The sequence below is a fragment of the Felis catus genome, chromosome A3, assembly GCF_018350175.1.
Source record: "Felis catus isolate Fca126 chromosome A3, F.catus_Fca126_mat1.0, whole genome shotgun sequence".
Classification (NCBI taxonomy): Eukaryota; Metazoa; Chordata; class Mammalia; order Carnivora; family Felidae; genus Felis; species Felis catus.
Window position 1 is genome coordinate 86,369,777 of NC_058370.1, and position 576,716 is coordinate 86,946,492.

The 576,716-nt window shown below is 40.9% G+C and overlaps 8 protein-coding genes, 1 long non-coding RNA gene and 2 pseudogenes across 42 annotated transcripts; 7 read left to right on the forward strand and 4 right to left on the reverse strand.

The window, feature by feature from the left end:
• Positions 1 to 6,167: 6,167 nt before the first annotated feature.
• GFPT1 (glutamine--fructose-6-phosphate transaminase 1) lies at positions 6,168 to 58,836 on the reverse strand. 2 transcript variants are annotated; one of them, XM_006930156.5, is made up of 20 exons: positions 58,586 to 58,836; positions 47,911 to 48,018; positions 45,700 to 45,807; positions 41,584 to 41,709; positions 38,534 to 38,592; positions 36,642 to 36,776; positions 34,674 to 34,735; positions 34,004 to 34,083; positions 33,746 to 33,799; positions 30,398 to 30,503; positions 28,320 to 28,483; positions 27,328 to 27,423; positions 22,615 to 22,712; positions 18,242 to 18,362; positions 17,690 to 17,847; positions 10,355 to 10,469; positions 9,968 to 10,095; positions 9,237 to 9,404; positions 8,146 to 8,307; positions 6,168 to 7,493 (listed from the first exon to the last, which is right to left on the reverse strand). In XM_006930156.5, the coding sequence occupies exons 1-20, from the start codon at positions 58,590 to 58,592 to the stop codon at positions 7,449 to 7,451; spliced, it is 2,100 nt and encodes a 699-aa protein (XP_006930218.1). In that variant the 5' UTR covers positions 58,593 to 58,836; the 3' UTR covers positions 6,168 to 7,448. The 2 variants fall into 2 exon arrangements, with proteins under 2 accessions (XP_006930218.1, XP_023107499.1); XM_023251731.2 differs by lacking the exon at positions 33,746 to 33,799 and having other exon boundaries at positions 58,586 to 58,784.
• A 5,229-nt stretch (positions 58,837 to 64,065) lies between these two features.
• On the forward strand, positions 64,066 to 65,024 carry LOC102902501 (annotated as a pseudogene).
• A 5,321-nt stretch (positions 65,025 to 70,345) lies between these two features.
• NFU1 (NFU1 iron-sulfur cluster scaffold) lies at positions 70,346 to 98,126 on the reverse strand. 6 transcript variants are annotated; one of them, XM_045054324.1, is made up of 9 exons: positions 97,993 to 98,126; positions 94,385 to 94,485; positions 87,649 to 87,721; positions 82,025 to 82,091; positions 80,554 to 80,598; positions 77,811 to 77,925; positions 73,755 to 73,815; positions 72,101 to 72,275; positions 70,346 to 70,508 (listed from the first exon to the last, which is right to left on the reverse strand). In XM_045054324.1, the coding sequence occupies exons 2-9, from the start codon at positions 94,473 to 94,475 to the stop codon at positions 70,464 to 70,466; spliced, it is 672 nt and encodes a 223-aa protein (XP_044910259.1). In that variant the 5' UTR covers positions 94,476 to 94,485; positions 97,993 to 98,126; the 3' UTR covers positions 70,346 to 70,463. The 6 variants fall into 6 exon arrangements, with proteins under 6 accessions (XP_044910259.1, XP_044910257.1, XP_044910256.1 ...); XM_045054322.1 differs by having other exon boundaries at positions 87,649 to 87,784; XM_045054321.1 differs by lacking the exon at positions 97,993 to 98,126 and adding an exon at positions 97,543 to 97,778.
• Positions 76,313 to 76,413, forward strand: LOC111559928 (annotated as a pseudogene).
• Positions 98,127 to 98,266: 140 nt separating the features above from the next.
• On the forward strand, positions 98,267 to 102,684 carry LOC109498209. Its single transcript, XR_002154894.3, has 2 exons — positions 98,267 to 98,473; positions 102,045 to 102,684. It is a non-coding gene; the product is annotated as an uncharacterized LOC109498209 (long non-coding RNA).
• A 16,191-nt stretch (positions 102,685 to 118,875) lies between these two features.
• On the reverse strand, positions 118,876 to 285,032 carry AAK1 (AP2 associated kinase 1). 21 transcript variants are annotated; one of them, XM_011281115.4, is made up of 22 exons: positions 284,820 to 285,032; positions 284,143 to 284,533; positions 205,425 to 205,543; positions 189,962 to 190,070; positions 188,065 to 188,207; positions 178,768 to 178,889; positions 177,356 to 177,437; positions 176,720 to 176,852; positions 172,276 to 172,379; positions 169,996 to 170,075; positions 165,657 to 165,811; positions 164,504 to 164,817; positions 160,983 to 161,264; positions 156,539 to 156,768; positions 155,101 to 155,258; positions 153,030 to 153,134; positions 146,698 to 146,793; positions 134,688 to 134,789; positions 133,566 to 133,667; positions 132,057 to 132,167; positions 130,215 to 130,325; positions 118,876 to 120,244 (listed from the first exon to the last, which is right to left on the reverse strand). In XM_011281115.4, exons 2-22 carry the CDS (start codon positions 284,303 to 284,305, stop codon positions 119,115 to 119,117), a joined length of 3,951 nt encoding a protein of 1,316 aa, XP_011279417.3. In that variant the 5' UTR covers positions 284,306 to 284,533; positions 284,820 to 285,032; the 3' UTR covers positions 118,876 to 119,114. The 21 variants fall into 21 exon arrangements, with proteins under 21 accessions (XP_011279417.3, XP_019682891.3, XP_019682893.3 ...); XM_019827332.3 differs by having other exon boundaries at positions 155,101 to 155,276; XM_019827334.3 differs by having other exon boundaries at positions 156,539 to 156,771.
• Positions 285,033 to 285,193: 161 nt separating this feature from the next.
• Positions 285,194 to 446,048, forward strand: ANXA4 (annexin A4). 5 transcript variants are annotated; one of them, XM_023251733.2, is made up of 15 exons: positions 285,194 to 285,328; positions 286,022 to 286,180; positions 352,206 to 352,279; positions 410,299 to 410,353; positions 419,053 to 419,140; positions 423,698 to 423,792; positions 425,955 to 426,068; positions 427,316 to 427,406; positions 429,369 to 429,448; positions 431,574 to 431,630; positions 436,553 to 436,646; positions 440,661 to 440,756; positions 441,289 to 441,347; positions 442,532 to 442,654; positions 444,980 to 446,048. In XM_023251733.2, the coding sequence occupies exons 4-15, from the start codon at positions 410,351 to 410,353 to the stop codon at positions 445,037 to 445,039; spliced, it is 960 nt and encodes a 319-aa protein (XP_023107501.2). In that variant the 5' UTR covers positions 285,194 to 285,328; positions 286,022 to 286,180; positions 352,206 to 352,279; positions 410,299 to 410,350; the 3' UTR covers positions 445,040 to 446,048. The 5 variants fall into 5 exon arrangements, with proteins under 5 accessions (XP_023107501.2, XP_044910269.1, XP_019682903.3 ...); XM_045054334.1 differs by having other exon boundaries at positions 285,244 to 285,412; XM_019827344.3 differs by lacking the exon at positions 285,194 to 285,328 and having other exon boundaries at positions 285,398 to 286,180.
• Positions 446,049 to 450,230: 4,182 nt separating this feature from the next.
• On the forward strand, positions 450,231 to 487,521 carry GMCL1 (germ cell-less 1, spermatogenesis associated). The gene is made up of 14 exons (XM_003984088.6): positions 450,231 to 450,728; positions 457,069 to 457,192; positions 458,989 to 459,085; positions 460,449 to 460,546; positions 463,356 to 463,468; positions 464,115 to 464,180; positions 466,011 to 466,095; positions 468,275 to 468,365; positions 469,463 to 469,600; positions 471,937 to 472,006; positions 475,369 to 475,444; positions 479,999 to 480,144; positions 482,113 to 482,200; positions 486,386 to 487,521. Exons 1-14 carry the CDS (start codon positions 450,469 to 450,471, stop codon positions 486,512 to 486,514), a joined length of 1,581 nt encoding a protein of 526 aa, XP_003984137.1. The 5' UTR covers positions 450,231 to 450,468; the 3' UTR covers positions 486,515 to 487,521.
• A 6,185-nt stretch (positions 487,522 to 493,706) lies between these two features.
• SNRNP27 (small nuclear ribonucleoprotein U4/U6.U5 subunit 27) lies at positions 493,707 to 504,487 on the forward strand. Its single transcript, XM_003984089.5, has 6 exons — positions 493,707 to 493,865; positions 494,865 to 494,985; positions 496,513 to 496,625; positions 497,425 to 497,504; positions 502,443 to 502,507; positions 503,519 to 504,487. The coding sequence occupies exons 1-6, from the start codon at positions 493,832 to 493,834 to the stop codon at positions 503,571 to 503,573; spliced, it is 468 nt and encodes a 155-aa protein (XP_003984138.1). The 5' UTR covers positions 493,707 to 493,831; the 3' UTR covers positions 503,574 to 504,487.
• Positions 504,488 to 515,040: 10,553 nt separating this feature from the next.
• On the forward strand, positions 515,041 to 540,536 carry MXD1 (MAX dimerization protein 1). 4 transcript variants are annotated; one of them, XM_045054336.1, is made up of 6 exons: positions 515,041 to 515,301; positions 516,047 to 516,146; positions 520,942 to 520,971; positions 535,909 to 536,023; positions 537,637 to 537,796; positions 537,932 to 540,536. In XM_045054336.1, the coding sequence occupies exons 1-6, from the start codon at positions 515,229 to 515,231 to the stop codon at positions 538,099 to 538,101; spliced, it is 648 nt and encodes a 215-aa protein (XP_044910271.1). In that variant the 5' UTR covers positions 515,041 to 515,228; the 3' UTR covers positions 538,102 to 540,536. The 4 variants fall into 4 exon arrangements, with proteins under 4 accessions (XP_044910271.1, XP_006930223.2, XP_003984139.2 ...); XM_006930161.5 differs by having other exon boundaries at positions 515,045 to 515,301; positions 538,033 to 540,536; XM_003984090.6 differs by having other exon boundaries at positions 515,062 to 515,301; positions 538,030 to 540,536.
• A 16,894-nt stretch (positions 540,537 to 557,430) lies between these two features.
• ASPRV1 (aspartic peptidase retroviral like 1) lies at positions 557,431 to 559,038 on the reverse strand. The gene has a single exon (XM_004001507.6). It carries the CDS (start codon positions 558,803 to 558,805, stop codon positions 558,026 to 558,028), a length of 780 nt encoding a protein of 259 aa, XP_004001556.3. The 5' UTR covers positions 558,806 to 559,038; the 3' UTR covers positions 557,431 to 558,025.
• Positions 559,039 to 576,716: the final 17,678 nt, after the last annotated feature.

A 576,716-nucleotide genomic window follows, 5' to 3' on the forward strand; every position in this document is an offset into this window, starting at 1 on the left:
GGATATCAACATTCTCCGAGCTGCCCTTCCTTAGTTTCAGCAATGTTGAGTCCAAAGGAACTGAGTGAGGACCAATAACATAGGAACATCACCTTTTGGGAAGGCCAAGTGGAGGAGACCAATATGTCTACAAGTCAACTAGCTTTTGTCTGTTCTGGGGAACTCCAGACTCCATGCTTTACTCCTGGAACCAGGCATTCGCACACAAATTTACACAAATAGGTCTCTGCTGAGAAAAGAACTCAAAGTACTTAAGTTATTAATGTTGTATCAGTAAAATCAATTCTGCAGTAAGAAGCCAGGGTATTTTTCCACTTCACTTAAAACATCAAAAAAAAAGAAAGAAAAACAAAACCCCCCACACACATACATACATGCAAAAACCGTACATATGAAGGTTTTTTTTTTTTTTTTTCAACGTTTATCCATTTTTGGGACAGAGAGAGACAGAGCATGAACGGGGAGGGGCAGAGAGAGAGGGAGACACAGAATCGGAAACAGGCTCCAGGCTCCAGGCTCCAAGCCATCAGCCCAGAGCCTGATGCGGGGCTCGAACTCACGGACCGCGAGATCGTGACCTGGCTGAAGTCGGACGCCTAACCGACTGCGCCACCCAGGCGCCCCCATATGAAGAAGTTTTAAAATTAATTTGTTTCTTTCAAAGAAACACTTTGAACTTTAGTAACAATACATGGGTCCAAGTTAATAACCAAGAACATAAGATAAAAATCTTATAAGGATTTCCCACAGTTCCTAGGCTTCTACACAGCAGCAAAAGTAAATTCAATTTTGGGTTTACCTTTTATTCAAAGGATAAATACAAAATTAGGAAGCAAGAGATAGAATTCAAGGCAAATGTGCTCAACATTTCAAAATAATTCTACATACAAAGCATGGGGGCAAAAAGCCCCCATGAACCAAACTGGTTAACTACATTCAAGTCTAACAGGAACTTGAATTTACTGCTATTTCCCTTGGCCAGGAACTAAAAGCCTTGTGTCAGGTATTTTCCATCTCATTAGGGGCACTGTTTGAAGACCAAGCTTTCCAATGAGTCCATCCCACATTGCACTTGCCATAGTAGAACATCCGTGACTGATGCTGCCACACTGGCATCAGTGAGGACAACATGAAGACAGGAGTGTCACCTGAAAGGCCTTGTTGGCAGAAACAAACTGTAGTGACCCTGACACATCTAGACCTTTGCAACCAGGATGTTATAGGACAACCCAAAACTAATGGGTATCAACCTTTGGGTCTCACATATTAAGAATGTATTAGGGGCACCTGGGTGGCTCAGTTGGTTACACATCCGACTCTGGATTTTGGCTCAGGTCATGATCTCACAGCCTGTGAGTTTGAACCCCAAGTGGGGCTCCATACGGACAGCACAGAGCCTACTTGAGATTCTCTCTCTCCCTTTCTCTGCCCCTCTCCCACTCATGTGCACCTTCTCACCCTCACTCTCTCTCTCTCAAAATAAATAAACATTAAAAAAAAGAGAGAGAGAGAATATATTAGTTAAGAAGTACAAGGTCATTTGCCTTCTACTTGTAATAAATCCAGAATTCTCAATGAGTACTTCTATCACAGGCTTTGGGAAGTCTGGCAATTCTCCTTCTAAGACCTGACCATATTTATCTCCATTCCAGAACATACAAAGCTGAGTGACAGAGGCAAAAATTAACTTCTAAAGATCCCCAAGGTATGCAATAGCTGTGAGTTCCAGGATATACCTTATTAGGCTCTATTTTTAAACTGCTGGATGCCTTTAAATCACTCTTTATACTGCAGAAATTAAAAGCATATGAAAACATGTCAAGAGCTTTCATCTTAATAAGTATAAATAGCCTTTTTAATCTTATACAAACCAAGGTAGACTGATAAGTGGGTGGAAGGAAATAACTACAATTCTATCCAAAAAGCATTTCTCTAATTGTTTACAAGCTCCATTTTTTATTCCATATTTTCAACTGCACATCCAGACTTCATTTTCAAAAATCTTTTGAAATACGAAAAGGTACATATGGCTACATAACAGCATTAGGAGAAATACATTTGAGAAAACACAATAAGTGAACCTTGGAATTTCAGCCAACGAATCACATTAATAATATGAAGTTCAAAAACATGGCCTTTCAATCTTAGAAATAATCTCTTGTACACATGCTAACCAAAAAAAAAGAACAATGAATTTTTCTGATTACACGCATACTTCTGGGGAACAGATCAGCTGGTTAAATAACCTGTAACCTGGCAATCTGTCTGTATATTATTACAAGATTAGTTTATAGCTCCAGGATGTTTAAGCTAATAAAGTTCCTACACCATTTTTTTTTTTAAAAGGAAGAACTATTTACGTACAGAGATCAGTGAGGGAGACTTAACCCTTACTTCTTTCCTCATCCAAAACACTGAAAGAATCCCTTTTTCTTAAATGCCACTCCCAATGACAAACTGGCCTCTAAATTTTTAGGGAAATTATTTCTTGGCCTTTACTAAGTACTGGGTAAATACTTATTGATAGCCAATTGAGGTGAATTTAAAGATAACCATTTAATAAAAGTAAAGCTGGATTTTATGCCAAAACGTGGCCCATGGAAAAAGTGATCCGTGCTGTGTGGCAGCCCCAGGCTTTGCTGTAGAGCAACACGGAGACAGAGCTGAGAGACTGGGCTCAGTTCTATGGGAAGGCAAAACAGCACAGCTATTCATTCAAACCACCCTGGCAGAACTCTGTCTCCTGCAGAACACAGCGAGTGCTGTAAGCACCAGGGATAGAGATTTTAGCTTGCTGTTTATAAAAGGATCCTGTAAAAGGAAGCTTTGTTCTATAATTAACAGATTGCCAGATACTTCAGAACTCCAGATTTAGAGGACAGGCTGTCTTGCTACTCACCCATTTTAAATATCCTTCTTTTGCAACTATCACTTAAGCAAAGTGTCGATCACTGTATACACCAGAAATCCGCTAGAAACACATTCTTACAAAAAAATTCAAAACACTTGAGAAGGTACAGTATCTATGGAGTATGACATCAGAAAAAATAGAGCCTTTGCTTTATCTAATGATTCTTTCTAAAACAATTGGCAAGTTGAAGTGGAGACATGTAACTTTTGATTACATTTATGCAATCATCTCTTCTTTTAAAAAGCAACAGTAACGGATTAACTTCTAGCATTAGAGAAGTATACTAACAACTAAACACTGGCTACACTCTTAGTGCAATACAATCTTTAACACATCTACCAACATGTACACACTTCAAATATTGGCAAATTGCTTCAAAATGTAATTCTCACTAAGTTTTGGTAACTTATTCACAGTTCACTGTTAGAGTTCTTGGACTTACAAGACATGAAGAAGAAATGACCAACTGGCTCAGGAAACTAAACATTCGTCTTAAAAGAACAGAAAACTGAAACAAAGCAAGGATTCTAAAATCTCCAGCTCACAAAAAGTATAACTTACACAAATATGAAAAGTTTTATTTAAGCGAAAACAAAATAGCCACAGAACATTTTAAAAAGCTAACAGGATCATTCCCATATTCATTCTGAGTACCGTAAGAAAGGTAATTCAAGAATTTCCTAAAATGTTCTCATTAGCCATTATTTATGGTAGATTCCATAATATTGATTATCAAGCTATTACAGACTTATAAGTTAATACAGCATAACTTTACAGTCTTGCTAGTTAACTATGATGTTCATTTTAACCCTGGAAATGACTGGTTCAAAGCTAATGTTATCAGTCCTATTGGTTGTCATGTCATAGATCTGAAGATAAGGTTAAATTCATCAAGCTAGGGAAATACTGATGTTTTAACTATCCTTAAATATTGTGAGAAAAACTCATGTGTTAGCATTTCTAAACTTGAGGTTAAAAAAAGTAATCTGAAATATGTTTTCATGGATAAGACACTCTATCCGGTGGTCTGGTATACAAAATCCACTAAATTTGTGGATATAAGGCTAAAATATCTTCCTTTACCATTTCCTTCCATTTCTTTGGCCTTCACAAATTCTACGCGAGCTATGATTTCTTTTTCAATAAACACTTTCCAATGACATTGTGCTTTTAGAAAAATCCCTTAAATTGTAATATACAATAAATAGTTAACATTAGTCTTTCCCTTTTATTGCTACAGTATATCCTAATTTTTTTTTAAGATAAAACACTGACTCCAAAAGACTTCTTAAAATGTTTGTTAAAGCAAACACTTCAGCTGGTCTTCCTTCTTTGAAGGTTTTAATATGAATAAGCGCCAAATGAACATCACCAAGGAGCTTTAAAGGGGGAGTGGGGGCAGGGGGCTCCTTTCCCCCTGTCCTCATTATTAGCTTAGGCCAAGAGATCTGTATTCAGAAGGATAAGACACTACCATCTTAAAAACAACTTTCCACAAAACGTAAGACAGAAAATTTGTGTTAGCTCTCTTAACCCCCAGCCCCATCAGCACTCCACCCTGTGTCACCTCCCCTTGAGTGCTATCTATGCTTGCTTGCTTTTTACCTGCATTTCGCCTTTGCTGTTCCTTGGAGTACCACAGATATATGGCCTAACCAGCCCGTGATAATAGCTAACTCTACAAAATGCATTTTAATAACCTCTTTTGAACATAATACACCCCTAAACTTGGACCACTGTCTAAGTGAACAAATCTGCTAACAACATTTAACAACCCAGCTCACCTCCATTTTTCCACTCTCTCACCCTGTGCCTTGCAATCATCTTAATCTTCACCGGTGATAAGACGGCCTGGTGACAAGCAGACTTTACTTTGAACAAGATATCCTTTTCAGTTTCTTGCACACTGACTTGCCCACAATAGGATGCTGACATATAGCAAACTAAAAACAGTTAACATTAATTTTCCTCTTATCATTTATATCTATGGCATAGGTAATTTAAAAGAGATAGAAAAGCTGACTGACTGCAGAGTAACAATCATTTACTGGGCCACGTGTTAGAGGTTACACATGACCCCAGCCTAAAAAGGGCTCATGGCTGAGGTAAGAAACTCTAAGTTACATATGAATGAATTTAAACTTTAAATGTGCTACAAGAAAGAACTTTTTATATAAAGGACTCCTTTTGTAGAATATCTTTCTTGAAAAATCAGGTTTTCTTATCCTAGATTACATTGGTTTTAATTGGGCATGTGTACTTGTTAGTGATTTGCCTCATTACAGTATTTGTGTTCATAATTAATGTGTAAAAGCATTTAAAAATCACTACATTAAATAAAATAAGAAGCAAGAAGGGATGAAGAGAAACCATGTTTATTTGGAAAATACCACTTCTTTGTTCTTTAATATCAGCTTTTGATATTCAATTCAGAACATATCCTAGCTTGAAGTGTGTGTGTGTGTGTGTATGTGTGTGTGTGTGTGTGTGTGTGTGTGTGTGTGTGTGTATGTGTGTGTGAGAGAGAGAGAGAGAGAGAGAGAGAGAGAGACAGACAGACAGACAGACAGACAGCCATAGAAGAGAAAAACAGAGAAACTGAAAACTAATGATTGATTTCACATACTTGTTCACTTAGGATGCTGATTCAAACTTTTTAGGCCATTAGGAAATGCCAAATCCATACAAATCAGAAACATAAAATGCATAATTTAACAAACAGAAGAAATGACTCTAAACATATACTAAAATTAGCAAGCCCAAACAAAATAATCTCAGAAACATTTAAAATACATAGATATAGCCATAGTAGCTATATATAAGATGTAAATAGTAACCTTTATTTTCAGAAACAATCAGGTTTCTAGTCTCCATCTATGACAGTCCTTCCAAAGTACCTCAAAATATGCAAAGTATTTTTTCTAACCCTAATACACAAGCAGAACTCTGTGCTGCACTTGCAGCAATTGCTTTTAGAAAATCTTAACCTCATCAAGAAATTCAAACACAGAAAAAAGAAAAAGGCTGAATTTACTTAAATAATTATGCTAAGTATCTTTACAATTTAAAAGTGAAAACTTTAAAAAGAGAAGGACTTCACCAAAACACAGACACACTGCCCTATAACCCCCAAGATTTGGCAAAAAAAACCCCATGGGGAAATTATTACTCAAGACATTTTGGGTGTCAAACCAATAGTCTACTCTATTTTAATCTAAATTGTTAATTTCCACTTCCGATGTAAACCAGCTGAAGGCACCTCGATTTCACTTTATTTATTCATATCTTCTTCATTCCTAAATATATTTCAGGAGTAAAACACAGATAATAGAGAAAAATACCTAGGAAGTAACATTATATTTGATGCAATCCTTCACTAGTCTCAGTGTAAAGCATACGGCTTTCTCGAAGCCTAGCCCAGCATACACACTTAGAGTCAAGTGATTAGTCAAAAAACTTGCAAATCTTCCAAGCTACAGAGAACTTTCACCTGGCGCAAAGGTACTGGTTTATGCAACAAGGCAGTAAAAAGCTAAAATTCACTACAAGACAATTTTCCTCAGGGCAAAATTAAAGAGAAATCTACATATATCAATACTGATTCAATCTCAGACATTTAGTAACGACTTTGTGTGGTAATTTCAAAGAATAAGATAAACTAAGTCATTCAGCAGTCATTAAACAAAACAAAACAAAAAAACTGCAGATATTAGAAAATAGAAACCAGTTTTAGAAAATGGAAAAACCAGGAGTAGGACACCCCATCTGTATGTCCCCCATCTTCACACTGAAAACGATGTTGTCAGTTGTCTAAAGCAGCTCAAATTTAAAAGTTTGTGCTATGAGATTGTGCAAATAACTTGCTGTTAAGAACTGGAGAAAAACCAATGCACTACACTCTAGCTTCCTAAGTGAACTCAACTTCCACCTAACAAGCAACAGGTCTGAGAGACTCAGGTTAATGTAACTTACATAGAAATCCCACCAAGAAATTCCACCAAGAAAAGCTTTCACTTTTTAAGTTCTACAGTTTGATTTAAAACCAAAACACAAACTTCAAAACAAATCACAGCATCTTCTCTTTACACGTAAACTTAGCAAGACCTTAATTAAACGTCCAAGTATTAGCATACATTGCTGCTGGCTTCAGATATCCAATTAAATGTACTGCACTTTCTTTGAGCTGAATGAATAGAAGCTCGGTAAAACAAAGGCCAGTTATTCTAAAAACACACAGTCCTCCCAGGCTGAAGTGGAGGACCCAGAAATCCAACATCCAGCATCCTTTAAAGAAAATGAGAGCTAAATCTCTTTGTGATAACAATTCCAATATAAACTCCATTATTTAAACTCCCCCACAAATTACTGGAAAAATATGAGGTAATTTCACAAAAATCACAAATTGAGTGGAGTAATTATAACCGATATATAAATAAGGATTTACTAAAAAAGGCTTCGAGGGGTGCTATTTTAAATCAAGGTGTTAAATACAAAAGGTGTCTTGTGTTGCTCAATCGCCCAGAGTTGCAGATGCTCCTTATTCTACAGTTACAGATTTGGCAAGGTTCCGGGGGAAATCAACCTGCAAAAAAAAGAGCATTATTTGAATATTGTACAGACCGGGGGGAGAGGAGCAGTTACTCTAAGCAAATTATTTTTGTATATAAAACCAGAAAACAACATGTTCATTAACCATGTTAGTTACACACTACAAAGAACTAAAATGGGAAAATACCATCAAATAATGTATCTCAAAAGTCTTGAAAAGAGGAAAAAGGATCCTGAAGGAGCAGGTTCAGCACAGGAAGTGCTCCTACGGTCCTCCGTAAAGGTGGCAGCCCTCTCAGGGGACACTGGAAGTGTGGAAGAGTGGGACGTTCGATTGTCAGAGCGACTGCGAGGCCAGGAATGCTAAGTCCTGGGGTGCGTGGGGGCGTCCCAAACAAGAACTGCCAAGAGCTACCCCAAAAGAAACAGGAAACACAGAGGTGTTCCCCAAGGAGGTCATCTCTAATCTCGGAGTTAGGGTCCAAGGTTCCTTCAGGTTCTGTATGTAAGAAAAGGTTATGATGTAACTTACAAATCGGGCCATGCCACTGTAACAGGTGACAGATAAATATCTGAAGGATTTCTCAAATGCTATTGCTAAAAATTTTAAAGGAAAACTCTCAAAGTGAACTGGGTAAAAAAAAAAAAAAAAAAGTCCAAGATTTCTGCAGGGGCCCATCACGTACATCATAGCCTCTCAGCACAGCAAGGTGGAAAGCCAGCAACTGTAAGGGGATCACACTGAGAATGCCTTGCAAGCAGTCCACGGAGTGGGGCACCTTGATTGTTCTGTTAGTGTTCTTAATGGTCTCGGTATCTTCCTTATCACATATCACCACTGGACGTCCCTGGGAAAGAAACACACACACACAGATGCACCATCACTGGTAAGCAAAGGCAGGGCTGTTGGACGTGAATGTGCAAATTTTGCACTGCGCATCTGCATGTGGCCTCACTGACTCACAATCCCACGTGGTAAATCAGATTGATCTCACTTATAGCCAAGGAAATGGAAACTTTGTGGGATTCAGTAATGGGTTTAAACTCACAGAAACGAGAAATACCCGGCTCAGTACTTGAATCCAAGTCTGCCTGCCCTCGAAGCTCAATTTCATGACCACTACATTGTGCCCAGATAGTAATATCTTTGAGGCTTTATATAAAAGCCAAATGAGGGGCGCCTGGGTGGCGCAGTCGGTTAAGCGTCCGACTTCAGCCAGGTCACAATCTCGCGGTCCGTGAGTTCGAGCCCCGCGTCAGGCTCTGGGCTGATGGCTCAGAGCCTGGAGCCTGTTTCCGATTCTGTGTCTCCCTCTCTCTCTGCCCCTCCCCCGTTCATGCTCTGTCTCTCTCTGTCCCAAAAATAAAAAAAAAATAAATAAATAAATAAATAAATAAATAAAAATAAAAAAAGCCAAATGATCTGAAGAAAACTGTTAAGCACAGCACCTGTAATATGAATGTAAAACCTAGTTCCTCCTGAAATATACTTTTAAGAATATTAACTTAAGAGGGAACAGCATACACTAATAAATAGGACAAGATCTGGAGACTAGACCTCAGTTTTGGTCTTGGCTCTGCTAATTATGAGATCTAGGAGCCGGGTCCCGTCAAAACTCTTCAGCATCTCCGATTCTTCACATGTAAACTTAAACATGTTTTCTAAGCCTCCTACCGGGCACTGGATTATCACTTTAAATGTCATAAAATTCAAATAAGCTTTAGTGACCCAACTCTTAGAGAACCCCAGGTCCCCTCACAGCAGCCCCTAACTTACCTGCCTTGCAACCACCTGCTGAAGAGCATTCTGACACTTGGCGTAAGTGTGATCTCTCATGATAATCATGATGACAGGCATCAACTTATCCACCAAAGCCAGAGGGCCATGTTTCAATTCACCAGCAAGGATGCCTTCAGAGTGCATATAAGTGATTTCTTTGATTTTCTAACAGGAAAGAACTAGATTAGTCTTCAGTCTGTTTTTCAAAAACCCATTCTTAAGTAAGTATTACACAAAACATCTGGTGTCTGAAGTCACTATTTATCCAGAAGTATTAAAGGACCACTGACCTGTAAATACAGGTTAATAGATCATTATTTCTAAACTCTCAACAAGTAACTACAAGTGTTAAAACCACAAAAACTTTTTGAAGATTTTAGGTGACCATGAATATATTCATATTACTCGGTGACTGTTCTCTACTTGCCTCATGCTTGGCCTCAATTAAATCTCATATCTAGAAAAAATTCAATCTTTTATTTATTCATATTTGGACAACAAATTAACCAAGTTACTTGCTAAACCCAAATTACCACACTAAAATGTACTTTTCTTGATTTTCACTTTTGAATTAAGTATTCTGTTACCCTTTCTCAAGATAACAAATCAGAGCACATAAAAACAAAGGCATTTTCAAAAGTTCCACCTATTTCATTCCATTTAAAAATTATGGCTACGTGCCAGGTCCTCATGTCCAACAGACTGAAATTACAAGTGAGAAGACTTACTAGTGCCCCTTCAAGACAAGTAGCATAATGATAGCCACGTCCCATTATCAAGACTGACTTCTGATGATAAAGTTCCGTTGCCAGTTTCTGAATTTCATCATCCATGCTCAATACTTCCTTGATCAAATCTGTTAAGAATATTAACAAAGTCTATGAAAGAAGGACAATAAACTGAACTGATATAGTAACAATAATATACTGGTAGCAACCAACAAAAGACCAGTGCTTCTATCTTCTGTGATCTCAGTGAGGGGTTTTTAAATACTAGGCAAAAAAGATCTTTATGACTAAATAGCTATAAACCACAGCGTCAAGGACAAGAAGAGAACTTCGCCCGTTAGCTACTTCCTCGGACAACAAAAATGTACTGTGTGAGGATCTTCGTACCAGGCAGCCGCTTCAATCCAAGCATGATCTCTTTGCGTCTCTCTTGCATGGAGATCCTGTCATCACACATCATGAGGGCAAACATCACAAGGGACACAAACTGGCTGGTGTAAGCCTGGAACAACGCAAAAAGGCACAATTAGCTGCAGTTGCATTTTTAGAACTTGGACTTTTTAATGTAAAACGATGAAAATAAAGACTTTCCTCCCATTAGTTTTACAAGTATGTATTGCCCATTTTTTAAAATAGCATTAGTAACAGCGAACTGAACCAGTACTTGAGAAATCTATCACTATTCTCCCTTTCTGAATTTGAACAAATGACCTTTTATTTCCAAAGACAAAAACAGAAGTTCCTTCTAATGCACTAGAAAAGAAAAGCGAACAGAGAGTAACTCTGCACATGCACGACCAATTTAAGTTTTTGATAGAAGTCAAAAGCAAGGCACTCACTGAAGAATCCCTGAGGTACTTACATTGGTTTGGCTGGATTTTTAAAAAATTGTTCTTTGAGGGGTGCCTGGGTGGCTCAGGCAGTTAAGTGTCTGACTTCAGCTCAGGTCATGATCTCGCCATCCGTAAGTTTGAACCCCGCATCGGGCTGGGCTCTCTGCTGATAGCTCAAAGCCTGCAGCCTGCTTGAGATTCTGTCTCCCTCTCTCTCTGACCCTCCCCTGTTCATTCTCTCACTCTCTCTCTCTCAAAAATGAACATTAAAATTTTTGTTAAATAATAATAAGTAAAATAAAAATTGTTCTTGGATTTTTTTAACCTTTGCCAATATACTTGTTGCTCACCGCCACCTTCCCCCATCCCCATCCCCAGTTTGGCTAAAAAAAAACTTTTGCTTCAATTGTAGAAAGGTAAGTAGAAATAAGAATAATCCTCAATCTTAGAAATAATTACACTTTAATAATGGTATTAATAACATTTGTAAATATTGCCTTCTAATCTTCACTGCCTTTCTTTTCTTTAAATGGTTAAGAAACTTCTCTCTCAAAAATAAACATTAAAATTTTTTTTAAAAAAGGGGGGGCACCTGAGTGGCTCAGTCGCTTAGGTGTCTGGCTTCAGCTCATGTCATGATCTGGAGGTCTGTGGGTTCAAGCCCCGCCTCGGACTCTGCTGACAGCTCACAGCTCAGAGTCTGGAGCCTGCTTCAGATTCTGTGTCTCCCTCTCTCTGCCCCTCCCCTGCTTCCTCTCTGTCTCTCTCTCTCAAAAATAAATAAATATTTTAAAAATTTAAAAATAAATAGTTAAACTTAATTAGTAGGTATAATTTTATAACTTGCTCTTATTCTCCATTAAATCACAAGCACTTTCCCAAGGAAGAGTGCCTTCTTTCTTGTTTACTACCGTGTGAGGCAGTTTTGAAACTTGAGCAGCTTTCCATCTCTTTAGGCCTCAGATGGCCCACCTGTCAAAGGGACATTTATTTTCAATGTTATCATGAGAATGAAACGAGACCAGTGTAAAGCACTCGGCATAACAGCTGACACACAGGCGCAAAACAAACTTTTACTCATAAAAGTTTGAACTAAAAGACATTTATTTTCCTAGGCCATAAAATGGTGAATGTTTAAAACCTGCAGTCAACTATGGGGCACCTTGGTGGCTCAGTTAGTTAAGCATCCAACTCTTGATTTCAACTCAGGTCATGATCTCACAGTCCATAGGATTTGAGCCCTGCATCAGGGGCTCTGTGCTCAAAACTAACTAACTAACTAACTAACTAACTAACTAACTAACTGAATAAATAAATAAGTAAGTAAGTAAGTAAGTAAGTAAAATAAATAAAGCAAGCTTTCTGTCAACTACCAAGACTATTTTCATTCCCATTAGCTGTATGAGAATGTGAGAGATGCATAGATGCGTATGTTTACCATCTGCCTGCTAGGTAATGGCCTCTCAATACTACCTTATCACAAATATCCTGAATCTGACAAGTTAAGATTGTTTTCATGTTCATTGGCCATTTATGTTTTCTCTTTGAAGACTTAACTTCATTGTTCTTCACTTGTTTCTGCACTTGGGGTGTGGGAGTTCTGTTTTGTTTTTTTTTTTTAGTTGGTCTTAAGGTCTTTATTGTTATGTTTCAAATACTTTTTTCCCAGTTTGGGGTAAACCTTTTTTTATAATGGTGTTTATTAACTTAGAAGTTTTATTTTTTTAAACTTTTAAGTAGTACTATTAGGCTTAGTCCTTCCATTCCAGCATCAGTTAAGTACTATTAATTTTCTTAATTCTGTTGTTTTCATTGTCCCTTTTTATTTAATTTTTTTTCCTTTCAGTCCATCTGAAATTTATTTTAGTGCAAGGTGTTAACTTGTGTTTTCTTCTTACAAATAGCCAATTTTCCCTCCATTTCAGCCCTCCCTTCTCTACTGGCTCATGACATTTCCTGTAGCCTCAGTTCTCACGGCATACTAGAGTTATGTTGCAGAACTGATTCTGTCCCACAGATCTGTCAGTTGTTTACAAAACAATCTTCCCATCCAGAAACACGGCATTTTCATCAATTTGTGCTAAAAATGTAAAAGTCCGTAAAGTTACAGTTTTCATTTACTCAATAAGTATTTATTAGGGAGCATCTTAGACAGTGCTTGGTAGAGTTGTAAGTATTTTTATAGCTATTGAGAATCCCTCCTCCAAACACACCCCTCATATCTTTTCTAAGTAGCCACTGTCAATTTATAGGAAAATATCTTGTATATATTTTATATAAAGCACTTTGTATGAATTCTTCTTCATTCTACGAAATCTTTTACTTGGTATTCTTAAGCTCTGCAGGTAGTCTGTCCTGTCGATTGGAAATAAGAAGAACCTTGTTTCATTCATTTTTCTCTATTATTTGTCTCCTGCTATTTTGGGTTTCCTTTTTCTTTTTTAGTAAAGCATTTAATGCTATGAAGTTACTTCTAATGGTCATTTTGGCCGCACTTTCTAAATTTGGAACCATGTTTGTTCATTGTCATTATTTTTGCATGAAGTCTTTTTAATAGCAGTTTTGAGACCTTTTTAACTCACCAGTCATTTAGAGAAACTATATTTTATATTTCAGGCATTTGAGGCTCTTATTTATTTATTTACTTTGAAAGAGAGACAGAGACAGAGACAGAGACAGAGACAGAGAGAGAGACAGAGCACGCACACATGAGGGAGAAGAACAGAGGGAATCTTTTTATGTTTACTTTTGAGAGAGAGAGCAAGCAAGCAAGGGAGGGGCAGAGACAGAGGGAGACAGAAGATCCAAAGTGGGCTTTGAGTTGACGGCAGAGAGTCTGATGCAGTGCTTGAACTCACGAACCGTGAAATCATGACCTGAGCTGAAGTCAGACGCTTAATTGACTGAGCCACCCAGGAGCCTCAGGAGAGAGAGAATCTTAAGCAGGCTCCACACTCAGCAAGGATCCTAGTACGGGACTCTATCCCACAACCCTGGAATCATGACCTGAGCCAAAATCAAGAGTCGGACACTCAACCAACTGAGCCACCCAAGTGCCCCCTTATATTTTATTATTAAATTACTAGGAATATTGTGGTGTGGTCAGCTACAGTGTTATATATAATTTTAACATTAAGAAATTTATTCTGATTTTTTTTTTTTTTTTTTTTTTGTAGATTATAGGCTGAATTTCTACTACTCTTCTCTGGATAAGGAATCACTTCATTAGTGAATATTTTCCTGTCATAATGTGGATAATGAGCCTTCTGTATAATAAAAATCACAGTCTGCTAATGCTCCTTACCTTCCCAGTAGTTAAATGAGACTCCCTATTGTCCCTTGCTGGACCTCCCAGCAGCTAGCTGCTCATACAATTCCTTCACAGCTACCTGTCCCTGTGTTCCCATGTGTCCTACCAGTAGGCTATGATTCCCCCCCCCCACCCAGCACTGAAGTGGATTCACAGCCCCTTGCCTCCAGGCTAATGAGCACATCTGTATTCTTAAACTCCAGTCCCTTCCAGTCTACCTTTTCCTGCTGACAGTTATTTTTCAATAAACCAATTAATCACAAAACATATGATCAGGACAGGGGGAGAGACCCAGTATCTGGGACCCACGGGATCCCTAAACTGTTTCCAATTCAAACCAATCAGATGGTTTTTACCTGAGTAAAAATGTTATTTTACATAGTAACATTTCCTTATTTGGACTTAAGACATCTCAACACTGGTTTTTAAATATAAATATTAAATAGAATAACTTTAACCTAGAATAGAATAACGCACATATTTTTCCATTGCATTCTTATTACAGCTTAATTTATAATTTCATGCTTTTCATTTCATCAATATATACCAGAAAACAAATCATGAGGAAAGCAAATTACACCTCACACTTAGAACTTACTGAAGTTTGAAAGAATTTACCAGGAAAATGTTGACTCTGAACTTTTAAACTTGGTTTTACTTTTTATTAGGCCAAAAAGTTATTATTGGTTTATTTTTAAAATTCAACAAAAGTCAGTACTGTGGTTAAATTTTAAACACCTGCAATAACATACAAAAATTGCTAAACCTGCATATTTATGCCCATCAATTCCTACAGAAACACAAACTGTCTATGATCTGAAATTATGAGAAACTTACCCTCTCTCTAGCCCTGACAGTTTTTTAGGCAAAGTTGGGGATTTGTAATCAAGATTATAGAATTCTTGTGCTAGCTCCATCACAGAGCCAGGGATTAGGACCAATAATAAACTTTTTTGATCACCTATTAACATGTAAACATATTTGCCATTCAGAAACAGCCTATTACTAAAAACTGCAAAACTTGTACAACTCCAAGCCTAGAATGTCTAAAGCAATTGAAGAAAACAAAATTCAGAATCCAAGAAAACTTAAAGAATCCAAGAAAAATTAAAGAAAGACTAAACTGCTAGGCTTACTAAGAATTTTTTTTTTTTAATTTTTTTTTTCAACGTTTATTTATTTTTGAGACAGAGCATGAACGGGGGAGGGGCAGAGAGAGAGGGAGACACAGAATCGGAAACAGGCTCCAGGCTCTGAGCCATCAGCCCAGAGCCTGATCCGGGGCTCGAACTCCCAGACCGCGAGATCGTGACCTGGCTGAAGTCGGACGCTTAACCGACTGCGCCACCCAGGCGCCCCAAGGCTTACTAAGAATTTTAAGGAAGTCATTTTTTAAAAGAAATTAATTAAAATATCTACTATGAAAAGATGCTTATTTTCTTGCATAAGATGTAACCATTGGAGAAACTGGGTGAAAAGTACATGGACTTCTCTGTACTATCTTTGCAACTTCCTATAAACCTATAGTTATCCCAAAATAAAAAGATTTTTTAAAAGGACCTGCAAAAAAGAGAACTACTGCTAGAAATAACAACATGAAAAAATCTCAAAAACGTCCTGTTAAGTGGAAGAAGCCAGACACAAAAGGCATGCATTATACAATCCCATTTATAAGAAATTTCTAGAAAATGACATAGTATAGCAAGAGAAAGCAATTATAGCTACCTCAGGCTGAGGCTAAGAGGCGGGAGTAGGGGTTAACTGGAAATGGGCACAAAGGAACTTTTTTTCAAGTAAGTCTTCTAAAACAGGTCTGTAGTGACAGTTACACAAATTTACTAACACTATATACCGAAAATCAGTGAATGTTATGGTGTGAAACTTATACCTCAATAAAGCTATAGAAGAAAAGGTTAATGGTAGAATCTAGGTGATAGGTATATGGGTGTTAACATAAAATTCCTTTAACTCTGCTGTGTGTTTGAAAATATCGTAATAAAATGTTGAGAAAAATTAAAGTTTCTGTGAGAAACAGAATTAGAAATCAAAAAAATTGTACTTCCCCTGGCAGCTCACAGTTCAAGAAAGATTTTAATAAAAAGGAAGTCAATAGCGTCCATTCAGTGGTGTGACCCCATATCCCACATATCCCACGGTGAAGCCCTTGTTTCGCCATGTGTTGTGAATAAAGGGGCCTTGGAATGCCAATCCCTGATCAAAGCTGTCTGTCTGGACACTGTTCCAAAACTCTGTATGCTGCTGCTGAGGGCGGCTGGTTATTTATTCAGGCACAGAATGGAAACCCAAGCACAAACATCGTACATGTTTTAATTACCACATGGAGAAAATTCAGGTTTCAGCTTTCTGCAAATTATAGTGTTAGCAACATCAAAGTAACCAAGAAACAAAAAACCTCACTCAGAGCTTTTACAGAAGAATCACAAATTTCTCCTTCCCCCCAAAACTTCTGAGTTTCTTTAAAATGAAAAAAATTCAGGGGCGCCTGGGTGGCTCAGTCGGTTGGGCATCCAACTTTGGCTCAGGTCGTGATCTCACTGTTGGTGAGTTCAAGCCCCGCGTCGGGCTCTGTGCTAACGGCTCAGAGCCTGGAGCCTGCTTCAGACTCTGTGTCTCCCTCTCTCTCTGCCCATCCCCCACCACTCACACTCTCTCTCTCAAAAATAAACATTAAAAAAATTTTTTTCTAATCAAAAAAATTCAAATGTAGCTACGCACATGTTAACATCTTCTTCTACACACCTTTAATTAGAATCAAATTCACTGATACCTAAGTATCTTATTAAACAATCAGCAAGAAATATTACACTTAAGCAGAAAAACAGAAATGCTAAAATCATAAAGAGTAATACATTTGTGCAAAGAGAATATCTTTTGCATTTATATATCTAAGATTCCTATTTTTATTACTAATACTAAATTTACAATATATCCCAATTTCAAAGAGCAAAGTAGTCTAAGGCCCTAAAAAAAGTGTTTAAGTCTCCACAGATGTAGTATCCAAAGTGGAATAGATACTGTCATAGGATATTCATTTTTATTTTTTTAAATAGGCAAATTTTATACCAAAGGTGTACCTCCCTTACAAACTTTCAAAGGTAACATGTACATTTTGTCATATTTATTAGAAACTATTAAGTGTGCAAATAAAATATGTCAATAAACTATTGTCAAAATGTCAAAAACTATTAGAATTGAACTGGATGTTTTTTAAAAAAAAAAAAAACTGGATGCTTCTAAATTTGTTATTTTTCTAATTCCCTAACTATCCTTAATAAAAGAAGAGGACATCATATTTACCATGTACCCCACGGCACCGGCAGGAGGAAGAGAAGTGATAAATGGATAGCCAGCAGAGGCCCTTTCAACCCCTCAAGATGGGACTGAGGCAAAGAATGACAAGTGTTTTATCTATTACTCACCATGAAGTCGTAAAATAATTACAATGATTAGTAAACTTGATGAGTTCCGTAAGTGCTAACAAATGACCCAGAAGATACAGATTAGTGTGCTCCACCACAACTATGATTAGATAATCATGAGAACAAAGTCAAGACTTACTTTTGTGCTGGCCACGCCAATCTCGGGCCCGGCATTAATGTGAACTCCACAGTCTGTCTCCCTTGATATGGAACTGCCCACCGTGTTTGTGATCCCCACAGTTAAAGCTCCTCTCTCCTTACAGTACCGAAGACCCATCAGGGTGTCTGCTGTCTCACCTGTGTAAGAAGGAAGACAAAAGTAACACACAGAGCAATCAGCAGACCCTGTTTCTTAGATGCAAAAACAAAAAACTGACTATACTTTCAAGAATATCACTTAAGTAAAATTTAAAACATGCACTTAAAATAATAAGTTTGCCAAACTTTTAATAAAAGCTTCCTACTTTTTAGGATCTCCTTTCCTACTTTGTCTTTGAAAATTCAGCTCCTTGAGAGTAAAATGTGTTAATTTTACAAATTCATAAACAATTATGTAATATCAAAATAAATCTGGACTTGTCAAGTCATCTGTAATACCTATTTATCTTCAAATAGCAGTTTCTGCCAAGATATGCTATGATCATGAGCAAGAATGACTTTCCTTTCCTTCAAGTTTTTAAAATTAGCATACCTGACTGACTAATGAAAAAGCAAACATCATCTCGAAAAACTGGTGTGTTTCTATCCAGGAAATCACTGGCAAGCTCCACCATAACAGGCAACTCAGTCAGCTCTTCGAGAACTTGACGTGTCTGCAAGGAAAAGATGACCTGGTCATATGACCTTACTTCAAATACTCTTGCTCACTGGACTTCCTTGGATTCAATGCATACTTCTCATAAAAATGATACAACAAGCATTGTTAGAAAATACAAATACAGACTATCCCACCGGCCAGCATACAAGCACTGTTAACATTTAGTACAAGTCTCTTTAGACAGTTAGCAATGCATATATTCTTATAAGCAAACACACCCACACATATAAAATGTTTTGAAGGTAGAAAAAGCACTGTTCTGAGTTAGCTTGAATGTTATCTCTAACTTCCTAATTCCTAATTTTTTAATGACAATTCCTATTTCAAATGAGATAGCCACAGATATATAAACACCTCGTGAAAAATTAAACACTTCAAAACTACTATGTATCCACAAAGAGTACCATTTTCCAGAAAAATCAATACATTTTAGAAATCTTGTTTAAGAAAGCTTACTATTTCCAAACTTTGCAGCATGGAGGGTGAAGTAGGGAAGTAGGGGGCAGTGTGCTTCTATTCAAAGAATATCATAACATTTCTTTTACTAATTTCTCTTTCTTTTCTTTTCAAATTTTTATTTAAATTCTAGTTAATGTATAGCTAATTTCTACTCTAATTCAATTCCTTTTACTCTCATCATCAGAAAATGTAAAACAACAGACAAAAATAAACTTTTAGGCAGCAAAATTTTTAGGCCCTACAGATGCATACATTTGGTTGTTGCGGAGACCACCTGCTTCTTTACGCAAGCACCCCCTCCCCCATCTCTTGCCCCACCAGTGCATTTCTCCTTCACAGTAGTGAAACAACTGTAAAGGTTTCCTCACTTCATAGCCCTTTAATTTTTTTTTTTTTTTTTTTTTTTTTTTGAGAGAGAGAGAGAGAGAGAGAGAGAGAGAGCATGAGCAGGGGAGGGGCAGAAGAAGTGGGAGAGAGACAATCTTAAGCAGGCTCTGCACTGTCAGTGCAGAGCCCAGACGTGGGGCTCAATCTCATAATCATGACATGAGCCGAAATCAAAAATAGACTATCAAACACCTCACCTACTGAGCCACCTCACCTACTGAGCCACCAGGGTGCCTCAGCCCTTTAACTTTCTTTTCCACAAGGGCAGACTAAGGGGTACGAGCTCTGCCTGCTTGGGATTATCTCTCTGCCCCTGCTCGCAAGCACCCACTTGCTCTTTCTCAGAAAGAAAGAAATAAACTTAAAAAGAAAGTAAACTAAATGGTTTTGTTCTATCTTTGGTTTGGCACTTTTTAACAATGTTATAATATCACATACAGAAAGTCTTCAAAGATAAAATCTTATTTTTAACTAACCTTTTCCATTGATGTATTTTACTTACTAATTATACACAAAGTTACTGACCCTAAATGCTAAATGTTTTCCCTCAAATATAATATTTATATTGGAATTATATTCTTCAAAATTAAAAAAAGATACAAATCTGGCAACTTACCAGATATTTTAAAATATATCCCACAAAAGTAATCTCAAGATATATATATCTGTGCTAATACATGTCTTTTTCTTTCAGTGGAAGCAACTCTTTATAAATAGACAGAATGACGTATTTTCATCCTAAGAGACTAATTTACTGTTATAAATTCCACTGACTGCATGTCACTGTAAAAACCCAGTGACAATTAACATTTTGAAAAGCAAACTATACTTAGAATGATTTTAGTTGATTGTTATTGTTCAGGATACACATTACATGCATAAAAAAGCAGCTATGCGTATGTGTCATTCATTTTAGACTCCACCAAAAACCACACAAAACCAAAAAACTAGATAGAACAGAATTAATGACACTATTTTGTATGACAAACCACAAAGGGACTTCTAATGTTTGTTAACTACAGTATTTTCAGTATCTATCAAAAAACAAAACAAAACAAACCTTACATTTTTTCAAATTTCATAATTAGAGAATTCTAACATAGCATAAAATTTCTGCCCTAAAATTCACGTCTAGCATTAGATGAAACATTTAATCAAATTTTTTTACTTCTGAATAAAGGGCTTACTCAGTAACAATAGATCTAAGCCACGAGTGAACTGCCCAAGCCCTTCATTTACACTCATGTCTTTAACTCATTCTTTTATTTCCATGATCAAAACAAACACTTTCTTAGGACTCTCCCCTTGAATACTGCCTAGACTTTCCTTTTTTTAGACCATGTGATTTGGGAGTGGGTGGGTAAGAGAACTGAGATGCAAGGGCTAGACAATCATCTAATTTCTATCACTAGTTAAATGACTGGCTCCCACAAATACAGATATAAATACTTACGCCCCAGCAAATAAAAAACTACTACGTCATAAACTTCACGATCAATCCTAGAAGCAGAAACTGAGTAAGGGTCTTCTATACTTATGGGAGTTGACATCAACAGCATGATAAGACATCAACAGTATTATAAATGGTCTCTTCATAAGAAAACTACACATGGATCTGATTTACTGGACTAAAAGACCATTATATTCCTATGCTTCTGCATGGACAACCAACACACATCTTGGATGCAGAATTTCAGCTTCCCAAAAATTAACTCAAAATGAATTAAAGATTAAACGTAAGGCCTGAAACCATGAACTTCCAAGAAAAAAACACAGGAACAAAGTTCCTTGACATGAGTCTTGGTGATGATTTCTTGGATATGACACCTAAACCACAAAAACCTAATTAAAAAGTAAACAAGTGGGATTATATCCAACCAAAAAGCTTCTGCATGGCAAAAGAAACCATCAACAAAGTGAAAAGTACACTACAGAATGAGAAAAAAATATTTGCACACCAGGTATGTGAAAGGGACTAATATCTAAAACATATAAAGAACTCATAAAACTCAACTGCAAAAAAATTAAATAACCCAATTAAAAAACGGGCAAAGGACCTGAACAGACATTTTCCCCCTTGTACCTTGTTGGTGGGATTGTAAACTGGTACAGCCACCATGGAAAACACTATGGACGATCCTCAAAGAGGGAAAAATAGAACTACCATATGATCCAGTAATTCCACTTCTGGGAATATATCCAAAGGTAAGGAAAACATTAACTTGAAAGGATATCTGCACCCCCCCGTTCACAGCAACATTATTTACAAAAGCCAAGACATGGAAACAACCTAAGTGTCCATCAATTATTGAATGGATAAAGAAGTTCTGGTATACACACACACACACACACACACACACACACACACACACACACACAGCAATACTATTCAGCTATGAAAAACGAGGAAATCCTACCACTTGTGACAACATGGATGCACCCTGCAGGCATTATGCTAAGTGAAATAAGTATCGCAAAGAAAAACAAATACTGTATGATTTACCTATATGTGGAATCTAAAATAAATAAGAAAATGAATAATAAAAATAAATTCATTTAAAAAAAAAAAAAGGATCAGACCTGTGGTTACCAGAGGTAGGGGTGCGGAGAGAGGGAACTGGAAGAAGATGGTAAAAGGTACAAACTGCCAGTTTTGTACTGGCAAAAAAAAGCACTAATGATGTAATGTACAACATGATGACTACAAGAAACACTGCTGTACAGGATATACAGGAAAGCTGTTAAGAGAGTAAATCCTAAGAGTTCTCAGCACAGAGAAAAATCTCTTTCTATATTCTTTTCTTACGGTATCTCTGTGAGAAGATGGATGTTAACTGAACCTTCTGTGGTAATCATTTCAAAATATACCTAAGTCGAACCATCATGCTATACATCTTGAACTTATACAATGATGTATGTCAATTATTTCTGAATAGAACTGGAATGCATTTTCTAAGTAAAATTTTTAAAAAATTTACCTTCCAAAGTAATTAAAGAACAAAGTCTGACAAAAAGAAGACTTTCTTTGTTTGCAGAAATGTGCCTACCAAGTAAGATCCTGTTGAGGCTCAACACATTACCAGCCATCTGTCTGAGTCAAGAAAATAATAATAAGCAAAACCTAACGACTGCTCCTACAGAAGTTTTTCTTACAGAAAACCTTTCCGACCCTTGGCCTTCCATGAAGTCACTGCAGGTGGTCTACCTGGATATCTAAGGACCTTTCTAAAGCAAATCTTCCGTTGATAAATAATTCCAAGCAGCTGTTAACATTTCTGCCCCGAATGCCTCCTGATTTTGGTCTTGACAACATAATATAACAAAGCATAATTTTACATGGTGTGTTACAGATACCTTCTATATCCAACATCAAACAGTGAAAATCTTAAGAATCCACTTACTGCTACACCAGCATGATAACTTGTCCCACAAGCAATAAGAATCAAACGCCGACACCTCTGGATCTCCTTAATGTGATCCTTCAAACCGCCCAAATTCACTGAAATAAAAATTTGTGTATATAATTATTTAGGAAAGAACCATATTGAAATAGGTAATCACTTTTCATGAGTGTCCACAGCCAATCTGGGAACAACACTACCATTTTAAAGAATTTTCACTCCTCTTAGGAAGCACAGTTCTGTATGGTTTTTAAAATGAAATTAAATAGGTCACAACTTAACTGTCTCCCACAAACTTATAACTAACCTTACCCCTCCGGGATCCCACACACTTCTGGTTTTATCACACTCTACCCTGTTTGGTCATTTTTCCATTCCTCTCTTCAGATTAAGATTTCTCTCAAAGGCAAAAACCACAGGACACAGTCGAGACTGCTAGATGGTGATGGCTGGGGTGGGGAAGGAGCTGGCCACAAAGGGGCATGAGAAGGTTTCTAAGGTGATGGAACCGTGCTTCATCTTGATGGCTGTAGAGGTTATGGTTACGATCATGTTGTGGAAGTTTGTCAAAACTCAGAATTATACACCAAAAATGGTGAATTTTATTATATCTACTTATATCTCTTTAAGCTACCTGGGAAAACACTTAGTTACATTAGTTTCCCACACAGACAGTGCTCCCACCCAGAACAGTGCACTGAACACAATATAAAACCCTCTCCTTTCAGTCCTTCCCATCTCAGTAAATGCCACCCCCAAGCACCCAATGGCAGTGCCCCTCGACTGCCCCTATCCATCCTCACACCCATCCCCAGCAGGTCCTGTGAGCACACCTTCAAAAGGAGCCTCTAATACCATCATGTGGTCTAACATCTCTGCCCCAGACAAGAGCAACGCTTTCCTAACTACTCTCTCTTCTACCCCCACCTCCCAGAGCCTGTTCTCCACACACAGAATAAAACCACCTTGTAGAGTGATTCTTTAAAATCATAAAGTGATGTCAAAACCTTCCAATGAGTCTGTCCTCTTTCTGTCTCTATAGCTATTTATGTGTTCTTCTAAGGGCTTCTCGTGTTAGAAATACTTCAACGAAAAGCTACTTTTCTACCTATGAGAAATTTTCATTCAACGTCCATTCCATTATTCAACTAGTATTTCCTGAGCACCCACCAAGTGAATTTGCTACCCAAGATACTGTGGCTACCAGAGTTCAGGGCAGTTCAGGGGATGGCTGAGAAGACAGACCTGCACACCACCGGGCAGCATTCTCTGCGTCTGACACTTTTTTCTGCACACTTTTTTCTACCTTACTTGGACATAATGTAAAACCAAGGCATATGTTTTGCTTTTTATTTCTCTGAATAACTTTATGTTCTCCTTTTTAAATTTCAGTACTGAGAGGGTGTATTATATTTCTCCATTTAAAAAAAAAATCAGCAAATTGGAAAATAAAATAAAACCACAAAAAGCTTCAGCAGCTTCCCAAGTAACTTGGAATAAAATCTTAACTCCTTATTATGGCTTCAAGTGCCCACATGTCCCATCTCCTGCTTAACTCTGACCTTATCTCCTAGTACTTTCCCTCCGACCCTGGCCGCTGCAGCCAGACTGACCTCCTTGTGGCTTCTGCACTAGACAAAGGTTCGTGCACCTCTGCCTGCAGAATTCTTCCACAGACCTCGGCATGTATTGGAAAGGTCTGGGAAGAAAGCACAATATCAAGAGGTTGTGTTCAGGTCATCCAACGGCAACAGTGTGAAGATGACTCAGTATAAAAGCAGAGAGACTACCAGGGAGACTTGTATTCCAGATGACCAATGACAGGGAAATAAGATGGTAAGATCAGCTGCCTGACAACTCGTTCCCTAAAAACTAGCAAATTCCCTGCTGGCTGAGGGAGGTTTGAGGTAGTTCTGGAAGGAGTCATCCAAGGTCCGAATGGATGATGCTTTCGAGAGAAGCCTAATTCTGATAAGGTAGGCCATGCTACTAGAAGCAATAAGAGTGCCCGGAGGACCGGAGCAGGGATGGAGCATTTCAAGATCACCACTGGACACCGAACCCTAGTCTGGCGCCAAAAGGGACCAGCAATGTGACCTTTGGCAAGACACTCAAACTGACAGAGCCTCAATTTCCTTGCCTTGATAAAAAAAAAAAAGTTAACAGCTACCCTGTTTGTATTACAGAACTTTTATGAGGAACATAACATTGAGAAGAGTGCTTTTTAAAATCATGAACTTCTTAGGGGCGCCTGGGTGGCTCAGTCGGTTAAGCGTCCGACTTCAGCCCGGGTCTCGATCTCGCGGTCCGTGAGTTCGAGCCCCGCGTCGGGCTCTGGGCTGATGGCTCAGAGCCTGGAGCCTGTTTCCGATTCTGTGTCTCCCTCTCTCTCTGCCCCTCCCCCGTTCATGCTCTGTCTCTCTTGGTCTCAAAAATAAATAAACGTTAAAAAATAAATAAATAAATAAAATCATGAACTTCTCAAAGTTTATCTCACTGTCTTCCTTTATGAATTAAATCTTTTCCCCGATCTTCCTTCCATAAATACCATAAGGCGGTCCTTACTGCGACACTCCCAGTCCTTCCAGTGCAACCACCTTTAACAGCCCCACACTGGCAGACGCAGCTCCCGTTTCTCCCCTCTCCTTCCCCTCGCTTCACCCTGGATGGAACAACACCTGAACTGGTGACTGCTTTTCAGCCTCTCGTCCCTCCAGTGCACACTGCAGACTGGTAACCAGTTCAATCCAGTGAAGCTCTATCACCCTGGTTTCTAAGCCTCCTGCTAGCTCTACAACTTCTACACGAGGCGGTCCCCCTGCACCTCCCACTTTAGAGCATTCCAGGCCCCCCTTGGCAGCTCCTCCCACCTTCTTTCCCAGACTTAATGTTCCTTACTCTGCTTCAAGTGTTAGATGTGGACAACTGGACTACACGTTATTCCGCCAACAGCTTGCTGATGGTTTTCCACTATCTCCCCTTCAGCTAATGCTGTTCTTTCCAACTGCAAGGCTCCCACGTCATCTCCACCTATTTAAACCTTTCAGATCTTTCAAACTCATGCCTGCCTGCTTCATGAGGCCTTCCCTGGCCCCAAAGCCCCTAGCCACAGACTGATTCATTCTCTACTACTAATTCAACATTAAACTTTGTTTCTAATGCCAGGTATCATATTTACCTTTCTTTAAATACTTATATATTCACTCCGCTTCTAGATTTATAAAAACCTCGAAGAGGAGACCATATTAGAAATAATTTCCCTATAGTCCCTGTTATGTTCAGCATGGTGTCCTGAACACAGATGTTGAGTTTATAATTCAGCTTCAACAAATCTCTCCTATTGAGAAAGTCTGACGCTGCTCAGAAAAAATAAAAAAATAAAAAAACACAGAGACAGCATTTACTCAGAGAATTCAATCAATTAACAGGACACAGTATAAAGAAGACACTTAATACCGTCCATATGACACACGGATTTGGGAACAGATCTTTTGCACACTAGCTATTATTTCTCAAAAACTAATTAATGCTAAGAAGTTTAGCCCAGTTGGCTCGTTAAACTGTTTACTAAACTGTCATGATGAACGAGCAGTGTTCCAAAAATGTGATTTCACAATAAATAGTTTATCTTCTGACCACAGAGAGTCCATCTCAAACTCATCTATGCAAGGTGTGCACACTCGTGTGACACAAGGTCCAGACAGTGTCCAGAAATACGACCAGAGTGGCACTCTCAGCTCTATCTTAAACAGGCAGGAAGGTACAGGTTTTCTCAAAAGGCATTAAGCAGACACCCGGAAAACCTGTGAGGAAGTTCACACCTTCACTCATCTAGAAACTGGTAAGAGAAAATCTAGGCTGAGCACATACATGTAAGCTTCCCAACGAGAGGAGAACCAGTGCCCAGAACAGTCCTTGGTATATGGCAAGTGCCCATTAAAGGTTTTCTGAAGTGGAAGGAAGTTCAATGTTTTTAATTATACACTAGAGGACTCCCCCTCCCCCCCACCGCAGGAAATTCACCCTAATACTCTTCTAACTGACAACTTTCAAATGTGACTTTCCAGCCATTTGTTTTTACATTTTTTATAACCACCTTATTGAGATGTCACATACCATAACATCTCCCTTTTGAAGTGTACAAATAGTGGGTTTTAGTATATTCCCAGTTGTGCAACCATCACCACTACCTAATTTTAGAACATTTCATCACCTGCCCCAAACCCCATCCCCATTAGCAGTCATTCTCCACCCCCTCCCTTCAGCCTCTGGCAACCATTAGTTATTATCTCCCCTGTTTTATTGTGGTAAAACACACAGAACATAAATTTAACATTTTAACATTTTTTAAGGATTCAGTTTAGAGTCATTAAGCACATTCACACTGTTGTGCAACCATCACCGCCATCCATCTCCAGAACTTTTTCATCTTCCCAAACTGGAACTCTGTACACATTAAGTAACAACTCCCTCTTTGTCCACTCTCCCTGCCCCTGGTAACCACTAATCTACCACCTGTCTCTATGAATCTGACTATTCTAGGTATATCTCCTATCAGTGGAATAATACACTGAAGGACTTTTGAAGGATGATTGGACTCCACTGAGGGCTGTAGTCACAGTTTTCTATAAAGCTATAAAGGACAATGAACTTTCAGGCTGCCAATGTCAAGCCCCACAGAAGACTCCGAAATAATAACTCGCATGTAGTTACCAGTATAGTCGTCAAAGTTGACTCTTCCTCTCATCGTGTTTACGACGGACTCTGGCTGCTCAAAAATTTCCTTCTGCATAAATGAACTGAAGTTGCCTAAAGTAATATAAATCACATCATTAAAATAACAAATTTGTACACAACTAAAAGTCTGCCTCCTGTAACATCATCTTAGTAAATGAAAAGAGGGCTCATGCATTAGAGTACAATATTCACATAGGACATTTTACCCTATGTGAAGAAAAATAAGCAAGTAAGGAGGAAAACTCACTTTATTAACTTCATACCTAAAATATGCAGTGAGAGCAAAACAGGGAGTGGGAAGCTTAAGTTTTAGAGTCAGATCTAGGTTTAAATCATGGTTCTATCCTTTACCACCTAAATGGCTCTGGGGAAATTCTTTAATCTATAAAGTAAGAACAGCAACTACTTCACAGCATTGTCATGTGGATTAATATAGGAAAGACCCGACATATAGCAGTTATGCAATAAACGTTAGCATTTATCCCACCTCGACCCGATGACAAAGGAGGAGAATAAAAACCACGATGGCAATAATCATTAACAGTTAACAAGAGCAAACAGTACGTAGGGCTCACTAAGCATGTCAGGCACTGTTCTGAAGGCTTTACATAAACTAATCCTCAAAACAACCTTAACAAGGTAGGTCCTATTTTCCTCCTTCTGTAAAAGAGAAAACTGAAGCACAGAGAGAATAAGAGAGGAATAAAGAACAGAACACAAACTATGCTTATGAAGTATCTTAAAAATATCAAGAACCATTTCAACGACCAATCCGTGTTTTTAACATCAAAAACAACAAACCATGAATTAGTTTGAAGGACAACTACTTTAAGACCAGCAGATAATTTTCCAAAGAAACATCCCTTTCCCTCGTGTTATCCCCTCACTCATCATATGGAAGGTTTCAGTCAACACCGTGTCTTCTTCCCATTAAGAACACCAAGCTATAACACGACAAAAACTTTCACCCTTCATGATCTGCTGGAGTTCCATCTGGAGGGTTTGCACAGCTCGTCCAGGGTGATCTCCTGCAGTTCGTTTAATTCGATGGATAGAAAGACGGCCGTCCACCACCGCTGCAACATCATCATCTTCAAGAAAGATGACGCGATTGGTATGTTCTATGACAGCACTATAAAATGTTCAAGGAGATAATACAATCAACAATCAAGGATGATTATTACAAATAAAACTATCATTAAGACACAGAAACCATGGTTAAAATACAAACCTATCATCCTGGAGTATCTCTGTTAACTTTCTGGTTACCAAGGCCATTCCCTACATGGCAGTGGGCAGTTAACTAGGGACAATGAATAAAAGGATCTCTGTGCAACACCCTAAACCAAATTAAATTAGATCAGATCAGAAAGCATGGCTACTTCTTCCTCATTCTATCACCAAATCCTCCAATTTTAACTCCTAAATATTTTTCAAAGCTTCTATGTCCACCACCACAAACCAGTTCAAGCTACCATCAGCTCTTGGCTAGACCACCATAGGAACCTGCTAACTTATCCAACCACATGCCCTCTAATCTCCCTCCATCTGTTTTCCATTTCTGCCAAAATGAATGTCAAAAGGCAACTCCAACCAAGATTTCTCCCTCACCCAACAAAACACTTGATGGCTTCCCTTTGGCTCTTCAGAAAACCACAAAGCACAAAGCATGACCCCACTTTCTTCTCCAGCCTCCACTCCCACCAAACTTCCTCTATGCCAGCCACACTGCTACCCATCCTGAGTTCTCACATACTGATCAATTCACAGAAAGTGAATGTTCTTCCCTCTACCTCTTCACCTAATCAACTACTACTATGTTTTTATCTCTCAAGTGTCATTCCCTTACAGAAATTTACCCATAGGAGTGTAAGTCACCCTGGTATAGGCATTCTGTAGCTCTTGTCACAGGTGGAATTCTACACTTGTGTGACTGATTAAAATTTGTCTCCTCCAATAAGAAAGAGCTCCTTAAGGACAAGTTGTGTGTGTGTGTGTGTGTGTGTGTGTGTGTGTGTGTGTGTGTGTGTGTTTAAGGATTATTTTATTTATTTATTTTTATTTTCTTTTATTTTTTGAATATCTCCACCCCCAACATAGGACTCAAACTCACAAACCCGAGATCCGGAGTTGAATGCTCCACCGAATGAGCCAGCCAGGCACCCATGGGACAAGTATATTTTTATTTTTACTCACCATTATCTCCTAAGCCTACCACATGGCTTTGCTCAGTGTTCAGTATGAGTGTCTGAGCGAACGACAAAAGGATAAGCTTCTGCAATTTCTAGTTTAAGCCATAACTGTCAAGTCTGACCAACCTACTTAATGACAACAATGAAGCATCCCAGCACTAACTAACCACCTGCAAAAATTAGGCAACGGTGAAGCCTGTTCCCCCACTGAGACAATGCATTCCCGGCATGATCTAACCTGCGACCTATCTCATCGTTAGATCCCCTTAGGGCACAACAAATGACTCCAAATACTTGTTGGCAATGTGAACAATTCTGCTTTATCCTCATCACTATTAGTATTCCGTTTATAAATGCATCTAAGCATCCCACAGTATTTTTCACTCAAAATGTCTTAGTCTAGTACTATTTCTTTTATAAAAGTGATTACAACCTGTATTACTTCTGAATTAAAAAGGTGAGTGTCCTTATTGGACTAAAACTACAGCGGTTTAGCAACTATACTGTAACTGGTGGGACACTAACCCATTCTATTCTAAATTCCAACCTAAAATCTCTCCTCCCTGTAAGACCTGGCTAAGGCTCCAAAAAGAAGACGAAAAATATACAAGATAACAGTTAATATGCTAGAACAAGTCTCAAGTACTATTATCTTTTCTTGGAAAACTGACCTACATGCTTTGAATTGAGAGAAAAAATTTTCTTAGGACGCCCATTTCTAAAAAGGGGACCTGTATTTCCCTAATTGACAAAATTCTCTTACACAGCATAACGAGATAGATACAAAATGACTTCTGGTTTCTATAACATGAAAAGTTTTGCTAAGATTCTCTGAATCAAGGAAGGAAGTTCACCTTGCATCAGATGCAAAGTAATATTCCACTGCTTTTTCTTCAACAGGGAAAAGGCAAGTTGTGCTGTCCACACGAGAGAGATTACAGCTTCCTTTCTTGTCCTTCCCTAGAGCACAGAGGTAACACAATCAGCAAACATGTAGATCATGGCCAATATAGAAATACACATAATTTTCTTCAAAATCAACAAAAAAACATAGCAACACAAAATAATTTCAGCAATTTAAAAATGCTAGGTAGGTCACCTTATTTCCATGCAATAAGCCAACAAGAACAGACAAAAAGTGTAGAGTGAAATAGCAACTATCAAAGAGAGCGTGGCAGATAAGTGTTACATTACAAATGTTTTAACTATTTCTTTTCCAGGTAAAAGGCAAATAATTCACTAATATCACTAACTCTTTTTTTTAAATCAAAAGTATATATAGGCCTAATCTTAATTTAACCTTATACATAACTTGACAGAATACATGTAAGTTTGTGTACCTAAATTTATCATAAAAATTACATTAAAAATGTCAAAATTATGCAATGAAAAATAAAGTGAAGGCTAGTGGCATACTAATTTTTACTATCTGATAACAAAACTTCTCTAGGTTTTAAAAGTCAGCATAACAAATCAGGTTGCAGTCTACACTAATTCTGATTTTAAAACAAAGATACTTAAAACTCTCTAACCATGGTATACCATATATAGCACCTACTGCTAAGGACTGGAAATATTATAAAACCAGAATCTCTTCTTTCTTAAAATTGGATTTTCTTACATTTCTTGTAAGTCAGGATAAAATACGATCCTTCTGCAATAATAATATACTTTTTTTTAAGAGATACAAGTTTATTGAATACACTAAAAAGGACCAGTGGGCAGGACAGCAAAGGAGAGACTAGCTGCCTGCAATAATATCCTTTTAAATCTAGAACTTTAGAATTATGGCATCTCTACTTAACATGTCAAGTCGTGAATGAATTTTTTTTCCTTTTTGCCCATTCGCAACTAAAGTCAAAACTGGAAAGCAAAGTGAAGTCTGACACATTAGAAAGACTTTTCTAAAAAATCACATAAATTAAAATCTATATTAATGTCAGAGAGACAAAAAAGCACCTTTACCTGAGATCAGGACATACCAGACCTTATAACCTACGGACACAACGGCCAGAGGACACTATAAACATACCTGCAAAAATTCATATTGTGTCTGTCGTCTAAAATGCATGTCTATAAAAGACTTGCTTATAATTATTCTTAGAAATGCACATCCAGGAGCGCCTGGGTGTTCAGTCAGTTAAGCATCCAACTCTTGGTTTCGGCTCAGGTCGTGATCTTGTGGTTTCGTGGGTTCAAGCCCCACATCAGGCTCTGCACTGGCAGCATGGAGCCTGCTTGAGATTCTTTCTCTCCCTCTCTCTCTGCCTCTCCCCAACTCGTGTTCTCTCTCAAAAAATAAACTTAAAAAAAATTTTGTAAAAATGTATACCCAAAGTTCTCCACAATCCATGCTTATTTGGTGTGTTTCAGACATGAAAATAAAACAGCCCTTTCCATCCAAATTCAACAGCAAAAAGATATTACACTTTAAAAAATACGTGTAAGGTGACATCCTAGAAAAAGTAATGCTACAGAAGGGTAAAGCAGATTGGTGTTTGCCAAGGGCTGGGAATGAGAACAAGGAAGGGCTGGCTACTGAGCTACAGCTGGAGGGAACTTTCAGAGGACAGGATTGCTCTATACTTTGATTGTGGTGGTTATACAACCATTGGCACTTGACAAAACTCATGAAACTGCACATCAAAAAGAATGAATTTTACTGGTGTAAAAAAAGTGAATCGAAAAACACGCAGAAGGATAGCCCAGCACCTACATTTTCAAAATAAATACAACCAGTTTTGGTTATAAAATGCCCTAAAGGTATCAAGTTTCACTATACTCCTCCAAATGTCATTCTTTGAGTGACAAGGCATATTTAATTATATTATTTAGAAGGATTTAAGATAGCATTGCCTATTTAAATGAAAAAAACATTTACCACTTGATAGCTATACAACTGTCACAATCTATAAAATGTTTTGCCGTACAATTATCTCATCTGATTTGAGTGGCACACAATTATGACCATCCCCTTTATTTTGTCCGTTGTTACACCTGGAGAAAATAGCAAAAGCCTAAAAGCCATCCCGTGTTCTCCCCTTTACACAGCCTCTTCAATAAGAGGCTAAACTCTTTAAATGAAACCTTGCTGAGCCACACGTTATCTACATACTAGCAACCAGAGAAATAAAGGTCACTAAAATACGATGCCTGATCTTAAATACAATGTCTCATAAGTTTCTCGTCTAACTTCTTAAGACCTTAGCCAATGTTTTTCCATTATTTCTAAAAGCAGTCTAAGAAAATGTGCAAGATAATAACACAAAGGTAATGTATACAGGAGCAGGATTATTAACAGAAATCTGCAACTCTGGATCCAAAATTCTATACCCTCATTGGTAAACTAGTTTTTCTTCTGAAAAGGGAAGGAGAGGGAGGAGAATGTAAGAAGAAATCCTACCATTTCAAGGTCGAAGGCTATTTAAGGAAGTAACTTTCTGCTTTAGATAAAAAAGCTAAAGCAGCCACTATCTAAAGATGAAGAGGTTTAGAGTCCTTTGCTATTTTTTTTCAAGAAACCAAGAATTGTACATTAATAATATGGGTTTCAATTTTCCGAATCTACCACTCCCTATCTTTTACATGGAAAGCTTTTAATAAGTAAATGAAAAGAGCATGCCATTTTGGGGGTCTAATTATATCAATAAAATGATCCATAGTTTGCATGGCTGAAAGTCCTATAAAAAAATAATAAACTTCAAACATAAACAATAAAAAAGACTCCAATTTCAAACAAAGCAATCAAGATGTTGAATATAAATCTAAAAGTAAAGTGTCATGCATAAAATAAAGACCATTTAAACATAATTTTATGAGAAGTTAGGATACAGTATTCAAATAACTACCACTGAATTCAATCTACAATAGCCTAACACACAATGCTCTTTCCTCAATGTAAGCATCTTACTTATAATAATGTATCTTACATGATTTCAACTTAAAACAAAAAAATAAATTTTATAATTTCAATCTCAGAAATTTTAAAGAAACAAATTATTAAAAGCAGTTTTCTAAATGCCAAAAGCAGACAGACAAAATATACTCTGCAAATTAGAAAAATGTCAAAATATGTTTCCCCATTAAAAAAAGCACATTTTTAGAGGCCCAGCACATTCATTCACTCCAAGAACAAAGAATTAGTAAAGAATGAACAAAAGAGGGTAAGATTCCTCCCCATCCATGCAGAGTGCATTTCCCACCTCTTTCTCCCTGTGATCCCCACCGTGAGAATTTTGATCCAATCTGAGTCCTAGCTAAGGATATACAACAGAAAAAAATTCTACTCGTCAGAGAAATTACAACAACAAATCCTTTTCATGTCTAGACAGAACTACATATACATATGTGTGGATCTAACCAAAGAGGCATTCATTTCAATTTAATGGAAACAATTCTTTATATCTACTGCACTCAATTTATACAGTTTCCTCATGGCATTATGTAAGATTAATTTTTACCTGTTCTGTAGAGAATCGGAATGTGATCAGTAGAGAGTTTATGTTCACTTCGTACACCAATCAAGAGAGGGCTACCTCGTCTGTTGGTGCAAAATTAAGACAGAATTAAGCCATTTTCATAAATAATGCAGTGATACAAATTTTAATGAACCAACATTCTTCAAATAATGTTTAAACTATGCCTCCAGGCTCGACTTCAGGTACAACAAAAGCACAGCATAAACAGAATTTGCAAATATTAGGGCTTCTCACTGTTCTAAAAAGAACATCATGATCAGGCCTAAATATCCTGACAAAAGTAGTGATAGTACAATTCTCTAGGAATCTGTTTAGGATGTATGCTTCCAAAAAATAGGGAAAGTTAAAGTTGGGGGCCTGAAATTAGAGAATATTCAATATCCAAATTCACAAAGTAACCACAGTGTCCCACTAGAGACAAAAGGCCAGTTAAAAATGCCAAAATATATTTGCTTTGTGAAGGGGTTCTGTGAAATGGAAGAGGGGTGAAAAATGGATAGTGGTGAAAAATAAACATCGACATATGGCATGCAGATCTAGGAAAGGGCAAGTCTTTACAGTAAAGGTTAACCATCATGTACAGAGAATACACTTATAATTCAAATGTTTCAAAATACATACAATCATTAGTCATTATTAAATCTGCATGTACCTCGTGCCAACTGCTTGGCCAGGAAAATGAACACTTTTAAATACCAGTGCAAAAGCACCTTCCTATAAAAAAAAAAAATACATTAGCGATATTTATTACAATCAATTACCAAAATGTGAAATGCCTAAAACATACTGGCTTCAGCACAGAAATTTTTTGTTCACATGCTGCTCTTTTTAAAGTTAAAAACAAGTCTAAATTTTAGGTAGACACTCATTCCTGAGCTTTGGTGTATCCAAGACACTTTTTAACCAAGCCCACTCTTGAAATACACTCAGTAGATAGTAGCTCCAAAACAGACTATTACTTAAAACACTATTTTAACACACTGCCAACACTTTTCAATAGATACATCCTATCTCGGATGTTAGAGTGCAAAGAGGAGAGAATTAGAAAAGACCCCTAGCTCAATATCCAAAAACATTCTCTGGTCCAGTGATTTTATACCACTGTTAACCTCCATGCTTGTTGACCTTGTTACTAGAGATAAAAATATACACAACCACAATCATTAACATGCACACCATACCACTCCCTCAATCCAATCTCCTCAGGGACAGGACCTAAGGAATTCAGGAGTGAATAAAGAAGGAACAGGAGGTAGGAGAGATAAGGGACCACCACAGAACACAAACTGGGTTATATAATGAATAGAAACAAGAAAAGGCTGGATAGGCACAGTACTCTGTCTTGAGTAAAGAGAAGGAACAAGCCTCTATTTTCTCCATCTTCCTGACTCCTCCTTTTGTTGCAGACAGACATCATAAGATTTGGGTAGAAGGAGGAAGTGAGGGCTGGACCTTCAGAGAAAAGTGAAGGGCTTTTAAATGAGAAAGCTAGATTTATGAGTGGGGAGGGCAGTAATCCCTATGCCTTTGGATTTTTGTGGGTCTCCGATATCCTTAATCTTTAACTAGGACAACTGAGACAGGATCAAAAAGAATGCCATTTTTTTTTTTAAGCTGGGAAATACTTTTCTATAGTGTTACAAGGCCAAGGAAAAATCCCCATAAGGAAAAACACAGAATTGACTATACTGGCTCAGAGACATGCAGACATTATACCAGAACAGAGTGTGCATTTCACTGAAGCTACCCTTGTGCTAAGTTACTGACTGAGAAGAACATTTGAGTGAGTAGGAAGAAAGTGATGAACCCCTGAATGCATCTATTGTGTACATGTTTGTGTGTGGTATCTATGGGTTCGTGTGTTTTTAGAAACACTCTTTGATTTTGGATTATTTTTAATTCTCATGACACAAACTACTGAAAAAGTAGAGTTTTAAGTGTGTGGGAAGGGAGTGGTCAGTCAGAGTCCCTCGAAATTATTCAAGTTGAAGAGCACCTTCGGTGGCTCAGTCAGTTAAGTGTCTGACTTTTGATCTCGGCTCAGGACATGATCTCATGGTTCGTTGAGATCAAGCCCCATGTTGGGCTCTGCGATGACAGTGGAACCTGCTTGGGATTCTCTGTCTCCATTCTCTCTGTGCCTCTCTCTCTCTCTCAAAATAAATAAACTTTAAAAAAAAAACCAAAAACATTCTCAAGTTGAATAATAATATATATATGGGAAATAAAAGCCAAAAATACTTAAGAAATTAGCACAGTTCCTGCTTATCTTACGAGTTTGTGATAATGTTGGTGATAATCTTAAAAAGCATGGTTTAGGGGCGTCCAACTCTTGATTCTGGCTCAGGTCATGACCTCACCGTTTGTTGAGATAGAGCCCCGCATTGGGCTTTGTGCTCATAGCACAGAGCCTGCTTGGGATTCTCTTCCCTCTCTCTCTGTCCCTCTCCTGAGCTTACTCTCTCTCTCCTCGCTCTTTCAAAATAAATAAATACATTTTTTAAAAAACTTAAAACTTATAGTTTAGGAGCACCTCACTGGATCAGTCTGTAGAGCATATGACTCTTGATCTAGGGATTATAGTTAAAGCCATCTTAAAGAAAAAAGTGTGGTTTAATACCAATTGTTGGATAACTCTCTCCACCAACGTAGTAAAACTGATGTCTTGACTTTCCCGGTTGTCATACATGTACTTAACAAGCTTGGCAATTGTCTCTGTGTCTGTTTCAGATTCAAAATCATAGCCTTTGCTTTCCTGTAATTAGAAAGGAAAAAAATTGACACATTTAAGAAAATGTTCATGATATCCAAATCTTTTCTACAGAATTTTTTTCCTCAAAAATTTCACTAACCAACTTCTAATATTTTTTGACCACCATTTCCCATTATCCATTGTTCAAAATGAAGGTCACCATCTAAGTATAGCAAACCCAAAATAGTGAAGTATTTTGTGCAACTGAATATGTGCTTTTAATTATATATACTTATATATGCCACATAGAAATTAAGAAAATTATAGGGGCACCCAGGTGGCCAGTTAAGCTTCCGACTCTTGATTTCGACTCAGGTCGTGATCTCACGGTTCATGAGACTGAGCCCCACATCAGGCTCCACACTGTTAGATTCTCTTTCGATTTTCTCTCTCCCCCTGCTCCTGCTCTCTCAAAATAATTTTTGAGATTTTTTTTTTTTAATCTTTATTTATTTTTGAGACAGAGACAGACAGAGCATGAACAGGGGAGGGACAGAGAGAGAGGGAGACACAGAATCGGAAGCAGGCTCCAGGCTCTGAGCCATCAGCCCAGAGCCCGACGCGGGGCTCGAACTCACAGACCGCGAGATCATGACCTGAGGGGAAGTCGGACGCTTAACCGACTGAGCCACCCAGGCACCCCGAGATTTTAAATAATTTAATAATTTTAAATAATAACTTTAATTTTATATAATTAAATTTTAAATAATTAAAATATTTTGGAATGTATAACACCCACAAAACAATAATTCCATAATGAATATAATGATTCTTTCTTGGGTAATGATACCACACTATCCAATACAATAGCCATTAGCTATATGTGGCTATTTAAACTAATTAAAATGAGGGGTGCATGGTGGCTCAGTCAACTGAGCTTCTGACTTTGGCTCAGGTCATGACCTCACAGTTCATGGGTTCCAGCCCCATGTAGGGCTCTGAGCTGACAGCTCAGAACTGTCCTTGGATACTCTGTCTCCCTCTCTACCCCTCCCTCCCTCGCTCTCTCTCTCCCTCAAAAATAAACATTAAAAAAATTTTTTTACCTGATTAAAATGAAGTAACATTTTAAATTTGGATCTTCAGTCATACCAGCTCAATAACCACATGTGGACAGTGGCTACTACACTGGATAGCTCAGATATAGGCTTCTAACACTGCAGAAAAGTTCAACTGGACAGCCCCAAGAGGCACTCATGAAGGTCATCATCATGAACAATATTGTACAGTACATGGCTATTTAGGGCATAGAACCTTCATTTAATCTGTCCTAATTCTTCTTATATACCCTGAAGCTTTTAAAAATGCCAAACAATGGGGCACTTGGGTAGCTCAGTCGGTTAAGCATCTGACTTCGGTTCAGGTCATGATCTTACAGTTTGTGAGTCTGAGCCCTGCGTCGGGCTCTGTGCTGACAACTCAAAACCTGGAGCCTGCTTCGCATTCTGTGTGTCTCTCTCTCTGCCCCTTCCCCTGTCTCTCGTGCTCTGTCTCTCTCTCTCTCTCTCTAAAATAAACACTGAAAAAAAATTTTTTAAATAAAATAATTATTTTTAAAGTAATTATTTGTAAAGTAATTATTTGTCATTCACATAAGAAACAAAAATATTCCACTATCACAAAGAAAAGTCCAGTAAGCCACCAAACCCTTGTAGCCATCTTGGGAATTACTTGATCATACCGAGATGGTGCTGCTGCAATCCCAACAAATAAACTCACTGCTCTCAAAGTCTGGTGTCTTTTCAAGTTACTTTACTTACCAAAAACTTTTTCAAGTCTTTGTAGTTGGTGATAATTCCATTGTGAATAACAATAAATTCTAAAAGAGATAAAAAGTATTGATGATAAAAAATTACAGGTCTAGTAAACACTATCAACAGCCACAACTATCAAGCCACATGCTAGAATTCCAGGTGTAATCAAGTATCTTCTACTTTTCATTATCAGATTATCCTTGAGTAGATCAGCAGCATTATTTACGTGGTTTAGTGGAAGCACACGGTGCTAGAGAAGTGGATACAGACTATCCAGTATAGAATATAATAAACTGGGGTCTAGAGACATCAATTTCATTTGTGGCTAAACTACTAATCTAATTCCACCCTAAGAAAGGGGTAAATTTACTGGGGTTTCTTCATTTGCAGAACAAAAAGGTGACCAATACAACTATTATTTTCGCTTCTTTGTTCATTCATTCTTCTGCATAAAAAATTCCTAAATTTAAAGAGAAAGACTTTCAAACTAAAACAATTACCTGATTTACATTAAATGAGCTTAAGAACTGAAGTTAAAGAATAAGATAAAACCAGCTATCTTGACCACGGAGCCTGCCTGGGATTCATTCTTCCCCATTCTCCCCCAATCTGCCTCTCTCCCTGACACATGCTCCTCTCTCTCTCTCTCTCTCTCTCTCTCTCTCTCTCTCTCTCTCAAAATAAAAATAAATGTTTAATTAAAAAAGAAAAAAGAAAGATCAGCTATCTAGATCTATAGTATTTTTCACTATTTCACTCAGACTATTGTCTGAGATCCAGACAATTCTTAAAATGTCAGATAAATAAATGTTAAAACAGCATTCCAAGATCAAATACATATGTGGCAGGATAATTTTCATCTTCTTGATTAGAGGAGTTGGCAATATTTATAGCCCTCAACAGTGTATGTAAAGGCCACTAATATGGATTTTTATTTAAAATTCTTAAAAATTATTCTTTAAAATTAGAATACTGCGGCATCTGGCTGGCTCATTGCTAGAGCATGTGACTCTTGACCTCAGGGTCATGAGTTCAAGCTCCAAATTGGGCATGGAAGCTACTTAAAACAAAGAACAATTGTAAAATTAGAATACTAAATTATCAAAATGTTTTTAAATATACTTAAAGATCTGACATTTGGGGCTGATATTAAATGAGCTTGAATTAAATTAATTACAAATCAAATAATACACATTTTTCACTAGATTTTTAACTGAAAAAAAGATACCACCAAATGATACCACAAACATAAATCTAAGAAAAACATTTTATTGCTGGAACACAGAATCATAAACAGCTGACTGCTAGATACAAAGCCCTAAAGCTCAAGCCCCACCTTGGGCTCTGTGCTGACAGCTTGGAGCCTGGAGTCTAGAGCCTACTTCGGATTCTGTGTCTCCCTCTCTCTCTGCCCCTCCCCTGCTCATGCTCTCTCTCCCTCTCTCTCTCTCAGAAATAAAATAAACATTAAAAAAAAAATTTTTTAAGGACTAAAAAATGTGTTAAATGGTTATCTACAGATAAGGAATAAGGATGAGGAAACAGCATACAAATTAGACTTCTTTTAATATGACTTGTTTTATTGATATGACTTCAGAATTATGCACATAGTTGAAATAAAATTAATTTTTAAAGATGGTCAATCCCTAAAAATTAAAATAAAACATATCAACATAATGTATCTGATTATACCACGACCACAGAGAATTATTCCAAGTGACTCGAAAACACAGTAATTTGATTATATATTTCTAAAGAGATACACTCTAAGGACAAAAATACTAACAAAAAATTAACAAAGAACAGTAAACATACTTATGGTGTTGGTATTAGGATTCCATTGTATGTAGATGACATAATAAATCAAATAAGTTATGTTGCAGGTGTTAAGAATGGAGTTTTTAGGTATGATCGGAAAGAAATTTATCAGAGCAAGGAGGTCAAGTAAAAACCTTCCAGCGTTGGATGTGAATAGGAAATGTTAGTGTAATATTATGCCGTGTTTTATCTTTAAACTTCTACATGCATGCACCCACCCACAGAGCTATGTCCGCCTAAAAGGCCTAGGTGCATGAGCACTTCTAATAAGCACCTGGTTTCTAGTCTTTATATACCATTTCCACTAAAAGGAACTAAGGGTCCTTAGAGAAATGGCTGATTCCAAGTCTGGGGCAAAATCAGATGAACCTGAAATATCTCAACCTACCAGAAAATAACAAAGACTGTTAAGCCTACTGGTGTCATGTCAAAAGGACTCAGGAACCAACCTAAATTAGCTCCAAAGGCCAAAGATGGGAAAATTTGTACATCAATATACATTATTACTTCCGTGTTTTTAAAAAATGCAATATTTTAAATCTGAGTTTATAATAATAAAAAGAAACTCGTTTATCTTAGAACATGAGAACCACTTCATCTTTGAAAAATGGTAAAGTGAAAATATCAAATATTTATCCTGTCTCTCGTATATAATCTGTAACTCTGGGTAACTAAGCAGTTGATATGGAGAAGTTTCTTTTTATAGAAGTATTTGAGATAAGTGAAAAATGAATGACAGTATTTGACTATCACCATTTTACAAATCCCTAAAGAAATAATTAATGTTGGCAATGATCTATGGCCACTAATACAAAGAGAAAAATGCCTAAACGTTATATACCTCCACACGTAAATCAATACCATACCAATTTATAGTAAATAAAAGGGGCAGAGAAACATGTTAAATGACACCATGGGATGCATACAAATAGCAAGATCTAGACTGCAGGAAACTCTACAGGACAAACAACACAGTAAACTGCAAGGGAAAGGGAGAGAAAGGGAGAACTTCCAAAATAATCTGAGTGGAGGAATATAGAGAAATAGAACTGATTTTGTATTGATAAATGTTAAAGCTGGGTAACAGATACATCAGGTTCTACATACCGTCTGCTTCTGATTATGTCCGAAACTTTCCAGATTAAAAAAAAATTAAAATAATGAAAACATAAGAGTCTTCATTCTCCCATTAGCCATCCCTCTGTAATCATTCCAAAGCATGCAGAATGTGTTCATACCATTATTTTTATCAGAGCGCTGGGGATGGCTATTGACAGGATTGGGTTCTCCATGTGTTGCCCAACGGGTATGAGCTATTCCAAGGTGTACATCAAATTCTATATCCAAATCCATATCCTGTTGCTCTGAAGAATATAAAATGAAAAATTCCAATATTAAATCATGCTGTAGAGATAATGCTAGAATCTATATTTAAACATAATTATTACAGGACACCTGGGTGGCTCAGTTGGTTACGCATCTAACTTCAGCTCAGGTCATGATCTCGAAGTCTGTGGGTTTGAGCCCTGCTTGGGCTCTGTGCTGACAGCTGAAGCCTGGAGCCTCCTTCAGATTCTGTTTCTCCCTCTCTCTGCCCTTCCCCTGCTTGTGCGCTCACTCTCTCCCTCCCTCTCTATCTCTCAAAAACAAAGAAACATTGGGGCGGCTGGGTGGCTCAGTCAGTTAAGCGTCCAACTTTGGCTCAGGTCATGATATCACAGTTTGTGAGTTAGAGCCCCATGTCAGGCTCTGTGCTGACAGCTCAGAACCTGGAGCCTGCTTTGAATTCTGTGTCTCCCTCTCTCTCTCTGCCCCTCCCCCGCTCATGCTCAGTCTCTCTCTCACTCTCTCAAAAATACACACTAAAAAAAAATTTTTTTTTTTTTAAAAAAGAAGAGCAAACTGCTCAGAAGTCTCAAATAGAAAAGTCATGCATTTTACTTTAGCAGTCTTTGTGGTTTTTATACTGGCTAATCAGGAGTCCTTTTAAAACACAAATCTGATCAGGAAACAATGCTTAAAATCCTTGAACAGATTTCCATTGCTTAAAAAGTGGTCTGCATCCCTAGCTACCCATTTCAATCATCTTAAACCTGGTCACAGGGATTTATAAAAAGATCCTCAAATTTAACATGGAACCAGAGAGCCATTTTCTCACAAGATAAAGTCCCAGTACCTTTCCATGGGATACAACGCCCTTCACCATCTGGCCCCTACTTACCTTTACATTCTCATTCTCTCCACCCCTCTACAATTACACATCAAAGCTCTCAATACATCTTTTACAAATAACAACAGCTACCATTTACTGAGAACTTACTTGATGCTAGATACTAACAACTTCTCATCACTCTATCCCTATCAATATGACCCAAGCAACCACCAACCAAACTCCTTCAACAGAATTCTAACTGGTCTCCCGATGTCCAATTTTCCTTTGTACAATCGAGTCTGCACACTAACCAAAGTGACCCCGTTAAATCATGTCAATCCCCCATGCAAAATTTTCTGATGGTTTCCCATGGCATATGTAGTAAAGTCCATCATTCTTAAGACCCCATATGACCTAGCCCTCAGTCACCTCTCCAGCTCATCTCGTGCCACTCTCCCCCTCACTGGCTAGCCCACTGACTTTCAGCCCACATTGAGTCTTTGCACTTGGTGTTCCTTCTGCCTAAAATCTCCCGCCTTCAGAAAATAATGTGGTCTCTGCTCAAATGTCACCTCTACTGTATTTTCTCCTCACAGCACCTATCACTACCTAACATTATATATTTGTTTGTTGTCTGGCCATCTCACTAGACAGTAAGTCCCACTGAGCCAAGGAGTCTGCCTATCTTGTTCTCTACTGTGTCATCAAGACCTAGCACAATGGCTAGAATATAGTAAGCACTCAAGAAGTATTCATTTTGTTACTGAATCCTCACAATGCTCTATTAGGTACTACTGTCCCCATTTTATAAAGAAACTGAGGCTCTAAGAGGACAGAGAACCTGCCCTAGGTCATAGCTAACAGGAAGCAGAAACAGGATTGGAACCCAAGTCTGGATGACATCCAGAGATAACAAATGTTAACATATAGCCATTCGTGCTTTACATCTCATGATGTAAAATGTAAAACAACCTTAAATTTTTATCACGTCCTAGAATAACAGCCTTCTTTTGCCACCAAATCTCACTGCCTTTACTATCGACACCATCTAATGACAGCACCTACTCTCTATGACAGTACTTACTCCTGTGTTTCAATTTCCTCATCTACAAAATGAAGATGATAGTTTTACCTACTTCATGGGTTATACTAAGCACTAGTAAGGCACTCAGTGGAATGTCTGGGACACACCAATAATAAATGTTATCTATTACTATTGAAGTCAGAAGTTACTGATAACCAATCTAATGGCCTTTTCTGAAATGACTTCCTTTCTCTTTTGTCTTAACGGGTCAAAAACTGAAACTTGCTACAAGTAACGAGGTGAATACCATAAACATCCAAATACCCACCCCCAGAGTTAACAAATGTTAACGTCTAACCATTTGTGCTCTAGATTTTTTTAAGATCTAAAACATAAAAAATGCAACTGGTGCCTCCTTTACGCCCTGGCCCCATCCCATTCCTCCCCAGGGAATTCTCAGGTTAATGGAGCACTTCTCCACCTGTGCCTTTGTACATCTAATAGAGACAGTAACATGTGTCCACAAATGATAGTATTCTTTTGTTTTTTAAATGGTACTAACTTTACACATCTCTAAGGATGCTTTTTTCATTTTTTCACTCAACATTAGGTTCCCACAACCTATCCATGTTCCCATATGCAGAACCAGATGCAGCATACTCCTTTCAAAAGCTACATGTGTTCATTCACTATACCACATACAACTTAGTCTCCTGTTGTCTTACTGGTAGACATTTAGGTTGTTTCTCCATTTTGCTGCAATGAATCTTGTCCTATCTCCTTATCCATAGAGTTTCAAGTATACGCCCAAGAATGGAAGCACTTGGTCACAGGGTATAGGCATCTCCATTTAGATACTGCCAGCTTCCTCTCCAAAGTGATTTATCAGTTACAAATTCACCAGCAATGTCTGCAAGTTCCCAATCCTCCACTCTCTTTCTGACTTTCCTTCAGGAGGTGGCAAGTCTCAATATGCTGTTATACAAAAATGGTGATTCTGGTCACAATCTGCCTTCCAGCCTCCCACACTCAACTACCTATAATGTAGAGTGAAAGGACCATTCCATCAAATTTGGCTTCCCTATTTCTTATCTTTGCCGACGCTCTTCTATTCAGAAGGTCCTCCCTTCTCACCCTCTTTGCCCACATAGAATCAGTAGGCATTCCTTATACATCCCAAGTCTCTCCAACAGTGCCCAACTTCAAGTGGGACCTAGCTCTCCCCTGAATCCTTAAGCAATTTGTTTGTTCTCTCCTATGGAAACTATATAATCAGCCTGGTATACAGGTACACACAGTAGACCGAATAGTTATACTACAGTTTTTGAAGTATAGTTACTTGGGTGCCTGCCTCATCCCTAAACTAATCTTACCCACAATACATGCAACGTAAGTATTGATCTAATTTGTTAAACAAGTACTACAAGGCTAAATGTTTGGCTTACGTGGAAAAAAAAGTGACTAAGTGTATCATTCTCCTCTTCTACCTGCACTCCTTTATCATGACATCCATTTGAGCAGGTACATAAAAAACCTACTGCTTCCTAGGGTTTGTGGAAGATTTTTTTTAATGTTTTTTGTTTTTTTTTTTCCAATTTACTTCAAAGCTTTCATTTTGTTTTGAAGTTTCCTGTGAAAAATTAAAATGTTTAAGCATAATGTTATGAACTACATATTGAGAAGTATATCCTCTTTAATGCAGCATGTATCTCTGGGCAACTACTTTATACCAGGGAAGTAAGAAAATCTGAAAGAAAACATGATAGTTACCTAATTATAGCAGACCTACTAAAAAGGGCAACATCCAGACTGACTATATGTCCAAACTAGGCATGTACTCCAAAGTGAAGACACTAGAATAAGTGCACCACTAAAAATACCTTTGCCCTATGAAAGGCCTTCCTCAGGGATGGTGGTTCCTTCATTTTCGGATACTGAGCTTGCTGTGAACACAATGTACCTAGCTAATTTCCTCCCCTAGTTAATATGGTCATTTTTGAAGCTAAGGTATACTGCACACTAGCAGAGATAATAACAAAACTACTTTTCTTCCCTTCCTTCCACTTTAAACATCACTTTTCTTAAATGAACCCCAAACATGGAAAGGGAATTTGTTAGGAGAGGGAGAAGGAAACAAAGGGAGGGGAGAGGGGACAAAATTCAAACTAAGTACATTACTGTGAACTTCTTCATCCAGTGCCTTAACTTTCCCTTTCTTCTTAATGAGCTGGATCTTGCAGGCATTGGCTTCCCAATCCTTGTCATTGCCTCCATCAACTCCCACACCTAAATCATCGAGAGGCAGAAAAGCTAGATTTAGAAACTTAGATTATCATCGTGAGACACAACTTTTAATTACAAATTATTTTTTCATCTAATTAATTCATTTGTTCATCAATTCACATTTACTGGAAACCTATTATATGTCAAGAAACATGATAGCTGCTAGAAACAAAAATGAAATTAATTCAATTTTTATCTTCAAATTTCTAATGGGTCTACTCAGAAGAGAGGGAACAAATCATTACAATACAGTGTGGGTTTGGATTATATGATACAAGTACCACAGATTGGGGGGAAAAAAAAAAGCACTATAGTTTGGGTGGCACCCTGAGCACCATGGAGAAACCCAGAAGATCGGCACCTACCTCAGAAGTAAAATACACAAGGACAATCAGGGAACACATTCCTCGAAATTCTACTTAAGTTTCTAAAGAATTTGAAAAAGTTACTAAAAAAGCATGGAGTAGTTTTAAGTAGAGAAACCAAAAATGTTTAGAAGACTCTCTTTGGAAACGGAGTAGACTGAAAGGGAGGAACAGCTGTCAGAAGATGATAGCTACAGGAAAGCAAAAGTGAGGAGGCCCTGAACCAAAGAGTGGTGATGAAGACAGAGATCAGTGATACTGAGGGTAGAACTGGCTGGATGCAATGTGAGAAGGCAGGCTGGGTCTGGGATACCTTCCAGGCTCACAGGACTTGTTGAATGATTGCTGTTAAAAGGAATACAGAAAGAACAGTGTGGGGAGTATGTTCATTTCACTTCTGGGCATGCAAAGTTTATAGTATCATGGTTTATCCAGGAAGAAAATTCTAACAGGCAACTGGAAATACATGTCTGCAGCTTGGGAAATACATGTGGGTTATTCATCATCAACATATGGGAGGCTGATGAAGTCAGAGCTCACCCATGACGATACAAAGTAAGAAAAATGGGCGTGGGAAAGAATCTTAAGGAACATTAGTATTTAAGCAAAGGTGGAAGAAAAGTAGCCCTCAAAGCAAACAAAAGAACCAGCATATTAAGAAGAGAATATGTGTTATCCAAAAGCTAAGGAAGGAGAGAATTTTATGAACAAAGGAGGAATTCACTTTCTATTAACTGAGGAAGTTATGGAAAGTAAGTGCCCATTACATTCGGCAATGTCAAAGGTACAGAAAAGGCTTAACATAGCAAGCCTGACACCGCTTTCCTTAGAAAGGTCTGCCTGCAAAGTTGGCCCTTGGCTGGCATCTGGGAACCTGGGATTTCAGAAGGGTTACCTAACTGATAAAGAATGGTTTACTGCACCTTATTAACTGCAAACAATGTGGCTTATACTGAACATCTGCTTCCACTCTGGGAGTCTAGAATTGTGGTACGTGTTAGGCAGATGGGATCTATGCAAGCAGCCTCAAATAAAAGCTTGGGCACTGAGTGGTTTCAGTGATACACATTTCACAACGTTGTCACAGCTGGCTGAATTAAGTGCACAATGTGTGACTCCAACAGGAGAGAACGCTCAGAAGTTGTGCCTCATATCCTCCAGACTTCACCCCATGTGTCTTTTCTCCTTGCTGATTTTGCTCTGGATTCCCTTGCTGGAATAAATCCTAGTCATGAGTACAACTATATGCTGAGTCCTCCTTGGGAGGTGGTCTTGGAGACCCCTAACATGGTTAAGGAAAGGAGCTAGAATACACCATTAAGCTGACAAAAAGGTATTTTTATTTGCTTTGCCATTTATTTAAGGGGGAAGAATCTCAGGCAAGTTTATATGCCAAGAGCAGGGAATCCTTAGAGAAAAAGAAATTAAAGTTACAAGAAAGAAAAAAGATAATTTATAAAATAAGGCCTTCAAGAACTTTGTTCTACCATGAACATGCCTCAGGTGATTTATGTTTTTATACTAACATTCTCAACAAAGGAAGATATCCATAAGAAGTAATGTAAATGGTAATACTGTTGAAATTACATGAATAAACCCTTTGAACAAAATAAAAGATAAAAATTCTTTTTATGTTTACTCAAAAATAAACATTACTAAAGAATCTAGGCAACAAACAAAACCTCTTTATACAGATTCAAGAATCATGTAGAACCTATAATATTTTTTTAAAAGGAAATACCAGCAGAATCATAGCCTCTGTACTCCAGTCTCTGAAGGCCTTTGATTAGGGTCTCCAAGATTTCTCGTCTTGTGCGAGGAACATGGTAGTTTAAGTAAGCAAATATACCTGCAAATGAACAAATATTTAATAAAAAATTTGACTAATGAAACAAAATTGACACAATTATGACAAAATCTTCATCTGCATAGTTTTATGTCTAAGATGTGCAGAAATATGAAGCTAGAGTCATCTTTAAAAAAGAGAGGCACATGGGGTGGCTCAGTTGGTTAAGCGTCCAATTCTTGATTTTGGCTCAGGTCACGATCTCACGGTTTGTGGGTTCCAACTCCATCAGTCTCTGTGCTGACAGGGTGGAGCCTGCTTGGGATTCTCTCTCTCCCTCTCTCTCTGCCCCTCCCCAGTGCACATGCACTCTCTCTCTAAGCTTTAAAATAAATAAGAAATAAAGAAATAAGAAAGAGAGAAACAAAGAAACAAAGAAAGAAAAAAAGAAAAATTCTCACTTCAAATTATTGAAAGGTGGTGAAACATTTATAAAGGGGTATTTCTCATTAATATAAAAGACTAAAGCAAATAAATATTTAGTTTTTGCAAAGCTTATAAAGCTAGTCACATATCTTCCATCACTGCCCCTTTGTCAGGTAAAATTTAACTTAAAAAAATGAACCAATCAGGGGCGCCTGGGTGGCTCAGCTGGTTGAATGTCTGACTTTGGCTTAGGTCATGATCTCAAGATTTGGGAGCTCGAGCCCCACATCGGGCTCTGTCCTGACAATGCAGAGCCTGCTTGCGATTCCCCCTCTCTCTCCCTCTCTCTCTGCCCCTCCCCTGCTCACACTCTCTCTCAAAAATAAATAAATAAACTTAAAAAAAATTTTTAGATTAATCAATCAACAAATTCGTGGTTTATGTCCTATATACTGAGCATTGTTTAAAACATTTTCTGAAATATTTTAAGCAACACATGGACCCTACAAAACTATATAGATGGAATAATTTTTCTTATATCCAATGATCCTGGTATCAATATCAGTAACAATAAACAACTTATAAATATCAAAGATGTGAAAAATAAAACCTAAATAATTTAATAATAGGGAAAAATGGACTAAGATATTTCCTTAAGGGAAAATGGCTGGAATCTTTTGTTCACCAGATACTACCAAAGATAAACAACTATTACGGTACATGTTAACACCTACTGAGAATTCACAAAAAAAGGAGTACTTATTTGGAAAAAACAAAATTAGAATAAAAAGGACTAGTACAATGCGAACTGAACCAGAAAAGAAAACAAGCAGTAGAACATAGGTAAAGGAAGTCTACATTAAAAATAATTCTTTAGGGGCATCTGGGTGGCTCAGTCAGTTAGGCATCCGACTCCGGCTCAGGTCATCATCTCATGAGTTTGAGCCCCGCGTCGGGCTCTGTGCTGACAGCTCGGAGCTTGGAGCCTGCTTCGGATTCTGTGTCTCCCTCTCTCTCTCTGCCCTTCCCCTGCTCACGCTGTCTCTCTCACTCTTAAAAATAAATACACATTAAATTTTTTTTTAATTTTTATATGCTTATTCACTTTTTAAAAAAAATTTTAATGTTTATTTGAAAGAGAGAGACAGACAGACAGAGAGAGCAAGCACATGAGCAGGACAGGGCCAGAAAGAGGGAGACAGAGGATCTGAAGCAGGTTTTGCACCGCGAGGGCAGAGTCCAACTCGGGGCCTGAACTCACAAACCATGAGGTCATGACCTGAGCCAAAACCAAAAGTCAACCACTTATCCAACTGGCCACCCAGGGGCCCCCATTTATTCTTTTCTGAGAGACAGAGCATGAGTGGGAGAGGGGCAGAGAGAGAGGGAGACATAGAATCTGAAGCAGGCTCCAGGCTCTGAGCTGTCAGCACAGAGCCTGACGCGGGGCTCGAACACATGAACCCGTGAGATCATGTCCCGAGCCAAAGTCCGACACTCAACCCACTGAGCCACCGAGGCGCACCAGAAGTCCACATTTTAAAAACAGCAGCATGAGGAATGCCAACCACATCTCATATTTGATTGTTCTGTCTCAAAAGTCTCTCTGAATCCAGAATGGTCTCCCCTACTGCCCTGTCTTCCCCCCAGACACCAACTTACGGGCAAGCTGAGGCCAATTTTCTTGTTGAATGTCTCACCTTCTGGCTGTGTCTAATTGCTTAAGCTAGAAAGAATCTAACCAATTCCTCTATTCCTTGTAGTTCCTGTAGATTGGGAGACAGATCTAAAGACTTGAGTTAGGTTAAAATTTGAGGGCAAGAATTACTCACAATGTACGTATGTATTTTATACTGTCCGTAGGTCCCTTATTAGTGATGTTAAGATTGTCACTAGTAAAGACAATCAGATCATCTAGCCTATCATATTCTGAAAGTATCTTCAGAATACTTTTCAGGGCTTTAGATATTGACAGCACTGATTTTAAGACATTCATATTCTCTTTCTTCGTGATCTATATAATAATGGAGCCCTTCCCAATCAGTGGCATCTTAAACTCAATAAAACACTACATATCGTGTTCCAATTCAAAACCTGCTTTTTCCTTGAGAGGAAGCACTACTATTATCGGTAATTATCACTGTCATTTTGGGGCTCACTTTTGGAACAAAGAAAAGAAGACGAGGCATAGAGGAAGAAGTCAGAGCAACATTTCTCCATACATAACCAGGCAGGAATTGAAAGGAAGAAAAGGACAACGTATATAGAAAAGTTTTCTAAGATCAAAGTAACAGAGCTGGAAAAAGAAAACACAGAGGGGAGGGGATTAATCTAAGACATCCGTGCTTAGAGAAATGAGAGATAAAAGAGACTGAACCTGTCAATTTTACAGACCAGCCCCTCGCCAGGACTCCTGGCCCGAGACAAGTGCACCTGCTGGCATTGGTGGGTTATGTGTACTCATGGGGTAGCTGGGAAAATATAATGGCAAATAACCAGTCAATCAGGCATACAGGACGTGTTCGCAAGGGAGGCATTCATAACTCAAAATGGTGCTTATTCGCATAGAAATCACTAGAATGAGCCCCATTGCAGGTCTTTGACTTGTCTTCTCAAACCTCCCACAAACAGTTCTCCTTTAGATTAACTACTAAAAGCCTAAAAATCAACTCTCCACTGCTCTTTGGTAACTGCTTCAATACCACACACACTAGTTTTATGGAGCACAGATTTTCCTCTCCTATTATCACCATGTGCTTCCCAAGTATAAGTTTTCTTATTTATTAATGGAATATTCTTGAAATAAAATCCCCCTAAATGAAGTGGATGCTTGCACCTACAGGGATCATTCTTGGAAAATTGCAACTTAAAGTCAATGACATAAAAGTACTAATAAGCACCCTGCTTAACAAAATATTCAGATGCAACCTGGGTCACAGACACACTTGGTTGAAAGGCTGTTAAACTGTACTGAAATGAAAACTGAATGCAACTTAGTTGACTAATTAAATTATTAAAGTTCCTATGCCTGGCTGAATTTATGTCCTTATAAATGAGAGTACTTTTACATGTTTTTTCCCTTGACACCTTCAATATTTTGAGACTTCAGACAGTATAATTTACCAGTGATAAGTGTTCAAATTCATTCTCTAAATTTTATACTTTCTGTATCAAAATCCATCTGCAATGCCACTTAACTTTCATTTTGAAAGTTATAATCCATTCATAATCATCATTAAAGATTCAAAGTACACAAATGCTACAGGATAAATTGTGTATATCCATACAAGGGAGCTATCCACTGTTAATCCCATACAAACTGTCTGAATCCTTCAGCTATGAACCTCTGTGTATGTACAGTCCTTTAGCTATACATATATAAAACTAGATGTACATAGCTTTAAAGGGCACTTCTTTAACACATAAATGTGACGACTCTATATATATACTGTTTCTTTTACTTAGGATGTTGGCTATCTTTTTTTTTTTTTAATGTTTTTTTTTTCAACGTTTTTTAATTTATTTTTGGGACAGAGAGAGACAGAGCATGAACGGGGGAGGGGCAGAGAGAGAGGGAGACACAGAATCGGAAACAGGCTCCAGGCTCCGAGCCATCAGCCCAGAGCCTGACACGGGGCTCGAACTCACGGACCGCGAGATCGTGACCTGGCTGAAGTCGGACGCTTAACCCACTGCGCCACCCAGGCGCCCCTTATGTCAGTATATACGCATCTACCCTATTCTATTTAATGGCTGCACACTACTCCCTAATAGATTTATTTTACCTAATCATTTCCCTCCTGGTTGAGGTTTTTCTGATTCTTCAGTTACAAATAATGCTGCAATTAAACATACACATCAACTTAGTGCTTGTCATAAAACATATTCAGCACTATAATCACAGAGGCACACTCTACAGGTAAGAGTCCTTTAAAAGAGGAAATATTTGCGATAACATTTTCTACAATCCTGAAAACCCAAGAAAAAATTATAACATATAGAGTGACAAAATGAGGAATTTCAATTAGTAGTGCTTTTTAAGTGTTTAAAATCTTTTCCCTATTTACAAAAATGCTGGTTCAAGTGTCCCCAACTTTGTTGTAAATACACGCTGCCGCTGTAAGGAGCTCTGTGTAACACTTCTCTCTTACACATTTAACACTCTGGAACTCAAAGCACTGTTTAAACCCTGACATCTCTAATTACACACTCCCTCACAGCCTACCTATGGCATCATCTTTCTGGAAAAAAAGCACGCACTTCCTGCCCGCAAACCGTCCAACATTCCATCCCTCCCGCTTCTGTCTAACCAACCCCATCAGACCACAATTTTTCATCATCCTGACAACCAGCCCCTCTGGGCCCACTGTGTTCTAACTCCGGAGTCCCCGAGCAGGCCTACAGCAGAGTTCATCCGCTTCGGGTCCATCCATTTCAGGCCCACTTCTGTAGGGGCCCTCCCAACTGCTGGCCAACCCTGTTAATTCACTGCTGGTCCAACTTTCAAACTTCTCCAGATATTATCCTAAAGCTTAGAATCTAGACTATTCTCATATCCCCATTTCTCTTCCCGCTTTCTTCCTCAATTTTTAGTAGATCCTCACCTACAGAATTGAAGCTTTCATCTTCATCTTAACAGTATATACTCTCTTATCCTTCCTACATTGTTCTGACACGCCAGAGGCTGTTCACCTTATCGACTTACTAGGGATATGGATACAGTCTGGTGAGAGAGAGAGATCCACACCCTCCCCTGGGTTTTCAAGGACCAGCAAGAGCTCATCAGACACGGCTGCAACATCTTCACTTTCCCAGGCACAGGTCCCCCCCCCCCATGGCAAACCCACTCCAAGGTGCCTTATTCCTCTATATGAGCTCAAAATAGAGAAACATTTCACATACTACTCCCTGAAAGCCAGTTTCTCCTACCTGTTGTAACTCTTGATAAGCGATTCCTCAACTTTCTACATACAGAACTTTTTATTAACATCAAAATATTTTGAGGACCCTACTTAATAGTGGGTTGAATTTTTATTATCCAATGATGTAGAACATCTTTTGTACAATTTTATAGAAAAGGCTTAAAGTATGAATTAAGCAGTGAACACCCTGTAATAACTTCACAGTTTACAGGTCAAGAACCACTGCTCTAGAAATCAACTCTTCAACTCTATCAGGGGACCTCAGTTCCACAATACTCCCTCCTCCTCAATACAAACTCAGATCCCTCTGCCTTCATACATGCAAGTTTTCTAATAATTTCTTTAGAGCCAAATACAATTTCTCTCTGTAATATCAAACATGAATGACATTCTTCTTGTTTTGCAGACTCTGTCCAAGTCAATACACTACTTTGGAACTCTTCAGCCTCTAAATATGGTTTTTGGCCCTTTTTCCTAGAATTTTTATTTCTTCTTTCAAACCCCATGGCAACAGTTCTCAACCTATTTCTGACTCCATTCACTGTTGGGTAAATGCCATCAATGAGATCTCTCACAGTCTACCAGCTGGCACTATTCCTCAACATAAGAGTACTGCTCCTGTGGTGCCTGGCTGCCTCAGTCGATAGGGCATGTGACTCTTGATTTGAGGATTGTAAATTGGAGCCCCACGTTGGGTACAGAGATTACTTAAAAAAAAAAAAAAAAAAAAGAGTACTGCCCCATTACCTGAAACATTCTTGGCCTAACTAGTCTCTGAATTTCTATTCATTCCACTCCTAGTCTATAACATGGTAATGAATGATGAACAAAAAATGCCTGGTATCATCCACACCTGTTACATTCCTTGTATTGCACTGGTGTATTCACTGTTTCTTCCAATCCAACAGCAATTCCTTGAAGGCAATTCCCTTATTTTAGTCATCTCTCTGAAGGGAAAAGCACCAAGTATAAAGCCATCACTTCAAATATCTTCTAATGCTTTCTAGGTACTTGAAACGTACAATCAAAAATTCCCAAACCACAGAAAGAGAACACCATTTTGCAGGATGCTAAATAGGGACAAAGTGAAAGAAATGTTCCATAATTAAAGGTTTAAGAAATACTGGGTTCAAGTTAACAGGTTTATTTCTAGAACTTTCTAGAAACTTTAATCTTGCTAATTGTGACTCTCCAAAAGCCGAATTTCCCACACTTGTGTTATAAAACTCTCCCACCTTCTATTGCTCATAACCAGCACCTATTAACTTCTCCCTTCCAGAAAACACAACTGAGGAAATACTTACTAGGCAATTAATCATTTTCTTTCACAACTACTTTATATCCAGTATAATTCCTAAGAATATATTAATAGTACTGGTTCTATGATTTACCCTAGCGGCCAGTCTCAGCATCCCTCAATTACTTCCAAAGCTTTTAGTATAAATGCAAAAATATTTTTTTTAATGTTTACGGGGGGGGGGGGGGGGGGGGGGGGGGAGAGCGCACACACGCACACATGCACACACATAGAGGGGAAAAAGAATCCCAAGCAGGCTCCTCGCTGTCAGTGCAGAGCCCAGTCTCATGAACTGTGAGATCATGAGCTGAGCCAATACAAAGAGTCGGATGCTTAACCAACTGAGCCACGCAGGCACCCCAATTACAAAAATCTTTTTAAGGAGGCATTTCAGGATACTTTTATTTCTTTCTAAGGTATTTTTTAGGTAACCTCTATACCCAATGTGGGCCTCGAACTCATAACCCTGAGATCAAAAGTTATATGCTCTACCAACTGAGCCAGCCAGGCGCCCCAAGGATTTAAATTATAAGCTCCCTTACTGCGTCTAAATAGGGCCTCATTTACAAAATTCCATTTATATACACCACTGGATCCGAGGGGTATTCCTGCTCTTCCAGGGACAATGTCTAGAGGTATTCAGAATGGTCCCGCCTTTGACATACCACTACAGGCTATTCTATAACACAGCCTCTAACAATGCTAGGCTATCCCAAACCCCTGGTAATATAACTGTTTACCTTTATACCAAGGAGGTTGGAAAAGCCCCAAAATCCACATGTGGTGTGTGCCAAGGCCAACTTTGAGGAGTCTGTGCTGTGAGACCTATAGTTCTTAGAGATTGTCTAAAATGAAAAAAACATGTCAGCGGAGACTGTGGTGATTCCATGCGTGCTGTGTCAGTGACTGGATCAAGCATGCTTTCCTTACTGAGGCGCATAGTGTTTTGAAAGCGCTAAAGGAACAAAGAGAGAAAACTAAATTAAGAAATGCAGTTTTGAGGGGCGCCTGGGTGGCTCAATTGGTTGAGCTTCCATCTTCAGCTCAGGTCATGATCTCATGGTTCGTGCATTCAAGACCCACATCGGGCTCTGTGCTGACAGCTCAGAGCCTGGAGCCTGCTTCGGATTCTGTGTCTCTCCCTCTCTCTGCCCCTCCTCTGCTCACATTCTATCTCTCTCTCCCTCAAAAAGTAAACATTAAAAAAAAGAAAGAAAGAAATGCAGTTTTTATTCATAAAAAAAATCAGGCGCCTGGGTGGTTCAGTCAGTTAAGCATCAGACTCTTGATTTCAGCTCGGGTCATGATCTCATGAAAGGTAAGATTGAGCCCACGCTAGGCTCTGCACTGACAGCATGGAGCCTGCTTGGGAGTCTCTCTCTGCCCCTCCCCTTCACTCTTGTTCTCAAAATAAATAAACATTTTAAAAAATGTATTAAAAACTTTTTTTAAGAAAGAAAAAAAAAAGAACAGTATTACCCTACATTTATAAAAAACAACAGCAAATCTGCTAAAAGTTAGGGGTAGCTTAAGTGACTTTCCATCTCTCACCAAAACAAAAGGTAGTACAAATAAAAAAGGACAAAATGTATTCTAAGAACCAAGAATAAGAAGATAAAATAAATTTGGAAAACAGGCACACTATTCTCTAGGAGATTCACAACACTTATTAGCCCACTAAAGGTTCCAAGAAACTCTCCAATAAAAACAGCCAGTTCAACACTGTTTAATCTATTGCTTACCTAATTTACTTGACCATAGAATCTTTTTTTTCCTGAGCAACACTATTAACATCCCAACACAAGCTGGTAAACATTATGACAGTCTTATCAGTACATCTGATTGGAAAAAGCGTATCACAAAATCTTCATTCTTCTGCTTCAACATTTTACAGTGTTGAAACAAAATAATCTTTTGGGAAAACTAGGCAGCAGGTAATCAGAAGGTAAAACTATGAGTGGGGGGATGGGTAAAATAGGTACTGGAGATTAAGGAGGGTACCCGTCTGTGATGAGCACTGGGTGATGTATGGAATTGTTGAATCACTATATCGTACAGCTGGAACTAATATAATACTGTATATCAACTGTACTGGAATTAAAATAAAATGGAAAAAAGAAACTTCTAAATTTTCCCGTCTAATTTCATTCCCACTCACTTCCTCTGTCTAGAAATTTTATTTCGATGATTGAGATGCAGGAAGAAAATAAAGACCCTGTCTTAACAGTTCAGTTTAGAATTTACATTAAAAAGGAAATACATTTTGAACCTCGTTCCTAGAATCATGCAAAACTCTGTTCTGGGTTACAAGCAGGACCTTAGAAATGCTTCAAATAATACTTTTTTTGGTTTGTTTTAATATGAAATTTGTCAAATTGGTTTCCATACAATAAACCAATTGGGGCATCCCAACAGGTGCCCTCCTCAATGCCAATCACCCACTTTCCCCTCCCACCCATCCCCCCAAATACTACTTCTTTACAACCCATCAGTTTCCTCAGCAGTAAAACTCTATGGAATGGGGATGTTGGCTGTGTGAAAACTCTTACTTATCTAGTCTCCACCCCCACAGCCTCACCCTTATCTGAACCTTTCTAAAGCAAATCTGACTTTTTCTTTTATGGTACTCGGACTCCCTTTTTTCCTGGAACAAGATGACCTGCAAGCAGAAAGCCTGGTACTTAACTAGGCTCACACCTCATCATTCAGGAAAAGTCATCTTGGGGATTAACCAGTTTTGCAAATTCACTACTTCACAACTACAAACTAATGTGTTTTTCAAAGCCACTCTACTAATCAGACATAACAAAAGTATACATGATTGTAAAGTCAGCTCCAATCCAATAATTTCAGAAGCTATTTGTAGATGTTTCTGTTCTTGAGGGTTTTTTTAAATCTACTCTAAACCTGCTCCTTATTTTCAGAAGCTGAAATTAGTATAAAGTTAAATACAGGAAAAATATAAACTAATGAGTACAAGCTACCTCCTCTAGGGTATTCTTCCAAAAGGCTATAAAGAATAAGTTTCCCAGATAGCTTCAATTCTATTACAATCCTACGTCCCTTCTTAAAAAAGCACTCCTTCCAGGGATAAGGTTAGTTGTAAATTTCAATGAAAGAGGTAAGAATACAATTATTTTTACTGACAATGGCCAAGTTAATACCTATTTTAGTGCTTATCAATCATTTCAGATATAATTGTGACAGTTCCCTTTACTACCAGTTGTAGGTAACATTAAAACTACTAAGTCTCAAAACATAGCATAAAAGGACCTATGTTTTAACTGCTCTTGATAAAACATTTATTAAATGTGCACCAACACTGTTCATAGGTAATGTTTTAAATGGGTGCAAATGCACGTGATAAAGCATGTTATGGTCACTTTCAGGTCTCTTCCACTAGAGGATTAGGTCTAAGCCCATTCACCAACTTATTGATTAGCAATGGTTTCTGTTGAGACAGGGGGTAGCAGGAAGTAAGACTGTGTATTATAATGCCATTGTCGTAGCTCTAGCTATATATAGTTCTGTCTTCTACTGGGCCTGCCCAAAAGAAAGCAACTAAAAATAAATGTATTTAAAAGATAAATCCTAGAAGAATGCAAGATAAGTTGGAGAGATCTCACCTGATGTTCCACAGGTTGCCTCACTCACCTGATGGACTCTTTTGAAGGCAAACCCCTCCACACTTCAGTTCCCTCTGCCCTCTCTCCTTTTCCAAGACATTTATCTACCTTCTGTTTCGCTTCTCCGCGCAAAACCGGCCCCTTTGGCCCCCCAGATCCCCTCTAGGGCCCGCCCTCCTCTCAGGTGCCCTACTAGGTCCACCACCCCCACCCCCGTCGCACAGGCCGGCCTCCGCACCCAGCACCCAGACTTCACACCCTCCCCACTCCGGCTCCCGCCAGCGCCTCCGGCCTCGGCTGCGCCCGCACCGCACCCCAGCACCGCCCCGCAACACGCCCCCCGCCCGCAGCCCCCTTACCGCACATGATGCAGAAGGCACGGTCCGCAGGCGAGCGGCGAGCGGCTGGCGAGGTCAGGAGCGTACACAGGAGCCTCGGGGGCGATCGGCGAGCTTGGGGGTCGGGGGCACGCGAACACGACTCCCTCGGGGATGCGACGGCCGAGGCAACGACAGCCTTCTCGGCCTCCCGGGCTCGCCAGCAACTGCCGACGGGCCCCGCCCCTCGGCGCGCACCGCGCCGCCGCCGCCGCCTCCCGCGAATCCCATTGGGCCGCGTCCGCGCCGCTCACGCGCAGCTCCCGCCTCCCCGCGCCGCCCCGCCCCGCCCCCGAGCCCACGCAGGCGCTGGCCTGCTGGCGGCGAAGACGTGGCACCAGCCAGCGGCCGCATCCGCTTGGAGTTCCTAGAGCCGCCTGGCCCCCAGGCGAGCAGCTGGAGGAACCACGCTGTGGGGGAGGCAAAAACTCGGTGGCTGGCAGGGAAAGACGGGCGTTAAGGAAACAGGATGGAATTGTTAGCAAAGCAAATAGCCTTGGAGCGCGCGCCCAATGCAGCCCAAGGCCCCAGGCTCCGGCACCCCACGAAGCGGCGGAAAAAGGAGGAAGAAAGCGGGAGGCCTGAAAAAAGGGATCCTGAGGGACAAATAAACAAGTCAGGATGGAAAAGGAACATAAGGCTGCAGAAAAATTGCAAAGAAAATTGAGCGAAGTAGGGAGGAAAGGTATCAAAATTCTTGATGCAAAGCGCCATTCAGGTTCGGCCAGTCTTTCGGGTGACTGGCAATTCAGTTACCTACTTAAGCTCTATGTAATATGCTTGGCCTCTAAACGCCCTCCTCACCCTATCCTCACCCCCATCCATTGCCTCCCTAACCCCCAGTTTTTTTGCAGAGGGGGTTGGGTGGGGAAATGTAAGGCAAAACGATACAACACTGCTCCTGGACTTATGAAACTCTGCTGGCCCAGACTTCTGATGGCCCACCTGAGAAGACTAGTAATTGCTTAGATTTGACAGCCTTACATTTGACTCACTGACGATTAATTCTGTGAATTAATGCACCGGTCCTGCCAAGACAGACTTAATCAGAGAGAGATGATGTTTTTGAGAATTTATTACTCAAGCATTTACTCTAGGAAGATTTCAATGGTATCTTTAGTCAAATGTAGATGGTTATCATAACTATTAATGGCTCCAGATTGGAATCAAATAAAAACTTGACTGGCATACAGAACATGGCATGGACTTCTGACCCCAGATAGCTGGCCTTGCCTCACATTTGCTGTCTTTCTACCACACCTCCCAGCACTTTACATTCCAACAATGCTACTCAGTTTCCCAACTGGGCCAGCACTCTCAAATATTTTGTACACATTGGTTTCTCTTTGTGGAATCCCCACCCCATCTCTACTTAAATGCTACTACTTCTTGGGGAAAATCTATCTTGTCTCCTCAGACAGATTTAAGGACGTGTATTAACCTCTCTCATTCTCTGACCTGCTCCCTTAAAATCAATACACTACTGACATTTTATTTCTTGTGTATTTCCCTACTGGGCTAATTTTCTTGAGGCTAGACCAAGCTTTTGCATATCCAACACCTAGTATAAACCCTAGCACAAAATAATAGATCCAAAATGTTTTGGGGGCTCCTGGCTGGCTCAGTCTGTGGAGCATGAGACTCTTGACGTTGGGGCTGTGGGTTTGAGTCCCATGTTGGGAGAAGAGATTACTTAAAAAAATAAATCTTTCGGACTTCAAGCTGTATTACAAAGATGTAATCATCAAGACAGTATGGTACGGCACAAAAACAGATACTCAGATCAATGGAACAGAATAGAGAACCCAGAAATGGACCCACAAACTTATGGCCAACAAATCTTTAAAAAAGCAGGAAAGAATATACAAGGGAATAAAGATAGTCTCTTCAGCAAGTAGTGCTGGGAAAACTGGACAGTGACACGCAGAAAAATGAATCTGGATCACTTTCTACACCATACACAAAAATAAACTCAAAATGGATCAAAGACCTAAATGTAAGACAAGAAGCCATCAAAATCCTCAAGGAGAAAGCAGGCAAAAACCTCTTTGACCTTGGCCATAGCAACTTCTTACTCAACACATCTCCAGAGGCAAGGGAAACAAAAGCAAAAATGAACTGTTGGGACCTCATCAAAATAGAAAGCTTCTGCACAGCAAAGGAAACAGAAAAACTAAAAGGCAGCTGACAGAATGAGAGAAGATATTTGCAAATGACATATCGGATAGAGGGTTAGTACCCAAAATCTATAAAGAGCTTATCAAACTCAATACCCAAAAAACAAATAATCTAGTGAAAAAATGGGCAAAAGACATGAATAGACACTTCTCCAAAGAAGACAACCAGATGGCTAATAGACACATGAAAAAATGCTCAACATCACTCACCATCAGGGAAATACAAATCAAAACCACAATGAGCTACCACCTCACACCTGTCAGAATGAGTAACATTAACAACTCAGGCAACAACAGATGTTGGTGAGGATGTGGAGAAAGAAGATCTCTTTTGCACTGCTGGTGGGAATGCAAACTGGTGCAGCCACTCTGGAAAACAGTATGGAGTTTCCTCAAAAAATTAAAAATAGAACTACCCTACGACCCAGCAATTGCACTACTAGGTATTTATCCAAGGGATGCAGGTGTGATGTTTTGAAGGGGCACATGCACCCCCATGTTTACAGCAGCACTATCAACAATAGTGCTTCCAAAGTATGGAAAGAGCCCAAATGTCCATCGATGGATGAATGGATAAAGAAGATGTGGTATATATCTACAATGGAGTATTACTCGGCAATCAAAAAGGATGAAATCCTGCCATTTGCAACTACGTGGATGGAACTAGAGGGTATTATGTTAAGTGAAATTAGTCAGAGAAAGACAAATATCATACGACTTCACTCATATGAGGACTTTAAGATACAAAACAGATGAACATAAGGGAAGAGAAACATAAATAATATAAAAATAAGGAGTGGGACAAAACATAAGAAACTCTTAAATATCAAGAACAAACAGGGTTACTGGAGGGGTTGGGGGAGAGGGAGGGGCTAAATGAGTAAAAGGCATTAAGGAATCTACTCCTGAAATCATTGTTGCACTATATGCTAACTAACTTTAATTTAAAAAAATAAATTTAAAAAAAGAATTAAAAAAATCTTTAAAAACATGTTTTTCAATGAGTGAAAAAAAAGCCATATTTCTTAGCAGAATTGACTTCCTATGGTTGGTTATATGATCAAGTGAACAAAGGACTTTTCAGATTTTCTTAGAGGGAAAAAAATGCCTTTTTATTAGTTGCCTCAAGGAGAGGCTGAAAAATGTAACATTTCACTAATCAAAGTATTTATCACCTAAGAGCCCTTTAACATTTCAGGCCCTTAAACAGGTCCTTAAATGACCCCAAAGTTTAAAAAAACAGCTGTTTGTTAACAGACAACACATTTCTTACTTCGAGAGGTAAAACACTGCAAATGTACATCTTAGCCTCAGAATCTTCATCCAAGAGTTTCTAGTAAGACCACAGTGATATTACCAAGGAGTCAAGGTAACAAACAAGAGAAAAGCAAGAGGTTCAATAGTATCTTAGTTTGAACATGAGAACTGTGGTGGTACTGCCAGCACTTTCTCTGTGGCATCAGCAGGTTTGGTAGCAGTGCAGAAAGGTGTTGTTCAGACACTGGAATCATACTTTGACTCCTTGGTGACTATAGTTAATAATACTGTTGGTTCTCCATTTCTTTATAAAAGGCAACTGGAAGCCTTGATGGCCTTCTGCCCATCAGGCTGTATGGCAAGAAGGAGGTTGAGAGAAACTTTGAAAGCCAATATTTTCCTAACCCAATGCAACAAAGAGCCCTTTATAACTATGCTCCCTCCATTCAAGACACTAATGTGAAAGAACTCTGTTTGTCTGACCCCCATCTCTATAGAGCTTTGCCTTAGCTGGACCTTTGGGACTAGGGGCTGGAGAAGAAAATAAATGATCTGTGAAGGAAAGGGAACATCTGGGTCTAATTCAAACATCTGAAGATATTGATTCTCTCTCCTCATCAAAAATTCTAAACTGTACTTTAAAAAAAAAAAAAAAACAGGAATGGTAAGGAGGGTGTCATGCATCATCTCTTTATGTACGTCCGTTTCCCTGTTCACAGATTTGTCCTGTTAAACCTGATGGCTCTTGGTCTCCTCCATGTGCTACAGCCTGATGAGCAGAAGGCCATCATGGCTTCCAGCTGCCATTTCTAAAGAAATGGAAAACCATAATTAAAATAGCCTGGGTGTCTCAGGCAGTTAAGCATCTGACTTTGGCTCAGGTCATGATCTCACAGTTTGTGGTTTCGAGCCCCATGTCAGGCTCTGTGCTGACAGCTCAGAGCCTGGAGCCTGCTTCAGAATGTGTCTCCTCTCTCTGTTCCTCCCATGCTCAATCTCTGTCTTGGTCTCTCAAAAATAAACATTAAAAAAATTGTTTTTAAATAATAAAATACTTTATAAGATTTTTAAATGCCCCCATGTTTGTGAATTTTGTTTCCCTTATCTGAATTCCAATAATGAACAGCAATAAAATTATTAAAATTTAAAAGTCCTAGATACAAACTTCCAGTTATAAGTCCTGGGGATGTAATGTACAGGATGACAACTATACTGAATAATACTGTATTGTATATTTGAGAGTTGCTAAGATAGTAGATCTTAAAAGTCTACATCACAGGGGGACACCTGGGTGGCTCAGTCAGTTAAGCGTCCAACTTCATCTCAGGTCATGACCTCAAGGTTTGTAGTTCAAGCCCAGCGTTGGGCTCTGTGCTGACAGCTCAGAGCCTGGAGCTGCTTCAGATTCTGTGTTTCCCTCTCTCTCTGCCCCTCCCCTGCTCACGCTTTGTCTCTCTCTTTCTCTCTCTCTCTTGATTGCTCTCAAAAATAAACATTTAAAAAATTTTTAAAAAGCTTGCCTCATAGGAAAAAAATTATAACTGTGTTTGGTGATGGGTGTTAAGAATACTTACTGTGGCGATGTTTTGCAATATATACACATATCAAATCATTCTGTTGTATACTTGAAACTAATATGTCTGTTATATCTCAATTTAAAAAGAAAGGCCTGGGGGCGCCTGGGTGGCACAGTCGGTTAAGCGTCCGACTTCAGCTCAGGTCACGATCTCGCGATCCGTGATTTCGAGCCCCGCGTCGGGCTCTGGGCTGATGGTTCAGAGCCTGGAGCCTGCTTCCGATTCTGCGTCTCCCTCTCTCTCTGCCCCTCCCCCGTTCATGCTCTGTCTCTCTCTGTCTCAAAAATAAACGTTAAAAAAAAATTTAAATAAAAAAAAATAAAAAAATAAATAAAATAAAAAGAAAGTCCTGTGCAAGACAAGAATGTGGGGAACAGGGACACAAATGTCCTGATTTTTAGTGGAGAAATGTACCCCAGTGTTCAGAGAAGATGGTGGTATCCAAGGAAAAAGAAACAGGTGAAATCACTAACACCTATGAGATGGAAGAAATGTACACAAGAACAAAAAGCAGCAGTCAAGGCCTCAGAAAGACCTCTTAAGTGAACCCCTTTAGTTCCACCATCATCCCAATTCATCATACATACCTTCACACCAAAGTGACTTTTCAAAAACACAAATCTGATTCTGTTTCTCCATGCTTCAAGTTCTGTGGGTATCCTCCACCTGCAAGATTAAGTCCAGACCCCTACGTACACACACATAGTCACTCAGGACTTCATTCCTGCCAGTTTGATCAGCATCATTTCCCACCCCTCTAGTCAAGTGTCTTATGGTCCAGGTCTACCGAAGTTCCCTAAAAAAGGCCTATGATTCTCCTCCATCTTTGCATTTGCTCCTTTTTGAAAGGAAGCATTATAAAGGAGACCAGCTCTTCTTTTCCTTAGCACTTCCTGTGGAAGTGGCAACCATCTCCTACTCAGCATCATGGCCATCCTCAGACCTCTGGTGAAGCCCAAATTGTTAAAAAGAGGACCAAGAAGTTCATTCAGCGCCAGTTAGACTGATATATCAAAATTAAGCACAACTGGCGGAAACCCAGAGGCACTGACAATAGAGTGCGCAGAAGACTCAAGGGCCAGATCTTGATGCCCAACATTGGTTACGGGAGCAACAAGAAGACAAAGCACATGCTGCCCAGTGACTTCCGGAAGTTCCTGGTCAACGTCAAGGAGCTTGAAGTGCTGCTGATGTGCAACAAATCTCACTGTGCAGGGATTTCACAATGTCTCCTCCAAGAACCACAAAGCATTGTGGAAAGAGCAGCCCAGCTGGCCATCAGGATCACCAATCCCAATGCCAGGCTGCGCAGAGAAGAAGAGGAACAGACAGCTTATGTGCATGTCATATAAAACCATAAAACTACAAAAAAAAAAAAAAAAAAAAGAGAGAGAGAAAAAAAGGAAACCAGATGTTAAATAGTTAGGGAATGACTATAGAGAACTAGATAGTCACAAAATGGGGTCTTAAGGGCACCAAAAAGTTCCCTCATCCAGAATTACCTCTGCTCCTTACCTATCACCTTGCTTAAACTATCTGTACTTCTATATTTAATGCAGAGCACCTCCCCTTTCCCCAGGAGATATACATTATGTCATTATCATCTAGTAACACTTTACAGTGACACTACCTATAGAATTAGTTTTCATTTGGATATCAGGTATGAAAAGGTCACTAAGGAAATGAGAGTTTTGATGAGGATGAAGTTGATTCTGAAATCAGTAAGAGGTCAGATGTGGACAGATCACCTTGGTTCATGACACTGGGCAAGAAAGGGACAACATAAGGGCATGTGGAATTGAGTATGATAGTGTGGAGAGAGGGGGCTAAGATATGGAAGAAGGAATCAGAAATAAGTTGCTAATGAAAGCAAACTTTATCCACTGTAATGGTTAATTTTATGTATCAACTTGGCTGAGCCACAATGCCCAGATATTTGGTCAAACACTATTCTGGATGTTTATGTGAGGGTGCTTTTGGATGAGATTAATATTTACATCAGTGGACCTTGGGGGCATCTGGGTGGCTCAGTCAGTTGGGCGTCTGGTTCTTGATTTCAGCTCAGGTCATGATCTTGCAGTTTATGGGTTCAAGCCCTTCATCAGGCTCCATGCCAACAGTGCAGAGTGTACTAGGATTCTCTCTCTCCCTCTCTCTCTCTGCCCCTCCCCCACTCAGGCACATTTTCTCACACTTTCTCTCAAAATAAACAAAAACAAAAAAAAAAGCTTTAAATCAGTAGACTTTGAGCAAAGCAGATTGCTCTTTATAATGTAGGTGCGCCTCATCCAATCAGTTGAATAGAACAAAAGACTGACCTCCCTTGGATAAGAAGGAATTAGCCAGCAGATAGCCTTTGAACTTGAACTATAACACTGGCTCTTCCCTGGTCTCCAGCCTGACAGCCCACCTTGAAAATTTCAGACTTGCCAGCCTCCATAATTACATGAGCCAATTCCTTGAAATAAAGATAGATGATAGATAGATAGATGGATAGATAGATAGATGGATAGAGATACATACCTTCATACATACAATTTGTTTTGTTTCTCTGGAAAACCCTAATACATCGACTTAAAGTTGATCTTACTGATTTCCTCAAGGCTGAATATATGTACTTTTAATTTCTAAAGGATACCTCTCAATGACAAATAACAGAAATCCCCTCCAGGTAGGTGAAGAGGGGATTTATTGGCTAATGTCATTGGAAAGGACAGGGATACAGCTTCAGGCACACCTATATCCAGAGACAAAAACAGTGTTGTCAGAACTCTCTTTGATTCTCTCCCTGACTTTATGTACAGGGAAATGACCCGCAAACAACTCTGGAATCACATAACAGCTTACAGCCCAAGGGGAGAGAGGCTATTCCTCCATCCTCCCTTTCCATATTCTAGGCAAGGATTCTAATCAGTCCAGTACAGACTCCTATACCCCACTCACTCCTGTGGCAGAGGGTAGGACGCTGTGATCAGACAGTCCTGTCAGCACCGCATAGACTCCTTTTCCTTAAAGGAAAGGGGAAGGTGTTGCTTAGAAAATGAAGAAGGGACACCTGGAAGACACAAACAAAAGATGCCCACTATAGCAGATGAACACAGCCTTGACTGCTCTGCTAGGAAACCTCAGGTTTAGGAATAAAAGATGCAGACTCCAACTAGAACTAGTATACTCCCCTCTATTCCTCTCTGGGGTGCCTCCAAATTTTCCTGGTAGGCGGAACCTAGGGCAGAGCTTTCTAGCCCTGCTAGAAGGAAACTCATTCTACTGCCAAAAAATTGTCCACAAATGGGGAACTATGAGATTAACTAGTCTTACGTACTATTTCTGTTCTGTAGGAAGTGATCAGAGCTGGAATGGAAGCAGACCATTCAGTGAGGTGCCTAGAGCTGAAAGAGCACTAAAAATGTAAGGTGACAGAAAAAAATATATATATATTTTCTAGTTTCTTTCAGGGGACACAAAGGCACTTGTGCAGAGCCTGCAAGCACCCTGTGGAGTTCCACAGATAACTCTGATGTGGGGAAATGTAAGTATAAAGCTGTTTTTTTCCCAAAGGGATGTAAATTCCCACTGGACTGAAGAGCAGCTAGCTTCATATTGCTGGGAAAAGGAAAACAAAAACCAAAAAACAAGACAAAAAGGACACACACGCATATACCACCACTTTGGCCTGCTCAGGGTCAGGAGCAAATAAAAGATAGAAAAGACTTGGCCCACTAAAAAGCAGCGGCTATGAAGACAAGGAATGCTCTCTCCTCTCTCAGGTAGGAATACTCAGGAGGGGTATGTGGGTCCAATCCCCTTAAGGCAAAATAGTATAGCAGCAATGCACATAGGCTCTGCAGCCAGAATGCCAGGGTTCATGTTCCTGGCTTTTTCCACTCAAGTTGTATGGCAATGGAAAACGTACTTCTCCCTGTGCCTCATGGGGACAATAATAGTTACCGATCTCATAGGATTAAATGATTTCATAAATGTAAGGTGCTTAGAATAGTGTTTGTCACATAGTGAATGCCAATGAAAGTTTGCTATTTTTAAGTATTTTGTTCCTTGTCATTCTGGATAGGGCCTCATCCTAATTTTCATTAGCGAAAAATTCTCTAAGTGCTTGGCTGACTCTTAGCCAATGATCTTAGTTTCAAATACCTATTGAAATGTCCCATATTTGCAAAGTGTTTTCAATAATTATTGGAAGATTTTCTACATTCAGGGGGATTAATTTTTGTGTTCACCGAACACAACTAATGGTGATTATTACTTCCTTTCTTTGGGACTATTTAGGAGAATATTAAGTGTAACTTAAACATCCAAAATAAAAGCTTTTACCTGATAAAACCATACCTTCTACATTAATCTTTGATTAAAAACATGGCTCAATTTAAAAATAATTTATTTTCTTTTTTTAACGTTTATTTTTGAGAGGGGGGTGTATGGGCATGTGTGCACAAGTGGGGGAGGGGCAGAGAAAGAAGGAGACACAGAATCTGAAGCAGGCTCTAGGCTCCGATGCGGGGCTCAAACCCAAGAACCCCGGTATCATGACCTCAGCCGAAGTTGGACACTTAGCCGACTGAACCACCCAGGTGCCCCAATTTGTTTTAAGATTGGTATTTGGCACTATCTGCCAAAAAATAAAGCAGTAAAATTATGTATCAAGTCCTCCATGTTTTACCAAGGTTCTTTGTTAGAAGGCAGTCAGCCTCAAGTGACAGAATACCTGACAACAGTAGTTGTTAATAACAAGAAACCTCTTATCTCACATGATACTCTGAAAATGGGTGGTTCCCAGGCTAGCTCAAAGGTCAATAATGTCGTGAAGGATCCAGGCCTCTTTTCCCTCCTCTTTGCCATTCTCAGTGGACCGGCTTTTCGTGATTCCAAGTTGACTGTCAAAGCTTCAGATATCGAGTCTTCATTCTACAGTATATCAAGCAGGAAATGAAGTAATTGATGGGGAAACAGCCTTCTTTATGTAAATTAACTATCTCTTTAATCGGGGAAGAAAATCGTTTAAAAACACGCCATTAGGGGCGCCTGGGTGGCTCAGTCGGTGAAGCATCTGACTTCAGCTCAGGTCATGATCTCACGGTTTGAGCCCCACATCAGGCTCTGTGCTGACAGCTGGGAGCCTGGAGCCTGCTTCAGATTCTGTGTCTCCCTCTCTCTCTTCCCCTCCCCAACTCACACTCTGACTCTCTCTCGCTCTCTCTCTAAAAAATAAATAAACATTAAAAAAAAATTTAAAAACATGCCATTAGACCCTCTCTTCCAGCTCCTTGGTGAAAGCTGTGTCATATGTCCACACCTAGACTAATGACTGGCAAAGAGAAAAGGAGTTAAAATGGCTGGTTTAGATTACTTATAATTTATCCCCTGAGGTGGGACCTACCTTCCCTGGTCACATCACAATTTAATGATAATTGGGAGGCTCTCTCTCAGTAAGAAGCAGGGGTATATGCCGGGTAGGCAACCAAGTTTCTGCAGCACTCTTGTCCACCCACTGCCTGCTTCTGTACCATTTCCAGGTAAGCACTCAGGCCATACTTAGCTTCTTGCAGTTCCCAAAAACATTTCACAGCTGCCAGATTCTGTTTACACTGCTCTGTATGCCTAGAATATTCTTCCCCCCACTTTTCCTCCTTGTTCCCCACGGCTGCTCCCTTTTGCAGAAAATCTTCCCAGTATCTTGGCCTCTCAGTTCCATGATTTCTTCTCCAATAATCTAACTCACCACCCCCCACCTCTGCCACCATTTCATGGCCATACCCAAGACTCGTCATTAGCTGCATCTTCTCCATTTCCTGTAGCTTCTAAAGGGCATGTTAACGTGTCTAATCTACAAAGCAATCACCAGAGTCTGACCTAAATTCATCTATACTAGCTCAGGGAACAAATTCTCCAACCCCACTGTCTGGTTCTACGAACCAAAGGACAAAAATACAACCCTTATTCCAGCATTCACAAACGCTGGAGTTCTTCCTGTTTCCATCCCTAGCTTCCTATCCATACTTTTGGAGACCAGAATTCCAGAAATATAAGGTACCATTGTTATTTCCCTCTTTCCTATCCTGATAATGTCTGTGAATTATTGTCTCTGAATTGTTACAAAAAATGAGAGAGAAGGGTAATTTACTACTTTGGCTACCTCTATGGTAAAAAGATAACTGTCTAAATTTCTTGCATGGCACAGTCAGGAGTCAGGAGAAGCCAGTGGAAGAAGGACCAAAGCAGTTTCTCACCTTTTTTTCCACAGACTGTGCTTCATAAAATAAAGGCTGAACATAAGGCAGTTTTTCCTCAATTCAGCCTTATGTCAATGGAAATTCTGTGTATATTCTAGAACTGGGTTATCAGTTTTCAGCATTATGTTTGTTTGTTTGTTTTGGTCTTTTAGTGAGAAGTCATGTCCTATGTACATTGGGAGCTACTAGCCAAATACCATTTTTTTTTTAATTCAGTAAAGATAGTTTCAAGCATTACACAAAAAGCTAACCCATTTTAGAATATTTTTAAAAGCATTCTCCTTATTTACTTCTGTATAAAAAAAAGTAAATGAATTAAATGGGGGAAAATGAACTACTTCACACATTATGCAAAGAAGGAGCCATGAGAAATGAAGAACAAACATTAAAATATCCCTGGATAAAATCCACGTGTGCAGAAGATGATTCAGGATGTTATAAATAACTCATATGAGGTAAAGCAAACATGCAATATTTATACATCAGTCTCTGAAAAAAGGGCATATTTTATTACTCCTCAAGTTCCTTAGCAGATTAATAATAAAAGCTTGGTATATATTATCAAGAAGTCCAACTGCTGGGTCCAAAGAAAACTCTAATTATTTCAAGGTGAGTTTGCTTCTTTTTCATCAGATTCATCATCCATAACCTAAAACAAAAAACAAAAACAAACAAACAAAACAAAGAGAATTTAAGAATTAAGAAAAGGATTAGAAATTGCTATTTTCCTGATTTTTACTCTTACTTGCTTACCTGAAATACTCTACTCTATAATAACACATGTCAATCCATTAACAACAAATCTATCAATAGTCCCCAAAGCAAAAGGTTTGTCTTATAACCTGTAATCGTAACAACACAAAAGCAAATTTAATATTAACAAATTAATTAAGTAGTGGTCTCTTTTGCTTGTCGCCCCAAAAATCTTTCAGTAGCAGAGTCTGAGCTGGACACTGACTATAGTGATTAACTAAATGGGATTTCCTAGCCACAAGACTAATGTAATGGACTGTATGTTTGTGTGTTCGTTTGTTCTTCCCAACAGTATTCTATTTACTTAAATATGTTCTGGGCAGCCACACCAAACTGTTATTATAAAAAGATATATTAGAAAAATGAATCTCTAAAAAAGTAAAGAAATAAAAGATCATACTAGCAACTAATTACTTTGGTCTTACTCAGATAAAAATTCATTTTAAACCTTAGAAAAATATGAAGACATTTATTTCTATGAAGTTAAAATATCAGAAGAATACTAACAAACACCTGATTTGAAAAATGAAAAGATTAACATCTTTTCATGGGTTAACATATTACTCAGAAAATAAAGACCAACTCCTTTGAAGAAGAAAAGAGTTATATAAACCTAAGGAACATTTTTTTGTCTTCAACACACCTACTATAATTAAACACCAATTCAAGTTTGTAATCTAACTACCAATTCATTACCCCATCCTGGACAAGTGAACAAAAATGTTCCTTTGTCAATCCACCAAAGTGTCAAATAATCCAATTCTTTAAAAAGGCACGTAAGGCACAGAGAAGATAATGGAACAAAAATAAGTTTTTCTCTTTCTTTTTTTTCTTTCAATGTTTATTTTTGAGACAGAGCGAGCGCATGCACACAGGAGGGGCAGAGAGAAGGGGGTAAACAGGATCTGAAGTGGGCTCTGCGCTGACAGCAGAGAGCCCGATGTGGGGCTCAAACTCACGAACTGTGAGATCATGATGAGCTGAAGTTGGACACTTAACCAACTGGGCCAGCCAGGTGCCCCAGTTTGTTGTTTCTTTAAATCTAGAAGAATCTGGTTCTGATCCGACACTATCATGGAAAAATAATTCTCTTATAGTTTTTCTTTTGGGTTGAGTAAAAATTACACCCAAGGAGCTGATATTTTATAATCAATCTCAGCAATACTTAATTCAGAGAAATTTGTCAATCACTTCCTATTTTAGGCAGAACATTCCTAAATGTGGAAAAATATTTCCAAATACTTATTTAATATAAACAATGTATACAACGTGCATAACACCCAGGGCTAAGTGTTGCAGAGGAATACAAAGACCTGGATACGATTACAAGTCTCTCAAGGAACTTACCCATAAACATAACTCTGAAACAGACACACTGAAAGAGGCTTTGGACCAAGGCAGAGCTTAATTCCAAGCAGAGGACTGATAAGGCCTTCAAAGAGGAAATGGCAGGCATTGAATTTCAACTGTCATATAATATTGGCATACCTGTTCTACACCCTCTACTTCTGGAATATAAAACTGCAGCATGTTCTGAATTCCATTTTTCAGAGTAATCATTGAACTGGGGCAGCTGGTACAAGAACCTTGGAGTTTGAGCTGTACAATGCCATCTTCAAAGCCTTTATAGATAACATCTCCTCCATCTTCCTGCACAGTTGGCCTGCGGTCACGGAATATTTGTGATGTATGTAAGAGAACTGATGTATCCGTCAAAAAAATTTAAAACAACTCAGGGCTTAGATGGTATACTGGTAACACTCACAAAGTTAGAGCTACCTATACAATAGAATGAGAACTGTAGTTAGTCTCATTGGTAACTCTCTTTTTACTTTTGGATAAAATGCCAAAATTCATTCAAACATTTTCCACTTATTATATTTTAATCTTGCTTGTTAATAATCTTTTCAGGCATTTAAGATCTCAAATTTCCTAATAATTACAGGGATTACTTAAGATATACTCATTCATTTCTTTTGAATGAACAGAAGCAGACTAACATGACACATGCTGGCTTTTTTTTTCCAGGTAAACTAAGTATCAAAATATAACATTAATGCAGAAAAATGCATAAACCATGTATGACCAATTAAATGAATTTTCACAGTGTGAACACACATTTGTCCCAGGCCAAGACACAATTTTAGCACCCCAGAAGTCCCCTTTGTACGTCCTCGCAACCAAAGGTAACCATTTCCTAATTGTTATTACCATTGTTTAATTCTGCCTGTTTTTTAACTTTATAATTTATAAATATAAATTCTATTTAAAAAACACACAGTATTTACTTTTTTGTATTTGGCTTATTTTACTCTTTATGAGATTCTTCCACATCATCACACAGTATTCCATTAAGTGAAAATGCCAGAATTTATCCTTGCTATTGCTGACGGACTTCTGGGCTAAATCAGGTTTTGGCTTTTACAGATTCTTGCAGATGTGTTTTGCTATACATATGTATGATTGCTGGGCATATCCCTGAGCATGGAATTGCTGGGTCAGGAATGCACATACATTCAGATGTAGTAGAAATGGCCACATAGTTGCCCTCTGCCCAGCTTCTCATGCTCTAGCCTCACACCAAAAATCAGCAAAATGTCCCACGGGAAGCCTTAATGAGCTTCCCTTCTCTCTAGGATCTTGTGTGCTTCGGCAGCTCTCTACTGTTTTCAAACGAAAAAAAAGTTATTGCATTTTATCTAGCTTTTCTGGGAGTTCTCACCGGGACCACTGCTCTGCTACAGGCAAAAGGGTAAGCCTGCGGTTCTCCACGCATTGAAATTTACTCTTTATGGGCAACAGCTTGAAAAAAGTACTTCCCTTTTCACAATCTTCCCGAACACTGTTTAACTCATTTTTTCATTTTAAGAAATTTGGTATTACAACAAATCAAACCTAGATGGTGACTGTGAACAATAAAGTCCTTTGTTATGTTTAGACAGACTGTTTTAACATTTTGAGTGAACAGATACAATGCACAGACTTTAAATTCAACTGCCAGGGTTATCGATTGTGGTTTACATTTACTTGTACTTATTAGAGTTTTGGTTTTTTTTCCCTCATGGACAACTAAAAGTAAACTGCTATTATGAACATTGCCTCTGCAGTATATTTGATTTCGGGCAGAAAGATGAGCACATACCTTATTCTGGTATCTAACAGTTCCTTAATCATTGCCACAACTTCATCATCTTCTTCAGATCCTAGAAACGATTACAAATAAAATATATTAACAGTAGAAATTTTATATCCATGCAAATACAAGTATTAAAACAGGATGATTTTAACTTAATGTCTCATTAAAAAATAAAAGCACAGAACATGTAACTTGGTGTGGTGATAACAAGAAAAATGGAAATGATGGTTGGGGAGATGAAAAGATCATTCATTTGATTCTCTGAAGAAAAATTAAGGAGCACTGGTCAACTTGACACATGGCAATACAGGTGAATAACTGATATAACTTGACCTACTAATGATGTTTAGGGTTTGAATTTTTTTTAGTTAATACATTTGTAAACTTTCATCATCTTCAAGGATTGAAAAATGGCAGAGAAAAAAAGACTGCCTGGATTCTGATGGAAACTTTGAGACACAAAAGCACACCTACTTCATTAGTTAAGTTACATTTTTAATTTTTAAATTCAGTGGTTTTCAAGATGACAATGACACTAAATATGGATGTAAGCTTTGTGGAAATTCCCAAAATGTGCTACAAATTTGAATAAAAAAAAAATCAGTTTTTTCATTTTGGGTCATTTTTGTTTTTCTTTTACTTCATAAGGTTATATACCGATCTTAGCCAATGCCTTTTTAAGGGTTAAAAAACAATTTTTTGAAAATAATAAATAAATAAAATAAAATTTTTCTGAGAAATTTACCTTTAGGAAAACTAAAAATACAGATAATTCAAATTATACTATAATATACACTGGAATTCTGACACCAATGTAAGTAATAATTATCAATATTAAATTATATTAACTTTGCATCTTTTTTTAAAGTTTATTTACTTACCTTGAGAGAGACAGTGTATGCACACACCTGAACACATGGGAAACGGGCAGAGAGAGGGGAAGAGAGAGAATCCCAAGCAGGCTGTCAGCACAGAGCCTGACTTGGAGCTCAATCTCATGAACCATGAGATCATGACCTGAGCAGAGATCAAGAGTTGGACGCTTAACCAAGTGAGCCCCAACTTTAAATCTCTTTTTTTTATGTTCTTTGCTTTTTAAGTTTATTTATTTATTTTTGAGAGAGAGAGCGAGCGAGTAGAGAAAGGGTAGAGAGAGAAAGGAAGAGAGAATCCGAAGCAGGCTCTGCTGTCAGCGCAGAGCCCTATGAGGGCTCAAACTCATGAACCATGAGATCAAGACCTGAGCCGAAATCAAGAGTCACATACTTAACTGACTAGGCCACCCAGGTGCCCCTTAAATCTTTTTTTAGTAAAAGAAATAAAATATAATAAAGTTAAAATTCTCTTGTCAAAACCTAAATTCCATTCCCCACTGTCACTTCCATAAACAACCACTACCATAGTTTAGTGTGTATCTTTCTAGTACATTTACATTAAATTTACATGTACAAATTTATAGATGAGATCCCACTACACATACCATTCTATACCTTTTTTCTATCTAATATAGCCTACAGTTCCATATCAGCATATATACATATGCCTTAAATTAAAAATTTATTTTTATGTTATTTTTAGAGAGACAGAGTGCGAGTGGGGGAGGGGCATAGAGAGAGGGAAACACAGGATCCAAAGCAGGCTCCAGGCTCTGAGCTGTTGGCACAGAGCCTGACGAGGGGCTTGAACTCATGGACCGTGAGATCATGATCTGAGGTGAAGTCAGACACTTAACCGGCTGAGCCACCCAGGCACCCCGATATATCTCAACTTTTAAAATAGCTATGCAGTAATTGTATAGATTTCTTTTCATTTAGCTAATTTCTTGGTTATTTCAGTTGTTTCCAGTTTGCTACTATTTCTAACAATCTGTAGCATACACTCCGGTGTAAAGAATGATCAATGTACTTTTGCAAATGTCTCTAGGAGATAAATTCCTAGTGGTGGGATATTTGAGTCAATACTTGTGTATTTTTCAATTTGGGGAGCTGTGATCAAGTGGCTCTATAAACACTCTATCAATTTTACATATATATCCACCAAGAACACCTATAGCTGTTTCATGCATTATTTGAAGTTTGCATAAATGGTACATATGTAAGAACCTGTAAATAAGCATATCCTTTGATTTTCCTTTTTCAATTAGTATTTTCTTTTATATCTTTTCACATTGTATCTCCCAATCTAGTTCATTCCTTTTAATTGCTGATATATTTTTTAAATATTTCAATGAACATGCTTCATGTACTGTTTTATGTACATTTATAAGATTCATTTCAGGTATACATCTAGAAGTGGAAGTGTTCATCTAAAAGTGACTATACAAATATTTGTGTGTGTACATATATATGTACATAAACACACACATGACAGTATCTTTGTGATACTAGAGGAAGGAAAAATTTCATCAACAAATTGCAATAACCACAGCTAATACTTATTAAGCTCCATGTGCACTTACTCTTCCAAGTGCTTTCCACAAAATTAACTTATTCAAAAGGTACAAAAAGCACAAACCACAAAGAAAAAGATGAATATATGTGACTATATTAAAAAGAAAAACTTCTGTGCTTGCTTCAACAGCACAAATACTAACACTGGAATGAAACAGAGAAGATTAACATGGACTCTCAGCAAAGATTACATGCAAATTCATGAAATGTTCTTTCAAAAAAAAAGGAAAAAGAAAAATTTCTAAATGACAAAAATCCTAAACACAGTGAGAAGGTGAGGAACGGTCAGGGAGGTTATTTGCAATGAATATACCTAACAAAGGACAAACACCCAGAATATTTTTCAAAAACCTGCTAAAATCAACACAAAAGAGACAACTTAATTTTTAAACAATGGGAAAAGATTATGAACAGGAAATTTACTGACAAGAAAAATAACGGCCAGTAAACATATGAAAACCTTCAGGCTCAGTGCTGATCAAGAAACTGCAACTAAAACAGGATATCATTTACACTTAACATACTGATTTAAAAAAAAAAAAAGACACTAAGTGATGATAAAGATGTGAGTTCAAATTCTTATATACTGCTAATTAGCATATAAATTAAAATAATTTATAATACAGTAATTCTGGTTTGAGGAATATATTATAACAAAACTTTTCACATATGCACAGACTTGTACAAGGTTGCCCACTGCAGCAATGTTTGTAATAGAAATTAGCATAAATAATTCACTTGACCATAAGGAACAAATTAAGTGTAGTTTATTCATATAATAGAATACTATCTAGTACTTAAATAAACTAGAACTACATTTTTTCAAAATGGATGTATTTCAAAATATGCTCAGTGAAAAAAGGCTAATTGCATATAATATACATTATTTAAAGTTTAAGAACAAAAACCAATACTATATATTCCCTGCAGAGACTTTTATGTCTGTAAAAGTTTAAAAAACAAACCAAGTTTACACAAATCTCTGGAAGTAGAAAGGGGAAGGGATGCGGGTTGTGGAATTTTGGTTCTGTCTTTAATGTTTTACTTAAAAATGGGTATATAGCAATTGTGGCAAAAAACTAACATCTATGAAATCCGAAAAGAGAGAAAATTGATATACATTGTATTATTTTCTGTATGTTTGAAAATTTTTATAATTGAAAAATTTAGTTTTAGATAATCAATTTATACACAAGTTTTCAAAAATAATGGATGAAACTAGTATATGTGAAGTTCTGTTCCATCTGGAATTGGTTCCAGAGTTAAATATGGTACAATGATAAAAATCTGTATTCTCGTGACTACTTTTTTTTTAATGTTTATTTATTTTTGAGAGAAAGAGAGAGACAGAGTGTGAGCAAGCGAGAGGCAGAGAGACAGAAACACAGAATCCAAAGCAGGCTCCAGGCTCTGAGCTGTCAGCACAGAGCCCGATGTGGGGCTCAAACTCATGAACCATCAGATCATGACCCAAGCTGAAGTCGGACGTTTAACCAACTAAGCCACCCAGGCGTCCTAGTATTCTCATGACTTTTGAAATCAAGACAAATGTGAGGAAAGTAGAAACTTTTTTTAGAAAATGAAAATAAATATTAATTATCCAACATATTACCTGCTTCTCCTGAAGATGTTTCCTCAGTAACTAAGGGTAAGCCAGAAGCAAAGAAATCCATGATTGTTGCATAAATATCTGGTTTCAGTAAATTCCAGTCTAACTCTTCACTTTCCTGTAAATATTTAAAGGAAAATGCTGTATTTCTAATCAAAAGCAAAGACTAATACAGAATAACACCCTGAATCTTTTAAGAATCGTTTCCTATATATATCCTATACTATGTAATAGCACTCATTTCTGGAGAACACATGTTAATTCCAGTTCTTAATAGATCTGGTTTATAATGACTTTTAGAAGATATAATCTTAGAACATTCCTCACGCATTTATTCATTCATTCATCAAACTTGTGTTAAGTGCACTGGATATACCATGTCTTGTATAGGGGATAAAAGATATTTTTTCATGTGGTGAAGAGAGTTAAAATACTGCATGAATTCTGTGTTTAGACAGAATGATAAAGAGATTTCCCATTCTTTTAAAGAAAATAGGATACAGTTACTTGACCAAATATACAAGATAACCCCCAAGTATTCAAAGAATTCAACTTACTATCTTACTCAAGAGTAGAAGAAATCCAATGACACAACTGTAGAAGCAAAACATATAATATGGTGTCTTATCTATGGCCGTTGTGCTAGAGGGCTTGTGGACCTCCAACAAGCCTGGCATCCTTAAGAAAGAATACTTAATTATGTGACCTGTCGGGTCAACTACTTGATTCCATTAAAAAAAAGGCAGGATTGGGGCACCTGGGTGGCTCAGTCGGTTGAGTGTCCGACTTCGGCTCAGGTCATGATCTCACAGTTCATGAGTTCAAGCCCCACAACAGGCTCGGTGCTGACAGCTCAGAGCCTGGAGCCTGTTTCGGATTATGTCTCCTCTCTCTGCCCCTCTCCGACTTGCACTCTTTCTCTCTCAAAAATAAATAAACATCTAAAAAAAAAAAAAGGATTATGGGGCACCTGGGTGACTCAGTTAAGTGTCCAACTCTTGATTTGGGTTCAGGTCATGATCTCACAGTTCATGAGATGGAGCCCTGAGCCCTATGCTGGGCTCTGCTCTGACAGCATGGAGCCTGGTTGGGATTCTCTTTCTCCTCTCTCTCTGTCCCTACTCCATTTGCACCTGCATTCTTTCTTTCTCTCTCTCTCTCTCAAAAATGAATAAACTTAAAAAAAAAAAAAAAGGATGGGATTATTAAATACCTAAATAGTACGAACATCTGAAAAGAGAAAGGGAGCATGTTTTATTTTAGTTTTTTAAAGGGGAGCTCTTTAGGAGGAAAAAGTATTAGATGCAATCCATTTAGATTCTCAGGAGATTATCAGCTAGTGCCTATCCTTAAATACTATTAAAAATGAGTCTACATGCATAAAAGGGGCAATTTTTGTCATGGACGAAGAACCAACTTAGAGACAGTACACAGAAGACAACATAAATGCACACTGCTGTGGATATAGAACAAAACTAGTGAGTTGCCTTAGTGATTGGGAATGGGAAATAGTTCTAGGTAACATTTTAATAAATTATTTGGAAGATGGATCAGAGGGCTACCTCAAAATCTTCATCAAATAGTGGGCTCTAGGGGCATCTAGGTGGCTCAGTCAGATAAGCGTCCACCTCAGCTCAGGTCACAATCTCGCAGTTCATGAGTTCAAGCCCCACATCAGGCTGTCTGCTATCAGCACAGAGCCTGCTTCAGATCCTCTGTCCCCCTTTCTCTCTGCCCCTCCTCTGCTTACACATGCTCCCTTTCTCTTTCTCACTCTCTCCCAAAAATAAATAAACATTTAAAAAAATTTTCAAATAAAAATAAATAATAGGCTCTACTGAATAGGGAAATATTGATAATAAAAAAAACTATTCTGAAGTTGTCTACATGGGGGAAAAAAAAAGCAGTTTATTTATTTAGAAAAAAATAAGAGGCACCTAGCTGGCTCAGTTAGTAGAGTATGTGATTCTTGATCCTGGGGTCATGAGTTCAAGCCCCATGTTGGGCATAGAGCTTACTTAAAAAAAAAAAAAAATACTGAAAGTATCAAAGTTATTTCAAAGGATGGAAGAATAGAAAACTAACTTTACTCTGCTAAAGAAATGAATGATTCAGGGGTGCCTGGGTGGCTTAGTCGGTTAAGCATCCAACTTCAGCTCAGGTCATGATCTCACGGTTCACGGGTTTGAGCCCCATGTCAGGCTCTGTGCTGACAGCTCAGAGCCTGGAGCCTGCTTCGGATTCCGTGTCTCCCTAATAAGCATTTTTTAATAAGCATTAAAAAAAATTTTTTTTAAAGGAATGAATGATTCACTTTAAATACAGGGAAATGGGCAATAGCCAAAGTTATCAAGTAGATGAGATAGTCTATAATGAGGAAGGTAACTGAAAGAAAACAAATCTACTACTCTACCTATTAAATATCAATATATGCCCTAACTTAGATTATTTATTAGTTATATCATTTCACTTAAGGAAAAATAGCGGAGCCAGAGAAATTCCAAAAAGAGTAACTAAATTATAAACAAAAAAGGAACAAAGAAAAAAAACAACTCTGAAAGACATAATCACATGTTTTCATCTAAAAAAATTTCTATATGCCATGGCCTGTATATAATAGGACTAAAAAAAACTTGTTAAAATAAATACATAATTTGCCATTTATAAAATGAAGACAAGAATACCTAGTTCTAAGAATTAAATTAGATAATATATATAAAGCACTTCTGCTATGTAAATGCCATACCAGACACGTTGGAAATATTAAACAAAAGCTGGTCCTCCCCCGACCCTTAAAAAATACCAAAGAAAGCAAATTAAAGAATAGTAAAGATAGGCCAGATGTCTCTAAACTGGTAAAGACATGGGATCAGTCACCACAGATTTACACACCACAATCCTTTTGACAGAAACCTGAAAATTTAATCTACGAAATCTTACATCATTGTTTCGTTCTACAGAAATTTCTCAAAGTGCATACTATGTGCCAGGCATTGTTCCAGGTGAATTTAACAAGATGGACAATCTCTTTCTTTAAGGAGTTTACACTCCAGTACAGGAAAGACAGGTAATAAAATTAACCGAAAAAGAAAGTGACTAAGTGGCAAGTACAACGAAGACAATAAACAGGGTAATGAGCTCCTGGACAGATGGCCACTTCAACTAATATGGTCAAGAAAGGATTTTCTGAGAATGTAGGGCCACTAACACTTTCAACAACAGGGAAAAACATTTTACAATCAGGATATCCGCAAGAACTATGGAAATTGGGATTGCCACCACGGAGGAAAACCCTAATTCTCCTCCACACATAAAGAGCTACAAGAGAATACTGGACTATTTGTACCATGTCACTAAACCAGTCCACTGTTATCAGTCCGATCCGTGCATCAAGAACTCAGAGCAATCCTTTCAAATTGCTTAAGAAGAGTTAAATGGAAACTTTCGATTTTGACAAGATACTGAAAAGTGATTAAGTTCAGTGTATATATATCAACGAACAGATCTAAAAGTATACATAGTTCAAATTTAAACAATTCATTTCTCACTAATCTAGCAGACTTAAAAATGAAACCACCTCTTCTAGCAGATACCACTTCAGCTGTTGGATTGGGTAGCATATTTACATATTGTTTTTGACACTTAGAGGTTAACCAAGTGCTACAGAACTACACAGTGCACTGCTCGGATTACAGCAGGATGTATAATGTGGGAGATGCCATGATGAAAAGAGCCCATTTCGAATGGAGACACATATTCATGCTGTTGGTCAAATACAGAAACATATAGTTTGATTATTTGTTTCTTTTTACTCTCTCATTTTAAATTAAGAACTAGTAAAAATATCAAAGCCACCAATAAAATTTCAATTATGAAATAAAAAAGGATTAGTAAAAAAATAATAATTGGAGCCTAAATTCTAGTTCTGCCCAGGTTGAGTCCTGGCCCTGCTGTAGGGTAGATATATAATCCTGGATGCTGCATTTAACCATCTGAAGCTAAAGTTTTTCTCTTTTGAAAAACAAGGGATTTGGATAATTTCAACTTGAAAATTCGACTTAATAATTAACTTGAGAAATGCGAGAAGTAAATTTAACTTGAGATTTTTGGTACCAATATGCATAAAATACATTAAGAAAGGAAATTCGGAAAGGAATGTTGGACTCGGAAAAAACTAAAAGAACTTCACATCTTATTTTATATAATCCTATGTTTACCTTTGTAACAGTGATGAAATCTGGTCCAAAAAAGACACTTTTTACTCCTTCAATCCTAAATAACTGCCTGTGAATAATAAAAAATAAGAGATAATAAAATGCTTTATTATAGAAAAGTTTAAACATAAAGGTGGAGAGAAAAGTAAAAGCATTTACATACCCATCACCAGCATGAACAATTCACAGCCAACAATTATCAATTCATGGCTAATCTTGTTTCATCCTCTTACCCTCTGATCTAGCAATTACTCTTAGGTATTTACCTAAGAGAAATGAAAACATGTTCCACAAAGATGTGTACATGGACCTTTATAACAGCTTTATTTATAAAAGCCAAAAAAATATCTGGACACGTCCATCAATTAGTGAATAACTAAACAGACTGTGTGTACCCATACAATGCAGTACTACCCAGCAATAAAAAAGAATAGACTACTGGCACATGCACAAACAAAGAGGACTCTCAAAAGCATTATGCTAAATTAAAAGAAGCCAGGACTGCCTGGGTGGCTCAGTTGGTTAAGTATCTGACATTGGCTCATGGTCTCATGGTCTCATGGTTCGTGAGTTTGAGCCCGACATCGGGCTCCACGCTAATGGTATGGAGCTGCTTGGGATTCTCCCTCTCCCTCTCTCTCTCCCCCTCCCTTTCTCCACTCTGTCCCCACTTGTACTCTTTGTCTCTCAAAATAAATAAATAAACTTAAAAAGATATGTAAATAAAATAAATGGGGAAGGAAGGAAGGAAGGAAGGAAGGTAGGAAAGAAGGAAGGAAGGAAGAAAGGGAGGGAAGAAGTCAAACACAAAAGACTATATGGTGCCATTTATATGAAACTCTAGAAAAGGTAAAACTGTGGTGGCAGAAAGAAATCAACAGTTACCAGGGTGACAGATGTGTGAACTAACTTTATTGCGGTAAGCATTCTGCAATACACATGTATATCAAGTCAGCACACTGATTACCTTAAATTTACACAATGTTTTACATCAATTATATCTCAACAAAGCTGCAATGCATTGCCATGAAACAAAATAGTTACCAGGGTATGAAAATGAAACAAGAAGAATGAGTGCAAATAGAAATGAGGGATTTCTGCAGTGATAAAAATGTCCCTATGTTTTTATTTTAGTGGCAGTTATACAAATATACATTTTTTTTTTCCAACGTTTTTATTTATTTTTGGGACAGAGAGAGACAGAGCATGAACGGGGGAGGGGCAGAGAGAGACGGAGACACAGAATCAGAAACAGGCTCCAGGCTCTGAGCCATCAGCCCAGAGCCCGACGCAGGGCTCGAACTCACGGACCGCGAGATCGTGACCTGGCTGAAGTCTGACGCTTAACCGACTGCGCCACCCAGGCGCCCCCAAATATACATATTTAACAAAACTCTGGACTGTACACTTAAAATTGGTGAATTTCATTTCATATAAATTATACCTCAATAAAACTAATTTTTAAAATCCTCTAAGATAGGAGGAAGGGAGGATTATAATTTGAAAAGCCCCTACGGGATTTTGAAATGCACCTTCCTTCCCGCATCACTGATATATGTACCATACATACCTAGTATACACTCCAGAGCGATTTCCTTTTTCCCTTATCCCCTTTTAAGAATAAAAGCTGATATACTTCAAAAAAGGTTACAGTTTACCTTTTCTTTGTCTATCATTGAAAGAGTGTTACTGGAATTACTATTTTTTTTTTTTGACGTTTATTTATTTTCAAGAGAGAGAACAAGCAAGCACATATGCACACAGGAGGGAAAGGCAGAGAGAGAGGGAGACAGAGAATCCCAAGTAGGTTCCCGCTGTCAGCACAGAACCCGATGCAGGGGTAGATCTCTCGAACTGTGAGATTATGACCTGAGCCAAAATCAAGAGTTGGACACTTGACCGACTGAGCCATCCGGGCGCTCCCTGGAATTACTATTTTTAAGTTATTTAGGAATTTGTCTGAAATGATGTCACCCAGGTCCTCTACACAACCATTCAACATTAAATTTATAAGAAGTTACAAGATATTTGGTTGCATAGTATGATCCAATAAACCCAAGCACAGACCAATAAGTAGGTCCTCTGATTGGCTCTGTATATCTGCACTGTTAGCAAAGCTTTTTTTTTTTCAAATGAAAGGACGGTGCGAAAAATCAACCCAATCTTTGGGCCATGTCAGTCAGGGGAACTGCTGTAGGCAAGAGTTCATAGGTTCTGTCCCTAAAGAAAGAAAAAGCTGGAAAGGTGTTTCAAATAGACTAAACATGCTTTGCCATTTAGGTTACTTTCCTTAGGACAATACCAACTCCTACAATGTCCAAGATATGACACCCAGAACTGAACACATATCCCAAACGTAGTCTGACTTATTCAGAGCACAAAGACTGTTACCTCTCTTGAGCTGGATCCTAGGACTCTGTTAATGTTTGGCTTTTTTGAGTACTGCATCATATCCAACAGAAATAACTGAAAGGTCAGATTCTTCCATCCTGTAATTGTGCTATTCATTAAAAAAACTTAAATAACAAGGCTTAACATTTGTTCCTGTTAGATTTTACCTTACTTGCTTTACCCTATCATTTTAGCCTAGTGAAACTTCTTAAAAATTCCTCTGAATTTTGCCATGTAACATACAAACAATTCCTCCCACCTGAAAATTGATAATTTTATCATTATTAATGCTGCTGACAAAGAGAATTATTGAATAAACATGGCAACCACAGAAATACTACAGATACTAAGGATCCTCTTACATGTCTCTAGAGACAGATTTACACTCGCCTTACATTTCGTTGTCGTGTCCATAAGGATAGTGAGAAACAATTCAGATGCCTCTCTGAAGTAAGATACACTATCATTTACTCATTCATTCAGTTACTCATTCAACAAATATTTGAAAACTTGCTAAATATCTGACACTGTGCTAAACACCAGAGATACAATGATGAGCAAGACAAACTGGTCTCGGTTTTTCAGGAAGCTTACATTCTAGCCTACAGCAAAAACATTCTCTGTTAAAACAACAAAAACGAGATTAGTTCTGCTTGACTGAAGATAATAAATTCTGTGAATCCAGGAAATGAGCTACTAATTTGAAAAGGGCTTTTGCCAACTGAACATCTGACAGAAATAATCTCCAACTTATCTGTAAGTGGACACAGTCTTCTTACTTTTATATTCTTCCTAAATACAAAAATACATGAATTCATTCTTGATGCAAACATTTCAAACTATTTATATAAAGTGAAAATGACTCTTGACCAACCCCTCCCCCAAGTTCACTGTTACCAGTTGGGGGTACATTCTTCTAGACCTTTATGTTACTATATTTTTGTTTTGTGTTTTTTAGCTTTATATACATAACAATCATATTGTACTCACTGTTTTTTTTTTAATGTTTATTTATTTTTGAGAGAGAGAGACAGTGTGAGTGGAGGAAAAGGGAGAGGAAGACACAGAATCTGAAGCAGGCTCCAGGCTCTGAGCATCAGCACAGAGCCCGACGCAGGGCTTGAACTCACAAACTGTGAGATCATGACCTGAGCCGAAGTAGGACACTTAACCAACTGAGTCACTCAGGTGCCCTGTACTCACTGTTCTGCAACATGCCTTCTTCACTTAACTGTGTGTCTTAGAGGCCAGTCTGTGATAGTAAATGAGGGTTCTCCTCATCTTTTTTAATTATCTGCAGACTATGCATAAACAAAGTTTACTGAACTCTTCCTACTGATGAATATTTAGGTTGTTTCCAACAGGTTACCATTACCAACAAGGCTGTAAGGAAAGGAACATCCTTGTATCACCTTGTGTACATATGTGGGTGTTGTCTAAAGTGGTTTTCAACCCAGCTAGTAACTTGTGAAATCAATTAGGTATTGAACGGGACTTTAATACAATACAACAGAATAGAATAAAGAGAACAAGAAAAGAAATAAGAATGTATTACACACTGTCAGGATGAAAATTGTCCCATTGAATACCTGTGTCCCATTGAAAAATATAGTAACATGTATTTAGAATCTATCTAAATACATGTGTATATATGTACTGGGTTGTAATATAAAATGTTTCTTAGTGTCACCTGCATCAAAAAGTATGAAAAACAAATGCTCTAAGATATATTGTAATAAGTGGCATCTGTAGGTCAAAGGAAATGTGCATTTTTATTAATGAGAAATTAAAAAAAACACACCTGAGATAAGCATATTTCTGGTTCCCATAAATAAGACATATAAAACAGCTGTGTGTACAGAAGTAGTTAATCTAAGCTTTACTTTCCAAATATCCCTGGCAATCAGTATCAGACTTACATTACCAAAAATTTTAATTGATGTGGACTCTAATATTTTTTAGGTTTATTTATTTATTTTGAGAGAGAGAAAGAGAGAGAGTGCACGCACACAATTGGGAGAGGAAGAGAGAGAGAGAGAGAGAGAGAGAGAGAGAGAGAGAGAGAGAGAGAAAGAATCCCAAGCAGGCTCTGTGCTATCAGTGCAGAGCCTGACACAGGGCTTGATCCCAGGAATCGTGAGATCATGACCTGAGCTGAAATCAATCAGATGCTTAACTGACTGAGCCGCCCAGGCACCTCAGGACTATAATATTTCTTATTATAATGTCTCTAGCTATTATTAAAAAGAGGTTCATTCTAATAATTTTATCGTTTGTCCTTCATCTGACATACATTTAACATGTCTTAATCTAGTGAATTTTATTTTATTTTATTTATTTTTTTTTTTAAAGAGATTTTTTTTTTTCAACGTTTATTTATTTTTGGGACAGAGAGAGACAGAGCATGAATGGGGGAGGGGCAGAGAGAGAGGGAGACACAGAATCGGAAACAGGCTCCAGGCTCTGAGCCATCAGCCCAGAGCCTGACGCGGGGCTTGAACTCACGGACCGCGAGATCGTGACCTGGCTGAAGTCGGACGCTTAACCGACTGCGCCACCCAGGCGCCCCAAATGCTTATTTTTTTATTTTGAGAGAGACAGACAGACAGACTGTGGGGGAGGCCAGAGAGAGAGGGGGACAGAGGATCTGAGGTGAGCTCTGTGCTGACAGCAGACAGCTTGATGGACTCAAACTCACAAACCGTGAAATCATGACCTGAGCCGAAGTCAGCCACTTAACCAAATGAGCCACCCAGGCGCCCCTCTAGTGAATTTTAAAACAGTCTCCCAATGACTGGTCTTTAAAAAATCATGGCAAACCTGATAACTATTATTATTTACAGTTCTGAATGGAATATTTTAGAAACTATTTCATTTTGAAATATCTAAAAATTAAGCTATCCTTAGGGAAAAAAATGAACACGTTTTCACTGCCTTTTTATAAACAGTTTTAAATATTCGGAATGGAAATTTATATTATCATTTTAATAAATTTTTTAAGTAAAAATACAAATTCTTATTTAGCCATGATATAGATCTCTCAAATACATCACTTTTCAAGGGTTCCCTAATATCAACTATTATTTTCCTTTATCTCTTACCTGAAAAGAAAATAAAGCATTCTTTACGTTGAAAACAGTGCAGTACACATAAAAATGCAATTACTAAATGAGGCTGCTTCACCCCCAAAGTCAGTTATGTTTCTTGGTAAAAGCAAATAAGAAATAGCAATATACCTAGCCAGAGGGGAGCGAAATGCTGCAGCTGGTGTGGGAAAATCCATGGTCCTTGTCTCAAGAACTGGTTTTCCTGGAATAAATTTTAAACTGTTGGGATTTGGGGTATCTTGTGTCTGAATAAACATGTATCTCACTAAAAGAGAAAAAAGAAGAAAGAATGTTATTCCAGAAAAAAACGGTAGTTAAGTTTATGGACTATGAAGTGCTCATTTTCAAAGAATCAAAAGAAGTAAAAAAAAAGAAAATAAAGCTTTATTGTCCAAGCTGATGAAATAATTTTTAAAGACAACAATGAACTTTATCAATACAGGATAAATGCATTGAATTTTATATTAATACTGATTATTTGGGGCCCCTCGGTGGCTCAATTGGTTAAGCGTCCGGCTTTGGCTCAGGTCATGATCTCACGGTTCATGGGTTCCAGCCCTGCGTCAGGCTCTGCACTGACAGCTCAGAATCTAGAACCTGCTTCAGATTCTGTGTCTCCGTTTCTCTCTGCCCCCTCCCCCACCTGTACCCTGTCTTTCTCTCTCAAAAATAAACATTAAAAAAAATTTTTTTTAAAGCAAAGAAAATAAGGCTTTATTGCCCAAGAAGCCAAAATAATTTTTAAAGACAACAATGAACTTTATCAATATAGGATAATTGCACTGAATTTTATATTAATACTGATTATTTAGTTTTGTTACTCAACACTTTCTACCAATATCCTACTTTAAAAAAAATTTTTTTTAATGCTTATTCATTTTTTGAGAGACAGAGAGAGAGAGAGAGAGAGAGAGAGAGAGAGAGAGCACGCATGAGCAGGGGAGAGGCAGAGAGAGAGACACAGAATCCGAAGCAGGCTCCAAGCTCTGAACTGTCAGCACACAGCCCAACGCAGGGCTTGAACCCACAAACAGTGAGATCATGACCTGAGCCGAAGTTGGCCACTTAACCAACTGAGCCACCCAGGCATCCCAGCAGTATCCTACTTTTAACGAGGAAGGCATATCATCATTCCAGAGTCTTAAATGTATTTTATTTGTTGACTTAGTACTAATGGCTATCGTAATCATAAATCATCATCACCATGATATTAAAGACAATAAAATGTTAATTCTTTTCTTTCCAAAGTGCTTCCATTCTTTTATTTTATTATTATTTTTTTAAATGTTTATTTATTTTTGAGAGAGACAGAATGAGAGTGGGTTGGGGCAGGGAGAGAGGGAGGCGCAGAATCCGAAGCAAGCTCCAGGCTCCGAGCTGTCAGCACAGAGCCCGATGTGGGGCTCGAACTCACGAGCTGTGAGATCGTGACCTGAGCCAAAGTCTGACGCTCAACCAACTGAGCCACCCAGGCACCCCTCCATTCTTTTATTTCTTTAAAAATGTTTACGTATTTATTTTGAGAGAGAGCACACGCAAGTGCATGCGTGTGCACAAGGTGGGGAAGGGCAGAGAGAGAGGGAGAGGAATCTCTAGCTGGACTGTGGACCCAATGTGGAGCTCAACTCCAGAAACCATGAGATCATGACCTGAGCTGAAATCAAAAGTCAGATGCTCAACTGACTGAGCCACCCTAGAAGTTACTGGTTACCATTCTTTTAAAGACAAATTTATAATAGAAACTAATATTTATTGTGTATGTACTTGCTACATGCCAGAGACAGGGCTGAGTGCTTTATATATATTTAAGCCTTTAATAATACTATGAAGAACCCCTATTACAGTAAAACCTTGGTTTGCAAGCATAATTCATTCTGGAAGCATGCTTGTACATCAAAGCAAATTTCCCCATAAGAAAGAATGGAAACTCAGATGATTCGTTCCACAACCAAAAAAATATTCATATAAAAATGATTATAATACTGTAATATAATACAAAATAATACAGAAAATACAAAATATAAAGAAAAAATAAACAAATTAACCTGCACTTACCTTTGAAAACCTTCGTGGCTGGTGTGAGGGAGGAAGGTTATTGTGTAGAATGACTTTCACTATCACTAACAGAATCACTGAGCTGTCTACGGGCTGAATGGAATCTTTTTCTGCCTGGGGGCCAATGTATATGCTCACACGGATGTTGACTACAGTACAGTATTAATAAATTCTTGTCATATACTGTATTTAATGTAACTGGCAATAAAGCAGCTGAGGAAAGGTCTATATCTGCAGGCAGCCTGACCTAGAATGAAGCAAAGCATTCCTAAGCTTACTCTTGTATGGAAAAGCAAAGGACTGTCCCCAGGTGCTTTGAAGCGACAAAAAATACACTAGTGCCAGCTGTGGGCCCCTCCCAACGTTCTGAAAAATCACTGATTTCTGCCAAACACCACGGCCTGAGACTGAGCATCTGAACATGGGAGATGATCACTCACAATCCCGAAGTGAGAGAGAGAGAGAGAGAGAGAGAGAGAGAGAGAGAGAGAGAGAACTACTGGCTCAGTTGTGATCATGTGACGTCTGGCGTCATGTACTACTCATACTGCAAGACATCGCTCGTTTATCAAGTTAAAATTTGTTAGAAATGTTTGCTTGCCTTGCAGAACACTCGCAGAACAAGTTACTCACAATCCAAGGTTTTACTGTATTCCCATATTACAAATGAAGAAACTGAAGCTTACAGTTAAGTAATTTGCCCAATGGTATAGTCAGTGACATTATAAATTATCGTGAAAGTGGAAATCTACGTGAATTACTTTCTGGAATATTTTTAAGTTATCTTTACAGGTTCTTCTTTGCTTCTTTTAGGGCCAAGAAGGAATTAAGAATGAATTCATTAAAGGAGTAAAAAATGAACAGAACCTTCACTCTCCTACCTTGCTATTATGATAATAGCTTGTAGGACAAAAGATAGTACTGGGGTTTTAATAGTCTTAAAACTACTAAACAGGTCCTGATTATTTATTATGAAAATAAACCTTCCAACCAAAACAAGACAATTCTCATCTTAGAGCAGTACACTGAAATAGATTAATTTATTTAATAGTTATCATGTGCTGGGCCACGATGCTAAGCACTCTCTGTGAATTACATAATTTAATCCTTCCATTCTCTCAAGGAAACACCGTTTTTATCCTATTTTATAAATAAGGAAACTAAAGCTCAAAGTCACTCAGCTAATCAAGAGACAGAGACAGGATTCAAGCCCCACCAATCTCCTACCATGGACTTGCTTGACCACTATACATACTGCCACTCCACACTTAGTGTTAAGCATTCAGAGGAAAATACATTTAAGATCAGTCTTCCTATCCTGTCATAATCCTTGTATCATACGTCTAAGGAAAAGCAGTGAAATATCAAAAAGCAACAGTTTTATTTTATTTCTTAAGTTTATTTACTTATTTTGAGAGAGAGAGAAAGCGTGAGTCAGGGAGAAACAGAGAGAAAGGACCCCAAGCAGGCTCCATCCACATTGTCAGCACAGAGCCCGATGTGGGGCTTGAACCCATGAACTGTGGGATCATGACCTGAGCGGAAGTTGGACGCTTAACCAACTGAGCCACCCAGGCACCCCCGGTTTTATTTTAAATGAGAAAGAGAGGGGTGCCTGGGTGACTCAGTCGGTTAAGTGTCTGACTCCTGATTTCAGCTCAGGGCATGATCTCACAGTGGTGAGAATGAGCCCCTGGTAGGGCTCTGAGCTTAAGATTCTCTCTCTCTCTCTGCCTCCTCCTCCACTCACATGCTAAAATAAAAAATAAAATAAAAAGTAAATTAGAAAGAAATGAAATTTGGCAAAATATATGATTGGTATGGAAGTGTTTTTTTACTCATTTATAAGATTCTAATTTGACAGCTGAGAGTGGTTTTTGCCCCGCAGCCAAGCAGCCACCTAACTAACATTGTGTCATTTCCTTGGTGAAGGAGAAACTGAAACTAAAACTCCCATACATTTTAAGTCACTGTCCTGTAAAGATATCACTTGATGACTTGGTAACCGGGCAAATCCTAAAAAAAGAGAAAAATTTTAAATGATAATCTCAGGAGCACCTGGGTGACTCAGTCGATTGAGCATCCAACTCTTGATTTCGTCTCAGGTCCTGGTCCCAGGTTGTGGGGTCCAGCCCCACTCTCTCTTTCTCTCTCTCTCTACCCCCCACCCTTCCTCTGCTCGTGCTCTCTCTCAAATAAAAAAATAAGTAAAAATAAATTAAAAATAATAATAAAAATTAAAAAATAAATTTAAAATGTTTAAATTAAAAACAACAAAAATAAAATAAAATGATAACCTCATGGTCCAAATACTTTTTTCTTGCTATTTTTTTTATTTCAGAGAAAGAGTGAGTGAATGCAGGTGAGAGGAGTGGAGGGGGGGGGGGGGGAGAGAGAGAGAGAGAGAGAGAGAGAGAGAGAGAGAGAGAGAGAGAAAGAGAAAGAGAGAGGGAGAGAGACTCTCAAGCAGGCTCCACGCTCAGCAAGGAGCCTGACTCGGGGCTCAATTCTATGACCCTGGGATCATGACCAAACTGAAATCAAGAGTCAGACGCTCCACCAAATGAACTACCCAGGTGCCCCAAAGTCCAAATACTTGATATAAAATACTTATACATCCAACCAATAAATTCCTCTGAAAATCTGTGTGACTTGGGAACAATTTTTCAGATGTAACATTAAAGAAAGGACTGCCGGGGCGCCTGGGTGGCTCATTCGGTGAAGCGTCGGTCTTCGGTTCAGGTCATGATCTTGCAGTTTGTGAGTTCGAACCCCACGTCGGACTCTGTGCTGACAGCCTGGAACCTGCTTCAGATTCTGTGTGTGTGTCTTTCTCTCTGCCTCTCCCCCACTCATGCTCTGTCTCTCTCTCAAAAGTAAACAGACACTAAAAAATAAAGAAAGAAAGGACTATCACCAATTTCTATAAATATAAAGACAACAAGCTTCTTTTAACCTTGGTTATGACCAATCATTTGGTAAGGCCTTTCTTTATAATTTATTGGTAACCAAAATCTCTGCACACATTAAACACTGTACCACAATATTTGAAGAATTAAATCTGGCATCTTTCTTTCTTTCTTTTAAAAGCTTTTATTTGAGGGAGAGAAAGAAAGAGTACACAAGTGGGGGAGAGGGGCAGAAGAAAAGAGAGAGATAGAGAATCTCAAGCAGGCTCTATGCTCAGCTCAGAATCTGACGTGGGGCTCGATCCCACGACCCTGGGATCATGATCTGAGCTGAAATCAAGAGTTGAATGCTCAACCAACTGAGCCACCCAGGCACCCCATGGCATTTTTCTACTCAGTCCATTTGTGTACAACTATACATGCAGTAAGAAAGGTTTTTAGAAATACTTGAAGGTAATAACTGTAAACATGGGGCACCTGGCTGGCTCAGTCAGAAGGGCATGCCACTCTCGATCTGAGGGTCATTCAACCCCCATGTTGGGTGTAGAGATGACTAAAAACATAAAAACTTAAAAACTATAAATGTAAAAAAAAATTTAGGACAGCATAATCTATATATACTTTTTGAAGTAGAAAATATATGATAACACAACATAAACTTTCTCTCTTGACAATGAGCAAAGCTATTTCAAAATAGTAATCTGACTAGGCATTAACAAAATCATTCCAATTATACTCTAAACTGGATTTAATTTGGTATTTCAGAAATGACACCCAGGTCCATCATCCAGAAAGATACCCCTGAATGCGTCATAAGGGTTCCAACAAAATAGACTGATCTAAAATAATTTTCCTATTATGCTTGGTCTAATAGGTAATAGGTAGGCAGAAGCTCTTCCAAAACTATAGATGTATGGTGCTTAAAGTTAGTATCAAAGACTATGATCAGTGGGTTTCCAATCTGAAAAGCATGAGGACCACATAATTCCACCCTACAAAATTTAAAAGTCCAATTAAAGTAGCTTAACATGCTGAGTTACTATTTATGCCTATATTTTCATTCTGTGATTCAAGGAGACATGCAAGGTTCTCCTCTTCTTGCCCCAATATACAGGGGACGTAAGGTCTCTTATCTACCCAGATCTATATCATGTGGTTAGCCAGAGTCAGCCACCTGCCAGACTACAGCCACAAGGTGTTCAAGGCAGTGATAGAAATGGGAGAGGGCCCAAGAGCTAAATCCAAACTCTTATAGCTCCATAAGTACACAAAGGCACAGATTTACACAGACACACAGAGACAGCTCCCAAGGTTCCCTAACCACATGACACTGGTCACAGTTCAATAATTTTCAAATCCTGTCTTCATTATTTCCAATATTAACAAAAAGAAAAGAAAAAAAAATCATGTAACATCAACAAAATTATCAAGAAAGCCATAGTTAATTGATTTGGAAGCAAAAAAAGAAAAATTACATCGAAAGTACTATTTCCTGAAGCCTCGATGAAAGCTAGAAATTTACTGATTTTAGGTGCATTCTTGTCAAAATAAGAAGGGCAGGAGCTTAAAATACATACAAGTTTTTTAAACAAACCCATTTGTAACTTCTTTTTATATTTTCATTTCAGAAATCATTTCCTGAACAATGCTCCAGAAGATGTGTTACACAAGATACCGAGATTTCATAGATCTATTGGACACTGTGCTCAGGATTCTTGAAATCTAATGCCAAACATACCTGTAACAGTCAAGCATGAAGTTATGATACAAAAAAACGCCATGTTCTTTCGTGCATCTGAATAGGAAATTTACAAACTCTCGTCTTTTATGATCCACAAAATTTTGAGCATAGTTTCATTAGTTTCTGAAACATAATTTGTTTTAAAGAGATGAAATTTTACCTGTGTTACATAAGGTTGCAGGCAGTGGGAAAAGTGGTCTTTGTACAAACTGATGCAGAGGCTGTTTTGTCATGGTATACAGATTCATCATAGGACAGAATCTACATTTAAAAACAAACAAAAATGACATTTCAAGAGATAATCTTTTTTTTTTTTTTAATTTTTTTTTTCAATGTTTATTTATTTTTGGGACAGAGAGAGACAGAGCATGAATGGGGGAGGGGCAGAGAGAGAGGGAGACACAGAATCGGAAACAGGCTCCAGGCTCTGAGCCATCAGCCCAGAGCCCGACGCGGGGCTCGAACTCGCGGACCGTGAGATCGTGACCTGGCTGAAGTCGGACGCTTAACCGATTGCGCCACCCAGGCGCCCCTCAAGAGATAATCTTTTAAGCTCAGTTTCTACTTCTTATACACACACACACATATATATATATATAAATAATGAAAATAACAACAAAGCTGAATTTTCATTCTCCATCCACATTATTTCCCCTTCTTTAGGCAAGCAATATCTGCAAACAATTTAAAAACATGAGCTCAAATGGAAATTTATAGTCTTGATTACTGAGTGTACACAGGATTGTGCAATATCCAATGTAAGAAACAGAAATGCAACTACATTTGTGATTTATAACCTGGATTCCCAGACTCTTAGCTATGCATGAAGGATGCAAAGAACTACCAATTGCTTTTTTCCTTCTTTTCAAACTTTAAAAAAACTAGGTGATAGAGTCACGTGGTTCAAAATTCAAAGGGAACAAAAGTAAATACTTTGAAGTCTCCCTCCCTTTTCTGTCTCTACCATCATGCTTTCCTGGAGAGAACCAATACTACCTGTTCTGAAAGGTATCTCAATACTTCAAAAAGTCTAACAGAAAGTGTACTATTCTCCTCCAAACCGCTAAAGAAGGTAATAATCCATATATGCTTTTATTTTTTTTAAGTTTATCTATTTATTTTGAAAGAGCGAGAGAGAGAGAGAGAGAGAGAGAGAATCCAAAGCAGGCTCCAGCTTTCATCACGGAGCCCGATGTGGGGCTCGATCCCACAAACTGTGAGATTATGACCTGAGCCAAAATCAAGAGTCAGACGCTTAACACACTGAGCCACCCAGGCTCCCCTATATATATGCTTTTAGACTGGAAACCTCTTAAGCCAGTGTTTGTAACTTTGGTTATTTCTCTGTGATAGAGAAGTACCAACTGGTTATTTTTTCACGGTTTTAACAAATTAAAAATGAAGGGAGAAGGGAAAACAAATATTACCAAAAAAGGAAAAAAAATTTTCAGTAAAAATTTTTATAAGTCTCATGCAAGTTACTTTAAAATCCAGTTTACTTTAGAATACTATTGCTATCAGGATGCCTGGGTGGCTCAGTTGGTTAAGCGTCTGACTTGGGCTCAGGTCATGATCTTGCAGTCCGTGGGTTCGAGCCCCACATCAGGCTCTGTGCTGACAGCTCAGAGCCTGGAGCCTGCTTCAGATTCTGTGTCTCCCTCTGTCTCTGCCCCTCCCCCACTTGTACTCTGTCTCTCAAAAATGAATAAACATTTAAAAAAAATTGTTTTTTAAAGAATACTATTGCTTTCTTCACAGTTTTCATTTCACAGCAGTTGCTAAAGAATTTTAAATATATATATGATCACTTAAAAATATTTTCTCTGATTATTTTTATCTGCAAACTCATTAAGGGAAGGGGTGTCTCCATTTCTGTGCCCCTCAGCAGCAAGCATGACGGATGGCCTCAGTTCTTCATTTCTAAAATGAAATATTCACAGCTACCTCAAAGACTGAGCCATAAAAGGATCCAGATAATCCATGTAAAGTGCATACATCAGTGCCTAGCCTTGCGAGTTCAGTAAATGTTGGCTACCACTATTATTATGTGATAGGTGCCCAATTAATTACTGAATGAGGTTTAAGGCTTGGGGTGAAAACATTTTTATTCACAGCTCACTGGCTAAATCTTGACTATGCTGGAATATGGGAATACACACTGAAGACCGGTATTCTTATCCCTTAGGCCCACAGAAAAGGCAACAGAATGGAGGGATACTGTGACACAGATGGGTTTAAAGTGACAAATAGTAAAGGAGAGGGGGGGCCTCGGTGGCTCAGTCGGTTGACCACCAACTACTCTTGATTTGGGCTCAGGTCATGATCTCAAGGTTCAGGAGATGGAGCCCAGTGCCAGCCTCCGCACTGGCAGCATGAAGCCTGCCTGGGATTCTCTCTCCCTCTCTCTGTCCCTCCCCTGCTCATATATTCACTCTCTCAATCTCTCTCTCTCTAAATAAATAAACTTAAAAAAAAAAAATAGTAAAGGTAAGTTAAATTCTTCCAGTAAGACATCTACCAAAACAGCACAGGGGGATAGTAGGTGACTAACAAATCTTTCAGCAAACTTAATGCTTTTAAATTTCAAGGACATCGTTAGCACTAAAATCCCTAACATTCACTAGGTGAAACCCTGTAGGCCCTTTTGTCCTTTTGTTCCAGTGGCAAAATCAGGGTTCGACACCTACTTAAGTTATCAATCCTTTTCATCTAACCAACGTTGACAGATGTCACTGGGAGGCCAAACTCAAAGGCGGGTTGTACAAAAGGGGAAAAAAACAAGGCAACAGAGTGGCTCTAGGTGATACGGAGGAAATCTAGGGGTCTAGATTCTCATCAGAGTTCCATCACTTAGAAGCTATATGACCTCATACAGGTCACGTCCCCTTTTCTGGGCCTACTGAGAAAATGAGGAATTGAGGTATTTTCTCCCATTCTGTAGATATTTTGATTTGTGTTTAAAAAGCAGAAGGACTGCACATGATGGAAAGGCTGGAGGGGACCACACTGATTTTTAAAATATCTCCTCCGTGGGGTCTCTGCAGCCAGTCTCTGCGGGCCTCCCCACCGCAGGGATTCAGGCACCGGATTTCAGCGCCTGGGACAGGGCGCCACAGATCTCGCCCGAAGTGAGGGCGCAGCGCCGCCTCACCGATAGGCGCCCACCTCGGGGCGAGACCCCCAACTGAAGCGACGGGGGCGCACCCGAAAGCTCGGTCAGGGGCACTTCCGCCCACCCCGCTGCGGGGGCAGCGGCCACTCCGCTGGTTAACTAAGCCCGGCGGCACGCCTGTGCGGAGCTCCTGGCTCGTCACCTACCGCCTACACAGCCTTGCGGCTGCAGCCGCAGCTCCCCAACCCAGCCGGGCCGCCGCTGCCATCTTAGTCCGAGTGCGCAGCAAGTGGGGCAGCTCTCGCCGCTTCGCCGACTGGCGGAAGCCCCGCGCAGGCGCAGGCCGGCCAGGAGCGGGACAGGCTCCGTGGAGAGCGTACCCTGCCGGCGGCGGGCGGTGCTGCTGCGGGTGGGACGGGAACCTTGCTCCCGGCTCCCGGCAACCATTGCCCACCTACACAGTAAGCCTGGACCAGGGCTGGGAGAAGCCCCGGACACGCTTGCGCAGGCGCCCTAGGTAAGACACGACTCAGCACACAGGCGCGCAGCAGTGCTTCGCTTTTCCTTGATGGGAGCTTCTGCCGAAGGATGCGTGCACCACAATGCTGCTCTCCAACCGTAAACCTGCCCATTGCCATTAGTAGGATCCTGCTCACCCTCGAGTCCCAGCTCAATGACTGCGTCAAAAGACTCTCTGGAGCATCCCCTCGAAAGAGTTGTCACCTTCAGCGAGATGCCTGCTCTTCTCCCTTGGGGCTGCGGTTGGTTCTCTTATCCTTCTGTTAGGCTGGGCTTATAGACCCACTCATCTTGGACCAGTCCCCACAGGACTCACCTCCTGCAGCGCTGCCCTTTGCTTTATAAACATGAGTATTTGACTAGCTTCCAGAGCCAAGTGCAAAAGCCTATTAACTACTCTTCCAGAACTTTTCTTGAGTATTTTGCTTTCTCCAGGACAACGGTTCTCAAGATGTAGACGGGGGGCGGGGGGGGGGGCAACAACAGATGGGAACACATTGGAAATGCAAATTAGCAGGCCGCGCCATAAACCCACTGAATCACAGTCTCTGGAGGTGGGGTCCAGTCTCTGTTTTAATACGACCTTCCGCTAAAATTTGAGAGCCACTGCTCTAGAAGGTAAGCACAGTACTGGTTTCTGGACCAGGAACAACACACCTACTGTTGGACAGATTGAAGCCACAGGCACAATAACCTTTGTGGTTTCTATGGCCCAGAGAAGTGTCCAAGAGGGTGGGTGGGGCTGCAGGCCTGCGTTAGGTGTGGGTTTGGACACCGAGCAGGCTGTGCTTCCTTAGTGCAGTTTACATTCTGGAGGCCACAGGTTGGCTTCCAACTGCTGGTTCTTCGCGGAACATTCATTCTAGACCTCAGTGCAGTCCAAGGCTTGCCCCCTTTCTCTCTTTTAGATCCTGACTGAAGTGTGACTTTTCCCACTCAGGAACAGGCCCTGGGTAGGGGCCAGTCTTTCTTCCCTATCTTCAGTTTCCTTCCCAAAAAGAAAACTCCTGCCTTGCTCCAAATCTGCCTCCAGCCACCACTCTCTCTTTTCTTCCCTTCAGAGCCAAATGGCATAAAAGAGTTGCCTACACTTTTAATCTCTGGTTTTTCACCTCTCACTCAAACCACTGAAACCAGTTTCTGTGTCCCAATATTCCCCCACTCCCACCCTGGCGCTCTACTCAAGACTGCTCACAACATCCATGTTGCTATACCTGAAGAATCCTTCTCAGTTATTACCTTTCTTGACCCCTGGAACATCGAATGCTGAAGATTTCTCCCGCCTTTTAATAATCTCTTTCCTTGGCAACACAACTGCCAATTTTTCCTACAACTTTAATGGTTACTCCTCTGTCTCCCCCTGCAAGGTTTCATCTGCCAGCCTCTTAAATGTTGGTGCTTTTTGGGACCTCCTTCCAGGCACTTTTCTTTCCCCATTTTTTGTGATTGAAAAACTTCAGGAAGTTTATACCAGTTAGCATTTCTTTTTTTTTTTTTAATGTTTTTTTAAATTAATTTATTTTTTAATTTACACCAAGTTAGTTAGCATATAGTGCAACAATGATTTCAGGAGTAGATTCCTTGATGCCCCTTATCCATGTAGCCCATCCCCGCTCCCACAACCCCTCCGGTAACCCTCTGTTTGTTCTCCATATTTAAGAGTGTCTTATGTTTTGTCCCCCTCCCTGTTTTTACATTCTTTTGCTTCCCTTCCCTTATGTTTATCTGTTTTGTATCTTAAATTCCTCATATGAGTGAAGTCATATGATATTTGTCTTTCTCTGACTAATTTCACTTAGCATAATACCCTCTAGTCAGTTAGCATTTCAATCAGCCATCAGAATATGTTTCTTGCCCTTACAAAAACTGGATAAAAAAAAAAAAACCTTTGCCGAGTATTGGTTATTTACATTAATGATGTGGTGAAAAATAAAAGTTTAGAAACTGCATACAGTATGATCCCATTTATGTAAAATTATTTGTGTACATATTTGCATAGAGGTGCCAGCTTCCTCTCTTTTTCCCTTTCCCTGGCTGTTTTCAGTTCCTTAATATGTCAAATTATTTCCCACCTCAGTGCCTTTGCACAAATTGCTCCCTCTGTGGGGAATGCCTCCCTCCTCCCACCTCTCTCTTTCTTTTCCCCTCCTTTTTTTTTTTTTTTTTTGAATACCTTGTATTAATTCCCCCCGGTCTGAATATAAGGTAGGGATATTTTCCTTAAATATCCTACCTTAGGTGGCCTTTCCTGACGCTTCTTTTCGTCCCCATTGAAATAGTCTCCTCTGTTATTCTCTCTCAACACACAGTCTCCTTTTCCTTCATAGCACATTATCACAACTTAAAATCATGAATTTGGGTATTGATTTTTGTAATGATACTTTTCCCTGCTACCCCCTCAACTTTAAAAATGGCATGTCTGTCTCTTTACTCTTGTACCCCAGCTCCTAGTAGAATACCTGGCACATAGTAGGTGGTCAAAAAAAGAACTAGTTGAGTGAATGAATGTCGTCACCTGAACCCTTTGCAAATCCAGTACACACATTCAATCCGTGTGATGACTGTGCAGACAGCAGAAAGAGAGGGCCTGGCCTCATTCCCCCCTTACCTGGTACTGTGCCAAAGCAGGGTGTAGCATCTATGGAGAGGATTGTAACCACTGGCACATGAAACTGGGGACAGCAGCCAGGTGGACAACTCAGGAACAGATGTGAAACAGCCTTCATTTTTTTCCCCAAATATCCTAGAGGGAGGGTGACTCTTTTAGGAAAAAGTAAAACTACTACTTGAGATATCTGTATCTATTTATGCTACCCTTTTTCTCTCCCATCGTCTCTACACCACACATGCACACACACACACACACACACACACACACACACATTCACCATGATAATCAATAAACAACTGATATTTTCCCTAATACCATTTCAATAAGATGTCAATTCTGTTTTAATTATTCCCTGGGAAGATTCCCAGACCATGTGACATGGGCCAAAAAGTCATTTATTTACTCATTCGCCATTTATTCAATAACTATTTTTTAAGGACGAAACTTTCCATTTCGATGACATGAATGGAGCTAAGGAGTATAATGCTAAGTGAGATAAGACAGTCAGAGAAAGACAAATACCATATGATTTCATTCATATGTGGAATTTAAGAAACAAAAAGAGAAGAAAAAGAGACAAATGAGACAGACTGTTAATTATAGAGAACAAACTGATGGTTACCACAGATGGGGGGAAGGATGGCTTAAATAAGTGATGGGGATTAAGGAGTACACTTGTCATGATGAGCACAGGGTTATGTATGGAGTGTTGAATCATTATATTGTATACCTGAAGCTAATATAACACTTTGTTAACTGGAATTAAAATTAAAACTTTTGAAAATGATTAAAAATAACTTTTTTAAATGTTTATTTTTTGAGAGAGACAGAGCATGAGTGGGGGAGGGGCAGAGACAGAGAGAGAGAGAGAGAGAGAGAGAGAGAGAGAGAGAGAGAATCTGAAACAGGCTCTAGGTTCTATCAGCACAGAGACTGACACGGGGCCCAAACTCAAGGACCTGATTATGACCTGAGCTGAAGCTGGACGCTTAACCACTGAACCACCCAGGTGACCCCAAAATAACTATTTTTTAAATAATTTATTTATTTTTAAAATTCAAGTACATTTAACATATATTAGTTTCAGTGTACAATGTAGTGATTCAACAGTTTTATACATCAGTCAGTGTTCATTATGATAGACATACTCTTCATCTCCTTCACCTATTTCACCCATCCCCTCACCCACCTGTCCTCTGGCAACCAACAGTTTGTTCTCCATATTTAAGAGCCTATTTTTTGTTTTTCTCTTTTTCCCTTGTTCATTTGTTTTCTTTCAATAACTATTGATTGCTTTCTCAATTACGGTCCCAGGCTCTATGCTTTGTACTAGGGATTGAGGCAGATGATGCTAGATGCCTTCCAATAATCACTTTCCCCTTCTTCTTTACTAGCCAACACTGACTTTACTCAGGTGGCAATGTGTCCAATCTAATAATGATAATGATGATAACAATAATAATAATAATTCTAACCTCTCTTGCAACTAGGGCTTGTCATGTGGCCCAGTTCCATCCAATGAGACAAGTGTGGAAGACTGTCACAAATGTCTGAAGAGGTTTTGCTTTCCTGCTGTAGGTGCTGGCCCTTCCTCCTGCTTGCACGGGGTGGGAATACTGGAGTCAAGGCAGCCACGCTTCAGCCATGACATCCCTGAGGAAGTGAACCAACAACTACCGGCAACCACCATCTTCCAGACTTCTTGTCGCATGAGAAAAAATCGGCCACAGTTTTGTCGATGCCACTGGAGTCAGGTTTCCTGTTACTTACAAATGATCAAAATCCTTGGTTCGAGGCTACAAAGATGAGCAAAACAATTCCTGGTCTCAGGGAACTCCTAGAGGGGAGACGCTGTAAATCAATGAAGGCAGCCCTGGGGAACAAGGGCTACCCAAGGGCTATGTCGAGGGCCCACTGGTGGCAGGAAAGAGAAGTGAATGACGATTTCTGGGTGAGATGACGGCAGGAAGAAGGCTTCACATAAGAGGAACTCATTGTGTTGGGTGTTTAAAGAGAAATAAGACTAAGGTGCTCCTGCCATGGACGGCAGTGCCAGTGCAGACCTGGACCACCAGCGCTGAGTCCCGGTTCTGCTGCTCACACTGGTCGTACTAGACTGTGAACCACACACAGGCGCTCCAAGTTTATCTTCTTGATTCTGTTCCCAGTGCCTGGCATTTAAGAGAGGCTCAAAATATACTTGCTGAATTGAAACCTCTCTGAAGTCCCATAGTCACCTTCTACCATATTTTATTTCATTAGTCTGCTAATTATTTAAAGTCATTTACTCCCTCTAGAAAGTATACCACACAAGGGTGCCTACCTTGGTAACTGAGATATCTCATCTGCCTAGAACAATGCCTGGCACACAGTACGTACTCAACAAATACCTGTTGAGTGAATGAGCCCTAACTTTACTGATCTGCAAAATGTGGATAACAATATCTATCAAAAATGGTCAAGTGGATTAGAGAAAAATGCATGTCGAGTGTCTTGCACCGAGCTTGTCATATGGGTAGGTCTAACAACGCTGTTGTCTTCTCCTGTAAAACTTTGAGACCCACTCCTGACACGTCTATAAGCAACAACACCTGAGGTCAGCAGCCTAGTCTGTTCTTCCTAGAACAGGTTTGAGCATTTCTGGGGGCCAATGTGGCAAGTTCCAGCAGATAAATGTTTACCTGAGGCATTGGAAAGCCTGCCAGGAAAGAATTTGTCCTGGGAAAGAATTCCTCTCTGGGAAAAAGTCAGTATTCAAAAGTTTGATTCATGGGGCACCTGGGTGGTTCAGTTCGTTAAGCATTCGACTCTTAATTTCGGCTCAGGTCATGGTCTCATGCTTCGTGGGATCAGGCCCTGCATTCTTTCTCTCCCTCTCTCTCTCTCTCTCTCTCTCTCTCTCTCTCTCTGCCCATCCCCACTAGTGCTCTCTCTCTCTCTCTGTGTGTCTCTTTCTCTCTTAAATAAGTAAACAAACATTTTTTTAAAAGTGTGATTCAAGATCAGTGAACCTTGCTGTGCAGACGGTCTTTGGTCTAACACCCATGGACGCTGCCTGAGGCCCAGGAAGGGGGCTTGAAACCAAGGTGACACACAAAATAAGAGAGCTGCTTTGTTAAAACATCCAAGACTGTGTCCAAGACTGTGTGAGCCTTGAGCCCTGGGTCATGCGGCTTTATTAGCAGGCTGCAGCAGCCCGTCTGGACAGGAGTAGTGGGAGGATTGTACATGGTGGGTGCCTTGGCCTTCTGGGGCTGATTTGGCAGCCAGTTGCAGAGCAGTTGAAGTAAATATGTAAATGATAGCAGAACAGAGTCTGTTCCAAGCACATGTGATCCCAGGAATAGCTGGAAAGAGATGCAGGTCATTAGAGTTTCTACAGAGATGGTAGGGACAGAGAAATATTGTAATGTGGCCCTATTTTTACCCAGAGATTGATTAAAGTTTCAAGAAATGTTGAAGAGGTAACAACAGAGATGATGCCATCTCCCCCTCCTCTTCCTCACACCCCTCCTCCTCCTTCTTCTTTTTGGAGATAATACCTTCTAATTATCACTCTAATTACATATAGCTCTCTCTACTCTCTGGTTTGTTGCTTAAGAGAAAAAAATCTGTTCCTTTTTCTTAAAAATTCTAGAATACACATGTTATTTTTTTATCTTGAGAGAGTGGGGAAGGAGCAAAGAGAGAAAGAGAGAATCACAAGCAGGCTTCTCTCACAAACCGTGAGACTGTGACCTGAACCACTGGTATAAACATTTTAAAAGCAAAAGTCGTACTACTTTCGAATTTCCCCGTATCACTATACAAGCCTTGGAATTCCTCTGCTATTTTATGCTCAAAGGCTTATACCAACAGCCACCAAAACCTGGGCTTCCTTTGTCATACTGCACCTGTCTGCTTTCATCTCCAAAGCCAGGAAAGTGTCCTTAGATTTGAGATCTGTGAGGAAGAGAAGACATGTGGGTCATTTGGGTTTGTTGCTGTGTATATGTAGCCATAGGAGCTTGGCTTCTGGCCATGCAGGGTGTGCCCTGTATAATAACCCTAGGGGCCACAGTAACACAGGCCTCAATGTGAATCACACCCCCTGAAGTTGTGCACCATAATACCCTGTGTCACAGGATATGGTCTGGGACTTTTCCTGTTGTTTTAGAGTTTTGGCTAAAGCCTCAAAGTCAAGGACATTGGATAATAAGGGCTCCAACATTTTAAAGTGATTAGAGACAACCCTGTGGGCTTCCTAAAAGATGCAGAAAAATGGTGACCACCCCCCCCAACTCATCCTGGCAGGCCAACTGAAAATCATTTTATTTATTTATTTATTTATTTATTTATTTATTTAAAGCATATTTTTTGTAATGTTTTATTTATTTTTGAGAGAGAGTGGAGCGGGGAGGGGGAGAGAGAAAGGAGACACAGAATCTGAAGCAGGCTTTAGGCTCTGAGTGGTCAGCACAGAGCCCAATGTGGAGCTCAAACTCACAAACCATGAGATCATGATCTGAGCCGAAGTCGGATGCTTAACTGACCGAGCCACCCAGATGCCCCTGAAAATCATATTTTAAGGCCCCAGGGTGCCCACAAGGAGTGTGGTGTCTCATCTACTGGCCACAGGCTTCCTGAACTATAGGAACTCTGGGTCTGCCTCTCCAGTTACTTGGGTAAAACATGGTGAGGGAGTCTTTGGAGTATCCCCAGGAGTTTGGGGGGTGAAGCCTAAAGATAGGAGGCTATCTGGAGCCTCCCACAATGGCACAGCAAAGAGGGAAGGAATAGGGGACCAGCTTGCACTCCTGACATTTGGAGGGACAAGGATGCAGGACTTTCCATGGAACAAGGAGATGCTGCAGAAGTGAGCCAGGTTGAACTCCTGCTCACGAGGGTCCCCAGGAGGGCAAGGGGCTCCAGCTTGCTGCGTGGGTTATACCACCAGTGGCAGAAGGTGAGGGGAGTGGATTGCAAGAGTGAGTGAAAACAGGGCTCAGCAAACTCATCTGTAAAGGGCCAGAGAGGATATATTTTAGTCTTCCTAACCATATAGTGTCTACCACAACCACCCAACCCTGCCATTATAGAGCAAAAGCAGGCATGAGCAATACATAAATATATGGGTATAACTGTGTCCCAATACAACTTTATTTATGGACACTGCCATTTTCGTTTCATCTAATTTCATGTCATGAAATATTACTGATTTTTTTCCAGACATCAAAAAATGGAAAAACCATGCTTCTCTGCTGCCCAGATTTGCCCCGTAGGCCATTGTCTGCCAACGCCCTGAGCTAGAGGGTGTGTCACCCTGGACGGGAACAGGGCAGAGAGCCACGGGCAGCCCCAGCCAAGGAAAAGGATGCTGCACCTTGATCCCAAAGCCCCTCCTTCTGCCCCAGCCATAGGAGGCAGGTGTAGAAAGGGGAGGCTGGCTTCTGAGCCCAACCTAGGGAAAGGAGGGAAGCTCTCTGGTAGACGGAAAATGGAAGGTGTAAAGACTTAGCTAGATTTCTTACCACTGGAGAGGACTGTGGGAAATACGATCATGTTTAAAGCTGAAGGAGACCAGAAAGTGACAGGACCTGCAGGCATTTCATCAAGGAGGTGGGAAGATCACAAGGACCATAGCTAAGCCCTTTCCTGAACTCTTACCTTATCTTACTGAACTGAGTCTATTCAAAACAATGGTTGCAGATATTTTAACAATTCCCTTTACTAGCCATTCCGAACTTAACCCCTTGTGTCATCGTTCTTAGCAGATTTAAATAAATTTAAAAATTTTTATTTTTGAGAGAGAGAAACAGAGAGTAAGCAGGGGAGGGGCAGAGACAGAGGGAGACAGAATCCGAAGCAGGCTCCAGGCTCTGAGCTGTCAGCAGAGCCTGACCTGGGGCTTCAACCCATGAACTATGAGGATCATGACCTGAGCTGAAGTCAGACACTTAACCAACTGAGCCACCCAGGTTCCCCACCCAATTTATTATTTTTTAAGTAAACTTTTTATTCTTTTTTTTTTTTTTTTTTTACTGTCCTAAATTGTTTATTAGGTAAGAATTTTACAAACATTACTTACATTAACGGTAATGGCGGACCTGGAGAGTACTGTGTCTTCTCCATGCCACACGGTGAGAACCACCAAGAACGTGGTGGAACTTGGGGCCCTTTTCAAGGCCACATTTTTTTTTTTAACATTTATTCATTTTTAAGAAACAGAGAGAGATAGAATGTGAGCAGGGGAGGGGCAGAGAGAGAGGGAGACACAGAATCCGAAGGAGGCTCCAGGCTCCGAGCTGTCAGCACAGAGCCCGACGCAGGGCTCGGACCCACGAACTACAAGATCACGACCTGAGCTGAAGTCAGACGCTCAACCAACTGAGCCACTCAGGCGCCCCTCCAAGGGCACATTCTTATGGCCAGGACATGGCAGCCCTCACAGCTCCCTGTGCTTGTGGACTGGTTTGGTGATTCACTGGGCGTCAGGATTTTTTCTGATAGCTTTACGGAATGGATCGATGAGAATGACCTCAAAGAATCTGTACGTGGACTCTTCACCAACCTGGGACAAATTCAAGACTCTCAGAGCCCCACAGTGGCATCTAGCTCACTCCTCTGTGACAGACTGACGGCTTCAGGCAAACTTCAGCTGGTCAACACCGTGATGGACAGGCTTGCCATGGCTAAGGAACCAACATTAACAAAACTCCTCCATGGTTTGTTTGGATTTCACTACTTTTTCTTTAATTATTTTTCTGTTCCAGGATCCTATCCAGATATATTACATTTTCTCGTCATAGCTCCTAACATCTTCTGGCCTGCGACAGTTTGTCAGACTTCCCTGGTTTTGGTGACTTGGTGACTTTTACCAGCTTAGAAGAGTGCTGGTCAAATATTTTGTAGAATGTCTCTCAGTGGGAATTTGTATGATATTATTCTCTTGGTTAGACTGGGGTTATGGGTTTTGGAGAGGAAGACCACAGAGGTCAAATACCCTTCTCATCACATCATGTCACGGTTGTCACAACAGTGTCACAACATACCGCTGTTGATGTTAACTTTGATCCTCTGGCTGAGGTGGTGTTTGTCAGGTTTTTCCACTGCAAAGTTACTCTTTCCATCTTCCCTTTCCATACACTACTTTTTGGAAGTATAGACAACATTCAAAGTGTGTGGAATTAAGCTGTACTTCGGAGGCAGGAGAGTCTACACAAATTAGTTGAAATTCTTCTATGTGCGATATGTCTTTTCTTCCCCCCATTTATTTTTTCAATGACTTTTATATCAGTATGGGCTGATATCAGGTTGGTGCCTGTGTCTCTGTGACTTTTTTTTTTTTTTAAGCGCTTCTTTACTTTCTGGCAATACAAGGTGCTCCGAGTTCACCTTGTATATTTCCCCAGCCCTAGAAGCAGCCATTCTCTGTGGAGTCTTGGTTCCTTTCATTTAGAAACCAACATCTGGGTGTGGTGCTGAGTGTGCTTGTCCATTTACTTTTCACTCTCTTATTCCTTCATCTTCATCTGTTCCTTCTCTACAGGTGGTTTCTCCTTAGCTGATAAGGAACAACCATATTCAAGCACTTCCCCCATTAATCCTTCTTCATCCATGTCCCCCACTGGCAAGCTCCCTAGCTCTCTTTTCATTTCCATTCAAGCTCATAGCATGGTCACATCTTATATGAATTTGAAAGGGCTACATAAAAAGAGTAATAAAGTGTCACCTCATATGCAAAATATGAAATAAATGCAAATATTAAAAATTGTCAGATAAAGCACAGCTTCGGAGCTGGTAGGCTCAAGGGAATTGTGCCATTACCACATGGTGGTGCCACCAAAGCTGGTGAGTCAAACAGAAATCAGTAATACTGAATGAGCACTTAAAATGGACCGCTCTTCTAAGTACAACTCGTAACAATCTGTGATGTGGGCATTAAATGTTATCCCTGGTTTACGGATGAAGAAACAGCCTCAGAAGTTCAGTGATTTGTTCAAGTTTACACAGCTAGGAAGTGATGGACGAGGAATGTAACCCTAAGCAGTTTAAACTTGTGTTCACCTCCACTCCTCAACACAAGGTATCCGTTGCCCTTTGTCAGTAAGAACGGTGCTGTTGTTAACTTCTCTTAGAACTTTGGGAGTAGCTTTAGTGACTAGATTAGTTTCCTACTGCTGCTATAACAAATTATCACAACTGGAATGGCTTAAAACAGCAAATTTATTCTTTTATAGTCTGGAGGTCAGATACAGTCTGATACAGGTACAGGTACATCCTGAAGCCCATTTTCACTGGACTAAAGTCAAGTTGTTAGCAAGGCTGGTTCCATCTAGAGGCTCTGAGGGGAGAATCTGTTTCCTTATGTTTTTCACCTCTGTGGCTACCTGAATTCTTTGGCTTCCTACATCTTCAAAGTATCACTCCAGACTTTGTTTCTGTCACCACGTTGCCGTCTTCTCTTTTCCTGCATCTTTTTTTTTTTAATGCCTCTTACCCATTGAGCCCATCCCCCCTCCCACAACCCCTCAAGCAACCTTCTGTTTTTTCTCCATATTTAAAAGCCTCTTATGTTTTGTCCCCCTCCCTATATTTATGTTATTTTTGCTTCCCTTTCCTTATGTTCATCTGTTTTGTATCTTAAATTCCTCATATGAGTGAAGTCATATGATATTTGTCTTTCTCAGACTAATTTCACTTAGTATAGTACCCTCTAGTTCCATCCACGTAGTTGCAAATGGCAATCTTTTGATTGCCGAGTAATACTCCATTGTATATATATATACATTTTCTTTATCCATTCATCTGTCGATGGACATTTGGGCTCTTTCCATACCTTGGCTATTGTCAATAGCGCTGCTATAAACATTGGGGTGCATGTGCCCCTTCGAAACAGCACACCTGTATCCCTCGGATAATTACCTAGTAGTGCAATTGCTAGGTCATAGGGTAGTTCTATTTTTAATTTTTTGAGGAACCTCCATACTGTTTTCCAGAGTGGCTGCATCAGTCTGCATTCCCATTTCCTGCATCTCTCTTGAAGCTGTGATTACGTTGGGCCCACCTGACTAATTTAGAACAGCCTTCCCATTTTAAGACCCTTAATTTAATCATCACATGTGCTAAATCCCTTTGGCTATATAAGGTATCCTTCACCGGTTCTGGGGGTTATGACATGGATGTAGGAGGCATTATTCAGCCTACCATAGTGAATACAGTGTTTTGTTTTTAATGTTTATTTACTTTGTGAGTGCACGTGCATGCTTACACAGGGAAGGGACAGAGAGAAGAGAAAGAATCCCAAGCAGGCTCTGTGCCATCAGCACAGAGCCCAACACATGGCTCAATCCTGTGAACCATGAGAGCATGACCTGAGCCAAAATTAAGAGTTGGACGCTCAACCAACTGAGCTACCCAGGTGCCCCCATTTAAAAAAAAAAAATTCACTGATATTATAGTGTAATTTTCCTTTTCTATCCTACAAACATTTATTCTGTGATGTTATTAGTATGAGAACTGGAGGGAAAAAACATCCAAATCAATGATATTGGAATGCAAGTTAGATATAATAAGATATGGAGAAGGCTATTAATTTAAGAAGGATAAATCTTTTAAGAAAAAAAAAACATATAATGTAAAAAAAAAAAAATTGGGGACCAGGTTGCTCTCCTGGGGAAAAGAACAGTGCAGCTGTGGTGCCCTTAAATTGTGGGTTATTATTTATACAAGGTCCTTGTATAAAATAGAACCACCTTGTTCTTTAAAATATATCCTTCCTTCTTTACACCCCACTCAGTCCTCAATGCACTGCAGTCTGCCCTATTTTACTGAAATTGCTCTTGCTTGAGTTCACCTCTGGCCTCCAAATGACAAATCCAATTAACATTTTTCTATCTCTTTTGATCTCTCTGTGGCATTTAAAAACTACTGACCACTTCTCAGTCTGGAAAAGGTTTCCTCTCTTAGCTTTGGTATCCCCCTTCTGTTCGTCTACGTTTGTGACTCAGTTTCCTTCATGGCTTTGTTTCTCCACCCGTCCTTGAAGTGTTGTCATTCCCAAAGGGTGTTGTAAATGTTCCTCTCATTCTGCATTCTCCTCATCCAGGACTCACTGATAGACTCACTGAGGACTTTCCTCTACCAGCAGTCAAGACTTCTCTCCTGATTCATACTACTAATGGCCATCTGGACAACTTTACTTCAACAGCCCATGTGCAGGCACAAGAAAGACATATTGAACTACTGTGGCTGTTTCACCTTGTGTTTTTGAACACATATTTTAACTGGGCTAGCATTGATGAATTTTCATCAAGAAATTCTTCTAAGAAATCCTACTAACTCTATTAGGCTAATTTAATTTTTGATCAATTTCCTAGGCAATGTATTTCCAGGGATCCAGTCTTTTCTTTCTTTTTATTTTTAATGTTTATTTATTTTTGAGAAAGAGAGAGCATGAGCATGAGCAGGGGAGGGGCACAGAGAGAGGAAGACAATGAATCTGAAGCAGGCTCCAGGCTCTAAGCACAGAGCCCGACACAGGGCTTGAAACCACAAACCACAAGATTATGACCTGAGCCAAAGTTAGATGCTTAACCGACTGAGCCACCCAGAAGCCCCGGGATCCAGTCTTTTCTGTATACATTTTATAATGGAGACTTATTAGTCAATTTTTGGTTCATTTCAGATTTTACCAATGTACCTTCTGCTACTAAGTTCTCTTGTGGCTACTAAACCTACTAAATTCAAATTTCCTGAGTCAAAATTTTGATTCAAATTTTGTCAAAATTTCATTCTTCCATCATTTTTCACTGATGCGTGGTTTTAACTGGTTTGAATTTTACTTGAACTGAATATTTCTACTAGTAATAGTCATTAGAAACTGAACAAAGTCTGACAGTTTATATTTAATTTTTGGATACTCCATTAGAAAACTGTGATCAATTCCCTTCCAATAAGCTAGGGTTCTCTAAAGAGTAAAAACAGAGTCTGTCCTTGGGTTAAAGGTCCTGCTCAGAAACAGGATGAGGCTGGGGAGATCAGGTAGAAATACTAATTTCACCATATGTGACTTCACCATATTCTCTCAGTGCTAGAGAACTGAGCTGCCTTGGAAGAGTATACTTGGATTCTTTTGGGCCCTCCAGACTTGCATAAAAGGTTGAGGAATTATTTGTCTTCTTCCATGTAAGCTGAGATGCTGAGGCCCTCTAGACCTTACTACCCTAATATAAGGATAGATAAACTCAAGGAAAAATTCTTATGATGGAAGGAAAAAGATCTCTGTCTCCAAATCCAGAGAGACGGGTCTAAATTATCTGCTCGCGGCTTTTCTCTGGGCCTCACTCTGGTTTTTCCCACTTGGTTTTCGATTAGGGGGTAATACTTCCCTGGCTGGTCTCTTATTAACCAGTCTCAAAGCTAGCAAAAGTAAGCCACAAAAGGGTGAATGCAAACGATAGCGTCCTGTGGGAGCCAGAGTGTCTAACTCTGGCTCTCCCTACAAGGAAGGCAGAGCTAAGTCACTGCAGGTGAGTCGGTCCACATGTGCAGAAGGCTCTGATTCCTGCATCTATCTTAGTGGAAATAATGCATCTATGTGAAATGGCTTCCCCCAGAGCAGTCCAAGTCACAGACAAGGAAGAATGTACTCTTGGTTAATGATAACTTGAAATAGAAAAAGCAAAGGAACTTCACACTGTAGAACTAGGCAGGGCATATATTTAAAGACAGGTGAATCAGATGTTAAATGAATCTTCAGAAAAAGTAGGCACCTTTGGTTTTACTTATATATATTATACCATAACTCTCTGGATCCCTGGATCTTCTTTGAATCATTATCAGTTTGAACTCAGAACTGAACTCAGCCCTTTGCCAATTCTCCCTGAATGATGGATGTCGAACTCGTTAAAGCTCAAATGTTACTATTATTTTCTCAAATTTGGAGAGGAAACAGGCAGGTAGTTTCTCTCCCACAGTATAGATTTAGAAATTCTTAGGAATAACTCATTTCCCCCCAAGACTTCTCTTTGTGTGTGTGTACTTTTTAATGTTATTTTAATTCCAGTATAATTAATGTACAGTGTTCTGTTAGTTGCAGGTGTACAGTATAGCAATTTTACAATTCTCTACATTACTTAGTGTTCATCATGTTAAGTGTACTCTTAATCCTCTTCACCTATTTCACTCAGCCCCCCACCAACCTCCCTCTGGTAATCACCAGTTACTTTTCCGTAGTTAAGACTCTGGCTTTTTTGTTTGTTGTTTCCGAGACTTCTTTCTTTGTTATGTTAACGCTGGTCTCTCTTAAGGGATTTTTGTGTGTTTTTAAAGACTGAATATTGATGCCGGTCATATTCAAATAACATATTTTAGGAGCTCACAATAAAGTTTACAATAGCAGGGAGCTCTGTGGTTTTTCTAGCTCAATCCATATGGCCCCACTGTCTTGTATTATTTCATTTACGTCTCCATGGAACATGCAGAATGGAAAGAAGTTGTCAGGAAATAACAATGTTGGCATTGGAAACCTAGCAAACAACCAACCAAAAGTTGTCCTTTGAAACTTAAAACCATAAAACGAGGCTTGCTACTATAAAAGGTGCTTATGGAGCCCTTCAATCCTAGGAAGATCTGGCTTAAGAAATAATACAAAATATAAATCATTTATTTTTATTAGGTCCATTTTAATAAAGTGTATAAGAGTTTACAACTCAAAAAATTATTCATAAAAACTATCAGATACATAAGATAGATCACACGAAGAGTGCAATAACATAAATCCAATAGTCTGCAAATAAGAGGTATTGCAAAAACTGTTAAGATTGACTTTATAAATGTCTTTTTCCCTTCCTTTCCCATGTTCACAGCCCTTGAGATTGCATGCACATATTGTCTTCTGAGGTCTGAGAACTTCAGTATTCCTTATAGCTGGGTTGACTTCCTCATTCAGTCAACTCAGAATGTTTTGTCAGCAGAGAGGTTCGCCTCTTCTCCATGGAATGAGCATGGTCCTTGGCCTTTATTTGGTTTCTGTCCCCTAACAAATGGCATCAAACACTTTCTCTTTCAAAAGAACATCTTGCAGGCCTTGTGCTGTCTGGTCACTGTTGCCAGTCCAACACCACACATGAGCCAAGGGTTCAGGTCAAACCCTACTGAGTTTCATTTTTGTGGATGAGACGAGCATGCTTACTGTGGAAACAGGCTGAGGCAATGGCTGATTTTCCCACCTTTATCTACAACAACTCCAGTTCTAACTCAAGAGTTGTTGGCCAATGGGACTAAATTTACTCAAGCCAGCTACCTACTGTTACCACTTGGTATTCTTTGGATGCCTTCATAAGGAGGTCTTCACACCATGGCAAAAAGCATGAGCACACACACACACACACACACACACACACACACACACAGAGACATCGACACAGACACACACACCCTTCTCCATTCACAATCCTCAAATAGGAGTCTTTGGTAGACTCAGAGAATACAACTGGATTTGCCATTTCAGAATGAAAAGGCTACATTGTTTTCTCTCACTCCCAAAGTCTCACTTTAACTGACATGGTTAAAAAGCATTTCTGCAATTCCTTGCCAAAAGGAATCAGACAGATCCCTTTAACACATATATGCAGTTCTATTACAACGCAATGCAGATAATATTGACTTGATTTCAAGAACAGAACGCTGTTACTATAAACTCAAAACAGTGCCACCCATACTGAGACTGCTGGGAAATAGCTCAGACTACTACATTTCTTACAGAATTATAAATTACGGGAATCCTGGACTAAGCCACCCGTGTGCTGGTTAGCATTTAGCCATTTTTTACAAGCTATTCCAGAGTCCCTTCACACCTAAACTTGCCCCTGCATTCTGGAGCGCATTGGGCTTGTGTTAGATCATAGTGGAGAGATGCCTTTGGGTTGTCTCCAGAGTAAGGCTGGACTTCTGCCAGCCTTCCTTCATCTGTTCTTCTAGTCCATAAGAAATGGGGAAGGTGAGCCATTTCATTCTTATTTGTAATTATTCCAGTGTGGTGAGATTATCATAGGTTAGGCTGAAATTTAAGAAACTGTTTACAGTAACAAAGGCACATAAAAATTAACATGATCATTCGGTCCCACCTCTCTTTCATCCACTTATTGGTATGGTCATAATAGGGTAATGTTAAGTGAGGAAATGAAGGGGTGGGAACAGGTACAAGGAAGGTGAGCCAAGAAGATTTGCAGGAATAAAGAAGCAGGAAAGAGCTGTGTCTGGCTGTGTCTTAGTGATAGGATCTTGGATACCACACGTGGGAGGCCTGTTTCCTAATAAAGGTCAAGGTACAAAGGAGGCAGTAGAACAGGAAGTCGGAGAGGAAGGTGGCACCTGGGGAATCAAGACACCGCCAGTGTGGATTTTCACATCTAAGCTGAGGCAGCTAGTTGTTTGCAGCAACCTAGAAAATTTATTTTTGTAGGAAAAGAACACAAAAACAATTCCCAACCAGATACTACTTTTATTTTCAAGCATCTTGAAACCCTTAAGTGAACTTCACAAGTTTGCAAATATTCTGATGGTTTAAAAAAAACAAAACAAAAAACCCAAAACCACAAGTAGTAGTTCACAAAGGGACTGAACAATGAAGAATTTAAATGACATGATTCCATTTAAACTCTTCATGTTTACTCCATCAGGCAGGATGGGAGGACCGGAACCCAGGAGTGACTGCAGGCATTTACAAAGCACTTCCACCTCCTCAAAAACTGCGGTCTTCCCAGCGGCTCTCTTATGTTTCTTTTATCAAAATAATCCGGGTTCTAAATTGCTCAGCTAAAACTGCACCTGTGTGACCAGCAGCCATTCCACAGTTGACTGGCATGTGTTTTCCAATTTCAGTTCCAAAGACACAGCAGAGAATGACATCTTCCTTTATGAAAGGCACCCAATGACTCCATTCTCATGCTGGAGAATGAGTTGGCTCTCACCCTTCTCCTGTTTCCTGTAAAATTTCCTATTTGATAAAATGCATACAAACTATATGATCTATGTTCTGATGACGTTTCCTTACGGTATCAAATACAGCATGGTTCAATTTCTATTGTCAGATCACTCTGGCGATTATATTTATTTTAAATAAAACTGAGATCTGCGACTTTATGAGTCAGTGAAATATCCACCAAATAGCTGAAAACACTGATGTACATATACTCTAAAACTTACTAAATCAACAACGGGCAAATAAGATGCCGATATTTTTCTTGAAAGTTTAGAAAGAAACGCTGGTCACCAGATTAAACTCAGACCTAATGTGGCCACGTGAACATGTACACACCAGTCCACACATAGGAAGTTTTCAACTCATTAATAATGAGTGAGCCCAAAATGAAATTGAGTTTAAGATCCAGGTTCCCTTAGGCTCTGCCCAGCATCTGCTTCCACATCAAATTTTGTTCATTCCACTTCCCAATCTAACAAGGACTGGGAGCCTAAAGGGTCATATGTAGCTCAAGAAACAGCTATGTTAAATATTTTCCACCACACATAGTAAAACTTCATTAATTTAATAGTGACTGTTAGTCAATTAACATAGATTCTTTAAAAGTTCATCAGTGCATGTTGTGGTTCAATGTTTTACATCTAAATATATTCTGGCTCATCGCGCTCCACTGAAATGAAAGATCACAAGTTCCCGCATTCCCTAACAAATGTGTAAAAGCAAATAACACATAAAAGTAGAAAGTACAGTATTTTGTTGACTATATAGCTTCTTTTTCTCTTTAATGTTAACCTGTTGCAGTATAGTTTTTGGAAACATGCATTTGGTACTAACTCAAAGCACCCTGAGCACTCCTAATTCCCTTAATGCTAAATTTTCTAGAATTCCAGATTCAGAATGGCTTCTGGCAAGAATATTTTATCTTTATTTTTTAAATGTTTGTTTATTTATTTTGAGAGAGAGAGAGAGAGAGAGAGAGAGAGAGAGAGAATGAATGAGCAGGGGAGGGGCATAGAGGGGAGAGAGAATTCCAAGCAGGCTCTGCACTGTTAGCATGGAGCCCGATGCAGGGCTCAATCCCACGAACCTTGAGGTCATGACCTGAGCAGAAATCAAGAGTCGGACACTTAACCAACTGAGCCACCCAGGTGCCCCAGCAAGAATGTTTAACCTTTAAATGATGCATTTACCCTACATGATCCAAAGATCAGTGCAGAATTTACTAGTTAGTAGCTAATAATTAATGTAATTTAGTCAAACAATTTTCATGCATCACTCAATAAAAACACAAAAGTAATTTGCATGTTTTTACATTCATTTCCTATTCAAAGAATGTATTTAGAGTCTCCACCCACAATAGGTCTCCAGTGAGAATAAAAAACATTGCAAGCCCATGCTTGACAAATGATTCAACTACGTGATAAAATCACCATGATTTTATCGATTTTACCTCGAGAGCTAACATGGCTACTTGATTAGGAAGAAGTGATCAAATAACCAAAGGAAAGACATTTTGCAGGGCTATTACGGAGGTAATCCTGAATATCTGGAAGAGTGAGTGAGAGCGACCTTCTCCTTTAAGAGTTTCTGACATGGGGTGAGTACCTCCCTGAATATTCCTATCCTCTTAGCTCCTGCTTTTGAGGCCTTTAATTGCTAATGGCCAAGGGAAGAGTCTGGGGTGCAAAGTTCCATATGCATTAGCTCAAACTACTTATTCAACTGAAAAATGATTTTGCATCAATTGTTACACAGAAAAATCAGAAATAATCACTGGGAGAAAAGCAAACTTTTAGAGGGAACATTTCGCATTCCCCAAAGTGAAAAAGACTGGTGTGGCTGAAAACTCGGTGGAAAACCACTGCTGATAGCCCTGATCCAGTGCCAATGATCAAAGTTTATCTTTTAACATGGACATTTGAAATAGGTGGAGACTACACTAGAAAAAGTCTGGAAAAGTTGCCATTCATATCCTACCACCAAGACCCCTGAGCTTTAAATTTAAACAGTGTGATACCTAATCAACTGCAGTATGAGTCTAGCATTCCGGCTTGAATCTTGGATGAATTTCCAACTCTTTTACGTCATTAATTTGGTTTGGTAAGTAACCCTCCCAACTTCTCCAGCTAACAGAGACATCACTAACATCTATTATTACAAGTAACAGGAAGCTTTGGGGTTGAAACATGGCCCAGCAGCTCTTTCCATTAAATTGAACTTCCTCAGCAGAAATCTTCCCATAGAGACACGAATTTCACCTTAAGGCACTATAATAAAGGGTATGAAAACAGCCGGGAATGAGTCAGATCTTTCCAGAAATAGAAGACATTTCAAAACCACAACTCAGTCACCTACCTGGCCTACTTCAACATCTACAGAGGACAGAGAATTGAAAGGTTTTCATGGCTAGCTGATTCAGCTCTTTTCTCTTCTTCCAAACTGACTTACATGTCTCGGATTTCTATTTCCTCAAGAGGCAGTGGAGAAAGCAAGCAAGGAATTGGAAAAAACAAATAAGGAAGCAAATCTAGTTTGTAGCCTAGTCTCATGATGAATTCCATAGTGACAGCATGGAGTGCTCACAGGTTTTTAAGTAGTTAATAAAATATTACTAACACCATATACCCAATGGTTAGAGCTGTAGCAAGGTGCTTTTTTCTATCGTTCTGGGGGGCGGGGAGAATTATAAAGATAATTTTTCAAGACCATGTACAGGGAATTTGTTAATAGCAAATAGCACATTTTGGAGAAAGAAAAATCTATTCTAAAGCCTCAGTTGCAGCAGGATTTTCCTACACATTCCAATGAATTCAATTTTGCCACAAGAAAAGAACTAAATAAAAACAGGGCTCAGATCAATTAGGTCAGGAGACAAATGCCAGTAAATGAGTGATTGTGGAGGTAGGTATAGTATGACAGGATTTACCTAAAGGAAAAATGCTCCCTGTGCACACACACATGGCACACACATACCTGTGCACTCCTGGTGATTTAAAAAGCGTGGGCATGGGAAGGCTCAACACTGTTAGACATGAGCACAGATATCTCATCTGTTTGCATTTCTATGTAGGAAAGGATCTGACACACGTTACACACCCACACTCATGTGTGAGAGGCCAGCCTGGCTCGCACAGACTCAGAAACAGATCCAGAGAATCCTTGTAGAGTTGCTGGTTTTACAGGAATGATTAGTATCTGCAGGATCACACTTCCTTTTGATTTGCAGGATTTTTATCTTGCATTTCCTTCCAGAAATATGCCCTTTGCAAGAGCGTTAAGTCAAGTCCTGAAGGGACTAATCTTGTGTCCTCCAATGGACATGACTCAGAACGGAAACTGCAGGAATAAACCTTGCAGTAACATGGCCCCTTTTGGTTTGGGGTGAAGTATTTCTGGATTCAAGCAGTTTTGGGGCAAACAAAGAAAGCAGAGTTCTGGGTGGAGGTGGAGATGGAAATGCCTGGAAGTCCAGAAATCAATATAAACAAAAGAAATGAGCATAACTTAAAGGGGTTTCAGTTAAGTATCACTGCAACGGAGTTTGTTGAGCACACAAGTTCTGCTGATACGTGGAACTGAAAGATAATAATTGGTGTACTTCTTGAGATAGGCTCAGCTGGGAGTGACGTGGTAGGTACTGAGGGTGGGGTAAAGACAGACGCCTAAGGCTCAGGTTATCGCTCCTAAGGTTTCTGCTTGCCTGATTTTGAAGGAAAGGGTGCTAAAGCAAAAGGATCTGCAGGTGGCAGCTCCATAGTCCTGGAGGAAAGGGATGTGATGGAAACAGAGCCAGCTATCGACTGTTTGTTGGTCTGTGAAACAATTTTGTAGGCAGCAATGGGCTGGGCTTCTGGATTTGGCTCATCTTCTGGGCTATAGTGACGGGAATATTTGGATAAAGACTGGGGGCGGAATGGTTTGCCAGCCATGGGGCCTGAGACAGCTTCTTTCTGGGGCTGAGGTCCTTTGTTTCTGTCGTTAGGATGACCCCCAGGTTCCAGGGAGGATCCCCTGGGAGAGATGCTGTCTAGATGGTCTGCTGCTTGTACAGAATGGGAGGGGTGGTTAGACTGTTGGACAAAAGCAGCCATGGAATACTGAGCTCGGACGGGGGCATACGCTGCCCTCTCTAGGCCTGGGAGCAAAGGAACATCGTCAGTCTGGTTGAGGAGACTGGCCTGCACGGGCAACTCCTGGGAGGCGCTCTGGGCAACTGCTAATTCCTCCATGCTCTTCTTCTTGGTAAAAGGAGCTCTCAAGAACACGTCCGCCTCCTCTGGCTGGGAAGGAGCCACACTGCCCTTGGAGACAAATGGAGCTTTGGAGAAAATATCCATGTCATCACTTGGAACCCTTGAGCTCCTGAAGGGAGCTGTGGCAAAAACATCTGGCTCCCCGAGACCATCAGTGGTCGGTTGTGTGAGGGCTTGGAACTGGTTCTTTCTTCCACCTTGGCCTGCTTTTGCTTGTTCAGTAGAGACTTCTGGCTGAGTGAATGGAATGGCTCCTCCCAGTTTCCCTTGTGGAGGCTTGCAGCTCTCATCCTCTTCTTCAGACTCCATGAGGAGAGGTCGGGACCCACTGCAGTCTAGCATGTCCCCCTCGAGATCAGTCCCTTCCTCTTCGCTGCTGTGGAATGAACTGTTGCTTGAAGGGCCATCTCGGGCCAAGTAGTCAGATTCTAAATTGTTCTGAGTTTTCATGCCAGGTACTCTGGAGGGATCTGGATACAAGGGAAGGCCTTTAACACCCGCTGAGTCTTTAAAGTGCTCTACAGTTATTACAGGACAGGGATTGGGCTCTCTCTGGAGACCTAGAAAAGCACAAAATGCAGAATTAATGCACAGATCAGTCCAACTCTCCTTGGAACATTTAACGGTCAACCCGCGGCAGAAACATTGTGGGACCAAATAATAAAGGTTGAAAATGGAAAAGGAAAAACAGAAAAATAAAAGTCAGGCAAGGAAACTGCACACAAACTGGAACACAAGCAATCACTGTATCACATTTTGGAACATGATCGGCACAATGTACAGGAAAGGAGATGAAGATGTTAGGCACACAGACATTCAGCATAACTATGAGCTGCTCCTACTCGCGGGGCCAGACACGGACACCTGCTCTACCTGGCACTGGCTCACGATGGAATGAAAACAAACCCAGTCACTCATGTCCACATACACCATGGCAGTTCTGCATTATGTAGAAGTACTGTCTGGGGACAAATGCAATTCAGTATCTGACATGTGGTCATCTGCTCCATGCTGCCTGTATCTGAGGACAGATTCCTCCCAAACCACCCCCCTCCCCACCCCCACCACCACCCTGGAAAAGCAGCAGAACACAGCTGCTTGATAAATACAAGATTTACATCATAAGCACTACTCAAAGAGCACAAGAGTGCCCCAAATACCAATACTGAAGGCACTTTCTAAGGGGAGGAGACATAGTCAAAATCATATTAAATAAATCACCTTCAGCTGGAATTGCCCTGGAATTTTGTTTTCAGTCTTCTAAGTTACCAAAGATCTCCTCTGCTTAAATGAATCTATGATAAAGTCCTTTAGGCAGAAGGAGTAAAATACAAGGATAATTACAGAAATATTTGCAAACTCTAATCTACCAGTCTACTTCTATCTAGATAGAGGTGCCTCAGGGTGCTCTGGCTTTTAAAATCAAATAGACAATTATCAGAATGCAAGACAGCTTACCTTCCAAGAAATATTAGCAGGTTAGAAGTATGTCATTGGGCACATGTTAGCAAGAGGGCAGGAAAAAGGCATATGTAACTAAGCAAGAAGAATCCAGAGAAAGGGTGGTTGGGGGTAAAGATATCATTTCATCATGGGTTTCCCAACCCACCAGGCATTTGGTACAATGGTTTGGATTCTGTAGACGACTTGGAACCTCTGTACAGAGGTAATTCCATCATCCCCTCCCCACATTACCCTCTCCCCTTCCAGGCAAATCATTAGCTAGTAGAAACTTCTGCTAACAATTATCCCCTGCTAAGGTTTCTGCTTGAATTAAGCACACAGAACACAGCAGAAGCGGCATCAAAATCAGTTTATTGGGAAACCAGTCACTTAGAGGCATTACATTGTATGCAAAGAGATGTAGAGAGAGATTGGAACATTTTAGAAGATACGGTACAAAAATACTCGTTTCTCGGAATTCTATTAACTTTTTAGCAGTGCTTCTTTTTAAACAGCTCTGACCTTAAATACCGTTTTCAGAAAGAAAAAAAAGGTGGGTGCCCCCCTCATTTTCTAAGAGTTCAAATGCATTCAGTGAATTCCTGATTAGAATCTTTAAGTAAAATTCTGTACTGGTGCCAAATGGCTTTCTGAGTAGTGTTTGAAGAATATGATTTTGAAGAGGATAAGTTTTTTCTTTGAGCGACAGCTTTAGTATGTGTACCTACAAGGTGACTTGAAAGCATTAGTCAGCTGACAGGAAGTAAACGGAACACCTTCTTTCTTGCATGGTCAAGCTAATAATGGCATCATAGCCATCAATAATGAAAACTGAACAGTTTGACAGGAGTTGGTGTTTTGGGGAAATTTAAATTGAATTCAGTCAGATCAGTTTGTGTGTAGAGAATGCCAAAAAGCAGCTACCTATAGAACCAGGGGCACTTCGGATGCCTGCGGTCTTAGATTACATTTCAAGAACTATCAGGTACCAAGTAGAGATGCCCACATCCAGAGCTGGACGGGATGGAAGAACATGCTTAACCTTTCTAGATTACTTAAAAAGTGGGTTCTTGGTCGACTGGAAACCTGGCACACTAGCATATTCTAGGATTTTGATGGTAATAGGAAAACTACACCTAAAACTTCAAGAACTTTTAAAAATTCACAAGCACAGTCACAAAACCCCTATAACATTGAGTTTGCAGGGAAAACTTACTTCCTGTTCTTCAAAACAAGGCCAGATCCATTTCTATTTTTCAGCATTCTTCTGCCTTCTAGGGTTGGAAAACTAATTTAAAGGATTTTCTTGAGAAGGCCAAGTCTCTTAACCTCTTCATTCTTTTTTAGAGAAGGTGTGGTGTGACTACAGCAGAGAGCAACTACCCTTTGCAGCTCTCCAAGCCGGGCATTCTGGAGACCAAAGAATGCCGGTGGGTTTGGGGATGCACAGATATCCACGCTCTCTCAGCGCAAGAAACAAAATGGTCAAGAGAAGGAGAGGTTCTAAATAACTGTGAGCAGAAGATGGACATTAAGTCTTGTTGGCAGTTACAGGTTCTTTCTGGAATATGAGTGTGTTCTAGTGGGGTAGGGAAAGCACATGTTTTCAAGGTGAACAGTCCTTGTAGATGAGGATGGCCTTGCACTATTAGGAAAACATGTTTGCAGAGGTCTGGCTACTAGCAATGAAGGATTTGCACTAATTTAACCTCATGTCTTGGCCCCGTTCCTCTGGTAACCAACCACGCATAGCAGATGCCCCATGACCACAGAGCTCAATGAAGTTAGCCCGTTGTCCCTGAGGGGCGGAGGGCTTAAATCCAGGACATGGTCCTACAGTCTGCTCAAGGGTCTTTCATATCATAAAGCCTAAAGTAGGGCATTTTGTTCTCATTCCCTCAAACTGTGTTATGTCTCTTTTCACTGTGGTTTTGTGTGTTAAATTAAGCAAGAAGGCAAGACACGCTTCTTTTTCTTGCTCTCATGTAGGGCTGTGTGCAAAGTTAAGGCTAAGCACACTTTTTGAAACTTCTATCAGGGATAATGCCATTTTAGTCTATTTTGAGGCTCCAAATTGTATAGATTTCCCTAAGAGTTCATATGCTTGACAGAGTAGGAAAGAAGTCCCCAAAAGTATCTGATGACTTAGCAACTCTCCTCACTAACTGCCTATTAACTTCCAAAGCAACCATCAGTGTTGAGTGATTTGGGGTACGTTTACCCTCGGAATTTTATCTGATGAACATAGTGAGAGGGTCATCAGAGTGCTTTCAAAAAAATCAAAATCTGAAGACTTAAATTTTAGGCTGGATACTCTTTAGTGCAATATATCACACACAATCCAGAATTTTTCTTTCCTCCATACTACAAACTGAAATAACAGGTACAGGGAGTATCAAAGACCTAATTCTTGCTAAAAATGGAAGAATGAAGACTTGGGGAGTACTGAGAAACCTTCTCATACATTTAGCAAATAGAAAGCAAAATATCCCTTCATAAGAACGTCAGAAATGCAGCGCCAATTGAAAGTCACACTCTTGGAGCCAAATCAGGGAATCAAGAGGTGTACATCAAATTAATAATTTCCACGACCTTTTAGCTTCGATAATAAAATTAAGGGTTCTACCATATGTTGTGCAGTGGCATTAAGACCCATGACTGGGGAATAGGGATTTGATGGGAGCCAGCATGGGCCAGTGATGCCGTGCCTCTCAAGCCAGTGGAGCAATTAAATGAGATTTCTCCCTGGGCATAAAGCTGCTGTTGCCAACATAAAATGTTTAATTAAACTGGCCTGGGTATATTAAAGATTAAATTAGAGGAGGATAGCTGCAAATCTGTGCTCCGTTTTCAAACCCGCATCTCGTCATATCAAATGCAGGCTCACGAGGGTTTTATTCTCCCTGACTCCATGGTAGCCATGACTCATTAAAATGTCCTCAGCAGGTGTCCGCACTTTCCTTGTGCACAGCTACTTACTGCCACTCAACAATGGGTTTAAATCCTTTGTGCAAAAGTAGGTTTTCAGATTAGGAAAACAGCAGCTATTTTAAGTTATTTACATCTGTGAACATCAGGCTCCTGGTTGAACAGATAAGTCTTTATTCCCCTGTATGTTTACATAATAAATTGTTTACAGACTTTTTTTATACAATATTTGCGTAGCAGTGTTTAAATTTCATATTTTTACTGTACAAGGTAGCTTCGTGTACCTGTTTGCTTTGTCTTCTTAAGGAGGACATGATAAAGACCTGTGGTAAATATACAACCATGTGATAAGGCAGGGGGAGGGGGGGGAGGTGCAATAGGGTAGAGCAGAATACTCACAGGAAGAAGAGTAAGGTCAGGATACTACCATCAAAGTGGGAACCAAGGAAGTGTCTTCCATTCAAGCAACTACCACCATTTGGCAACTCTGCATAAGTTAGCATTACCCAAAGAAACTCCTTCCTCCACCTTGGTGAAAGGAAACCCGGGATAAACAAAGTAGTATCTTGTTACAGATTATTTGAAATGGAGGCCATCTGGGATTCATTTTGACTCAAGAAACCCAAGTACATCCAACTTCAGGAACATGACTAGGGTGGAAAATGAAAAGACTAACTTTGTGTTGGTAAAATTATAGTCTCTAGAGAGGAATAAAAGACAGTTTTATATTATCTGGAGTGTTTCAGTAAAGATTTCATTTTAAATATCCCTCTGCTAGTATCTCTGTTCTGCCCGGCAGCCTCTAATTCACTTAATTCAGTACTTTGGGCAATCCTATCATTTTTGTCCCCAAACTAAGTTAGTGGCTACACGAGCCTGGTAATCTTACAGTCAGAGAATGTTAAAGACTCCTGGAAATTTAGACAAACATCATCATGGGAGACTTTACTTTGGCCCAAGATACCTATAGTGTGCATTTATTCAGGTGAACTCAGATCCCTCCATACTTCTGGGCTGAGGTCAACCCAGAAGGTCCTCCCCTTCCCATACAATTGCTGAAGGCAGACTGTTCCTGACTTGGGGAAAACTGTTAGTTCGAATCAAAATGATCAATTACCTGTCAGCAGAGCAGGAAAAGAGTATTATAAACAAAACTAATGATTTCATCTTGAGAAAATTTTTCTCGAGTTTGTTTCCCTGTAATTATTAGCAATCCAAGTTCTATAATTCTACTTCAGAAAGAGCCAAGTCCAGTATCAAATGACACTGAACAAAGTGACAACCTCTTTCGGAGGTATTTTAAAATCCACATCTTTCCATTTTCTAAACTACTAAAGACAGGTGAAATTATGGAAGTTCCCTTATTCAGAGGATCAAGGAAATTAAGAATGATAGTTGTCGCTTTCCATTATAAGCTCCTCTCTGGGAATTTTCTGTGGATTATTCCTTTTACTGTCTTTAATAGTAACCACATTTCATCGGAGGTGGGTGGGTGATTTTGCTAAATGTTACCCTAAACCAGGAGTCATGGAAAAAGATCAAGAAAGAGATGCTTCCAGATGCTGAAAGCAATACTAAATGGATAATAATTCAACTGATTTTCCTATACCTTATTACCTTCCTTGATGGTATTTCTAAAGAGAGGAGTTTCAAAAATAACTTAAATGATGGCAGCATCATTAGAGTAAGTATTAGCTTCCCAAGTAAAACCAGATGCCTTTGAATGGAACAACACTCAATTAGCTGTCAAAATTCTGGTATGTCTGCTAAAGAAGTCATTAATTATGATCATAGTTAGAAGTGTCTATTTAAACCTTATCTCCTCCGAGTCCCGTGTTTTTAGAAACACTGGGACCTGAATTTGGTGATCTAGTTATTTGAATGCTTTAAAGAAAAAAAAAAAAAACGCCAACAATTTGTTATGTGTTCTGGTATAGTTACTACTCTTACACAGTTGGATTAAAGCAAATCAGAAACATATGCTTATAGTATCTGCCCATTTTTAAGTGTCAGATCACTGATTTTATGTTTTAAAAGAATTGAAATCTTCTGACACTGTTTTGTTGGAATAGGTAGGGGTGTGTGAGTAATATTAAAAAAAAGAATCTATGTCCCAAACTGTCCAGTAATGCAGGCTTCTATTCAGTTAACCAAGAAAGAGCAACCCAAGTTAGTAAAAAGTCCATTATAATTCTCTAAAATGTAAATACTGCTACAGTAACAGTAAGAACTACAGAAGGTAACTGAAGAACATCCAGATTATACAAATCCTTCATAGTCCTTCCAAAGCATAACAGTATGTACGTAGAAGTCTAGAATTCCATAAGCTTAAAGACCATCTAGTCCAAACCCATCATTGTATAAAAAAGGAACAATAGCTCTTAGAAGTGAAGAGCCTGCTGAAGGCTGCTTGGCCAGTGACCGGAAAAGGTCAGGGAGAGATCCCAGGTGACCTGGCCTGTCCTGCCCAGGCCTCTTCAGCTGGCCCGGCCTCCAGTTCCATGTGAAATGAAGTGGATGGACTAGAGACTGGTCTCTCCGATCCCTCTTGTGGAGTTCGTATGTCTACCAGTTATCAGCATACCTCACTCATATCAAATAAACCCTTTTAGCTTAGGGATGAAGCTATAAACTAAGGGAGGTCCCATTTGCTGAGTCACTCACATGGATACCTTAGCAGAAAAATAGTTCTTCTCTATGAGGCCCCATTCCTAAAGAACAAACCCAAGATGATTTCATGTCATTATCTCCCTCAGACTTCCTCCATCCAGTCTCTGGCTGCTAGTCTGTTCATTTTCATTAACAGTCTCCATTAAGCTTTATTGAGCCAGATGACTAGATAATATATCTCAATGTGATTACGGGTAATACATGAAAGGAACAATTTAGAGATACCTAATTTCTAAACTGTACTCTTCATGGTTTCAATTAAATTGAGAAACTAGATATTTCATTATATTTCTAACATGTATATGTATGAAAAAAATCAAATTGGAAAACATAGGCATAAAACATTGTTCTTATTTAAAAATAAACATTTCCTTCATTAGATTATACATTCTTTCTATGTCCAGGAAAAAGAATACAGTTTTGATCTTCAGTAATATTCCTGTCCACAAAGGTGCAAACCGAGTCCCATTTTCACTGCTATCCAATCATGGAGAGCTCTTCAAGGATATCTTTTTTTTTTTTTTTTATCTTCAGCAGGAAGGTGGTGCCTCCCTCAATTTTGGAAATGATCCATTATCCTAATAGAGGGCTTTACTTAGCTCATCTAGTTTCAGCTGGCACAGGAAGTATTTAAAGTCAGGAGGAAGACTGAAAAGATTCAGACTTTTCCTCCGCTGCCCTTCAAAGGCTGCTCTCACATTTCTGGGGTCAAAGCTTGACCTCTAAAGTGCAGTGTTTTGCAGGCTGTTGTTGCTGCTCAACTCCCTCCCCCCTCCCCCCCCCACCACAATAAAGTGCAAACGTGAGGAAGGAGAAACAAAAGTACTAGATAGAGAAACAGGCAAGTGGGCTTGGAATTTTATTTGTACAAATCTGATCAACTAAGAGTTTCCCTTCTGATCATGGAAAACGGCACTCGAGGAAGAGAACCACAGCGGGTTGCTCTGTGCCCACCTCTTTTTCAAAAGGGCAATTTTATAAAATTGCTTTCTATGTAAGGAAAAAAAGATACACTTCAATGAGTAAGTACATATACAGAGGGTGACCATGAGGCATGTTGTCATGTCAGTGCAGGGTCCTTTATTTATTTTATGAACAATATTCTAAGGTTAGTGAGGAACTACGCTTTGTTTTGTTTTTTAATCTAGGAAGCCAAGGAAAACCAACTGAACATATTTCATTGGCTGCATCCTTCAGTTCCAACATCAGAGAGAAAGAAAGGTAAGTAGCCAGAGTCAAATTGTGCCCAGCTTGTAGGCACACTTATTTCTGATTATCTGAAAATAAACAACATGCTTATTCTACAAAGACAGAGGACCTGCTGAAAGCTTAAAGCAACACACAAGTCTACTCAAAATGATTCCATATGTTACACTGTAGGATTGCTGTGTAGTTATACAAGGGAAAGAGGTCAAAACCCTGTACAGACACCTGATATCAGACTTGAAACGCCAAGTGGAAACAGAACTATTCAGCGTCTTCATTTATACACAATTTACAATATTTGATTCAAAATAAAAATCACAAGAAAAATACATCTGTTTCTGCTACAATTCCTTCCCCTCCCCCATCCACCCCCCAGTGAAAAGTCTTCTAATAAAAGGTATCATATTACCACCATTGTCTTGTTTTGGTCTAATTCTGAGATCCCGGCTTGGGACAGTTAACATGAAAAGGAATGGCAATACTTGGGTTTTATATAATGTACACATTTTATCCAAGGATCTCAAGTACTTGCAGTCACGTCTCCAGATCTGAGAAATCACGGTTCAATGGAAGCCAGAATGCTGGATGAATGCTGGGCAGGTTGCATGGGGTGTAAAATCCCTTGGCTAAGTCTATGATCAAACAAGGTCAAAGCTGGTTGGCTAGAGCTGGGCTCAATTTCTCTTTTCAAACATATCCCATCCGTCAGTCAGTTTTACCCTCTCTTAAATCACACACTCATCTCCAGGCTACTGCCTAGAGTTAAGACCAACTGAAGAAGCCATGTCCTCATGATAATGCAGCAGCGTAAAAAGCAAAAACAGAGAAACACATTCATCAGCATCTGGCCAAAGGAGACAGGGGTTGGGAGGACTGGTGTGGGAGGCCATTCCTAGCAAGAATGAGACAAAGGTGTCAGTTCACTAGTTTCAGTTACAGTTAAGCTTTTGGTGGAGTTGATTCCAGCAGAGGTGAAGCTCATGGCATCTAGCGCTTGATTTAAGATAATGCTATTGAAGAGGGGTAATGAGAAAACACAGCAAACTAACAGGGAGGAACTGGCCAAGGAATATCTGGAGGGCCAAAGAGATTTTCTTTCCTTATCATTTCTACAGGAGAAGGCAAGGGGTAGGAGATAAGGGCTGGAGGGCCCCTTATTAGCAGATTTTTAAAAAAATCATTTTTCTTATAACTCCGTAATGAAAATGTATATTACGGTATGAAGGTTACAGAACTGCATCTGCTACTGGGTCACGGCTACAGGTCTATGAGCTGATCCACCAGCAGTAAAGACCTGGCTAGGTTGGGAAGACTGGACTCAGAGCTCCCACTGCTGTTTCTAGAGTGCCCACCTGGAAGTGGAGAAATAGGAGTTCAGTACAAAACACAGAGGGTTAAGGTTTAGATGTGCAGAGCAAGCAAAGGAGAAACAAAACAAAACCCTGGAGAAGCAACAATTTACATCTGCAAACTCTTACGTGTTGATTTTTAAACATATGAGTCGGATATGCACCACCTCCCACCAGAACTTCAGGCACTGTGTGCACACCATACCACAGGCAGAACACCTTGCAGAGAGGATGCTGTTTTCAAACGCCTATACATTTTGCCTGAGACCTGCTGGCTGTACACTAACTTCCTCATGATATCAACTCATCTCTCTGATAAAGTAAAAATCAACAGCTATTGCTTTGGGGAAAAATCTGTTATTAAGACCACTGCGATAGAAACATGCTTTAAGAAATATAGAGATGGTCCCATGGTAATTCAGTGTCTCATGGCACATTCAAATAGTTATAATCCATCAAAGAGGAAAAAAGATGCTCCACAAATGTCCAAAAGATACAAATGGTATCAAAGCACCATGCTTAATCTCTTTGGGAAGAATATTTATTATAGATTATTCAAATCGTGCTAAAAAATGTTCAGTGCTTTTTTTTTTTTTTTTTTTTTTTTTAATATATGTCTATATGACTTCAGGTTTCTACTGACTAAAGGTCACTTTATTTTTGGCTTGACACTTTGTAAAACTGGGTTTTAGTCAAAGAGTTAAATACTTTTCTTCTCTCTGAATAAACACCACAGTGACGTTTTAAGGTAACTACATCTCCATCTGTATCTGTGTCTCTATCTTATACTGGTCCAGCCCCAAGGCCTGTCATTACCCCAGTTCCCTTCACTAAGTGTTGATGCTTTCTTCCCTCTCGCAGATTAGGCACATTACTATTTTGTAAACAGCTGTGATGCCAAGTTCTTCTCTTTTCCCCATCCTCTCTTTCTTACCTTGTGGGTTTTTGGTTATCAATACAGGAATAGGGTCAAACTCATCTTCTGCCACCTTGTCCGAGCCCTCAGGGACATCAAAACCTGAGATGAGATTACTATCTTCTGCAGCTTAATACAGAATGCAAGTACACAAGCAGAAACAACAGAGGCAGAGATTAGCAAATGAGAGAACATGTCAGAGGCATAAAGTTCCACCTATACAATCACTGTTGTTTTTGAAGATGAAAATGCTTATTTTCATGAGTGGAAACAAAGGTAGCAAAACTGAAATATAGGGAAACAGAAAAAAAATGGTTTCAGGCTGGCCATGTTAAGACTTTCATAAATGATTAGGGAGAAGGGTTATAGAATGATCTCTACTACCATTTTAAGACCTTTAATTGTAGTTATTGTGAAATCTCTCTTCAACGTCAGTAATTCACAAAGGCACAGGAATTAGTCATTTATCTTCCTTATTGAGCAAACAGGGGCCTGACTAACAAACAATATTCAAGAAACTCAAAGCTAGGGGCAGGGGGGAGGTAATTAGTAGTAACTGCTGTATACAAGGCAAACAATCTTTCTGAAAAGACTTGCTGTCCTATGATTGGGAAGAAAGACTTTCCAACAACTCTGATGCCTCGGGGAATGTTGGGGCCCAAGATCACATGCACTGAGATTTCAAGCAGAAGTCTGTTAGATATCCTCCATTTTGATAAAGACTATCCTACCAGCACAAGCGCTAGCTGAGCACCTATTCTGCAAATGATGCTTCTCTGTAATTACACATTACTGCTGACACACTCCTGCCAGACATAATTGGTTAAAAACACATACTCTATAAAAACATAATCATTTTAATGTTGTCAAGGGTAAAAACAAAACCTCAGCTCTTACCACTGCAAACCATAAACTAATTTTGTTTTGTTTTGTTTTGTTTTTTAAGTAGGCTGTATGCCCAGCGTGAAGCCCAATAAGGGGCTTGAACCACAGCTCTGCGATCAACACCAGAGCTGTTATCAAGAGTTGGACACTTAACTGACTAAGCCACCTGAGAGCCCCAAACTAACTGTTTTTTAGTCATCTCAGGGAGGCTTACTTCTTGAATTTCCTTCAGAAGAAACTTACATTGTTCCTCTTCTATATATGTGCTCCTTCCAGAAAACCAATTTCACTACCCAAGTACAGAAAGGTTAGTGAATGCCTGCATAGAGTAAGCCGGGCTCTGTGCCTCTCACTTCTACGAACAACTCACTGAAGAGAGCCCAATTCAAGCTACTTCTGTCCAGGAGCATTTCACACCAATATTAACCCAAGAGTAAGAAGTGAAAATCGTAGATCAGAAAGAGAAATCTAGTAACCAATCATGACTCAAAATTCGAAACTTTTATAAGTTCAACCTTTGAAGACTGACTTTGAGGACTTGGCCTGCTTCTTTAACATAGCAATCCCTACTCAAAAATTTTAAATCGGATTTGATGAAACAATTTTAAGGTCTCAGACTAACAAGTATCGTATTAATTAATAATAAAAGGGAGTCAGTGGATAGTCAACGCAACCATCTACATGCGTGGACCGCAAAGGTACGTAGCTCTGCCTTTAATGGAGACCATGGACTATGTGCATTCCAGGAGACTGCCAGAAAGCAATGCCTACACCAACCTGTTGTCTAAGCCTTATTAGGTACTCTTCCTGAGAGGGATTCTAACACAGAGGCTAAGAGTACAAATTCAAGTTTTCCATACAGAGGAGGGGGCTAAAAAACTTCACTGCCAAAGACTTTTGGTAAGAAAAATTCTCAGAAATCATTCAGATCTCCTTTAAGGATACACGTGCCCCAGAGGACAGGAAAGCATTTACCTTTATGGGCTGGAGCGGATATCGCTATGGGGGCAAACTCTTCCAGCAGGTCAGTAGTAGGGTTAGAAAGCAAGGAGCAATCAATCAGGGAATCTTCCCCGGTGAGAGAATCTGAGTCCAGATTAACAGCATCCCAGGTCAGTGATGGCATTAAATGGCACACACAATACCATGAGATTAGATCTTAGCCTTTAAGTTACTGCATTTACATGTTATACATATAAGCCAAGGCGAGAAAAGAAAACCAAAAGTAACATATTAAGCCCGCTGAATTTTCATCTATAGTAAGATATATTTCTAGATTCTCTTAACATTAACATATAAATATGGAATAATTCTTTGCTCAGAGGTTGCTGGGTAAGCAAGTATGTGATTTGGATGCCAATAAAACTTTAGCAACTTAGTTCTCAGCAAATGCTATTTGGGAAAAAGGACTTTGCAACTAAAGAGTTTCACTTAAACTTTCCCTAAATATTTATGGGAAAAGGTACTATAGGATGAAGTATCTAAGTTGACTAGGAGGGGATTGTCCCTGACTTATTATTAGCAGAATATGACACGGTTAAACAATACTTTCTAGAACTCAACTAGATCCCCATTTGAAACAAAACAATCTTGCTTCTTACTAGTATTCTTTAAATTTGAATTGCTCCTCTGGACACATGACTTTCACTTTTAGTTAAGGAACAGAAGGAAGGCAAAATTCAGAGTTCAAGTATTTTCACACACAAATTGTTCTCTGGGAAAGTTTTCTAAGAGAAAACAGTCAAGTACGCACAAGAGAAAGGAACCACATTATCTTTTATGTTCGTTTTTTTCCCACTTAAATGTAAGTTTATTTTCACAGTTCCTAGACTTCCAATGGTTTCTGTTCCAAGTTAGAAAATCAGACTCTTTTACCAAGGTTGACTATGGACTCGATAAAAATGCAGGTTATCAACTCTGTATTTATGGGCAGTTGAGGAATTCTATTAAGAGCGAATTTTGAAATTCGGGGGAAAGCAATGCTGAATCCAGGGGAAGATTTCAACTCTGCCTACAATTTAACAGCAAACCAGCTATCCAGGATTAAAGCACTGTGCTGAGGACAGAATGTCAACACACAGAGCAGTAGCTCCGTGAAGTCACTGACACGGTTGTATAGAAAGACTGAACAGACACCTTAGCGGAGTTAAGGCCATCCTTGTAGCTCAACAGAATTCTTTGGGGAAGGAGGTGGAGGGAACCTGCCACCAGTGAAAAGAATCTTGAATAAATAAACACTGTAACCAGAGAAAGCCCAAGGACCACTCTATAAAGAACATGGCTCCAAAAAGCACTCTGCTCTTTAGCAAGGAAACACGTCACTAAACAGCGAGAAGCCGGGGCTGTAACCATACAGAGCATCCATTCTAGGAGGAACTAACCAGGCTGCAAACTAAGCCCAGGATCATCAGCTACAGGTGGAAAGGCTGGCTCCGAGGGCCACAACAATGACCAGTCTGTGCAGCTGCAGGACACCTGACTGACCTGTGCGGTTCGAGGTCACAGATTCCGTCTGGGATGGAAGGCGCTGGGGTACTGGGGGCTCCAGTCCCGGTATGAGACTCTCAACAGCAACATCGGCTTTTTCTTTTGTGACAGAGCATTAAGAAAGGAGAACAGATGGTAAGGGAAAAGGAGTCAAAACGTTCTTCAGACAATTCTGTGAAGGCTTCCTTCTACAGGTGTCTAAAATGCCAGTCTCGAGCAAGATGGACAGCACAGTAAGTTACTTTATTTCTGCTGCTTTGAGTGTCTGGGCTTCACTGATTGAGCAGGCATGTGCAAGGTTAACCACTATAACTAATCTTGGTGAGTTTCAGTTTTTATAGATAAATGTAGAACACGAGTCACCCAGCAGATTTCTTCCATGTCAGAAGACATAGGCTGAAAGGCACCATAGTATCTTCCGGTAATTTTGCTTTTCTTAAGGGATAAACTTGGGGGCAGACATCCTCTGTGCCTGGCGAAGGTAACTAGTCCATTTGAAATCCCACCCCATGATGTGGCCGGGAGGTATTCTGCACTGTGTCACATCCCGCAGCTGAAGGCCCACCTCTACAGGGTCATGGCTTTCCTGGGTTCAAGGACTATGTGCCCTGGAGTACAGGGGCCCTGCACATCTTGTAGTTCATGCCTGCCTTGCTGTAGAAGCACAGGGAAATACCAAACTGAGCAGACTAAGCCCCTGTCCCAGACTCTACTCATGGGGCTTCACCACTGGGCAAGTGTTTTCTGTTTCTGATACGGGGCACATACAGAAGCCTTCTAAAGAAGAATCTGCTAAAGGTAAGGTCCCAGCTTGAAAGCAACTTCTTTCATCAAGCTTCTGTAATTAATTGTGAATTTTTCCATTCCTCCTCATTCATAAGAAATTCCTTTTGGAAATCTCAGGCTATCAAGCAAAGCAAAAATAACAGTGTGGTGCCCCTGGAAAGGCAGGGAAAACACTTCATTTGGGGCGATAACAAATGAGATTAAAGGAGGCTTTGTGGCATTTCCACTCCCCAGCAGGGCCATTCAATAGGGATCTGTTAACCAGGTAGTTATCATTCTCGAAACAGACACATAGATCATGCAGGGCTGAAGAAACAGAGATGATGACTTTACCAATTACAGCATCGGAAGTGCTACCAAAAGGGTCTGTCATAGGCAAGAGGTCAGGGAGCAGGAGAGAAGTGTCAGGAGATTTGAGTCCCTCAATTAGTTTTTCTAGGTTGGGCAGAGAGGTAAAGAGAAAGCAAAAATGCAGTGAGATATTAAAGCAAGCTGAACATTTATCATTTTCTATGCAAACACATTTTGGGGTCAAAATTTTGTATAGATTCATCATAAAAATAAATACTGTTAGTATCTTTTATTCTTAATCACAAATAAGCTTTCAAAGTTCAAAGTTTAAAAATGATTATTTCCCCAACTGAGGTTCATTTTGTAAGTCATTCAAGATACTTCCCTAGGTTTGTTTGTTTTAAAATTTGAGATATAGGGGTGCCTGCGTGGCTCAGTCAGTTAACCGTCCGACTTCGGCTCAGGTCATGATCTCATGGTTCGTGGTTTTGGGTCTTGCAACAGGCTCTGCCCTGGCAGCTCAGAGCCTGGAACCTGTTTCAGATTCTGTGCCTCCCTCTCTCTGCCTCTCCCCGCTTGTGCTCTGTCTCTCTTTCTCTCTTTCAAAAATAAACAGTTTCAAAAAATTTTGTAAAAAAAATAAATAAAATTTGAAGTATAAAAATTTACCCAAAGGATACAAAAATACATATTCGAAGGGGCACATGTACCCTGACGTTTATAGCAGCACTATCAACAATAGCTAAATTATGGAAGGAGTCCAAATGTCCATTGACTGATGAATGGATAAAGTAGATGTGGTTTGTGTGTGTGTGTGTACACATATATACACATACATATGTATATATGAATGTGTATGTATGTATGTATATATGTATATGTATATGCATACATATGTGTATATATATGTATATGCATACATATATGCATATGTATGTGTGTATATACACACATATACATATGCATATACACATATATGCATATACATATATACATACACATGTATATATACACATGCATGCATATATACATATGCATATACATATATACATATATATATATAAACAAACAATGGAATATTACTCAGCCATAAAAAGAATGAAATCTTGTCATCTGTAACAATGAGGATGGCATTAGAGTGTACTATGCAAAGTGAAATAAGTCAGAGAAAGATAAACACCATATGATTTCATTCATATGTGGAATTTAAGAAGCAAAACAGACGAACATAGTAGGGGAGACACAGAGAGAGAGAGAGAGAGAGAGAGGCAAACCATAAAACAGACTCTTAACCATAGGAACAAACTCAGGGTTGCTGGAGGGGAGGTTGGAGGGGGATGGGTTAAAAGGGTGATGGGTATTAAGGAGGGCACTTGTTGTGATGAGCACTGGGTGTTGTACATAAGCGATGAATCCCTAAATTCTACACCTGAAATTAATATTACACTGTATGCTAACTAACTGGAATTTAAAACTTGAAAAAGAAAAAAATTTTGAGGTATAATTTACACTGAATAAAAGTCAACAATTTCAAGGGCACAATTTGCTGAGTTTTGACAAATGTACACACTCATGTAAGCACCACTGAAATGATGTAAAACATTTTCGTCACCCCCCAAAATACCCTTGTGCCTTATTCTGGTCAGTGCCTTCCTTTTACCCACAGGCCCTGGCAACAACTGAACTGCTTTCTGTCCCTACAGCTTTGCCTTTTCTAGAATTTCCTATAAATGGAACCATGCAGTATGTCGTCTCTTCGGTCTGATGTCCTTGATTTAGCATAATGCTTCTGAGACTTCTCCCCGGTGTGGCATGTATCTGTAATTTGTTCTGTCTTATGTGGTAGGAGTGTTCCACTGTATGAACGTACCACATTTTATTCAATCATTCACCAGTTGATAAGACATTTGGTTGTTGCTAATAGTTTTTAGCTATTAAAAATAAAGCTGCCATAAACATATCCATATAAGTATACGTTCATACCCCTTCCTTAGTTGTGAACATTTTTTTTTGGACTTGCATTTAGAAATGGTTTATAACTCAGCAAGTGAATCAAAATATGCCTAAATTAACTTCAACCATCACTCATTGTCTGCCAACGGAGAGTGTGTGACAGGCTGGCACTCTTGTCATTCTATGGTCAAATCTCATGAAATTCACGTACACCTGCAGATGGATTACTTTTGATGTCATTTGGCTAAGAAACAAAAGGACGTAAGAAGCCATCAGATTTGTCACACCTAATAACTTAATGTGTGATAAGTGCACACATTAAGATTCCTTCATGATTCTTTCAGCCTTGATCCATCAATAAATCTCTATTTACCTTCAACATATTAATGGTAGAGCATTAGCTTGAAACAAAATAATGAGTCGTAGAATCTTACAGAAAGAAGGGAATTAAGGTCTCAAACCTCCTTTTACTTGCAAGGAGGTTAAGGCCACATAAATTCTATAACTTGCCCAGTTAAAGCCTGTTGACATTTTTTTTTCTATCACAGAAATACCATGCCATTAAGATAAAACTAAAATTAAAATGTTTGACAAAAAAAAGTGACTGAAAGTTCAAGTATGTGTATATAACGTTTTAATGAATCTGCATTCTTCCAGGCTATCAGGAATCAAGTAAAGATGAAATTGATATTCGTTGAGTGACTGAAACTGAAATTTAGGTAACTACACAGATGAAACAAAATAATGGATTTTAGTGTCTTGGCAAGGTAATTTGCTTTCATCCACTTAATATACTGCCAAAAAAGATATTTTTATATGTGAGACCAATTTACCATCTTTGGAGTATATGGCATGTAGGTTATCTTTGAATTAAATGACAATATGCTACATTGCTCATTTACACCTGATTTATATTGAAGAAAGGAAGGAAGGAAAAAAACAACTTTTCAACAGCAGGGAAAAAAACCCCAGGGTACTAACCAAGTATACCAGAGTAATCACATCAGCATTAATCTTGCATCGTGCATAACATTCTATTAGCAGACAAGATGTTAAAAATATCTGACAATTTTTAGCATACTGGCAAAAAGAAGATGTTTCCCCAAAAAGTCCAAATTTTGATTATTCTGAACACTAGCTTTTGTTTTATTCCCAAAAGAGCCTCTTTCACATACAGAAACGTAATTATTTGCTTCTTTCACTTTCAGCACTCACATATTTGCAATCTTATGAAGCAACGGATAAAAAGCAATGACCCCAAATTACTTGCTTATCTTTCATACAGCAGTTTATCCAGGTGCAAAACCTTAGGCTAGCCACATTCAGAGTGTGAATTCTAGCCACTCCAGTGACTGGTTGTGACCGTGAGGCTGTTCCTTTAACTTCTGTCATTACCTCAACTGTAAAATGGGAGATACCTCCCACCATCCTTCTGTATTGGTCACTCAAGTATCATCTCTTCTAAGCCTTTCCCTGTCCTCCCTGCCACATCAGGAAACTTCTGGAGCCCTCTGCACTCTCTTCTCTTGCAGCCCTTACAATGTGACTGAAGGCAGAGAAGGTATGTTATTAATCTCTGTATCCCCAGTTCTCGGTCTCCTCTCATACCCTATGTCACATGTCTGTGGCCTCACTGGGGAGGTGGGGAGAATGGGCGATCAGGTGGAAAGTCAGGTACCTCAGCAAGAATCGACTATTTTCATTAGCCGTTAGCAAAAAGCTGATGTGAGGGGATAAAAAAGTGCATGTGTGCATACATGTGTGCATGTGTTGTGTGGTGAGACAGAATGGGGTGGGGATGGGCTAAGCTGCCAAATGTAGAGAGGCTTATCTTCTGACCAAACAGTAACATGCTATTCACATGGATGATCTGTGATGACACTTGAATACTGGAATGTGGGAAGGAGGAGCAGGGACAGAGCAATAGCAGACAGAGAACTAGGAGTGGGAGCACAGAGCCACGGCCTAAGTAAGGTGGACAGCATGTACAAAACCAGTCTGTCCCACCCTCAGCACTACTGAAATGACAGAAGACTCTCAGTTACTCCATGCGGGTGCCCAGGTGCCACCGGAACTACCGTCATCACTTCCATGTGCAGTTCAAGGTCAAACATTTTCATTCATTATTCACAAAACACCCTGGGTGTGGGAATACTGATAGAGTCGAGAAGAATGGACATAGACACTGTGAGAATGTGTGACTTGCCCAAAGTCATAGATGGGACATGGTAGAGCCCACACTTGATTTCACGGTTTCCCTCACGTGCTGCCTACAGGGTCTGCCTGTCTCCATTGACACAGGAGAACAGGTCTTCACATAGACATGGTCCCATGCCCAACGGCCAAGTTATCAAAGACATGTTGGCCCTGGAAGGAGCCTCGGATCTTATTCAATTAGCCTTCTCATTTACAGATGAAGAAACTAGCTCCAGAAAGGTGAAGCCACCTGCCTGAGAGCTAACAGCGGGTCAGCCACAGAGCTAGCTAGGACTGTGGCCCAGACCTTCTACACACTAGAGATTCAGTCCTCTGGCTTAACTAAAGCTTTGGTTGCTTCAAAATGTAAAGCCATTAGAAGAAGTCACACCTCAAGCTATTACGGCTCATTTTTGGTCACTGTAAATGAAGAACTTGAGAACAGGGTATCATGGGAGGCACGAGAAAGGCTACAGGAGGCTGAGAGTTTATAGCCACAGCCTGCAGGCCTCACACGTGAATCAAGGGCCAGCCTTGATATCACTCGTGTTAGGACTTCTGTTTTATGAAGACACTCTGAGACTATGTGGCATGAAGGGGATGGGTGGGGAGGAGCAGTGCAGAGAAGAGAGTGGTAAATTTAGGAACGTGTGCAGGAAGCATTAAGATCCCAAACCTTAAACAAGTTCTCCACAGGTATTTTGCAACCTGTTGATATCTAATGGAGCCACAGATGCCTGGGATAACACTAGTGAGAATGGATGAGATTCCAGGTTTTACTCAAATGCCTTGGTATGAGACCAGAAAAAGCAGAGGAGGCAGCATGGTCCGCCAGACAGAAAAGGCACAAAGAGACAGAGACCTGGGCTCTGCACTAAGTTGATGTGACACTTTGGGCAAACCATCATTGTTCTCTGGATCTAAGTTTTTCTTATTGATAATATGATAAAATGAAGATACACTTAAAGGTCCTATCCACCTCTAAAAGCCAATCGTCCAAGGGAAAAACAGGGAGCAGGAACTAACCAGCTACTTAGAAGACGGACTGCTTAGAGAAGAAACTGGAGATCTGAACTGGCAGCGGCTGTGGGGAAGGACCCTTGGAGGGCACTGTGGCAGAATGGGCAGGAAGGAAGATGACTGCCCCAAGACAGCTGTTCAACACACAAACTCAGCCCAGACACCCATGGCCAGGGGAACAGGGTGAGAAGGTGGGGGAATATTTAAGCTAGATCCTCATTTGAAAAAAGAATGGATGTCTTAAAAAAAAAAAAAAAAAAAAAGCAAAGGGAAAAAAAACCAGAAACCAAGAAACAGAATCTTTAAATTTTTTTTAATGTTTATTTATTTTTGGCAGAGAGAGACAGAGAGAGAGACAGAGCGTGAGGGGGGAGGGGCAGAGAGAGGGGGACACAGAATCTGAAGCAGGCTCCAGGCTCTGAGCTGTCAGCACAGAGCCCAGCATGGGGCTCGAACTCACAGACAGCGAGATCATGACCTGAGCCAAAGTCAGATGCTCAACCGATTAGCCACACAGGTGCCTTGCAGACTCTTAACTATAGAGAACAAACTGATAGTTACCAGAGGGGAGGTGGGTGAACTAGGTGATGGGGATTAAGGAGTCCACTTGTGATAAGCACCAGGTGACGGAACTCTGGAATCATGATGTTGTACGTGTGAAACTAATGTAACACTGTATGTTAACTATACTGGAATTTAGAAAAAAGGAAAAAACACATGTTTCTTGTTTGATCCCTTATTACAAAAGTAATACATGTTTATTGTGGAAACTTGGGAAATACGGAGAAAACAAAGGGTAAAAGTAAAAACGACCCATAATCTCACTTCGAGAGATACCTGCTATTAACAGTTTTTAGAGAATACCCCTCCAATCTTTTCCTCTAAATTCTGATTGTTTGATAAATATTTCAGATACCCATATTTTCTCAGAATAATATTTTAGGAAAGAAAAGAGAAAGTAAACTATTAGGATCTGAGTGTAGTCCGTTTTATTACACGTTCATCAAGCCCGAGGTGGTGGGGTCTTCATTCTTTACCAAGCTAATGGCAGAGGTTATGGCATCCCATTGTTTCATAATTGGCTCTTCTTGGATTCATCATAATGATGAACTTTAAAATATATATCTATATTGTTGGTAATTTCTATCTCTTCTTTTATGAAGAATATCTACTCATATTTTTCTGTTGGTGGTATTTCTTATCACATCCCCATTACTATACTCAGTTCTTTCTCAAGTTTCTAGGGTTCCCAAATAAGAATGAGTCAGGTTAAGAGCATGGAGTTGGACTGAAATCACGGTGAAAGGACCGAGAAGATGGACCCGTGAAGCAAAGTGGGCACAGAGTGAGTTAGCCTGGCCAATGGAAGCTGAGAATGCTTTTAAAGGAGAGTGTTGCTAGTACTTTGAAAAATTAAGAGCAGACTTAGAAAAAGGATCTTTTGAGCACCTTCCTCTCTCCTCTCAAGCATAATAAGTCAAGTGGCATTGGGGACTAGGGAAGAGAGGAAAAGGTAGGAATCAATCCACTCCAAAGTCTTCTCTTAGGTTTCTTTCAAGACTTACTGAAAGTATCAACCACAAAGCAAGAAGGTAATAAATCCTTCATAAAAGCATCTAAGGTTAGATAATCAAAACTGCTTCCTGATGGGAGACTGGAATATAGTACAAGTTGTGAGCTTTCTCTCTTTCCAAACATCAAAAGAGAGGATAGGTATCTATTTAGAGGCTAAAAAGGTTAAGGGTTTGCTCAAGAGCCATTCCAGGCCTAATGAGGAATTTGACCACGAACAGTAAAGCAGGTTGATCTAATGAACAGGAAAAGCCTGATGCCAGCCCCCATCAGAAAAGATGATTTGGCTGCTACAGCTTTGTGGCTTCGGAAATTTACATCTTGTCTGAAGTCTTGTGATGAGAGATGCTGTTTTTAAAATGCAGTCACTCTAAATAGTTCCTATCATTGAGAAACTAGACACTAAACTGTCTGTAACATCTGCAAGATGGAAGCAAAAGTCAGCCACCATGCCCCATTCCAGGTTCATTTTAGGGAACTGAATCTGCGGAAAGAGAAACTTTTCAGAGCAAAGACACATAGGTGATCAACCTTGGACTTTTCAATATCATGAAATAGCAGTTGGAAGTGAAGAATATGCCAGGAAGATAGCTCTGAGAGAATGCTTATCTTCACAACAAACCACTAAGAAAACACAGCTTTTCCTGTGGACTTTTTGAGAGATGATGAACTACCATAAACCAGGAGGTACATTTTTAAAAAGCTGTTGATTCTAGGAAGTGGCACTTATGAGGCAACCAATGCCTGCTTGCTGAGTCTTGTGGAACACTGATGTTGAGAAGTCAGCATTAAGGAGCTGCTATGAAAATCTTTTCCTCAAACTCTAGTGCTCTGCCCGTAGGGATGTAAAAAGATGTAGTCGCTATGGAAAATGATATGGTGGTTCCTCAAAAAGTAAAAACTAGAATTACCATAGTACCTGGCAATTCCATATCCGGATACATACCCAAAAGAATCTCGGGTCTTGAAGAGACATTTGCATACCCAGGCTCATGGGAGCATTTTCACAATAACCCAAGTGGCTGTGGAAGCAACCCAAGTGGCCAACAAAAGAGGAATGGATAAACAGAATGTGGTACACATATACAATGGAATGTTATTCAGCCTTCAAAAGGAAGGAAATTCTGACATATTCTTCAACATGGATGAACCTTGAGGACATTAAGTGAAATAAGCCAGTCACAAAAAGACAAATACTGTATGATTCTACCTATATGAGGTATCTAGAGTAGTCAAATTCAGAGGAAGAAAGCAGAATGTGGTTGCCAGGGGCTGCAGGAAAGGAGGAAGGAGAGTTACAGGTGGAGAGTTTCAGTTTTGTGAGATTAAACCAGTTCCGTGGATGGATGATGATGGTTGCAAAACAATGTGAAGACTAAATGCCACTGAACTGTCCACTTTAAAATGGTAAATTTTGTGTTATGTGTATTTTACCAGTTTAAAAAAACAAAAGATTAAATCCTTCAGCCAGTTTTCAGAGAAAATTCCCCATTCTCTTCTACTGTATTTTAAATTTGGTACCACCTATAGCTTATCTAACACAAAGAGAAGGAAAAATAAACACACAGCATATGAGCATCAATGAAATACTTTGAGACTCACCAGAGCTAGGCTTCATTTGGCAGCTCTGTGAGCACACAAATGCTCATGGCTGTGATTTTTTTTAATGCCAGATTTTCTAAGAAAATGTGTTTTATGATGCTTTGGAAAACAGAAATGGTCCTAAAAGAAATAAAACCCAAACAAATCCAATTACCCAATGCCCCTTTACCCACAGTTTAATAATCATTATATCAAGGAAGTCTATTTCAATGGCTCTCAGTTGTGCAAAGGTCAAAGGTTATAAAGCAAGTTTAATTTCTGTAAGAGAAAAACATTATTGTCTAAGACTTTTCATAACTAGGACTGCCCCATGGGGCATAAGGGCTCAGAACCAAAGTCTACAACATTTCCTATCTTTATACTAATTTAAAGTTTACAGAGCAATTCCAAATACATGCTTCCATCTGGCCCTCACAAGCCACTCCATGAGGTAGGTTTTAAAATAGTTTTAATTTTGAGGCGAAGAACACAGAGTTTAAGTGATTTGATCAAAATCACCAAGCCACGATGTGGGTAGAGCCCAGGTCTGAAAAGTTCAAGCCCACTTTTGTATTTCCCTAAACCTTAATTTTAGCTTTGCAGTCGAAGGCTTTATTGACCCCCAGACAGGGAGGTTTCACTGGCTGGGGCCTGGGGCCATTAAAAGGAATGTGTGCAGCAGCACAGTCCCGACAGCACCAGTGTCTCACTTTCTCACCCGGAACATGAGATTATTACTTGACAAACCTACCAGTCCGTCTTCTTTGTAGAATCAGAGGAAATTACATGGGAGGGCATTTTAAAAGCATCAAATAAAATGTTAAGTCATTAAAAGGCATAGAGTGGTCAGGAGACGAAGATTTCATGACTCTTTTATCATCAGGAAGGTAGAGTGTGGAGGGAAGCATGTATGCAAAACAAACAGCCCTAAAAGTGTGACTGGTACCCACGGTGGTCTGGAAGTAGTGACAAACTGGGTGTTTTAGGGGGGCAGGAAGAGGGGAAAAAAACTTGCAGTTTGTTGAGGTCCCAGAGCCCTACGCTCTCAGGCCTCGCCTCAGACATTTCAAGATGCTAAGGAAGGAGGTAGGGTAATCCCATCCATATCCTATCGATATCCTTGGATTAAAAGGCTACAGAATTGAATGGTGTTACAGGCAGAACATTACAGTACATACATTAATCAGACACAGCTGCAAGACACCATGCTCAGCCCAGATTCTGGAGGCTCGACAAAGGGCTGGAGGTGAAGAATCTTCTAAACCTAGCTACTGCTTTCACTCCAGGGTTTGTGGGCTGTACCTTCATTTATTCACCCTCTGAGAGTGGGTGAGAGGCCTGGCTGGGAGTTGGCAGAGGCCCAGGTAGAAAATTATGAAGCCAGTAGTCTGGTGTTTGGGAGTTGGGGACACAAATGGAGAGCAGTGGGGCTGCCATAAGCCTTTCAGCCTCAGGTTTTACTTTGTTCATTCATCCAATCTGCAAATATTCATAGAGTACCAATCTACCCGCCAGTGTTCTTAGCACTGGCAAAGCAGTGCTGGATCAGACAGCAAGGTCGCTCCCTCAGGACACTGACATCCTGGCGGGGAAAGACAGATAATGGACCAATGAAAACAATGTCATGACAAATGCTATGAAGAACAAAGCCAGGAAGTGTGACTGAGAGTGCTGTGGGATCACGACAGGCCTGAGAAGATAGCATTTAAGCTGAGACCCAAATGTCAGATGATAAGAAGGAACAGATAGAGAGAAAAAGCTTTCCAGGCAGAGTATCAGCACGTGCAAAGGCCCTGAAGTGGGAACAAGCTGAGACTGTTGGAAGAAAGACTAAAGAAAAGAATATTATGAGCTCAGGTTAGAGGGGTGGCCAGAGAGCTAATCAGATTAGTTAGGGCCTTTTAGGTCTTGGTAAAAAGTCTGGATTTTACTCTCAGTGATATGGAAATTCATGGGAGCACAAAGGAGTGACATTTCTAATTTATGTTTTCAGATGAGTCTGGTCTGACAGATCATAAAACAAATAAGATACCCCTGTAATTCTCAATTAGAATATTCCATTAATAGATCTCTTATTAAAATCCAAGAGGAGTCATGGCTTAATTGGTATGAAAGTGTATACCAGTATCACTTTAGCAGGAATCTACCAGAAAAAGAGAAATATGGAGGATCAGGAGACAGGAAAGATAACAATGTAGAAGGCAGGATGGCGGCCGGCTCCCTATGGTGCCTCCCAGGCTTATCTTTACAACTCATCTCTACAACTGGGAGTTGATATCCTGAGCCACCTCACGTCTGTGCCTGGCTCGTCACCCCGATCCAGAGGGCACCCTGTGACAGTTGTGGGGGACAGCTACCTGCCTGTGGGCCCTCATCTTCCGGCCTGTGCCAAGAGGTGTCCCTTCCAGCGTCTGCAGCCCACGGGCCATCTGGGAAAGAGCAAGGCAAGAGCCTGAGGGGTATCACAGGGAAAATGCCTCGATAACCCCTTTTCTTTGTCTGATCCCATGACTGCCACGACAGGGAGGAAAAAGAGGCCAGTGGGCTCCAGCCTGAGTTCGCAGCCCATACCTTTCTAGCTTGAAAATGGCTTGTCTAGGTACTGCCCAGCATGCCTGCATGATACAACAGAGAAAAGGACCTCTACTTGATTCCTTCTTCCCTTTCCTTTAACTATCCTATACTGAATCATTTCCCAGCGACCTTAGGTATTTTTGACCTACATCCAGCTCCAGCAAGCTATGAAGTTACACAATACTACTTGATCAAGGCAAGTTTTTGCCTCCCCTAAGGAGGGTCAACAGATTGCCTAAAGAAATAAAAACTGTCATGGTACCCTTGCTGCAGTCTGTCTTAGTACATAGATGATACAAACGTCACAATCATTTCCAATCTTGACTCAATCAAATACCTTTAACATTCTGGGAGAGAAGAAGAACCAAGCAGATCCTATTAGTTTAAAACCGAGAGAATAGGCAAAGGTAAGAATAAGAAGAAAAACTACCAGAAACAAAATGACTGCTAGATGCTTCTAAAGAGTTGGATCTATTCAAAAAGACTGGTAGAGAAAAGAAAGGGTGGCTTCTGTGTCTCACATCATGCTCCCCACCCCCACCCCTAAAAGGATGGGGAAGAGAGTAGGGAGAGAAATCACTGGCAGTCATGAAATGCTAGTATCCAATTGGCAAGTATCCAATTATTGTTTCAAAAGCTATCTCAACCAGAACACACTAACAATTTCTTCCTTTTTTAGACTGCTCACTTAAAAATCAGATATGGTAGACCTAAAGCGATATTCGAACTCATGCAGTCCAAATTACTTCACCGACGAAGAGTCAAGTCCAGAAGGTTTTCAGATAGGTGAAGTGCCAGGAAGGGAACCTGGGTCTCCTGACTCATATTCCCTTTAACTTTTATTATGTATTTTTATTTAGAAAATAAAAGCCCATTATAGGAAAATCAGTACCGGCCAGGAAATTATCATATAACCACCATTGGCATTTTGTTCCTTCTATCACATGCTTACAGGTCCCCCTCGACATGTTACAATCATATTAGACTAATGTTCTTTCCAATACACAGGCCCTCCCATTACCAAAAAATATACAATAGAACCTATTAATAGGCCTTGGATTTCACATCCTTTTCATGGAGTGTTTAAACAACTCTCAAGAAACCCTGGAAAACAAGAATCAACCTGCTTAGGCTCAGAGCAGCTCTGTTTACCTACCTGGTGCATCAGGTACTTGAAGAGGGATAAAAGGATCAGATACACTTAGAAGTGGGAGGCTAGAGTCCACAGTCTGCCCACCCTTCCTTTTTTCAGCTGGAATGGGTTGGAGGGGAAGAAAGGGTCAAGGAGAGAAAAAAAAAGAGAAAAGCAGAAAACATCAAGTAAATCTAGATGAACTTAGCATCTATTAACCCAACAGCTCAAATTGCAGAGTAAATCTAAACTTAGAGGCAGAAGAAAGATGGATGAGCGGATATAATCCAGGGGAAAGGCAAAATATGTATGAGATATATAATCCAGTCCTTGCAACATACTCAAAGATGTAATTAATGATAAAACTAGTACTATATTCATACCCCTGAAATTCTACTTCTTCTTTGTGTGGAAGCCTATGGTGGTCTCTTCCAGAATTCCTGTAGCGATTATTATCCATATCACACATTTTGGCATATAAACAAACACTGCCTGTTTTGTAATCTAGCACATATGTATACATACTTCCAACGTGCCCTTTACCCTCTTGAGGTCATGGTATCACCAAATGTCTAGGCATGCTAGGCAGAAAGACAGAAAGAAACAGAAATAGACTTTCTGCCTGTTGCAAGCCCTAACCTCTGGACTACATCTAACATTTATTGACATTTATTCTGTATCTGGCAAACTCACAGATTTATAGAAATCTATACACCGTATGGGATATCAGGGCTTAAAGGGATCTTAGGATTTTCTAGCACAATTTTCTTCCTTTACAGAAAAGAAAACGAAGCCCAGAAGTTAAAAGACTAGCCAGAGGTCTATCAGCAAACCCAGGATCAGAACACAGGTTTGCTGCTTTCTACTTTACTATTCTTTACGCTGCATTTTAATATTCAGTTTGCTCAGTAATTAAAATCTCTATAGAGTGGGTTTTTTAAAACTTTTTATTTTCAAATAATTATGAAATCAGAGGAAATTGCTGTACATAGAGTCCTGGGAACCTTCTTCAACCAGTTTCCTTCCATGGTGAGATCTTTTACAACTGTAGGACAAAATCGCTGACATTGTTACAATATTGTTAACTAATTTTATTCAGTTTTCACATACACTCGTCTGGGTGTGTATAGTTCTTCGCAATTAGACTCTATGTATAGATTAGCATAGGCACCACCACAATGATATAGAATTGTTCCATCAAACAAAAGGACCTCCTTGTTGTTCTCCTTTATAGTCACACACTCCTTATTCCAGTCCCTACCTCTTGGAATTCACTAATCTGTTCTCAATCTCTACAATTTTGTCATTTTGAGAAGGTTATTAAAGTGGGTTTTTAAGTTGCTTTAAAGGTAGATGGAGGAAGACAGGGATAAAATCACTGCTCTTAAAATCTCTAAAAAAATTTTTAAACGAGACAAAATGAAATATATTAAAAGAAAAAAAAACAAATTATATAACTGGATACATTCATCTTCAAAAGAAGTATATATGTGTAGAAATAAAATTATGGACACAAATATTGTAAAATGTCAGCAATGTTCTCCTCTTGGAGTGGGATTGTGAGTTCTTTTATCTTGCTTCTTTGGGCTTTTAGTCATTTTTCCAAAATTACACTAACGAATGTATATAACTTAACAGAAAAATATGTTAAATAAAGAGGCACAATGTCAAGTTCCAGATGTCTGTTGCAACATATGGACACAGTTCATCAACATTTTTGCAGCTTTTACCATTTAAAAAATGTTTAAAATAACCCTTCTGCCATCCTCCCTGACTTATGAAATTTCCTGTTTATTTCCTTCCTTGTTGATCAGATGGTTTAAAATCAGTGAACAGTCTGAGCTTGGTTAGAAAACTCGTAGAAAATGGTGCTATCCTATATTTCATACAAATGAGGACATGTTAATTTCTGGGGTTTAGATATAATTTTCTTTCTTTAAAAATTTTCTTTTAACGTTGATTTATTTCTGAGAGAGAGACAGAGCATGAGCAGGGGAGGGGCAGAGAGAGAGGGAGACACAGAATCCGAAGCAGGCTCCAGGCTCTGAGCTGTCAGCACAGAGCCCCACGCGGGGCTCGAACTCCCGGACAGTGAGATCATGACCTGAGTTGAAGTTGTGTGCTTAACTGACTGAGCCACCCAGGAGCCCCTATAATTTTCCTTCTTGTGTCAAGAATGAAAAGCGTCACAAACACAAAAAGTTTATACCACAGACAAGAAAGAAGGAAAAATACCACATGTTCATTTAAAAAGACTGGATAAGGGGCGCCTGGGTGGCGCAGTCGGTTGGGCGTCCGACTTCAGCCAGGTCACGATCTCGCAGTCCGTGAGTTCGAGCCCCGCGTCAGGCTCTGGGCTGATGGCTCAGAGCCTGGAGCCTGTTTCTGATTCTGTGTCTCCCTCTCTCTCTGCCCCTCCCCCGTTCATGCTCTGTCTCTCTCTGTCCCAAAAATAAATAAACGTTGAAAAAAAAATTAAAAAAAAATAAAATAAAAAAATAAAAAGACTGGATAAGATGAAAAAAATATGAAGATGTTTTATAATGTTTGTAAAAAGCTTAGTGTCACTGATTTACAAAGGTTCTTGAGATATGGTTATGACTACAGCTGCTGGACTGGGCTGTTCGGGTTCAGATCTCTATCCTGTCATTCATTCTCCAGTTGTGACCTTGGGCAGGTCCCTTTAATTTCCCATGGGCTGTTTTAAGGGTCACCTGAGATAATGCATAAAAAAGCACTTAACCAGTGGGCTTATTAGCACGTAGCAAGTGCTCAGTACATTTTCGCTGCTGTTACTGTCATAACTCTACTCAAATGTGTTTAAGGTGTTTAAGTCCCTCAAGAAAAATATGGCCATTTATAGACTACAAAGTAAGCATAAAGGGGAAGAAGACGTTACAACAAAAATAAAAACTGTTTTAAAAACAGTTCATACAGGGGCACCCGAGTGGCTCAGTCGGTTGAGCGACCACTTCGGCTCAGGCCAAGATCTTGAGGTTTGTGAGTTTGAGCCCCGCGTCGGGCTCTGTGCTGATAGCTCAGAGCCTGGAGCCTGCTTCTGATTCTGTGTCTACCTCTCTCTCTGCCCCTCCCCCACTCATGCTCTGTCTCAGAAATAAATAAACATTAAAAAAAAATTTAAAAAACCAGTTCATACAGACAAATGAACAACAAAACAACAAAACGTGATAAGTAGGAATCAAAGGCACTGAAACTGGGAGCAGATGGGAAATCTGTAGGGGCCTCTGCCATTAACAGTGGTAAATCCAAGCTCCTATCCTTTGGCAAAAAGTAGTTTTTCATTCATTCAACAATCTGTACGGAACCAAACACTATACTAAATGCTAGGATTCAACAGCAAAGAAGACTTTCCTAAAGCTTACTTATTCCATGACCCCCTTTCTGGGGAAACTATATTCTACCCAGTACCATAGCTGGACATTATTGTGATGCTTTATCCCAAGGACAACAGTCAATGCTTCATACATTTGGTACATTTAGGCAACTGTGTGGCATATCAAACTTTAAACACTTTAAACCAGATCAAATTATCAGTGCATTTAAAAATCACACAGGCAAGGGGCGCCTGGGTGGCTCAGTCAGTTAAGTGTCCGACTTCAGCTCAGGTCATGATCTCAAGGTCCGTGGGTTCAAGCCCCACATCGGGCTCTGTGCTGACAGCTCAGAGCCTGGAGCCTGCTTCAGATTGTGTCTCCCTTTCTCTCTGCCCTTTCCCTCTCATGCTCTCTGTCTCTCTCTCTCAAAAATAAATAAACATTAAAAAAAAAAAATCACACAGGCAAGAGAACAAAGCTGAAAATGGAAAATAACACAAAGAATTTTAACTATTTAATATTAAAAAGCACATCCCCCAAAGAAGTCCAATGTGATTCCAAAATAATAACATAAGAATATCATCTGAAGGCTTACAGGATATGGTTAAAACTCCAGTTTTTTTCCGACGAGGGAAACACACCTATTAGAAAGCACTCTCAATAATCAGTTTAATCTTCAAAGGTCAGGGTGGGGTAGGCAATTAAAGAGAGGAGAAAAGAGAATATTGAAATATCTGTGGAGAAGTCTTCCTGCAGATTATAATTAGTCTCTCTCCCCACTCTCACGCTGGTTGGGAGAAAACTATGGTGGGAGAAAAACTCTAAACACTTTTATTATATTTTTAAAAATTTTACTAGATGTTCCTTTTAATACTGGCAAAGCAAACCTAAGAAAAACAGGGATCTGTAATCAAAAAAAATAAAAGTTAAAGAATTAGAAGACAGAAAAACGGTAGATTTTATAAATCTAAGAGCTGTCTCTGAAAGATACTAAAACAGCAAAATCTCTACTAAAGTTACTAAGAAAAAGAGAAACACAAATACATACAATTAAAATTGATGTATACAAATATTATAAAAGGTTTAAATGCACTATCTTATTTTACTTAAAAAAATTTAAACCTGCAGATGATTTTTAAAAAAGATATTAGTAAATTTGCCTCATTCTGTGGCAGGAAACTTGAGAGAGGAACTTCTGGAGCCAGAGGGTTGGTGTCCCAGCTCTGCCACGTCCTAGCTCTGTGACCCTGGAAAAGAGACTAGACTGTGCTCAGTTACCTCACCTGTGACTAATGTAGAGATGTGTTGAGGGTCAGAAGAGATAATAGGGTTGTTGAGAGGGTCAGATGAGATGATACTTGTGTAGGACAAATGACAGGCTGGGGAAAATGTTTACAATATAGGACATAGGAATAGCTCTTACAAATTAATAAGAACAAAATGAACACAGGACCAAAAAAAAAAAAAAAAAAAAAAAATAGAAGAGAAAAAAAGGCAAAGGACATGAACAATACATATCCCAGAAGAAATAAAAATGGCCAGTAGATACTGTCCTCTGTGTACAGCCTCTGAACTGGGCTGGGTGAGGAAATGGCAGAAAAATTACTCTCATTCACTATTGATCAAAATAAAATTTGTACAGCATTCCCAGAGGCCAACTTAAAAGCAGGTACCAAGCCTTAAAAGACACATATCTTCTGATTGAATAAATAATCTCCTACAAGTTATCTTAAAGCAACTGTAAAGGATATTATGTAATGACAGCCAAAGTTCCAATAAGAAATGTATACATGAAGTTAGAAAAACTACTGCACACCTAAAGAAAGCAGGAAGAAAGAAAGAATATATAAGGTTAAAATCAGAAATTAATCCATACAACTAAAATGATCAATTTCAGAAGTATATCACATTCCATATGTGCACAGAATATATATATACACATATACATATATACATACATATGTACGTACATACATATATATATACATACATATACATATATATACACACACATACACTCAAAACCTCACACCTGCCGCTGAGGGAAATATAATAGTAAAACACTGAAAGCAAATTAATGTTTAAAAAAGAGGTTACTTGGTTAAATACATTAGGACAAACGCATATGAAGCAATTTAATGCAGATCTTTTTAAAATTTAAGAGCTTCTTTAATGATGTGGGAAATGTGCCAGATTTAGTAAGTGAGAAAATTTGGTTTTAAAATAGGACGATAAAGATGTACATTAGAGTCTTAAGCTGAGGTTAAAAACTGTGTACAAAATTGTGGTCATGTATTTTCATGAAGGAGAAGATCTGTAACTTTCATTAGATTCACAAGATATCTGTGACCCTAAAAATGTCAAATGCCACTAACAGGAACCAAAATGGTATCCCTGAGCTGTTTCTCAGTGGTGAGATTATGGGCATTTTAACTTTCTTCCCTATGCTTTTCTATAAATATTACTTTTATATAATAAATATGTATCATTTTTTTAATTTTTAAGAAATGTTAATCGAAGTATAGTTTACTATGTATAAATTCTGTTAATAAAGGAGAAAATTAATTTTTTACTATTGCTTCTTTAATTTAAAAAAGGCCTAATTTTTTAAAAAAGATATCTCCCTCTCCCCATAAACACACACACATGCACAAAAACACAGCTCAGTAGAGTCTTGGATACAGGATAGAACATCTAATTCTTAGAATTCTTCGAGTCATTCCACAGAACCTAAATAACTAACCTAAAAGAGATTAACAGAATGATGTTCTTAAATTTAGAAATATTTGCTTAAAGTATGTATGTGAACCAAAGAGAACAAATCCTGTATATTACTGACATATCATCCTGTCATTTGAATTCAAGTGATTCCAGATTTTTTTTTCCCCCGATCTTTAATATTGGAAATCTTCTGAATAAAAGAAAACATAACACCAAGATTTGGGGCTCACTGGTGTGCCAGAGTTATCTGTGGAGGTTAACAACGGTAAACCCTGTGTTTCACACGTTTGCTATACTAACCTGTTCCAGCAGAAAATGAGGGAGTGGCAAAGGCATCACCTTGAGTTGGTTGAAAGCCTGGGATCAAACTCTCAGCTGAGCCTCCAAGCTTCTCAGGATGTTTGCCTGGAGAGACAAGATACCACTCAGTTCATTCCAGCAAAATCCCATGATGTGCACATACATGCAGGAGATGAAGGGCACCTTCTGAAGTGACTTCTAGACTTTTTTTTACTGCATTATGGCAACACCTCAGCTATTCAAAGGTCTCTGTCTAGTCACTGCAATAACGGAGACAACAGTGAGAAAAGGAAGGAAGTTTTAAGAATCAAAGATCGCACGTTGGTTTTGCAAGGCAAAAAAGAGTTCTGGAGATTGGATGCACGACAGTGAGTATGTAACTAACACTACTGAACTGTACAGTTAACAATGGTTAAGAAGCTAATGTTTATGTTATGTATATTTATCATCACTAAAAATTTTTTCAAATAAATAAGTAAAAAGCCATAAAAGAGATGGCTGGAGTGAAAGCCCGAAGGTTCAAGCACCTTACTCAGAGCAGGATGCCTCCAGTCCTTATTCCAAATCCATTTATTTTTATGTAATTCTAATGAGTTTGCCAATCTGTTTTCTGTGGTGGAAACAGTTCAGGAGTGGACATGAGAAGGGGGCGTGGGGGAAACGGCGGGACTGAGACGTCACAAGGGACAGGAACAATGGTAGCAGTTCAATGTGACAGAAGAGAGACAGGAAATTATTAAAAATAGACACAAGAATTTTAAAACCTAGGAGTCTCTTTTTTTTAATGTTTACTTATTTTGAGAGAGAGAGAGAGAGAGAAAGAGAGAGCGCATGAGCGGGGGAAGGTCAGAGAGAGAGGGAAACACAGAATCTGAAGGTTCCAGGCTCTGAGCTGCCAGCACAGAGCCTGACATGGGGCTCGAACCCACAAACCACGAGATCATCACCTGAGCCGAGGTCGGATGGTTAACCAACTGAGCCACCCAGGCAGCCCTAAGCTTGGCAGTCTTTTAATCAAGTGCAAAAATACTAGAGTTTTCAATAGCCCATGAAGGTATTTCTGTTATTCTAGAACAATAACTGACATACATAACAATGAAATAATTTGACAATGAGTTAGTTGTCTGTCAGAGTTAAATCCTATACCCTATCTTTGGCTTAAGAGGATAAGAAGGCGCACGTGGATGGCTCAGTTGGGTAAGCATCCAACTTTGGCTCAGGCCATGATCTCACCGTTCATGAGTTTGAGCCCCACATCGGACCGTCTGCTGTCAGCTCAGAGCACACATCAGATCCCCCCTCTCTGCCCCTCTCCTACTTGTGCATGCATTTGTGTGTGTGCTCTCAACCCAAAAATAAATAAATAAACTACAAAAAAATAAATAAATAAAAGGATAAGAAAGTAATACAAATTTTTTAAAGGTATCTATAAAATAATAGCTAAAGTTAAAATGTCTGGTCAAAGTCCGTATCATTCACTCGGTTCTGATCATTCCTTTACCCTGTGCTCTTGTCTAATGCTGAGGTACTCTTCTCGAAGGATTTTCCCAACGTGCTGTTGTTTTCCCAAAGTGCATGTTGCATGCCTGTGTGTGTATCTGTGTCCTGCCTTCCAAAACAGACTGTGGGTTTTTGAGAGTAGAAATGGTGCCTTCCATTCATTTGATTGCCTTTTCGCAGTCAGAATTCTAATTCACGGTGAGAGATTCAATGTTCACGTGAGGGCAGCACACTCTCCTGGGTGAGCAGTAACAACTTTCTGTGACAATAAACACACGTAGGACGAGAAACCCATCACACTTGTCTGAGGAGTGACCGTGCTTGACACTACCATCCTGAGCTCTGCTACCAAATCCTTCCTAAAAGAGTCCCGCTCTCCGTGCCCCTGCCTGCAACAGGCCAGGAGTTCCTGAGGATGGAAAGACATCAGTGCCCTGGTAAACATACCAGTTTGCACACGTACTTCAAAATCAAGCCTCTGAGGGAAAGAAAGAGCCAACCCTCCATTTTCACAGGCATGCCCCTCTGGAGCTAGGGTTTTAAGAATCACAGAAAGACACCAATCGCTCACCTTCCCCCAGCTTGGCAAAGTCCTTGTTCAGTAGTTCTTCAGCGGTGAGTTTGGAGAAATTGTCGTCATCGAAGGGATTCCACGTAGAACCTTCTGAAGCATTATAAACATTTTGCTGGGAGGTCCGAGGAGAGCCTGATGGAGTGGTGGTTGCAGACCTAGGTAGGTTCCCACCCCCACGAAATGAAAAAGTTGAAAAAGGGTCAATCTGCTTTCTCTGTTTGAGATCAATTTGTTTTCTAGGTCCAACCATTATTAGCAAGCGCTTTCTCCAGCAATCGGACACTTTCCACAGATACTTTTCTCACTGTGTGAAATAAATATCTCCCGTTCCTTCATGATCATTTATCTCCCACTACTTCTTTCATCTCTTGCTTAGATTTTTGGTCTCATCTGCAAGTCCTTTCAATCCAGAATCCCAAAGCAACCTGTTCTTAGGCTTGTGCCTCCTATGGCACCCACTGTAACATCCACAATAACTGATCCCAGAGGGGCCAGGACTGGTGTCTTTTCAGGTGCCTCCCATCTGTCAGGATCTAGCCCGCAGAGAATGAAGGGCCACCGTGAGTGGTCATCATCACAGTTAAAGGGAAACAAAGACGGTTATCACTATCTTGTGGTATCATTACCTAATTTTCTTCTAAAGTCTCTCTTGAGACTTTGCATTTAATTAATGACTTAAAGATTTTTAACATTAGAGTACACGATTCCAAGAAAGCTGAGGGTCTGAAATTGCATTTACCTAGCGAGCACTCATTGCTATCTACTTTATTTCAGGCACAAAGCCAGTCACTGGATTTACAAAGGTTAAGACACGGTCCTTGTCTTGGAGGAATTTACAGGCTAGATCAGCTGGACATACAAACAAATAATGATGACACAATGTGATGCATGCTCAAAAAAGGTTGAGACAAACTTATATATGATACCAAGGGGTCAAAGAAAAGGTCATCTCTGCATGGATCTTGATGAAAAAAAATAAGCATTTCCTAGGTGGACAAGGAGGGTAGTGGCAGTCTGGGGAGAGGGCACAGGATGAACAAAGTGCTCGCGATGATGGAGAGTGACAAGTCCACCAATGTGATACAACAGCCTTTGGTCTGTTAACCAATGAGTTCAGATATAAGCCACAGGCAATGGGGAGCCAAATGAGAGATTTTCAGCATGGAGATTTGATCAGACTACAAGTTTAAAAAATACTCTGTGGAACATGAAATGGGTGAGAGAATGGAAACAGTCAAGCAAATGTGAAATTATTCCTTAAGATCAGTATGGTCTACGTACTACAGGCAAATTCAGTTTCTTAACAAACACAGACACCTACCATTATATGTACATCTACACACATCGACACGCAGATGCCAAGAATTACACAGCCCTGGCACACAGCAGCCCTGGCCCACAGCAGTAAGAAAGATAAAGAGGAAGCACCGCATACTTGGACTTATTGAGGCTGGCCTCAGCTGCAGCTGCCTGGAGCAGCTGGGTTGATTTGCTGGCAGGGACCCCGAAGACCGCACTATGGGTTACGTCACTGAGAATCCGCCTGTGCCCAGCACGCTGGGTCTTGGGGGATGATGGAGGAGTGAGAGATCCGAGTTTCTGTCCCTGGACGGCAGGAGGTGGGGTTGTTTGAACCTTTGGCTGTTGTCTTACTGGGGCTTGAATCTGCTAGGAAGAAAAATGACAAGTGTTCTCCACCTCCCCCAAAAAAAGTGGGGGGGGGGAGGAAAAACAAATAAACAGACAAGCATAATAAAAAATGCCACATGAGAGCTACTATGGGATTCAAATAGCTGAATTTACCAATAACAACCAGAAAGAAAGAAACCCAGTTTTTGACAATCTGAGCTTTAACTCTGGGACTGATACCAACATGCTATTTATCTGATGCTTCTATGTAAATTTCAGCGTTCATCAGCAATGTTATCCAGACTAATCATGCATACGGTCCAGAGCATAAGACTGCAGAAGCTATTTCTAACTCCAAAAATCGAGAATGTATCCTACAGGACCACTTTCAGCTTCCAAGGTCACAAAGGAACTCATTCAGAATGCCTCCAAAGAGCGTGCACGTTTTAAACAATCTACCACCACGGTCAGAAGTCAATGACGGCACACCCCCCGCTAAAACACATTTGAGCTGAATAATTCCTGCTAAGAGACCCCCGACTCTGATATAGCTCAGACCACTGGTTAGGAGTAAGTTAGGATTCTACTGTGATTCATAAATGGTAGTGCTTTTTTTGTTCATTTTGTTCTTAAGCCTCTTTATTTCATTGATAAGGTGGGTCTACACGATTCTATTTCTGTGCCTCCCCTGAGAAAATGTGTACAGCATCGGGGTAGTGGGGTTAACCCGTTCCACCCTTCAGTTTGGAAAAGGCACTGAAGAACCAGGTAGATAATATTAGTAAGAAATAAAAAATTTGAAAAGCGCTTGATGATAACTGATCTAATAACACAAGGAGTCTTGAGATTTGGGCCATTTTCAGGAGGCAGAACAAACCATCACCACAGAAAAGCCAATAGGAACATCTTTGTGGCCACTTGGTTACACTTGAAGCCTAAGTCACAATCTACAAAGTGCTATTATCAATAAGAGGAACAAAAAATAGTATTAACAAGGCTACCTAACCCTTTAATTTTGTCAGTCCAGAGACAGAATTATTTAGAATCTTGAAGGCCCCAGGTATTTCACTATCGCTTCCCTCTGGTCCCTCATCTCAGATTAAGATGCCCCGTCCATGCTACAGCTCAGTTTTCACATTCTGTGTCTTCGAAGGTAGGTCCTGAGAGAGAAAGGGAACCAGAGGGTCCAGCTACTTGGGTCAGGATGCTGAGCAGCCTGGGACTTTCTGTCCTTATATTGATTCAGAGTCTGAATTTTACTGAGGTAGGTGATGTGCACGTTTGAGTACACAATCACCCACCAATTGAATGGATGACAATATAAAGCTCAAACATCAGTCAAACGAAGGTCAGAGGGTAAAGCAGCTGAGGCACCTCTGAGGGAGAAGCAGAATGCCCTGTAAAGACCAGAGCTCTGGCTCCAAAACTTCCTTCAGGGGTTCAGGATGTGCCTGCAACAGCCAACCTTAAGCCAGTACCCACGGAGACCAGAATGGCTTTACAAACAGAACTGGATTAGCTTAATTTTTGCAGGTTAAGATAATTCATTACTTTGAGAAAGGTATACTTAACTGTTGAGTCTCTTTATTTTGAAGAGTCCAGACTCTCTGGAGAACACTGTCCCTTCCTCTTACCTATCCCTGTATGCAGCACACTGAAGAACAGAGCTTCTATTGTCAGGACACCTTACCTATCACAGCAATCTATGAATACAAAATGACTCCAACCCATTCAGCTACTCCTCCCAACAACCATGTCAGGCAGACAGGTTTTTTGTTTTGTTTTGTTTTGTTTTGTTTTTTAATTTTAGAGAGTGCACAAGTGAGCAGGGGGAGAGAGGGAGAGAGCGAGAGCAAGAGCGAGAGCGAGAGAGAGAATCCTAAGCAGGCTCCACGCTCAGCACAGAGCCCAGCACGGGGCTCAATCCCAGCTGCTCAGGAGCAACTGACTGAGCCACCCAAGCACTCCCAGGCAGAAAGTTTTACTGCCATTTCAAATCTAAGAATGTGAGAGTCAAAGGGACCTTGGAGAGCACAGATTCCAACTCCCACACTTCAAAGGAACCGAGACCAAGGCACCCTAAGGCTATGTGCTTGCTTGTTCAAGGTCACAGGGTCACCTGGGGACAGAATCCTTGTCTCCTTACTAGGCTCAGGACTTTTTTCTTCACCATCATGTCTCCGCCAAAGATTAGGAAGCGGGAGGAGGAACACACAAACCACGGTGGAAGGGGAAGTAAAGCAGACTCAGACTCAGATGTCGGTCTTGCTAAAGATTTTTTTAAAGAACAAAATATGTAATTATACAAGGAGTACAGTCAGATCTAGGAACGCAAGAATATATACAAAAGGGGGAAAAACACTCCGACTTCCATTCCACAATTAGTACTGTATTCTAATACAACTCTTCTTATCTTCTTGGTATCTTATATTTAAGTCTCTTGTCAAGTACATACTTTCCCCACAATTTCAACATTACCTCATGAGTGTGTTCATACTGTTGTACAGACTTTATAACCATGATTTTTAATGGCTGCACAGTTGGGTTCTTGAACAATTAGGTGACTTCCATTCTTTTGGCTATTACTAATAAGACTGCAATAAAGTATCTACGTTAGGCTGCCATTTTCCCTTTGCAGATTATTGCTTTAAGGTGGCTGCAGGGTATCTTTTACATGCACTCACTTGCTTCTCCAGGGAAGTCCTGCCAAGGGTCACTGGAGAAAGGCAAATTTGGGAAGCTCTCTGGCTCCTGGCTAGAAGCATGCTCTGCTCCCATTCCTTCTTCGTCCCCTCAACAGAATACTCTCGAGCCAAGTGCTCAAAGTATGTTTTCAGCCAAGGAACATGGAGAAGGTTCATAATTTCATTCCCAAAAGAGGGACAGTAAGGGGGAACCTTATAAGAAGTGTAGTCAATGGCTGTTGATCATTTCATCCCCCTGGATGAGCATCTTTGTTATTATCCTTGAACGCAGATCAGGATTCTTTGGTTCCTTCCCTTGCTCTGCTGTTGTCAGTCTGTGTGTCTTGAGTAATCCCTTGCTGGCCTGGGCCTAGTTTCCAATTCCATTAAACAAGGGGATTAGACTAGACAATTAATATCTCAACTCCCAACATCATATAATAATTTTTTAAAAACACTTTTTCCATTAACTTTAGGTCTTGTTAAAAACACAGAGAGTGGCTGTCTACCACACGCCTGCAGGAAGACTGTGCTGTTTTAGAAACGAAGGTGTAAAGACACTGAATACGCACTTAGCTGAGGCTCAAAGAAGACAATCTATTTACGGTACTGCTTCCTTTTGAAGGAATAAAGGTTTTTTTTGGTTTGAGATGGGCGACAAGACTCTATTAGAAACCAATCCTCAGAAAGATGACTTCTTACTTTTCTTTCATTTGTCTAGTAGTTGGACTTCCCTGGGAATAAGAGAGTAGCTGTGATACTCTATTGGCTGGATACATAAAGTGCCTTTTTTCTATCACCATGATATTTTCTTCACTGTCACTCAGAAATACGTGGGTACAGAATTAAGAGCACTTAGTAGAGGCCAAACACCATGTGCCTGAGAATGCCGAAGCTGTACAGATCAATCAGGAGAGGAGGCAGGGGTTCTGATGCTGTAGTCAGGCAGTCTCTAGAAGTGGACACGCCCAGTTTCTAGCATGGCAAGGCGGCTCAAACAGTACTCAGATGCCTAGAGACCCAGAGGGTTAGGCCGCGGTCAACAGTCCCAGCAAGGAGGCCCCCGAAGGCGGCTGCACAGTAGACTTCAATGAGGTGGCTGGTAATGTCATCCAAGACAAAGAATAAATAAAGCACCCTCAGGACTCAGGGTAAAGCTGGGAGCCCACACCAACCTCCAGAGATTGAAAAGGCCACGATGGCCAAACTGGCCCTCGAAGGGAAAGGGGTTAGCTCTAATCCTACCCAGGCCCTTGACTGCTCATCAGTGGCACTGATAGAGACAACAGGCAACTCTTTCTGCCAGTCTAATTTTAGAATTACAAATAAAAATGTTCACTTCATCAGTGGCCTAGGATCATCTTTTTTAGAACCTCTATCTTCTACAGAATACTTCATCATGACCTTGGAAAATATCAAGAGAAAAAAATCAAATATTTGAACTATAAGAATAGGGAAGAGGCCCAGCCTAAACAGGGGCCCTGCCCCAGCCCCCCCGCCGGGTTTCCACCTTCTCGCCCGCCCTCACTGTGTGCTCTTCTGCTCTGAGCCCTGGCTGGCTCTTACCGCTGGCTCCTGGGCCGGTGGTGGCTGTGGGGCTGCGGCCGGCTGTGTCTGGGGCTGCTGTGCTGCTGCCACAGCACTCTTCTGCTGCAGGGCGGCCTGCTGAGTCAGCAGCTGCTGCTGATGCAGGGTCGTGGCCAGCTGCTGCTGCTGCTGCTGCTGCTGCTGCTGCTGCTGTTGTTGCTGGTAGAAGTTCTGTATCAGCTGCTGTTGAGAGCCTCCTTGGGACACCACAGGGAACTGGGCAATTGCTGGTTGCTGGGCTGCTGGGTGTACTGCCTGAAACTAAGCAGGGGGAGCGGCAAGAAAGCGGGAGGTGAAGAAAGCCTGTCTCTGAACAATGTTCCGCAAGACACAAATTTCTCAGTCACAACTAAGCCCAGTCCGAGGCCAAAGGCAAGGGTGGGCAGAAGTCTTTTAGCTTGGCCTGACAACTCACGAGGGGAACCTTGGGGCATTACAATGGACCCGGCGGCACCTTCCACTGCCAGGCTGCATCCATTGCACGGTGCTGCCTCCTGCACTGCACACTGGCTTCCGGGTGGGTTTCTACGGCGAGCCTGAGGGCTTCCATTTGACTGGGCAGCTTGTGACTCCCCATGCTGGAGTGTAACAGAAGCTAATAAATCATCTCCCAATCACAGAGGTAATCCCGCTTATAAAGGGATTTGGGAGCAGCCACGATCAAAATGCTTCGTGAACAGGATGAAGCAGTGATGACACCGAAAAGAATGACCTAAATCCTAGCCCAGCTAATAGAGTCCTTCCAAGCCCTTCTGAAAATTATGTCCCAACAGCTCTATCTTACTAACTCTTCCACCTTTAAACATTCAAAATGTTCAGTACACTCTACCGCACTTACGGATATTTGATCTCACACTGATAACTAATTGTTTCAAGTTATATTCTCCCTGCCTCAGGATACAGATACTTCTTATCCATCCCTCTACTTTGCACTGCCAAGCACTGTGTGCTACACACACACACACACACACACACACACACACACACACACACACACACAGAGTAAGCATACACGCACAGAGGTCAAACAAGGGCCTACTGGTTAACAAAAGTCAAGATCTTGTCTTTGAACTTCCCAAACACTGTTACTTAGTTGTAGAGTTAACTGAGAGGACACTGTTTGCCTCCTGGGGCAAAGGTAAAGGGTTAGCAAAGAAGGTGATGTCAATAAATAGCTGCCTGTTTATAACTGCAAAATGCTGGAAACAACCAAATGTTTATCAACAGGGGACTGGTCGAATAAACCATGCTATGTGTCTTTAAAAGGGAATACTCTTGGGGCGCCTGGGTGGCTTGGTCGGTTAAGCGTCCGACTTCGGCTCAGGTTATGATCTCACGGTCTGTGAGTTCGAGCCCCGTGTCGGGCTCTGTGCTGACCACTCAGAGCCTGGAGTCTGTTTCGGATTTTGTGTCTCCCTCTCTCTCTGCCCCTCCCCTGTTCATTCTCTGTCTCTCTCTGTCTCAAAAATAAACGTTAAAAAAAAATTTTAAAAGGGAATACTCAAGTTGTAAACAGGAATGAGGGCTCTCTCTCTCTATTACAGGATGGAGTGGACAGAATTCTGTAGATTTAACTTTGAAATTCTGTTACTGTTTTATATTTTAATGAAACAAAATTAAACCAAAATTCAGCAATAACTATAAATCAAAAGCAAAATGAAACAAATAAACCTGTGTATCAAATTTATAGCCAAACTCTGCAGAAAATAATGAGCTAAACATTCTAAGAATGAAAAAGGCAAAGAAATCTTAATACCATGGATTCATGGTGTATATTCTATTAACAGAACAAAACGAACAAAATACATTTCCCAAGTATCCACTGAAAAGGCTTAAAAACAATAACCAACCTATTAGCAAATGAATATCTTTAGTAACAAGATTGTGGTCTCTAAATATGATTTCCATTAAAAGGAAATGGAGCTCCTTCAGAGAAATCCAGGTCGAGGTCAAGGGCAGAGTGACCCTGGAAGGGCTTGTTACACTAAATAGCAAGGAAACCATTAAAGACGGCTGGGTCACCACCAAAGGACCCAAGAGTCAATCTGAAAAGACTTCCACTGGCCAAAGCTGGGGCAATTCAAGCATCAAAATAAAATGTTTAAAATGGCAATGCATGGAAATGTATCAAATATGTTAAAATCCCTGAGTTCATGATGATGCTAAAACAGAACAGAAACCTCTTTGTTCACCATCAGATGACACTAGGAACAAATCCATTCTGAAAACTGGTAAACACGGGGGAAAAGAATCAAGCATTTTTTCTACCTTTTCTGTATAAACAGTACTTCAGGGTCATCAAGTAGTTGAGAAAAATTCTTCACAGAAAAATTCCAGCCCCTCAGGGAAGAGGGGGAAGGTTAGCATACCACCATGTTGCCGTCCCTAAGGAGTTAATGGACTTAGGAAATGATCAGCAGTGGCTGCTAAACTGATCAGGGGCATTAAATGAATGGATCAGACAGACACCAAACTCCCTGACTGATCTTAATATTAATAAAAGAGAAGACAACCAGACTTTATACGCCTCCTGATGTGATACAACCAGAAGAACAAAGAATGAGTCAACTGAATCAAATATGGAGCAAGCCTCAAAAAATTACCAGTTTACACAGAGGATGGAGGAACATATTAAGTGACCACACAGATGCATCAGCCAAATCCAGAGATGGAAAATACTACAGGACAAATGACCCAGTTTCTTCAAAAAACTGAATGGCAGAGGGGGGAAAAAAAGAGGGAGGGAGATGGCATATGTGAATAAAAGGAGACTTAAAAGATACGTCAGTCATTATAAAATGAATATGTTCATAGTAAAAAAATGTAGAAAAGATATATGAAAAGATAATGATAGAAAAAAGATATATCACAACTAAAGATAACATGTGGTGGACCTTGTTTGGATCCTGTGTCTAACAAGCCAACTTAAATCATGAGACATCAGGAAGAGTTAAATGTTACTGGATATTTGATAATAATAAGAAATATTTTAGTATGGTAACGATGCAGTTGTATTAGAAAAAGAAGAGAGAAGAGTCCTTAAAATATTTCCCTTGAGGGGCACCTGGGTGGCTCAGTCAGTTAAGTGTCAGACTTCGGCTCAGGTCATGGTCTCGAGGTTTGTGAGTTCAAGCCCCACATCAGGCTCTGTGCTCACAGTGCGGAGCCTGCTTTGGATCCTCTGTCTCCCTCTCTCTCTGCCCCTTCCCTGCTCATGCTCTTTTGCTTGTGCACTCTCTCACTCACTCTCTCTCTCTCTCGAAAAATATCTCCCTTGCTGAGGTTCCTCCATCCAGGTGAAGAGAAAGGGGTGTGAGTGTCCCAGTGACGGCTCCACTACTCAGTGTTTTCTAGTATTTACCTCTGGGAGAAGCAATGATGTCATGTCTAGTGGCTCTCTGCCTTCCCAGGGCTTCTCAAGGAAGATGCCTGTACCTACTGGGCCTTTTCGCAGCACTGTCTTAGATATGCCAAGCAAAAGAAGACTGTGAACAGCTTACCTGTTGAGCCTGCTGAGCCTGCTGCTGCTGCTGCTGCTGCTGGTAAAACGTGCCTGCAGGCTGCTGGGAAGATGGCGGTGGCTGCTGCTGCTGTGGCTGTGGCTGCTGTTGCTGCTTGAGGAAGAGTTGCTGCTGGTGCTGGGGGGTGGCCTGGGCTGGAGTGGGCAGAGCCTGGGCTGGAGTGGGAGGCGTCTGCTGTGGGGTGGGTGGAGCCTGTGGCTGCTTGGGCTGAGACTGCGGTAGAGGCTGGCTGGGTTGGGGCTGGGTTTTGGGTTGGGGAACACTGGCTAAAAGGCCAGACTGATTGCTGGATCCTGTAATGAGAATAAACTCCATATAAAGGCCCAAAATTCTTCCAGACGAAAACGGCTTGCTTTCTCTCTTGCCAAAGCAATAAAGAGGGGGGTGATAAGTGGACCAACAGCCCCAAGATCCACGTGCTCCTGTCTTCGCACTTCTTCTTGCTAAACTATGTGCTTCATATTTTTCAAAACAAGGTTCAGTAAGATGCCCCTGCACACAAACGTGATCTTTGCACTTACTGGCATGCTTTAGGACAAAAGCATTCTTTGATGTTTTACACATAAGTTATGCAACCCCAGTCTAGATGCCTGGCTATAAGCAGATAACTACCAAATTCATTAAAAACAGCTTCCTAATAGGGGAAGTAATGACTAAGTTCAGTTACTTGATAATTTAGATCCTCTAAACTAAGTTATCTTATTAGAACCAGAATACCAAAACAGAGTGGTAACAGATACTTTAAGAGACAGAACATTAAAGAAACAATTCCTCTGTCAAAAAGAGGAGGGTCTTGTTTCTTTAAAAGCAAAGAGAAATATAGGAAATAAAAAGGAAGGCATGGGATGAATGGACCAAGCCACAAAATGAGGACCAAGACTAGAAAAAATGAGTTATCAGGCTTCAGTGGTCATGGAGGTCCCCCACAAAATTCAGTGAGAGGATTCTCCTTTGGACAACCACTTGCCATATAATTTCAATGGGAGTTCACCTCCTGTTCCTGAAGGCAAACCATTATTTCTTTTGTGCCTCTGAATTCCATTCCTGAAGCAAAAGTAGGCTTCCCAAGACTTCTGTAATGTCCAGGATAACAAAGAGGTATACCAAATTTCAAACCAACCTAGTTACTGACCTGCAACCTGGGGCAGGGGCTGAACTGTGGCCCTCTTTCGAGGTGTCAAAGCTGGCTGGATGGGAAGGATTCCTGGGTTTGGCTGAGTCTGCCCAGCCTTAGGCCTCTGACGTGGTGCAATTGAAGTCTCTGTTGTGGGAATGGGATCTGTCAGTCTAGGAAAGGAAAGGGGAGAAAACAGATTCATGTTAAAGTGTGGGAAGGTGGGGAGGGGTAGACAGAGTACTTGATAGATTGATTGGCTTTCCCATCCACACCTATCCAAATCTTCCAGATCTGCTTAATCGACATCTGCCAAAGGGTGTTCCACCGGGTATTATGTGTTACAAGATGTTATGAAGAAAGGTTTGGTGGGAAATAAGTTTTAACACACTGTTCAAAATATACCAAGCAGACTTCTTTCCAGAAGAACTTTTCACCTGTGAATGTGTATGCAGAACTTCGAAGACAGCACTATACAGAATACAATGTTTCTCTAGCTAATCTAACCTTGGGACCCTTCTAATACCATGTCAAAATAGTCTCTCTACAATAAAAAGCATGCAAATGAGTGAATCCAATAGGCAACTAAAAGGAATAAGTAAATAGTTTAAGATAAAGGATTTGGGGAATATGACACATATCTATTTCCTTCAATACACGTGTTCTTCTTTCCAGGGTAATAAAATGCTTAGCTCTTGTACACATTAAATTTATACAATGTTATACGTCAAATATATTTCAATTAAAATTTTTTTTTTTAGCTGGGCACCGGGCCACAGAGTAAAAATCACATTGCCTAGCCTCTCTTATAATCAGGTGTGGCCAATGCATCTAAGTTTTGACCCTCCATGGGAAACCAGATTGTTATACGGTAATTTCTAGAAACCTTAAGAAATAAGTAGTGTATGCCATTTGTCTCTCTTCTTCTTTGGCTATCCCTTCATCCTGTTGCTTGGAGCAGGGATGCTACCATCTTGGTCTGTGAGGTCACGGCCACAATCATAGAGATGGCATGGACTACTTACCTCCAGACTTTGCTTACTTGAAAGAAAAGGTAAATATCTATCTTATATGACCCACTATCATTTTGGACTTTCTTTAACTCACAGCCAAATCTAATCCAAATTAATACAGGGAGGACTGCTGTATGGTCTACTTGCTCCTTATGATGGTGCTAAAGTTCAGACGGTAACTTCCATTCATTTAGAGCAGTCCAGGCAGCTGGCTACTACCTAACTCAGATCAGAGCAGTTGACGTTTTTTTGTTTGTTTTTTTTTTTAACGTATTTTAAATTAAAAACATTTTTATTTTATTTTTTAAATTTTTTTAAAAGTTTATTTATTTTAGAGAGATAGAGAGAGAGAGAGAGAGAGAGAGAGACAGAGTGAGCAGGGGAGGGGCAGAGAGAGAGGGAGACACAGAATCTGAAGCAGGCTCTAGGCTCTGAGCTGTCAGCACAGAGCCTGACATGGGGCTCAAACCCACGAACCGTGAGATCATCACCTGAGCCGAAGTCGGATGCTTAACTGACTGAGCCACCCAGGTGCCCCTCCAAGAATATTTTAGAGAGAGAGCATGAGCAGGGGAGAGGGGAAGAGAGAGAGAGAGAGAGAGAGAGAGAGAGAGAGAGAGAGAGAGAATGAATCTTAAGCAGGTTCCATGCTCAGCATCCCAATGCAGAGCTTGATCCCACAACCCTGGGATCATGACCTGAGCCAAAATCAAGACTCAGACGTTCAATCAACTAAGCCACCCAGGTACATCACAGTAGTTGTCTTTTGAAAAAGCACTTTAGAGTATAACTAAAGTTAAGGCCAAAAAAGATTCATGAATATTTCCAAAATATGTGTGGCACAGCCTCCATGAAATGCAAAGCAGGAAGCAAAGTAGCCGGCCCCATGTCCTTCCCTATGACGTATCTCCATTGTGGACCCTGAGGCTTTTCCTCTGAAATCCTGCTAGAAGGATGTTCTTGTGCGGGGTAGAAAACTGATAATATAAAAGCTATTTTATTTAGGGGGGCTGTAACCTGGGAAAGGGTAGGAGGCAAAACGGGACAGATTTGGAGAAGAGGAAAAGGGTGTAAGAAAAATACAGCTAAGGGTGAGAGAGTCAAAGAGACTTCTATAGAAACCAAATACTAAGAACCTCCACACTGGATGGATTTCTCTTAAGGGTAACATCCTAGAGATAAAGGGATTTGGAGTCAAACAAAACTATATTTGAGTTTAGCTCCCCGTTAACTGTGCAATAATAGGTATGTCATTTTACTTCTTCTTGCCTTGGGTCCCTTATGTGTAAAAATGAGAAAATAATACATCATGAGGCAGATGTGAACATCAAATGCATCAATGACTGTAAACCTGTTCTTATGAACTGTAGAGTACTCAAAATGTTAGTCTATATGACTTCAATGTGCTGTGAAAAAATACAGACCCTGAGGCCAGAAGCTCTGGCTCTACGTTGTCCTATCTATGTGCTTGTGAACAAATCACTTAACGTACAGAGCAGAGTATGGATGCTGAAGTTCTGGGTTTCTTACTAACCACATTGATTAACTGCCTTGGGCAACTTAAAATTCGGAGTCTGTTTCCTCATCTGTAAAATGAGAACAACAGCAATAACTCATAGATTCATTTCAAGGAAAATAAAGTCATCTTATTTATATAAAGAACTTGGTATGGTCTGGTACACATGATGCCTCAGTGAAGAGTGGTTACTTCAAAACTAGAGTTAGAAAGAAAAACTCACCGCTCAGGACTGGGGAGTAAATATAAGAACACAAATGAAATCATTGTAAATTATAGATAACCCAAATCTCTTGGCTGTAAGGTCTGTGTATTCTCGCAGCATTACTGAATCCATACAAACCAACAGCTTGGGCACTCTACAGCTTATAGAACAGTTTCACGGGACTGATGCATTTGCTGTTCACATCTGCCATATGAGGCAGGTATTATTGTCTCCATTTTACACTCAGAGCACCACTCAAATGGTAGGTTACTGTCACTGTTATAAATGTGTGGGCTTTGCGAGAATGGATCCTTGCTTAGCCTCAGTACCCACCATATTTGGGCCTGGTGACATATGCCCATAAACCCAAATGCTCAGCTAATCAAATCAGCCCCCAAAGAAATTTCCAGAGGTGAGCATGGCAGAGTTAGGTAAGAAAGACTACAAAATAACAACATGGATACAGTTTGCTAAGTTTGTTAAAAAGAAGTATTTTAGAGCCACATCAGCATTTATATTTATTCTATAAGTATTTAAGAATGTTTTAAAATGTAGAAATTATTTTACTCTTCTATGAAAATTCACATATTCCCATCTAAGGTACCCTGTTGATAGTTTGCTGGTAATGTTTCCTTGGCATAGGAACACAGTAGAAAAAAAAAGGCATAAAACATCTCCTCGACTACCCTCAGCATTTGCCATTTGGAAGCATGGCAGCCATGAGGATATGCCCTGCAGACCTTCAACATGTAAGGGGTGCAAAGACCATGTGCCCCAGCTGCTGTGCCCCTGAAATCCACTGCCATGTTCGCTCTGAGGCCATGCTTCCCACAGGCTGCTGTCAGCCTTCGCACCCCAGTCACAGGGATATTAAAGTTGGCCTGTTTCTGGAACACCGGGACTCCTCTGGTAGCTGACCTTGGCTTGAGGATTCCCGGACACCTTTGGTGAACCTTCTTTAAATTGTGTGGCAGTTTCTAGGTCACTGCCACCCAATCTTCCTTCCTCTCTCTGGTCTAGACTTCCATTGCCTTCTGATGATTCTCCCAGCCTTCTGTGGCTCCCTCCCTAATTTCTCTCACAGCCAAATAAAATCCTAGCTTCTTCAATCCTCTCTTGGCCTTTGTTTCTTCAAAGACCCCACACCCCATGGTATGTGATTAACTAAGCTCCACAAGCTCTCCTGCTGTTGTTCATGGAGTCAGTGCCTTGACCTGCACTCTCCTGATATGCCCAGGGCCACAGGAAGTAAGAAAGAAGGGGAGGTGAAGGACTAGGGCGGTGAACCAGGCTACACGAGGGTCAGGACACACGTCTAGGACCCTCTGGTACTAGCAGTATTTAAAGTCTGCTGTTGCCTCGTCTCTGAATGCCCCTGTGCCTCTTCCCAAGCAAAAGAAACAGCTGCGGAGTTCTTGATTCTCTTTCAAATGTATATCACTGTGTTTCACTATGTTCCTCCCTGCACTCCCACAGAACAGTTTCTGCCTAGAAGAGACAGAACTTGCTCTCCTGCTCTGTGTGGCCTCGGGCCTCGGCAGTGTTAACAGTCACAAGGCACCTTCCCTTGCCACTGTGGCAGCGGGTGCAGGACATGTGCATGCTCAGGCAGGCACTTCTTACCTGGCCTTTGGCTGGGTCTTTTTTGCAGCTGCCTCACTGGCTTTCACTGGTTCAGGAAGCTTTGCAGGAATGGGAGAGTTCTAGAAAATTGAAAGGAAACCAGAAAAGGACATTGCAGATTTCTTTATAAAAGAATAACCAGTATGACTGGGCCGATGGAAATACATGTCAGGGTGTCCCAGAGGGGCTTCCAGACCCTGATGTCTATTAGAGGGAAGGGAAGTCAACCAAAGGTAGATCGCACCAGACTCAGCCCCACTCAGGGAGGCAGCGTATCGGAGAGGAGTACAGAGCAGCCTGTGTGCAGCACACTCCACCCCTGCCTCCTCCCAACCTTCTGGACCCTTCGCTTCCTTGTGCACAGCTTAGAGGTGATGTTACGAAAGGAATGGGGAAGAGATGTCTGTAACCTGTGTTAGCATTTAAGCTATCAGCTAGACCTTAAGAGAAGTCAGTGCTAACCATCAGTGCACCCAGCCGGGGTTCACTCCGTCTTCTGCTTGAACGCTGGGAGAAAACCACGGCTACGACCCATCTGGTTGCTGAGCCAGTGCCTCTCACGGTGCGTGAGGCACCCTTCAACCCACAAGGCCAGTAGAACTCCTCCCAGCTGGATTCTGCGCCGGCCACCTAATACTGGCTCTCAAGGGAGTCCTATTGTCCCTGACCACATGACAACTGCTTAGCACTGCTGAGAACCAAATGGCCTGAGACTTGTGAAGCTTTTTCTTTTTTTTTTAATGTTTATTTATTTGAGAAAGAGAGAGACAGTGTGAGCAGGGGAGGGCCAGAGAGAGAGGGAGACAGAATCTGAAGCAGGCTCTAGGCTCTGAGCTGTGAGCACAGAGCCTGATGCGGGGCTTGAACTCATGAACTGCAAGTTCATGACCTGAGCTGAAGTCCGACACTTAACCAACTGAGCCACCCAGGTGTCTCATGCAGCTGACTTTTTAAAAACTGGTTACCAATCTGAATGCTTTCAATTATGTTTCAGGTTATTTAACTTATGAATGGGGAAGGAGGACAGCAAAAGAAAAACAAGGCCATGTTGGGTTCCTGTACAGGATTCCTCATTTTAATCTGGAAGCCCAACAAATGGAATACTAGCAATAGTACATATTTAGGCTTTTAGGAGGGATCGCCCATTTCCTTCATGTTTCCAGGTGGGGAGAATTTCTGCTAGAATATCTCTCCTTGCTTCTCTTCCACTCTCCAAACATTCCTCTCCCAAGAAAGGAGCATAACTTATTTGACTGATAGGACTGGGAGAAAAAAGTGAGCTTGCCTGGCTCACCTGTGCGCTCCCTCCTTTAGGGTAGAGCCTTCTCTCCAGAATCAGGCACTCCCAGCTCAGTCATGTGGATCTAATGTTAGGGAGCCTGACTGGTCAAGCTACGTTCTCTGAGTCAATCTTATTAGTAATAAAGCCAATATTCTGAGTTCCATCTGAATGATTCCCACATCTGATTCCAAATGTGGGAGTGAAAGAGGAGTGTTCTTTATTGGCACCCTCAAGCCCCCACAGTGACATCAAAAGTTCATTATTGGGAAAATTGAGAAGATAATTTCAGATTAGAACTTATTTATTACGGCAGCCATTAGTAAGATGTTCAAGGGAGCTGGATCACAATATGACATGAAAAATATGCTAAGACCATAAAAAGGGTGTTTGCAAGCACTGTACTCTGAAAGCTGCTGAGTGTAGAGCTTAGGATTACTAAAGTGTAGAAAACATTCTTATGGCCTGATGTGTGTGGGGAGGGTGGTGGAAAAGGAGTGTGTTATAGGTGGCAGACAGCAGAAGCAGAATCAAGAAAGTTCTGCTGCAATAAAGGAGAAAAGGGACAAGGGACAAGAGGCTTGCGTTCCAGTAGGTATGTGGGCAAGTCCAGAGGCCTGCCTCAGGAAACCAGCCTGCCTTACCACTGCTAGGTAAATACAGTAGGCACTTGGATCTTAGTGAACTCAGGAAGTTGACAAGACAATAAGTTGGTCAATCTTCACCCAAAGTGTTCAACTCAGTCCTGAGGGAGCTTTCTCTCTTTTTTTTTTTTTTTTTTTTTTTGGTGTAATTGCCTTAGTTTAAATTGCCATAGTTAAATTCTATGGGAAAATTGGGTTCTCTTTATAGTAATTGCTTCATACTTAGCTTTGGTTGAACACCCCCTATCAGATAAAACAAAGGACATCTATAATTGTTAAGCAGCTGGTTAACACCTCAGGAATTTTAAACAACAATTTGATAATGTTTACTTCCCCTAAAAAGCATCTTTCACATACCTGTACATTAGGAATTGGGCATTCTTTCTTGAGTAGTTTGAATGAGAAGTAGGACACCTGGTAAATATCTGGCCTTTTGTCAGGGTCTGGTTCCAACATATACCCTAAGGCAAACATATGTGAATTTACTTAATAATATTCTAATACTTATTATATTAGCTAGGAAGTATAATTTCTGTTACCAAATGTTATTTTCACTTTTATTTCTCATAAAAGTTAGACAGTATAATTAGCTCTTTTCCTCCCTTCTCAGAAATGAAAGCTATAACTTCCCGAACATTTGTAACATCCACAAGAAAGTAACAAAATTTCTGAACTGTACAAAGATACCTGAAGTTCACCTTCTGTGACTTGTACAACAGGGACTCAAGCAAACTCTCAATATGAAAGTTACCACCTTCATATTCTGGTACCTAGGAAGTTATGGAGTCTTGCTTCTGCCTTCCTTAGTTCATGATATCTTGCTAAACAAATGATTATCCTTGATAATTATAATCAAAACTCAGTGGGTTTTTTTTTCACTTTCTTTTCTTCTTCCTCTTCCTCCTCCTCCTTTTCTTCTTCTTCTTTTAGTAATCTCTACTCCTTACGTGGGGCTAGAACTCACAACCCTGAGATCAAGAATCTCATGTTCCACTGAATGAGCCAGTCAGGTGCCCTTCAAAACTCAAACTTTAAGAACTGACCATAGACATTGGGGTACAAGTGCCCCTATGCATCAGCACTCCTGTATCCCTTGGGTAAATTCCCAGCAGTGCTATTGCTGGGTCACAGGGTAAATCTATTTTTAATTTTTTGAGGAACCTCCACACTGTTTTCCAGAGTGGAGTCTGCATTCCCACCAACAGTGCAAGAGGGTTCCCGTTTCTCCACATCCTCTCCAGCATCTATAGTCTCCTGATTTGTTCATTTTAGCCACTCTGACTGGCATGAGGTGGTATCTCAGTGTGGTTTTGATTTGTATTTCCCTGATATATACACAATGGAATACTATGTGGCAATGAGAAAGAATGAAATATGGCCTTTTGTAGCAACGTGGATGGAACTGGAGAGTGTGATGCTAAGTGAAATAAGTCATACAGAGAAAGACAGATACCATACGTTTTCACTCTTATGTGGATCCTGAGAAACTTAACAGAAACCCATGGGGGAGGGGAAGGGAAAAAAAAAAAAAAAGAGGTTAGAGTGGGAGAGAGCCAAAGCATAAGAGACTGTTAAAAACTGAGAACAAACTGAGGGTTGATGGGGGGTGGGAGGGAGGCGAGGGTGGGTGATGGGTATTGAGGAGGGCACCTTTTGGGATGAGCACTGGGTGTTGTATGGAAACCAATTTGACAATAAATTTCATATATTGAAAAAAAATAAAAAAAACAAAAAAAACAGAAAAACAAAACAAAAAATAAAATAAAATAAAATAAAATTATTATATCTTAAAAAAAAAAAAAGAAACTTAACAGAAGACCATGGGGGAGGGGAAGGAAAAAAAAAATAGTTAGAGAGGGAGAGAGCCAAACCATAAGAGACTCTTAAAAACTGAGAACAAACTGAGGGTTGATGGGGAGTGGGAGGGAGGGGAGGGTGGGTGATGGGCATCGAGGAGGGCACCTGTCGGGATGAGCCTGGGTGTTGTATAGAAACAAATCTGACAATAAATTTCATATTTAAAAAAAAGAGAAAAAAATTTAAGAACTGACTTATTATTCCTTTGTTGGAGATATTAACTGGTTTCCATTCTAAAAGAAATTACAAAATAATAAACACATCTCTACTTTTACATGATCTATAGAACACTTGTTTATTTCCAGGTCCTTTAAGCTTCTGCCCTGAAGCTGGAAAAATCCCCAGGAAAAAATCTTTCTGAAGACACAAAGACAGACACATGCATACACACCAACAACAATGCAAGGCAATTTACTGTTTGAGGAATCAAATGAATGGTTTGAACACCAAGTGCAGGCAAGACTGATGAGGCTGCAGTCTTGCGGAGGACTTACAGAAGAAGCAGGGTTTGGGCTGGGCCTTGAAGGCACGAAAGAGTTTAGTCAGTCAAGGGAAAGAGGAGAAAAAGATATTCTCGATGAGAGAACAGTCTGTCTGGGCAAAAACAGACTTGAAGAAAGGCAAAAGAGTGCCCTGTTGTGAGGAAATGCAGGTGCCAGAAGGACAAAACAGATTTCCTTGTCAGGGAACAGAGGGAAATTAGGCCGGGTGGGTGGGGGTGGGGAACCAGAGTATGAAGGGTCTGAAATGCCACGCTGAGAAGCTGGGCCCTACTGTAGGACCACTGGCAAATCATGACGTTTACTAATAGGGACCTGACAGGGTGGCATTCCGTAAGACTGATCTCATGGTGAAGCGGTGCTCGGACGACTGAGGGAGGAGGGAGACAGCTGGCCAGTCCACCAGTACAGGCATGAGTTGGCCAAGTCTCTATATACCGTGGTGACAGTGATGGGAACAGAGAATGGGATGGGACCAGGAGAAACTCCAAAGAAAGAATGCTGCTTAGAAAATGGCTGACTCTTTACTCTGTCTTATGAGCCAGATCTAAACCTTAAACTTCAGTTATCCAGGCTTGAATGGTGACACCACTGATAGAAACTGAAAACAGAGGGGAACTGTGTATTGGGAGTAAATGGGCAGTCACAATAAATTTTAGAACTGTGACGTTAGAGAGACCATGGAATCTTCAAGTAGTTTGTAAACTGAAATAGGTCAGAGCTTGGAAAGATGTCAGTGTCAAAGACTTGCTTTTCCCAGTATGAACGTGCTGTCCAAATGTGAAAAAAAAAATGTATTACAAAATTATCCTACCATTCTAGCATCAAATTTGGCCATTTTCTTATCTATCTCCTTCCAACCTTCATTTACGAAGCTGCAATTCTAGAACAGTAGTCCCTCCTTATCCATGGGGGACACGGTCCAAGACCCCCAGTGGACGCCTGAAACTGCGGATAGTACTGAATCCCATATATACTGTTTTCTCTTCTACACACACACCTATGACAAAGCTCAATTTATAAGTTAGGTACAGTCAGAGATTAACAACAATAATAAAGTAGCGCCATTATAACAATATGCTGCAATAAAAGTTATGTGAAAGTGGCCTCTCTCTCTCTCTCTCAAAACATCTCATTATACTGAACTCACCCTTCTTGTGACAATGTGAGAGCACAACATGCCTACGTGGTGAGATGAAATGAGGTGAATGACACAGGCACAGTGACGTAATGTTAGGTTACTACTGACCTTTCTGACTAGATGTCAAAAGAAGGACCATCTGCTTCCTACTGCAGTCAACTGTGGGTAACTAAAACCGTGGAAGGCCAACCACGGATAAGGAGGGACTACTCTAATGCTTTACCTCTGAAAACAATTCAACAACCATTAAATGCCATAGTCCATTTGTTTAAATACCCTCTCCCTCCTTTTTTTGGTTAATAAACAGAAGAAGTTGATTGATAAAATTGGCACAGTGGAATAGGTAGTCATCTCAAAACTGTAACTATGTTTTTATTTTGGGGGTTTTTTTGTTTGTTTGTTTGTTTGTTTGTTTGTTTTGAGCAAAGCTGTAACTATGTTAACTTGGGTAAGTTACCTATACTGTCTCAGCCTCAGTTTCCTCATTTGTATAACGGGGATAATTATATTTACTACATAAGACTTGAAGAATTAAATAAGGTACAAGTAGGCCCTTAACAAATGTCAGGTGCTCCACCCCACATTTGCTTCTGTTTTCTTCAGTACAGCCCCACCCAGGACCCAAACTGGGTCACTCAAGATTTATAACCCATAATGGTTAAAATTCAGATGCTGAATCCCTTGACCAATGCAAAAAGATGACAAAACATCTCTTTCACATTTGCGCACAAGGGCTTGTGCAAAGATTGCTTGTTCTGCCATCTGGTTAATGAATTAGTACATATGCTTGCTGTGACGATGCAAAAGAGTGGGGAATCTTAAAAAACATTTCAAACAAAGCGTTGAGCTTAAATGCTTGTTATCAAAATCCAGGGATTAACCTAAAGAGAGAAAAAAAACCTAGTCCCACAGAGTTATACAGTCTTAATTATGTATTCACTCCAGCCAACGCACAGCAATCATTTCAATTTGAGTTGCTTCCAGTTTTGCAGAGATGAATTTCTTATCACTTGATAGGAGTCAGCTGGACTCTTTCATACTGACTGCAAGAGAACAGAGCGGTACTGTACTGCTCAAAGCACTGTTAGGATTTCTGCTCAAGCCTAAGAGAGTTTAGATTTCTAGCAAAAAGACCTACCACTCTAACTAGACACTGTGGTATTATCTTTGAGTGACCCACTATTATCGACTTATCTATCTTTGCATCCAACCCATCACTCCTGGGATCTAATCCCTTTGTCCCCCCAGTTCATTCCTAGAGATTGGAGATAAAAATATGAAACCAGAAACCTGAGATACTTACTAATTAGGCAGTGCATGTCTTGGGAATATCGAGAGTTATCAGGAATTGTGAAGTTTCCGTCACAAATTGCCACCTGACTCTCTCCAAATGGCAAAGTGAAGTAGCATAATTTATACAACAAACATCCAAGAGCCTAAAAAAAATAAAGCAGATTGCTACGAGTGGTTTATTTACCATAACTGCAAATGGGTCTACTGAGACATACTGGCATCATCCACACTTACTAGCAGATATAAAAGCTACGTACTATTAACCTATTAGAAGAAACCTGAATTTAGAACTCAGCACCACTATTTAGCTGCTGAGTTACGATATTTCTACCAGCATTACCAAATGGTGTTCCGAAAAAGAACAAGTATTTCAGTTATTTTGCTCTTAGAAACTAGTAACACATATATGAAAACCACCTAAATAATGGGCAGGTCACCTGAATAATTTTCACAGAGCTCTAAAATAATTTCCTTTGACATGCTTCACGGAGCAGTGGCAGGTCACCCCGAGAATAACTCTGAGAGATAGGGAGACAGTGATATGGTACAGTGGCCACGCTTGCTATGGCACTGCCTGGATTAGACTTGGGAATTTACAGTCAAGACTGCTGGTATCTGAGATGCGGATAGGTTAGTTGACACCTACCCAAATGTCTGCCTTCGTAGTGATGATTTTGCCACTGTACAGGTTGACCATTTCTGGTGCTCGATAGGACAGCGTTGTGTATCTACAATCAAGAGATTTGGTTTTTGTTAAATATGTCAATGCTATCGTTAAAAACCAGGGGTAGCAGAAATACTTTTTAAATACATTTATGTTTCTATTAATAAAGTCTAGTTCCCTGGGAGCAATCTGCAGAAGAGAGTAGGAAATAGTAGTGTAGATAAAATGAAAAGCTGTCCTGGGTACACACCCATGGCCCTTTAGAAGCAGCCCTTCTATGTGAGAGCGTGTGCGTCTCACCCAGACGCTAAGGCACTTCAATAAACTCTAAAAGCAACTTTTCTTGGGTCCTCAAAAGAAAAAATCTTCTTCTGCAAATCCTTACTGTTCGATATCATGTCTTGCTGATTTGTTTTTAAAAATAGTAATTTCCTTAAGTGTGGCTCAATGCTGATGTGTAATACTGGCTGAGACACTGCACAACAGCAGAAAGAATAGCTGAGGTGGGAGGTGGACGAATCTCTGCTGCCGGAAGAGGAATGAAGCAAGAGTTTTCCCCTTATCTCTGGCTCAAGGAAAGAGGAGTACAAGCTCCGCTTCAAAGAGCGTCTTGGTGTGGCCAAGCACGTGACTTATGCTGCTTGAGTCTCTAAAGCACACAGGGCACCGTGCTCTAGGTGTCCACCAGAGCCTTGGACCGGAAGTCTTCCCACCCCAGGCTTGGCTGCCAAGAGTGATGCAGGAAAGGAGACTGAGGGTCAGGATACAGGTGTGCATACTAGACTTCTGGATTATTAGTAGTATTATGGCCTGTGAAAAATCTAACACTCTTGACAATAGGGTAAAATGGGTCAGGTTCTTAACTGGAGCCAGAAATTTAAAGAAGCTTTTTCTCATGGCAGTCAGTGATTCAGTATCTGTAGAGACTTCACATTCCTACTTACCATTAATTCCATTAGATTGGTGACCTCCTTAGGAGCAAGAAGGAATACACAGCAATGCAGGGTTCAGTGAAAAGCACATCCAACTGACTGATAATGTCATAGTTGTTGTGATTCCGCTTAAAAACATCACAGTAACTCTATGGTTTGTGTACCATTCAGCTTTTTAAGGGCTGTGTGACTTAAGTCAAAATATCTAAGTACAGTGACCACTGGTCCATTGATAAAGTGCTGTATGACTCCTTCATTTTACGCTATTGACCAACGCTTGCAAACCACTCGACAGCCTCCTCTTAAAATCAAACAATCCCACTGCCCAACACGATGCTCTGAGACAAGGGGGGCCATGACTAGCACCCTGGTCTTTCCACCCTGACCGTCTCATCCAGAAGCTGAAAGTAATGTTGCTGATCTGCAAATGGACGAAACTCCAAGAGAAGAGGAAAGGCTTACTTCTTAATCTCATCTTCTACTGCATTGACTCCCTCAGTTTGTGGATTCTGAAATTTGTTGGTGGCGCTTCCAAAGTCACACAGGACGTAGTGGCCTCGGTCATGCAAGAGGATATTTTCAACCTGAAAAACATTCCCCAACCACCCGATCCAAGATATTATTTAGTAATGCATATGAAAATCTGGTTCATAGTCACATAAATATTCTATTTCTGATAATCCCACTAATATGCACAGGAAAGTTCTTCCCCACCAAGTATCTCGCCAGGGGTCATCCCAAGTGAACAAAAAGAAAAGCACAGTAACAGGGTAAAATGAGAGTAGAGGGGGTAAATAGAGGAAAGTCCACAATGGGGAAATGAGTCCCACTTACCTAGATTTCCAGCCACATTTCTCACCTTGGCAGAAACAGTCCTAATACTTTTAAGTCTCTGTATCTTTTTTCATGCTTTTCTCTCCATCTGGAATACTCTCTATGACCTCCACCCCCTTAGCCAACTATCAATATCCCATTCATCTTCTGAACTCCAGTTCAGATGCCACCTCTTCTTTGAAGCCTTCCTCAAGCACCCACTCAGACAAATGTCACTCTTTCCCCATGGCCCTTCAGTACTTCATTCTTCCTGACATCAGTGATTTCACTTGAGTCTTATACATGCATATATCAATTTCTTTACTACAGTAAGTTAGAATTTCCAGAATTAATAAACATTTGCTGTATTTTAGTTACTTCTCAAAGTGATTAAAGGCCTGTGGGCAAATGTCCAGTTTTCCTGTTGAAGTATTACCTTATCTTTCTGTAGATGAATGCTTTGGGCAGCGAGTTAGCAGTTCCAGGTAGAAGGGAGCTTACAAAGACCAGAATCTACAGAAATCTCTGGTATCAAAGGAGTATGCCAGTGCAAGAATAACTCCAAAATAGTGGGCACTTCTGTACTCAGGATGTACTGAGTCATTTTTGGTCTAGGTGAATTGCGTTGACCGGTATGTTGGAGGACAGACCTAGCTATGCGTGGGCAGTAAAATGGCGGCCAAAAAAATCTTGTTAGGCCAGTAAGTCTATAGTCTCCATTGTCTTTTGTCTTCAGCCTTCCAAAGACTGATCACCTTCGGAAAACAAAGGCCAGAGTCTACTATAGGCTCCTTAAAGACACCATCTCGGGGCGCCTGGGTGGCTCACTTGGGTTGGGCGTCTGACTTCGGCTCAGGTCATGATCTCACGGTTTGTGAGTTCGAGCCCCGCGTCAGGCTCTGTGCTGACAGCTCAGAGCCTGGAGCCTGCTTCGGATTCTGTGTCCGCTTCTCTCTCTGCCCCTCGCCAACTTGTGCTCTGTCTTTCTATGTCTCTCAAAAAATAAATAAATGTAAAAAAAGAAAAAAAAAAAAAAGACAAGCACCATCTCTTCATTGCGTTTGTAGTCTTCTCTGCCAGTGCCTACCATTGTGCTTGGTACAGAAATGTTGGTTGAATGGTATAAGTTAAAACAGAGGAACACATTTAATACTGTGTTTGTGTGTATGTGTGTCTGTCAGAAGCAAGATGGGAGCCACCAAATACCCAGACCCTATTACTGCACATATTGGTTCTTTAAAAAAACAAACAAACAAAAATCTGGTCAACTGTGATAGTCTCTTGTTCCAATACTCGTTTCTACCTACACTTGCTTTAATTCTCCTAAAAATTACATTATGTATTATAAAAATGTTTATAGTTTGTATCTGCTAAATCTAATACCTAAAGTCTTTACTGCAAACTGATTCTTTTATTTGTTGTCTCTTACTCCTACTGAGTCTCACTCCTGGTACTGTTATGAGGGGTTTTGTTACTGTTGCTGTTAACTCATGTTCCTTGGAATTCATCTGGGGGAAGCCTATGAGGCCTGAGTTTAAAGTCTATTGTTCTTCCAGAAAGGATATGCTTTTGCACCTGGGGCACTGCTAACCTACAATCACTTTAACCTAGAATTTTGACCTTGGGATTTTTAGCCACATAAGGCAGTATGAACTACGGCTATCATCTCTCATGGATATGCTCTTGTTCTCCAGAGACAAGGCTAAGGGAAGCAAATATTTCTACCATCTACAGCTTTTCAAAAACTCATCAGTTTGACCTATTTACACAAAGTAAAACAGTCAAGCTATCCTGAACATATACTCACTTTAGGAATCTAAAATAATTCCGACAAAACAATACTAATATTTCTAATCTACTTTAGAGGTTATAAACTGAACAGCTACGATTTCCTGAGCTTTTACTATTACGAGTACTACTGTACTCATCACTTTACACGGATTATCCTCATAATAATATAATAATATCCCTGTTTTACAGATGTGGAGAGTGAGACTCACAGTGATGAAGCTGGGAAGCAAACCTAGGCAATTTAATTCTAGAGAAAGGCAGGTAATTACCTTTCTGCCAGGGTAGGAAGCAGATGAATTACTCACAGTCCCCACCCATAAGTATCCACCAACTGAGGTGGGTATGATGACTATATTTGCCCAGTGTACTGGATACAAGCTTAAGGACAGGGCTGCCTCGGTCCTTTATGTTCACAAATATCCCATAATAGGAATCTAGTCAATGAGGAACCAGGTGTCTAACCACTAGCTAGGCTGCTTTGCTCAGTGTCTCGTACACATTCCCTGTATCGCCTGGTTTATCATTTTATTCAATTGCTCATTCTCTACCTGTCAAATCGTAGCCATTCTTCAGGGCTTTGCTCAAGTCGCAAGTCCTCAGTAAAACCTTCCATGGCTATCCTACAAAATCTGCAGAACTTACTGTCCATAGGAGGGGCTGCCAAAGTAAGACCTTTGGGCCAAATACAGCCATGCCCATTGGTTACTTATCCTCTAGTCTATGGCTGCTTTTGAGGTCCAGTGGCAGAGGTGAGTAGTTGTGACAGATGATCTGGCTGACAAGCCAAAATATTTACTATCGGGTCCTTTGCAGAAGTTTGCCAACTTCTGGTCTATCATTACACTATGCCTGTGTGTCTCCTGCAATACCCAGTCAAGTATTTTACATACACCAGATACCCTTCCATCCCTTATTCAGTATCCATTAGCAGTGATCTTCCTTCCTGGTCTCACGTGAAACCATGCATCTCCCATTATATGTGTTCAGTCCCTTCCCAAATTAGTTTCTATTCTTCTAATGCTAGATTGTACATTCTAAAACACTGTTAAGTGAGTTCACGTCAAAATACAAATAAGGTAGTTCCAGGGACCAAAATCACTGGGTTGGGCCAGAGGCGGTGGGGGTGGGGGTGAGGGGGTCAGCGGGAAGGAAAACTGAGTAGACAAAAGACAGAATAACGATGAGGCACATAAGGGTTTTTGTCTTGTTTTTATCCCCCTCACCTAAAAAACTCGGTTTGTATTTCTGGTTAGCTCCAGAGTGGCAGCACTCAGCAGTTATACCGTTATCAACCTTCCCATAAAGATAACATTGCACAAGACTGTATTTGCAGGAAAAGCAGTTAAAAAGTAAAGGTGTGTACAAAAGTGGACCTAAAGCCAGAAATACCAACGTAGGGGAAAGCCTTATCAATATCAAAGAAATACTTATGTGGGTAAGAACCATAAGCCCTGCTCCGGCGGCTCTGCAGGTTTGCTGGGAGGATCATGAGACTGCGAAGGTGAACTCGCTTAGCAGCAGCCACCTCAACAGCGGCCACACCCTCTGCGCCTTCTCAGTCTGTCCCTGTGACTTGTAACATCCGTGGAAACCTCCAAGATCAAGCTGGCCGCTGCCCTTCGTCACCACCAGCACACTTAACACAGAGCCTGGTGCGCGGCAACCACATTGGACCTGGGGGTCAGAAGAGCTCAGGGACTATTTAGATGTCTGACCTTGAACAAACCTTTAAACCTCTTTGGGCTTGTTTCTCATCTGCAAAGTACAGCTAATACTATTTCTATCATGGTTTTTATGAAGCAAGAGAATGTATGTGAGAGCAAACTGTAAGTCTCCCTATATAAACCTAAGAAGTTATTACCACTCATTTTAGAGAGAGACACACACATTTGAACTCCTACTATATGCCAAGTAGCTTCTGGAGATAAGGTTATGAACAAATCCAAGTTCAGCTGCTCGTGTCGTGTAGAGTCTAGTGGAAGAGAGTAAGGAAGTAAGTGTAATTTCCAGGTGGTGATAACTGTTATAAAAAAAAAAAAGCCAACAGGTTAAATATATCTAAGGGGAAGAGGGATGCTACTGCAAATGGCACAGTTGGAAAGGTCACTGGGATGAGGTGAGCAGAGACCCAAATGAAGGGCAGCCACAGACCCCCTGGGGGAGGGGCACTCTCAGAGGAGAGGAGGGAGCAGGCCTGAAGCATCTGAGGCACAGAAGCAGGCCACCTTGGCTGGGACAGTACTGTGCTGGGCACCAGTGCCGCAAAGAAAACTGAGGACGTGGGACTGGGCTTACTAAGGGCTAGCACCCTTGTGAATGGGGAGGCCGGATACTGCTGGGCCTTGGGGAAGTGAAGGACTTAGGTGAGTGAAACTCATAATAGAACCAAAGGCAGAGAAGCAGGAATGATGACAATAACAATCGTATCAGCAACTAGCAGCACTCACTAGGAGGCACTTTTACCTACAGGATTTCATGAAATTCTTACAAAGTCTTACAAAGTCTTATTGTCCCCAGTTAAGAGATGAGAAAATGGAGCCTAGTTACCTAACATGCCTGAGGTCACTAGGCTGGTAGGGCAGGATGGGGCTCAGTCTGCCTGCATGCTGAAGCTACACCCTCACCGCTACACTGATACACATTATGCCATCAAGGAATGAGGGCAGTTCACACCGGCAACCATGAAGGGAGAAAGAGAGAGGACCAGAGCAGCTGACAGAGGGCAGACTGAGGAAGGCCACTAGGGAGACACTCAGCAGATGGAGAGAGGTGTTTTAGGAAGGTTAGCACGGTGAGAGAGGAGAAGGGAGAACACGAGGGTGGGTGCAATTGTCTAGAGGGCAGGCGACTCAGGCCAGGTCTAGAGCAGGGCCCAGAGGAATTAAGGTGGACAAGGAAGGGAGACAACCAACTGGATATTCGTGTATCATCTTCTGGAAGCTCCAGAGAACGTTCCTAGTGATCTGTTTTTGGCAAAGTCCCTTAGGATGTAAGCCTAATGGTGGTGACCACTGCTTACAATCCTACAGTCTTCCAGCTCTTTGAGGGTTTAATGCTGCTGACCTTATTTCCCAACCCATCGGCTTAAGAGGGTTATTAAAGCTGTCACTCCCAAACTCTGCTGACAGCTGTAGCTAAAAGGTCTGGAAAGCCACCTCCTACTGACCCTTCCTCTTCACATTATTCCAAACAGATATGGCATTCAGGCATTTCAATCACCAGAAATTTTGGAGGATTAGATAAATGTAGGTGTTCAAACTTGTGATTCTAAAAATGGGACAAGAATCTTCATCCTATTGTACTTCACGAAATCAAAATCTCTTTTCCAACGAAAGAGGACACGTTCATGACTTTCTCAATCTGAATGCACTTATTAAATCTTAACCCCTTCTTAAGTGCCTGGACAGACAGCATGGTGTAACAGAGCAAAAACAAACAAACAAACACCAAATGGGAGGAAAAACCCTTGGCCTTTGTTCTAGTTTGACCACAGAATTAGCTGTGCAGGTCACAGCCTTTCTGGGCAGAGGATTCCTCATTGGTAATAGGAGAGGGCTGGCTTAGGTGACCTTCCCAGCTCTATGACCCCATGATCTGCAATGATCTCTTTCTTTCCTCAGGGAGATAAAAATTAAACAAAAACAGGGAAATGATTAATATGCTAAAATATCGTATTTGAAGAAAGACCTCCAATAACGAACAGAACTTTGGTAATGGTTATTTTTATAACATAAGCTGCTTCAGGATAGGGACCGCTTTCGGTTTATTTCCCGCACATAATTTGAAAGGAAGGCCACACACGTGGCAGGCAGGGCAAGAGGGGCTTTTCCTCTGTTCTGCGTGTGAACAAGCAGACCCAGGGTGGCACTGACTCCACAAGGGGATCTGCAGCTGGCCTGGCCTGTGCTCTTTTCCATGTTGTACTGACTTTTGTTCAAGATGGTGCCTCCTCACCAAATGTAAATCTGCTTAGAGAAGCAACTACAGATCAGCAACCAGCACCTCCTCTGGCCAACAGGAGAATTAAGAACTTCTAGGCTCTGGCTACCGCTAGGACTGTAGTGGCTGGACATGTAGCTCAGAGTGTCCGAGACTACGTGATGGCAAACAACAGGTACACAGGGACTTTTTGGTCAGGCCTTAGGAGGCTGGCAGTGCGGGAGGCAAACGGACTGACTGCCCACCGGGCACATATTAGTAGAAATCAATAAAATCTAATTTGCTAACCAAAACAGCTATACGGCACAGAGTATAAGATATGGGGAGTCTGGGAAACCTTCAGTCAAAACAACCAGGAGTCAATAACTGCAATTAACAGCCACAGGACTTTTTTGGAACAATCACAATCGAGGCCTCCTCCCAGGGGCCCCTATTTACATTCCCTATTTCCAAGGTAGAGGAGAAATGGAAACAAAGTCTCCTGAATCACTCCCGGCAACCCAGCAGCAGGCCTGACGGTCTTCCCGATGCATTAAAACACAACTACAGAGCCCCAGAGCGTGTTGCCAGCGCTGTGCTGACTTTCAGGAGCACGGAGGAGGGTCAAGGGGTACAGGGCTACGGATGAGCTGGGAACCAGCGTGGCAGCCTCTCCTCCAATTCCACTTTGCTCCACGTTCTTCTGCTAAAATATCTCATGGACCATTCAGGGCAGCGAAGAAAGAGTCCGGGGCTCCTACTCCCATCCTACTTCCTGTCCCCAGGTGGACCCTGAGCTCTGTACTTCAGGCTCCTATCACTGGATGACACTTAACCAACCGCCTCACAGCAGCACTGAGATGCTGGGAATGTGCAAATTAGGTAGGTGTTATTTACAGGTATGAAATGATTCATCATCGAGGCCTCATTTTATCCAGTTAAAATAAAGGAAGATTCTGTTCGAGAACACAGGATCAGCACTCTCTACAAGGGTGCTCAGTGGCCCTCTCTGCCTCCTTCCTTTGCCCTCACCTCCATGCCCTGGCAGGCACTTGCTGTGTCACAGGTGTGCCTGGAGACAGACACGCGTGCTCTAGGCCTCCTTGTCCCCTTCTCTAGGTAGCCCTCAGCATCTGCTCTCTGCCTGACATGTCCTTCGTCCTCTTTGTGACCACTTAAATCCCACAAGCCTGTAAAATCCCACTTTTCCAGAAGATCCCAACTTCCGTTACCTGGTCCCGCGACCCGATCGTACGTTAAGCAGCTTGATAACTCTGCTTGTTCATCACTTTGTTCTACAAAGTTCTGTATTTCACCTGTCTCTGTTTCAAATCTAAACGTTTCATTTGTTTCATTTATATCCTGTCACCGATACCAAAGCATCCGGGAAGTAGGAACCGTATTATACCGTGTTACTGTACCCCGTTCCACAGAATTATGTACTTGTACTCTGCTAGGCTCATAATACTTGCTGAAATGTATTCTCCCTTTCCTACTAGAAAAAGGGCTGACTGTGGGTAGAGGGACACTGGAGGAGGCTATCTAAGGCTTTTGAAGTTAGGTACCTATCTTCCCTTAAGCTCACTGCTTTACTACAGAAACGCCGGGATGTAAGTACCACGTTACACTAACCGGGATGGCTAAAATAAAAAAGGACGGTAAGGGTTGGTGAGGATGTGGAGAAAACGGCACCCTCATGTGTTGCTGGTGGCATAGAAACAGCACAGCCACTCTACAAAACAGTTTGGCAGTTCCCCAGGGAGTTAACCGTAGTTACCACACGACCCAACAATTCCACCTCTAGGTAGATGCTCAAGAGAACGGACATGTGCCCACTTGAAACAGGTACACAGGTGTTCACGGTCTCGTTCGGAATATCCAAGGTCAAAACAACTCAAATGTCCATCAGTGACCAGATAAACAAAATGTAGTCTATCTACACTGTGAATATCATGCCATGAGAAGAAATGAAGTGGTGCTACACGCGACAACACTGATAAGCCTTGACAACATCATTACGTTTGGTGAAAGACGTCAGACACGAGAGGCCTCTTACTGAATGAGCCCGTTTACATGAAATGCACAGAACAGGCAACAGAAAGCAGATTAGTGTTTGCCTGGGGCCGAGGTGAGGTGGGAGTGAAGAGTGACTGCTGATGGATACACACGGTTTCCTTTGGGGAGACGAAATGTTCTGGAGTCAGAAGTGTGATGGTTGCACAGCCTGGTAAATACAGTAAAAGCCACTGAACTGTATGCTTCGAAAGGGTGAGTTTGATGGTGTATGAATTATATCTCCATTTTTTAAAAAAAGCTAAGAAGAAAAAAAAAATCCCTCAAAACAGAAATGCTGGCATGCCCCTTGTGCTCCTCAAACTTTAAAACACACAAAACCCACCCAGGGCGATTATTAAGCTATGAATTCCTGGGCTTCCCTGACACCACCATTAAAATTATAGCCCAACAGATTCAGTGCAGAATCCAGTAGCCTGCACTTAACAAGTACACCAGGGGATGCTGATATAAGCTATTAGCCATGAAGCGTGTTTCTCAAAACACAGGGATAATGAAAAGAAATTGTAATTTAGAATCAGAAGAGCTAGCTTCACATTCTGGTGCTGCTCCTTCCCGGTTGTATGACCTCAGTCAAGTCATGTGACCTGAGTTTCCTTGATTATACAATGTAAAGAAGAACATCTTCCTCCAAAGAGTGTGCATAAAGCGTCTAGTAGGGTACATGGCACGTGTCAGTGAATCCTCCCCGGGTGCCAATGCCATTCAACAAACGCTGTCAAATGACTAGAATATGAAAGGCCGGCTACAAGGAGATGGTAATTAGTAGAACAAAATTTTTAAATAATCACTTAATGGATTTTGCAAAATACGAGAGAGACTTTAAAAACCAAGCATCACTGTTCACAAACCATTTAAATGAGCGTATTATTTTCTATAACCCTGGAAAAGTAAAACTGGGACTCTATCAGGAAAAACAAGAACAGCATGTATTCAGGCAGTTGATGATTATAAAGAATTTCTAAAGGCTACCTAAGTAATAAAAGTGATACCTGTTTTATACTTTCTTTATTTTAATTTCTATTTTCTCTCCCCAGGCAGAATGTAAGACATGTAAGGTTTCCATGCCTGAAGCTTCTCTCACATGCCCAAAGCATCTTCCCCATCCCTGGGGCAGATGGAAAATACCCTGAACACACTTCATGAAACAGTGCGGCCTGTTACCTTCAGGTCACGGTGGATAATAGGAGTTTTGCACTGGTGCAGGCGGGCAACGGCTTCACAGGTGTCACAAAATATCTGGAGCACTTCATTCTCTGTAAAACCTGTCTGCAGGCGCTGATTCATTAAGTTGACCACCTGGCCTCCTGGAGGGGACACAGAGCAAGGGAGAGGTTAGAAACACTCAGACTCACGACTTACCCAAGACAATGAACGGCTGTCCACAGAGAAGCAACCTGGCCCAAGGTAACAGAGCTGATTGCTGGCTGAGGCACCCAAGTGTCTTGGTTCCCGGGCCCATATTTGTCTTCTTGCGATCCAGTGTCTCTTCTAACGCATCAAAAACAGTCTATTTTATAAAGCACTACAGACGGGAGCTGCCTTCATTACATCTTCAAGATTAGTAGAAGCGACAATATGGTCCTGCTATAACCACTTGGGTCTACTGTCCCCATTTGTACGAGATGAGGCCCCAAGGTTCAACCTGTCATATCTTTTAGTAGGAATCAGACTACACAATAGACTCCAAGAGCAAGAAGAAGACAGCTTTTTATTTATTTTTTTTATTAAAAAAAATTTTTTTTTTAACGTTTATTTATTTTTGAGACAGAGAGAGACAGCATGAACAGGGGAGGGGCAGAGAGAGAGGGAGACACAGAATCTGAAACGGGCTCCAGGCTCTGAGCTGTCAGCACAGAGCCCGACACGGGGCTTGAACTCACGGACCGCGAGATCATGACCTGAGCCGAAATGGGACGCTTAACCGACCGAGCCACCCAGGCGCCCCAGAAGACAGCTTTTTAGCCTGTGCTTTAGGAACGGCGTGGTATCTCTGGCTTCACTAACTACTTGCTGCCAAGAATGTAGAAATACTACCCCAACATTTATTCTCCAGGACAGTAAGATTGATGACCTCACTTACAAAATTATCCAGATCCCTGGATGCTCCTACTGCCACGTCTCTAAATATTTTAACACCCAAAAGGGAATGGACAGAACGAAACAAACTGTCGAGTTCAAATTTGGTAGTATTTTATAAAATCAGCTTAAGAGTTCTTACAGGACAGCTAAAATTATTGGTTAACATCACATTTTGAGGGTTAACAACATATTTAACTTACGGTCAGGATCATTAAAGGCAAGGAAAATGTCAGTGGAAGTAAGGATGATTATAAAACAGGGCACCAAACAGGAGACAGTGACCCAAGCCTATAAGTGGCAGCTGCTTAAGCCAAAAAAAAGTCAAACCTCCAGGCTGGCTGTTTGAAACGCAGTCAAATCTGAATCAATTCATGCTACAGTCTGGATTTCCGGAGATAAATGTGGCTTGAAACTCCAAGCTTTCAACTACTTAACTCTACTGGTAACAGCAGCATCGTTTGAATGGAGCCTTACTGGCAATTACAGCTTGCAAGCAAGGAGAGGAAAGGTCATTTCCATTAGACGAAAAGGATTATGTCCCACCCACCCCCTCCCCAACACAAGGTGGTGTGGGTGGAGAAGAGAACACAGGAGGGAGGGAGTTGAGAGGCTGAATCGTTTCTTCAGTCCATCTGGAGTTGGGTCTTTATTATGTGCCTTCATCACTTGTTTTAAAGCATCACAAATAACACATTCATTCTCCCCCTCATCCTTTCTCATTCATACACAAGCACCAAACCTTCCTAAATCTAACAAAAAGGGAGTTTTGCATTATCCACCATTTCAAATTGTTTGCCACCATAAGAATAACCAAGACGTGACAGCATGCTCTGTATCTTTTAGCCTCACAGTTTCTACATCTTTAAAACCACAACAACATACATTAGGGCACAGTGCACATTAACTGAAATGACCCCCATGCCCTTGACAATCAAAGTTCCAGAGCAATGTGAGCTTAAGGTATGGGTCATATACTCACCCCTACAGAAGTCCATCAGAATGAGCACTTCCCATACATCACCACTGCTCACGTTGTTGATACTGGAGTCAATGTAGCCCACAATGTTCTTGTGCCCCGACAGGTCTCTCTGTAAAGAAGAGTAGAGAAATATAGTATTAGTTACAGATACCAATACAGACAAAATGAGCCAGTCAGTTCCATTAGCACAGATAATTTAAATACAAAGAGGGGGCGCCTGGGTGGCTCAGTCGGTTAAGCATCCGACTTCGGCTCAGGTCATGATCTCACAGTCCGTGAGTTCGAGCCCCGCGTCAGGCTCTGTGCTGACAGCTCAGAGCCTGGAGCCTGCTTAAGATTCTGTGTCTCCCTCTCTCTCTGCCCCTCCCCTGCTCATGCTCTGTCTCTCTGTGTCTTAAAAATAAGTTAAAACATTTAAAAAAAAAATTCGGGAAGAGGGGAGTGGAAAAAGAAGTGGTTCTATGAGTCACCATACAAACATGGCAGTTTAGACCATAAAAACGGTAACTACCACCACACTAACCAGAGATTTGGCTGCTTAGAGTGATAAATAAAGTCTCTTTTAATTTGAAATTATATACCAAGACAAGAAGAAATCTCATAGTATCAAATGAATATACCTGAACTCTGAGCATCAAAGTTAAAACTCTTTAGAACTTTCCACTGAGTGAAGGAGTAAGAATGACTGTTGCCTCAGAAAGGTAGACAAAAACAGAAATGTGACACTGGAACTAACAGTGGAAAGTCACTGGAGCCCTATGAGAGAACAGTTTCAGAGAAGGGATGGGATGGGGGGGGCGGTGGGGAGAGCAGAAATGGACTTGCAAAGAGTTGAGCACATAGAGCTGGTGACTACAAATCAGTCCTCTAGAACATCTCGTGCTTCAGAGAGGAACAGCATGGAGAGAAGGAATTCTTAGGATGGGAAAGAAGTGAGCCTGGGAGAGTGGAAGCAGCCAGGAGCAGAAACCTTTAGCATATAGGAGAGGACAAAGGATAACTGCTGGAACCAAGTCCTGCAGGAAGAAGGGGCAGGGACTGAGAGCACTGTTAAAGGGACTGGTCTTAGAAAGAAGAGCAGGAAGGAAACAAAGATGGATATGCATACTGGTTTACAGCTGGAGAAAAGGGAATTTCATTGAGTTCCGATCTATTGTTCTGTTTTTGGTAGAGAGCAAGACCACGTTTGCAGTGTAAGGGAATGAGAAAGAAGCTTGATGAGAGAAATAAAAGGCTTCGAGCAACTACTTTGGATAACAGACAAGGGAGATGATGAAGCAGAAAAGCGGTCCCTCTTCTTCAAGTTCCTCCACAACAGAAAATGACTTCAGGGTTCATGTCACAAGGCCTGTTGTTCCCGCTGCTTTTCAGTCTCATCACCAACTCTTCAAAAACTTGATTTCGTTTACACAGTCTGGGAAGTAGGAAGAACTGGAGAGAAGTTTTTGAAGCCAAAATAGAGCAGAAGATCATGTTCTCCAAATGTTCACAAGAGGAATGAAAAACTAATGTTTCCACATTAGTAATTCATCTACATTTAACTGTTTGAAAAAGAATCAGCAGGGCGCCTGGATGGCACAGTCGGTTAAGCGTCCGACTTCAGCCAGGTCACGATCTCACGGTCCGCGAGTTTGAGCCCCGCGTCGGGCTCTGGGCTGATGGCTCGGAGCCTGGAGCCTGTTTCTGATTCTGTGTCTCCCTCTCTCTCTGCCCCTCCCCTGCTCATGCTCTGTCTCTCTCTGTCCCAAAAATAAATAAATGTTGAAAAAAAAAAAAAAAGAATCAGCAGTGTTACCTCTGATTTGTCTCACCCCAAGAGGAATAATAAAAAATCAGGAAGGAAAAAAAGCATTTGGTAGAGCCAAGAGGAGGTCAAGAGCTATTAGAAGACCCAAACTGGATAATTAACATCTGCAGATGGCATCCTAGAACAGTTGCCAAGCTGTCTGCTGATCAGTTCAAGCTCAAATTCCTGTTCATTTGTCTTCTGCAGAGTTCCTGAGATATGTCCAAGCAGAAAAGATCTCCTCTTTGGAGAGAGACGATGGAACTCACTTTTAACGACTTGATGATACAGCAGCATCTCAGATTTTACAGTAAAACCTCACTAGTCTGTAACTGATGGAGAAGATCAATTTGAATGGATGTGAAATGCAGAAAAGGTCAGGAGAAAAATCTTACCGCAAAGTGAGACTGACTCACACAGGGGGTACACTGCTCAGTTCTCCATATTAACAGGCCAGAGGAGGTCCAAGATTCCCCGACTTTCATTACAAGCCCGGTCCTAGGCTTGGAGAACAGAAATGGACATAGAGGTATGGGATGGAACCCACATGGTATTGGAGCTCAAGGCCTCAGGAAAAGACAGGATATAGGGAAGATGCCTTGATGCCCTTGGCTACAATTATTATTTGTGGTATTGAGATAAAAGTCTATATGATGAATCTAAGTCAAAACCTGATTTTTTGGGGAGTGGGAAATGTTCAGTTAAATTACAGATCGGATCAGTTTATATTTTACAATTTAATCAGTGATAAGTCTAAGGAGTTTGAGTTGTTATTTTAAACCTTATTTTTAAACTAACGTTATATAGGGAGTTCCTGGGAGGCTCAGTCAGTAAAGCATCTGACTCTTGATTTGGGCTCAAGTCATGATCTCCTGGTTTGCAGAGTTGAGTCCTGCATCAGGCTCTGCACTGGCAGATTCTCGTTCTCCTTCTCTCTCTGCCCCTCCCTGGCTCACTCATGCTCTTTCTCTCTCAAAATAAATAAATAAACTTCATATATATAATGTATGTATATATACATATAAACATATAAACATATATGTGTAATATATACACATATATACATATATGTGTAATATATACATATATGATATACATACATATATAATACACACACACACACACACACACACACACACACACATACATAAAGAATGGGGAAAGAAATATGTGCAAATCATACACATGATAAGGATCCAGTATCCAGACTATAAAGAAGCCTTAAAGCTCAACAATAAAAAGGCAACACAATGTAAAAACTGGTAAAGGATCTGAATGTAAATTTCTCCAAAGAACATATACAAATGGCTGATAGGCACATGAAAAGATGCTCAACGCCATTAATCACTTGGAAAACACAAATCAAAACCATAATGAGATATCAGTCTACAACCACGAGGATGACTATAATTAAAAACAGAAATAATAAAAAATGTTGGCGAGGATGTGGACACTGGGACCTTCATACATTGCTGATAGAATATAAAATAGTGCAGCTTCTGTGGAAAATGGTTTGGCATTTTCTCAAAGAGTAGACTTACCACTTGAACCAACAATTTCACTTCTGTGTATATACCCAAGGGAAATGAAATATCATATTCACACAAAAATTTGAACACAAATGTCCTTAGCAGCATTATTCATAATACCAAAAAGCAGAAACAACCCCAATGTCCATTAGGATATACAAAATGTTATATATACACAGAATGGAATATGACGTCGCCAAATGGGTTAAATATACCCACTTTCAATGACACGTCTTTTAGTTGCATCACCATTTTGGCTGCTCCCATGTAAATGCTTTGCTTTGTCTATATCCTTTTTATAAGCATGGCCCCAGTTAATACTCCAGGTGTCGTTGGACTCCTGCAGAGTAGACGAGTACTATCACCTACTATTAATTTTATTAATGTAGCTAAAAATGGTATTCTTTTTCTTTTGGCAGCCACATTACACTACATATTCATACTGAGTTAACTGACCACTAAAATACTTGAGACTTTTTCCACTTATGCTGCTTTAAATCTCCACCTTCCCAGAACTATGCTTGTAAAGTTGTTAAAATAAAATAAAAATCCAAGTGTATGACCTTGCCTTGTTATTTCATCTCATTAGAATCACTCCATTGCTTCAATTGGTAAGGATTGTTTTAGACCCTGATTCTATTGCCCAATGTAGTTGTTATATCTTCCAACTTTGTATTAGGTACATAATTGATAAGTATGTCTTCTATCTCTTTAATCAAGTTCTTTATTAAATGTAAAATAACATAAAGCTAATGGTAAGCTGCAGGGCTTTTTTCTTAGAAAGTTTCTAAGATTAATATCAAATCACTGGTCAGAAATCATTATACACAGTAGCTATTATTCCTGGCATCCAGCCTAGACTCTCCAACTTGCTCACAGATCTCTGGTGAGTGTCCTTACCCAAAGGATACGATCCACAGACACTGGACCTAGTGCACAATCCCGAGCTTCCTATCCAGAAACCTTCCCAGAGAAACCATGATGTTGATATGACATGGCCTGCTCTTATCCAACCTGAAGGCTCTTTGGATCCCTGCTTATTTACCCAAGTGACTACAAAATAACTTAAAATTTTATTTTATTTTAAAAATAAAATATATTGGGGCGCCTGGGTGGCTCAGTCGGTTGGGCCTCTGACTTCGGCTCAGGTCACGATCTCACGGTTCGTGGGTTTGAGCCCTGCATCAGGCTCTGTGCCGACAGCTCAGAGCCTGGAGCCTGCTTTAAATTCTGTGTCTCCCTCTCTGACCCTCCCACCCCCCTCATGCTGTCTCTCTCTCTCTCTCTCTCTCAAAAATAAATAAACATTAAAAAATTATTTTAAATAAGTAATACATTAACATTCAAAAAGAAAGAAATATATAGTAGGAAATTATTTTCTACTCCAATACTCATCCCCTATAAGGAACCCTCCCTTCCTCCCTTTTACCCTCCCTCTCTCTATCTCTCCTTCTCACTCATCTTTTCAGTGTTTTGTTCAGGCAAATCCAAACAGTATGTATTACGTATGTACACAGACACACACACACACACACACACACACACACACACACACACACACACCTTTTCTTACACAAAAAATAGCATCAAAGCATCTTTTTTTTTTTAATTTTTTTTTTAACGTTTATTTATTTTTGAGACAGAGAGAGACAGAGCATGAACGGGGGAGGGTCACAGAGAGAGGGAGACAAAGAATCTGAAACAGGCTCCAGGCTCTGAGCTGTCAGCACAGAGCCCGACGCGGGGCTCGAACTCACGGACTGCGAGATCATGACCTGAGCCGAAGTCGGCCGCTTAACCGACTAAGCCACCCAAGCGCCCTTCAAAGCATCTTTTATACGTTCCAGATTCTTGTCCCCCATCTATCTCGATGTCCCTACTGTACGCATTCTACCTTTCTCCCTTTTAGGAATATGGAAACATTTTCCTGCCTCAAATCTTTTGATATCTCTTTTGTTGAAAGAAGGTCTGCAAACATGACTGGTGGCACCTCAGTGTCCTCACTATCAAGCTCGCTGCGGATGTAACCTGTCTGGGCCAGGAGATGTGAACACAGAACAGCACTTGATCCATCTTGAGCTAGAGATCTTATCCCTTTAAGTCTGAAGATAATTAATCTTTTCCTGCCTTTAGGCAAAGGAACCTGAAGCCCAAAACCCCAACTTCCAACTGTTCATCAGAAACCAAAATCGTTTTGGTTTCATCAGGGCACATATCCCAGATGTACCCAAAGACTCATATCACACTCTGGTAAATGGCACATAGCATTTGTCAAAATTAAATGTCTCTAGTGAAACCACTGATCATTCTTGAGTTTGGGTGAGATGTGGGTATATATCCTTACTCTGGGGTAAGTGCAGAGAGGACTCTGCTTCTTTGATCATTAACACATAAGCTTTAGCATGTTATAAAGCACATTATCCCTTCCAACTCCTTTCACAATCCTGACACCATTTGAGAGAGGAAGGGCTAGGGTATGGCCTATATTGCACAGAAGTCTGAGCCTAGAGGGTTAAAGACATCATGCGGGGCTTTTGATTAAAAATGGTAGGAAAAAAACTGTAAGTAAGTTGAATACTTGGTTTAATCTCTGCTTCCTTCTAAAGGCTTACTAAATGTTGTAATGAATTTGTTTTTTAAAAAGCATAAACTGAAGACTTCCATTTCCGGGAAAATGGAGATGTATTTTCGCCTATTCTTCCTTCTAAGAACAACTAAACACTCTGGACACTAGTATACATTTTAAAAAGCATAACAAAAAGGGTCTGAAATGTGGACAGAAAGCAGACAGACTAGAAACTTTGGAACCCAAGGAATGAGATGATGGTGAGCTCTCTGTGTTATCTTCTTGTCCCATACATCCCAGACTAGAAACTGAAGAAGCCGGCTAACTAAAAACATTAATGGGCGTAGATAAAAAAAGCCCCAGTAAAAGCCTGCTCTCTCTAGCCAAACCCAGGAAGGGGGCAGCCCGGCAAGACAGAAACGTACAGCCACTAACTACTCTACTCCAGCCAAAACCACAGAAAAAACTGCAGCCCCTCCCCACAATGTGCCAGCAAAAGCCAAGTGCAGAGCCTAGACTTCTGTCTTCGCACAAACACACGGTATATGTATAAAACATTAATACATAAAAAACATACATAAGTACATATTACATATAACACATATATCTAATATCTATATTATATATAACATTAATTAGAATAAATATTTAAAAGTTTTACAAAAAAATGGCTAACAAGTATAGGAAAAGATGCTCAACATCACTAAGCATCAGGAAAATGCAAATGAAAATCACAAGGAGAGAACATTTCATGCCTATTAGGATGCCATCACTAAACAAACAAAAAATAACAAGTGCTGGCAAGAATGCGGAGATATTAGAATCCTTGTGGCACTGTTGGTGGGAATGTAAATTGGTATAGCCACTATGAAAAACAGAAAATTAAACACAGAATTACCATATTACCCAGCAATCCCACTTCTTGGTGTAAATCCAAAAGAATTAAAAACAGGATCTCGAAGAGATATTTGCACACCCACGTTCATTACATTATTCACACTAACCAAGGGGCGGAAGCAGCCTAAATGTCCATCGATGGATAAACGGCTAAAGAAAATGTGGCATATACATATAGTGGAATATGACTCAATCTTAAAAGAGAAAGAAATCTTGTCATTTCTACAATATGGATGAACCTCGAGAATATTACAGTAAGTGAAATAAGCCAGTCATAGAAGGACAAATACTGTATGATTCCACTTACATGAAGTATATAAACAGCTGAACTCATAGAAGCTGAGACTAGAATGGTAGTTGTCAGGAGCTGGGGCGGGAGGAGAAACGGGGAATTGCTATTCAATGGTATAAAGCTTCAGTTATACTAGATAAATAAGTTCTCCAGATCAGCTGCGTAACACTGTGCCAACAGTTAATACTATACCCTTAAAAATGGTTAAGTTGCTGGGCACCTGGGGGGCTCAGTCAGGTAAGCGTCCAACTCAGAATTTTGGCTTAGGTCATACAATTTGATACAGCCCTGCATCAGTGCAGAGCCTGCTTGGGATTCTCTCTCTCCTCTCTCTCTGATCCTCCCCCTGCACTCACGCACCCATGCGCACTCTCTCGCGCTCTCAAAATACATAAATATTTTAAGAAGCGGTTAAGATGGTAAATTTTAAGTTGTATGGTTTTGACCACAATAAAAAAAAATATTTTTAAAAGTTAGAGTAAAATTAAAATAAAATAAAATTTAAATATTGGCTTATAAACAGAAAGATCTTCAAAATTGAAATAATAATTCCTTAGTTGATAATCTATGAAATATATCCAAATGAGTTGAAAATTTATACCCACACAAAATCTGCACACAGATGTTTATGACAGCTTTATTCACAATTGCTAACACTTGGAAGCAACCAAGATGTTCTTCAACAGACCAATGGATGAACTGTGAAATAACCATACAACGGAATATCATTCTGCTCTACAAAGAAATGAGCTATCAAACCATGAAAAGACATGGAAGAACCCAAAATGCGTATTAAGTGAAAGAAGCCAATCTGTTAAGGTTACACACTGAATAATTCCAACTATACGATGTTCTGAAAAAGGCAAAACTAATAGGGCAATAAAATAAAAATCAATGGTTATCGGGTGTTGGGAGATTTGGTGGAATAAACAGGCAGAGCACAGGGGATGTCTGGAGCAGTGAAACTGTCCCATATGATACTATAATGGTAGATACATGCTATACATTTGTCAAACCCCTAATACAATTCCAAACTCAATGTACAATACCAAGAGTAAACCTTAATATAAACTATAGACTCTAGGTGATAATGATATGTCAATGTGTCAACTCCCACCTCAAGTATCTAGGAAAAGAAGAACAAAATAAACCTAGGGCGCCTGGGTGGCTCAGCTGGTTAAGCATCCGACTTTGGCTCAGGTCATGATCTTGTGGTTCATGACCTCAAGCCCAGCGTTCGGCTCTACACTGACACCTCAGAGCCTGGCGCCTGCTTCAGATCTGTGCCTCCCTCTCTCTCTGCCCCACCCTCACTTACGCTCTGTCTCTCACTTTCTCTCTCAAAACTAAATAAACATTAAATAAATAAATAAATAAATAGATAGATAGATAGATAGATAGATAAATCAACCCAGAGCAAAAAGAAAGAGGGAAATAATAAATATAAGAATAAAAATCAATGAAGTAAAAAATGAAAAAATAGAGAATCAATAAAACAAAGAGATGGTCCTTTGAAAACATCAACTGGCAAATCTCTAGCAACACCAATAAAGAAAAAAAGAAATACAAGATATAAGTTATCAATAACAGGAATGAATCAGGGGATATTGCCATAGACATGGCACACATCAACAGAGATAATACAAGAATATCACTAACAACTAACTCTACATGCATACATTTGACTTAATTGAAATGGACCAATTCCTCAAAGATACAAGCTATCACAACTTACCCAATATAAAATGGATAATCGGAATAGCCCCATAACTATTGTTTTTGTTTTTATTTTTGTTTTTATAATTTATTGTCAAGTTAGCTAACATACAGGGTGCTCTTAGCTTCAGGAGTAGATTCCTATGATTCTTCACTTACATACAAACTCAGTGCTTATCCCAACAACTGCCCTCCTCAGTGCCCATCACCCATTTTCCCCACCCCTCATAACCCCCAACCCCCATCAACCCTCAGTTTGTTCTCTGTATTTAAGAGTCGCTTATGGTTTGCCTCCCTCTCTGTATATAACTTATTTTTCCTTCCCTTCTCCTATAGCCTTCTGTTAGGTTTCTCAAATTACACATATGAGTGAAAACATATGGTATCTGTCTTTCTCTGACTGGTTTATTTCATTTAGCATAGTACCCTCCAGTTCCATCCACATTGTTGCGAATGGCAAAATTTTATTTTTTTTTTCGTCGCTGAGTAGTATTCCATTGCATATGTATACCACATCTTCTTTATCCATTCATTAGTTGACGGACACTTGTGAATAGCCTTATAACTATTAAGGAAACTGAATTTGTAACTTAATAACTCCCAAAAAAGAAATCCCCAGGCCCAGATGGTTTCACTGGAGAATTCCAACAAATGCTTAAGGAAGAATAAACACCAATTCTACAAAATCTCTCTTCCACAAAACAGAAGAGAAGGGTACACTTCCTAACTCATATTATAAATCCAGAATTACCCTAATACCAAAACCAGAAAAAGCTGAATAAAACCAAAAATCTGCATGCCATTATCCCTCACGATTATAGATGTAAAAATCCTAACCAAAATATTCACAAATAGAATTCAAAAACATAATAAAAATAATTATAGGCCATGACCAAGTGGGGATTATTGCAGGGATGTAAGGCTGATTCAATATTTGAAAATCAGTCAATACAATGCCCTATATTAAAGCTAAATAAGAAAAATCATGAGCATATCAATCAATGCAGAAAAAATATTTAACAAATTTCAACTTTCATTCATGGTAAAAAAAAAAAAAAAAAAGAAACAAACCTCTTAGAAAAATAGGAATAGAGGGAAACTTCCTCAAATTTATTTATTTTTTTAATGTATTTTTAAAAACTACAGGGGCACCTGAGTGGCTCAGTTGGTTGAGGTCATGATTTCAGGTCAGGCCATGATCTTATGGTTCATGGGTTTGATCCTTGCATCAGGCTCTGTGCTGACAGCTTGGAGCCTGCTTGGGATGCTCTCTCTGTCCCTCTCTCTCTGCCCTTCCCCCAGGCGCGCGCACGCTCTCTCTCTCTCTCTCTCTCTCTCTCTCTCTTAAAATAAATAAATATTAAAGAAAAAATTTTAGGCATGCCTGAATGGCTCAGTTGGTTAAGTGTCCGACTCTTAGTTTCAGCTCAGGTCATGATCTTGCAGTTTTGTGAGTTCAAGTCCCCCATTGGGCTCTGTGCTGGCAGTATGGAGCCTGCTTGGGATTCTCCCTCTCTCTCTCTGCCTCTCCCCCACTCATGCTGTCTCTGACTCTCTCAAAATAAATAAACTTTAAAAATAAAAAAAAAAGAAAGAAAAAATTTTAAAAACTACAGCTAACCATATGCTTAATGGTGAAAGTCTTCTTTCCTCCTAAGACTTGGGAAGAAGACAAGGATGTCCACTCACCATTGTTACTCAGCATAGTACTGCAAATTCTAGCCAATGCAATTAAGGCTAGAAAAGGAAATTAAAAGGATGCAGATTAGAAAGGAAGAAATAAAACTGCCTCTCTTTGCAGATGACAAAATGGTCTATATAGAAAATCCTAAGTAATCTAAAAAAAAAATTCAAGAAGTAGTAAACAAGTTCAGCAAGGTTAAAGGATATAAGATAAATACAGAATAATCAATTGGTTTTCTACATACTAGTAATAAACACAGGGACACCAAAATGAAAAATCCAATACCATTTATAATCACTCAAAACAAAACAAAGAAAACCTATGTATAAATCTAAGAACATGTACAAATCCTACATAACACTGATGAAAAAAAAAATCAAAGATGCAAATAAGTAGAGAGATGCACCATGTTCATTTATTGGAAAACTACACAGAAAAGATGTCAATTCTCCCCAAGTTCATAAAAAGGTTTAATGGATTTCCTATCAAAATACTTGCCAGATATTCTGTAGATAAAGATTATTCTAAAATTTATATGAAAAGGCAAAAGAACTAGAATAGGTAAAACAATTTTAGAAAGAAAAAAAAAGAAGTAGGTGGAATCAGTCTGATTTCAAGACTTATTATAAAGCTACAGTAATGAAGGTTGTGTGGTACTGGTGGAGGGACAGACATATAGATTAATGGAACAGCATAAAGAAGGGTCTGGAGATGGACCCTCACAAATACGCCCAACTGAGTTCTGACAAACATATTCAATGGAGGAAAGACAGCCTTTCAACAAAGGGTGCTAGAGCAAATGGAGACCCATAGGCAAAAAAAATGAACCTCAACCTACGTCTCATACCTGCCATAAAAATTTATTCAAAATGAATCACAGACTTAAATGTAAAATGTAAAACTATAAAACTTTTAGGAAAAAAACAGGACAAAAATCTTCAGAAGCAAGGGGTAGGCAGAGTTCTTAGAAATGACACCAAAAACATGTTCTACAAAAAAGGAGAAATGATAAACTGCACTTCATCAAAATTAAACATAAAACAAAACAAAAACAAACACAAAGGTCTTAAACATTTTAAAGCCTGATAAATAAAAAATTCAACGGCATGGCTGTAAAGCTGAGGAAATCACCAGAATGTAGAGGGGGGAAAAAAAGAAAACAAAGAAATGAAAAATAAAAGGGAGAAAATAAGAAAATTAGAAAATCAATTAAGCAAGAACCAACATCTGAATAACAGCAATTTCAGGCAAAAGGAAGACAGAAAAGGAAATCACCAAATGAGACAAACCAAAATTCCTCACAGTGCAAGGATGGGAGTCTCTGGATTACATGGGAACACCATTTGTTAATAAATAAAAAGTGTATACAGCAAGGTATATCATCAAGATATTTCAGAACACTGTAAACAAAAGGGAAATTGATAAATTTCTAGGGAGAAATTTCTAGGGTCACACCCAAAGGGCCAAATATTAGAATGACTCAAGACTTCCTATGTACAACAATGAAAGCTAAAATATGGTACAGTAATGCTTCCAAGAAATATCTAAATGAAATTATTTCTAAGCCAGAATTTTTTTTTTTTTTTTTTAATAAGATTTCACATGGGATGCCTGGGGTGGCTCAGTCAGTTGGGCGTCCGACTTCGGCTCAGGTCATGATCTCGCTGTTTGTGGGTTCGAGCCCCGCGTCGGGCTCTGTGCTGACAGCTCGGAGCCTAGAGCCTGCTTCCAATTCTGTGTCTCCTTCTCTCTCTGCCCCTCCCCCACTTGTGCTCTGTCTCTCTCTATCAAAAATAAATAAACGTAAAAAATATATATTTTTTTTTAAAATAAGATTTCACATGTGTGAGCATAAAATACACTTCTAGACCTCGAAGGTCTCGAAACTTTACCTACCATGCATAAGGAAGCTACCACAGGATAAGCTCCACCACAATGAGGAAGTAAAACAAAAAACGAGTCAGGAAATTGAACAAAAAAGTGAGGCAAAGGGAATGAGTAAGAAATTCCAAGGTAAGACTGTAAATCAGGCCTAGAGAGCAACCAATTCAGATTTCATGGAGTTAGAAGACAGATTTCTTCAAGAAGATAAAATGGGCAGAACACATAAATGCATTTAAAAGTATTAAAAAAATGATTTCGACAACCTAGAGAGAGTTTGGGGTTAAACTGCTGAAAAGTACACAGAGAAGACAGACAAAAAAATTGAAAAAGATCGTTAATTCCAATGGAAAGAGAGTTATATAGAAAAGAGATAGTAATCCTAGTCCACAAGAAGATTCTTCAAGAATAGTGTTTTCTTACATGTAAAAACTCATACTACTGTAACTAACACACTGCCAAAATTTAACTGCTGTTGTAGCAGAATGGAAAATGAGAATGACTGCAAGGTATTTGGGGAAAAGGGTATACAGGGGATGAAAAAGCTAAATATTTACATTCCATACCATATAATACCTAAAAGGGAGGAAAAAAAAAAATCAGGAGCTGGCAATATCAGCATGTTATTCAGAAACATATCAAATAAATCAACAAAAAGGGGTTGCCCCTGGAACCTTGAAATGACAGAGGAGGGCCCCTCGGGGAATTGCTTGAAGTTTTTAGTAATAAGCTTAGTTCATCTATTCGAGTATTTAAGTCTTGAAAAAAATATAAACTAAAAACAACTCAAAACAGAATCTTTCACAACTATTATATGGCTGGGCCAGAATTTGAACATACATATTTGTGAGCTCTAAGGGGCCTGTGTCTTCTTAGTTCCTCTATTCCAAAGCCTGCCTAGCACAAAGCCAGCTCTCAAACATGTTTCTGAATGAGTAGGAGAAAGTTAAAGAATAGGATTACTTTCATAACACTAGAAAATGAATGAGAAGGGCACTCTAGGCAGAGGAAATAGCAGAAGCAAAGACAGGAAACGGAGTGTGTGAGACCTTAGCAAGGCAGGGACAAGGGGGAGGAGGGGCAAAGAGAAGCAGCCAGAAAACCTAATGCTGCTGAAGGGAGATGCAGTGAGGCTAGTCATTTGGAGTCGTGGGGCAGGGAAGTGGGCGCTCACTGGTGCCTGTGGACAGATCCATGTGGCCCTGAGTATGTACTTGGGGCCTTGGGGTTTTTTGTTTCGCAATGATGACAGCAACACTTCCATCAGCAAATGGTTTCTTCTCAAATGGTTTCAGCTTTTTGAAATCTAAAATAGTACCAGTCTCTGTAAAATCCTGAGGTCTTTTTCACTAGCCCAACTACAGTACAGCTAGTTACTCTTAAGTAGCCCCTGAAAGGTCAACCCCACAAGGGATGGACAGGGCCAAGGAAAGCCTGATGAAATTCCTACAATGGCACCTCCACCCATTTTTTTGGACCTCTTTCTTCTCTTTATAAAAGCATTAAACTCCAGGGCATAGAGAAATCATCACCTCTAGGTGAATATATGCATCTGATATTACCATTATTCATACATTCATTTCATCCAAAGCCTACTAAGTACAGTTAACACTTGAACAACATGAGTTCAGACTGTGCAAATCCAGACACGGATTTCTTCCCCTTAAATACAGTACAGTGTGTAAATGTATTGTCCTTATGATTTTCTTAATAACATTTTCTTTCCTCTAGCTTACTTTATTGTAAGAATACAGTATATGATACATATAACATACAAAATACGAGTTAATTGACTGTTTATGTTAAGACTTGCAGTCAACAGCAGGCTATTAGTTGTTAAGTTTCGGGTGATCAAAAGTTAATATGCGGATTTTCAACGGTTCAGGGGTCAGCACCCCCACCCCCATATTGTTCAAGGATCAACTATATTATGTCACACAGTCTGCTGGAATGTAAAACTCCTGATTTAAAATGAGTTACTTTCTGATGGCAAAATTACTTATAAGATTACACATAGGCAATATAAACAAAATTTTGCTTTGGTGAAAACAAAAGTATTTTGTGGAAGCAAAATGGAATAAAAGACTATTTAAATTTTTTATGTATAACATCAAACAGAAGTGAAAGTGAGAAACTAACTCCCACATACCCAGTGATCTGCTTCGATCAGTAACCCTTTGCCAGTTTTGTTTCTCTTCTATATCCACTCATTAACTTCAAGACATCATCTTATTTCATCCGTAAATATTTCAGCATATATCTCTAACAGAAATGTACTTTCTTTAAACATCATATGAATATGAATTGTGAAAATGAAGTTTTTAAGAGATGAGGTATAATTAACATATAATAAAATGCACAGATCTTAAGGTGTTCAGCTGAGTTCTGACACTTACATGGTCCTGGGTAACCACTACCCAAAACAAGATATAGAACATTTCCATGGCCCAGAAAATTCCCACATGCCCCTTTCTAGTCCATTTCCCACACTCAGATGACCACTTTCTGATCTGTTACCATAGGTCACTTTTGCCTGTTCTTGGACTTTTATATATGGGATCATAGAGTATGTGTGAATAAGAGGTTTCTAGTCCAAAAAAGGAGAAAACCATTCCAGGAGGAAAGAACTACATGTATAAAATATAAAAGTGTAGAAGGATACGTTCAAGGAATGCTGAAAAGCTCAAGATGGACGAAGACCAGGTTTGGGAACTGACAGAAGACAAGACTAGCAGACGAGGCTCACTGGAGAGCCAGGGTTTCTGGATTAAACCCCATACTTAATTCTGGGAATGAATTTATGAAAGAAATGTTTCTCAGTGCCCCAACTTCTTCCTCTGACCTAAAAAAATTGGTCAGTTCTCTCAATATGCTCCTTTCTCTTCAACCCTCCAGCTAAGGGTGACCAAGATGGGAGAAGCATGTTGCACCCCATGACTCTTCATTCTCATCTTGTGTGAGGCTCCTCTGCCATCTCAGGGAAGGGAACAAGACCCACTGCCCCGACACACACACACACACACACACACACACACACACACACACACACACCCCTTTCTTATCGGAGGGCACATTTTAAACAAGAAGTCCCAAGTCTGAGGGGCAGCCTTACCATTATCTGGATTTCTCTCTTGCACACCTGGAGATCATGCTCATTGTTGACAAACATGCGTTTCAAGGCACATTTCATTCCATTGCTTGTCCTCACCAGAAACACGATAGCAAATCCACCTGTGAAGGAAACACACATACAAGCTCTTTTGAGTGGTGTTCAAAAAGCCAAATAACCACAGTGGCTATAGCTTTCTGCTGTCACTGTTAATGGTACTGATGCCATCATCAGCTAGACCTAGGGCTTGCCTGGGCTAGAAGGCACTCTTACATTCAAGGGACTCAGAGGTATTACCACGGGATTGGGTGGCAAGAGTCAGAAAAATTGTTCCTGAACACCTATACCAGGAAGAAGGAAGAACAGCAGTTATCTTCCAAAGTACCTACAAATAAACAGATAAAAGAAAAAAGAACTACATTCCAATCACTGTCCTAAGCACTTTGAGCTCTTATTTAATTCTTACTACAATTCTATGAGGCTGGGTATTTTTTTTTCCCTTGTAGATGATTATTAGCTAGAGAAAACAGAGGCCCAAAGAGATTAGATTCAACCAAAAACTTAAAAAAAAAAAAAAATTGTAAGTCCAGCACTTAACCAGAGAGGCCTGGAAGTTATTTTAATAATTGTTTTAATAATAGTTGTCAATTTCAAGAAGCTTTTTCTTCCTTCCTTCTAATCCCTCCTCAGATCTTCCTGCCTTTCCTACTTCACAGGCTGTTGAGAAGACACAAAATATAGGTATGAAAGGTTCCTCGACACAGCAGACACCAGGAAAGTATAACTCGATTACAGGGCAGATGTTTTAATGTCCACACTAACCTTTCTCTTAAAGACAGTCCAAAATTCATTAAAAAATTTTATGTAACTCTAACAGAAATTCTTAAATGCTCTGGATTGGTTATATTTTAGCGTTTCACAAATTCTTACAACTCCTTACTTCAATCTCACCCCCCAAATGCTGTATGAGGTGCTCAGTACCATTGTTAACAGGGGTTATAGATAGATAAGGTGCAGGAAAGCTGTCAAAGCTGAAGGCTTTATAAGCAGTATAAGCAGTGAAGGCAGTATAAGCAGCAGTTATACTGGGCACTTTGTCCATTTACTTGCTCATACACCACCATAATTTAGCTTGAACTATCCTGTGCAATGACCCTGGGGAGCAAAAAAAAAAAAAATTCTTTTGCTAGGCTATTATTTGCATACAGGTGATGACTAATTGGATGAAGGTGAACACAGAGGGAAGTCCCTAGTGTGGGAACTTGAGCTGAGGCTGTGGCATAGTGCTAAGGCTAGCAGCCACATGCAAAATTGATAGCAAAGTAGTGATTCTAGAGACTTCACGCCCGAGACAGAGACTTCAGCCCTGTTTAATCTCTCTGCAACCTCTGAGGCCCAGTGGCACTTCAGCAACTGTCTGCTGATGTCCATAGCATTTCCTCGTGTCTCTTCACAATGTTTACTCTTTTTCAAGTCTGCTTGGATAGGTTTTTCTGCTCCTTGTAACCAGAGAGCCTTAATCATAGAGCACTGTTGTATGTTTTCATACAATACACACAGAATTCTGTTTAAAAAAATGTTAATGGACTCAAATGTTCCAAGTGTGCATTTTGATAATGATTTAGCAGCCATTGCATGTTTGTGTATCTCCTGCCACACTGTCCTTCTTCAGTATTCAGATAAACACTAAAATTTGCCATGAAGTCTTTTTTCCACTGTCATCTTGAATCTTGTATCTCAGTAACATTTTCCATTTTCTTATAATACTTTAAAGTCTACTTGCACTGTTCAACTGTCAATTTTAATTCTAGAAATTTACTTTAAAAATACGTTTAAGGGCGCCTGGGTGGCTCTGTCGGGTGGGCGACCGACTTCGGCTCAGGTCATGATCTCACCATTCGTGAGTTCGAGCCCTGCATCGGTCTCTGTGCTGACAGCTCGGAGCCTGGATCCTGCTTCAGATTCTGTGTCTCCCTCTCTCTCTACCCCTCCCCTGCTCACGCTCTGTGTCTCTCTGTCTCTCAATAATGAATAAACGTTAAAAAAAATTAAAAAATAAATAAAATAAAATAAAATAAAAAATAAAATAATGTTTAAACCCCTACCACATATTGGCTAGCAGAGGTCTTGTAACACACACACATACACACAAAGTCTCAAGTTAAGATGCATATTTTTTACATTTTAATTTTTAGGATATCAGAATTTTTTTTGTAATAAGTATGTACGTTTAATGCAGTAGTATTTAATCTTCTTTTCCCCAAAAAGCTGTTAAATTCATGATGTGTCTTATTATCAATCAGAAGTGTTAATTATAAAGTTGCTATGTGTATTCATAATTATTTTGTAAACAGTTCAAGTGAGTATTCATTTTATAGGTATTTGAATTTGTTTAAAGAATCACAGAACTACAGACTTTGTACCAATACGCTCTTAGAGAGCATTAAATCCAAGCATTTTGCTTTATGAGTAGAGGAATGGAATGAGGCTTAGGAGTCTCATGGCTAATTATGTAGATCCTGGAATGGTGTCACTCTGCTGGCTGTCCACAACATGTTCTTCCCACTTTACTTACCTTAGAGAAAACCTGTGTCACACCCCATTTAGATAATAAGGAGACACGTGATCGGGCTGCAGAACACAAGTTGGGAATGACTGTTTCCTACAGTGGAATGCACAGAACCACTAAAGGACAGGGCAGCCCTTTCAGCAGGCTGATGATACAGCGATCCAAGATAGCTGCCAGCAGATGGGAGCAGTGCAGTTTTCTTTACCAGGTAGCAAGACGACCTTTCCAGCCTGCACTCAAGAAATGAGTCAGATGCCTACCACACAATCCAGGCGGGCACAATGGGTTGAGAAGGGCCAGCCGAGACTCTCAAAGCCTATGACCATCACAGATCTAAAGGCAAAGCAATGAACCTGCATTATCCCTAACACAGATGGAACCACACTGTTTAGCATCAATGCCCATAAAAGGGCTTATGTGCAGATGGGACGCATTTAAATCACAGGTCCTTGATCATGAGACAAAATTCAAAGTCTGATAGGATTTGTCAGTTTAAAGATACTGGTCACTATCAATGTGTAACTGACCAACTGGAGATGTAAATAACCCAGTTAGAAAGAAGAGGGCATACAGCACCACTCGAGATACTTCTCTGGCACAGGCCCATGTCCACCAGACAGATCAGGGTATGAAGATTCTCGGCCACACCTAAACAGAGTTTGGGCTGTTAGAGAAGAAGGCAATTATAAGACTGTAAATAGAGAGGCTTATTTCAGATTGAGTTGCATCCCGAGATCTGGATTAAATGGAAAAATCTAAAGCTGAGCTGGGCATAGTTTGGACAGAGGTAGAAAAGCTAATATTCACCAGAGCCTGTGCCAGTCTAACCACTGGAACCTGGGCCAGTCCTTTCGCCTACCTGCATGTTTTTTTGAAACACTAAGATAGGGGCATCTGGGTGGCTCAGTGGGGTAAACGTCTGACTTCGGCTCAGGTCATGATCTCGCAGTTCGTGAGTTCCGGCCCCACTTTGGGCACTGTGCTGACAGCTCAGAGCCTGGAGCCTGCCTTGGATTCTGTGTTTCCCTCTCTTTCTCTGTCCCTCCCCCATTTGCATCTGTCTCTGTCTCTCTCTAAAATAAATAAAAGCATTAAAAAAATTTTTTTGAAAAGCTAAGATATTCCCTATGATTTTCCTGGAATCCCTTTTGGGGGAAAATTCATGAATTTACTGAACCACAAAGGGAAAAAGGATTCATTCCATTATGTGAGGTAAGCAAATAAAAAGCAATGGTTCACATAAAGGAATAGCCACTCCACAACTCCAGATAGGCATAATAATTTTGACACAGACACACTTTAGCCTCTTAAATATGTGGGAATACTTTTTTATTTATGCAAAGAAACATGCTTTCTCCCACTTTCCCTCAAATACATAGCACTCTTGGGTCTAACTTTATCCCCCTAATTTTTAATGATATGGATGGGTACTTAACACTCACTATGAAAGTAGAGATTTTGTCTCTTTAGTTCCCCTCTGTTCCCTTATGCCCTAGAATAGTGCCTAACACATAGTGGGCACAGTCAAAACTTAATTCATTTTCCTCTCCTTGTTACTACAGAGAATAGAAAAGGTTACAGACAGCAGGGGAGACCACAGGAAATAAGGCAATGGTTCACGTAAAGGAATAGCCACTCCACAACTCCAGATAATGGGTGCCATGGGAATACGGACCCAGCTTTGTCAGATGTGCTAGTATCTAAAGATAAGCTGGAAACCCAAAATTTTATGTGAAATATCTAGATGTAAACACTGGCAACAATCGCATTTTAAATTAACACTGGACAGGCCAACACTGCAGAGGCTAAAGGAAACACATCTGAAAGGCTGAGTCTCTGAGCCTACAGTTTCTTACTCTGATCTAATCTAACACCTCATCTTACTGAAGGCCAGGGGATGAAGTGCCACAGCCAGTGGTACACAAAGTGAAAAAATATATACATATATATAAGCTCATACACTGGTTGTCACAGTTCTTGACCCTCTTCCCTGAAGTGGAGTTTTTGGAATTTGCCTCCACCCAGCATTTGTATTTGACTTTATACTTTTTCAAAGGCATTTCAAAATAGGGGCGCCGGGGTGGCTCAGTCAGTTAAGCATCTGGCTCTTTATTTTAGCATTTTGGCTCAGGTCATGATCTCATGGTTCATGGGTTTGAATCCTGCATCGGCTCTACACTGACAGTGTGGAACCCGCTTGGGATTTTCTCTCTCTGACCCTCCCTCTAACTCTCCCTCTCTTTCTCTCAAAATAAATACGTAAACTTTTTTTTAAAAGGCATTTCAGGTGCCTGGATGGCTCAGTCAGTTAAGCATCCGACTGGCTCAGGTCATGATCTTGCAGTCCATGAGTTCGAGCCCCGTGTCAAGCTCTGTGCTGACAGCTCAGAGCCTGGAGCCTGCTTGGGATTCTGTGTGAATAAATGCAATCATACAGTATGTATCCTTGTGTCTGGCTTCTTCTGTACAATATTTCTGATATTCATCCTCATTGTTACATGTATCAGTAGCTGGGTTGTTGGCTTTTTTTAATTGCAGACTAGTATTCCATTATATAAATATTCCATGATTAGTTTATCCATTCACCTGTTGAAGAACATTTGAATTGTTTCCAGTTTGGGACTATTACAAATAAAGTGTTCATATAGACGTCCATTTTTTTGTAGATATAAGTGTTTATTTCTCTTAGGTAAATACGTAGGAATGGAATTTGCTGGGATATATGGTAAGTACATATTCAGCTTTATAAGAAACTACTAAATAGTTCTCCACAATAGTTATACCATTTTGCATTCCCAACAGCCACACATGAGAGTTCTGGTTGTTCCACACCCTCATCAACACTTAGTATGGTTAATACAATTGTTAATATTGTTTCCTTTTAGGGACACCTGGGTGGTTCAGTCGGTTAAACGGCTGACTTCGGCTCAGGTCATGATCTCGCGGTCCGTGGGTTCGAGCCCCGTGTCGGGCTCTGTGCTGACAGCTCGGAGCCTGGAGCCTGTTTCAGATTCTGTGTCTCCCTCTCTCTGACCCTCCCCTGTTCATGCTCTGTCTCTCCCTGTCTCAAAAATAAATAAAACATTGAAAAAAAATTAAAAAAAATATTGTTTCCTTTTAGCCATTCTAGTGAGTGTGTAATGATATTTCATTATGGTTTTAATGTGCATATCCCTATAGATCCTTCAACATTTAAACTCCTAGGATTAGCTGCTTTCTAACACTTTCCTGCTAAAAGGCTATTAATAAGGACAGGATCACAGAATTACCGATGAAACTACTGCGGTAACTTGGACTTCTATCTCTCAAGCAAAGATGAGAGAAGTGCCTAATTCTCTTCTGCGAGAGGCAGACAAGTGAGATTTGAGGGGGAATTATATAATCTCTAAAAACTCAACTCTGATATCAACAAGAGATCATGGTCCTCAATATCATTACCATGGCTGACCCTTTTTAAGCAGAATGTCATCAGGAGCCTAAGCGTGATGTTCGACATCAGCAACGGGGCTTTTGAGGAACTAAGTGTTCCTCTCCTGGCTTCGTCTCAAATACTGAATCATGCTAGATAGCACCAGGCCCCAGGGGCTGCTCTGAATGAATCAAGACACCAGTGGCTTCCACTTAGCAAAGAAAAGTGAGGGATGGGGGCAGTAAGGTAACAGGGAAGAGAAGAAAAACACCAAAGCGACAATCTCCATAGCGGTGTGCGCACAGATGGGGACCAGCTGGGCAGACAATGAGCATGATTAGACCCAGGACTGAGATGCAAAAGAAGCCCGGCATGGTGCTGAGACAGGGTTTCTGGATTTGCTGCCAAAGAGGTTTGGGTGGATATTTTAATATCGGGCACAGATTCTAGCCACTAAAAATCTGCTACCTGCTTATTTCCTACAGGGGAAGGAAACTTCATTTCGTAACTTAAGTCCCATCTACACTTTTAGGAATGCCTTCTACTTGTCTGAGATGAAAGGAGACACAAACCAAAGGAACCAGAGGGTACTGAGAAAAACCTCGTCCGGATCCATATTCTGCTCCTGTCTTCCAGTTTTTCGCCCCACAAACTCTTGTTTCTCTTCTAAAATAAGATTTAACCCAATGAATGCTGTTGACTTAATGCAATTTCTCTCCAAATGACATGAGGAAGAGAAAATAAGCATACAACAACCTTCAGAAGCTGGTCTAAAGAATCAGACAGAGAACCCAGTTAAAGTGGAATTTATCCAGGAGCTATAAAAGAAAGGGCAATACTAGACAAGTTGCTGGATCTCTTTGGCCTGTTTTCTCAATTGCAGAAATTAAGACTAAATTAGTGGTTTTAAAACAGTTCCTTAGAGCCTTAGGACACAGGAGGTACTTCCAGTGGCCCCAGGAGGAAAAAAAATGATTCCATTTATTAAGGGTGGGATGCTCCACACGGCTTCCTTTTATCTGTTTAATATTAATTCTGAAAAAGACACTGGGGAAAAAAGCGGAGGACTCCTGCTTTAAAGGAGAAGGAGAAAAGTAGTTCTTTATAAAAGAATGCTCTATAGTTCTATATAAAAGTATTTTATAAAGAAAAAAGGACTACACCACTACTAGTCCTACAACGGGCCCTTGCCTACATGACTACTGCAGATAGAAATACGTACAGGCAGTTCTGGGGCGGGGGCTGTGCCACTACATCCCACCACCCCCCCCCCCCCCCCGGCTTACATTGAGATCACATAGTATTCCTTTTCAGTCCAACGGGTTAGGCTCAAACAGGCCACAATCTCCATGAAGCCCTGTCCTCACATCTGCCGAGGGTAGCTGATATCCACCTCATACTTTAGGGGAGGATTACATGATAAACAGAGCACCAAGCACAGCAAAGATATGTGATGAATATTAAAGGTTCCATCTCCGCCACGCCCCCCCCCCCACCCCCAACACCAAATCCTTTGTATTTGTATGATACCTAATTTATCGTAAAGTTCTAAATCTGGAATATCTTCTGGAAATCAAGGGCATAAATCCAAACACCAATAGGGGCCAGGAGATCATGCAAAGGAGGGAAACAGTCCAGGTATAGCAAAATGTATAGACAGAGTCCAGGCACACAGACTCACTGTCATAAAGATGATGAAGAAGCATGGGGACTGCACAAACCAGAAAGTGCATGCCCCAGCTCACAGGCAGCCACTCCTCAAATCCAGCCGATAATTGCCATGGAGGAATGTGGGCTGAGGGTTGCCAAGTTTTTTTTTTACTTCCAAGAAAAGCTAGAGTTTTCTCTGAAATCTCCTGATTTTTAAATCCGGGCAACAAACTTTAAAAAGAAATCTCTTAAACCCTGTGCAGTGAAGGAACTCTATTTCTGGGCTAGGACTGAACTAGAGAACGCTGCTTTGATCTTTGGGAGCCTTGTGAAGTAAGCAGGGCATGTATTACAATCTGCACTTGACCGGCTAGAAAATTGAGGCATAGAGAAAAGCCTAGGTGGCTTTAGTTTTGCCACTCAGCGGCAGGGCCAGGGCTAAAATGCTGGTGTGCCAGTTCCTGGCCCTCATCTCAGTCTACATTCTCCCCTGCCACCATCCCCTCCCTGCAACAGTGAACCACGCAGGCACACCTCCACTATCAGGGCAGGGGAGGGAAAAGACACAGGGAAAGGCCAGGGGGCCTCTCCAGTGGACCAGGCAGGAGAGAGTCCTCTGTTCAGGAAGAATTTGGGTGCACAGTCTGCAGTGTATGTGAGCTCCCGCAGGGAGCGACAACCAAGAGGCCAACAAACACCCATCTATCGAATATTCACATCGAGGACAACTTTGTCAAAAGTTGCAGGAGGGACAAAAATTTTCACAGCTCTGTAACAGATGGCAAAGAGCACAGCAAAGATTTCATAAGAGAAAAGGCCAGTCTGCATCATTTGTCAACACTGATTTCAGTGGGGACCCGGGGTTTGTTTTTTAACGTCAATCTCTCCTCACTTGCCGCAGATTAAAAACCACCATGTGCCAGCTCCTTCTGGGGGAACATGTCTAAGCAGTCCTTTCCCCAGGCAGAAAGAACACCCAGATGGGGGAAGACTAGAGACATTCACCTCCCTCTCCCATCAGGAACCATGGGCACAAAGTCAGAGACTGGCAAACTCTGGCAGCGGCACTCAAACAGCAACCGGACCCAGTAAGCCCACAGCCCAGGCTGAATGTGGGGCAGCTCGTACTGGCTCTTCCTTTCCAGGACTGGGACACTTGGAGAGCATCTCCAGTTCAGGCGGTTCTCTTTAGGGGTTTGGCAAGAGTCTTAAAAAAAAAAAAAAAAAAAAAAAAAAGACATTTCTTGGGACGGTACCTGTCTGCCTGGGAACAAAAAGTTAAAGTTCAAGAAATCAAGTTGGCTCACACACACCACAGGCGTGTGAAGTACTGCACATAGGACCAGAACCAGAGCACGTGGGGCCTCATCTGTCACCAGCTCCAGCCAATCAAAAGAGAGCCTTCCCAGAGCTGCCCGGCCCCACCTTCGCTGCAGCGTCACCATGGGGTTAGCTCTCGGACAAAGGGTGAGAGACATCAGTAGGGCCACATTCTGTGTTCGCTTAAATCCACTGAGCAGCTTTCCTGGGTCAGAATGAGCCATTTCCTCTTCTCTATACCACAGCCAGGGGGATGATCTTTTAAAAACAGAAAGTGACTATCATTCCTCTGTTTGGAACTCCCCAGGGGTTTACTGCCCCTCTCTGAATAAAATTCCAAACACTGGCTCCAGCCCGCAAGGCCCTACATGAAGTGACGTGATCTCTCCGCAGCCTCACTCACACACCACAGCCTGCCACTGCTCACTCTGGTCCAGCCCTGGTTGCATTCTTTCTTCCTCGGTGTTGCTTATGCTCCACCCTCCCTAAAGATTTCTGTGCCTGCTTCACCCTTTGCCCTGTTCGTTCTTGGCCTGACCAGCTCCTACTAAGCATTCTTTAGGTTTTAGGCTGTGACTCCGATGACGCTCCCTTGATGCCCTGGCCCCACCCCCTTCTTCTGATTTAAATTAAATCCCTTGTTACTCACAGTACCCTCTACTTTTCCTTTGGGACATGTCAGGAGTATAATTAAATATTTAGGTGGTAATTCCTGGTTTGATGTCTTCTTCCCCCCAAATCCTATAAACTGCACAAAGTCAGGGACAATGACGGACTTACTGTGCCCTCTGTCACCCAGTACCATGCCCACCGCATAAAAGATACTCAAGTGCGTGTTACACACTGTGTTTGTCTAGCACCATAAAGGATACGCTCCCCCCCCCCCCACCAAAAAAAAAACCACAACAACAAAAACAAAACAACAGAAAATATTACATGGTCCTAGGCTTTCAGAAGGTTAAACTCTAGTTTGGAATAGAAGGGACACATTGGAAGAAAAGGGGTAAAGTAGTCTACCCCTAACGGGAAAAGCCCTGAATGCTCAGCCTAGCACAGCAGAGAGCTGTGTGAGACTAGAGCCGACTAAACACTTAGGTCCGCAGCATGCTCACAGTGCGGCGTTATGGAGAGTTGTACAGAAATCTCTGTGCTGTTACAGAGTGACACTTAATTCTGTGCGCTGTCCCTTCTTTTGAAAGTAGCACTTGAGCTGGAAACGAAAACCCTCTTCAGTTAAGAAGGAAAAGAAATCAACACCCCCCTGCTCCATCCTGCGTCATCCCTCACCTGAAGAAGTGGAGAGCCTCTTGGGCCCGAACCGTCTCACTCCCTCTAAGCCACTGGTGCCAGCAATCTTCTAATAAGTGGTGTGCAACCAGAGCGGCTGAGGTCAGATCCGCCAGCCCCTGCCTGCACACACCCAAGCTCCGGCTCTTAATCATCTCCACCAAGCCGTGATGTGTGTTACTGGTCCACACTCTCCAAAGGAGAACTGGGGTTTTTGGGAAAGGCAAATATGGCTGACATTCTGTCAGCTCCCAACTGTTCATTCTAGAGCATTCCATTTTAACTTCATGCTAAAGCCTTTTCTCTGAGGTTAAAGATTTCTGAATGTACTACCCATCACCGCATAGACCAGCCCCTAGGTCGTGGTCCCTCCCCCAGGACTTGTGCACCAGTTCACAATCTCCTCCTCATCCCAACTCCTGCCATCACCAAGTTGATTTCACTGAGACTTAACAATTCTATGCCCTAAACTTCCTCTACTCCATCCTGGGTGCTCCTTCATACTCTCCTCTTTTCTTACCAAGAGAACTAAAATAGAATCCTCAGCTTCTGTGCCTTGGACCTCTTTCTCTTTTAAAGTTCACATATAAGAACTCCCCTTAAAAGTATTCACTAGTTCTCCAAAGCCAGAATAAAGACCAAATTCTTCACACAGCAGTATGTAAGAACCTTTATATTTTCCCCCATTTTATGAAAAATGTCAAACATACAGTAAAGTTGAGATCATACTTCCAATAGCCATATATCCACCTCCTAAAGTGTACAAATGTTAACATTTTGGTATACTTATTTTATCATATATATATATATATATATATATATATATATATATATATATCATCCGTCTATGTAAACATAACTCCTCTTACTTTTGACCCATTTCCAAGTAAAGTGCAGACCTCAGTGCTCTTCACCCTAAATGCTTCAGCATGCACATCTTTAACTTGTGTTCAGAGTTCACAGGTATTTTGGTGGGGGGGAGGAAGAGAAGAAATAAAAGTCTATTTACAGTGAAATGTACAAATCTTAAGTTTATTATTGGATGGGTTTTGATAAATACATTTATTGTAACCCAGACCCCTACCGAGATATCAAACCTTTCCATCACTCAGAAAGTTGGCTCATTACCCCTTCCAGAGAATCCCATCCTTGTATTCCCCCTAGAGACAACCACTGTTTTGACTTTATCATCTATTACTAGTTTTGTGAACTTTAGAACTTCATATAAATGGAATCATACAGTATAGGCATTTTTTGCGTAAGGATCTTTTACTCACCATAATAGTTTGTTGAGTGTATCAGTATATTACTTTTACCGCTGACCTGCTTGTCTTTTTCCTTACAGAAAGACTGAGTTATTTCAAATTTGGAACTATCATGAAGGAAGCTCTATACACATTCTTCTGTAAGTCTTTTGTATCATAAAATAAATATTTCTCTTGGGTAAATACCTAATACCCAAGAGTGTAAGTGCTGGACCACCAGGCAGATACATAATTAATAAGAAACTGCCAGAACTTTTCCCAAAGGGGTTATACCATTTTATACTCCCACCAACAACGTATGACAGTTCTAGACTCTTTAGAATCTAAAGACAGCCCTGCCTCACCCAGCTCCATTTCCCAATGCTCTTTCCTCCTCCACCACCACGGTATCAGAACTTGAACCTTTCTGTTGCTTTATTCCCAGGAGTTTTACATGTGCTATTCCCTCTGCCTGGAACATCCTGTCCTAATCTTCTGCTTGATAAAAGGAGTTGAAGATTGTCAAAATAACACCTCTTCTGTGAAGTCCTCCCTTTCCCTGACAATCATCCCCAAGCTTTCTTATTACCACCCATTTGGCCATTACCTCCACTGTCACACTTATTGCAATGTACTGTGATTATCTGTGAGACATTAATCTCTTCACTAGATAAGCTGAGGTGAAGAGGGAGCCACTCTTTTCTGCCTTGGTAGAATAATGCTTGTTATGTTATCATAATGCTTTGTGACATACTAAATGATACTTTGCAAAGCATTTTTTTTTACATAAAGTGTACTATTTATACTTTATGATGCTTTAATATTATCATTAAACACCAGTTTAAGGACTCTGAATACTGTGAAATCCTAAGGACAACATTCTACATTGTTTTCCACAGGTGGGACGCTTGAAAATGGATCACCAAAGAAAATTAAAATGGCAAAAGAACTTCTTGGAATCCTCAGGACTAGCACAATGCTTGGTACATGATAGCTGATTAACAGATGTCTCATAAATAGCAAATCCAATAATGTTGTTTCCGTGCTTATAATTCTCTGCCAGCTCTCAACCAGCTGTGAGATCAAAATCCCAGTCTTCATGTGGCATACAAGGCCCATCGTAATCTGCAGCCCACATTGAACTGAGTTGCCTGGATAGCATCCTCTGATGCCTCTATGCTTTTTCCTTATATTCTCTATCTGGAAAACCTGCCTTCTGTTTATTAGTAAACTTGTAGCTGTAAGGACAAGCGTCGCTCAAACCAGGACTCCTATGTGAACGTTCACCTCACAGAATGTCCATCTTCGCATTATTTTCTTACCCTGATTATATCCCACTTGCGTGCATACCAGTCTGTCTCACTAGGACTATATTCTCTCAGACGGCAAAGATTTTACTTTATTATTATGCATTGTAAAAAAAACAGTGGTCCGGCTTACCATACTCTTCAACCCATGCTGAAATAATGATTAGATATGTTGTATCAAGTGACCCCCTTCTCCTAGCCACACCAAAGTGGACCAGGAGTGGGCAGCTGGTGCACATTCTCCCTTGAGCGCCCAAGGCAAGAAAATGGCTTCCAGTCATGAAATAAATAAGTTATGAGGATAAAAGATATAACACAGGGAATGTAGTCAACGGTGGTGTATGGTGACAGATGGTAGCTACACTTGTGGTCAGCATTACACAATGTACAGACTTGTAAAATCACTATGTCATACACCTGAAAATAACGTAACATTGTGTGTCAGCTATACTTCAATTTAAAAAAAAAATTCTGGGGGCGCCTGGGTGGCTCAGTCGGTTGGGCGTCCGACTTCGGCTCAGGTCATGATCTCACGGTCCGTGAGTTCGAGCCCCGCGTCGGGCTCTGTGCTGACCGCTCAGAGCCTGGAGCCTGTTTCAGATTCTGTGTCTCCCTCTCTCTCTGACCCTCCCCATTCATGCACTGTCTCTCTCTGTCTCAAAAATAAATAAACGTTAAAAAAAAAAATTAAAAAAAATTCTGTAAAAAAAAACAAAAAAAAAAAGCAAGAAAATGGAGCACTTACAAGAAGTTGCAATCCAAGACTATGTGCCTCCAAGGGGAAAGAGACCGACAAAAGAGCCATCTGATAACTTTCCAACACTCATAAAATCCAGCTTCATTTCCTACTGTTGGATTCTGTATTTATCCAATAAATTCCTTGTTACTTAATCTAATGTGGATTAAATTTCTGTTTCTTGACCCTGATGGCCCTAAGAAAACTTGTACCAATATGATTATAAAATACACGCTCTGGTACAATCTAAGGTTTAATCATTTTAACCAATTCAGGCTCCTTTAACAAAAAGTATCCAGAAGAGAATGTTAAAACAGAGTACTGAAAACCGCACTTGAAGAGTGAGAATGTTTAAGTTAAGACTACATTTACATTAAAGTAGAACCTGCAATCATACACAAAGATCTATGGCAGAAAGTGGTCAAATCTATTTGGGAAAGGACAACCACAAGGAATTTGAAAAGGCGAACATGGTCTGCATTATAACCTTTGTTGGGCTCACAGATCAGGGTCAGGGAATAGGAGACCCTCAGCTCTCAGAACACTTATTATCTGGGGAAGCCAGGAAGATGGTTTTTACCTGGGTTTATCAGAAAGCAATCATAAAGAAGAGGACTTAGCTCTCCAATGAGAGGAAGGAAACAGGGTGGAACCTTTCGTATCAAGTGAAAAGAAGAGCTCAGGCATGGACAGCCCCGGAGAGGCCTGTGAAAAGATCAGGTGTAACCGGCAGTGACTGACGCACTGAATTACACGCAGGGAAAACTTCCTCTGCTTTGCTGTACAACCAGGGTCGGGACCAGGATGAGCAGAGAGAGACACATGCCATAGACACAAAAACAAAGTCCATATTGATGATTTTTCCTTTCCACTCAGGCTGTGGTATGGCTGGACACAGCAATGTTATTAAACTGATCCTGTATTTTAAACTCTGATACTTGGTTCATCATTGCATTCACTTTTATTTCTTTAATGTTGCATAAAATATTACTTAGGCTGATTACTGAGTTTTAGGGTGCCCCTAAATTTTGTACTTGACATAAGCTCCTCACTCTAGTCTCAGCTCTACATGAAACTGCTGTCTGCATGGGAGAGAAATCTGCTCGGGCACCAGTGTCCACGCTGTCCTTGCACTCTACTCCACAGCAGATCTCAGAGGTCAACACAGTAGCGGGGGAGGGTAGAGAAACTCAGTGAGTGACCCTAAAGGGAGTGGGGGCTGGGCCACAGGAAGAAACGCTGAATTGTGGAGTCTGTTTCTGGCTCTCTGTGGGAACTACCGTGATGCCGTAGAGCTCCAGGGACAGCCTACTCCCAATCCCTCTTGGACACAGTGGGGATCAGACCTGACTCAGGCACCAAACAAACATAAAGAAACCAAGTCTCGCTGAAGCAGAGGTCAAGTACTAACAGCCCAGATACCAAATGTGTATAAGCTCATGGACTAGACTAATAACAAATGAGTACCAATCACAGCAGAACAGAGAAACGTAAGTTAGGGAGAAAGGTGGGTCTTCTAATAACAAGCCTCTTTTAGCTCTCAACAAAGGGTTGAAGAAAGAGGCTACAGGGTCGAGTGCAACCAGAAGCTTACAGAAGAAATATCTGAAGCTTAATTAGGGAAGTGTTCACTCTCTCAGGAACCCACACAGGGCACTAGCAAAAACCAAGATGTCACAGGATTCCAAGAGGTTTATGCCAAACAAGGAAGGGAAGTAGATCTGAAGACCAGAGGGTCCCACCCGACCTGGAAGAGGAGGACAAGGATCCAGTACTCCTATAAAGAAAGTTGAGGAAAGAGTTCTGCACTCCCTGAGCTACATCAGCGAGCAGGGCAAGTTAGGCAGTCATACTTTCTAGTAGGAATGGCACCTGGCATGTGGCTAAAAGGCAACATGGAAGTAGCATAAAAAAACCTGACAGATCTTTTGACTGATAAGTTTCATTTCTGGGGGCGCCTGGGTGGCTCAGTCGGTTGAGCGCCCAACTCTTGATTTCAGCTCAGGTCAGGATCCCAGGGTCTTGGGATTGACCCCCATGTTAGGTTCTGCACCAAGCATGGAGCTTGCTTAAGATTCTCTCTCTCTCTCTCTCTCTCTCTCTCTCTCTCTCTCTCTCTCTCTCTCCCCCCCTATGCCTCTCTCCTCCACTTGTACACATACTCTCTCTCTAAAAAAATTAAACATTAAAATTCAGAAGATTAAAAAAATTTTCATTTCTGGTCATCTTTTTAAAGAAATAATCTGAAATATATTTTGTACAAAATGTGCAAAATGTGTACAAAAGTGCTCAAGACAAAAAAAAAAAAATGAGAAAAGAACATTACCTAAATGTCCAATAAAGAAAAATTTTGTTAAAAGATTAGTCTGGTCAGACACAAAAACACTGTATAGCTATTAAAATATTTACCATTAAAAAAAATTTTTTTTAGTTGATTTATTTATTTTGAGAGAGAGAGAGCAGGGGGAGGGGCAGATAAGGAGAGAGAATCCCAAGCAGGCTCCGCACTGTCAGTGCAGAGCCTCAGGTGGGGCTCCATCTCATGAACCATGAGATCATGGCCTGAGCCGAGATCAAGAGTCAGACGCTTAACCGACTAAGGCACCCGGGTGCCCTATTTAACATTTTTAATATGCTAGCATGTACACAATATAGCAAATTTAAAAAACAAGATAAAAAATTCTTTGTTGGGAACACAACTATGTGAAAATGCATATGTGGAAAAAAAAAAGAAAATACATACGTATAGCAAAAACACTAGAAGAAAATAAAACGAAATGTTACGACTAAAACACAACAAGATGTTATGACTAAAACACGCAAAAATTTTCCAAGACTGAGTTGCCTATAGATAGATGATTGCTTTCTTCCTTATCCTTTTCTCTATTTTCCAAATTTTTTTATAATGACCACATATTACCTTTCTTAAGTTATAAAAAAAAAAAAAAAAAAAAAACTTCTAGTTGTTTTTAAAGAAAAGCCTGCCCTCCAAACCTGGGGAGGCATGCTGAGAAGCTAAGTTTCCAAAAAGGACCAGGAGCACACCGGCACCAACCGGTGCACTAAATTACCTGTGGAGAAAATTTTCTCTGTCTTTGATGTAAATCTAGGGCTGGGACTAGGGTGTGGGGAGAGAGGCACCTGCCTGGGGCACAAAATTTAAGGGAGTGCCAAAAAGCTCAGTATTCAAAGTAAATAATCCTTCCCTCCAGCGGGCACTGCTGGTCACATCGCTAGTCATCAGATGAAGTGAGGGGCTCACCCCAAGGCGGCCTTAGCTTCCTTGAAAGGACAGAGCACCTCAGCAGCGGCTGAGAAAAGCTCAAAGTAACTAATATTTTTAACATACTTTGTAAATGAACATTAATGCAAAAAATTCACAAGTTTCAATTTTTTTTTCAGGTTTCAAATTTTTCAATAAAGACAGGGTCAGTGTTTATTTTTTTTCCTTCTGCCTCAGGTTCCAACATGGCTGGGCACAACACTGTTATTGATCCTGTCTTATTTAAAAGTCCGATGTTTTGCCCATCAGGTATACTTTGCATTAATTTGTTTCTACACTTACGGTAGTCCTGACTGGCTAATTTCCTAGGAAATGCTTCCACCCCTCCGTCACGGTAAGGGCAGTGAGGTGGACCAGCGCCTATCTGGTCTGATGGCAGTACTAAGCAGGAACACAAGAGTGGTGATGGCCTTGAGGGGAATAATCTAGTCCAGAGTGCCCCACGCACTCTCCCAGGTTCCCCTGACTCAACTCTAATCCAGTCTCTCTCTCCAGTGATATTCTGGGATCAAAATAGAAAATGCCTTTCTATTAAGAAAATTTACAATACACAATGACTGACACCCCCATTCAATTATAAAAGGAGCATCAGTCCTTAACAGAATGCTAGTTTAAAATTTTGCATGTTAAGGGAGTGCCTGGGTGGCTGTGTCGGTTGAGCATCCGACTTCCGCTCAGGTCATGATCTCGCGGTCCATGAGTTTGAGTCCCATGTTGTGTTCTGTGCTGACACTGCAGAGCCTGCTTGGGATTTTCTGTCTCCTTCTCTCTCTGCCCTCCCCTGCTCACGCCTGTCTCTCTCTCTCAAAAATAAACATTAAAAAAAATTGCACATTAACAATTATGCTTGAGTCTAATGGTGGTATAAAAACATGATGCACAGATAAACATCCAGGACACAAGGGAATGACAATGAATTATAATGATGAGCTCAACTAACCATGCTTATGAGAAGTTTATCAAGGCCTGGGTCCTCATGGTGACAAGCAGAGGCACATATCTAGATGAAAATGGCCTCCAGAGCTCAAGAGCTCCAGTCAATGATCACAGAAACACCATCACTCTGGACAGCAGTCTGAAAAACTGCTCTGTCAAATATAATGTGACTATAAGGGAAAGAAACATACACCCAATATAATGTGACATGGTCTTTTCTCCATCAGACCTTCACATCTTCCAGCTACTTCATAGCACATCTGTTTAGGACACATCCAAAAATAGCACTACTGAGATTCAGCTCTGTGCCAAGCACTTTCACATGCATCATCTAATTGCATCCTCATGACAATCCTGTGAGGCTAAGTACTATTATATGCATTTATCCGATGGGGAACCACAGGTTCATTCTGTGAGCAGCAGGACCCCAATAACCTGGGCATGTTTGGGCCCAGTGCCCTGGATCTTTGCCTCATAGGCTCATTTCTCAAAGCCGACCTACAAAACGGGCTTCCAAAGCACCCCCCCACCCCAGTATATTCTACTCTTCACCCACTCAGGGACTCAAATCTCATTTCACCAATAAAGAAATGTGAGACACAGCAAAGCAGAAACAATTCACTAAACATTCTATGACCTGACCCCTGGTACCATGCACCTAAGAGTGGGCCACTGTGCTGTCCTGAGGAACCAGGGGGAGTGGGATGTACTCCCCCACTGTAAGAAATGGTGCCCTAACACTCCCATCGGGTTCCATTCTAGGTAAAAAACAAAAAGGAACAACAAAAAACCCCACACCCCATCGCAAGGAGAGCTGAGTGACAGTATGGGAGAGTGCCAAGTCACTCCCGGTGCGCCAGCTTTTAGCACATCATCTTCTACCTACCAGCACGGTGGAAGAGATCATTTTCCTGGACCTGCTGCACAAGCAGACTGTGGGAGGGACTTGAGCTACAAAGCTCCGGTTACATTCCGTCCTTCCAGGCCCTAACCCCTCTCCTCCCGCCCTTTGTATTCACTCTAACAGCAGGAGGCCAGGTACTGGCAAGAGACCTCTTCTCATCTCTACCACACTTGTTTCCACAGGAGACATAAGAGACCCAGACCCAGCAGCAGCAGCACCTTTGGCTGGGGACTAGCATTTTAGGTGGGGAAGGTAGTGAGATGGTGAAGACGCTAATCGCATTCTTAAATTCTACTTCTTTTCACCGGCCTTGAGTGTCTCTCTCACCTTCACCTTCACTAAGGCTCCCTGAGGAATTCAGCCTCCCTGGGCAATGTGGTCTCAGTTGAAGGAGAAGGCCTGTGTTCTCCTCCTCCTCGCAGTTCTTCCCTCCGGCTCCCAGGGCTGTAGAGGGAAACGGGGTGCCTTACCCCTCCGCTTTCAAGCAGTAATTATGCCAAAGTCAAGGGTTTGGGCTGAAGTAAAAAACAGCGTTAGACAAAATCAGAGCATACACCTCTCAATGGGCCTATATTAGTTAAGAGTATGTGGGGCTGTGGGAACTATTTCCACTGAAATTTTGAACAGATAAAGAAGCCTTTAGACTTTTCTCTGAATGCTGAATATTAAGAGATGCTGACTGGTCTGAGCCTGCTTCATTGTAATTAGTGATTCAATCCTAAGGAAACCCGAGAATCCAATGCTGAGCACATCTACAACCTGGCTCAGATAAGAGTTCAAGTGCAAGGAGATCCTACTCCCGGGTGTACTACCTTCCCCCCAACTCCCACTGATCTATGCAGCATAGACACCCACTTTCACTTCTAAAATTATTCTCTGGGTCAAAAGCATCATTTAAAAAAAAAATCTTAACACTAAAAGGGGCCTCAACTCCTCCCTTTCCACCTCCCCAAACTACCAACAGTTCTAGAGTCCCCAAAAGTCCTGAATCCAGCCAGTGTCCTCGACTTTCACAACCCTCCCTCTTCCAAGTTCCTTCCATCAGCCAGCCTGCCTCCATCCCTCCTCCTGTCTCTGGAGCCCTTCGCTGTGTCTTTAAGGATTTCTCGCCAGGGGCGCCTGGATGGCTTAGTCAGTTGGGCTTCCAACTTCAGCTCAGGTCACATTTTCACAGTTTGTGGTTCGGTTCATGGTTCAGGCCCTGCGTCGGGCTCTGTACTGACAGCTCAGAGCCTGAAGCCTGCTTCTGATTCTGTGTCTCCCTCTCTCTGGCCCTCCCTGGCTCATGCTGTGTCTCACTCTCTCTCTCAAAAATAAAATAAAAAAACATTTAAAAAAATTTAAGGATTTCACTCCAGAAACTGTCCCTCCTCTCCTGTATTTACAGTGGCTCCTCTCCACTGCCTCTTTCCCACCAGTATTTAAACATGCTCTAAGTCTCTCTGATCTTAAAAAGAAAAAAGGAAAAAAAACTCTTCGCCCTCCCCCCCTTTTTTTTTATTTTTGAGAGAGACAGAGCACAAGCGGAGAAGGGACAGAAAGAGAGAAGAGAGGGGCAGAAGATCCGAAGCAGGCTCTGTGCTGAGCCCAATGTGGGGCTCAAACTCAAGAGCTGTGACATCATAACCTGAGCCGAAGTCGGACACTCAACCAACTGAGCCACCCAGGTGCCCCCTTCACCCTTTTCTTAATCCAACTAGCTACCACCTCTTTCCTCTTTTACACTCAGACATTTTTAATGGCCTAATACTCTTCTCTCTCTCCACATTCCACTTCCCACTCATTCAAAAGCCTCTTGTAATCTGGTTTCTGCCCTTTGCAAGGCCCTCTCCATGGCTCAATCAAGCACACTGCTCTTCAGGCATTGTCTCACATGTCAGCCACACAGCACATTTCAGTGGCGACACTCTTGAATCATGCACTCTTTCCATTGGGCTTCCAAAAAAAAGGACATTACATTCTCAGCTTTCCTCTTACATCTCTGTCCACTTCTTGATCTCCTTTAGAAGTCCTCATCTTCAGGGTGCCTGGGTGGCTCAGTCTTTTAAGCGTCTGACTTCAGCTCAAGTAATGATCTCATGGTTTGTGAGTTTGGGCCCCGCGTCGGGCTCTGTGCTGACAGCTCAGAACCTGGAGCCTGCTTCGGATTCTGTGTCTCCCTCTCTCTCTGCTCCTCCCCCGCTTGCACTCTGTCTCTCTCTCTGTCTCTCTGTCTCTGTCTCAAAAATAAACAAACACTAAAAACAATTAAAAAAAAAAAAGAGAATTCCTCATCTTCCTGCTTCTTAAATGCTATAGTGTTTCTTCAGGGTTCAGTCCTGAGCCATCTCTATTCACTCTATAAACGCTCCCTGGGCGAGCTCACCCATTAAGAATCCTTTAATTACATTCTTAATATTGACAACTCTCCCCAGAGGTCCAGACCCATACATTTTTGACTTACTCAATTAACCTGACAGACATTTCCACCTGTAATTTTCATAGGCACTCTCAACTCAACATATTTAAAACTGAAATCAAGCCCCATATGCCCCCCTCACACCTCCCAAGCCCTCCTTCCTGTTTTCCCAGTTACTGTGAATGTGACCGCTCCCTACCCCATTTCCCATCTTCGACAACTCCCATTCCCCAATATCCAATGCCTTACCTCAGATCATTCTCATTTTTCCCCCAGAATACTACAATTTATTAGTTGTACTCTCAGAAAAAATGTGGGGTATCTGCCCAACTCAGTGACTCACCTTCCTCTGAACATTCCCTCTCCTCCATCAGTCATGTCTGACTAAATAATACCCTCACCTCCACCTCGTTACAGTTGATGGAACCAACTGACCCAAGCTTGGATCAATCAGTTTCTTTCTCCCACAGAAGTGGAATTATTGGTATAAGTCTAGGCAGGCAGCTTCAAGTGTAAGTACAAGTGCGAGGTGTACAGTAACCATAGTGAGCCACATGAATGAATGAACAGAGAAAGTCCACCTGCAAGAGAGAAAAGACCAACACAGAGGCACAAAAAGGCAGAGATGAGAGAGAGAGACAGACAGCCAGACAGAAACCCCTGAGAGCTTTCTTGTTCCTAACCTCTTCCTAAGGGTCAGCGACACCCCTGCTCCTAGGTTCCAGAACAGACCCCTCCCTACCTTATCTTTTTATCATTTTCCTTTTTAAATGTCAGCTAGTTTAAGTAGGTGACTACTATGTGCCTATAGAAGCTCTTGACTAGGGGCGCCCGTGTGGCTCAGTCGGTTGGGCGTCAGACTTCTGCTCGGGTCATGATCTCACAGTTCATAAGTTCAGGCCCTGTGTCAGGCTCTGTGCTGACAGCTCAGAGCCTGGAGCCTGCTTCGGATTCTGTGTCTCCCTCTCTCTCTCTGCCCTTCCCCTGCTCATGCTCTATCTCTCTCTCTCTCTCTCTCAAAAATAAATTTTAAAAAAATTTTAGAAAGTCTTAATACTTTTGGATTAACTTACTCTTCCTTCCTGGGTCTTAGCTCCCCCATCCATAAAAGTAGAAGACTGAATTAGATAAACTTTATGAAGACAGTAAACATTAACATGCTACAATTTTCATATTCAGTCTATGTACAAAATCATGGACAACCAAATGAATATTTTAGAACTCTGCTTTCTTTAAATGTTTATTTATTTTTCAGAGAGAGAGAGAGAGAGAGAGAGAGAGAGTGAACAGTAGAGGAAGGGCAGAGAGAGACGGAGACACAGAATCCAAAGCAGGCTCCACTCTCTGAGTTGTCAGCACAGAGCCTGATGTGGGGCTCGAACTCATGAACTGTGAGATTGTAAGCTGAGCCAAAGTCGGACGCTTACCCAACTGAGCCACCCAGGAGCCCCAGGATTATGCTTTTTAATAATCAAGTTTTTAAAAGATGTGCTATTTAAAAGCAAATAAAATATCTAATTTAACTCAAAGGAAGTGTTTTATTTGTGTCAATTTTCTACCTATTTATCATAAGTGTATTTTAAAATTACTTCTTCTTTTTTTTTTTTTAAAGCCCTACATTAGAACATTTCTCTGTACTTTAGTGGATAACATTTAGCACATTGCAGGTAGCCCAGTCCATTTTCAAATGGCCCAATTCAAAAGATATTTAGAGAATGCTTTCACTATTCATTCTTACATTATTGCAGAAAAAATAGATTCACTTTACAATGCCACATTGAAGTGCACTAAGTGTTCTAAAAAAACAAAACCTTTTGTCCTCCCAACAGACTCTAGACAAATTCGTGAGCCACGTATTAAGTACCCAATATACAAAGTACACCTTACATCACTGATAACGTACTTGGTAAATAGCTAAATGCTGATAAAGAGTCTGATTCAGTAGGCCTGAGTAAGGCCCTGAGATCTATTCTTTTTCTTAAAGCCTCCCAGGCAATACAGATCATCTGCCATTTTGGGGAACCACTGCCCAGGATCAGAGGCATTTCAGATCTTTTTGAAATAAGTAAAAACTGCAGTATACTATGAACACTTAGGATAGAATCAGAGTAACTATTTGAAAAACGTGTGTGTGTGACCAAATGAAGTAAAGCCTATCAGTGGTTTAAGGGTAAGAGAAGTGGCAAGGAAGTCTGACCATGCTGCCTGTCTTTGTGGAGGAAAGGAAGCTAATGACTGCAAATTTCTATCCTCCTGAAGAGATCTGCCACTGGAGAAAACAAAATATACCATAATCTACATTTTACATAGCTATTCAAGATCCTACAGAGAAACCTCTTTGCTGGATGTTTGCTCAAGCTCAAGTTTGAATGCTAGGAAAGTCAAGCAAAAGAGAAAGGCTATCCCAAAGTTGTTCCAGAAACAGGGTCTGACAAGAAGTGGTGGTCAAAGGGAAGATGAGAGGAAGGCTTAGTTGTGGAAATAAAACTTTCTGCTCCAAAGTCTTGGCAAACTCATGGAAAAAGAATGCTGATGTTCTAGCACCTTAAAAGTCTTTCCCACTGGGGCGCCTGGGTGGCTCAGTCGGTTAAGTGTCTGACTTCAACTCAGGTCATGATCTCACAGCTCATGGGTTCAAGCCCCATGTCGGGCTCTGTGCTGACAGCTCAGAGCCTGGAGCCTGCTCTGGATTCTGTGTCACGCTGTCTCTCCGCCTCACACCCCCTCTGTCTCTCTTTCTCAAAAATAAGTAAACATTTTTTTAAAATTTAAAAAAAAAAGTCTTTCCTGCTGCTCTGAGAACTGTGCTGGAACTTGAACCAGTGAGAGCCCTCATAATGTCCAAAGGGTTATGTCCACAAACTGTGCGTGATTACATACTCACTGCGATCAGGTGTGACTGCCACCGCCACAGAAATCCTGGCAACATTTCAAATAAATCTCCACATGAGAGATACCAACGGGCAACAGAAAGAACAGGCTAGGAGTCAGGAGACCTAGTTGTGGTCCAAGTTCCACAAATGACAAGCTATGACCTTGAGCAAGTCACTACACTTTTCTGGGCCTCCACTTTCTCATCTGTAAAATAAAAATGTGGCACTGGTTTAAAGGGACATGAAAACCTCTGACCCTGGGAGGTGGGTATCTGCCATATTTTGGTGATTCTTTAGGGATATAAAACACATCAAACAACCTCCTCAATTCTGTGCAGGACTTTGTATTATTATTCTTTAGAGGACAACATTGCTTTCATATTGGAGGGTAGTGGGTGGAGCAGAAGAAAATAAATTTTAAAGAACTCTCTGATAGGTGGAAGTAGGGGTAGGGATTGGCAAAACATTACTCCCTCTGGGATGTCCGCTACAATCACTTGCTAATTGTCCTGACATATGCACCTTTCTTAAACCTGAAGGCAAAGAGATTTTCTGTTAAAGATTGTCCTAAAGAGTGTTTGGAAAGTTTGATATTTAAGACAAAAAAAAAAAAGTCTGAAATTTTCCCTATATGTCTAGTATACCAGCAGTGTGTGGATACCCTCCTGGGTCTCAGCCTCATGGCTCATAGTCCAAAGACTCCTTTCCAGCTGAGCACAATACCCACAGCAGGCCCAAAGGCACACTCCCTTCACCTGACACCTTCCTGCTACCTGCATGATTTTTTTCATTGATTCTTGGACCTACGTCCCTTCAGAAGCAACTGACTCATCAGGTGCCCTGAGCACAGTGGTTTACATTTCAGTTCTATATTGAATATTTTTCCTATTTTTCCAGGATCCTGGATTTAATGTTTTTACCCCTAGTAGGAAACCACCCACTGAAAAAACAGCGCATTTTCCATTCTTTCTCATTCATAGAGAAAAATGTCTCGGTTGGTTCTCCAGGTAGACTTGAGGTCTCTGGCCACATCCTGACAGCCACCTTCACCTGACTGCCCCTCCCCTAATATGTGGAGCCCCTTCTACAAAATAATTAACCTTCCACTAGTGTTCTCTATGCTTATGGGTAACATCTGCTTAGAGCCCTCCAAGGCTGTTTCGACTCCCTCCCCGCAACAACCTACCAACCTCCTTCAAGAAAAGCATTAATATTTCTAGTGCCATTTACCTACACCACACACACACACACACACACACACACACACACACACACACACGTATACACACATGGCTCCCTAAACAATCTAGCATCCTCCTTGAAAAACACAATCAGGGAATCCTAAGCAGACAGGCGTGACTCCTAAGCAGATGGCAGGCCTCATAATTAGGTCATTACATAATACCTCTTCTCTAACCAGCTTCTCTACTCCACTTGGAGACCCTGGGTTGATGAGCTTTACACTGTGTTACTTTAATTATAATTCGCTCTTGAAAACATAGTAATACCATGTTTTGATAAAAGAAAAGAAACAGGGTGAGAGAGTGTGGGAGACGGTAGAGTCAAATATTGCTTTTAGCTTCAGCTTTGAGTAGTCCCGACTTATATAGATAACTGTCTTGGTACACCTTGGTCTTCCAATTTGTCACAGAGACTCATGCCAATCCCCAGTCGCAACTGGTTCCACTACAAGACTCACATATAAATGTTATAGTACATGATTCAATTTCTATAGGATACTCCAATACATTTAGGTATAATGTCAGGCTCTCAACAACTCATCACTGAGCTAAAGACTGCACAAGATGGTGTCCACAAGCACATGGCAACAGCTACTTGGAGTAAGACCCCAGGTCAGCATCAAATCAGGTTAAGTCTTTGATCTCCCAAGACCTCCAACTCCAGGCACTCAGCGATCTTATTTACAGCCCCTCCACCCCCAGGAAATCTAAAGCTTTCCACCCCACCCCCAGTGCAGCTTCCCACTCTGGTTTTGCTTCTCCTGGAGTATTCACGCTCTAAAAATTACTTCTCCCTTCACCCAATATCAAAACTGCTGTCCTTACCAGTCTGTTAGTTTTTAGGGAAGCTGGGGTCTCATACCTGGTATCCGTATGGATAGTCTACAGTTTGCAACAATCATTCACATATATGTTCTCATTTCCTCAGTACAATAGACTTGAATTATTTTCAATTAAAAAAATTTTGTTACTGTTTATTTCTTTTGAGAGAGAGACAGACAGTGCGAGCGGGGGAAGGGCAGAGAGGGAGACGCAGAATCTGAAGCAGGTTCCAGGCTCTGAGCTATCAGCAGAGAGCCCGACGCAGGGCTTGAACTCACCAATGGTGAGATCATGACCTGAGCTGAGGTCGGACATTTAACCGACTGAGCCACCCAGGTGCCCCTGAATTATTTTCAAGATTCAAAATTATTTCAGATTCAAAAACTGAGAGCCAGGTAAGTATTACCAAAAAAGGCAGATATGTAAAAAGTCAAGCTATAATTTAAGAAGAAAAGAAAAGACTATTCTATTAAAGGAGAGATTAGTGATCTCTGTTTGGCATAATGTGTAACAGGAGAGACTTCTGAGATGAAGGCCCATCCCTCCATACCACTACCCCAAGGCCCTCAGCCTAGCATTTATGCTTTGGTCACAATGAGTATTCCAAGTTCTGACACTGGCCTGGGAGCATGGCTCTGTCGGCCCCTGGTTCTGATGGACTGGCTTGTGGACTCAGTGTCTAGCCTCACCGCAATGCTCAGACTATGACACCTAATGCTACCCTGTCTGGAGTCCGGTCCCAATTACTATATCCCTCCTGGACTGTTAAATCAAAACCTTGATTTCTAAAACTTACTGAGGATATCAGAAATCAAATTTAGAGTCACTTATCCAAAAAGTAGGTTTGGACTAGAGTAAAAGCTTTACACACGATATGACGTGTGGTATAAGGAAAAGATCATGACCCTTAGGTCAGAAGCTTCTAAGGCTGGATTTCTAGCAACAAAACTTGTTTACATAACCTTGAAAAAGTTCCTTAACTCCTATAAGGCTCAGTTATTGTCCCTATTTTGCAGATACAGAAACTTTCTCTGCCAAGGCTACTGAGAGAAAAAAAGGGCTATGAAAGAAAAAAAACACACAGAAAAGAGTCTAGCACAGTGCTCGGCACACACATTGCCTTCCTTCCCCCTTCCCTCCCCAGTGACTGGGGGTAATGGCTCTCTGCCCTCTGCTGTGTTCACTGCCCGGAGAGGTCTGGGGAAAACTCTGAAAAACATGCAGCCCACAAAAACACTGTAGGATGAGTCAGATGACTGTGAACTAATTAGAAAGCACAGCAAAGAGATCAGGATGACCACCAGTAGGGCAGGTTTCATCCAAGCATTGCATTTCTGAAATAATCATTCTGCAGCTTTTCAGGCCTTTTCCAGGTGAGACACTTAAAAATGAACCAAGAACAAAGAAGTCAACTAAAAAGCTGTGGGCTTGTGAACCTAAGGCAAAATGGGTGGTTGAATACCAGGCTGGTAATGAGGCAGAAAGGCAGGCAGGAGACTTCTGGAACAGGGAGCCATGGGCTTTGGAGGCCATGTGTTAACGGGAATCATTGACACAGCTTGGAGGGATCTCAAAGGGGACCTGGCAATGATAATATTCAAAAGGCTTTGTAACACCAATGAAGTCAGGAAACCTGGATTCCAAATGTGGCACTCCATTCATCAACTATGTGGCCGTTAGCTAAAAACTCTTCAAAGGCAGAGAAAGCATTTTTTCCTTGTTTTCTGAATCACCTAAAATAACAAACAGTTAATGCTGGGTAAGTGCTATACTGAATAAAGAAATATCTGGCTTCTGAACTCTCTGGGCCTCAGTTTTCTCTCACAAGATTGTTGGAGATATATCTCCAGGATCACTCCAGGGCTCATAACCATTTCATCGTTCTCCATACATAAACATTTCTCAATCCTAAAAGCACAACAGAATCACCTTGGCAGTCAGCCCCACATCCAGAAACCACTGAGATTCAGAATCCTCGGGGTGGTGGGGTTCTGTTTTTGTTTTTGTTTTTTGAAATCTCCATAGGTGATCCTAACAGCTGGTGTTGGAAACTAACGTACCCTGCTTTCAAATGCAGCAATCTTTACGAAATGAGGGAATTCAGACTGAGTCCTTCCTATCGCCCGCCTTTCTGCCAAAATCAGCAGCTTTCATTTTCAAAAGCAATCCTGCCTCATTCTAAGGAGCAAGGGTTTGTCGTTAGATCTAGAGTCAAAGCCCAGTGCAAACACTCCACAGTAATGTGACCTCAGCCTATTTATACAATGAGGAACCACCAGCTGCTCCACTGAGGTGTTATAAAGATTATATAAGATAGCATCATAAAGCACGTAGCACATGTCTAACCACAGAAAACAGCCAACAAATGTTCATCCCCATCTCCCCTAACCCCTTCCTTCCTAAATAATGTCCGTTAGGTGCATGTCTCACCCTGCCTGCAGCCTCCAGTAAAACTCTGGTTACAGGAGTTTTGCTGATATAAACTTTGCTCCAATGTCAATATTTGCCATGAGCATCAGTTTCTCTATTCCTTGTATTAAGAGGGAAGTCTAAATGACTCTCGATATATTATACTGGTTTGTTGTCAGTAAAAGATGGCTTCGAATGATGCAAGCAGTCAGAAATCCAACTCTCTGAATGGTCAAGATGAGGCCTCGTACTGGGTGGCTGCGGCATCTGAGCATCTGTGAAACGTCCTTGGTGCTGAGCTGTGCAGTTTTGTGACTCCTCAGTTTTGACACCCGTTTTATACTTGCTACCACGGCTACATGCTTTTTTTGTTTTTTCCGCACAAGTTTTTATGACGCTTCCATTAAACAGGCTAGTTTTATTGAGTTCATATACATTATTTATTTTTATCAAATGGCACACCTGATCTGTGGATCAAGGTTTACTATTGTTAGTACATCATATGGAAGAAAATCTTATAAAGAGCTCAACCTGGATCTCCAAGAGAATAAATGAAAGAACTGCTACCAAAAAAGGCACCTTCTGATTTTCTGTTGCTTTTTAGATGTCTTTTAGAAAAGGCAGACTCAGTCTTGAGAAACATATAAGCAATATGCTCATATGGTATACAATACGGGTCAGTCTCATAACCCAATCACAAAGGCATCACTAGTGTCATCTGGGGTCGGAGTACAGACAAGAAACCAGAATTTTCACTGAATGCCTTGGTCAATATTGAGATGCAGAGATGTATCAGGTTGTTAAAGAGTTAAACAGTTCTTAGACTAGTTAACGCTAGTTGGGAGACCCGTCAAGGTCAGGAATAAATCAAATAGAGCCCAATTAGCTAATTGTATGCTGGACAGGGCAGATGATCCAATTACTGGACTCTGAAGCTGGCTAATGGTTAAGCACTGAGGTACTGATCCTAGACCTAGAAAGAAAATCAGCAGGAAAGGGAAGCCTACGGGATGTGAACAGAATAGATATACAATATTCAAAATTAAAGCAAAGGAATATCACGTCAGAGAAGCTAAGGGTCCTTGAAAGCAGAAACAATCTCTAGGCATGACCCACCTCAGGCATTCAAGTACAGATAGCAGAGCACCTACACTGGGTAGTTCAGGCACACGGAAGTTAGCAGCTCCTAGTTTGTTTCAAGGTAGCTTCCATTTTATCTCACAGAAGGAAGCCAAGCAATATGATTTAAAAACAAAACAAACAAAAAAAGCACTGTCCAACTGGTTTAGATAAAATAATCTATACAAACTAGCTCTGCCAGGCCACAGGAATAAGTCAAAACCTCTACATGACTCTGTTCAATGCACGGGACGACCAAAATCAGAGGTCAGACACGTAGACAAGCTGGGAGTTTCATTCTCCATTCTGTGAGCTGAGCTAAAAACAAGGCTTCATCCCCTTACACCAGCAGAGCTATTCTCTGTGGTTTCCACGCTGGTTGAGGCATACTAACTTCCTGGTCAGGGCACACTGGAGCCTGTCCCTAAAACACTCGGTTTTAGCTGGTATCATCACAAAGCTGTATCAGTAGCAGCAGAAATGCTGAGGATTAAAGCAAAGGACATTGGGGACTTTGGTCAGCAAAGGTGCCTGAAAACAGGAAAGAGCACACCTTCCAAGAAGGCTTTATAGAGCAACTGTGGTATGATCAGAGTCTGCGTACCCACCCCCAGATTGCTATTCCGCAGTGCCTGTCCTTCGTGGAGGACACAGCCAGGGCAGGAGTGATTCAGCATAAGCCATCCCCACTAACCTTGTACACAGCCTACTTAATATAGCAGGCTTAGATGTCTCAATACTTTAACAGGCAACACTAAGATTCTGTACCTTGCAAACATAATGGCAAATCAAAAACAGTTTTTAGGTTTGAACAATTTTTCTAGTTAGGAATTCTAATACCTAATGGGTACTATCCTTGGTTTAACCAGCTATTAACTGGATAACATTGGATAAGTCTTGACTTCTCTAAAACTCCATTTTCACAGTTGTAAAATGGGAATAATTGTATCTGTTCTAACAATCTTAAAGTTAGTAGGAAGGTCAAATGATATAAAGTATTAAAGGGATTTAATATTGCATAAAAATGTGATGTCCCTTCCAATTCCCACGCCTACCTCCCTAAAACAAAAACAAAAACAAAAACAAAAGCAAAAACAACTTGCAGTTTTGTTGGAGAGATAAGACACAAAACATTGAGCAAAAAATGTAAGCCTATGGAAAGACCCATATTAGCTAGAACTGTTAGGGAAAGTTTCTTGAGACAAATGGAACTTTGGATGAATTCTGAAGGACTGGTAAGATTTGGAAAGGCAAATCCATTTTGTATGTCCAGATTTTATAGAGCATTTACTCACACTGCAGTTCGACTATTTATAGTTAAGAGGGTAACATTATAAATATCACTGCAATTTTATTATTCTCAATGACTTTGAGAAATAGGTAGATTTAAGGCATAAAGTAGATAAAGGACTCAACTCAAAAGGTCACAGTCGCAAAGCAAAAAATGAAGTCCGGTTCAGCAACTTATGTTACATGGCTCAGTTAGAGCATGAAATAACTGGAAATCATCCAAAACTAGTAAGGTCTACTGATCATCCACACCACCACTTTGATCCTACGTGAGAGATTCTACTGTGTGCCACCAGAGTATATAAGTACCATTCCTCATAGTGAACCAAGGCAGGAGAAATAAGACCATGTTTGAGGAAGTCTGTGTAAATGACTTATAAATCACTTTATTCTGGAACCAAAAGAGTTAGAGTTGGTTCTATATTTCAAACCACAACAACCACAGACAGTTTAATGGAGCTTAAATAGGAAAGTTGGGGCAAGATGTCATCAAGGGATCTTCTGATAACTTTCCTAACATTTTATCAATAGCTCCCAGTTACCCTCTCCTGGTTCTCCTATTCCACAGAGGGGTCAATAAAAGAAGATGAGGAAGTGACTCGGGGAATCCACAAACTGGGACAAAAGGAAGACTATTCCTCCAAATTCCCAGTTCCTCCAATCTCTAGACTAGAACACAATTCTCAATAAATGGCCCATTTGGGTATTCAACGAGCCAATGAACTAATCATGTGTCCTGCCAGTATTTCTAGTTCGGTAGTGTCTAAACCCACTTCAAGATCTGTCACACCACTGTTTCTCAAGAGAGGGCTACTTTGCCCGCAAGAGGAGATATTTGCTAAAGTCTGGAGACATTTCTGATTTGGGGGGCATGGGGTGGGTGGGAGGGTAGTAGGGACCTACTGGCATCAAGTGGGTAGAGGCCAGGAATGCTGCTAGCATCCTACAATGCACAGGACAGCACAACACAACAAAAAATTATCCAGCCCTATATGTCAGTAGTCTCAAGGTTAAAAAATCCTGCTCTAGGGGCACCTGGATGGCTCAGTCAGTTAAGCATCTGACTCTTGATTTCAGTTCAGGTCATGATCTCAGGGTTCATACATCAAGCCCCTTGTCAGGCTCTGGGCTAATAGTGTGGAGCCTGTTTGGGATTCTTTCTCCCTCTCTCTGTGCCCCTCCCCCATTTGCATGCATGCATATTCTCTCTCTCTCTCTCTCAAAATAAACATAAAAAAAACTTTAAATAAAGAAAAGAAAAATCCTGCTCTAGGCAATGTTCTATCACATATATATCCCAGAATCACAAAGCCATTACCTGTTAACTCATAAATGTTGGCAATGACTAGGACAAGCAGGTAATAACTATTTATAAAAACTGAACATATACCTTTAAAAAAAATCCATCAGAGAATTTCTACAACATGTAACAAATAGGTATGTTAAAATGCTTTAAGGGGTTATACACACTTCTGAAATTGTCATGGGGATAAACTTAAAGAATTTATTTATCCTTCAAAAGTTTGTATTTAATTGATAATGAGCTTACAGATATTTAATAACTTAGAAAGAGCTCATTCACACTACATCACTAAAGAATGAGTTGTTTTGAGTTTTTCAACTGACTCTTTCAAAGAATGCCAACATATTTGTATTTTAATTATTTTGACGAAATTCTTTTTCAAATTTATTAAACCTATTTTGGAAGTTTAAGTCAATGAGGTTCAGCTGGAAGAAAAACTAAAGAGAGAAATACTGAAAATGTTCAGATCAAATTTCTATTACTTACAGATGATATGGTTGTCTACTTGGAAAACTCAAGACAGATCAGAAACAACTAATAAAAGTTCAGTAAGGAAACTAGTATAGAGGCACATGGGGTGACTCAGTTGGTTGAGCATCCAACTTCAACTCAGGTCATGATCTCGCAGTTGGTGAGTTCGAGCCCCACATTGGGCTTGCTGCTGTCAGCCTGTCAGTGCAGAGCCCCCTTCATATCCTCTATCCCCACCTTCCCATCCCTCCCCGCCTGTGCTCTCTCAAAAAAAAAATATTTAAAAAATAAAGAAACAAAACTAGTTATAAAACCAACACCAACACACAAAAAAAATCCATAGCTTTCCAAAAGTAAAAGGCTGACAATCCAAGAACTTGGTGAGAATGGACAGCAATAAAAACATTCATACATTGCTAGCATTAATGTAAAACCATACAACTTTATAAAAGACTATTTTTCCAAAGTTAAATGTACACTTACCCTATGAACCAGCAATCCCACTCCCAGAGAAGGGAAACAAATAGTCACACACAGACTTGCGTGAGAATGTTAACAGCCAAAACTGGAAAAATTCAACTGTCTTTCAAAAGTTGAATGGATAAATAAATTGGGGAATATCAATATAATGAAATACCACACAGAAATAAGATTATCATATTGATACTGAGTCCATGGGTGAACCTCAAAATGTGTAAAAGTAGCCAGGGAGAAAAAAAAAGTACATGCTAAACACCTCAATTAAAATGTAGAGATTGTCAGACTGGATAAAAAATAAAGATCCAACTATATTATGCCTATAAGGAACCCACTTTAAATATAAAGATACAGATAAGTTAAAGTAAAAGGATAAAAAAGACATGCGATGCTAACACTAATCAAAAGAAAGCTGAAGAGACTATATTAATATCAAAGTAGATTTCAGAGCAAAGCTATTACAGGGCTATTTCATAATCATAAAGAGGTCAATTCACCAACAAATGTCTACCTAATAACAGAAATTCAAAGTACATGAAGCAAAAATTAATAGAACTACAAGGAGAAATGAACAAATCTATAATAATAGTCAAAGATTCTAATACCTTGCCCTCAATAATTGATAGAACAAATCAACAGAAAATTAATATGGATACAAAAGACTTGAACAACACTACCAACCAACTTGACCTAATAACCATCTTGACCTAGTTGACATTTATAGAACACTCCATTTAACAACAGAATACATTGTTTCCAAGTGCCCACAGAAGATCAAGATATGCCATATTCTATGGCTATAAAAGAATTCTCAATAAATTTAAAAGGATTTAAATCAAAGTATGTTCTGTGACTAATATGATCTTAAATGGAGCTAAATTAGAAATCAGTAACAGAAAGATCTCTGGGGAAAGCCACAAATATTTGGAAACTACTTAGTTTCCAAATACTCCTATAACTTATGGGTCAAACATGAAATCAAAAGGGAAATTAGAAAGTATTTTGAACTGAATGAAAATTAAAACTAAAATTTCAATAGGTTACTTTTGTTTTGGGGTGAAATTATTCAAAATTTCACCTAGGAAAAAAAATGCACTGGAATACTGACATAGTCAAATGAGAGCAGGGGTGGTGTCCGACCAGACATTAAAATTTAGAAACATAATTTAGATATAAAATTATAAAATGTGATTGCTGCAACAACAGAAAAATGAAAAGACCTCAAGAACATGTAAGAATTTAATATGTATGGGAATTATCCAATAAAAACTGTTGGTACCATTAACTAGTCGCGGGGGGGGGGGGGGGGCAGGGGGGGTGGGGAATTTCAAGTCAATTCCCTCTATTACCCAAATACCAAAATAAACTCTGGATTAACTAATTACGGGTCACAAACTCAAATGTCCTTAAGGATCATGTAGGTAAAATAAAATGTTCAAATCTAAATATGTGAAGTATAAGACAAAGCTGTGAGGACTGGGACAAATTAGAGGATAATCCCAACTGAGAAAAACACTATGGGGGCAGGGGAATCAACAACCCCCACCTCTTCTAACCTGTGAAATTCAACCTATTAGAAAAAAATGTTTGCAATTTCTGGCATAAATGTAAAACCTGAAACTACATCAGTACTAAAAGGATATTAAGGTAATACTATAACCTTGAGATAGGGAAAGTTTTCTACAAACATACTATGAAAGGAATTTATTGATTTCCCGTCATTGAAATTTGAAATTTACTTGTGGTGAACAAAATACACTAAGAAAGGGACACCTGGGTGGCTCAATCCATTTAGCATCCCATTCTTGATTTCAGCTCAGGTCATGATCTTGCAGTTCATGAGACTGAGCCCTGCATCAGGCTCTATGCTAACAGTGAGGAACCTGCTTGGGATTCTCTCTCTCCCTCTCTCTCAGCCCCTTCCCTGCTTGCTCTCTCTTTCTCTCTCAAAATAAATAAACATTAAAAAAAAAAAAAAGTTAAAAGCAACAGAAAAAAAATTTTACCATAAAAAAGTTACACAAAAGTCAATATATCCTGGGGCACCTGGGTGGCTCAATCGGTTAAGCATCCGACTTCAGCTCAGGTCATGATCTCATAGTTCGTGAGTTCAAGCCCCACATCCAGCTCTCTGCTATCAGTGCAAAGCCTGCTTTGGATCCTGTCTGCCTCTCTCTCTGCTCCTCCCCTGCTTGTGCTCTCTCTCTCTCTCTCCCTGCCTCAAAAATAATCATTAAAAAAAAATCAATACATCCTATCTTGAGACCCACCCATTTGGGTTATGAGAATTAGACTCACTTAAACCTCTTCTTCAAATTCTGAGGCATTTCTTCTCATTCATGAGGACTGGTTCAGATTTTGTATACTCCAAGAATATATGTCTGAAGACAAAAGTTACCATGCTTGTGCACTGAGGGGTTAATCTGTTAAATTCTTCTTGTAAAGAACCAATAATTTGCTAGTTTATAAACCATAAAAATCTCATGCATCCCAGTCCCTAAAATGCATTTTTTCTAGGGGTGCCTGTGTGGCTCAGAGCGTCCGACTTCGGCTCAGGTCAGGATCTCACAGTTTGTGAGTTTGAGCCCCACATCGGGCTCTGTGCTGACAGCTCAGAGCCTGGAGCCTGTTTCAGATTCTGTGTCTTCTCTCTCTGCCCCTTCCCCGCTCATGCTCTGTCTCTCTCTGTCTCTCAAAAATGAATAAAACGTTTAAAAAAATGCATTTTTTTCTAATTGACTTCTTTAGCTTTTACTCCTGTTAGCATATTTTTTGGCATGAAAGATAGTATTACATGAACACTGATTTAAAAGAATTCTAACATCAAATACGGGCAGGAATACAACGAAAGGGGCACTTAAACATGGTGATAAAAGTGCAATCTGTCAATATACATTGGAAGCCCTGAGAAAGGCCACATCCATTAATCCAACAATTCTCCTGGACCTTTATCTTGATGAAAGGTGCAGTTATATACATTTACATATATGTATGTATATGTGATGCTTTATGCAGCGTTAATATCCAAATCGGAAACCTAAATATTTGACAATAGGAAATTAACTCAATTACTGTACATCCACACCCCTTCAAAAATGAACATCTGTACTCACGTATGGGAAATGTTCACACTATATTGTTTAGCAAAGAAAAGCATACTTCGCACTGTGAATATTGTTAATACTACTGAACTGTACACTTAAAAACAGTTAAGAGGGTATATTTTACATTATGTGTTTTTTACAATTTTAAGAAGAAAAAACAAAAGCAGGCCTCAAGTTCTCACAAATTTGGCATAAATATCTACTATATAATATATAGTTCCTATATAATATAAAAATATATAATATATTTTATATTTCATATATTTATACATAGAAAAAGGCTAGAGAGTTAAATACTAATATGCTGTGTAGTAAATCTGCAGATGTAAGATGTAGGCTGTTTTTCGTATATTTTCTTTTTTAAAAAAATTTTTAATGTTTATTTATTTATTTTTTTGTTTTTTAATTTTACAATTTTTATTTAAAATTTAATGATTCATTCATTTTATTTTTTTATTTTTTATTTATTTTTCAATATATGAAATTTATTGTCAAATTGGTTTCCATACAACACCCAGTGCTCATCCCAAAAGGTACCCTCCTCAATGCCCATCACCCACCCTCCCCTTCCTCCCACAATGTTTATTTATTTTTAAGAGAGAGAGCATGAGTGGGGGAAAGGCAGAGAGAGAGGGAGACAGAGGATCTGAAGCAGGCTCTGTGACGACGGGAGAGAGCTTGATGCAGGGCTCGAACCCACAAACCGCGAGAACATGAACCTGAGCCAAAGTTGAACGCTCAACAGAGCTACCCAGGCACCTCTACATTTTTTCTTTTATGTTTCTAAATATTTACAATTAATATGATTTAGTTAAAAGATTTCAAGGTCACCTATTACTCACATCTTAATGTTTCCAAATCGTATACTGGATAAAATTCCACCTTTTATTCACTAACTGGAGAAATCACTACAGATGTTAATTACCTGTTCTGTACTCAACACTGGAATGCCCTCAGAAGCTACTGGAGGGTGTAATACTACTTCCCTCACCCATTAAGTAGCTCCAGACTATGATGCTTTTAACTCTTTTGTCAGCTTTCACGCTTTTGTCTTTTACTCAGTGGCTCCTGTCATTTCTCACTACTGCCAGGATGCTATCTTTCTCTATTTTAATTTATTGCTTTTAATTTCGTAGTAAACCAAAAGTATAAGAGCTCATTAATAATTAAAAGAGAAAAAGAAAGAAAGAAAGAAAGAAAGAAAGAAAGAAAGAAAGAAAGAAAGAAAGAAAGAAAGACCAAGGAAAGGTACAGAGTCTCTTCTAAGGTACAAATTTGAGGAGGCTTTTGTGAGAGATTTCTGACATCCAAAAAATTTTCTTTGGGAAAGGGAGATGGGGCAGTGATACATATATATACATTTTTTTTTCAACGTTTATTTATTTTTGGGACAGAGAGAGACAGAGCATGAACGGGGGAGGAGCAGAGAGAGAGGGAGACACAGAATCGGAAACAGGCTCCAGGCTCCGAGCCATCAGCCCAGAGCCTGACGCGGGGCTCGAACTCACGGACCGCGAGATCGTGACCTGGCTGAAGTCGGACGCTTAACCGACTGCGCCACCCAGGCGCCCCTATATACATTTTTTTAATGTTTATTTTTGAAAGAGAGAGAGAGAAAGAGAGAGAGCACGAGTAGGGGAGGGGCAGAGAGGGAGGGAGACAGAGGATCTGAAGTGGGTTCTGCACTGATAGCAGAGAGCCGGATGTGGGGCTCAAATCCATGAACCACAAAATCATGACCTGGGCCAAAATCAAGAGTCGGACACTTAAGTGACTGAGCCACCCAGGCACCCCAAGCAGTGATATATTTCTGAAGTCGAATCTATTTTAGCCCACCAACTCAACTATCTTCTACCATGATACACATGACCAATAACAGTCACAAATAAGACATACACCCCTGGACATTCACACAAGGGCTAGTTCAAGCAGGAACAACCTGTAGGCTGTGTTTAACTCCTAAGGGGTAAAAGCTGTACCTCCACATCACCCTTTGGTACTCAAGAGAAGTCAAAATGTGAGGGACAGTCAGGTTATGGAAGGGATAACCTTGAATTTACTCAGGTGCCTATATATGACTGTGTTTCAAAATAAACTATAAAATAATTATAAAATAAAACAAAATTTGGTGTTTTGTATCTAACAACATGACAGAGGTGTGTGGTGACACCATGGCAGAGAGCTGTGTTTTCAAGGTCACATCTATCAGGAATGTGGCTGCTGAATACCATGGAAATTAATCATATCTGAACTTCATTGATGTCTCACGAATAGAAGTCACCAGCTTTCCCTAAAAGGACTCTTGTCCTGGTGAGGTCAGAAACTTACAAATTCTGAGAAACTGCGCTCTAAAAAAGGGTGAGGTAGCTTGTTGAGTAAGTGCATGAGTTTGAGGAGGGAGTGCGGCAAAGAAACCAACTTTCTTTGTCTCAATCTGCAATATAACCTCTGGTTCAACTAAAAAGCTAGAAGGCACTACAACCAGAAACCAGAAGCAGTGTGGCTATTACAAACGCCTGCAAACTAGCACAGAAACAACTAGCATGTGACTTTCTGAATGTTCCTGGTGCTAGAAGTCCACCAAAGGGAAGTACTACCACTCTGCCTCAGCACCCTACTTCTCAGCTTCTGGTTCAGGTGTGCTAGAAAGGATGGATTCCTCTCCTCATGTAGAGGCTGCACATCCCTACCTTAGTGCCTTTTCTCACATCCCTACCAATCTTATCATTCAAGGCTCACTTTCCCCAAGGAGTCTGCCTTGGTTATTTTTGCTTCACTCACCTCTCTCTTAACTTCTACAGCATCTAATTGTAAGAACCGGAGATTAATTATATACCACATGTTATCTTTTAAAATTTCTCCATATTACACTTTATATCTTGTGCTGGACTCTAGTGTACCAAAAACTGGCTTCTGTGACTCATACAACTTCAGCCTTAGCCCAGCATGGCATACGTAACTGGGGCTCAGAACATAGTTGTCTGATTAGAAAGGCCTGGTAGGGGTGCCTGGATGGCTCAGTCGGTTAGGTGTCCAACTCTCGATTTTGGCTCAGGTCATGACCTCAAGGTTCCTGGGATCGAGCCCCTGTGTCAGGCTATGTGCTGTTGGCATGGAGCCGCTTGGGATTTTTTCTCTCTCCCTCTCTCCCTGCCCCTCCCATGCTTACACTCCTTCTCTCTCTCAAAAGATATAAACTTAAAAAAAAAAAAGAAAGAAGAAAAAGAAAAGAGGGGCACCTGGGTGGCTCAGTTGGTTGAGCATCCGGCTCTTGATCTCAGCTCAGCTTGTGATCTCACTGTTAGTGACATCAAGCCCTGCGTCAGGCTCTGCATTGACAGTACAGAGCCTCCTTGGGATTCTGTCTCACCCTCTCTCTGCCCCTAACCCACTTGCTCACGCGCTCACTCTCTCTCTCTCTCTCTCTCTCTCTCTCTTTCAAAATAAATAAATGAACTTTCAAAAAAAGAAGGGAAGGGAAGGGAAGGGAAGGGAAGGGGAGAAGAAGGGAGGGGAGGGGAGGAAAGGGGAGGGAAGAAAGGTCTGGTAGTCAGAAGCAATGCTTGTTCACAAGTGATTCAACACATAAGCAATTTACTCTGGCCTCCAACTGATGGCATCTTAATCAGATGCAATGATAAGGGGTCAAAGACCGAATAGAACCATAGGCCAAAGACCCAAAGGGCACTTTTGACCAAATTAACTGGTTGGATGGATCTTGGGCCCTGAGTGACCAAACCAGGAGCCCAAAGGTTATAGGTTACAGCCAACCACTTATTCTCAAGAGTATCACTAAAGTTAAAGTAACATATGTAAAGACAAAACTCAAACACAGAAGGCAGTGGTTTAAAAACAAAACAAAACAAAACAAAACAAAACATGGCTGATCTGCCTAACAGATGAATATGTCACTTTCTCCTGGCTTCACTTTATCTCCAAGGGAAGCAAGTCAATATTCACTTTGAGCATCCTTGCTTGTTGCCTCAAAGATATTTTGCATGCTAAAAATTACTGAGTGAAAGTTTGGTGAGGAACAGGATATTTATTGTCTGTAAAGTACTGTACCACAAAATACTTATTAACTACAAAGTAAAAAATAGTAACCTCACAGTAGAGAAGCCTGGCAGATAGCATTTAACCAGGTGATTAAAGTTAATCACCAGTGACAGGACAAACAGACATCGTGTGTCTCTTGATATGTTGCACTGAGAAGGACACAATGACCCTGTGGTATTCCAGCCAAAAACACATGACCTGTCTCTAATCATAGGAAATATAGACTTAGCAAATTAAGGGACATCTTACAAAAAAGGAACTTATCTGTACTCTATAAAAATCAAATCATGAAAGCCAAAGCAAGATTAAGAGCTGGCCCAGATTTAAAAAGATTTTAAAAGATTTAAGAGACAGGACAAGTAAATACAATGTTTCATCCTGGATTAGATCCTGGACTGGGGGGGGAATGTTTTTCTTTTCCTATGAAGAACATTGGCAGGACAACTGGTAAACTTTGAATAATTACATAACAGTATTATATCAAAGTTAATCCCCTGATTTTGACAACTGTACAGTGGTTCTTTTTTTAATTTTTTTTCAATGTTTATTTATTTTTGAGAGACAGAGAGAGACAGAGCATGAGTAGGGAAGGGGCAAAGAGAGAATCTGAAGCAGGCTGTCAGTTGAGAGCTGTCAACACAGGGCCTGACGTGGGGCTCAAACCCATGAACTATGAGATCATGACCTGAGCCAAAGTTGGACGTTTAACCGACTGAGCCACCCAAGCGTCCCTGTTTTTTTTGTTTATTTGTTTCTTTTGCTTTTTTGTTTTTTCTTAATAAAACAAAAAATGAAGTACTTAGGGGAAAGGGATATATCTGTAACTGTCGGATGGTTCAGAAAAAAAAATGTATGTATATACAGATAGAATGAAAAGCAAAGGTAGCAAAACGTTAGCCTTTGGTAAATGTGGGTAAAGGGTGTATAGGAATTTCTGCACTATTTTTAAACTGCTTCTGTAACTCTGAATTATTTCAAAATCTGAAGAAGGAAGGGAGGGAAGGAGGGAAGAAGATGGAGGGAGAAAGGGAGGGAGGGAGGGAGGAAGGGAAAGACAGAAAGACAGACAGACAAGGTGTGTTAGAGACCAGGCCTTCTGAGCACAGAGACCCAGATTCCAAGACTGGCCTTTCTCCTTTGATGTGGGCAGCAATGATGAACTGGAGGAGTACACAAATCTGGGTGCTAATCACTCTGCTTTGCACAAACTAAGCTTACAACAAATGATATTTACTATTTCAAATTTTAAAATAAAACAAAAAATGTAAAGTGCTGACAGCACTTTTATTTTATGGGAGCAAGTACGTAATTTTACAGAGCAAGAAAGTAAAGCCTTATTACCAAAACTCTGGCTTTCAATACAGGAAAAAAAAAACAAAACCCTACACATTACCCATTTATGAATAAAGATGCAGAGATACTCAATAAAATGCTAGCAAATTGAATCTGACAGTATGTTAAAAGAATAATAGACCATGGCAAAATCAAGTTCACTCAGAAAGGTAAGGTTGGATGGATGGACAGATGGATGGGTAGATAGATGGATGGATGAAATCAAGAAATTCATAAAAATAATTCATCAGTTATAGAGGTCAAAAAAAAGGAAAGGATTTATAGATTTCATAAAGAGAAATTCTCAATATTTAAACTATTTTCCTGGTTTTTAAGTGTTTATTTTTCCACTGGGAATATCTGTAACTTTTCTGATTACAAAAGTAATTATGATTATTATGAAATTTTTCAAATAATGCAAAAGCAGGTAGAGTAGAAAGTTTTCTGACTAGTCCATGATAATGTGGAGTAAGTCTTTCCAGTCTGTGGAAGCATATTTATAGGTAGATAGCAAGCCACTGAGCAAGACAGAGAGAAAAAACCCCATTCTGAGAACAAAACATGGACCCTGACCCCACCAATTACTCTGTTAGAACTGGGGGCTCTCAAGAAGCGTGCCACTGATAAAGCAGAATCCCATATCCTCCCCCTTCCTGCCTGACCAATCACCATCAATCCAGACAGTAGCAATCTACCCATGAGTCATTTCAGGGAAGCTCTCATCACAAATAGGTCCCCACCACTCAGTTACTAGCCTTCCTCAGTTATCAATGAGTTCTGTTGTAAAAAGATAAGAGGATGAAGTTAAAAAAAGAAAAAAAAACTTTTTTTTAAAAGAGAGAACATTTAGGTATAACATTTAAAAGTAGGGGCGCCTGGGTGGCGCAGTCGGTTAAGCGTCGGACTTCAACCAGGTCACGATCTCGCGGTCCGTGAGTTCGAGCCCCGCGTCAGGCTCTGGGCTGATGGCTCGGAGCCTGGAGCCTGTTTCCGATTCTGTGTCTCCCTCTCTCTCTGCCCCTCCCCCGTTCATGCTCTGTCTCTCTCTGTCCCAAAAATAAACAAACGTTGAAAAAAAAAATTTTTTTTAAATAAATAAATAAAAGTAAAGATGGAAAAATTAAAAGCATTAAGGAGATCTTGTATAGTAGAACCCAAGCTAAAATCATCATCTTCATTGTCATCTGCTTTGGGCACTACACAGTGTAAAAAGCATATTATTCTGAGTACACTTGTGTTTCAGGAATAGGAGGTAGTTTCTCAGAACTCAGACAACACACTTTATCATTCAAGTCATGGACAGAAGAGGAAGTGGTCAGGGGAGTAAAAGCCCCAGTCACTGATGCTCTTCTCTATCTGTGGCCACAAAATAAGGCATTTCCCAATAATAAAAGGCACAGCATCCAACAGGAAGCATACTACTCACTCCCAATTCCAAATAACTTGCCCTGCAAAAGGTGAAGAGCCTTCTGGAACCAGGGAAGTTAAAGAGTCTGATCTCATCCCTTCAGAACAACCAGAGCTCAAGGTCACAGTAACTTAACTCCCCAGTATTATTTTGACGAACTTCATAAAAACAAAAGCTGCCATTGATACACTTCAACGCCCAGCCACTGCACCAGAGAAGCAGATATTAAAAATTAATCCAGCTAGCAAAGCACCATTCAATGTCAGGCAGCTCTACATAGGAGATGAAGCTCCAAATAGGCTTGGACTGAATACTGATCGTCCGTTGTCAAGAACTTCTACAATTTAGACCATGGCCTACTTCTTCTCCTCGTATGTCTACTTCTGGTTGGTCAGCTCTGCTGCAGCTGTGCAAGCAAACTTCCGTTTGGCCTCACTACTTTCCTGGTTCTTCCACTCTCCCACTGCTCATCTTCCCTAGGGCTCACCACCTCCAAACACAGGCTGCTAACTCACCTTCTCTTCATGCCCTTCTGCAGTATCCGTGGCAAAATTTACACACTAACAGAGTGCCAGCCATCACCCCTATTCTGGAGTAGACATTAATGGGAGTAGGATTTTACCATATGGGAAAGAAAGACAGGGAAGGACCAGGCCAACAGAGACTTAAAAACCATGCTGAGGGTGGATGATTGAGGAAGTAGCAAGTGGTTCAGCATGGATGCAGCTTAACATCTAATACATCTCCACCTCTAGGGTCTGCTTGTCCTGAGCATCACACCAAACACTCACCAGGCTCTCCGTATGGGGTTGTTCAGATACCTCAAACCTAACATATTCTTGCCCAAACTTTTCTCCTTCTCTACTCTAAATCTTGGCTAATAGAGCCACCATGCATTCAATCAAGCTCAAAACCTCAGTCATATCGTATCAGACTCTTCCCTCTCTGTCCAGAGTACATCAACAACTGGTGTCGATACTATTCCAAAATGGTCGTGAATCTATTCCCTGTCGCTACCTACTACCACTAATTTTAGCCATATCTTTCACCTGGACTACTGCAGAACCCAGTGTGTGCTACCCAAACTCCCACTCTTCTCTGAATCCACTCTGTCACTGTGTCACTATGAAGCCTTCCTCACCACCAGCAGTTTGTCCCTTTTCCTTGCTTTCATAGTGCTTTGTCCCTATCTTTACCAGTACAAAACCAGAACATGATATGATCATTATTTAAAACATGTCTGTCTCTCACAGAGAGGAAGGGAGGCAAACCATAAGAGACTCTTAAAAACTGAGAACAAACTGAGGGCTGATGGGGGTGGGGGGGCGGAGAGGGGAAAGCAGGTGATGGGCACTGAGGAGGGTACCTGTTGGGATGAGCGCTGGGTGTTGTATGGAAACCAATTTGACAATAAATTATGTTTAATAAAAAAATAATAATTAAAATAAAATAAAATAAAATAAAATAAAATAAAATAAAATAAAATAAAAAACATGTCTGTCCCCTTCACTCAATAAATTCCTTAAGGGTAGGCACCATGTTTTATAACTTCTCAAGCATCTTACGTAGTATCTGAACATAGCATTTTACAACAAAATATTATTAAATAAATAAAAATCCTAATCAGTCTCCCTGCTCCAGCTTCTCCTTCATCAAATTTTCCTTCTTATACATTTTTTTCTAACTTTTTACTTTGAAATAATTACAGACTCATAGGAAGTTGGAAAAATAGTACAGAGAGGACCCAAGTACCTTCATCCAGTTTCCCCCAAAGGAACATCTTACATAACTATAGTATGATATCAAAGCCAGGAAATTGACATTGGCATAATCTTCAGACCTTATTCAGATTTTACCAATTTTTACATGTGTTAATAGCTCTGTGTAAACTTACTACGTGTATAGATTCACATAACCACCATCACAATCAAGATACAGAATTGTTCCATTGTTCTATCACTACAACGATCCTTGTGCCTCTTTACCGTCAATTCATCCTGCTCCCTACCTTCCTCCCACCCCACCTTTGGCACCAACCCTAATTCCCGACAACCACGAATGTTCTCTACTTTCACAACTGACATTTTTTTTTGTTTATTTATTTGTTTTGAGAGAGAGGGGTGGGGAGAGAGAAAACAGCAGAGGGGCAGAGAGAGAGGGAGAGACAAAATCTCAAGCAGCCTCCACACTGTCAGCACAGAGCCCAACACGGGGCTCGATCTAACAAACCTGAGATTATGACCTGAACCAAAATCAAAAGTCGGATGCTTAACCAACTGAGCCACCCAGGCGCACCTCCAAAACTGACATTTTTAAGTGTCCCACTGCCTACAGAATAAAGTTCACAGATCTCAGCATGGCATTCAAGGCCTTCATGATGTGGTCTGGATCTACTGTTCCAGAGTATTCCTCACCTCCACTCCTATGAAATCACTATTCCAGCAAGAGAAGACAACACACTCCCTAGGAACATGCTTTGCACTTTCCTGCCTTTGTATCTTTGCTTGTGTTGTTCCTATGCCTATTCCGTTCCCTCCCTGGTTTTTCCACTCAGAAAAAAACATTTCCAAAGGCTCAGTTCAAATGTCATATTTACAAAAAACTCTTCCTGACCTCCAACATCCCCAAGCAATTGACTTTTCTCTTCTCTGTAATCCCTCTGTTATAGAACTCAGAGCACAGAATTGTTGTGTGTCCATGTCTTCCCCACTTTACCACAACCCAGCTAAACACAAGGGATATGGATTATTCATTTCTGTCTTCAAGACCCAGTGGTTTGGTTCAACAGACTTTCACAAATCCTTCCTTTGTGCTGTCACTAGCAGCACTTAGTACTGGAAATGCAAAAATAAATATGCTTTATAAGGGGCTAATGAGCTGGTACCTCAGTGCCTGACTTACTGAGGATATACACCAGAAACTTCTGGAATGAATGAATCCTGAAAATCTGCAGATCAACTGAAAACACTTTTAAGACACAGTGACCTAGAGTAGGAATACATCAGCCATGATCCTGATGCTAAATGACACAGAAGCCACTAATCACTGATCATTCAATAAATGCTTACTGAGTGACTATATGTCAGGTACTTTTCAAGGTACTGGGGACACACAGTCAACAAAACTGACAAAAATACCTGCCCTCATGGAGTTTTCAAGTGCAGGGATACAGGAAATAAAATACATATATAAATTTAAAAGATTAGATTGTGGTATGGAGTGTTTTGGAGAAACACAAAATATGAAGGTTGACAGGGGGTTATGTATGTTGAGGGGAGGGTGGACAATTTTAAATCAATGGTCAGGAAAGGACTCCCTGAGGTGACAGTTGAACAAAATCATGAAGGAGGTGAGGGAGCATGCCATGGGGCTACTTGGGAGGAAGACTATCCCAGGCAGAGGGAAAATCAGGCAGGAGCACATCGATCATACTCAAGGACTAGCAAGAAGGCTCACAAGTGTTAGGAAATGAGCTCAGAAAGGAGGAGGATTGGGGGGTTGGGGGAAAGGGAGAAGGAGGGGATATCATGCAGGACCTTGTAGGACAGAGAAGGACTTTGCCTTGATTACCGATGACACTTTAACTCTTTATTCTTTTCTACCTGTTACGTCTTTGCTATGTAATTTGGCTACTCTTTCCTACTCCCTCAAGCCCCCAAAATAGCATTCAGTGGGTATAATAATTTATCAAATACAGATAACAAATACTACTAGCTACCAGCATGCAAAACCTATTGGACATGGCCATCAAAAGGTGAGAATGCATCATCAAAGCCTCCTAGATTAGACTTACGCTAAATCAGCCCATTTCTAAATTCAATAATTCTTTTCTAAAAAAATCATTATTCCCTGAAATACTGGAGTAATACAATAGAAGCTCTCTCTTCTACAATTAATCAGTGCTTGAAATCATTGAAGGTGTGGCTATAGCAGAGACTAGACATCATGACCACTCAGTCTGTTGTGAGCAGTCATGCATTTTACAGAAAGAATGAGGGGAGCCTGCTAATCTCATCATGTGGATTACTTAAGAGAACTTCTATCTAACAGAACGTCTGGGCAAGATGGTAACAGGAGGCAGGTGTCTCCTGTCCCCAGTTTCCTATAAAATAAAGGAACACAAAAATTAGAGAGAAACCTGTATCTGAGCTAGAAACCAGGAAAAATGCCATCCTGCCTCCCCAGAACATTGAGGAATTTCTGCCAGATATTGTCAAGATGGAGCAGGAGCAAAGAAGGGCTAGCAACCTCTTATGGAGAAACAAGTGTTCTGGCAACAAATGCAGGCAACACCAGCAAAACACACAAGAGGGCAAGAGCAGCACACACAGAACTGCTACGGCATTGGTCAAGGCCCACACTCAAGGGCCTCTCTCAGAGCCTTGGGCCTGAATTATTCCACCCAGGCCAGGAAGTCTGGCAGAGGGGATAGCACAAAAGGGCATGGGCAGCCCCCAAATAAATTCAATCAACCTAAAATGTTCCTTTGTTCCTTTACTTGGATAGACAGACACTCAGTTGTCTGTGTAAGAATCCGTCCCTCATGAGATTATGGTGATGGTTGCAAAACTCTGTTCATAGTAAGATTTAAAGAATCAATGTAACTATGGTACTAAAGTAAACTGTTACTTTAAAAGGAATTTCTAGGGGCACCTGGGTGGCTCAGTTGGTTGAGCATCTGACTTCGGTTCAGGTCATGATCTCGCGTTCACAGGTTCGAGTCCCACCTCTCAGGCTCTGTGCTGACAGCTGTGCCTCCCTCTGTGCCTCCCTCTCTCTCTGCCCCTCCCCTGCTTGTGCTGTCTCTGTCTCTCTCTCAAAAAAATAAAAATAAAATGTTAAAAAAAAATTTTTTAAGGAATTTCTAAACCAGGAAAGACTGAATGGTACTTAAAACTTTGAATGCCAATTTAAACAGTCATAGAGGAAAGGAACACCAAATTGAGAGCTATAGAAAATCAAATTAGTAAAGTAAAACTTAAATTCCTCAAGAACTCAGAGAAGTTAAAGAAGATAAAAATGAGGTAGGAAAATGTTAAAAGGACAGGATAGGGAAAGAGCACAGCATGTTAAAAGCCTGGGCTCAACAAAAAAAAGGTTAAAACTAATAAATTCATTAAAGTTGCAGGATACAAAACCAACATGCCAACATCAGCTATATTTCTATACACTAACAATGAACAATCCCAAAGCATATTAAGGAAAGAATCCCATTTATAATACCATCAAAAAGAATAAAATACTTAGGAATGAACTAAACCTAAACAGTCAAGGAGGTTACAGACTTATAAGCTGAAAATGGTAACACAATTCTGAAGGAAATTAAAGACACAAATAAACGGAAAGACATCCTATGTATGTGGGCTGGAAGATTTAATATTGTCTTCCAATAGATTTTTACATGGGAAAGTCAATATTACCCAAAGCAATCTACAGATTCAATGCAATTCCCATCAAAACCCCAGTAAAACAGAAAAATTTATCCTAAAATTCCTAAATATTCTCAAGAGACTCTGAATAGCCAACACAATCTTCAAAAAGAACAAAGTTAAGGGCACCTGGGTGGCTCAGTTGGTTAAACGTCTGACTTCAGCTAATGTCATGATTTTGCAGTTCATGAGTTGGAGCCCCACATCGGGCTCTGTGCTGACAGCTCAGAGCCTGGAGCCTGCTTTGGATTCTGTGTCTCCCTCTCTCTCTGCCCCGCCCCTGCTCACGCTCTGTCTCTCTCAGTCTCTCAAATATAAAAAAAAATAAACGTTGAAAAAAATTAAAAAGAACAAAGTTGGAGCTCTCACACCTTCTGATTTCAAAGCTACTATAAAACTATGGTTAATAGAAACAGTGTGGTACTGGCATAAAGACAGATACAGAAACTGGTGAAATAGACTAGAGAGCCCAGAAATAAACTCACATATACAAAGAATTTTTCAACAAGGGTGTCAAGACAATTCAAGGGGAAAATGACAGACTTTCAACAAATGGTGTTGAGAAACTGGTATCCACAAATCCACAAGAAAAAAAAAAAAAAGAGTGGTGCCTGGGTGGCCCAGTCAGTTAAGCATCCATCCATCTCAGCTCAGGTCTTAATCTCAGGATCCAGAGTTCAAGCCCTGCGTTGGGCTCTGTGCTAGGCATGGAGGCTACTTAAAAAAAGAGGGAGGGGGAGGGGGAGCCTGGGTGGCTCAGTGGATTGAGCATCTGACTTAGGCTCAGGTCATGATCTTGAGGTTTTTGAGTTCAAGCCCCACATCAGGCTCTCCGCTATCTTCTCTCTGCCCCTTCCCTGCTCTCTCTTTGTCTTTCTCTCTCTCAAAAACAAATAAAAAAAATTTTCTTGAAAAAGGAAGAAAGAAAATGGAGACCCTTACCTTACAACATATATAAAAATTAACTCAAAATGGAACAAAGATCTAAACATAAGAGCTCAATCATAAAACTTTCAGAAGAAATCATATGGGAAAAGCTTCATGAAAGTGAATTTGGCATCAGGATCTTGGGAATGACACCAAATGCACATAAGGAAATATAGATAAATGGGACTACATCAAAATTAAAGTTTTTTGCATCACATGACCCTATCAACAGGATGAAAAGGCAACCCTCAGAATGTGACAAAATATCTGTAAATCATATATCTGATTGAGTTAATATCCAGAATATATAAAGGAATCTTACAATTCAACAATAAAAAACCAAACAACCCTATTTAAAAATGGAAAAGGGACTTAAAAATACATCTCTCCAAAGAAGATATACAAATGACTAATAAGGCACATGAAAAGATCCTCTACATCATTAGCCTTTTGGGAAATGCACAAAATAACAATGACATACTATTTCACACCCAGTGGCATGGCCATTAAGAAACAGCAACACTTGAGTGGCTCAGTTGGTTAAGCGTCTGACATTGGCTCGGGTCAAGCCCTGCATTGGGCTGTGCTGACAGCTCGGAGCCTGGAGTCTGCTTCAGAGCCTGTATCTCCCTCTCTCTCTGCCCCTGCCCCGCTCACGCTCTGCCTCTCTCTCTCTCTCAAAAATGAATAAATACTAAAATAAATATTTTTAAATAAAAAAAAAGCAACAGAAACACTACATACACACACACACACACACACACACACACACACACACACACACACACATACACACATGCACACAGAAAATAACAAGTATTGGCAAGGATGTAGAAAAACTGGAACCCTTATGCCTTGTTGGTGGGAATGAAATGGTGTAGCTGTTGTGAAAAATTAAAGAAAAATTAAAGAAAAAAATTAAAGAAAAATTATCATTTGATCCAGCAACCCTACTTCTAGGTATTTACCAAAAAGAAGTGACAGTAAGGACTTGAACAGATATTTGTATATTTGTGTTCATAGCAGCATTATTCACAATAGTCAAAAGAGAAGCAAGCCAAGCGTCCATCAAAAGATGAATGGACAAACATAATGTTGTATATATGTACAATGGAATATTAGTCAACCTTAAAGAGGAAACTCTGATACCTGCTACAACAAAGATGAAACTTGAAGACATTATGCTAAGTGAAATAAACCAGATACAGACATCATATGGCTCCACTTACAGGTGGTACATAAAGCAGTCTAATTCATAGAGACCAAAAGTGGAAAGGTGGCTGCCAGGGGCTAGGGAGGGAAGAGGAAGTTAGTATTTAATGGGTACAGAGTTCAGTTGGAGAAAATGAAAAAGTTGTGGAGATGGATGGTGATGATGGTTGCACAAAGGGAATGTACTTAATGCCACAGAACTGCACACTTAAACATAGTTAAAATGATTAATTTTACAGTATGTGTTTTTTACAACAGAAAAACAAAAAACAAAAAACAAGCCTTGGGCTTAGGGTCGGCAGTCCCTTTACCCACAATAGATAACTCTGCAGCCTCAGGCAAGTTGCTTAACCTCTCTCAGATGTAAAGTGAGGTAATATCAGTACCTACTTCATAGGGCTGAGATAATTCCAGTAAAGAACTCACCACGTAAGCAGGAAAAGTCAGCTCCTAGTATTTTAAGATGACCCTGAGGGTGGCACAGCTGACTCCTGGGAGTCTGACCAGAAAAGGACTGCACATTTCTGAGTCACTATCGAGGGAAGGATGCTTTCATTCTTGTTTGGTATTTTACTGATTAAGATCCTTTGACCCTTGCCCCCTTCACCATTCAACCCTTCTAGGATTGAACTACATCCTGTATAATTTTTACCCAGCAAGCCTCAATGTTGCCTAAGGAGGCAACACATTCCTCAGAAAAATTAAGAACTGGCACCTTCGTACCACAGCGGAAGATATGATCCAATTTATAAAAAGCAACTCAGTGATGATTTCCAAGCTAAGCAAAGATTTCAGATCCTCTGTGTCCTCCACTCTACCTACAATGCCAACTTTATGGATTTGGCAGTGTTTTGTCAACCTTAAAGTGTTATTTGGAGAAGTGCTGACTAGGTTTTGGACCTTTAGAATAAAAGTAGTATCATCCTTAGGGGAGATTTGCATTTAACCATATGTGATGGCCAAGCTCTGGAAAGGGGGTAGGGGGGTTGGAGGGGCAGGAAAATCTAATGGAAGTGGGTAATTCAAGGTCTCTGGAGGCCCATCCCCTCCCCAAATTCAATGGCTCTTTTAAGAAAGGTACTCTTGTCAAGGGAAGTGAGATGCAAACATCTGAAGGCACATGCTTTGTGTAGTCCCAATAGCTCCTAGAATCACATCCCAAATCATGTGGCCAAAGATCAAGACCCTAGGAAGGAAGGCTCTAGCACAATCATCTGCTCAGTCAGCTCAGAAAACAAGAAGCAAAGAGTTACTTAATAAATATTAAAATTGCTAACATGCACACTTCTATTTCATTTATCAACCATGATGAAGACAGAAAAGTATCAAAGGAAAACAAAATACCAGAGAAAACACCTGGCAAGGAAGGAAAGAGAAAAAAGGAAGGGTTCATAGAAGACAGACATAAGGTCACAACGAGACAGGTTCAGTAGGTATGAGGCAAGGTCTAATAAACTATCTCTGGTGAAGCCAGGCCCTAGTCAGGCTGCCACAGTCCTTTCCCTGTGGAGCTGACATTTCAAGCTAAGAGCTTCCAGGGAGGGTAACAGCAATGTTGCTGTAAAATATGCCACTCGCCATCATAACCTGTCTCCTTCTCTACCAATTGGGAAAACAAGGCTTTCCTGAATTCCCACAACCTTGTCTCCTTCACCCTTAGAGTGAGATGAATGCAGATCCATGTCCTAACCCTAAAATCCTATAAATGTGACCTTATTTGGAAGAAGAGTCTTTACACTGTAATTAAGTTAAAGATCTCAAAATCAGATCATCCTGGATCATAGGTAGGCCCTAAATCCAGTGACAAGTGTCCTGAGACCAAGGCACTTAGAGGAGAGACACAAAAGAGAAGGTCATGTGAAGACAGGAGCAGAGATTGGAGTGATGCAACCAGAAGCAAAGGAGCCACCAGAAGCTGCGAGAGGCAAGGAAGGAGCCTCCGCTTGAGACTTTAGAGTGAGGCAGTGTGGCCCTGTTGACATCTCAATCTCAGGCCTGGCCTCCAGAACTATGAGAAGGTAAATCTCTGCTGTGGTCATTTGTCACAGCAGCCCTAAAAAAATAATATGACCCCAAGCATGGGAGAAAGAAAGACAAACACTATGCTGTACTCCTTCATGAGCACTATCAAAAATCTTCCTTCCGGGCAATCTTCACTTACGTAGTCTAGCAAGGAAGTTCCATGTTCATTGGTATTGTGCTTTCCAGGTGGACTTGGACCTTGGCTTCGCCTACGTCCCAGGGACCTCCCAGGGGAAAGAAACTCCACACACTAGAACAGTTCAGTCCTGCCAGGCACCTAGCCCACCACATCTCACCTGCACTCTGATCCTTACAGAAGGCACAGATGGGGAGAGGGGGGCGGGGTATGCAATTCTGCTTTGAAACCAATTCAAAAGAAAATAAGATTGTCCCGTCTATACTGGCTCAAAAGATAAAAGACCACAATGGAGGATGTTCTAAGAACCAGCTTGGGGAGTTTCTAAAGGAATGTGAAACACAGGAATTTCCCAGCGGACTATGGGGCAGGGACAAATGCCACTGCACCAGCCCTCCTTCCTCCTCACTGCTGTGTCTTGTATTTCTCTTCATTTACTTTTTCCCTATGTCTTGTATACTCTGAATATATGAAAGGACCGACACACGCAATGTGGAAACCAAAAAATTGTGACAGTCAAAACTGATGCAGTAGCTACACCTAGACTTTTTGCTGAAACCACTTCCAGGATTTGACAGTGGTGAGAGTTCACTAAAGTCTTGCCTGTTCAGGGCCCATACCTGTTCTGCTCATCATAATTTAAGCAACATTTGCCCTCATGAATAAGGCCTCAAAATATGTTTGTTGAATGGCTAGTCTGTACCATAAGGTGAAATATCAAAATGGTAAATTTTATGTTATGCATATTTTACCACAATAAAACAATTTACAGCCACAACGAGATACTACTTGACATCTAGGCTATTATCAAAAAGTAAAATCAAAGAACAAGTGTCGGCGAGGATGTAGAATCATAAGAACCACCGTGCCTTACTAGTGGGGATGTAAAATTGTTCCGCCGCTATGGAAAACAGCTTGGAGGTTTCTCAGAAAGCTAAACATAGAATTACCATCTGACCTAGCAATTCCACTCCTGGGTATGTATTCAAAATAAATGAAAAAGAATTTTGTTTTTCAAACAAAAACATGTACACAAATCTTCACAGCTACATTATTCACAATAGCCAAAGGTGGAAAACAACCTAAATATCCATCAATGGATGAACAGATTAACAAACTGTGATATAACTATACAATGGAACATTATTCAGGCATAAAAAGGGACAGACTACTAATACTACTACAACATGAATGAACCACAAAAATATTATGCTCAGTGAAAGAAGCCAGTCACAAAAGACAATCGGATATTGTATGATTCCATTTACATGAAATATCCAGAATACATCAATCCATAGAGACAGAAATCACATTGGTGGCTTCCAGTGGCTGGGGAAGAAGGAATGGGGAGTAACTGCTTAATGGGTACACGTTCCCTTTTACGGTGATGTGAAAATATTTTGGAACTAGACAGAGGTGTAGGTGCACAACACTGGGAGTGTACCAGATGCAAATTATTTAATTAATCATTAATTAAATGATTAAATGTGGGACGCCTGGGTGGCTCAGTCAGTTAAGCATCCAATCTTAGTTTCAGCTCAGGTCATGATCTCAAAGTTCGTGAGTTCGAGCCCTGCATCGGGCTCTGCGCTGACAGTGTGGAGCCTGCTTGGGATTCTCTCTCTCCCTTTCTCTCTGCCCCTCCCCTGCACACGTGCTCACTCTCTTTCTCAAAATAAATAAACTTAAAAAATTTTTTAATGATTATATGTTATATGAATTTAACTCCAATTAAAAAAGAACAAAAAGAAAAAGGTGAAATAAATCCAACTTTGCCATTTAACCACAGAATTCAAAGTAAAGAATACATACAGGGGCACCTGGATGGCTCCGTCGGTTGAGCGTCTGACTTTGGCTCAGGTCACGATCTTGCCGTTCCCGAGTTAGGACCCCGCATCGGGCTCTGTGCTGACAGCTCAGAGCCTATAGCCTGTTTCAGATTTTGTGTCTCCCTCTTGCTCTCTGCCCCTCCCCTACTCATGCTCTGTCTCGCTCTCTCTCAAAAATAATAAACATTAAAAAAATTTAAAGAAAAAAAAGAATACATATAAAACATCTGTTTTAATGACTGAAGTAATCATCAGGGTTTCTCAACCTGAGCACTCTTGGCTTTGGGCTGGATAAATAATTTGTCATGAGGGGCTGTTCTGTCGACTGCAGGAGGTTCGGAAGCATCCCTGGCCTCTACCCATCTGATGCCAGTAACACACACACACACACACCCCACTTGCCAAATTGTGACAACCTAAAATGTCTCCAGATATTGCCAAACGTCCCTTGGCAGGCAAAATAGCCCCCGCTTAAGAAACACTGGTCTAAATGGAAAAAGGGCTCTCCCAGCAATTACTAAGAATTTGTTCTTTTTCAATCCCCTGTCAACCTGCCAGTGTGACTCACTATTTCCTGCCAACCCTACCAGCCACAAATGACCTATCTATGAACTTCTGGCACCTGATTATAATGTCCTTTCTTCTAATCCCAAGTTCCCCCAAACCACTCACAAGTGCCCCAGATATGCTGCTTTCTGTCTGCCAGGCCAGAGATTATCCAGTACCCTCGACAGGTTCCCAGTGTATGGCTCTGGCCTCCATGAGCACCCCTGAGACAGAAGGGCACCCTGAAGGTTCAGGTCAGGGAAAAAGCAAACCTACCAGTTTTACAAGTAGGACAGAACCTTCCTGCATCCAGGCCCTCATCCTCCAATCTCAGTAGTTAATGAAAGAACAATGAAAGTCCCACCCATCATCCCATCCCCCAAACAGGGTGACAGGTGAAATGAGGCTGACAGGTGAAATGAGAAGCTAAAAGCCCCTAACCCTAGGAGATATGATTAAATTTTCAAGAAGTTCAATTATCTCTAGCTTTGGAGAACACAATCAATTTAGGCCTAGTTGTTCTGACACTAATCTTTCAGAAAGCCCCAAACCCTGAGAGGAGAATTGGATTCTAATTCCATCTGAACCTATGTAGCTTTGGACAGGTCCCTGAATCCTCTGGGCACAGTTTCTCTTTTGCAAAATGTATGAGTCAGGTTGTTTGAATTCTAAGGGTTTTTGTTTTTTGTTTTTTAATGTTTAGTTATTTTTGAGAGAAAGAGAGACACTGAACCTGAAGCAGGCTCCAGACTCCGAGCTGTCAGCACAGAGCCTGACACGGGGCTCGAATTCACGAACCTCGAGTGGCTCATGACCTGAGCCAAAGTCGGATGCTGAACCGACTGAGCCACCCAGGCACCCTGAATTCTAGGTTTAATGCATTAATTCAATACCTACTTACTAAGTATCTACATATTAAAAGCACATAAAAGATGGAAAGCTAACCACATCTTTTAGGGGCCCAAGTTGGGTCTGGGTGGGTGGAGAACAGCTTAGATGACAGAGAGATAAATAAATAGAGTATGATGGAACAAAAACTAAAGAGATATATGCCAGGCACTCAAGTGTATGAAAGAACAAATACTGGGAACAACTAAACACATGTAATATAAGTCAACAGATATTCCCAGGAGCACCCTTGATCTGTGCAGGAAGTGAAGTGAGGTGCTTGAAGTGTTAGGGGTATGGGGGAGGCAGCATTTAATGGAGATTTGTCAGCTAACTATTTTGGTTCCTGAATAGCTGGAAATATGCAAGATACCATTTCTAACTCACAGACTGAGCATTTTTGCTGACACAGACCTTTTTCCTTTATCTAGAGGCTGGCAAAGACTCAGGGAGAAGTGGTCCTTCATCACTCAGCAACCTCTGAGGTAATGGGCTCCCATAAGAGTTAATCATTAATCCAGTGCGACAAAAGAACCAAGTGGCAACCAACCTGACCAGGAGGGCTGAAAAGTTAAAGGTGAGCAGAAAGTCCCAGCAATTTGCAAAATACAAAAGGTAAGTACTGAGGTATCTCTATAGTGACCATGACAAGTCTTTTTTTTTTTTTTCCCCTCAAAGTCAGGACCCAAAGAATTTTTTTAATTTAAATATAAGTGCATATGTAAATAAAGAAAATGTAAGTAAAAAACAAGTTTATTCCTTTTAATAATAAGAGGAAACACAAAGCTGTCAAATAAATGCCATAAACAACAACTTAACTCCATAACCTGGCCAAAAGATACGTCATCCAAACTGCTCTGGCCTGCTTCCGCACCAGCCAACATTGCTTGCATCACCAGCCCTCTCATGCCAGATTTTTCTACACCTCACGAATCTCAGGGCAGGAGGTCAGGATTTTCCTTGCTCTCTTAATTCCAGATCATTAGTGCTTCCACCTTCCACTCTCATGTAAAACTTCCTGCCCCTCTGGGCTCTTGCCACCGGGCCCCATGGCTTCCACTCTGCCTTTGCCTCTGTACCTCCAACCTTCTCCTCATTTCCCCAAATTCACTGAAGATTTGGCATCTTGGCTTCCTCTCTGCCATAACTCTTAACACCATCTTACATGGTTTCAAAATCTACAAGGATGATTTACTCCTATACTTTATATTTCTTCACTACAGTGACCTTTGGTCGTTTCAAACACCTACATCCATGGCCACACCTTAGACCTTGTCAACACAAATCTTAAATGTCAGTTGTTTACTTTCTGACACACCTTCCAACCCTTCTGATCTCTCATGCCTTCACTGTGGTCTGATGTGTTCTTCAAACTTATCCATCCTCCAAGCTCTGACTCTTTCCATTTTCTCCCATCAAACAACCTGCTTTTTAGACAGTTTTCTCTCCCCATTCTTGCCCCATGGTTGACAATGTGGCCTGCTCCTTTGATTCTTCTGTACCCCTGGCCTCCCATCACATCTCCCCAACCCTGGATAATGTTAAATCCACCTACTCTGCTCCTAACCCCAGTCTCCTGAGTTCTACCAGAGAAAAATCACACAATCTTGCAGAACTATATGACTATCAATTCATGGTCTTCATCGTGGCCTAGGTCCTTTACTTGTCTTTGGATAGCTCCCAGTCCTATTCCTCTCAATGATTAACCCAAACCCTCAGGAGTCTCCTCAGCCCCACACTCATCACTACCCTCTGTGGATAACCTTGCCTCCTTATTCCAGAAAAGTGAGGGCATCTGCCATGACTACCTTCAAATTCCTATCTCCCCCACACAACCCCAGCCCTCCCACTACAAACTTAACTACATCCACACTGATTCATTTATGTCCTCCTGTCTCTGAGGGTGAGATTTCCTCCCCCTTTTCCAATGACCAGCCTTGATCCCATTCATTCATTCACCAATTTAATCAACAAATATTTACTAAGCCTACCCTGTGACAGCCTGTGAGTAAGGACACACTCATGAAGCTTACATTCTAAAGGAAGACAATAAACAAATAAATTACAGACCATATAGAAGCAGGGAAAAGGAATAACGAGCTGAGGGAATGGAGGCTTACGATTTTTAATAGAATAGTCAGGGAATGACTCTCTGAGAAAGTGAAATTTAAACCAACAGGTAAGGGAGAGCAAATTTTGGGGTTACCTAGAAGAAGAGTATTGTAGGCAGAAGGAAGAGTGAGTACAAAAACCCTGAGGCAGGGCCGTGAACCTACCCTGCTTTAAGGAGCCATGAGGAGGCCAGGGTGAAGACAGTGCAATAACCAAAGAGAAAAGTAATAAAATAGGAGACAGGAGAAGCAATTGTGGGCCAGAGCAGAGCACTTTCTAGGCCCATGTCAGGATTTGCAGTTTTACTTTCAGTGAGATGGGCAGTCACTGGATGGCTCTGAGCAGAGGAGTCACATGAAATGATCTGCATTTTGAAGGATCATTCTGGCTACTTCAGTGGAGTAGACTGAGGAGGCTCAGGGAGAAGTAGAGACCAATAAAGAAACAGCTTGTGCAATCCAGGCCAATGACAGCTTGACCCAGGGAGATAGCAGGTGAGAAAGTTAGAAGTGGTTGGGTTCGGGGATGTATTGTGAATGGCAACCAGGGTTTTCTTAGAAAGCAGATGACAGATAAGAGGTTTGGGGCCTGAGAATATGGAAGGACGCAGTTAGATCACTGGAGGAAATGTTTTTGACCTGAATAACTAATAGAATAGAGCCGCAATTCAAAAAACTGAAGACGTCATCTCCACCAGTCTCTCCTGGAACCTCATTCCAATAGGCAATTGCCCTTACTTTTGTTTTAATGTCTTTCTCTCTCCCCCTTTGCCTCCCGGTGCCTTCCTATTAGCCTATTAACATGCTCAAGGATCTCCCAATCTAGCTACCATACAATCCGCCCTTTTGTCTTCTTATTCACGCTTCTTGAAGAAATAGCATAATCTTGGTGCACCCACCCATCAACTCACTATTCTTCTGAAACCACTCTTGTGGAGGTCAAGGCCATCCCACCATCCAATCTGGAGGACACTTGCCAGTCTTTATCCTAGCCGACCACTGTAGGGGCACCTAATCCTCTTATAGACTCCAGTTTTTTACCTCTGTAGGATCCCATGTATGCAAGACACTGCAATCCACTGATTCTCCTCAAACTTCTCTGGACATTCTCAGTCTCCTTCGAGGGCTTTCCTTACCAAGCTATTGCTTAAATCTTGCTAAACCTCAATTCCATTTTCAGCTTATTGGTCTTCTCACTCTCTACTTTTCAAACTTGAGCACAAGTATCTTCACATGGACAACTCCAAACAAATTTCATAACATTCAACTTGCCTAGGTACTCTCCTAAAAATGATTTGCCCAAGTTCCCCAAGGCCCTTATCCCACTTTACCAGAAATAAATAAACAAGCAAAATTTTTAAAAGGCACACCTTCACTCAATTCTCACTGTGGTACATCCCACAGAGTGTAAAAAAAACACCAGAGCTCTGTGTATAAAATCCATAGGGTTTCCCATGTTTCTCTAACATATATATTTTTGTTAAGGATACAGCAGGGTGTTAGAAATGTGATGTACTAGTCCATGTTGGGATATTCTGAATCCAGGTATAGAGTGGTAGGAGTAAAGACAATTAAAAAAAAAAAAATTTTTTTTAATGTTTATTTATTCTTGAGAGTGACAGAGACAGTGCCAGCAGGGGAGGGGGCAGGGAGAGACAGGGAGACATAGAATCCTGAGCAGGCTCCAGGATCCAAGCTGTCAGCACAGAGCCCGATGCAGAGCTTGAACTCACAAGCCTTGAGATCATGACCTGAGCCGAAGTTGGATGCTTAACCGACTGAGCCACCCAGGTGCCCCAGGAGTAAAGACAATCAACAGATCCCAAATTAGATGAGCAGAACCCCCAGCAGAACCTCAGCTGAGCTCCCAGTCAACCTACAGAATCATGAGAAATCATAAATCATTGTTGTTTTAAGTCATTGGATTGTAGGTAGTTTGTCACACATCCCAGAAAACCCAAACACACCCAAACACAATGCAAACTGATCATATTAAACTCATTATCTCCCTCATTAAACCTGTGTCTTCCCTCTTTCCACCATTCCTCTCTTCCTGAATAATACAGCTCAGCTAGTGCCACTTGTGTCTCACGTACCTAGGCACTCAAACTAGAAGCCTAGAATCATTCTTGATTCTATACCTCTCTTTCAACCTCTAATCCAATCAAGTACCAAGTCCTGACAATATGACCTAAATACGTCTGCCTTCTCCTCTGTCCTGTTACCATTCTGCCACTTAGACCCTCACTACCTTTAACCTGGATCATGGCAACAGCCTCCCAGATGCCCTATACTCAGCTTCTCCATGTCATCCTCCACAAATCCAACTAAACTACAAATCTGATCACGATATCCCCTCTTAAAACACTGACTGGTTGACGCACCTGGGTGGCTCAGTTAGTTAAGCGTCCGACTTTGGCTCAGGTCATGATTTCATCATTTGTGGGTTTGAGCCCCACGTTGGGCTCTGTGTTCAGAGCTTGGAGCCTGCTTCAGAATCTGTGTCTCCTCTCTCTCTGCCCCTCCCCCACTTGTGCGCGCTCGCTCTCTCTCTCTCTCTCAAAAATAAATAGACGTCAAAAAAATTTTTTTTAATTTGACTGGCTTCCCTACTGCTCAAAAATAAACTTCAGACACACAGAGTCCCTGTCATCTAGGCCCTATCTTTCTCCTCAGGCCTTTCCAAGTATGACTTTAGACAAAAATCATAAAGGAAAAGATCGACATACTTGATTGCACAAGAATTAAAAATATTTACAAAGGGGCACCTGGGTGGCTCAGTTAGTTCAGCACCAGACTCCTGATTTTGGCGTGGGTCATGATCTCACAGTCATGAGATCAAGCCCCACATCGCACTCTGCACTGAGTTTGGAGCCTGCTTGGGATTCTCTCTGCCTCTCCCTCTGCCACTCCCCTGCTTGCACATGCATGTGCTCACTCTCTCTCAAAATAGATAAATATATAAATGAATAAATAAATCTACAAAATCCCACTTTAACAGAAAGTAAATGACAAAATGGAAAAAAAGGCTGTGATGTATACATGTATGAAAGGATTAACATCTTAAATATGTAAAGAACTGTAAATTGTTAAGATGAACACTCTAACAGGAATATGAGCAAAGAAACTTAAACAAAAAAATCACCACAGAAAAATATAAAAGACAGATAAAAAGACATACACACAAATGGAAAGAAAGAAAACATGTCCAACCTCATAAAGAAGATACTTCTTATGGGAGTACGTATTGATTTAATCTCTCTGGAGGCTGTTTTATTATATGTATCAAAAGTTAAAATATGTGTATCTTTTAATCCAGCCATTTCACATTTAGAAATTTATCCTAAGGAAGTAATAGAACAAGTGCCCAAAGGCTTGAAAAATACTCATTGTGGTTGTTCTGCAATAGCTATAAATAACTTATAAATCTCTAATGTAGATTGGCTAAATAAATCACAACACATTCACATGATGAACTAAAATGGATGATGCAGACATTTAACACAAAAAAACAGGATATACTACTAAATGAGAAAGGAGATTATAGGGGATAATGTGAAATATATTCTTAATTTTATAAAAATACACAGGTCTGGAAGGCACACACCAAAATGTTAACAATGGTGATCTTTAGGGTTACAGGTAGTATTTTCTCTCTTAGTCTGACTTTATCTTCTAACTATTCTATTATCTTTATGGATTAACATGTGTTAAAAATATTTTAAGACTTCATGATAGCTTTCTTCCATATCAACCACAGATTATATATGGAACTTGTGTTCATTTCATTGTTTCAAATCTTCCAGCCCCCAACAGCAAATACTAGTTGAGTCTCCAGTAGGACCCTTACTGAGATACAAACATACAGCACTGAACAGTGAATTATAATCCTGGAAACTTTTCTACGGTTTCAAGTACATGGAAACTGAATGACTGGAATAATGTTATAATGGTGCCTAGAACGTTGCCTTACATTGGAAGTGTGGAGAAGGGATTTCTGTGTATGAGGAGGGCAGGTGGGAGAGAGGAGAAGAAAGGATAGAAAGTGAGAAGGAAAATGGAAATAGGTTAAATCCCTATGGCATTGATACTCAACGATACTCATTTTCAGACAAATGCTTATAAGCACATTTAATTAATAAGAAATATCAAGTGGTAACTCGTCATCTCCTCAGAACTCAACCTTTCTGGAACACAAGGCACAAAAAACTAATTTCTGTGCCAACAGGAGACAAAGCCCATGGTCAGCAGCTCATGTCCCTTAATCACAGACAAGACCCTCAAATTCTCACTAACAGCCTCTTCATTGTTGCACATGGTTCTAGAATAGGCTTAGTCATCTAGTTTCCAAGTCCATAGCAGATTAAAAGCGGCAAATTAGAGAAACACTAATTCAGGAAGGCACGCAGATAGCAGTGAGAGGTAACAAGGGACAGTCTCATAAGAAAGAAACCAGAAACATGAAATTCACAAACATGAAATTCAAAAAGCAGTGCAAGTTTATTCAGGAGCAAACTGCCTAACCCCCATCAAGCAAAGATCCTAAGACATCTAGTAACAATGTATTTGAGAAATAAAGGATGGTGAGATGTTATTCTTGGAAAGAAACTTCATCATCATCTCCTTTTACAGAACAAGGAACATGATAGGCAGGGTAGGGAAGCAACTGTCCAGAGTAAGGCGTAGGGGTCACCAGACAGGCTCTGATCAGGCATATTTTCTACCTATATCATGCTGCCTCTGTGACATATAATCTAGAAGACAGGAAATATATAATGTGTTTCAGAAAAAGTCCTATCCAGGGATGCCTGGGTGACTCAGTCAGTTAAGTGTCTGACTTTGGCTCAGGTCATGATTTCATGGTTTAGGAGTTTGAGACCCGCGTTGGGCTCTTTGCTGTCAGCACAAAGCCTGCTTCAGATCCTCTGTCCCCCTCTCTCTCTGTCCCTCCCCCACTCACTCTCTCTCAAAAATAATAAACATTAACAAAAAGAAAAAAGAAAAAGTCCTATACAAAATAGTACATTTCCAAAATCAATAAACCCTCAGGGGTCAGGAAACCGGTCTTCCGATGGTGACTTATCTTGAATGGGCTTTCCAAATGACCAGGCCACTTTCCTATTTTATCCTTTGTTGGTTCTTCTCTTCATAGACTTAAGGAAAATTCTCCCTGTCCTTCCTTACTCTCTTTAAAAACCCCAATTCAACTCCCACCCCACAGCATTCGATAGAAAACAAAAGCCATGAGGCAAGAACTCCTTCAACCTGTCAGACCTTACCAATTTCTTATCTTCTGTATCCATTCTTTCTCCAGTTCCTTCCAAGTCAGTGAATGGAATGCCCTTTCTCTTGTTCAAAGTCCTCTCCTGCACCTGAGTTGAGGATTCTATCCATGACCTGTCACCATGTTCTCAGTCCTATTCTATCAATAATCCCCCCTATACTATATTTCCAACCTCTTTCTACTAGCTACTTTTCTGCTTAATGTGCTCAAGACTCTGCCACCATTAAAAATAATAAATCCCTCCATGACTCAGCATCCAACTGACTTCCCATTCTCTCATTTCACTGCCTCCTGACTCCACTCCACTCTACCACTCCACTTAAACTGCTCTAACAAAGCTCATGAATAATCTTCGTATTTCCAGATCCAATAAATATACTTCCATCCTTATCATGACCTTACTGATTGCTAACACCCCAAAGTATCCACACCCTCCTTCTTTTAAATCTACTTAGTATTCATTGCCATCACTTACTCTCTCCTGGTTCTATATCTATATCTCCAATCATTCTTCTGCCTCCTTCACCTACTTACTCTTTCCTTCAACTGGCTTTCACTGAGTTCCTCAGAGGTGTCAGGCACCACACAGGGAACAGGGGATATACAAGGAACAAGTCAGTGAAGGTCTCTGTTTTCATGATGGTGATATTCTTGTGGAGGGAGATACACAACAAGCAAGAATCAACTGACACAGGCCAGCTGGCAGAATAAAACATGATTGAGTTCCTTACATTGGATGGTCAAGGAAGGTCTCTCTGAGGTGAGTCTTAAGTGAGGTCTGAATGGCAAGAAGCAGCCAGCGATGGAAAGATCGGGAAGAAGAACATTCCAGGCATTAAAGACCTAAAGAGACCTCAAACTATAAAACTCCTAGAAGAAAACATGGGCAGCAATTTCTTTGACATTAGTCGTAGCAATATTTTTTCTAGATAGGTCTCCTAAGGCAAGGGAAACACAAGCAAAAATAAAGTATTGGGACTACACCAAAATAAAAAGCTTTTGCACAGTGAAAAACCTTTGTATCGTTTCATACAAAACAAAAAGACAGCCTACTAAATGAGAGAAGATATTTGCAAATGATATATCTGCTAAGGGGTTAATATCCAAAATATATAAATATCTTACATAACTCAACACCAAAAAACCACAAATAATCCAAGTAAAAAATCCAAGTAAAAAAGACCAGAATAGACATTTTTTTCTAAAGACAACACACAGATGACCAAGAGACACAGGAAAAGATGGTAAAAAAAAACAAAAAAACAAAAAAAACTCAACAGCAAACATCACTAATCCTAACGCAAATCAAAACCATAATGAGATATCATTACACCTGTCAGAAAGGCTAGAATCAAAAAGACATGAAATAACAAATGTTGGCAAGGATAAGGAGAAAAAGAAACTTTTGTGCACTGTTAGTGGGAATGTAAATTGGTGCATGCACTGTGGAAAACAGTATGGAGGTTCCTCAAAAAAATTAAAAATAGAAAAACCATGTAATGCAGTATTTCCACTATTGGGTACTTACCCAAAGAAAACAAAAATACTAATTCAAAAAGATATAAGTGCCCCATGTTTATTGCAACATTATTTACAATAGCCAAGATATGGAAGCAACCCAACTGTCCATCAACAAATGAATGGATAAAGAAGATGTGATATGTGTGTGTGTATGTGTATATGTACGTATATATATACGTGTGTATGTATATATATGTATACACACACACACACACACACACACACACACACACACACACACACTGGAGTATTACTCAGCCATAGAAAAAAATGAGATCTTGCCATTTGCAACATGGATGAACCTAGAGGGCATTATGCTAAGTGAAACAAGTCAGACAGAGAAAGGCAAATTTCACTCATATGGGGAATCTAGAAAACAAAACAAATGAACAAAGAAACACAAAAAAACAGACTCTTAAATACAGAGAGCAAGCTGGTGGCCGTCAGAAGGAAGGTGGGTGGGGTTGAAACAGATAAAGGGGATCAAAAGGTACAAACTTCCAGTTATAAAATAAACGAACAGCATAGGAAATATAGTCAATAATATTGTTATAACATTGTTGGGTGACAGATGGTGATTACACTCACCACCAGTGAGTGAGCACTGAGAAATGTACAAAATTGTTGAGTCACTATGTTGTACACCTGAAACTGTTAATTATACTTCAATAAAAAATTAATTAATTTTAAAAATAGATTTTAATATACTTTTCTATCCAGGTATCTTTCTTCCTTCCCTCTTTCTCTTTCCTTCCTTCCTTATTTCATTCCTTCCTTTTGTATTTCCTTTGTTCTTTTCTTTTTTCCCTCCTTCCTTCATTTCTTCCTATCTTAAAAAAGAAAAGAAAAGAAAAGAAAAGAAAAGAAAAGAAAAGAAAAGAAAAGAAAAGAAAAAAGATTTCAGGCAAAGGGACCAGCCAAGCCTAAGATGCCAAAGAGGAAACAATGTTAAATGCTCAAAAAAATAAAGGGGAATCACTGTTGCTAAAGAGTCACAGGTTGAGGTGAAGAGAGATACAAGCTCTTGCAGGGGTTTGCAGGTCAGAGTGAGGAGTTTGGATATCACTCCAGGTGTGCTCCTCTTCCTCCACCTCCCCACAGCCCGCTTCTCTCTTTTTCCACACAGTCTCCTTGTGAGATCTCATTCCATTTCACTTTACATTAATATCATGTGGTTATAGAACAACTCTCACCAAACTTTTCTCTAAAATCCAGGCCAGTCCTATCCACCAGTGCCCTAAACCATATCCACACTTGGATTTTCATTGGTGCTTCACGCTAAAAAGTCCTAAACCAAACTCATCCTCTTTCCCTCATACACTGTTCTTTCTTCATTCTGTTGACACCATTATCATCCACCCAGTCACTTAAGCCAGGATTCATCCCAGCTTCCTCTCAGCTCCAACATCTAATTATGAACGCTGATTTTTCTAGTTTAAAGGAAAGATATGGAAAAAGGTAAGTAGAAAAAGAATGGGATCTTTTGCCTCACTGATATTGACACATCCCAGTACGGCTCATACATAACCCAAGGTTAACAACCCATCTCAAGAAGGTTGTCTTAGTCCCAGCTACACAAGTCTAACACTTCAGCCTAATCAACCCCATGTCACTGTCCCTCTCAAATGGTCTCAACAGAAACTAGAGAACTTGAAAATCATGTCTTCCAGTTAGAAGGTATCTTTGAGGTCATCCAGTGATCTCCATATTTATATAAGGAAAACCATAGTAGCGGAAGGGAACCCACATGTCCCAGATCACTGAGAAGGAGACTACACAATCTACTTTCCTTACTTTATACAGCTCTTTGTTCAGATGAGCTAAACCTAAAACCAGAACTTGAATATGCATAGACCTGGACATTATTCTATCATACCACCTTCAAATCACTTTAAAATTGCTGGCTGAGCCACTTACATGACCCATTTTATGTTATGAACATAACATTAATATTCTAAAACTATTATTTTAAAAGAGAAAGAAATACTTCATTTTCTGGGAAAGTTTATCTTATCCAAAGTAACTTTTTTCAAGTGAATTCTCATCATTGATCAGAGAGCCACCAAGAGCTGATCTTTCAACAAGGTCACAGAACTCATAGGGCAAACCACCAGGCCAGGAAAGGCTTAAGGACGAGTCCCCTTTTCACTACTCCTCTCTGAAAGCAGCAAGAACAGGGAGAAATGAGTTCCTATCTATGTTCTAAGAGCTACGTATAGTGACCAGTTTTAGGAACTACCTCTCTAGACTCAATTTATAACTGAGCTGCTAGTGCCATACCTACAAACCTTTTAAAAACAATATGCCCTCTGATAAACATAAAAGTCTCATATCCTCTCCCTCCCCCCAGCGCTTAAGACTACAATGTGCCTCTAAAGAGGGTATACCACCATTCCCCATACTATTTGAGGTCCCTCCTTTCCTACCTAGGCCTGAGGTTAGTATGTGCTTTTTCAGATTATGTATTTCTTTCCTATCTGTCCCCTGCTCCCATGCCCACTACCCTAAATGTAAGTTGAGAGTCACTGTCCTAATTTACCACAGGCTAACAACCACCACAAGCTAGAACATTAATGCATGCTTTGCTTAAAGAGAAATTTTAGTAACTTCTGAGTTTTTGATACTTGACCTAATCTTCTCCATCTTTACAATATAGCACTGAAATCGTTTTAGAATTCTTTTATAGGGGCGCCTGGGTGGCGCAGTCGGTTAAGCATCCGACTTCAGCCAGGTCACGATTTCACGGTCCAGGAGTTCGAGCCCCGCGTGGGACTCTGGGCTGATGGCTCAGAGCCTGGAGCCTGTTTCCGATTCTGTGTCTCCCTCTCTCTCTGCCCCTCCCCCGTTCATGCTCTGTCTCTCTCTGTCCCAAAAATAAATAAACGTTGAAAAAAAAATTAAAAAAAAAAAAAGAATTCTTTTATATAGTTAAGATACTTATACTTTATATCTCTACTTTTGAGATTGATAGAATTAGTCATCCATAACTGAATTGAATCAGTAAAGAAATTTACACAATTTTCAGGAAGTCTGGAAGGTGTTCTATTTTGCTTTGAATTTTGTTATTTTTCAACTTTACCAAAAACCTAGATTTGAGAATTTATTCTCCAGTACCCTCTGTTACAGTGTTCAAATTTAAGAGTCCTTAATTGGATACAAAATAAACCTAAGGTTTACACCTTGCCTCCTAAAAATTACCTAACACTAGAAAGTAGATACAAATGAAATAAATAGCAAAACACAACTTTGGGATTATGGGCCCAAACAGTCCACAAAGGCAGCAAGTATGACCAGCACCCACAGAACAGAAGGAGAGAGGGATCAAATGTGGTAAGTGCTGCGGTTAGGTGGGAGTAAGGTAGGTGAGCAGGGCAGAGCAGGGGATCCCAGGTACAGGGAACACTACGAGGAAAGCACTGGAAAGAACTAAACCCATGATTCATGGGAGAGGAGGAGTGCACAGGCCTGAATGAAGCAGACGACCTATATTAGAGCCTAAGAATGTGAAGCTGGATAGGCAGCTGGGATCAGGTGTTCCTCAGGGGCAGAGAGGCAGAGGCCCTTCATACTAATCACAACATGACAGGCTGGGGAAATTTTCCAACACACAGGTGGCTTTCAAGCATGAAAAAAAAAAAAATCAAACCACAACATTCATCTGAGATTCTCTTTCTTATCTTTATTCCTCATCTGTATCTATCTACACAATATAGCATTTATTTAAATAGTTTGAGTCCCTGTATATAGTTAAGATACTCATACCTTACATTTCTACTTTTTAGATTAATAGTTTTATATATATATATATACATATATTATATATATATATACATATATATATATTACTATATATAATATATATATATTACTAACATTAGTTACATGTATATATATATACACACACACACGCACACATATATATATCTACACATATATATACATCTATATGTATATATATATATATATATATATATATCCATGACTAACTTCACCAGCTTATTCACACAGCAAAGCAAATACTGCCTGATTAAAACAAAATTCATGCACTCAAATGTTAAGAGTTACCATTTGCAGACTGCTAACTATATGCTAGGCACTATGTTAAGTGCTTTACGTAATTTCATCTAATCCTTACAACCAACCACAATATTATCCGCATTTTATAAATGAGAAGCCTGGATGTTAGTTGCCCAACATCACAGGGACAGGTCCAGGATTCAGTCCAAGGGCTGCCTACCCCCAATTCCCATGCTTTTAAACCACCGCACATGGGTCTAACCTTGGAGGTCTTCTCCTGAGAAGAACATCACAGTGTTCCCCGTTATTCTGGGGGACAGGGAAGGAAAGACAGTACTGGATAGCAGGTTTTCCCCAATCATTACTGAGTTACTCCTTCTGGTCAAACCAAGATTATTCCATAGCTGAAAAGCCAGTTGGAATTATTTCTCCCAACACTGCCCACTCTCCACCACCAAGAGGCCCAGGCTTCTAAAACTAGAGGACAAAGGTCTGAGGAGAAGGACTAGGCAAGTGGAAATTAAACAAATCTAACAAACTGGTAAGATAATCAGCACTTCCTGAACAAACAAGATTTCATGAGCAGGGAAAATGATGACTTGAGGGTCCTAGCAGGAGACCTGCCCCCTCTGTAAATGCTGCTCAACCCTCAGTCCTCCAGGAGGGGACCAGCTGACAAGGCCTGAGTCCTCTCCTCTTTTTTTTTTTTTTTCTTGTTTCTGAAGGGTAATAAAGTCTCCGTTTTGTTCTCAAATTCATGCTCAGTAGCACAGGGACAACAATCTCTCTCTTACCCTAAAAGCCCCAGTACAATAGCTGTAAGCATCCTCAAAAACAGGCAGCAAGCAAAATTACATGGCATTATATTGCTTTCTCCAAGATTCAAGTCCTAGATGAAAGGCATCATTATTTAAGATCATTATAATTACAAATGATAATCTAACATCAATGCTATGCTATGCTAGGCCTTCTATAATAATAATGTGCCATAAACTCTTGCATCCAATAAATAATCTCTCAGCTCTTCAGAAATCATAAATAACAAAGCTTCAATTGGCATTGCCATCCACTGTCTGCCAAGGTTAACTCAGGACCCAAGGAGAAAACTGACCATGGTGTTCAAGCTGATTCACTCACAGCAGCTCTCGAACGAAGCTCCAGATTTGCACTCTTTCAACTTTGTTCCAACTTGAAGAACTTGCCCTCTGCCAGGGTGGAAGTCTCGTTCATAAGAAGGACTCCTCTTTCCTAACAATTGTTCATAACTCAAAAGAAGAACTGAGATTGTTTGAAGTATATATAATACACTAAAAATAAAGATAGCAAACTGGTAATAATAAAGATACCGGAGGGGGGAAGGAGGCACAAAATACTGCAGCCAGTATTGCTGAGTGATTCAAAATCACATGGAATAAAAAGGCTTTTTTGCTTTGGTTATAAGCACAGAACATATGATTTATTTATGTAGGCAATTTTGTTCCTCAAAAGAAACCAAAAATGTTGCAATACTTACTTCAACTTTACTAAGAATATAACATATGCAAACGTGCAGAACTAGATGTGTTCCCTAAATAAAACAAGGTTACTCGAAGAAGGGGTTCCAGAGAAGACTCACAGTTACGAACAATCCAGCTTCACAAAATCTTCCTAACCAATTCAGTCCTCACTGATCTCTTTCCCCTCAACACCTCCAGAATTTAGAGACTACGCCACCCACCCTATTGTCTTATAGGGCGTTTTTGTTTCTTGTGTGTTGGTCACATTATGTCAACAAAGAGGGCAGGAGCCAAATCTTCCATTATTTTTCTATATGTCACAGCATCTTAGAGCTGAAAATACCATAGATGCTCAATAAACCTTGCTACTCCTGGCAAGCTGTCTCATGCACTCTACACTATACCTACATCCTCTCAGAGGAAGAGGATGTTTATTATAAATGAGGAACCAGTGGCTCCTATTGGTTAAATTACTTACCCAAAGCCATACTGGCAAACAGAAGTCAAACAACTTGAACCCACTATCCCTAATTGCAAGTGCTAGACTCTTCCTGAAAATTCTTCCTTGTACAAAGGATTATCTACATCTTCTCTCACAACATTCTGATTTTTAATGACCCTTCCCAACTGAACCTCCCTGTGAGCAATTCAAGTCAGAAAATGCTTCCACAATATTTTGGGGTTGCTCAGATATGAGCAACGAGAACATTGGGAGAATTTTCTAAAACTCATAATCCATATTCAGTCAGTGGGAGAGCCTACAAACCCTTGCCGTTCTACCTCCTTTAGTTTACTGGTTTATTTCTGGAAGTAGCTATTTTACACAGAAAATGACATAAAGATTTTTAACCATATTAGGTTAAGAAAGATTACTGCCTCACTGATCCTAAGAAAATGAATTTAAAAATTAAAGGATTTGCCTAAAGTCAGATTAGACCCTTCCGAGCCATCTCCGACTCCTCTCTCTTTCCCCACATTGGTCAACACATCACGGCGTGCCACCTTGGCACAACTGACATTTTGGGCTAGAAAATTACTTGTTGTGGTAGGGAGGGAGAGCTGTTGGGTATGCTGTAGGATATTCAGCAATATCCTTGGCCTATACCCACTAGATGCCAGTATTACCTCCCACCTGTAACAATCAAAAATGTCTCCAGACATTATTAAATGTCACCCGGGATAAACGCTGTTGGGTGAGAACCACTGCTCAAGACCAGTGGTCTCCAAACAGAGGGCCACAAAACAATCCACTGGGGAAGAAAAAAATATATATGAGACTCTCTACTTATATTAATTTCCATCTTAGAAAATAAGATTTTATCTTTATTTACTAGATGGCCCAACACTAGTGCTGCCATCCAGTCTCTATATCAGTCACATGTCTCATATGAATCTGATGGAATAATGAGGAAAGAGTGGAAGCTCCAAAGCACGGGCTGCACAGTTCATGTGCTTGGTTAAGTGGATTTACTGATTACACCTGTTTTAAGTGAATTAATCTTCATAAAGCAAACAAGGGGCAAAGATTCCTGCAAAGATATATTGGATTAAAGATAATAGGGGCGCCTGGGTGGCTCAGTCGGTTAAGCGTCCGACTTCGGCTCAGGTCATGATCTCACGGTCCGTGAGTTCAAGCCCCGCGTCCGGCTCTGTGCTGACAGCTCAGAGCCTGGAGCCCGTTTCAGATTTTGTGTCTCCCTCTCTCTCTGCCCCTCCCCTGTTCATGCTCTGTCTCTCTCTGTCTCAAAAATAAATAAACGTTAAAAAAAAAAAAAAGATAACAGAAGCATACATGAACAAGAGAATGGTAGAGCCTCAATTCTATTTGTGGTATACTTAACTCTCCATCAGTCACATTACGATGTACAAACGGTCACAATCTAATATGACAAGAAGTTTACCAAAACCTATCTAGAGGACTTAAAAGACAGATTTGCATCTATGATCAAAAATGATGAATTTCATTTTAAGTATATACTGTGCCTTCAGATATTAGTTAATGATAGCAGGACATAAATAAATAAGCATGTATATAATGAAGAAATTAAATGTTTAACTGATAGTGCCATTCTATCCAAAGAGTTCAGAGACTATTGCTCTAAACCAACACTGTCTAATAGAACTTTCTGTGATGATGAAATATCTTCTATCTGTGCTGTCCAAAATCATAGGCACTAGCCACATGTGGCTATTAAGCAAAAGTGGCTAGTGTGCCTGAAGAATTAAAGTTATATTTTAATTTAGATAATTTAAATTTAAACAGCCATATGTGGCTCTGGCTACTTTATTGGACAATGTAGCCCTGGACCACTAATAGATTATGCTATCTCAACACATAAAGCTCCCAGCAAGCAGTGCACTTCCCTAACTTTTGTCTTGGGCCATGTTATTCTGCCTAGAAAATTCTCTCAATCTTTTCCATCTAGTAATAAGTTCTTGTTTTTGAAGACATACCTCAAATATCCCCTTTCTTCAGCTTTTCCTGACTATTCCTGACCCCACAAAATTCATGGCTGCCTCTTATCTGTTCCCCCCCCCCCTTTACATCCTTCCATTATTGCACTTGGAGGTATCGGCTCACGTACCTCAAGTGCTATCACTGTCAATTCCTCAAGGCAGTCTTATTTCTCACTGGCTGATGCCCAGCACATAGTGAGGGCTCAGGAACAGTTACTGGATATGGCAATGAACAAACCAACAAACCTTGACCTCCCCACTTATACTACAGTGCCCCTTCCACCACACCAAAAAATGGCTCCAGAAAAGCAGACTGAAGGCCACTCTTTGCTACTTCACAGTGCCAGATGCTACTTCAATAGACAATACCATTTCTATTATTATCACTGTTTGGCTCTTTCAGATGCAGATGTCACAGTTATTTCTTCAGCAGGCTTAGAAAGCATTTATCCTTGCAAGAGTACAAGATGAAGGTACATGGTGGTGTTAGTCCCCTTTCTGAGATGTCAACTTTCAAACACTGCAACGACTGCTCTGATGCCGTAATGTTTTGTATGTACTTTATGAATGTTTATCGAGCTGTCCCCATGTACTCTACGTGCAGTTTTAGCTACTGAGGTACAAGTATACGTCTCCCCTCATCATCTCCCACTCAAAACCCACGTGAAACTGTTTCTCTTCATCATCTCTCATTAAATGAGTGTGACTTTGCTAGACCAAAAGAAAGGCTTTGACCATGCAACTAACTGCTTATTCTGGATTTCATTTCTGAATTCTAGATTTGGCTATATTTAGCAAAGCTATAACCGTCATCATGCCTGAAGCCAGGAAGAAGACACCATTCACAAACCACCCCCTGAAAATCTGCAGTTGCCACTAAAAAACCAGACTTCCCAGCAGGCAAAGACATCTGAAGTGGGAGGGATCAAACTGGTGTCTGCGTCAGAGAAGACCTCAGGTGCTTGTAACTAACTCTCTGCCTGGCACTAAAGCTCTCCATAACCTTATTTCCTCTTTTCTCTCCAACCTACCTTCTGCTCTGGTCAATCATCGTCATTATTTCCCCCGTCCACTCTCTTCTCTAACACTGGTCATCCCTCTCCCCCACCTACTTCTCCTTCAAGCTGCCTGCCTCTCACGGAACCTTCAGGACCATCCTTCTCCCAGACACTATCCCCTCCCTTGCCCCACAAATAGCACAGGGTTGAGGCACACAGGGTAGCAATGCATAATGGAGAGCTACTCAAAGGTTACTCAAAAAACCCAGCAAGTTGGGGCGCCTGGGTGGCGTAGTCGGTTAAGCGTCCGACTTCAGCCAGGTCACGATCTCGCGGTCCGTGGGTTCGAGCCCCGCATCGGGCTCTGGGCTGATGGTTCAGAGCCTGGAGCCTGCTTCCGATTCTGTGTCTCCCTCTCTCTGACCCTCCCCCGTTCATGCTCTGTCTCTCTCTGTCTCAAAAATAAACGTTAAAAAAAAAAAATTAAAAAAAAAAAACAAAAAACAAAAAACAACAACCCAGCAAGTGAAGAAAGTGAACAGCAAGGGAATAGCCAGGGAACAAATGTAGAATTTCCTTCTACCATTCTATGCCCTTCTTTCCTTGATTCTGGAAGGGAAACTTGTGCTAACCCAAATGATAACACTGGACTCGTCAGTATTCCTGAACTCATCATACTGTTTCACCACTCCACACTTGCATATGCTCCTCTTTCTGCGGGGAAGGCATTGGGCAACCCTCATCTGGACCATCTGCTGGGCAATTTCCATTCCTGTTCAAACCAGACATCATCTATAAACCCTCACCCTCAGGCCCTCTCTTTATCACCGCATAACATCTTTTTACCACCTAGTATGTACCAAGAGCCATGCTAAGTGCTGGCCACTGATCTTGGGGTTATTAGTTGGTCTGTGAGCACCTAAAGACCCAGGCCCACATCCTGTTCTTCTCAGTAGCTCTGGAACCTAATGCAGTGCCTACCACAAAGGCCTAACGAAAATTCACTAAATGAGTACATGTATGTATCACATCAATACCAACACAATAGAATTATGCTGCATATGCATGTGTATACACATACATACATACACGTATACATATGTTTGTTTTAGGTCGTTTCACACACACCTTTAAGCCTCACTACCTTGTGATGTTGGGAGGAGAAATCGTCAGCTTACTGGTATGGAAACTCACTTAGTAGTTCTTGTTAACTCTAGACCTGGATTCCTTTAGTATAAGTAAGGAAACTGCTCTGCAAGGGCACGTGACCCACCTTATACAGAACTGATGCAGTTCTGGAATGTGGTCTTGGACACAGTAGGAATTCGACAAACATGTACTGTTTAAAGCTTAGAACATAAGGCCTCACATAGCTAAGGATGTATGACAAAGGCACTACTCTTCAGTCCTTCTCTGAGCACTGCTCCTATTTTCCCATGGAGCTTATTCTGGAAGCTTAAACCAAGTCTTTCCTTGACATCACATGCCCATTACCTTAGACATGATTAGGAAGTCATCATGGCATCTTTACTAAGGAAGCTAAAGAGAAAATATCTCCCTCTACACCCAGCCTAGAGATAGCCATATCCTTCTGAATTCATGGTGTAGAGGCTTCACTTCTCCCAAACAAGCCCTCAGTGGCTAGTTAGTGAAAGCAGATGAACAGTGCTGATGCTGATGGAGATGGCAGCCCAGACGTTCTCCTTTATTACTACAGCAGCTCCTCCTCGGTGTTCCTGCATTCCTCACTATAAAGCAGAGACCAACACCCACATCAGAGAAACAGGGGTGATAGGTGGGATGTGGTGGGAAAAGAGTCTATGTTTAAAGCCCACCCTCCCCATACTGCCTGGCCACTGTCCTGGGCACTCGCACAGTTGTCCTTGGACAACTCTGGCTGGGACTGGTGGTTAGGGCAGCACCTGGACACTCAAAAAGGAAAGGGTACAGGAAGGAACATGGCTACCTAAAATATCTATTGACCCTTGACGGAGCTAGTGAGGCTTCTGCAGAAAAATATCTGACTCTGTCCACCCACAATAGGGAACGGGATGGCTGCAGATTGCTGTAGCCAAACTAGCCTTCACAATGCCCCTTCACTTCCCCTGAACTATATATAGGATGTAATGTTGCTGGCAAATAATGGCTGCCGCTCGTTGAACACCTGAAAAATGTTAAATAATTCATATACATTGCTTCATTTAATCTTCACAACCACTCCATAGGACAAGGGTTCTTGATCTTTTGCTTGCATCAGAATCTCTCCAGAAATCTGTTAAAGCCCCACACTCTTGGTTTATGGGGTGAGGCCTAATTCGCATTTCTAATAAGCTTCCAGATGATGCTGATGCTCCTGATACAGGCTCTACACTTCGAGAACCACTGTCATAGGGAAACAGATTTGAGAGAGGCTTGAAAAGTCTTATCCAAGGTTTCACAGCTAGTAAAGAACAGATGCAGAATTCGAACCTAGATCTGCCTGACTACACAGACACTGCTGGTAACCGTGCTATACTGTATGTGTGAGTATCTGCCTTGTCTTCCCAAATTGTGACAGCTCTTTAAAAGCAGACATCACCCTTTAGAACTCCCCATATCCCTGTCAGAACCTAGCAGTGCCTTTTTACTTAGTGGACGCTACGTAAATACTTTGTATACTGACTCCTACATAGCTATATACTTCTAAGAGCCACAAATGCAAAGTCTCAGTTAAAGAACATAAAAAGAACAATGTCACCAGACCCAGTTTTACGTGAGACTCTCTCCTGCTGCTCTGAGTCTTTGTCCATGCTGTCTCCACACTTGGATAACTCCTACTCATTTGGTCAGTCACTTCCTGCAGAAAGCAATCCTTGGCTCTCTAAAACTGAGGGCCGCTGCACCCTAAGCTCATCTCCATAGCACATATCACTCTATTCTAACTGGCTGTTTTCCATCTCTCAAAGTAGTTTGTAAACTCTAGCATCTAGTTTTATGTCATACCTCCAGGGTCTAGCACAGTGCCTGGTACATCAAAGACACTCCATAACTGCTTGTTGAATGAACAAATAAATAAATGCAGAGCTGCAAGCCCTAAGTTCCACTTAAAAATATCATAATGCGTGATGTGCAATTCTCAGGGATAAATTCCAGGGAAGAGGAGGACAGCCTAGATGACAAAGACCAATTTTCCTTTTATCTTCCCCATCATTCAGATTCTGAGAACAGGTACTGCTTAGGGTAGCCCCACGTACAAGGAGACTATATCCTAGCTGAACCAGATGCTCCCGGGCTATAAAGTCAGCAGAGGCCATTCAAAGAGAAGGAAAGAACTCTGTGCCCCTCATTCCTCCTGATTTCTCTCTCACACACTCCTTCTCCATTTCTCCATCCCACTGCAGTCAAGGGCTTTGGCACAGGAATGAAAGAGACAGATCAGACTCAAGGGTGCGGATCTGGCAGCGGGCACAGAAGCATCTCCCATCCTGCACCAAAAGCCCACAAGGAAAGATCCAGAGGGACAGTGACTCAGGCCCCGGATTAAGTCCAGCTAGAGCAGTGCTGAGAATGGAAAAGAGCAACAATTTCACAAGGACATTAATTGTCAGATCTTTTTTTTTTCTAAAGTGCTTTTAAAGTAAAGGCTTCCACCCTAACCCCAGAAAACTGGGCCCGGTTGAACCCAGTACTTGCACAAGCTGAGAGTCAAACACAGCTTTTTCCTCCTCCTAACCCACCCGCCCACAACACTCACCATGACAGGGATCTCCCAGGCCCAGGTTAGGACCCTTGCTTCAACCTTAGCTTGCAAAAAAGGCTCCACTCCAGCTAATAAACTGTCCCCCCACAACCACCATGTTGCAGTAACAGTGGCATCCCCCTTCCCCAATCCCCTCTCAACCGATAACACAACCTACAGCAGGTTGGCCCCATTCAATTAGCTTGAATAGCTTCATGCCAAAGAAATTGCTGCTTTTATTAAAAATAAAAGCACACAAGGCAGGCAATGGGCTGTGAAAAGTATGAGTCTGGTGTAATTATGAAGGTCGAGGTTAAGGTTACCAAAAGAGACATGCAAAGATTTCCAGAAAGCCTGGAGGATAAAAAACGTATATTTACATATCTATAGATACACAGATGAACACACATGTAGGGAATTTACACAGATCTAAATAACATCTTCTCCAACAGAAGAAAAATAAAAATCAGATGTCACTCTCAAGTAATTCTTTTGGCTAAAAAATAAAAACTAAAACAGGAGGAAGAGGGGCCTAGTGGACTGGTTTCAAAACAACCACATTCATCTCGTGTAATTTCTGTTATCTTAGCTACATCCTGGGGACCTGATTACAGTTGGGTCAGGAAACAAAACTAGTCAAATCCACCAAGAAGCCTTGGCTATTAGAAAAACATATTCCCATTCTTTGAAAATCCTCTCTTCCTCCAGTGCCTGCTCATGGGAGTGGGAAAGTTGGGTAGAAGGAGAAACCCCTCTCCCTTCTTAAAGGTACTCCATCTCCACCCTTCAGCCCTCACATCAATATTTCAAGTTTAAGGAGGATGACAAGCCCAGCACCCTACATTTGATGTGAAGCTTCACACTTTCACACATACGTTTTCCCTCTGATCCTTGTAATTCAGTGAGGCAGACAAGAATTGGCTTGTCAATTTTTAAAAAATAATAAAAGGTCACTGAGGTAAACAATTTCCAGCAACGTCCTTCCACCCCATAAGCCCTGTCACTTCCAAACCTCAGTTTTAAATTTTTCAAGGACAATGATTCACTGAGCAAGGGAAGGGGGAAGGGGGAAGGGAGGGTCAACTGGTCAAAACCCATTCATACACTGAACAACTAGAAACCAGTCTTGCTGCATCAGCACAAGATTTTAATTCACGGCGCACTGAAAGAGTCCCACCATACCTTCCGCCAACACCTCGTCCACAGTGACCTGCTGTCGCCCAATGCCAAAGACCCTTCCGATGTAGCCACTGCCCAGGCCCGAGGTGCTGCCCCCACCTCCGCTGGAGCCAGAGCCCAGGCCAGAGCCGCCCTGCTCTCGCCGGGAGTCGAAAAACTTCTTCATCTTGAGAATAGGAAGCAGTAAAGCAAAATACCGAAGGTTTCTGGATTTTTTTTTTTTTTCTAAGAAAACAAGAGATCCAAGGATTTCTTCTCGGATTTCAGCTCGGAGAGGAGCCACCCGAATCCGGCCGTGGGGGTGGGGGCTGAGGGAGGATGCCAATAGGAATATGCGTGTCAATCGCGCCGCGGTCCCCTCCTCCTCAAGAGAGCGATTCGCGTAAGTTTAAACCTGTGATGACAGAAGAAGAGAGGATGAATCAGTAACACACTTACGAATTCAACCGCTGAGTCCTAGAGGGAGCAAAAGCCATCATCCCGGGGAAACGCTTCATGCATTTTCCTAGCGAGAAAAATTCTGGTGCTGAAATCCCGACAGAGCGCCGGACCCCGTCCCCGCGGCTCGGAAAAAGGAAGGATCTGGCCGCCTCGGGCAGCGCCGACCCAGCAGATCACTGCCTTCCCCTCCTCCTCGGTCTCCCCGCCGCCCCGCGAGGCAGCATCCCGGCGGCACCCACTTGAGAAGGCTCGGCGGCTGGCGCCCAGCTACCAGTCCTGCAACATTGTCACCGCCGCGGGGCCGGCCTGCGACGCGGAGAGGAGGCGGCGCTGCAGCGAGAGCCGGGGCCGCGTTAGGCGCCCGCCCGCCCGCCAGCTGATCCCCGGAGCGCCCAGCGGAGACTGACCCGCCGCCCCTCCCCCGCGCGCGCTCCCGCCCGGCTCCATCCACCCAACCAGGAAGTGAACCGCCGCCGGAAGTGCCTCTCGGGACGGCGCGGCGAGGGGCCGAGGCCCTCCTATTGCTGCCGCCCGGTCGCGACAGACGAGAAGGAGTCGTGGGAGAGAAGGGGACCCAGGAGGGGGTTGTCTCAGTGTGTACAGAGTTTTGTAAAAGAACTTTTAATCACCCGACCGCAGTGCACCATGGGAAAGGTAGTTCGGCGCAAGCCACCGGCTGGACTACAACTCCCAGGATGCCCCTGACGGAGCGAGCAAAGCGGCTGCGGTGGCCTCCTTGGCCTCGAAGGTGGTTAGCGGGGTGGTGCATTTGTGGGGATTCGGTTATTTAAACATATCCGGTAAAGAAACCGCCAAGGACTAGGAAACTGCTGTATGTTCCACCCTCTTGAAGCCATCTTATTTGCGGTTTGACCTCCCTGCACAAGGGATTCTGGGGGTTGTTGTTCCCAAACGGATCGAGAGGCTGACACCTGAAGGACGCGGCTTAACCGCTTAGCCTCTGGCCGGTCCTGCAGGGCTTACCGACGTCACCTGGGCAGAAGGTGGAAGACGAGGGGTAATCGGGAGCATTTTGCTGGCAATTGGTCCGAGGCCACAGTCGAACGCCAACTCTGAGTAGAACCTGTGCCCTTCCGCCGCCAACCTCAAAAAGCCGTTTTTGCTCCCAGATGTTGTTGAGAACCGCTCGGCGGTCAGCTCTGAGCTAGGCGCAGTGAGAGCGCTTAATAAGACGGTGTCTCGGCCGGGAATCTACAGGCAGGACTCAAACCGAGAAACTTAAACGTTGTGTTCAGGGCAGATTCTAGGGTACCAGCAGATCCAAGCCGTTGGCTGTGACCCCAAACTGGGGCTGGCTCGTCTGCCGACAGTGACCCTCAGTTCTTCCACGTTTGCTGATGCTGTGGGTGGGCCTTACCTTCACATAACCCCTCACACAAGAACCCAAGACTGATCTGTTGTTATTTCTTTTTCACTCAAGATTCCCTCCTTCCTTGATGCTGATTTTTACCCTGATACCGCCTGAGTGCCAAAGTCCACTTGGCGGACAATGTGATTTTCATCTGCCAAATGCAGAAGACTTGGAAGGCCAGTTACTACCCTTCTACATCCCTAGATTTCCTGATGGACGGTGCTTAAGGTAGTTCCAAATCCTTGCTCCCTCCCCATCCATGATTTTCCTAACTACCCGAATATAGGTTCTTTCTCACCTCCACTTGCTCTCCCTAATTCTCCGACCGCGTTCTTGACTTGTACTTCGTCCCAGAATTTTTCAACAAGCATTTAAGGAGAGGAGAAAAGGGTACTCTGGGGGGGGAGTGGAGGCCGGGGGCGGAGATGGTTCTTGTTTTCTCTAACCTGAATATTGAACTGTGCTGTGACTGGGTTGGCAGCAGCGTTGCTGTGCTTTCTCTTTTCCTTCTTCCTCTCCTCCTCCTCCTCCTCCCCCCCTCCTCCTCTTCCTCCTCCTCCTCCTCCCCTTTTCAAGTAGTGCCTTTGCAGTTAAGCTTCCTGTGTAGAGACAGCATTTCTTCTTCCAGAGGGAGTCAATGTTGTCACCTCAGTTCACAAATTCATGCAGCCACCTCCAGGGTGGAATGCAGCACCTGCTAAAACATTCCCTGAAAGGAAGCCCAGGGAGCATTTCTCTGCACTTGCCTTAAAAGGCTAGATTTTGTCTTAAGGAAGTTTGGAATAGACCTTAAAATAGATGGGAAATCTCGTTTGGAATTAGATTCATTGACCTCCATCTTTCTCTACATCTATTGATCTTGACTGACTTTTTAAGTTTATTTATTTATTTTGAGAGAAAGAGTGAGTGTGAGGGCTCTGGAGCAGGGGAGGGGCAGAGAGATGAGAGAGAGAGATAATATTCCAAGCAGGCTCCAAGCCCAGTGTAGATCCCAACGTGGGGCTTTATCTCACTACCGTGAGATCATGACCTGAGCCAAAATCAAGAGTCAGTTGCCCAACTGACTGAGCCACCCAGGTGCCCCTTGACTGACTTTTTTGAAGAAATTCTCTTGGTCCTAGAATCTGTTTCTATCTCACTTTTTACCTTCCTAGACATTCCTGTTACCAGACTAGGCCAGACTTAGGCAAATTCCAACTCTCACTTCTGAGATACAAAAACTTGTTTTTATCTGATAGGATTAAGGTAGCTAACAAGCAGCCATCTGGACCATTTAAGGACGTTTTTAAAGAAGCAAAAGAAAGAAAAAACCATTAGAACACTGGATTTCTTGCTTTCCATTCTCTCAGAGACTAATAGCAATTATAATGATAAAAATACAGTTTTTCATCCTTTACATATAACAAGTTATTTATTGGTAATGTTGAAATAAGGTAGTATTGTTTTACTCATTTTTTTTTAATTTTTTAAATGTTTTTATTTATTTTTGAAGGAGAGAGAGAGAGACAGAGCATGAGCTGGAGAGGAGCAGAGAGAGAGGGAGACACAGAATTCTAAGCAGGCTCCAGGCTCTGAGCTGTCAGCACAGAGCCTGATGGAGGGCTGAAACTCAGGAACTGGGAGATCATGACCTGAGCCAAAGCTGGACACTCAACCGGCTGAGCCACCCAGGCGCCCCTGTTATACTCATTTCATAGATGGGGGAACTGAAGCATAGAGATAAACGACATGCCCAAAGTCACACAGATAGTGACTGGCAAAGCCAGGGCTCAAACCCAAACATTTTGGCTTTAGAGCCCAGTGCTTAACTAGCTACACTGAACTGTCAACTTAGAAAGAACAACTATAAACTGATTAAAATACTTTAAAATATTTAGAAACATATTTAGAAACAGCAACAGACCAGGAAACAGGGAATCTTTGCCCTCCATAGCTGTGCCCCTAGACCACTTATATCTCTGGACCTATTTTCTCAGCCATAATACCAGTGCTGTCCTGCAACTCTTAGTAATTCTCTTGTTCCTGAGTGTAGAATAATCAGATTTTTTAAAAAATCAAAGATCAACCACGATAATCTCAAACTCCTCCCACACTTACTTTCTGTATAATTTGCCCCACCCTTCCTTGTGTTCCTTCCTATTCATCTTTTCATGTATATTGTCACCTCAATTACTAAAAGTCAGAGAGCAGTCTTCTACTTATCTCCAGTTATCTCCTCGAACACTCAATACAGTAGTTTGTATCCTTACCAGTTCTTAAATAAGCCAAGTAATTGACTTCAAATGAAATGTGACATGGAAGAGAGCAATCTGATTAAGGTAGAAAAAATTGATTTGAAGTAGTCTGAACTAGGTAAGCTTGAACTCAGTCCAGGAGATACTATGGATAAATAATCAAAAAGAAGAGGGAAAGAGACATTACCGTGTATTTTCCATATGCTAGTTACTGTATTAAGCACTTAAAATATTATCTTGTTTAATCCTCATGTATGCATCTCTGTGAGGTAGATACTATTACCTATTATTAAAGTAGATACTATTATACTATTATCCCCAGTTTTATAGATGAATGGTGAAGATTTTATTAGTAGCAGAGGGATGTGTATGGTTTGTGAGGTTTGCAGAAAATTATTTGTTCTGTGATGTGGCTAACTCATGTCACAGTAAACCCAGTTATGGCAAATGTGTGGTGCATCCTTAGAGGAAATCAAAGGGAAGGGGACCAACATGAATTAACTACCTTAGCTAAGGCCCCCACTGTGTTGGATATTTAATTATATCATATCATAATACACCTATGAGGTGTTCATTGCTTTTATTTTGTCAATGTGGAAACAGGCTCAGTGGGGTTAATGTATGTCAACTGTTGCTACATAGAGCCTATAAAGGGCAGAGGCAGAATCAAAACCTGACTCACCTCAAAACCTTTGTAATTTTCACTATACCCTGTAGCCATTCTATATTGCCAGCTTTTAGTCCAATGGAATTTATTAGAAATGCAGATTATCAGGCCCTACTCAGATCATTAACTGATTATTAAATAATGAACTAATCTAATGCATCACTTAAGGGAAAGAACCATATACGTTTTTCTCCACTTTTGGTTTAACATTTTTAAAAACTTTTTAAAATTTAAATGTTTGTCCTGTTCAACTGAAGTATAATTGACGTATTTATCATCATTGTCTTTTCTCCAGCACTAAAAATGATACACAGGGATACAGTTTTCAGAAATTCATTTTCAGCAATTCCTTAATGCCTAATATGAGAGCAGAGGGTTAAAAGTGAATAAAATATAATCCTCACTTTCAAGGAATTTCAAATATCCTGTAAAATTAAGTGTATTAAAATGATAGAGGGAACTAACTCTGGTAAGAAAGGCACAATCAGAGTAAAAACAGCTAGAATATATTTATGTAGGGACAGGGGCAGTAATCCCCTTTCACCAACCATCCAGGTGATTCTGATTCATATTCAAGTTTGAGAACCACTGTTTAGCAGAAGGGAAATTATGACAACCATCTTCCTCCTTTGAAAAGGACATTCATTGTTTTTTGTTTTCTGGTTAGAAAAGTAATTACATAATCATTGAAGAAAGTAAGTCAGCTCAGAATAAAAATCACTCAGATAACTGCTATTGACTTTTTTTTTTTTTTTGCATTGACTGATTTCGTGAAGCTCAAATTTTTCAGGGACTTTTCAACATATCCAGTCCAACAGCCTATTGGAGGTCTTAATCCCCTTTCTCTTTTTAGTTGCCCTATAAATCTTTCAGCTATTCCTCCTGCTGTGTTTTGCTACTTACTGTTACTGCAGAACTTTGAATGTGCCTCCATTATAGCCCAAATCAGTTTGTACTGTCATTGTTGGTTAGCCTGTTTATCCCTTCAGGATTATATTACACTCATCTTTCTTTTTTTTTTTTTTTTTTAGATTTTTTTAAAAATGTTTACTTATTTTTGAGAGAGCGAGAGAGAGACAGAGAGAGAGCAGGGGAGGGGCAGAGAGAGGGAGACACAGAATCTGAAGCAGGCACCAGGCTTGAACTGTCAGCATAGAGCCCAATGTGAGACTGGAACTCATGAACCCCAAGATCACGACCTGAGCCAAAGTCAGAAGCTTAACCGACTAAGCCACCCAGGCGCCCCCACACTCATCTTTCTGTCCTAAGCAATGGACTCACACATACGTAGCAAATGTTTAATAAATATTTTGAACAAATGAATTAGTAACTCAATGGAAAAAAATCTATCAAAATACTGAAATGTATTTGATGCTTCTTAGCAGCGTCCTAATTAGATTTGAGCTCTAATAGTCTAACCACAGAAATGTTCTTTTAGAAGAATTTTTTCTAAAATTTTCTAGACCTGAAAGTCCACGTTTAAGATCAGTAAATCTCAGAGGATTAATAAAGAAAATGTATGGGTTATTCAGTCCTCCCTAACAACGTAAAAGGCACCTGAGACATTCTAGGTCACTCATGTTTCTACTTTCTCCAGCAGTTTATTTCGATGTCATTAGTTTAATATCAATTTACCTTGAATTTTCATTCTCCTCCAGCAACTACTGCATTTTTCTGCACCTCTTTCCAACAAAGTACATCAGTGCAACTGTCTATCCTTGCCATCTCTACCAATTCTCATTACTACGTCCAATAAGCAGTTCTCAGTCCCTTTTTAAAGAATTCATTTTATTTAAGGGCGCCTGGATGGCTCAGTCAGTTAAGCGGCCAACTCTTAATCTCAGCTCAGGTGTTGATCTTAGGGTTGTGAGTTCAAGCTTCGTGTTAGGAATCTATGCTGGGTGTGAAGCCTACTTAAAAAAAAATAAAAATAATTTTAAAAATAAAAAATAAATAAAAACTCATTTCAATTTATTTAAACAGACAAAAAACCCAGTTCACCCATTTCTCCCACCCATCACCCCCTGCCTCTGGCAACCATCAATCTGTTATCTTACCTATGAGCTTAAAATATATGTTTTTTAGATTCCACATGTAAGAAAGATCATATGGTATTTTGTTTTGTCAGACTTATTTCACTTAGCATAATGCCCTCGAGGTCCATCCATGTTGTTGCAAATGGCGAGATCTCATTCTTTTCTATGGATGAATAATATTCCATTGTATATATACCACAATTTCTTTATTCATTTTCCACTGATGGACACTTAGGTTTCCATATCTTGGCTATTGTAAATAATGCCATAATGAACATGGGAGTGCAGATCTTTTTGAATTAGTGGTTTTGTTACCTTTGGATAAATACGCAGAGGCAAAATTGCTGGGTCATGTGGTATTTCTATTTTAATATTTTTGAGGAACCTCCGCACTATTATCCATAGTGTCTACACCAACTTACATTCCCACCAGCAGTGCGTAAGTGTTCCTTTTTCTCTACATCCTCACCAACATTTGTTATTTCTTGTCTTTTTGATATTAGACATTCTAACAGGTGTGAGGTGATACCTCATTGTGGTTTTAATTTGCATTTCTCAGATGATTAATAATATAGATCATCTTGGGGCATCTGGGTGGCTCAGTCAGTTAAGCATCTAACTGAGGCTCAGGTCATGATCTCATAGTTCATGAGTTTGAGTCCTGCATAGGATGAGCTTGAGCCCCACATCGGGTGAGCGTGAGCCCCACTTTGGGTGAGCCCTGCTCTCTCTTTCTCCCTCCCCTCTCTTTCTTTCACCTGGAGGATTCTCTCTCTCTCTCTCTCTCTCCCTCTCCCTCTCCCTCTCCCTCTCCCTCTCTCCTCCTTCCCCTCTCCCTCTCCCTCTCCCTCTCCCTCTCCCTCTCTCCTCCTTCCCCTCTCCCCCTCTCTCTCCCTCTCACTCATTTGCTCCCTCTGTCTCTCTCAGGAAAAATAATAATAATAATATAGAGCATTTTTTTATGTACCTATTGGTTATCTGTATGGTGTGGGTTTTTTGGAAAAATGTTCAGATCTTCTGCCCATCTTTTAATTGGATTGTTTGAGGGTTTTTTTTTTCTTTTGGTTGTTGTTGTTTTTTTGATTTTTGTTTGTTTGTTTTTTGCTACTGAATTGTATGAGTTCTTTATGTTGTGGGTATTAGCCTAGTATCAGATATATGATTTGCAAATATTTTTGCCCATTCAGAAGGTTGCCTTTTCATTTTGTTGATGATTTCCTTTGCTGTGCAGAAGCTTTTTAGTTTGGTGTTTATTTTTGCTCTTGTTACTTTTGGTGTCAGATTTTTTAAAAAATCACCTCCAAGATCTATGTCAAGGAGCTTATTACCTCTGTTTTCTTCTAGTTTTATGGTTTCAGGTTCAAGTCTTTAATCCATTTTGAGGTAATTTTTGTGTATGATGTAAGATAGTGTTCCAGTTTCATTCCTGCATTCTTAGGCATGTTTTTCCAACACTATTTATTGAAGAGAGTTTTTTCCCCATTGCATATTCTTGGCTTCTTTGTATTAAATTAATTGGCCATATGTGCATGGGTTTATTTCTGGGCTCGCTGTTCTGTTCCAGTGATATGTTTGTTTTAGCTCAATACCATACTGTTTTAATTAGTATAGTTTTGTAACATAGTTTGAAATTAGGGGGCGTGATGCTTTTGTTCTTCTTTCTCAAGATTGCTTTGGCTATTTGGGGTCTTATATGGTTCCAAACAAATTTTAGGATTTTTTTTCTATTTCTGTGAAATATGCCATTGATATTTTGATAGTGATTGTCCTGAATCTGCAGATTGCTTTGAGTAGTATAAATATTTTAACAATGTTAATTCTTCCAATCCATGAGCATGAAATATCTTTCCATTTATTTCTGCTATGACATTTTGATCAATTTCCTTTTAGAATTTTTTTCTGTACATAAATACAGTTGGGTTTTGTTTGTTTTTTTGCCATATTGAATCCCATTGCATATTTGACATATTCTGTTTTTTCATTTAATAGTTTCTCACTTCATTATATATTCCCCAGAAACATTATTTTTAATGAATGCTTAATGATCAGTCTTTACTATTGAATATTGTTTTATTTTCAAATTTTTACTATTTTATGTATATATTATATATATGTATATTACATTTACATATAATATTATATATATTTATATATATGTATTTAATTATGTTTCCTCCAGGAAAATTATACTGATTTGCTCTCTACTCTTTGATTCAGTTAATATATATTAAACACTTACCATGGGTTCTACCCCAGAAATTTTATTGCAATGAACAAAATTCACTCCTTGACCTCAAGGAACTTTTGGTCTGAAAAGAAGACATTGAATCAAGGGACATTGAATACCCTTGCAAAACACTGAATTTGTACAGTTAAAAGAGAAATCTATCCCATTTTGATAGGTAGAGATGGTGCTCATTGTTTTAATTGCCATTGTTTAAGTTAGTGAGCTTGGACACTTTTTCATTGACAGGGACTCTCTCTCTCTCTTTTTTTTTTTTTTTTTTAATGTTTATTTATTTTGAGGGAGAGAGACAGGGTGTGAGCAGGGGAGGGGCAGAGAGAGAGGGAGACACAGAATCCGAAGAAGGCTCCAGGCTCCGACTGTCAGCACAGAGCCAGATGTGGGGCTCAAACTCGCCAATCGCGAGATCACGACCTGAGCCAAAGTCAGACACTTAACGGACTGAGCCACCCAGGCACCCCAGGGACTCTCTCTTTAACCAAACTTAAGCCAAGTTCCTCTGAGTCCTCTTTTTGACTAGATCTCGACCTTGGGCTCTGTGCTTGGCCCACTTAGTCCAGATTTAGCAAGAACCCTGCTGAGTCAGTTTAGAAAAACTCCCCCACCCTTGATATCTGATCAGATTTCTCATCCCACACTCTCCATATCTTATCATCTTGGCCTGCCTTCAGTAAGAATCCTATTGAGTCTGTCTAGCAAGAATCCCCCTAACCTTGATGTTTCTCCTCATAGTAATTTTCTATCCACTGACCCCTACCCTTGACTATAATAAATCTATACCTCTCCTGGTTGAATTTGGACTTGAGCTCCATCTCTCTCCCCTACTACAAAACCCTTATTGCAATAGTCCCTCCTGAATAAAATCTTCCTTACTGTCTTTGACAAGCATCATGAAAGTTTTTTCTTTAACACCATATTCATTCATCAGTTGTTTAGTTAAGTACCTGTTACATGCTAGGAGTTGGAAACATGATGATAAATAAGGTAAATATATCCCTTCCCTTACAGAATTTATAGTCTAATACTCACTGGATGTGTATATTTCTTCATTTTAAAATTAAATCCTTTTCCATTTTTCTATTGGAGCATTTCTTCTGAATAGTTGATTTGAAAATGTTCTTTATGTATTCAATTCAATCAGTTTACTCAATGTTGAGCTACTCCAGTGTACAAGGCACTGTTCTAGGTTTAGAGAGGATGATAGGGTACAAGATAAACAAGGTTTCTTCTTGTAAGAGAGTTTACATTGGGTCTGGGTGAGAAGAACACAATAAGCAAACAAGTCAAGGAAAATGTTAGATAGGATTGAATGCCATACAGATAATTAGACTAGGGTGATGTGATAGAGTGTCTGAATGACTACTTCAAATTGGATGTTCAACTCTTTATATATTAAAAAAAAATTTTTTTTTGTTAATGTTTATTTATTTTTGAGAGAAAGAGAGACAGAGCATGAGCAGGAGAGGGGCAGAATCCCTCCCCTGAGAGAGAGGGAGACAGAATCCAAAACAGGCTCAAGGCTCTGAGCTGTCAGCATAAAGCCAGACGCAGGGCTGGAACCCACAAACCTTGAGATCATGACCTGACCTGAAGTCAGACATTTAACCAACTGAGCTACCCAGGCGCCCCTCACCTTTTTATATATTAACAACATTAATTAAAACCCACTTCACATAAATGGGAAACCTTTTTCCCCAATTTGATCATAGGCTTTTTTTTTTTTATAAGTTAAGACTTCTTCTAGTTATAATACATAATCATTTTGTAAAATGATTGGAAATACAGAAAAGCAGAAAGAGAGGCGCCTGGGTGGCGCAGTCGGTTAAGCGTCCGACTTCGGCTCAGGTCACGATCTCGCGGTCCATGAGTTCGAGCCCCGCGTCGGGCTCTGGGCTGATGGCTCAGAGCCTGGAGCCTGTTTCGGATTCTGTGTCTCCCTCTCTCTCTGCCCCTGCCCCGTTCATGCTCTGTCTCTCTCTGTCCCAAAAATAAATAAACGTTGAAAAAAAAAAAAAAAAAGAAAAGAAAAGCAGAAAGAAGAAAATAAAAATAATTGATCTTATTATTCATAAGTAAACCCTACAAGAGTCAGATGGATATCCTCCTGTCATTTTCAGTATGCATATAAATTACCTATGTACTTGTGTGTTAATAGTTTTGAAAAGAATATACTGCACTACAGCCTGCTTTTTCCACCATGCCAAGGACCTCTAACAGGCACTGAAAAATTTTTAAGTGATAAAATGATAAGCAAAAATAGACATGAGGTTTACATACTTAAAAAATTATAAATTTTTCAGTTTAGCTTAGAGTAGGCAAGAAGATGGTTGGGCTATAAATGTTAATCAAATAAATAAATGTAAAATTTGAAGGTAAAAATTTTATCTCATTAACACTCTATCCTCAGCACGTAAAATAGTTCTAGGGAATCAGTGGTTTATTTTCATTCATTTGTATTTTTCATTCTCATGAGTATAAAAATATTCTGTCTCTTTTTTATTATATCCATTTCTCTTTCCAATTTTGTATGTTTATGTTTTCTCTCATTTAATAATTTATCAGACCAACTGTGTTTTCAAAGAAACTGGTAGATTTTTAAAAATCAGCTATGGAGAGTTTTCTATTTTCTAATTCATTATTTTCTACTTTTATATATGTTTTTCCTTTAGCTTTACTTAGCTTTATTTTGTTATGTTTCTAATTATTCAGATGGATATTTGGTTTATTTCCTTTTTTCTTATTTCAAAATAAAGCCATTATAAGCTCAAAGTTTCGTTCAATCAATATAGCTTTCATGTGTCACAGAAGTTTTCACTTGTCTCTCATCAAATAAGTTCTAGATACTCTGACGGTGCCTGGACAGTGCCTGAGCCCCACATTAGATGTAGAGATTACTTAAAAAAAAAAAAATGTTAAAAAATAACACCACACAAACACACACACACACACACACACACACACACACACACACACACACACACACACACAAGAAACCTGTGGATGTGTCTTTGTTGCCCTTACAAGTTAGGGAGAAGATACATTGGTTAACTATAGAATTCCTGAACATATTTTTTTCCTTCAAATCTTTAGAAATTTCCCCATTGTCCTCTAATGTTTATTGTTACAGAAAAGTCTAAAACCTTCCCTTTTTTTGTTCCTTTATAGTAAATTTTACTGTGGGTTTCTTTATCCTTAAAATTCAAAACTTACAGGAGTAGGTCTAGGTAGTAGTTTCTTTTAATTAACCATGCCTATAGATTCAGGTGTTTTTTTCTCCTTAAGGAAGTTGTGTTCTATTATATATTAAAATACAATCTTTGATTATTTGCTTTAATTTTTTTAAGTTTTTATTTATATCAAAGTTATATTTGTCATAGTTTAAAGAGTCAAAGAGTTCCCTCTGGTTTGTTGTAAAAAACAGGAGTCCCCCATTCCCTTCCCTCCTATTTCTCCCTTCCAGGAAGTAATTATTCTCACCTCTCTTGGCTGATTGTTTTGGTGTTTGTATTTAAATAATATGCCTTTATTGCCACATTTAGATTTTTTAACTTTTTGTCATAATCTATTAATTTCCCACTATGGTAGAAAATAACTTTCCTTCCTTTTTTCTCCAGCATCCACCACATTCAATTACTGTTCCCATGTCCATCTTGCAATATGGCTATATCATAATTATGGTTAGATTAGTAGTCCGTGTTTACATTATCATTAATAAATAAACATTATTCACAGCTGAGCCACAGGGTATGATTATTTCTTTTCTTTTGTCATATAATGTTTTGGTTTTCCTGGAGTCAATAACTGTCTTCTTTTTTCATTTTCTTAGTTTTCTATATAGTTTTTACTAATTCAACTCCGAACTCTTACCCAGCTGTCAAGATGATCATTCACTTTAGGTGTCCTATCAATTTCATCTTTCTATATATTTCTAGGAGTCTTCTGACTGCTTTAGTTTGGCCTGCTTGCCTTCTGAGCCTGATAGGCAGTTGACATCCTATGATTTTCCTTCACCATCATCTTGGGAATTCCCTTTGCCCTCCTCCCATGCTGGAACCTCTGTTTTCTGTATCCTGTGTCTTCTTCCTGCTTCATCCTCTCATTCTGATGGAGCATACCCCCAGTACCTTCTCTAGAATAGTGTACAGAAGGTAAATTTTTGGAAAAATACTATGTTTGACATGTTTTTATTCTACTCTGACATCTAATTATTTGGTTAATATACAATTCTCAGACAGAAACAATTTTTTGCAGAATTTTTAAGGCATCACTCTGTTATCTTCTAGCTTTCAGGGTTGTTCTTAGGCAGTATAAAGCCATTCTGATAACTGATTCTTTGTATGTGAATCTTCCGCTCTCTCCCTCTCTCTCTCTCTTTCTTTCTTTCTTTCTTTCTTTCTTTCTTTCTTTCTTTCTTTCTTTCTTTCTTTCTTTCTTTTTTTCTCACTGCCTATAGGATTTTCTATTTGTCCCCAGTATTATTCTAGAAATACATAACCTGCAGTTTTGGAAATTTTTCTTAAATTATTTCACTGATGATTTTTACTCATCTCTTTTTTTCTTTTTTCTTTCTTTTTTTTTTTATTTTCTCCTCAATTTTCTATCTTTCTGTTTAAAAAGATTTTTTTTTTTTTGGTGGGGCACCTGGGTGGCTCAGTCAGTTAAGTGTCCAACTCTTGGTTTCAGCTCAGGTCATGATCTCATGGTTCATGATTTCGAGCCCCACATCAGTCTCTCTACCGAGAGTGAAGATCCTGCTTGGGATTCTCTCCCTCTCTCTGCCCCTCCCCCACACACTCTCTCTCTCTCAGAATAAATAAACTTAAAAAATAAAAATATTTTTGTTTGTTTTATTTTACTTGTAGAATAAGTTCTCACCTTTACCTTCCAGTTCTTCCATAGAATATTTGAGATATTTATCATATTTTTAATTTTAAGAACTCTTTCTTATTCTTTTCTTTTTTATATGATTCTGTTCTTATTTCATGAATATAATATCTCCTTGAGGATTAATGATTTTTGTTAGTTTATTTTCTTTTCCTTAGGTGGTCGCTTAGAGAAAGATCCTTGCCTTTATTTATTTAGCTGACTTGGTCTCTTTATTTCATATCATGATTTTGCCTAACATGTGATAAACCTTGACTGTGTATTCAAATTTAAGACTGGGGATTTGATAAGCTGACTGGAAACTGAGTGCTTAGATAGGATTTGTTGACTGTAATCAACACTACAGGGTAGCTCTAAAGTTCATTTCTTTAGACCTAAGCTGGTCAGATATCCCCAGAAAAAATGCTTCTAATATACTGCCTGGAGGCAAAGACCAAGTCATCTGTGTTAGAGAACCCGGTCAGGGGAGAGACTGAGAGGAGCCAGAATGCAGCGTACAGTTGCTTAATCTCAGCATCAGTGCTGTGCTTTGGTTTGTCAGAGGAGAGCTCCTCTGTTTTACTCTTTTCAGAGAAAAACTGTTAGTCTTTTACCAGGACTGGAGAGGGCAGTCACCTGGCCACTCAAAGGCAGGGGGAAGATCCAGACTGCTTCTTAAACTTTCAACCAGTTCTTCCACAGGTATCTTTTACAGCCAACTCCAGAGTCTTTTGGAGACTCGGTAGTATACATAAAGTTTATTGTCAGCTTTCTCCACTGCTGCCTTTGGAGGTACTCTTCTCTGGTCTGCTAAATATTTGCTACTCTTTTATTCTCTCAAAAGTTTAGTGCTGTTGTCCCCTGTACTTTTTTGTCTTGCTTTTATGGGTTTATGCCCCTAAAATCTCATATTTTCTTTGCAACGACTGTGTACATGTCAGATTTCCATTCTCTGTCCTTTTGAGTCCGTGATCTCATCTCTCATCAGTGTCATGCCTTTGTTCATTTCCTCTACTTTCTCAAGTTTGCCCAACATACCATTCAGCTTGTTATTGCTTCTAATGTAGCTTTAAATTGTACATTTTAGTTTCCTTATAGGTTCCCCTTACCTTATCTGCCTTCCTTTGATTCTTACCTACCTGACTCCCAGCTCCCCCTTTTCATGTCCATTTGTATGTTTGATCTATTATCTCCTTTTTGTGTGTGTCCACTTCTTTTGAATTTTTATTACAAATATAAAGTCGATGCTTTTTTAAGAAATTGCTTGTAGTAAATCTTGTTCAAAAGGTAGCCTTCTACATCTTGAGTGCTGAATTTTCCTTTTTTATGTGGTAGAATCCTTTCATAAACCTATCAGAGTTTTTTTTTCCTGTTTAGTTATCCTTAGATAAGCAATGTTATTATGAGTCTTAATCTTTTTCTGAGTCGCTTAAGGTTGTTGGGTGAAGCTAATGGCCATCTACCCGGATGCCTTCTTAAATTGGGACTCAGCCTTTTCACTTTGGAAATGTGTTGCATTGACTTAAACAGGCACATTAAAGAATTGAACTAAGATGTACTCGTTATAAGTGATATAAAATGTAAACTGAAGTTCCTGAATTGGTCAGGGATGAATGTCCCTGGCCCATCCTTAGTGAGGCATGTATTCTTGAGATCTCTTTGCCATCAGTCCATATCCTCTTAGTTAGACTTTGAAGGTGAATGGTCTATGTCTAGGGAACAATAGGAAGCTACCCCTCATCCACATGGGCATTAAATCTAGGACTCTGGTCTAAATGCTTGAGCACTATTTGCCTGAATACTCATTGAACACCAGCATTAAGGATGTACTCCTAGGCATCTTATTCTGACTGCTTAGAATTGTGATACTGAAAGTGTGGTCTGTACACTAGTGCCACCCCTTTAACCCTTCCTGGTGGGTCCACAATGAGATAAGCCCAGGAATTGATAATCAACACTTATAATATATACATTACACATAATTTACAATATCACCAATGTACATCACCAACACTTTGGAGATGAAAGGGGATATGATTCTGCATCCCCAGTTCTAGTATGTGGTTTTTTTCCCCCACACCACTAATTCTCTGACACCAGCTGGGTATCCTACAGTTTTACTCAGTTCTGATCCTATTTACCTAGAGATAGCATCGGGTCCCACAGGTTATGGGCTCAGTCCTACAAGACTGCCCACCCCTTCAGATGCCAGTCACAAGCCGGGTTGCCCCCTGTGCATATGACTGACTGATTATAAATCGGAGGTTACAAAGACCCCCCTCCTTGGTTCCATTAGTATGTTACATGGGCTCACAGAACTCAGAGAAACATTTTACTTTCAAGATCACCATTTATCGTAAAAGGATATAATTCCAGAATAGTGAGATGGAAAAGATGTGTAGGGCAAGGTACATGGGAAGGGGCACAGAGCTTCCATGTTCTCTCAGAGTCGTTCTCATGGCATCTCCGCATGCTTACCAATATACAATCTCTCTAAAGCCCGTCCAATTGGGTTTTTATGGAGGCTTTATTACATAGGCATGATTGATTAAATCATTGGCCAATGGCAATTATTCAACCTCTGGCCCTGAGCCTATCCCAGGAGGTAAGGGGAGGAGGGTACTGAAAATCCCAACCTTTCAGTCACACGGTTGGTTCCCCTGGCAACCAGCCCCAGTCTTTAGGTGCTTTCCAAAAGTCACTTTACTGACAGAAACTCAGGTGTGGTTGAAAAGGAGTTGTTAGGAATAAAGACACCTTTATCACTCCTATCACTTTGGAAATTCCAAGGGTTTTAGGAGCTCTGTGGCAGAAGCAGGGATGAAACCCAAATACATATTTCTTATTATAAACCACAGTATCACAGGGGACGATTAATACTTATGCCAGAACAGTAGATATCATTTGTGCTTTCCACGCAAACTGGAATATGGTTTCTTCATCCTTAGATTTTACTAGTGGTGGAGCCCTGTGGACACATCTATCAAATGACCTCCTGAGTCTGTCTTCTCCTGAGTGTAATATACCCTAATTCCGAAATGCCAGACCCCACACACTGATAATATAGCCCCACAATTACACTTAAACCCCTTGTGCCTACCACTTCTTAAACCATTCCTGGAAACTGACTTGATTGGACACTCGGCCTTGCCCACCTGACCCAAGGAGAGATTTTCTGCAGTGACTGTCTTTCCCCAAGAGGTATCTTTGAGGCTCTAGTCCTTAGCCATACCTCAATGAGGAGTCTTAATATATCATTCAAGGTCATGACCTTTGAATAAACCATTGAATGCTGCATTGACCTCAATTCAAGTGCTTCTCAGCAAATATTTTCCAAATAGTTCCTTTTGGACTTGGTATAACAAGAGAGCAGATTAGACCATGTTGAAATCTACAGTCTTTCAGCTGGGCCTCTGCTAGGAATATCTGTGAAATATCATGCAGTACTTGAGAATTATTACAATGTTCTTCAAATGTTTTCACTGACATAATCACTAATTTCATTTATTTATTTTTTTTTAACATTTATTCATTTTTTAAAAAATTTACATCCAAGTTAGTTAGCATGTAGTACAACAGTGATCCCAGGAGTAGATTCCTTAATGCCTCTTACCCATTTAGCCCATTCCCCCCTCCCACAACCCCTCCAGTAACCCTCTGTTTTTCTCCATATTTATGAGTCTCTTATGTTTTGTCCCCCTCCCTGTTTTTATATTCTTTTTGTTTCCCTTCCCTTATGTTCATCTGTTTTGTCTCTTAAAGTCCTCATATGAGTGAAGTCATATATTTGTCCTTCTCTGACTAATTTCACTTAGCATAATTTCACTTAGGAACCCTCCAGTTCCATCCACGTAGTTGCAAATGGCAAGATTTCACTCTTTCTGATTACCAAGTAATACTCTATTGTATATATATATACCACTTCTTTATCCATTCATCCGCGATGGACATATGGGCTCTTTCCATACTTTGGCTATTGTTGATAACACTGCTATAAACATTGGGGTGCATGTGTCCCTTCGAAACAGCACACCTGTATCCCTTGGATAAATGCCTAGTAGTACAACTGCTGGGTTGTAGGGTAGTTCTAGTTTTCGTTTTTTGAGGAACCTGCATACTGTTTTCCAGAGTGGCTGCACCAGTTTGCATTCCCACCAGCAGTGCGAAAGAGATCCTCTTCCTCCGCATCCTCACCAACATCTGTTGTTGCCCGCGTTGCTATGTTAGCCATTCTGACAGGTGTGAGGTGGTATCTCCTTGTGGTTTTGATTTGTATTTCCCTGATGATGAGTGATGTTGAGCATTTTTTCACGTGTCGGTTGGCCATCTCCATGTTTTCTTTGGAGAAGTGTCTATTCCTGTCTTTGGCCCATTTCTTCACTAGATTATTTGTTCTTCGGGTGTTGAGTTTATAAGTTCTTTATAGATTTTGGATACTAATCCTTTATCTCATATGTCATTGGTAAATATCTTCTCCCATTCCATCGGTTGCCTTTTAGTTTTGCTGATTGTTTCCTTCACTGTGCAGAAGGCTTTTCATTTTGATGAGGTCCCAATAATTCATTTTTGCTTTTGTTTCCCTTGCCTCTGGGGACATGTTGAGTGAGAAGTTGCTGTGGCCGAGGTCAAAGAGATTTTTGCCTGCTTTCTCCTCGAGGATTTTGATGGCTTCCTGTCTTACAGTTAGGTCTTTCATCCATTTTGATTTTATTTTTGTGTGTGGTGTAAGAAAGTGGTCCAGGTTCATTTTTCTGCATGTCGCTGTCCAGTTTTCCCAGCACCATTTGCTGAAGAGACTGTCTTTGTGCCATTGGGTATTCTTTCCTGCCTTGTCAAAGATTAGTTGGCCATGCGTCTGTGGGTCCATTTCTGGGTTCTCTGTTCTGTTCCAATGATCTGAGTGTCTGTTCTTGTGCCAGTACCATACTGTCTTGATGATAACAGCTTTGTAACACAGCTTGAAGTCTGAGATTGTGATGCCTCCAGCCTCAGTTTTCTTTTTCAAGGTTGCTTTGGCTTGGAAATTAGGGATCTTTTCTGGTTCCATACAAATTTTAGGATTGTTTGTTCTAGCTCTGTGAAGAATGCTGGTGTTATTTTGATAGGGGTTGCATAAAATCACCTTTTTTGCACCAAAGATGTCTTCAAGAATTATTTCTTGGGCTCTGGAAATCCCCACCACCACTCCAAAACCCCATCAATTATATTTCACTACAGCAAAATAAACTTAAGTTTTTAATCTCTTATAAGTTGAAATCTCTTAAGTGTTAAAAAATTCTTCTGGTTGGCTTTTCTGTTTATCATGACAATTTTTAGCTTATACAATTGGTTAAAACAACAAATGTAATACAAATTTTAGTAATTTGATAAAAAGCAAAAATATTTTGGGAATGCACTTCTTCACAGAGTAAATGGGCCTTTTAAAATTTAGTTCATTAATTCCATCAGTTCTATGCCTGTTTTTTATTTTTAAGATGCAAGCCCTGGGGAAAATTTTTTTTTTCTTTTTTCTTGAGTAAGCTCCACACTGGGGCTTAGACTCATGACCCTGAGATCAAGACCTGAGCTGAGATCAAGAGCTGGCCACTTAACCAACTGAACCACCCAGGTTCCCCAGAAAAATTTTGTAAATACATAAATGGATGAGACTTGAAGAAATTTTCCTTTAGCCCTATCACTTATTCCTTTGCATTCCTGAGATATTCACACACACAAAATTCAACGGGATCTACTCTCAAAAATTACTTCTAACAATATATCAACTTTAACTTAATTAGTTCTCTTAAAATTTGACCAAAAGCAGAAAAATAGAAATTATCACTTGTAGAAATTCAGTCATTGGAGCCACTTTCTTCCTCCACTTCTGGGAAATAAATAAAAAAGATTTTACCAAGATTTAGCACAGGACTGCTATTTCTTTCCCTTAGAGATATCTTGTTTAACCTAATATTCTCAAAAAGTGTTAAGAAAATAGAAGTAATGTTAATTTCTTTTTTTTCTCTATCCAGAAGTAATATTAATTTCAAAGCACCTTTGCCAATATAATATTTCTTAATAAAATGCTATTTTTATAAGGTGATTTAAATATATTTTTGTTAAAACCATGGATATAAATTTTACTTATTTAATTTATGAAAATATTTGTCACATAATCTAACTAGTGAACTCAGTCCTCTTTGTCAAACCACAAGGTAAGTCAGACTTACTTTGTGAGTCAAGTCTAGCTTCCTTTTCTCCCCAGCTTTATTTTCAATACAAATATGTGTTTAAATGTATCAAAAAAGATTATAAAGCATTGAGAAGTAAATTATAGATAGTATCTAACAATATTACTAAAAGTAATCAAGTTTAAAATAATATAGGTCTACTATAGCTGGCTTTCCATTTTAGGTTAAAACAAGATGAAAAGAATACACTATTTCTTTGTTATTATTTTGAAATAATGAACTAAAATGTGTAGCTAAAATTATAAGTAAGTCTAGTTAACTAACTAGAATTTAAAGTAAAATTTTAAGGAAAAAAATAGACATTAAAAAAATTTCTAATTAAAAAAACTTTTTATTTTAAAAAAAATTTTTTTTTCAACGTTTTTTATTTATTTTTGGGACAGAGAGAGACAGAGCATGAACGGGGGAGGGGCAGAGAGAGAGGGAGACACAGAATCAGAAACAGGCTCCAGGCTCGAGCCATCAGCCCAGAGCCTTGACGCGGGGCTCGAACTCAGGGACTGCGAGATCGTGACCTGGCTGAAGTCGGAGGCTTAACCGACTGCGCCACCCAGGCGCCCCTAAAAAAAACTTTTTAATGTTTATTTTTGAGAGAGACAGAGCATGAGTGGGGGAGGGGCAGAGAGAGAGAGAGAGAGAGAGAGAGAGAGAGAGAGAGAGAGAGAGATACACAGAATCCAAAGCAGGCTCCAGGCTCCAAGCTATCAGCAGAGAGCCTGACGCAGGGCTCTAAATCCCGAACCGCGAGATGATGACCTGAGCTGAAGTCAGACGTTTGACAGACTGAGCCACCCAGGTGCCCCAAAATTTTTAAATTAAAAAAAAATTTTTTTAAGAATTTAAAAAATAAAAATAAAAAATAAAGTTACAAGTAAGTCATTTATTAAGCAAGGGGTAGGATAAGAGGCACTGCATGCATTTTGTTAAATTTGTGGAATGTATGAAATATAAGTGTTTAGCTTTTCAGAATAAGAATCATGTATCAAAATCAGAAATAGCCCTGTTAACTCTTTAGATATCATGTTGAAACTTTGTGTGTATTTAACAAGAGAGAAAGGTTACAAACTAAAAAATTATAGATAGGCCTGGTAGCTAGCATACACTTTAATTTTCTATTTTAAATAAGAGATAGAAAATATTAAGCATTTAATTGGATGAAACAGATACTTCATTGTATTATTTATAAAATAGATTTTAATTTATAGAATCACGCTGAATTTTTTTTAAATAAGTTTTTCATCAAAAATCATGTATAGTAGTCCCAGAAAACACTCAACTTATATTTAAAAGAGTTAGTGTCACCAGCTTATCCTGCTTATTCAGTATGAAGATGCCTTTCTTTCCAGCTACTGATGTGTCCTAAGGATGAGTGTTAAGAGTAGCCCAGTGGAAGGGGCATCTGGGTGGCTCAGTCAGTTAAGAGCATCCTAGTGGGTGGGGCGCCTGGGTGGCTCAGTGGGTTGAGTGTCTCACTTCGGCTCAGGTCATGATCTCACAGCTTGTGAGTTCGAGCCCCGCGTCAGGCTCTGTGCTAACTGCTAGGAGCCTGCAGCCTCCCTCAGATTCTGTGCCTCCCTCTCTCTCTGCCCCAACCCACTCGCATTCTGTCTCTGTCTCTCTCAAAAATAAATAAACATCAAAAAAAAAAAAAAAAAAGAAAGAAAGAAAAGAGTAGACTAGTGGTACCTGGGTGGCTCAGTTGGTTAAGCATCCAACTCTTTATCTCAGCTCAGGTCATGACCTCAAGGTTCGTGGGTTTGAGCCCACATCAGACTCTGCTGGCAGTGCAGAGCCTGCTTAGGATTCTGTCCCTCCCTCCCTCTCTGCCCCTTCCCCACTTGCGCTGTCTCTGTCTCTCTCAAAATAAATAAAAATAAACTAAAATAAGAGCAGCCTAAAAGAACTGCTTATGTTTAAAAAGTTCCTTATAGCCTTCAGTATTTTTTACCAACACTTTGTTTTTCCTTCATGGGACTCCTCAAAAGTGATGCCTCCTTTGACAGTGGTGGGGGTATGGGTAGCAGAGGCAAAGTCATTAAATACAAATTGTCATTACTCCTCCAGACTCATACTGAATTAGGTACTTCCCAACATGAACAAAATATTCCTTTTCTAACCTAGCTTCACCCTTAAAAGAAATAAGTGTAAAATACAAAGACTTCAAGTGTAGTTTTGGTGATTTGATTAGTAATTAAACGATGCTTCCTGTATACCAGTATTTCCCATCATCCTTTTGTTTGGCTGTTTGGAGGGTTTTGCACAACGAGATAAATGATGACAAGTATGCCTTCCTTTTTGTAAAGTGAGAAAGGGCTATTTTGAAAGGGAAGGTGGGACAGAGTCAACATAAACCTTTATCACAGGTCAATTTTAGGATACAATTCATATGAAAATGGAAACAAGTTAATTCCCCTAAAATTATATGCTCATGACCCCCTTGGCTTACAATGTATGCATTCGTCCCAACTTTACCACAGTTAATGTGTTCCTAAGACATTTTTCAGAAAACGTAGAAATTAATAGGTGCCGATGGTTCTGGAAATATGGAACATCTCCCATTATAAATACTTAGAACTGCTGGATAAAGTATAAGAAAAAGTCTTTAAATAGACAGCTGAGCTTGCAAGAAAGAAAAGCTGCAGATAACAGAAAGGAAGCAGGTGCTGAAATCTGAGGGAAAAGGCCCCAGCTACCATTGCAATTTCTGGGGGTGTAGAGGGGTGGGGAGTGTTGCCATAAGCTAGGGACTTTAAGGCATATGCAAGAATAAGAAACATGGTCTTGGACCTGCTCTAGATAGGGAATTGGAACAGAAGTCTCTATGAGAAGCTAGAACTTTCAAACAGTGACATCCTCAATGAAAAGGTAGTAAAAAAAAAATCTCACCAGCATGGGGAGGTGACAAAAAAGTATATATTTCTTTGCCCATGCACAGGGTAAGAAACAATTTTTTCACTGAAACATCAAAAACCCAGGCCTACTTCTCACATTGGTTTTGGCTTTGACTTAACACTACCCTTGTAGTTAGGAATCCCTAAATTAAGAAATCAACATAATAATTGATCCCAAGACAATGGAAAACCCTGAGGCACTTATAGAAGCAAATGTAAAACCTTTCTGGAAGGGTGCTCCTTCACAAGGTCACATGAGAGTCTCAGGTAATAAAACCAATCCAAGCCAAAAAAAAGAGTTTTATAATAAAAAAAAAAAAGCATAAAACACAAGAAGAAATCAACCGCGAGCTCTGTTAGGAGACATAAAACATAGACATAAAAGGAGAGATCAAAACCCTAAGATTAAAGGAAAGACCTTATGAAGAAACATCAGATGGATGTAGGGAACCACCAAAGATTTCAAAATTTAGAAATGGAAGAACAAAATCCTAGAAATTTAAAACAACTGGTTAAACAGCAGATTACACAAAATTGAAGAGAAGTACTAATTAACTAGAAGCTAACTCTGAGGATCTTAGAAGGCAGCAAAAAAGGATATAAAAAATATGAATGAAAAGTTTAGTCATGGAGAAAAGGTACATACTTATAATAGAAGACAGTAGGGAAGGGGTGCCTGGGTGATTCAGTCTGTTGAGCAACAGACTTCAGCTCGGGTCATGATATCACAGTTCATGAGTTCGAGCCCCACATCACGCTCACTGCTGTCAGTGCAGAGCCTGCTTCAGATCCTCTGTCTGCCTCTCTCTCTGCTCCTCTTTGCTTGTACTGTCTCCCTCAAAAATAAATAAAACCTAAAAAAAAAAAAGAAGACGACAGTAGGGGAGACACTATCTTTAAAATGATAATGGCTGACAATTTCCAGCACTGATAAAAAGATGTAACTCCTCAGATTCCAGAAGCACAATAGGTCCTATAAAGTAGAAATAAAAGTAAATCCATATGTAGCTACCTTCAGTAACAAAGACCTAAAGATTTAAAAACTCAAAGAGAAGAAATAATTATCCCCCAAGACACAACAATTAGAAGACTATTCACTTATAAAAATTAATCCAGAATTATGTACCCAGCTAACGCATCTTTCAAGCATAAGCATGAAATGAAGGAAACTTCAGACCAAAAAAAAAAAAAAAAAAAGTCTGAGAAAATTTGTACTTATCGACCTCCCCCTAAAAGAGCTACTAAAAGTTGTATTCAGAAGAAGCAAATTAGTCTCAGAGAAAGAAAAGGGATGTAAGAAGGTGATTAAAAGAAAGCAGATTAGGACTTTGCCTTTGTAGATAGGCACAAACACCAAAGGAAAAATAAAAAAGATTAATTGTACTTCATCAAAATTGAAAAGTTCTTCAAAAGACACTATTAAGAGAATGACAAATAGCCCACAGAATGGGAGAAAACATTTGCAAACTATATGTCTGATAAGGGACTTGTATCCAGAACATATAAATAACTCCTACAACTCAACAATAAAAAGACAACCTAATTTTAAAATGTGCATATCTAAATTGTTATTTCTTCAAAGAAGATATACAAATGACTAATAGATACATAAAAGATGTTAACATCATTAGTTATTAGGGAAATGCAAATAAAACCACAGTGAGATACCACTATTAGAATGACTAGTAAATGAGACAAACAATAACAAGTGTTAGCAAAGAACCCTCATATACTGCTGGTAGAAATGTAAAATGTGCAGCCAGTGAAAAACAGCTGGCGGTTTCTCAAAAGGTTAAACATAGCATATATATCCTAGCAATTCCACTCCTAGTTACATACTCAAGAGATATATATACATCTGTATACAAAAATATACATGAATGTTCAGAGAAGCATTATTCTATATTATACTATATATAGTATATATAATAGCATATATAATATACATTATAATATGTATTATATATAATATAGTACATAACAATATATAAGCATATATACTATAAACTAAATACAATATATTAGCATATATTGTATATTATGTAAATTAGTATATAACATATTAGTATATTATACCAGCCAAAAAGTGGAAACAACTCAATGTCCATCATCTGATGAATGAATAAGTAAAATATAATCCATACAGTGGAATATTATTCAGCAATATAAAGGAATGAAATATTGACATGCTATACTGTGGATGAGCCTGTAAAGCATTATGCTAATTGAAAGAAGCCAGTCAGTCACAAAGGACCACATATTCATTCAATATATATGAAATATCCCCAATAAGCATATCTATACAGGCAAGAAGTAGATTAGTGGTTTCCTAGGGCTGCAGTTGGAGCATTCTGTTGGAAGGAAATGGGGAGTGGCTGCTCACAGGTACAGGATTTCTTTTTGGAGTGATGAAATGTTCTAAAACTGATTGTTATAAAGGATACACAACTCTGCAAATATACTAAAAACCACTGAATTGTACATTTCAAATGGGTGAGCTGTGTGGTGCATGAAAATCTCAATAAAGCTATTGAAAAAAAGTCCCGTGAGAGTGTTATAGACTACAGGGCACCTGGGTGGCTCTGTCCGTTAAGCATCTGGCTCTTGATCTCAGCTCTGGTCTTGGATCTCAGGGTCATGAGTTCAAGTCCCATGTTGGGCTCCATGTATCATAGACTAAGATTTAGTCTAATTTACAAAGTACTCCAGCCTGTCCTTAGAGAAAAGGACAGAATATTCTGTAATGTGATGTCTGGGAATGCTGTGACAAAATTTATATAAACTCTCTCTCCTTTTTTGTCTGTTGGTTTTCTCCTCTCTACACAGCATATTATTTATTCTTTGTTGTATCAGTTATCCCTGGACACAATAATCTGATGATAAACCAACCTGAAGATTTATTCTTGTTTCTCACATGTCTATGGTAGCTAAGCCATTATCTGATCTTGACTCATTCATGCATCTGCAGTCAGCCATTGATCTTGGCTGGGCTCTCCCACATGTTGGAGATTGGCTGGCTGTATTCTGGACTAGGATGGTCTCTGCTTTTCTTCACCTCTCTCTTACATCCCTCAAATGGACAAGCTGGGGCAGGTTCTCATGCTGAGGCAGAGATGCAAAAGTGAACAAGTTCAGTGCACAAGAGAGCAAGCAAAAATGCACAGGTGCTTTTCAAAGCCCCTGCTTGTTTACATCTGTTAACATTCCATTGGCCTAGATAAATTACATGGCTGAACCCTTAGTTAGAGGGTAAGGGGACTACAAAGTTACAAGGCAAAGGGTATGGAGACAAGGAGCCCTTAATGTGGGCCATTAATATAATACACAGTTTGTGTTTGTATAATTTTTGCTTATCTGTTTAATAAACTCAATATTAGTTGGGGCACCTGGGTGGCTCAGTCGGTTAAGGTCAGATCTCATGGTTCATGAGTTCAAGCCCCACATCAGGCTCTGTGCTGACAGCTCAGAGCCTGGAGCCTGCTTGGGATTCTGTGTCTCCCTCTCTCTCTGTCCCTCCCCTGCTTACACTCTGTCTCTCTCTCTCTCAAAAATGAATAAACATTAAAGAAAAATTTAAGTAAAAAATAAAAATAAATAAACTCAATATAGTTTATTTCACATTGTGAATTTAGTTTTGAAGTAAAGAATTATCTCTTGAAGTAAAATTTCTTTTGTTGTTACTTGTTATTACAGAAGTATAATGAACAAAGAAAATATAGAAAAGTGAAATGAGCATAAGGAAATGTGATAATTTCCCCTACCTATAGCGACCATCTCTCTTGATGTCTATTCTTCCAGATCTCTCCTTTTCCATCTCTAATAAAAATTACATGTTCATTATAAATTTTCTTGAGAAATGAAAAATAAGTATTTAATTTTTTATTAAACCTGAACTTGCTTTTTTTCCCCCTTGAGCTCATTTTTGGCAAAGAGCTTGTTGCACAAAATAAAAGTGTTACCAAATAGTAACCTAAAGAATGGTTTATCATCACCATACAATGACAAAATCACTGTGCCAAGAGTGTCCAGTCTACTTTCTATATACTTTGTTGCAGCGCTGTTCAGCTTCTATTTCTTGTGCATAGTTCACATGATCTCACCTCGAATTTCCCATGTTTCCCACTGACTGGTGGCCCAGCAGGACTGGCACGACTGCACGGTGCACCAAATAGTTGTCAGGGGCAGCAACCTCTAACACTTCTATCCCCACCACCCAAGATCACAAAGAGTTCACTGTCCTTGCCTTTTTAGTCATTTCCCAGCACGTTGTTGAAGGGGAATTAATAGGCATCTTGACTCTGGAAAGGGTTGGAAAAAGACATACAGATTATTGCTGGTTATATTTCTATTTTAACCATGAGTTACAGAGAGAATTCTGTTTGCTGCATATGTCTCCCACACTAGAGATGGCAGAAGCTGAAATATGAAGTGGAGGTTTACCAAGTTCAGTCTAGCATATTACAATGCAACTATTAATGATGGTATGTGGTTTTAAAAAAATGACAAATCTGAGACAAATGCCAAAGTGGATGGCAGCTGGACCTCAGTAAGCCTGAAGTATTGTTGCTCTAAGGATAAAGCTGTAGAAATTAAGACAATGCAGTGTGGGCACAGAGACAGACAATCAGGCCATTGGCACAATCGAGAGACCAGAAACTGACCTACAGATAAATGGACACGCAGTATATGATAGATCTGTAGGGAAAGAGCAAATGGTACTGGGAAATTTGGTTATTATATGGGAAAAAATGAAGGTGGGCCTTTACCTTACACCAATCATAAACACAATTCAGAATGGACTCAAATGTGAAGGGCAAATGTTTAAAATATTTAGAAAAAAAAATGAATAGAAGAGCTTTATGACTTTGGGGTGAGAAAGAATTCCTTTAAGGAAAACTAAGGGAAAAAAGTGATAAATTTGACTACATTAAAATCAATAACTTCTGTTCATGAAAAGATACCATAAAGAGCAAAAAGACAGACTACAAACTCAAGATATCTGCAACTCAAGTAACAGAGGTTTAGGATCCAGAATATGTAAAGAATTCTTATGAGTGAATAAGAAAAAGATCACACAATAGAAAAATGCACAAAAATACAAGTGTCAATCAGAACACAAAAAGATGATTGACCTCATTCATAGTTAAGGGCACGGAACACAAAACCATAGTAAGATATTTTATCATGGGGCACCTGGATGGCTCAGTTGATTAAGTGTCTGACTTTGGCTCAGGTCATGATCTCACGGTTTCTGGGTTCAAGCCCGGAACTGGGTTCAAGTTTTCTGCTGTCAGCACAGAGCCTGTTTCAGATTCTCTGTCCTCCCACTCTCCGTCCCTCCCCAGCTTGCATTCTCTCTCTCAAAAATAAATAAACACTAAAAAAAAATTTTTTTAAGATATTTTATCAGATTGGCACAAAATTAAAATGTCAGAAAATGCCAAGTGTTGATGAAGATGAATGCTCATTCAACTGTTGAGACTGTACAAGTTTGGAAAATAGTTCGAAATTTTCTGCCAAAGATACACAAACATTATGACTAGTGATTCAATTTTATGGTTATATGTCCTAGAGAAACTTTTGTACATGTGTAACAGAAGACATGTGGGAAATGATCTAAGTGGGGTGCCTGGCTGGCTTAGAAGAGCATGTGACTCTTGATCTCAGGATTGTGAGTTCGAGCCCCACATTGGGCATAGAGATAACTTAAAAATACAATTTCTTTTTAAAAAAAGGATAAAACGATCTTAAAGTATTGTTTTTAATAACAAACAAAAATTATCGGAAGCAACCTACTTTTTATAGATGAGACAAATTGTGGAATATTCTTAAACTGCAGTTACATGAATCAACATGGTTGAATATAAAACATACTACTGAGTAAAAACAAAAAAGTCTCAAAGAAATAAATAATTTAATTACACTTTTACAAACATACATTTCAGGGGCACCTGGGTGGCTCCGTCGGTTAAGTGTCTGACTCTTGATTTTGGCTCAGGTCATGATCCCAGGGTCCTGGGATCGAGCCCTGTGCTCCATGCTGAGCATGGAGCCTGCTTAAGAGTCTCTCCCTCCCTCTCTCTCTGCCCCTCTCCACTGCTCATGCACTCTCTCTCTCTAAAATAAAAAATTAAATAATATACATACGTTTCAAAGACAGCAAAAACAGTATCTTTTTTCTGCATGGACAGAAAAGTTTAAAAGCATACTCATGGGGCACCTGGGTGGCTCAGTCAGTTGAGCGTCCAACTTTGGCTCAGGTCATGATCTTGCAGTCTGTGGGTTCGAGCCCCATGTCAGGCTCTGTGTTGAAAGCTCCGAGCCTGGAGCCTGCTTTGCATTCTGTGTCTCCCTCTCTCTCTGCCCCTCCGCCGCTCATGCTCTGTCTCTCTCTCTCTGTCAAAAATAAATAAACATTAAAAAAAAATTTTTTTAAACCATACTCATGAATAACACCACTTTCAAAATCATAGTTACCCATGGGGATAGAAGTAAGGAAATGGATTTAGGAAGAAATTAATACACTTTTTCAACTGTGGTATTACTTTATTTCTTTTTCAAAAATCTGAAGCAATTATGGGAACAATAAAAGATTTGATAAAGCTAGTGGTAGATATCCGATACTCAGTGCATTATTTTTTTTTCTATACAATCAATTGATATACGTAATAAAAACGTTTTCCAAAGAACAAAATGCAAAAGAGAATAGCACAGACCTGCTGTCTCCTTCATTGGAAGCTGACTTTCGCACCATCTCTCTCCTTGGCCCAGCTGGCCCCCACACCTAGCACCAAACATGACTGAGCTGGAAGGACCCCTTAGGATTCTTTTTTTTCTTTAAGTTTATTTTTATTTATTTTGAGAGAGAGAGCGAGCAGGGGAGGGGCAGAGAGAGAGGGAGACAGAATCCCAAGCAGGCTCTGCACTGTCAGCACAGAGCCCAACTCAGGGCTTGAACTCACGAAACATGAGCTCACGACCGGAGCCAAAGTCAAGAGCCAAGCACTTCACCGACTGAGCCACCCTCTGTTCTGGGATTCTACCTCCTTGCAGACTAAGGCACAAGGCTGGACTGAATCCAGCGTACCTTGATATTCTGAAGTTTTCCCAAGGGTAGCCAGCGGGGCTTAGGGGCTTGAAGGAAACTGGCTTTCCACCGTGCTTTTTGCACTATGCCTGGCACCAAGGAGGTGTCCAAGATGTGTTTGTTGAGTCAACCCGAGGATTGTCAGCACTTCTGTGAGCAACTGGTAGGACATGAAAATAGCTATATGATGAAGTGGTGTTTACTAGCGTCTGTCGCGTTTGCCTACCTCTGCCAGCACTCTCGCTAACATTCTCCGGGAAACCTGCCCCATTTGCAGGAGGCTGACAGCAGGTATTCAGAATTTTTAGGATTTGGGCTTAATTTCAGAAAAGCAGGACAATCTGGGCTCTATGCCAATGAGAAGCAGATTCTGCTGTCTTTTCCTGCCTTTTTAATATTTCAAGCCAAGTTCTTACACCCATCCATCCATATAAAACTTTCTTGTTCAGAAAGTCATCTGAGTAACTGGCAAAAGCACCATCTCAGAGGTTTCTATTTTTATCCCTGTGTGTAATCAATGGGAACATAGTGTGACAAAAATGGAGAATTATGAATTGATAAGAACAAATTATTCACACTTGTTTTTGTTCCTGGGCAAGCTAACAAAGGAAAATGTACCTAATGTGTAGAAGTATAATGGATATTATATGGGTCAGCCTTTCTACAAATATACCCGGTGATTTCTGTGTCTATTTTCAGGAAGGAAAAAAATATATATGCTTTCAACGTTCAAATTGGTTAGGCTTGGAAAAAGTTTTCACAAGAGCTGATTTTCTAGAAACATTAAGATATAAGGTACTATTAGTACCTCTAAATTATTAACCTGTGATTTCAGTTATCTGATTTCTGCCATCCTCTTATAATCAAAAAATATCTGTTCTCCAACTTGATAACACTATTGATAATTTTTTTAAATCTCATTTCAAAAATTGTACCACTTTAAAAATAAGCCATTTTTATTTTCCATGGTCTTCCTTTCCATTCTTGCTCCATACAAAGGTATTCCTTTTACACAGTGCGATCACAACATGTAGATTTGTCTGCTATTTCATATAGGTGGATAATTTGACTTCAAAATAAAATGGCACACAAACCTCATGACTTTATAGTCATGCTGACATATACATTCCCATAATATAGATAAAAATTTGCATATTTTTAAGCATCTGTATGAATTTTATTATATGTAAGTATCACCTTTGTTTAAAAATTTTTGGACTTTTTAAGTTGACTCTTTCAAACTAACAATATTCTCAACCAAAATAGAGAAGAGATTTATTTAGGGCTTAAAACTGAATAGGGGCACCTGGATGGCTCAGTCACTGATTTTGGCTCAGATCATGATCTCACAGTTCGTGAGTTCAAGCCCCCAGTCAGGCTCTGCACGGACAGCATGGAGCCTGCTTGGGATTGTGTCTCTCTCAACCTGTGTCTGTGCCCCTCTCCTGCTCGTGCACGTGTGCACTCTTTTCTCTTTCTCAAAAAAAAAAAAAAAAAAAAAACGGAATAAAGTTGAAGAACCTAGAATAGTGAAATCATAGAGATGGAAAGTAGAGTGGGAGTGGTGTGGGTGGCAGGATGGGGAGCTACTGTTTAATGGGAGTTTCAGTTTGGGAAGATGAAAAAGTTCTGGAGGTTGATGGTGATGATGGTTGTATAAACATGTGAATATACTCAATGCCACTGAACTTTAAAATGGTTAAAATGTTAAGTTTTATGTTTGTATATTTTACCACAGTAAAGAATGTTTAAAAAAAAAAAACCTAAACAAAGTTAATTGCCAAATAATAACATCTGCTGCCTCATATTTATTTTGAAATGTGACAATATGTAAATAATACATTAATGTTAAAATGCATTGCATTTCAGAATAGTAGGTTCAGAAACAAATGAATAAAGGAATTTAACCTTAAAATTAAAAATTAAACAGATATGGTTTGTAGAGGCAGGAGAATTGAAGACTTTGAAATTGTGGGAGGCCCAGAATGGATAATTAATTCACTTGTTCAAAATCTTAGTCCATTCAGGCTGCTATAACAAAATACCAGAGTCTGGGTGGCTTATAAGCAACATAATTTTTTTTGCTTTTTTGAGAGAGAAAGCGCACACCAGTAAGGGAGAGACAGAGAGAGAAGGAGAGAAACCCAAGCAGGCTCCACACTGTCAGCGCAAAGCCCAATGCAGGGCTTGAACTCACGAACCGTGAGATCATGACCTGAACTTACATCAAAAATCGGGGGGCGCCTGTGGCGCAGTCGGTTAAGCGTCCGACTTCAGCCAGGTCACGATCTTGCGGTCCGTGAGTTCGAGCCCCGCGTCAGGCTCTGGGCTGATGGCTCAGAGCCTGGAGCCTGTTTCTGATTCTGTGTCTCCCTCTCTCTCTGCCCCTCCCCCGTTCATGCTCTGTCTCTCTCTGTCCCAAAAATAAATAAACGTTGGAAAAAAAAAATTAAAAAAAAAAAAAAAAAGTCGGATGCTTAAGCGACTGAGCCACTCATTAATTTGTATCTCACAGTCCTGCAGGCTGGAAGTCAGAGACCAGGGTGCCAGCATGGTCAAATGAGGGCTCTTTTCTGGGTCACAAACTTTTCATTGTGTCTTCACTTAGCAGATGTGGGTAGGCAGCTCTGAGGGATCTCTTTTATAAGGGCACTTACTCATTCCCCAGGGCTCCCCCCTCATGACCTAATCACCTCCCAAAGTCCCCACCTCCAAATACCATCACATTGCAAGTTAGGAATTCAATGTAGGAATTCTGGGGGGGATACAAATATTCCATCCGTAGCAAAGTCTAACCCTTTGTGAATGACAGAGAAGTGAAAATCCAGGCAATTTTTACTAAACGGTAAAAAATGATTAACATTTTTAATACTGTCATAGATACAGATTTTTAAATGTTGTTTTTTTGTGTTTAAATTTGTTTTTAAATTCATTAAATATGTATTAGCTTCAATATGTTTTAAAAAATTATTTTTCTGGTTATAAGAGTATATATGATCTTTGTGGAAAATTTGGGAAATAAGAAAATTTAAAAAAAATTTTAAATCATCCATACTCCCCCCCCAATAGGTACTTGTTAATATTTTGGTATATTTTCTTCCAGGCTATTTCATATACATAGCTGAAATTACTGTACATAAAATTTTGTGTTCTCTTTTTTTCACTCAATATTATATCTTTAGCTATTAAAGCATCTTTATAAATATAATTTTAAACATCTTCAACATATTCTAACTTATGGCTGCATCATACTTTGCTTACTCATTCCTTTATTATTGGACATTTAGGCCATTTACAATTTGTGTTATAAATAACATGAAACGCTTCTTTGTGCCGAAAGGTGTTATCTGCATTTCAAATTATTATTTAGGAGAGAGTTCTAGAAGTAGAATTACTAAGTAAAGATTATAAATATTTTTAAGATACTTGGCTTATATTGAGCTATATTTTATTTTTAAGCCATTTTAAGTGTTATTTATAAATCATTAGTTGCCTATTTTTCTATTGTGAGTTACTGTCCTTTTTGGTTTATATGAGCTCTTTATGTATTAGTACATTAACCTTTGTCATATTTGCTATAGCTAATTTACAAGTTGTTTCTTATTTTTTAATTTTCCTTATGATATTTTACCTTTCTGTGTTATAAAAACTATTGAGTTTTACTTTGTAATTCATCCTTGCTTTTTAAAATGTTTAATTTTATTAATGGTTCAGTAATAATAAAGCTACATCTTACAGGTCTAACTCACTATTTCCATACACTATTTCAAGCTTTTGCAGTAGGAACAACCAAACCAGATTCTTGTGCAAATGTGTTACTTTACATAACTTTGTATTTTTTACATAACAGTTCTTTTGAAGCTTAAAAAAGTTCCTTCTCAACAACCTATATTTTCATCCATATGGAATTGACTAAGTATATGGAACAAACAAAATAAAATGGAAAACTACAGATCCTTTCAAAGTCATGCAATATAGCTATATTTGGTGACATAAAGATGTTAATGACACTATTGAGGAAGAAGGAAGAATATAATGCAGGAAATAAGGAACATGCCACTTGTGTAAAATTAAACATACAAACACACAGAAAAATGTCTGGAGAGACTTTACCAGAAATCTGTCAATGTTTATTTCCAGATCATGAGACTTCAGGTGATTATTTAATATTTGCTTTGTGCTTTTCTGATTTGTTTCAATATTTTACAATGAGCACGAATAATTTTTACTAAAACAACCAAGTTATTTTTATTTCTTAATTTTTTTATTATTTTTTTTAAATGTTTATTTTTGAGAGAGAGAGAGTAAGCAGGGGAGGGGGCAGACTGAGAGGGAGACACAGAATCACAAGCAGGCTCCAGGCTCTGAGCTGTCAGCACAGAGTCCAACACGGGACTCGAGATCATGACCTAAGCTGAAGTTGGATGCTAAACTGACTGAGCCACCCAGGCACCCCTAAAACAACCAAGTTATTTTTAAAAGGGTGTACAAAACTTTTTTACCTACAGAGGGACAATAATATCTCCCTATTTTTTTCCCAGTCTTAAACTCAATATTTATACACACAAATAACATCTTCCTTAGCATTTGAGCACCTTTCAGAAAGGTATATACATTTCTACGCATGATCAAATATACACACATATCAATAAATACATTTTCTGAGAAACTTGGGACTTCTAAATACTAGATAAAACTTCTGAATAAAAAGAACTCTTAGGTGAACTATTCTTCTAATCTGAGACCTTCATACTGCATAACTCTCTGAATGATGTCATACAAACTTCTTCCTGCATCTGGGAATGTTTCCAGTGGCTACACGTGGGAGCTTCCAGTTTTTGTTCTAAGGAGTGATGTTTACTGGAAATGAAGGTGCACTAACAAGATCTCAGTTGAGATTTCTTTGTGGGTGCAGGAAAGAATGATTGTGAGGTGAATTTGGCCAAAAACTTTTACTTTCTCCCTTGTCATTATCTTGTTTTGATAGGTTGACTTAGTTTTGTTTTGAAATTACCTCTTGTGAAAAACCTAGGAGGAATGGAGCTCCTGGGTGGCTCAGTTGGTTAGGTGTCTGACTCTTGATTTGGGCTTGGGCCATGATCTCACAGTTTGTGAGATCAAGCCCCACCTCCGGCTCTGTGGTGATGGTGTGGAGCCTGCTTGGGATTCTCTGTCTGCCCCTTCCCTACCCATTCTCTCTCCTTCTCTCTCTCAAAAATAAATAAATAAACATTTTTTTAAATACCCTATGAGAAAAGAAAAAGAAAATCCTTTGGAGGAATATATTCTATGCCTAAACAGAATCATTAAAAAAAATTAAATGAAACCTAGGAGGAATTATGGGCTATATTCCTCCCCCTTCTCCTCCTTCTCTCCCTACCAAGACTCTCAACTCAAATCTTTCTTCCCCATTCCTCCATAGAAAACCCGGACGCTCATGTCAAGTACAGAGAGTACATGGTGATGGCCCAGAACCGACAGACAGGATAGCTGGGTATTTTACTGTTCTCTTAGAGATGAAAGGGACTTACAACAATAATTAGATGTGAACAAAAGAGGGGTTTGTCCAGGATTGTACAATTGAGTGGTAGAACAAAGTGGAAAACCTAGGTTTCACATTTCTTAGTTCAGGGCCCATAAACATTGTTAGCATTTTTTTTGGAACTGTGCGTAAGGGCAACATAGAGAGTTTCATGTAAAAGAATGCCGTATAACAAGAGTTGATTCTATTAAGAGGTTTTATGTTAAAGATCAGCTAAGTGAAATTAAAGGAAAAAAAGCACCTAAATATACTGAGTTCTTCTATATTTGCAGGCCCCCTTAATTGTGATTTTGTGATATCAGAACTACCTATAGTTTTTTTTGTCAAAAAACTTCAAGACAAAAAATTCCCCAGACCAAATTAATTAAATTCTAAAGATTAATATATACAATGCTGCACTTTAGGAAATGAGGAGCTTGCTGCAAATTCAAACAAGGATGTGATTTCACAACTTCTGAAAAGGTCATGAATCTCTTATCGAATATCTATCCTACCATCAAATTGCCATGATCTGTGCTGGACTATCCATGGGACACATTTGTAAGTATCAGAGAGGCTAAAAGCTACGAATAGCTCAAGTTATTCCCAAAGTACAACTTCATCAACTTCATGTTATGTTATTTGGGTATTCCACTGCTTTTAGTGAAGTTTGAGGAATAACTTCAAGTAAAGGACAGACCTACACCTTGGGGCTCACAGTCAATGGGAGATAGAGAAAACAGAGCTCTTCCATTTTCTTGTGTTACTGATTTTCAGGGTGAGGACACTTCTCCACATGGAATGAGTAAGGTGAAGACAAATAGAAAACGGAATGAACCCAGACTTTAAGCTGTATTACAAAGCTGTCATCATCAAGACAGTATGGTACTGGCACAAGAACAGACACTCAGATCACTGGAACAGAACAGAGAACCCAGAAATGGACCCACAGACGTATGGCCAACTAATCTTTGACAAGGCAGGAAAGAATACCCAATGGCACAAAGACAGTCTCTTCAGCAAATGGTGCTGGGAAAACTGGACAGCGACATGCAGAAAAATGAACCTGGACCACTTTCTTACACCACACACAAAAATAAAATCAAAATGGATGAAAGACCTAACTGTGAAACAGGAAGCCATCAAAATCCTCGAGGAGAAAGCAGGCAAAAATCTCTTTGACCTCGGCCACAGCAACTTCTCACTCAACATGTCCCCAGAGGCAAGGGAAACAAAAGCAAAAATGAATTATTGGGACCTCATCAAAATGAAAAGCCTTCTGCACAGTGAAGGAAACAATCAGCAAAACTAAAAGGCAACCGATGGAATGGGAGAAGATATTTACCAATGACATATGAGATAAAGGATTAGTATCCAAAATCTATAAAGAACTTATAAACTCAACACCCGAAGAACAAATAATCTAGTGAAGAAATGGGCCAAAGACAGGAATAGACACTTCTCCAAAGAAAACATGGAGATGGCCAACCGACACGTGAAAAAATGCTCAACATCACTCATCATCAGGGAAATACAAATCAAAACCACAAGGAGATACCACCTCACACCTGTCAGAATGGCTAACATAGCAACGCGGGCAACAACAGATGTTGGTGAGGATGCGGAGGAAGAGGATCTCTTTCGCACTGCTGGTGGGAATGCAAACTGGTGCAGCCACTCTGGAAAACAGTATGCAGGTTCCTCAAAAAACGAAAACTAGAACTACCCTACAACCCAGCAGTTGTACTACTAGGCATTTATCCAAGGGATACAGGTGTGCTGTTTCGAAGGGACACATGCACCCCAATGTTTATAGCAGTGTTATCAACAATAACCAAAGTATGGAAAGAGCCCATATGTCCATCGACGGATAAATGGATAAAGAAGTGGTATATATATATACAATAGAGTATTACTTGGTAATCAGAAAGAATGAAATCTTGCCATTTGCAACTACATGGATGGAACTGGAGGGTTCCTAAGTGAAATTATGCTAAGTGAAATTAGTCAGAGAAGGACAAATATATGACTTCACTCATATGAGGACTTTTTTTTTTTAATTTTTTTTTCAACATTTATTATTTATTTTTGGGACAGAGAGAGACAGAGCGTGAACAAGGGAGGGGCAGAGAGAGAGGGAGACACAGAATCAGAAACAGGCTCCAGGCTCTGAGCCATCAGCCCAGAGCCCGACGCGGGGCTCGAACTCACGGACCGCGAGATCGTGACCTGGCTGAAGTCGGACGCTTAACCGACTGTGCCACCCAGGCGCCCCTCATATGAGGACTTTAAGAGACAAAACAGATGAACATTAGGGAAGGGAAACAAAAAGAATATAAAAACAGGGAGAGGGACAAAACATAAGAGACTCATAAATATGGAGAAAAACAGAGGGTTACTGGAGGGGTTGTGGGAGGGGGGAATGGGCTAAATGGGTAAGAGGCACTAAGGAATCTACTCCTGAAATCATTGTTGCACTGTATGCTAACTAACTTGGATGTAAATTAAAAAAATAAAATAAAATAATTTAAAAATAAATAAATAAAAAGGGGAAAAAAAAGAAAAATTAAATGAACCTTGGTGAGGGAAGATGGAAGCCCAAGATGGAGTAATAGAATGTGACAAAGCCCAGAGCTGCTCCAAGTGAGTTCCAGTGCTCAGCTCTGAGGAATAATGTCATAGAGCCCTGAGAAAATGTTATTATGGGATCACCAAACAATTGTCAGTGATCTTTGGGCTCCATGGAGAATGTGATACATATCAGAAGACTGGAGACAGTGGTATATTCTAATTTTCAGAAAGAGAAGCCAGAGCCAGAAAAATTGCAGTCACTTCAATCTCAGGCAAGACTCTACAATGCATTACTAGAGAAATAGTTTCAGGCACTACATGAAGAAGTAATGATTAAGACCCAGAATGAATTCACTAAGAACAAGCCAAGGCTGATTTATCAACTTCCCTCTTTGACAGGGTTATGAGCCTTGTAGCTTTGGGAAAGCCCATACACAGAGAGTATTTTATCATTGGTTAGATATTTAATGAGCTTTTAGGGGTGCCTGGGTGGCTCAGTCAGTTGGGCGTCCGACTTTGGGTTAGGTCATGATCTCCCATTAGTGGGTTTGAACACTGCATCGGGCTCTGTGCTGACAGCTTGGAGCCTGGAGCCTGCTTTGGATTCTGTGTCTCCCTCTCTCTCTGCCTCTCTCCTGCTTGTGCTCTGTCTCTCTGTCTCTCAAAAACTAAAATAAAAAATCTTAAAAAAAAAAAGGATATTTAGTGAACTTTTTATTACATTCTTTAGGAAAAGAAGGAGAAATATGAATTGGACTCTAGCATACTGGATAGATTAGTAACCACTTGATTATATGCTGACTAATGAATGCTGACTAATGAATTGATACTGACTACAAAGAAGTATATAATGATGAGTGCTAGGGCTGTGCCCTTCCTCTGTCCCTCATAAATGCTTTTGTAATAAATACACAGAAGATATGCTCATCAAATTTATAGGTAACCTGAAATTAGAGGTATAGTGAATACTTGGATGACAGAATGAGAATCAGTGACTTGAATCTACAAGGATGCATTTAAAAGCAATTAATCCGAAATCTAAGGAATTAATTGTATCAGTAAGAATGGCTTATACTTGCTTAACAGTAGCTAAGAGCGTTAGCCCAATTTGAGTCAAAAGTGTAATGTGGTTGCCAAAAAAACCCTAAGATTTTAAGCTGCATCCAGTGGTAAATGTTTAACAACTGGCTCTCTGGAGGAAAAAGACACCTTGATTTATAGCACTTGCCAATTTCTGTCATGTAGTTACTTTCATCATGGCCAATTTCAAGCTACCAACATAATGTCACTGAACACCGTTTGGAGGAGATTCTTAGTAGCACACCATTATATAGTATTTCCACCGCACAAATGCAATAAATGCCAATAAGCTCAAGAGAAGAGATGATAGGAATATGTAGTAAAATAATTAGGAAGTGATGAATTTTAAGGAATATAAGGAAATTTATATTTATTTCCTTTGTTTTTAATAAAATGTATGTAACTGTAAGTTTATGTAATTTAACTTTTAATAATTGACTGCATTTAACAATTGGTTCAAAGAATTCTTGAAAATTTAACACTCAGCTCTTGGAACTTTGTTTATGCATGCTCCAGCCCGTGGTAAGAAGAAATGCCGTAACTGGCACAAGGGAGGCAATAGCCCTGTTGTTCTCTGCAATTGTCAGGCCACACCCAGATCTCTTCATTCCAGAACACATAACTTAGAAGTCAAACTGTTCCAAGATCAGAGCAGCCAGGATGACAGGGGACCAAAGTCATAGGTCTGTGGAACGGGGGACAGAATGAGGGCTGGAGCTCAAAAGCCCTGTATATGGGATTAGGGGGGAGAGGAACAGGTGAATGCCGTTTTCAAATATCTGAGGGACTGTTTTGTGAGGAAGGGCCAGGCCTAAAATCTATGGGTAGAAGAAAGATACAGGGAGACAAATTTCTGCTCAATATAAGAAAGAACTTCCAAAGCTGTCACAGGGGATGGGCTGAGGGCAACCCAGCGGAAGGTGGGAAACAAACTTCAGGAGCAATGTAGGGGTGGTTCAAGCCTTGGAACTTCAAACTTCAAACTTCAGAGTCTCCTTGAAGTCTATGATTTCCTGATTTTGATCAACTGCCCTTTCTAGGTACATGCAAAGAGGCATCCCCCACTCCTGGCTTTCTTGGCTTATATTAGAAGGGTGGCACTGTGCACTTTAAATAAAGACTTCTTATTAAGGAAAATAAAAGAGTAATATAATGAATTCATCACCATGTTTCTACAAGTATCAATTTATGTCTGATCTTTTGCCGTCTATACCCACACCCACCTCCTACCCTGGATTGTTGTGAAACAAATCCCTGACATCATGTCATTGTTGCCATGAATACTTCAGTATGTTCTCTAAAATATAAAGACTGTTTGAAAATATACCCACAATACTTTTATCACATTGAAGAAATTAATTTTTGTGTTTTAGAGAGTGAGAGGGCACAAGTGAGTGAGGGGCAGAGAGAGAGAGAGGGAGAGAGAAGTAGGACTCGTGCTCACCACAAGCAGGGCGTGAGCTCACCCAGAGCGGGACTTGAACTGACAAACCATGAGATCATGACCTGAGCTGAAGTCAGATGCTTAACCGACTGAGCCACCCAGGCACCCTGAAGAATTTAATATTGATTCCCTAATATCATCTAATATCCAGTCAGTGTTTAAATTTTACCAATTGTCTCATGAGTTTTTATTTGAATTCACTCAAATCAGGATCTAAGGCCTACAGATTGCAATTGGTTGTGTTTCTTGAGTTTCTTTTAATCTATAGGTTTTCTTTTCATTATTTTTTCCCTTTTCAATTTATTGAAGGTGCTGAGTTGTCTATCCTCTAGATCTTCCCTATCTGGATTTTTCTAACTGCATTATCATGATGTGTTTAACATGTTCCTCTCTCCCCTGTATTTCCTGTGAGCAGATCCATGTTTGATTTGGGGGAGCAGAAACACTTCGTGGGATGGTATTGTTTATTTCTCATTAGGAAACAAATAATGTCTGGCTCTCTTTTTGCTATGTCAACAGCCACTGATAAGTGTCTAGACCCATTAATTAATTAGGAGGTGATATTCTAATTCTATCATTCCTTTGTTTATTAAAGTACTTCTGTAAAGAGAAATACCTGTTCCTCAACTATTTCTACCCTGAAATGCATATTACACAGGAAACATGAGATAAATGCTTATTTACTAATTTTCAAACTGATGTATTGGTTTCCTAGTATCTGCCAAACTTGACCAGTGAGGTATTTGATTTTTTTTCATGTGTCCACGGTGTAGTTATCTCCTGACTTGCTTTATTTTTTTAAATTTTAATCCCAGTATAGTGAACATACAGTGTTACATTAGTTTCAGGTGTACGATATAGTGATTCAATAATTCTATACATTACTCAGTGCTCATCAGGGTAAGTATATTCTTAATCCCCTTCACCTATCTCACCCATCCCCTCACCCACTTTTCCCTTTTTAAGATCCTCCCCATCTTCCCTGGAAGTTGGTATTTGATTTTGTTTTAAGTATCATTATGAACTCACGGATTTTTTTTTAATTTTTTAATGTTTATTTATTTTTGAGAGAGAGAGAGAGCACAAGTTGAGGAGGGGCAGAGAGAGAGGGAGACACAGAATCCAAAGCAGTATCCAGTCTCTGAGCTGTCAACACAGAGCCCGATGCAGGGCTCAAACCTCCGAACTGTGAGATCATGACCTGAGCCGAAGTCGGACACTCAACCAAGAGAGCCACCCAGGCGCCCCTTGTGGATTTTTTTTTAATACTTATTTATTTATTTTGAGAGAGAGAGAAAGAGAGCAAGCATGAGTGGAGGAGGGGCAAAGAGAGAGGGAGAGAGAGAATCCCAAGCAGGTTCCACACTGTTAGCACAGAGCCCGAAATGGGGCTTGATCCCATGAACTGTGAGATCACGACCTGAGCTGAAATCAAGAGTTGGATACGTAACCAACTGAGCCACCCAGGTGCCCTGTGAACTCATGGATTTTTTAAAATGTATTTCAATCCATTGCTATTTTTATTCTTATTAATATTCAACTTGTGCCATCTTTGACCAGTGGGAGTTTATTCATATTGGCTCCTGAGTATTTTTAACAAGATCCTAGTAATTTTCTTGACTTCTAGTATGAAAGATTCCTTATATTCTAGACTCAGTTTATGTATTTTCTGCCTCAAATCTGAAATCAGCCATTTCTCCAAGGACCCCAATTCTTTTTAATGGGAAATGAGATTTAGAGATAATACTCTGGACTCTAGGGTTGTCAGGCCACTGAGTTTATCATAGTTCCTAAGCCATTTCAGTAGAAAGAGTTGGGGAATACTTTTTTTCTCTACCTCCTCCTTTTTCTTTCCTTTTTTTTTTTTTTTTTAATGTTTATTTTTTAGTGAGAGAGACAGGGTACAAGTGGGGGAAGGGCAGAGAGAGAGGGAGACACAGAGTCCGAATCAGGCTCCAGTCTCTGAGCTGTCAGCACAGAGCCCGATGTGGGGCTCAAACCCCACGAACCATGAGATCATGACCTGAGCTGAAGTCAGACGCTTAGCTGACTGAGCCACCCAGGTGCCCCTTCCTCCTTCTTTTTCAAGAGAAAATACATAGTGAGTTCACATGACGTTTTCAAACAGGACTGTAAGATGCCTCCTGAACTTCACCAATGTTGCATTTATATTTTCTTTCTCCCTTATCAAAAATCCCAGTTCTCAAAGACATTAGCACCGTTACTTATTTGCTTTCTTTCACAATAAACATGCAGCAACTGTCTTAGAATAACTGTTCCAACACCATCACTAGTAATATGATTACTGAAATCCATTTAATATTGTTATGTAGTTATTTTTATTTTTAGGGTTCACAATAATGAAATTCATATTAAAGTCACTTGAAGTAGTTGCTGTGTGGTTATCCCATAGACTCAGAGTATACATTTCAGTTCATTGATTTCATTTTGATTTTGGTTTTTAGGAATTGCTTTTTGTGTTTTTTAAATCTATTATTATTTATTATATTATATTATGATTTTTGAGAGAGAGAGAGAGAGAGCACGAGTGGGGGAGAGGCAGAGGGGGAGACAGAGAAAGGGAGAGAGAGAGAGAGAGAGAGAGAGAGAGAGAGAGAGAGAGAGAGAGAATTCTAAGCAGGCCCCACACTCAGAGCAGAGCCTGACACAGGGCCAGATCGCATGACCCCAGGACCATGACCTGAGCCGAAACCAAGAGCCGGACATTCAATTGACTGAGCCACCCAGGCACCACTTTGGGAATTTTTTTTTTTTATTATAAAATTATGTAAAATGTTTACAAGTTTCCAAATCTATGATACCAGGGGTGCCTGAGTGGCTCAGTCAGTTGAGTGTCCAACTTTGGCTCAGGTCATGATCTCGAGGTTTGTGGGTTTGAGCCCCGCGTCGGGCTCTGTGCTGACAGCTCAGAGCCTGGAGCCTGCTTCAGATTCTGTGTCTCCCTCTCTTTCTGCTCCTCCCCTGCGCTCTCTCTCTCTCTCTCTGTCTCAAAAATAAATAAACATTTAAAAATCTTTTTAAAAAATCTATAATACCAGGTGTATTCAGAGGAGTGTGTGTTCTACTCTAATCCTCTCCACCTTGTTCCTCCTCTTCCACATGGATAATCTTTTTTTATTTTATTTATTTATTTTGAGAGAGATAGAGATCAGGGGAGGGGCAGAGAGAGAGGGAGAGAGGGAGTCCAAGCAGGCTCCACACTGTCAGTGCAGAACCCGACACAGGGCTCAAACTTACGAACTGTGAGATCATGACCTGGGCTGAAACCAAGAGTTGGATGCTTAACCGACTGAGCCACCCTGCCCTCCCCCCCAGATATTCTTTCTTAAAAACAAAGTTTTATGGTTTATTCCTTCATTTAAAAAATAAGCAAATATTTTCATATATTGAATATTCCTTCCTTAGATACAGGAGCACGCTATAGATACTTTTATCTACTTTGTTTTCACTAACCTTATAGTTTCAGGATTGCTCCCTGTAGTCCTAATTCATTTTACAGTTGTGTAGTACTCCATTGTGTGAATCGAACATAGTGTTATTTGAACGTTAGACGCATTTAATCAAACTAGAAATCTAAACCATTTTAGCACGTAGCGTGGTCTGCTGAGATAAAATTAAGGCACCCCTCGAAATATGCCCTCAGTTTCTCACTCCCACGTGTTTAGAGGCCCTGCTTTTTGTCCACTTCCTATACCCTTATCCCTGGAACACTCTGTAGCCTGAGCAAATGTCCTATATTTTTCAAATAATTCTTGCAGGCATCTAAGCTAAGCTTTCTTTTTTGTCCATCCCCTTAAAGTCCTGCTCTTTTTCAGGTGACAATGCATGCTGAGGAGTTCATTTAAAAATAACTCCTGCAAAAGCTTTACCCACTTAATGAGTCACCTCCCCAGGGTAACATGAGGCCTTGACTTCAAATGTGCATATGTCAGGGCATCACTGGTTGCTTTATTAAGCACCATATTTTAATTAATAGTGCTTTATAAACAAAGTAACTCACAGTGAAAATTATCCTACAACCTTATTGGGCACAAACAATAACTGATAAATAACTGATAAATAACTGATAAATAACAATAATAGTAAATTACCAAATGGTACATTATGAATGCTGAGGATGGAGGTTGTAGCAGCTATTTTTCTGGCCTTTAAATATGGCAAGTTTTTTTGCCTTATGTAGGTAACAGAAATACAAAGTTTACTAATCCTCTGCCCAGGAGAACCACCGCTCGGAACTTCATCTTCCTAGTGTAGTCTCTGCACTGGAAAACAGGTGACCCGGATGCCTGGGTGGCTCAGTCGGTTAAGTGTCCGACTCTTGGTTGAGGCCCAGGTCATGATCTCATGGTCCCTGGGACTGGGCTTGTGCTGACCGTGCAGAGCCTGCTTGGGATTCTCTCTCTCTGTCTCTCTCTGCCCTACCCCTGCTCTCTCCCTCTGTCTCTCTCTCTCAAAATAAATAAACTTAAAAGAAAAAAGAAAAACAGATAACCTACCACAGGATAAAGATGAGAGTTTATTCTGCAGACAGAAGAGAAAAGGGAACTAGAATAAAAATTAGAGGCTCAAAGTTAAAATATGAGAAGCCTCAGTGATTTTACACACGCACACACACAACCATAAGCTACTTCATCAGAACCAGTCACCAAACCCTGAAAGCTGCCATTGGAAGCCAGAGAGCTGTGGAGTACAATCTGGAGAGGCCTGGGGCATAGGGTCTGGAGTAACCCTCCTGAGACGTCCAGACATCGCACTGGAAGGACAGAAGTTAGCAAATAGGATCAGCTAGCAGGGCAAAGCTGCTTGGCTACCATGGCTGGACTTCTTGGCACATGTAAACCTTAAAGGGAAATGAGATAAATTATGATCCAGTAACTTGTTTTCCTTAAGAAAAGCCCAGACTGTTACCTCAGATGGAGCCACTGTATGGAGATTTAAGACATATGGAGTTCTATATATTAACATATAGAACTCTGAATTTAAAAATATAAATTTGGGCATGATCATTTGTATTATGCAATTTACTACAACATGTATAAAGTTAAGGAATTTAGACCTAGAAATGTCTTAGAAAAATTTTGTGCTTTAGACCTCTAAGCGTTTATACATTCTGTGTACTTAGCTGGGAATTCCCTTTCCCCACATCTTTTCATCCTAACAAACCCCCATTCATACTTTAAGACCCAACTTAGTGTTACTTCCTCTCTATTCTCCTATAACACTTAGTATATATCTCTTGTAACAGTATCATATTGTATTGCAACTATTTGTCTATTGCTCATTTTCTACTAGACTGTGAGTTCTTTTGGAGGAGGAAACTGTTCTTTACACCTTAGTGCCTGGCTTAAAAAACACTGAGTATTTATTAAGTGGCTTTGGAGACCAACTCAGGACCAACTAATCCTCTAAGTATAAGAAGCTGAGACCCAAAGAGTTTCTTTAGATTCAGTAATGCAGCAAGTATCTGCTGATTATCTACTTCCCTCCTAGTTGTAGAGGCTAAATGTCTTTAGTGTATTTTAAAATGGTTTTTTTTTTGTAATGTTTATTTATTTTTGAGACAGAGAGAGACAGAGCATGAACGGGGGAGGGTCAGAGAGAGAGGGAGACACAGAATCCGAAGCAGGCTCCAGGCTCCGAGCCGTCAGCACAGAGCCTGATGCGGGGCTCGAACTCACGGACCGTGAGATCATGACCTGAGCCGAAGTCGGACGCTTAACCGACCGAGCCACCCAGGGGCCCCTCTTTAGTGTATTTTAAATGTGATTCAGAGTAAGCTTAATTTCTACTTGTCCACAGATCAAAAGGTAAATGCCAGAATCTTGCAAGTCCTCAAGGAAAGATTAAATTATATTCAGAATTGGTTTATATCAATTTATTATATTCTAAGTGAGCATGACCCAAGAAGACTATTGCAGAATGCTGTGTGTGTGTGTGTGTGTGTGTGTGTGTGAGATGGGGGGGGGGGAGGGTGAATGCCCAATTTAATTTAGGAAACACTGGGTTAGTTTCTTCCCTGAACTTTCAACATACTTAATAGCAATTTATTAAAACCCCAAGAAAAACATCTAATTTGTGGTGTTTCCCAAATTCATTTGACTAGGGAATCCCCCTCTTTGTTGTTGTGCTTATTAATAAACTCCAGAAATGGTGCTCTGAAAAGCACAGAGCTGTTCTTTGAAAACTGCCCATCCATGGTTAGTGAGGACCTGAGAGGAAAACAGGAGCTGGAGTCAAAGGGCTGATGATAAAGCTCTAGGGTAGAAGGCAAAAGGTGGCTGGAGAAGGGGAGGTTTACACCAGAGGCAGGGGCAGGGAGACTGGGGAGGTAGCTGGTCCTGTCTAGGGTCTGAGAGAGGGGAGAGAGGCCACAAGCAGACATCTGAGAAGCTGTTTTCTTGCTGAGCTCTGTGAAGGATGTGAGGCACAAGCAGATGAACTCCAGGACGAGATCTAAAATGCGTCACAAAGAGAGCCCTTCTGCAGGAACATGCAGCATGACTCCAGCCCTCTGAGGACTCCAGAGGGCATAGGCCCCCTGCTCGTAGCTCCCCACAAGCTGCCACAAGCTGCCACACATCCCAGCCACGGTGTCTGTCTGTGGGGACAGGAGGGGAAGGAAATGCAGTGACACAAAGTAGATGACCAGGTGATTTTCATGAAATCTGTGAAACCCACCCACCAGGGAGCTAGCTGCCGGACAGAATTGGGGTTGTTTTTAACAAGGGGTCGTCACACTCAGATATCACCTCACGCCAGTCAGAGTGGCCAAAATGAACAAATCAGGAGACCATAGATGCTGGAGAGGATGTGGAGAAGTGGGAACCCCCTTGCACTGTTGGTGGGAATGCAAACTGGTGCAGCCGCTCTGGAAAACAGTGTGGAGGTTCCTCAAAAAATTAAAAATAGATCTACCCTATGACCCAGCAATAGCACTGCTAGGAATTTACCCAAGGGATACAGGAGTGCTGATGCATAGGGGCACTTGTACCCCAGTGTTTATAGCAGCACTCTCAACAATAGCCAAATTATGGAAAGAGCCTAAATGTCCATCAGCTGATGAATGGATAAAGAAATTGTGGTTTACACACACAATGGAGTACTACGTGGCAATGAGAAAGAATGAATATGGCCTTTTGTAGCAACGTGGATAGAACTAGAGAGTGTTATGCTAAGTGAAATAAGTCATACAGAGAAAGACCGATACCATGTGTTTTCACTCTTATGTGGATCCTGAGAAACTTAACAGAAACCCATGGGGGAGGGGAAGGGAAAAAAAGAAAAAGAAAAAAAAAGAGGTTAGAGTGGGAGAGAGCCAAAGCAAAAGAGACTCTTAAAAACTGAGAACAAACTGAGGGTTGATGGGGGGTGGGAGGGAGGGAAGGGTAGGTGATGGGCATTGAAGAGGGCATCTTTTGGGATGAGCACTGGGTGTTGTATGGAAACTAATTTGACAATAAATTTCATATAATAAAAAATACAAATAAATAAAATAAAAATAAATATTACAAAAATAAGAAAAATCCATCCTAAAAAAAATAACAAGGGGTTGTAACAATGGGCAACAAAAATAGATGGAACCAGAGCCAGGAAACAGGATTGGCTACAGAATTTGCAGGGCCCAAAGCAAAACTGAAAATGCGGACCTCTTGTTTTTTCGTTAAGAATTTCATGACAGCCACAGCGGGGAGTTACAAGCACAGGGGCCTGTCTGAGTGTGGAGCCTACGTGACTGCATAGGTTGTTTGACCACAAAGCTGACCCTGCCAGAGAGTTATCGCTGGTCCTGTGACCCCATTCAAATCGTCTGGCTAATGTGGCCTGGAGAAACCAGGTTACACATGTGTTCTGTAGAAGGTAGGTTTCCTTCTCTCAAGATACTCGATTATCATGGAAACCCTATTTACCAGTCATGCTGGGTAGGCTTGACTTTGCTGCAAGATCAATCCATGTACACATTAAATTTCAGGCACATATCTAATGCAAAAATCCATGCACATCGAGGCTATTCCCATATATACTGCTCACATCACAATATCCTTTTTTCTCATGCCAAGAATAAAGACAGCTTTACAGCTGCATAGTAGAAATGTACAACCTTTGACTTTGTCCTGGGGTTAAATACCAGTATTTAGTAGGTGCTGAGGCAGCACTCAGCACCGTGCTGCGTTCGCTCAAAATGAAAAACAAGCTCAGGTGGAAAATCTGGGCAAGCAATGTCATTTGCTATTTTTGGAGGTGGGGGAGAGAAAGTTGTGGAAAGTGTTATAACAAACAACATAGAGCAGCACATCATGAGTGTGAAATAAAACAACACCCGCATGCTCTTCCTGTTGATTGGATGAAAGCCACTGAGTTAAGGAAAAACCATCCTGGGAGAGCTGGTATCTTCTCGTGAGTGGCCACTGGCCTCTCAAACAGTGGAATGAAAGCATGACTCACCTGACCCTGTAAGATTAATCTCCAACTAACGAGCAACCCTATCTCTCAGATCATTCAGAATGTCCATTGGGGAAATAGTGTGGGGCCTTAGTGGGCATTAGGACCAGCCCCCCAGGGAGCCACTTCACACTGAATGTTTTGGGACTGAAAAGCTGCCTTCACCTCCTCTCATTCATCTCCTTTACACCACCTTCCACCCGCTCCTCCCCATTGTTTCTGCACAGAGAGCTCCAGCTGGCTAAGAGGACAGGCTCTAGTGTAGTAAGCCAGAAGGTGCAGTTACTGGGGGAGGAGAAGGAATGCCTGGGAGCCTGGGAGCTGGGGAGCTGGGGGGTGTCACCTATAGAGAGGACGGATCCTAGGGACAAACTGAGTTGTAAGCTCTGACTAGGTAGGGCAGGGCAGGACTGGGTGATGGGTAAGCCTGACAATTTATTGCCCATAATACAGATGGCCCCAGACTTATGATGGTTGGATGAACAATTTTTTTACTTTTTAACTTTACCATGGTGCAAAAGCAATACACGGTCAGTAGCAACCCTACTGAATTTTGAATCTAGATCTTTTCCTGGGCTAGTAATATGCAGTAGGGTCCTCTCTCGTGATGCTGGGCAGAGGCAGCAAGACACAGCTTCCTGTCAGCCACGTGATCACAGGGTCAACAACGCATACACTTACCCCCGTTCTGTACCCATACCACCATCCTGTGTTTCACTTTTCAGTACAGTATTCAATAAATTACATGGCGTATGCAACACTTTATTATAAAATAAGCTTTGTGTTAGATGATTTTGCCCAACTGTAAGCTAATGTAAGTGTTGTGAGCATGTTTAAGTTAGGCTAGGTTATGATGTTGAGTAGGTTACTTGAATTTTTTGAAATGTTTATTTATTTTGAGATAGAAAGTGAGAGAGAGCAGGGGAGGGGCAGAGAGAGAGGGAAAGAGGGAGAATCCCAAGCAGGCTTAGCACTGTCAGTGCAGAGGGCAGTGCATGGGGCTTGATCTCACAAACTATGAGATCATGACCTGAGCCAAAATCAAGAGGTGGATGCCTAACCAACTGAGCCACCCAGGTGCTCCAAGTAGGTTACTTGCATTAAATGCATTTTTGACTTAGGCTATTTTCAATTTATGATGGGTTTGTTGGGACATAACCCCACTATAAGTCAGGAAAGATCTGTACGATGATGGACCGGAGGCCCAGGGACATCAAGAAAATAAATGGTAATATTAGAGTCTGTTTTAGTCCTTGTTCCTCTAGGACTCATGCTCTTTCTGCCGTATCGAGCTTTATCCCTACTTTCCAACACTGTAATGTAAGCTACAAATGATCTGCAAGAGGTGGTTTTGAGTTGTAATTTCAATTAAGAGTGGAAAGAAAAGATAGAAACTAGCTTTGTTTTTATGACTTGAAACATTGAATAAAGGAGTCCGCATCAAAGGAGTCAGAAGGAAATAAGAGGATAAGAAGAGAAATCAGGAAAAAAATGCTAAACAACAAATTCTGGAAAATATACTGTTCTGATATCTCAGAGAGCTAATGAATTAAAAGAAAGACTCTGGGGGTGAGGAAGATACCCCAGAATAAGATATGTATAAGTTGATGGCTAATAAGTTGGTGACCACGCTGGGACTAAACTCTGGTCTGCTGGTTCAGTGGTCCAGGGCTCTTTACCTTGGTTATCCTGAGAAGGGAGCTAACCCACCAAAGATGTGGGAAACCATCTGTGAAAGGTTAGAGGATGCCCACACACAAAGCGGTGTAGGCTTACCACTTGCAGTGAACATGACACTACTAAAAACGGAGGGGGCCCTGAGTGAAAAGAGGTGCAGGGCTAAGGTGCGGGGAACAGTTTCAGGACTACCGCTTGGAGGCCTTCAAAGCAAGAGCACCAAGAAAAATTTATTTTTCGAATAGGTATTGAACTTTCAGTACATGCTATGCATGTACTGGCTGTAAGGAGAGCTACAGAAAGTTCGAGGCAGCGTTTCCAAAGACGTCCCAGCACAGCGTCTGACAGCCACAGGCAAGGTGGTAGTTAAGTTTAGACAGGGAAGTGAGCACCCAGGAGGAATGGAAGGAGAGAAGGAAAAACAGAAGAAAGGTATTGCCAGTCAAAATAATGTTCAACATTATGATTTTGAAATTTGGCCTTTTTAATAAGGATGGTTAGATAAGACACTCAGATGGAAATACATCTTGCAAACCGTATGCCAAGACTCAGCATCTGAGTACAAAACGTTACGTTTCATTTATACTTAGAACTAAAAACTAATACGTTCAAATGGGGGAGGGGGTGATCCACGATCCACGCACTACAAAAAGGTTTAATGTTCAGTCTTACTGTCACCTGGACCACCATCACTACCCTTCTCCCCCAATATTATTTATAATTGCAAAAAACTATTTTATGGTTGTATAAAAATTATTATGAATAAATCTCACACACGCAGAGCACACATGCTTTTAAAAACGTGTACACATGGGCCATACAACACACACTCTGTGGAACTCTATTGCCTTGATTTACATAGTTACATATTCCAGAATTCAATCTACCTTTTAGAAATCTCTGCAGAGGTGCTGTAACATTTATTTAACCAGCTTACTATTGTTGGACACTTAGGCGGTTTGAAATTTTTGCTGTTGGAATGGGAATGACATACTTTGCATATTTCTGCTTTCTAACATAAGGTAAATGTTTGGAAGTGAAACTGCTGAGTCAAGGGGTATTTTTTTTTCCAAATTTTAAAAATTGTGGCAAAATACGCATAATGTAGAATTTATGGTCTTAAAGACTAAGTGTACAATTCAGTGGTATTAAGTACATTCATACTAATCTGCAACCATCACCATCATCTACTTCCAGAACTCCTTTCCTCTTGCAAAAACGGAAGCTCTAGATCCATGAAACAGTAATTCTCACCCATAAATACAGAGAATGCACTGATGGCTGCCAGAGGGGAGAGGGAGGGAAGGATGGACAAAGTGAGTGAAGGGGAATGGGAGATACAGGCTTCCAATTATGCAATGAGTAAGTCATGGGGATGAAAGATACAGCATGGGGAACATAGTCAAACTTTTGTAATAGCGTTGCATGGTGACAGATGGTTAGCTGCACTTGCAGTGAGCACAGCATAAGGTATAAACTTACTGAATCTCTATGTTGTACACCTGGAACCAATGTAACATTGTGTGTCAACTATACTTCAGTAAAACAAACAAATGTAACAGCAACTCTCTATGACCCCCTGCCTCTAGCCCTAGCTACCACCATTCTGCTATCTGTCTCTATGAATCTGACTGTTCTGGGTCCTCATAGAAGTAGAATCATATATCATTTTCCTTTTGTGTCTGGCTTCCTTCACTTAGCATAATGTCTTCAAGGTTCATCCATGTTGTCTTATATGTCAGAATTTCCTTCAATTGTAGGGCTGAATAATATTCCATTATACATATAGTGGTACGTATTTTTAACATGTGGACATATATTGTGAAATTGTCTTTTTAATAGGTGGTACCAACCTACACTCCCACCATAGTGTGTAGGTCCAACTATCTCCCTCCTATACCAATACTGCTTTTTATCAAAACTCTTCATGTTTGCCAGCTTGCTAGGTGAGAAGTGGCATCTCGTTACTGTTTTCCTTTGCATGTTTGAGTGAGATCGATCATCTTTTCTCAAGTTTATTGGCTATTTTGTTTCCTTTTCATTGTTCTGCCTGTTGATATTTTCACCCACTTTTTTTCTTTTGGGTCATCCTAGTGATTTTTATGAGCTCTTTATAAATTAAGGAATTAGCCCTTTTAATATCTTATGCTGCAAATATTTGTTTCTAGTTCATCTTTTAAATTTGTACATAGATTTTTTTTCTTGCCATTTATTTTTTTACTTTTTATTACGGAAAAAATCAAACGTAAAAAAGCAGGTAGAAGAGTACCTCATGTACTAATTACCAAGCTTCAACCCCAAATTATTCTGAAGCAGATCTCAGATATCATCTCATTTCATCCACAAGTATTTCAGTATACATCTGTAAACATAAAACCTTTTGTAAAGCAATTATAGTATTAGCACAAATATGTGTCTTTTTAACATAAAAACTGCTGATTTCTATGCAAACACATCAGTCATTTTTCATTTGACTTGTGGGTTTTGGCTTAGAAATGTCTTTATGAAAAGATTATAAACGAATTCACCCATTTTTTCTTCTAGCATTTTTTTAAAGTTCATTTATTTATTCTGAGAGAGCGTGCACGCAAGTGGGGGAGGAGCAGAAAGAGGAGAGTCCCAAGCTCTGTGCTAACAGCACAGAGCCCAACATGGGGCTCGATCCCACGAGCTGTGAGATTATGACCTGAGCCGAAATCAAGAGTGGGACACGTAACCGACTGAGACACTGGTCACCCCTCAACCCAAAAACAATATAGTAAGTTTAGAATGATTATCCAGGGCATGCAGAGTCCTCAGTTCTTGGAAAAAGGCAGAGTCATGGAATCATCAGAGCCAAGAGAGGTTAATCCCTTTTCTCCCCAGCTCACCTATAAATTGTAACATCTGCTTCTTGAAAACATAACATTATAACAACTGTTTCCAGACCCAGCTCCAGTGTCCCTGACCTAACACCTGGGGTCAGAGTCCCCTGTGGACTCTCCAGTCTCTGGGTTCTTTCTTCTTCTCCTTCTTTATCTTCTCTAAATGTAAGTTTTATTGAAATAGAATTGACATACTATTAAATTTGCTGTTTAAAAGTGTACAGTGCAGGGGCACCCGGGTGGCTCCATCAGTTAAGTGTCCGATTTCAGCTCAGGTCATGATCTTGCAGTTCCTGAGTTCCAGCCCTGCGTTAGTCTCTGTGCTGACAGCTCTGAGCCTGGAGCCTGCTTCAGATTCTGTGTCTCCCTCTCTCTCTGCCCCTCCCTTGCTTGCACTCCATATGTCTCTCTCAAAAATAAAGATTAAAAAAATTTTTTTTAAATAAATAAATAGAGGCACCTGGGTGGCTCAGTCGGTTGAGTGTCCGGCTTCAGCTCAGGTCATGATCTCACAGTTTGTGAGTTTGAGCCCCGCATTGGGCTCTGTGCTGACAGCTCAGAGCCTGGAGCCTGTTTCGGATTCTGTGTCTCCCTCTCTCTCTGCTCCTTCCCCGTTCGTGCTCTGTCTCTCTCTCAAAAACAAATAAACATTAAAAAAAAATTTAATAAATAAATAAAATAAAAGTGTATGATGCAGTGGATTTTGGTGTTTCCAAAGTTGTGCAACCATTGCCACTCATTTTAGAGCTTTTTCTTTACCCCCAAAGAAACCTCATATACATTAAGCAGTCATTCCCCATTTCCCTGTCCCCCCAGCCCCTGGCAAATCAGTAATCTACTTTCTCTATGGATTTTCAGGACATTTCCTATAAATGGAATCATACAATATGTGGCCTTTTCTATCTGGCTTCTTTATTGCCGGTACCTTTGTTAGTTTCGTTTTAACATTTTATTACTTTCCTTTGGGAATTTGCTTTGATGAAATGAGTGGGGTTATACAGCTTAATTTTTCCCCCTAAATAGTCCCAACAGTGTTTTAAATAATCCATCTTTTCTCCCGTGATTTGGAAATGTCACCTATCATCTACTAAAATCTCATGTGTATTTCAGTCTATTTCTGGATTCTCTATGTTATTCCATTGATCTATCTAAATTTTTTCTAGAACCAAATTTTTTAAGCTAGTATCTTTAAAATGCATTTAAGTATCTAATCTGACCACCTTCTTGCCAATATCTTTCTGTTCAGATTTTCCTGTTTATTTCTACAGATAAACTCGGTATCTTTTTTTATGTTTAATTTTTTTTTGATTGAGACCACACTGAGTTTATAGATTAATTTATAAAGAAATAATATCTTATAACAGAAATATTACATTTTCTTTATTTAGGTCCTCCCTATTTCTGGTTAAGTTTATTTTCAGATAAATTGGTGGTAGTATTGCTATTGTAAATGAGATCTTTTCTTCCGTTGTATTTTCTAACAGTGTATCAATTCTGTGTATTAATTGTACAAAAAGAAACCAACCACTTTAATAAATTCTTAAATAGGGGTGCCTGGGTGGCTCATTCGGTTAAGTGTCTGACTTTGGCTCAGGTCATGATCTGATGGTTTGTGAGTTCGAGTCCCGCATCCAGCTCTGTGCTAATAGTTCAGAGCCTGGAGCCTGTTTCAGATTCTGTGTCTCCTTCTCTCTCTGCCCCTGCTCTGCTCACACTCTGTCTCTCAAAAAGTGAATAAACATTTAAAAAAATAATAATAATAAAAAATAAGCATTTTAAAAAATTTAAAAATTAAAAAAATAAACATTTATATAATTTCTGTTCCAGTTAGCTTTTGCTGCATAACAAACCACCCCAAAGTTTAGTAGCTTCAGATAACAAGCATCTGTTATTTCTCTCATCTCTGTGAGTCAACTGTTGTTCTTCTGGTCTAGGCCAGCTTGGTTTATCTCTTCAGTCAATTGACACCTTAGCTAATATAGCTAGTCCAGGATGGCCTTATTTATGTGTTTAGTAGTTGGTTCTGTGTCCGCTGGGCCTGTGGGGTGACTTAGCCATATGTCTCTCACCACCCAGCAGGCTAGCAGTAGGCTCAATTCACAGAACAGTGGTTTTGAAGTTCCTTAAAATGGTTAAAGAGGGCAAGTTCCATTGCATAATAACTTTGCAAGTTTCTGCTTGCATCATGTTTACCAATGTTCCATTATCCTAAAGAAAGTCAATGGTCCAGCTCAGATTCAATGTGTGGAGAAATAAACTCCACTTCTGAGAAGAGCTGCAAAATAGTGTAGCCATTCTTGCGATTTCCCACAACTTTCTAGGATTTCTTTGGCCTATTCTCTTCAGATTTCTAGTTATTCTTTTATATCATTTCAAATAATACATCTTTCTTACTTTAAGAAGTACTTTACCTCTTAAATTATTTCCTTACTGAATTATGTTGGTTAGGATCTTCAGAACACTATTAAGGTATGATATCTTCTTCCTTACTTTCATGGGAATTAAAGTATGATGCCAGATTTTTATGATGGAAAAAAAAATCTGGCTATTCCTAAGATACCAAGACTTTCTGGGTTTTGTTTTGATTTGGGGTTGTTTGTTTAATCAGGAATGGATGTTCCATTCTGCTAAGTGGCTTTTCAGTATTTACTGAGATGATTGTATTGTTTTTCTCCTTTGATCTATTAATTCAGTGGCACATTAAAATAAATCCCAGTAATGAGCCAGACTTGCATTTCTGGAATGACACTTGCTGGAGGTGTGTTTTTCTGTTACAGCTGGGGTAGAAAACTTTTGTTTCAGTGGACCTGCCTATTCTGGACACGTCATATAAATAGAACCATATAATTTGTGGCTTCATCTTCTTTCACTTAGCATAATGTTTTCAGGGTTGTTCCATCATTCTTTTTCATGGGTGAATAATATCTCATAAATGGGAATAATAATCCATTTATGTGTGGTATGGATCTGTGCTTCTGTGTTGTCTACTGAGTGGTGATCATATCATCTTCCTCTTTTATTTTGCTTTTCCAGTGGATTGCGTTCTAGGCATTCTGGTGTTGAAACACCTTTTCATTCCTGGGATAAATCTTTCTATTATTACCATTTTCATATGTTTTTTTTTAGAGACGGAGAGAGGGCATGGGGGAGAGAGGTAGAGGGACAGAGAGAGGATCTGAAGCAGTCTCCGTGCTCAGCATAGAGCCTGATGCAGGGCACAATCAATCCCATGACCCTGGGATCATGACCTAAGCCAAAACCAAGAGTTGGATGCTCAACCGACTAAGCCACCCAGGTGCCCCTCATTCCTAGGATTAATCTTATGTGATCATAATTATTATTCTTTTAATGAATTGCAAGTTTTGACTTGAACAAGGGAATTAGGGGTGCTAACCCCTGTGCAGTTGAAAATCTGTGTATAATTTTTGACTCTCAAAAAATTTACTACTAATAGCCTACTGTTAACTGGAAGCCTCACTGATAACATAAACAGTCTATTGAAACATATTGTGACTGCTATATGTATTATATGTTGTATTCCTTCAATAAAGTAATCCAGAGAAAAGAAAATGCTATTAAGAATATCATAAGGAAGAGAAAATACATTTACAGTACTTTACATATATTTATTGAAAAAAATCCCTGTATTCGTGGACCCATGCAGTTCAAACTGATGTTGTTCAAGGGTCAAGTGTATTTTATTTAGAATGCTGGGATCTTTTTACAAGTGAGCTTAACTTGTTTTTTTAATTTCTTCTGATTTTCTTATTTAGTTCTGTTATAAGATGATGCCAGCACAGGAACAGTTGTATAAGATAGGAAACATTTGTTCCTCGAAAGTTTGTTAGAATATAAAATTTTTTTAACGTGTATTTATTTTTGAGAGAAAGAGACAGAGCGTGAGGGGGAGAGGGACAGAGAGAGAGGGAGACACAGAATTGGAAGCAGGCTCCAGGCTCTGAGCTGTCAGCACAGAGCCCGATGCGGGGCTCGAACTCACGAACTATGAGATCATGACCTGAGCTGAAGTCGGATGCTCAACCGACTGAGCCACCCAGGTGCCCCAAAAGTTTGTTAGAATATAAACGGGGATGTCTGGGTGGCTCAGTTGGTTAAGCGTCTGACTCTTAATCTTCGCTTAGGTCATGACCTTGTGGTTCATGACATTGAGCCCCCATATTGGGCTCTGCTCAATGCTTGGGATTCTCTCTCTCTCTCTCTCTCTCTCTCTCTCTCTCTCTCTCTCTCTCTCTCAAAAATAAATAAATAAACATAAAAAAAAGAATCTAAACATAGAGCCACAAGATTTGGTTCATTTTAGGAAGTAGATCTTTGGCTACCATCTTCTATGGTTATTGGTTTACTCAAAATTTTCTCTATCTTCTAGGGCCCGTCTGATACACAAACAGTAAAGTCTATGAAACAACTTGCTGACATTTCACAAAGCAATACCCAGATCAAGAGTTCCAAAATTGCCAATACTCCAAAAATCCCCAAAGTCATTGCTCCCAATCAGTATTTCTTTTCTTTTCAAAGATAATTATAACCTTAACTTCTGTGATAACTATTTTCTTGCTTTTCTGTATAGTTTTATCTTCTAAGTGTGGAACCCTAAACAGTATTTTTTTTTTTTGCCTGTATTTAACTTTATATAAATAGAATGATGCAATATATATTCTTGTTGATCTGGTCTCTTTTATTCAGTAATATATTTTTAAGACTCATACAGGTTATGTATAGCTGTTGTTTTTACTTTGCTTAATAGCATTGTATTATATGAATATACATGCTCTTTGTTTATTCATTCTTCTGTTGATGGACTTTGAGGCAGTTTCCAGTTTGAGATGATTACAAACAGAGATGCTATGATCATTCTTGTATATGTCTTATAGAGAACATGTATGCATATTTTGTTGGGTATATTTCCTATCAATGATATTAGTATTTGTAAGTTATATGTAACTTCAATTTTATTAGATACTATCAAGAATTTTCTAAAGTATCATACTAACTTACACTCCTGTAGCAGCAGATAAAAGTATTCCTTGTTCACAACTTCAGTTGTGGTAGGGCTGGTCTTTTAATTTTAGCCATTCATGGTGTCTTGTTATATTATTTACATTGCCCTGATTATTAGTGATGTTAAGTATCTTTTCATATGTCTGTTATCCATTAGCTATCCTTTTTTTCTCCCAAAAAAATGTGTGTTCAAGTCTTTTACCCATTTTTCTTTTGGGTTGGCTGTCAGTTTCTTATTGGTTTGTAGAATTTCTTTAAATATTCCATACTTGAGCTCTTTGTAAGTTGTAAGTGTTACAAATATCTTATCCATATTCCATATCTTTTAATGAATAGTTCCTAATATGAATGTTAAATTTATATTGTTTATAATGTTAAATAAATGCCAAATTAATCCACCTTTTTCTTTATTATTAGTTCTTTTATGTCCTATTTAAAAAGTTTTTTCTTATCTTTAATGAGGTTTAAATTTTTAATGTATTCAAATGTATCAATCTTTTTCTTTATGGCTAGTACTTATTAAGTAATCTTTCTCTACTTTGAAGTCATGAAGCTTTTGTTTTATATAGCCCTCTAGAAGTTCTATTTGCCTTTCGCATTTATGTCTATGATACGTCTAGAATGAATTTTTTTTTTATTTTTATTTTTAAAATTTTTTTTTTCAACGTTTATTTATTTTTGCGACAGAGAGAGACAGAGCATGAATGGGGGAGGGTCAGAGAGAGAGGGAGACACAGAATCTGAAACAGGCTCCAGGCTCTGAGCCATCAGCCCAGAGCCCGACGCGGGGCTCGAACCCACGGACCGCGAGATCGTGACCTGGCTGAAGTCGGATGCTTAACCGACTGCGCCACCCAGGCGCCCCCGTCTAGAATGAATTTTTATGTATGGTGTAAGGTAGGGGTCAAGATTCCCCTCATAATTATCCAATTGTCACAGCACCTTTTATTGAAAGTTATCTTTACTGCTTTGCAGTGCCTTTTTTTTTTTTTTTGCAATGCCTCTTTTGTCATAATTAAAATATCCACATATACATGGATCTCTTTCCAGATTTATATTCTATTCCACTGGTCAGTATGTCCATCCTTGTGCCAAAATTATTTATAGTACATATAAATATCCAGTAGAGGAAGCCCTCCTATACTTTGTTCTTCACAATTGTGTGGGTTATTCTTGGCCCCTTGCATTTCCATCATATCAAGCTTCAAACAAAAAAAAAAATCTTGGTTAGATTTTATTGGCTAACAAATTTTTAAAAAATAAAACAAACCTCTACTAGATTTTCTGAATAATCATTTAAATATCGTTTCTTGTTTTCATGGGTGACTCATCAGCAAACATATACACTGTACCTGCCTTAGGTAAAGTAACTGACCAGGTTCAAAAATATCTCTGCTGTGAGCTGATTCATTGACCTCAAGACATATTACCTTAGGAAATTGCCTTCTTCTGATATCTGAGTTCCTTCTTCTCAATAAACCCAGTAGTAAATGTGCTTTCTTTCCAGACTTCATAAGATAACAACTTCGGAAGGAGAAATGAAAATGAGTAAAAAGTTACAAATTATTTACAGGCTAAGACTTCACAGGGGTGAAATGTATCTACAAAGTTCTGATTCAGAGTCTGAACTTTCTCAGTGCAGAGACCTGTTTGCTTCCATTCTCCATTCTTTCCTCCATTTCCTCTTTCCCCTCCTGTCTGTCCTCTTCTTAGCTCCAATATCTTCCTCAACCCAAGCTTTTCTTTTTGCCTATACTGTGTTCCCTACAGCTCTCTGGGTCCGCATCTCTTTGTCTTGTTCTCTATTGACAAACACAGATTTTCTCTCTTCTAAGTATTAAAAAAAAAAGTCATGTTTGACTGCTCAAGGTCTTCCCAAGTCATTGAACATAAGCTGAGGAAGTTTTGCATATTTTAGAGCACATACTTGGGAAGCAGTTCCTCAGAAAGCTACAAGGCAACCTTGCTAGATACTTCACAGTTCTGAATCCCATTTTAATTTTTTTTTTAATGTTTATTTATTTTGAGAGAGGGAGAGAGAGAGAGAGAGACAGAGTGCGAGCAAGGGAGGGGCAGAGAGAGAGAGGGAGACACAGAATCCGAAGCGGGCTCCAGGCTCTGAGCTGTCGGCACAGAGCCCGAAACAGCGCTCGAACCCACGAGCCGAAGTCAGAAGCTTAACCGACTGAGCCACCCGGGTGCCCCCTGAATCCCATTTTAGATGGGAAAGAGAACTGCCTAGAGTTCAAGGACAGAGCTGGAATTGTAGTTCAAAGCTCTTGGGCAGTCTGTGAAGCAATTAACAAACTCACTTGGTACTAATGGTATCACAAATCATGCCAAAATTCAGGTGAGCTCGTAAAGGAAGTGTGAACCACTCCTTTAACCATGTACTTTATGAGATGCTTTTCCTTTTAATTTAATTTAATTTAATCTTATTTTATTTTATTTTATTTTATTTTAGTAGGTTTCATGACTAGTGTAGAGCCCAACACAGGGCTTGAACTCACAATCCTGAGATCAAGACCTGAGCTGAGATCAAGAGTCAGACACTTAACCAACTGAGCCACCCAGGCACCCTGGATGCTTTTCCTTTTTTAACTAAGGCATGCTTCCTGTATAAATCTTGAAAAATATAGAAAATAAGACTATCATTCTTATTATTTCAGCACATACTTCTAGACTTTTCAAATGCATGGCTGATATTATATGTAATTTTATTTTCTGCTTAAAATTATATCAAAAGCAAGTTTTCAAATCTTTACAATTGTAATATCATTAAATGACTGTAAAATATTTCTTTGAATCATAAGGAAGCAGACAAGCTTCATTTTATTAGATTGTAACTTGCTTCCAATTTCATCATGATTGTAAATAACATTGATGGGAAAAACTTGTTCATGACTCTGTATTTCAGGTTACTTTCATAGGCAAAATATGTATCTGATAAAGGACTTATATACAGAATATGTAAAGAACTCTTACAAAATCAATAATAAGAAAACAAACAACCCAATGTTTAAATGAGCAAAGAATCTGGACAATTTACCAAAGAAGTTATACTTAAGACAAATGAGCACGTGAAAATATGCTCAACAACACGAGTCATCTGGAAAATATAAATTAAAAGGACAATGGGGTAATACTACACCCCACAAAATTGTAAAATTTTAAAAACTGATCATACAAAGTGTTGACAATGATATGGAGCAACTGGAAGTTTCATACATTGCTGGTGGGAATGAAAATAATGGACTCCCTTTGAAAAACACTTTATTCATGTTTTATAAAGTTAAACTACACTTACCATCCAACCCAGCAATTCTTTCCTAGAAATGAAACAAAAATTCTACTCCCAAGAGAAGTGAAAATATATGTCCATGAAAGACCTATATGTGAATACTCATTGCTGTTAATTCACAATAACCCCAAACTGAAAACAATGCAAATGTCCATCAACAGGTGAATGGATAAACAAACAACTGTGATGTTTCTGAACAGTACAATGTTTCTCAGCAATAAAAATGAATGAGCTACCAGTACGTGCAACAACATAGACAAAGCTCAAAAGCAACGTGCTGAGAAAAGAAGCCAGACACGAAAGACTACCTACCATTTAATTCCATTTATATGACATTCTAGGAAAGGCAAAACTGTGGTGATAGAAAGAAAACTTTCTGGAGTGATGGAAATATTTTATGTCTTAATTATACTGATGGTTATATGACTACATACATTTCTGGAAAATGAGTTAAGCTGAACACTTAAAATGGGCGAGGTTTTGTTACAGGTAAATTACATCTTGGTGAAGCAGATTTTAAAAATAAGGAATGATTCTGAGTTTTTTGGTTTTTTGGTTTTTTTTTTTTAACTTAGGCAGCTGACCTAAAGTGGAACCTGAGAACAGATGGAATTCAGACAGAGAAGTAGGACTTGAGGGCAGTGGATGGTGTCAGGATAATGACTTCTGGTTTTGGAAGTGTTAATGAGGTTGAGTTAATGAGGGCACAGAGAGAGAAAAGAGACGTATAGAAATGAGAAGGGAAAAAAAATCCCGAATTCAGCAAAAAAGGAAAAAAGACAGCATGAAATTGAGAAAAGGAAAAACTTGGGTTTTGTACGTAGGCTTTTCCATGTTGCCTATCTTCGTCTCAGTTTATTTTCATTTTTTCTTTCTTTATTCTCTTGGTCTTTCCTTTTCCTGGGGTGTGTGTGTCTGAGGTTGGGGGAGGGGGTTACACACCATGTGTTACCATTGTGTGCTTCTAAAGTCTGTCTCCCTCTAAACAGACCACATATAAGCATTCCTGTACACACATACACACGTGTGCCCATGCATACACACACACACACACACACACACACACACACATGCACACACATCAATAATACTACCAAATGAGAACAGTAGGAGGAAAGAGTAAATCGGGCTCCTGGGTGGCTCAGTTAGTTAAGCATCCAACTTCAGCTCAGGTCATGATCTCATGGTTCATGAGTTTGAGCCCTGCGTCAGGCTCTGTGCTGACTGCTCAGAGCCTGGAGCCTGCTTCGATTTCTGTGTCTCCCTCTCTCTCTGCCCTGCCCCGCTTGCTCTCTCTCTCTCTCTCTCTCTCCCTCAAAAATGAATAAACATTTAAAAAAAAGAAAGAGTAAATCAAGAAAACAAAAAGGTAAAGAAGTTTGGCACCTGCCCTAACATGCATTGGTAGGGAGGGTTCACTTTTGGTCCTTCTCGTTCTGTGGAGAAAAGCAATAGAGAAAAAGTACCGGGTTATTTAAACCAGCTTACCAACTGTTTAAACTCTGAGTAGGAAAATAGCTTTAACAGTTCCATTAGGATCTGGGCCAAGGACTTTTCCTTTGGATTTGTGGTGAATAATTAAAGGTTAATGGTGGTATTTTTCTTTCAGCCAAGGAAAAGCAACCACACCAGTCATGATCCTAATTTAATCCAACTGGGAAACTCTAGAAAACCTCAGTAACAAATTTGCAAAGGTTAAAAGGTTCTGGGCCTCTTAATTTGTATCCACAAAAGGCAACGAGGCTGTATTTTTATTTCCATCCTATGGATGAGGAAATTAAAATTCAGAAAAGCCATGGGATCTACCAACTCCCTCATTAAGAAGAACCAAAGACATTAGGGGCAGGATCTCCACTTTGGCATTTTGTTTTTGGATGTGCCTGGAAGAGGCAGACAAGAGAACTTGGGCTTTTGAGGCCTGAGTTCTGCACGAATTGTCAGGCTATCACCTGGATCTATCCACATTTCTGTGGACAACTACCACCATTCAACACAGTGGCTCCGAGAAGGTGTGGGCAGGACGGGCTCCTTGGGACCTGACAAGACTCTCTGAGAGAGGTGATGAACAGAGCATATCATGGTATTTCTCATTCTAACTCTCCTCCACTTTATGCAACATCACATGGAGAGTGTGAGATCTAGGTCGCGAACCCAAATTCTGTCTGACTCCAAAGCCGTCCTCTCAACTGCCATACCCTGCTGCCTTCTATTCTTTTCTAACATTTCCAGTATGTGTGAGGTAAAAAGGAAAAAGAAAGGAAGGAAGGACAGTGGTAGGACACCCTCTATCTCCATCTCATTTGTTTCCAGGAGGAACCTTCCAGTCTACTTTTTAGGAGAGAAGCACTGTTAGTGATCTCTCCCACCCCTGTCACTCATTCTCCCCAAGGAAGGAGCCATTTACCTGAAGAAGATTGGGAAAAGGTCACTCTTGCTTTGGTTTGCAGGTAAATGTTTAGCCAACAAGCTCTGGGACAAGGGTGGAGCCCTGACTTACTGCCAATTCTCCACTGTTGTCACTTCTTCCCTGAAGGCATCACCTGTGTCTCCCCTTCCCCTGAGGCATCTAACTCTTTAAGGAGTTTAGGACTTTGAGGAGTTTAGCCTTTATACACAACACCCCCACCCCAAATAAATTAAAAAAAAAAATGTGTTTTAGCAGCTTTTGCTTTCTACCTTAACAGCACAACTGCACCTGATGAACGAACACAAGGGCCTGGCTGCTTGCCTTGAATAGGAGAAAGAGACAAAAGACCCCACTTCAAAAAAACTACTTTCCACTGCTCTGTCTTCCACTAAAAAAGGGGGGTATAAACAGTCTTCAGTCCTCATCTCTGTCCCAAATGAAGTCCTAGTGGGACAGCAGTGTCTGGTGGGTGACATCTCTCCAAATTTTTAAAGACACCTGAGCCTGGGGCGCCTGGGTGGCTCGGTCAGTTAAGCGTCCAACTTCCGCTCAGGTCATGATCTCATGATTTGTGAGTTCGACCCTTGAATCGGGCTCTGTATTGACAGCTCAGAACCTGGAGCCTGCTTCAGATTCTGTGTCTCCCTCTCTCTCTGCCCCTCCCCTGCTCATGTTGTCTCTATCTCTCATAAATAAAGAAACTTAAAAAAAAATTAAAAACAAATTTAAAGACAACTGAGCCTAGATTCTGAGCATGTTTCTCCCTCTTTTTGAGACTTCTCCTTCAGGTCTGCCTTCCTATAAGCCCTGGCTCTTTCCTGCTTTGAGGCTGGGGTCAGGGTGGATATGTGAGAACATTGTATTGTCAGCCCCACTCGAATCCCATAGACCTTCTCCAAAGGAGGGGACTATTCTGTTTCCAGGAGGAAGGAAGGATGCTGTGGAACCCAAGGCACCCACCCCAGGATTCAGGTATAAACAAGTCTGTACAATATAAGCGCATATTCCTGAGAATCAAAGCAGGAGGAAGCATAAGAAGCCTGGACACTGTGGGGGTGCCCGAGTGGCTCAGTCAGTTGGGCATCCAACTTTGACTCAGGTCATGATCTCGCAGTGCATGAATTCAGGCCCCGCGTCTGGCTCTGTGCTGATAGCTCAGAGCCTGAAGCCTGCTTCAGATTCTGTGTCTCCCTCTCTCTGTCCCTCCCCCGCTCACGATTTGTCTCTCTTTCTCTCTTTCAAAAATAAATAAACATAACAATTTAAGAAGACTGGACACTGGGGCTGAAGTGAGGGCATGTGACTGAGACCTCTCACAACACTCAAGCCTCCTCCAGTGCCAGTCTGCTGTCCATAGTGTGTCCACCCCCCCGGACCCACTGCCACCCCTGTGGACACAGGCTTTATCAAATATTAGTATTTTATTTCCTGAGACTCAGGCAGGGTTGAAAGGCTGGCTGGGTTCCCACTGAACATCCTGTGTTGTCTGCTCAGCTCATATGCATGGGAGAATGTTTACACTGGGTAAGGTCCCAGGGCTGGGACATAATTTGTGATGAGATGTCCTGAGAGGACAACCATGGTTCAGCTTGAGCCCAACCAATAGTCAGGCCATTGGTATGATGCTGTGCCTGCTCCAGGTCTAAGTTCAAAACTACAGCCCTTGGATTTCCCAGGGCTTGTTCACAGCGCCCCCTGCTGAACATTTTTTGTTAACCCTGTGTCTTTGGATCCCTGGTCAGTTCTGTTCAGGAAATCTAATTCAGAAAGGAAGGAAGGAAGGAAGGAAGGAAGGAAGGAAGGAAGGAAGGAAAGAAGGAAGGAAAGAAGGAAGGGAAAGAAAGAAAGAAAGAAAGAAAGAAAGAAAGAAAGAAAGAAAGAAAGAAAGAAAGAAAGAAAGAGAGAAAGAAAGAGCCTTCTGGGATAACACAGTAAAATCAAGTAATAGATGTGAAGGTGCTTTGGAGAATAAAAAAAAGAAGACTACATAAAAATCGATCATTATTATAAAGCCAAGATTGAGAAGGATAGAACTAAATGGCTCCCGTATCCTCAAAACTTGCCTTATCATACATGCCTTTTCAGTAATGTCTTGGGCAGAAGTGAATTCTAATGGGCTGAATTGTGTCCCCGCAAAATTCACATGACCTCCAGTACCTCTGAGTGTGACTGTGTTTGGAGATAGCACATAACACACATGGAGGGAAGACCATGTGAAGACATAGAGAGAAGGCAACCATCTACAAGCCAAAGAGAAAGTCTTCAGATGAAACCAACCCCATCGACGTCTTGATCCCAGACTTCTAGCCTCCAGATCTGTAAAAAATAAATTTCTGGTGCTCAAACCACATAGTCTCTGGTACTTATAGCAGCCCTAGCAAGCTGACACACAAGTCTATGACATATTTGAGCCCTGCTAATATAATTGAGTTTTATTGTACCTAAAACAAGGCCCTGCCTAAAGTAATTCTTGGGCTAGAAGGAGGAGACGGGCAAATACAGAAAATTAAGTGTTACAAGTATTAATAATATTGGTACCTGTTGTGTACCAGTCACTTTGCCTTTGTTGTCTTTAATCCCCACAACTATCCTAAAATACTGTATAGATGAGAAAGTAAAGGCACAAAGAGGATTAAAACTTTTCTCAAGGTCACACAGTTACTGTAAAGCTAATAATTGAATCTATGTCTGACTCAGAAATCTGTTTTGTCTCCCATTGATTCCTCTGCCTCTGCACAGAGGACAATGGGAACAAGAAAGGAGAAAGAGGGAAGGGTGAGAAGGTGATTATAGGTAGACATCAGTGGTCTATTCTGTTTTCCTGATAACAGTACTCTCTTTTATTGGAGAATGCCTCCACAACAAAAAGAATACACATTCTCCCTCCCCACGTCAAGAGGAACAGTCCAAGTCCTGGCCAATCATAATGTTTTCCCTCCAGCCACAGGTCAATAGCTGGGTACATGTCTACAGCTAAGCTAATCTTAGATTCTCCCATAATTTTTATAAGCTGAAACCAGGGGTAAAAAAGACTTCATTCTTCCCTGGGGTGACCAAAGTGTATGTAAGCCTGGATCTCCCTTGACCACATTTTCCCCTAACAAGAGAGAATGAAGTCAACTCATAACAAGAAGCCAAAATATGTGTGTGTGTGTGTGTGTGTGTGTGTGTGTGTGTGTGTGTGTGTGTGTAGATGAGACAGAGAGAGTGATAACAGCTTCATTTGAGTATCTGGATCCAGCCATTCCTGAGGCTGCCTCCATCCAGTCCTTACTTACATGAATTAATATATCCCCTTTTAAAAGAAGCTAGTTTGTGTTGGGTTTCTATTGCTCAAAATCAAGAGTCTTGAGAAATACAAATACTGGTCAAACAAGTTTTCATAGATGAAGTGACCCAAGAAAGAAGGGATTCACCAGAAAGGTAAAGCGGAAGAGAGGCAGAGGCTGAGGAATGTAATAGCAGCTACACTTGGAACTGCAAGCAGCTCAGTATGGCTAAAGCTGAGATGTGTGGAATGGCTAGAGAGGTAGGCAACAGCCACATCAGCAAAGATCTTTGTGCCCTGCCAAGATAATTTGGGGTCTGTATATGGGGTCGATAAGGATCTGCCGAAGAGTTTTAATCAGTGGTGTGACATGATCAAACTTGGGTTTCAGGTCACTCGGGAGATGAATCTGAGGGAGAACACAACAGGAGGCAGTTTCAGCAGGAGTCTGCTACAGGAATCCAGGTGAGAGGTCCTGGTGGAAAATGGCTCCCAAGGTCTTGGCTTAGCCATTGGCTGGAGGGAAGGGCAGGCACAAAAAGAATTGCAGTTTGGTCATTTCGAGGTCCAAGTATCTGTGAGACATTTAGGGGGAATTGTCCAATTGGTATATCAAAAGAGGTGCCTGAGTTGGAGATTTAAAGAAAATGTTTTTGAATCATCAATTCAACTATTGACTGCATGCCTACTACTTGCCAGGCACTGTGCTGAGAAAAATATGGTCAGATCTCTGCTCCCCCAGGGTTACACTCTGGCAAAGACAAAACAGATAATAAACACGTAAAAAATAAAGAAACAAGGTAAGTGCCTGATAGACAATAAAGCAGTGTCGTGTGGTAGAGGCCGTGGAGTAGGGGCCTCCATTAGTTTGGACGCTTGGCTGGTAGCAGATGCGGAGGCCCTGAGGGTGACAGAGGCAGCCACAAGATGAATATTCTCAAATTCACACAAATATAAACACGTCCATTAAAAAATTCCATCTGTTTTATGAAGTTGCCTTCTTTGCCTGGTCATGCCCTCAGGGCTGGCCAGGACGTGGTGAGAGGCTTCAGTGCCAAAAGCTGAGGCTGGTACTTGGGAGACACCTACCAGAGCTCCTTTGTTCTTACCCAGCGCCTTTCATCCCACATTCACAAAGCCCATCCTGGCATCCACGCTCTCGGGCCTGGTTCATTGACACAGACAGGTGGCTTTTGATCATTATCCCCGTGTCATAAATAGGGGCAACAAAGGTCTGAGTTTACAGAGCACTGGCCAAAATTATTTGATGAGTCAAGGAATCTTCCTTTGAGTTGGACCAGTAATACCTGATGTCCGGGCCTTCCAGCTTCCTGAAATTGCCAGCTGCTGCATCTTTCTATTACAGTTGTTTTCTCTTTCACTCCACGCATCTGACTAAAACCTGAGTTTTTCTTCAAGGACCCTGAAGTCATGTTGCTTTATTCCACCTACCCCAGGCCTGCTACTCAAGCCAATCAGCTTTTCTCCCCAGAATACCCTTTAAATTAAAGTGCTATGTAAAATTCTAACTATACATTATGACTTATTTCTTTTTTTAGGGCCCTCAGTATGATGGCATAATTTACATTACACTTATTTTTTTATTTTCAAATTTATTTTATATATACGTGTATATGTGTGTGTGTGTGTGTGTGTGTGTATTTTTTTTTTTTTTTTGAGAGAGAGAAAGAGAGAGCGCAGGAGGAGTGGGGGAGAGGAGCAGAAGAAGAGAGAGAGAGGAGAATTTTCAGCAGGCTCTATGCTTGGCACAAAGCCCAACATGGGGCTCAATCCCACGACCCCGGGATCGTGACCTGAGCTGAAATCAAGAGTCAAATGCTCAACCAGCTGAGCCACGCCGGCACCCTACATTACACTTATTTTTTTTTTAAGTTATTTATTTATTTATTTTGAGAGAGAGAGAACGTGCATATGCAAGCATGGGAGGGGCAGAGACACAGAAGGAGAGAGAGAATCCCAGGCAGGCTCCATGCTGTCAGCACAGAGCCCGATGCAGGGGCTTGAACTCAGGAACCATGAGATCATGACCTGAGCCAAAATTAAGAGTTGGACGCTTAACTGACTGAGCCACCCGGGTGTCCCTACCCTTAGTTTTTAAATGTACAGTTTTTAATGTATAGTTTAAATCTTTTTAAATGTTCAGTGTGTTTTAGTACTTGTGTATACCAATATACCCACTACCTCATTTAGAACATAGAAAATATTTGCAGTCATATATTTAATTAGAGTCTAGTATCCAGAATCTACAACTCAATGGTAAAAAGACAAATAACTTAATTTTTAAATGGGCAAAGGATTTGAATAGACATTTCTCCCAAGGACATATACAAATGGCCACTAAACTCAACATCATTACTTTTTAGGAAAATGCAAACCAAAACCATTTGAGATAGTACTTCACACACACACATGATTCGAATTTTAAAAAACGGACAATAACAAATGTTGGCTAGGATACGGAGAAATTGGAAGCTTTGCATGTTGCTGTTAGGACTGTAGAATGTTGCAGCTGCTGTGGAAAACAATATGGCAGTTTCTCAGAAAGTTAAACATAGAGTTAAAACATGACCTAGCAATTCCACGCCAAGGTATATATACCCAAAAGAATTGAGAACACCTGTCCATACAAAAACTTGCACACAAATGTTCACAGTAGCATTCACAATAGCCAAAAAGTGGAAACAACGCAAATGTCCATAATCTAAGGAATGGATAAATAAAATGTGACATATCCATACAGTGGAGTATTATTCATCCACAAAAAGAAATAAAGTATTAATAAATGCTACAATTTGGATGAGCCTTGAAAACAATATGCTACACGAAAGAAGCCAGAAACAAAAGGCTGCCTGATACTCCATTTATAAGAAATATTTAGAATAAACAAATCCATGGAGACAGAATATAACTTAGTAGTTCAGGGGATGAGAAGGGGAAGGAATGGAGGGTGACTGCTAATGGGTAAACGGTTTCTTTTGTGGATGATGAAAATGTTCTGGAAGTGGATAGCGGCAGTGGTTTTACAACCTTGTGGCTATACTAAAAAGCATTTAATTGTACACTTTGCTTTTTTTAATGTTTACTTATTTTTGAGAGACAGAAAGAAACTGCATGTGCATGTGCATATGAGCGGAGGGGGCAGAGAGAAAGAGAGAGAAAGAATGACAAGCAGGCTCCGTGCTGTCCACACAGAGCCTGACTCGGGGCTCATGTGAGATCATGACCTGAGCCGAAACCAAAAGTTGGATACTTAACCAGTTGAGCCACCCAAGTGCCCTAACTATACACTTGAAAAGGGTGAAATTTGGGGCTCCTGGGTGGGTCAGTCGGTTGGGTGTCTGATTTCGGCTCAGGTCATGATCTCACAGTTCACGGGTTCAAGCCCGGTGTTAGGCTTTGTGCTGACAGCTCAGAGCCTGGAGTCTGCTTTGAATTCTGTGTCTCCCTCTCTCTCTGCCCTTCCCCGGCTCATGCTCTGTCTCTCTAAATAAATAAATAAATAAATAAATAAATAAATAAAAGGGTGAATTTTATGGCATGTGAATTATATACTGATAAAAAATAGTTTAGGGGCGCCTGGTGGCTCAGTCGGTTAAGCGTCTGATTTCAGCTCAGGTCATGATGTCATAGTTCATGCATTGGAGCCTCGCATCGGGCTCTGTGCTGACAGCTCAGAGCCTGAAGCCTGCTTCAGATTTTGTGTTGCCCTCTCTCTCTGCTCCTCCCCCTCTCACGCTCTCTCTCTCTCTCTCTCTCAAAAATAAACATTAAAATAATTTTTTTAAATAAAAAAATAGTTTAAAACTTTGCACTTCAAAAGACATCATTAAGAAATGCAAATAGAGGGGCACCTGGGTGGCTCAGTCGGTTAAGCGGCCAACTTCGGCTCAGGTCGTGATCTCTCCGTCCATGAGTTCGAGCCCCGCGTCGGGCTCTGTGCTCGGAGCCTGGAGCCTGTTTCAGATTCTGTGTCTCCCTCTCTCTGACCCTCCCCTGTTCATGCTCTGTCTCTCCCTGTCTCAAAAATAAATAAAACGTTAAAAAAAAAAAAAAAAGAAATGCAAATACAAAGTAGATTGGGAGAAAATATTTATGAAGCATATATCTGATAAAGAACTACTATCCAGAACACATTAAGAACTACAACACAATAACAGAAGGACAAACAATCCAATAAAAAAAATAAGGCAAAAGACTTGAGTAGACATCAGAGAAGATACTCAAATGGCTAATAATCATAGGCAGAAATCTTCTACAGCAATCCCAAAGGAAATGAAAGTTAGTACTACAGGGAACTACAGACTCACGAGAATGCCTGTAAGCAAAAAGACTGAAAATAAGCACTGGTGAGATTGTGGAGCAACTGGAACTCTCAGACATTCCTGGTGGGAATGTAAAGTGAGAATTACTTGGGAAAAGTTTGGTATTTTCCTAAGTTAAATACAAATACAACGTAGCAATTTCACTTCTATGTATGTATCTAAGAGAAATGAAAACACATGTCCAAATAAATACTGGCTCACAAATATTCATAGTAGCATTATTCATAACAGCATCAAACTGGAAACGATCCAAATGTCCATCAATTGATGAATAAACTGTGTGGTATATCTATACAATAATATATATCTTAGCAATAAAAAGAGACAAATTACTGACGCATGCAACAAATGTATGAACTTCAAAAATATCATGCTAAGGAAAGAAGACAATGATTCCATTTGTATGAAATTTCTAGAAAAAGCAGAACCATAGAGATAGAAAGCAAATCAGTGGTTGCCTGGAGCTGATGCCAAGAGGGAACTTTTTGGAATGAGAGAAGTGTTCTAAAAGTGGATTGGGTGGCTCAGTCGGTTAGGCATCCCGCTAGATCTCAGCTCACGTCTTGATCTCAAAGTCAAGTTCAAGCCTAACCTTGGGCTCTGCACAGGGCATGAAGCCTACTTAAAAAATAATAATAATATAAAAGTGGATGGTGGTGATGGTTACACAACAGTATAAATTTACTTAAAATCAATGAACTGTTAACCAAAAAGAACAACAACAACAAAAAAAATCACAAGGAAATGGACACAGAGAAGCTTTGGGATAAAGGTAATTTTCTTTTCCTTGGCTTGGATGGTAGGTGGCTATTTGGATGTGTTCACTTGATGATAATCCGTATGCCTATATATAAATTTTTTTCTCAAATGTATGATTTATTCCCTTTATGTATGTAATTCTTTTAAAAAGTTTAAAATAAAAAATTAACCATTCAGACAGTCTAAGCGATTCATTGATGAAAGAAAAATCAGGATGAAGTTTAGTGTATTGCTGATGCCTAGTGGGCCTGATTTGTGCTATCATAAACAGCCAAGATCATCCATTCTACCCATAAATTAACATTAACACATTTTCTACCCATGGTGTCTGTTTATTCTTCTCTCAGGGGGTCATCTCACTACATTTTTTGCTTTGTTTCCATACCTACTGACTCTTACCTGTTCTGAATCCTCTAAGAGAGGAGAGAGGCAGATGCTTCTCACACAGATTTGTTTGTTTTGGTTTTTGTTTTTAGATATAACTTGTAGACAATAAAGTGAGCAAATCTGACATGCACAGCAAGGTGAATTTTTATGCATGTATACACCTGCGTAACCATCCTCTCTATAGAAAGTATTTCCAACACTCCAGAAACTCCTTTGTGTCCCCCTCAGTCAGCACATCCCCACCAAGTGTAACCACTGAATACCCAGACCCACCAAGTATAACATCCTGACTTTTGTTGTCATAGGTTACTTTGGCCTGTTTTTGAACTTCATTTGAGGATCTAGACATGTTCGCTTCTGACTTCTTTCATTCCGCTTTATGTCTGTGAGATTCATCCATGTTGCTGCATTGTAAGAGTAGTTCACTCTTTTTTTTTTTAATGTTTATTTATTTTTGAAGGAGAGAGAGACAGGGTGTGAGTGGGGGAGGGGCAGAGAGAGAGGGAGACACAGACTCGGAAGCAGGCTCCGGGCTCTGAGCTCTGAGCTCTGAGCTGTCAGCACAGAGCCCGATGTGGGGCTGGAACCCACGAACTGTGAGATCATGACCTGAGCCGAAGTCGGACGCTCAACCAACTGAGCCACCCAGGCGCCCCAGTAGTTCACTCTTTAATACTGATATGTTGTATTCTATTGTATGACTATGTCACAACTTACTTTGATGGACATTAGGTTTTTCTAGTTTTTGGCTTCACAGATAAAAGTGTGCGTATCTTTTGATGGATATAAGCACTCATTTCTGTTGTCACCTAATGATATTTTATACTAGGTTTTATTTTGTTTTGTTTTATTTTTTACACCAAGTTTTAATAAAGTAAGGTGCAGCATCCAGATCAGAGTAGGTCCATGGCATTTGGACTTAGAATACCTGATCTCTACCATGTAAGAGTAACACCAAAAGGCTACCAATGGCGGTAATTTTGAAAACAGAAATAATACCCATATCGCAAGTCTATATGAGATCTAAATAAGAAGGAAACTGTGAAGATCCCAGCACAAATTGAAATCTGTCATGTCTTTTCTCAGCTAGTATCTAAGACTTATTGCTTCACTAGTGAGTGAGCCCAAGACTTCTCCGCTAAAGAGGAGGGACAAAGACAATGGATTTAATAATGCCTCAGGTATCGGTCAGTCCTAGAGAAAATTGTAAAGTAGGTTAGGTGCCTTTAAGGACCTTCTCCACCCAAGCTTTCCTCTTCTTTGGAATATCTTCTCTCCTGTGACCCCCTCCTTCCAAAGCCAGGGTCCTTCCTAATGCCAAGGTCATAATGCCCTGGACTGGTACCTCATCCAACCTACTCATCTTAGGTGACTCGTAAACTCTGAATCTGCCTGCAACCCCACAGCACACACCTTTGGAGCTTGGCTTTCTACCAGGTGACAGGAAATCTGAGAAACTTACACCATCTATGTGATCCCTTTCCTCTAGGATATTTCAGTAGGAGTCATCTAGGAAGAAAGCTAGAATTTAAAAGAGCTGTTTTAAGGGTGGACAATCTGGCTGGGGATTAGCTCTCATGGGAACCACAGGGCTGTGTGTCTAGCTGGCTAGCTCAGGCATAGCTCAGCAGGTCCTGCATTTCATTGCAGATGTTTGGTTTGGAAAGTCCCCCAGCTATTTGGCTTCTGGAGTCCTTTCTCACCATGGGGCTCCTCTGTGGGAGGACAGAACTCATCAGTCACATTCCCCAAATGTCAGGCTCCTGCTGTGTGACCCCAGGAGAACCTTGCTTCCCATCTACATAACAGAAGCAAGGACTCTGCGAGTTTGAACTGTTGGGCAAAGGTCCTCCCTGATGGTTAGAGTTCCCAAACAAGGTGACCGTTGGGAGATAAATTGCAATGTAAATGTCACCTCCATCCTCTGACTGTTTGTCATTTCACCCTTCCTCCTTCTCTTCTCTATGGTCTCTTAAGACATTCTTGGGGATGTAACTCACCAGCCAGAAACTAAATTATATTTAACTTTTTCAATTAGATGCTATTTCAGCTATGTTAAACCAGTACTTGAGGTGGTAAGCCAGAACATGAGATCCCTGAAAAGAGGTCCTGGAATCATTCAGGTTCAGACTTGTAGAATTATTACTTTCACTTTCTAAAACCCACCACCCCTTCCTTTAACTATAAAGCTTTAGATCACCTGCCCCCTTTGCCTGAAATTCCCTCCTTTCCACCAGGCCTATCCAACACACACACACACACACACACACACACACACACACACACACACACCCCACACAGACCTGAGACTTCAGCTTGTCTCTCAGGACTCAATTAGGCATTATCTCTTTAGTAAAATTTTCTCAGATATCCCAAATCTGAGCTAGCTTCCCTTCCTCCCAACCCTTTGCACAGTTTTCTTTTTTTTTTAAATATAATTTATTGACAGGTTGGTTTCCATACAACACCCAGTGCTCATCCCAACAAATGCCCTCCTAAATGCCCATCACCGACTTTCCCCCTCTCCCCCACTCCCCATCAACCCTCAGTTTGAGTTCTCAGTATCCAAGAGTCTCTTATGGTTTGCCTCCTTCCCTCTCTGTAACTTTTTTTTTCCTTCCCTTCCCTTCTCCCCATGGTCTTCTGTTAAGTTTCTCAAGATCCACCTATGAGTGAAAACATATGGTATCTGTCTTTCTCTGACTGACTTACTTCACTTAGCTTAATACCTTCCAGTTCCATCCACGTTGCTGCAAGTGGCCAGATTTCATTCTTTATCATTGCCAAGTAATATTCAATTGTATATATAAACCACATCTTCTTTATCCATTCATCAGTTAGTAGACATTTAGGCTCTTTCCATAATTTGGCTATTGTCGAGAGTGCTGCTATAAACACTGGGGTACTTATAACCCTATGCATCAGCACTCCTGTATCCCTTGGGTAAATTCCTAGCAGTGCTATTGCTGGGTCATAGGGTAGTTCTATATTTAATTTTTTAAGGAACCTCCACCCTGTTTTCCAGAGTGGCTGCACCGGTTTGCATTCCCACCGACAGTGCAAGAGGGTTCCTGCTTCTCCACATCCTCGCCAGCATCTATAGTCTCCTGATTTATTCATTTTGGCCACTCTGACCGGCATGAGGTGGTATCTCACTGTGGTTTTGATTTGTATTTCCCTGATGAGGAGTGACGTTGAGCATCGTTTCATGTGTCTGTTGGCCATCCGGATGTCTTCTTTGGAAAAGTGTCTATTCATGTTCTCTGCCCATTTCTTCACTGGATTATTTATTTTTCGGGTGTGGAGTTTGGTGAGTTCTTTATAGGTTTTGGATACTAACCCTTTATCCGATATGTCATTTGCAAATATTTTTTCCCATTCTGTTGGTTGCCTTTTAGTTTTGTTGATTGTTTTCCTTTGCAGTGCAGAAGCTTTTTGTCCTCATGAGGTCCCAATAGTTCATTTTTGCTTTAAATTCCCTTGGCTTTGGAGATGTATCAAGTAAGAAATTGCTGCGGCTGATGTCAAAGAGGCTTTTTCCTGCTTTCTCCTCTAGGGTTTTGATGGTTTCCTGTATCACATTCAGGTCCTTTATCCATTTTGAGTTTATGTTTGTGTATGGTGTAAGAAAGTGGTCCAGTTTCATTCTTCTACATGTTGCTGTTCAGTTCTCCCAGCACCATTTGTTACAGAGACTTTTTTCCAATGGATACGCTTTCCTGCCTTGTCAAAGATTAGTTGGCCATACATTTGTGGGTCCAATTCTGGGTTCTCTATTCTATTCCATTGGTCTATGTGTCTGTTTTTGCCCTTTGCACAGTTTTCTAATCATTGATGGATTTTCCAGTCTTAACCAATTGGCAGTAAACCCCCTAATTGTGTTTATAGACCCAACATGCCAGGCACACAGTAAATGACCAATAAATATTCGTATAGTTGAATGAATAAACAGCTTGTTACTGCTACTGTTGTATTCTGACTCTCATTCTGGTTAAAAATGAACCTCCTCCCTAGTTTGCCATTATTCCCAACAAGAAGCTTCACAACAAGACACCAGGGTATGTCATAACTGATGAAGCAGATTCAGAGAGGCCCGGTGAGAGGGATCTCCATCAAGCTGCAGGAGGAGAAGAGAGAAAGGAGGGATAATTACAGATCTGAGGTCTCAGCACTGGATCAGGAGATCATTGAAGTAGATCCTGACACTTCAGGAAATGTTGAAACTCTCGGACCCTGAGAGTCTATCTGCAGGTCAGTCAGCCTGCAGCTGGAATGAATCTCAAAACACCACATGGAGCCGATGAATCTTTCTGCTGTGCTGTAATATCTTTAATAAACCTTGGATGATAAAAAAAAAAAATGAGCCTCCTCCCAAAGTAACCCAGCAGCCTAGAGAATATTTTTTGAAAATATAATTCAATTGTATTCACTTCAATTCAGAATTTGCCACATATACTCAAGGCTCGGCCCTAGAGGATTGGGAAAATAGCAATACTAATTATAATCTCCACCTTTAAGAAGCTTTTCATCTTTGGGGCGCCTGGTTGGTTCAGTCGGTTAAGTGTCGGACTTCAGCACAGGTTGTGATCTCGCAGTTTGGGGAGTTCAAGCCCCACATCGGGCTCTGTGCTGACGGCTCAGAGCCTGGAGTTAGGGAGAGATGAGGCTGGAAGGCTCAGCAGGGGTCAGAGCTTAAAGGACCTCCCAATCATGCAAAGTAATTGATCCTGATGTCAAGGAGCAACCCGGGTAGGGTTTTGAGCAGGCAAGTGACTTGATCAGATTTATGTTTTAAAAAGATTCCTCTTGCTGAAGTGCGGAAAATTAACCAGAGGAGGCCAAAGCTGGAGGCAGAAGTCTGGTTGGCAATTACATACTGTCGATCCTGCCTTACATGAGCATCACCTGGGGAGCCTTAATGATAAATATCTAGAAGTGTGACCCAAGCATCACCTTTTTTTCCTTCCAGCTCCCCAGTAACTCTCACATGCAGCCAATGTCAAGAACCACTGCATTAGAAGTATTGGAAGATGTCCAGCAGGGTCAGAGAATAGAGGGACGTAGGCCAAGACAGGAGAAACATGCAGGGAGAGAGCTGAGGTCCTTGTGCCCTGTGGGTAGCATCTAGCCTGTTCCATTTTCTCGGCTTCACATTCATTTTGGCTCAACTGATTTTTATTTTATTTTAATTGTTATTTTTTACAGTAGGCTCCATGCCGGGAGCACCTGGGTGACTTAGTCAGTTAAGTGTCTGACTTAGGTTCAGGTCATGATCTCATGGTTCATGCGTTCCAGCCCTGCATCAGACTCTCTGCTGACAGTGCAGAGTCTCCTTGGGATTTTCTCTCTCTCTCTCTCTCTCTCTCTCTCTCTCTCTGCCCTTCTCCCACTTGTGCTTTTTCTCTCTCTCAAATAAATGAACTTAAAAAAATTTACCTGTGATCTTTAAAATTTGGAACACCCATCAGTAAATCAGAGCCTTCGTTCACTCTGCAATATAACAATGTTAGACATTTAAAATGGAAGCATCAAGTGAACATACCAGTTAATAATACTTTGCAGTGTAGTTTAGTAAGTGCTCTGACTACCATCACTTCTTAGCCGTTTCAAATCTCACTCCTCAAAAAAGCGGCCACTGGACCTCTTCTACTTTCTGTGTATTCAAAACACAAGGCGTTATGGTTGCAACAAAATATGTCAACAAAAGAAAGCAACTGTTACTTACTCTTGTCCCAGATCAGCCTTAGGAAGAGGACAGAGTTCAGACACAAATCACTTGGGTCTTTCAGAAAGGTGGTGGCTGGATTGGCATGTTTTCCCGGTGAAACACTGAGAGGCAGAGATGGAGACACCCAAAAGCGTCAGCCTGACACTTTCCACTGCGAGATCCCCACCACTATGATAGACATTGTCTCATGATGGGGCAGATGGAGACAAGAGCTGGCTAACCTGCTAGATTTCTCCTGCATTTAACTTCTCCAACAGAAAAATGAGCCCAGAAAGATGAATCTGTCAAGTCTTCTACTTTAAGGGTGTTTGTACCTATTTTTAAAGTAAATAATATCTGAAAATATACAAAGACCTTGTTCTGTCCTACCCCAGGAGTGAGGAAAGTGAACAGCTCTTTGGACCTGCTTACTCAGTGGAAAATGCTAGAAGACCTCCCCTTTGGCTATTCCATATCCCTTGGATACTGAGTGTCTTCTCTATGGTACATCTTTGCTTCGAGGAAACAGAAATGGCAGAGAAAAAAAGTGAGGTTTAAAATGAAACCTAAATCTTTCAGTGCCTTAGAAGTATTTTGAAGAGAGCTTTGTTTGATGAGAGTACTCATTCATTATATAAACTTAAAATCTGGATTGTATTCATAATGAAAGAAATAATTCACCTGATTGTTAATGATTAAAACAAAAAAAAATTTTTTTATTAATTTTTTTTTAATTTTTTTTTCAACGTTTATTTATTTTTGGGACAGAGAGAGACAGAGCATGAACGGGGGAGGGGCAGAGAGAGAGAGAGACACAGAATCGGAAACAGGCTCCAGGCTCTGAGCCATCAGCCCAGAGCCTGACACGGGGCTCGAACTCACAGACCGTGAGATCGGACCTGGCTGAAGTCGGACGCTTAACCGACTGCGCCACCCAGGCGCCCCGAAAAAAAAATTTTTTTTTTAAAGGTAGGCTCCATGCCCAATGTGGGGCTTGATCTCACAACCCTGAAATCAAGAGTCACACGCTCTTCCAACTGAGCCAGCCAGGCACCCCAAGCCCAACTAGGTTTTTGTTTTGTTTTCTTTTGTTTTTTTTTTAATGTTTATTTATTTATTTTGAGAGAGAGAGAGCAGGGGAGGGGCAGAGAGAGGGAGAGAGAATCCCAAGCAGGCTCCATGCTGTTAGCACAGACCCCTATGTGGGACTTGATCTCATGAACCATGAGATCATGATCTGAGCAGAAATCAAGAGAGGGATACTTAACCAACAGAGGTACCCAGGTGCCCCCAAGTGGTTTTTAAATTTAAATTAGTTTCACAGATGATTTTAGGGGATGCTATGTCCATGTAGATTCATCAATTATAACAAATACACCACCCTGGTAGAGGATGTCGATAATAGGGGAGGCTGTGCATGAGTGAGGACAGGAGGTAAATGAGAAATCTCTATACCTTCCTCTCAATTTTGCCGTGAACCTAAAATAGCTCTAAAAAGTCAAGTCTATTAAAAATATATAAAATTCACACAAAATATCCAAATTTCTGTTTCTCTAAGAAGTCTGAAGATCTGGCCACACTGGGTCTGATTGCCCCCAGGGCAACACACCAAATCCTGGCTGACTGCCTTAGAAGTAGCCCAAGTGAGCCAAGCCATCCCAGTCTCCACCACTCGCTGTCCGTTCCCACCATTGCTGCTGGGTGTCAGGGGCTATGCCACCTCACTCCCGAGCCAGCCCTCTCATTTAAGTGAATTGCCTGGTCCCTATCAGGATTGGAGTTTAGAATTTAAGAGCTAGACTCTACAGAGTGGGTAAACTGGTTAAGGTTTTGTGTTGTTGTTGTTGTTGTTGTTGTTGTTGTTGTTTTCACCTTGGGAGCAGTGTGAAGCCGTTGAAAGGTTTTACACGAGGCAATGACACAATCAAATCTGCAGAGTTAGACGATCAGTCTGGATTGTTTAAATTCCAAGTACAGGAACTATTTTACTGGGAATGAGGACAAATCAGGACACCTCAGACTCCCCTGCTCTTTTACAGACAAGCCTTTATCACGTTCAGGTATGGGCAATCAATTTTCAGTAAAAATGGAGGCTTTCCACCAGTGATTTGTCCAAAATAATAGGCAAAATAACAAGACAGGATGAAAATAGAGTTGAGCTAGGAGGCAAAAGACCTGCATTTGAATCATAAGCGTCTTAGGCACTGATCCTCTTCCCTTCACTGTCCTCCTCTGGAAAATGGAAACAACACAAGCAGATTCTCCCACATGCTTCATAGGGTGAAGATCAGAGTAAAAAAAAAAATGATACTTTATAAACTGACACATGATTCATAAATGTAAAGAATTATCATTATTCATTTATTTATGAAACTCATACCCCTTTCTACTGTGGCCTTGCTAGACCTGGGGACACAAAAATGAATGGGACAATCCCTGGGGGTCTATGGTCTACTAGAAGTACCAGTGATATGAAGAGGTAATTATACATATATACCCAAAAGTATTAAAAACAAAGATTTGTTGTATGCCCGGGTATTAAAAACAGAGATGCTTGGGGCACACGGGCAGCTCAGTCGGTTAAGCATCCAACTTCGACTCAGGTCATGACCTCACGGTTCATGAGTTCGAGCCCCACGTTGGGCTCTGTGCTGACAGCTCAGAGCCTGTAGCCTGCTTCGGATTCTGTGTCTCCCTCTCTCTCTGCTCCTCCCTCACTCATGCTCCCTCTCTCTCTCTCAAAAATAAACATTAAAAAACAACAACAAAGAGATGCTTGTATGCCAATGTTCATACCAGCATTATGCACAATAACTAAAAGGTAGAAACAACCAAAGTATTCATCAGCAGATGAATGAATAATCAAAATGTGGCATGTACGTACAAAGGAATATTATTCTGCCGTGAAAAGGAATGAAGTTCTGATACATGGATAAACCTTGAAAACATGCTAAGTAAAACACAAGAGAACAAGCAGTGTATGATTTTACTCATGTGAAGCATCTAGAGTAGACAAATCTGTAGATACAGGAAGTAGGTAAGAAGTTACCAGGGGCTTGGGGTGAAGATGGGACTGGGGACTTACTGCTTAATGGGTACAGAGTTTCCATTTGGGGTAGTGAAAATTTGGAGCAATAGTAGTGACTATGGCACAACACTGCATATTTAATTAATGTCACTGAATTGTACCTTAAAAATGGTTAAAATGTCAAGTTTTATTTTATATACATTTTACTACAGTAACAAGGAATGAAAGACTGACTGACTGAGTGAATGAATGAATAAATGAATGGGTCAAAGTTCAACTAAAGACACCAGAAGAACAACAGAGTAAATCTAAAGGGAGTATAATAAAAGAAATAATAAAAGTAAAAGCAAAAACGAATGAAATAGAAAACAAACAATAACATCAAGAGACCAAAAGCTCATTCAAAGGTAGAGGAAAGCTAATAAAATAAATAAACATAAACAAATAAAATAGAAGTAACTATATTATGATAAATGCTAAAAGAGATGCACTGTGAAGAAGTCCTAATTGGAGGGGAAAGTAGGAGAGGGCTCCACAAAAGATATGCTTGTGGAGGTGTGAACTCAGGAGGGGAGAGAAGCGGTGTTCTATAGCACAGAGTTGGGCTGGTGTGTGTGTGTGTGTGTGTGTGTGTGTGTGTGTGTGTGTGTGTGTATGTGTGTATGCTGGGCAGAGGGACTCCTGTTGGAGTCACCATTGTATACACTTCCTAACCTGGTGTCTCAAACCAGGTGTATTTAATAAATGTTTGCTAAATGTATAAATATCTCAGTGTCATATTCTACAGTGTGCCTTTTATCTGTTCATGGGTTTTAAAGTATAAAATTCCCTAAGCCCTTTATCTATCAATTATGGATTTGGGCACTCCATGCTATACTCTTTCATGACAAAGCTATGTGATGTTATTCTCCTTAGAGGCTCCCAAACTTTTCTTTATTTCACCTGAAGTGAGGCCTTTAACACATAGGCCTGAATAGAAAGCTAAGATTGACAGCGACTGTTTAAAAGAAAACTGAAATTCAAGTATAACAGTGGCTGCCCAAGTATGTATCTTAAGGATGCACATGATGGTGGGATGTGTCTATCTTCTGCCCCAGTTTTTAGGTATTGGTGATTGCTCTGGGCATTTGAGGGGCCAGGAGAAGGTACTGTTGTTGCATCAGGGATGCAGTGCATGGTTGTGCAGGTTGCTCACTGCACAAGAACTCCTGGTAGAGGTGGGGAGGAGGGCTGAAATGTAGCCTATTTTCCACTTAACAAGCCATGCAGTCTGGGGCTTTGTCCATCCAGATGAAAGAATCCTTTTTTTTTTAATTTGGTACAGATGTGTCAGGGAGTATGGGAAAATTGCAGCCCTGTTGCCCTTGGTCGTCATCACTATTGCTGCCCTGGTTGGGAGAAGGGTCAGTGCCTGAGAGTCTCCCATCTGTCCTTTCAAAAGAGTTCCCTCGATTCTCTTCAGCTTCCAAGCATCTTTTCAGATCTTTTCAAGCCCTTTGGTGGGTGACTAACCCATCACTGGCAATCCATAGATGGAGAATTATCTTCTTCCAGGAGACCTCCTAAGTTCTGTAAAAAAGCAAAGATAAGCTCACTTCCCCCGCGCTGCTTTTGGTCCTGTCCCGCCACTAGATGGCAACCTCCCCCAGGTACTGGAAGATGACTTTCCTGAAGACTAAACTGGGGAAGCAGGAAGTGGGGAGGCAGGGCTGCCTGTATAGAAAGGACTTTAGTTTGATCTCAGGTTTCTTAGTATGTGATTTGGAAATACATTATCATTCTGTCATTCAATTTTATTAAATTGAATACCAGTTTTACAGCACTCATCAAGCTCATAAAGAGCCTCTTCTTTTCTTGTTCATCTGATTCTGTTTCAAACTGTAGGTGTTTAAATGCAGGAGACACAGGGGCACCTGGGTGGCTCAGTCAGTAAAGCCTCTGACTCTTGGTTTCACCTCAGGTCATGATGTCTCAGGTTGGTGAGTTCGAGCCCTGCATCAGGCTCTGCATGACAGTACAGAGACTGCTTGAGATTCTGTCTCCTTGTCTCTTTGCCACTCCCCTGCTTGTACTCTCTCTTTCTCAAAAATTAATGAATAAACTTTAAAAATAAATAAATTAGGGGGACACAGGCGAAATTATAGAGAACTCAACTCCCTGAGAACTAGTATTTCTGGGAAATACCAAAGGCCTTATTAATAACATAAGGGGGTATTAGTTAAATAAATTCTGACTCCAGGCAAAAAAAAAGCTATTAATTATTTTTAACATTCTTCTTTTTTATTTTGCTTTTTAAGCTTTTTTAAAAGTTTGTTTATTTACTTTGAGAGAGAGAGAGAAAGAGAGTGCGAGGGAGGGGCAGAGATAGAGGGAGAGAGAATCTCAAGCAGGCTCTGCACTGTCAGGGCAGAGCCCGATGCAGGATTCGAATTCACGAACCGTGAGATCATGACCTGAGCCAAAATCAAGAGTTGGACACTTAACCGACTGAGCCAGACAGGCGTCCCTCTTCTTCTTTTTTAATGGGGGCATAATTTATGTTATACTCGAAGGTGTAATTTTTAAGTATACAGTTAAGTGAGATTTAATAAATGTATACACCAGTGTAACCACCACCCCAATTAGGACACAGAAGGTTTCTGTCAAGATGGTAGAATCTCTTGTCTGCCTTCAAGTCAATCCCCATGACCTGAAGCAGGCTCAAGGCCCAGAGGAATACAAACAGTTGGTTGAGCAGGGAGTCTGTAGCCTTGAGGATAATGTGCCCTGTAAGAGGCTAAATACAACTCGTAATTACTCACAGCTTTTGCGCTTTTGTGTTTTCCTGGTAAAATCAACCATTTATTTTTAAGCAAGAAATGACATTTTAAGAATCAGTTTATTTTACACAGCATTTTATAACACAATTTTCTTCCAAATAGGTAAATACACAAAATTCGCAAAAATATGCTTAGTCCTTGCTTCATGATTTGTTTCTTATGAAGTTTTTTTACTTTGCAGTTGTTAGGCTATGGCTGGGAAATTTATCAAAACCATTCAGTGAGACTATTGATTTGTTTTAAAGGTCTTTTTTCCTGAAGAACCAATCAAAGCATTCTTCAGTCCAGGAGTTAAATTTATTTGTCAGCTTGCACCAGACTGTGGCTTTATTACTATGCTACAGAAATGCAGTGATTTCTCTTTATTTTTTATTTAAATCTAAGTTAGTTAACATATAGTCTAATAATGATTTCAGGAATAGAATTTAGTGATTCATCACTTACATATAACACCCAGTGCTCATCCCAGCAATTGTCCTTCTTAATGCCTTTCGTCCATTTAGCCCATCCCCCCAACCAGCACCCCTCCAGCAATCCTCAGTTTGTTCTCTGTATTTAAGACTCTCTTTTGGTTGTCTCCCTCTCTGTTTTTATCTTATTTTTACTTCCCTTCCCCTATGTTCATCTGTTTTGTTTCTTAAATTCCATGTATGAGTGAAATCATATATTTGTCTTTCTCTGACTTTGCTTAGCATTATACACTCTGGTTTCATCCATGTAGTTGCAAATGGCAAGATTTCATTCTTTTTGATGGCTGAATAATATTCCATTGTGTGTATACACACACACACACACACACACACACACACACACATATATATATATATATATATATATATATATATATATATATACCACATCTTTTCTAACCATTCATCAGTCAATGGACATTTGGGTTCTTTCCATACTTTGGCTATTTTTGATAGTGCTATTATAAACATTGGGGTACACGTGCCCCTTCGAAACAGCATTCCTGTATCCTTTGGACAAATCCTTAGTAACACAATTGCTGGGTCACAGGATAGGTCTATTTTGAATTTTTTGAGGAACCTCCATGCTGTACTTCCACAGTGGCTGTACCAGTTTGCATTCCCACCAGCAGTACAAAAGAGATCCACTTTCTCCACATCCTTGCCAACATCTGTTGTTGCCTGAGTTGTTAATTTTAGCCAATCTGACTGGTGTGAGATGGTATCTCAAGAGATGCAGCGATTTCTACTAAAAGATTCTTCCTTTATTGTCGACTTCTGATGGAAGCATAACACACCTGCAGAAAAGTGCATAGCTCCATGAACTTGCATAAAATGAACACACCCATGTAATCAGCACGCAGGTCAAGTAACAGACTAGTAGAACCATAGACTTCCTTCTAATCACTCCAGAGGTAACCATTACCTTGACTTCTAAAAGCATAGATGCATTTTACCTGCCTTTGAACTTTCCATAATAGAATCATATATTAGGTGCTGTGTTATGCCTGGCTTCCATCACTCAGTGTTTTATTTGAGAAAGACATTCATATTGTTATGTTGTAATTTGTTCTTTCTCTTGCTGTGTAGTATTCCATGGTGTCACCATCCCACCATTTAATTATCCATTTCATATTGATGGACGTGTATATTGTTTCTGGTTATTGGCTGTTACAAATAAAGCTGCTATGAAAAAATTTTAAACACCTCTCGATGCATATTACCTACATATGGCCGGGATCTACACTTGTTCAGCTTGAACTGATGCTGCCAAAGTGTTTCCCAGTATGGTTGTACAAATTATACTCCCACCAGCAATGCACGAGAATAGTAGTTGTTCCATTTTGACAACATTTGTTATAACTAATCTTCTTCATTTTAGATATTCTGGTATGTAGAGTGATATCTCATCAGGGCTTTTCTCTGATAACTAAAGCTAACACTTTTCTCATGCTAGATTGGCTATTTGTATATCTTCTTTTGTAAAGTGCCTGTCCAAGTCTTTTGCCAACTTTCTGTAAAACACTTAAATGGGTACTTTACATATGTTTTTAATTTCTCTTTCATTTTAACTTTTCATTATGAAATAATTTCAGACTTTTGCAAAAATAGTACCAAAAAATCCTATATTCCCTTTACCTAACTTCGTATCTCCATATCTTGCATGACTTTATAATCTGCTTATCAAAATCAAGAAATCAACATTACTCATCTATAGACCTCTTTAAAGTGTCATCAGTTGTCTCTCTAATATCTTTTTTCAGAACAAGATTCAATCCAGAATTACACATGGCTTCATTGTCACATCGTCTTGGTCTCCATTAACCTGGGATAGTTCTTTAGTCTTTGTCTCTAATGACTTTAACACTTTAAAAGAGTATTGACCATTATTGTGTAAAATGCCCTCGATTTGCATTTGTCTGATGTTGTCTCAAGATTAAGTTCAGGTTATGCATCTTTGAAGGAGTGACGCTGTATTCTCAGTGCATGGTAGCAGGAGGAACATGATGCCAATATATCTTACCAGTGGTGATGTGTACTTGACCACTGGGTTAGGCTGATGTCTGCCAGGTGTCTCCACTTTGAAGTTACTGTTTTTCCCTTTGTAGTTAGTAAATATCTAGTAATGCATTAGGTACATATCCTGTTTCTTGTCATTCTTTTGCTCTACAATGTTTTTAATTTATAGTATTCACTCATGTCTTCTGAAAAGTTTGTTTTTCCTTTCATGTTTGGATCTACAGTTCATCTGCAATCGATTCTCTTTTAGGTAAGTATCAAGATTTATTACTGTCTCATCTGATATCAAATTGACCTGGCACCATTGGTGGAAAATCCATCCTTTTCCCATGGTGCTGCCACCTTTGTTACAAATCAGGTGACTATATGGGTGAAGGTCTCTTTCTGCCCTCTCTTGTTACATTTGTTCATTTGTCTATCTTTGTGCGACTACCACACTAACTTAAGAACCATATTGCTAACTCTTAATATCTTCACATTTCTGGCTTTGATCTCTTTCAAGACAGATTTGCTATTTTTGGCCTTTTTCATTTCAGTTTAAATTTCAGAATCCGTTTGTCAATTTCCACGTGCACACCATAAACCTCTGATAGGATGATTTGGATTGTGTTAAATCTTTAGGTCGTTTTGGGAGCATTACCTACTTACAAAATTGAATCTTCAAATTTCCAACGCAGTACTTCCCTCCATTTAATTAGATCTTTATTTCTCTTAATGTTTTATTGTTTTCGGTGTAGCGGTCTTGCGCAGCTTTCATTGATTTTTTTCTAAATATTTGAGGTTTAACAATTAATTTTTGAAATATGACTACCTGAGAAGAGAATGACATAGATCAGTGGTTCTCAGTGGGAGGTGACTTTGCTCCCAGGACAACTCTGGACAACTCAGGACAACTTTTGGTTGTCACACTGGGGATGGTGCTACTGACATCTAGTGGGTAAAAGCTGGGGATGCTGTTAAACATCCTACAAAGCCCAGGCCAGTCTCCCACAATGAGCCTGTCATACAGCCCAAAATGTCAAATAATGCCACTTTCAAGAAACTTCAGTATAGAATTAAGAAGTTCCAGAAAAATGTCACTTAAGAGTCATTATTTTTTATACATTGTTTATGGATTTTTGTATGTCACGTACATAGCGATCTACAGTGACGGTTTCATCATATTAAAGTTATTCTTTCCTACTGGGGTGTGAATAAAGCTTGTCAGTTTCAGAACTTTATGAAAAGAGTTTTATAATTGTTGGGAGAGAATTCTCCATGGGTTCTGGGTTTCCACACATTTTCTGAGAGAAAGACATAGGCTGTTTTTTGTTCAAGGATGTTTGCATAACAGACAGCCTTAGAAACATAAAGACAGGGGTGCTCTCTAGAGAGTTGGAGACAACTCTTCCTGGAGATATTCCAGGGTAATAAAGCTAGAGACCTTGTCCTTCCTTCTCTGGAGATTATTTGCTTACACTCTAGGGTAAGAAAAGATAATACCCCCTCCGGGGAGGATAGGCAGGTTTGTTAGCAGTCCCCGTATAAGATTATAAGGGGTTTCCTGGGCTCACTGTTCCTCAGCCATGTCACAGATCCACAGTTTGCCCAGCATCACCTCAGCCTACCTCTCCATGGCCCCCATGGGACTTGGAGGCAAGGTGGAGCCCATGCTTGCCTGCTGTGCTGTGAGTAATAAAACTGTCTAAATCTATTTGGGCTGGTTGTCACTTTACTGGCTGAATCTAGCAGGCCTAACTAGAAGCTGCAGTAATCTTGGCTGCATAGGGATTGCTGGATAAAGTCCCATTAGCAAGGCTTACCACCAACGTAGGAAAAGGAGGAGGCACCGTTAATGCCATACATGTATTTTCTCTCTCTTACATGATGATAGGGAGTTGGCAGTTAAGTAAGGCAAAATCATCTCCATGAAGGGTTCCCACGATCTGCCTTTTAGGTAGATGGGTTTGAGGTGCTGGTCCTGAGACAGCCACAGAAACAAACAGCTGCCATATTACTGTCTCTATTCAAATTCACAACATAGTTGTTGTCATCAAAGGCCTACCTGTGTCTTCGAGGATGCTGACAGTGACAATACAAGGCTTGGTTTGATCCCACTCAGTATTTTGGACTTATTTCCTAGAGGCTGGGTCCTAGTTCTGTTCTTGGGGTCCTGATTCCCCTGAAATGACCAGGTCTTTGTTATTTACTTAGATTCACCATGGCCCCTTTTTCCCTCTTGCACGAGGTTTGGTGGGAAATTGGTGGAAATTGGGAAAAGTCCACCAATTTGCAACCAACCCAGACTTACCTGAACTTACCAGTGGCCATAACCTCAATTCAAGCTAAAAGCCTAGCCTCTACCAAAACAGAACAAAACAACACAAAACAAACATACTATATATGTATATATATAGTGTGTGTGTGTGTGTGTGTGTGTGTGTGTGTGTTATCATAGTAACCCTCACCTTGTACTATTTATTTGCAGCTGCTGTGTTTTTGTGAACGCTAACTTAACTGAAGTTACATCAGGGCTGTCCATATTCACCTGAATATTTGCAAAAACAAATGAGACCATGCTGATTACAGCTAATTTTCTAATGGTGGTTTGATTTCACAAGGAATATACGGAGCTGTAGGACAGCAGCAGGAAAGGTCCAAGTGAGAAGAACAGACGTTAAAAGTCAACATTCTTGTTTTCTTTTTTTTTAATTAAAAAAAATGTTTATTTCTTTGTTTTGAGAGAGAGAGAGAGAGAGAGAGAGAGAGAGAGAGAGAGAGCTCATGCAGGCAAGAGTGGGGAAGAGCCAGAGAGGGGCAGGGAGAGAGGGAGAAAGAGAGAGAATCCCAAGCAGGCTCCGTGCTGTCAGCGCAAAGCTGGATATGAGGCTCGAACTCACGTACCATGAGATCATGACCTGAACCAAAATCAGGAGTTGGAAGGTCAACTGACTGAGCCACCCAAGCAACCCAGAAGTCAACATTCTTGAAGTCTTCCTTCTTCTGTAGCTGCCATGCATCTGAAGGGGGTGAGGGGTGGGGGCGGGGCAGTGATCTGCAAAAGCATTGTCATTGGATTATAAATCTTTGTGAAGTTTCTATTCATATGATTGCATATGATTAACCTCCATGTGATCAAATCAGGTTTCTATTTTGGTTGAGCTGTAGCGGCTTATGGTAACCAAAAGAGGTTTTGGAGAAGAAGGAGAAAAAAAGGCATTCTTCTTTGGAAGAATGGAAAAAGGAAAATAGTCAATGTTGCTACTTTTTATTAGATGTATTTCCTATAGAATATTAGACTACTTCTTGATGAAGAACGGGGTTCATAGAAGATTGACTGCCTTTGCTCATGCTGTCAGCAAACACAAATTCTGAGATCCTAACGTCTAACAGTGCAATAAATTGGGCAATACCTCTCTCCAAACACCAGTGAAGTTTCAAGTAGACAGCACAATGATTTGATATTTATATACATGATCACCACAGTAAGTCTGATTAACATCTGTCACCATATATAGTTACAGAATTTTTTTTCTTTTTTTCTTGTGATGAGAACTTTTTGATCTATGCTCTTTTTTTTTCTTGTGATGAGCAACTTTTAAATATGCAGCAGAGTCCTATTAACTATGGCTAATAATGCTGTACATTACATCTCCATGACTTACTTATTTTATAGCTGGAAGTATGTACCTTCTGACACCCTTCACGCATTTTGTCCCCAGTCCACTCCCCACCCCCTGTAGCAACCACTGAGCTATTCCCTGCAGTGAGGTTTGTTTTTTAGATTCCACATATAAGTGAAATCATATGGTATTTGTCTTTCTCTGTCTGATTTATTTCACTTAGCATAATGCCTTCAAGGTCCATCCATGTTGTCACAAACGGCAAGATTTCATTCTTTTTCATGGCTGTATAGTATTCCTGTGTGTGTGTGTGTGTGTGTGTGTGTGTGTGTGTGTATGCATATGTGTATGCACGCATGCACATATGCCACATCTCTGCATTCACCTATCAGTGGACACTTAGGTCGTTTCCATATCTTGGCTATTATAAATAATCATGCAGTGAACATGGGGGGGTTCATATGATATGTCTTTTCAAATTAGGAAACACAGATTTTCTGCATGAGCATCCCTCTTGCAAACCTTTCATATACTGTTTTTTAAGCAAGCCTAATACACTGCTGTGACCTGTGATTGGGATGCCCTGTTACATAACCTCAGGAATTGGTGGATATTATGGTCCCCGGATGGGTTTGTGCCTAAAGCAGTACTAGTTGCCTGGCAGAAAGATGGAGGAGAGGAGATGGAACACTGCTGTTCTTGTTGGAACATGCCTTGCAGAACTATTTGCCTCTTAAAATTCTGTACGTTTGCAACTTTGATAAAAATGAAAGCTATCTTTTAAAAAAATTTGGTAGATGGGCTGAATAAAATGGACAGAACTGAAAATGGAATGAGTGAACATGTAAGGTTAATCCTAAAGAGTCTCTCAAACTCAGAGGTAAAGGGCTAAAGCAAAAATGAAAACAAAAGAAACAATAACCAATAAAAGAAAGGTTAAGTGACATGGAGGATAAAGTCAAAAGTTCCTACAGCATCAAACAGAAATTCCTGACCAAAAGAATGGAGATAATGGAAGAGAGATAACATAATAAAAGACCTTTTCTGAATTTGGAGAAGATTCAAGTCTTCGGAGTGAACAGACCTACGAGTGCCAACCAGGACTAGAGAAACAAATCCCACTCCTAAACACATTCTTCAATGGAAAGGGAAAAAAAATCTTAAATTTTTCTAGTGAGAAAAACTAGATTACCTATAAAGGAACAAGAATCAGTTTAACATCAGATTTTTCTTTGATCCCAGTGGATTCTAGGAGACATGGAGAAATGTTTTGAAGGATGGTGTCAAAATTTGTTTTCTCTGGAGTCCCCAAACATGACATTTATATACATATTAGGTAGTAGTAAATACTGTTGATTGAGGAAGGGACTCATTCATTAAAAGTTTTGTTATTTAAGTTTTATTTAGCTCTGATCAGATAAATAGCCAACACCAATATAAAGCTTATAATGGACTAAGAACTCTAAAAATTTACATATATTAAGTCATTTAATTCTTATGACCCCTATGAGTTAGGTACTATCATTATCCTCATTCTACAGATGAAAAAAACTGAGGCACAGAAAAGATAAGTGACTTTCTTTTTTTTAATGTGGTGTATACATACAATGGAATATTATTCAATATTTTTTTTAATGTTTATTTATTTTTGACAGAGAGAGAGAGAGAGAGAGAGAGAGAGAGAGAGAATGAGTTGGGGAGGGGCAAAGAGAGAGGGAGACTGAGGATCCGAAGCGGGTCTGTGCTGAGAGTGGAGAGCCCGATGTGGGGCACAAACTCATGAACCATGAGATTGTGACCTGAGCCAAAGTCAGATGTTTAACCAACTGAGCCACCTAGGTGCCCCAATAAATGACTTTCTTTAGGCCTCCAGCTAATAAATGGTAGAGCTGAGATTGAAACCCTCATTTTATTTTGGAATTTAATGAGGTTTTCCTTGCAAATAAATATTTTGTCAGTTTTTGTAAATATACAGTAGATGATGGGAATGAAGGTGCTTTCTCTGTAGAACATGTAGTCCAGTCCAGCCCATAACTATTAATTCTACATCATTAAAATATTGTTCAGATTACTGCTATGTTTTTTTGGTGTGTTTTCTCTATCAAAGTCATAGCAGAGATAGTTTAAAATTTATTTCCGCTTCATATTGTAAAAACACTTTTTTAAGTTTCTTCTACCTCCTAGATGCTGTTTTCTTTTCTACGTTCCAGAATTTTGTCATAGTTCTAAATACTTTTTTGTGCTTACTCATCCTCGAATGTTAAAAGTTGTATATATGCTTTGCATTTGTTCCCAAACAGGATGAGCTAATTCTTCTTGGCTCCCAGCCTGTCTATTTGGATGCTGTTAGAATCTTCTTCTCATATCTTAAGCTGAAGGATTGGTTACCTTCTGGCAGCCTGAAGAGATTGTGGAGGGAGCCAGCTGGCAAGGAATGTCACCCCTGCAGGATTTCTTCCCAATGTTCTACAAAGCCACTGTCCCAAGGGGCCAAAGGTTATCTGGCCTTTGTCCTTGCCTCTTTCCTGGTTAACAGCCAGACTGAATATCAGAGAAGAGCTTGCTACTCAGGGTAAAAGTTCTCCCTTTTTGCCTTGGGCCACTTCAATAAGTATTGGGAAGGGAGAGTCAGAAGACTGGCCTAAACCCCACTCTTATCTGGAAGTGTTTTGGTTATCTATTGCTCTATAAAATAACACCAGCAATCATTTACTATTGTTACCCCTCATGATTCTGGTGAGTGACTGGGCTCAGCCAGGTGGTTCTTATGTAGGGTCTCTCAGTTGACTTCCATGAGACAGAGAAGATGCTGGAGTCATCTCAAAGGCTCTTTCATCCACACGTCTGGCACCGGGACTGGGGAAGTTCAGACTACTGGGGCTAGAAGAGCTGGGGCTTCTCTGTTTCTCTTCATGTGGTCTGTCCATGTGCTCTCTGCAGCATGGTGACTTCAGGGCGGCTATACTTGCTACACAGCCACCACTCAGGGGTCCTCAAGCATTTGTTCTGAGTGAGAGAACTAGATGGAAGCTGTATCACTTTTTAAGACCCAGCCTTGAAAGCCACATAGCATTACTTTTGTTCTGCACTCACAGAAGCCCACCCAAGGAGCCCACTCAATTTCAAAGAGACCATCTCTTGACTAGGGGTGGGGGGGCAGGGTATTAGAAGAGCATGTGAGACTGAATATATTGTGACCAATTTTGAAAAATACAATTTGTTACAGGAAGTTTAATACAATTTTGTTGAATTAGTAAGGGATTGTAGGGGCGCCTAGGTGGCTCAGTAGGTTAAGAGCCTGACTTTGGCTCAGGTCATGATCTCGTGGTTAGTGAGGTCAAGCCCTGTGTCAGGCTCTGCACTGTCAGTACTTAGGATTCTCTCTGCCCCTCCCCCACTTGTTCTCTCTTTCTCTCTCTCTCTCTCTCTCTCTCTCTCTCTCTCTCTCTCAAAAATAAATAAATAAACTTAAAAAAAATGATGGTATACCATCCATAGTAATACTTATTGGCACCTACTCTATGCAAGCATCTAACTGATAAAGCTGTGAGAATTAATTGATTAAAACTGTATATCTAAAGTACTTGGAATAGTGACTGTCACATGGTAAGTGCTTATGTAAATGTTAGCTATACTCTACAGTTAAAGAAAATTAGAGCTCAATGACTATAGTGTCAACTGACAACTCTTCCCTGCCATTCAGTTTCTGTTGTCCAATCCACTATTCAAGAATTTTTTTAAAAAATCTTCTTGGTTTACCTCCTTATTTTGATGGAACATACCATCTGAAAGCTTCTTAAGAAAAGGCACATGGGAGGGGACCCTCGGTGGTTCAGTTGGTTAAATGTCTGACTCTTGATTTCAGCTCAAGCCATGATCTCATGGTTTGTGAGATCAAGCCCCACATTGGGCTCTGTGCTGACAGTGCAGAGCCTGCTTGGGATCCTCTCTCTCTCCCTCTCTCTCTGCCCCTCCCCCACTTGTGCCATCTCTATCAAAATTAATACATAAACTTTAAAAAATAAAAATAAAGAAAAGGTGCTTGGGAGATCAATTTTTTGAAATCTTGCATGGCTGAAAATATCTTTATGAACCCCCACATTTGACCAATGGCTTGAGTGGCTATGAGAATCTATGTTGGAAATTGTCTCTCAGAATTGTAAAGGCATTATTCCATTGTCTTTCAGTTTGATGTGTTGCAATAGAGAAATCTGATGCCATTCTGGCTCTTGATCCTTGGTTTTGTAGGGGTCAATGGCAGGTTGCTCCAAAATGGGCTGCTTTGGCATGAACATTATTTTCAGCTAAACAATCGAAACCCAGGAGATTTAAGAAAAGCTCTTTACCTCCCCCTCAACTGCCTGCCTGTACCAGGAAGAGAGCTATTAACATATTCCTCTTTACCCAAGAAACTTATCCACATAATAGGGCAACTTTTGTTTTCCAAACACCTCCTCTCACCTTCCTGCTAATGGTCTTTCTCCCCTTTGTATCCTCAGACCCCTACCCCTCTTCTTATCTCATATAAGTGTCATATAACACCACTGTCTTTGGAATTTCCATGTCTGTGTGGATTTTGTGTATGTATGCTACTAAATTTGACTTTCTCCTGTTAACCTGTCTCATGTTGATTTGATTCTTAGTCCACCTAGAAGGACCCTGAAGGGCAGAGGAAATTCTTCCCCCCTTACAGTACGTAATCTCATTTTTTCCCTCTGGGTGCTTGTAAGATCTTCTCTATATCCCTGGTCTTCTGAAATGTTACTATGATGTACCTTGATATGATTCTGGTTTTTTTTCCATTGTGTTGGACTCAATGAGCACTTTCAATGTGGAAACTCAATTTGCAAGCAGAAAGAATTAGGGGTCCTCAGAAAAAGACAGAGAAGTCATTTTAGGCCCCCTACCATGTTGTGAAAGAATGTAAGATCAAACAGCCATTATCAAGCCTGGAGATAGGCTAATCACATCAGGGACAATAAATCAGTGGTAAAACTCCCAGGGCTGATTCAAAAGTGAAGACTGACCTGATGTAATTCTTGAGTTAACTTTGTAAGCTCTAGGGGCGCCTGGGTGGCTCAGTCAGTTAAGTGTCCAACTTCCGCTCAGGTCATGATCTCGTGGTTCACGAGTTTGAGCCCCGCATCGGGCTCTGTGCTGATGGCTCGGAGCCTGGGGCCTGCTTCCGATTCTGTGTCTCCCTCTCTCTCTGACCCTCCCCCCATTCATGCTCTGTCTCTCTCTGTCTCAAAAATAAATAAACGTTAAAAAAAAAAAAAGACAAACACATATAATTTCACTCATATGTGGAATTGAAGAAAAAAAAAAAAAACTTTGTAAGCTCTTAAACTCCTTTGAGTTCTCAGATACCAGGCCAACTGGAGCCAGAGAATTGATGATGTTGACCCTTGCCAGCCTTTTTGTGACTTTAAGTTGGACTCTATTACCCAAAGATGACTTTTGCCAAAATTCCTTGCTGAATGCATCACTGCATAAGCCCCTTCCAAATGTCTATGAACTCTTAGCTTATAACTTCCCTAGTGTTGTTCAGGGACACACTACTTGGTGAAATATTCCAATGTTCTCCTTTACATGTTACAAGTAAAACAGTTCCTTTTCCTATTCTTTGACCTGGTTGTGTCTGTTGGCTCCACACTCACCAAGAGGCAAACCCAGTTTCGGATAACAATACCCTGTAGTTTTAAAAATATATAATTGGATTATTTAATTGATTTTTTTCTCTGTTTCCCAGATGTCTTGGGCTGGCTTTCAAATTTTTTATCATTTCTTACTTCTTTCTCTTCTTTTTGCCTTTTTCTATACATCCTAGAATATTTCTTTATCTTCCTACCACTCTATTGAGTTTTTCGTTTTTGGTATCATATTTTTAATTTACAACAGCTCTGTTTGGTTCTCTGAGTGTTTCATTTTTAGAGAATCTGTTCTATTTTTATTCTCATTCTTTTTATTTCTCAAAGGAAATTGATAATGGGTTTTTTATAGTTTTCTTCTCTCTCTCTACTCTGTTTCTTCAAAGTTCCTTTTTTCCATTCTGATTTATGTCAGATCCTGCCCTTAAATTCTGATGACCTTCAGTTGTCTGTTCTTATTTAAGAGTGTCAGAGCAAAACAAAACAAAACAAAACAGGACACCTAGTTAAATTTGAATTTTAGATAAAGGACATACTTAGAGTAGATATGTATTTAAACTTTAGTAAAAAGTTTTTGATTGTTTATTTGGAATTCAATTTAACTAGGTGTCCTCTATTTTATCTAGCAACCCTAGGAGTGACATCTTAAATGCTACCTGGAGGCTCTATGCATGCAGGTAGGACTTCGCTAAGGGAAATTCACTAAAGGGCTGTTCCGGTTTCACTGAACACCTGATGACAATCTCTTTAGGTCTTTACTCTCCCCAAAGAAGAATATTCCAAATTCTGTACTCTGGCTACCAATGCTGTAGGAGCCCTTTGAAGGAAGAATACTGACAAGTTCAATATTCATCATATTAAGTTTCATATAGATCGTCAATATCAGTACAGTTTCCCTAGCTAAGTATGGCCGCTGTTAAATAGAAAACCACAGGGCCAAAATGGCATCATGTAGGACAAGGCCCCAAGTCATTAAGCCAAGACTTAATAGCTAACCGGACTGCAATTTCCAACCTCCCAGGAACGTAACCTTTAACCAGTCATGGAATTTCCTGGTCAGCACTAGGAAATTAACTGATAGACCCCTTCTGTTCCCCTTAGGAGGGCAACCTTGTCTAAAACAATGGACTCTTTGCTAATAATTTCCTTTTTTACATTCTCTCCCTACCTTTAAAAGCCTTTCCTTTTCTGTGGGCCTTTGGAGTTCCCCCCTACTTACTAGACAGGATGCTGCCTGATCCGTGAATCAATTAATAAAGCCAATTAGATCTTTAAAATTTACTTGGTTTAATTTTTGTTATTTAACATGGCAAATTTTTGTTAGTCCCCCCATTCAGGGATGGAGCCTAATTTGCCTTCCCTTGAATCTGAGCTGGCCTTAGTGACTTGCACGAATTATAGAATGCAATGGAAATAACATTCAGGGGCTTTCAAGCCTAGGTAAGAAGAAGCCTAATAATGTCTTCCTGGATAAAGGATCTCTTAGAGTATCCTTTCTGGGAGCCCTGAGCCTCTCAGTAGGAAACACGACTACCCTGAGACTGCCATGTGGAGAGAGCATGCTTAGATGCTCTGGTGGAGAGTGCCAGCTGAGATCAGCCTCCCAGCTCACTTTGCTATGATACCAGACACGTGAATGAATCCTCCAGAATGGCCTATCTGCCAGCTGAATACTGCTAAGTGACCTTTGCTGATGTCATGTAGAACAGAAGAGTTGCCCAGCCAAGACTTGTCCAGATTCAGACCTGCAAGAACATGAGATACAATAAAATGATCATTGTTTTAGGTTACCAAGTTTTGAGGTACTTTGCTAGGGAAACTTAAATAACCAGAATAACTTGACTACACCTGGTCAGTCCCATTCAAGAGATCCTCTGCTTTATGCCCTCAAGAGAATATATTTTCAGTCATTTGCCAAAGTATGAGGGGGTAGTGGCAGCTGTGCAGTACTAGGGATTCTACAGACTTCGAAAATATACACTGTTTTTATTCTTAAGTATATATCTACTTTCAGAAGCACATGGTACCTCAGTACGCATCCTGAGAAGTTCTGCAATTTCATGTTGCTTCTGTTTTTTAAGTTTATTTATTTTGAGAGAGAGAGAGAGAGAGAGAGAGAGAGAGCGCGCGCATGAGTGGGGGAGGGACAGAGAGAGAATCCCAAGCAGACTCCACACGGTCAGTGAAGAGCCTGACGTGGGGCTTGAACCCACAAATTGTGAGATCATAACCTGAGCCAAAATCAAGAGCCAGAGGCTTAACCGACTGAGCCACCCAAGAGCCCCTCTCAGTTGCTTCTCACGTTTACCTACTCTGGGCTTGAGAATTCTTTTTCTCAGGTCTGCTAAGTCAATTAACACATGTCTATCTGCTTTCCAGCTTCCAAAGTTTTGTTCTTTTTCCTCTCTTGTTACCTTGTTCTTGTGAGATTTTTGTTTTTAATCTGCAGTTGCTTTAGTTGGATTTCAAGCGGGAACTGAGGCCAATGCATGTGCTCATTCTGCTATCTTTAAAGTTTCCTTCCAGTCTTTAATTTCAACAATTACATTAATTTTTAAAATACACTATCTTTGGGGCGCCTGGGTAGCTCAGTCGGCAAAGCTACTGACTTCAGTTCCCATCATGATCTTGCGGTTCATGAGTTCGAGCCCTGTGCTGACAGCTCACAGCCTGGAGCCTGCTTCAGATTCTGTGCCTCTAGCTCTCTGCCCCTCCCCCATTCATATTCTCTCTCTCTCTCTCTCTCTCTCTCTCTCTCTCTCTCTCTCTCTCTCTCAAATGCAGAACAATTTTAAAAATTAAAATAAAATAAAATACATTGTCTTAGATCAGGCTCCCTAGAAGCAGAACCTGAGATGAAGATTCTTGTGTAAGTGCCTTCCTCAGTAAGGGAGCACTCTCAGGAAAAACCTGTACTTGAGACAAGCAGGGTAATGCAAAGGAAGATGCAGAATACAGGTGTGGTTTCTGCAGAAATTTAGCCCAAGCCTAAGCCCACCGGAGCTCTTGAATATGAAGGGTATCACAAATGTATTCCTGGCCTTTTGTACCCCATAAAGTTAGCTTTGACTATGTCTCCTCAACCTGATGTGAGGGCGGTTATGGGAGAAAGGGGCAGCCGTGAGTAAAGGTGATTTTGGCAGAGTGCATCAGCTCCATTCCCAACCTTTTACTTTTTTTAGAGTAGCCTAATTGTTAATTTTTCAGGGATGCAATAGTCTTCTCTAGTCACTCAGGAAATGAATTATCCCATTTCATTCTTTTTCCTCCTGATTTTGTTTCCTCTAGGTTAGTTCGGAAACGGAAGCTCAGAAACTTTAAGTTATCAAGCAGAGAAAAGGATCAAAACCAGGGCTAGAATCTAAACCAGTCTGATCCTAAAGCTCATTTCTTAACCATGTTAAACCACGTCCTTTTGGTACATCTTAATGAAATAATTTAAATGTTACCTCTCCGGCTTTAAGGGTGTAATAGTCACTTGGATTTGGTCCACTGGATAGCAAACACACTCACCAAAGCTACCTACCCTCTGTCAAATAGAATCCGTATTTGCCGGTAGACTCAAAAGATTTATTCTGCAAACTTTCACTGAATACCTACTATGCGCTAGAAGCCACACTAGGCGTGTGTGCAAAGACGACCTAGACTCAGTTGGTGCCTTCAAAAAGCCAGTGTTAACTCGAGGAGGCAGATACGAGCGCAGGTGAAACTTTTTACAAGGCGTGAGCGCGGCTCCCCGGCCGAACCTAGAGGCTACCGACCAGCACCAAACCTGGGAATTTACCGGGGAGAAGAGATGGGTCTGGGGGTGCTCCGAACTCCTGTTCCCAAAGGTTTCCCCAAGGAAAGGGAACTCCGTTTTCCTCAGGGGAGATGTGGAAGTACTGGGAACTTTTTGGGGTATTCGTTTGAATGTGCAAGAGGGAAACAAAATGTGCCGCCGGGATTTCACTTCCCACTTTTCCGGCCGCAGGCTGGGCGAGAGAAAGTGCAGTTTTCCGGAGAGGGAGCTGTGATTGGCGGCGAGACTCCCGCCTCTGCGAGCGCGGGGAGGGTGCCGGAGTAGCCCGGGGGCTCAAACCTCCGAGAGTGTAGGGGCGCCCGGACGCCGCAGACCCGGAGAGTCCAACTGCTCCGAGTCTGCGGGGGCAGACGCGGAGCTGGGCGGTGCCCGGCAGAAGGTGCGATCCGGACGGGCGCCGAGGCCGGGGAGCCTGGACAGCGAGACCTGTCGCCGGCGGGGTGCGGGCACGTGCCCGGTGCACCCTCAGGCCTGGGGGCCAGATTGGCCCCTCGCTGGGCCGCGGGGAGCGGCGGCGCTGGCCCCTGGCCCCAGGTGCGCTACGCCCCCCGGAGGATTTTCCGGTCCCGTGTGCAGAGGGACAACCAGGAACTCGGGCTCAGTCTCCACCCCGAAGTGGGGCGGGTCCGCCCGGAATAAGACCGCTGTCCGGCCCCGGCAAGGGTGTGTTCTGCGCGGCCTCAGAAGACGAGCGCTGCCCATTCTCGGCACTAGAGGTAAGGGGGCGCCAGGACGGGGGATCCTGGGCTCGGGGAAGGGGGCGCAGCAGCCTCGGGGAGCCTCGCGGGGACAGCCCTGCGCCGCGCCCAGGAGGGGGTGCCCGTCGTCGGCCTGCGGGCGGGGCTCGGCGGCTATGGGGTGGAGCTGGCGCCGCCGGGCCGGGGCTCGCTGGTGGTGAGCCAAGCGGAGGCAAACGCGGCCCACATCCACCGGTACCTTCCAGAAGGAGTAGTTTATACGGCTCAGAAAGTAGACCAGAGACCACAACAGTTATTCATTGTGCCAAGCACTGTGCTGGCTTTGGGAATTAACTAGAAAGGATTGAGTTAATACTCCCTGCAGCCGACTCCCTCTCATACCTAAGTTTTCTTTTGAATTCTTTCTTTCCTCTTTTTAAGAAACTACTCCCTTTCCCTAGTTTCTTACCCTTTTCTTGTCGTGTATCTAATGCCCCCAGCATAATGTCTGGCTGGCACATGGGAATCAGTTGTTATTATGGGATACATGACTTGAGCCTGAGAGTGGCACGGTCTCACTCTTTTGTCTTGGCTTTGACTAGCGGGAGATTTGGGGCCCAAGAGGCTATTGCTTTTCAACAGTCTGCCCCACTTGAAGTGTTTCCCAGGTTGATGCAAGTCTGTGAGGTGTAACGAGTAACCCACACCTTTTGTGACAAGTGGCCATCTGCTCTCTCCCGCTGAGGGTGGGAAGAATGGATAGGGTCCCCCCCCTCCAAATTATCCATCCCACCTCCTCCTTACATTGCAAGTAACACGACTGATAGCCAAACCCTCCCTCTTTAGTTGCCAGGGAATTGTCAGATGACAGAGAGGCGAAAGAGCAAGCAGGAGAGGAAGAGAACAGGAACGAGAAAATGGGTACTCACAGCCACCCAAAATCTGCTTCCTTCCTTCCTTGCCAGAGCCCAGCCCTATCTGGCCAAGGCCAGATCCCTTACATTCAGCGCAGGCCAGATTTCTCTTGTTTTGGGGAAACACACGCACGCACACACACTCAAGCACATGACTATTAGATCTAGGGTGTCTATGACTTTCCCTCCCAAATATTTTTACATTTGGCTAGGGATCATTTTTCTCTGAAAGCAAGTTAGAGAGTAACATGCACAGTCAAGTCAAACCACACCAGCCCTCAGCATCTTGAAGAGTGAGCCTTCTGGTCATCCATAGACTCATATCCTTTGGCCCATTTCTTTGCTGATGTCTGGCCACTCATTTGTTTTCCCCATCTTGATCCTCTGCTTGTAGACTAAGCCTGCTCCTCTTAGGGGGAGGAGGGGGGATGGAGGTGAGTGTCAGGCACTGCCAGGGAATACTAGAAGCTTCAGAATAAATAAGGGGGGGGGGTTCCTTGGGTGTCAACTTTACCCAGACATTTGAGGTTAAAATACTTTTTAATGCTAAAACAATCATATATTTTGGAGTAGAATTCAGAATTTGTATACTTTTTAAATATAAAACAGGAAACTTTAAAAAAATTCTTCTGCTTGGGCTTTGGGCTGTGCTTTGGCCCAAAGCTAGCCCTTGAGGGTTTCTTTTCTTTTTTCTTTTTTTTTTCTTGAGGGTTTATTTTCACTGCAGTTAGGGCTACAATGGAGGCAATTTGATAGGCACTGTGATGTCTTCCCTGGAGGGACTTTGAATAACAGTCATGCTTGGTTAATAATTTAATCTTCATTTCCACCTGAGATAGGGTTAGTAACCTTGTGTTACAGATGAGGGGGGGCGTGGAGACACGTATTAATAATGCCCCTACATTCTTGAGGGGCTTGGCCTGCGGATGAGAGAATAAACTCACTCATGGTGGCGTTGGGCAGAGCTGGGTTGGATGGTAGGTTCTGTTGAATTTAAGTTGTGGCCTTTGAAACCCCTAGGCTGGGTGGACTTGGAGACGGAGAGCTTTCTCAGCAGAGGTGTCTAGGCAGGGGCCTGGTAGCCCCTTTTGGATGGGGCTGTGAAGGGCAGTAGGTTAAACTAATATGACCTCTAAAGCCATATTTTTCACTTCAGGGTACCTCAGAATCCCTCGGGAAGCTTGCATAGCATACAGATTCTTGCCCCACTCCCCACAATTCTGATCCAGTGTAAGAGGGTTGGGTCCAGGAAAATGCATATTTAACAGGTTCCTTGGATGATTGTGATTCAGGTGTTTCTTGGACCTTGTTTTGAGAAACTAAGCTTTGGAAACACTTAAATGAATGTGCATGCCTGATAAATTGAGTAAAGCATTAACAGAAACACAGGACTTCGGGGAACTTAGCCTGTCATTGTGCTGTAAACTCTAATAATGTGGTAAAAGCTGGAATTGTCCCCATTCTCAAGGACAGCTCTTTATTATACCTATTACATCAAATTCACCCCATAGTCTTCCAGTGCTTGACACCCCGAGACCAAATAAAGGGTCTAAACTAAAGGGGTTTTGTCTGCTTGTTTTTAAGCTTAATTGAAACTGAGATGGATTACTATATTGAGATTATTTTCCTAATAATTTAGGATTTCTAAGGCCCGTTGCTTGTTTAAAAAAATTTTTGTTTAATGTTTATTTATTTTTGAGACAGAGCACAAGTGGGGGAGGGGCAGAGAGAGAGGGAGACACAGAATCCCAAGTAGGCTCCAGGCTCTGAGCTGTCAGCACAGAGCCAGACGCGGGGCTCGAACTCACGAACTGTGAGATCTTGGCCTGAGCCGAAGTCGGACGCTCAACTGACTGAGCCACCCAGGCGCCTCCACCTTGCTTATTTTGAAATTAGGAGTGACATGTTAGTGTTCAGTGTTTGAATTGGACTAAGAGCTTTTGCTATGGGAACCTGAAGCACCACTTTGGAAGAATTCTTTTTAAATGTTCAAGATACTTGAGGTCAGTAAATTGCCATACTGCTTCTTGGTCTGTTTTGCTAGGCATAAGAACCCAAGTGAATGTTTGCACTAGAATGAACCATAACAGCAAGAGGGGAGAATTGCAGCTATAGGCCAGACTGTAAATTGCTTTGGAAACGCCTTCATCCACCCTACTTTCCCCTTCCCCTTTAAGACGTAGATATAACACAGCATAAGCAGGCTGACTTAGAGCAGGAGGCCCGGAGAGTGCCCTTTGTCAGGTCAATAGAAAGACCTCCCTACCCAGTCACTGTGGATTCATTCCTGGGTTGATGCACTCACCTCACTCCTCCTAAGAGGTAACATTAAATTATTACCGGAAGCTAACATAGAAGGACTGGTTTGTGAGTGGGAACAAGTTCTCCTAATTTATGTGTAATTGAGTCATCTCCCCTGGAGGAAGTCCTTACTAGATACAAGCCTGTTGGTATAATCAGTCCTCAGCATCTTCCCTCTCCTCTCCAGGGGGCTCAGAAAGTTTCTGGGTCCTGCCTAGCTTTAACTTCTGCTATTGATGCTTTTTGGTGCTATACAAGAATCTCTTGACTCAGTAATTCTTATCCTTGTTTGTTAGGACCACTTTGAGAATCTGATTAAAGCCATGAAGTTCTCTTGAGAAAAAGAAACACATATTTGACATTGTTCATACAATTTCAAGGGGTTTATAGACATCTGTCTAAACTCAATCATGGATACCTAGCAGTTATGTAGGTATACTGTTCAGAATTGCCCTAAAAGTTGTCAGTTTGTCAAAATTTAAAAAATGGTTTTGCCTTTGTTCTGGCTATTTGAATTCTGAATTTATCATAAAGGTATACTTGGATATGTATGTAGAGGCATGTGTATAAGGATATATATACTGCAGCCTTGTTTGTAGCAGCAAAAGAGTGGAAATGAGCTAAATATCTATCACCAAGGGGCTGGTTAAATTATGGAACATCCATTCAGTGCAATACCATGCAGCTATTAAAAAGTGATGCAGGTTGAGGGGCTCCTGGGTGGCTCAGTTGGTTAAGCATCCATCTCTTGATTTTGGCTCAGGTCATGATCTTGCAGTTTGTGAGCTCGAGCCCTACATTGGCCTCTGCCCTAGCAGTGTGGAGCCTGCTTGGGGTTCTCTCTCTCTCTCTCTCTCTCTCTCTCTCTCTCTCTCTCTCTCTCCCCCTCTCTCCCCCTCTCTCCCCTTCTCTCCCCCTCTCTCCCACTCTCCCTCTCTCCCTCTCTCCCTCTCTCCCTCTCTCTCTCTCTCTCCCTCCCTCCCCCACTCTCTCTGCCCCTCCCCCCCCTCTCTTTTTCTTTCTCTCTCTCTCTCTCTCTCTCTCTGCCCCTCTCCCTGCTTGTGCTCTTTCTCTCTCTCAAAAAAAAAAAAAAAGTGATGCAGGTTGATAGGAACAGATACAGATTGATATTGAAGATACATTTTTTAAAAAGCAAAATACAGGTGTGCATTGTATGCTGTTTCTTTTGTAAGAATGATGGAAGCTATTTGTAGTCTATATGCTTGTTAATGCATTAAATATTTCCAATAGTATGCACTATAACAGTGGTTGCTATAACTGGGTAGGGGGTAAAGTTCATCCAGATTTACCACTTTATACCTTTATATATTATTTGAATTTTTATCATATTTTTTTAAAATAGAGAGTTACAGCTATCATCTACCCATTTAACATTGTTTGTGAAGAGGGAGAATGAAGTAGAAATGAAAAGTAGCTGGGCCGGTGACTTAGTTAGCTGAGCATCTGACTCTTGGTTTTGGCTCAGGTTATGATCCCAGGGTCGTGGGATCAAGCCCTGCATTAAGCTCTGTGCTGAGCATGAAACTTGCTTAAGGTTATCTCTCTCCTCTGCCCCTCTCTCCTCTCCCTCTGACCCTCTCCCCAGCTCCTGTGCTCTCTCTCTAAAAAAAAAAAGTATAGTATCAAATTTTTCCAACCTCAAAATTAATACATGATCATATACTTTCTTATTTGTATACAAAGAGCTAACATGCAATTATGCTTCATTTTCCAATGAGATGTAATAGCAATTGCTCATTCTTGTCATACATTTCAGTTTGATTAATTATTTATTTGACTTCACTCCAGCTAGTTCCAAAAGGAATGTAAGGTGCCTTGAACTGCATGGTGGAGAAAGCTCTGATTTAAATGGTCTGATCAGTTCCATGTGTGTTTAGCTGCAGAAGCAGAGAGAGGAGGTAGATGGAATATGTCCCAGCTTGTAGACTAGATAGACCAGCTTGCAGGGCCCTAGGTCGAAGTCCTAGCAGTGATATCAGACCTTGGCACTGAGGGGCCCGGCCTTGCCTCCAGAGCCTGGACCTCGTCTTCAGCCAGATGTGTCTTAGTCAATGAGGGCTCTGCCTCTGCATGTCAGAGCCTCCGTGTCACAGATATTAATAGGTAATATTCACCAGTGTTTCCTATGAGCCTGACCCTGTGCCAAACAACTGGCATGTTATTTATTAAATTTTCATCCGTATTATGGGGGTGCTACCATTATTGCCCCATTCTATAAGTGAGGAAACTGAGGCACAAAGGGGTTGAGCAATTTGCTGGAGGCCACATACTAGCAAGCGGTAGAATCAAGATTTGAATATAGCAGTCTGATTCAATATTTTGTGCTCTATCACTCTTTTATACCATATAATGGATTAAGAATGGGGAATCAGCCTGAATAGGCAGGGCTGGGACATTAAGATGACTGTGGGGCTGGAACCTTTCAGAGGGGAAGAGGTAGAGCCTGTGTCCATACCACTTGTCCATGATGAACTCGATCCTAACCTTGTAAGTATCCAGGGGGTCCCATGTGATAGATGAGTGAGGAGTGTGACAGGCGCGGACCAAGACAGTGTCCTGCTCTTGGTTCCATAGGCCCATCCATGTGGTAGCAACACTTGGGGCAGCATTTAAAGGTAGGAGAGATAGGTCAGCACTTTGGGGAAGGGTCGTTAGGTGCTAGGCAGGCTGTTGGCAGCCCCTGCCACATGGATAAAGTTTCACTTATTTATTATATAATGTGACAGGCACTAGAGATTCAAAAATACAGCACACAGACTCCATCCTTAGGGAGATAAACAAGCAAATCAATAATTCAAAACTCCTAGGACTGCGTGATAAATGATTTGATACACTATGCACAGACTGCCGTGGAACAATAGAGGAGGTGTACCTAACTCCATCCATCGTGGGTGGTCAGAGAAGGCTTCCTGGAGGTGGGTAGGAGAAGAAAAGTTTATGTACAGGCTTGAGGATGACAAAGCAAGACCATTATTCACTGGAGGTGTGGCATATTGATCGGAGCTGGTCCCAGATGGAAGAGTGAGAGGGCGCTCAGAAATTCAGGTCATTCTGTAGGCCTGCGGGAGCTGGGACCAATCAGTGTTGGGGGACAGGTCCTAGAAGGTCCAAGGATTCCATAGTTAGAACTTCTGTCCTGGATTGTAGATCCCTATTTTCTTTCACATCTGTTCTATTGCTTAGTACAGTTATCTTTTTATTTTTTATGTTTTAAATGTTTATTTTTGAGAGAGTATGCCAGCAGGGGAGGGGGAGGGGCACCGTGACAGGGAGAGGGAGAGGCAGAGAGAGGATGGGGACAAAGGATCTGAAGCAGGCTCTGTGCCGATAGCAGATTTAATCTGGGTGAAGGGCCTCTCCAGTATGCATGCTCCTGTCTCTCTGTGATTCTCCTATCACAGGAACGGTCACACCTTACTGTGTCTTATTCTAGGCCTGTGCCGACCCCTCAGCTCTGAGCTCCTCTGAGGGCAAGGACTGTACAACCTCCATCTCCTGGCCTAGCATATAGTGTGTATTACTGTGTGTGCTGAGTGAGTGTATGATTTCCCATGGCCTGGAAAATTTAGTCCAGCCTCCAAGCTCACAAAACGAACCATTTGTGAAAATTCTCTCTCCGGCCTTTGTCTCCCACCACTCTCTCCATGGTCTAAAGCTCCAGCCCCACCCTGAATGAAATATTTTCCAAAGCATAGCTGAAGCTTCATTTTTACTATTCTCTCTCTGCCTGCAAAACTCTTTTGTCATTGGAATCCTATCTGTCCTTGGAAGCGTAAGTCACATGAGAGCATTTGACTGGGGAGGGGGCAGGGTTGGGGTGGGGAGCTTTGTCTTCTCCCACCATGCAACTCTGATAAGTTACCACATGCCGCTCTGTCTTTGAATTGACTATGTATCGGTTATTTCTCATACATGCTCCTTGACAGCAAGATACTGTCTCCTCTGTCTTTGTTTCTGTCACAATGCCTGGACCTGATGGGGCAAAATCAGTATTTATGTAAGGACTATGAGTGCCTGCATGCATGGTGAGCGGCAGTTTTGGAACTGGGGTCTCACACAAGGGACCACCTCTGTGAGAAGCAGGGCCTGGAACAGGATTTGAGGGGAGTAACCAGAGGTGCTTATTGTAACTAGATTCAATAAGGGCTTTGGGCCCCACCCAAGATTTACTGACTCAAGCTCTAGAATACAGCAGCTCCCAAATCTGTATTTCTAAACACTCCCCAGGTGATTTTTGTGCTCACTAAAATTAAAGAATTGTTTTCCTAGAGATCATGTTTGGTGCTTTACAGTGTGTATTATAATTAGGATCCTTTTGAAGCCATAGCTACAGATGCGGTGTCCCGACATCATCCAAGGCCAGAAGAAAGGAAGAAGGTGGCAGGCTAACTTTGTCTTTTTAGCCTGGGGGGGAAATCTTTCTCCAAGCCTCTTGGTAGGTTTGTTCTCATTTCTCATCGGTCAGAGTGGGTCACGCGGCCACTTGAAAACTGTTTGTTGCCGTTGGAATGGGGTTGCCTTAGACCAATCATTCTTTCTTTCCTGGTTTTCCAAGCCCAACCACTAAACCCATGCAAAGTTCTCTAATGAGGAAAGAAGGTATGATGGGGATTGACATTATTACTAATCCTCTCAGAAATCCTGCACAACAGTCACTACTATGTCAAAATTTTATGCCAGAATAGAGTAGCCGTCTTAGGTGAGGTTAAATCTGGAGGGCAGAGCAGAGACTGGAATTTGGCCCTTGTTCTGGATTCCCAGCCTGCTATGTCCAGCACAGAATGAGCTCCATTACAGCCCCTGACAGCATGTGGGAAGAGAATTGAATTCAGAGTTTCACAGATATCATAAAATAACAGATCGGGTCTGCCAGGAGTAATACACGTTTGCAGTGAATGTTTTTGAGAACTCTACTATTTAAATAATCTTGGTCGAATACATTTCCTGAGTCATATTTATGCAGATATTTGAAAAAAATGTGAATGTTGGGTGCCTGGGTGGCTCAATCAGTTAAGTGTCCGACTTGGGCTCAGGTAATGATCTCATGGTTTGTGAGTTCTAGTCCCTGCATGGGGCTCTCTGCTGTTGGCACAGAGCTTGCCTCAGAGCCTCTGTCTCCCTCTCTGGCCCTCCCCCTGCTCATACGTGCTCTCTCTTTTTCTATCTCCCAGAAATAAGTAAGCATTAAAAAAATGTTACTTTATGACTTTTCCCTCATTGCTATAATTTTTCCTGTTTTTACCCCCATTCCCTTATGCTTGATGTATGATCACGAATGGGAATCTATACTTAGGAATGACCATGAAGCATTTTGAGGACCTTTCTGAGCATCAGTCGTTGGAATCTAGAATCATTACTGTAGGGCAATAGTTCTCAAGTTTGAGAATGCATCAGAATCACCTGGCGGGCTTCTTCAAAACCATATTGCTGGGCCCTGCCCTCAGAGTTGTAGATTCTGTAGGTGTGGTATTGAGTCCAAGAATGTGCACTTTTAACAAGTTCCCAGCTTATGGTAACATTGGTCTGGAAACCACACTTTCATAAACGCTGAGTTATATGAACTTCTTTTAGATTGAAATACTGGTGTGGTATTTATTGAAAAGATAACATAATGAGATTTTAATTGTGCACATGGAACATTCTATTCTTTCCAGGTTCTCTTTAGCTCCCTATTATAGCTGCCCTGGGGTCTCCCCACTGAGGCTGTGATTTGGACAGACTGGATTCCCCAGATTTTCTGTGGTTTGGTGAATCTGTGGGAGGCTTATTCCTTGGAAGTGAGAGGGTGGAGTGACACCCACATGCCCTCCCTCCAGGCCAGACATGGTTGTGAAATACTCGAGACACAGCAGTGGAATATGATATGGTTCCACATATGAGATACCTAGTAGCCAAATCCAGAGACAAGAAGTAGAATGATGGTTAACAGAGGCTGAGGTAAAGGAGACATGGGGAGTTATTATTGAATAGGTACAGAATTTTTGTTTGGGATGATGGAAAAGTTCTGGAAATGGATAGTGGTGATGATTGCATGCCATTGTGAATGTAATTAATACCACTGAATTATACACTTAAAATTGGCTAAAATGATGAGTGTTGTTATGTATATTTTACCACAATTTAAAAAAATATCTTGCTTTCGTTACTATCTCCCAGTGGTCTGCTGGAAGGTCCTTGTATTAGCCTATTAGAAGTGATTGTTAAATTGTCAGGGGTTTGTGACCTGATGGTTAAATATAGTCACTATTTAAAATTCAATTATATGAATTTAGGAGTAAATAAATTACATTAGGGGCGCCTGGGTGGCTAAGTCCGTTAAGCATCTGACTTCGGCTCAGGTCATGATCTAGCCGTCTGTGAGTTTGAGCCCTATGTCAGGCTCTGTGCTGACAGCTTGGAGCCTGCTTCAGAATCTGTGTCCCGCCTCTCTCTCTGCCCCTCCCCTGCTCATGTTCTGTCTCGCTCCCAAAAATAAATAAATAAATGTTAAAAAAAATTTTTTTTAAGTATCTCTTTCCCCGGGCGCCTGGGTGGGTCAGTCAGTTAAGCATCCAACTTCAGCTCAGGTCATGGTCTCACGGTTCATGAGTTCGAGCCCCACAACAGGCTTCCTGCTGTCAGCACAGAGCCTGCTTTGGATCCTCTGTCCACCCCTCTCACCTCTCTCTCCAATATAAAAAAATAAACATTTTTAAAAAATGAATAAAAGTATCTCTTTCCCATTGCTAGAACAATCACTTTATTTTATTTCTACTAGTTTTTCTTCCACCCTTTTCATGTTCCAATTGAGGGCACTCCTGCCCAGGATGTTAAAGTAACTCATTTACTATATGACTCATTTTGTTTCCCACCCACTCAACTTAGCCACAACCTCTTCTTTTCTATGCACCCCAAAATACCCAAAGGCACGGCTGTTTGGAAAGGGCTAGAATTCAATTTAAGAAAGTTTCCCTGGAAGATCCCAAGTAGCTGGTGCGTTATTCCTACAAACATATTCCAATCCTGCCCCACCAGAAAGATATGGTAAGGGCAGCAGTTTGCAGATAAACTGAACAGGTGGGCCTCCAAAGAAAGAAAACCCTGATTTATGGCCATTTCTTTGGCATAAATGCCAACATAACTGATTTCAAGTTACCAATGTTACGTCACTGAATTTAGAACTGGAAATAGGTAGTAGTACACCATTATATTGTGTTTCCAGACAAAATAGACATAAGTAATCACAAGAACATATATGATAATAAAAGGTAGTAGAGTAATTAGAAAGTGATGTGATTTTAGGTATAACTTATCTATAAATATTTATATTTTAATTTTATTTATTTATTTATGTTTATTTTTGAGAGAGAGAAAGAGACAGAGCATGAGTCGGGGAGGGACAGAGAGAGAGGGGGAGACACAGAATCTGAAGCAGACTCCAGGTTCTGAGATGTCAACACAGAGCCCGATGCAGGGCTTGAACTCATGAACTGACTCAGACTCCAACCGACTAAGCCACCCAGGCACTCCAAGAGATACTTTTAAAGAAAGTTTTTATTATGGACGTTTTCCATCATATACCAGAGTGAGAGAATAGTAAAATGTATCTATTCATCACCAAGCTCAACAGTTACCAATCTTTCACCAAAAAAGAGACCTTCCAACTACTGAAGTAATAAGGGGGAGGAGTACAAAGGAAAAAAATGGCTAGATAGATTGAAAATTTTCTTCCAAGTTTTGGCTGTACTGAATTAAAAGGATAATGTTAAATTGGTAAAATACTTAATAATACATTTAGATATAAAATATTAAATTTTATAACATAATAATTTCTATAAATGTTAGTAAAGAACTAAGATGCTAAAAATGGGTGAAAAATGCCAACAGATAATACACAAAGAGGGATATGAGTTGAAAAAAGAGAGAAAGATTCAGTGTTCCTATAACTAATCTAAAAAGCAAGTTAGGGGCACCTGGGTGGCTCAGTTGGTTAAGGGTCTGACTCTTGATCTCAGCTCAGGTCTTGATCTCAGGATTGTGAGTTCAAGCCCTGTGTTGGGCTCCATGCTGGGCATGGAGCCTACTTAACAACAACAAAAAAGCAGGTTAAACCAATAATAAGGTTTAATATTACATCCAAATATTATGTTATAAACACATAAATAAAGCAAGCAAGCATATGGCTGGCTGGGCTTTGGATACCCTTGTAAATTTGGAGGACAAATGGAAATTTTCATAAATATCAGATATCATAAGAAATAGGTCAAAAGAAGATAATTATAAAGATTGTAGCCTTGTTTATGTGTGTGTGTGTGTGCGTGTACTATTTTAATATATAAATATATAAAATATGTTTCAGGGGCACCTGGGTGGTTCGGTCAGTTAAGTGTCCAGCTCTTGGTTTCAGCTCAGGTCATGATCGAGCCCTGAGTCAGGCTCTGCACTGAGCACAGAACCTGCTTAGGATTTTCTCTCTCTCCCTCTCTCTCTCTCTCTCTCTCTCTCTCTCTCTGTGCCCCTCCCTTGCTATCACATGCTCTAAATAAATAAATAAGTAAATAAATAAATAAACATATCTATATCTACACATATAGATATAGATAGATATAGATAGATATACACTTCCCAGCATGCATTTGTGCGAAGGTTCTTCTCATTGGTCACCTTTCCCTGCATCCATTTTGCCACGACTGTGTCCACCTAACACCTCTTTGCTCATTTCGAGGTGAATAGGGTCAGTAACAGACCCATCTCACAACTCCTCAAGTCGGATTGGTGGGCTGGGATGAGGTTTTCTGGATGGATCCCCTTGTCAGACAGAGCTGATAGGGAGTTATAACCCATCTCCCCACTATCATGCACACACATACAAATACATGCACATACACACACTCTCCATCTGTCTTAAATTAGTTTCTATTCCTCTTGGCTTCTGACATAATCTCATGTCAGTCCTAGGCTTTTCAGTTTTGCCAGGAGTTTCTTCCTGCGCCTCCCCATGCCTTCATCGGGTTTTTAATGAAAAATTGGGAGAGCCTACGTCAGAAATAGCAAGTTCCCTATGTGAATCAGAATCCACTGTGGAAGAATTTGAACAGTTCTGTTTTTGTATTCTTCTGCCAGAGTCAGCTTGAATTCTGGCAAGATTTGGAAATAGAACCCCGCCCTGGCCCACCGAGGGAGTGGCTGCTCCAGGGGCTGTCAGCTGCCCACAAAGCCAGAACTTGCATATTTTCAGGGCATGGGAGGTGACAGGAGAAAATGTGACATTTAAGAGAGCAGTGTTTATTCTCTGCTCACTTCCAGATCTCGTAGGCTGAGCCACTGTAAATCTGCAAAGGAAAACTCAAAGCTTTCTCTGTTCATCTGGGAAGAGAGTTTTTCTTCCCTCCTGGGCAAAAAGTGGTGGTGTTGATAAGGAAAGGATTGGGCTGCATTGTACTCTGTTTTCCTACCTACAAATAAATAAAACCAGCCAGACAACACGGAGGCTGGCTGCATGTCTGGTTTCTCACTGACTCCTTCTTTCCTGTGCTTCAGTTTCTCATTCAGATCCAGATGTCTGTTCCCTTCCTGCATCGCAAGGCTTTTGTAAAGAAAGATGGAGTGGATTTTAGTTCTCTGGGAAGGAGTGTAAGAGAAAGAGTAGATGCTAGATTCAGGGTTCTTTTTTCTGAAGAGGTCCTCCTCTTGCCTTATCTCTAAGACTCATGCTTGCTGACACAGGAAAAGATACCAAGACCTTGGAATCTGGGTCTTGGGACATGGCAGCCTGAACTATGATTCATAAGGAGAGGCCGGGGTGACCCAAGTGTAGATGGACACATGAAAACATGATGCTAGAACAGACCAGAACTGGAGATCGGTGCAGGAGCTTGTGACCAGTTGCGGTTTCTGCATCAGATTCTCACTTGCCTGGAATAGTTTATTTCTGGTATTTCTGAAGAAGGAACATGGAATAAAGTGACCATTCACTTTTCCTTGAAGTCCTCTGATTCCAAAATAACTTTGAAAATGGGTCAGTAAACATAATGTAACCTGTTGGCAAAACCTAACCACAAGGACCAGATTTTCTCTTTAAATAGTTGTTATACCTGAGGAGACATGATTTTGCCCATGATGCTGTTCAAAAGCTATATGGAATTTTAGGTTCCAGAGTGAGGTTTTGCCTTAAAAGTGGGTATTGCTAAATGAAGGGTAAGAGCAACGTGCTTGCCCTGAGAGGGTACTATCAGCATACAAAGCTGAGACCTTGGCCTCTTAAGCTGTATAGATGTATATTATTTTATTGAGGTATAATTTACATACAATAAAATGCACAGGTCTTAACTGGTTAGTTTAGTGAGTTTTTTTTTTAACTTTTTTTAATGTTTATTTTTGAGAAAGAGAGAGAGCACGAGCAGGGGAGGAGAAGAGAAAGAGGGAAACAGAATCTGAAGTGGGCTCCAGGCTCCGAGCCGTCAGCACAGAGCCCGATGTGGGGCTCAAACCCATGAACCGTGGGATCATGACCTGCACTGAAGTTGGATGCTTAACCAACCGAGCCGCCCAGGTGCCCCTAAGGAGGTGTTTTGTTTTTTTTTAAGAGTTCACATTTTAAAAAATTATTTTTAAAAATTTTGGTAAAATAGACATAGGATAAAATTTGCCATCTTGACCATTTTAAGTGTATATAGTTCAGTAGCATTAAGCATATTGACAGTTTTTACAACCATCACCACTGTCTAATCACAGAACTCTTCATTTTGTTAAACTGAAACTTTGTACCTGCTAGACTATAACTTCTTATTCCTTCCTTCTTTCACCACCTGACACTGCCATTCTACTTGCTGTCTTATGAATCTGACTTCTCTCAGCACCTAAAATGAGTGGAATTATATAGTATTTATGACTTTTATTACTGGCTTATTTCACTTAACACAATGTCCTTAAGGTTTATCAATGTTGTAGCACATGCCAAATTTCCTTACTCTTTAAGGCTGAATAATATTCCATTTTGTGTATATATGTACCAGATTTTGCTTATCCATCCACCCGTCAATTGAGACATGGGTTACATGTGGTTCCACCTTTTGGCTACTGTGAATAATGCTGTTGTGAACATGGGTATACAAATATTTCTTCAAGGTTCTGCTTTTCAGTTCTTTTGAATACCTATGTACCCAGAAGTATATATATCTAGAATATATACCCAGAAGTGGAATTCCTGGACCTTATGGTAATTATTCTATTTTTATTTTGGGAGGGGGGAACTGCTATACTGATTTTCACAGTGGCTGTACCATTTCACATTCTTTTTTTTTTTTTTTTTTTTTTTAAGTTTTTGAGAGTGTGAGCAGGGGAGGGGCAGAGAGAGAGGGGAACAGAGGATCCAAAGTGTGCTTCGCACTGACCGCACTGAGCCCAGTGCAGGGCTCGAACCCATGAACCGCAAGATCATGACCAGAGCTGAAGTCGGACACTCAACTCACTGAGCCACCAAAGCACCGCTGTACCGTTTTACATTCTTAATTTTTTTTTTTTAACGTTTATTTATTTTTGAGACAGAGATCGCTTCTCGGCCTTTTGGCTAAGATCAAGTGTATTTTTGAGACAGAGACAGAGCATGAATGGGGGAGGGTCAGAGAGAGAGAGAGACACAGAATCCGAAACAGGCTCCAGGCTCTGAGCGGTCAGCACAGAGCCCGACGCAGGGCTCGAACTCACGGACTGAGAGATCGTGACCTGAGCCGAAGTCGGCCGCTTAACCGACTGAGCCACCCAGGCACCCCGTACCGTTTTACATTCTTACAATAGTGTGCAAGTGTCCCAATTTCTCCACATCTTCACCAACACTTTTTTCTCTGTGTGCGTTTTTTATAGTTGCCATCGTAATAGGTATGAGGTGAATTCAGTAAGTTTTGACGAATGCATACAGCTGGGTACTATTGCCTCAGTCGAGATAAGGAACATTTCCATCCCGACCTAAATTTCCCTCTCTCATGCTTCTCTACAGTTAGTATGCCCTCTGCCTCATCACCACCTCCAACCCCTGGAAAGTGAGGGCCCAGGATAGAAATCTGGTGAGCAGAGTCCAGGGGGGGTGCCATCTTAGAATTCAGACAGCTGTGAGGACCATGATCTTGTCAGAGGACAGACACACACAGACTTGGTGACCAAAGGAAACATGCGGGAAATCTGGTTTGACGTGTCGGTAGACGTGAAAGCTGAACTCTGTACCTCTCAGGTGTTTTTAATAAGGGTAGAGTTAGTAACCCATACCTTACACATCTCACTATACAGGTAATGCTAGAATATGTAGATGTGGCAGTAAAGGTTACTTGGAGAGAATAGAGTAATAAAAAGAATAGCTTACATTGTTGAGTACATAATGTGTATACCATTCTAAATATTTCATATGATGTAATGACTTGATTAATCTTTGCAACAACCCTATAAAGTAACTATTGTTATTAATTCCATGTTGGGGCACCTGGGTGGCTCAGTCAGTTAAGCCTCCGACTTCAGCTCAGGTCATGATCTCATGGTTCGTGAATTTGAGCTCAGAACCTGGAGCCTGCTTCAGATTCTGTGTCTCTGTCTCTGTCTCTGTCTCTCTCTCTCTCTCTCTCTCAAAAATAAATAAACATGAAAAAAATAATTGCATGTTACTAATGAGGAAACTGAAGTGCAGAGAAATAATAACTTGCCCCAGGTCAAATAGCTATGAGTGTGTTTAGGAGAGTTATAAACCCAAGTGGTTGGGCTCCAGGCTGCAGCCACTTTGTGATGGAAGAAATATGACATGGTCTTTGAAGGAAGAGTTCCTGCCTGTCTGAAGGCCATCATGTAAAATTAGCAGTTAGACCACGAGGCTGGCTATACCACCCTCAGTGTGGACTTTCCTGTTCTGTCTCTTGTCAGAAGGATGGCATGGATTCTCCTGTCCTCGGGGGCACCCGTGCTGCCCACCTCAGGTCAGAAGAGAGAACCCAACCCATTATTACCGTGCACATTACCCAGAGGCCAGACTTACGTGTAGACAGGGCTGTTTCCCATCTGCAAACTGAAGGGGTGGGCTGGGCATTCTCTGAAGTCTTCTCTATGCTGACAGTCCTACACTGTCAGGAATGAGCTCTTTCTGGAGGCAAGTGTTTTCTCCCATTTCTGCTCCTGCTTTCTTTGGGCACTTATATCTCAACCTTGAAATTACTCTCTCACCTGTGGTTTGGTGGACATTTTGACCTGAAATAGGGGAGAATCAACTCTGGAAGATCGAAAAAATACTTGTTTTGGGTCTAGAGAGTCACTGCCATAGCACATAGCATAAGTAACTGCCATCTAGGGCTTGAGAAAACATGTCATAGCTGTGCCAAACCCATCTTAGGCTTTAAATGAAAGCCTGTAATGTTTTTGGTTCATAGCGTAAGCCAGAAGAGCTATTTCTGGCATTCCTTTTTTCTCTCTACTGGTATGTACTGGATAGTCTTAATATTGCTGGCATTAGGGGGGGTCTGGGTGGCTCAGTCGGTTGAGCATCCTATGTCAGGCTCTGTGCTGACAGCCCGGAGTCTGGAGCCTGCTTCAGATTCTGTGTCTCCCTCTCTCTCTCTCTGCCCCTCTCCCACTTGTGCTCTGTCTCTCTGTCTCTTTCAAAATTAAATAAACATTAAAAATTTTAAAAATATTGCTGGCATTAGGATACACATAACAAAATGGGGTCATTATTTCTAACCTCCTTTGATACTCAAGACTACTCTAAGAGCATGATGCATCCGTCTCTGACTCTGGGGGGTGGGGAAGGTGGACACAGAAGGTGTCTGGTTGGAATCCTTATGTCTCTCCCTAGGGATGACACCACTTTGACCATGTGTCTGCTCTGAGAGATGTTATCACAGAGCCGTGTTGAGTTATTCTCACACCAGAGAGGCTGGGTGGGTGAACTGGGCAGGGGCGTGTGGGTTAGAAATGTGCTTTCTCTCCAAATAGCCAACAGTCTTGTACAACACTTTGGACTGGGAGTTGTCTGCCAAAGGGTAGCTAGTTTCCACCAGATAAGTCTAGGAGAGGAGTATTTTTGTTGTTGCTTTGTTTTGTTTGATTTTGTTTTGCATCCAGCTTGTTAAAGATATAAAGAACAAGAAAGCACTTAGCCCAGCAAAAATGTGACATTTCAAATTTTTAATTCCATTGTTACTGTAAAAGCTTCTAGCATTGCCACCTGCCTATATACACATGCACACCTGTGTGCGTTTGGCATGGTATAATATAAAGGTCTCTAGAGTCAGGCAGATCTGTGAAAAAACAACTCGTACCACCTACTACTTAAATGATCTTAGGCACTATGCTTAACTTTTCTGAACTCACGTTATCAGGCCCAGTTCACTGGACAGTGAAAGGGCAAAATGATACCATTTGGATAAAAGCACATAGGGACTCAATATAACTAAGTGGTCAATAAATATTTATCTACAAATAAAGTCTCTTTAGCTCCAATTCACAAAGTAAGGAATACAAGGCTAGCTTTCCTGGTGCTGAGCCACCCGCAGTGGCAGAGCCCACCCCGTGGCAGGTGAGCCCCATGACCAGAAGAAGGATGACTAAAGGCTGGAGGTGACCATTCAGGAACCTTTTGTAGAGAGTCCCTGCAATGGGAAGCAAGTTCAATGGAATTATCTCTAGCAGCCTCCAGGATTTCTTTTTAAATGATAGACTACTCTTGAATAGGCAGAGCATAGGGGATATTTTCTGCCTGCAGGGTATATAGGTGGAAATTAAGATATGCCTTTTAGCACCTAAAATGGTCTCTGGAATGGGGCAAGCATTCCAATAATGTTTATTGAACGAATGAATGGACAAATGTGCATGAAACATCAGTGAAACTATCATGTAAGTCCCATGATTATGAGCAATAATCAGCATTGTCAGTACATCAACTTCTTGTTGCTATGTTCACTGCCCGGAGACCAGGGGAGTTCCAACAGTTTGTTTGCAAGTCAAAGGCGTAAGAGTTAGAGAAAACAAAAAAACACTGCCACCAACAAAAGACCAGCCAGTGAGAATGCCAAAGGTCCAGTCCGCAGGTGGGACTGGGAGTTGCTCAGATAACAAGAAGAAAATCACTTAGGAAAATCCGAAGCCTTTTACTATGCAGGCTAAATACACTACCCAGAGAAACAAGGCAGGGGAGCTACACATTTACAAAGTTTATCAGAATTTGTTTGATTGTGCCCTACTCGAAGCTTGTGCCTGGGGAAACTGAGGTATTATGTGAGGTACAGAGACATTTAGCAAGGCAAGCATTGAACTAAGAGTACAGGACCCAGCCAGTCTCCCAGCCAGCGCTTAGGCCATCTCAGCTGCCTTTTTATTTTTCTAACCTTATCTCTTAATACGATATAGAACTCACCATAGGCAGCTTTCATTATTATGTCATCCAGCTGGATTGTAAAGTGGAGATAATAATCATGACTCCAGGGACACCTGGGTGGCTCAGTCGGTTAAGCGTCCAACTTTGGCTCGGGTCATGATCTCTCGGTTCAAGTGTTCGAGCCCCACATCGGGCACTGTGCTGACAGCTCAGAGCCTGGACCCTGCTCAGATTCTGTGTCTGCCTCTCTCTTTGCCCCTTTCCTGCTCGCACTCTGTCTCTCTCTCAAAAATAAACAAACATTAAAAAAAAATCATGACTGCAAAAGTTACTGGGTAGATTAATTAAGATAATGTAAAGGAGTATTAATAAATGTACCTTCCCTCCTTCCCCCTGCCTTTTGGACAAAGGAATCATTGGAGTAGAGAAAAAACTTTAATAGACTTTGGCATGATGTGGAAATGGTGGAGGAGTGGAGATGTTTTAAATTCAATGTAAAACATGTGTTTTAAAATCATTTGCAGATTGAAATTACTATTGTCCCCCACAGTGCTGTGAATAAGTGGCTAAAATTTGGACAAAAGATGTGAGTAAGTTATTTGCCAGGTCCTGGGTTGGAATAGATTCTTCCTCGAGATTGCTTAGCAGACAGGTTTCCAAATTCACCTGCCTTCATTTAGCTTAACACACTTTGTTTTTGATTAAATGTTTGAAAATTCTTATTTCTCCAGACTCAAACCCCATCATGGCAACAAGACTCCCTTTAACTTTAGAAGGATCTAAGTTCCAAGGGAAAAGGGTTACATTCATTTTCCTATTTCATGGACAGTTTTGAAAGCCCTTAGTGCTCGGGCGGGGCCCAGTCACACCCTTCACAAATCCCCAGACTAGAAGTTTAATTTTGTCATCCTGTGGCATGTAAAATGAAACCGCGTACCATAGAAAAATGATGAGTGACTCACTCGCATGTGATCTTCCAGGGAAGAGAGGGATTCAGTAAGAATGTGCCACAAGGACAGCAAATCCCTTCATAATGGACGTTCTGGTTGCCTGTCCTGGGACCTGGGTCAATGTCACGAATCTGAATGGAGGCCACCGAGTTAAGGTGGGGTCTCAAGGGGAGCATCCGGCACTGGGGTGAGTTCGTCACTGTGCCACATCCAGCAAGACCAGAGCAATTTTATTCATCAGCACACTAAGAAAGGGTTCAACTCTCAGGGGCAGGTTCATATTTACAGGCCCACCACACACATGCCGTCAAATGCAGACACACACATGCTGATAATTTATTTATTACATTGAGAAATATAATTGTTACTTAGAAATACCCTGTACTTTGAAGACAGGTCCACATGGGAAGCCAAACTCTAGTCCAGGGGTTGCTTTGCAATCACGGAATCAGAGCAAAGGGTATTAGATCTGTAACAGAGCAGGGGGAGATACCTGATTCTGGACCATTGGTTCCTAAGGCCAAGCCACCCTTTCCTCAGTACAGGGCTTTGATGAATATTTCAGAGTAAGCCTCTCAGGATTTTTTTTTTTTGAATACTCTATTTTTTTTTTTTTTAAGTTTATTTGTTTTTGACAGAGACAGAGCGTGAGCATGAGCTGGGGAGGGGCAGAGAGAGAGGGAGACACAGAATCTGAAGCAGGCTCCAGGCTCCGAGCTGTCAGCACAGAGCCTGACCCGGGGCTCAAACTCACAAACTGCAAGATCATGACCTGGGCCGAAGTCGGACATTTAACCGACTGAGCCACCCAGGCGCCCCAAGCCTCTCAGGATTTTGTGTGGCATTTGCATTGCCTATGGACACAGTCTTTGTTTAAAAAGGCTAATACTTTCAGCAAGCCGGCTTTTGTGCAGGAGCCATTTTTTCTCATCGAAATAAATTTGCATATCTTTGTTGTGATGGTTATTTGCTCATTTTGCTAGTCTAATGCTCAGGAAACTGATTTGCCTGTTTTCCAAATTGTGGGTGAGCGGGAGGAATCCACCACACTGCTGTCCCCATGAACGGCCTACTGAAATATTACATGAAATCAGAGATCCTTGTTCCATGCACCTGCATCTGCCGTAAGGACATAAGAATCTGGCAGTTGATACAATAGGGCAGTTTGTGGGATGGTGTAATAATTTCCTTTCGTACTTCCAAGCAGAAAACTATATGGATCCGTTCTCGACATATCTAATTTTTCATTAGGAACCCATCATAAATTACTTCTGCAAATTTTTGTAATCTTTCCTGAAGTAAGTTGAACTCATTTAGGAATTAGTGTTCCCTTACGTAACTGCTCTTGGGATAGGTCTCTTCCTTATTGTTCTTTTAACGTTTATTTGTGTTTGAGAGAGTGCGGGGGAGGGGCAGAGAGAGAGAGGGGAAGAGACTCTGAGGTGGGCTCTGTGCCGAGAGCAGAAAGCTCAATGCAGGGCTCAAACTCATGAGCCCTGAGATCCCAGCCTGAGCTGAATCAGACGTTTAACTGACTGACCCACCCAGACGCCCCTCCGGGGATAGGTCTCTTATGTTTAGTTCCCAGCTTTCTTTCAGTTGCTCTGAAACGATGTCTTAAAAATTTCAGGGGCCCTATCATGAGCCCTAGTTGTAGAGTTCAGATAATTATAAAGAAATTGCAGTTTCCCACCCAGATAGTGTATGACCCTTAGATTTTTTTCAGGTATCACTAACATATGGCCCCTTCAGTCTTCATCTTTCCATCTTGAAGAGTCCTCAAGGTGGAAGGTCATTTGAGCCATGCCCCGAACCTCAGGGTTTGCCTTTTTACTAAAACTGCAGCACAGTTACCAATTATTTTGCCCCGCCTATGAGCAGCAAAGAAGCTTTTAAAACCCCAACACTAAGTCTGAGTCCTTGTGAACCTGGTGATATGGACTTGCAGTTTATGGACTTGCAGGCTGGCCTTCAGAGAGACTGAATGAGTGAATCAAGGAAGCTGAGGCAGGAAAGGGTTCCTGTAAAGGGTCCTTGGCTCTGTGGGCTGGAGGAAAATGTGGGAGGACTTTTAGAGGTTGAGCTCGGGGAAGAAGGGCCTGGCATTCTTTGGGAGCTGATCATCTTGTGCTGTTAGGAAGAGGCCCGCAACTATTCTGTACCAGGGGAAACTGATTCCTTCCCCTCCTTTCTGCTCCCCGCCCATCCTTGCGGAGAGTTACTCACACCCCACAGGTGCCAGACATGCTAGTGAGCATTTGTGTGGGTTCACTTTACACATATTTTCTGATATCTAATGACAGAATCAAGGGGTACCATTTCTGCATTCATTTCTATAATCGACTGAGAAACTCGTTTGGTACTAGTGAATAATAAATATACAACAGCTGTCTCTATGTAAATGGACTTATGCTGTGTGCTGTCCAAGTTTCAAAATAGATTGTCTGGCTAAAAGTACCCTGTTTTCAAGTATGATACATTTTTTTTCCTTTAGTAAATTTTTTCTAGCTCATTGAATAATGGCTCTCAGTATTTCCATAAGGTTTTGCTCAAGCATTTTTTCCACCTCTTGCTGTGGTCAGAAGGACTGGAAGTATTTATATTAAAGGCTGGCTTTTTGAAGAGGTGTTTCCCTTCCCTGCCCCCTTCCTCACTGCAATTACAATAGTTCCCCCTTATCCACAGGGGATACATTCCAAGAACCCCAGCAGATGCCTAAAACCACAGGTAGTGTGGATCCCTATATATGCTGGTTTTTCCTATACATACAGACCCTATGATAAAGTTTAACTTATAAATTAGGCACAGTAAGAGATTAACAGCAAGAACTAATGTTAAATTAAAACAATTATGTTGATATACTGTAATAAAAGTTACATGAATGTGATCCTCCTTGAAAAATATCTGGTTGTACTGTACTTACCCTTCTTCTTGTGATGATGTGAGATGATAAAGTGTCTACGTGATGAGATGAAGTGAGGTGGATGATGTAGGCAGTGAAGTAGCATTAAGCTACCACTGACGTGATGGCAGGAGAATGACCTCTGGACTGTGATTGAGCAAAACCACAGATAAGGGAGGACTACCTTAATTCTCAAACCCCATAGAAACAAAGGGAGGGCACTTGCTTCTTATATCTGGGTCTGCTAGGTTGTCCACAGATTAGCAGAAGCTCAATCCAACTCACATATAAATTATACTTAATGAGAGATATGGGCACATTTTGATTATTCATAGGATATGAAACAAGACCTCCAGACAAATTTGAGGCTAAGCTTCAAAGAGCCCTGCTCATAGCTTCCCCTGGCACATTCTGGACAGACAAGAAATACCCCTTCCTGTCCCCTATACATAGTCTTGTCTCTACTCCAACCCCATCTCATGCCACTCTGGTCCTTGTTCATGATGCTTTTGCTCATTCCTCTAACACAGTAACTTCGCTGCTGCCTCAGGGCCTTTGCATTAACTGTTTCTTCTGCCTGCAATAGTTCTCCTCGAGCACTTTGAATAGTGAGCCTCTTCTCCTCATTCAGGTCTTAGCTCAAGTATCATCATCTTGAAGATGACATCCCTGGTCACCCTGTCCAGGCTAGCTCCTTCTCAGTAACCTGATCACATCATCTTCCAACCCAGGATTCAGCAAACTTTTTCTGTGAAGGGCCAGGTATTAAATATCTTCAGCTCTATGAGCCATGTAGTCTGTCACAAACTCTCACTATAGCCTGAAAGCAGCCATAGATAATATGTAAATAAATGGGTGTGACCACGCCCCAGTAAGTATTTATGAACACTGAGATTTGAATTTTATATTATGTTCATGTGTCATGAAATATTATTCTTTTAACTTTTTGTCCCCCACTGAAAATGTAAAAACCATTCTTAACCTGTAGGCCATACAAAAACCAGATTTGGCCCATGAGCTGTGGTTTGCTGATCCCTGTTCTATAGCATTGTCCCGTTGTATTTTCATCTTACTGATCTGAAATTATCCTATTTATTTGTTTGTCATCTGTCTTTCCTTGAAAGCTCCTTGAAGTCACATTCTTTGTCTTATTCGCTATATTATCTCTGTCAACTAGAATAGTGCCTAGAATATAGAGATACTTTATGAAAGTTTGGTGATTGAATGAATAAATTCATATAGACCGTGAGCCACAAAATCCAGTACAGAATTTCTTCCAAATATTTTCCATATATATCCTGTTCCAGGTGCCACACCCTGCCCAGGCCTCTAACTCTGTCTGTCTGTTCCTTAGTGCTTTCTCAAGATTTCCTGACCTTCCTCTCACTCCTGTCTACCCTGTAGAATAGAGCCTTGCTGAAGCATGCCTTTTGTTATATCATTTCTCTGCAAAAACCAAAACCTTTCCACTATTTTACTACCATTACCTACAGATCAAGTCTGACTCCTCAGTTGGGCATAGGAGGCCTTGCCTAATCAATCCCCACCTGCTTTTCCAACCTTATCTCTGAACCTTCCCTCAAATGAGACCTCTGCTCCAGCAGCCTCATCTCTTCGTTGTCCCTGAGGCCACTGCTCATTCCCTCCTCTGCACCTTTGCTCAGGCTGTGCCCCAGAAGAAGTTGGCATTCCCCTCAGGAAGGAATTGAGCCCCTATGTAGCTATAAGGGAAGTGTGCAGTGAGTGATGGGAGACAAGGAAGAATGGAGCTGAGCCTCAGGAGAGCTGCAAGATAAGAAGTGAAGGTGAACAGACCTGACTCAATTGGTAATAAAATGGGTTAAGCAGGATTTAGTTATTCTCAGGGAATAATTGAAAAGTGCTGCTTGGTAGGGCGATCTAGGCCAATGCTTTTCAAACTACTGTGCAGACAGGTATTGGGGGAATTTTGTTAAAGTGCAGATTCTGGCAGTAGGTGTGGAGTGGGGGCCTGAGACTGCTCCCAGATGATGCCCATGCTTATGGTTCCAGGATGATTCTTTTGAGGATCAGGAAGCTAACAAAATGCTTAGGAAAGAAACCTTTCCCATAGGACTCAGATATGGAAACAGGAAGTCAGTTGGCCTATCCCTCAGAGACCTGCCTATCTATCATGAGGCCAGGACTCGTAGCCTACAATCAAGGCCCTCCTTGCCTTTTGAATGACTGAGTACATGTGTGAAGATCTGAGCGACCTTGCTGAAGAGAACCAAGCACAAAGCTGAGTGTATAGGGAAGAAGCACCTGTACGTCCTGAGATAGCGGCAGGGAGAGGTCATCTGGAAATGACAAGCCTAATGTTGGCTGGGCCACTGGCCATCACACACACGCACACACACATACACACACGCACAGAGTGTGGGTTGGAGTGCGATACTTCTCCCTAATGCAATTGGATTATCTTTTCTCCAAGGAGACACCTCTTCTCCACTAGAGCTTACGGTTCAGAATCCAGGTATGGCTTGAGTACAAGTAATATACCTCATCCTAACAAACCATAGCAATCACTTCTGTAATGTGTTATCTCCAAACAGAAGAGCAGGTAGGGAGTATTTTGTCGGAGTGATACATTTGCCTGTTTGAGCAGTTTGTCTTTAATTATTACCCTGACCTTTCTATCTTTGGCTAATCAACAGCTGGCCTTCTGATGAAAGTGGATGCTATTTCCTAATTGTTTAACTTTGTGTAAACTACAAGTTATCCTGTTTAATGATTTTAATGCTACATCTCTCATCACAGTAATTTCCCCTCTGCTTTTATCACAGAGGAACTTCTGCTTGGGTGACTGAACTCTGATCCTGATCTAGAGTCACGGCCATGGTAAGTTGGGGAGTGCCTCACCCTACCTGGTGCCAGGCACAGACAGGTACAGGATGTGTATGCAGGGACTGTTGACTTTACAGAGGATTGTTTGCTTAACAGAGGGGAGAGAGAAGGAAATGAAAAGGCAGTTTCTTTCTTTCCTTTTTTTTTTTTTTAAGCACTATTTTAATTTCTTTCAGGGGTGGTGAGTAATTTGACCCTGAAAATTAATTCAAAAGATAATCCATTTAATCTGTCTGACATCCTGAGATACAGAAATAAGTTGTAGTTTTATCTCTGCGGGGGTACTACATGTTCATTTTAGGAATTTTCTGGAAATAAAAAAGAAAAATAAAAACCCCACAGGTTCTACCTTTGGGAGACAAGTGCCATTCACATTTTGGTGTAACCTCATCAGGCTTATCAAGGGTGTTTGTTAGCCATATGGTCTTGTCATCTGCCTCCTGTTTTTGGCTGTGACTGGACTCCTCAGAGTTTCATTATCTGATCTTTGGGACAGGCAGGGAATTGGATCCCTTTGAGAGTTCCACAAAGTTCAATGCTGTTGTGGAAGCTGAGCCTCCTAGCTGCAAATGGGCTCTCCCTGAGGCTGGCCATCTGCTCTCCTTCTCCCACCCAAATAAGGTTATCTGAACAGGCAGGTGGTTCTGGTTCCTGGTCTTCTCAGCAGAAATAATAGCAATAGAATCTTACACCTGGAGAGGCCCAGAGCTTCCACCAGCGTTAAATGGCCTCCTTTAGGAAGTTAGACGTGTAAACTATCTTGAACAACTGGTAATAGACTCATAACATTGTTTTACATTAGACATTCTACAATTTTCTTCATCATCCCTGACAGTCAAAACCTTGCTCATATCTACTCCAAATCTCTATGCATTATTTTAAAATTCATTTCCTTTAGGGGTGCCTGGATGGCTCAGTCGGTTAAGCGTCTGACTTTGGCTCAGGTCATGATCTTGCCGTTGGTGGGTTCGAGCCCCGCTCTTTGCTGACAGCTCAGAACCTGGAGCCTGCTTCAGATTCTGTGTCTTCCTACCTCTCTGCCCCTCCCCCACTTGCTCTCTATCTCTCTCTCAGAAATAAATAAACATTAAAAATTTAAAAAAAGAAAGTTTTACGGTGTCCTGACTTTGTGCCAGATGTGGTACTTGGCTCAGGGGACTCAAAGTTAATGGGACAGTCTTTCTGTCTGCAGTAAGCTCACAGGCTTCCGATATGCAAAGCCTGTAACCAAGTGACCTTTTAGTGTGCTTTCCACTCGAGGAAAATTACCTCAATTGTTCTCATCTTTCCTCCTAGGGCCTGTTTTCCATCATCGCTGTTATTTATTGGACAGATAAAAGATTTTTTAAAGAGTAGGAAAAACACAACATAGTCACAATATTGTAATTCCCAATTGTTGTCCATCATTTTATTTTAGACCCTACTCACATGTGTAATAATTTTCAAACAGTAGTAATAAGCATAAATAACAATTATGTATTCATTATAATCTTCACTTTGCTAACATGTTTATATTATATTTTGTGGCATGTTCAAATCATTTATTCTAGATGGTGGAATTATGGCTGTTTTAATTTTCTTCTTAATTCTTTTTTTTTAATTTCCCAAATCTCTACAATGACCATATGATACATTTCTAAAAACAAAATGTTTTTGTGTTTATCTATTTTATTTTTGAGAGAGAGAGCATAAGGTGGGGAGGGGCAGAGAGAGAGCGAGACACAGAATCCAAAGCAGGCTTCCAAGCTCTGAGCTGTCAGTGCAGAGCGTGATGCGGGGCTAGAACCCACGAACCATGAGGTCATGACCTGAGATGAAGTTGAATGCTCAACTGACTGAGCCACCCAGGTGCTCTGAAAATATATTTTAAAAGCTACCAGGGGCACCTGGGTGGCTCAGTCGGTTAAGCGTCTGACTTTGGCTCAGGTCATGATCTCGAGGTCCATGAGTTCGAGTCCCATGTTGGGCTCTGTGCTGACTGCTCAGAGCCTGGAGCCTGTATCAGATTCTGTGCCTCCCTCTCTCTCTGACCCTCCCCTGTTCATGCTCTGTCTCTCTCTGTCTCAAAAATAAATAAACGTTAAAAAAAATTTTTTTTAAGCTACCGTATTCAAATATTTAAAAGATTTTTAAAATGTTTAATTTACATATAGTGAAATGCACCACTCTTAAGGTTACTTGTAGATGAGTTTTGACAAATATATGGACCATATAACCTACTCCTCTATCAAGATAGATAGAACAGGGGCACCTGGGTGGCTCAGTCGCTTAAACATCCAACTCTTGATTTCAACTTGGGTCATGATCTCACGGTTTGTAGGACTGAACTCTGCATAGATCTGTGCTGTTAGTGCAGAGCCTGCTTGGAATTCTCTCTATCTCCCTGTCTCTCTGCCCCTCCCCTGCTCATGCCCTCCCTCCCCTCAAAATAAATAAATAAACTTTTTTTTTTTAAAGAAGCTAGAACATTTCCTCACTCCAGGAAGTTCATTTATGCTCTTCTGAGTCAGTTCCCATGCTACTTCCACTCCACCCCAGAAATGTAACCTCTCTTCTGATTGTTATTACCATAGATTAGCTTCAACTGTTCTAGAGCATTCTATCAATGGCATCATAGAATATGTACTCTTTTACGTCTGGCTTCTTTTGCTGGGTGTTATATTTTTGGCAATCCATCCTTGTTGCTGTAAGTATCAGCAGTTTGTTCCTTGATTCCTTTTTTATTGCTGATTAGTATTTGTTGGGGGATCATCTTCAAAAAAGACATGACCACTGACTGACCCATAAGCTGGACCTGGCCAATCGAAGGCTCCTCACTCCTTCCCCTGCTTTTGGAATGTGGGTCCCACTTATGCTCCCAGAGGCTGCTCCAAGGATATAGCCCTGAGATGGCAATGTGTTGAAGACAGCTGCACAGTGTATGTGACTGAGCCCATTTAGGACCTCTTTATAAAGTTTTAAGATTTGGAGGATGAGTGCAGGGATCAGTTTGTCTTGCTGCAGCCCAAGACGAGCCTCATATGTAAGTTCCTTTTGCTAATGTTAAAAGGGCCACCTACAGACGTGGAGTGGCCTGCCTCTTTCTTCAGTCTCTGCCTGACCTCTGCCTGTGGGGCTAGGTTTCAGATTATACCCAGAAAGCTCCTGAGGAGGTTGTGAACCTACAATATTCCAGTGTATTGTATTCCAGTTTTTGACATTATTACCTTCCTGATTATTGTAATAACTGAATAATATTTCATTGATTGTGATCTAACACCTGTTTCTAGGTGCTCATTTTTGTTATTCTTTCCTACATCACCCCTGTTTCCTTTGCTGCCACAAGAATCCCTCCTGAGACTCCTTTGGCTTCCCAGAACGGATAATAGTACATTATGCCTTAGGAATTTGATCAATACAGTGACTTTAGGGCTAACCAGAACAAATTTTCTCAGCTTATCTTTTTCCGGGAAGAATGAGTCACTAGGAATGTTAATTGATAAGCTGAAACATCTTTGCAAATCCCTCCATCGATTCATCTTGTTAGATATTAGTTTTAATCCCACAGTAACGTCCCTCAGCAATGCAGTTTGTGTTAAAGTCGACTGCAGAGTTTGGGCACCATCCAGAATTTTTTCAATACTGAAGCTCCAAAAGAACTCTGTGGAGTATTTCACTCGGAAAGCTGTCTCATAGTGGAGCCAGCGGCTAAGTTAGGCCATGTTGGAATTTTGACAGCAAATCACCAGTTTGCTTGTTGCTACTGATACACACTAGAAGAATTAAAGTACCTGTATTCATATCCTAGGGCTGCCATAACAAAGTCCTACAAACTGGGTGGCTTAAAATAATAGAAATTGGATGTCTCACAGTTCTGGAGGCCAGAAACCCAAAATCAAGGTGTTGCCATGGCCAGGATCCCTCTAAAACCTGTAGGGAACTCCTTCCTTGCCTCTTTCTAGCTTCTGGTGGTTTGCTGGCAGTCTTAGGCATCCTTTGGCTTTCTGCTGCTTAACTCCTGTGCGTGTCGTCATGTGCCGTCTTCTTTTTTTTTTAATCTTTTATTTTTTTTATGTCTACTTATTTTTGTGAGAGAGAGAGAGAGCGAGCATGAGTAGGCAAGGGGCAGGGAGAGAGGTGGACACAGAATCCGAAGCAGGCTCCAGGCTCTGAGCTGTCAGCACAGAGCCCAATGTGGGGCTTAAACTCACGAGCCATGAGATTATGACCTGAGCCGAAGTTGGATGCCTAACCAGCTGAGCCACCCAGGTGCCCATGGTTCGTTCTTTCTTTCTTTCTTTCTTTCTTTCTTTCTTTCTTTCTTTCTTTCTTTCTTTCTTTCTTTCTTTCTTTCTTTCTTTCTTTCTTTCTTTCCTTTCCTTTCCTTTCCTTTCCTTTCCTTTCCTTTTCTTTTCTTTTCTTTTCTTTTCTTTCATGCCTCCTTCTTATAAGGACACCAATCATGTTGGATTAGGGACTCACCCTACTCCAGAATGACCTCATCTTAATTTAATTAATTACATCTGCAATGACCCTATTTCCAAATAAGGATACATTCCGAGATACTGGGGTTAGGACTTCAACATATCTTTTGGGGAGGTTACAATTCAGCCTGTAATAGTGCCCAAGGAAGTTAATTTCATTGATTTCTACTTCCCTCTGTCAGGTGTATAGAGGGAGGTGACTAAGTATTAGATACTGATTATATTAGATATCTAATACATCTAGCATTTTACCTAGATATCTAGATAAATATAGTAGGTGAAAGTTTGGATTTTCAGCAGATAAGGCCCACACTCTCTGGTACCTAAGGCCTTTGGATGGACTTGATGTGAGCCACAGTGATCAAAGTCTGACTTACTAGAGAACCACCCTAAGGGCATAAAAATCTTTTATTCCTTTATTTTTTTTTTTAATTTTTTAATGTTTATTCATTTTTTTTGACAGAGACAGAGCGCAGTGGGGGAGAGGCAGAGAGAGAGGGAGACACAGAATCCAAAGCAGGCTCTAGGCTTTGAGCTGTCAGCATAGAGCTGGATGAAGGGCTTGAACTCACGACTGTGAGATCATGACCTGAGCTGAAGTCGAACACTTAACTGACTGAGCCACCCAGGCACCGCCTCTATCCTTTTAGATGGTCGATGTTGTATCTTTGGATCAAGTTAAATCATCAGAGAGCCTTAGATATATTCTACACTGTTTTTGCTACCTGTACAGATGCTCGATTCTGGATTTTGCTTTGGTATCATTGCCACATAAGCTTACGTTAAGAGATATTGTCAGAAATAGATAGAAGAATCTCACTCTTCTATTTACTGTAGAGATGTTGTTGAAGTCATATTTTTTTTTAACGTTTATTTATTTTTGAGACAGAGAGAGACAGAGCATGAACGGGGGAGGGTCAGAGAGAGGGAGACACAGAATCTGAAACAGGTTCCAGGCTCCGAGCTGTCAGCACAGAGCCCGATGCGGGGCTCGAACTCACGGACCTCGAGATCATGACCTGAGCCGAAGTCGGCCACTTAACCGACTGAGCCACCCAGGCGCCCCTAAGTCATATTTAATAATAGTGGTGATGATGATAGCCATTGAGTTTGGGTTTTTGTTTTAGGGTATTCTGTTTGCTGGACTCTGTGCTAAGTGCTTTGTTATATTATTCGGCTTCATTATTACAACAACTGTGTGAGTAGATATCATTATTCTTAATGTGCAGGTGAGAAAAATAAAACTTCCCCTATAGACAACATAGCTAGAAAGGGTTGAAGCCAAGACTCAAAGCCAGGTCTATCCCCACTCCGATGTCTGTGTCCCTCCTACTAAGCTTTACTACCTCTCACTGTAGCCGACGGTGTCCCCTTTGCAAAGTACCCACAAATGAAATCTCCCCCAATATTAGAATTCCCTTTGTAGTGTTTGTGACCCCCAGAGTGATGTAGAAGAGACAGAACTGTCTCCGTGAATATTAGATTTTACTGGATCATGGGCACAAGGCTATGGGTACATTTTAACCAAGGCTTATATGAGATGTAATACCCTTCTCCCTTTGCAGTAATTCATATCATCTCCCTGTTCTATTGCCTCCCATCACCATAACATCCTACCACCATTTAACAAAAGGGGCATTATCAGGAAAGTCAGGAAAACTAGACTTACTATGTGACCTGAGCCCTAAATTTAGCCTTGGCTATCTCTTCTTACCCTCAGCTTGTGAGCTCTTAGCATCTTAAGAGCACATAGCACCAGCTAAGGACAAAGGAAGGTATTTATCTCAGTGTAAACTCTATTGACATCTGGGCACCAAGAATATCACTTAGGGTTGCCTGGGTGGCTCATTCCGTTGAGAGGCTGACTCTTGGGTTTGGCTCAGGTCATGATCTCATGGTTCATGAGTTAGAGCCCCACGTCTTGCTTGGGATTCTTTTTCTCTTTCCCTCTTTCTCTGCCCCTCCCCTGCTTGCATGCATGCTCTCTCTCTCAAAATAAATAAATATACATTTTTTAATTAAAAAAAAAGAATATCACTTAGATCCTTCTCCATTGCATTCTAAGCCAATCAAATGCACACCATAATGGCAGACACCTGACAGATTAACTAAAGGAAAGGAGATGAGGCAGAACAATTTTAGTGCTGTTATGAGTAATTAGGTCATTTAAAAATTATTGCATTTATTTATTTTGAGAGAGAGAGAGCAAGTGGGAGAGTAGCAGAGCAACTGGAAGAGAGAATATCTGAAGCAGGCTCTGCACCATCAGTACGGAGTCTGATGCAGGACCCGTACCCACAAACTATGAGATCATGACCTGAGCCGAAACCAAGAGTCAGACATTTAACCAGCTGAGCCACCGAGGCACCCTAATTAGGTCATTTTTAAAGAGAAGAAAACAGAATTCAGAATATCAAAACATAGGTTGCTAAAGGCCTTTATAATGCTTAGTGTCAGACACAGAGGGAAAGATATATTTAAAACCAAAGCTAGTTTGATTCTACCCCCTACTGCTAAATCAGGGAGCCCAGAGAGCTCTAGTAATGCAGATGTCCTCTCTGTAAACTCAGTACAAAGAGAAGCTGGGCGTTTCTTGGACAACTGGTCTCTTTTCCTTTTATAGACCCAGTGAGTCTCATTGCCGATTACAATTCCCTCTTACTTTGGCTTCTGTGCAGAAAAATCTATGGCTTCCCTCTAACAACTACACAGGCTCTTAAGGTTTGCATTGTTTTCCTTCCCACCTCCCTAGTTTTACCTTAGTTTTCTGTGTTTTATACCCTGTCACTGAATTTCCACAACTACTTATTTATTTTTTATATTTAGTTATATGTATTTCTCTACACTACCTTCCACCACATAAATCACATATAAATACATCAGTAACTACATTCACAATATCCAGGGCACCTTGATCTTAATCAGTAAATTATCTCTAAATCATAATCCAACTGAGATGGTCCCTACTGGCCGTTAGCCTATGTTTTGTTTGCTGATGTTTTTAGTTTTTAATTTTTATTTGAAGAGGGTCAGGCTAATTTTTATTTTTTATGTATTTATTTTTAAAAAATTCCAGTATAATTAACATACAGTGTTACATTTGTTTCAGGTGTACAATATAGTGATTCAACAATTCTTTACTCAGTACTCATAATAATAAGAGTACTCTTAATCCCCTTCACCTATTTCCCCCATCCCCCCCCCTTTGGTAACCATCAGTTGGTTCTCTAGAGTTAAGATTGTTTTTTTGTTCATTCATTTGTTTTGTTTCTTAAATTCCACATGTGAGTGGCATCTATAGTATTTGTCTTTCTCTGACTGACTTACTTAACATAATACTGTCTAGATCCATGCTGCAAATGGCAAGATTTCATTCCTTTTTTATAGCTGAGTAACATTCCATTGCATTATATATACCACATCTTTTTTATCCATTCATCTATATGGATGGACACTTGGGTTGATTCCATATCTTGGCTATTGTAAATAATGCTGCAGTAAACATAGGGTGCATATATCTTTTTCAATTAATATTCTCAGTCTTTGGATAAATACCAGTAGTGGAATTACTGGATCATATGGTAGTTATATTTTTACTTTTTTGAAGAACCTCCGAACTATCTTCCACAGGGGCTGCACCAGTTTGCATTTCACCAGCAGCAATGAGGGTTCCTTTTTCTCTACATCCTCACCAACACTTGTTGTTTCTTGTGTTCTTAATTTTAGCCATTCTGATAGGTGTGAGGTGATAGCTTGTTTTGGTTTTGATTTGCATTTTCCTAATGATGAGTGATGTTGAGCATCTTTTCTTGTGTTTGTTGGCCATACATATGTCTTATTTGGGAAAATGTCTATTCATGTCTTCTGCCCATTTTTAATTGGATTTATTGGTGTTCTGTTTTTGTTTTTTGTTTTTTTGTTTTTTTTTTTTTTTGGTGTTGAGTTGAATAAACAATGTATTTTTTTGGATATTAACCTCTTAATAGACATATCATTTGCAAATATCTTCTCCCATTCAGTGGGTTGTGGCTTTGTTTTATTGGTGGTTTCCTTCACTGTGCAAAAGCTTTTTATTTCGGCGTAGTCCCAGTAGTTTAATTTTGCTTCATCTGTCACGCTCACTGCCATATCCCCAGCAGCTAGAATAGTGTCTGACCCATGGTAGGTGCTCAGCAGGTGTGTGCTGAATGAGATGATGGCTCTCAGTCACATCTTTCTCTGTGTGCTCAGGCATCCAAAGGAGGCACCGTCAAAGCTGCTTCAGGATTCAGTGCCACCGAAGATGCCCAAACCCTGAGGAAGGCCATGAAGGGGCTTGGTAAGTGTCCCACTCTCTTGTGTGTTGTATATCACAGAGTCACACAAAGGGTGCTGTGTCCACTGGCAAAAAAAATGAGGAGGTCTCTAAGAAAATACAGTGGGAACAAGTTGGCTTTTCAAGACAAATGGGACAGGAGGACATTAATTACTCACATTACAGAATTTAACATTTAAGGCACTCATTCTGGATTGCCCAAATTATTTAAATCTGTTTTGCATTACAACCATATGAATCTATATGTAAAACTTCAGAAATGTATTTGTTTTCCAATTAGTGCCGTACATGTACAGTGTCGTAAGGTTTACAAAGCACTTTCACAAATATTATTTCAATGGGTATACACAACAACCCAGTAATTTAGAAAGTGGCTATTGCTATTGTTATTTTCACCCCATTTCACAGATGTAAAACTGAGACCCAGAGAAGTTAAGTCGCCTAAGAAGTGGAACGAAGCCACAGCAGGCAGAGGCCTCTGGTGGGTGTAGTCATGTGGGCATACTGCAGGCTGCCCTGGGTTAGCCTCTTGCCTGGGTGGACATTTGGCCAGAGAAGTGCCCATGGTTTGTAGCTGCTATTATAATCTCCTTGAGATATTTGGATAAAAACATTTGGTCACACAACTTTATTTCCCAATTTTTCTCCTCCCAAAGAGCTCATTTTAGTTAGCCCCAGTGTTACTAACAGCAACAGCGACAACAACAATAATAGAGAATGTTTATTAAATTCTACTATGCATCAGACACAATGCATTACATAGATTATCTACAAACACATTATGGGGATTATAACAATCAACAGTTTGTTTTACTGATGGGAAGTTGAGAGTTAGAGAGGTTAGGTAATGAGGTTAGCTAATGTGCCCAACATCTCGGAGCTAGTAAGTGTTACAGTCAGGATTCTAGGCAATTCCAGGCAGTTAGACCTAGGCAGTCTGACTCCAGAGCTGTAGTTTACGTCACTATACTATCCTGCTGCCCACCTCTGAACAGATTGTTGTTCTGAATCTAACGTCCTTCTCATTTTCCCTTCTTCATAAATAAGATGGAAAATGTCCATGGCCCATCCTTTTTCCATGTTATCCTGCTTCTTTGGTATATAGCAAGAACACTATAGTTCAGAATGTGGACCACATGGCATTCAGAATTCTCAAAATAAAAGTCAGGAGACATTTGATAGCCAATGCTTGTCAGTGTCTGCTGTATGGACCAATGCAAGACAGACAGTTGGAGGAGACAAGCATTTTAAAACCTAGTCCAGGGGCGCCTGGGTGGCTCAGTCAGTTAAGCCTCTGACTTCAGCTCAGGTCATGATCTCAGTTAGTGGGTCCGAGCCCCGCATCAGGCTCTCTGCTGTCAGCACAGAGCCCCTTCAGTCCCCCTCTCACTCTGTCCCTCCCCCACTCATTCCCTCCCGCTCTCTCTCTCTCTCTCAAATAAGTAAATAAAAACTTAAAAAAAAAAAAAAAAAAGAACCTAGTCAGCTAGTCCATGGATGCTAGATGGGTAAGGCATGCATGGAAACAACTATAATAATATGATAATAGCTATCACAATATGATAGTGATAGGAGGGGTGCAAATAAGATCCCACTAGGTTCAGAAAGGAGATCGCATTTAATTTGGGAGCATCAGGCAAAACTTCTTGGAGGATGCAGAATTTGAGAGGGACTTTGGGAGATAAGTTGTTTCAGTAGAGATAAGAGAGAATGTGTTTCGGGTAAGTGGAATAGCATAAGCAAAGGGCATGGGGTGAGTGTGAGCACTGTCCCATTTTCCAGTTTAGCTGAGGCTTAGGGGGAGTCACAGTAAATACACAGAAAGGTGGCTTGTGGCAGGAGGTATTTGCAAAGCAGGAGGTGGCTGCTACCAAAGGGAGGTCCTGGGGTTGCTACTGAGAAGACCATCTGTAGAATCATAAGCATGGGGGGGATGGCCCAAAGGCACTGACCAGGAAACCAGTGCCACAATCATGACACTACGTGGAACAATTAGGGAGGCATACAAACCAGTAGACTGAGAATGAAGGAGGTCAGGAGAAAGGAGTGTAGTACAGTTGGATCAAGTATAATAATTGAAGAGCTAAGTCTGTGAATTTGGCTGCCTGGTATCCTTTCCTGTGGATAGTTACAATAGCGAATGGGATATTGCAGAAAGTCTCAAATGCCAGACTGCCATTCCTGTAGTAAATCCAGCAGACAGTGGGGAGCCCTTGTGTGTTCCTGAGCAGGGGAGAGACACCATCAGAGTTTTTCTTTATAGGAAAATGAATCTGACAAGACTTTGGAAAGACCAATTAAGGAGGGAGGTAAGAATACCAGTTAGCAGACTTTGCAGTTGTCTAAGACCCTAAAATCCTGAATTGGAGTGGTAGTGGTAGGAATCAAAGAGGGGGCAGGTGCAAAAAAGATTTTAGAGTTAGATTTTGTATGTCTTGGCAAGAAATTTGAATGTGGAGGATGAGAGGGCAGTAAAAAAAAAAAAAAAAAAAAAAAAAGCTATGGGGCGCCTGGGTGGCTGACTCTTGATTTCATTTCTGCTTAGGTCATGATTTCACAGTTCATGGGATTGAGCCCCACCTCAGGCTTGGTGCTGAGCATGGAATCTGCTTGAGATTCTCTCCCTCTGCCTCTTCCCTTCTCTCCTGCTTGTGCACTTGCTCCTTTCTCTCCCTCTCAAAATTAAAAAAAATTTAAAAAAAAATCAAAGCTATTTTGAGGGTTCAAACTTGACTGACTGAAAAAAGAAAAATGGTGTTTTTTACAGAAACAGGGGTGGGCATAAAATGGACCTTTTCCCTCTGAAAGTTCTGAAGGAGAACAGGATGGTTGTATGTACTATACCTCTTCTCCTTCTCCTCCTCCTTCCCCTCCTCCTCCGCCGCCGCCACCTTCTTCTTCTTCCTTCTTCTTCTTCTTCCTTCTTCTTTTTAAGAGAACAGAAAGTAGGTCCCTAAGATGTGTAAACAAAGTTTTACAGCTCCCTCCCTATAGCTTGTACTTTTCTGGATCTCTAATCTTGCAAAGAATGACTCTGGTAAATCTATATTTTTTCATTTCTCTCTGAAATATCCCAATAGAAGTTCTTCTCTAGTCCATCACAGCTCCCCATACAGGATGAACCATGGGGAAGCAGAAAACTCACCCAACATACATGAACATCTAGCTGTTACTAAGACGAGGCACCAGTTTTGAAAAATCAGAATAAAGCCCCCCTCCCCCCCCGACTCCCCTGGTAAGAGCTGCTTCAAGAAACAGGCAGGCAAAATTTAAGCCATTGAAAACTTGTAATTCTCATTATAAAGTTTTGGTAGGATATTGCGTGGTGGGAACTCATCAGCAGTTATAAAAAGGGAACCATCTGAGGTCAGGAAAGAGAGCTTTGAAATGAAAAACACATTTGTGGATCTCTAAGTACAGTGCATGCAATGAGCAACCCATAAAACCCTGCACGTGCCAGGTGAAATAGGTGAAGGGGATTAAGAGTGCACTAGTGATGAGCACTCACTGATGTATGGAAGTGTTGAATCACTATATTGTACACCTGAAACTAATGTCATACTGTATGTTAATTATACTGAAATTAAAAAAAAAAAACTGCAAAGTGCTGAGTGAGAGTCTGAATTGTTTCCAAACTCAGAGGAAATGATAACAAGATTAAAAATAAGGAGAGAAGGGGCAACTGGGTGACTCAGTCACTTAAGCTTCCAAGCTCAGCTCAGGATATGATCTTTTGGTTCGTGAGTTCAAGCCCCATGTCTGGCTGTGCACTGACAATGTGGAGCCTACTTGGGATTCTCTTTCCCTCTCTCTCTGCCCCTCCCCCACTTGCACATGCGTGCGCTCGCTCTCTCAAAATAAATAAACTTTTTTTAAAAATGAGGAGAGGGGCGCCTGGGTGGCGCAGTCGGTTAAGCGTCCGACTTCAGCCAGGTCACGATCTCACGGTCCGTGAGTTCAAGCCCCGCATCAGGCTCTGGGCTGATGGCTCAGAGCCTGGAACCTGTTTCCGATTCTGTGTCTCCCTCTCTCTCTGCCCCTCCCCCGTTCATGCTCTGTCTCTCTCTGTCCCAAAAATAAATAAACGTTGAAAAAAAAAATTAAAAAAAAAAATGAGGAGAGAAAAGGCAAGAACATAGAAGATCCAGGAGAACCAAAGACATGAAGAGAATTGCAGAGGAGGGGGAAAAGCCCGATGCCAGTCAGCATTTAGTGAATATTTACTAACTGTGGGGCATTGTGCTAAGGAAGTCACGTGCTTGTTTTATTGACCGCTTGCAGCAGCTCTGTAAGGGAAAGTGCTATGATCACTTACATTTACGGGTAAGGAAACTAATGCTCAGACAAGTTAGCTTCTTTGTTCACTGGTAAAAAGTTGATTAAAGGAGGGCTAAGACTCACATCTAGTGTCTGGTTCCCCCCAAAAATAGACAAACCTACCGAACAAGGACCTCTTTTGTTAAAAAGGTGTAAGTTTGGGTAACGCCAGTGTCCTCGCAGGAACCTGTTTTCTCATTCCTCTCTCAAAGCACCTCACTCACTGTCCCCGCTCTCTGCCAGGCACCGACGAAGATGCCATCATCAGCGTCCTTGCCTACCGCAGCACGGCCCAGCGCCAGGAAATCAGGACGGCCTATAAGACCACCATCGGCAGGGTAGGCCGCAGCCTCTCCGGGTCTCTTCCCGATCTAGATTCTTGAAGTGGCCTTGTGTTTTCAAAAGGTGGACCCTTGCCTCATTTAAAGATGTTCTTAAGAAAAAACAGTTTCAGCATGTTACCTCCACTGTCCTTAGCCAGGGGTGATTTCTGGGAGCCCTTGGTTCCCAGAGCTCAAGCCAACCTTGGTGTCTTCCCACCCAGCCTCTTGTAGGGACTTGGTTGCTCGGTGGATTCCACCACCGCCCTTGTGAGCCAGGCAGGGCTGAGCCTCCAGCGTTGCTTTCCTGATCCTGGTCAGCCTTCTTTTAGGCCACGGTGGATAAAGCAGTATTTAAATCTAGTTTGTTTTGAATAGGCTCTCCTAGGATTTAGTCTATTTTGACTCTTCCACATAAACCCATCATTCCTTTGATGATTCTCAGTTGGGGGACACCCCGTCAAATTCTAGAATGGGGTTGTGACTATGTATATAATTTGTTAGCTTATGGATTCACGGGGTGTTCACTCACCCCTTCTGGTTTGAATCCTGCACCCCCGGGGGACCCTATTTCAAACTCTTGTTTTCAATAATTCACTCACCAGAGCCATTCCACCCAATCTTTCCTCATCACTGAAAACCTGTCTGTGTGGTGAATCTTTTTACTGAGTGAGGAAATGTTATCAATGAGTGTTCTAGGTCTCAGAGTACAGTAACTCTGATAAAAATTTCTATACTGGAGAACCTTACAGCCAGTCAGACTGCAGCTGTTTCTCGAAGACTGGCCCTAAGCTCCTGGCTGGGACAGAGCTGGCTCAGCATTCCCCAGCACATCTGCAAGCAAACTTTGGCTGGGACCCCAGTAGGGAGTGGGATTATTCATAGCTCAGACTATCTTTTGAGCATTTGAAACTCTTCTCCATCCCAGAGTCCTTTATTGAGCATAAACGAGTGTGAACATGCATGTAATGCGTGAACTGGAATAGTTAGCCTCAGAACTAAGCTAATCTGATGACAATTTGTTAAGATGACCAACATTAATGAGTTGAGCCCTAATTTATTTGTTCATTCATTCATTCATTCATTCACTATGTGTGGATCTGACCTAAAAATATGCATAAGAGATTGAAATATAGGGAGGGCTGTGCAGTCAGGTTTGTGAGAATCAGAGATCTGACTTAAACGGTATCTCAGCTCCTTATTTTGGTTGATCTTGAGCAGGGTCTTAAACTCTCTGACCTGTTCTAGGAGGAAATGTAAATGAACATCTTTAGAATTTGGTCCTTTGTCCAAAGAATTACATTTCTTTTTAGGAATTGAATCTTAAGAAATAATCATGAATGATCCCAAAGATATAGCTAAATGCGTGTGTACATAATGGCACAAAAATAGAAACAAGGGACTGATTAAATAAATTATATTGCATCTACATATAGAAATTTCAGCAGCTGTTAAAAATGTCATACGTGATTATTGACTTGGAAATATATTCAAAGTATATTGCTAAGTGAGTGAATACATTTAAGTCAGTGTCTACACACTTTTTGATCTCAAGACCCTTCTACACTCTTATTGAGGACTTTTTTTGTTTTTGTGGGATATATCTATTGATATTTACCATACTAAAAATTAAAACTGAGGCATTAAAATATGTATTCGTTAATTTATTTAAAAAAACAATACATATATTACATATTAATATAAATAACATTTTAATGAAAAATAGCTATGTATTCCAAAGCATTAACATTTAGTGAGCAAATTGGCATTCTTTTACATTTTGCAAAGTTCTTTAACGCCTGCTTTAATGGAAGACAGCTGGATTCTCATATATGCTTCTGCATCGTTTGTTGTGATACATGGTTTTGGTTGAAGTATAGGAAGAAAATCTGGTCTTGTACAGATATGCACTTGGAAAAGGGCATTTTAATAGCCTTTTAACAGAATTGTAGAAATGTAGATATGTCAAGTAGCCTTTGCAAAACTCCACTGTACAAATGGGAGAGAATGACAATGAAAAAGGCAAATAATGTCTTAGTGTTATCATGAGGAGAGCTCTGACCTTGCAGGCCTCCTGAAGGAGTCTGGAGACCCCAGGCATCCCGGACCACACTCTGAGAGCGGCCGGGCTGGTTTAAGTTAGCATGGCAGTTAAACAGAGCCACTTGCTTGCCTTGCAGGACCTGATAGACGACTTGAAGTCGGAACTGAGTGGCAACTTTGAGCGGGTGATCGTGGGAATGATGACGCCCACCGTGCTGTATGATGTGCAGGAGCTGCGACGGGCCATGAAGGTGTGTGTCCCTCTTCTTCTGCAGCCACGGACCAGCTTCCTCAAGAAAGTGACAAAAACCCTGTGGGAGTGGGGAGGGAGAAGTTCAGGAGAAAGATTTTCCTTCACTGATGACAACTCGAAAACATGACACGACATTATAGCAATTGTAAACTTCAAAGCTGTTCTCCATAAAGTTATGCAATCATTTGCTCTTTCCTGTGGCTCCACGGGGAGTGGTTAGAGTTGTGCTTGTGGTGCAGCTTCAGGACCGTTCTTGTCATGTTAGCTGCTTTTGAGACACGAAACTTCATGGCTGACACAGTGGAGCCTCTGGGGCTGCCAGAGGCTCACTACTGGCAGAAAGGGTTCTCAGCCTCCCTCAGTGCTAGATCCACTGTGCCTTAGCCCTAGGCTGACTGTTTTTAATGACCAACTACAAAATTCAAATACAGTTACTCTCCTCCCCGAACATGCCAGTAAATAGCCTTGTGGAAGGTTCTCGGCTAGGCTCTGGGAAAGCAAAGAGGTAACAGTCTTTGCCAGAAGATTCTGCCTTTCAAAGGAAAAGTACGGGGATGGGGGAGGCAGGCAACTGGGGGGCTTAGTCAGACTCTTTAGATTTTTTAATGTTTATTTTTGAGCGAGAGAGAGAGAGTATGAGCTGGGGAGGGGTGGAGAGAGAGAGAGAATCCCAAGCAGGCTCCACGCTGTCAGCACAGAGCCGCATGTGGGGCTCAGTCTCACTAACCATAAGATGATGACCTGAGCAAAAATCAAGAGTCAGATGCATAACAGACTGAGCCACCCATGTGCCCCAAGCATTGGACTCTTGATATCATCTCAGGTTGTGAGATTGAGCCCTGTGTCAGGCATGGAGCCTGCTTGGGATTCTCTCTCTCCCTCTCTCTCTGCCCCTCCCCTGCATGCACATCTGCACGGTCTCTCTCTCAAAACAAATAAATTAAAAAAAAAAAAAAAATTACAGGGGAAGTCAAGGAAAGATTAAGCCTCTAGAGGGCAGACACTGTCCATAACCTGGCAAGATAATCAGCTGATAGAAACAGCCCATAAATGTTTGTTATTATTAAAAACAATTATGGTAAACATTGGAATTTGGGCAGGACAACTTAAAAATTAGCAAATCCTGTTGCTAGAACCCAATAGGTTGCTTTTTTCTCTGCAGATTCCTGGTTATATGCCTCTGTGTCTGGGATTCAACATTATAAACTGACTCATAACTCCCTCTTCTCTGGGTTTCGTGTTTAGGGAGCTGGCACGGATGAGGGCTGCCTGATTGAGATCCTGGCCTCCCGAACACCTGAGGAGATCCGACGTATAAACCAGACCTACCAGCTTCGTATGTAGCATTCTCAGGGGCCCCACTGAGGTTTCACTGTGATCTGAAAAGTAAACTAGCAGTGGGTAGTTACCTACTGATTAAACTTTCTTCTTAGAGGGGCACCTGGGTGGCTCAAGTCAGTTAAGCATCTGACTTCAGCTCAGGTCCTGATCTCGTGGTCTGTAGTCCATGGGTTCAAGCCCCATGTCAGGCTCTGTGTTGACAGCCTGGAGCCTGCCTCAGATTCTGTGTCTCTCTCTCTTCCCCTTCCCCACTACACTCTGCCTCTCTCTCTCTCTGTCTCTGCACTCTCTCTCAAAATGATACATAAACATTAAAATTTTTTTTAAAAAATACTTTATTCTTACAAACACAGACCATGAGGGATCCTTAGTTCCAAGCTCCACTTTTAGGCAGTTTCCTGTCTAGGCAAACGACAATCTGTTTGCTTCTCAAGACTTCTTAGGTGAAGATGCCACTCCCAGTGCAGTGTTTTATTACCCTGAAAGTTGTTCCTTATTATCAAGCAGAGAATCAAACATGTTTGTTCAAAAGTGGTGGCACCAATGAATCTTAGCATTTCAGGGAATGCCCTGGAGGGGCTCTCTCGCCCAACTTCTTACCTCCACACTGGACTGTATACCCTCCAGCCACCTAAGAAAGATAGCCATTTATTCCTCTCTTAAAAATCTCCAGAGGATGATGTTTATGAAGAGTCTTTAAAAGATAATATGCCTTTTTGCCCTAAGAATGTAATAAAAAAAAAAAAAAAACTGCTCAAAGGTTTAGATCCTATAGTGCTTGTTTGGTATTGTTTATATTAGCTAAATATGTCCATCAGTAGCAGGTTGACTAAACAAAATATGGTGCACCCACACAATGGAGTATTATGTAGTCATCAAAATATATATTGAAGGATATTATTAAATTCTGTTAAATGGTATGGTATATGGATAAGTGAAAAAGACAAATCGTAAAATAGCACGCTATGATGCCATTTTTTTTAAAAAGAAAAATAACAGGGGCACCTGGGTGGCTTAGTCGGTTAAGCATCCTATTCTTGATTGCAGCTCAGGTCACGATCTTGTGGTTCATGAGTTCAAACCCTGCATCAGGCTCTGTACTGACAGCGTGGAGCCTACTTGGGATTCTCTTTCTCTTCCTCACTCTCTGCCCCTCCCCCGCTCATGCTGTCTTCCCTCACCCCAATAAATAAACTTAAAAAAAAAAGAATAAAAGAAAAATAACATACGTAAATAAGGAAAAATGAGGAAGGAGACTCACCAAGGTGGTATCAATGATTATTTCTGGGTGATTAGATTATGGTGGAGTTTTGTGGAGTTTTTTTCCCTCCATTTTACTTATTTGTTTTTCCCTGAGTTTTCCATGTACTACTCTGGTAGAAAGGAAACAAAACAGTAAGAGTTTTGGTAAGTGTTCAGGGCAGGAGATACTAAACCTTGGGAGCTTCGTTCGAACACTCCAATCCCCATGTCTGCCAAATGGATCTTCTACCCAAGGGCTGTGAAGGGCTGCAACTTCTCTGGGGAAGCTCTTGGTGGGAAGCCGCTAGAATTTGGGTCTGACAGCCCCCTGCATGTCCCCAAACACAGGCTCAGAAACTCTGCTCTGTTTGCCTTTCCATGTGCCAGTCAACAGTCACCGTTCCTTCCATCACTGAGAACCACGGTGGGGGCAGACTCCTGGACAGTAGTAACTGCGGGAGGAGGAGTACAGCCCCAGCCCTCTTGACCTTTCATTTTAAGGACCAGGAACATATTGTTTCTACTATAACGACAAGCTAAACTTGCCTTGACCATTTTACAAGAGTTCAGTTTTGGAAAAACTGTGTGTGGGGTTGAAAACCCTCATAACAAACTGCTTCGGTAAACCGGCTGATCCTGGGGAGGACAGATGGTTCTGGAGCATGACGCAGCGCTGGACAGGACTCTGATGCAGCTAACTTTGCTCTCTTGCCAGAATATGGGAAGAGCCTTGAAGATGACATTCGCTCTGACACTTCATTCATGTTCCAGAGGGTGCTGGTGTCTCTGTCCGCTGTGAGTCGCGCCCTCAGTGGGCTGCTCCTGATGGGGGTTGAGTTCTATCGGGATGCTTGCTCCAAATCCCCTTTTCCAGACTTGCTCACCCTTTCATCCTGCTAGATGTGAATATCCCCCAAGTGTTGTTCATGGGCCTCTCTGCTGTTTTAATCCTCTCTCTTTTAGAGACTCTAGCTACTCACGCATGCCCATTTATTCAAATTTATATATATAAGTACCTAATACATGCCAGGTACCCTTGCTACTCAGTGCATTGAGACAACTTCTAGGCTTTAAAAGTTTATGTTGTCATAAAGGAATATATCAGGTACACAGATTGCTATAATAAAGGCATGAAAAGTGCCAAAGGAGGAGCACAGAGGGAAAGGAAGTTTCAAGGAGAGAGTCTGGTTGCAGAAACAAAGAGCAGCCTTCATGACAGAGGTGCTGGTTCAGAGAGGACTTGGAGGGTCGCTAGGATTTCAAGAGGCACAGATATAGGTGAGTGCGTTACAGGCAGGAAGAACAGCCAGAAAGAGGCAAGGAGGCAGGGGACATGGGGTGTGGGGTGTGTTCAAGGAATTGTTGGCTGAGCAGTTGGTTGGTGATTCTAGGAACAAGGTGGAAAGATGAACTGAGATCCCTTGTTGGGAGAGCAGTAGGGAGCTGCTAAAGGTTTGGGATCGCTGGAGTGAACTGCATTTTAGAAGAGTAATGTCACAGTGATGTGTAAGATCAGTTGAACTGGAGGCTGGGAGGCCTGGTAGGAAGTTACCTCAATATTCCAGATGAGAAGTAAAGCAGGACTGGGCTAGTGTGGGAGGAGGGGTACCAGAAAATAGAAGATGCATACATGTGACATTTCACATGACTTCCCAATTTTGTCTTTATCCTGACGTCCTTCCTGAGTGTAGGACTCTCATTTCTCACTGCTTTTTAAGGTGTTTCCTTATAGTCTACAATCACCTCAAATCAGTCCTCCTAAACTAAACCTGAACTCATTTCCCCCCCAAACCAGCTCATCTTCCTGACTTCCTGTTTCTGTTAATATTGTAAAACAATAATATTGTTTCTGTTAATATTAACAAGGCAGGACCCCAGAAATCATCTCCAACCCCACCACACTCTGCTTGTGACATTTACTTAATAATGCTGACCTGCTTTACTTGTTTCCTTATTTTTTCCTCACTCCTTATTTCTTAGCATTTCTTAACCCATTTTGTTCTTTGCCTTTCAGATTTAGCACTCTGCCAAGCCATGCCTAGACCATAGAATATTGAGACAGCATAGCAATAGAAGTAGTCTAACAAGGGGTGCCTGGGTGGCTCAGTTGGTTAAGCATCCAACTCTTGATTTCAGCTCAGGTCATGAGCTCACAGTTTATGAGTTTGAGGCCTACATTGGCCTCTGCACTGACAGCTCAGAGCCTGCTAGGGATTTTGTCTCCCTCTCTCTCTGCCATTCCCCGTGCTCTCTCTCTTTTCTCTCTTTCTCTCTCTCTCTCTCTCTCTCTCTCTCTCTCTCTCTCCCCCCCCCCCCCACTCAAAAATAAATAAATAATCATTAAAAAAAATAGTCTAACAATCCAGAGGAAAGTAGCCTGTTACTCCTTACCATTCCTCCCAGGCTTCAACCCTGCCCTTCCCATGAGCTGATGTTGGTGAGGGGTGAGGCGTTTTCACATGCTCCTTAAGCCCCACTGCTGGTCCTAGACTCTTGATTCTCCTTTGTTCCAAGCCCTTATTTGGCAGAATTGATCAATGTAGATTTGCCATCTAGGAAGGCCTTGAGTCACCTGGGAAGACATAGGAGTGGGGTGAGCTGGCAAAGGGAGGAGACAGCAGTGGAGGGAACAATCAGCAGGCAGTGTTTCTCTGCTTCCCCTTCTGTTGGCAGAGACTGCCCAGGCAGCATGAAGGAGCCACTGGCTCTGGTTGGTCATGTTCTCTAGGCACAGACCAGAGCCACAGGAATAATGCAAACACATTCAGAGGACATCTGCCCTCTCTCCCTAGGCTGGAAGTGTGACCTCTGTGGGCATTCTAATTACCATGTCCTTGGGTTCCCAGACATTCTGTCCTAACAGTGTGCCCCACCACCATCTTCATGGATACTCTCTCATTCTCTGTTTTGTTATTCTCAGGGTGGCAGGGATGAAGGAAATTATCTGGATGATGCTCTCATGAGACAGGATGCTCAGGTTAGTAGAACTGAAATTTCTTTCTTTTCTTTTGCCAGTAAGACATGCCTTAGTTGGTGGATCCCCTCTTATATTTCAGCGTATATTGCCTGGCTGTGATATAAAAAAAAAAAAAAAAAAGATTCCCATAGATAACCTTTAATGCAGAAATTTCTTGCAGAGATACTTGGGGCTTGAGGGTGATACAGGGCATCATTATATAAGCCTCCCTGTGTTCTTGACATTGGGACCATGGTATGGCCACCCCAGAGAACCATGGAGCATCTTTGGAATCACTTGAAGGTGAAGGGACCTGCCTTTGCTTTATTTACCTTGCATTTGTACTTCCCCAGAGAGAACATTTGACAGCACCTGTGTTAAACAGCTTGGCGCAGTGTGTACCCCATTGGGGTAAAATTAATATCAACCCCCAAGAGGCAGTTGTTTCCCTGGTGCCCAGCCCACTGATGCTGCCCTGGCACTGATGCCTGATCTATTTACTGCAGCCAGGTAACACTGACAATAAGAACTAATGAAAAGTGGGTCCTTACCAAGTGCCAAACACTGTTGAGCTCTTGATACAAAGTATGTCATTGAATCCTTGCAATAACCCTGTGAACCAAGTATTGCTATCCCCGTTCTATGGACAAGAAAATTGAGGCTTACAGAAGTCCAGTTCCTTGCTCAAGTTCACAGATAATACACGGCAGAACTGGGATTTGAACCTAGGCAATTTGGATCTAGATCCTGTACTCTCAACCAATATACAACCATGGGGAAGAACTGTTCCCATTCATTATGCAAGGTATGAACCACTATGGATTCTGCAGGAAAGAACCCGTTGCTTTCACCAAGAGGGAGAGGGGTATGTGTGTCATAAGAGTTCTGAGGATGCAGGGAGGCCCATCCCATACTAGAGAAATAGGAAATTGCCTCTAAAACAAAAGCTTTAAGGAGGGAGAAGGTATTGAAAACGCTGAACTCCTGGTTGCTTACATGAATTTCAGCTACCTCAAAGACAACATTTTTGGGTATGTTGGAAGGAGTCTCCATAGCTCCTTCCGGAATTCCTACAGGTGTATCTCAAACTAAATGAAGAGTTAGCAAGCAATTTATTCCTGAGACATTATAGCCACTGTCAATTGTTGGTGCGTTTCTTAGATGCCAGGCATTGCATTAACTGCTTTGCGCTTTTTCCTTACAACACATCTGTGAAGTAGATATTTTTACTTCTGCTTTAGAGATTAAGAAACTGATGTGAAGATTTAAATAACTTATCCAAAAAAATCATTCCTAACTACGGTAAATGATAAATAAATAAATAAGTAACTTGTCCAAGATCTCCTAGCTGGTAGAATTGGGCTCCTTGAATCCAGGTCTGTCTGATTTTTTTAAACAAATGCAGTTCAATCAACTGTTTTGAGGGCTCTTCAAGGAGCCTCTTGGAAGTGATCAGCTGAAAGGGGTTTCCTACCAAGTTTGGGCTGGGAAAGTTGGACGGAGGAAGTAGAACTCAGAGTAGGTTTTTCTGGATCCTTCACCAAGAGGTGAGGAATTTAAGACCAACGCCCACTGATATTTCAGGTCTTGTAGGATAAGACGGTAGGAAAACCTTGTCAGCCTTTGCTGTGGCTTGTATCAGCGGCAGGGGGAGTGGTTGCAACCACTAGGTATTATAGCTGGATTTTGAGGAAAGTAAATGAGTTTGAGATGAGAAGAATGATCAGGGCAGGTGGAATCAGGTCATGGTAACTTACAAAAGGTAGAAATCTTAAAATTTAAAAAGGCTGTTATCCAACGAGTCCAATTTCATCTGTTCTTGGGATGAAACTGGCACTGAAGGACATCCTAGGGAGTGCTCAAAATTCCTACTTTAAAAAGAAACTCATGGGGCGCCTGGGTGGCTCAGTCGGTTGGGCAGCCGACTTCAGCTCAGGTCACGATCTCGCGGTCCGTGAGTTTGAGCCCCGCATTGGGCTCTGTGCTGACAGCTCGGAGCCCGGAGCCTGTTTCAGATTCTGTGTCTCCCTCTCTCTCTGCCCCTCCCCTGTTCATGCTCTGTCTCTCTCTGTCTCAAAAATAAATAAGTGTTACAAAAAAAATTTTTTTTTTAAAAATCAAAAGAAACTCAAGATATATTAAAACTACCCTAGGGGCGCCTGGGTGGCTCAGTCGGTCAAGTGTCCAGCTTCAGCTCAGATGGTGATCTCAAGATTCGTGAGTTTGAGCCCCACGTCAGGCTCTGTGCTGACAGCTCAGAGCCTGGAGCCTGCTTCAGATTCTGTGTCTCCCTCTCTCTCTGCCCCTCCCCTGCTTGGGCTCGGTCTCTCTTTCTCTCTCAAAAATAAACATAAAAAAGGTTTTTAAACTACAGTAAAAGTGTCCTTCAGAGCTTTGGCTGGATGACACATTTTGGTTCTCTTCTCCTGAAAATCAAACAAACCAGCAAATCTAAAAAAGGGAAAATCTGCATCAACACTGGAAACCATGGAGGAGGGCCGTTAAAATGCCAGATGGGCAGCAAACCTGGGCCAAGGATGCAGGAAGGACATCTCTGCCACAGAAAAGAGGCCAATGCCCCCAACCTCAAAGCACAGTGGCTTTGTGCGAACAGGAAGAAGTTCCTCAGGGAACTCCTGTGTCTCAGCAGCCCTCCGTGGACTAGCAACTGGTGCTCCTGCTGGAACTCCATCCATATAAAAAGTGAGGAGCTCCGAGAAGAATCCCCTCACCTTGTTCTGGAGGAAAAGAACAGATCTGGATAGACTGCTCATCACTTAAAAATGCAAAAGCATGACAGTCAGCAAATCCTCAGATCAGACACTATGTGGCCTGTGAACAAACAGAAGCAGCAAGGGAGGCAAACAGGGCCACACTGTCAGGAAGAGGCAGATTTCACATGGCTTTGGACCCTAAAATACACAAGAGAAAAACAGGTTTCAGTGAAACAAGAGCTAAATAAAAAGGCAGTGAGAAAAGAACAGAGAGGAAAACGGAGCCAGATGAAGGGCAAGAAAAGATAAAGGAGCTAGATGAGCCGACAAGAAGTGATCTTAGACAAAACAGGAAAATCTGAATGTTAAAGCTTATGACTTTATTACTTAGATGAACTCTTCGTGCCCTCTGAGCTTTAAGATTCCATGGTTCTGTGAATTGACTCTAAAGCAGTGAGGAAATTAGACAAAGAAGTGAAAGAATAGGTGAGTAGATGGAGGGAAGCCCAATGAGTGACAAAAATGTGTCAGTTAAGGGCATTTTGAGAAACTTAACAAGCCAGCTGCTGATTATAAATAAACAGTAGGGTTTTAAATTAAAAAAATTAAAAAAAATTTTTAATAAATGTTTATTTTTGAGAGAGAGAGAGAGACAGAGTGTGAGCGGGGAGAGGCAGAGAGAGAGGGAGACACAGAATCTGAAGCAGGCTCCAGGCTCTGAGCTGTCAGCACAGAGTCCGACGGAGGGCTTGAACCCACGAGCTGTGAGATCACGACCTGAGCCGAAGTCAGACACTTAACGGACTGAGCCACCCAGGTGCTCCAAAAACATTTTTAAAATAAAACACACATAACAAAATTTGCCATCTCACCCATTTTTAAGTGTATAGTTCAGTAATGTTAACTATGTGCATATTCCTGTGCAAACAATCTCCAGAGCTTTCTCACCTTGCAAAACTGAAACTCTACACCATTAAACAACTCCTCATTTCCCCCTCCTCCCAGCCAGTGACAACCACTCTCTGGCTTTCTGTTTCTATGAGTTTGACTAGACACCTCATACAAGGTAATCGCACAGTACTTGTGTTTGTGTAACTGGCTTATTTCACTTAGCATAATGTCCTCAGGGTTCATCCAGGTGTAGCATGTGTCAGAATTTCCTTCCGTTTTAAGGCTGCATCATATTCCAGTGTTTGTATAGCCCACATTTTGTTTATCCATTCATCTGTCTGTCGATGGACAGTTGAGTTGCTTCTAACTTTTGGCTGTTGTGAACAATGCTCTGTGAATATGGATATACAGATATTTCTGTAAGATCTGCTTTCCATTCTTTTGGCTATATACTCAGAAGTAGTATTGTTGGATCATATGGTAATTCCATTTTTAATTTCTTGAAGCATAGCCATACTGTTTTCTATAGAGGCTGCGTTATTCTACGTTCTCATCAACAGTGCACAGGGTTCCAGTTTCTCGACATCCTCGCCAACAGTTGCTATTTTCCTGTTGTTTTTTTAAAATAGCAGTGAGGTAACATGAATAGTAGTTTTGATTTATCAGTAATATAGTTAAAGTGGCCAGAGTCAAATTCTTATAGTCCTACCTGTTTGGAATATAAACAATTACTAATGGGGTCCTGGTTCTACTGTGACACCTTGTGTAGCCTTCGGCAAATCACAGATCATTCTACAGTAGTGTTGTCCAGTAGAATTTTCTGCGATGCTGAAAATGTTCTACATTGGCACTGTCTCATATGGGTGTCCACTGGCTAATTTTAATTAACTAAAATTAAATGAAATTTAAAAGTCAACTCCTCAGCCAGAGTAGCCACAAATGGCCACAGAGCACCTGAAATGTGGCTAGTGTGACTGAGGAGTTGACTTGTAAATTTTCATGAATGAAAATGTAAGTAGTCACATATGGTTAGTGACTTCTGTATGGTAAGCCTAGTCTAGGGCATTCCTTTCAGCTCTGATGATAGAACCATGTAGTCTGTATATAAGGAGCTGCTGCTGGTGCTTGCCCTCTCAAGGAGATAGTAAAAGGTCCTATTAGTCATATACCTAAGGAAAAGCCTTGAGTCATTGTTTGCCACTCACCAACACCACTTCTACCCTCATCACCAACAAAATAAAACGCAGCCAGCTCAGCTCTTTGAAGTTCTGGAAATATTTATATATTTCCTGGCACCTTCTCTGTGATGTTTTAAACTTGTGCTTTGTTTGGCTTCAGGACCTGTATGAGGCTGGAGAGAAGAAATGGGGGACAGATGAAGTGAAATTTCTAACTGTTCTCTGTTCCCGGAACCGCAATCATCTGTTGCATGGTAAGGCACTTGCCTCATCTTCCAAAGAAACTGTTTGAAGGACAGTGAAAACTATATTGTCCATAATTAATTTAGAACCTTTTCCCCTTTACTTGGTACAAAGAACTGATTGCAGTGAACTGTCTTAGATATCTTACCTTGGAAATGTAGGAGTGCAACAGTGTGCATGAGAGCCAATTTCTGAAATATTAATGATGAATAATTAGTGGATATACAATGTATTCATAGGGGTTTGGCATTCCTGTTTGTAGGAAACCAACGTTCGCGGTCAGTCCTTTTTCTAAAGCAGCCCCATTTAATTAAAAAAAAATTTTTTTTTAAGTTTACTTATTTATTTTGAGAGAGAGAGAGAGAGAGAAAATGAGTGGGGTAGGAGCAGAGAGAGAGGGAGAGAGAACTCCAAGCAGGCTCTGCACTATGAGTGCTCAAACTCACGAACTGCAAGATCATGATCTGAGCCGAGATCACGAGTCGGACACTAAACCGACTGAGCCACCCAGGCACCTGCCCCATTTAATTTTACTTACATAAGAAAAAATCTTCAGTACATCAGTGAGTAATGAAGTAGAATTGTTGGCTGATATTTATTCCTATTTAATATCCAAGTTGTAAAGCTAATAGAAATGATTTCTTTAGGGAGTATGTGGCATAAGATAAATAGTGGATAGTTTCACATTTTATTTCCTATGTGTAATGTTTTTAATTTGCTTCTGGTAATGCTAGTCTTTGTAATGTGCTTTTAAACTTCTTTGGGAAAAAAATTGTGGAACATTTGTCGTCAGGTTTATTTTCTTGTAAACAGCAATAAGGATTAAATAGGATATTTCATCTTTTATATAAGCTCTTTAGGTCTTTATGTTGCAGTTCAATTTTATAAACCCACTGTGCTGTATAATCACACACAATTTACAAAACCTATGGGAAATTTGAGGATGAGTTCGCTAAATTGAAAACATAAAGTAATTGAAAATTACAACACATTTGGAAGTTGCAGTGATTTCAGATATTCTACAGTGCCTAAAAATAGGTAATTACACCTGTTAATAAATGTCACGGGCTACCATCAGATGCACCAACTTCTGACTCAGCTCCTGATTTCTTCCCCTTGCCAGATTACTAATTACATAAATCTCCACCTGGTGGTATTTCCCAAGAACTGCAGGTCTGCTAAAGACCATGCAAATACCTTTGTAACAATTTTCACTTCTCAGCACAATTGTCGGGAAGTTGTTAAATATCTGCTTGTAAACGACTGGAAGAAAATCTAAGCACTATTTGGATAAAGAAAACTTCATAATTTTCTTACCAACAAACAATAATAGTGAGGATTCAAATAACTAGGGTTTTATTAATTATCTTCCCAGTGCAGTGCTAAGCATATGATAAGCATTGTTTGTTGCAATATCCCATTGGAGCAGCCATTATTTCCCCCATTTTACAGTGGAGAAAACTGGGACTTTGAAAATGTGTCAATGAGGGGCGCCTGGGTGGCGCAGTCGGTTAAGCGTCCGACTTCAGCTCAGGTCACGATCTCGCGGTCCGTGAGTTCGAGCCCCGCGTCGGGCTCTGGGCTGATGGCTCGGAGCCTGGAGCCTGTTTCCGATTCTGTGTCTCCCTCTCTCTCTGCCCCTCCCCCGTTCATGCTCTGTCTCTCTCTGTCCCAAAAAGAAATAAACGTTAAAAAAAAAAAAAAAGTTAAAGAAAATGTGTCAATGAGATTTTTTGATTCCAAGCAATAGACACTGACTCCAACTTAAGTAAGAAGGAGAAATAATACAGAATGGGACAAGAGGGAAAATGGAAAAAACTGGTGGCTCATAGAATTGAAGGAAGAGCTGAACAATTCCAGGAACAACAGAAATCAAGGCAGTTCTGGGGATCACAGTGGAAGGGAGTCACATATTTTACTTGTAAAGCAGAGTTTCTCAGTCTGGTCTTCGTTGAAAATGCTGGTTCTTGAACCCCTACTTCAGACTGGCTGATTTAGAATCCCTGAAAGTGACATCCAGGACGTTTTCCAGGTTCCCCAGTTAATTCTTCTGTTCTCTGAGGTTAAAGCTGACTCAGTGCTTTTGGCCATTCCCATTATCTGCTCATTTATAAAACCCCCAGGAGGGGGAAAGCCTGGGTGGCTCAGTCAGGCATCAGACTCTTGATTTCAGCTTAGGCCATGATCTCATGGTTGTGAGATCGAGCCCCACATCCCACTCCATGCTGGATGTGGAGCCTACTTAAGACTCTCTCTTTTTCTCTCTCTTTAAGAATTAATTAGTTAATTAATTAATTAAATTTAAAAAATCCCCAGGAGGGTAAGACTGGCTGTGGTCCGATGAACTGCCCACTGATTTGGTAGAGCTTATGGTGTATGTTGGGGGGCAGGGGTGTCTGTGGGTTGACAGCCCTGTGAAAATCACACTGGTGGGGCCTGGGGCAATACCCCAAAGAGAGCAATGTTAAGAAGAAAAAACAGATATCCACTCTAAGAAGGCTCCAGAAGGAGACAGCGAGAGGAAAATAGGTTCATCGCATTTGAAAATACTTGGCAAAAAGTGAAAGAAAAACTAATTATGTTACAGTCTATTAACAGAGGCAACCATTTGTGTCAAATGTGACTCAGTATTCAAGGGGTTGACTTACTCTAGCTTTAAGCCAAAAGGAACACACAGGTGATTGCCAAGGCCAGAATTACAAAAAGACATGTTCTGCTCGTTAAGAGAACAATGAGAAAAGAAAGCACATCTCTCTAGATGTTATGTTCATTTTATGTGTGAGAAAACAGGGTCCCAAATAAGGGAAAGGACTCACCTGATCTCCTCCGAGAGTCACAATATTCCTTCATCCTCCCTTCGCACCCATTCCGCTTGCCTGTGCCTCCTGGGTTCTCACTGACACTGCTAATTACTTTCTTCCTGAGGTATGCCAAAGAATAAATAGTGACTGCTTTGGATTCTGTGTCTCACTCTGTCTCACTCACACTCTGTCTCTGTCTCTCAAAAGTGAATAAACGTTAAGAAAAAAAATTTTTTTCGGGGCACCTGTGTGGTTCAGTCGCTTAAGCATCTGGCTTTGGCTCAGGTCATGATCCCACGGTTTGTGGGTTTGAGCCCCACGTCAGGCTCTGTGCTGACAGCTCAGAACCTGCAGCCTGCTTCAGATTCTGTGTCTCCCTCTCTTTCTGCCCATCCCCCACTTGTGTTCTGTCTCTCTCAAAAAAAACATTAAAAAAATTTTTTTAATTAAAATAAAAAATGGGGGTGTCTCAAATGTCCATTGATGGATGAATGGATAAAAAAGATGTGGTATACATATACAATGAAGTATTACTTGGCAATGAAAAAGAATGAAATCTGGCCATTTGCAACTACATGGATGGAACTGGAGGTATTATGCTAAGTGAAATTAGTCAGAGAAAGACAAATGTCATATGACTTCACTCATATGAACACTTTAAGATACAAAACAGATGAACATAAGGGAAGGGAAGCAAACGGGGGGGGGGGCAAAAACATAAGAGATTCTTAAATATGGAGAACAAACAGAGGGTTACTGGAGGGGTTATGGGAAGGGGGATGGGCTAAAAGGGTAAGGGGCATTAAGGAATCTATTCCTGAAATCATTGTTGCACTATATGGTAACTAACTTGGATATAAATTAAAAAATTAAATTAAAATTTTAAAAAATACTTGTAAAAAAAAAAATGGGGGCACCTGGGTGGCTCAGTCGGTTGAATGTCCAACTTCAGCTCAGGTCATGATCTCCCGGTCCATGAGTGCCAGCCCCACATCAGGCTCTGTCATGATACCTCAGAGCCTGGGGCCTGCGTTGGATTCTGTGTCTCCCTCTTCCTCTGCCTCTCCCCCACTCACACTCTGTCTCTGTCTCTCAAATATGAATAAATGTTAAAAAAAATTTTTTTAGATAAACAGTGATCTCTAGAATGCTCATTCTCTCCATAAATTTCAGTTTCCTCTATTCTTTTTATTATTTATAATTCCATTTTGTTATTGTTTGTAGTGTTTGATGAATACAAAAGGATATCACAGAAGGATATTGAGCAGAGTATTAAATCTGAAACATCTGGTAGCTTTGAAGATGCTCTGCTGGCCATAGGTAAGTTGGTAGAGGGTGGGAAGTAGAGAAACAAATGTTTACCGACTTTTCTCCTTACTAGTTTATTGTCATGGGGATATAGGTGTTTTTAGGGATTTAAAAAAAAGTTTCAGTCCCTCATAATGGGACGCAGAATTTTAGACAAGAAGTATTATATATGATCTGATCATTATTATATTATGTAGCTTTATATATTTTATATCCTCTGTGCTTTTATATCTAAATATACCGGAGAGATAATCCTATATTAGCTGCCTCTTGTAAGTCTATGGATGGTTAGAACTAATAACTGTTTCATATGGTAGACATAGTAATCATTTTGAAAGTATATGCTGCCTTTTGCTTTAATTGCCTTTATTAATTATTTCTCCATGGTCTATGTTCATAAAACATAGACCTTGGCTAAAATTCTTCTGACAAAGCAATCAAGAGAATACTACTTCATACCTTGTAGAAACAGAGGGAACAATTGCCACTTTTTTCTCATAGCTTTTATAATTTTTTTATTTCTTTTTTTTTTATCTCTTAACAGTAAAGTGCATGAGGAACAAATCTGCATATTTTGCTGAAAGGCTTTATAAATCTATGAAGGTAAATGGCTCATTTTTAGCATCTGAATGACTCCAACATGTCTTATGTCCACCTTCATGTTTACTTCTGTTTCCCATACAAATTAACCAAAATCAGCTTGAGATACTCAGTTCAACTCATCAAATACTTCACCGAGGGCCTGCTAATGATAATACTAGGTAATACTTATTGAGTACTTATAACATGTGATCACCATTCCTAATGCCGTATACATATGGATTAATTTTATCCCTACAACAGCTCTAAGGGGAAGGTCCTATTATTAACCCCCATTTTACAGATGAGAAAACTGAGACATAGGGAGGATGTGCAGTTTGTCCAAGGTCCTCAGTGAGGAAATAATGGAGCAAGGATGCAAATATTGGCAATTTGGCTTCAGAGCCCAAGCCCCTAACCATGCATCATACTCTGTGCAGAGACCGCTGCTGGGAACCATGAGAGGTACAGGAGAGATCAGAAATACCAGTAAGGACAAAATAGAATATAAGACAGTAGTTGAGGATCCAAATATATAGGAACACAGAAAGAAGAGTATCTTCCAGTATTTGTTTAGGGGGTGAAGATCAGAGAAGAATATTTAAAGAAGTTGGTATATTTCAGCAGGACCTTAAAGGAAGTTTTACAGGGGCACCTGGGTATCTCAGTCAGTTGAGCATCCGACTTCGGCTCAGGTATGATCTCACAGTTTTGTGAGTTCAAGTGCTGCATTGGGCTCTACGCTGACACTTCAGAGCCTGGAGCCTGTGTCACATTCTGTGTGTATCTCTCGGCCTCTTCCCCACTTGTGCAGGCCCTCGCTCTCTCAAAAGTAAGCAAGTAAACATTAAAAAAATAGATAAAGGGAGTTTTACATTGGAGGATTTCATCTGGTAGGAAGGATGGTAAGGCTGGGGAAGGAAGGATGACATTCAGTGGGGAGGAATCATTGCAGGTGAGGCAGGCAGTCTGAGAACAGCAGAGTATGTGTCTCGAATGGCAGAGAGTAGTCTCCTCTGGTCAGAACACAGAGTGTTGGAAAGGTAGGTTGTGGAAAGCCCTGAACACCATGGTGAGGAACAGTATTCCACAGGCTTCTACAGGCTTTGTGGTGCAAAAGACGTCATCAGGAGAGCCATGCATAGGCTTGCCTTGATAGGCTAAAGAAGAGCACTGAGAACCAGCACGGATCTTGTTTTCTTCCTTAGGGCTTGGGCACCGATGATGACACCCTTATCAGAGTTATGGTTTCTCGAGCAGAGATTGATATGATGGACATCCGGGAAAACTTCAAGAGGCTTTATGGGAAGTCTCTGTATTCCTTCATCAAGGTAGGTCATGAGAGCCCGGCCTTGGCCCAGGGGAAAGCTCTGAGAAAAGAAATGGGGTTCTGACCTAGGTATTCAGACACTTCTTATCCGTTCCCTGGCAGATAGCACCACTTTTAAAGATCTTACTCTAATTCAGGTATTTCCAGTTTCTTTCCTTTCACACAGATGTTTAAATCTCTGCCAGGTTAGAAGCTGGAAATGTTTGCCTTCTAAATATAGTAATTATGTTGACCCCGGACCGAGAAAGAGTATATTGTAATGAATACTTTTAAAAGTGTCATTTCCTTGCCTGCCTGCTTACAGTGGAAGATAAGCAACAAAGTCAGTCATCCCGAACCCTACCCAGGGCCAGCTAAGATCTACAGTGGGAAAGCCTGTTAGTTACCCTGGATTTCTGCCTTTGTTTACCTGGCAGCAGACTTCCCGGAGTCCTAACTGGGCATGAGAATGACAAGAAATGATTCACATCCAGGGGCGCCTGGGTGTCTCAGTCGGTTAAGTGTCTCACTTCGGCTCAGGTCATGATCTCACAGTTCGAACCCCATATTGGGGGCTTCAGGCTGACCGTGGGGAGTCTGCTTGGGATTCTCTGTCTCCCTCTCTCTGTGCCCCTCCCCTGCTCGCACGCTCTCTCTCTTTCAAAAGTAAGTATTTTTTTAAAAAAGCAAAAATGACAAGAGTAAGAAAAATGTAAGTTCTACTTATAAGGAACAACTAGAATACAGTGACATGTAAGCAGCTGTAAAAAAGAGGCCAGAGAAAAGAACATTATGCCATAAGGAAAAAGGGATTATGCTATAAGGAAAAAGAATTTAAGGAGAAAACACATTAAATAGGAAAAAAGTGATCACTTTATATTAATAAAGGCAACTATTCACAACAAAGATTAAGTCATGAAACTTTTAAGTGCCAAATAAGTGTTGCATTCAAATCTATAAATAAGAAATTTGAAGCTCCAAAAGAAGACATTGATGGAAAAATATGCCAGATAGAATTTAACACATCCTTATTCTTTGGCAGATTGATGAGACAAAACATAAAGAAAGATATATTAAGATTTAATTTAAGAGATATATATTAAACTTTGAATCCAATAGACAGAGATTCCCTCTTTTCTAGTGCCCATGAAGCACAAACAAAAATTGATCTAATAATTAGACCATAAAACATTATATGTAGAAATTATAGCACCTTTCTGGAAGGCTATTTTGCAACATGTACCAAAAGGCTTAAGAAAATGCACAATCATTGGGGCACCTGGGTGGCTCAGTCAGTTGAGCACCCGGCGGCTTTGGCTCAGGTCTTGATCTTGTGGTTCCTGGGTTTGAGCTCCACATCGGGCTCTGTGCTGATATGACAGAGCCTGGAGCCTGCTTCGGATTCTGTGTCTCCCTCTCTCTCTGCCCCTTCCCCACTTGCATTCTGTCTCCATCTCTCTCTCTCTCTCTCTCTCTCTCTCTCTCTCTCTCTCTCTCTCAAAAATAAACATTAAGGGGCGCCTGGGTGGCTCAGTCGGTTAAGCGTCCGACTTCAGCTCAGGTCACGATCTCGCGGTCCGTGGGTTCGAGCCCCGCGTCGGGCTCTGGGCTGATGGCTCGGAGCCTGGAGCCTGCTTCTGATTCTGTGTCTCCCTCTCTCTCTGCCCCTCCCCCATTCATGCTCGGTCTCTCTCTGTCTCAAAAATAAATAAAGGTTAAAAAAAATTTTAAAAAATAAATAAAAAATAAACATTAAAAAAAATGTTCTTTAAGAAAAGGCACCATCATTAATCTGGTAATTCTCATTTTATGAAAACCTATCCTGAGTAAATCATCAAGAAAATGCACAAAAATTTAACTACAATTGCTTATTATAACAGTATTTATAATAGTGAAAAATTAGAAAAGATAGAAATATCTAACAGTGGGGCAGGGTAAGCAAATTATTTTACCTATATAAAACGGAATACTATTTAACCATTAAAGAATGATGTTGTAGAAGAACATTTAATAAATTAAAATAGGGAAATAATCTCTATTATGTAAAAAAGCAGAATACAGAATACTATACCCCCTCACATAGGAATCTATACACATAGAAAAAGGTCTGGAAGGATATTGCACACACCAAAATACTAAGAATATCTCTAGATGGTGGAATTAGGGTTTTTATGTTCTTTTATGTCTTTATTTCCTATATTGAACAGGTATTACTTTTGCAATAAAAAAATACCTCTCTGAGAAAAAGCCAGAGAAGACTGAAAAAGTTAACATGGTTGACTCCGATCTGTGTATTCCTTTTGAAAACCCGCTTATCAGATTGTTCCTTTGCTTCCTTTGCCCCCAGGGTGACACATCTGGAGACTACAGGAAAGTACTGCTCATTCTCTGTGGAGGAGACGATTAAAATAAAATCCAGGAAGGATAGGAGGATTCCCAACACTTTGAATTTTTTTTTCACTTCATTTTTCCACACTGCTATTAGTATTATCTCAGAATGCTTATTTCCAATTAAAACGCCTACAGATGCTCCTTAGGATATAGACTGTATTATTATTCATCTATAATTACTCATTATGATGCTTTAAAGCTGTACTTGCATTTCAAAGCTTATACAACTTGAAAGGAGATTTTAAATTAGAAATAAAAATGTACTCCATGGTTTTAACAGATTTCTTCCTTGTTTGTGTTTCACAGAAATTGGAATGTATTAAATTTATTTCATGGTTTTGCTTCTTTAAAGCAGAAGACTCAAAGACTGCTGTAAAATCACTTTGCTTCCCTAATTCTGTTTTCAAAGTGGCTAGTAATTTCTTTATTTGAAATTGTGAGCATGTAGTTCTTAAGAATATCAGTTCGATTAGCTGTTTTACATGGTCATACTTTGAAAACATCCACTAATCTCCTTTGTTTAGATTTTGTCTATACTGTTAGTTGATCTCTACAAAAGTTTGCATGGGAGACTTCCTTTCTCACATCTTACATTAAGATTACTTACTCTCTCCAGGTTGAAGTATACCAAAATCACCAACTCGTCTGAGCAAATTAAATTCTAAGTGTGGTTATACAGGTCATATATGTCTGGTTAGCAAACATAAATGCTGAACATTCCACAATATTATGGTTAATGTCTTAATCCAGCTGGAAGATGAATGGAAAAAAACTAAGTGTCCAACCAGGTATTATACTGATGATGGTGTAATGTTCTGAATTTACTTTTATTTACAGGAATTTTTTTGTGCTAAAAGTAATTTTTTAAATATTTTTCAATTTTGTTGATTTGTAGTAATTTACATTTGCACTGTGCCTTTCAACTCTAGAATTATTCTGAAGTTGTACTTGATTTTATTCAAAGGTTCAGTTTATATACGACATGGAAAAATAATTTTAATAAAACATGGTGTCTTTAAAATGTCTTTAAAATATTCTGTCTCTAATTGACTTCTCCACTTCGGAGATTTTTCACCCTGGCCCTGAAAGAAGATATCTTTAAAAAACTTGTGTTAGTCACTTTCTGTTAGAAACTACAACCTAAAGAAGACATCCAGATGGCCAACAGGCACATGAAAAGATGCTCAACGTCGCTCCTCATCAGGGAAATACAAATCAAAACCACACTCAGATATCACCTCACGCCAGTCAGAGTGGATAAAATGAACAAATCAGGAGACTATAGATGCTGGAGAGGATGTGGAGAAACAGGAACCCTCTTGCACTGTTGGTGGGAATGCACACTGGTGCAGCTGCTCTGGAAAACAGTGTGGAGGTTCCTCAAAAAATTAAAAATAGACCTACCCTATGACCCAGCAGTAGCACTGCTAGGAATTTACCCAAGGGATACAGGAGTACTGATGCATAGGGGCACTTGTACCCCGATGTTTATAGCAGCACTCTCAACGATAGCCAAATTATGGAAAGAGCCTAAATGTCCATCAACTGATGAATGGATAAAGAAATTGTGGTTTATATACACAATGGAGTACTATGTGGCAATGAGAAAGAATGAAATGTGGTCTTTTGTAGCAACATGGATGGAACTGGAGAGTGTGATGCTAAGTGAAATAAGCCATACAGAGAAAGACAGATACCATATGTTTTCACTCTTATGTGGATCCTGAGAAACTTAACAGAAACCCATGGGGGAGGGGAAGGAAAAAAAAAAAAAAGAGGTTAGAGTGGGAGAGAGCCAAAGCATAAGAGACCCTTAAAAACTGAGAACAAACTGAGGGTTGATGGGGGGTGGGAGGGAGGGGAGGGTAGGCGATGGGTATTGAGGAGGGCACCTTTTGGGATGAGCACTGGGTGTTGTATGGAAACCAATTTGACAATAAATTTCATATATTGAAAAAAAAAAGAAACTACAACACTTGATTTCTGCTCGGTCATGATTTAATGGTTCATGTATTCAAGCCCTGCATGGGGCTCTGAGCTGAGTATGGGGCCTGCTTGGAATTCTCTCCCTCCCTCTCTGCCCATCTCCCCCCCCCCCCCCCCCGCCCAAATAAATAAACATTTTTTAAAAAGAAACTACAACATTAAGAAAAAATAACATATTTAATCTTATGTGCAGTCACTGCTATAAAACTAATGTTTACATATACCAAACACTACTTAATAATATAAAATAATGTATTTAATTTATTCTCTGGAAATAAGTGATGCTCTCTTATAAGTGGAACATTTGTATTAAATAAGACTACTTGCCTTCTGGGGCACCTGGGTGGCTCAGTCAGTTAAGCATCTGACTTTATCTCAGGTCATGATTTCGTGGTTTATGAGTTCGAGCCCCACATCAGGCTCTGTGCTGACAGCTCAGAGCCTGGAGTCTGCTTTGGATTCTGTGTCTTCCTCTCTCCCTGCCCCACCCCAGCTTGCACTCGCTGTCTCTCCCTCAAAAATAAACATTAAAAAAAATTAAGAAAAAGAATAGTTGCCTTCTTTTTTCCTTCTATAATATCTATTGTATTTTGATAGATGAAATACAAAGATTTTTTTCAATTTGTTTTTACTTGCCCATTATAAGTGCTTGAGCTAATGGTGAAGGCTATTTGTACAAATACTTAGTCATTCCAATTAATTACAGGAAATAGTACTGCTGCTTTGATATGTACCTAGAAGAGTATGGAATCTCCAACTTTATTTGGCTTTGGAAGCATTACAAAATTTTAGTAGTTTTAGCTTTAAATTATATATGATTTAACCAAATTTTTTAAAACAAATTGCATATGGTGACTGGATATTAACATTTGTTGACTGGAAGCAGGATAAAGCCACCTTGGAGGAATGTTTGTTTATTGTGAAGAACAAGCATGACTTTGGAATATAATTATGAGGCAACTTTGTTCTTCTGTCCCACTGTTTATTTACATTTATTCATGAGTCTACTCCTGTCATTAGATGAAAATTCTGATAGTGCTGGGACTTTTCTGGTCACCCTTAGGTTTTAAAAAGTCCTACTGTGCAGTCCCTTATGGTCATTTTAGTAATTAATATGTCCAGTCAAAATTCCAAACTTGATTTATAATTGAGGCTTCTTCAGTTCTGGCCTATTGTTCAGCTCTGGACTATTGCCAGCAGGAGTAAGGAATATGGTGGGTTTCTCTTCTTTCTCCACTTTGGTTTCCTTCCCCACACCCATCCCTCCACCACAGCCCAAACTTAGCCAAAAGAGTAAAGGGGAGCAGGAGAGTTCTTACCCGACGATTCTTGCTGTGGTGATAGAGGATCAGTACTGTGAAACAGCGGCAGATATTTAAAGCTGAATCTTAGGGACATTCTCCTGGGTGCCTTTATCAATTCCTTTCTCAGCCCCTAGGAATCTGATAATACTTTCAGGTTCTTGGCTGAAGCCAGTTTGACCTTCCACCCAGGCCTCTGGGACAGAATCTAAGATGATCCCATGCTGGCTCTCTTATGGTGGCCCACACTTGCTCCATGGGAAACACGTGCGCGCACATCCCTTGTGCTGACAAATTCTAGGCATGAAGACTGATCCCCTTGCTGCCACCATTGTCTGCTCCCCCCCCTCCTGCCCCCACCCCACCCCCTACCAAATTGCCTCAGCCAGCTTCTCCTGATTCAAATTTCTCAGGCATGAGTCAGACACCAGTCCACTCAGGCCCCAAAACTACATGTGGTGCTGATGAGAGGATAAATTGGTTTAATCATTCCAGAGAACTTTGGCAATAGCTAATAGAGGTGGAAAGTTCCCAGGAAATCTACTTCTAGGAATCTATTTGGTGAATCTTTGTACACGGTGTTCATTGCTACTCTATAAGAACATTAAAGTAGAAACAACCTAACTCCCTCAAAAGATAAACAAATTGTGGATTGGTGACACAATGAGCAATGAAAATTAACTGGAGATTAACTGGATAAGTCTTAAAAGTAAAATTTTGAGAAAGAAGAAAGGTGCAGAATGATAGGTACAATATGATTCCATTTAATTACATGCCTAAATGTGCTAAAGAACATACAGTGCTTATGGGTATATGTTTAAGAACATGCATGGGAAAACGATAAACACTATTCTCAGGATAGTGGTCACCACAGTGGAGGGAGAGACAGAGATGGAGAGGGAGCTTCTATCTATAGTGTCCTATTGAAGAGAATGAATCAAAGCTATTTTATTTATTTTTTAACGTTTATTTATTTTTGGGACAGAGAGAGACAGAGCATGAACGGGGGAGGGGCAGAGAGAGAGGGAGACACAGAATCTGAAACAGGCTCCGGGCTCTGAGCTGTCAGCACAGAGCCTGACGCAGGGCTCGAACTCACGGACCGTGAGATCATGACCTGAGCCGAAGTCGGACGCTTAACCGACCGAGCCACCCAGGCGCCCCAAAGCTATTTTAATTTTAAATTATCATACGTGTGGTGGGACCATAGGTGTTTACCGTATTACTCTGAGTAATTCATTGTAAACACTTTATTTAAAAAGTAGCAGAAAGGTATCAGGGAGTGAAAGCTGGCTGTCCAAGGCAGACAGCTGTAAATTTTGCTCTGGCCTCCAGAAGGCACTGTAAGCCCTGCCAGTACTGGTACAGACCCTACTCAGACGTTTCACTGCAGCTAGAAGGGAAGCTGGGAAGTGCACAGGGAACCTTTGCCATAAGCCGTCTAGGGCGGCAGAAGGCCGATGTTTAAGAAACACAAAGGCCTAACGAAATTCCACATAGTAGGTCCTCCTCCCCGAGGAAGCCTTGCCAAATGCCCGCAAGGCGTGATCCCAACTAGTGGTGAGCTCCTCTAAGGAAGAGCCCAAACAGCACCATCTTTTTTGCCCCTACTTAGCACAGAGCCTACTAGGTATCCGGAACTCAAGGAACTTTTGCAGAAACAATCAATGAGCTGGAACTCCCGGTCGGGCTAATACAAAGGGGCGTGTGAAGTAACGCTAAAATCCAGATTGGCCCCAAATCTCATGGTAGCGCGAGACCCAAGCGGAGAGCAGGCCGCTAGCCGCCTACGCGCCGACAAGCTCCCCGGCTCCAACCCCCTTTACCTTTCAGCGCAGGCCCCACCCACCACGCACACTCGCCTTCCCCCGCCCCTTCCGGAGGCTCGCCGCGCGCACGCGCCTTCCGGTCCGCGCTTTGTTGCGATAGCGAGGGGGCGAGGTTCTGCGGTCCCGGCGCGCCGCGCGGCTGGACGCGGCGGGCGGGGCGGAGGATGGAGGCGGTAGCGTCCGCTGCGACGGTTGGGGCTGCGCGTGAGAAGGTGGCCGTGTAGGCACCTGGGCTGGGTGGAGGCGGGCGGCGGCCGGGCCATGGCGGGAGACCGCCTCCGCTGGGCTCCCTGAGGTGCGCTCCCTGAAGTCCTGGGGAGCCGTGGTCCATGGGCTCCCTGAGCAGCCGAGTGCTACGCCACCCGGGGCGAGCCCGAGCCCAGCAGGAGCCGGGTTCTGGGGCGGGGGGCTCGACCCGCAGGCCGGAGTCTGGCGGCGACGCTGCGGGCCACGGCTTCTGTTACTGCCCAGGCAGCCGCAAGCGCAAGAGGAGCAGTGGGGCCTTCTGCTACTGTCACCCCGACTCCGAGACAGACGAGGATGAGGAGGAAGGGGACGAGCAGCAGCGACTCTTCAACACCCCGCGCAGGTACGTGGAGGGACGCGCCCGCACCTGTTGGGCAGCTCCAGGGCCCCGCCTGGGGACAAGCCCGGCGCCGGGTGCGCTTGGGGGTGCGGCGCTCCCCAGCGGGCGAGGAGCGGACGTGCCCTTGACCGGGAAACGTGGGAGCCAGCCTGATGCGGGGCGGATGGGGAGCGCCTTGGGAGGCGCCTGGTGTTCTGGATTATAAACCACAGACGCTGCCCGAGTGGTGTTACGGCCCCAAGATGAGACTGGCAAACGCCAAGCCAGAGCTCACGCCTCATTAAACCTTAGGCTCCAAAGGCTGGCTGGCCTTCGGTAATACACCTTTGTCCTCCTCTCTGAGTGGGTGGCAGGAGAAGTTGTTTTGCATCCGGTTACCTTAAGGGGCACGTCCATCAGTGTAAAGGGAAGTTAGTACACACACGAGAGTTCTCTTTAACTGTAAAGGTGAAATTTATCAGCAGTGTACATTTGTTCCTTATTGGGAACAAAGTTAGAGCCTCTAGTACTTGAACGTTGACGGTGGATATGTGTAAGTCATTGCTGCAGCTTGCTTAACCTTTTTTCAAAGAGTTGAAACACAGGATGTTTACTTGTGAATTAGAAAATTAGAACGTAGTTTATGCATAGAATACGTTTCCACATAAAGCAATCTGATTGCCTTTTTTTTTTTTTTAAGATCAGTGGGATAAATGCAGTATTTTAAATGAAACTTCAAAAAAAAGATTGAAAAACTTTGCTACACAAATGTAACATATTTATTGTGAAATGAAAGTATCATGGATAGCCTCTGTTAATAGTGTGTTATCTAAAAATCTTTCATAGAGTTTTATGTATGAATGCTTGTTGTTTATTTACAGAAATGAACACCACCCACCCCCACCCCTGTCAAATTCTTCAGTTACCTTTTTGGAGAGTCACTATAGTATAAAGAGCTCAGATTCTGAGCTAAATAGCCTTTTTTCCTCTTAAGTAAAATGGAGAAATTAATACTTGCCTTTTTTTAAGTTTGTTTATTTTTTGTTTACATATTTAGAGAGTGTGAGCAAGAGGGGGATGGGGGGCAGAGAGAGGGGGAGAGAGAATCCCAAGCAGGCTCAGTGCTGTCAGCACAGAGTCTGAGGTGGAGCTTGAACTCACAAACCATGAGATCATGACCTGAGCCCAAACCAAGAATCAGATGCTTAACCAACTGAGCCACCCAGGCACCCCAATACTTGCCTTTTAGGGTCCGTATAATGCACAGTGCCTGGTATTGAAGTGCTCTGTAAATATTATGTCTCCTTGATAAATTGACCTCCTTTAACATTACAAAATGTCTCTCTTTATCCCTGGTAATATTTCCACTACTACTTTCCACTACTACTGGGTGTTTAAAATGTATATCTTTTCCATTGTTTTCTTTTTTACCTATATCTTTATATTTAAAATAGGTATCTTGTAGAAAGCATATAGTTGGGTCTAGCATCTTTTTTAATCCATTAGGATAATCTCTGTCTTTTAATTAGTATTTAGACCACTTGTATTTAATGTCATTGAAATATATATGTCAGGATCCATTCAAAAGAGAAATCATGCAGCAATTTGAAAAAGGAAAATGTAATATAACCATTAACAAGGAAAGGGGAATTAATTTCTGAAGGTAAACTACTAAGGTAAAGAGATTTTCTAAAAATGTATAGGAATAGAAGATAGAGGGAGCAATTCACCACTTCTCAGACTGAAAACATCCAAGGAAGGAACAAATTTTGAATAGAGCCATCTTTCCCAGAGTGAAATTCAGATATTGGAGGTAAGGCTGTAGCCCACTAGATGGTAGAGAAGCTGAGATGTGGTCGGCTAAGGCTGGTAAGCAGGCAGCTGCTCACTGGGATGCCAACAAATTTGCTTAGAGTCTGTCTGGCCCACAAAGCTGAAAATATTTACTGTCCAGACTTTTACATAAAAGGTTTGCCAACCCCTGAACTACATGAGTGGACTAGAATGGAAAGTCTTTAAAGCAAACCTTTATTAGAAAATACATGCAGAATTTAGGGGTGCTTAGATGGTTGAGCATCCAACTCTTCATTTCAGCTCAGGTCATGATCTCACGGTTTGAGGGTTCCAGCTTTGAGTTGGGCTCTGAGCTGGCAATGTGGAACTTGCTTGAGATTCTCTCTCCCTCTCTCTCTCTCTGGCCCTTGTGTCAACATGGTCACATGGTGTCTCTCTCTCTCTCTCTCTCAAAATAAATAAATATTTAAAAATTAATTAAAAAGAAAAGAAAATACATCCAGAATTTAGTATGTTTTGTATCAGTGGAAGAGGCCTGGCTATTCAGCCCAGTGTGGTTGAAGTGTGTAAAAAGATACTAAGACCTGGAAATTTGTGTGTTGACACTAATTATGCTCCCTGAGGTTGTTCTGAGCACTCTCCCACCTCAACCAGCTACTCCATGAAAAGTTTTGGCTACCAAGCCCACCTTCCATTTCATTCATACCTTTTGACAATTGCATATTTTACTTTTACATTAACATGACTGTTGAAACTCAGCTGTTCTGCAACCAGATCTTGGTTGTTTGCTGTGCCTTGGTTGTAAAATTTGAAACCTAGTAAACAGTATTTGTTATTATAACTATGTAAATATTGTTCACTACAAAGTCAAGTAGTGTGCTAGGATTATAAACCATACTTCCTGGATCCAGTGTCACAGCGCTTTGTTTTTCTATTGGAGAAATTTTCTAATCTTGTAGTTAAATAGAATCTTTTTTCTACATTCCATCAAGTTTTCAAAGTCAGACCCTGTTTTCATTTGTATCTTTTTATGATAGTTAGTTTGTTGTTGTTTTTGTATTGCTTTTTAATTTTCCTAGAATTTCTAACTGCCCCCCACCACCATTGACAAAAGAATAATATCCCTTCATTATATATTCATGTTTTCCTATCTTTCTAAACACGCTTGCATGGTGTCCTCCTCTAAACCCAAGATCCCCCTCTTGGGTCCCTTCATCCTCCTGTTCCATTCTGGAACCATTGCTTTCTGGGTCTGTGCTTATCCTGGGGCTTACATTCATCCCATCTCTAGGATTGGATCTACTGTTTTCTGTAGCTTGTATCTTTTTCTTTCTCACCCATTTTGGAGAACTGTATCCTCATGTATTTTACTCAGAAGGGATGCAAAAGGAGGTAATTTGTAACTTTATTCATCCTTTGAGTATGGAAATCTAATCTAAAATAACTTCATATCCTTTATGATATTACTTTGTTGTTTTCTCGCCTACAGTGTTGATGAGAAGTATGATGCTGGTCTAACTTTCTTTTTAGGTGGCCTTTTTTTTTCCTCTGGAAATTTTGGAATTTTTTCATCGGTGTTTTGGAATTTAACTAGAATGTGCTTAAGTATGGGTTTTTTAATGGCCTCAGTACTTGGTTGATTCTTACAATCTGGAGACTAGTTTGGAAAAATTTCCTTCCATTAATTTCTCCATAATTTCCTTTTTCCTGTTATCTTTGTTTTCTCTTTCTTGGACTCCTCTTAAACCAGATTTTGGATTTCTTGGATTGTACCTCTTTCTCTTTTCTTTTTGTCCTTTCTAGGTCTTTTTTGCCTTATGTTCTAGGAAATTTCCTTAACTTTCTCAGTATCCTCTCTTTTGGCTTATTAATTTTAGCAACCATGTTTTTAATCTCGAAGAGCTCTTTTCTTTCTTGTTTCCTTTATCATAGTATCCTGTTGTTTTATAAATGTAATAATCTCAGATATCTATATCTAGATGTGCTAATTTTAGAGTGTTTTAAGCTCTCTTTTCCCTGAATTAATGTATTTCCTCTGGGTTTGTCTTTTTAATGGTCTTGAATACTCCAGATTCTCCTCATGTTGGGTGATCCTTGGTTGGGTGATCCTTGGTATTTAGAATGAGTAACATGTGCGTGCGTGCGTGTGTGTGTTTTAATTGAGTAAATTAAACTAAGCCTTCCCTTTAAGTAGAAAGACTGATTACTAAATTGGATATGGGTGGGGTATGCTTCATTTTAGAGCAGAAATTCCCAAATTTTTTTTGTTCACAGCACCCTTAGAGTCTCAGTAGTTTTTTAAATGGTACCTCTGGTCCTAAAGAAATATCTCATAGTTAGTATGACTATGATAGTAGTAGGTAACATGGTATCTCAAAGATCTTGCTGTGTTTCCTTCAAATATAAAATATTCCACACGCTTCCCTGAGTTTGGTGTGGTGCTCTAGGTGCTTTAACACATAGTTTGGGGACCATGATTCAGGGTGAATGGGTTAAGAGCTAATAGGCTACAGATTCCCCAAATGTCAGAATAAGGATTGCTTTGTGTGGGGTGCCACCACCTATACTAAAGTCTCAGCTTCTCCTGATAGATTTGTCCTCTCTCTCCTTTCTAGAAGAGCATTGGAATCTTTATGCCTGAGTTGTCTGTGCTCTGGTTATCTGTACTCTGTGTTCATACATTGTGGAGGAGGCCATTAAAGGAACACATTTCCCCACTTTGTGCCTTACTTCTGCCTTTTATTACCCCTGAGATCTCTCCTAACCCACACACACTTCTGAAGGGCAGATGGCCTTCAGCCTTCATTCTAGACCTTCAGAATATATTCTGGTCTCTTATCAGATGATAAACCCACCCTTCCTTTTTGCTACTGTGGGCTTATTCCTTTCTGTACTTTTTTTTTTTTTTTTTCAACGTTTATTTATTTTGGGGACAGAGAGAGACAGAGCATGAATGGGGGAGGGGCAGAGAGCGAGGGAGACACAGAATCGGAAACAGGCTCCAGGCTCCGAGCCATCAGCCCAGAGCCTGACGCGGGGCTCGAACTCACGGACCGCGAGATCGTGACCTGGCTGAGGTCGGACGCTTAACCGACTGCGCCACCCAGGCGCCCCCCTTTCTGTACTTTTAATGCAATCTGGGGATGGTGCTATCAGGAACTAGAAACTATATTGTCTCATTTGTTTCTCATAGTAACCCAATAAAGTGCTTACTATTAATATTCTCTTTGCATCTGGAGTAACTGAGCTGTGGTAGAGCTGGGACTCAAACCCAAGCCTCTACTACCAAAGCATGTGCTGTTTTTACTGTCTGTTGGGAAGACATGTCAAACACATTGGTTCAAGACATCATCTGAAACAGTTACTTCATTTTTAAAAAGACTAAAAGTTTTGGGGTGCCTGGGTGGCTCAGCTGGTTAAGTGTCCCACTTCTGCTCAGGTCATGGTCTCGCAGTTCAAGCCCCCATCGGGCTCTGTGCTGACAGCTCAGAGCCTGGAGCCTGCTTTGGATTCTGTGTCTCCCTCTCTCTGTGCCCCTTCCCTGCTCGTGCTCTGTCTCTCTGTCTCTCTCTCTCTCTCTCTCTCTCTCTCTCTCTCTCTCTCTCTCTTTCTCTCAAAAATAAACATTAAAAATATTTTTAATTAAAAAAAAAAAAGACTAAGAATTTTTAACTACTAAGAAAGCTTGTCAGGATTGGCCAGGAACACAAAAAGGTATTTATTGGCCTCTGCCTAGGGCTTTTCTTATTCATTGGACCATCTTGAGCAATGATTATCAAATTAAAATTATATATATGTATATATATATGTGTGTGTGTGTGTATGTTGTGTGTATATACACACACATATATATATACACACACATATATATATAGTTATCTTTTAAATGAAATATTATGCAGAAATCCTCAAAATGTGATGCTGCCCTAGTTGAAGTTAGGATGTTCAGAGTTCACTCCTCAGCTATCCCTGGTGGCTCCTAAGATGTTTCTCCATTGAGCAAAGTTTTGAAAACCTTTGATCTAAGGCTGCAAACCATTTGACCAATGAGGGTGAAAATGCTTTTAACGAGTTTAGGAATAGTTTGATACCAAAATAAGATGAGATATAAATTATTCTCAAAATTACTTGGATAGGTAAAATTTTTATTCTTGTTCTGCACTTTGTAGTTGCAGAGCAGTAGCATTGAAGTTGTACTGAGATCCTCCATAGTACTCTTTTCTAAATGAGGAAATAAGCAAAAATCACGTGCTGACCTACAGGTAATTCACTTAGTTCAACAAACACATATTGTAAGAGTGTACAGTGAAAGGTCACCTGTACATGCTATCCCATCTAGCTGGCCATTATTAACCCTCTTGGCAGTAGAGTACCCTAGAGATTACTACTATCATTAGTTTCTTACATACTAATGCAAATTTGAATATATAATATCCCTCTTTCCTTTTACACAATGAATAACTTGGCTCTATTTAATAGAAATTGAACAAAAGGAATATTTTGAGTTTTATGCAAAATCAGTAAAACACTCAGTTTTACACATATGTAACATTTGCATTTCTTTTAACAGGAAAAAATTAAAGAGTACATCCAAATATATTTATCAAACCTTATTTTTGAATGGAGAAAATAGTGACATTAAGATATGTGCTCTAGGAGAAGAGTGGAACTTACACAAAATATATTTATGTCAAGTAAGTATTTTATTTTTCTATTTGAGTAAGCAAGGTAGTCACTTAAAAATAGCTCAAACTCTTTCAAGTCCTGTTCTTTCTTATTGCATTTCACAGTAATTGTTTTGCATGGATAGTGGTTGTCTAAATCCTACCATCTCACACAGAGTCTTGTTTTATCAAAATATGACACACTCTGTTAGTGAAAACTTAGTTTAGTCTAGAAAACAGATTTTGAATTTTCATTGTCATACCAGCCTAGCAAATACCTTTTTGTCATTACTTCAATAAGGTTCTTATTTTAGTGCCCTCTGCTGACAAGAGGGAAAAGGGGGGGGGGGGGGAATGCCTAAAATTAAGATTGTTGAATTTGTTTATTTTGTATGTAGTTATTTAAATTGAATAAATTTAGCTGACATGTTCCTTTGTAGTTACGGTTGAATGGAAAATGCAGTTAACTTAAAGACAAGACCCAACAAATATAGACCAACTTATTTAGCTGATATACCTATTTGGTTTGTGTGCTGAAAATATTACTATCTGCCATCCTATTTTAAAGATTCAAAACTCTCAAAAGGAAAAAAAAATGTTGCTCTAATGGCTCAAATATTTTACTCATTCTTTCATCAAATCTATCTATTCTTTCTTCAAATCATTGTTCTAGGCATTGGGAATAGAACAGGGAACAATTCAGTTTTTATCCTATGGAGTTTATATTTTCTGTCTTCTTCACTATTTGACAATAATTACTGGTAAGACAGTATAGTATAAGATTTTCCAGTAGAAGTATTTTAAGGGAACTTTTTCTATAACATTTTAATCACAATCATTATCATAATAGTCAAGTTTAATTTGGCCAGAGGTATATAGCCCAGGGAATATATCAGAATATTGCTCTCAACTTGGGAATAGGGTCCTATCTGTTTTTAATCTCAGAGAGCACTTTTGTGAATTTAAGGATGAGAATGCCTCTGTGTAGGCTTTCACTCTCAAGAGAAACTGTACTGATTATAGGACAAACTACATGCTACAGTCTAATAAGCCCCCTGAGGACAGAAACAGTGTCTGTTTTGTTAACTGCTATATTCACAGTGCCTTATACCTACTAAGTATTCAGTAAAATTGTTAATATTTGATCTATTCCAAAGTAATTCTAGTTATGAGAGGTGCTATCTAGAAGGTAACTAAAGACTTCATCCATTCTGGTACCTTTCCAAGAATCAGGTTCATTCTGGAATTTTCTGATTAGATAAAACTAGACTTTAGATTTATCCTGATATCTGGGGATCATCCCATTAATGCTGACTTCGGACTGGCTTGGACCCTTTACAGCCCGTAATACAGTAAGGATTCAACAGTATGAAGGTTCTTAGCCTTCTGTCTTCCCCAGTACATGATTGTGTATTCACCTTGTGTGTTGTCATATGTTCATGAGAGACTTAAATATATATTTTCTAAGCTTGAATTTAGAATGCCATTGAGAAGGAAAACATACCTGTAATAGACTCAGAAATTGTTTTAACTAAGTAAAAAGCTAATGGGAGGCTCAAATAGTAATATAGGAATTCAGATAGTAATATGAGAATTTGGTTTTGTTTTCATTAAACTAATACTAAACTGAAAGTATTTTGACATACTTAAAAGTGTCCTTATCTTAATTTCATTTTTCCTGTAGACATATTTAGCAATTCTTTTTCTCCCAAAATAATATGGGTTCATTTTGATAGAACAGTTGTTTGGAATTAGAAATGGGAAAATAATTCAGAAGACCCAGAAAGTACTGGATAATCATTTTGTTTTGTTTTGTTTTGTTTAAGTCTGGCTACTTTTCTAGTATGTTCAGTGGTTCTTGGAAAGAATCCAGCATGAACATAATTGAACTGGAGATTCCTGACCAGAATATTGATATAGAAGGTAACCACCACTATAATTACTACTATGCAAAAATTATAACATATCCTCTTTATTCTTTTGGTAGAAAATAAATATTTTCTTCTAACTTTGCAGGCTAGATAAAAGCTCCATTTAACACCCCAGCATGACAGCTTTGTACTGATTTGCTCCATAGTTCTATCAATTCTGTTCTTTTTTTTTTTCTTTTTTTTTTTTTTAACATTTATTTATTTTTGAGAGAGAGACAGAGCACAGGCAGGGGAGGGGCAGAGAGACAGGGAGACACAGAATCTGAAGCAGGCTCCAGGCTCTGAGCTCTGAGCTGTCAGCACAGAGCTCAGTGCGGGGCTTGAACCCACGACCCATGAGATCATGACCTGAGCTGAAGTTGGACGTTTAACTGACTGAGCCACCCAGGCGCCCCTTATCAATTTTGCTCTACCTATCCTTAATCTACTTAGTCATATGGGCCTTATTGGTCTGTTTGTTTATTGTTGTAAATATATCCGCCTGGGGTATTGAGGATGTAGGGTGAAGGAAGGAAGAGTGTGACTGTTTTTTAAAATTACATAGTTAAATGTAATGGTTTAAAAAAAGAAAAAGAAAAGTGGGTAAATAGTGTTTATTGATTATTCCCCATGTATGAAGACTTTCTCTGGGAACAATAGGGTATGAATCACGTAATCAATGTTGTTTTAGAGCTATGAGTTCTTAGATGAGAAGCTGAGGCCCAGAGGATTTAAGAGGCTTACATTCATCAGTCAGCCTGTACTCCTAATTTCTGTTCCAGTGCTCATTTTCTGTTTCCCTCTTTGATAACCCAAGTGGAAATAACCAGTACTCACCACATAGGCAAAGAGAAAAGTTAAGAATATTTAAAAACACAAGTGTGGCAGTGGAGAGAAGGAAGGGCAGGCCTAGATAGCTGGGGTGACTGGGGGAGCATGTGGCGTGGATAGGAGCCAAGAGCTATTCCCCACTCCCCAGCAGTGAAGCACTGGAAGCACCAGGGTTAAGATATCATGGGGTCCGTGTACTTACTGATTAGTCTACTCAGAGGTATCTTTATAAAACTTTTTCCAAGAGTGTCTTAACTCTGACCACCAACTAATGTCAAGATTAGATGTAGAAGAATCCAGCTCTTTTATTTAGCTAGAATAAATGGAAATTTATAACATTGTTATTAAATTAGCTCCATTAACCAGTAACCATTACTAACATTTTAATTAGTGTACTTCCCTTCTCCTGTTATGTACATCCTAAATTCAGATGCATGCCTGAATTTAGGCATACATCTGAAGAGTGGGAAGATGGTCATTGTTATTTTTGTAATAATTTATAGGTAACATTGTATTTCATTCCATGCCTGTACTTTTGCTTTCAGCACTGCAGGTTGCATTTGGGTCACTGTATCGAGATGATGTCTTAATTAAGCCCAGTCGAGTTATTGCCATTTTAGCAGCAGCTTGTATGTTGCAGTTGGTGAGTATGTACCTTATTCAAAGAAAGGATCACAGTTGGACCTTTGGTTCAAAGTATCTATTGCAAAAACAAGAAAAAGCTTAGCTCTTTACAGCTTTTAAAATAAAAATGAAATCTATAAACATGTCCCTTGTGATAAGTCATTTAAAAAATTTAACCAAAAAAATACTAATAAAATAAAATTTATTTTTTTTCTTTTTTTTTCTTTTTTTATTTTTTTAAATATATGAAATTTATTGTCAAATTGGTTTCCATACAACACCCAGTGCTCATCTCAAAAGATGCCCTCTTCAATACCCATTACCCACCCTCCCCTCCCTCCCACCCTCCCCTCCCTCCCACCCCCCATCAGCCCTCAGTAAAATAAAATTTAAAAGCAATTTATTATAGCTGAGGGGATCATCATGTCTGTGTAGCATGAATGCAAGGTATTTGGATGTAGATACTGTAGAATTACTATAGTGTGGTAAGAATTTATTTGTCTAGGTCCATTTACAGATTTCAGTTCATTAATGGTTTATCTTGACTGTTCATAAGCAGATTGCTTTGATTACTAATTCATTTAGTTCATGGGTTTGAAAAACATTGAGTGCTTACTTTGTCAACTTTTTCTTAATTATGAAATAGTTGTGGTAAACCACATGAATATATATAAATCTGTTGGTAGATTGACAGATTTGTTCATTCAACAGAAGTATATTGAGCAACATGTTAAACTTGCAATAGAGATCCAAAGGTAAACGAAGATATAGTCTGCTTCAAGGAACTCATAATATAATGTGTGTGTGGAATGGGGGAAGGGAGGGTTGATACACAGACCCAGAGATAAAGTAAGAACTGTCCAGTGTATCATGAGTATGATAATAAACATCCCGTAGGATTTAGCAGATGAACAAAGGAGGGAGTGGTCAGTTCAACCTGGTGGTGCAAAGAAGGAAGTTGAGTCTTGAAAACTGGAAATGTATTTATGTTGCAAAGAAAGAAGAAGGAAGGAAGCTTTTTATACAGAGCAAATTAAGACCTGGAGATGTGTGACATGGAGGCCTAGAGAATCTGAGTGGAACATGACGCTGGCACAGAAAAGAAAAAGGGTTGGAGAGAAGGAGGCAGGGTCCAGATCATGAAAACCCCTCTGTACCTTTTAAGAAGTTTAGATTCAAGGGGCGCCTGGGTGGCGCAGTCGGTTAAGCATCCGACTTCAGCCAGGTCACGATCTCACGGTCCGTGAGTTCGAGCCCCGCGTCAGGCTCTGGGCTGATGGCTCAGAGCCTGGAGCCTGATTCCGATTCTGTGTCTCCCTCTCTCTCTGCCCCTCCCCCATTCATGCTCTGTCTCGCTCTGTCCCAAAAATAAATCAAAAACGTAGAAAATGGGGCGCCTGGGTGGCGCAGTCGGTTAAGCGTCCGACTTCAGCCAGGTCACGATCTCGCGGTCCGGGAGTTCGAGCCCAGCGTCAGGCTCTGGGCTGATGGCTGGGAGCCTGGAGCCTGTTTCCGATTCTGTGTCTCCCTCTCTCTCTGCCCCTCCCCCGTTCATGCTCTGTCTCTCTCTGTCCCAAAAATAAATAAAAAAACGTAGAAAAAAAATTAAAAAAAAAAGAAGTTTAGATTCAAATGTAGGTACTTTTGAAAGATTTTAATCAGAAGAAAGACAGTTATGTTTTAGAAAGAATACTTTGGAAATAATGTAAAGGATGTATTGAAGGAAAGAGGAGTACATTAGAGACAAAAGCTTACTGCAGTAGTCCCAAATCAGAGTCTGAAGTAGGGCAGTAGCAGTAAGAATGGAGAGGAGAAACTGGATCACAGAAAGATTAAGCAGGGATAATCCACTGGACAGATAAGATGTTAAGAGGAAGGTAGAGGGGGCAGGAGATGGGTAGTCTCCAGTGACTTCCAGGTAAGTTTAAAATCCTAATGCAGTCAGTGTTTTATTTTGATCTTTAAAAAATGTTAATAAAGTTTCTTTTTATGTGACATTTGTATACTGATTTATTTGAAGTATTAGTTAATAGCTTGCTCAGTATACTTGGCTGAGATCATTTGGTTTTTTTAAATGTTGTGATCCTTTCAATACTTACTTCCAACAAGTACACTTTGTTTTCTAACTTTAGTCCTTTTGGTTTTGTCCTAAATCCCATTTTATGCATTACCTTTATGACTTAACTAACTAATTTAATAATATACTTGCATGATGAATATATTTCAGAAATTTAAGAAAAAAGTGACATTCTTCCCATATATTGAATAAAGTTCATTTGAAATCTTACATATAAACATTTTAGATTAATATTGCAGTGTAAGTTTAAAATACTGTGTTTTAGGTGCATCTCTTAGAAATTGATGAGTGTTTTATACTTGAATAAACACTTTATGATGATTCATACTGTTTACTTGCCTAGCTCCATCACATAGTCAACTGAATATGTTAAGAGATCTTAATTTAAAAAGAACAGGCAAAACAGACAGAATGCCGCTTAAATTTGCAAAGGTCCCAGAGTGTGGAAGAATAGAAAAGAAAGAGAAAAGCAATATTCATCTCTACATTACTACCTTACTGCTTTTACCTCTCGCCCCGTTCCATTTTTAATTCCAAGTATTCAGTTGAATACTTGCTGGATTTTTTTTTTTTCAGTATTTTTACTGGACTTAAAAATTTAGGCTTGCTGAACTTAATGAGTTTTCTTTCTTTCCTTCTTTCTTCCTTTTTTTTTTTTTTTTTTTTTACTTTTTAATATGTAAAAGCACATATTCAGAATTAATTTTTCCCATGTGAGATGGGCCTTTCCAGTGCTTATTTATATTTACAGGATGGTTTAATACAGCAGTGTGGTGAGACAATGAAGGAAACAATTAATGTGAAAACTGTATGTGGCTATTACACATCAGCAGGGACCTATGGATTAGATTCTGTAAAGAAAAAGTGAGTTACCTTTTTTATTTTTCCTCCCATCCCACTTTTTGGAATTTGGCTGCTTTGGTTTGTTAAGAGAATGTATAGCTATAAGAAAGAAAGGGGGAAAAAAAGATAGGGGACTAGAATTTTGTTCTAAAAAGTCCCTTTTTACATTTGGATGAATTAGTAAATTCCTTGAAAGTGTTGTCTTTGTAAGTGACCATGAGTGGGTTATACATGTTTATATGTGGCTTATAAAAACTATGGCCATTCTTTACAGGGAATTTTCTATTAATTTTTTTAAGTAGTACGCATCATAGACATTGTATCAGTACAGTTACTGGCAATGTTTTTAACTCTTGAGAATTGCAGGACCTGTTTTCAAATTATAAAGAAGGTAATAGAAGTTTGTAAGCCCCTTCCTAAATGATTTAACACGAACTTGAAATGAGGTTTTCTTAGTTACAAATGCTCTTATTAATATAAAAGAAATATTTCCTTAATAACTGCTGACAAAAATAATACTAAATTTTCAGTTGTTAAATTTAAAACTTTGAGCATGTTCTAGCAAGACTAATATTCTGTTTTTATTTTAACTGTAAGTCCTACTAAGTAAGTCATAAATGCATATTTATGTATCATGTGATAAATAATTCCATGTTTTTAATTTCAGGTGCCTTGAATGGCTCCTGAACAATTTGATGACTCACCAGAATGTTGAACTTTTTAAGGAACTCAGGTATTTTAATTTTAAATAACTTTGCAATTAATTATCCTAAAGTAATATTTATTTGTTAAAGTGTTTATTTGTTTCATACAAAAACATATTCCTTATGAAAAAGTCAACAATTTAATGAAAGGTATCTTGACTGTATCTATGAACTAAAGAAATGCTTCAAAATTTCTTTGTCATAAATAATGTATATTATGTCTAGTATTTGAACTAATTTCTATAGAAAAATTCACTGCTACTATAAAACCATAGAAGAAATCTCAAGTGTTACTTCAGTTTTGCTGGGCTCTTAGAGAATGTACAAGTTTTATTTTAAAAATTATCTTTACCATTCATTGTAAAAGTAAGTTTGAGGAAGTTGTTTTAAACTTTTTGCGAAGCCTAATGAAATTAAACTCATAATCAAGTTGGCCTTTTGAATTACCTTTGCTTGTCTTTCCTTCCTCCCTTCCTTCCTTCCTTCCTTCCTTCCTTCCTTCCTTCCTTCCTTCCTTCCTTCCTTCTTTCCATAAACACTTCCTGAATGTCCACTGTATATAACAGTACTCTGTCAGGGGCTGTGAAGGATGCAGAGGTGATTATGTCATGGTCTCTGCCCTTAAAGGGATCATTCCTGTGATGTCAATTTTACTAATTTTTTATTTATTTATTTTTTGTCAGGCGTGGGTGGGGGAAAAGATAAACATTTTTATGTTTAAATACAGTATGGAATATAGAGAATTCTGGAATATAGAGAATTCAAGTTTCTTTGAACCTTAAAGATGAAATACAAGAAGTAGAAGAAATGTTATTTTTATGGCTAGACCATCTCCTGGATTCTTGGATCCATTCCTTTCCTCTGCCTTTAAGAGGTCCTTTGGCAGAAAAGTTTGAGAAGCATTATTCTACACAGAAAAAAAAAAAAATCATTTCCTAGTGCTATCAAGGTATAAATGAAGTTCTGCATTATATTTGGTTTGGAAATCATTAGAAATCATTTTTCTCTTTTATAATTTCTCATTGAGCTTTTTCAAAAAGAAGATAAATTATAGTGGTCTTCCTAAAATCCTAGATGTTCTTCTGGCTTTTTATGGCTTAAAGGAAGGGGGAAAAAAGCTACTGGTGATATCATTTCCACTCAATCTAAGTTTAAACTAATATATACCTCTTGATCTTACTGTCTTTAATAGTAATAAACACATAATTTATGATTAACCAGTTCTCTTAAGCCTCAATGTTAAAGGTTATTTTGAAGATACAGATGATTCACTGAAATTTGACATTTTTTTTTTTTTTAACCAATGAATGAGTAGGAAAGGCAAAAGAGGAACACTGCCACTTTATCAGAGCATACTAAAAGTTACCTTCTTGAGGGCCACCTGGGTGGCTCAGTCGGTTAAGCATCTGACTCTTGATTTCAGTTCAGGCCATCATCTCACAGTTTGTAAGATCGAGCCCTGTGTGGGCTCTGCGCTGACAGTGGAACCTGTTTGGGATTCTCTCTCCCTCTCTCTCTCTTGCCCCTCCCCGCTCATGCTCACTCTTTATCAAAATAAATAAATATTTATAAATAGATAAAAGTTATCTTATTGAGTCCTTGTTTTAACTTTGATTACTAGCAGATCAGTGCTCTTTGTTTTCCTATGAATTCAAAGAAAGACCTTTCATAGTATACTATCTGAATTAAAAGTGTTCAGATAGGTTATTTCTAAGATTCTTTGTCTTGAGCAAAAAGACTGAGGTAATTTTAAATTCCACATTTGTTTTTCATAAGAAAGATTTAAATTTTTTAATTCTACCAGGGTGGTTTAGCCTGTGCATGAGGAAAACTCACTACTTCTGTTTTATCTTTTCTAGTATAAATGTCATGAAACAGCTCATTGGTTCATCTAACTTATTTGTGATGCAAGTGGAGATGGATGTTTACACAGCTCTTAAAAAGGTATTGGCATAATGTGTATGTAAGGGTATCGCCTCAGCATTATTTATAATAGTGAAAAGCTGGAAGCAGCTAGTGTCCATTGATAAAGGAATAGTGTAAAAGTAAGAAAAGTAAAAGGAAATAGGCCAAAATATTAAAAAGCCTTTGTTTAGAGATTTGCTATCCTGAGTGATTTTAATTGCATTCTTTATACTTGTCAACTTTAAAAGTAGAGCCAGTTATTTTACCAACAAAATGGATTTATTTGTGAATAGCAGAGGAATTGCAATTTGGGACATGTAAGCTATGGCAAACCATAAGCAAGTCCAGATCTCAAAGGAGAGGAACATTACTTTGTAGAGAAAAGGAGGAAGTCGGGAGGGGCTGCTTTGAATGAAAGTTGGTTGGAGGAAAGTGAGTTCCTTGTTGTCTGAGTTGTGGTATTTTCTTGTTGGCTGATCTTATAGCTACACTGGGAAAAATTCTTTCTCTTGCTAGACTAGTAAAGTAGGCCTCTTCCGATTGGGAATGCAAGATACCTCTCTTCCTGTTGGGGTCTGCACTTGAGAACAAGTGGTGGGCCATGAGAGCTCCCATCCTGTTCCTTTATTTGGTTTCACATACTTTTCTATCCTAGGAATGTGGTTGTTTTTTTTTTCCCAGATTCTTTTCAACAACAAACATGTTGTTATTATTTACATACAAATGTTAAATATTTTATATGGTTTTCAGAAATGTTTTCAAAGTTGAGCTTTAGTTGAATTAATGACTTTATGAGGAAATTTTCATACTTTTTCTAGAAAATGTTAACATTCTAGGACACCTGGGTAGCTCAGTCGGTTAAGCATCCGACTCTTGATTTCTGCTCAGGTCATGATCTCATGGTTCATGGGTTCCAGCCCTGCATCAGGCTCTGTGCGGACAGTGCGGGGCCTGCTTGGAATCCTCTCTCACCCTCGCTCCCTGCCCCTCTCCTGCTTCACGCTGTCTCTCTCTCTCTCTCTCTCAAAATAAATAAATAAATAAACTTAAAGGAAAAAAATGTCGACATTCCTTGAAGACCTTATTTGCACTTCAGGTATATGTTTCACTTCATACTTTTGAAAAGTTTTAACATTTTTAACGTAGTTTTATTTTCACAACTCTAAAGAGACAAATTGGCTATCATTCTTGTTCTATAGATGATAAGACTTAGAATTCTTATAGCTTTTAAGTGGCAGACTTGAGGCTGAACCCAAGTCTTGTGAGTCCTACTCTTACTGCTTTTCCCACTTAATAATTTTGCCTTTAACCCTTTGTCCCCAGCAGCAAAGTCTGCATTTAACACAGCTTTGAAATCTGGGAATGAGACACTAAGTTGTATCATGGCAATTGTTTGGTTTTGCGGTAGGAATAAGATTCTGTTACTGTTTTGTTTTGTTTTGTTTTGTTTTTTCAAGGAAGTGTAGTAACTAAGTTACGCAATCATTAAAGAAAGAGTAGACAGCCCGTATCTATCTCTGAGCCACTGGTAGGATTCATTGTTTCCTGTTGTAATTGCGTTTATGCCAGTAATGATAAGTGCTTACTATGTGCCAGGCACTATTCAAAACATGTTACACTTGTTTTGTGTAACAAATTCTTTCAGTGCCCTATGAAGTTTCATGCTCATTTTGCAAATGAAGAAATTAAGACCCAGAGAAATTGGGTAATTGGCCCAGCTGTTGATTGGCAGGTCCAGGATTTAAAAGTCCATGCTCCTAACTACTCCTAACATACTGTCTCAAGAGTGAGAAGACAATAATGAGACAATAAGAAACTCTTTTTTCCCTTGTTTAATTTATTTTTATAATCTTATACAATATTTAGCAAAATTTGGTTAATTAGTAGAATAAATTAGTGTAAAATTACTAATGTAATATGTATATTAAACCTTTTGATTGTGTGAGTGTACTGTTTGATGCCTTAAATACTTTTCAGGAATTAGTTTATTCCTTCTCACACACTTTTAGTTCAATCATTAATCATTGGACCATGATTAATGCCATGATGAATTTAAAGCTTGTAAGTGTGTCATATGATAGTTCTACTTCTGTCAATTGCATGTACTGGAAATTAAACTTTTTAGATATTATTTTTTAAGGTGGAAGCAGTTTGAATAAAAAATCATAACCTGGTGAAATCTTGTAATTTTTTTCTTAAATTTACTTTTTCAACCTAGTGGATGTTCCTTCAACTTGTGCCTTCATGGAATGGATCTTTAAAACAGCTTTTGACTGAAACAGATGTCTGGTTTTCTAAGAGGAGAAAAGGTATGCCTGAAAACTTTATTTAGAACTTGTTTTAGGGGACTTTTTAAGTTGAAATTTATTAAAATCATGTCCTAACTTATTTGTAGACCTAGAGAATTTTAGGTCTGGAGAGGACTTTAAGCAGTTATCTAATTCAGCCCCTAATTTACACTGAGAGAATTAAAGCTGGATAAGAAAAATGCTTTGCCAAATATTAACTGAATTATTACTCCTTGAACTACCACCATAGTTTGATCCCCCAAACTATTATTTTTCCCATTTTATCACCAACATGTCTTGTGATTAGTTTATAGTAGCAATTCTCAACTTTTTTCTCCTATCCTAAATAGCAACAGGACTGAGTATGCTCCCATGCATATACCTTGTTTAGTAGAAAACAGGCTAGAGCTTATGCACAAGTTCCTGTTTGATAGTAGTAACTCTAGACCTTTCCTTTGCACTCATGAAAGCACATTGGAATGCAACTGAGAGTAACTATTTTTCTAGAAATATCCTTAAATTCTCCCTAAAGGAAAAAAATTCATGTACTTCATAAATGTGAATTCCTTTAATAATAACACTACCCATGTGTTGCAAATCAGTGGCTGCAGTGTCTTTGTATATTATTTTCTAGTTTGAAGAGGGTGAATGTGTTAACTAATGGTGTTCATCTCATGTAGCTAAAGTATAAATTAGATGAATCCCAAGAGACAAATCCATGTCCTGTGTATCTTATGAAGACCCTTCAGGTTGGCATTTGAGCTCTGGAGTTCCAGTGGAGTGCTCAGTCCCTAGGAGAGGGGATTCTGGAGAGATACCATAACCCAAACTACTATTCTCCAGCCTTCTTTCCCACCTTGCTGCACTGTAAGCTCCAAACCCCAGAAATAAGGTGCACAACTGAAATCTCAGTCCACGGGTCACTTGGGACCAAAGTTAATTTCCTGGAGCTACTTCCTAAATCTCCCTACGTTTTTATCCATACACCTCAAGTTTATATAATCTTTGAAAACTAGCTTACTTATTTTCTAATAGATGTGTGTGTGTGTGTATTAAAAACATTTAAGGATAAAATAAATAGATTTGAAAAGAATGCCTATTTAAATTGTTTTTTGTAGATTTTGAAGGTATGGCCTTCCTGGAAACTGAGCAGGGAAAACCATTTGTGTCAGTATTCAGGCATTTAAGGTTACAGTATATTATCAGTGATTTGGCCTCTGCAAGAATTATTGAACAAGATTCTCTAGTACCTTCAGGTAAGAGAACATGATGGAATTATGATTTTAAGTGACATCTTTCTGATTGTAATCGTACTCTACGTCATTGAAAAGAATAATAAATAGAAATTATCAGGGTGCCTGGGTGGTTCAGTAGGTTAAGTGTCCAACTCTCGATTTTGGTTCAGGTCATGGTCTCACGGTTCCTGAGTTCTAGCCCCTCATTGGGCTCCATGCTGGCAGGGCAGAGCCTGCTTGGGATTCTCTCTCTCTTCCTCTTTCTCTGCCCCTTTCCCCACTCCTGCTGTCTCTCTCTCTCTCAAAATAAATAAACTTAAAAAAAATAAGAATATAATGATGAACCTGTTTTATTTACTTTCATCCCATATTTCTCAAACTCACTTTAGCAGGGATTCTTTTTTCTCAACATTGCATTTGAACCGTGTTCTGTGGACTTCCTTTTGGGCTGCTGGATGAACTACCAGTGACTAGAAAGATTTCCAGTTCAGCTTTTTACTCATTTAGATTAAGGCAAGAAAAGGGAGACAAAACTACGTACCCATTTTTTTAACTTGTTGAAGTGCTTTTAGTTCTAAAGGAGATTATTCAAAGGTTGTGAGAATCTTAAATTTTAAAATTAAATTAAAAAAATTTTGTAATGTTTATTTTTGAGACACACACACACACACACACACACACACACACACACACACACACACACAGTGCGGGCCAGGGGGAGGGGCAGAGAGAGAGGGGGAGACAGAATCTGAAGCAGGCTCCAGGCTCTGAGCTGTCAGCACAGAGCCCAACGTGGGGCTTGAACTCATGAACCATGAGATCATGACCTAAGCCAAAGTTAGATGCTTAACCGACTGAGCAGCCACCCCTAAAATTAAATTTTAAGACATTTTCATGGGCTGTATCTTACATGATATTTGAGAATATATATGTATAACCCTTTCATTCCAATTTTATAAATGGATCATGAAAAACATATTGTTTCTCTAGATCAATGCATTTTAAACTATAGGCATAACCATTAGTGAGTTGAGAAATCTATTTTAATGAGAAAGGATCAACTCTTCTTTTTTTTTATAAAATACATTAGAAAAGAATTTAAAAATCAGAATGCATTCCAGCAAGATACAGAGTGTGTATATGTGTATACTGACTCACATAAACTTTACTTCTAGTCTTTACCTACTGAAGACAAATGATCTGTGGCCTAGATATTTAGCAGTTTTCTGCATAATAGTAAGGATATTTTGAGAGAAACATTCAAAGTGTGTTTTCTAGAGAGGTTTAAAGAGAGATACCAATAATTCAGTGCAAATCGTCTGGATACCTTTTTTGAGTGGAGATTTAGAAGTGAAAATCCAGATTTTAGTCACACTAGGGTTTGCCTTCTTCCTTCATGTAGAGATTGAGAAATCATTTAACTTAAAAAAGTAGAAAAACCGTTCATTTGGTTGGGATTAAATAAGAACAGAAAACCAAATATGGTACTAAGCCAATTCTACCTATATTTTTAACAAATTTTTTTAAGTTTTTTGTTGTTGTTGTTTATTTATTTCTTTTGAGAGAGCCAGAGAAAGAGAGAATCCCAAGCAGGCTCCACATTCAGCATGGAGCCTGATGCGGAGCTTAAACCCACGAGCTGTGATATGACCTGAGCTGCCATCAGGAGTCAGGGGCTTAACTGACTGAGTCACCCAGGCGCCCCTTTAGTAAATTTTTTAAAATAAAATTTCAGTTTACCAAGACTTACGGAAAAAAAATTGTATGCTTGTTAAAGGAAAAATATAACTTTTATTCCATTTATAATAACTTAAAATGTCTTTTTAATGAGTTACCTAAATCTGATATGCCAAAATTATTTTTGACTATGCATGATTGATCTGATAATTCAGAGATGGTTTATCTCCCATTAATTAGCAATTATTTTTAGGTAATTTAATAAAGATACAATTTAATATTCAGCTTTCTTCTATTAAAAGTTATATAAAAACAAAATACTACTTTGGATATGTTTCTCATAAAAATTAATATGAGCTATGAAAAAGAAACTATTAAATGCAAGAATCTACTTTCTTTAATCTACTTTAAATCTACTAAAGATTTAAATTCTAGTTTAAATGCATGTAATCTAAGCAAAGTCCATCTTAAAGCAAAGCAAAATAACATTTACCACTCTAAAAATCATTAAGCCACATTGTTATAGCATATTTGTAGAATATAAACTACCAGCTTTATTGCTTTCTATTTTAAACTTGACTTTAGAAGTGGTAACAATTTTATCAACTTCTTAAAATTTTTAAATGCTTTATGTTCTTCCACATTTACCATTCTTGTCTTTGTTTATTTTTGTATCTTAGAATGGCTATCTTCTGTGTACAAACAGCAGTGGCTTGCTATGCTTCGGGCAGAACAAGACAGTGAGGTGGGGTAAGTATATTAGATGATATCATTGTTCATTAAAAAAAAAAGAAACTTCTGCTATGCTATGAATTTTTAAATGCATTTATTGTATTGAAAAATCAAGAGGTGTTAGAGAAAAGATTATTAATCAACTTTTATTCTTACATTTCTATAACATTATCCATATTATTAATATCTTTCTGATCAATTAATGGAATGTTTGAATAGTCATTTGCTATATTTGTAAAAATTGAATAATTCATATACTTTGTTTCACCTAATGTTATGATTTTCTTTCAACATATTTAAATATTGCTTAGAATAATGCTTTCACAAAGCATGATTTTCATATTTATATAATAGGTAAAGCTAATTTCCTTATTTTGTGGTAGTGGGAAATTATGATTAATTTTTATTAACTAATAGGTGTTTTTGAAGACCTTTGAGTCTGAAATGAATTAACATAATCCAGTTACAAGGCCTCTGTAACTGTAACCCCAAAAGCATATGACACACAAAATATTTCTGTTTTCTTCATTTTAAGGGAAAGCAGATTATCTGTTCTTTGAAAGTGCTTTGCAGTTCATAGAAGTACTTCCACATTTATTATTTGATCTTTATACTAGCTCTCTGGTGTAGGCTGTGTGAGGAGACAATCCATCCATGAGTGTATATGGAAGAGGCCTTAAGTTTGGCCTTTTGGGGTGGCTGAGTGGCTCAGTTGGTTAAGCGACCAACTCTGAATTTTGGCTCAAGTCATTCAAGCTCCACTGTTGTGTGCTCATTGCACGGAGCCTGCTTCAGATCCTCTGTCTGCTTTCTGGCCCTCTCCCACTCGTGCTTTCTCTCTCTCTCTTTCCCAAAAATAAATGTTAAAAAAAAAAAAGTTTGACCTTTTTTGCTCCTCACTTCTTTTAAAACATTTTTTTTTTTAACGTTTATTTATTTATTTATTTTTGAGAGAGAGAGATAACTAGAGCAGGGGAAGGGCAGAGAGAGGGAGAGAGAGAGAATCCCAAGCAGGCCCGTCACTGTCAGTGCAGAGCCCTGTGCAGGGCTCGAACCCACAAACCATGAGATCATGACCTGACCCAAAATCAAGAGTCTGACGCTCAACCAACTGAGCCACCCAGGTGCCCCTGTTTTAGCTAATTTTTATACACCAAAAAACTTTCTAAAATATATGACCTAGTTATGTTTATATTCAAACAGTGAGTATATGAAAGTGTTACACAAACTCATGGTAATGATTATGAGGTTGTTATCCAGGACTCTTAGTTTCTATTTTATTTATAATTTATATTCCATCTTTCTCCATATATAGTCACAGCATACTTATCCTGCACAAATAAAGTCAGATTGTTGAAATAGAAATAACAAAAAAAGGAAGTTAACTATTTAATGGAATTCAGATTCAAAGCATTTTATAATGTATGAAATATTTTCAAAATCATCCTACTTCTTTTGTATCCAGTTTTGAAATGTTGAGTGTTCTTATTTTTCAAGATTTTCCTCATCTGTATCTTTACTGAGTTCAATGTAGAGTCTGACCTAAGAGACTGAGCTGAAAAAAGTAGGTTTCCTCCCCTCAGAAGTGTATGTATGCTTGTAGTAACCCAATGATTTGCTCTGTTTCACAGATACAGAGCATCTGCTCACTGCTGCAGAGCTACTAACGTGAGGAAGACAGTGTATTTTCTGGATGTTAGGTTCTAATCTAATAAAGTCTATCTCCAGGGTTCTCCTCTTCCATACTCTTCCACATTTCCAACAGGTTATCTTTCTGAAGCAGAAATACAATTGTGTCACTTCCCTGCTTAAATATGTCCAGAGATTTGATGACAGGGACAATTGTTATTCTTTGTGTGTGATATATATTATGTTAACGTATTTTAAAAGTCCCCATCTTTAAGAAATACATTCTGAGGGGCGCCTCGGTAGCTCAGTGGGTTAAGCCCACAGCTTCAGCTCAGGTCATGATCTTACAGTTTGTGGGTTCAGGCCTTCCATAGGGCTGTGTGCTGACAGCTGAGCTTGGAGCCTGCTTCGGATTCTATGTCTCCCTCTCTCTCTCTGCCCTTCCCCGGCGCGTTTGTTCTCTCTCTCTCTCTCTCTCTCTCTCTCTCTTTCTCTCTCTCTCTCTCTCTCTCAAAAATAAACATTTGAAAAAAATACATTCTGAACTATTCACAGATTAAAGGATGTGATGTCTGGAGGATTAGCCTCAAAATGATCAGTCAGGAGGGATGTGGGGAATAGTGGGCTTGGAGTAAAATTGAAACAAGAGTACTGAAGCTAGATGGTGAGAAAATGTGGCTCATTATACTATTTTATTTATCTTTTTGTTTGAAATTTTTCCTCATAAAATATAAAAATAACCCAAATATCTTTTACTTCGTTTCCTCTCATGCTCATCTTAGGCTCTGGTTCATACATTTGGTATTCTTTTATGCTCCACATTCTTTTTACCTACTATTCCTTCTACCTGGGATGCCCTTCCCCTGCATAGAATCCACTTCTGATCTCTATGCCAACAAACTCTCTTCTCTGTGAAGATCTCCCCTCTAATCCCAGACAGTAAATCTGTGCTTTCTTCATGCTCCTAACATCACAACTCTCTCCGCATTATTGCAATTATTACTTATGTCTTTAGTTCTCTACTAGACTGAACTCTTGGGTGTTGAGGATGTGTTTTATTAGTTTTTTTTTTTACATTTATTTTTTATGTATTTGTTTCAGTATTTTAATTTGATGAGTTTCTAAGCACTTAATAAATGTTGCCTATGGTGAATGTATTGTATTACTTTTATCATTTGGAACTCCAAGCTAATAATAATGGCCTTTTCTTATCATAACTTGAAATACCAAGTTTCTCTTAGTTGATTAAGGTTTTTAAAGTAGGGAACCAAGTAAAGATCAATTGATAAAATTCTACAGCTGTTAATATTAAATACTGAATTTGCATGGTTATACTGCATAAAAGATGGCTTGGATGTGAAACAGTAATGTCCAATGGTAGTTAATACCAAGTCACATCTTAAATAATAGATTTTAACTTATTTTGCTTAATAGTTAGACTTTTAAGTGTTTTATTTTCTTGATGAGCACAATTTCTTATAGATTTCCTCCCCCCCCCCCCTTCTCTGGTTTAGCTGAGCCCTAATAAAAGTATTCTAGAAGTCAGGGCAATAAATGAAACATTAAAGTTTAATTTTTTTTTTTTTAATTTAGCAAAGGCAATGGACTAAATTTAATCAGTATATTCTAATTTTATACCACAAAAAGGTATTTTTATATCTGTTAGCAAGTTTTTCTCTTCTTGTAATCTTATTCTTTATTTAAACTATTGCCTATTTTTGTGAGATTTTACATCTTATGTGTATTTCTAGGCCTCAAGAAATCAATAAAGAAGAACTAGAGGGAAATAGCATGAGGTGTGGTAGAAAGCTTGCCAAAGATGGTGAGGTAAGCATGGGCTAAGACTCTTAATATTTTCATGAAAATTGTGCTATTAGTGCAAAATACACTTTCAGTAACAATCATGACATCTGCGATACCTCAGAGCTTTTTGGTACAGTTTCTATACCATGATCTCCTAGGCAAGGAGTTAGGTGCTCAGTGGTAATTGATTATTCAGCCCTGCATGAGAATGTTGAGCTTTCTGTGTCCAGCTAAGAGGCCTAGAGAATCCCTCAGCAATCCAGAAATTGCAATAAATAAGAAATTATATGGAAGCTTTTATGTAATCTTAAAAGTCCATTCTTTGTATAAGTACCCTAAATCACTGACATTCAATGAGCACTGGGTGTTGTATGTAAGCGATGAATCAAATCATGGGAATCTACCCCCAAAACCAAGAGCACACTGTATACACTGTATGTTAGGCAACTTGACAATAAATTGTATTAAACAAAAATAAAAACAAACAAAAAAAAGACACTCAAACCCTTTGATTGCTACCCACATTTAGACTTTTTCATTTTTTTTCATTTTTTCATTTTTTTCATATTTTTCATTACCATATGTAAGTGTATATAAATGAAACAAAAGTATTATGAAACAGTATCTACTGCTGCTGTGTCCAAAGATCCTATTTTGTATTTAACTTTTTTAAAAGCTAACTGTGACTCATTAAATTGATTTTAATAGGACATGAACTACATTTTTTAAAAATCCCATTCTAATTATAATTGTCATCTTAAGAAATCATTCAGCCTGGGGCACCTGGGTGGCTCAGTCGGTTAAATGTCCGACTGCAGCTCAGGTCATGATCTCACAGTCCATGAGTTCGAGCCCCACATTGGGCTCTGTGCTGACAGCTCAGAGCCTGGAGCCTGCTTCGGTTTCTGTGTCTCCCTCTCTTTCTGCTCTCTCATCTGCTATCTCTCTCTCAAAAAATAAACATTAAAAACATGTTAAAAAAATCATTCAGCCTAATTTAGGTAACCATTCAGTTATTTTTCTCCCAGATTTTCCCTCATTTTAACTTTTTTGTTTTTAGAAGTTAATTATTTTATGTTTGCATTCATAATTGTGATGTGTGAACAGCATATGAAAGGGGAATAGGTAGGTGTCTTCTTTATTCCTTAGTCTTCCTTGTTGCCTCTTCCAGACCTTGTGCCTCCCTCATGCCTAATTGAACCACAGCTCCTTTGAAGCATGCGCTTTCTACTACACTACTCACTACTTACTATAGCCATCATGCACTGGGCTATCTGCGTTTATCCCTGTTCTTGTTGTCAGTCTTGGTGATTTTTGACTGTCTTCCCCACTGTGATCTTATGCTCTACCCTACCTCAGGCACCCATTTCCTGGAAGCATATCCTCAGTTTTTGCACTACTAAATAATACACCCCCTTCAAAATCACCTTTTCAAGTATACCATTTTTAGACTCCACTTCTTTTTATCTTTCTAACACTCTCTAGTACCTGGACTCCCAGCAATTGTTGAACTCCACAGGGATGTACAACACATTGTTCTTACTCCTTTTTTCCCATTATCCTCTCACCCCATCCCTACTTTTCTTTACTTACATTTTATGTTCCATCTTAAAATTGGTCCCTGGCTAATAGTCTTAACTTCCCTTTTTACTCTGTCAAACTTAGCTGGCTAAACCCCAATTCTTGTTAAATCCTAACTTTCTTGCTTCCAGACAGCTAAATACGATTAAAGAAAAACAGCGTACCCCACAGGTTTCACTTGAATGGTTGTAACTGTAAACTTGAAACGGGTCTTTAGTGCTGCATGGTGATCTTCATTTCCCTAGTGAATTTATCCTGCCATTCTTTGAGTACCTCTTAGACCTTCTCAGAAGGGGCAGTGCTACCTGCCTTATTCTTAATCTGATGACCTTGTTTCTTTCATCACTCAGAAAATAATAGCAGTAGGAAGAGAACCTATCCATCCACCTACCAAACAGTTCTGCCAGTCTACCTGCAGCTGTACCTGTGTGCTGTGCTTTTCCTCCTATCAGAATGGATGAACCATCCATCCCCTCCCCTCATTGCAAACTCCATCCCTTTTCACCTATTCAGAACCTTTCAGTTTTTCTCTTCTACTGCGTCATTCTCACTTAGCATATAACATACTCTACCACCACCCATCTGGGACCACACCCTGACCCCACATTCTTTCCCCCCACCCCACCCCAGCGCTCCATATCTCTGCATCTCTTTTAAGCAAAAAACTCATTTAAAAATGTGGCCCATATTTGTCTATACTTCCTGTTTTTTGATGCTCTCTTGAATTCACTCCAATTCATTTATCCCAGTAAATTCCAGTGAAACTGCCATGCTGTTTGTTGTCAGTTATTTCCACATTGCCAAATAAGCAGTTTTAAAAGCTTTTTCCAAAAGCTCTGGGCAACATGACATATCTGCACTCACTCTTGGGGTTTTTCTCTTATTTGACTTTCAGGACAGTGTGTTCTGCTGGTTTTCTTCCCCGTTCATTGGTTGCTCCTTCTAAGTCTTTCAAGCCTTCGCCTGCATCCTTCTCTTTCTCAACAGATGTTGGCATGACTTAAGGCTGGGTACTTGGACTTCTTCTCTGTCTGTGCTCACTCTGGAGTGATCTCATCTACTTCCTATGACTTTACACTGATGACTTATATAGCAGCTACCCACTTGACAACTTTCTCAGAATCCTTATAGCATCTTGAGTATAATAGTCCCAAGCTGAACTCTTTGATTTTCACCCCCAAACTTTCTCCTTCCCAAGTAATTCTCTAACCCACAAATGGCCCCTCTGTTAATCCATTGAATAAGCAAGCTCCAAACTTTGGATTCTTCTCTCTTCAATACCACACCTGGTGTTCATAAAAAGTTCCTCCAGACTCTACTTTTGAAATACATTCTAAGCATGTCTGCCACTACCACCCAAGTCCAAGCCACTATTATCTCTTGCCTGAACTATTGTAGTAGCCTCACAACTGCTCTCCCTGTTTTTACTCTTGCCCTTCTACGTTCTATTATCCTTACAACAGCCAAAGTCATCTTTTGTAAATGTAAGTTAGATGGTGTTACGTCCTTCCCCAAAACTTTCCATGAGCCTCTTATGCACTCAGAAGAAATCCATGTCCTTACTGTGGACTACTAAGCCCTACGTTTTCTGGCCCCCAGCTGACTCTCTGAACTCATCCCCATCTTCTGTCTACCTAAGTGATTGCCCTAGTCACATAGCCCTTTTTGCTGTTCTTCAGATATGTCAAGCATGTTTTTATCTCCAGAGCTTTGTACTTGTGGTTCTCTTTGCCTAAGTCACTCTTTCCCCAGATAGTTACTGATCTACTCCTTAGTTGACTCAGGGCCTTGCTCACCTAGTATCACCTTAGACTTTCTCTGACCACCTGTCTGAACCAGTAGGCTCCCCAGCTACAAGCTCCCCTTCTCTACTGTGTCACTCTCTCCTGACAGTCTATTCTGTTTTGTTCTCTTCCATTCCATTCCATCAATTCCTTCCACACAAACATATACACATATTCAAATACACATTTCCCAGGACAGAAACTTACTGCTATTCAGCCTAGAGCCGTACTTGGCACAGGATATGTGCTCAGTAAGTATCTGTGAACTGTTGAATTAATGTTGTAATTCAGAGTGTCAACCAAATACTTGAAGCCCTAACTTTCCTTTGCTATACCTAATACCACATCACTTCATAGTCTCTCATTAACTATTAGGTGATAGATTAAACAAAAAACTTGTGAACCTCATGATGGTATTTAAAATAACTCAGTTGTGGGGTGCCTGGCTGGCTCAGTCGGAAGAGCATACAACTCTTGATCTCTGGGTCATGAGTTCAAGCCCCACGTTGGGTGCAGAAATTCCTAAATAAACTTAAAAAAATAAATAACTCAGTCGTGACTCTGTTGGTTAGATATTTAAGAAATTTAGGGTGTTTTTAAAGGTAGATTTTAATGGGTTCTTATTACCTCCATTAACCTCCCAGCCCCCTAAGCTATACCTACTTAGAGTTGCAGTGAAAAGTCATATTTCTTTCTTTTTTTAATTTTTTGTTTATTTATTTTTGAGAGAGATAGCAAGCAGGGTAGGGGCAGAGAGAGAGAGAGAGAATCCCAAGCAGGCTCCACACTGTCAGCACAGAGCCCGATGTGGGGCTCAAACTCATGAACTGTGAGATCATGACCTGAGCTGAAATCAAAAGTCAAACACTTAACCAACTGAGCCACCCAAGCACCCCAAAAAGCTATATTTCTTATGATGGAATTACAGTGTGGAGAGAGAACGAAACAGATCATGAAGAGGTGGTATTAGGAAAGTCCCTTAAAGAATGATGACCATAGAGCCTGCTTTTCTGGCTTTGAAATATACTATGCCTGTGTGATAAGCCTTTATATATCTTCACAGATATATTCTGTGTGGTAAGCTTTAAGGGAAAGGGACCCATGAGAGAAATATTTGGAATGAGGCAGAGAAAGAAAAGACATTTTGAACTTCTAATTTGTGACTTGCTAGTATGATGAACTGAAGTAAATCTTTCTCTTTTATATTTCTTAGTACTGCTGGCGGTGGACTGGTTTTAACTTCGGCTTTGACCTGCTTGTAACTTACACCAATCGATACATCATTTTCAAACGTAATACACTGAATCAGCCGTGTAGTGGATCTGTCAGTTTACAACCTCGAAGGAGCATAGCATTTCGGTAGGATGAAATTTCCCTGCCACACTCCTCCTCTAGGGGGGAAAAAAATGAAATAAAACCTGACAATTTACACCAACAATAGTAGAGTTTTGGTAATACAATATATATGAATGTGCAAGGAAATAATAAAGCTCCATTCCTGTGAGGTGTTAGTAATAATCAAAATCAAAAAGTCTGGATCTAGTATGTCAGAAAGAGTAGGCTGGCATATGAATGATATGGGATTGATAACTAGACTTAAAGCTGTTACCTTGCTGCTGTTCTTGCAAATAAAAGGTCCAAACTGGAAATTCAGCACGGTATTTTTCCAGGAAAACATGTCTGGTATTGTCCTTCACCCTATGGGATTTCAAATGTCCAACTTTGCTAGTTGAGCTGGCTGTCTTTCTGGAGAGGATGCTGACAAATTGGAAAATAGCTTAATGAACAGATTTTTTAAAGTCATATATTTATGCTTACGTTAACTCAAAATGGATCAAAGACCTAAACATAAGAGATAAACTAAAACTCTTGGAAGAAAACATAGGGGGAAAGCTTGTTGACATTGAATTTGGCATTGATTTCTTCAACATGACACTGAAGCACAGGCCACAAAAGAAAAAAATAAATTGGACTTCATCAAAATTAAAAGCTCTTGTATATTAAAAGACACTGTCGCCAGAGTAAAAAGGCAACCCATGAAATGGGAGAAAATATTTGTTAACCATGTGTCTGATAAGGAGTTACTATTCAGAGTATCTAGAGAACTCCTGAAACTCCACAACAAAAAAATAAACAACCCCATTCAAACATGGACAGGACTTACATAAACATTTCTCCGAAGAATATATACAGATGGCCAATGCGCATTGTTTCATCTTTGAAAGATCACTAATCAGAGAAATAAAAATCAAAGCCACAATTAGATACTTCCAGACTCATTAGGATGGCTGTTATCAAAAACAAAGCAAAACAAGTGTTGATGAGGATGTGAGGAAATTGAACTTTTGTGCCTTGTTAGTGGAAATGTAAAATGGTGTATGCTTTATGGAAAATGAAGTGACATTTCCTCAAAAAATTAAACAGAATTACCATATGAACCAGCAATTTCTCTTCTGGGTATTTACCCAAAAGCAGGGACTGGGACAGATCATCTTCATACATTCATCATGAACCTGGTACATTCATCTTCATAGCAGCATTATTCACAATGGCCAAAAGTTGGAAGCAACCAAAGTGCCAATCAACAGATACCTGTGTAGATACTGTCCATACCTACAATGGAATATTATTCAGCCTTAAAATGGAAGGAAATTCTTAAACATGCTACAACATGAACCTTGGTGACCTTGTGTTAAGTGAAATAAACCAGTCACAAAAGAACAAATGTTATATGATTCCACTCATGGTACCTAGAATAGACAGGTTCACAGAGCAAGTACAATGGTGGTTGTTAGGGGCTGAGGTAAGGGAAAATGGGGAATTCGTGTTTACTGGATACAAAGTTTCAGGTGGGAAGATGAAAAGGTTCTGGAGATGGATGGCAGTGATGATTGCAAAACACTGGGGATGTATTTAATGCTGAGAACTATCCACTTAAAAATGGTTAAAATGGTAAATTTTATGTATATTTACAATAAAGACATTTATAAATTATTTTCTATCTTAGATATGTATAATAGCACAAGCTATAAATCTAAAGAGGATCAGTTTAGAATGTGAAAAGACTTAAAAATCTTTTATCATATAAAAGAATATGGAAGATAAAGGTAAATATTAAAGTGAGGGGGAGGGCTTGTTAAAATTAATCTGTGGTTTTAAAAATCATGTTTAAGGGCACCTGGCTGGCTCAGTTGGTGGGGCATGCAACTCTTGATCTCGAGGTTGTGGGTTTGAGCCCTACACTGGGTGTAGAGATTACTTAAAAATAAAATCCTAAAAAAATCATATGTTTATTTTTTTATTTGTGTTGTTTTTTTTTAATCCTAGATTACGCTTAGCCTCTTTTGATAGTAGTGGAAAACTAATCTGTAGTAGAACAACTGGCTATCAAATACTTACACTTGAGAAAGATCAGGTATGTCTGATTACTTTTCTGTTGTTTGGTTATAGTATTTGTCTTTTGAATCCTCTTTTGAAAATTCTTAAAGAATTAACATTTGATTTAAAAATCAGTTTACAGTTTTTTTGAAGGTAGAGATGGAAGCACCATGTTCACTTATGCATAATTTACTCCCATATTATTAGAAGTGTAACTAAGACTTGTAACTAAGTGTAAAAAAGAAAACTCAGTTTTGATTTGAGGGGCAAGGGAAAGCTGATAATAGAGAAATAATTGTTTACCCTGAATATCTTCCCCCAAAAGTTATGAATTTTAATTGCTTTATCCATTTGTGCATAAATGCATTTATTTATACATTAATAGCAAACACCATGAAGGTAACCCAGTGTGTCTCCATAGCTCCTGTATGTTAAAAGAACATTATCTTTTAGCGCAATAGGTTTCTAAAGTAGCATCTGTAATTCTAAGTAGCATTCCAAAATTCTCTCTGAAGCCATTTGTTCCTTTATATATCACATGCATGTAGAAGTTTCAAAATGTCATGATGAGAAAGTAAGCCATTTTCGAAAAGTTACATGAGAGCTGTTAAAAAATATATTAAGGAAGTTTACTTCTATTAAAACTAACCACTGGGGGGCGCCTGGGTGACTTAGTCGGTTGAGCATCCGACTCTTGATTTTGGCTCAGATTATGATCCCAGGGTTGTGGGATCGAGCCATGCTTCGGGCTCTGCACTGAGCCTACTTGAGATTCATATTCTCTCTCTCTCTCTCTCTCCCTCCCTCCCTCCCTCCCTCTCTTTCTTCCCCCCCCCACCTCCCCTTTCTCTCTCTGCCCCACTCCCCCACTCTTGCATGTGTGCGCGCGCTCTCTCTCTCTCTCTCTCTCTCTCTCTCTCTCTCTCTCAAGTAATAAAAATTAACCACCGTTCCAAGGGACATACTGTTTTAATAAAGGGTTCAGAGCCTATAGTTCACATAAATTATTAGAAGTTAGCAGTTTTCCTCACACAGAAGAGACTTATAGAACATTAGAATTTAGCATTGCAAGGAACCTTGGAGTGATCATTCTGGCCTCACATACCCTGTATGAGAACTCCTTTAACAGCATTCTTAATGGGATCCTCCACTAGTTGTTGCAATTCAGGCAACAGAGAGCTCTCTCACATAGTAGGTAATATTTGAGAAGGTAGATATATAATAAGAAAGTTCAAATCTGCCTTCAGTAGGTCCCTCTGTTGGTCCCTCTGGTGCCCTCTGGAACTGCATGAACAATGGCTATCTTTACCTTCTACCTGGAACATCATAAAAAAATACTGTCATGGTTCAAAGCCAGAGATTTTTTTAAAAAGCACCAGGCCAAGATAATAGTTGTATTCCAGGTGTTCCTTGAGTTGTTTATTCAGCAAACATTTGAGTCCCTACTGCATGCTAGGTTCTGTACTAGGAGTTGGGGAAATAAAGAGGAGCTTATGTTATATAGCTTAGGATAAGTTGCATGGTGGAGATGAGCTCAGAGTAGTGTGTAAAGTTGAAGAAGTCTCTAACCCTTACTGTGGGATTGGGGGCAGGTGTGGTTGTTGGGAGACGAAGAGAAGGGACAACAGCTCATGGAAAATTCCCTCTCCTGGAAAAGTTGAAAAGTAAATGGATACCTGAATCAAGCTTCAGATGATGAGTAAGATAGAAGCAAGGGAGCACAAGAGTCATTCAAAGAACTGAAAGAGATTTGTGAGAGTTCAGTAGGACTAGAGCAAGGGCATGATGGGCTGTGGATGGAGTTTGGACCTTTTCCCGAGATTCTAGTGATCTGTAGAGAAAAATTGCAGTGGGGAGTTGTATATGTGTTTTTTACATAGGTTATAGATATTTGTTACAGAAAAAATAGAAAATATAAATAAGCAGAAAGGAAAATCATATGTATCCCTCTTACAGACGACACCAAAATTAGATGTGTAGAGAATCTGACAAGACAGAAACCTAGGGGTGGGCCAAAAAAGGTAACCTGGTGAGACTTTCAAGAGCTGGGATGGGGAGTCAAAGCCAAATTGCAAGAGTGAATGTATAGATAGCCTATAAAAAAGGAAAGAAGAGGTAGAAGCCAGTAGCTGATGGTTTGAATTTGAGTTGCTTTATATCCAAGTGAGGATTTCCAGTAGACAGTTAGATTTATAGATCCTGGAATTTAGACCTGTATGGTAGAATGGGGGGGAATAAGAGAACTATAGTACAGACTAGTGGTGTGAGCCTCAGAGAAGCAGGGATTGGTAAATGAAGATGGAGAAATAATGGTCTGGAAGTAGAAATGGACGTAGAAAGATGCCACTGCTGTCTGGTGCTGTGATATGTGGGCTCCTCAGCTTTCACTCTGTAGTGGAAGAAAGAAAATGGAACTTCATGGTGCTTCAATGCAAACATGGAGGTAAAGTGAGCCCTCAGGTGGAGTTAAAAGTTTAGTAAAGCTGGGATTAGATCTGTCTAGTTTGGGAACTGAGATTGGGAATTAATACAGTCTAATATTCAGAAATCTGTGTGTCCTTTCAGCTCTCAAGTGATGTCCACCTGGCGCCCCTCTTTTCCCCAAGTTGGGAAAAGAACTGCCCCCACCCCAGCCTTAACTATATTCAAATACTAGAATCTTCCTTGGAGTCTTTGTTGTGGCACTGAATCTTGGTTTTTATCATCAAATATACCTATTGTCAAAGCATATGTCCTCAACAAATTTAGTAAGTGTGCCTTCACCTGGGTTATTGCTACAAACTTCATCTATGCCAGGGTGACTCAACGTCCAAAGACCAACTATGTTTGATATCATTCCTCTCTACTAACCCTGTTAGTGCCATCAGCCCAGGTGGTCACCTCACTTGACTCATCTCATCCATCTTGTCCACTAACATTTTTTTAAGAAAACACTATTTTCCCTTTTGGGGGGTATATAGAGATAATGTGTGTGTGGAGGGGTCACATTTGTATTCCATACCTTCTTTATCCAGTTTATCTGCTTCTCCCCCAACACACAAGCTGTGTCTAGTTAAGCCTACATCAGTCATTTAAATGTTCCAGTATGTTAGTTGCTCTTCATCGCAGGAGCATTTTCCTCGTGAAAAAAACAAAAACTCTAGGTTTAAACAGTGTTTAATAGTATGTTCTTCAAAATGTATAAAATAAGGCAAAGCTGATATATATTACTGCAGAGAATGTATCCCAGTATTTAAAAGGTAGAAGTTCCAGGGGCGCCTGGGTGGCTCAGTTAATTAAGTTTCCAACTTTGATTTCAGCTCAGGTCATGATGTCACAGTGTGTGGGTTCGAGCCCCACATCAGGCTCTGCACTGACATCATGGAGCTTGCTTGGGATTCTCTCCCCACCCCCCCCCCCGCCCCTCCCCTTCTCATGCTTTCTCTCTCTCTCTCAAAAATGAGTAAACTTAGGGGAAAAAAAGTAGAAGTTCCAGTGCTGTTCGTTTTAGTCTGAAGACTTACTCTGTTCACCTAATGCTGTTCATACATGGTTCCAAATAGAGATCTATAGAATCAGAGATGGCTACATCTGTGTCTGTCAAGTATAGGATCAACTCCTATCTCTGAGATTTCAAGGCATTCTCATGTGTACTGATATAACTGAACCTGGAATTGATTTTACATGATAATGTATTTTATATTCCAAGAGACAAATAATATATTTACATTAGAGACAGTGGAAGATCTAGACAAGAGTAAGAACCATGCTTGTAGGTGCTAATAGTGACTTCCACCTTCTTCTCAACCATTTGCTATATCTAAGGGCCATCAGGAAATGAAGCCAAATGAGAAGTCTATATTTCTGTACTATATCTGTTCATAAGATATGTAGGTACTTGATAGAAATTTTTCAGTAACGAAAATAACTACCATTATTGGGTACTTCGTACATGGCTGGCTTTGCTGAGCCCTCTATGTGCCTTTTCTCATTTAATCCTCACTATAATCATATGAGGCGGGTATTTTTACTCATTTTACAGTAAGGAAGCTGCAGTTGACAAGTCATTGACTTGCCCAAGGTCACAGCTAGTGGATTGGAGTTTTGAGATTTGAGTGGTGACTTTGAGACTTCAGACACAAGCTCTCTTAACCACCATGTGATCTCCTTCAGTTCACTCAATTCAATAGTTTGGTTTTCTGTTTTTTTGTCTTGTCATTAAAGCTACAAATTTGTTTTATAGGAACAAGTAGTGATGAACTTGGACAGCAGGCTTCTGATCTTCCCTTTATACATCTGCTGTAACTTCCTGTATATATCACCAGAAAAAAGAACTGAAAATAATCGTCATCCAGAAAATCCCGAAAACTGAGGATCTTATCAGTTGGAAACAGTAGCACTTTGAAAACTTTATCGGCCAGCTTTAATTTAATGGCCCTACTGATATTCACATCTAAGGTGACTAACAATGACAAAGGCCTTATGAACTGTACAGATGATACAGAAGACTTTTCTTATGCTCATTACATTTCTATGCATATATGAAAAACCATTTTGAAGCCAAGAAAATATCTGTCAAACCATTTCTGTGATAAAGATTTTGACTCATGCTTTTAATTTAGCATCAGTAGAAAATTGCTGTAGGTAAATTTCACATTTCTCTGCAACCCAGTATAGATTTAAATTTAGTTTAAACTTTGATCTTACCTGATGTTAATGAACCTCAGTTATCTATCTGTAAACTTATTTTTATTTGGCTAAGACAATGCTGAAGGAGCAACTTGGCCAGTTATAAATGCTCTTTCAATTGGTGCATTTAAAGCTGTCCTTTAATGTTTTCACCTGCTCTTTATGATTTCTCCTCATATTCTGATAATGCCTCCAAGCTATGCTTGTTTTTAATCATTAAATACTTTTTTGTGGTTTTGGAGACTAAGCTGGGGAACTTTTTATTTAATGTGAGCATTTTCATGCTATTTTATTTTGCTTTTAATTTAGCTTTGTTAGGATTTTTAACAAAATCAGCTTCAGACTTTCAAATGAACTTGAATGGGAGAGAAAATCCATTTGAATCTGAGGATATTCCTTTGCCTTACATGGTCATTTCTTTGACATTCTACACAACTTTATTCTTAGGTCATGGATTATTTATGTACCAAATATTACACTTTAAACATTTTCATTTTCTCTGGTCTTCGGAGTTATTTATGTTCAAATTTTGGTTGGGAATCCTATTTCCTACTTAAGCTCAGGACCTTATAACCTCTGAATTGAGTGCCTTTGAGTTATACATGCTAATAGAAATTTCATGGTAAATGTAAATAAAGTCGGAGGATCTCATATAGAAGCTTATAATAAAGCATTAATGTAAAAATTGAACTTATTTTTGTCAAAAATGAGATGTATGGTTGTCATGATTTATATATGTTTGCTCCTTGTGTTTACTGCTATTTTGCAAATAGCCATGCACATCTTCTTTCCAGTCAGAGTAAGTGCTATTTGTGATTAATGTATATTTTTAGTATGTTTTAAAGAATGGGAATCATTTTTATGTATCTGTATAAATAAATACCCATTTGGAAAAAGAATAAATAAGTTCTTATATAAAATGGACAAAAAAATTTAGTTGAAAACAGAATTTTTTTTTTCTTTGTAGGTAGATTTTTTTCCAATTAGATTTAACTTTGGAATTTGATAGTTTTCTTCCCCAGTAATATGTCCACAGGTTCATAAATTGCTTTTGTCCTTTCAAAATTCATCCCCTTTGACTTAAAGGAACCTTTTAACTGCCCCCCTCACCCTCTCCCTAAGCTGTAGTTTAAATGTTTCAAATACAATAATGTAGCTATATCAAGAGGCTAATTTTTTTTTAAGTTTATGTATTTTGAGATCACATGTGCGTGCACTTGCACGAGCTGGGGGAGGGGCAAAGAGGAGAGAGAGAGAGAGAGAGAGAGAGAGAGAGAGAATGAATCTCAAGCAGGCTCTGCACTCTCAGCGCAGAGCCAGACACAGGGCTTGAACTCATCATCCATGAGATCATGACCTGGGCCAAATCAAGAGTCAGATGCTTAACCAGGTGAGCCATCTGGCACCCCAAAGGGCTACATTTCTCAGTTTTATATTTGACTATAATTATATCTTTAGTGAGATGCTTTTTTTTCTCTTATTCTAGCATCAGAGGTTCCTTGTTAAAAAATATAAGTAATAATCTTAATTTGAATTATGTGATTAATTGAATTTTTAGAAATATTTGGAGAAAGAAAGTTTGAATATATTAGTAAAATTATTTCATTTTATAAATTAACCAAATTGGAATTCTGTATGGTTCTTGTCCATTGGTTCTTTCCTAGCCAAATTGCTTACATCATCCGCAAACAATAACTACTTCTTCAATCACAAGTAGGTTGTGTTCTAATCTGAAAAACTGGTAATTGTCAACTAGTGGTAGTAAAGATCTGCTTTTGTTTTTGTTTTCTTAGCAACTTTTCATTCTTTCCAATGGGAATATTTTCATTGAACTATTAATAGTGTCAGCTGAAGGTATCATATAAACCATTATATACAAAAGCTTTTGTGTTTGTCTGCCTTTGCCTTATAGCCTTTGCCAAGCCTTTTTTTTAAGCTGCCAAGGCCATAAAACAATATTTACCCATTAATAATTATTATCTAACTTGGTTATTAGAATCGATTAACTGGATTATCAGTAAAAAAGAGGTCTCTAAGAAAATATTCTAGAGTCTCATGCTAAATTATTTTTTTAAGTTTATTTATTTTGAGAGAGAGAAAGCACGAGCAGGGAAGGGGTAGAGACAGAGAGGGGGAAAGAGGATCCCAAGCAGGCTTCTCACTGTCATTGCAGAGCAAGACAACAGGCTCAAATCCACGAACAGTGAGATCCATGACCTGAGTCAAAATCAAGAGTCTGCCGCTTAACCAACTGAGCCACCCAGGTGCTCCTCTCATGCTACATTATTAGAGGACTATAAACGTACCCTTTTTAAAAAAATGGATTTGCCTTGGGGCGCCTGGGTGGCTCAGTGGGTTAAGTGTCTGACTTTGGCTCAGGTTGTGATCTCACAGTTCATGAGTTCAAGCCCTGCGTCGGGCTCTGTGGGGACAGCTTGGAGCCTGAGCCTGCTTTGGATTGTGTGTCTCCTCTCTCTGCCCCCTCCCCTGCTCATGCTCTGTCTCACTCTCAAAAATAAATAAATGTAATAAATTAAAAAAAAATGGATTTGACTTGAAACTTAGCAAGATATAGGCAAAATTAAAAGAACAGTGGTAGTCAGTAGCTTTATTTATTGAGTGTTCAGTGGCTGACACGCTATCACATTTTAAGTCTTTCAATGGGATTGCCATTATATAAAGATAATTTTCAATATCAAGTGCAAAAGGTTACCAAGAGTCACTGTGGCTATTTAAATTTAAGTTAATTAAAATTAAATAAAAGTTAAAATTTACTTCCTCAGTCACACTAGGCACACTGTGACTAGTAACCACAGGTAACTAGTGGCTACAATATTTCCACTGGTGGCTGCTAGTGGAAATATAGAATATCTCCCATCTAGTTGCAGAAAGTTCTATTGGCCCAGAATATTGGTCTATTACAATATTTGTATTTAACGTAAGTTAATTATAAGTTAATATTGGACTATTTATGTTGAAACTGTATCAGTTATAGTCCCTTAAAGATGACCCATGTAAATAATAGAAAAGATAACAGAGCCAGGGGTGCAAATGATAGATAACTTGTCAGTCACCTGAAATGATATGTTGAGTCATGATTTCAAGCAATGTGGACCTAAAAAACAAAAGGCATAGTACATTTCCTCCCCAGCCAGAGAGTTTGACATTTTTCCCAAGGTCCAGGCATAAGAGTATAAAAGCAAAAAGCCTCAAACATCATCAGTCACTGTTAACTAGTGGCCAGACTGCATCTAATTAGGGAAGAGTTAGATGACTTAACAGCATGCATCCACATGTAATGATAAAGTAGGATATTTTTGTAAAAGCTGGTGATTTCTTGTTAAATAAGATTAGCAATGCAAAACAAAATTCAACCAAGGCTAGAAAATAGTACATTTGAGACAATCACAGATTGTTAATGTTGGTTCTAATGTAAGGGACATGTGTACTTTAAATACAGTTTATTGAAAACTGTCTGGTTGGGGAGGGAACTTAAAAGTGTGATCACAGGTGTTGACCTGACCCCACTGAAATTCCATTAAAATGGAATGGGGGAACCTCAAACTATCAAAAATATAGAGGATTTTCTTCCAGATACTGTGCTGAAAGAGACACAGTGCTCAATAATCTACATCCTGAGAGAAGGCAACTTGATCAGTAAGGAAGCCCTGCTGAACCCAATTTCTGTCCCACATATTAAAGGGGAAGGAGCCTTTTGGAGACACCATCTCTTTTCCCACATAAGGTTTAGTCTCAGGACTGTCCCTTTAGGGAACTTAATCCTTTGGTTTTTTCCTTTTCTCTTCTGTATCTTTACTTTTTTTTTCTCTCTATACTAACTCACATGAATACTTAAATGCACTTAAATTTCTCCCATCTTTGAAAAAAACTTCATTTACTTCCACCCACTGCCATTATTTTACTTGCATCAGCTAAACTTCTCAAAGGGTTCTTCAAATTTCCATCTCCACTTCAAAAGCCATTCACAAACACTGAGTCAACAACTTTGTTGCTAAATTTTATGTTAGATGTGGTTTTTTTGTGTTTTTTTTTTTAACACTTAAAATTTACCACTTTTTGGGCGCCTGGGTGGCCCAGTCAGTTAAGTGTCCAACTTCAGTCATGATCTTGCAGTTCGTGGGTTTAAACCCTGCGTCCGGCTCTGTGCTGACAGCTCAGAGCCTGGAGCCTGCTTCGGATTCTGGGTCTCCCTCTCTCTCTCCCCCTTCCCTGCTTATGCTCTGTCTCTGTCTCAAAAATAAACATTAATTTTTTTTTTTAATTTACCATTTTGTCCTTAAAAAGAAGCCTTTTTTTAAACTTCTCTGACATCACACCCAGTTTTCATCCTGTTTCTCTGGCCACTCCTTAGTCTCCTTTTGATGACTTGTCTTAGTCACCTCTGGCTGTCTCTAGGCCCTTTTCTGTCCTGAGCCTGCACCAGGTGATTTCATGCACTCTTATGGCTTCAAATGAACCTCTATATTCTGATGATTTATTTTTCTGTAGTTCCAGGCTGGATTTCTCTTCCAAGCTTCAGATATACATCTAGTTGGCATCTCCTCTTGTGTGTTCAAAATGGCACCTTAAATTAGCTTGTCCGTATCTGAACATCCTCTTTCTCCAGAATTTATCATATATGCCTTATCTTAGCAAGTGATGCTACCGTCTATCTACCCAGTTTCACAAGCCAGAAACCTGGATGTCATTGTTGAATCTTCTAATTGGCTCATCCACTGTAGCCAAAATCATCAAATTTGTCCAGTTGTAGCAACTATTTCTCAAATTCGGCCACTTTCCACCTTACCTACTGATACTATTCAAGTACATGCCACTGTAATTTCCGATCTAGATTATCTTGCCAGCCTCCTAATATATTCTGCCTCTAGTCAAGTATCCATTATCAAGTGTTCTCTGAATACTCAAATCTGATTCTCTCCCATCCTTACAATCCTTCGAAGATCCCCTATTTCCTTTGCCTCAGGATAAACTTTACCATAGATTATGAGCCTATTCTAGCCTCACTTGCCTCTCCCTTGCCCCTTATCCTTGCACATTCAGTGTCCTCTGCCTGAACAATCTCTTCCATTTCTCCACACAAATGTCACCCCATTTCCCCTGGCTAATTTCTACTCGTTTTTAAGGTCTTGTTTGGACATTATTTCCTCTTGGAAACTTCTTGACAACCCTCCCCCTCAAAACCAGTTAGGGATCTGTCTCGTGTGTCCTCACAATATCTTGTTTTTCCCCTATCAATGCACTGTTCACACTGTTTACTTGTTTGTATCCCTCACTGGACTGCAAGCAGCTCAAGAGCAGACTTTTGTCTTTTCACTGATCAATCCTCTGTTATATAGGTGTGCAATAAATGTTTGGGTGAAAGCTGTATTTGCCTTTTTATTTCTTTTTTGATGTTTTGCCATCTGGGGCCCTGCTGAGACTGCCCTTCTCAGGGCTGACTGTTCCTGGATATAGCAAATGTCTCTCCTTCTAGCCAATAAAAGCCCAAACACTCTGACCACCTTCTTTATCAAACTTTCACAAGCGAAGGCAATATGGCTCTGCCCCAGTGACCTCAGAGCCAGGTACCAAACAACTCCGGATAGCCCCAACATCTCAAAGCTGGCTGAAATTTTTCTAACCAATCTCAAACCTCTCAGTCAACTTACCGGTGTCTGCTATTCCTGCCTGCAAAAACCACAATAAAGTCTCTCATCCACGCCTGGCCCTTGCCCCTTCTGGTTCCTGCCCCACTCTAGCGCTTGCTTGTGTGGACTCAAACTTTGCATATGTTATGTTTAGAATTGGTTTGATATAAAATGTTTTATGCATGTCGGGGCGCCTGCGTGGCTCAGTCGGTTAAGCCTTAGACTCTTCATTTCCGCTCAGGACATGATCTCACGGTTAGATGGAGCCCGGAATCTGGCTCCACAGTGCCGAGCTTACTTGCCATTCTCGCTCTACCCCTCCCCTGCTCATGGCACTCTTCTCTCTCTCGAAATAAATAAACTTAAAAAAAAAATGTTTTATGCATGTGGACAAGAACTGGGAAGAAAAATGGGGGTGGGAGGAATAAGAACTGTATCGGGTGTAGGGTATTCAGCTTTACCAGGCCTTTCCATGGTATCTAGCACATTTTAACACCCATCGTGGACACAGAAGATGGGGAAGCCACTGGGAAAGTGTGGCTGGAGGAGCGGAGAGGACAATTCTCTTCTCACCAAAATCTTGTTACCAAAGTGGCAGGGCTTTTTTTTTTTTTTTTTTTTTTTCCTTTCTTTACTACTCAATACCGTTTGCCAAATAACCAAACATATTTGACGGCAAGCAAGTAATTTATTCAGTGGCCAGAGAATAGAGAAGGGGAGCTCATACTCCAAAGTCACTTTTTCCCCATTTGGTCTGATGGTCAGGGTTTTATGGGGTTGGAGTAATTACCGGGCTGGTAAACAGCTGACCTGGAGGGTTTGAGGGGAAGGGAGAGGAGTCCTCTCAGAACCAGAGTGCCAACTCCTTTCTTCCCCAGAATGGTGCCCTCGAATCCATCAAGGCACTGCTAGCTGTGCTTTTTGTTGTTACGATTAGATGGTAATGATCCCGAGGCCATCTGGAAGGTTCCCAGGTAGGCTGCCCTGAATCAAATCGGTGGGTGGGTCACGGGGCGCGGGCAGGAGGCTTGTTTGTGGAGTTTGTGGCTTCCGGCATTTGGCCTTAGTTTCTGGTGGCAAGCAGCACCTGTAAGCGGGGCTCAAAAACTGGGCTTGTTTGGAACTTGTTAGCGAGTCCCTAGTGACAACCTCTGGGCTCAGGAGCCGTGGAATCCGGGCAGGCCGCTTGATTTCTGGGCAGGCTCAGCGAAGCCTGCCTTCTTCAGACGCCGGAACCTTCCAGAGAGACCTTTCTACGTTTTCCAGTCGGCGGTGAAAGCTCAGCGCCCGGCGCTCCCGGAAGTTGTTGCGCAATCGTTTCCGGGGCAGGGTGAGGTGGAGGAAGATTCCCAATGGGTCGTAGCCGCAGCCGTTCTCCACGGAGGGGTGAGTCCAGGACTTGGGCTGGTCTGGGGCTTGGTCGGAGACGTGTCCTCCCTCTTTCCCTCTGCAAGTACGAACGTAACGGAGAGAAGGGCCCTTGTCTCCCGAGAAGAGTGAGAGTGGACAGGGGAACGAGGACCTGAGCCTTATACTCCAGCGATTTGAAGGCAGGTCCTCCCCAGCCCCTAAGAGTTCGTGGACACCTTGTCATCCTCCTACAGTAACTTGTTATATTTGTGACTGAGGGATTTGAGTCAGACCACGATTCGCTCAATTTCTGGTGGCATTGTGCAAGTCATCCATCCTTTCTGTGTCCGAATTCCCGTAATTGGACATTGGGGGTGGGGGGTGGGGGTAATACTACCCATCTTTGAAAACTGACTTGAGAATTAATGTCACATGCCATACAGTCAGCACGTGATAATGCCTGGTTCTTGAATGTTCAATGTTAGTTTCCTTCCTAGTTTATATAATAGGAAAATCGACATTTAGAATTTTGCGTTCAAGGAGCTCACCTCGTAATATCTTCTGGCTCCCACCCCCATAAATGAAGCAGTGGGATGTAAAGAACCCAGGACTTCGATCAGGAGATCTGACTTAAACCCTTGATTCTCCCCCTTCTGGTTAGTTTTTATCACCTTCAACTAGTCAAGACTTGATTTTTTAAAAAGTTAATGAGGCCGCGATGCACATACGGCTATTGAGCACTTAAAATGTGTTCAATCCGAATTAAGAAGTGCTTTTTAAGTGTAGAATACACTCCAGATCTCCTATTTAATACGGAAATAAATGTAATATCTCAATTTTTAATATTGAGTACATGTCGAAATCATAGTTGGGATATATTTGGGTAAATGACATAGTGTTAAAATTAATTTTACCTGTGTTTTTTTAATTTGACTATTAGAAATGGCTGGCATTATATTAATATTGATGGCACAGCTCTAGATATTTGAGGTAATATTTTGACTCTGCAGAAAGATTTTGTGTGTTTGTATTAAGAGCGCAGGCGGTCCCGGTCCACGTCTCGTGAGAGAGAACGCAGGCGCCGAGAAAGGTCCAGGTCCCGGGAGAGAGATCGTCGAAGGAGCCGCTCTCGATCTCCGCACAGAAGACGCTCCAGGTGAATGCAGAAAATAACCAGAAGTTTTACCACAACTCCCAAAGAAACTAGTCGCTGCCCTTAATTTTGTTTTTTTTTATCACTAATAAGGCATTTACAATTGCATGAAATGAGGGGAACTTAAGCCCACCTTATTTATTTTATTTCTTTTTAATTTTTTTAACGTTTATTTATTATTGAGAGACAGAGAGTGAACCGGGGAGGGGCAGAGAGAGAGGGAGACAGAAACGGAAGCAGGCTCCAGGCTCTGAGCTGTCAGCACAGAGCAGATGTGGGGCTGGAACCCATGAGCCACCATGACCTGAGCCGAAGTCCGATGCTTAACCGACTGAGCCACCCAGGCGCCCCTTATTTTATTTATTTTAAATAATTTGTTTATTGCTTAATTTACATCCAAGTTAGCATATAGTGCAGCTGTGATTTCAGGAGTAGATTCCCTAATGCCCCTTACCCATTTAGCCCATCCCCCCTCCCACAACCCCTCCAGTAACCCTGTTTATTCTCCATATTTAAGAGTCTCTTATGTTTTTGTCCAGCTCCTTGTTTTTATATTATTTTTGCTTCCCTTCCCTTATGTTCATCTGTTCTGTATCTTAAAGTCCTCATATGAATGAATTCATATGAAATTTGTCTTTCTCTGACTAATTTCACTTAGCATAATACCCTCCAGTTCCATCCGCTAGTTGCAAATGTCAAGATTTCATTCTTTTTGACTGCAAAGTAATATTCCATTATATATATATATATATATATATATATATATATATATATATATATATATAACAATCACACATCTTCTTTATCCATTCATCCATTGATGGACATTTGAAGCCCACCTTATTTTAAACCCAACATTTCCATTGGTAAAATTGGGTTAATAACACCCTGACCTAGAGTTGCCTTGAGGAGTTAATAAGAAATAGTACATGAAAAACATTAGCATTGGGCTTGGCAGGAGTAAGAAATAAGTGTATTGTATATTGGGGGGTTTCTTTTTTAATTTTTTTTTTAAAGTAATCTCTACACCCAGTGTGAGGTTTGAACTCATAACCCCAAGATCAAGAGTCACATGCTCCACTGACTGGGCCAGCCAGGGGCCCCTGTTTTGTTTTTACTGACTTTTGGGTATTAAGAGTTTATTCAAGTATATAGCCAAGAATGTGAGATCTTGAAAGAACTTTAGAAATTGACTCTTGATTCTTAATAAGTGTCAGTTGCTGTTTTAGTCAACTTTTTGTGTGTTTGTAATTATTAGAAACTTAGTTACATTTTCTGCCTTAAAAAAAAATTTTTTTAGCCCTAGCTGATGATTAAAGCAGTAAACTATATTTTTGGGTTTTGGTTAACAATCACAGGGCCTAGACAGAACCTTCTTCCTTATTCTGCTATGGGGAATGGACTCCTCATTCTCTGGAGCCTGGCTTTTGTTCAGCCTTTACCTTTTAGGAGTTCATGTATATCATTGCCAGTCAACACAAGTCACCAGGTATATCTCTGCTTCTGACATCTTTACTTCTTCAATATTAGATCCCCAAGACGGCATAGATCCACATCTCCTTCCCCTTCTCGACTAAAAGAAAGAAGAGATGAGGAAAAGAAAGAAACAAAAGAAACAAAGAGCAAAGAACGTCAGATTACTGGTAATGTTATTAGATAAATAACTGTAGGAAAAGTACAGCCTTGTTTAGATAACTTTAGTCATGATAAAATTATATAAGTATAATTTGGGCACATTTTAATATTAAATTTTTTGTACTGTTCATTGCATATGGTTTTGAGATTTTGTTATCATTTGTACCTTAGTGAATTCGTATTTAGCTGTGGTGCTCCTGAGATAGGAAGGACAGTTAAAAACATGAGAATATTCTATTTTGGAAGTACTTTTAAAACTAGTGTCAAATCCGGTATTAAAGGCTCCACATATGTCCTTTTAAAGCAGACCTCTCTGGTGGAGGATAGAGAGCACATTCCTTCTTAGCATCTTAAGTTATATTGTGTCCAGACTAAAGAAGAATTTTTTCCATTAGACCCAAGTCTTTAGCTAATTGTTTTGTGTATTCTCTGCTGCTGAGGTGGAATGACTATTAACCTATTGCTACCTTTTTATACAGATGTCCCCCTCCCCCCCATACAAAAGTCAAGCATTCCTATGAAACCTTACTTAAGCCGAAATGGCATAAAGCAAAGAGTATCCCTTACCTTCTGAAAGTTTGTGATATGCCAGTTTGCTTTTACAAAAGACCTACATTAGCACAGTAATTGCTTTTTTCTTAAAATTAAAAATCCTCTTTGGGTGTCTTTTGGTTAGCGAAAATAAGTACTAATGTAGGTCTTTCATAAAAGTAAAGTATTGTACCACAAACATTGGGAAGGCAGGATACCTATATATAATGATGATAGAGTTTTCAAAAATATTTTATTTCTCTGTTATTTTTGCAGAGGAAGACTTAGAGGGCAAAACAGAGGAAGAAATCGAAATGATGAAGTTAATGGGATTTGCCTCTTTTGACTCCACAAAAGTAAGTAAAACATGCAGCCAGTTAAACATTCTGATTTGAATTAATCTATTATGATTATCACATTTTCCTATATTCTTTTGCTGTTGCTTGTAATGTCTTCCATTGATAAGAGTCTTGTCTTTAGAAGACATTAAGTATCTATGTGAAGATCATTGAGAACACAAGGAAGCAATGAACTGCCATTAGAATTCAGGGACTGTTTGCCTGATATTTGATTTTGATCTTAAAGGTGATCAGATGAAGAGGAGGAAGATCGTTTCAAGTAGAGGGAAGAGCTCCTAAAAATGCCATGTAGGCATGAAGAAGCGTAGTATATTTCAGGAATTTCAAATTCAGTGACTGGTAAAAGGGTGCTGATGGGACAGTGGCTATGAATGAAGCTAGAAAGAGGGATGAGGGGTGTCTGGGTGGTTCAGTCGATTCAGCATCTGACTTCTGTTCAGGTCAAGATCTCACAGTTTGTGGGTTCATGCCCCATATAGAGCTCTCTGCTGTCACCGTGGAGCCCATTTCGAATCCTCTGTCTCCCTCTCTCTCTCTGCCCCTTCCCTGCTCGCTCGCTTGCTCTCTCAGTCTCAAAAATAAACGTTAAAAAATATCTTAAAAAAAAAGAAAAGGATAGGAAGCAAATCGTGGAAGGCTTTTGATACTCTTAGCCATGCTAAGGAATTTAGAGTTGATTCTTTAGGTGTTGAGGAGAGGAAGCAATGATTTTTAAGCAGGATTACATGTGTGTTTAGTTTATTTTTTTTTTCAAAGTTATTTTCTTTAATGTTTATTTATTTTTGAGAGAGACAGAGCATGAGTGGGGAAGGGCCAGAGAGAAAGGGACACACAATCTGAAGCAGGCTCCAGGCTCTGAGCTGTCAGCCCAAGCCCAACGTGGGGCTCAAAACCATGAGTGGTGAGATGACCTGAGCCTAAGTTGGACACTCAACCAACTGAGCCACCCAGGTGTCCCTATATGTGTGTTTAGAAAGATGAGCCAGGAGGGGCACCTGGGTGGCTGAGTCAGTTAAGCATCCAACTCTTAATCTCAGGGTCATGAGTTTAAGCCTTGTGTTGGGCTCCGAGCTGCGTGTGAAGCCTACTTTGGGAGAAAAAAGAAGGAAGAAAGAAAGATGAGCTAGGACAACATGGAGGACAAATGGGAGACAGACGGTTTAGATTGGAGGCAGAGAGAACTGCTGGGTCATGCAAGTGAAAGATGATGAAGGTGTGAACAGAGACCAGAATATTGAGTCCCAGTCAGGAAGCAGAGTTGGTGGTGGCGGTGGTGGTGGTGGTGGTGGTGGGAGTGGAGTGGGTATGAGAGTAAGTAGTCATTAATGACTCTCAAGTGACAGGCTGAGAGACTGGGGGATAGGCTTAACCAAGAAAGGTCCTAGGAAGGGGAAGTGTTGTTAAGAATTAAATTTAGCTGTAGAGAAAGATGCCATTGGGTAGCTGCATGCATATCTCCTATCTCAGAAGAGAGGAAGATTAGAGAGTGAATGCTGTGTAGCCTTGATCATAACACTGGAGAGAATAAGGAAGTGGGGGAGGAAAAAGAAAGAAGGTTTGTGGAGAAGGAGATGAAGAGGGATAATAGGGAGGGAGAGGGGAAATGGAGAGAGGATGTAGAAAGGAGAGAAGGGATAGAGAGAGGGAGCTAGTAAGAATAAACAGGGAGAGGGCTGCCTGGGTGGCTCAGTTATTTAAGCATCTGACTTTGGCTCAGGTCATGATCTCACTGTTTGTGGGTCCGAGCCCTGCGCTGGGCTCTGTGCTGACAGCTTGGAACCTGGAACCTGCTCTGGATTCTGTGTCTCCCTCCCTCTCTGCCCCTCCTCTGCTTATACTCAGTCTCTCTCTTTCTCTCAAAAATAAACATAAAAAAAAAAATTTTTTTTTAAATAAAATAGGTGAGAATTCATAGATCCCATAAAAATTAAGGAATACCATGAAGACAAATGATATCAGTTATTTTTGTAAGGACATCTACAAGGATGTTAATTTAGTTTGTATGCCGTTGCCTTTATGGCTGTCATCTATAAAGTCTGCTCCTTTGTGTTTTTCAGTAATGTTTTTTGTGACATTTCATCATTGATCTATGGTGATACCTTTTCATATGCCAATGTATTCTCTTATTTTCCCTTTTATTTTCACATTCAGGAAAGCTTCAAAGTTTGGTTATGTTTATTAAATGATAATTTTCTATTTCAGCATGTAAATCAAAACAGGCTAATAATATACAACTCTGCAAATAGTTTTCAAAAGTCAGTAAGCCTTTAGGAAATGAACTTAGTAAAAAGGTTAGCATCGTTTACTTTTTTCTAAGCCAGTCTTCCAAGTCATGCCTATTACCTATTCTTGGGAAGGCAAAATTATATACCTCAAGTAATTTCTCCCTCTCCCCGCCTCCCCCACGCCTCCACACACAATATAGTGAAAACAGGAATAGAAAAATAAGACCAAGGGGTGCTGGGTGCCTCAGTTGGTTAAGCATCCAATTCTTGTTTTCAACTCAGGTCATGATCTCATGGTTCATGGGTTCAAGCCCCACATTGGGCTCTGTGCTGACAGCATGGAGCCTGCTTGGGATTCTGTCTCCCTCTCTCTCTACCCCTCCCCTGCTCACTCTCTATCTCTCTCTCAAAAATAAATAAACATTAAAAAAATTAAAGAAAAGTAAGATCAAATATATTCATTTTTAGCTCCACCTCAAATATGTAGCTTACCTGTGCGTGCCTTTAGGCTAGTGGATAAAAATCCTGTTTAACCTAACACAGATACCTGGTAAGTGTGCTACACAGAAAGGGTATACTCTCATGAGCAGTAATGGGGGAGGGAGGGAGTCGGAGGTCGCATGTGTTTATGCGTGCATGTATGTGTGTGTGAGATGGCATTACCCAGTGATGTTCATATATTTAATAGTCATTGAGCACCTGCAAGTACAGTGGCCTAGGATGTGAGAATGCAAAGGTGACCCACATCCATATCCCTCCATCAAGGAGCTTTCAGTCTCATAGGGGAGGTAACATCATGTATATATGCATCATGATAATGCAAGGTAGAAATGGAGGGTATTGTGAGGGAAGCACAGTTAACATTCTGCGGAAGGGTAGAGTGCACTTTCTGGCAGCTGAATCATTTGAACTGGGCCTTGAATGATGGGTAAGAACCAGATGGTTGGGGTTCTTGGATGGGGGTTGAGAAGGCAATTCAGGCATGAAGAACAGCAAATAGTAAGTTAACTTGGCTAAATCAGAAGACCCATAAAGGAATTAGTGAAAAAGAGGGTAGATGCCACCTAAGAAAGGCCAAGATGTAAAGTGACACTTAACAGTAGCCTCTGTTACTCTGTATTCTGATTCTTTTTATTTTTTATTTTATTTATTAATGTTTCTTTAAAAAAATTTTTTAATGTTTATTTATTGTTGAGAGACAGAGCATGAGTTGGGGAGGGGCAGAGAGAGAGGGAGACCCAGAATCCAAAGCAGGCTCCAGGCTCCAAGCTGTCCCCACAGAGCCCGATGCAAGGCCCGAACTCACAAACTGTGAGATCATGAACTGAATCAAAGTTGGACAGTTAACCGACTGAGCCACACAGACGCCCCTGATGTTTATTTTTTGAGAGGGAGCATGAGCAGGGGAGAGGCAGAGAGAAAGAGAGAGGGAGACACAGAATCTGAAGCAGGCTCCAGTCTCTGAGTTGTCAGCACAGAGTCCAACATGGGGCTCGAACTCGGGAATGGTGAGATCATGACCTAAGCCAAAGTCGCACGGTTAACCAACTGAGCCACCCAGGTGCTCCTCTGATTCTTTTCAAAAATTAAAATTTGGGGGCACCTGGGTGGTTCAGTTGGTTGAGTGTTTGACTCTTGATTTTGGCTCAGATCATGATCTCACTGTTCACGAGTTCGAGTCCCACATTGGGCTCTGTGCTGACAGCATGGAGCCTGCTTGATATTCTCTCTCTCTCTCTCTCCCTCTCCCTCTCCCTCTCCCTCTCCCTCTCCCTCTCCCTCTCCCTCTCCCTCTCCCTCTCCCTCTCCCTCTCCCTCTCCCTCTCCCTCTCCCTCTCCCTCTCCCTCTCCCTCTCCCTCTCCCTCTCTCTGTCTCTCTCTCTCTCTCCCTCTCTCTGTCTCTCTCTCTCTCCCTCCCCCTCTCTGCCCCTCCCCTGCTTGCACTTTCTCTATCTCAAAAATAAATAATACATAAAAAACTTAAAAATCAAAATTCCAAGGCTATTCAAGAAATGGGATCTCAATGAATGGTGACTATTCCAGCTGTGATTTGAGAATGCTATGAGCTAAAGTCGTAAGTTAAATTTTACGTGAATATGAATTTTCCTAGAGAAAATCTATAACTGGTATTTGGTTTCAAAGAATTCTTTGACCAAAAAAGGTTAGGATCAGGGGCACCTGGGTGGCTCAGTCAGTTAAGCTTCTGACTCTTGCTTTCCGCTCAGGTCATGATCTCATGGTTCATGAGTTTGAGCCCCTTGTAGGGCTCTGGTTGACAGTGTGGAGCCTTCTTGGGATATTCTTTCTCTCCCTCTCTTTTTCTCTCTCTCTCCCTCCCCCTCTCCCTCTGTCTTCCCTCCCCCCTTCTTCTGCCCCTCTCCTGTTTGCTCACTATCTCTCAAAAATAAACATTAAAAAAAAAAAAAGGTTAGGATCTGTTACCCTATTTCTCTGCATGCCTTGCACATAATCTATACATCATGAATGTTTGTTGGCTTGAATATTTGAATATGTTGTTGCATTATGTAACTAAAATTGTGAACAGAGTTGTAACACTTGAGAATTCATGGAATATCATCAGGATTTGAAAATTCTCACTACCTTATTCATAAATGGATTTTGCCATGTAAGCATGTCTATAGGATCTAGCTGTTTGAAGCACTTAATATATCCTTTCCATTTTTTATATTTGTTTATTGCTTTTCTCCAGGGGAAAAAGGTGGACGGCTCTGTAAATGCCTATGCCATAAATGTGTCTCAGAAGAGGAAGTACAGGTAAGCTTAGCCCCCATTATTACATTTGAACTAATGATACAAATTATGTGCTTGAGAAAGAATTTATTTATGGGATAATCATGTTTGTAGGAAATGTACCAGTTTCCATATAGTCCTTTGTTTTAATATTCTTTGCTTCTATTCTGGTGTGTTAAAATAATTTCCAATTTATATGTGAACTAATTAACTATTATGGGGAAGGATAGTTAGCTTAAATGTTTTAAAGCTCTACATAGCTCTTCAAAACAGCATAATCTCAATTCTTTAAGCTTTAATTTCATTATAATTATAGGTTTAAAATAGATCCATCCTGAGTTATTTACCTAGATTGATTGTTTAAGGATTTCAACTGTAAATATATTTTTCTGTTAAGTATAGGCATATTTTATTAATGCCACAGAACAAACGAGTCCATATGTGAAATCTCACAGAATTCCTAATGAATTGAAAAGTTAAGACATTATCAAACATTGCCTTTCTCTTCTACCTTTACCATGGATAAAAGACTAATATTCTGATTAATTTAGAATATGAATAATCTAATCTGAGGATGCTGTGAATTAAAGTGATGACCAGAATCATCATTAACTGTTCCTTGTAAAATTATCTTCAAATAGAGTCTTATGAGGAGAACTAGTACAATATGCAGTTGAATTTACTTGATGGATACCTATTTTGGAGCACTTCTTCATTTCTTAAAACTAGGTGTTTATAGGTAACAACCTATAAATATAGGTAACAACCTATACATACGGATTTTTTTCAGTCTGTAAAATCTTTCCAAATAATTTTGAAAGTATGTTTCCATACTTCTATTTGGATTTTAAAGAAATCTGAAAGGCTTTAGATTATTTTGAAAGTGAAATAATATCCTTAATTTGAATTAAATAACCATGAATACTTTTTACCCTAGACTTTGCTATTTTAAAGATGATTTATGTTACTATTTTTTTATAAGAGGAGTTCAGAATTTTTTTTAAATAAACAATGAGTTTTCTCTTCTCATCATAGGCAGTATATGAATCGAAAAGGCGGATTCAACAGACCTTTGGATTTCATTGCATGAGAACTAAAATGTTAAAGAATGGGGTTTTTTTTCCTCATCTTGCTCAGAAGAGTGGATTTTGTATTTCGTATTTAATATTCATAAAAAAACATGATCACAGTCTTTACTCCCTGTAAAAGTAAGAAAATGTTATTTATGATGTGTGCATTTCACTTACCCTGACTCAAAAAAAGAAAGGTTAATATTTTTTCCTTTTAGGAAATGTCATTTGGGGCAATCATCAACCCCAGTTTTTTGTTTTTATTGTTGTGGAAGCTGCGTATGTTTTCTTCTTGGATGCTCGTTAGGACTTTTGAAAACACATAAAAGTAATTTGGATGTAAGTTTCTCAAATAAAGCAATATTTCTACCCTTTTGTATTTGATAAATATTTTTATTACTAAATAAAATTATCCCCTACACATTTTCTTTTTTCCTACATAGATTTATGTTTCATTAGTAATTTAAAAATAACTAGATTTTTGTATCTTCTGTGGTTCTTTCCCCAACTATTTACCCCATTTATTACCTTTCCCCCAGTTATTATTTCCCTCATTTATTTTTCCCCCTTTTCAAAAGCAGTACATGCTTATTATATAAAAACTTAGAAGAAACCAAAAACTAAACAGAAAGGCAAAAATCGCCTATAATCTACCCCCAGAAAAATCAATATTTTGGTATATGTCTTTCCAGCCTCTATGGTGTATATTTATTGACACCACCCATGAGTGGAATTTATATGCTGTTCTCTTGCTAATCTTTTTTCTCCCATGTACTGTGAACATTTTTTAATATTCTTAGATGTTCTTTAGAAACTTTTAGTAGCTACTTGGTTGTATAATAATTTATTAACTAATCTTTTATTAGTAAACATTGGCTTCCCTCCCATGACTTGCTGTTTTAATTAAAACTGAGTAGTATCCCTGTTACATATATCTTTTTGTGCTTGTTGCATTATTTCCTTAGGTTTATTTCTTAGAAGTGGCATTGCTGGGTGAGAACAGGGGTGTATGTGCATGTTTTAGGACTTTATATATATATATATGTGTGTGTGTGTGTGTGTGTGTATATGTATATATATACATACATATATATATACACATATATATATACATACATATATATATACATATATATATATATATATATATATATATATATATATATATAGTTAGAAAGGTAACAACCAACTCTTACCAGTAAAATATGAGCATTCCCATTTCATATATGTACACCAATATTGGGTGTAATAACTTTTTTTTTTTTAATTTCCAACCTGGTGGGTAAAATAATACTTGGTTTAATTTGCTCAGTTTCTAAGGAGGATGAACATTCAAAAAATGCATTAGCCATATATATATTTTTGTGGAATGCTAATTCCGAATCTTGGATCCACTTGTCTTGTGTCAAGACTTTCTTTTTCTCATTTGAAGGAAGCCCTTTTTATATTGAAGGTAATAGCCACTACTCATTCTGTTTCATATCTTGCTGATATTTGAGGCTCTGTGGTTAGATTTTATTTTATTTTGAGTAAATAATACAAACACATGGAACACAATTCAGGTAGAAGAAATGGTATATAGTGATGAGCTAATTGTGTATCCTTTCAGAGATATTCCATATATATACAAACGTGTATATATCTTATTCAAATGTAAGCAGACTCTACACCCTTTTGCATCTCACCTTTTTTTTTACTTACTAGTACATCTTAAGATAGTTTCTTATCAGTACATATAATACCACCTCTTTATTAAGGGCAGGAGTTCTAGTTCATTATAGGATGGACTATAATAGTCCCCACTGATGAGCATTCTTTTTTTTTTTTAATCTTTTACTATTTTTTTAAAGTTTATTTATTTTGAGAGAGAGAAAGAGCACAAGCAGGAGAGGGCAGAGAGGGAGAGAGAATCCCCAGCAGGCTCCGCACTGTCAGCACAGAGCCTGATGGGGCTTGAACCCACAAAGCTGTGAGATCATGACTTAAGTCAGATACTTAACCAGCTGAGCCACCCAGGTGCCTCCTTTTACTATTTTTAAAAATTCTAAATAAACCTTTTTTTTTTTAATTCTATAATCACTATCATATGTAAATTATTTTACAAGACTTTTTAGCTGGTTTTTTAAATCCTTATTGCATCTGAAATTTGACCGCTTACTGTAGTTCTTCAAAAACTTTCCTGACAAGTTCATTTCCTGTAAAGAAAATAGTAGAACAGGGGCTCCTGGGTGGCTCAGTTGGTTAAGCATCTGACTGGCTTAGGTCATGATCAAATGGTTTGTGGGTTCAAGCCCCACATCAGGTTCTATGCTGACAGCTCAGAGCCTGGAGCCTGCTTCAGATTCTGTGTCTCCCTCTCCTATTTGTGCTCTCTCTCAAAAAATAAGCGTTTAAAAATTTTAAAAAAAGAATAGTATGACTACATTACATAATATAGTGTACAAAGCACCTTGGTTTATATAATCCTTATAAGATAGAGCAGGTACCATGATCTCCATTTCCCAGATGAGAAGGCTGAGGCTTTCAGACCAGATATTCAGACTATAAAGCCCAAAATATTGGCACTTATGCTACATAATGCCTTCAGTGCTTAAATATTTGAATGTGTTACATTAGTTGCACAACTTTTAGTGCCCATTGCATAAGTGTCACTGTCCCAGGTGGTTAGGTTATTTTGCTTGGAATTTTTGCCAACTGAGCTAAATAATTACTACCCTACCCCTACTTACCAAAAAAGCTGTCTATCTCTAAATTATCCATGATAAAGACTATTTCTGACCACATTTGTGTACACTTAAGGAAGGCAAATCCAACTGTGGTTTTAATAAGGAAGCTAAAACTTCTGAGATAAAATAATATACCCAAAACCAAATTACAAGTTTTTGGATTGTCATCTTAGTGAGGTGTTCATAGGGATTTGACTTGAGATCCTCAAAGCAGCATACTTTGTGAAGTATGTGAGGGTTGCCTGGCTGGCTCAGTCAGTTAAGCATAGGACTTGGCTCAGGTCATGATCTTACAGTTTGCGAGTTCAAGCCCCTCACTGGGTTGTCTGCTGTCAGCACAGAGCCTGCTTCAGATCCTCAGTTTCCCTCTCTCTTTGCCCCTACCCTACTTGCATGTACACTCTCTCTCAAAAATAAACAAACCTTTTTTTTTTTTTAATTGAAGAAAGAAAGAATGTGAGAATACATGGTAGGTGAGTAGGTTTGCTGTCCTTAGCTAACACCAAGAAATGTAAGAGGAGGGCATCTTTGAACATCCAGAGATAAGACACCTATGATCCTAAGGGAAGTCCTGGTTTAAAGGAACTTTTATCCATCAGATCATCTGATTCTGTAAGAATAACAAATAAGGAGCATCTTTGTCTTCCTGTAACAAGTTGCTACCTCTCTGAGACATAAATTGTGCCATATCTTCTGTTTCCAAGTATCTAAATATTGAAATTCTCTGGGACTCAATTCCTGGACTCTCCATTCTCTCCTTTAGTGAGTCTTCAGTGTGCCTTCAGATGTCTTCTGTCATGGCTCTCAAATTTATACTTCCAGCCTGGCTATTTTACTGAATTACAGGCTTGTATGTGCACCTAGATTATTAGGCACCTCAAAGTTAAGGTTAACTGAATTCTCATTTCCCTGCACAGCCTTCTCTGATGCTTCCCCAGCGCAGTAAATGGCCCATCCATTCACTCCTTGGCTCAGACCAAAATCCTTAGGGTCATCTTTGATTTCTCTTTTTCCCATACCCTACATTTGGTTCATTAACAAACTTTGGCTCCAACCTCAGAGTATATATTTTGAATCCAACCACTTTTTCCCCCCAATTTATTGAGGTATTATTGACATATAAAATTTTAAGAAATGTAAGTATCCCATCACAGTGATTTGGTAGGCATTGAATCCATCCATTTACTACCTATACTAACGTAAGCCATCTCTCTTGCTCGGACTACTGCAATAGCCTTCTAACAGCCTTCCTCCTTTTACCGCCTTGGTTTATTTGTATTCTCCACCTAGCAGCAGAAGCGAACCTTTTAAAATGTGCATCAGGTCACGTTGCTCCTGGCTCCAGTGGTTTTCTGTCATTTAAAGCCAGTCCTTACTGTAGTGTACAAGCCTATACAGTCTGGACCCTGGCTTCCCACAGCCTCATGCCCTTGCTGTTGCCCTTGGCCATCCTGCTGACCTTGCTGTTCCTTGAGAACAAGTGTGAGTCTACCTCAAGAGTCTTCCCACTTGCTCTTCCTCCTGGAATGTTCCTTTCTGCTCCCCCACCTCCACCCTAATTTGTGTTTGTAGCTTCTTTAGGTGTCTGCCCCAAATAAGGTCATTCCTGACCACCCTATCCAGAACAGCAACCCCCTTCCCTCTCTGCCTTTTTTTTTTTTTTTTTTAACTCTGTTTTACTTACTTTTAAAAAATTACATTTAGGGGCACCTGGGTGGCTCAGTTGGTTAAGCGTCCGACTTCGGCTCAGGTCACGATCTCACGGTTCGTGAGTTCGAGCCCCGCATCGGGCTCTAGGCTGATGGCTCAAAGCCTGGAGCCTGCTTCCGATTCTGTGTCTCCCTCTCTCTCTGCCCCTCCCCCGTTCATGCTCTGTCTTTCTCTGTCTCAAAAATAAATAAAAACGTTAAAAAAATTTTTTAAAAATTACATTTAAAAATTACATTAAGGGGCGCCTGGGTGGCGCAGTCGGTTAAGCGTCCGACTTCAGCCAGGTCACGATCTCACGGTTCGTGAGTTCAAGCCCCGCATCGGGCTCTGGGCTGATGGCTCAGAGCCTGGAGCCTGTTTCTGATTCTGTGTCTCCCTCTCTCTCTGCCCCTCCCCCGTTCATGCTCTGTCTCTCTCTGTCCCAAAAATAAATAAACGTTGAAAAAAAAAATTTTTTTTAATAAAAATTAAAAAAAATAAAAATTACATTAAAAAATTGAGATATACACATACCATAGAATTCATCCTTTTACAGTAGTCCCATTTCAGTGGTTTTTAGTATATTCAGAGTTCTGTATCACCACTGTCTCATTCCAAAATATTTCATCACCCCAAAAAGAGACCCAATAGTCAATTAACAGTCACTCTTCAGCACCTGGCCTTAAACAGGTCTATTGATTCCTTCCTCAGGAATTTTGAAACTGGAACTGAGTGGAACACATCCTCTCTCTGTAAGTGGCTACACTATAAATGTTAACTTGGACACCTTCATCCCCCACCCCAGAAATCGCTAATGTACTTTTTGTCTCTAAAGATGTGCCTTTTCTGGACATTTTGTATGAATGGAATCATACAGTGCATGGCCTTTTATATCTTGTTTCTTTTACTTAACAATATTTTCTAGCTTTGCTCATATTGTGTCACTACTTCATATCTGTTTATGGTCAAATATTCTGGGAAAATACCATATTTTTATAATTCATCAGTTGATGAGCATTTGTATTTCACTTTCTGGTTTTTATAAATAATAATGCTGTTGGGGTGCCTGAGTGGCTCAGTCAGTTGAGCATCCAGCTTCGGCTCAGGTCATGATCTCACAGCTCGTGCGTTCGAGCCCCGCGTCAGGCTCCAGCTCGGAGCCTGGAGTCTGCTTCAGATTCTGTGTCTCCCTCTCTCTGCCCCTAACCCACTTGCATTCTGTCTCTGTCTCTCAAAAATAGAAAAACATTAAAAAAAATTTTTATAGTAAAATAAATAATGATGCTATGAACATTAGTATGTCTTTGTATGAACATGTTTTCAGTTCTCTGGGGTATAGAACTAACTGGAATTTCTGGGTCAGGTATGGTTTGGCTTTTGAGGCATAAACCGTTTTCCAAAGCAGCTGCACTGATTTTCCATTCCCACCAGCATGTGTGAAGGTTCCAGTTTCTTCACATGCTGTGCGAGGTTTCCTTTTCCTTAGAGTACTTATCATTCACTGCCCGACACACTGTATTCATTTATTACGGTCTGGTTCTTACACTAAACATCCAGCTCTGAGGATTGGGACTTTTATCTTATTTGCTGCTGTAGTCCCAGCACCACACAGTGCCTGGCACCAGGTAAAGCACCCGATAAATATTTGCTCAATCCATGAAAATAGTTCAGTAATCTTTTTTTCTCTTAACCACTTCCTTTGATTTTTATGTTAACCCAAGTAATAAACGGACACATTTTTCCTAGAAAAAGTTTAAAACATGATGACAACGCTGAATCCCTTTTAACAGTACCCATAAGTCCCAGTCCTTTTGCCCCATCTTCACTATGAATCCTTTGCGGTGAATCCAGACCTTTGTCTATGCAGCTATGCATGTAACAAAGTTGCAGGTAAGGAAAATGCATAGTTTGGACTTTTTTTTACATAAATAATATACTGTAGGAACGTTTTGCAGCTTATTTACTCAACACCGTCTTGGAGGTCTTCCCATGCCAATATATATCTCTACTGTTTTAAACTGCTACAATAGTGCTTTGTGTAATGTACCAGCACTGTTTAGCTATTGCTCTGTTTTTAAAATCACAAATATATATGGAGTAACCAATTTTTGGAAAGCAGAATTTTAGCTTTTTTTCTTTTATATTTATTCAATTTTTGAAAGACAGAGTACAAACAGGGGAGGGGCAGACAGAGAGGGAGACACAGAATCTGAAGCAGGCTCCGGGCCCTGAGCTATCATCACAGAGCCCAAGGTGCCCCAGAATTTTATAGGTTTTTAAAGCTTAACATCATGATACTAGATCATCCAATAATATCATATGGGAGCATCCGAAGTAGCCACAAAAAGGGAATTACTATTATGAAAGTCGCAAATTTTGGTCCTGATTTTTACACATCAAAGAATAAAATCAATTCCTCAGAAACGTATAAAACAAAATTCGCTATTTAATGTTTATTTTATTTTATTTTATTTTATTTTATTTTATTTTATTTTATTTTATTTTATTTTATTTTATTTTATTTTATTTTAAAGAGAGAGCGAGACAGAGCGCAAGCCGTGGAGGGACAGAGAGAGAGGGAGACAGAATCAGAAGCAGGCTCCAGGTTCTGAGCTGTCGGCACAGGGCCCGACATTGGGCCCACAGACAGCGAGATCATGACCTGAGCCTAAGTCGGACACTTAACCGAATGAGCCACCCAGGCGCCCCTAAAACAAAATTTGTTTTAATGTCATAGTGGTTAGGTGTCAAACTCAGTTATAAATAGAGTTTTTTTTTTTAATTCCCACAGTTTGGGAACTTTTTAGACATTTTGGGATTATAATACAACAGTTGTCTTCCCTGCCACCCTGAGGTACTCACTGAAGAGCCAGCTCAGCGTCACAATCCCCGTAGCATTTTTAATGGACCTGCCACTGGCACTGGCATTTACATCCTCTCCTATGCTTACCTGGAACATAAGCCCCTCAAAAGAAGGAGGCTGGGTCTTAGCCTCCTAGAAGATGCAGTAAAGGTTATCTAACAAGTATATCTTCTGTGTTCATGCTTCCCCATTTTCAACATTTTCTTTTTCCTTCCCAATTCTATTAGTTTCTCTTGACGGCTGCTTGAAAATGTGAACTATTGTTGGACAGCCCATGTTTATGCATAACTTTTTAAAAATATTTTTTATTTATTTTTGAGAGAGTGCAGGCAAAAGAGGGACAGAGAGAGAGAGAGAGGGACAGAGGATCTGAAGCTGGCTCTGTGGGCTCTGCACTGACAGCAGTGAGCCCGATGTGGGGCTTGAACTCACAAAGCTCCAGATTGTGACCTGAGCCGAAGTCAGACAGACACTCAACCAACTGAGCCACCCAGGTACCCCTATGCATAACTTTTTATTTAAAATTCTGGTCACAAAATGTAGGTTCAAACATTCTGGAATTGCCATTTTTTATTTTTGGGTTTGTGTCTCTTGGTCGATGCTTTTGTAATACCTTTGAGGCTGTGTGTACTGGGGGTCACCACTTATACTTTGTCTTAGGATTTTCACTTCTTTCTTCAAAATTTGTACTTTTGGAGCGCCTGGGTGGCTCAGTTGGTTCAGCATCCAGCTTCGGCTCGGGTCATGATCTCTTGGTTCGTGAGTTTGATCCCCACATCAGGCTCTGTGCTGACAGCTCAGAGAGTGGAGCCTGCTTTGGATTCTGTGTTTCCCATTCTCTCTGCCCCTCCCCTGCTCATGCTCTGTCTCTCTGTCTCTCTCAAAAATAAACAAACATTAAAAAAGAAAACTTGTACTTTTAGATGATCTTAACTGCATTGTATACATCTGTGTAAGATAATTTCTAGAAAAAGTCTTTGTTTTATAACTTACTACTTGACGTCCAGTAGATGGCACTAAATCCCTTTGAAATTTATGACACTAATTCCTAGTAGGTGTTACTGGCTAATGGATAATTCCTTCCACCACAGCCAGGGAACAGAAAGGGTCCATTCTTTCATCTAATTCTGTGATTGTTATATAACTTAGTATTTTTGTTCACAATTTAAGGTAAACCTGGTGATGGGCACCTGTTGGGCTCAGTCGGTAGAACATGCATGTCTGGATCTCAGGGTTATAAATTCAAGCCCCACGTTGGGGGTAGAAATTACTTAAGAATAAAATCTTAAAAAAAAAAACACAACAAATGTGTTGGTATTTAAGTTATTAATTTACTATTTCTGACTCAGATTTCAACCTTTTTTCCTTTTTATGTGTGGTTTTCAATCAAGTTGATTCAAGGGGAAGGATCATGGTATTGAAATAAGACTGGGCTAAAGGAGTTGAGGATAAGAGAGAGGATAAAGAAATATGCTGAATATTCATGATAAAATCACAGAGAAAATATAAAAGTATACACAATCCAAATTTAAGATAATGAAATCAAAGTGTTTTCCTATTGTCAGTTTTGGTACTTTAGTAAAATTGTATTCATTTCATTATGATTTTCAAATTTGTTTTATAAATAATTTGCAGTTAAAAAAATACTTATTAAGGGCCGCCTGGGTGACTCAGTTGGTTAAGCGTCTGACTCTTGATTTTGGCACAGGCCATGATCTTCTGGTCCTGAAATCGAACCCCACATAGGGCTCTGTGCTGTCAGCATGCAGCCTGCTTGGAATCCTCTCTCTCTCTCTCTCTCTCTCTCTCTCTCTCTCTCTCTCTCTGTCCCTTCCCCACTCATGCTCGTTTAAGTAAACATTTAAAAAATATATAAAATGGCCAGTTAAACTTGAATTTCACATAACAACAAAAATACTTGTAAAAAATGTTATATCTCCATTCTCATTTCTAGTTCTTTGTGCTTTCTTGAAAACCTTTATCTTCACTGTGTTCATTAGCTTTCATCAAGAATAACCTTTTAGGGGGCGCCTGGGTGGCGCAGTCGGTTAAGCGTCCGACTTCAGCCAGGTCACGATCTCGCGGTCCGGCAGTTCGAGCCCCGCGTCAGGCTCTGGGCTGATGGCTCAGAGCCTGGAGCCTGTTTCCACTTCTGTGTCTCCCTCTCTCTCTGCCCCTCCCCCGTTCATGCTCTGTCTCTCTCTGTCCCAAAAATAAATAAACGTTGAAAAAAAAAATTTTTTTAATAAAAAAAAGAATAACCTTTTAGATTCAATTAACCATTAAAACCAGAAAATGTTTCCTATGTGTCAGGCATGATTTACTACATTTATTCTACTTGTTAATTCTATTGAGTTCATTTAATTTTAATGGATTTGTCAAACATTAAAAAAAACACGTTTAAAAAATTCCCATCATGCCTACATGTGCATGTTTTTCGCCCCGCCCCGCCCCAGCGTTTGAGTGTCAGTGTTCTGTAACTCGGTCTGGAAACCTATTTCTTAACTCTTGTTTTTAGAACAACTACCAACCGAAGCATTGGTAGCATGACCTCTAGGCGAAACAGACCTAGGTTCAGTCTCCATCTTTGGCAGAATGGATGACAAGGAAAGCCATTTAGCTTCTCTGGGCCTCAGTTTCCTTGTTTGCAAAATGTAGATAATTAACCTAATGGGGTTATTTGGAGGATTAGCTATAATGTAGGTGACACATAGTAAGCTATTATTTTCATGTATTAGCAACAAACTTTTTAAAAAAGCTTTATGAAATATGTTCAAGCTTACCAATACATTTCTTTTTAAAATGGTGATGTCCATATGTTAATGTAACTTGGGTCTCAAGATAGTTTTCATCTCAAAAATCTTGATAGGCTTAGGGAATAATACTTAAATTTCTTAGTCACGGGGTGGGGGGGGAGGCTCCATGCCCAATGTGGGCTTGAACTCACCACCCTGAGGTCAAGAGGCGCATGCTTTACTGACTGAGCCAGCCAGGAGCCCCAGTTCTGTATTTTTATATTGGTACCATAATTTATAGTCTTGAACAGAGGAAGTTGTTTTGTTTTGTTAATCTTTTCATCCAGAATTAGAAGGTAAGAAAAGACCCTGAACGAGATTCAGGTCAAAGAGCCTCGGGATTCTATGCCTCTCCGCAGGTACAGTAAGTTTTTGAGCTTTAAAGCCCCCTCGTGTAAGGGAGTGATTATGCCTGCACTTGGGGGTAGGGTAGGGGGTGCCATTGAACAGACGCATAGGACTGTATATGTATACAGCCGCCCGCGATTCCACTTTATAGGGAGAGAAAAAACGCTGCGCGGCGAGCATTCAACGAAAGCCAAGCTTTTCCCTCCTCAATCCCAACAGCCACGTGGCGCCCGAGGGATCTCCGGGCCCACCAGCTTGCAGGCGTCGCTCTCCCTTCAGGGGGATTCGCCGCGGGGCCCACCACTGCCTAGGTCCGGGGAAGCCTGGAACCTCTGGGACCGTGGCCGCCACACCACGGGCTACAGCCCGGAACCCGATTGGGACAGAGAGTCCGGCGACGCGCGGTACCAGCCTTCAACTCTAGGGATACACGGCAAGCCCTCGGAACTTTTCCCCGGGGACAGGTCCCGGCAACAGGTCCGAGGCGGGGCCGGGATGGGCCGGATAGACCATAGCTCCGCGGCGGCCGGTGAATCAGCGCCGGCGCCCAGGTCAGCCCTCCGCAGCCAGGGCCAGATCTGGGGAGGAGTAGCGGCGCTGCGGATCACGGGCCACTTAGGGCTCGCCGGGACTGGAGAAAGGTGACGTCACCGTAGCTGGGTGGGGGGGGTGGTGTTCAGCCGGCTCCACCAATGGGAAACAAGCAAAGTGGCTTGCTTTCTGTAGCTCTGAGCCAATACTAACAAAGCAAAAGGGGGTTGTCGGTATAGAACCAATGGAAAACAGGGAAGGAGCACGAGGCGGAGTTGCGAATCCTGTCACCAATTGGAAAGAGGGGGTGGAGCCCGGGCCTTGTCAAGCGCAGCCAACCAGAGAGAGGAGCGGACTCTAGGGGGAGGGGCCGTAATGTTTTTCCCCAATCGGACAAGGCCAGGGGCGGGGCATTCTCTAGGGTGCCCAATGAGGAACGCAGCCGAAGCGGGCCTGTCAAGAGAAGGGGCTGGGGGCGGGGGGATGGTGAGTCGGAGATAAACACTCCGCGGCGGTGGCGGCTGCTGCTCTTCTTCGGGTTCTGTCACGGTGTTGGCGGTGCCCAGCTCACCGGCCCCCCTCCCCCTTCCGGCGAGCGCGGTCGCCAAAGAGGCTTTCTCAACCCTGCTCTGCGGGGTCCACAGCAGGGTGCGGGTGTCCGGCGGCGGCGGCGAGCCCGTGGGCAGTGGGGGTTGGTCCCGCGGCTCCGGCCCCCGGTGCAGAATGGCGGCGGCGGTTCGGATGAACATCCAGATGCTGCTAGAGGCGGCCGACTACCTGGAGCGGCGGGAGAGAGGTGCACGGGGATGGGAGGGGTCCGTCCCGAGCCGGGGCCGGGGGCTTTGAGGGGCCCCGCCGCGGGTAGGGGCTCCCAGCCGCTCTGGGGGTGGTTGGAAGCGCGGAGAGCGCGACCGCGAGCGCTCCCAACCCCTCCAGCTCTCCCCACGCGCGGTCCGAAGGGAGGCCACTGCTGCCCCAAAGGCGATGAATGGAGGTGGAAAAGGGGCCGCTGCCCCCCGGGGTCCCGAGCTCCGTCCCCACCCCGAAGCGAATGGGGTGCCCGGGGTCCCCTCGGCCAGGCCCTTGGTTTACCTCACCGGGGCTCGTCCCGACCGGCCCCCGAGTGGGCCTGGCGTCCCGTCCCCCAGCCGGAGGAGCAGCGCTTGCCTTACGCGCCCCCTTCCCCGCCCTCTGGGCTCCGGGTGTATGCCCTGCACCTTCGCCTGAGGCTGGTCCCACTTAAAGCACACCAACCTGCTGGACTTTGCCAGTGGGAAACCCAGGCACCACGAGCTTAGCGACTTGCCGTGTCTTTCTCAACAATGAGCAGCTGGAATGCTCCTTACACCTGCTCCGAACTGAGGGTATTCACACAATTTTAAAAAAACAATCATTGTTCTAAGAATTCCACTTTGCTTCGTTTATTTCTTTCCACGATATTCTTGTATTGAAAAATAAAATTTAAAAAGGAAATGCTGTGGAGGGGAGAGAGTATTGAATGTTCTAGGCTCATTCATTAACTGGATCCTTCGGTTTTCTAGAAGCTGAACATGGTTATGCCTCCATGTTACCATACAATAACAAGGACAGAGATGCCTTAAAACGGAGGAACAAATCCAAGAAGAATAACAGCAGTAGCAGGTAATTTGGTAAATATTTCTTTTTCTCTTTTAGATTATACTGCAGATGACACAAACTGCAGAATGGAAGTTGCCTGTTGTGATTATAACTCTGTAAATACATTAAGTAGCAATCATGATTCAGTAAGGCACACATGGTCTTAAGCCATTGGAGGAAGCAGCCCTTCTGTTTGGGTTGAGCGGACTGAAAAGAGTAATGGAAATGTTTTACATTTCTTTATGAACTTTTAAAATTAATTTTGCTTTTCTTCCCTTTTGGAACAAAAATTTTTGGAAACTTCCAGTGGGATTAGTTAACGGTAACCGTATTTTGCCTTCAGAAGTTGCAGATTCAGGGCAAGTTTTCTGTAATTGAAAATGCTGGATATTATCCATTTCTTTTACTTTTCATAGTGAAGATTTTATAAACATGTTAAAGTATCTGATTTATCATAGGTGGTAGGATTTCATATTCAACATGGAAATTAAATGCAGTTATTTGTCTGATAATCTGTCAACATCTATTTATAATGGCAAAGAGGAATGGTTGACGTTGAAGCCTGCCTTTTTGGTGATGGAAGAACGAATAATATTAAAATATTAATATGCCACAGTCCTTTTAGGTTAGCCTTATAGTTCTTAAAAATCTGTGAATCTCTCTGGTGAGTATGTGGTTAATGTCCAGTGAAGTCACATTAAAGCCCTGAATATAGTTTTTCTTATTAATGATACTGCCCCCTTTTTTCCTCTCTTTCCCCTTAAAATATGTTAGCTAGGAAATCTTCTAGATCTGTTTAATTACACTTTTCATTCCAGTAAATTAAGTCATTCACATCTTCATCACTGATTTAGAATCCTTATTCCTCTCCTGTTGTCATGAATAACTCCCTGCAAGTAACTGTATTTGATTAGCCTCTGTGGCATAATACAGACCACTTAAACCTAAAACTTGTTCTTGCTGTTGCTTCTGTCCTTGATTCACCCCATTGTTGGTAAAAACACAGGATGCGAGCAGCACACATGTGCTGAGCTCTTGAATAGGAAGGCACGTGAAGGATGAACCTGGTAATTAACTACCCCTGTGGTTTTTCCTTTCCCTCCCATCTTTCACATTACCTGAAGGTGGTGCCCAGTAGATCTGCGTGTGGGTCCTAAGGGCTTTTAAGAAGAATGTTAATACTGATTTGTATTGTGCAGCGGTATAAAACAATTCAGCTGTCTTGCATTTTGTTACATTATTTTTAAACTTTTGGAAGAACTTTGAAGGCTTTTGGTTTGTTTTTCTTCAAAAATGTAGTCCATTTGTTGCTTTTATGCTTATCCACGGTAATTTGGGAGGAATTGTCCACACTAATAGTCAAGGTTTAATCCTTAGCACTTTCTTTTTCCCTAAGTTTCACAGGAAAGTTGGAGGAGGTTCAGTGGTGGGGACAGGAATATAATGTTGAAAGAGAAGGAGGCCGGTCCCAAAAGGTGATTAAGAAAGAAAAATAATGATAGTTAAGAATTGCAAGCCAAGAAACAGATTCGTTCTCTTTAATATCCAGCGTTATTATTGAAGAAATAGCTGTAACTTCTGTTTTGGAAAAGCTCTTTTCTTTTAATGAGCTTGGTTTGCTTTCCATGGTTATCACATGTTTCCCATATTCTTGACTAATCATGAATTAGTGTAATACCCGTGGTGCAGGGATCTCTGAGAAACCATGATTAAACCTGGAGATGGCACCAAGCAGATGTGAAGCAAGAGCAGGTTGTTTTAAATGTGATCACTTCCTTCATGCCCTGTTTAGAATGACCCTTCCTGAGCAGTGAGACATCTCCCCAGAGAATGCAGTTTGACCCCTTGATTTGAATTCGACTTCTATCCAAGGCCATGTATGGTCAGGATTTTGAACTGAGGTGAGGGCTATGGAGAGATTACTTCTGGTTTACATAACCACTGGATAACCGTGTATTCTTGTTAATTCAGGTTGAAATGCTGTGCTCGCTGCTTGTAGAGTCAGGGGGCTACTTTTTTCTAGGACAATTAAAAAAAAAAAAAAAAGATTTAGCCACATATCCAGCTTCTTGGGAACTGAAAATGCAGATCTTAATCCAGTTTCTCTAGTTGCTTGTTTAAAAAACAAAACCAAATGGGGCGCCTGGGTGGCTCAGTTGGTTAAGTTTCCGACTTCAGCTCAGGTCATGATCTCACAGTTTGTGAGTTCAAGCCTCGCATCGGGCTCTGTGCCGACAGCTCAGAGCCTGAAGCCTGCTTTGGATTCTGTGTCTCCCTCTCTCTGTTCCTCCCCCACTTACTCTCTCTCACTCTCTCTCTCTCTCTCTCTCTCAAAAATAAAGATTAAAAAAAACTTTAATAAAATAAACAAAACCAAATGAAATTTTGAAATTTTGAATATTGATTGTTTCAGAATCATCCAGAGAACTACTGGAATATAGGGAGGTGGAATCTTTTTCTTTTTTTTTCTTTCCTACTGATTTTTGAAATGAGTTACTAATTATTTAGAATTGAAATCCAGAGTTTTTAAAGGTATATTTTGTCAAATTGGTCAAGCAGGCTTTGGCATTCATGTGAAAGAGGAAGTTCACACCTGCCACCTAGCTCTTTTACGCAACCATGGCCATATAGCTGAGCTGATGTGGAGTCTTTTTCAACCCAAGGACTTTTTCCTATTCTCATACACTCTGTAGTCTGGCTTAGTTATCTTTTTGTTAGAATATATTTTTAATGGTGACATTTGACCTTTACCAGTGATTTCAGAGTTATCAAACATCAATAATCACATGAAAAATAATCTTGACACAAGGTATCTATGTGTTCTTATAATGCTTTAATTAAAAATGTTTACCCATTAACAGAGTTGGCAAGCAATCTCTGGACTGAGGATTTTTGAAAGGCTTACTTTTATTAAAGACACTCCGTTCCAGTCACCCAAATGCACTTCAGTATTGCTGTAGTCATTAAATAGAAGTCCCCTTGTAAAAACCATGATGTGTTCAATACTCTTAAGTTTCTCTTGGGGATTCAGAATTTTTCTTATTTGTAAATATCTTCAAAGAATCCAGAAATTTTTGTTAAGAGTGCCCTGTGTGCTATTTTCTGTAATCAGAGATTCTATTTTCAAATATTCACCCTTCTCTACCACTGTCCTGGGATGGTCCTTGTCTATAGTTAAACAGGGAAATCCTGACCAGCTGCTGTTATATACTTTAAAAAATCTGTCAGACTTTGAACTTGCTATTCCCTGTTAAAACTAAAATGCCACGTGCTTTAAAGCCAAAGGTTTGCGGTGCAGGCCTGACTCTTGTTAACTATGATATCCTGCTGCCGTTGCAGGAAGTAAGCCTTCAGAAAAATGTAACTGAAGAAGGCAGAGGGAAAACCAGGTGAATCAGTGTAAATCTTTTAAGGCAACTAATTGTGAGGTCCTTTATCTAGAAAACAAATATTCTAAAACTTAAAATGTTGTCGTTATTTTCTTGGTTTTCTTCGTGAATAAAAATTGGTGTCCCAGATCCTTGTGGAAGAGAAGTTTTAGTGCTAGATTGAAAATTTCTCTTCCCAAGGCTGCAAACCCACATGTACACCCTGCTCCCCTTCTCTGGTGTGAATGAACTTGGTGGTGGTTGCCCACCTGATACAAATGAGTGGCTGAGTATTCGTGGAGGTCCTGTTTCTCCGTGATTACTGTGAGAAGTTCTCTGTAGGCCCAGTAAGGTTCTGATTGTGGCCACATAGAATTCGTGTCCTGAGCCAGGGTGTTATCTCCTGAGCTGGTTAGATTCCAGAGAGTTTCCATTAAGAAAGGTCAAGATTCAGCTCCTTTATAATGCTGGGAGGTTCCTCAAGCTTATGATTAGTTAGGGAGGAGTTGTGTAAGGATAACACTGAAGTGGCCATGTTGACTGGCTTCTCGGGATTTCTGTGTAAACCTGTCCATAAATTCTTAGACCAGACCTTATATTCAAGGTCAGCTATAAACACATTAATAATGGTATTTCACATTCACCACAGCTTTCGTCCAAAGCTCTCTAATCACTTTTACAGTTGCTACCTCATTGATCCATGCATGTTCAGTAGATAATTGACAGTAATTTTTACTCCCATTTTACAGAAGGGTTAACCAAGGACAAGGTAGTAAAGAATGTTATTTCTTCTACAGTACTGGTCAGTGACAAAACTGGACTTCAGATTTCACTCTAACTGTTGCTTTAACCAGTCTATGCCATCTTTATGTTGAGCTGAGTTTTAGAAGCCCCTTCCTGAAATCATTTGGTAGCTAGTCCTCAGTAGCGTTTGTCGGGTTGTACGTGATCAAATAATTACGTCAGGGAGTAGAAAGGTTGAGGGAAGAGGTACTATTTTTATCCATTTAAAATTGTGTCCTCTTGTCGAACAACTTAGCATAAAGTTTTGGCGTATATACCCCACCTAGGAAAAACTGCAGGACTAGGAGGGGGTTCCACCTCCACTGTTGTAACTGCAGCCTGAAAGCTTCGGTGTTCTATAACCCGAATTCGTATCCCATTGGGCAACTGCTTTCCTCTTTGTACGTAGAGACCCCTGTTATTTCCACCAGGGATTCCACACCTCTTAACTTTGTCCCTTCTCCTTGAACTCTATTTTAGATATTTACATTTATCTAACCCTTCAGAGGGACTAATTTCTTTAGCAGAACCCACCGAGTTTTTCTCCCTTTGTCAGTTTTGTCTACTACCAACTTTGGAGAGAAAGAAATTAAAGAATTGTTCTGGTGTTGAAGTAGTCCTTTAAGACAGGAAGAATCTTACTCTTTTCTTCTTGTTCCCTCTTTCAGATCAACTCACAATGAGATGGAGAAGAATAGGTGAGTTGGGGATTTTGCGGGTGGGATAGGGGCCATTTTGATGTATACTCTGTTCGTTGAGACTTGGTTGCTTTTCTTGTCTTTTCCCACAAATAGCACCTGATACGAAAGTTTACTCAGGCCATCTAAGCAGCACTGCCCATAAATCACTTAGGTAGATGAAGGGCTTGCAGGTTCCAGTAGACCACACCCCACCCCTCACTCCTGCAACCTGCTTCTCCTGAGGAGTGCCTTTCCTGGTGACTGTTTCACAGGCCAAAGCATTTTAGGTCATGAGCAGTGTTTCACAAATAGTGTTTTTAAAAAAATTACATGCTACTGAATATAATTGGTAGTTCTGTCTTTAATCATGTACACACCCAGATATATATAAATACACATACATATGTGTGTGTGTATTTACAGTTGTGAATAAAGATTCCAAAATTCAGGCAAATCTATGCATAGCACAAAATGGTGATTCACTAGAGGAAGCCTGCCACCCTCACTGGGATCCATCTGGCTGAGCCTGAGTTGATCTCTCTCACCTGGATTGCCTCTTTGCTATTTGTTTAAATCTTTATTTTCTAAATCAGCTTTGCCCCACCTTCAATAATGTAGCCTACTGGTTCTTGACTCTGGTCGTACATTAGAGTCGTTTGCAAAGTTTTTATTTTAATGTTTTTCTAAAAATATTTTTGGGGCGCCTGGGTGGTTCAGTTGGTTAAGCGTCTGCCTTTGCTTCAGATCATGATCTCGCAATTTGTGAGTTCAAGCCCCACAGCATGCTCTTTGCTGTCCATGCAGAGCCCGCTTCAGATTCATTCTCATTCTCTCTTTCTCTCAAATAAATAAATAAATAAATAACTTAGGGACGCCTGGGTAGCTCAGTCATTTAAATGTCCGACGTCAGCTCAGGTCATGATCACACAGTCCATGGGTTCAAGCCCCACATCAGGCTCTGTGCTAACAGCTCAGAGCCTGGAGCCTGCTTTGGATTCTGTGTCTCCCTCTTTCTCTGCCCCTCCCCTGGCACGCTCTGTCTCTGTCAATAATATTTAAAAAATTTTTTTAATTAAAAAATAACTTAAAAATATTTTATGTTAAATACATTATATATGCATTTATATATTTGGGGAGAAAAATTTTATTTCTGCTGATTTTATGAAATAACTTAGAGAAATTTTCAGACACATGAGAATGAATAATCAAGTCCTATGTGTCCATCACTCAAGTTGAACAATTACCAACATTTTGTAAATCTTATATAATCAAAACCACCCCTCTCCATGGAGTATTTTAAAGCAAATCTTTTATCTCTAATAAAGACTTTACAAAAAAAAAGTAACCACTTGCTTTTACCATGCTGGGGGTGGAGGAATTAATGGTAATTCTTTGTAGAGCTTTTAAAAGAAAGAGAGAAACCAATGCCCAGACCTCACCCCTAGCAATTCTGATTTAATTGGTTTGTGTTGAGACTCTGCTCTAGTATTTTTAAAAGCTCCCCAGGTGATTCTCATATGCTGCCAGGGCTGAGAACCATTGAGCAAGCCTCATTCTGGTCTCTGAGCGCCCATCAATTTGAAATACAGGCTACCCGTTCAGACTGAGTGGCTTTCTCAATGCTCTGCATGAACAAGATGATGATGTGTAATAATGGCTCTGTAAATACATATGGTTATTTCATGCAAACCTTCTATGAGTTTGAAGAGGGGGTCTGCCTCTGAAAGTCAGGATCTGAATGACCTGTTTCGTCAGTGAAAGGACAGACCAGACTTACTAGGAAAGAGAATCTTGGAACAGAGTGAACATTTAGCATTCTTCCACTGAGGAATTTTGTGTGTGCACATGCGCGGGGTTGAGGGGTTGAGGGGTTGCATGTGCCTCGCCGCACATTTGCCTCTCCCCAGCCCTCTTCTTCCCTTTTAATTTCTCTGTGATTATGACTGACTGTTGTAAGTCAGAGCTTCCTTTATGCTTTAGGGATTTACATATCCTGAATTGGGAACTCAAAAGTATCTTTTAAGGTGGAAAAGCAGTCAAATGTGGCTTCTCTTTCTCCTCTTTAGATTTTCTCTCAACTTTATGCCTTTGGGTGAACTGGGGACACTGGGACTCTTTGTGCTGAAAAGTCTTCCAGTTCTCCTCCCCCATTCCCGACCTCTTAGGCATTTATTTTTTTATATTTCCATTAGCCACTTATTTTTATTATTACTAAGATTTTAACCCTTCAGATCAGGGCTCTTACACTTACTACAACTCTATGCCTTTTACCTCTGCAAGAATGTCGTCACACGATGTCAGTCATAAATAAAGGTCATTTGGACCTTTTATTTTAGCAGTTCAGGGATATTTCTTTTTTGCCTACAGTGTCTCAAGAACTTGTGCTCCATACTAGGTACTAAATGAGGTCACGCTGGGGTATTAAATCAGCATGGTCCCCATCCTAGAGAAATGTAGTTTGTCTAATGAGAAAGACACAGAGACCGTTTCAGTGAGTATACTATGTGCTAAGATGGAGGTATGCACAAGAGGCTCTGGAGGCAAAGAATCTAGAAAACTGGAGTGGAAGTCACCACTGGGCAAGCTGCTTTTCAGACTGCTTCTGTATGACCCGTCAACTTTTGCTTGTTGAAGGGTTAGATATCTGGTTTCCATATTGTCCTTTCTGTTCTGGAATTTGGTCTTTTAAAGTCTTGACAATTCCTTCTCTAGTCTAGAGCACATGAACAGAAAAGAAGGAAGTAAAGACTCAAATTTCTTTAACCAAGCATTGGTTGCTACAGTCCAAGTGAAGAACAAAGTTATCAGGCTCTTCTCCCCTTATTAGTGTAGATGCCTAAGAATCTTCCGGTTTTGAAGTCAGTTGAATAGTTGCTCTTGTAGTCTCCCTGGTTTTAGCGGTTGATTCCTGTAAAAGAATCCTACCTAGCTTCATGCGTATACACTTTAGCCATTCTTTACCTTAAAACGTCACATAAAAAAATTGACCTGTCTCTCAAAACCTTAGGAAAAGAACTTCTAACGATGGGAATTATTTTTCTCTTTGATATTGCAGGGTTGATTATACTTGGGTTAGATTTTTAAACAGAAACCTTTTCTGTGACACTTCAGAGATTCTGAATAATTATATTTGGTGTTCCTTTGGACTCTACTATGAGAATATTAGACTCAGCACCACGATATTGATAACCTTTGCATTGGTGAGAAGATAAAAGCCTTCTAGAATGGTGGAGGTGGGGGTATTTTCCATTCACTAGATTAGAAGATGTTAGAAGAAGCTGTGTACTAGGTGCTGGGAACACAGAACCAGGTGAAGACGAAACCCCTGGGGCAGAGGGTTCAGTAATATCACTATAGATATGAGTGCCTGTCCCTTAGCCTGTGTTTCTCTTAACCGTAACGAATTTTGTGGCTCTAGCCTCCTAAGGAAACACCCTTGAGTGTGTGGTGTTTTTCTTTGTAAAACTAATCTTCTAGAAAATTTTGAGAAATATAGAAAGTCTTTCTAAAAGCAATTTATATCCTCCATAATTCTATCAGCCAGAGGAAACCAGTGAACTTTGAAGTGTATCTCAACAGTTGTTTTGGAAGATATAAAAATCACCTGTAATAGATCTTGGGACAGTTGACGGCTGCTGACACTCCTGCTAAGTTCCATATCCATCTAGACTTTTGTGTATACTTTTTTTCATCAACATGGGATCATATAGTAAATATTTTGTATCTTCTTTTCAAGCTACATTATGAATATTTTCCAGTGTCCTTAAGTCTCCTTTTCTAACATTACTTTTAGCAAAGGCCAGTATTTACCTCAGACGGATGTGCCATAACTCGTATAACCAATCCCCTGTTTATGTTCTTCCCAGTATTTTGCTAATACGAAAAGCACTTCCTTAAACCACCTTGTAGGTAAATCTCTGTCCAATATCATAATTATTTCCTTAGGGTAAATTTATAGTTGTGAAATTAACACTAATATACATTGTTCTAATTTTTAGTGTTGACAGCTGGATTGTCCACCAGGCAAGTTATAGGCTGTATTTTCTGTATACTTTCACAAGGTGATACTCTAAGACCTTTATGAATTTGGTAAATAAAAAACAAAAACAGACAACTTGTTTTAGTTTGCATTTCTTACATTATTAGCATAGTCAAATAATTTTCGTGTGTGTGTATCACCTGTTAAATAACATTTGCCCAATTTTCTACTCTGACGTTTCTTTTTCCTTCTTATGAAGAGATTATATAATATAAAGGATATATATGAAAGAGATTGCCCCTTTGCATATCACATAATTTTCTAATTTATCATTTCCCTTAACAGAATATTTTCTCACTGTTTTCTCTCACTGTTTGAAGTTGCTGCCTCTATTGTATATTAAATTCTTGTTTACTGCGGAGTCTGTTTCTAGACGACTACTTCTGTTCCACTGGCCATCTGCTCTTCCTGTGCCAGTGTCCATTGTTTTAGTCACTGAGGTTTTGCCAAGCACTTCAAGATCTGGTAAAGCAAATCCCTACTCTTCCCTCCTTCTTTCTTAATTTTACCATGATCTTAGCTATTTTCACTAGTTTGGTTTGTTTTTTTTTTTTTTTTTTCCTGATGAATTTTATAGTCCATCCATCTCCCCATCCCTCAAATTCTTTGGGGATTTTGCAGGGCGCCTGGGTGGCGCAGTCGGTTAAGCGTCCGACTTCAGCCAGGTCACAATCTCGCAGTCCGTGAGTTCGAGCCCCGCATCAGGCTCTGGGCTGATGGCTCGGAGCCTGGAGCCTGTTTCTGATTCTGTGTCTCCCTCTCTCTCTGCCCCTCCCCCGTTCATGCTCTGTCTCTCTCTGTCCCAAAAATAAATAAAAACATTGAAAAAAAAATTCTTTGGGGATTTTCAAAATAAATAAAAAATTTAATAATTTCAATATAAATTAACTTTAAAAGTTCACGTCCACATATTAGCTCTTTCCATCCAGGATGTGATGTGTGTCTTCATTTAGATCCGTTTTCTGTCTCTAATGTTTTATGGTGTTTCCCCATAGATCTTGCATCTTTCTTTTTTTTTCTTTAATTTTTTTAATGTTTATTTATTTTTGAGAAAGACAGCATGAGCAGGGGAGGGGCAGAGAGAGTGAGGGAGACACAGAATCTGAAGCAGGCTCAGGCTCTGAGCTTATCCGCACAGAGCTCAACATGGGGCTCGAACCCACAAACTGTGAGATCATGACCTGAGCCCAAGTCGGACACTTAACCGACTGAGCCACCCGGGCACCCCTTGCATATTTCTTGTAAAAGGTATTACTGCATTTATGTTTTTTAACTTTTATTTATTTATTTTGAGAGAGCGAGCCTGTGTGTGAGTGGGGGAGGGGCAGAGAGGGAGAGGGGAGAGAATCCCAAGCAGGCTCCACACTCTCAGCACAGAACCCAATATGGGACTCGATCTCACGAACCACGAGATCATCATCTGAGCCCAAATCCAGAGTCAAATGCTTAACAGACTGAGCCACCCTGAAGCCCCTACACATTTTTAGATCACTACTGGATTCCCAATGTAATTGCTAATTAATTCTTGTTGGAATATAGGAAATCTTTGAATCTTTTGTTGTTATTATTTGGCTTTGTTGATGATAATTGTATTTCCTTCTCTTAGCTGGGAATTCCTCTAGTCTGAATGCCTTTCAGTAGCATTTCAGCAAATGGAAACTGAGGGAATGTATATAAGCTGCAGCCAGTGGGTCAGGAGTCAGGTGCTAGAATGGACTCCCCCCTTCCCCCACCCAAAGAAGGCTCTGGTATCTTCTTTAATAATAGACACTCATTTTTCTGGAATGGTACGTATGCAGGCCTTGCTGGAATTAGGCAGCTGGTCTAGAGAGATTACCTCTGCTAGAGTCTTCTGAGCCCATGACAAAAGATTTTTGTGTGTGCTCTGTGGGGAGGACTCAGCAGCCTGATCTAAACTATTATTTTCATTTGGTCTAACAGTATTTCAGTGGCATCTGGTCTGGCATGAGAAACCATTGCAATCAGGTCTCTTCTGGCAGGATATTGTAATTGATTGCAGATCCCTATAGTTATTTCTTTTGAGTTTTGGCTTTGCAAATGGCCAAGCTCCTTATATCAGAAGAGGGTAGGGGCGTAGCTTTTGCATCGGGTCCAAAGTTGTGGTAGGCATTGCACCATTCTTACTGCTTCTGAACTTTCTTGACCACGTTCAGATTGCACTCTAGGGTGTTGTAACAAATCCACATTGCTTTGTTGCCACATGGGGCTAAGGGCATGGCCCGGTTATTGCAAAGAAGGGATGTAGTTATCAGTGTACAAATCTGGTCTGTGTTGATGGTGTGGAGGAGCCCCCAGATTTGTACCACTAGAATCTTTCTTTCTTGGACTATACCTCTTGAATAGATGGCATCTGCCCTTGGAAAAACTTGGGAGAAGAGACGTATGCTGATTATTCAGTGCCTGGAATACTGGGACTGGGAGTACTGGGAGTATTCACTGACCTTTTTGTCATAGTCATTAATAGTCAAAGGGTGAGAGAGCTATAGCAAGTACTGACTATAATATGTACTTGGATGTTTTTAAAATTGGGCGCCAGAAAGGAAATATTAATGAATATACTTATGTATTTCATACTTTTAGTAGAGAAATGATTTTATAGCTTTAAAATGTAACCGCCATGCTCCCATATAGCTATAGCACATATAACTGCCTTTGTGTTTTTAACAAGGATTACTTTCACCATTATGAGAAAACTTCAAAACCTTCTAAGGTTCCAGTTAAGTTGGTAATAATGATGCTTTGGGCAATTATTTATAAAGGGATCAGTTTAGAGAAAGAAGGCGAATACTTTTTTACCTTAAAGCATGACCGGTGGTCTTCACGTGGACTTTTTGTTTAACCTGGCGAGGCTCTTTCTCAACCCCAAACCTGGAGAAAGTTAGTATCTCTTGTGACATAGAATCACTTTTAGGGTCTAATTTTTGACCCCTTAAGATTATTTGTTTCTTCTTACTCTATACTAAACCTGTTTTTCTCACTATATAGCTTATATGTACCATCTCTGAAATTTTTATTCAACCCCCAATTATCCTGTAGGATTTATGAAGCTATTTAATTGGCTGGATCTGTACCTACACAAAGATAGGAAATAAGATGGTGAAATTTCAGTGTTAAATAGGCTATTGTTTATCGTTTGGTGTATTTTTTCTTCTTCTTCGGTTAAGAATCTGAAGCCCAGGGGCGCTTGGGTGGCTCAGTCACAGTTAAGCATCCAACTCTTGATTTCAGCGCAGGTCATGATCTCACAGTTCATGAGTTCGAGCCCCACGTCGGGCTCCATGCTGATGGTGCAGAGCCTGCTTAAGATTCTGTCTCCCTTGCTCTTTGCCCCTCTCCTGCTTGCACGCCTGCACGCTCTCTCTCTCAAAATAAATAAACCTTAAAAAAAAAAAATCCAGTCCAATTTTGATGAAAAGTAGTCCTCAGTGAGGTCCAGTGTATTGTGTTTAAGTGGGGTTTTTCTCAAAGAGAAGGGGCATGAATTGCCTAAGATACCAGTGTATTGTGTTTAAGTGGGGTTTTTCTCAAAGAGAAGGGGCATGAATTGCCTAAGATACCAGTTTCTACTCTTGGATCAGCACCTGCAGATGCATTGTTATTTCTAGGCTCCAGTGGGTTAACAGGACATAAAGTCTTGGTCTTTTCCATTATTTGATAATGAAAGAATAGTCAGATACATAGGAGGACTGCAGTGTATGAATGGGTGAAGAAATGAAGGTGATCAATTTGGAAAGGGGAAGACAGGTGATGATAGTCTATGAAAGCTTGACAACCTTTGCGAAGAAGTTAAGTCAAACAAGATATGGGTGAGGGCAAAGAATAGGTTTGGTAGAGGGCCAAGAGGACCCTGTTCTAGAACTTTCAGTGGGAGCTGCTATTTGTCATGGTCTGAAGGTAGCTCAGATCAATAATTCTGCAATAATATGTTTACGTGTTTGATCCCCAACTAAATTTTAAGAAGCTTCAAAGGCCAGGACTTGGTCTAACTCGACATCATATCCCAGCACCAAGTAGCAGTGCATAGTAATCCTTTGGAAACGCTAGTGGAGTAAATGAATGAGAGAGCCAGGTGCGTGTCTCTAGATTTCCACCTATGAACTTATTTACCCTTTTCACTGGCTGCCTGGCCATACACTCTGCTCTGACCTAAGTCATCTTTGTTTTCTGCGCTTTACTGTGAAAGGAGAGTGTTCAGTTGTACCTTCAGTTAAAAAAAAGTAATCTCTGATAACCGTGCCTCCCTCACAACACAGACATGTGCCTGATTTGATGCCATTCCCAATCGTGATCACATTCAAGTCAGGAAGGACTTTTGGGATAACAGCAAATTTAGGAGCACTGTCTGCAGATAGCACAGTCCACCTATAGTCTTAGTCTTTTCTCATTTATTCCCCAGTTTACAAATCTGCTGGCCTGAGAGGGAGAGAGACCCAGATAGAATTGAGGAAGCTGAAGTCTGGAGGCAGAAATAAAAAGAGCCACATTCAGAGCTAAGGGCACGCCACCTAGCCCAGATGCCCTCTGTCTGTGCCAAAGCTCCAGTAGGAGGTAGTGCCTCTTCGTTAATGACTTCCTTTCACTTGGATATTTAGTTTCCCATAAGTCATGGCCGAACAGAGTTAAGGAAAACTGACAACAGAAATTGTGGTATCCAAATATATTTTATTTATTTATTTAAAAAAATTTTTTTAACGTTTATTCATTTTTTGATAGAGGCAGAGCGTGAGTGAGGGAGGGGCAGAAGGAGAGGGAGACACGGAATCTGAGGCAGGCTCCAGGCTCTGAACTGACAGGACAGAACCCCATGCGGGGCTCGAACTCACGGACTGTGAGATCATGACCTGAGCTGAAGTCGGACGTTTAACCGGCTGAGCCACCCAGGCGCCCCGACCAAATATATTTTGTATTTAAATCTTTAATATATTTGGAATGGATTTTGATGTTAATCTCCCCACTCTCCTATTTTCTGAATAATCCATTCTTTTCCCAAGGACCTGCAGTGTTCTCTCTTATAGGTTCAATTCATACCTATTCTTAGGTTTATTTCTGGGAATTTTTTACTCTGTGCACTTGATTTGTATATCTATTCCTGTTTTAGTGTATACTGTTTTTTTTTTTTTAATTATTGAAGCTTTATAATACAGTTTAAGATCTGGTACAGCACATTCCTCCTCATTCTTCTTCTTTTTCAAAAAGTTGGTAATCCCTCACACATTTATTCTTCTAGATAAAGTTTAATTTCCCAGTGTTAAGAACACTGTTGGGATTTTTTTTTTCTTGGAATTATGTTAAATTTGTGGACAAACTGGGTAACATTGACATTTTTACTTTTAGGTTTCCTATCTGGAAATGTGCTTTTTTCCATTTAGATTTTCTTAGATCTCTCAGCAAAGTTTCATGGTTTCCTTCCTAGACCTCCTTCTGAAGCTGTTTTAAGTTTATTCCTAAATATGCTATCCTTTCTTCTTGCTATTGTATGGGAGATATTTTAGGTTCTTTGAATGTAGATAGCACATTCAGAGATGTGCTTGCATTTCCAAGGTCAGTATTTGCCCCTGTATTTTCCTTTGGCTGTTGCGGTGCTGCTGTAGCTGGGAGAGGAGTGGGTACGCTTCAGACACTTCCCTCCCAACCTTTGGGTCCCTTCTATCCAGGCCTCTACATGATGTGTGGCCATGAAAGAGTCTTTCCTTTCACATGAATTAGCTTTACAAGATCCTTGCTTATTTTTATTTTTATTCCAGCATGGCTAACATACAGTGTTATAGTAGTTTCAGGTGTGTAATATAGTGATTCAACAATTCTTTACTCAGTGCTCATCCTAAGTGCCCTCTGTAACCCCCTTCACCTGTTTCACCCATCCCCCAATCCACCTCTCCTCTGGTAACCACAGCTTTGTTTCTAGAGTTCAGAGCCTGGTTCTTGGTTTGTCTCTTCTTCTTCTTTTTGTTTTTTTTTCTTCACGCGTTTGTTTTGTTTCAAATTCCACATGTGAATGAGATCATATGGTATTTGTCTTTCTCTGACTTATTTCACTTAGCATAATACTCTCTAGCCCCATCTGTGTCATCGAAAATGACAAGATTTCATTCTTTTCTATGGCTGAATAATACTGTGTATGTGTGTATATATATATATACACACCACGTTTTCTTTATCCATTCATCTGTTGATGGCCACTTGGGCTGCTTCTATCATTTGGCTATTGTAAATAATGCTGCTGTAAACATAGGGATGTGTCCATCCCTTTGAATTCGTGTTTATTTTGGGGGTAAATATCCAGTAGTGCGACTACTGGACCATAGGGCAGTTCTATTTTTAACTTTTTGAGGAAGCTCCATACTGTTTTCCACAGTGGCTGCACCAGATTGCATTCCACCCACAGTGTAATAGGGTTTCTTTTTCTCCACACCCTTGTCAACACTTGTTTCTGTTTATTTTAGCTATTCTGACAGGTGTGAGGTGACCTCTCCTTGTGGTTTTGATTTGCATTTCCCTGATGATGAGTGATGTTGAGCATCTTTTCATATGTCTGTCAGCCATCTGTATGTCTTCTTTGGAGAAATGTCCATGTCTTCTGCCCACTTTTAATTGGATTATCTATTTTTGGCGTGTTGTATCAGTTCTTTATATATTTTGGATACTAAGCCTTTATCAGATATGGTATTTGCAAATATCTTCCATTTTCTGTAGGTTGCCTTTAAGATTTGTTGATGGTTTCCTTCTCTGTCCTTGCTGATTTTTTAAATGTAAAAAACAGTACCTTTAGCATAAGCAAGCTCTGTATTTCCATAGAAAATAGGTTAACATTTTCCATTAAATTTCTTTAATGACAAAAGATAGCTTTTCTTTAAGGAAGAACTGGATTTTACCAGATAGCCTCTATCTACCTAGTGAGACACTTTGAGTTAACTATTGATTTTAAAAGGAATTATAGTGCTATAAGTATCTGTTTGTTCCTGGTAATTATCAGTCTACAGAGGAAGCTAGGATTGAAAGAATAACTGCTACCAGCTGGAGAGCACTCCTGTCAGACGCTGGCCAGGGGCTTCCATACCTTGTCTCCATTAATACACTGGCCCTCTCAGGTGTGGCCATCCTCTATCTGCTGCTGAGGAAAGTTGTTATCTGCTGAAGGTCACACAGGGAGTGAGTGAAAAAGCCGGGATCCTAAACCCTTACTCTTACATATGACACTAACACTCGGTTGTGTAGTGACTGATCTATTCAGAATACTAAAATAACTAAAAACAAAAACGGAAATTGAGATCCTTTTCAAAACCTTACTGAAGAAGAGCTATAATTTGATCTAACTTAGTTATCCCTAGTTATAGGGCACACTTGATTCTGAGCTTTAGTGATTATAGCTCAGATCAAAGATTGGCCTCTTTATGCTACCATAGACCAAAGGTATATCAGTCCATTCAGAGTAATTAAAGCGATATTTCTGAAGAGTCAGCACATGAAGTTTGTCAAAGTTCGTGACCTAGGTACAAAGCAGTTGGATCAACGTAAACAGGGAGCAGGAGGGAGCCAGGACCTGGCACAGCCCTCTTGTGCTGGGGTGGGAGGCTGGTAGGCAGCTCTTGGCAACAGGAGGAGGACTGGCTGAAGAAGATGGGATGAGAGAAGGTCTAAGTAGGGATCAGACAGGAGTATCGAGTGGCTTCCTGTTACGTCCATGTGGCAGAACCTCTACTGGTTCTCCAAAGGGGAGTTAGACCAGGTCCAGAGGAGGACATTAAGCCCCTCCTGGAGCACCAGAGTCCCGGGCAGGGAACAAACAGTCAGGATTGGGGAGGAGAGCTGAGACGGGTGTTTGTGTTACTTGCTTTGGATCTCGTGCTTCATGGGTACTGTCAGACTTGGCTGAGGGATTCCAGATCCCAGGGTGCGCGCGTGTGTCTCAGGGTCAAGGAGCCGCAGAGGGGCTATTTGCTTGCTTATCTGGTTCAGGAATTGATTTTCACGACTATGTGATAGAATTGAGACCGCCCCCGTAGACCTCACCCCTTCCCTGCATTGGCCTAGGTTCCAGCCTGTGGATGTCTGCAGGCAGGTGGCAGGTGGGCAGGGCAGCCATCGGGCTGGAGCAGCGAGGCGGCGCCGGAGGAGGCCAAGGCAGGCACTGCCAAAGACAGAAGTTGGCTCTGGATCGGGACAAAAATCCAGAAAAGGCTCTGGTCTTATTTTCATAGAACCAGGCCAGAGAACACTGAATGAACATGTATTACCCTTAGCTTGAATTATCAGATGGCTTATTTCTAGTTTCACAACTGGAAGCGTTCTTTGGAAAACCCACATTTGGGTAGTGAAAATTACACTTCCTGGGCCAGACTCCTTGTGTAACTAGAAATGACGATGCATGGAAAGATGACTTTATTATTTTATTTTTATCAGTAGACAAACTTCCTAAAAAATTTACATACTCATATTTGTAGATAAACCCACATCATAAAATGACTAATAGGACCCTGTTCTGAATCATGAAGTCTTTGCAGATAACAAGCAAGCTGAAAAATGTCTAAATCTAATTTTAATTTTTAAACTTTTTTCCTAACTTGACAATTAGTCTAGAAGCTTTGGGAGAAATAAGTTGGGTAATTGTGTGACTAGTTCTACTTTCTCATGGTGTTTCTAATATGATCTGTTTTCATGGCTCTTTTTGAGGAAGATATCATTCAAGGTGAACACGGACATTTTGCACACAGGTTCTGCTTTTTTCCCCTCATGTAGTAGAGGGAGGAGCAAACCTCTCGTGTGAGTCTTTGCTTGTGGCCATTCCACATGGACAGGTTTTTAGGGCAAGTGGAAGTCTTCTAAAATAGTCAGGCATTTTTGTCCCATTAAATCTTCTAGCTCAGGAGTGAAGGCTGTACTCCAGTTTGTTTAGGCTGAGCGGGCCCTTGGAGCGTCTAGGACAGCTCCTTCGAGAGCTAGACAAGGAAGGAGGCTTGGAAGCAGATGAGGCTGGGGGCAGAAAAAGATGTCTGATGCATCACTCGTTAGATCTACCTGGGGGGAACATCCTGAAGTCTTGATGAGAAGAGTGAGAATTGCCTTCCTTGGTCATTTTCATGCTTTCTGAAGCAGTTTTCTTCTTTTAGTCTGCATTCCCAACTTTCACTAATAGGTTCAAAAATGTTAAGGCGGGGGAGGGGGAGGGCAAATTAAGCTTTAAGATTGTCTCCCAGTTCCACTGGAGGGTAGCCTTGCAGGCTCCCAAGAGCCCTGGTCCAAGTGGTTGTGTATGGGCGGTGGGCATGTATTTAAAACCCCAGGAGCCTAAGCACTGTTGGTGGTGCAGGTGTAGAGACAGACCCTGTCCTCGAGGAGCTTACAGCCTACAGCCTAGTTGAATAGGTGACATGAGCCATTCGGCAAACATTTATTAAGCAGGTGGGAGGGAGAGGCCCTCTGGTAACTCAGCAATGATTAAGTGGAAGTCCAACTTTCTAAGGAGTTTCTAATGAATGGTTAAGTACCAAATACCAAACAATTCAGGCAGAACAGTGAACTTCCTGATGAGTAGTATAAACAAGTGCTCAGAAAGCGGAGGAATCAACTGTGGGTTGGAATGGGTCGTGAAGGCTTTAAGGACCCAGTAGGCTGAAGCAAAAGCTCTGAATTTTGGCCGTTTCTCCCATTCTTGGGATCTGCTAGGTTCTAAAAGCACAAAGAAGGGTTTCAATGAAGTGTTAATTTCTAAAACTGGAGGGACTCTTGTGCTCCTGGCCAGCTTGCAGTAAAGGTTCTCTCTGGTGGCTTACTGCGGTTCCTGCTTCATGTGGCCTTGTTTTCTCCCCTCTGTCCCACTGCACCATTTCGCCCACTCCAAGACCTGTGTGTGGTTGTCTCTAGCCGTTCTGTGTGCCTGCTAGTGTAGCAATGCCAGTGATGTGCATTTTCCTTATCTAAAAAAAAAAAAAAATTTTTTTTTTGAAGAGCAGTTTACATAGTTGAAAAACCAGAAAATATATTCAGGAAAAATCCACTCCCTTGTCCCTGCCTATTCCCGGACTTCTCTCTCCCTGCCACTAAGTTTCTTATTGATCACTCCAGACTTTATGTTCACATAAGAGAACAAAAATATATTTTTCTTCCATTTTACCAATATACAGATGGCATATTGGATGCATGGTTTGATATCGTTCTTTTCCCAATATATCTGAGAGTTCTTTCCTCATAGTAAATAGAAAACCTTCTGCTGCTTTTCATAGCTACATCCTATCCCACTGTCTAGACCTACCATAATTTAACCAGCTCCCTATCGATGGCGAGTTGGGTTGTTTTGTTCTTTGCATAAAGCAAGCTGTGATGAGTAACCCTATGTGTCATTCACATGTATAAATACTCCATATAGCAGTGCTAGAGTTCTAGTGATCCTGAGTGGGAAAAGAGGAAATATGGGTTGAAAGGATTCTCACCTTGGCGTGTTCTGTCAGGTCACATCATAACCCAGAAAACTGGAACTAACCTGGTAAATGTGCCTCATAAGAGTAGACAGGAGTCCCTGCCCTAACACTTGTACTATAGAGACACTTTACAAAACCCGAGTTTTTGCTTCTTTGTGGCTTTCACCAGAGTTATCCAATTTCCAAACATGTTTGGCCAGAGATTTTTGGTGGCATTTGCCACCAAATGCCTGGGTCTGGGCAACCTCATACTCTTTAAAAAAATTTTTTTTTTTGTTTATTTTGCGAGAGAGAGAGGAGGTGGGGGGAGAGGGAGGCAGGCAGAGCAGGAAAGGGGGACACAGAATCTGAAGCCGGTTCCAGGCTCTGAGCTGTTAGCACAGAGCCTGATGCGGGGCTTAAACTCACAAGCCACGCGATCATGACCTGAACCAAAGTTGGACGCTCAATCTTAGTGCTACCGTGACCTTGTTTTCCTAGGCGGGCCCATCTTCGCTTGTGCCTGGAGAAGTTGAAGGGGCTAGTGCCGCTTGGACCTGAATCGAACCGACACACTACGTTGAGTTTATTGACAAAAGCCAAATTGCACATAAAGGTAGGTATATCCTTGGGATTCCTTTCAGCTTAACCTTCAGTAAAGGTTTGCCTGTTGATGCAGGATAGCAAACGTGTATCTCTAGGACAGTTCTTTCCCCTGAACTCCTCCACCTTGCCTCTTAGATGAATCCCAGGCATCCCAAACCCAACATGTCCAAGACCCCAACTGTTTCTCACTCCTATGTAGCAGAAATTAAATGGCCCATCCAGTTGTCCATTTGATTAAGCCAGGGTCACCCTTGCTAGCTCTTGCTGTGTAGCCGCGGTGTCTAAGTCACCTCTAAGACCTAAACATTTCATGGGCTCGTTTACTTCCGTTTCACCCTGCCATCATCTACTGTGGTAAACTCCAGAGAAGCTTCCCTGTATCCCTCTGGCCACTGCTGAGCTAAGCTCCATGTTTCCCAAGAAGAATCCTTCGAAAGATCAAATCAACGTGTCCCCCTTTTTCAGATTCTTCAGTGGCTCAGGACATACTCTGCAGCAGGCCCGCCCCAGGCTGGCCGACCTGGTCCTTACCTGCCTGTACAGCGTCTTGTGCCATAGGCCTTTTCAGCCCTTCGCACTTGTGCCGTCCTACACAGGGCCTTTGTATGTGCTGTTCCCTCTGCTTGCCAGGCTTTCCCCTCCCTTCTTCACCCAGTTCACTTCTTGTCATTCTCCAGACCTTAACGTAGGTATCACTAGCTCAGGGAAACCTCTCCTGCCCTGCTTACAGGCTTCCTGCCCCAGATGGACCTGTCGTTGGAGAGCGTACTCTCTCAGCGCTGGTCACAGCTGACATCTGACCGTGATTTGTATGACACTTTGGTGGTGGTCTCTGTTGTTAGAGGGAGGGGACCAGGTCTTTATGCTCACCTTGCCAGAGGGTCTGAAACAGAGTCCTTGCTTGGTAGTAGCTTGAATCGCAAAGGGGAGGGGAGGGGTATTCAAACTCCTGAGAGCCACAGCCAAACTCACTGTTTAGCATGTTTTTGTAATCCTTTAGTCACTATTGGACAAATGTCACTTTAGTTGTGGTTAGAGGCCTGTATACATGACAATTCTGGGGGGCGGGGGGGGGGAAGACCCTCTATTCAGAGCAAAATGACTACAGTTAAACAGACTTGTAAAAACAAGTGGTCTACAGAAACGTGTTTAAGCTCTTATGTTGGACCGTTTGGAATCAGGACTTCAAAAGGGACCGTTTGGTAGCAGGAAACAAACAGAAGTTAATTGGGATTTGGCACGACTCAAAGTGTTTCTCTAATCGAAATGTGTAGCTGAATACCCGTACTTGTAAATGGCAGCGCCTCACGGCTGCCGCTGCACGCAGCGCCCCAGCTCAGAGAGGCGGTCAGGGCATCCCCCCAGCCAAGGGGGGGCTGCCGGCCGTGCCCATCCCCAGGGCCCCGACAGTGCAGGTACCCGCGGCTGAGTCAATACGGAAGAGGTTAGACGAAGGCAGGGGTCACTGGCCAGTTTCCTGCCCTGTGAGAAGCTAGATAAGTGACCCCAAATGGCTTTGGGGAAAGGCTGACACACAGCTCAGTGCGAGAGGGGAAGATGCAGAGTCATTGCCAATTTTGAAATCGGCCCATGAGCTCCAACAGCTACCCCTTTGGCTTGCAGAAACTTGAAGATTGTGACAGAAAAGCCATTCACCAAATAGACCAGCTTCAGCGAGAACAGCGACACCTGAAGCGGCAGCTGGAGAAGCTGGGCATCGAGAGGATACGGATGGACAGCATCGGCTCCACTGTCTCCTCTGAGCGCTCAGACTCCGACAGGGGTGAGCCCCCCACCCTGCGTGTCCCCCGACCCGGCCCAGGCAGCGCAGGGGAGGAACTCGGAGCCCACGGGTGACTTAGACTCGTTGAGTAACGTGACATCCGGTAACAAGTCCCTCTTTCCTTTTTGCACTTAGGCACCAGGTCCAGAGAAGGGCCTGGCGGGGCTGGCTCGGATTTCCGGCCTGAGCTTTCAGAAGCATGGCTTCACCAGTGTCTCTTGTCCTCCCCACAGAAGAAATCGACGTGGACGTTGAAAGCACAGACTATCTCACGGGGGACCTGGACTGGAGCAGCAGCAGCGTGAGCGATTCCGACGAGCGGGGAAGCATGCAGAGCCTCGGCAGTGACGAGGGCTACTCCAGCTCCAGCATGAAGAGGATAAAGCTCCAGGACAATCACAAGACGTGTCTGGGCCTCTAAGAGAGCGTGGTCTCCTCGGCTGCCTCCCGATGGTTCTCTCGGCGGACGGGCTTAGGTAGTGTATTGGACCCGCCCACAGCCCCCCTGCACGTAAGCTTCCGTGTACCACCTCTACCAAACTCAGCTTTGTAAACGTTCTCGCGGAAGTGCTTAGGATTGTGGGTTTCTGATTGCATCCACTAGCTTCTCTCTCTGTCCCTAAAAATTCATCCGAGAGACTGTACATTCCAATCAATTTGAAGCACCCAAGAATTCTTAGACTGAATAAGCAACTTTCACATCTCAGCAGTTTCCCCCTCTTCCTTACCATCCCCGTGTAGTCTAGCAAACCTTTCTTAGAGTTTTCTGGCTATGTTACTCACCTAGCAGAAATGTCCGAATGTGTCTTGTGCTTAGAAACCTGAAGGAAACAAACTTTTAAAGTCGAGATCCTGATCTCAGAACTCCAAAGCAAGCTTTGAAAGCGGCGTTTAAGAGCACTTAACTGTGGACCTCACCCCCCGTGAGGAGTCAGGAATACCTCCAGAAAACACCCCCTCACACACACCCTGCGCTGCTTCCCCGACCCGCGACCCGCGTGTGGATGGGAGCAGTACTTCTCACTTTAGAATGGACATCTTGATGGCAGGTCTCTGGGGCTGCACAGCTTTATCAGAGCTCCAGCGGCGCTCGTTCCCACCCACCAGACGGTACAATCTCTGCGATGTGCTCTGGGCCGCGCCGTCCACTGCTGTCCCAAGACCCGTTTTCCCCTCCAAGTTTGTTATGCTACTTGTCTCTGGAACATTTTTTTTTCCTACCTCAGAGATAAATGAGATCTCCATTTCCCACTTACCACAAAGCGATTATGCCTTTTTTTCACCCCCAAATAAGTGACACTTGGTCCAATTCTAATCTATTTTCCTATCTAACTTTCAGCAATAACTGAGCTTTGGCACTAGCTGAGCTAGTGTCCATCATCAGTGAAAGGAAAAGTCCACATTTCTACTCTGTTGCAGGTGAACAGGAGGGGAGGGTACAGTGTTATTAGAATTCCTCTCCTTATTTTTGGATACGCCCAGAATCTTCTTAATGGAGGCTTTTGGGTTGCTAGTTTAAAAGGCTGATCTTTCTTTTTGGTTATGATTTCCCCCTTAAGTGGTCTCCCACTTTGTAGCATTTTTATTTAAGCTAAAACAGAGCACATGTATATGTACATAAGACACATTAAATCTATAAATACTATTTATTCATTTTATATAAACTAATGTAATGGAAAACAAATTCTTATGACTTTGTGCTTTTATAGATGTTCTAGAAACTTTGTATGTAGGTATCTACAAAATTGGTTCGTTCCCCTTAATATTTTTGCATTCATATTTTTGACGTCGAGGTTTTCCACCTCTGACGAGTCTTTTTCATTGAATTTGAACCATTTGTAAACCCTGTGACGCTGAAACAGAGTGTGTGTCACAAAGTGACGAGAACATTCCTAAAGTCCACAGACGCACTGCAACCTAAGGGCTCCAAGGCTGCACCAGCCGGCGGAGGGGTGGGGGGGCGGGCAGCCGCCCAGCGCTCCCCGCCGCCTGCGGTCTCTGGCCCCCTCCCAGCCTCACCATGCCTCCAGCGCCTCCGCCTTCCACACAACTCAGAGTTCAAACGTGCTCCACAAGGAAGCTCATTCTGCACGTGAAGAGCGGGCCAAACAAAGATTACTTTTGTTTTTTCATTTTAATGATTCTGTATTAAAAAAATTTTAATCGGAAGTAGTCGATTCCTAAATGCTTCCAAACTCATCTGTCATTTTGTTTTTGTTTTCTGTTTTTTTTTTTTCCTTCATTTCAGCTTTGGGTGGGGGGAGGGGCAGGTGACACAAAGGATTTTTTTTTAATTGGAATCTTTTCCAATGACCAGCTGAAGATTTGCACTGAAATACAACTTGTATGCCTTTTGCATTTTTAAAGCCTGCTTCCTGAATTTAAGCAGAGTGATAGTGTTGAAAGAGCCAGCTCAGCCTGTAACATGTTTGAAAAGATGTATCTGCACTTTGAGGTCCCTTTCGAATGCCATTCACGAGACCTCTCAAGCATTTTAATTGCTACATTCAAGCGCCTCACAAGTCCAAGATGCCAGATGCCTTAAGGCATCGAAAACTCAAGACTTTGGGCAAAGCTTGTGGGCTTGCATCGGGGGAGGGAGGGGAACAGAATTTGTGTATTTGTTTGATTTCAAAACAAGGCATCTGAGAGATGCCATTATTTTCTGTGTTTAAGTTAAACTGCATTTTTGTCTTTTGGTTGAAATGTACTGTCCCAATATAAAACAGTAATTATTTGACCTTTGCACTGTTTGTCTGGTCCTTTTCAATTTGATTGCATATAGAAATGTGGAATTTGATTTTTAATGCACTTGTGATAAACTGACACCAGGGTTAGACATTACTTTTCAAAGCTCGAGGTAGACCGAATCGGCGTGCCAGATAGGCCTCTAACCAAAACTGTAAATTCAGGACCAGCAAACTCAGCCCAAGGCAGCTAATCCTCTTCCCTACGCGGGTGAGCGGCAGCCCTCATTTGCCAACCTACCCTCTCATTCACTGATCCACCAGCGTGACTGTTAAGAGCTATAAAGTCTTTTTGGTTGTTTTGGTTTTTTTAAGCAAAATGAAAAACCTTTCTATTAGGGTTGTTGGGGGGGGGGGAGGGGAATGGGCAAAGATATAAACCCCAGCCTTTAAAACTTTGACAATTGTACGTAAATATAGATGTGTGTAAATATAGGCACATGCATATTTTTATGTAAAATTGATTTTTAAAAACTGAAAAGAAATCTATACTCTTACTGATACCATCGCAATGCAGATGGGAAGGTAAGAGTATGTAGTCCAATTTCATGCAGTGAGAAAATACCGGTGCGTGCTGTTAACATCCCAGAACACAGCTTTCCACGCCTGTTGGCTTAGAATGGCAGGTGAAGCACCCAGGGTATTTTGTTTGGGTTTCTTCTGCTAAGCAAAGATCTTGAATTCTCCAAGGTGCTGATAGTGACTGCTGACTCCTTTCTCTAGTCACAGACCTAATGTTAGTTTGTGATGCTCTTTGAATCACTTTTTTGAGCAGGACCTAAATTCTCCTCCCAATAAACCCAAGACTCCAATAATGCCCAGGACGATTCAAAATTGAGCACTGCAATAGGCCCCTGACCCTGCAGTTGGCCACTTGAGTGGTTTTAGTTTTTAAAGGAAGCATTTTCTTTTCGCCTCTATAAAAAAAAAAAAAAAAAAAAAAAAAAGAGAGTCCTTACCTGGGTTTCCTATGGGCCTCTCTGATCCGTCCCTTAAGTGGCCAAGAGCAAATGCTGGGGTGCAGGGGGAAAAAATGTCAACCTAGGATGGTGATGCTCAAGTAATGGTCAAGTGGAGTCTTGGGGCTCACTATGGGTATTATGGGCTTTTTTTCTTCTTGCCTCTGCCCCATCCTTTAAAGAAAAAAAACTATTTTTAGACAGCATATACACATTATTTAGGCTTTTATACCATGCCATATTGGCAAGAATACCACTTTCATTATGCTTTAGGACGTATTCCTGAATCTGTCTTCTCTTCCTCCTCCACTTGCTCCTCAAGCTTCCTCCTTTACCTGCCCTGAGTGTTGAACCCCAGGAAGTCAATGGCTGCAAGGTGATTTCCTGCAGGTCAATCTGTTTTTTGTGTGTGTATGTCTAACTCTTGGATGCAGTATGCTTAGGTAGCTGGCTACTGAGTTTTAAAATCCTTTCTGGGAGAAGATGACCCAAAGACCCTTGTAGAGGGGGGGTGGCTTTTCTCATTCAGATCTCTGTGACTATGGGATATTTTGTTTGCAAAGATATCCGGGGGTGGGGAGGGGTGTGTGTACTATATGTGACTTATCATGATTTCTTCATTAATATTTATTACATGGATGATTTTCTTATACTACATTCTTCTGAAAGAAGACGACACTGCCTGGCACTGCCTGAGTCAGCTATTAAATGGCTGAAGAAATTTGAGTATCTTGGTCTTCTCTCAAAATCATAAAATGAGAATTAGTAAGGCACCCAATTCCAAGATTTATCCACATTTTTAAGTTTGATTTCTTACTCTATGGGGGGGGTGACTTAATGGGGCATTCTTCAGTTTAGCTTTTACCTGAGAACCAAACTTGCCTTTACCCCCCGTCCCTAGAATTGGTGCTCTGGGAATATTGCTGTTAACCATCAGTGTTGGGGGCCATCTTCCTAATGGTAAACACAGCCTACAGAGGGGAGCAGCAGATGAGAGGGTATGGAATTCTGTTTCCAGATGTTTATTTCTTTATGTAAATATGACGCCAATGTAAATCCTGTGTCAAGATCTAGAGAATGGTGCTTTTTACTACAGTTAGCACATGCATTTTTAGAACTACTACATGTTTTAGAGAATCTTTGCTGTGTATATGTAAACTTCTGTATCGTTCCACCGTTCACAAATAAATTATTTCATTATTAAAGAAATTTGGGTCTTCCTGTTATTTTGTGCCCTTTTGGGGTTTCTTTCTACTTCCAGAAATGTGTTAATCAGACTTTTTAATTTCATGGGAAATTCACTGGCCAAAAGTTTTGAGCACTTAGGCTCTGTGAGAAGACTTCAGATTGTGTGGCTCGGGCTGACCTCATGTGTTGATCGGAACCGATGCTGGTGTAGCTGCCCCTCTTACCTGTTTCCTGTGCCACACTCGCCCTTGGGTCACTGGTTACCACGCAGTCACCTCTGCTGATGTGGGCGACCAAGATGGCACCCGGTCTCTCCAGCCCACGCTCTGCTGGGAAAGACGGAGATGGGAGTCACAATTTAAATTTTTTTTTTCAACGTTTATCTATTTTTGGGACAGAGAGAGGCAGAGCATGAACGGGGGAGGGGCAGAGAGAGAGGGAGACACAGAATCGGAAGCAGGCTCCAGGCTCCGAGCCGTCAGCCCAGAGCCCGACGCGGGGCTCGAACTCACGGACCGCGAGATCGTGACCTGGCTGAAGTCGGACGCTCAACCGACTGCGCCACCCAGGCGCCCCGGGAGTCACAATTTAATACCACATAGTTGTGGAATAAAGTTGGGCAGGGACAGTGCCATGAGAAGTCACAGAGGTGGTGCCATTCAAGTTGGGCCCTGGAGAAAGTAGGTGTCAGCGAGGACAGGAGCCTAGAGCAAAGGCAGGCGTTAGGAAAAGGGGGCAGCCCCGCAGGGCTGGGGTGTGGCCTGGAGGCCAGAGCACGTGGCGAGCGATGGGACACGTGCAGGGAGGACAGACTGTGAAGGACACAGGAGATTTACTGAGAGGAGAGAAGGCACCTGCTTTAGGGCATTAATTTACATTCATTCATTCATTCAACATATAGGGGTTGAGCACCCTCTCTGAGCTGGGCTCTGTCGTAGAGCTGAGGACACATCTGTGGACAAAACACAAAACCCTGACCACTGGTAACACTTTCTAGTGTCGCTGGCTCTGGACCTCAAGTCCCGCCCAGCTAGCCTGATTCTTCTTGCTCCCTCAAGAAAGCACTTGTTCAGAGTCGAGTGGAAAGAAAAAGGTGGCTTTCTCCTTCTTTACTAGGGACCTCCTCTTCTTCAAACCACCTAAAAATTCCAGAAGGTTTCTGTGAGGCCCTGGAAGTTATCCATGATGGTGTACACTCTGCAGGGCTTATGAAAAAAGGATCTTTCTGGTGTTTCTACTTGGGAGAAGTAGCCTTTCTCTTCCGCTTTCTCCAAAAAGCATGGGCCGAGCCCTGGGCCGGTCTAGGATGTGAGATTCTAGAATCCACCTCTGTGGACTCCAAACTGAACCCACCAGGCAGTGAACCGTCAGCAAATGGACAAAAGCTGTGCTGGCCCACAGCACCAGGCCCCTGCTCACTGTGGCTGAGGGAGAGGAAGCTCTGGGCCGCAGATAATCACGGAGGCAGCTCTCACATAAAGAGCAGCCCCCACAAGATGACAAATCTTATTCCCAAGGTTTCCTGACTTTGCTCGCTCACAGCAGCCTGGTGAAGTGTCCTTCTTTCTGCCGTATGGGTCCACATCACCAAAATGGTCAACTCACGGGTCCTGAGGGCTCTGCCTCCGCGCCTCGGGGAGCTCCGACATCAGCTCTGCTGGTGACTGCGGCCACTGTCCCCGTCTCTCAGAAGAGGATGCAGGCAGAGGGAGGGGAGGCATTTGGCCCCGAGTCCACAGAGCTGGGGGGCTCGAACACCAGAGCCCACCTTCCTTTGCCTCAATTGTTGCAAGAGCGGCGTCAAACTCTAATCAGTTTTCCATACATCGCATTTTCTTTTTTAAGCCTTTGGATGCGGCCGTTTTCCGAGAAGGGGCCTTAGGCCCCAGTTAATGAGGCAGAAACTGGGAACGCACAGGGCAAGTGTGGATCGCCACTGCTAAGTCATCATCCTCACCTCCATCTTAACATCCCTCTCTGCCTCTTGTGAGGAATAACCCCTGACCCTTGAAACTCATGGGGGTCTTGTGACAATAACCCAGCATGCTCCTAGAGGAGGACATTCTGTATAGGACTCGAAGACATTCTTTCTACACCAAGTCTTCTTGGTTGTAGACCCTGTGACATCACTTCATTCAACTGTTATTTACTTAACACACTTCCACATAGGCCTTGGAGTTCCCCTTAATCAAGTGCCACTTTGGTCCACCTCTTAGATGTCACCATGACCTAGATGAGGAGGAACACGGCAACCCTCTCTGTAAAGAGACTCTGGAGTAGCAGCCTCTTGTTCCCATCGCCCACCTGGGCCTTCCCATTAATTAAGGGCATTGGGCTTCCCATGGCTGGGGGCTCCAGAGGCAGGAACCCTGTAGGAAAGCACTGTTCAGGGCTTGACACGGACTAGGTGGCAAGTCGGCCCTCTGCCCACACTGTCCCATGTGGAATTCAGGGGACGTCCTTGTGGGGACCACACAAAGCAGATGGGGCTGCTCACTGACTAGGGGTGAACGCTCGCCCAGAGGAACAGGAAGCTGCATGCTGGAGGAGAGTCACTGACCCCCTTTCAGCAGACAGGGGGGCAGGCTGTGCCAGGCCACAGCTTCCGGGACCCTCCCTCGATGTGCACAAAGGCAGCATCTCTGGTGAAGACAGGCTCAGGATTTAGTGGGACAACTGGGGCAAGAGCCGGGACAGAGCAAAGGGTATGGCCCCAAGGCCAGGACGGGGCTGGTGGACTGGGGACTCAAGGGCTGGAGAGGTTCACTGAGGCGCTGAGGGAAGAGAGAGGAGTCTTTTATCAGGTGCTCTCAGCCTGACCCGGGGCAGAGGTGAGCGATGACAATCACGGTAGGGAGCTCTGTGTCAGAAATAGGTCTACCTTTAAGGAAACCATGGGTCTGGGAGAGAAGACACGTGGGAGGGCCTAGAGGACAGAGGAAAGGGAGAAACAGTAGCCCAACCAGACTTGCTGGCCAGGCTGGATAACACCCAGCAGCAGTCCCCAGCCCTGCCCCAGAAGGTCTGGGAGACCCAAACCATCTCCTGGAAAGGTCACTTAGTTAAAAACGTCTGAGAAATTCTTGCCTTGCCTTACTGATATTCCCATCGCCCAGAAGGGATAGGATGCTGTTATCATGGAGCATTGGAGTGAATTCTGATCAGCAGTGGAATGAGAGATCGTCTGGGGGAATACAATGTCCTTTAGATACCCTGGATGGGGGGGGGTGGTGGTCAAGCACACGGACTCTGGTCAGATGGATCCAAGGGCCAATGCCTGGGGCAATTGTCCTGGGCTCTATGTTCCCGTTCCGTAAAGTAAGGATAATAATAGTATTTATTTCCTGTGGCTGTTGGGGGGATTATGTGAGACAGGGTATGGAAAGAACCTAGCCCCATGCCTGACTTTCAGGAGCATTCAGCACATGGGAGCAATCAGGATTATTTTCCCAGCAAGGAGAGAAACCCCGCACTGTCAGAGACATAACTGAGGCTTTCAGAAGACAAAATTCTAACATTCAGAAAAGAAATCAGCCTGGAAGGGAAAATTACATGAGATGGCAGGGAAGTGTTCAAATATGTTGTTCTGACTGTGCTATTTAGACAACAAACAGCAGGCAGGAAGTGGCTAAACTGACAGGAGAGAGAGGAGAGTGACTCAGGGATAGAATATGGCCAAAGGTGGGGAAAGGGGCGTTTTTTTCAGGTTGCACCTCACCTAGATGCTGTTCAAAAAGTCAAAACAAATCCTAAAACCCCTCTAGCTCTGCAAGGCGGCTCAGAGACTCTCAAGGAGAGACCAGGAAGTACAGGACTGGTTAAACCAGAGACACCCTTGCTAAAATGCCTACATTTTGCAGGCACCTAATCAGAAGAGTGGGAGGCGCCTTAGAGACTAGGTCTGCAGGTGTCTTTCCAAAAGCAAATTTAGAACAATAGTAGTTAGAGTGCTAGCCAGTCAACAAAGACTCCACATTTCGACTGTGAACTCTGCAACTGCCAGGGCTGTGACCGTTCTCCACAACTTGGCAGTTAAAAGCTTTGGTCAAAGCAGCTGCAGGGCAAGCACAGACCAGCACAGGACAGGGAACAGCATGGAGCCTAGAAGAGGCATTAGTGGAAACAGATGGCCAAGAGGGGACTTGGGTGAGGCACTGCTTTCTCTTTCCCACACTTAGATCCCTCGATGATGGGTGAAACCACTTTTCAGAACTCAGAGCAGGAATCTAATTGCTTTTCCTGAAGAATGGGTGTGTGTTTCCTCAGGGAAAAGGTGAATCATTAAATGGATCACCTTTCTCTTATTGCTTAGGCTGCCAGGAAGCTCAGAGCCAAATTCACACCTTGCCTTTAGTAATTATGTGAGACCTTGAGATTTGTATATCTAAATTCCCCCTAGTCTTTTCCCTGACCTTGATTTTTATTTAAAATTTCTTTTATTTTAATATATGTAATTTTGGGAGTCATTTAAGTTCACCTTTGCAGAGAATAGGGAAGACACAGTTGTATAAGAGTGCTACCTATGTATGATAATAATTTTTTTTAAATGTTCTGTTCCTCTCTTCAGCAAGCAGAGAGAAGGGAGGTTGACTAAGCAAAGGGTAAGGTTATTGGGGTCCAGAGTGCGGAGAGGGAAGGTTAGTATGGGTTTTTGTTTTTGTTTTTGTTTTTTTAAGCAATGGAAATAAACTTGCCAAAGGCTAGTAGGAAGCTGCATCAAGGCTGAAAGCAATCCTTACTTGTCTGTAGGAACTGGGGCTCCTCTGGGGGTTTCCACAGAGGCTGGAGGCAACGGCAGAGTTGGCCTGGGTCTGAGTCACCTGTCAGAAGCAGAAGGAACACCACCCTTTCTCCCTAACTCAAGAAAGTTCATTGAATTGCAAGTAAATGAGAAAATTGTTTTCACTCCACTAGCCTGGAATCTGCTCTGTTGTGTATTTCCAAAGAGAAAATCAGTATTCAGTACATTTCAGTATTAAAAAACTCCTTGTGGTCCCACGGAGATTAAATTAGTGGATGCAGGTCTATCTACAAGAAGGCATCCAGTGGCATGAATGGAACATGTTCCCCAACCCTGTCCCATTCAACATGAACACAATAATTTGGACTCAGGTATGGATGACACGTTCTCCACACCGGAGGATGACCCCAAGGTGGCAAGATGGCACTCAGATTGCCTAATAGAAGCAGGATCCAAAACTTCTTGAGCACTAACGTGAGGGGGCATCTCAGATAAGTGCATTTGAAGAGATTAAGTGCAGTCCCCCACCCCATCCTTGGCTGTGGACATGCCAGTCCCAGAGGGGAGTGCTACCTACTGCCGCGGGTCAGAGAGGAAAGGGGTCTCAGTGGCCAGTGTCTAAAAGTGAAGGGGCCACCACAGAGTGAAGCCATGGGGAGGTCACTGGGAAGCTGGTCTCCCCCTGTCTGCCCCCAGGATCTCCAACAAACACCATTATCCTTTTAAAACAAACCTCAGATCCCAGCCTTCCTCAGTGCAAAAGGCAGCTGTGGAACTGTCTCAGTGGAACATTAGAGCCTCCTCAGTGGCAAGTACCCACCTGACCTGGCCTCGGCCACCTTCCTTGACCTCAGGTCCTGCCGCCCTGCCCCATGGGCTGTTCCCTAAACACCCCTGGCCTTTGCACTTGCTACTCCTTCTGCCCAGAATTCCTTCCCCTGACACCTCCGTGGCTTTCCCCTTCCTTCACTCCTGTCTTTGCACAGAGGTCACCTTATCCACGAGGCCCCTGACCCCCTCTGTAGAAAACTACACATCCCTCCTCACTTTCTACCCACTATCCCTGTCATCCAGACTCATCTTTTCGTACCACAGGACATTGTTTTGTCTGTCTGATATTAAAATGGGATTCTACAAGAGCAAAGACACAGCTCTCCACACCGGTGGCGCCCCGGTACCTACACCCGTGCCTGGCACACGGCACGTTCAGCTGTCCACATTTGCACACAGATGGGCAAGGAAGTGAATAGGAGCAAGAGACAGACTTCAAGCTCACAGCTGAGGCAGGAGGAGAGTCTCTGGGGCCATGTGGCCCAGAGGGCAGGTGGTGAAACACGGTGAGTGAGGGGTTCACTACAAATGAAGGACTTTATCACGGGCGGGGTCGGACGAAGGAGGGCAGAGTGCCACGGAAAGTACCTGTGCTTTAGAATAATCCACACGACTTGGTCAAAACCGAAAGCAATTTGATAGAAAACAATCTGGTTTGAGAACAAGTTGGTAGGAGTGCGGGGAACAATTCAGCCCAAAGGACAATTCAGTGGAAAAAGATAGTCCACGTCATTTTTCAAAAATTGGGATTTGGGGGTGCCTGGGTGGCTCAGTCAGTTAAGCATCTGACTTGGTTCAGATCATGATCTCACAGTTCATGAGTCTGAACCCATCATTGGGTGACCATGAGCCCCACTTTGGGTGAGCCCCACTTGTCTCTCTCTCTCTCTCTGCCCCTTGCTCACTTGCACCTGCTCTAAATAAATACACTAATTAATTAAATAAAAAGCTTAACTTTTTTTAAATGGGATTTTGATGTAGAATGGAGTTGGCATGCATCATTTTGTACCATCTCAAGTATTTTGCCTGACATTTCTAGTTAATATTCTAGCAGCCTGTCTTAATACTGTTCATTTTTAAAAATGTATTGTGAGGCACTCCTGGGTGGCTCAGTCAGCTAAGCATTGACTCGTGACTTCAGCTCAGGTCATGTTCTCAAGGTTTGGGAGTTCGAGCCCCACATAGGGCTCTGTGCTGACAGCACAGAGCCTGCTTGGGATTCTCTGTCTCTTCCTCTCTCTCTGCCCCTCCCCACTCTCTCTCAAATAAACATTTTTTTAAAATGTATTGTGAAAGGCCATGCACATAAAGGTGCAGAGAACATAAATGTTCTGATTAGTGAAGTATTGTAAAGTAAACGCCCACATAAACCCCATCCACTCAAGAATCAAGACACTGCTGGCCCCCAGATGTCCCCAGATGCCCTTCCCGACACATCATCACAGCCACCCTGCTTCTGTCGTAAGTATATACTTTCTCTTACCTTTAGAAGTCTGCCTCAGTGTGTATCTCTACACACCGTGGCTTCATTTGGCCTATTTGTTTTGGATTATTATCTAAATGGAATCACACTGCACATGTTGGTGTCTGGCTTCTTCCACTTACCGTTATGGCCGTGAGGTTTGTGTGTTCTGTGTGGCTGCTTTACATTCCAGTTCCTCACTGTGTTGTGAGGTTTGTAATGGCAAAATGTTGAAAACAATCTGAATGTCCAAGATAGGGGATTAGTTACACAAAGTATGGAGAAAATACTATGTCATCCTATTTTTGCTAAAAAGGAAGAAAGAAAAAATAACAGAGTAGAAGAATAAAGGAAAACGCATCCCTGTAAATGTCCATAATAGAGAAAGGTCTGGAAGAATAGGTCATGTCTGACCTTGGGAGGGGGGTGGCAAGTGGAGTTTCTTTGTAGATTTCTGGATTGACCTAATTTTCTGGTTTTCCCATAATGAACACTCACTCCTTTTGTAAAAACACCAAAAACAAATTACTAAAAGGAATTTAAACAATGAAAAAAATTAACCAAACAAGTAACAAAAGGATCCGAAATTTGGGGGGGGGGGGCGTTTAGGGGAGTTCTTCCTCCCAGTTTATTCTCAGCCAACGATGTCTCTTCTACTTGTTTGGTAATTTTTATAAATTTTTACAAATTGGCAAAACAACAAAAAAAAAGTTTTCCAACCACAGTGAACATGTTCGGAAGTTTCACAAATACCTTACATACTGTTTAGTTAACCAAGACCTATTTATTGAACATTTCAGCTTTTCACATTCGTTTCCTCCCACTTTGTCTTTCCTTGCTCTATTTATAATACATGAAAACAAATTCGTTTTTACCAAGTCTTTGTGTGGACTGCCCCAGCAGAATGAATTGAACATTCTGGAGTAAGAGGGGCTTAAACTCTAACTCAGCTCAGCTATTTACCATTTGAGCAATGTTGAGCCAACTAACCTCCCCCAATGTCAATTTTCCCATCTGTCAAATGGAGATAAAACCTACATTCGGGGGGGGGGGGGGGGGGGGGGGAGGGGTTGTAAGACTTAGAAAGAAACTGCCAAATCAGCAAACTGAGTTACCTCAGGCCAGTTTCTCAGCCTTGGCACTGTTGTTGACATCCAGGCCTAGAGGATTCCACATTGGGGGACCACTCTGTGCATTGTGGGAGGCTTAGCAGCAGCCCTGGCCTCTATCCACAAGATGCCAATGGCACTGCCCCCCACACCTCTCTGAAGTCTGTGACAACCCAAGAGGTCTTCAGACATTGTCAAATGTTCCCTGAGGGGCAAAACCACCCCTATTACCTCAGAAATTGGCCCCCTTCCCCACTGACCCTGCTTATTAGCCTCTTCACCCTGTACCTGGGCCATTGCTGTCTCCCCAACAGACAACCCCTTCCATCCGGTCTTATGCCTGTGCCCCTTCCACAGGATGCCGGAATGCATCAGAGCAGGACATGAAAACAACAGTGTGTGCTTTTGCTCCAGGTTCTTCTCCTGACTCTTCCATCTCAGGCAAGTAGCCTGGCCTTTTAGGGTTTGCTTATGTTCCTGGGCTAAAAGCCAGTGTTACCTGTAAGATATGGTACTTTTCCTCCCCAACTTTTGTATCTGCCTAAACCCATGGATGAGAATCTGTCCGAGCTCCCTGGACAGGGAGGTGTGGGATGGGCTCAGGTGCATATGAGATGAGGAAGACAGATGTGCCACAAGGGATGGATGGCGGTCAGTCTTGGAGTGAACAGGCACCCATATGTCACTCAGTGGCCTCACCCTAAAGAAGTGGCAGGACATCACAGGGAGGGGCTGCCTGGTGTCCCTAGGAATGCAAGACCTGAGACCCAGGCTGCTAGTACCCCTGAGCCTAGCACAGAAAACAGCACAGCCACGTGGCCTAAAGGGATCACGTGAACAGGACATGGGCATCTCCATGATAACAGCATACCAGGTGTCCATGACTAGCCTCCCCTCTCCCCACAAGGCTTCAATGCTGCATAAGGTTCTGAGAAGGCCCCCAAAATGACTGAGACTTCTCAATAGTCTAGATGTAGTCAGCTTTAATTTTGGAAAAACATTTTAAACTGTCATTTCCCACACATCTCTGCGTTTGTGAATTGGGGCTCAGATGCATCACTCATGGAGATGTCATGTTAACTGCCTCCCTAGAACACTTCCACAGCTCCCCACTACCTAAGGATGAATGCCCTGATTGCACACAGTAATCAGGTGCTCACTCTCCACGCTGGCTCCCAGCATGTTCTGTCCCAGAACAGACATCACTAATCGATCACAGCATCTTTCTGGCTGTGTCTGAACACAGGCAGGACCAGGATGCTTTGCAGCACCACCCACCAGACAGCTGCACGGATCTGGTTGGTACTAGAGATGAAATCAAGTATTTTCTCTACTTTAGACCTACATCCACCACCACCTCTCTCTCTCTCTCGCTCTCTCCCTCTTACACACACACACACACACACACACACACACACACACACACACACACTTTACTGCTTCTTGAATTGGGATATACCATTGGCACATACATTTATATTTTTTTCCAAAAATAATTATTATATTTATAATGTACTTCTTAACTGAGTGCATCTTAAAGCTGAAGGAATCCATCATCAATTATCCCTGGCCTTCTGGAGCCACCTCAAAAGTGATACAAGACCCTCCACGCCTGGTTCTCTGTCTCCCCATCCCCAATCACTCGGTTAGCCAGCCCAGCCCCACTGGTCCTTGCTCCCTTTCCTCACCCTCCTCCCTCCACCCCACTTCTTCTTGGGAACAGCCACTTGTCCTCAGCTTATAGATCTCCTCTGTGAAGCCCTTCCTTATCCCCACCATGTGACCTTGTGCTCCCAGCCCTGCACAGATGGGAGTGGGGAGGGGACACAGCACGGAGCCACTCTGAGGCCTGGGGTTCCTTTACAGAGCTGCCTCCTTCCTCAGATTATAAATCCCCGGAGCTCAGGGCTCACTTCGCACACTTCCTAGGGTAGGAAGATGCTCTAGTAGGAGCCCAGAGAAGCGGGGCGAGAGGAAGCAAGGCTGGCTGAGGACAAGCCTCACAGACAGCATGTGCTTTGGAGAACTGCCCCACTCCAGGCTGAGGGGAGGCTGGCCCACAGTATGTGAGCAGGCAGAACTTGAGAGCCAATGTGTGAACTCACACGGAAGAACACAGCAGCCAGTTGGAAGAGGTGGTAAGCGTGGCCTGACCAGAGTTTGCCCTCCTTACAGCCCAGCCAGGGCAGCCACATTCATTACCTGGATTGCTTGGCAACAGGGGACTCTGGATAGGACAGTGACTGATGGAACTAGAGCGTGTGGTGGCATCAGCTGACAGCTGCCTCAGTAGCTCTTCAGTGGCTGGGGACCAGGTGGGCAGGCCAGGTGACTCCTCTGGGGCATGGAGGCCAGCTACTCCCTCAGCACTGCCACAAGACGTATGGCCTCCAGTCTCTAACTCCAGCTGCCCTAACAAACACCTTGTGTCCTCAAGACAAACTAATACCTTCCGGCTGACACATAGGGCCTCACACACCTGGGAGCCTTAGGTCTCCTTAAGATGACTGCAGTCTGATTTCATAATTTATTTTTCTTATTTGCTGCCAAGGACCACCCACACCTGAGTAGGTGATTAATAAATGGTTGCTTGTAGGTTTGTTTTTCACAGTCATATGGGCTAACAATTCTGAAACTACTTTCTGGGTATTCTAACACTAAGAAAGTAGGTCACTTGGAGTCAGATTTCTCATTGGAGAAAGAAGTTGCAAATGTGGAAAGGGAGAAGGTTAGAATAAGCCCTATGGTTCTGGGTTGAAATTGGAGGTATCAGTATGAACTCATTTTTAATACAGAGATAGAAACACATAAAGATATACTGTTGGGTTTTTTTTTTCCCTTAGATCTGGCCACCCCAGTAGCAATGTAATAGAAGGGTATCCCAGTAACAAGGAACACACCTAACATCCAGATCCTGGTTTCTGAATATCAGACTCCACCAAAAGGAACAAGGGCTCCTTGGAGAAATGGCCTATTCCAAGGCTGGTACAGCGAAGATACAAGATGAACCTGGAATATCTCATTACAGAAAAGAAGTAAGGGCCCAGATTATGATGGGGATATGGCCCAAGAAGACAGAAGCCAATTTGAAGAGGTTCCCAAGGCCAAGTCTAAAATAATTTGAGGGCCAAAATAATGGTAGTAACCGACCATAACTCATGGAATAAAATAAGAGTCTGAGTCTACGGTGACATGAATAATAGACAGTAAGGGAAAACTCAGAGTTGAAGGACTGCATATAAATGTAGGGAGCAGAATTGGAAACATCATCGGCAGACGAAGATCATCCATGGATCTAGTGGTTAAGTCTGACAAGACAAGAAACAAGCTATTTGTATAGTCTCACAGGATCAACCCAGAAAACATTAATTATACACAACAAAATAGTCTACAGTGGATAAACCTGGGCAGACACTTTGACCAATGGATTTAAGTCATCACCAGTAATGAACCAACAGGCACCTCGAGGCTCCCGATGTGCACTGGGAAGGACACATCATCACTTTTCTGGGCACTCCCACCAAAAATGCATGACCCGAATCTAAGCCCAAGAAAGCATCAGTCCGCCAAAGGTAGATTCATGTTCTACAAAATAACTGACCTGGCCTCTTCATAAATGTCAAGGGCATGAAAGACAGACTGAAGACTCATTCAGGTTAAAGAGGCCAAAGAGGCATGGCAACAAATGCAGTGTGTGGCTGGACTGAGTCCTGGACCAGAAACAGTGGTTTTCTTTTGCTATAAAGGTCACTGTTGGGATAATTGGAAAAATGTAATAAGGTCTGCAGATCAGGTAAAAACAGTGGTATACCAACGTTAGTTTCCTGATTTTGATCACTGTATTGTGGTTATGTAAGAGAATCCCTTGTTTTTTAGGAAATAGACACTAAAATCTTTAGAAGTAAATGCATATCATATTTGCAATCTTCAGTTTATACACATCGATACAGACAAGGAGAGAATGAGAAGATAAGATTAATTGGTAAAATGTTACTATTTGGGGAAACTAGGCGAAATGGATGGAAATTTTTTGTACTGCTTTTGCAGCTTTTCTGAAAGTCTGAAATTATTTCAAAACCAAAGTTTAAAAGTAGAATAAATGTTTGCTGGATAAGGCATGAGGAATTATGTAGCATAGTGTGGGGAATTAGTAGCCATTTAGGATGTGGTGGTCATTATTTGAGAAGTGGGTACCTTGCAGGAGCCATGAGTTGCCCCTTAACTAGATTGTTCTTGACCAGAGCTTTTCAAACATTCCTGTGCATGAGAATCACCTGGCAAGCTTGTTCAGTGGAGGCTCAGGTGCAGGTCTGGGGGGATGGGTAGAGATTCTGCATTTCTAACATGGTCCGGGGGCCACTGATGCTGCTTTTCTGCTGGCCCGGGTGTCACCCTTTGGGTCACAAGGGGGCATAGACAGGTGGGATGTAGACCACAAATTCTGCAGCCTGGCTGCCCGGTAGGACCCTGAAGAACCAGCTTTAATTGATCCTCCCAGGTGATCCTAATGTGCAGCCAGTATTAAACCTTTACAACCTTCCCTGTCTCCTTCCCATCATCTCAAATTCAGACCCTAAGTCTGAATAGTACCCTAGCTTCCAGAGCTACACTCGCCGCTGCTGCTGTACTCCCATCACACTGAGAAGCTGGAAGGGTCTTTCTGATCCTCCACGGTTTAAATGTTTGTGTGCAGGTTACGCACAAACTCCTCACAGGCACAAAGCCCTCTGCGATGTGCCCACAACCTACTTTTCCTAGCTGCTCTCCAGGGCTCCCCCCTTGATGCTCTTCTCCCAGAGGCTCATGTCACCGTCTTGCAGCTCAAGCTCCACCTTCACGTATTTGCATTTGTAACCACACACACAGCATTTGTCTCAGGTCTCTGGCCCCCAATCCCCGTCCCAGGTTAAGAGCCACCACTTAGTTCCTTCCTCCATGGGAGCCTGTGCTTCAGAAGTCACCGATTTCCCCTCTGGCTGGACCCACCTTGGGGCTCATTTTTCTCCATGGGAGAGAGCTGGTGGCTCAGACCGGCTCCCCTCACTCAGAACAGGGGAGCAAGCATCTCTGCAGCTGAGATACAGGTTACCCTGTTCCTGTTCACATAGGACGGGGCTCAGCAGCTGCTGTACCTGGGGAAGGGCAGAGCAGGGACAACCTGGGTGTTGGCCGGGAGTTCCAACCTGGCACCCAACTCCCCATCCCCTGTCCACCTCCCTACCCTCCCACGGCTCACCCTCCCTCCTTCAGCCCCGCATGTGCCTCGGATCTGAAGGACCTGAAGGAAAATAGGTCACAGGGAGGTGCCACCTGGGTTGTCCCCTGAGGGGAAGGCTTGGCCTAGGAGAGAAGCCACATTTGTTAGGAGCTGAAAACCAAACTTGAGAAAGGGACCTGGGAGGCACAAGGAGACCATCCCCTTCCCCATTCCTCCTACCTCCTTCTGGAGTTCTCCCACCTCCACAGCCAGGCCTCTCACAGGGCACCCCCTCTCCAGGCCTCACTTCACCGGAAAAAGACTTCCTTCTGATCCAGCACCGCCCACCGCCTCACGTGCCCTGAGCCTGGAGCCAATTCCTTTTAATTCGCTTGGCTGCGCAGGGATGGGCTGCAGTAATCATGAGGATTAGGGCTGCACCTGGGCCTCAGTTTCCAGGAGAATCACAGCTGGACTCTGAGAAGGAAGCAAGCACCCCTGGCTCAGAGCAGCTTCAGGAGGGCCAGGGTCAAGTCCCCAGGGGCTTCTGAGAAAAAAGACTCATCCCTGCCTCTGGCTCCTGCTTAGCTATTTGTCTCTCCCCTGGGGACGGATGTCTGGGTGGAAACTTCCAGGAGAGGCTGATCCCACCCTCATGAAGGGAAGATGGCCTTCATCCTCAACAGCCCTTGACGCTTTGCACCCTTGGTCTCCCTGCAGATCTTTTCGCCTGGGTGTTTCCAAATTTCCAACCCTACTGAGTTCCAAAGAGAGAGGCAGAAACCTGGGAGCAGATATGAGGTAGAGCCCTAAAAGAGATGAACACCCCATTCCCAGATCTAGGAATGTCCTCCCCACTTCATCCCATCTCTCTCGTTTCGGGCCCCAAGTCCCTCCAGGAAGGAGCTGTCCTCCTGATGCCAGAGCCCCCACTGCTACCTGCTTCTCTGTCCTCCAGACTCCCTTGGGCTGCCCCGTGCAGGTCAACACTTGTCCCCTCACCTTTCTGCCTCCAAGGCCGCCTCTGTTTCCCCGGTGGCTGTAAGAACTATTTGCCAGGCAGGTACTTGCCCACTTGTTTACAATAACCATAATCTTCCTATCTCCAATCAGCACCTCACAAATAACTTTAGGGTCACTCTTGGGGATAAGAGGCAATTTGGATGCAAACATATTGGAGTTTGAAATAATTAGAGGAATTATGGAAGAAATAAGTAAAAATATTTGAAACTGAGGCTATCTTAGAAAATCCAAAACATATATACAGTCACTGTGTATATATTCTCTTACATCTCCAGGCTAGTCACTCACTGACTAGATCTTCCTTCTCTTTGACATTTTCTCCCTGTTGTACCCAGCCTCTCACATCCATTCCATTCATCCCCAGTCAACACATTATGTGGTTTTTCCATGAGTCAATTTTTATTGGTTTTTGAAGTAATGAATTATTGGCATAAGGCTCGATGGGTTTCAAAGCAATGACAGAAGGAAACTACATCATACAGGTAGGTGGGAAGACCCAACAGGAAAGAATCCCAGAGCAGCTGTGACCCTCATCCGCAAGCACTGGGTCTTGCCTGTGAGGATCTTGCAGCCAGGACCCAGCCCAGCTGAAATAAACTGCATGCACCTCAAGGTGACTGAGCCGTAACTCAGGGGATCGATCTGACGGGGTGCCCCAGTTCTCTCTCCAAGACAATCACTTCTAGCCTTCTTGGAACCTTCTTCCAGCCTTAAATCTTTGGCAGCAATAACCGCTTGACCACCACGAGGACTCTCCCTCCCACTGAGATGGCCAGCCTGTTCTCCCTCACCTGTGCCTTTTCAGATAGAAGCCTCCCCCACCAGCAGCAGCTTAAGGCCCCTGCAAAGAGGAGGAGGCAAAACCCAGAGGGCTGGCAAAACCCAGTGACCCCAGTGAGGATATCTGCCCTTCCCCTCCATTGTGGTGGGTCTTCCAACCAATGTTTGGGGGGGTAAAGAAAAGGGGGCTTCTCAGTAGGAGAGCTGCTGTCCCCCCTCCCCTGAGGAGGGCTCCTCCTCTATGAGCTCCAGGTCGAACTCATCTTCCAGGGACCCTCCAACAGGCAGGAGCCGGAACTTCTTCCCCTTCAGGGTGCACGTGCGATGCTCGAAGTCCAGGACGGCATTGTGGTCCTGGAGCACATCGGTACCAATGATGGCTTCTTCAGCACTTGCATTGGCCACTAGGAACTCTGCCTTCAGCTTCAGCTTGCCCAGGGACACCACTGTATCCCAAATGCCCAGGATCTTCATTTCAGCCCCATTGGCCACTTTTACCACATTCTCAAAGGGCCGCAGAGTGTCCAAGTCACCATCTGTGACCTCCTCCCACAAGTTGGGGTGGACCACAGAGACCTGGGCCCCCGAGTCTACCAGGAACCTCACGGGCACTTTGCCAATTTTCCCCTTGAGGTAGTAGCCCTTACCCATGCTGTTGGCAAAGACGATCTCCTTGGGCAGGTGGCTGTGGGTGGCCTCGGGCCCCCCGAAGGCCTTCAGGAGGGTCTCTTTCACAGCCCCATAGTCTTCCTGGTCCTTGGGGCTGAGTCCACTGTAGACCTCCAGGGCATCTCCCCTGAGGGACTCTTTCAGGAACCTTAGTTTGGTGACATGGTCCCAATGGTTGAGGTCATTGATAGCCTCGAAGCGGTGCAGCCAGAGGTGTGGGGCTACGTTGGCTCCATCAAAGGGCTCCGGGATGAAGGCATGCTCCCGACGGCCCTCCCGGCTCCTGGCTCCACTCTCAGCCATCCCTCTGCCCTCCTCTGGAACTGCAGCAGCAACCCACACCAAGTAGAGAAAACCACAGAGCAGTGTCGGCGCAATCACGCTGGAGAACAAGGCCTCTCTAAGCAGAGTGTTGTTTGGTGCCCGTCTGGGGCAGGCAGAAGGGACCGGCGCAAGCTGGCTGACTGACTGCTGGACACAGAGGCAGGCAGCTGCGATAGCCTGCTCACTCTGCAGAGCCTTTTTGATGCCTGGCCTGGGCCCCCAGGGCTCCCCATTCTCCTTTGTTCTGGAAGCCCCGCCCTTGCTCATCCCCGCCCTCCTGCCAGCATCCTGCCCAACGAGCAGGATCAGTGCCTCACCCTTCTGCATCCATCCTGGGACTGGTACAGGGCAGCCCATGGTGCAAGAAAGTCCATCCTCAGTCAGAGGGGACCTACTCAGGTACCCTCCCCAGCCTGTGTCCCAGAATATACAGATGAGGACACGGAGTATGTTATGACATCCAGGTATCTGTCCTCAGCTGGAGAGGGAAGAAGGAGGGGAGGCAGGGACCAAAGGCCCATCAGCTTCTAGGCTGGGGAAGCCCCTTTTCCCTCAACCCCAAGTGATCACTTTGAATGGCTAAAGAAAAGGCACATGCATTCACTAGGCTCCTACTTTGTGCACAGCACGGGGTGGGTAGGTGTTTTTCCTACATTCTAAACCAAGCTTGGAATCCCATAAAATTCTCCAGAGAGGCAGAGAGAGGACAGTCCCAGAATCAACAATGCACAGAGATTGTTTTTTAAATGAGGGGACACACACACAAGCATTTGCCATGAACTCAACTGCTACAGTCATTTTCTCTCATTCATCACATCCGATCCAGAGTCAGCACTTTGTGGGGGACCAGACCTCAGCCGGAGCAACCTTGTTAAGGCCCTAAAGTGGGTTGGTGCCAACCCTGAACTTCTGGGAGGGTACACCGGGATCCAGATGGGCTCCAGCTCTGGGCAGACCCCATCCTCTATGCCACTAGTATTGTCTCCTCCCCTCCTGTTCCCTCTCACCTTCCAGGAACTTTCTAAGAGAGCCCCTTCCCCAAGTGCTACAGCCCTCCTTCTCCCCCCTCACCTGCTCATTCATGGAAAGAGCAGCCAGAGAATCTCACTCCCTTATGTTCTGAGAAGGGGAAATGTCCACCATGTTGGCAAAGCCAGTGGTGAGGTTCTGGAAGGCTTTGGATGGAGGAAGTTGGCTGTGTGATCTCTTGCTGAGGAGGGCAGGCTGCCTTGGGCCACCCCAGGGATTCCCAGAAGGCAGATCTGTGAGTCCTAGGGTTGGGGCCAGTCTGTGCAGAGAGACTGGGGCTATGGAAGTGGGGGGGGGACCCACTTTCATGACCCCATTCAAATGGTCAAGGGGTCAAATGACCCCTCCATGGAGTCTTCTACTCTGCCTCTCACATGTGTGCCCACTCCTGGCCAAGCATGTGTTGCCGTGCGGTGTGCTGGGTCATTCGTAACTCTGTCTCCTGCAATGACGTGGAGTGTGACATTCACAGAAACCAGACACATGTGACCATCTCCATCTCCCATAGAAATTTACTCTCAGGTCAGCAGGTGTTCCCTGCTGGTCTCCAGGCCTGGCTGAGTGCTGTCACCAAACAGGAGGGATTAAGACAGGAAAGGAGCAGGAACAGCAGAACACCTGTAGCTCTGGGTTGTTTTTCCTGGCCCAGAGCCTGTTTCTCATCGGCTCCCTGTACCATTCATCACCCAGTGTCTGGCTGACTCCCAGAGGACCCTGGCCCCAGTCCTGCCTCTGGACAGTCCCAGGGTCCCTGGCCATACAGAAAGATATGGCCCTGCTGCTCTCTCAGCCCCTTCCACCTGACACAGTAAGCTAGCAGAGAGGCAGCTGGGTCAATACCTCTCATCACAGCTGCCTGGCTAAGTAAGGTGGGGCCCTTGTACCATTCCAGAAGCCCAGAGGAGGGAGAGATGGAGTCACTGGGAAGGAGTCAAGTACAGGTGGGTCTCTGAGAAGATTGCACAATGAAAAACCTGCACCCAGAGAAATGGCCTGGCCACAATACCAGGAAGCCCCTTCTACAAGTGGACTTTTGTGGATAGATTCCCAACCCCTGGGATGGGTGTTGTGTTGTTCTGTGGTTCAGGGAACTGACCTAGTGGCTTCCTGGCTACCTGGTGTTCATCACCCTGCACACCTGGTCTCCTGGAAGTGGGAGTGTGTGTGAGGCAGCTGCATGTGACTGAGGGAGGGGAGAGGCAGGGTGGCTTGTCAGATGGCAAACTGCTAGATGCTCCAAACTAGGGCTTGTCAAACCATTGTGGTTGGCATGGAGTCAGACTTCCCCACTGCTCCAGATTAGAAATAGGTAGTCCCTGGGCCTTGGGCTGTGGCACTTCACTTGACTAGGTTTGCTGTTCACTTTGGCAAAGTCATTTCACATCCATCACCTCAGCAGCATCATGGTAAGCCACAAGGCTGACCAGCCAGCCTTCCCCCAGGACTGAAGCACAAGGAGCATGAAGGGCTAAATGGCCTGTCTCAAGTCTGGGCTCATGCACTGTCCAGTGCGTGCATAACATTTTGCAATACAGCCAGGGAAGTGGGAGTCTGGGCTCAGAGAGGCATGCGGATGGGTCCTGGGGGCTTGTGCTGTTGACGGCCTCTGGTGGGGACAGTGAGCTAATGGGAAGTGAGAGCTGGCTGTTAAATATTCAAGAATTCTGGAAGTCAGTTGTTAAACCAGTGGCAGCTTGAAATTGGACTTGGTGGGAGTATTTACACCACAGACATTGGAAGATTCTTAACAAGGGCTTTTTTTTTTTTTTTTTTTTTTTTTTTCCTGGAAAGCCAGCTGGTCATCACACCCCTGCATGGGGGCCTTTGTCACTCCCTCTCTCTGGGGCAGGTCAAACCCCATGGCCAGTGATTAACAACTTTATCGAAATCTCTACTTCTGCTCAATCTCTTGGGCGGGAATCCCCTTTCTTGCCTACCTTGCCCTGTACACTTGCCCAAACAACCTTTACACTCCTGGGTCCTTTGGCTTAAGGCCATTGGCCTTCCTCAGGGAGGCCCTCCAGGCATTCTGTTCACACAGTCCCATCTGGAATCCCCAGGACAGAAGACCACAGGAGTCTCATGGTTACTAGGGGAGCTGGAAGGGCTTGAGTTTAGGGACCGGTCTCTGGCTAGGATCAGGAACATGGTGAAGTAACTTCTCAAATTCCCTTAACCCTTGGGAGAAACCATACCTGGAATACCCCCAGGTATGAGTGGAATACCCCACTCAGGGACCTTGGAATTGCTATGCTAATGCTACAATGATGAGATAAACCAGCTGGGGCAGGCCAGGTGTCACTGCCTCCTCCCAGAACCTAGGAAATCATCGCTAATTATTGACAAGTATAGGTATTGGGGCGGGAACACCCTCCTTATTATCCATTAGCATCTCCTGAGTGTGCTCTGAAGCAGGCACACCATACTTAACTGGAGAGGAGGTAAATCAGGGCAATAAACAGGAAGGACTTAAGGAGTCCCCACCCTCCACACCCCCTCACTGAGAATTCGGGGCTGTGAGCTCTGCTGCCTCAGTGCTGCCCCAGCAGAAGCAGATCCCCTTTGCCATCTCTTCCCCACAGGTAGTTGTGCTATGTGGCACAAGATCAGTAGAGGGCCCATCAGGGCTCCCAGGAACTGAAGCCGTTGGTGGGCAGTGGGGGGTCTTGGAGGGGGCGTGCACATCCCCAGGAGACTATTTTTAGCGAGAAGCAGAGAGACACCTGATGGTACCCGTGATGAGGTCCAGACTGAAATATAAGGAGGATCAGGAGATGCGCAGGCCACCTGCTATAGCTCCTCTCTGGGCTGCCTCTGGCTAGCACCATACACTCCCCAAATCACCCCAGGAACTAGATGGGGAAAGAGCAAAGGGATTCAAGGACTTACCAAGGTAGCAAAGGAAGGCTGAGGGGAGAAAGGAGGTGCACACTCTCCAGCCAGGGATCGTGGGCGTTCAACCTATAAAGTCACATGGGGCTCCACGCTCAGAAAGGCCAAGCTTGGTTTGACGTGCTGCTGCAGCTGTCTTGAAATTCCCAGTAATTTTGAACAAGGGGCCCTACGCTTTCATTCTGCACCAGATCTTGTAAACTATGTAGCTGGTTTTTTCTCCAACTGATCTGACAGAGACTTCTTTTACATACACACATTCACACACACACACACACACGACACAAACATATACATACACACACATACCCCTTACCTCACACCACACATATATAGGCTATCCACAAAAAAACACTCCCTGCACCCTGTACACACATTCTGTAGTCCAAAACCTATACCATCCATACACAGTCACACTACAGTTCTTATTTCAAAACAGCTAAGAAATTGTGCAACTTGCATATAGAATTCAGTTCCCACCTTTCATTTCACAGATGTATTTGCACACACATTTACACTGAGTATTAAAATCATATTTATTAGAGGCATCTGCTGTTTATTAGCCTCTGGGCACACTTGTTAGCTCAGAGAACTAGACAGGTCCTCATCACCATGGCTTACAAGCTAATGAAAACAGGATACAGATGTTTAACAGCCCCTTTTGAAGAGTTTAAGACTGACATGTATATGCAGACTGACCATGTGAAGCAGTCCCAGTCACAGCCACGCCACTCTGAAAGTGGGTCATCCTGCCCTCTGCCTCCCCCTGACTGTGTGAGGCCAAGGACATGATGTCCTCCCTTCTTCCTCTCACTGGGTACTCACCACCATGAGCTGGGCCCCGACTGCCTGCCCCACTCCTGCACAACCCCCCCAGCCTAGGCTGAGGCCTGGGCCCTGGGGTTGGTGTGGGTGTGTGCATGTGTAGGGTGGGTGGCACAGCTCCTAGGAGCAGGGGCCACAGCTGCTGCTGGCACTCTGCTTCAGTGGGGCATGGCATCAGGTCTTCAAGCTGAAAAGAAGGGCAAAGATGTGAATTCTGCACAAAAATCTAATTAGGGATTCAGATCAGAGACCAAGAGGGTCTGGTGGGCTCTGACCAAAGCAGGGCATATGGGGAAACCCAAGACACCAGCAGGTTCCTATTTCCAAACCACAAACCCTCAGACTACAAACACCACTGTTCGGAGCAGAAACTACCCAGCACTCACACCAGTCATGGCCAAAGGTACTTAGGAAAGATAGTTTTTCCTTGACTGGTCCCCCTTCTTGGTCCCACTGCCCTGACTAAATGGTACTTCTGCCTGTAGGGCCCTTCCCCAGTTCTCCACTGTTCCAGAACTTCTTTTTTTCCCACTTGAGTTGCCCTCCACCCTCCTTTGCCATCCAGTTCAGAAGCCCTCTAAGAGGAAGTCACCCAGCTTAGCCCACCAGTTGAACCCACTCTGTCAACAGGCAGCAAGATGTCTGGTGCCAATCGTGGAGGGTCCCGAAGAGTTGTGAAGGTGTTTAGGGAACAGCCATCTCAGGCCCCAATGCTACTGCCAGTCCTCCAGGCCCAGGGTTGGGGCCAGGCCAACCAAGAGTTAGAACAAATTGCTAGCTAACTCCCTAGAAGTCCAACATGCCAAAAGCGGTTCTTTCCCTGTTTTTATCTTTCAATCAAATATGAGTATCACTTAAGATGTTCTCAAGGCCTCCCTGCTCCCCTCCTCACAGCCTGGCCCTCCCAGTTGGGTTCCCACCTTCTTCCCAAGTCCTGATGTCCCCACCCTAAGCCAAGCCCTCATCTCTTCCTGTTCTGATTTCTGCCACCCTCACTCTGGGCCTAGGGGTTCCACCTGGCCAGAGGGCCTGGCTCTAAGGAAAGACCCTCTGCAGACCCCTACCTCTTCTCCCATCTCCATGGTCCCCTTCACTTAATTGAGCGGGAGAGTAGGACTTGTAAGACAGTCTAAACAGCTCTGGGGGCATTGGCCCACTTGTGACAATCGCCCCTGAAATTTATGAAAGGTTCGGGCAATCAAAATATACGGATTGGGTATTCTCCAAATACAAGTGGGCTTCTAATGACACCAGGAAACTTGGTTTAGAGCTAGATACATAGAGGACTTTGGTCCAACTTAAAATACCTCAAAGACAGCTTTGAACTGATCCTGAAATAGTTTTAAGTACTGCTAATGATAATTGGTATTGTGAACAATGCAAAGCCTCAGAGCAAGGAACTGCTTCTTGTGAGTCCACTGCCAACTTAGATCTGCTCCCAACTTACAGAAGACAGGGGGACAAACAGGGGGCACCTTCCCTCTGGCATGTTGAAATGGTATCTTTTCTTTACCATCTGGAAGAAGTAGGGGAAGGCAGGAAAGGGAAGGAGGGAAAAACGGCAGAGCCCTAACATGTATAGAAATCCCCAGGTTATTGGCAGTGGCAGTAACATACATTTATTGGGCACCTATTGTATTCTAGACACCATGCTGGTGGGTGTAAATTAATAAAAGGCAAGAGTCTGCAGCATAGATGGGACTGGGCAATGCCAAATAAATGGGCTGATTCAGTTCCATACATATTTCTTGAGGCCAGCTGTGCCTTACGTTGAGATGAATCAGCGGAGCCCTACCCTCAGAGAGTGCTCAAGTGAGTTGGGGAGAGAGGCTCAGACACAGATGTCCCAAATCCAGAGATGAGTGTGGGAGGCAGGCAAGATGGTGGTTCAAGGAGCACTGGACAACTCATCCCACAGAAATCAACCAATATTACCCAAGAAAAACAAAAATGAGAGGAATGTTAAGAGGAAACCTGAATTAGCACTGAAACCAAGGAATGAGGGCACCCACAAACCACAAACTTGGATCAGTTGTTGCTCTCTGCAGTCTCTGTGGAGGGCTTCGGGGGTGAGGGTCCTGGGACTGAGCCAGTTCATATGGACACACCAATCAGGAAGGTTTTGAGGAATGGGGTTATTTTCTGGGTAAAAGAAGTCCAATTAAAAATATGTACATAAGGGGCACCTGGGTGGCTCGGTCAGTTAGGCATCTGACTTCAGCTGAGGTCATGATTTCGTGGCTTGTGAGTTCGAGCCCCACATTGGGCTCTGTGCTGACAGCTCGGAGCAGGGAGTCTGCTTCAGATTCTGTGTCTCCCTCTCCCTCTGCCCCTCACCAATTCACACACACTCTCTCTCTCTCAAAAATAAATAAATGTAAAAAAAAAACAGTTATCTTTTAAAAATATATGTACATAAAATCACAGGAAAAAAAAGAAAAGACTGGAAGGAAATACACCAGAAGAGTGATAGTACTTACTTTGGGGTGGTAGGGTCATGAATGATCTTAATTTTCCTCTATATACATCCTGAGAATATATTCTCTAATAAGAAAAACATTATTTAAAAATAAAGAAACGTGTCCTTGCAATTTCTGTAAGCTTAAAATTATTTCCAGATAAAGTTTTCAACCAGGGATATATGGGAAATCTCTCTGTACCTTCTGCTTAATTTTGCCGTGAACCTAAAACTTCTCTAAAAAATCTATTAAACAATTTTTTTAAAGTTTTTAAAAAAGTACTTACAGAAGGGGGGTCATACAATAATACTGACAACCGTTATAATCACTGAAGTCTAATGATAAGAGGGTTCGTTTGAGTTTCCCACAACTTTTGGGCGTGTTTGAAAATTTTCCACTGTAAAAGGTAAATTAAGTAAACTAAAGCTCTGTGCCAAGACCCTCTCCAGCCTGGTCTGCCCAGTTCTCGGCCCAGAGCCTGCATTCTAGATGTCACCCGGTCCTGGGCACCGGAACCACTGGTCCCCCGGGACTGGCAGTCTCAGCTGTGAGTGTCTCAGGATCCCTGCTCAGCTGCAGAGATTCTCAGCTGACTCTTGCCAGCAGGAGTGGCCTGCACACTGGGCCCCAGGCTGTGGGCTCAGCACACAGCCCTGCTCCTCCTCAGTCCCTTCCCTTTCCCCATGGCAACAACACCAGCCTTGCCCCTAGCACACCAGAGGCATGCCCCTTCCTGCCTGTCTGCCCACCTGCCCACCCAGCCTATTGCAGGTCTCTCTGTCTTGTCACGGGTTCCCCTCTCTCATCCAAGTCAACGTGCACCCGTGTCTCACATCCTAAAAAAATAAACCCCTCACGTGGTCTTGGTCTATGACCAAGCACTCTCCTTGGTCAATGACTCCTTCTCTCCTTCTTTCCTGTTTCTGGAAAGGCTGGCCTACACTCAGGGTATTGGCATGTTGATGGTGGGGCACACAGGGCTGAAGCCCAGCCCGCATCCTCTGGCCAGGCCAGCGTGCTGGGATGAGGGGGTTAATCTGCCTGGAGGCAGGGGACCCCTTTCTGATTTGCACAAAGGTGCAGCCCTGCTTCCTCCCTGCCTCACTGTGTTACCCCACTCTCTCCCAAAGCCTCTGGCTCCTGCCCCACCACCCACCTCTGCACCCTTGCAGAGGGTGCATCACTGGCCTCCCAAATGGCCACATCCCATGGCTCCTTCAGGGAATTTGGTTTTCTGAAGCATTTGCATGACTGGTTTTCCCCCTAAGTCTTTTCTGCCCCATTGGCTCCTGGGACCCAAATTTCTGGATCTTGTGCCTCAAAGACCACTCCCCTCAGTCTCTCATGAGCTCCTTTCTCCCTGAGGCCCCCTTGATAGTGCTTTCTCCTCACTCTGCACTCTCCCCAGGCTGTATCCCTGGCCTAATCTCTCTGCTCTATTCCAGCTGTCCATTGTCATGTCCGCCTATAGGTGCCATTTTCTTTTCTTTTCTTTTTTTTTTAGTAATCTCTACACCCAACATGGGGCTTGAACTCATGACCCTGAGATCGAGTCGCACACTCTACTGACTGAGCCAGTCAGGTGCCCCTTTCAACAGTGAACATGTTATCTTGTCCCTCAGACCCTCTCGGCCCCCTGTGTTCTTTTTCTGGGCAAAAGGTACCATCACCCAGCCAGTTTCCTGAGTCAGCCACAGTGGGGGTCACCCTTGCCTGCTCCCTTCTCTCAGTGCCCAATCCAATCACGGACGGGTGGCCAAGTTCTGCTGGCTCCTCCTGAGTCTCCCCCCTGCACCCCCACTGCCTTCCTTCAGGCCCAACGATTGCAGTAATGGTCCTGCAGGTCTCCTCTCCATTAATCTACTCTCCTCAGGCTGCCAGAGTCCTGAGATGTAGGAACACTCATGTCATCCTTCTGCCCAAAATTCCCCCATGGCTCCTCATCCCAAAATAAAATCTCAACTTACAACACAGCACATGAAGTCCTCCTCCCTAATTCATGCTCCACCTATACCAAGTGGCTCATGGTTCCCCAAACATCATGGGCTTTCTTGTGCCTCTTTATAAGATCCTCACTTGACCAGGCTTTTTCCACATGCCTGTTGTTCTGGCAAACCCCAACTCTCCTCATCTAAGGCACTGCCACCTCTGGGAAGTCTCCCTGATTTCCCTGGCAGACTTATGGGCTCTGTCCCCTAAGCTCCTATCACAGGTACTACAACTCTTATGCTATCTGCAAGTCCCCAGTGGCATGACCCAGGCCCTCTTGGAGTTGGACACACAATCTAGGCATGAAAGTCATGGTCCTTCTGACTTTGCTAATACTGTTCCCTCTGCTCATCCATAACCTGGACGTCCTCCAAACCCAGCTCACCTTTGCTCGTTTCCCAGGAAGCACTACCTGCTCTTCCTCAGCAATCACTCTCCCCCTTACACTTGGAACACCAGGCCTGGCAACGTCATCTTTATCTGCAGACCAGTGGCACTCAAACATTTTTATTTACCGTGATCATAGAAAGACAGACATTTTCCATCATACGCTAGTACAAACATGCATTATAATATATGAAATATATAACTAAATGAAACAAAAATGTATTTACTACATGTAATATAATCTGATATCTTCTATTTCACTTGACTTCTTTTTCTTTTTTTTTTTAACGCTGGTAATGACACATGTAATTAAGTTCCACAAACCAGTCCCCACCTACCATCTGAAACCTCTGCTGCAGCCAGCAGGGATCACTCAGGGTTTCTAGCAGAGGAGCAATGTGATTAGAAGGATGGGTTAGAACAGTGCTTCTCAAGTGTTCTAAGGGGAAGGACTGATTTTCTAAGTTCCCAGTCTGCATGTACTTTATGTTTTAAAAGTACAATAAGAATGAGTTATTAGAAAACAAAGTAACGAAGAAACTTACAAAATGCAAGCCAATTCATTGTCATTAGCTTTCAGTAGACACTGTGGAGTGGTGGCAAGAATGTGCTAGCTGGCAAACACCAGACGGGCCACAGGCTGAGGAGGCTTTGCCAGTACTTTTGATGCCCTGAAACCCTTGCCAAGTGGCTGGCCACACCTACCCTGCCGATCTCTGTCCTGAAGAGATTCCTATTTGCATAGTCTAAGGGGCTTTGCCAAGGAGAGATGTGCCACTGTGCAAGCTCCTGCCTTGTCAACAGAGCCTAGCTGCCTCAGTTTGCATCCTGACTCAGTCGCTAACTGGCTCTGGGCCTTGGATAAAGGACTTAACCTCTCCCAGCGTTGATTTCCTCCAGGATTGTCCTGGGAGATAAAATAGCAATCCTTACTGCAGGGCTTGGCCTATGGCCAAAATCTAGGTCACTCCCCCACCTTGTAACCCACATGGTTACAGTTCTGCCACTATGGTCATCCCCTGGCTTCCTGAGTCAGCCTCATCCTCCCAGGTCCCTTCTCTGTGTCCCTCACTGATCACTTGGGCCAAACCTTCACCCCACCTCCGTTCCTCACTTGTCTGCCTCTCACTCTCAGGACATAGCTTGCATCCTACTTGGCAGAGGAAATAGTGAAGCCCAGCTGCCTCCCACCCCAGATTCTCCTCACCCCTGCATCCTTTCTCAGAACTCTCTACCCCTCCAGCCTAATCCCTGTACCTAAGCCTCACTTACCCATCCCTCCTCTCTCCATTGATGGAAGCGTCTTTCCATCGATGAGTCCCTCCCTCTTCTGGGAATCTCTCCAAAGAGTCCAATCTGGTCTCTGGTCTCTCCTCAGCCTAAGGCAATTTGCCCAGTGGTGTGCTGGTAAATATATAACAACAGGCCCTCTGGAGGAAAAAATGTAGGCACATATGAGTTTATTGTAAATTTTACTGACATAAAATATGTTTAGCAATTTACAAGTAGTAGTAAAATATACAGTAGTCTATACTGTAAATCGCATATAGTAAATTGAATCTTACAGAATACTTTCATTGATTTTTACCAACCTGCTAAGTCCATAACTAACCTATAATTGTAATTGACAAAGGAATATAGTTCTAACATGAATATTGGTTGATATTTTTGCTTGTGCCAACTTACTGGTTGAAACAATGAAAGTGAAACAATGAAGATAACATGTTGCAACTTCACTCCTTTGTCAATGGTATAAGCAACTTCTTTACTGAATCAGGTAATATTTTTTGAATACTGGAAGAACATCTGCTCAATTTCTCTGTTCCATTCACAATGTAATAGCTACAGGCACAATATGTATATAAGTTCAATGTGCATATTAACATTTTCTCCATAATTTTAAGTCTAGACAGCCAACAAAACAATAAATCAAGCCCTGATGTTTGGTGTTTATCAATTTCCATGGTGCGAATATTCCTACCATGGCTGATTTCAAACTACCAACGTGATGCCTCTGAATGCAGAGTTAGGAAGAAAAACACTGTAACACAACATCATATAGTATATTCATAGATATAACAGATGTAAATCATCTTAAAAGCATAAACAAAATACTCTGAAATCAGAAGTGATGAGTCTGTTTTTAATATAATTTACTTAATTGTAATTTTATATAATTTAATTTTTTAAAAATAGCCAAATTTAACAATTGTCTCACAAAATTCCTTAATATTTAACTTCAGCTCTTAGGATCATTTGAGCACACTTGGATCTGACCCCATCCCTCCAGCTCTGCCTTGAACTCACAAAGCTCTCCAAACCTGATGGTCCCTTCCAATGTACATTTTTCATGTCTTTTTTTTTCAATATATGAAATTTATTGTCAAATTGGTTTCCATACAACACCCAGTGCTCATCCCAAAAGGTGCCCTCCTCAATACCCATCACCCACCCTCCCCTCCCTCCCACCCCCCATCAACCCTCAGTTTGTTCTCAGTTTTTAAGAGTCACATTTTTCACGTCTTATAAGCAAAACTGAACTCATTCTCCTGCTCTCAAATCCGCTCCTCTCCAGGCTGCCATTTTGGTGAGGGGCTTCACCCACCCACACAGGAACTCAAGCCAGAAACCATGGAATCACCATCCCACAGCCCTCAAACCTCCTCTGACTGCAGGTCATGGCCATCTAAGCCCCACTGGAGTCTGCCCCTGATCTTTGTCCCTTGGCCTGCTGCTCTGCTCACACCCCCATCACCTTCTTCCCAGTCCCCCACGGCGTGGCACTGCCCGCTCCTGTCCATCTTCCTCATGGCATCAAAAGCACTCACTATGTCCTGCTCTGTTCTGTACTCAGCAAAGTCAGGCTTCCCAGAGCCCAACAGTCATTGCCCCTTGTCCCATCTCTCCAGATCCACCTCTGGCATATCCTGCATACTCAACTTCTGCCCTAGCTGCAGAACTAGCTGCAGTTCCCTTAATGCATACCACTCTCCCAAACCTCCATGCCTGGCACATACCATTCCCTGTCCCTGAAATTAAAATTCCTGCTACACAAATTCTTAAGTCATTCTTTTGGACTCACCTCAAATATTATCTCCCTAGGGAGCACCCCCTACTCCAAGCAGAATTCATTCATTTGTTCACTAATGCATTCCTTCATTACTAATTTTTATTTATCACTAACTATGTGCCAGATTCTACGCTAGGTACTAAGGATGCAGAAATGAGCCAGGCTCTTGGAAAACTCTAATAGGAGAAATACAACTAAGGCAATCAGCCCCCTGATAGAGCTCTGTGGAGGGTTCTGGGGAAGAGCAGAAGGGGGACACCTTTACAAAGCCTCCTGGGAGCTGTAGCTCTTGATCTGAGCTTTGTAGGCAGGAGTTAGCTAGGGGAGGAATGTGAGAGAGCGCTCCAGGAAGATGGTGCAAAGGCCCTGAGGCATGAGAACGCAGGCCACTATATGTGATTCAGTTTGGCTAGCCTTCAAGGGTCAAGAGAAGACCATGAAGGAAGGCAAGACCAGATCTAGAAGAGTTTTAACTGGCACATGGAGAAAGCTTGACAAATAGTGATTCTGACAGTGATAAAGGCAATGGGGAGCAATGGAAGTCTTCCCAGTCTAGAATTACAGGCCTTTCAGAAGGATCGATTTGAGAAATATAAGGGAGAGATATAGGGTAAGAATCAAGACGCTGGGTGATAGAATTGGCCACTGGGTTCTCAGAGCAGCTGTGGTGGCAGTTTTCCTTGGAAGCCAAGATGACTGGACTGAGATGTGAGGAAGAAAAGGGGTGTTCTAGGTGAACAGGGGGGATGGTGAAGTGGGATCATGAGTGAGGCACACAAAGAGATCCCACTTACCCATCAAGAGCCCAAACTGCAAACTTGCCTTTCCTTTCTTGTCACACTACTTTCCCTCAGTTTTTTTTAAATGTTTATTTATTTTGAGAGAGAGAGAGAGAGAGAGAGAGAGAGAGAGAGAGAGAGAGAAAGTGCACATGCATGAACGGGGAAGGGGCAGATAGAGAGAGAGAGAGATTCTAAGCAGGCTCCGTGTTGTCAGAGCACAGCCCTGAAGTGTAGCTCAATCTCACAAACTGTGAGATCTTGACCTGAGCCTAGATCAAGAGTCTGACACTTAACTGACTGAACCACCCAGTAGCCCCTTCCTTTAGGTTTTTAAAGGGGCCTTGCTCCCTTTAACAGAGGGCCTTTGACCATGCTGTTCTTCTCCCTGAAGAGCTTCCCAGCCTCCTCCCCCATTCTTTAGGAAATTGGTAAGTTTGGAAAGCACCCAGAATTACTTGAGGAAAAGGATCTGTTTGCAGCAGATACATTTGAATTTGCCAAGAGACTTTACTACCAGTTTCACTCACTTAGAGACAGAAGCCAAGTCATGGTTTTCTCCCTGTGGCCCATGTCTTCATAAATAAAATTTGGGCCTTGTCCTTCACTGTGCATCACACAAAGCAAATGCCCAAAAATTATTTGCTGAATGAACAGTCAGATGAATGTAAGAGCCCGGCCAAGGCTGCATATATAATGTACCCCTAACCTTTTCCCCGTGGTCAGCGAACTTGTTTTCGATTAGAATTTCCAGATGTCCTTAGGGCCACAGGCATATATGTTGGAGACTGCACACCTCAGGACACAAAGGGTTATACCTGTTTTTGCTCAGAAAGTAGAGGAAGTTGCTAAATGGACCAAAAGAAGAACAGCATGCTTGCTGCTCTCCATCTCTCCTTTGGTCCCCAGCTGTTGCCTCATGGAGGGTCAAAAGAGGCCAAATAAAACCTGTCCGACTCATCACTCCAAAATAACAGGAGTTAGAAATGTGACCCAACCGACGTTCTGTCCCACCCAGCCCTGTTTCTCCCCACTCTGCGGCCCAGGGAGGCTCTGACCCAGGACTGGCCACCTCAGGCCTGCCCCATTCCTGCACCAAGTTTCCCAGATTTCTGTTTTGAGACTCTATTCTGATCTCTCATGAGATCCAAATCTGTGTTCACTTTTGGGTAGGGGGCCTGGTTTTCATCTTCTCTGACAAAAAGTCAGGTGTAAGTCAGGGAGGGATGGAAACCCATGATCCTCCCACCCCTGCTTCTCCACCCCCTAGCTTCTCAGAGGAGCTACAGTAGCGGCTGTCCTTAAAAGCCAGACTCAGCCCCACAGTACCTCCCTCTCTCCAATCTGATCTTGGTGATGTAGCAGTGTAGATGTGCAGTCTTCACCCTCATCCCAACCCCAGAAGGCAGAACCAGTCAGGACTCAACCCCAGAGCCAATGAGGTGGAGTTGGGAGCCCTCATGCAGGCCATGGGACCTGAAGGAGACTGATTCTCTCCCATAGAGCAGAGACCAAACAAGACCTATCCCTGGATATAGAACACATCCTTCCTGGAACCTGATACAGGGTCTTTGCCCAGAGGTGATTTTAGACCATTATGTATTGAATGTTCTCCAGAATTATTTGAGTGAATGAATGACTGATATTGACACTGAGTCAGGAAGCCATCAAAACCTGTATACTTCTGGGTTAAGAAAGGGGCAGTCATGCAGACCCCCTTCTCCCTCCAGGTTCAGAATGTCACAGTCAGTAAGATGGCATGACATCTCCTTCCCACATGGGCACAAGTTACCTCTTCCCCATACTTCATTCCCACTTTCCTCTTTGTCACTGTGCCCTGTGCAAAGCATACATGGAGAGCCCTAACCCAGATCAACCTATGTGAAACTGTCTGAGGACAGGAAGTCTAGAAAACCTCCCATAAAACACACACACACACACACACTCTCTCTCTCTCTCTCTCTCTCTCTCTCTCTCTCTCTCTCTGAAAAAGCACAAACTGGGCAAAAATCTGGGAATTCAATTTCAACAAATCATTTTTTTAACTAATGGGATTTCCCAGTCTCTCAAAAGAAAATTACACCCCCAGACAAACATATATAAGTAAAAAACATAAAGACACTGGCAGCAAGCCAGTGGGTGGGAAATCACCAGCAAGGGGATCTCTGTTCCCCTTAGAGTTCTATAATTGTTCCAAAGCCATTGTTCCTGCTCCTGCAACCAACCATACTGTAAGTTGTGTAAGACGCTGTCGAAAGAGCACAGGGCTGAAAGGCAGGAACCTCAAGTTCCAAACCCACAACTGCCCCCAAGTATCTGTGTGACCTTAAATGAGCTCCTTAGCATCTCTGGGTTGTCCTATTTCCATCTATAAAATTACGGGTGTCCTTTAAATCTTCTGTCTTGGATTTCAACTATATTCACAGTTCCTGGCCCAGCGCCACCCAGGAAGCGATTAACAAGTACAAATGAGGAGAAATGGTCCAACACGATTTTTGCATCAATATAACCCCAATATGAATTAAGATACCATTTCCCAACAAGTTCATCAGGGAAGTTGCACAGAAGGCATCTTTGGAAGGTCACAATGTCTTGGGATTTTCTCCTTTCCATAGCTAATTTTTAGCCCGTGGCATGAAAAAGAGAGAAGTAGGAGTAACTCTGTGGGGACAGTGAAGGGACTAACTTTACAGAACCACTAAGGCAGAGGCTTGCTTGTGTCAGTCTGAGCTGCACCACTCCAGGCCCTCTTGGACCTGTCTCTAGGTAATGAGCCCTAAATGTGGGTCCCTGCCGTTGAGTGGCGATGACAGTGTCATGTGTCTGCCCAGGGAGTGGATGTAAACCCAAACATCATCAACCCCACCCCAGCCCAGGCTAGGGTACTCTCAGACCACTTTTGCATGAACACAACTAGTGCCTGTCCCCAGCCACTGGAGAAAGGAAGACAGCCCTTTGCAGGGTTGGCATGCAGCCAGGGTCCTGGGCCTTAGTCCAGGTAGTGACCCCAAACTCAGAATACTTCCTCAGAATGCTTGCTCTCATCTCCATGGAACCCTAGGGAGAGAGTCCTTGTGTTCCTCCCAATACTCTCTCCATCTCTTCAGCATCCAGGGAGACACAAGCACCTGGGAGTTGTTTGTTTCAGGGTGGGTTTTCCTAGGTTAGTTCTGAGGATGGTCACACAGTGTTCCCAGGACATTTGCCTTCTGGTCCCCTCTGCATCCCTGAGGGGACATCTAGCCCAGTGGGCTAGAAAGCTCGGCTTCAGAAGGACAGCTCTGCCCCTCACCTACTATGTGGCTGTGGGAAAGCTATTTGACCTCTGTTTCCTCTTTCATGAAATGAAAGTTATCTGGACTGAATGAGCACTCAGGCCAAGCCCAGAGCTAGCTCATATTTACTGTGATGATTACACAGAGCTACAAGAGAAACCCTCATAGATTAGACCAACAACAGGCCTCAGCGAAAATCCATCAGCAATGCTGCTAAAGGGGTCCTGGTCAGGTCACACGATAGGGACTGGGAAAGGTCAAGAATGTCAAAATAAAAGAAAACCTTGCCCCCTCCCAGGAAGACTCTGGGATGGTGAGTGTCCAGGGCTGCTTTAGAGCTTATGGAACCCATCCCCTCACTGCACAGCTGAGGAAATAGCCTCAGAGACAATGTATGGCATGCCTGAGGACCCAACACAGGTTTGTGACAGTATTTGGACAAGAGGACATATCTTCCAATTTCTTCTCAGTGTGGCCAGATTATTTTCTCAGACATTAATTTGTGTTTAGATGACTGCATTTTTTTCTTTTCCTTCTCATTGCAAGAAAGTCTTAGATCTGTCCTCTTTTGAGTTTCAGAACTAGACAGAAGTCACCCTGGGCCCTTTTCTCCTTTGCATCTATTTTCCTGAGCCTGAGTTTCTTGCAGACTCAGAGGAGTGTCTTGAAGGCCACCCTGGGAGGGAGAAAATGAAAGTAGAGAGGGAAGTGGGACCCTGAGGAGTAGGAAGAGAATCCAGACCAGTGCCCTGCACCTTCAAGAAGCAGTGGGCCTCAGAGGTGGGGAGGTAGAGTCCAGGGCACAAAGCCTCAGGCATGGCCTGAGGGCAGAGTCTGAGCCTCCCAGGCTACCTGGGCCCGTGAGACAGAGCACAGCCTATAGAAGTACCTCTTTCCTGGGCACCATGAGCCTCCTGGATTCTGGGGTGACCCTTATCAGGAAGGGGCCTATAATGATAGCAATAGAATTTCCTCCCCATCAATACAATTGGAGCTCAGGTTAGAACTGAGTCAATCCCAAGAGCATTTCTTGTCCTCCTGGGATGGTGAATTGAGATTCATACTATCCACATAAGGCACTGCTCAGTCCCCTTCATGACATCATTCCCTATAACCGTATCACCCACCAGTACAGTGCTTTACAAAGTGCTTCACAACAGTCCATTCAGTCCCTGAGATCCTCAC

Bases quoted from the DNA above. Each gene is read 5' to 3' on its own strand.
- MXD1 (XM_003984090.6), top strand. From the start codon at position 515,229: ATGGCGGCGGCGGTTCGGATGAACATCCAGATGCTGCTAGAGGCGGCC. The intron at 515,302-516,046 runs GTGCACGGGGAT...TCGGTTTTCTAG, and splicing joins CCTGGAGCGGCGGGAGAGAG to AAGCTGAACATGGTTATGCC. The intron at 536,024-537,636 runs GTAGGTATATCC...TTTGGCTTGCAG, and splicing joins AAGCCAAATTGCACATAAAG to AAACTTGAAGATTGTGACAG.
- NFU1 (XM_045054320.1), bottom strand. From the start codon at position 97,604: ATGGCAGCGGCGGCCCGGCTGGGTTGGGGAGCTGCGGCTGCAGCCGCA. The intron at 72,276-73,754 runs GTATGTGCTCAT...CCGTGACCGCAG, and splicing joins CTGTTAGATACCAGAATAAG to GCCAACTGTGCAGGAAGATG. The intron at 70,509-72,100 runs GTATGCCAATAT...TTTTTGTTTTAG, and splicing joins AAGTAGAGGGTGTAGAACAG to GTTATGGATGATGAATCTGA.
- AAK1 (XM_019827331.3), bottom strand. From the start codon at position 284,305: ATGAAGAAGTTTTTCGACTCCCGGCGAGAGCAGGGCGGCTCTGGCCTG. The intron at 156,772-160,982 runs GTAAGAGCCAGC...TTTTCTTCCTAG, and splicing joins CACCGGCCCAGGAGCCAGCG to CAGATTCAAGCCCCAGTAAG. The intron at 132,168-133,565 runs GTCAGTCAGGTG...ATCTGGACTCAG, and splicing joins TGTGACCTCGAACCGCACAG to ATTCTCTCACCGGGGAAGAT.
- ANXA4 (XM_023251733.2), top strand. The intron at 440,757-441,288 runs GTAAGTTGGTAG...ATCTCTTAACAG, and splicing joins AGATGCTCTGCTGGCCATAG to TAAAGTGCATGAGGAACAAA. The intron at 441,348-442,531 runs GTAAATGGCTCA...TTTCTTCCTTAG, and splicing joins GGCTTTATAAATCTATGAAG to GGCTTGGGCACCGATGATGA.
- ASPRV1 (XM_004001507.6), bottom strand. From the start codon at position 558,805: ATGGCTGAGAGTGGAGCCAGGAGCCGGGAGGGCCGTCGGGAGCATGCC.
- GFPT1 (XM_006930156.5), bottom strand. The intron at 45,808-47,910 runs GTATTTCCTTTT...TCGATGATTTAG, and splicing joins CAGAGGCTATGATTCTGCTG to GTGTGGGAGTTGATGGAGGC. The intron at 17,848-18,241 runs GTATGCTAATTT...CTTCTTACACAG, and splicing joins CTTTTTCATTAGTCAGTCAG to GTGAGACAGCAGACACCCTG.
- GMCL1 (XM_003984088.6), top strand. From the start codon at position 450,469: ATGGGCTCCCTGAGCAGCCGAGTGCTACGCCACCCGGGGCGAGCCCGA. The intron at 468,366-469,462 runs GTATGCCTGAAA...TGTTTTTTGTAG, and splicing joins GTTTTCTAAGAGGAGAAAAG to ATTTTGAAGGTATGGCCTTC. The intron at 469,601-471,936 runs GTAAGAGAACAT...TTTGTATCTTAG, and splicing joins AGATTCTCTAGTACCTTCAG to AATGGCTATCTTCTGTGTAC.
- SNRNP27 (XM_003984089.5), top strand. From the start codon at position 493,832: ATGGGTCGTAGCCGCAGCCGTTCTCCACGGAGGG. The intron at 496,626-497,424 runs GTAATGTTATTA...TTATTTTTGCAG, and splicing joins CAAAGAACGTCAGATTACTG to AGGAAGACTTAGAGGGCAAA. The intron at 502,508-503,518 runs GTAAGCTTAGCC...TTCTCATCATAG, and splicing joins TCTCAGAAGAGGAAGTACAG to GCAGTATATGAATCGAAAAG.